This window comes from Rhinopithecus roxellana, chromosome 20 (genome assembly GCF_007565055.1).
Source record: "Rhinopithecus roxellana isolate Shanxi Qingling chromosome 20, ASM756505v1, whole genome shotgun sequence".
In the NCBI taxonomy this organism is placed as follows: domain Eukaryota; kingdom Metazoa; phylum Chordata; class Mammalia; order Primates; family Cercopithecidae; genus Rhinopithecus; species Rhinopithecus roxellana.
Genome location: NC_044568.1, coordinates 78,158,420 through 78,730,377, shown reverse-complemented (window position 1 = coordinate 78,730,377; position 571,958 = coordinate 78,158,420). Strand labels below are relative to the sequence as shown.

The window sequence follows — 571,958 nt, the reverse complement described above, 5'->3', positions numbered from 1 at the left end:
GATCTCCACTCACTGTAAGCTCTGCCTCCCGGGTTCACGCCATTCTCCTGCCTCAGCCTCCCAAGTAGCTGGGACCACATCTGGCTAATTTTTTGTATTTTTAATAGAGACGGGATTTCACCATGTTAGTCAGGATGGTTTCGATCTCCTGACCTTGTGATCCGCCCACCTCGGCCTGCCAAAGTGCTGGGATTACAGGCATGAGACAGCACGCCCAGCCACGTCTCGGAAGCTTTTAAAACATACTGATGCTGGTGCCCCAACCGAGACACACTGATCCAAGTAGCCTGAGGTGGGGCACCACAATCTGCAGAAACCTCCAGGTGGTTCCATCTGCTTCCCAGGCTGAGACTCATGCTGCTTTCTCTGTTTGGGGATTCTAGGGTAGATATTACAGGCAACATTTCAGGCCAGGGTCCCACAGTTGAAGTGGAATCTGACTTCCTTCCTCCATTTGGCAGCACGAATGAGATGCTGACTGTATGCATGGCAGTGTGAGACCCAAATGACCAAGACGGAGACTTTCCCTCATATGGTCTGGTGTCCTTAACGACCGATATGGGAGGCCTGGTGTATGTTTAACAACAAATAGAATGAAACGAGAATGGAAGGAGAGGGCGACTGCAGGGGTAGGCAGTCTTACTTAGGTAAACCGATGGTTCTGTCTTCGGGAAATGCTGACCCCTAAAATGGACACAGTGAGAAAAACACTTCCACAGGGCCCATATTTTGCCACAATTTTAGGAGATTCTCTACCATTGAAACCAACCCATGGCTCACAAGGCGAAGTCCTTGTTTCAGAGAGAGAGAATAATGTAATTCCTACACTGATCACTATTATTATTGTTATTGTTATTTTGAGACAAAGTCTGTCTCTGCCACCCAGGCTGGAGTGCAGTGGTGCAATCTTGGCTCACTGCAATGTCCCCCTCCCGGGTTCAAGTGATTCTTGTGCCTCAGCTTCCCAAGTAGCTGGGATTACAGGCACATGTCACCATGCCCAGCTAATTTTTGTGTTTTTAGTAGAGACGGGTTTTACCATATTGCCCAGGCTGGTTTTGAACTCCTGATCTTTTTTTTTTTTGAGACAGAGTCTCACTGTCTCCCAGGCTGAAGTGCCGTGGCGTGATCTCGGCTCACTGCAAGCTCCGCCTCCCGGGGTCACGCCATTCTCCTGCCTCAGCCTCCTGAGTAGCTGGGACTACAGGCGCCTGCCACCACGCCCAGCTAATTTTTCGTATTTTTTAGTAGAGGTGGGGTTTCACCGTGTTAGCCAGGATGGTCTCGATCTCCTGACCTTGTGATCCACCCACCTCGGCCTCCCAAAGTGTTGGGATTACAGGCATGAGACACCGCGCCCGGCCAGAACTCCTGATCTCAAGTGATCCACCTGCCTTGACCTCCCAACCCAAAGTGCTACAAAGGACTACAGGCATGAGCCACTGCCCAGCCTGAACACATTATTTTCTAAGCACCTATGACTTGCTAGGTGCTGGGACTGCAGCCGTGAGCAAAACAATGTCCGTGTTCTTAAGGATATTGTGATCTGGTGGAGAGAAGCAGCTAGCACACAGAGAGGTAAGACAGATCACCCGGTTATCCAGAGGTATGGGCAGATAATGTAAGCAGGCACCCAAAATGTGTCCCTTCCAGGCACAGCAGCCCCAGGACACTTTGCTGAGATCTGGAAGCTAGGAAGGCATCAGCCATGCCCTGATGCAGAAGAGCATTCCAGGCAGAAGGAACGGCAACGTCATTTCAATTCCGGGAACTAAAACATACCGGATGAGGAGGGGTGGGGGAGATGGAGTCAGAAAGGTGGGTTGGGGCAGGGTGAGAAGTCTCAAGACTATTGGAAATGGTTTTGGGGAGTGGGGGGCGGGTAAGGACTCCTTTTCCAGCACAAGGACCCAGCAATGTGAACAGGACAGACTTGACCCAGTTCTTTAGGAGCTGGGAGTGTGAGCACTGGGGAACGTATCTGAGTCACAGGACACCAGAGTGTGTTAGCGGCAGTAAGTCCATACGAGTCTGCAGCAACCTCAATTCTTGCCTCCTCTAAAGAAAGAATTTGACCAAGGGGGCCTAAGGCAAAGGGAGGCAAGTTCTAGAGCAGGAGTGAACATTTGTTAAAAAGTTTTAGGGCAGGAATGAAAGGAAGTAAAGTTCGCTGGGAAGAGGGCCAGGCAGGCAACTTGAAAGAGTCAAGTGCCCAGTTTGCCATTTGACTTGGGGTCTTATATGCTGGCACGCTTCCAGGGTTGCATTACTTCTCCCAATTCTTCCCTTGGGGTGGGCTGTCCCCTTTGCCATGGCCTGCCCGCACTTGCGAGGGGAGCATGCACAGTGTGTTTACTGAAGTTGTGTGCATGCTCACTTGAGGTGTTTTTCCCTTACCACCTTACCAGTCCAGCATTCCTAGAAGCAGGTCACAGACCAGTTAAACTCTGCCATTTTGCCACTCAGTATGCATGCTTGAGCCCACTCGCCCAGCTCCTGAGATCTTATCGCAAAGCTGCTGATCACATTTCTGGTGTTTTTTATCTATGGGGAGCCTGCCTTTCCCTGGTGCTGGCTACAACCAGTTATTATTTTGGAGAGACAGTTTATCACCTGACCATCACCTGATGGTGGCCTGACATTTCTGGTTGGGGGGGACCCTCTCCTGCCCTGCTTATGTCTGACTGCCTACTGTAACAAGGGCAGACAGAGGGCAAACTCATTTTACAAAATGTATCTCAACAGGTGAAAGGGGGAGGGTGGAGGCATCCTGGGCCAACGGAGGCAGGAGAAAAGGCCTGAGGCTGGAAAAATCACGGGCCCCTGTGCAGATACAGTGTCACAAGTGGGGCTTGCACAGACCTGAAGCAGCTGCAGGAACAATGGCCATCTGCCAAACAGAAACGAGACTAAAGGTGTTTCAACAAAGTCATGAGAGATGGAGGAAACCTGCTAGTGTTTGGGAAAACATTGAAACTGAGCAAAACCAGTGCATTCAAACATTTTCTCTGAGATTGAAAACTGTATAGATATAAGAAAAGTATGTATGTGTGTATGTATACATGTATGTGTATATATATACACATACATATATACATATATATGTACTTGTCATATGCCAGGTGCTAGGCCATATGCCAATATATTATTATTTAATTTTTATGTTTTATTTTCTGTAGAGATGGGGTCTTGCTATGTTGCCCAGGCAGTTCTCGAACTCCTGGTCTCAAATGATCCTCCTGCCTCACCCTCCCAAGTAGCTGGGATTACAGGCTTGTGCCACCACCTCTGGCTAATTTTTAAACATTTTTGTAGAGATGGGGTCTCACTATGTTGCCCAGGCTGGTCTCAGATTCTTGGGCCCAAGTGATCCTCCTGCCTCAGCCTCCTAAAGCGCTGAGATTACAGGTTTGAGCCACCATATCCAGCTTAAGCTATTACTTTCACTCACATCCTTACTGTTGCTTTTGATAGCTTCCTGGGATTCCTTTTGGCACCTACCTGTGTCCTGTGTGTAGTGGCCCCAAAAAGATAAGTACACATCTTAACCCCTTTCAAAGTCTTATGAAGGTGACTTTGTTTGGAAATAGGATCTTTGCAAACATGATTAAGTGAAGGATCTAGACATGAGATCACTGTGGATTAGGGTGGGCCCTAAATCCAATGACAACTGTACTTAGAAAGGCAGAAGACAACGGAAAGGAGGCCTCGTGAAGAGGGAGGCAGAGACTGGAGTGACTAATGTATCTCCACACCCAGGAACACTGGGGTCGCCAGCAGCTCCCAGAAGCTAGGCAGAGGCATGGAATAGATTCCCCCCTAGAGCCTCTGAGAGGAACCAGCCCTGCCTGCCAACACCTTGACTTTGAACTTCTGGCCTCCAGAACCATGAGATAATATATTTCTATTGTTTTAAGCCACCCAGTCTGTGGGAATTTGTTACCACAATGTTGGGAAATGAATACAATCTATATAATTAATAAGTTCGCATCCACCACCAAGGGTCTTACTGATATTTTATAAGATATTGTGGGGAAGAAGATCAGACACTTCAGGGGACCTCTGGCTGATCTTGATTCTACCACTTACTGTATAACTTTGGACATGTTCTGTGGCTTCCCTGGGCTTCTGTCTACTGGGGAAACCAGTGGTTTACATGAAATATGTGAAATACTCCACCACTGCTAACAGCTGTGATTTCCATGGTCATGGCTACCATCTCACAGTCAGTCAAATGGCTTTGGCAGGCAGGGTCCTCTGCGCCCTACTTTAAATGGGAAACTAGGAAAGGAAAGGGACAAGAGGAGTAAGTTTCAGGACAGTGAGGTCTAGATGGGGAACGTCATTCCTTGGAAAGTTCCAAGTTTCTAATACAACAAGGTTGCTTTTTTTTTTTTTGTAATTTTATTTATTTATTATTTATTTATTTATTTATTATTTTTTGAGATGGAGTCTCACTCTGTCACCCAGGCTGGAGTGCAGTGGTATGATCTCGGCTCACTGCAACTTCTGCCTCCCAGGTTCAAGCAATTCTCCTTCCTCAGCCTCCTGAGTAGCTGGGACTACAGGTGCGCACCACCACGCCTGGCTAATTCTTTGTACTTTTTTAGTAGAGACAGGGTTTCACCATATTGACCAGGTTGGTCTCGAACTCCTGACCTCGTGATCCGCCTGCCTCGGCCTCCCGAAGTACTGGGATTACAGATGTGAGCCACTGTGCCTGGCCAATTTTTTGTTATTTTTTTCTGTTTTCTTTTTTTCTTTTTTTTTTTTTTTTTGAGACGGAGTCTCGCTCTGTCACCCAGTCTGGAGTGCGGTGGTGTGATCTCAGCTCACTGCAAGTTCCGCCTCCCGGGTTCAGCCATTCTCCTGCCTCAGCCTCCTGAGTAGCTGGGACTATAGGCACTCCGCTACCACGCCCAGCTAATTTTTTGTATTTTTAGTAGAGACGGGGTTTCACCATGTTAGCCAGGATGGTCTTGATCTCCTGACCTCATGATCCACCCGCCTCGGCCTCCCAAAGTGCTGGGATTATAGGAGTGAGCCGTGGCGCCTGGCCCAATTTTTTGTTATTTTTTAAACACACCTGCACATCACCTTAACTTGTTTTTTGTTTGTTTTTAAAATGACAGATGGGGTCTCACTACATTGCCCAGGCTGGTCTTGAACTACTGGGCTCAAGTGATCCTCCCGTCTCGGCCTCTCAAAGTGCTGGGATTACAAGCATGAGCCACCACACCAGGCCAAGGATGACCTGCTAAGAAGAGGTAATGGGGGGATTTACGATCTGACAAAGCCCAACCAGGGTGGACCCCTTCCGGGCTCAGCAGGCACAGCTCCTGGAGCTATGACACTTCAGGGGCCTACAGAAATGTTTTCATTCAAAGTTCTTTTAAAAGAAAAGAGGAGAACAAATGGGATCATGATGACAATGTAATAGCAAATCCATCCTGCATTACATTTTTCGTTATACCAACGTGGTCCTAAGTATAATTTCATTTTCTCTTTTTTATGGAAGGAGGTGTCCACGGAAAGCACCATGCATCCCTGGACAGGCCACCAGGAGAGAGACGGATGCTGAGGACCAAGAACGCTTGGCCAGCCTGAGCAAGGCATTTCAAAATCCAGGCCAGCAAGGGAACAGAGAGGCCCGATTTGGAAAGCAGTCCTGGCCCAGCCTGCTCTCTCTGCCCTACTTGTCATCAAGTCACCATCATCATTCCGTGAGGGGCACTGCCCCCAAAACAGCAAACTCAGTTGCTTGCTGTGACAGGCACTGCTAAGGGATTTAATCCTCCCAACAACCCTATTAGGCAAGGGCCGTGAGAGTTGCCAATGGACAGATGGGGAAAGTGAGGCTAACAGCACCCCTGCACAGTGCCTGGTATACCACAGGTGCTCAGTAGATATCCTCTGAGTGTGACCTGGGTGAAGAGAGGGAAGTTAAGTCCTGTGTTGGGACTTAAACCAAGCACTGGGCTCCAGACCCCCTGCTAGAACCACCACCCTCCGGGTGAGCTCAGCACAGGGGCCAGGCCCTACCCTGGTGATGTTTCTAATCCTTACACAGAATCTACAAGGCTGATCTTACCAGCTCCGTGTCCAAATGAGGAAACGGAGGCTCAGAGACATAAACACACCTGACCAGCTTCCACCTGACTCCACAGGCAGCTTCCTTTCCCTCCCTCCGCAGACTCGTTTGATGCAAAACCGGGGTTTGTGTTTGGAGGTTTCAGGGAGGGGTCCAGGATTTGTGGTTGGGGGACCGGAGGAGGGTCAAGCCAGCAGTGCATGTCCAGGCAGCCTTAGTGTTTATCTGGGGCCTCCTCGTCAGAGCAGAACACCCAGCAGTGGCAGAAAGCAATAAATGGCTGCCTGCTGGCCTGGGGTGGGCGGCGGGGGTGGGCAGGGGGAACAGCTGTCCAAGCTGAACTTGGCCCCGCCTTCCTAGGCTGTGGGTCTTAGGGAAATCAGGTTTCGGGGCACAAGAGAAATGTCTGGGGGTGAATCCATGCCTTCCTTTCACCAGGTTCCCCTGGGGGAAATGAAGGGAACCTCAGACCTGAGTGCCCCTCATTGGCCCTCACCTTGGATAAGTCTGGTCATCTCCCTCAGCCTCAGTTGGTCCACATGTAAAGTGGAGCCTTTGGAGATAGGAGTTACAAATTCCATACTTCCTGACTGTGGACCCTCACGCCAGAATCAAAAAGCCATGCTGGCCTCAGTCTCCTCATCTTTATTATTTTTTGTTATTTTTTATTATTATTTTTTTCTTTTGAGAGGCAGTTATGCTGTGGCCCAGGCTGGAGTGCAGTGGCACGATCTCAGCTCACTGCAACCTCTGGCTTCTGAGTTCAAGCGATTCTCCCGCCTCAGCTTCCTGAGTAGCTGGAATTAGAGGCGCGTGACACCACGCCTGGCTAATCTTTGTATTTGTACTAGAGACAAGGTTTCACCATGTTGGCCAGGCTGATCTTGAACTCCTGACCTCAGGTGATCAACCTGCCTTGGCCTCCCAAAGTGCTGGGATTACAGGAGTGAGCCACCGTACCCTGCCAGTTTCCTCATGTTTAACCTGGGGATAATGAAGCTTGTCTCAAGGGCTTGTCCTGGAGAACAGACATGTGGGCAGTGTCCGGCATCAATAGACAAGTACATCAATTTCTTAAACATGCACCCTGAGGCTGGGCCTGGGAACGTGCATGTTCACGGGTGTCCCTGGAGGTTCTCACCACAGGGTCTGGGGACGTGACAGCTACAAAGAGTTCTCAAAGTACTTTTTGTTCTCATTTCTTATTTTTTTTTTAACCACAAAGCTACCATCCACACACGCTGAAGCACAACACCCAGGACAAAGGGAGGTGTGTTCAAGCGCTAATCCCCTCCCTTTCTTTAATCCAACCTTCAGGGAAAAACAATGGTGAAACAATTGGTGTGTATTTTACATTTTGCCCTCTTCTCACATGAACACATTCAGAAATAGTTTGGGTTTCCTCTTCTAGTTTTATTTTTAAATTTAATTATTTGTTTATCTTTCACTCTTTTTGCTTGTTTGTTTCTTTGCTTTTTAAAGGGAGGGTCTTTCTCTGTCACCCAGGCTGGAGTGCAGTGGTACAATCACAGCTCACTGCCGCCTTGAACTCCTGGGCTCCAGTGATCCTTCCACCTCAAGCTCCTGAGAATCTGGGACTGCAGACACACGCTACCATGCCTGGCTATTTTTTATTTTTTTATTTTTTGTAGAGATGGGGTCTTGCTGTGTTGCCCAGACTGGTCTCAAACTCCTGAGCTTAAGAGATCCTCCCACCTCAGCCTCACAAAGGGCTGGGATTATAGCTGTGAGCTGCTGTGCCTGGCCTATTTTATTTTTTGTAACCCAGACTAGAGTGCAGTTGTGTGATCATAGCTTACTGCAGCCTCAAACTCCTGGGCTCAAGCGATCCCTCCACCTCAGCTTCCCCAGTAGCTGGGGAGTACACTCAGCAATGTTTTATATTTTGTGTAGAGATTCGGTTTCATCGTGCTGCCCAAGCTGGGCTTGAACTGGGCTCTAGTGATCCTCCCACCTCAGCCTCATCAGTAGCTGGGATTATAGGCGCCCAACACCTCACCTGGCTTTTATTTTTTATTCTAATTTTATTAAAACAAGGCTCCATGTTTTCTGCATCCTTTTTGAGAGGCTTGTATGTCGATACACTGAGCACAAACACGTGCTGCAAATACCTCAACTGCTACACTGGAAAGATGGGGCTTTTCACCACTTTTCCAGATGGGGAAACCAAGGCCCCAGCCTGAAGTGAGTCCGCTCAGTGGCGCTGCAGCTGAGAAGCAGAGCATACTGACTGGGTTTAAGTGGCCGTTTGTTGCCGGGGCTTTGCCCATGGTGTGGCAGTCTTGGGCTCTGCAGCCATTCCCCGGGGAGGGCACATGCAAGAAGCTGGCTGTGCCTCTGCCATGACCTCACGTGCACCTCTCCCCTGCCCAGGCGGCAGGCAGTGGCTTTGGGCCCCCCTCCCCGTCGGAGCGGCTAGCTGCAGAGCCAGACCGCAGACCGGGCGGGGAAAGTGCAAATGAACCCCAGCTGGCAGCTGAGTTTCTCTTCCCGTCAAGCAAGTGCCTTATCATACTGGTGCAAGGCAAAGAAGGGGGTGGTGGTGTCGGGGGAGTCTGCAGGAAGGAGGGGAGCCACTGGGGCTGTTTTTATTTTCTTGAGGGATAATGTTTACACGTGAAAATGCATAAACTATGTTGAATTTAAGTGTCCAGCTTGATCACTTTTTATACCTATATAGTTACTACTCAAATCAGAATCAAGGGCACCCTCAGCCTCCAGAAGATTCCCTGGGGCCCCTTCCCAGTCCACAAGCAAACCCCTGCCCCGATAGCAGAGGTAACCACTGCTGTGCTGTCTATAAATAGCAGTGAGATTTGCCTGTTCTTAAACTTCACATAAACCAATCAGTCACTTGAGATGTGTCCTTTCTCGTCTGGTTTGTTTCACACAACACAAGACGTGGGAGAGCTGTGCATGACGTGGCGTGTGCAATGATTTGCAATGTTTTCTTGGGGAGCAGTGTCCCGTTGTATGGAGGCACCTCAATTTGTTTATTCTCATTGGTTTTTTTTTTTTGTTTTGTTTTTTGAGATGGAGTCTCGCTCTGTTGCCCAGGCTGGAGTGCAGTGGCGCGATCTCGGCTCACTGCAAGCTCCACCTCCTGGGTTCACGCTGTTCTCCTGCCTCAGCCTCCTGAGTAGCTGGGACTACAGGCGCCCACCACCACGCCCGGCTAATTTTTATGTCTTTTTTAGTAGAGACGGGGTTTCACTGTGTTAGCCAGAATGGTCTCGATCTCCTGACCTCAAGATCCGCCCACCTCAGCCTCCCAAAGTGCTGGGATTACAGGTGTGAGCCACCGCGCTCGGCTTATTCTCATTGTTGATGGATATTTGGGACGTTTCCCAGTTTGGGATTACTAGGAGCAGAGCTCCTATGAATATCTGTGCACAGATCTTGATGGGCACATGCTTTCTTTGCTTTGGGTAAATACCTGAGAGTGGGACTGCGGGGTCTCAGCGTAGATGAATGTTTAACTTTATAAGAAGCTGCCCGTGGTTTTCCTGCCTGGCTGCCAGAGCTGTTTTATGAGCTCAGAGGTGTGACTGGTACAACTGCTTGGGGGGCCCCACTCCACATCAGAGCAAATCTACAAAACACATCCATGGGCCACATTAAACATAGATTTTAGGTGTAAAACTACTTTTCAGAGAGGCTTTTCTCATTTTGCTTTTTGAAGTTATTTGGCCCTGAGTGACCGCTTTGCTGTGTGGGCCTGCTGGAATTTCCTGGCAATGTTATTTGGGCAGTCTGACAAGAGACAGTGGAACCCCCAAAGTGTTTTTCATTTCCAGTGAGATTTTTATGAATAATGTAGTCCTTCCCCTTCCTCTGAGGGTTTGTGAACTCCTATTCACCCCTCAAAACCCCACTCCAAGGCCCACACCTCCTCAAGTGACAGTTCATTTCCCATATTTATTTGTGCAATTCTTTGTTTACCGTAGGCGTCCCTTTGATGAGGAGCCCCCTGGGAGTGTCAGGCTCTCTGCTGTCCCCCCAGCACCAGCACAAGTCCTGGTGAATTCTTGGGACATTTAAGACTTGCCAAATAAGTGAAAAACCCAGGTTCTGAGTGCAGCCCCTCAGAGCCTCTCACCCCCACCCCAGACTCCTCCACAGAGGGGAAGCCTGAGACTCTTTATAGGGACTCTCCTAGGTCATACAGATGCTGAACTCCAGTTGATCTCTCTAATTACAGGGCCCACAGGGCCAGCAGTATAGACAGGTCACCCACTCCACCCAGCTGGGTGTGGGGAGGAGCTGCCCTGTCTGGAGGTGAGAGGGGCCCAGAGGTCCCACAGGTCCTTGCAGGGCCCAAGCAAGGCTAGGTCAAGATGCTGACTCTGTCTCATAGCGCTTCCCCTGACTCCTCACCTGAACACCTCTGGCCATGTGGGGTCTTTTCCAGGTTTGCTCGTTGTTATTATTAATTGAAAAAGGAATAGGGCTGGTCATGGTGGCCCACGCCTATAATCCCAGCACTTGGGGAGGCTGAGGTGGAAGGATCGCTTGAGCCCAGGAGTTTGAGACCAGCCTGGGCAACATGGTGAGAACCTGTTTCTGTTTTTTGTTTTTTAATTTTTAAGAGGAAAAAAAAAACACAGAAAAAAAGTAATAGCATAAATGCAATGTGGGATTCTAGATTAAACCTTCTGTCTTTACCAGCCCTCTAGGTGATTCTGGTGCATGCTAAAATTTGAGAACTGCTAGACCACTAAATATATTCCAGAGAAATTCTAGCCACAGCAACACTGTTTATAATGGCAGAAAATTGGAAACAGCCCAAGTGTCCACCAAGAGGGTATGAAGGCCAGGCGCGGTGGCTCAAATCTGTAATCCCAGCACTTTGAGAAGCTGATGTGGGTGGATCGCTTGAGGTCAGGAGTTTGAGACCAGCCTGGCCAACATGGCAAAACCCTGTCTCTACTAAAAATCCAAAAATTAGCCAGGCGTGGTGGTGCATGTCTGTAGTCCCAGCAACTCGGGAGGCTGAGGCATGAGAATCGCTTGAGCCTGGGAGTTGGAGGTTTCAGTGAGTCGAGACTGTGCCACTGCACTCCAGCCTGGGCGACAGAGTGAGAGGCTGTCTCAATAAAACCCACAAAAAACGAGGCAATTAAGACAGTTACAAGGTAGGCGCATAAGGAGCACTATGTAACATAACATGCAACTCACTACTATGTAACAAGGCACATAGAAGCTCAAGGTCCCTCTCTTCATCCACATGTCTACAATGTACCCCTCAGCAACAAAGCAAGTTATTATGCGAGACGTAGAGTGTGATGCCTGACCAAGATTTCAACACCCCAAAACTGTTCTCCCTGTTTGGGGACACAAAGCTTTCAACACCTCAAAACGGTATTCTGATCATTTGGGGACACATACTTACACATGCAAAGATGGACTTGGAATGGATCAACACCAGTGTCCAGGGAGAGGAGGGATAGGAATGACAGACGGAAGGGGTAAATGAAGGCTTCAAATCAATCTGCCGCAAATGTTTTCTAATTTAAGCCAGGGATTGGAGATGAGATACTTTGAATACCTGAGAACCTTCATTAAAATAAATTTTTGTTTTTGTTTTTGTTTTTTTCGAGACTTTCGCCAGGCTGGAGTGCAGTGGCGCAATCTTGGCTCACTGCAAGCTCCGCCTCCCGGGTTCATGGCATTCTGACTCAGCCTCTCGAGTAGCTTGAACTACAGGCGCCTGCCAACATGCCCAGCTAATTATTTGTATTTTTAGTAGAGACAGGGTTTCACCGTGTTAGCCAGGATGGTCTCGATGTCCTGACCTCATGATCCACCTGTCTTGGCCTCCCAAAGTGCTGGGATTACAGGCGTGAGCCACCGCGCCCGACCATTAAAAGAATTTTTAATGGACACATGCTCTTTAAAAAATGATTCAGGCTGGGTGCAGTGGCTCACACTTGTCATCCTAGCACTTTGGGAGGTTGAGGGGGGTGGATCGTTGGAGCCCAGGAGTTTGAGACCAGTCTAGGCAACATGATGAAACCCTATCTCTACAAAAAATAAACAAAATTAGCTGGGTGTGGTGTGGCACGCCTGTAGTCCCAGTGGGAGGAAAGCTTGAACCCAGAGGCAGAGGTTGCAGTGAGCTGAGATTGCACCACTGCACTCCAGCCTGAGCGGCAGAGTAAGACCCTGTCTCAAAAAACAAAAACAAAAAAAAATCATCTAAATAAACGAATTAAACCAAAACGAATGTTTCCTTTGAATGCTTTTAAAAGCAAAAAGCCCCAATGAATAGGTCCACCCCATGCCAGGGTACAGCGTGGCTGGCTCTAGCTTTGTGGTCACAGCAGTGCTGCGATCATCTGTCTCATATGTAGCCTCTGCTTATCCATGTGAGTTCCTTTTCCTTTCCTTTTTTATTTTTTTTTTTGAGACGGACTCTCGCTCTGTCACCCAGGCTGGAGTGCAGTGGTGCAATCTCAGCTCACTGTAACCTCCACCTCCCTGGTTTGAGTGATTCTCCTGCCTCAGCCTCTGAGTAGCTGGGACTACAGGCGGCCACCACCACAACTGGCTCATTTTTGTATTATTAGTACAGACGGGGTTTTACCATATTGGCCAGGATGGTCTTGAACTCCTGACCTTATGATCTGCCCGCCTTGCCCTCCCAAAGCTATGTGATTTTTTTGGGGCTGTGCTGACCACAATAGCGCCTCGAGTCACATGTGGCCACTGACTTAAAACGTGGCTTGTTTGAATTGAGATGCACTATAAGGATGAAATGCACCCTGGATTTGGAAGACTAGGTGTGAACGAAAGTATGTAAAGTATCTCAATCACTCTACATTGACAACTTGAAGTGATGATATTTCAGATATACTGAGTTAAATAAAATATTAAAACACCACACTTTTTTAAAAAATCTTTTTTTTTTTTTTTTTTTAGACAGAGTTTTGCTCTTGTTGCCCAGACTGGAGTGCAGTGGCACGATCTCGGCTCACTGCAACCTCCGCCTCCTGCGTTCAAGCAATTCTCCTGCCTCAGCCTCCTGAGTAGCTGGGATTACAGGTGCCCACTATCACACCCAACTAAGTTTTTATATTTTGCATAGAGACAGGGGTTTCACCATGTTGGCCAGGCTGGTCTCAAACTCCCGACCTTAGGTGATCCACCCACCTCGGCTTCCCACAGTGCTGGGATTACAGGCATGAGCCACTGTACCCCGCCTAAAAAATCTTTTTTAAAAGGTGGTTACTGGGAAAATTAAAATGACATAGAGCCCACATTTGTGCCTTGCATTATATTTCTTTCTTTCTCTACTCTTTCTCCTTCTTTCTTAAGATAGAGTCTCTCTGTTGCCCAGGATGGAGTGCAGTGGTGCAACTATAACTCATTGCAGCCTCGACCTCCTGGGCTGAAGTGATCCTTCCACCTCAGCCTCCCAAGTTGCTGGGACTGCAGGAGCGTAACACCACACCTGGCTTTTTTTGGTGGGGGGAGGAGGGTAGAAATGGGGTCTCCCTATTTTGCCCAGGCTGGTCTCAAATTTCTAGCCTCAAGCAATCCTCCTGCCCTGGCCTTCCACAGCCCTGGGATTACAGGCATGAGCCACCTCACCCGGCTGGCTTGCATTATCTTTCTATTTGCTGACCCTGATCGACAGGATAGATTTATGCAAGCAGAACTGCTTGGAGCAATACTGCCCATGGAGATGTTGCTGAGATATGTGGTCAAGTGAGCAAAAGTAAGCTGCAGAAGTGTGGTGTGATCCATTTATTTACCAAACTACTCCCTCCTCAGTCTTATCTATTTTTCTTTTTTCTTTTTTTCTTCACATCAGGTGGGTAACATGCCAACCTTGTAACAAGGTTTGAGGGAGGTACATCTCACGACACCCTCGTGAACACCCAACCATCGTGCTTGGGAGCCACAGAAGCACCTCATCTGTCATTCTCTGTTGTTGCACATTCCCACCAGCAAACAATCCTGCTCTGCTGTCCCACTGGAAACCAAACTCCAACTAAACCAAACCTTCTCCCAGCCCACTTATGCTGCCAGCCCCATTCCCATTTTTCTGTTCTCTTTGGCAGTGAAAGTCCTTGAAAGAGCTGCCAGTCCTGGCTCTCTCCAACTCGTGTTCTTGTGTTCCTTCTAAATCCCACCCCCAGGTCGGGTGTGGTGGCTCACGCCTGTAATCCCAGCACTTTGGGAGGCCAAAGCAGGTGGATCACTGAGGTTAGGAGTTGGAAACCAGCCTGGCCAACATGGTGAAACCCCATCTCTACTAAAAATTAAAAAATTAGCCAGGCGTGGTGGCGGGCACCAGTAGTTCCAGCTACTCTGGAGGCTGGGACAGGAGAATCACTTGAACCTGGGAGGTGGAGGTTGCAGTGAGCCAAGATTGCGCCACTGCACTCCAGCCTAGGTGAAAGAGCGAGACTTCATCTCAAAAAATAATAATAGGCCAGGCACGGTAGCTCACGCCTGTAATCCCAGCACTTTGGGAGGCCGAGGTGGGCAGATCACAAGGTCAGGAGATCGAGACCATCCTGGCTAACACAGTTAAACCCTGTCTCTACTAAAAATACAAAAAATTAGATGGGTGTGGTGGCGGGTGCCTGTAGTCCCAGCTACTAGTGAGGCTGAGGCAGGAGAATGGCGTGAACCCGGGAGGTGGAGCTTGTAGTGAGCTGAGATTGTGCCATGGCACTCCAGCCTGGGCGACAGAGCGAGACTCTGTCTCAAAAAATAATAATAATAATAATAATAATTATTATTATTATTATTATTATTAAATAAATAAATCCCACTCCCACCAGGCTTGCCTGGCCCCCACTGCTACACACAAACTATTCTTCTGAAGGTTGCCAGTGACTGCCACATTGCCATGTCCATCGGTGACCTCTGAGTCAACCTCTGATGTGATTGACACAGCTGCTGCTTACCCCCTCCCCAGTGCCCTTTATCCACCAGGCTTCCTGGACCCATGTCTCTTGGTTCCTCCTACCTCCCTAGCTGCTCCTCCTTAGCTCCTGACTTTTTTTTTTTGATACAGAGTCTTGCTCTGTCAACCCAGGATGGAGTGCAGTGGCATGACCTCAGCTCACTGCAGCCTCAACCTCCTGGGCTCAAGTGATTCTCCTGACTCAGATTCCTGAGTAGCTGGGACTACAGCTGTGCACCACCACACCTGGTTAATTTTTGTATTTTCTGTAGAGATGGGGTCTTGCCATGTTGGCCAGGCTGGTCTCAAACTCTTGAGTTCTTGATTTTTTTTTTGAGATGGAGTTTCATTCTGTCATCCAGGCTGGAGTTCAGTGCATGATTTCAGCTCACTGCAACTTCCGCCTCCTGGGTTCAAGCGATTCTCATGCCTCAGCCTCCTGAGTGGCTGGGACTACAGGTGTGCACCACCGTGCCTGGCTAATTTCTGGTTTTTAGTAGAGACGGGGTTTTGCCATGTTCATCAGGCTGGTCTTGAACTCCTGACCTCAGGTGATCCGCCCACATCAGCTTCCCAAGGTGCTGAGATTACAGGCAAGAGCCACTCCACCCAGCCAGCTCCTGACTTATTCATGCTTGGTCCTGGGCACTCTTTTCCTCTCCATCACCCCCTTGGTGCTTGAGGTAGGCAAAATAATGGCCCCAAAGATGCTCATGTGTGAATCCTTGGAACCTGTCAATACGCTGCCTTACATAGCAAAAGGGACTATCCAGATATGATTAAATGAAGGACCTTGAGATGGGGAGATTGTCCTGAATTACCTGGGTAGGTCCAGTGCAATCACAAGAGACCTCATAAGGGAAAGACAGAGCAGGAGAGCCAGACTCAGAGAGAGACTGGAAGAGGCTATGCTGCTGGCTTTGAAGACAAGGGAAGGGGCCATGAGCCAAGGAATGCAGGAGGCCTCTAGAAAGATGAGGAAAAACAAAAGGTGGAGAGCGGATTTTCCCTCAGAGGCTCTGGAAAGGAATGCCATCCTGCTGGTACTTTGATTTTAGCCCCTTAAGACCGTTTTGAAATTCTGACCAGCAGAACTACAAGATAATATGATGGGCATAGCAGCTCATGCCAGTAATCCCAGCAGTTTTGGAGGCTGAGGTGGGAGGATCGCTTGAGCCTAGGAATTCGAGACCAACCTGGGCAACACAGGTTTTTTTAAGAAAAAAAGTAGCTGGGCACGGAGCCAGGCTTCCATTCCAGCTACTCAAGGAGGCTGAAGAGGGAGGATCGCTTGAGCTTAGGAAGTAAAGGCTGCAATTAACCATGACATGCCACTGTACTCCAGCCTGGGTGACAGATGGGGGGGAAAAGCCCATAATGGGCAGGGCACGGTGGCTCAAGCCTGTAATCCCAGCACTTTGGGAGGCCGAGACGGGCAGATCACGAGGTCAGGAGATCGAGACCATCCTGGCTAACATGGCGAAACCCCGTCTCTACTAAAAAAAATACAAAAAACATAGCTGGGCGAGGTGGCAGGCGTCTGTAGTCCCAGCTACTCAGGAGGCTGAGGCAGGAGAATAGCGTGAACTCGGGAGGCAGAGCTTGCAGTGAGACGAGATCTGGCCACTGCACTCCAGCCTGGGCGACAGAGAGAGACTCCGTCTCAAAAAAACAAACAAACAAAAAACCAAACAAAAAAAAACCCATAATGAACTCATGTTGTTTTAAGTTACGAAGTTTATGGTACTTTGTTATAGCAGCAACAAAAAACTGAATCAGTGATCCTGGCCAGTCTCCTGATTGTAAACCCTGACAATGCCCATATATATCACTTCCAGGCTAACTGTCACACTCAGATATTCAGCTGCCTACTTACTGGACACCTCTACTGAGATGTCTGAATTCTGGACCCTCCTCCCAAGGCTTCTTCACCCACTGGAGTTGGTGGCAACGCTATCCTCCTAGGTACTTGAGCCCAAGTCTCGGAACCAGCCTTAACTCTTCTGTCCCTATCACTCCCCTCATCCAGGCTGCTGCTGAGTCCTGCTGGCCCCATCTTTAACACACAGCCAGATTCCGACCACTCCTCACCATCCTCCTCTACCACCCGGCCTCGTGCCTGTGCGACAGCCACAGCCTCCCTGCCTCCACCTCTGCCCCTCTATTCTTCTCAGCACAGGAGCAGAGGGGTCCTTAAGACAAAGAGTGTCGCTCTTGTGTTCCCCATTTCATTTGGTGTAAAAGTTGAATCCTTAGGGAGGCTGACAAGGCCACCTATAATGTGGTGCCCCCCTCCCACCTCTGTGACTTCATCTCCTACCAGCCCCCACCTCTCTCTGCTCCAGCCATGCTGGCCTTGCTGTTCCCTGGGCACAGCAGAAGGGCTGTGCCTCCCCACCCCAGGGCCTTTGCATGTGAAGTTCCCCTTGTCTGGTGCACTCTTCCCTGATTTCCTCATGACTAACTCCCTCACTGCCTTCAGGATCTGCTTAAATGTCACCTTCTCAACAAGGCCTGCCCTGAGTACCCTGAATTGCCACTTGTCCCAGTTACCTCCATAAGGCCCAACGGTTCTCACTGTGCCCTGCTTTTTCTGTTTTCCTTTCAATGTACAGTATCATTTATCCATTTATCATTCTTATTGTTTTGCTCATCTCATGCGCTAGAACATAACTCCACGAGGGCAGGGATCTTTGTATTGTTCATGGTGTTTAAAACAGTGCCCAGCACAGAGGGCACTAAATAAATAAATAAATAAATAAATAAATAAATAAATAAATGACTGGAAAGGTATCGGGGTAAGGCGGGGGTTTTCTTTGTTGTTGTTGTTTTTTGTTTTGGATGGGGGGACAGGGTCTAGCTCTGTCACCCAGGCTGGAGTGCAGTGGCATGATCATGGCTCACTGCAGCCTCGACCTCCCATATTCAAGCAATCCTCTTGCCTCAGTCTCTAGTAACTGGGACTACAAGCCTGCACCACCAAGCCCACCTAATTTTTGTGCTTTTTGTAGACATAGGGTTTCACCATGTTGCCCAGGCTGCCCTTGAACTCCTGGGCTCAAGTGATCTTCCTGCTTGAGCGTCTCAAAGTGCTGGGACTACAGGTGTGAGCCACTGTACCCAGCCTTTAGAAGGGTTAACAATTCTAAAGCCACCACACATGCAGAGTGAAAGGGAACAATTAAGTAAATGGATGGAGGATGATAGCAGCCAGGCTTCCCACTGTTACAGATGAGCAACGAGACGTATCTAGAATGATCCATGTGATGACCATGGATTAGAGTTGGAGATGTTAGGTTAAACAGGTTTAGCTAAAACAGTATCATAGATGGTTACATCTAGAAATATAGATTTGTGTGCATACAGGTTAGTACACACACAGATTTCCTTGTTCTGTCCACTAAGAGGGCCAAGAAGCAACAGCACCCCATAGCCATGAGCACATCTTGCACCCAGATCTTGGTTTCTAATACCATTCACTAATGAAAGGAACCAGGGTTCCTTGGAGAAACAGCTGATTCTAGGTCTAAGATAGGAAATAGAAAAGATGAGCCTGGAGCATCTTGTGGTGCCAGAAAGTTAAGGAAGTGCTCAAAATCTCACAGTGAAGGAGTGTGTCACAGGGACACAGGAGACAACGGAAAGGCACCCAGTGGCTAATGCTGGAACAATTTGAACAACAAAATAAAGTAGAATTGGATTACACCCAAAGTATACAGGATCCATGGATCCATACTGATATAAATTAATGAATCAATAAATGGAGAAGAGACAAATCTCCAGTGCAGAAAAATTCCAATAAGTGATGAAGATGCCCTGCCCTCAAGGAGGTGGAGCTTAACTCCCATCCCTTAGGTGTGGGCTGCACAGAGTGACCTCCTTCTGAAGAGCACAGTATCAAACGCAGGGGAAAAAAGTAGCTCTGCTGTAAAGAAACCTGACAAGCACTGCCTCAGCCAGGTATCAAGTTAGTCCTCCTGAGAGCACATCCCCTTTGTAGGAAGTGAGGAGAAGGGCACTCACCTCCCAGCTCTTCCTCCCAGAACACATAACTCCAGTCTAGTCATGAGAAAAATATCAATCAAATCCCAATGGAAGCCGAGGACAGTGGCTCATACCTGTAATCTCAACACTTTGGGAGGCTGAGGTGGGCAGATGACGAGGTTAGGAGTTTGAGACACCCTGACCAACATGGTGAAATCCCATCTCTACCAAAAATACAAAAAATTAGCCGGGCGAGGTGGCATGTGCCTGTAATCTAAGCTACTCAGGAGGCTGAGGCAGAAGAATCACCTGAACCTGGGAGGCGGAGGTTACAGTGGGCTGAGATCGTGCCATTACGCTCTAACCTGGGCAACAGAGCGGGACTCCATCTCAAAACAACAAAAACAAAAACAAAAACAAAAAAAAACTCAATTGAGTGACACTCTACAAAATACCTGACCAAATAAACACCTAACGATGCATCCTAAAGAACTAGAAAAGGGCAATCCAAATCCAAAATCAGTAGAAAAAAAGAAATAAAGATCAAAGGAGAAATTAATAAAATTGAAACAAAATAATACAAAGGATCAACAAAACGAAAAGTTGGTGTTTTGAAAAGATAAAATTGACAAACCGTTAGCCAGACTAAGAAAAAAAGAGAGAAGACCCAAAGAAACAAAATCAGAGATGAAAAAGGAGGCATTACAACAGATAGTGTAGAAATTCAAAGGACCATTGGTGGCTAGTATGAGCAGCCATATGCCAATAAACTGGAAAATCTAGGAGAAACGGATCAACTGATGGACACAGACAACCTACTAAAATTGAGTCATGAAGAAATCCAAAACGTGAACAGACCAGTAACAAGGAATGAGATCGAAGCCTTAATAAAATGTCTCCCAGGAAAGAAAAGCCCAGGACCTGGTGGCTTCACTGTGAAATTCTACTGAACCCTTAAAGAAAAACTACCAATCCTACTCAAACTATTCCAAAAAATAGAGGAAGAGGGAATATTCACAAAATATCTGACCAGCACTCCTTAAAATTGTCAGCATGATCGGTTGGGGGCGGTGGCTCATGCCTGTAATCCCAGCACTTTGGGAGGCCAAGGCGGGTGGTTCACCTGAGGTCAGGAGTTTGAAACCAGCCTGGCCAACATGGAGAAACCCCATCTCTACTAAAAATATAAAATTAGCCAGGCATCATGGCGCACGCCTGTAATCCCAGCTACTCGGGAGGCTGAGATAGGAGAATTGCTTGAACCTAGGAGGCAGAGGTTGCAGTGAGCCGAGATTGCGCCACTGCACGCCAGCCTGGGGGACAAGAACAAATCTCCGTCTCAAACAAAACAAAACAAAACAAAACAAAAACTGTCACCGTGATGAAAGACAAAGGAATGTCACAGCCCAGAGGAGCCTAAAGGGAGATGGGATCCTGGAACAGAAAAACACTGAGGAAAACCTAAGGTAATCTGAAGAAACTACAGCCTTTAGTGAATAATAACGCACCGCCACTGATTTAAGAATTGTGAAATGCACTATCCTCTCGTAAGATGTTAACAGCAGGAGAAATTGGGGATGGTACCCTGAACTGGATCTTGGAACAGAAAACGAGTGTTAGTAGAAAAGCTGGTGAAATTCAAATAAAATCTAGAGCCTGCTTGGTAAGTATTAATGTGCCAAAGTTGGTGTTTTAATTGTGACAAATGTGCCCCAGTGATGTAAAATGTTAACAATGGGGGAAAGTGGGTGAGAGGCATATGGGAATCCCCTTACTAACTCTGCAACTTTCCCCAAAAGAAAAAGTTTATTTATTTATTTTTGAGATGGAGTTTTGCTCTTGTTGCCCAGGCTAGAGTGCAATGATACAATCTTGGCTCACTGCAGCCTCTGTCTCCCGGGTTCAAGTGACTTTCCTGCCTCAGCCTCCCAAGTAGCTGGGATTACAGGCATACACCACCATGCCCGGGTAATTTCATGGTTTAGTAGAGACAGGGTTTCACCATATTGGTCAGGCTGGTCTTGACCTCCTGACCTCAAGTGATCCACCCACCTTGGCCTCCCAAAGTGCTGGGATTACAGGTGTGAGCCACTGTGCCCAGCCAGAAAAAGCTTATTAAAAAAAAAACAAAAATAGCCTCACAATTAAATAGAATCTGGCATACAGTAAGTGCTTAGAAATGGTAATGGGTATTACTATTCTTTTCTTTCTTTTTTGAGACAGGGCCTTACTCTGTTACCCAGACTGGCATGCAGTGACAGGATGATGGCTCACTGCAGCTTCAGCATCCTTGAGCTCAGGTGGTCCTCCCACTGGCGTAGCTGGAACTACAGGTGGATATCACCACACCCAGTTAATTTTTGTGTATTCTGTAGAGACGGAATTTCACCATGTTGCCTGAGCTGGTCTTGAATTCCTGGGCTCAAGCGATCCACCCACCTCGGCCTCCTAAAGTGCTAGGATTACAGACATTCTTTTCTTTTTGTTCATGGAAATAACTCATTCAACATTTAGTCACATGTCTTTACCCTTACAGTAAAAATTCCCCCCAAAATACAGAAATGAATAAAGTAGAAAGTGAAGCCTTCCATTATTCCATCTCCCACTGTCAGGTCAATGTATCACAGTCTAGACTTTTTCCTCTGTGTATGTGAGTGTTTATTTCTAAACTTTTTTTTTTTTTTTTTTGACACTGAGTCTTGCTGTGTCGCCCAGGCCAGAGTGCAGTGGCATGATCTCAGCTCAATGCAAGCTCCACCTCCCGGGTTCAGCCATTCTCCTGCCTCAGCCTCCCGAGTAGCTGGGACTACAGCCTCCCGCCACCACGCCCGGCTAATTTTTTGTATTTTTAGTAGAGATGGAGTTTCACTGTGTTACCTAGGATGGTCTCGATCTCCTGACCTCGTGATCCACCTGCCTCAGCCTCCCACAGTGCTGGGATTACAGGCGTGAGCCACCGCGCCCAGCAATTTCTAAACTTTTTACAGACATGAGATGACACCCTACATTTTAGCAACTCACTCAGTTTCGATATAGCATAGACTGCTATGTCCACATCACATCACTCTCCAGGGTTCTGAATGCCTGTGAGCTATGCTACAACATGGCAACAATTGATTTACCATTTCCTTAAGATGAACATTAAGCTATTTCTAATTTTCCCCCACAAACAATGCTTTAATGAACACCCTCCATCTCACACCTCTATGAACACGCAGGATAATTTCTTTGGGAGAAATCCCTGACTATGGAATTGTGGGTATGATGGCACGTTTAAAACACTGTCATCCTACTGCCAAATTATCCTCTCATTATTCTGGGAATGAACTGCCTGCATTCACCCCTCCCAGAGGCAGAGAGGGGCACCATCCCCTACCCCTGCCTTCCTCCTTTGGTGACATCTCTCCTTGAACAGGGTGGGGTGAGAGGCCACTGTGACAACACAGATGTGGGGGTCGGCGGAGGGACAAGCCCTGTGGCTGCCCAATTAGGACCTCAGGGAACAGTACTGGATGTCCCCTTCTGAGACTCAGCGTGTATTTAACTGGCAGGAGTCTTGGTGATTCCTAATCACCAGTGCCAAGGACCATACCAAACGGAAGTAGGGTGGCTGGCAGGGAGAGGCTAAACGTCATTTTAAAAATCACAATAACACGATTTTAGATTTGGAAAAAGTCAAGAAAAGAACCTTATTGTACAAAGCATCATTTGCCATTCACGTATTCATTCAACAAATATTTCCGTTCCTTTTAGTTCAGGTTATTCTTAGGATCGCCACACTGAACAAAAGAAAGTCTCACTGAACTTCCATCCCACTTGGGGAGACAAATTAAAAACACAGTATCAGTGAGTGGCAAGTACTGTATTAGAGTAACAGCCAGATGCTGTGACAAACCCAAAATTTCAGATGACCACTGAAGGCTTCAGGACCCCAGATGAGGCCAAATGTCCCCACCGCCTAGCTCCAGGGCATCCTTTTTCCAGAACTTAGAACTAATCTCTGCGGCAGGGCAAAGTGGCTCATGCCTGTAATCCCAGCAAGTGATTCTCCAGCCTCAGCCTCCTGAGTAGCTGGGATTACACGCAAGTGCCACCATCCCAGCTAATTTTTGTCTTTTTAGTAGAGACAGGGTAACCCACATGGTCTCAGAGGAACCTGATGGGATGTCAAAGATTGACAGTCACCCTGGACTGCGTGTGGTGGCTCATGCTGAGGCGGGTGGATCACTTGAGATCAGGAGTTCAAGACCAGCCTGGCCAAAATGGTGAAACCCCATCTCTACTACAAACACAAAATTAGCCAGGCGTGGTGACACATTCCTCTAATCCCAGCTACTCAGGAGGCTGAGGAAGGAAAATTGCTTGAACCTGGGAAGCAGAGGTTGCAGGGAGCCAAGATGGTGCCATTGCACTCCAGCCTGGGCGACAATAGCAAAACTCCATCTTAAAAAAAAAAAAAAAAAAAAAAAAAAAAAAAAAAAGTAGTAAGTGTTAGAGGATTGGGGGTAACAATTTTATATCAATCTAGACCTGAATCAATGAATGAAAAGTTACTGCTAACCTACTATGTGCTACTGTATCCCTCTTAGTAACAGTAGACTTTAGCTTCAAATTCATGGTTTCCCCGTCTTGCTGGGGTCTGGGGTGGGCTCCATCCCCTCTGGGGAAGAGAGTACTAACTGTCTACCTGGTATCCACCAGCCCCTTCTCCTTTCTAGGAGCCCTGCTTTACCCCAGGGGGCAGCGTGCTTTTGCAGGGAGGCCAGTGATCAGAAGGGGAAGTTGCTGGACAGGGCATCTGGGAAAGCTCTTTATACCACGAGGATTCCACTGAGGCTGCTGTGAGCTATGACTGTGCCGCTGCACTCCAGCCTGGGCAAAAGAGCTAGACCTTGTCTCTTTGTGACCCCTCCTCTTTCTCCTTCCTGCTTGCATGGTGGATATGGGTGGGACTCCAGCAGGGCCAAGTTTAGCCCTTAGTGTGCCTTTGTTCAAACTCGGACAAGACTTCTGCTGTGAGAAGTCAAATTAGGAAAAAGACAGCTCCCATGGGCTGAAGCATCCCCTGTGAGTGCAGGGCCTGGGGTGGCAAGCAGACCACGGACTGCATTTCAGTCCTCACTCAATCCCTTTGGCAGGGAGCTTGGAGCAGCACACAAACTGCACAACCATCCCCAACAGCCCTGATCTTGGACTATGTGGCAACTTTGAGGATAGAAAGCACTTGCTGAAGGCAGAGCTGAAAGACAAAAGCCTGGACCCTTGATAAGGATGGAGCCTCACACCAGCCCTGGCTGACCTCCCTGGGTTTTCTTTTGCTCTTTAAAAAAAAAAAAATGTAATAATCTATTTTGAAATAATTTCAAAATTTCAGAAAATTTGCAAGAACCCCTGACAAAGAGCTCCCCTTTACACAGATTGGCCAATTGTGTTTTTTTAAAAAACCTTTTTTATAAGTTTTTTATTTTTGTAGAGATGGGCTCTATGTTGCTGAGGCTGGTCTCAAACTCCTGGGCTCAGCCGATCTTTCCAAAGAGCTGGATTACAGGTGTGAGCCACCACGCCTGGCATGGCCAGTTGTGAATGTTCTATCACATCTGTTCGGCTCCCCCGCATCTCTCTCTCCCTTCTTCTCCCACTTTCTCTATGGGTAAATCCTTGAGAGTAGTTGGCAAACATATGTCATCACCCCTAAATCCTCCAGCATGTGTATCCCCCTAACAGGGACAATCTAATGACCCCCCAGATCACCTCTGGCTCCTTAAGAAAAACAAAACTTCCACCCAACTCACTCATTTCGGTTTTCTGTTTAAGTAGACAAACCAATTCTAACTGCTCCCCTCTTCACCCCTAAAATCCATGGGGCTGGGGAGAAAACCCACACCATGCCCAGTGCCCCACACCACACTCTGCTCCAATCCCTCACACCTGTTAGCACCTTTTGGCCTCAGAGCTTTTCGTGTTTGCAACTGAACTGAAAGCCACGTAACATAAAATTCATCATTTTAAAATGTGTATTTCAAGGCCCAGCACTTTGGGAACCTGAGGAGGGCAGATCACTTGAACTCAGGAGTTCGAGACCAGCCTGACCAACATGGTGAAACCCCATCTCTACTAAAAATACAAAAATTGGCTGGGTGTGGTGGCAGGCATCTGTAATCCCAGCTACTTGGGAGGCTGAGGCAGGAGAATCGCTTGAAGCAGGAGGCGGAGTTTGCAGTGAGCCGAGATTGCGCCACTGCACTCCAGCCTGAGTGACAGAGTGAGACCCTGTCATTCATTCATTCATAAATAAATAAATAACGTGTGTAATTCAGTGGCATTTAGTACAGTTACAATGTTGTGTAACCACCGCCTCTACCAAGTTCCAAAGCCATCAGCCCAGAAGGAAGCCCGGCACAACTGCTCCCTGTTTCACCTGCCCTGGCCGTCCGATCACTTTCTGTCTCCACGGATCCCCTGCTGCCTGACCCTGCATAGAAACAGAACTGCACATCCAGAGCCACCTCAGAACATTTGCAGGAGCAGTTCTTTCTTCCCAGGTGCTCCTCCCTCCTCTTACTCTGGCACCCTTTAGGGTTCACTTCACCAGCACCCCTTTGGGGCTCTCCCTAGAGCCTCACCTGAGGTCAAGTTCTCCCAGCACATATCCTCAGAAACCCGAGGTTTCTATTATCAGCATTTGTCACTATTACAATTATTCTTCAGGACTACTTCATTCATGCCTTCTGTAGTTAGATTATAAAGTCTATTAGGGGTAGGGTGTGGAGGCTCACACCTGTAATCCCAGTGCTTTGGGAGGCAGAGGCAGGAGGTTTGCTTGAGGTCAGGAGTTTGAGACCAGCCTGGGCAACATAGGGAGAGCCCGTCTCTACAAATAATAATAATAATAATAATAATAATGGCCAGGCAGGGTGGCTCATGCCTGTAATCCCAGCACTTTGGGAGGCTTAAGCGGGCAGATCACCTGAGGTCAGGAGTTTGAGACCAGCCTGGCCAACATAGTGAAACCCTGTCTCTACTAAAAACACAAAAATTAGCTGAGTGTGGTGTTGCATGTCTGTATTCCCAACTACTCAGGAGGCCATGGCCGGAGGTTTGCTTGAACCCAGGAGGCAGAGGTTGCAGTGAGCCAAGATTATGCTGCTGCACTCCAGCCTGGGTGACAGAATGAGACCCTGTCTCAAAAACAAATACATAAATAAAATAAATAATATTTTTTTTTTTTTTTTTTTTTTTTTTTTTTTGTGAGACGGAGTCTCGCTCTGTCGCCCAGGCTGGAGTGTAGTGGCCGGATCTCAGCTCACTGCAAGCTCCGCCTCCCGGGTTCACGCCATTCTCCTGCCTCAGCCTCCCGAGTAGCTGGGACTACAGGCGCCCGCCACCTTGCCCGGCTAGTTTTTTGTATTTTTTAGTAGAGACGGGGTTTCACCATGTTAGCCAGGATGGTCTCGATCTCCTGACCTCGTGATCCGCCCGTCTTGGCCTCCCAAAGTGCTGGGATTACAGGCTTGAGCCACCGCACCCAGCCAAAAAAAATTTTAAAAAAACAAAAAATAATAATACTCCTTAACAAGGGCATGTCTGTCTTGTTTATCACTATATACCAGGGCTTAGGCCAAAATCTGGCATGGAGCAGGCCAAAATATTAACAGTAATATTTTGTTAATTGAATAACTAGATGATTGTTCCCACGGAGGAGTCATCTTGTATTGCCCTGACTGTGACATAGGCAGCTCCTACACTCGGGGGCCTGCCCGCCCCTCACATGCCCATATATGGACATGATGCAGGCCACCTAGCCATGGTTTGTGAGGTCCTAGCCCCTTTGCCCTCACAATGACCAACGGCCTCCTGGCATGTATAAGAGGCTGCAGAGCTGGCCCCTGACTTACAGCCCACAGAGTTCCACCTGCTCACAGGTTGGCTGGCTCAGCCAAGGTGGTGCCCTGCTCTGAGCATTCAGGCCAAGCCCATCCCGCACCATGGCCAGGTACAGATGCTGTCGCAGCCAGAGCCGGAGCAGATGCTGCCGCCCGAGACGAAGATGTCGCAGACGAAGGAGGCGGAGCTGCCGGGCACGGAGGAGAGCCATGAGTAAGTGGGCCCAGCTGAGGGTGGGCTGGGGCTGGGGCTGGGGGCTCTCGGGGCCCTGTCTTCCTCTCACTACCTTTTTTGGTCTCATCAGGGTGCTGCCGCCGCAGGTACAGGCTGAGGTGTAGAAGATACTAATTGCACAAAATAGCATGTCCACCAAACTCCTGCCTGAGAATTTTACCAGACTTCACGACCCTCTTGCCACATCTTGAAAATGCCACCATCCAATGAAAATCAGGAGCCTGCTAAGGAACAATGCCGCCTGTCAATAAATGTTGAAGTCATCCTACTCTTGTCTCCTTGTCCTTGAGAGGGTAGGCTCAGTGGGGAGGAGGGCTCAGGGATGAGCAGAGGTGGAAAGGGCCTGGGCATGCGACGGGGGAAAGATGTCTGTGGGGGAGACATGAGAGACCGTTGTCACGCTGGGTTTTGTTACAAGCCCTTTTTTTTTTTTTTTTGATATGGACTCTCAACCTGCTGCCCAGGCTGGAGTGCAGTGGCGTGATCTCGGCTCACTGCAAGCTCCATCTCCTGGGTTCACGCCATTCTACTGCCTCAGCCTCGCGAGTAGCTGAGACTACAGGCGCCCGCCACCACGCCTGGCTAATTTTTTTGTATTTTTAGTACAGACGGGATTTAATCGTGTTAGCCAGGATGGTCTCGATCTCCTGACCTCATAATCTGCTCGCCTCAGCCTCCCAAAGTGCTGGGATTACAGGCGTGAGCCACTGCACCCCGCCGTTGTTCCAAACTCTTAGTAGTACCAACAAGTCACAACCAATACGTGCCTCCCCAAGTCACAAACAGAACCAGTCTCCCCAATTCACAACGAGAACCTGCCTCCCAAACTCTCTTAACAGATCCCTACCCAGTGGGGTGCTGTAGCCAGGTCTCTCGAGTTTGAGGACCCGCTGTGTACATTTCCGCACTCTGCTTGGTGACCTCATCTTGGCAGCTTGAAATGGACCATGGAGTATTTACAGAAATTAGCAAATGCTACAAATCTGGGTTCCCTCCATCCCTGGAACCCCAAACCAGTTAAACATTTACCAGCTGGAGCTTAAGATTGAACCAGCTCTTCCTATCTGACCTGTCCCCTAGCTGCCCACCTGGGTTTATTTCAGCCCAAAGCTGAAATTTCCATTCTTCAACAAAGGAACTCTCAGATTATAACTTAAATAGATTAAGTCAGTCACCATCAGGAAAATTAAATTCACAACTGTTTATTCCTCATTCCGTGCTAGAAGTTTTCAGCCCCATTTGCGTACAGAGATAACTTGTCCAGGTAGCAGCAGACCTGAACTTTTCCCATTTAATCAAGCGCCATTAAGGAAGTTTCTTATCTGCCATCCTGTAAACTCAAACATTTTTGTTAACCACTGGTTTCTTTACTCTTTGGGGCACAGCTTCACAGTGTTACGTCCACTCAAGGAAACAAAGGTTAACTTGTCCGTCTGATCGGACCTAAGTCCACACTCAAGCCGTATGATATACTACCTATATTAAAATTTCTAAGGCAAGAGTTTAAGACCCCAGTGAGATTTGGGGAAGGATCAGGAGTTAAGCAGCCACCCAGACACACTGCCTACTGGGCACTGGTCTACTTGGCTCACTCATAGCCTAAGAAAGCCTACCTCTCCGATTCCTTGACACAGGCCCTGGGTCACAGTCATTTCATGATGGTACAGCAAACCCAGAGCATTTCAGCCGAGACCAGAGGCTCTGAGACCCAGTTCCCTGAAGTGACAGGGCCAACCAAGCACCTCAGAAATGTCACGGTACGACTTCTGCTTATGGGGCACCAACTGTGTGCCTGGTATTCTGCATAAATCACTACCTTTTTTTTTTTTTTTTTTTTTGAGACGGAGTCTCGCTCTGTCACCCAGGCTGGAGTGTAGTGGCCTGATCTCAGCTCACTGCAAGCTCCGCCTCCCGGGTTCACGCCATTCTCCTGCCTCAGCCTCCCGAGTAGCTGGGACTACAGGCGCCCGCCACCTTGCCCGGCTAGTTTTTTGTATTTTTTAGTAGAGACGGGGTTTCACCGTGTTAGCCAGGATGGTCTCGATCTCCTGATCTCGTGATCCGCCCGTCTCGGCCTCCCAAAGTGCTGGGATTACAGGCTTGAGCCACCGCGCCCGGCCCCCTTTTTTTTTTGAGACAAGGTCTCTCTCTGTCAACCAGGCTAGAATAGAATGCAGTGGCGCAAACACAGTTCACTGCAGCCTCAGCCTCCTGGGCTCAAGTGATTTCCCCTACCTCAGCCTCCTGGCCTCCTGAGTAGCTGGGACCACAGATACACACGACCATGCCTGGCTAATTTTTCTAATTTTTTTGTAGAGATGAGGTCTCACTTTGTCGCCCAGGCTGGTCTCAAACTCCTGGGCTCAAGCAATTCTCCTGCCTTGGCCTCCCAGAGTGCTGTGATTACAGGCATGAGCCACTGCATTCGTCTACGGTGGTATCAACAACCTCGTTCTTGGCCGGGCGCAGTGGCTCACACCTGTAATCCCAGCACTTTGGGAGGCCAAGGCAGGTAGATCACGAGGTCAGGAGATTGAGACCATCCTGGCTAACACGGTGAAACCCCGTCTCTACTACAAACACAAAAAAATTAGCCAGGTCTGGTGGCGGGTGCCTGTAGTCCCAGCTACTTGGGAGGCTGAGGCAGGAGAATGGTGTGAACCTGGGAGGCAGAGCTTGCAGCGAGCCGTCATTGTGCCACTGCACTCCAGCCTGGGCGACTGAGTGAGACTCTGTCTCAAAAACAAACAAACAAACAAACAAACAAACAAACAAAAACCCTTGTTCTTTCAAGTGAGCACATGACAGTTTAGCGCTAGCCCCAGCACTACCGTGATCCTGATCTGATCACTTTAGCAATGACTCCCCATAACACAGTTGGATCATGACAGCGGCTTGGCTGGACAGGCAGACCCCCAGGTGTGCCTTTTTTTTTTTTTTTTTTTTTTTTTTTTTAGTTAGGGTCTTGTTCTGTCACCCAGGCTGGAGTGCAATAGTGGGAACATGGCTCACTGCAGCCTCGACCTCCTATGCTCAAGCAATCCTCCCATCCCAGCCTCCTGAGTAGCAGGGACTACAGGCACATGCCACCACGGACCCAGGCTATTTTTTTAAATTTTTTGTAGACAGAACCCTCACTATGTTGCCCAGGCTGATCTCAAACTCCTGGGCTCAAGTGATCCTCCCATCCTGACCTCTCAAAGTGCTAGGATTACAGGTGTGAGCCATCACACCCAGCCCCTTTTAATTTAATTTAATTTTATTTTATTTTATTTTATTTTATTTTATTTTTTTAGATGAAGTTTCGCTCTTGTTGCCCAGGAGTGCAACGGTGTCATCTCAGATCACTGCAACCTCTGCCTCCTGGGTACAAGCAATTCTCCTGCCTCAGCCTCCCGAGTAGCTGGGATCACAGGCGCCTGCCACCAAGCCTGGCTAATTTTTGTGTATTTAGTAGAGATGGGGTTTCACCATGTTGACCAGGCTGGTCTTGAACTTCTGGCCTCAGGTGATCCACCTGCCTCAGCCTCCCAAAGTGCTAGGATTATAGGTGTGAGCCACCATGCCCTGCTCCGCCCCTTCCTATTTTCATCAGCAAGCTCTGGCCATGAAGATTTGACTTAGCAGGACGTAGCGTAAGGCCTCAGCATTTATATTTTTAACACATGCCCTCAGAGAGCTTGAGGGCCCTTATAAAGGACCTTCTTATCCCCAAAGAGAGGCAGCACAGAAACCAAGGGTCTGGCAATATCACCCATCACCTCCTGCAAGGATCTGAAGATTAAGCCTTCTGAATTTGTTTCCTATTGCTGCTGTGACAGATCACCACAAATTTTGTAGGTTTAACAACATAAATGTATTATCTTACAGGTCTGAAGTTCAGAATTCTGAAAGAAGTCTCATGGGGCTAAAATCAAGGGGTCAGCAGGGCTGTGTTCCTCCTGGATGCACCAGGGGAGGATAACCCATTTCCTTAACCATCCCAGCTTCTACAGGCTGCCTGCATTCCTTGGCTTGTAGTCTCTCCCTCCATCTTCAAAGCCAGCAGTGTGGCATCTCCCAATTTCTCTTCCTATGAGCTTCCTGCCTCCCTATTTTCTCTTCTAAGGGCCCTTGTGACTGCACTGGGCCAGCCCAGATCATCAAGGATAATCTCTACATCTTCGAGTCCTTAAATTTGTGTATCTGCCATATTCCCACATTCTCCCTGCCCTCCATGAAAGGGAAACTGGTTTTGCAGTTTCTGTGATTCTAATCCTGGTCTTTAATGGGATCATCAAAGTTCAATGAGAAGCCCTGGCAAGGCCGAGCAGGAGGGGAGAAGATGCATATTTTAGAGGCAGAGAGGGGAGCATCCCCTGCGCTAGGGAGTAAGTGGAGAGCCAAGGGTATGACTAAAACCAGGCTGTCTCCGTCTGAATGCTGGCCCGGCCTGGCCTTCTCAGCAGAGTGGCCTTGAGCAACTCAACTTCTTCATGCCTATTTACCCCACAGAAAATGGGGATTTTAAGAGTTAGGAATGCCAGGGTGGTGGCTCACACCTGTAATCCCAGCACTCTGGGAGGCTGACATGGGAAGCTCACTTGAGGCCAGGAATGTGAGACCAGCCAGGGCAATATGGTGAAACCCTACCTATCTCTACAAAAAGTACAAAAAATTAGCTAGGAGTGGCAGCACACGCCTATAGTCCCAGCTACTCGGGAGGCTGAGGTGGGAGGATCATCTGAGCCAGAGGGGTAGAGGTTGCAGTGATCTATGACTGCACAACTGCACTCCAGCCTGGGCAACAGATACTGTCTCAAAAAAAAAAAAAAAAAAAAAAAAAAAAAAAAAAAAGAGAGAGAGAGAAAGAAAATGAGTGAATGTATGGGAAATAAATGAATCAATGCTTGGCACATAGGAATTATTAGGGAACTATCTGCTGCTGTTACCATCTTAACAGTAAACTGTGTGCACAGAGATTCCAAGTGACAGTGTGCGTGCCCAATGACTTGGGGATGTGAGGGCTTGCATTAGACAATAAAACACCTGTCATCTGTATGGTTGCAACTGTTGCAAGAGACAGAGGACACGCTTTACAGGCAAGGCAAGGGGGTCTCTCACCCTTCCAGCCCTGCAGCTTGGGTGCCAGGGCCCTGCTAGCTGTGACCCCTGGCCCTCTGCTGCCCTCACAGAGAAGGCTGGGCAGGGTGGGGATGGGGCGGGGCCGCTGAGTCATAGTGGGCACCCCCTTTATATACAAGCTTCCGGGGAGCCTCGCAGACCAGACCAACAGTAACACCAAGGGCAGGTGGGCAGGCCTCAGTCCTCCTCCCCCACCCTAGGGCCCACTGCAGCCTCAGCCCAGGAGCCACCAGCTCTCCTAACACCATGGTCCGATACCGCATGAGGAGCCTGAGCGAACGCCCGCACGAGGTGCATGGGCAGCAGGTGCATGGGCAAGAGCAAGGACACAACGGCCAAGAGGAGCAGGGGCTGAGCCCGGAGCACGCCGAGGTCTACGAAAGGACCCACCAAGGCTACTCTCACCATAGGCGCAGGCGCTGCTCTCGAAGGAGGCTGCACCGGATCCACAGACGGCGGCATCGCTCCTGCAGAAGGCGCAGAAGACGCTCCTGCAGGCACCGGAGGAGGCATCGCAGAGGTCTGCCCATGCCCCTGCCTTGCCCTGCATGTCCCTGACCATCCCAGGCACAGGAGGGAGGCTGGGACCCACCCCATCTGACAAAGGCTCCAGCCCCCAACCCCTATCCCCACCCAGAGTCCCTAGGTGCCTCCCTCAACCAGAACTTTCTTTCCCAAAAGGCTGCAGAACCAGGAGGAGAAGATGCAGAAGGTACTAAGCTTCTTGGGCCCCTCACCCCCGGCTGGAAATTAAGAAAAAGTCACCTGCCCAAGAAACACCAAGAGAGGCCATAGCAATTCCCCTCCATCAAATGCTCAAGCCCCCAGCTGGAAGTTAAGAGAAAGTCACCTGCCCAAGAAACACCAAGTGAGGCCATAGCAACTCCCCTCCATCAAATGCTCAAGCCCTGAGTTGCCGCTGAGAAGTCCACAAGATCTGAGTGAAATGAGCAAAAGTCACCTGCCCAATAAAGCTTGACAAGACACTTGCTGGCCTGTTGGGTTTCCTTTGCACGAATCACACAAACCTGGCTTCCCTCACGCCCAGGGTGGGAAGAAGCTTCTCTGCAGTCCTTCCTCAGGGGCAGGTGGGGCAGGAGCTCTGCCGCTCTGAGGGTGCCTAGGAGAGGGTTTCTGTGCCTGGGAGGCCACCCTGTGATGCTGTCCTGTCTATCGCACATCCTTCCATGGAGTCAAAGGCCACATTAGTCTGTCTGGATCCCCCTCCAGTGAAAAACCTGATCCTACCCCATGAAAGGAGAAAATGGTTAGAACAGATTGAGCCCTAATTAAGTCACAAAGATGTCAAGGCACCTTGTGGCCATATTTAAAAGGCTTTCTGTGTGCCACAGTTTAAAAACACAACCCATCTTGAGTGTTCGGTGGTTGGAAGTGTAAACGGTGTGGGCAGAGGAGCAGTACAGGCAACGGCTTCAAGGTGGGGAGCAGGTCTGGCATGCTCCAGCAACAACTTGGTCAGCACAGAGGGGGCAAAAGGCAAGGAGTAGATGAATGCAGAGTAATGGGCTGGGCTGTGTGAAGCCTGTGCTGTCTGAGGCCTCTGGAGACCCAGGGAGAATCTGATCCTTGCTGCCTGCATGTGGCTGCATCACTCCTGTCTGAAATCAAGGACCCTTGTGATTGCACTGAGGGACTTTCTGGACAACCCAGGATAACCTCCCCATCTCACAATCCTTACATCATAGATTCCAGGATCAGGATGGGCATTTAGCCAACCACAGCCACTGAGGACTGGGAGGATAAAACTGGCAAGATCCAATCCATATGTTGGAAAATGGATTCCTGGTGCTCAGAAATGACCAATCTTTAAGAAGTAATGAGTTTCTGAAAAAAAATGAAAAAAAAAAACATATATATATATATCTTTTTTTTTTTTTTTTTTTTTTTTGAGATGGAGTTTTGCTCTTGTCACCCAGGCTGGAGTGCAGTGGTGAGATCTTGGCTTACTGCAACCTGCACCTCCTGGGTTCAAGTGATTCTCCTGCCTAACCTCCTGAGTAACGGGAGGAGCTTAAAAAATTTGTGGGGGGGTATTTTTAGTAAAGACAGGATTTCACGATGTTGGCTGGGCTGGTCTCGAACTTCTGACCTCAGACGACCCACCTGCCTCGCCTTCCAAAGTGCTTGGATTACAGGTGTGAGCCACCATGCCTGGCCTGAAAAAAATTAAATTTAAAAAATACCACTGCAGTGTACAAAAGACTCATTTCAATGTATAAAAGACAAAGTCCTAAAACCCCTCCCCGCATGCTGAAATTGTGCCACATAGATGGGGAACCTTGCCAAGGGGCAGCTCCATGATGTCTTCAAAGAGACCTGTGGCCCTAAAACACTTAAGAGGTTGTCACTCCACCCTGACCTGGAAAGAGTGGCATCTGGTTGGTGGCATCCATCTTGCATCAGTCAGGGACAAAGCAACCCCTTGTTCATCCCAGCTTGGTTTCTGGCCTGTGCCCATGCCTTGGACAAACAGAAAAAGCTTAGGAGCTGTTGCTTTTCAAGAAGATTTCACACTTTCAGGCCCCTGAAGGAAGCGTTCTAAGGGTTCCTGAGTTTTATGAAGGTAGAGCTTACAGAGTGCATACACTTTAAGTACACAGCTTGATGATTTATTTCCAAGGGTCAGCAGTCAAGAAACTCGACAGAGACAGCTCTCTCTGGCTGGCGATTTCTGGGATGTGGGGAGGAATCTGTGTGTGCCCCTCCTGCTTCTAGAAATTCAATCTCTAACTCCCATCCCAGCTACAGGGGAAACTTTCTCCAGGGCCAATGAGGTCCATGGTGTCAGTATCTGCACTGGCCCCAACGCTCAGCCTTGCAGACCTTCCCTGTGAGGGCTGGGAGCTGCCAGTGGCTGAGGTCTGAGTTAGCTGTTGGCTCAGACCCAGGTTTCCGAGTGGGGGCGGGCTCCCTTTGTGATGTCAGCATCCTGCCCCCACTCACAGCCCCTTCACCAGCCACCTCACCTCCTTGTCCAGAGAGACAGGCAACGTGGACCATGGGTTCCCACTGTGCCAAGCTCAACACAGGTCACAGCCCAGGCCACAGCACGGGCCACAGTATGGGCCACAGCATGGGCCATGGCCGGGGCCACGAATCCTCCATGAAGAAGCTTGTGGCCTGCTTGAGTCAGGATAACTTCTCCTTGTCATCAGAGGGTGAGGAAGAGGAGGAAGAGGAGGAGGAAGGGGAAGAGGAGGAGGAAGAGGAGCTGCCAGTACAGGGCAAGCTGCTGCTGATGGAGCCTGAGCGGCAGGAGGAGGCCCAGGAGGACAACGCTGAGGCCCAGCAGAGCCCCGAGTCCAAGGAGACACACTCCTGACCGGTGACGAAGGCCCAGGAAGGGACACCCACTGCTGCTCCGGCGACCGCGTTCAGAGAAGAGTCAATAAAAAGTCTCTGAGGAATTCTCCCTGTGTCTGGTTTCCCCTCGCCCTATCCCTTCTGGTCCCATGTGTGCACGTGTGTGAATGCATGTGTGTAGGTGCACGTGTGTGAATGCATGTGTGTAGGTGCACGTGTGTGAATGCATGTGTGTAGGTGCACGTGTGTGAATGCATGTGTGTAGGTGCACGTGTGTGAATGCATGTGTGTAGGTGCACGTGTGTGAATGCATGTGTGTAGGTGCACGTGGAGGGAAGCCAGCTGCCAAGGAAGGCTGAAGAGCAGGGCTCGGTGACCTTGTTCCCAAGCCCCAGTCAGAGGTTCAGGGACTTTGGGAGGGGGAAATCATCTCAGCCAAATCTTCCTGTCTCTGGGACAGGGGAAATTCCTCTCCTAGTCCCAGCACACCCCAACTGAGGGCACCCAGCAGGACAGGGTAACTGCCTTCATCGCAGTCCCCACGGTGCCACCCCAACCACGGGCAGTCTTTTAAGAACACTGGCTTGGGAGTTCAGCAGACCTGGGATCAAATTTCTTTTCTGCTAGCTACGTGCCCTTGAGCAAGTCACTGGTGTCTTTGAGCCTCAGCCTGCCCCTCCTGGCATTTGGGGGAAGCTAATAGCTACTCATGGGTCACCTGATCAGGAGAATTAGCTCAAGGGCTGGGTGGGACCAGGCCTGGCACCAGTCAGTGCTGAACTATGACAGGGATTGTTGCTGGGGTCATGGTGGTTTCCTCTGGGTCCTTTTTGGCTGCGGACTCTTCCACTGCGAGTCTATGCTGCTGACGACCATCTGCACCCCTACCTGGAGGCTCACTCCTGCCTTCTTCAAGGGGTCTAGCCCTGGGGGCAGAGACAGTGCCCCATGATAGCAGTAGGCAAAAGAGGCCCAGGGAGGCGACTGGGTACAGATGCAGAACCTAGGCCGCATCCTCTCGCTCTGGGCTTGGTGCGCTTTCTGCAAGGAGCTTTGGAATGCGTCTGCCGCCCACCCTACCGCCGGCTCCTCCCTCACTCCTTCCACCCCAAAGAAGGGACAAATGTGATCTCCACCACATTCCCTCACAGTCCTCCAAGCACCAGCCACCTTGAGCTAATTCTCCTCATCAGCTGATGCCCTGTCCCTGAGGGCATCCTAGTTGGTACCGTGGCAGTGGGGCTGGGGGCTGGGGGATTTTCAGGGAAGCCTCGGTTCCTCTGGGGCCCATGTTTGAGGGTAGGAAGGGGCCTTGGGCTACCCTGAGGAGAGGCCACTGCTCTGCCCTGCAATGGCCTAGGGCAGAGGAGGCCCTGTTACCCCAATACTCCCAGCCCCACAAATGACGCGGTTGGTCACCTTTGTCCTTTGGTCCAAGGCCCGAAGGTCCACCCACCCATTCATTTGCCCAGGAAACATGAGCCGAGCCCCTGTTGTATGCCCCACATGGTACTAGTCACTAGGGGGCCTGGTATTAATAAAACACAGTCCCTGCCATCCCGGGAGAGAGTTCACGGTCATAGGTGAGAGGGCAGGTATGTGACGTGCCGCACACCTGCTGCTGGGAGAGGTCAGCCCTTCCTGGGAGGACTGGAAAGGTGTGTGGAGGAGAGGTTGGTTGATGGCAGGCCACGATCTCCATTCCAGGCTATGTGCTTGAGGGTGGGGAAGTGGGGCGTTGGCAGTGGAGGAGCAGCAGGCCATGGGAAGAGGGATCCAGAGACCCAGAAAGTCTTCACAGCTTGGTCTAGCACACACCCCACAACCAGACCTGCTGAGCCCACCCAAGGCAGGGCCCTGAGAACCCTGCCGCAGGTGTCCCTCTAATCACTGAGAATCCCTTACTGACCTTGAGAGGCAGCCAGACCTGAATATGACTGGCTCTGTCCCTGATCAGCCGAGGGACTCTGGGCTGGTTACTCCACCTCTCTGAGCCTGTTCCCTCTTTGCTAAACGTAATCATTGTACCTGCCTCACGGGGTGCATTAGTTTCCTGGGGCTGCCATACCAAATGGCCACAAACTTGGTGGCTAAAACAACAGAAATGTATTCTCTGCAGTTCTGGAGGCCGGAAGTCTGAAGTCGAGGTGCCAGCTGGGCCGATCTCCCTCCCGAGGCCTTAGCAGCGAATCCTTCCTTGCCTCCTCTAGCTCACAGAACTCCAAGCTTGTCTCCATCTTTACATGGTTTCCTCTTCTCCCTGAGTGACGCCTCTTCTGTCTCTCATAAGGACGTTTGTCATTGGATTTAGGGTGGGCCCTAAATCCAATGCTAAGGCAACATACTTATCTCAAGATTCTTAGCTTAATTACATCGGCAAAGATTCCTTTTCCAAATATCACACTGACAGGTTCTAGGAGTTACAACGTGGACATAGATTTTTGGGGGCTGCCATTCAGTCCACTACAAAGGGTCACTGTGAGGTCTGAGGGCAAAGCTGCCTGGAGAGGGTGAGGCCCACAGCACAGCCATGTAGAAAGCATTCAGTAAATGAAAGCAGTTCTCACTGTGAGAAATTAGACATGTTTATTCAAAAATAAACTGCAAAAGCTGGGCATACTGGCTCAGGCCTGTAGTCCAAGCACCTTGGGAGGCCAAAGCAGGAGGATATCTTGAGCTCATGAGTTCAAGAACCACCTAAGCAACAAAGTGAGACCCCCCACCTCTACAAAAAAATAAAAAAATTAGACCGGTGTAGTGGCATGCACCTGTAGTCACAGCTACTCGGGAGGCTGAAGTGGGAGGATTGCTTGAGTCCAGGAGGCGGAGGCTGCAGTGACCTGTAATAGTGCCACTGCACTCTAGCCTGGGCAACAGAGCAAGACCCTTTCTCAAAAAAGAAAAAGAAAAAATTTCCATAAAAGCGGATGATTGCAAATTCTCAGAGCAAGAGGCAAAGTTGCACATGGGCAGAGTGAGAGGTTGGCTTCGGCTGGGGACCTGCTCGGGGAGGGGAGACAGAGACAGAGGGAGTTCCATGCAGAGACAAGTGGGAAAGTACAGGCCAAGGGCTAAGCTCAAAGACATCGGCCAAGACGGGGACGGGTGGAGGGCTCTGAATGGAAACCCAAAGACTAGAAGATCAAATGGCCTGGTGTTCAAACATAAGTCTGGGTTTTCTTCTCGAGGTGCTGGAATGTTTGAGCAGGGACAGCATGATTCAAATGGTATGGTGAGGCTTCGTTAGCAGGGACGGGAAGAGAATCAAGAGGCAGAACTTGAAGGAGAGAGACGGGTTTCCAAGGACCTCCTGTAGCTTGACAAGTATCTTAGGCTCACAAGAATAGGAAAGAAGCAAAGACACCCCTTTGTCACATAAGGCAACTAAGCCTCAGAAACCACAATGGCCTACCCAAGATTGAACATCAGTGCAAACTGGGATTTGAACCTGGCTCTGAATCTCCCGACTTTAGATCTGACTGGGGAGGTAGGCTTGCCGGGCAAGCCCCAGGACCACCCCTTGGACCATGTGGTTACTCATCTTTCATCCATCCACCAAGCCAACTGGTCAATTCATCACCTCCCCATCATCTGGGCCCTAATCATCTGTCTTAACAACTGCCCACCATTCAGCTGCCATCACTAGGGTCAGGGCTGCACTCCTGGCACCCAAGCTGCCCAGGAAGTTAAGAAAAAGACCTGACGATGCTGGTCAGTGCTATTTACTGAGCTCTTATTGTGGGCTGGGCCTGAACTAACTCCTTGATATAAATTCTCTCCTTTATTAATAATTCTTCTAATGTCTGAATGAGGTCAGTACAATTATTGTCTCTATTCTGCAGAGATGGGGAAACTGGGACTTGTTTAGGCGAATCCCCAGGGCTGACCATGTACAAAAAGCAGATCTGGGATGCAGACTCAGTTTAATCTGACCCAAGGGCTCCTACCCTGAACCAGCAGCTGGGACTACCCCCAGGGTACCCCTGAGGGCTGCCCCAGCCTGGGGGTGAGGGTAAGGGGTAGGGAGCTTTGTCTTGGCTGGGCCACATCTGCCACACCTCTGTGGCCTGTGCCATCATAATCAGCCCCAACTATATAACCAGGGGCTGCCAGGGCCTCTGTAAAGCTAGGCCTGCTGGGAGAGGACAAGGAGGAGGCCCTGCCCCTCCAAACGTGGCCTCCTATGGACACCAAGACTCACAGCCTTCCTATCACCCACACCCAGCTCCACAGCAACTCTCGGCCCCAAAGCCGCAGCCCGTGCACCTGCACCTGCACCCACCACTGCCAGACCTTCAGCCAGAGTTGCAGACAGAGCCAGCGTGGCAGCCGGAGCCGGAGCTCCAGCCAGAGCCCGACCAGTCACCAGAACCCAACCAGAGCCCACAGCTCATCCGGCTGCCAGAGCCAGAGTCCCAACGCCAGCCCACCACCAAAGCGCCACAAAAAGACCATGAACTCCCACCACTCTCCCACGCGGCCCACCATCCTGCACAGCAGTTGCCCCAAGAACAGAAAGAACTTGGAAGGCAAGCTGAACAAGAAAAAAATGGCCAAGAGGATCCAGCAGGTGTACAAAACCAAGAAGCAGAGCTCAGGTATCCTTTAAGGAGGTGGGGAAGGGCCACAGAGCCCACAGATGATGGAGAGTAGACCTTGGGGGCAGTGAGAGGAAGGCTGCAGCCAGGTCACAGAGGAACCACAGGCAAGGATGAAGAGGGAGAAGAGAAACAATGGGTTGATTAGGAGGATAGAAAGATTAGCTAGATGGAAGCATGAATTGGGTTGAGAGGTTGGGTGGATGACTGGGTGGGTAAATAATAAATAGGTAATAGGATAGTTGGAAGAATGCATTGGTTGAATGATAGGAAGTTTGGATGTGATTAGCTGGATGGATGAATAAATGGATGAATGCACTGGTTCACTCGTTATTGGTTGGTTAGGTAGATGATTAGTTGGAAGAATATGGTTGGTGGACATGAATTGGTTGGATATAGAGTTAAATAGATGTAAAAGTTTTGATGGGTTGATCTGATTGGTTAAATAATGATTGGCTAGGAAGGCTAGTTCAGATGAAGGCATGATGTTGATAAATTTATCTTAATAGAGTAATACAGAGTAATTGAATAAACTGATAGATGGAAGAATAGATATCTAGACTAATGCGATAGAATGGGAAAGAAATGTTGAATAAATGAATGGAATGGTGAACTAATGAATGGATGGATGACAAATGGACACTGACGGTACTCTAAACTCTATCTACGCAGCACATTCAATCACAAATGAGTAGCTGTAAGACCTACAGGAGGTCAGTGACTTCATGAAGTGCTCAGCTATTAAAAGTTCCTTTCCCACTCTTATCCCTTAGGACGGAAATCCAACTAACGAGACTGCACTCCTTGGCTTGTTCCTGCGTGTTTCACCCAAGTGAGAAACGCTGTCATGCATAGAATGCTAGGATGAAGTCAATCTTCTTGCAGGAACATGTTACTATGGTGATTTCTACGCAACACTAATTAAAGCTTGTACCCTGGAAGACTATCACTGAGTAGTCGTTTTAGAGTCATTTTGATTTCACTAATAAAGGTGTTACGTGTTTTGGGGGCCTGCACAGGGGCAGAAATGAATGGGGGTGAGATGCCAAGAAACCTGCAGAGTCCACTCTGCTTGGATAACAATCTTTTGCCCTGTACATCCCCACATGGGTGTGTACATATGTAGACACAAGATTCGCACAGGTCCATACTCTATTCATGTGATCCACATGTATGTAGCCCAAGGAGACAGGAAGAGGGATTCAGAATGTGCCTTTTGCAATTCAGAGCATCTTGACTTTGAATCCTGGCTCATCTTTCATACACACTGTGTGACCTTGAACTGTGACCAACCTCTGAGCCTCACTTGCTGATTCTGTAATATAGTACCAACCTCAATGTTCCTGAAAGCGGCCATTTCAACCAACTTTTACTAAGGGACCAAAGTCTGTTCAGAGGCTGTGCTGGGCTCTGGGAACAGAACTAGAGAACACACAAGGCTCTGCCCTCATGCAACTTACAATCCAAACACAAGACTTGTCAGAATGAGCTGTATCAAGGGAGCAGGGTGATGTCATGTCCCCGTGAGGGAATGAGCCTGGGTTAGAACTTGTGTTGCAGAGGAGCTGGCATCAGTCTGAAGGTGCTGGGACATGAGCTAGGGGCACCAGGCAGGGGCCAGACCATGCCGGGGTTGGACCAAGCTCTGCAGGAAGGAGCTTAGACATTATTCTTAGTGTGAGAAGTCAGGGGAGGGTCTCAGCTGGGTGAGTTGATAGAGTCTGGTGTGTGCATTTTTTTTTTTTTTTTTTTTTTGAGACCATCTCACTCTGTCACCCAGGTTGGGGTTTAGTGATGTAATCATGGCTCACTGTAGCCTTGCTCTCCCAGGCTCAAGCCATCCTCCCGCTTCAGGTTCCTGAGTAGCATGACATGTACCACCATGCTTAGCTATTTTTGACTTCTCGCTCTGTCACCCAGGCTGGAGGGCAGTGGCGCCATCTCAGCTCATTGTAACCTCCGCCTAATGGGTTCAAGCGATTCTCCTGCCTCAGCCTCCCGAGTAGCTGGGATTACAGGCCACACCTGGCTAAGTTTTATGTTTTTTCCCCCACTGTGCAGGCGCTCTGTCACTGCTTTTTTTATTTCATTTTACTTTAAGTTCTGGGATACATGTGCTGAACATGCAGGTTTGTTACATAGGTATACATGTGCCTTGGTGGTTTGCTGCACCCATCAACCCGTCATCTAGGTTTTAAGCCCTGCATGCATTAGGTATTTGTCCTACTGCTCTCCCTCCCCTTTCCCCTCGCACCCCAATTTTTCTATTTTTTTAGTGGAGACGAGGTTTCACCATGTTGGTCAGGCTGGTCTCAAACTCCTGACTTCATGATTCACCTGCCTTGGCCTCCCAAAGTGCTGGGATTACAGGTGTGAGCCACCATGCCCGGCCGCCTGGTGTTTGTTTTCAAAGTGGTGCGGCTGCTGTGTGGAGACCGGATTGCAGGGGATGGGACAGGGTACAGCAATTGGCAGAATGGCAGCCTGGTCTAGCGGAGAGATTTTCCGCAACAGGTGGGCCGGAGGTTCCTCCCAAGATAATGCCAGAGTCCTGCCTTCCTCATTCCTCTTGTGCAAACATTTACTGAGCACCCACTTGTGTGGGCTTTGGGCTAAGGCCAAGGAGGGAAGATAAGGGTGAACCAGACAGAACCCTGCTTCCAATTAGATGTGGAGACAGCTATGGACATCACTCTTAGGAAAACCTGCTCTCATCTGCAAAATGGGCACCCTTGCTGGGGGACTGGGAGAGGTTAGTGTGTCATGCGTGTGACATGGTGTCTGGGCTCAGTGCTTGGCACTCAGTAAACTTCTGCTATTAATATGGCATAAAAAGTACCAGGCATCCCAGCACTTTGGGAGGCCCAGACGGGCGGATCACGAGGTCAGGAGATCAAGATCATCCTGGCTAATACCGTGAAACCCCGTCTCTACTAAAAAATACAAAAAACTAGCCGGGCGAGGTGGCGGGCGCCTGTAGTCCCAGCTACTCAGGAGGCTGAGGCAGGAGAATGGCGTAAACCCGGGAGGCGGAGCTTGCAGTGAGCTGAGATCCGGCCACCACACTCCAGCCTGGGCCACAGAGCGAGACTCCGCCTCAAAAAAAAAAAAAAAAAAAAAAGTACCAGGCAGATTTTCGTGAAGGAACACCGGCTGCCAGACGAAAGGACTGGGGAATGGCAGGGTCTTGTGTAACTTGGCTTCTGACCTTTATACCCACCAGCCTTGGTTTTAGGGTCAGACTCAAGTTTGCTCTGGTTCTCACTATCCTAGCTGAGGGGGCTGGGACTAGACCACTCTGAGCCTCACTCACCTCCTCTGTCTAATGGGCTCACCATTCTGACATGCTGGGGGCGGGGTACCCAGCAGCCTGGTGTGTGACAAGGTGCCCAGCACAGCACCAGACACAGGGTCACTTTGTTTTCTTTTGTACTGCATTTGGCATTTGGGCTGAAGGAACGGGGTGAGCAGGTGAAGGCGGGGTGGGGTAGAAGTAGAAATGAGTGGTGATGGGGTGTCTGCAGGGGAGGGAAATGGACCCAAGTGTCTTGGAGAAGACCTTGCAGGATTCCAAGCTTTGCTGAGCCCGTCCCAGGCAGTGGCATGACATGGAAGTTCCTCTTTCAGATCTCAGCTGTGTGGCCTTGAGCAAGTCATGTCACCCGTCTGTATCCTGGTCTTTTCTGTAAAATGGGAGGCTAACAGTGCCTCCCTGGAGAGGTCCTGGTGGGGATTCATTGAGATAATGCACCTGCAAGTATCCAACAGAGGGCCTGGTCTATCTGACCAATGTCACTCAATGTCACTGTCAGTCTCCTTTCCTTGGGTCCCTTTATCCTCCCCTCACAGCAGGGAAATGTTCCAGGTTGTTTTTATTAGGAGAGGGTGTGGGGAAGCACTTAAGCAGGCTCAGGAACTACATTTATTGAGCACCTACTCGATGCCAGATGTTTTGACATAAATGTTTCCACGGAATCCACACTCCTCAACAAGAGACAGTATTGGTCCCACTGTACAGATGAAGAAGCTGAGACTCAGAGGTGAAATAACTTGGTCAAGGACTCCTGGCAGGCAGGTCTGAGATAAGACATTCATGTTTTGTCCAAAACTTCCTGGTTCCCAACTGAAAATATAAGGCCACATTAAGCCATGATAGTCACTGACACATCAGTGCAAGAGTTTGGGAGGCCCTTCCGGGGAACACATTTTGAAGGAGGAAGTGGAGACAGGGTTAGACATAAAGTCAGGGACTTTGAGCCCCACTCACCAAAGGACCTCCCTGCTTCCTGGGCAGTGTCCTTTTATGATATGATTACTGAAGGCAGATCTTTTATTATAAGCCGAGGGACTGGCTCACACGTGTGGCTTATGGACCTATCTTTAACTCCACATTTCCCTGAAACCAACACCAACAAGAGCAACACAAAAGTGGCGCAAACACAGATAGTCACATACACAATCATAACTCACCAGAATCTCCAACTCCTGGCCACATATACAAAGAAGCGGCCGTTCAAACCCACTCAGACACAGAGACCCACATTCACATGTGGACCCCAAATACACACACACACACACACACACCCCTATACATGCATGCAGGCTCTCAGTCACCTCCCCTGACCCTTCCCACAGGAAACACAAATATAAGCAAGCACTCACAATACATACCACCCTTGTACAGTCAGACACATGGTGATGACAGGAAAAAAAAATCCAACCACAGATTCACGCTTTCACTTACTTGGCTTGGGGTGGGTGGCAGTAGGTTGGGGGCAGGCCTGCTGGAGACCCAAATTCAGGAAATGGAGACAGACAATAAATCCAGCCAGCAAGACAGTATGCGGGTTCTGAAGATGATCTATCTTGATACTCAGAGATTTAATTTCAGTGTGCAACTGGGGAATGAGGTGAGGTCTGAGGAACAGTGAGGTGCAGCCTGTCCCGTGGTGGGGTGACCCGCAGGGCTGTCACTCCTGAGGGTCTGAGGGATCACCAAGGGGAAACGCAGTGGTCCTGGGTTGAGGAAGGAGTGGGAAACGGAGCAGTCAGACAAGAGGGCAAACCCTGGCAGAGATGCCCATGTGAGGTATGATTCAAGAGGAAAAATATCTCAAACCCTGCAGTCACACAGACCCAGCTTCAAATCCCAGCTCCCCCATTCCCTCGCTGGGTGACCCCAGGACTATTCCTCAACCTCTCTGAGTCTCAGGTGCATCTCACACTTTGTAAAGAGAACCGAGGAGGCCCTGCTGTTCACTGCTGCATCTCCAGGACTCAGCACAGTGCCTGGTAGATACTAGGAGTGCAGTAAATATTTGTTTAGTAGATGAAAGAAGGAGCAGGCATTAAAGCAACAATGAGAAGTCACCACTTACCAAATCATCAAATAGGCAAAAATGGAAAAAGTGTGATAATGGCGAAGGCATGGGGAAACACTGTTGAACGCTTTTGCCCAGAAGGTAAATGTGCACAGCACGCTGGCAGGCGACTGGGTGGCGCCTATGAACATTCAAACGTTAAGAACGGTTTATCACATGTGTGCCAAGAGGCTGTACAGGGAACTGCAGGCCAAGTTGTTTGCAAGAGCAAAAAAACAACCTATCTGTCCGCTCACCAGGGATGGCTAAATGAACATATGCTGAAGAGTACCATGTAGTTCTTAAGGAACTTGGGGTCGATCTATACGTGATCTAGCCAGATCTAGCCAGATTGTTGGGGAGAAAGGGCAAGATGGAGAAAGACATGACATTGATAGAGGGAAAAGTCCTACACAAAGGAATACTTTTTTTTTTTTTTTTAAATAATTGGGGTCTTGCTCTGTCACCCAGGCTGGAGTGCAGTGGCACAATCACAGCTCACAGCAGCCTCCTGACCGCAAGTGATCCTCCCAGCTTGACTTCCCAAAGTGCTAGGATTACAGGCATGAGCCACCATACCCGGCCAAGGGACATCATTTTTATGGGTCAAAATACAAGCATGTAGATGCACAGAAAAAGATCTCAGGGTGGGAGCAGTGGCTTATGCCTATAAGCTCAGCGCTTTGGGAGGCCCAGGCGGGAGGATCACTTGAGGCCACGAGTTTGAGACCAGCCTAGGAAACAAAATGAGACTCTGTCTCCCTAAAAATGAAAAAATTAGCCAGGCATGGCAGTGTGCACCATCTACATGGGAGGCTGAATCAGGAGGATTGGTTGAGCACAGTGGGGGTGGGGGGAGGGGTGTCAAGGCTGCAGTGAGCTGTGTTCACGCCACTGCACCCCAGCCTGAGTGACAGAGGGAGACTCAGTCTCAAAACATAAAAATAAAAATAAAAAAGATCCTAAAGAACAGACCGAGCCAGTGCCTGGGTTACCTTTGCGGAGGAAAACTGAAGGAAAAAGAGGATAAAAAAGCAATGAGCATTAGTGAATGTCTAATGGGTGCTCAATGAAGCTCTGTTGAATCTGGAGAGGCAGTAAAGGCATGTGGATATAACATGAGCCCCTGCTCTGGGCTTGCTGGTCTGGGCAAGGTGACCCAGAATGCTCTCCCACAAAGGGACTCATCACCCCAGGGCAGGGAAAGGTCCAGCCCAGCCCTCTCCCTTCCTCTAGACCAGTCTCCTCCTAGAAGCCAATAGGGTTGCCTTGGGGTGTCTGGCTTACCTTTGGCCTCATGTGCTGCCCAGGGCCTCACATTCTTGTCATACTCTGCCCGGAATATGTTCTCCCTCCCTTCCCTTGGCGAGATGTCATTCTTGTTTTTTTTTTTTTTTTTTTTTTTTTTTTTTTGAGACAGGGTCTCCCTATGTTACCCAGGCTGGAGTGCAGTGGTATGATCTTAGCTCACTGCCATCTCTGTCTTCCGAGCTCAAGTAATCCACCTCAGGTTCCCATGTAGCAGCGACCACAGGTGTGTACCACCACATCCAGCTAATTTTTTTGTAATTTTGTAGAGATGGGGTTTTGTCATGCTGCCCAGGCTGGTTTTGAACTCCTGAACTCAAGTGATGCTCACTCTTTACAACTCAGTTGAGGGTCACCCCTCCCTGAGCCTGCTTAGGGCACTGCCAACTGGGCCAGTAGATGCTGGGCTTCTTAAGTTGTGGCATGTGAGGAGACTGCTGCTGCTCTGTGTGCCCTGAGACCAGATGCCTCCTCAGAGAGAACTGGGCCCAACTCCACCTGTCATCATGACACCCGATATTCTCAACAGCATCACCACAGCGAGGTCCCACAGACATAAGGAATCTTCCTGCCCCACATTCTAAAGTCCCCAGCTTGCTGTGTGCTAGCTCTTGTGCATATTTTCAGTTTCTGCAAGTTCTTTGCTCCCTATGTCACTGCTACTGGTCCTTGCTGTCAGCCGCTGACACCTAATTTGTCACTTATGGGATGGGGTGGGGTGGGTAGAAACTGGTTAGGCTTGTCGGAATACTGTGCAAAAATGCAGTGAATAGGCCACGACAAAGATCCTAAGGGATTTACTGAGGAACGGGCACCGTGCTTCCCAGGCTTGGGCTTTGTGACAGTTCTCTGGGCCACTGGATTTGCCTGAAGGCACACAGCTGATGGGGAGGGGAGCTGGAACTGGAAGCAGGTGTGTCTGGACCCCTCCACCAGCATTCCTAGAATTCTACTTTCCTGCCCCTCCTATTTTACAGCTGTTAACATAACAATCTTGACTGCTTTCCGAAAGCCAGTGACTACTGACTACTTCAAGTAACGGCTGACTTCATCTCTCCTTTCTTTACCTGTGCCTGCTGGAAGAATCTCACCAAGTCTCCAGGACTGGCGCCACTTTGGAGTCCGGCCACTGGCTCATGCCATCGCTCCCTGGCCTCTCACACCTTCTCCTTGGACTTGGGTCCTCTGAGCTCACACCCCTCTACCCGCCATTGAGACACACAATCATTCCTGCGGTGGGAGCAGAAGGGATCTACTTCATCCATCAAAGCACAGGACTCCAGACACAGGACTTCAGGCCAGGTTCTGCCAAGCCCCAGGGCTCCCCACAACACCTTCACCAAGTTCCACCAGTTCCCCAAGTTGTGCTCTCCTCATCTGATCAAGGGAAACATAATTTCCAATTCACACGACCATGGGAAAGGGTCCCAAGGCCACTACCACAGCTCCTCGTGGCTAAAGCCCAGAAATTGGGAAGGTCAGCAGCTAGAAGGCTCGCTCCACACTCAGTCCTATGCTGTCTCCTGGGCCTGGATGGCTGGCCCGTGCACTCAGGGCAAAATCCAAAGCCCTGCCGCAGCCCAGCAAGGCCCTGCTTGATGGATCAGACCCTGCCAACCTCTATGCCTCACCCCCAAACCACCCCCTGGCTCGCTATACCAACTCTCCTTTCCTATCTTCAAGCACCCCCACCACAGGGCCTTTGCACTGGCTGTTCTCTCCACCTGGGGTATTCATCCCACTTTTAGAAGGACCTCAGTGCTAATGTCACCACCTCCAAGAGGCTTTCCCTAACTTCCTTATCTCACCCTCCAAACACACAGTCACCCCTTTCTCTCTGTTTCTTTCCCACATAGCACCCAGTATGATCTGCAATGATGGTGTGAATTCACTGACTCCCCTAGGCCTGCCTGAACACCTCTGAGTCCCCTGCGCCTGGCACGCAGTAAGAACTCAATAAATATCTGCTGAATAAATACTGAAGAAGTGAAATAGATGTTATCACCTCATCTGGCAAATATGGAAACTGAGGCACAGAAAAGCTAAGAAGCTGGCCCCAGACCACATGCTTATGAAATGACCCATTTTAATTCAGACCAGCGGTCAGCAGAATCCACAATGTGAGCCTTACTGCTCGGGGCTCCCAGGGGCACAGACTCCCATGGGAACCTCGCTGACACATGGGTTAGAGGAAAAGGAGGGCTGAGGAATTTCAGGGTAGAGACCAGTTTCACGATTACACACTCTGGCCAGGAGGTGCTTTTCCCAGCAAGGTGCCACCAAAGCCGGAAAGAGAAACTGAAAAGCTGAGTGCCATAAGCCACCAGGATCTTGACTTCCCCCAGATGCTGGCTGGGCCCCTCGCATATGGGGTTCGAGGACCTGCCAAAGTAGGGAGGAGAATGTTCCCACACATCTGGCTCTGGCTGTGGTTTAGCAAGCTGTGGACATAGGGTTGGTCTATCCGCCCTGTGACAAGAGGTCATTGTGCCAAGCATCGACTCCATGCCTGGCATTTTGCCCTTGGTTCTGTATGTCTGGCTGCTCTGTGAGGTACGAGATGTTCAGAGCTCAGTCTGCAGTTGGGGCAAATGAGGTACCAAGAGGGCAGAACGCTTGCCCAAGGTCATGCAGCAGGTCTGGGGTCAGAGCCTGGTCCCATCCTGCCCAGCACTTTGAGTCCCCTCAGGGTTTCGCACTGCCTGGCTTCCTGTGAGTCTGGTGCCCAGCCCTCCAGGGAGAACAGCCCACAAGGCGGATGCTTGTCAATCAGCAGATTTCTTTTTCTCTTTCAGCATCTGGATTTGGTTTCATTTTGAACACAGGATTTCAGAAAATGAAACCAAAGCTGTCTGTCACTGGTGGCAGTGAGGAGAACCCACGTGTGCTGAGTGTACCCTTAGAAGCTTCCCTGCTCCCTTGCTGTGCCTTCCCTAGCCTATGGTCCCTGGACTACGGCTTATAAGGCAGTGATTTGGGAGGCCAGGGCAGGAGGGTCACTTAAGGATAGGAGTTCAAGACCAGCCTGGGCAATATAGTGAGACTCCATCTCTACAAAAAATTTAAAAAATTAGCCAGGTGTGGTGGCATGTGCCTATAGTCTCAGCTACTCAGGAGGCTGAGATGTGAGAATCTCTTGAGCCCAGGACGTCGAGGCTAGAGTGCCTCCACGATCCTATCACTACACTCCAGCCTGAGCAACAGAGCAACACTCCATCTCTTTAAAAAAATGGACACAGGGGTTGAAGCCATGTGTCTGTGGGCTCCAACACACAGTCACACCCACAGGCACACTCGGATGAACAACAGCAAACATCTACCGAGTGCTTATTATACACTACGGGTTGTTTTAAGCACCTGACCCCGTATTCACTCATTTAATTCCCACACAATCCCGGGAGGGAGGTACTGTTGTATTTTTCTTTTTGAGACAGGGTCTTTCTCTGTAGCCCAGGCTGGAGTGTAGTGATGCAAGGCCCACTGCAGCCTTGACCTCTTGGGCTCCAGCAATCCTCCTGCCTCAGCCTCCCAAGCAGCTGGGACTACAGGTACAAGCCACTATGCCTGGTTGATTTTTGTACTTTTTCTTTTTTTTTTTTGGTAGAGAAGGGGGGTCTCACTTTGTTGCCCATGCTTGTTCTCAAACTCCTGGGCTCAAGCAATCCTCCTGTTTTGGCCTCCCAAGTGCTGGGATTACAGGCATGAGCTACTGCGCCCTGCTGGAGGTACTATTATTATCTCCATTTCACAGATAAAGAAACCATGGCAGAGGGGTTAATTACACGCTCAAGGTCACAAGAACAGAATGGTGCAGAGTTGGAACTAGGTCTCCTTGTAATTCCATTACCCACCGCAGAGTGTGGTCCCCAGCAGATGTTCAGTGGACATCTCTCGAATGACCACACACCTGACCTCTGGTGCAGGCAAAGCTCTGCATCTTCTCTTACCCCCTTGCCCGCGCGCACACACACACACAACCTAGGAGGCTACACCAACGACCACCACTAGCCCTGGCCAAACGCAGATTCAGGGCATTGATGGGGTGCTAAGCCAGGCTGATTCTGGGTCACCCCTGTGTTTAGCAGGTGAATAAAGACCTAGGCTCTACCTGGGGAAGAAGGCATCCTGGGGCCAGGGAGGCAGGAAGAAGGACCAGGCACCAGGACTTCCAGGGGAGAAACTGTCTGGGCTGTCACCTGAGAGCTGTCTGTAGAGGGCAGTGTGCCCCAGTGTGAGACCAGTCACCAAGTCCCCAGCCTAGCCAGGCTTTTGTGTGGCCCCTTGTGATGCTGGCGCTCCCCACATGCCTTCATTCAAAAATACACGGAGCAGCCAGGCACCTACTCCATGGCCTCGCACGACAATGGGAATCACTAAATCACCAACACGCGTGCAAAAGACAGCCCTGACCACCGACCGCTCACCATCCCAAGCCCCGGGTGTGTGTGTGGTGGGAAGGCAGTCTTTGAAGGGCAGATGCTTGACGGAGCAGTAGGAAGGGGAAATCTATGAGGAAGGGGTCGGGGGAGAGGAGGGCTAGGAAAGCAGGTTTTGGGATTCATCACGTCTGAGACTGCACCATTTCTTCACTGGGTTCCAATCTGATGTCGTCCAGCTGCTCCTCTCCCCAAAATGAAGACGGAGAAGTGGGGATCCAGGTCCAGAGCTCCCAATCTGCAAGCCATTGCAAATCCCAGCCCCTCCCCGGCCTCAGTTTCTTCCGCTGCCGGGTAGTGGGAGCGCAGGGAGGGCAGTCAAGGCCACCAGGAACCTTGCCCGGCCCCGCCCAGTTTCCGAGGAACTGGGCCGGGGTGGAGGCGCCCGCGCCGCCAGGGGTTCCTCTGAAGCTTGTGGTCAGGCTGCCGCTTCCCGGGAAGCCTGAGCCAAGACCAGAGGCAGCGGCCGGCAGGGCTTCGGGACAGGAGGGAGGGCGACTGAGGGAGTCGACGGCGGGTGAAGCAGGGGCTAGGAGAGGGTCTAGGAGTGGGGTCAGGCTCAGGATTGGGGACAGGTTCTGTGGCCTCCTGGGGGGATCTGGTTGCAGGGGAGGAGAGGATAGGGCTCTGTCCCCGGCGGGTGTGGAGACACCTGGGGCGGAGGAGGGTGTGTCAGGGCGCGTCCCAATAGGGTCTGGCGGCAGAAAGTGGAACCCGAGGTAGCGGGGCAAAAGCGGGGTCGCCAAGTCCTAAAGAGGCGTCCGAGAAGTGGCCAGAAGGCGCAGGGTCGGGGCCAGAGCCCCTCGAGGGACGGGTGCTGGGGCAGGTGTGAAAAGGCGGGCAGAGGGCCCCGCGGGAGAGTCCAGAGGAGGGGTGAAGAGGGCCGGAGCGGTCCCCGCCGGACGCCACCGCGAAAAGAGAAACCGAAAGTGGAGCTGGGGGCGGGGCCGGCAGGGGGCGGGGCCGACAGGGGGCGGGGCCTCCCGTCTCCGAGCTGGTTTTAAAAGACTGGCGCAGGGGCGGGCGCCGAGCAGAGCGAGCTGCGGCCGTGGCAGCTGCACGGCTCCTGGCCCCGGAGCATGCGCGAGAGCCGCCCCGGAGCGTCCCGGAGCCCCCCGCTGCCCCGCCCGCGGCGCCCCGCGCCCCGCCGCCAGGTGAGCCGGGCCCTGGGCGAGGAGGTGGGAGGGAGGAGGAAGGGGAGTCCAGGGCAGCCGGGAGTCGGGCGGGCCTGTGGGACTGCAGGATGGGGTCGCGACTGCCACGCCCCTGGCCCCCGCCGGCCCCACCCAGGCAGCCCCCCGAGCGCGGGTCTCCCGCAGCACAGCCTTTCTCCGGTCCTAGCCCAAATCTCCCGGACCAGGCGCGGGTCCCAGCCTCGCCAGCAGGCGGCGGGCGCGGGGCGGCGAGCCGGGGCCGGACGGCTGAAGCCGGAGCCGGCTGCTCTCCACGCCCCCCTCTCGGTGCTGCCTGGAGGCCGGACTCCGCCTCCACCGAGCCCCCACCCGCCGGGAAGAGTTCCGCGGAATACAGAGCCCATTTTCTAGCTGTGCCCACTGAGGCTGAACGGTGCTGCGCGGACTTGGTGCTCCGCGCTCGCCCCCTAGGGCCGGATCCGCCGGGAGCGCCGCCCTCCCTAGTTGCCCCGCGGGCGCTCACCTGCCCGGTCCCGCAGCGCCCCAGCTCACCGCCTTGTCTCCCCCACAGCGCACCCCCGGACGCTATGGCCCACCCCTCCGGCTGGCCCCTCCTGTAGGATGGTAGCACACAACCAGGTGGCAGCCGACAATGCAGTCTCTACAGCAGCAGAGCCCCGACGGCGGCCAGAGCCTTCCTCCTCTTCCTCCTCCTCGCCCGCTGCCCCCGCGCGCCCGCGACCGTGCCCGGCGGTCCCGGTCCCGGCCCCGGCCCCCGCCCCCGGCGACACGCACTTCCGCACGTTCCGTTCGCACGCCGATTACCGGCGCATCACGCGCGCTAGCGCGCTCCTCGACGCCTGCGGCTTCTACTGGGGACCCCTGAGCGTGCACGGAGCACACGAGCGGCTGCGCGCCGAGCCCGTGGGCACCTTCCTGGTGCGCGACAGCCGCCAGCGGAACTGCTTCTTCGCCCTCAGCGTGAAGATGGCCTCGGGCCCCACGAGCATCCGCGTGCACTTCCAGGCCGGCCGCTTCCACCTGGACGGCAGCCGCGAGAGCTTCGACTGCCTCTTCGAATTGCTGGAGCACTACGTGGCGGCGCCGCGTCGCATGCTGGGGACCCCGCTGCGCCAGCGCCGCGTGCGGCCGCTGCAGGAGCTGTGCCGCCAGCGCATCGTGGCCACCGTGGGCCGCGAGAACCTGGCGCGCATCCCCCTCAACCCCGTCCTCCGCGACTACTTGAGCTCCTTCCCCTTCCAGATCTGACCGGCCGCGCCGCGCCCGCCGTGCACGCAGCATTAACTGGGGTGCCGTGTTATTTTCGATTTGCCTGGAGCTACGGGGTGGGTACCTTCCCCTGCCTGGGTTGGAGGGAGCGGGTGGGTGTAGGGGCAAGGCGCCTCCCGCCCTCGGCTGGAGACGAGGCCTGGAGACAAGGCTGCAGACCCCTTCTCACCTCTTGAGGGGGTTCTCCCCCTCCTGGTGCTCCCTCGGGGTCCCCCTGGTTGTTGTAGCAGCTTAACTTAACCATATCTGGTGCCAGGACCTGAACTCGCACCTCCTACCTCTTCATGTTTACATATACCCAGTATCTTTGCACAAACCAGGGGTTGGGGGAGGGTCTCTGGCTTTATTTTTCTGCTGTGCAGAATCCTATTTTATATTTTTTAAAGCTAGTTTAGGTAATAAACTTTATTATGAAAGTTTTTTTTTTAAAAAAAAAAAAAAAGAGGTTTCTAGAACGTGTGCTTTGGCCAAAAGTTTAACTTGGTTCTGAACAGGTCCAGGGGAGAGGGTCCTAAGGCTGACCTGCATGGGCTGCAGGTGGTGTACCGGGCCTGCTCTGTGGCTGGGCATCCCTCACAGTTCCACCCACAACTCTCCAGGGAGAGAAACGGTTGGTCTAGTTTTGGCATGTGTCCAGTAAGACAGCAGCTCACGTTTGAGCACTCTGTCTGTGCCAGCCCTAATTCTGTGCTTTGCATGCTTAAATTTACTTAATCCTATAGAGAGTGGTACAACCCTGTGAGGCACGGGCTCTTATCCCCATTCTACAGAAGGGAAAACTGAGTAAATCTGCCAATGGCCATTCCTGTCAAAGACAACACTTGGGCCGTTTTTTTGGCTGTCCACTAATCATCTGCTTGAAATGGATAACAGAGAGGAAACTTCTTTGGTTCTATGACCACAAAAGCTTCCAGGAAGAGGGTGGGGGTGGGGACTTAGTGAGTTTTTGGAAGGAGGAGTGGCACATTCTGAACCAGCATCAAGGGATACTCATTTGAGATGAGATGGAGGATACAGGGCTGGGTCTAGCTTCCTTGTCACGCTGTTCTGTCTTGTGTACTTTTTGGTGAACACACGACTTGGAGCCAGAAAGAGGCTCTGTGGTCTGTGGTGGCGGGAGGGTGCTGCTGGCGGCTAGGGCAATTCCCCTTGCCTCCCTGGGCCTCCACCTTTCTAAGGGCAACTTTCTGCACATCATAGAGGAGACTCATGTTTTCAGGAGCCAGGGAAGGGAAGGGTGGCTCCAGGACGTTTGTGGGGCTGGCCCACAGCACCAAAAAGTGCCCAGGACCTGGGTTTCTGGCAACTTCTGTGTCTTTGGCCAGCCTGACACATGGGCCATGCTGGTAACTCAACACATGGTAAACTGAGTCATTTTCAGGTTAAGGGTTAAGCAACCTGAGGGTCATGTCACACTTCATCTTCAGAAGCTAAAGTTGCCCTCTTCAGCCTTGGACACACATATAATAGTGTCCTAATGCTTAATAATACCTTTCAGACTTGAAAGTACAGCATAAAATGAACTTGATGGTCAGAGAGCCAGAGCAGCCCAGGCCTGTCTTGGGGATTAAATAGGCTCCAGGCCTTTAAGGATGGCCAGAAGAGATTTAGGATCTCAGAGAGCTTTGGCAATTTCATCCCTTAGTAAGGTGAAGTGGGAGGGAAGGAGGTGATGTTTTACCTCGACCTCCAAAGAATCTCTGCTTTTTCTTTTTCTTTTTTTTTCTGCCCTTCCTTCTCTGCAGTGGATTAAGTCCTGTCCTTGTTCTTTTCTGTCTGTTACCTCCTGTGGGCAGTGTCTGAAGAAACAGAAATCCAACATGGCAATGCTTGGGGATCGTTGTAATACTAGTGATACTCACAGACCCTTAGTGACCACTTGCTGGCTGTGCTGGCCCCATTTGACAGATGGGAAAACAGGCTCAGAGAGGCAAAGCAGGACCACAAGGGGTGGAGCCAGATTTTGCAAACCCACTCAGGACTTTTTCAGAGACTGGGTACCACTAGGCAACCCGAGGACCTAACCGTTGCAGTAATAATAACAGCAGCAGCTGCTTGTATTTCTATGTAGTATTGACTGTGCAGGAGCGGCTCCTAGGTCCCGCATCACCTATGTGAAGCATTCAGCTCACACCCAGCCTTCTGATTTAGGTACTGTGAACACCCCCATTTTACAGATGGGAAAAAAAGTCCTCCTCAAAGGAGGGGTCAACTAGCAGGTAGCTTGTAATATGTTTTTTTTCCCCCTTCTTTGAAAAAAGTATAAGACACATATTTTCCTTACACAAGTGTTGGGTATCCAAACCCATTCCCCCTGCAGAACTTGAAGCAGAACAGCTAAGAGTAAAGGCCCCTCTGATCACACTTCCCAGAGCTGGCCCCTTCCTCCTTTTATGAGTCATTTAAAATAAATCTATACTAATATAGGTACAGTGACCTAAAGCCCTGGGATCTGCACCCCACGTCCCGTGTAACTAAAAGTGTGTGCAGGCACCACTGAAGGGGGAAAAGGTTGTGTGTGTGTCTGTGTGTGTGTGTGTGTGTGTGTGTGCGCGCGCGCGTGCGCTCGCACCAGCGCCATGTGGCTTCCCGGGTGGTGTAGATTCTCTCTCAAACCTCAGCTTCATGATTCAGCAGCGCTGACGTCAATTTACAAGAATGAAAAGTGAGAGGAGGGTTTGTGTGTGCAAGGGAGTGAGTTGGGGCCCCAGGTGCAGTGGAGGTGTCCTCCCCACTAAGCGGGTAAGCCAGGGCAGTGTGGCGGGCACCATGAGAAAGGAGGCACTCTTTGGAATGATGAGCACTATGTGTGGGTGTGGGGACAGCCTGTGACCAGCCTCCAAGTCACCCCTGAGCTGAAACCTCTGGCCCCCATTTTCCAGATGAGGAAATGGAGGCTTAGACAAGTGCAGATACCTACTCAACGTGACACAGCTCAAAAGCGATGGCCAGGACTTGGACCAAGTCCATTCCACTCTAAACAATACGATGGGTTTCTTCCTTTTTTTTTTTTTTTTTTTTTTTTTTTAAGACAGTGTCTCGCTATGTCACCTAGGCTGGAATGCAGTGGCGAGATCACAGGTCACTGCAGAATCGAACTCCTGGGTTCAAGCAATCCTCCCACCTCAGCCCAGGGACTGAGTAGCTGGGACTACAGGTGTGAGCCACCGCACCCATCTAGTTTTCTTGTTTTTGGTAGAGATGGGGCCTCACTATGTTGCCCTGGCTGGTCTCAAACTCCTGGGCTCAAGCGATCCACCCACCTCAGCCTCCCACAGTGTTGGGATTATAGGCATGAATCATTGTGCCCAGCCCAGGATGGGTTTCTTAGATAGTGGGAGCGGGGATGGGATAAGGGAGGACTCTGGTGAAAATACATATTCCTAGGCCTCACCTCCTCCTGCTTGATAGTCCCAACCTTATGAGTAGGTACTGTCATTATCCCAGGAAGTGGCGAACTGAGCCTCTTCTATGACATAATAGGTAGAATGCTTAGCACACAACTTAGCATGTAGTAGGTGCTAAATGCATCTCTGAATGATGAGGTGCCAATAATGATAGTTGAGGTTCATATAGCAAACACTGAGCGCCTCCTATGTTACAGGCATTATCCTTTTCCTCCTCTTTTTTTTTTTTTTTTTTTAGAGATGGGGTCTCACTCTGTTACCCAGGCTGGAGTGGAGTGGTATGATCACAGCTCCTGTAGCCTTGACCTCCTGGGCTCAAGCGATTCTCCCACCTCAGCCTCCTGAGTAGCTGGGACCACAGGCACGCACCACCATGCCTGGCTAATTTATTTTTGCCAAGATGGGGTCTCTCTGTGTTGCCTAGGCCAGTCTTGAACTCCTGGGCTCAAATGATCCTCTCACCTCAGCCTCCCAAGATGCTGGGATTATAGGTGTGAGCCACTGCGCCCAGCCAGACATTATTCTAAGCCAAAAAGATATAGGAATGAACAAAATAGAGGGGTCTACCCTTGCTTACGGAGTTTACATTCAGGGCCTTGCACAGTAAATAACTAAACAGGAAGTAAAGGAAAAGGAGCATTCCAAGTACATAGTGACAGTGGTCAGATAAAACTCGACAGGGTGGTTGGACAGTGAATAGGGCCCTTTTAGAGAGAAAGGTCAGGAGGTGACACTGAAATTATTGTGCCTGGAATGACAGGAAGGCGCCAGCCAGGCAAAGCCAGGAGATGAGATGAGCAGTCCACGCAGAGGGAAGAGCTAGCGCAAAGGCGCTCAGTCAGGAAGGAGTTCGGCCCATTCAAGAAAGCTGGCGGAGTGGGAGGGGTGAAGTGGGAGGGATGGGCAGGGGCCCGGGCACGTGGGGCCCTGCAGACCTTGGTGGAAAGGGTGGATTTCAAGATTGATGGGGGATGTGGAGGTGACCCGATCTGACCTGGCTGCTGGGTGGAGATGATCTGAGCAGAGGGCCTGGGAGATGGGCTTTGGCTTCCTGCCTCGGGTGTATATTTACAAGGGAGCGGTTTATTCTTGGCCAGGCCCCTTGGCTCCAGCCAATCAGACCAACGGCAAGGGAAGCCCACAGGACCTGCTTAGTGGATGCTGGGACAAGGTGGGTGTGGCCAGTTCCACCCGGATGCCAGCTTTGTATCTCTCACCTGGCCTCCCACTGCCATCACTCAGAGCCCCCCCAGGGCTGGGAGCTTACCAGGAATAACACGGTGGGCTTCGCCTGATTTGGGGGTAGGGGATATCTAGTTTCCCCCAGAGAAGGAAGCACATTCACACAGGGACAACGGTGCCCAGGTGGGCGCTCAAATTATCCCAACCGTGGTCCTGGCCCTGGGACCCGACACACGACCCTCAGGGGAAAGAGGTTCCAGGCTCTACAATGACTGTACGGCCCCAGTACAACCTTCCCTATCCCCTCCTTCCCCCGACACCCAGGGCGAGTCGGGCATCCCACGCCGCAGCCCTGCGTGGCTCCCCGCCCACACAGAAGGCCCACGTCCCACGACGGCCCAGGGGTCTGGGCAAGGCACTCACCGCGCTCCCTCCTGTTTCAGGGCCTTTGCTCGTGCTGCTCCCTGGTCCAGTGCATCAGGAGTGCCGTCTACCAGCTGGGGTCGGGGTCGAGGCAGATAAATGAAAACTGGTCAGTCTTTATCCAGCTGAGACTCCACGGCGCCTGCACTCTCGGTCCCCACGTGCTGCGCCAGTGACGTCATTGCGCCGCTCTCCCCACCAACCGCTGCCCCGGCGCACTCGGCGCGGCTCGGCCACGCTCGGCCACGCTCGGCTTCCCTGGGCTTCCTCTCGGCCTCTCGGAAGCACTGCTGGCCCCGCAGCCCTTCTGGCCTTCACGTGATTCCTAGTCCTCGTGGTACGTCCTGCCTGCTGGGATCTCAGGGCTCTTGGAACACCCCAGACCCGGGAAGGGCATGTCCGAAGGGCATGCCACGTCAAGGCCAGAATAGCGAGCCCTCTCCCACACCTGTAGTCCTCAGAGACCAACGTGTGCTCCCACCGCATTCCGGTCCACAGCAACCCCTGCCTGCCCAGCCTCACATAGACCTTAGGTCTTGAACCTCTTTTCCTACCTGGAAATGAGGTTAAGAACTACCCACCTCGTGAGTGAAGTTCAATCAAAGGATGCCTGAAAAGTGCTTAACACATGATGTGTGCCCAGTCGTTGGAACCAGCCCCTCTCTGCTTGATTCTTTCATTGCTGCTGGTTTTTCATTTGTTTTTTTTTTTCGTTTGTTTTTTGTTGTTGTTGTTTGAAACACTGTCTTATTGACTGGGCGCGGTGGCTCACGCCTGTAATCCCAGCACTTTGGGAGGCCGAGGTGGGCGGATCACTTGAGACCAGGAGTTCGACACCAGCCTGGCCAACATGGTGAAACCCCGTCTCTACTAAAAATACAAAAATTAGCCGGGCGTGGTGGTGTGCACCTGTAGTCCCAGCGACTAGGGATGCTGAGGCAGGAGACTCGCTTAAACCTGGAAGGCAGAGGTTGCAGTGAGCCGAGATTGCACCACTGCACTCCAGCCTGGCTGACAGAGCAAGACTCCGCCTCAAAACAGAAAAAACAAACAAACGAAAAACAGTCTCACTGTCGCCCAGGTTGAGTGCAATGACACAATCACAGCTCACTGCAGCCTCAAAATCCTGGGCTCAAGCAGTCCTCCTGCCTCAGCCTCCCAAGTAGCTGGGACTGCAGGCGTGCAACACCACACCTGGCTATTTTTAATTTTTTACTTGAGACTGTGGTCCTGCTATCTTGACCAGGCTGGTCTCAAAATCCCGGCCTCAGCGATTCTCCCGCCTTGTCTTTCCGAAGTGCTAAGATTACAGGCATGAGCCACCACACCCAGCCAGAACTATAATAATTATTATTATTTTGCATCACACCAGCTGTGCAGAGGATTTGAATCAGCATTGCCATGAAGTCAGACCCACCTGGTCCCATTCTCAGCTTGCTTCTTGCTAATAACAGCAGTGGCTGCCAGCTCACCCATGTCGCTAGACGCCAGGCATGATTCTAGGTAAATCATGCGTAGTATCCCAATTAATCCTCACAAGAACTGTATGAATCAGGTGTAACTATTATTACCCTCATTTTGCAATGAGGAAAGTGGGGCATAGGGTTAAATAACGGGCTTGGTCACACTGCAGGTAGACAGCAGAGCCCTGGTGGGGGTGGGTTCTAACCCCCGGCAGCCTAATTTTATAGCCATGCCTTCATTTTCATCTCTAAGCTGAGGCTGTCACACCAGTCACTGGTGCTTCACTTGTATGTTTTTTTGTTTGTTTGTTTGTTTGTTTTGTTTTTTTCTTCTGCCAGATCTGTCCAAGTCCCCAGCTGTTCTGTTATTTAATTAATATTTTCTGCAAATTAAGTTACATGATTTCCTTAAGTAAATTTTATTTCAAGGGAAATGTTTTATTACATATATGGAAGGTAGAATCACCTGCAACAAAGAGGTAACCCTTAAGCAATGCAACAAAATCCAAACAATGTAAGTTCTAGGTAGATACTGCTGTGTTCTAGGTATTTACTGTGTGCTGAGCAAAAGGTCTGCTCCATGTTTGGTTGAGAGACAGGAAAAGAAAGAAGGAGGCCAGGCACAGTGGCTCATGCCTGTAATCCCAGTGCTTTGGGAGGCCAAGGTGGGCGGATCACCTGAGGTCAGGAGTTTGAGACAAGCCTGGCCAACGTGGTGAAACCCTGTCTCTACTAAAAATACAAAAATTGGCTGGGCATGGTGGTGCACACCTGTAATCCCAGCTACTCAGGAGGCTGAGGCAGGAGAATCACTTGAACCTTGGAGGCAGAGGTTTCAGTGAGCCAAGATCACTGCCACCACAATCCAGCATGGGTAACAGAGTGAGACTGTCTAAAAAAAAAAAAAAGAAAGAAAAGAAAAGAAAAAAAGAAGAAGAAGAAGGAGAGGCTGGGTGTGGTGGCTCACACCTATAATCCCAGCACTTTGGAAGGTTGAAGTGGGTGGATCACGTGAGGTCAGGAGTTCAAGACCAGCCTGGTCAACATGGTGAAACCCCATTTCTACAAAAATACAAAAATTAGCTGGGCATGATGGCAGGTACCTGTAATCCCCAGCTATTTGGGAGATTGAGGTGGGAGAATTGCTTGAACCCGGGAGGCGAAGGTTGCAGTGAGCCGAGATTGCGCCATTGCACTCCAGCCTGGGTGACAGAGTGAGACTCTGTTTCAAAAAAAAAGGGAGAAGGAGAAGGGGGAGTATTAGCAAGCATTAGAGAGGTGTTTATGACACAATAGCACCAACATGAGACTTTCATTTTGACTTAAGCAGAAAGACTACAAGAGGATGAAAATATGAAATCATGCTTTCACAGAGGAGGAAGAGGCCTCAATGTTTTATAAAAATGTCCATGTTTCACCTGAAACTCCCACCCAGAGACCCTCCAGGGCACTGGTCCCATGCCTGGAGAAACACTGCCAGCTGTGTGTTATTGACAAGTAGCCCTTTCAGTGATGCTGAGCCTCAGTTTTCTCACCTGTGAAATGGCACAGGCACCTAGAGCTCAGTATGTGAAGGATTAAAAGAAAGTGGTAATAGGCCTGGCGAGGTGGCTTATGCCTGTAATCCCAGCACTTTGGGAGGCCAAGGCAAAGGCAGGCGGATTGCTTGAGCTCAGGAGTTTGAGACCAACTTGGGCAACATGGTTGAAACCCCATCTCCACCCGGAAAAAAAAAAAAAGCCAGGTGTGGTGGCATTCACCTGTAGTCCCAGCTATTCCAGAGGCTGAGGCACGAGAATCGCTTGCACATGGAAGGTGGAGGTTGTGATGAGCCAAGATCATGCCACTGCACTCCAGCCTGAGTGACAGAGTGAGACCCTGTCTCCAAAATAATAATAATAATAATAATAATAATAATAAAATAAATAGTGATAATAAACTGTGCAGGCCAGCATATGTGCTCAACTAAAGGGATGATATTCCCAGGTCAGGCTGGATCCTAAATCAGGGGACCCTGGCTCTGTCCCCAGCTTGTACTGTTGAAAATGAAACCCCTGGCCGGGCGCGGTGACTCAAGCCTGTAATCCCAGCACTTTGGGAGGCTGAGGCGGGTGGATCACGAGGTCAGGAGATCGAGACCATCCTGGCTAACATGGTGAAACCCCGTCTCCACTAAAAAAAATACAAAAGACTAGCCGGGCGACGTGGCGGGCGCCTGTAGTCCCAGCTACTCAGGAGGCTGAGGCAGGAGAATGGCGTAAACCTGGGAGGCGGAGCTTGCAGTGAGCTGAGATCCGGCCACTGCACTCCAGCCTGGGCGACAGAGCGAGACTCCGTCTCAAAAAAAAAAAAAAAAAAAAAAAAAAAAAGAAAATGAAACCCCCAGCTTGCCCAGCCCTGGGCATCTTTCTGCCATTTGTCTCACCTTTGCCGAGTCCTCTTATAGCCAGCCTGTTGACAGGAAAGGCCACAGTTGCCAGAAGTTGGGTCAAAGTGAAACTGCCTCAGGTCCAGCCTGGGCAGGGGAGGAAGGCACACTCAAGCCTTCAAGCAGGCCCCCCTTCACTGGATTCACAATGGGGAAACTGAGGACCAAAGATGTGGGCCCCAGCTCCCTTTGCAGGCATTAGGAGGGAATTGGGTATGATTATCCAAATTGCAAATTTGATCACCTTATACCCCCAGTTATACACTTAGCTCCCACTGCAAATAAAAATTACTGTCAGCTCACCCTTATCTAGCACATTCCAGTTAGGTATTATTATTGTCTAATTTTACAGATGGGGAAACTGAGGCCAGGAGAGGTTATATTTCTTGTCCATGATTTCAGAGGTAGTTGAAGTAATAGAAGCAGTATTTGAACCAAGCAAGGTGACTCCACAGTGTCCCAGCAGCTCTCAACCGCTAGATATTCAAATACGACCCCTTTTCCATTAAACTTGAGGCCCCCCCACCATCTGGCCTCAATGTACATTTCCAACCACACCTTCTTCCTGTCACACTCCTCATCTGCTCCCATTTACCCCAATTTCTCATGGTTCCCTAGGCCTTCCTAGCCCCCCAGGGAAAGCTGTTTCCCTTGCTTTCTTTTCACTTGGCAAACTCCTACTCAACCTTCAAAACCCAACTCAACAAATACCTCCCCTAGGAGGCTCTCCTTGACTTTTTCGCTGGGTCCCACTGCCTTTGTTAAAGTCCACATGAGGGACTGCCAAGAGGTTTGCTCTGTCTTACAGATTGAATGCCAAGAGGGCAGGGACCTCTCTTTGAGAGAGTTTAACCTCTGTAACATAAGCAAGTTTACTTAATCACTGATTAAACCACTTTGTGCCTCAGTTTCCCCATTTGTTAATCATGAATTATCATTGTCACTATCTCCCAGGACTGTTAAGGGGATGTAAATGCATGAATATCATAAAGTGCTTAGAAGCATGCCTGGTACAAAGAAAGTTCTCTAGAAAAAAAAAAAAAAATTTCTCCAGAGATGAGATACCAGTCCCACATCAAGTGCAGATAATGGGCTAAGTAACCAAGGAGCAATGGAGACAAGGATGCAAATGGGGTGGGGCATGGTGACTCACACCTGTAATCCCAGCACTTGGGGAGGCTGAGGCGGGCAGATCACTTTAGGTCTGGAGTTGGAGACCAGCGTGGGCAACATGGCGAAACCCTGTCTCTACTAAAAATACAAAAATTAGCCGAGTGTGGTGGTGTGTGTCAGTAATCCCAGCTACTCAGGAGGCTGAGGCAGGAGAATCACTTGAACTCAGGAGGTGGAGGTTACAGTGAGTTGAGATTGCACCACTATTCTCCAGCCTGGGTGTCAGAGCAAGACTCCATCTCAAAAAAAAAAAAAAAAAAAAAAAAAAAAAAGAATGCAACGGAGGGAAGGAGGAACCAGGGCACAGGGGTGAAGGAGACACTAACTCAGCCCCTCCCCAGGTGCAGATATGGTGTCCCGCCCCATCATGTGTCAGGCATAAAACTGGTGAATATTTTCTTTCTTTTTTCTTTTCTCCAAATTCCTGGTTTAATAAAGACTTGTTTGTTTTGAGGAAAAAAGGTCCCAAACATCAGGCTGTTCACAAAAATAACCCACAGTATCAACGTTAGAAAGCAAATCCTTTTTATTTATTTATTTATTTATTTATTTATTTATTTATTTATTATTTTAATTTTGAGACAGAGTCTTGCTCTGTCGCCTAGGCTGGAGTGCAGTGACATGATCTCGGCTCACTGCAAGCTCCGCCTCCTGGGTTCACGCCATTCTACTGCCTCAGCCTCCCAAGTAACTGGGACTACAGGCGCCCACCACCACGCCCGGCTAATTTTTTTTTTTTTTTTTTTTTTTTTTTTTTGTATTTTTTAGTAGAGACAGGGTTTCACTGTGTTAGCAAGGATGGTCTCGATCTCCTGACCTCGTGATCTGCCCGCCTTGGGCTCCCAAAGTGCTGGGATTACAGATGTGAGCCACCGTGCCTGGCCTAGAAAACAAATCTTAAGACTATAACACTAATTATTTTTCTTTTTCTTTTTCTTTTTTTTTTGAGACGGAGTCTTGCTCTGTCGCCCGGGCTGGAGTGCAGTGGCCGGATCTCAGCTCACTGCAAGCTCCGCCTTCCGGGTTTACGCCATTCTCCTGCCTCAGCCTCCTGAGTAGCTGGGACTACAGGCGCCCGCCACCTCGCCCAGCTAGTTTTTTGTATTTTTTTTAGTAGAGACGGGGTTTCACTGTGTTAGCCAGGATGGTCTTGATCTCCTGACCTTGTGATCCGCCCGTCTCGGCCTCCCAAAGTGCTGGGATTACAGGCTTGAGCCACCGCGCTTGGCCAGCTATAACACTAATTATTTTTCTAGAGGCTGCATTTGAGGTGCCAACTCTCATTCACAAAGATACATTGTTACATTTGTACATTTGTTACATTATACATTGTTACACAGCACACTGATGTAGGAGTGTAACACACATACTTCTAAGTCAAAGCTGCTTTTAGGAGCTCATCAACTTAATGAGATTGCCTTTGCAGTTACGGAAGCAACTACAGAACTTATGTATGAATGAAAAGAACTGTACTCCCTGCATGACAAGAGATTATTTTGGAGACAGTTGATAAAACCATACATCCTTTTTATTGTTAAGTCATAAAGAGGTATCAAAATTAAAAGCAAAAATTATAGGGTAAGAGTTAAAACTACGAGGAGTGTCAAAGGAAGTAAAAATGGGACTAGGCTCAGGGCAATATGAATTAATGAACATGGAAAGGATAGGGATGAGGAGGACGGTGAGCACATGCTGAAGATACTAGAGGAGAGGATCTGGTGAAACATTCGACCTTAGACAAGCACCTAGGCAAAGAAATAATGGGCTAAGATTTCTAAGCCCCACTATGTGCTTACAAGTCATCTTCGCCATTGGTGCTGTCTGTCATCCTCTCCTTCCTCAGCCTCTTTTTCATCATCCTTGATCAACTCCAGCTGGTCATCCTCCCGTCTTCATTATTCTCATCATCCACGAGGTCCCTCTCCTCAGCAGAGTCATCTGCACCCCCCTCAGACTCTATCTTCACATGAGTCTCATGTGAGCTGCTGCTCTGCTCCTCTTCTGACGTATCATTCTTCATCTCTACTCCTTGTTTGCTCTGTTTCTTTTCCATTTTTTCCAGGTTTTCCAGGAGAGAATCCACTTTTCATTTTATCTGGGTCAACTCCTTCTTAATGACCTGAAGGTCATCTCCTTTCAACTTTCCGGATTTGGAAGATCCCTGCTGTCCACTCTTACAAATGAAGCCACTTTTGCCCCTTCGTGAGGTGTTTCCCGGTACACGCTGATGTTTCAAGGGCACTACAGCCCCAGCAATAGAAGGAGGAGGAGGTACACATGCTGGGTAACTGCACATTCTATAATAGTCCCATTGAAAGTCATAGTCCAAGTCAAAAGAGGAGCTGAGTAGAGGGATGGAGAAGGGTGTTCTGTTTCTGACCCATACATCTCCACTGTTGATCACTTCAGGCCTGCTTTTCCTCGGTTCACTTTTGGCTCTGCAGCCAGGTTGATATCTAAAACCTGGCCAGCGATTATTCTGCCATCCGCTCCTGCTACAGCAGCCCAGGCATTTCTCTCATTAACATACTGAACGAAAGCAAAGCCCTTATGAACAGCGCTGCCCACACTTTTGCCATACTTTGAAAAGATTGCCTCCACATCAGATTTCTTTACCACAAGAGCGTTTAGATTCCCAATGAACACATGTTCATGGAGCGAGAATCTGTCTTGTTGGTAACATTGCTGGCCATTGTGTTTTGATGATAAGGTTTCTCACAAAGCCGAAAATGTAGCTGAAGATAAAGAAAATCTCACAGGAGCAGGGCAGGAGAAGAGATTCAATTCTGAGTCTCCTACTCCCGGGTTCTACGTGGCGAAGCCAACTGCTGCTCTAGGTCGGCAACACGGCCACAACCGCTCAGGCTTCCTCTCTTCACCCCCACCCCCTTTCTTTAAAAAAAAAAAAATAGAGGCCGGGCGCGGTGGCTCAAGCCTGTAATCCCAGCACTTTGGGAGGCCGAGACGGGTGGATCACGAGGTCAGGAGATTGAGACCATCCTGGCTAACATGGTGAAACCCCGTCTCTACTAAAAATACAAAAAAATTAGCCGGGAGTGGTGGTGGGCGCCTGTAGTCCCAGCTACTCGGGAGGCTGAGGCAGGAGAATGGCGTGAACCCGGGAGGCAGAGCTTGCAGTGAGCTGAGATCACGCCACTGCACTCCAGCCTGGGCGACTGAGCAAGACTCTGTCTCAAAAAAAAAAAAAAAAAAAAAAAAAAATAGAATCTTCCTATGCTGCCCAGGCTGGTCTTGAGCTTCTGGGCTCAAGCAATCCACCTGCCTCAGCCTTCCAAAGTGCCAGGATTACAGGGGTGAGCCACCACACCTGGCTGCAAACATTCTCTTAATGGTTGTATTTATTTCAGTGTGTATTAGGGGAAAATGTATCTCATAAAACCTCAGATGTTATGGTTATTATTCCCCGAGACAACACTAAAGTAGACATTTAGATTTCTTTAATGTTCAGGGGAACAGTTGTTTAGAACAATATGGTGAAAAATTGTTTTTGGGCGTGGTGGCTGACACCTGTAATCCCAGCACTTTGGGAGGCCAAGACAGGTGGATTGCTTGAGCCCAGAAGCTCAAGACCAGCCTGGGCAATATGGCGAAACCCCATCTCTACAAAAAATACAAAAATTAGCTGGGCCTGGCGGTGCACATCTGTAGTCCCAACACCCAGGAGGCTGAGGTGGGAGGATCACTCAAGCCTGGGAGGTCAAGGTTTCAGCAAGCTGTGATCACACCACTGCACTCCAGCCTGGGGTGACAGAGGGAGGCAACAATAACAAAATAACAGATAACAAACATGCAATAATAACAAAAACATTGTCTTAAGTGAATGAGGCAGTTTGAGGAATGCTGAAAAAAGAAAAGTGAGAGAGGCATATTGGGAGAAAAGCGACAGAGAGATAAACAGAAGGGGAGAGAAACAGAGAGAGAGTTGGGGAGATAAGGGAGAAAGGGATGGAGCCACCCAGAGAGGATGGAGAGAGAAGGAGCAACACACACAGATGGACGGGCAGAGAGGGAGAGGAGAGAAGGGGGGGACAAGGGGAAAATGAGAAGGAAAAGAAGGAAGAAAATAGAAAACAGGGAGAGAACCTAAGGACAACAGAAAGGAGACATGGATGAATGAATGAGTGAGTGAAGGAATGAATAATCTAAGGCATGTATAAAATAAACGGTGAGGCCGGTTGCAGTGGCTCACACCTGTCATCCTAGCACTTTGGGAGGCCAAGGCAGGAGGATGGTTGGAGCCCAGGAGTTTGAGACCAGCCTGAGCAACACAGCAAGTCCCCCGTTTCTACAAAAAATACAAAAATTAACCAGGTGTGGTGGTGCATGTCTGTGGTCCCAGCTACTCGGGAGGCTGAGGCAGGAGAATTGATTGACCTGGGAAGTCGAGGCTGCAGTGAGCTGACTGTGCCACTGCACTCCAGCCTGGGTGACAGAGCAAGATCATGTCTCAGTAAATAAACAAATAAATAAATAAAGGAGAAAGGGATGAGCCAGGGGCCAGGAGCCAGGACTCAGACTTACAGATGCTGTGTCCTGCCTGGGAGCCCCCAGTGACGGCTGCCCACTGCACCCACCCTCATGCCTGTGTCGTTGGGGCCAAGCAGAGCCACTCTGGGCTCCAGGCCTGGTCTACGTCTCGAAGAGGTGGCTATTACTTGACTCTAAGAGGCTGTGACTGCACCACCGTCCCCTCCCCACCGAGAACCCCTGGGCACCTGCTTTGCTCCAGCCCAAGAAAACTGAAAGTAAAAGCCGTCCTGATCACCCTTTGCCCCAGCCTTCCTGTCCCTCAACTGGTTTCTTAGAAATCAGCCGCCTGGGCTTGCAAGTGCAGCCTGGACTTCCTCTCCTGCCCAAAGGCCCCCTCCTCCGGGAAGGTGTCATGCTGCCAGCAAAGCCACAGTAGGAGAACTGTGCTGGAGTCGGGTGCCCGCGAGAAAGCTTGGAGGGTATCTGCCGATCCTGCAAACGTTGATTCAGTGCTTTTGCATGCCAGGCACAGAGCAGTCAGAGGAATCTGAGCTGTTCATAGTTAGGATAAAAAGGATATATGTGGTGGCTCACACTCGTAATCCCAGCACTTTGGGAGGCTGAGGTGGGCAGATCATTTGAGGTCAGGACTTTGAGACCGGACTGGCCAACATAGTGAAACCCCATCTCTATTAAAAATACAAAAATCAGCCAGGTGTGGTGGCAGGAGCCTGTAATCCCATCTACTCGGGAGGCTAAGGCAGGGGAATCACTTGAACCCAGGAGGCAGAGGTTGCAGTGAGCCGAGATTGTGCCACTGCACTCCAGCCTGGGGGACAGAGCGAGACACTGTCTCAAAACAAACAGACAGACAAACAAAAAAACCAACCAAACAACCCACCAAACAAACAAACAAACAAAAAAAACAGACTTAGACATGGCTTGAATCCTACCCAATCCAGGCCTCAGCAGGAGCATGGCTAATCAGGCCTAGGAACTATGGGGAGGATGATAGGAGATGTGAAGTCAGGGAAGGCTCCCTGGAGGAGGTGCTGTCTGAGTCTTCAAACATGGGTGGGAAGGAGTTTACCCCAGAAGCCTCAGTGGGAAATGCATCTCAGGCAGAGGGGACAGCATCAGCAAAGGCCTGGAGGTGTGATCTCTAGCAATGGGCCTGTGTTATCTACCATCATTGGAATAACTGGCCCTGTAGTAGCCACGTGCTATGGTTTGAATGTTTGTCGCCTCCAAAACTCATGTTGAAACCGAATTCCCAGTGTGGCAGTATTGAGAGATGGGGCCTCGAAGAGGTGACTGGGTCAGGAGAGAGCCATGGCTTAGTGGATGAATGAGTAATAATAGATGAACGGGTTATCATCAGTGTGGCCCTGGTGGCTTTGTGAGAAGAGGGAGAGAGATTTGAACAAACACACTCAGCCCCCTCACCATGGGATGCCCTGTGCTGCCTCGGGACTCTGCACTGAGTCCCCACCAGCAAGAAGGCCCTCACCAAATGCAGGTCTCGATGTTGGACTTCTCAGCCTCCAGAACCTTTCTTTATAAATTATCCAGTTTCAGGTGTTCTGTGATAAGCAACGGAAAATGAACTAAGGGCCAGGCACAGTGGCTCATGCCTGTAATCCCAGCACTTTGGGAGGCTGAGGCATGCAGACCACCTGAGGTCAGGAGTTCAAGACCAGTGTGGCCAACATGGTGAAACCCTGTCTCTACAAAAATACAAAAATTAGCAGGGCACAGTGGCAGGCAGCTGTAATCCCAGCTACTCAGGAGGCTGAGGTGAGAAAGTCGCTTGAACCCAGGAGGCAGAGGTTGCTGTGAGCCAAGATTGTGCCTCTGCACTCCATCCTGGGTGACAGAGCGAGATTCCGTCTCAAAAACAACAAAAAAAAGAAAATGGACTAAGACAGCATGTTTCTCTGTTTTTTGCAAGGGAAGAAACTGAGGTTTAGAGAAGTGTTATCTGCCCAAGACTGCACAGCCTGAGTGGAAACCCAAACTTTTCTCACATGAGATACAGGCAGTGCCCCGATCCCCATCATGGCTGTCACATCCAGACCAGGGCCCAGGTTCCTACTCTACCCTTAGGGACTAACTTAAATCCTTGGCACCATCCCATGTTTGGGAGGGGAAATAAGGCTTAGAGAGTTAAGTGACTTACAGAGCTTGGATTCATACTCAGGTCTGTTGGAGCCCATAGTCCCTCCTCCTTCTGCTATATGAGGAGTCCCAGCCCTAAGAACACAGACCTGAGCCGACGGTCTCTGTCCCACATTCTAGGGAGCTGGAAGGCTGGAAAGCAGAAACCATGTGTGGAGTACTGTGAGCCAGAGTTTTGCTCTCAGAGAACTGTCTGGCCCCCATGCTGTATGGTCCTGAAGGAGCTGTCAATCACAGCGCCCTGGCCAGAGATGGGTGTGAACCAGGCTGGCCAATCAGAGTTCCCCATGCCCCAGTTCAGGGTAGGGACATGAACTAAGCTGGACCAATCGGACACCTCCCTTTTCAGTTGAAACTAACAGAAAGTCTTCTAAATTAGGGCCCAGTTTAGCCAATGTGTCCAATGTATCAAGAGAGTTGATGAGAAAGACACGAGACAGAGCCCTGGTGCATGTGTGAGTGCCTGCATCCAGCCATGCCTGAAGTCCACCTTGATGTCCTTGTTCCATGTACCACATTTCCTTTTTCGCTTATGCTGCCTGAGTCATGTTTCTGTCACTTACAACCCAGAGTCCTGGGTAATTGGAGTCTGGAGAAAAGCAGGGGTCAGAGGTCAGATGTGGCTGGAATGAAGTGAAATGGAGCCATGTGTCATAAGAAGAGACACAATGATCTTCCAGTGTGAAAGAGCCAAGACCAGTTTTGCCAGGAGCTGGGGCCAACAGTGGCCCCTGTCACTTGCTGATGTCTGTGGTCAAGGAAAGCTTGAGAGAGAGCAAGTGGAACGCAGGGCTTCTACGTTTTCATACCCCCTGATTAATGGTTGCTTTATTTATTTAGTTAGTTAGTTTTGAGTTGCAGTCTCACTGTCGCCCAGGCTGGAGTGCTATGGCGTGATCTCAGCTCACTGCAACCTGCACCTCCCAGGTTCAAGCGATTCTCCTGCCTCAGCCTCCCGAGGAGTTGGGATTACAGGCATGTACCACCACATCCAGCTAATTTTTCTATTTTTTGTAGAGACAGGGTTTCACCATGTTGGCCAGGCTGTTCTCGAACTCCTGATCTCAAGTGATGCGCCTGCCTTGGCCTCCCAAAGTGCTGGGATTATAGGCATCAGCCACCGCACCTGGCCTCATGGTTGCTTTTAATAACTCAGTATTTATTAGAGCAGTTTTAGGTTTACATCAAAATGGAATGGAAAGTACATAGTGTTCCCATGTTCTCCCTGCCCCCACGTGCACAGCCTCCCCCTCATTAACATTCCCCAGCAGCCCACATTATTTTTTTAATTTCCACATTTGTTTCAAAAAATGTTTAAAGAACCTACCAATAACATATTAAATTATACACACACACACACACACACATATGTATGTGTGTGTATGTGTAATGTGGGTATTTCTAACCTGATTTCTGCAGATACATACATACATATAATTTTTTCTTTCTCTTTTTTTGAGACAGGGTCTTGCTCTGTCACCCAGGTTGAAGTGCAGTGGTGTGATCACGGTTCACTGCAGCCTCAAATCCCTTGGGCTCAAGTGATCTCCACACCTCAGTCTCAGAGCGGCTATGACTACAGGCACGTGCCACCACATCTGGCTAAGTTTTAAAATTTTGTTTATGGATACAGAGGGCTCACTATGTTGCCCAAGTTGGTCTCGAACTCCTGGCCTCAAGTGATCTTCCTGCCTTCGTCCCCCAAACTGTACGGATTATAGGAGTGAGCCACTGCACCCAGCCTATTCTCTCTTTAGAAAAGGAAAGACATCGTTCCTTATGACCCATATTGCAACACATCTTTTTCCACTTTAGCATTTCATGAGCATCCGTCGAGGTCATTGACTAGCTAGGGAGGAACTCTCATCCCCATCTGGGCAGTAAGGAAGCCCAGGCCCAGCCAGAATGGGGAAGGGACTCAGTGTTGACCTCGGGATGTGCTTTACTTCACCAAGCGCTTCTAACTGTCCACTGCAGTTTTGTTCCCTTTTCATGGATGGGAAAACTGAGGCTTAGACTGGGGAAGTCACTCCGACTGGGAGCCCCAAAGCCCTGGGCCAAGTGGGATGGGGCTGCTGGTCAGTCCCTGTGAAACTAGACACAACAAAGGCTTTGAAGCTGTGTTATGAGAGGAGGGAGACTGGCCTCCTAGGGAACCTGCATGGAGGCATGGCACTCCAGTCCCTGAGGGACAGCCTTGCCTCCCTCCTGCCTCTGCCAAATTGCTGGCCCTGGGGACGTGCTGCTGTTCAACTTTTCAGGATCCATCTGGTGCAGAGATACTCCATGGCTCTGGCCCAAACAGCGATGGCATGCCAGACACTGCTAGGAGCACCATGTACACCATCTCAGTCATTCTTTCTACCACCCCATAGGGGTAAAACTGTTACAATCTCCATTTCTCAGATGAGAAAACTGAGGCCCGGAGAGGTGAAACAACTTGCTGAAGGCCACACAGCTAACATGGGGCAAGGCCAAAATTATCCTTCAGTGAGTTTTTCTTTTTTTTTTCTTGAGATGGAGTTTCACTCTTGTCCCCAAGCTGGAGTGCAGTGGCATGATCTCAGCTCACTGCTGCAATCTCCACCTCCTGGGTTCAAGTGATTCTCCTGCCTCAGCCTCCTGAGTAGCTGGGATTACAGGCGCGTGCCACCACGCCCAGCTAATTTTTGTGTTTTTAGTAGAGATGAGTTTTCACCATGTTAGTCAAGCTGGTCTCGAACTCCTGACCCTGTGATCCGCCCACCTCGGCCTCCCAAAGTCCTGGGCTTACAGGTGTGAGACACTGCGCCCAGCCCTTCAGTGATGTTTGAAGCCAGACAGAAGCATTAATATCCAGGTTGAAAACTTTATAAATGAGTTTTACTTTTTTTTTAAGCCAGGGTCTTGCTCTGTTGCCCAGACTGTAGTGCAGTGGCATGATCCTAGCTCACTGCAGCCTTGAACTCCTGGACTCAAGCAATCCTCCAGCCTCAGCCTCCCAAGTAGCTGGGATTATATAGACTGTGCTACCACACCTGGTTAATTTTGTTTTGTTTTGTTTTGTTTTGTTTTGTTTTTGTAGAGACAGAGTCTATGTTGCCTAGGCTGGTCTCAAACTCCTGACCTCAAGTGATCTTGCATCAGCCTCCCAAAGTGTTGGGATTATACGCATGAGCCACTGCCCCGGCAGCCAACTCTGTAAATTATTAACTACACACACACACACACACACCACATGCTTGCACACACGTGTGACAGCTGGCTGAGTTGTCTTATGTGGTATGCCACAGGGCTCTGGCCTCAGCTAAAGCTCTTCCTTCCTTCTTCCTGGATTCCTTCATTAGAAGCCAGACAAGCGGCCGGGCATGGTGGCTCAAGCCTGTAATCCCAGCACTTTGGGAGGCCGAGACGGGTGGATCACGAGGTCAGGAGATCGAGACCATCCTGGCTAACATGGTGAAACCCCATCTCTACTAAAAAAATACAAAAAAACTAGCTGGGTGAGGTGGCGGGCGCCTGTAGTCCCAGCTACTCAGGAGGCTGAGGCAGGAGAATGGCATAAACCCGGGAGGCAGAGCTTGCAGTGAGCTGAGATCCGGCCACTGCACTCCAGCCTGGGCGACAGAGCGAGACTCCGTCTCAAAAAAATAAAAATAAAAATAAAAATAAAAAAAATAGAAGCCAGACAACCTACTTATTGCAAGGACAGTGAACTCACTGGGCAACAGAGCCAGAATCCCAAAGAAACCCTGGACTGGGACACTGAGCGGGTACAAAGATTTGAAGACATAAATGTCCTACATTTGGCTTAAAAAAATCAATTGCTCCAATAGAGGGTGACTTTTTTTTATTTTATTTTTTTTTGAGACAGAGTCTCGCTCTGTTGCCCAGGCTGGAGTGCAGTGGCGCCATCTCGGCTCACCGCAACCTCTGCCTCCCAGGTTCAAGTGATTCTCGTGCCTCAATCTATAGCTGGGATTACACCATGCCCAGCGAATTTTTTGTGTTTTTAGTAGAGATAGGGTTTCACCATGTTGGTCAGGCTGGTCTCGAACTCCCGACCACAAGTGACCTGCCCGCCTTGGCCTTCCAAAATGCTGGGATTTTACAGGGTTGAGCCACCATACCTGGCCTAGGGTGACTTCTGATCTTAACACTATAGTGGGATATAAACTCAAGATTAACCATGAGCACAGTGTGGCTTGCACAAGTTAATGTAGCAATAGGGTCATCCCCAGAAAGCATGCACCAAATGAGGAGAGACTGGGTCTCACTCTGGAGTGAGACAGCCAGAATGAGAAGGGACATAGAATGAGACCGTGCTGGCTTATGTGCTGTATACACATGAATGCTGAGCTCTGACACCATGCCTGCACAGGCTCACGCTTGTGGGTGACAGTAAGTGGTGAAAACTGAATGGAGAACGTTTATATCTGTCCTGGGTGCACAGTGTGCTCAGTAAGTGGAAGCGTCTGTGGGTCTGACAAGGAGAAGATGGGTGAAAGAATTAGGAGCGCTGTTATTATTATTATTGGCGACATATCATTAGATAGGAGATATAAGAGATATAAGATATATATTATGGCCAGTACAGTGGCTCACACCTATAATCCCAGCACTTTGGGAGGCCAAGGCAGGAAGATCGCTTGAGCCCGGGAGTTCAAGACCAGCCTAGGCAACACAGTGAGACCCCCGTCTCTACAAAAAAATAATATTCTTATTTGAAAAAGTATTATAATATAAGGCCTATTGTTTATTGAGCACCTATTATATATAAGCACTCTGCTAAGCACTTTGCAGGATCTCATTTCAGTCTTCAGTTTTCCAGATAGGTCATTTAAAACTTCCAGAGCAGCATTTAAAACTGCTGGTTTCGGAGGTCGAAACCACAAGAGTGTTGGCAATTTCATATGACTCAAGCTAATATCATTTTCATTTTATAGAGGAGGAAACTGAGGCCCAGAGGGACCACAAGCCTGACAGTCTTTCCTTCCCAAAAGCAGGTTAAGAAAACCCCCCTGGCCTGGAGGCTTCTGCCTTTTCAGAGGAATCAGATTTTGTCCTTGGTTCTTCCTCCTCACTCCCCATCTCACTCTGCCCCCGCGCCCACCACCCCGCCCCATTGTGGCCAGGTCTATATTTACAACTGGGGTTTCTGTGAACTGGGGAACTGAGGAAGTGACTTATCCCAAAGTCATCACCGAGGTGGTAGTACCCTAGAATCTGAGTTCTGAGCCACCCCACCTCCACCAAAGTGAGGTTGTAGCCCCTTCTCTGGATTTCTAGGGCCCAGCCAGCCAGAAACAGAAACTATCTGCCTGCCTCCCGCGGGGTCCCTGTCTGGTGGGCAGGATGAATGGGGTGGGAGATGTATCTCCATTTCTTTTCTTCTTCCTTCCCTGCCCTGCCCTGCCCTGCCCTGCCCTGCCCTGCCCTGCCCTGCCCTGCCCTGCCCTTCCCTTCCCTTCCCTTCCCTTTCCTTTTTCCTTTCCTTTCCTTTCCTTTCCTTTCCTTTCCTTTCCTTTCCTTTCCTTTCCTTTCCTTTCCTTTCCTTTCCTTTCCTTTCCTTTCCTTTCCTTTCCTTTCCTTTCCTTTCCTTTCCTCTCCTTTCCTTTCTTTCGAGATGGAGTCTCGCTCTGTTGCCCGGGCTGGAGTGCAGTGGCGCACTCTCAGCTCACTGCAACCTCTGCCTCCCGGGTTCAAGTGATTCTCGTGCCTCAACCTCCTGAGTAGCTGGGATTACAGGCGCCCACCACCACGCCTGACTAATTTTTGTATTTTTACTGGAGACGGAATTACACTACGTTGACCAGGCTGGTCTCGAACTCCTGACCTCAAGTGATCTGCCCACCTCAGCCTCCCAAAAGTGCTAGGATTACAGGCGTGAGCTACTGCACCCAGCCTTGTATCCATTTCTCTGACAGCCACATTGAGGCACATCTGTGCTAAGTCTGATTGTCAGCTGCCCTGAGAAGCTTGTTCAGGGGCAGAAAGAAGAGGAAGTGGGTTTCTGGGCACATAGGGGTCCCGGGCTGGTCCAGCCTGGCCTGAACATCACAGGGGCTGGCGGAGCAGCCCCTGCCCCACCGCTCCCGGGGATGCCGGTGACCTGGCAGCCAAGCTGAGGGCCGCTGGGCTGGAGGGTGGAGTGCCGCTTCCAGGTAGTCAGACTGAGATAGACGCGGCCGCGGAGGCAGCGGAGGAGGAAGGGGGCAGCCTTGTCCCCGCTGTGCGCAGCCCGCCCGCCAGGCACAGCCGGTCTTCGGGGAAGTCGCCGAGTTGGAGTTCCAGGAAACGATAACGCTTGTTGAAACCTCTTTCTTGTGGCCTGGTCTCGTCACATGGCTTGATGGGGACCAACGTCAGGCAGGGCCACAGGTCTGGGCCCGCTCGCACCCAGCAGCGGCTGCCACCCCCGGCTCCCACCTCCCCCCCTCCGTGAAGAGGGAGGAGGGGGTTGGGCAGGAAGGTGGGCATTTGCTGCTTCCCCATCCCAGGCACCTGGCGGGCCACAAGCAGACTGGTCCCCGCCGGCTGTTTTCACCCCAGTAACACTCCTTGTAAACTGGCTGAGCTGGCCAGGCCTCAAATGCCCCCTCCAGCAAAGCCCACTGAGAATGCCTAGGGCACAAGCTTGCTGTCAAAGCGAAGAAAGAGCTTCCTCCTGCCCCTGGAACATAGGAGATACCGAGGATCTAGAAATCATTTTTTTCTTTTCTTTTCTTTTCTTTTTTGGTAGAGACAGGGTCTTCCTATGTTGCCCAGGCTGGTCTCAAACTCCTGGGTTCAAGGCATCCTCCCACCTCATCCTCCCAAAGTGCTGGGATTACAGATGTGAGCCACTGTGCCTGGCCAGAACTAGAAATGATTTGCTCCTTTCCTGTTACGCCAGGGAATGTGTCTTTCCTCTTTCTAGAGCAGCGTCTGTTTTTTTCTTTTCTTTTCTTCTTTCTTCCTTTCTTTTTCTTGCTTGCTTTCTTTTTCCTCTCTCCCTCCTCTCCCTTCCCCTCCCCTCCCCTCTCCTCTCCTCTCTTCTTCTCCTTCTTCTGCTTCTTCTTTTTCCTCCTCCCCCTCCTCCCCCTCCTCCTCCTCCTCCTCCTCCTCCTCCTCCTCCTCCTTCTCTAGCTCTGTCTTTCTCATGGCAGTCGCTCTGTCACCCAGGCTGGAGTTCAGTGGCTTGATCTCAGCTCACTGCCACCTCCATCTCCCAGGTTCAAGTGATTCTCCTGCCTCAGCCTCCCAAGTAGTTGGGATTACAGGCGTGTGCCACCACACCCAGCTAAAATTTTTGGTTTTGAGGGGACATTTTTAGTAGAGATGGGGTTTCATCATGTTGACCAGGCTGGTCTTGAACTCCTGACCTCAAATGATACACCCACCTTGGCCTCCCAAAGTGCTGGGATTATAGGCGTGAGCCACTGTGCCCAGCCAGAACCAGAAATTCTTTACTCCTGTCCTGTGAAGTCAGGGAACACGTCTGATCTTTCTAGAGCAGGGTTTCTTGACCTTGGCTCTATTGACATTCAGAGCCGGGTATGGGAGGCTGTGCTGTGCACTGTAGGACGTTTAGCAGTGACCCTGTCCTCTACCCACTAGATGCCATTAGTTCCCACCCCTACCACGATTTGTAACACTGAAAATGTCTCCAGACATGGCCAGATGTTCCTTGTGTGGAAAAACCCGGATTTAGATTCAGCACCCAGCACATAGTAGTTGCTCAATAATTAGTAGGTCTTCAACCAGCATCTCTGGTTCATTTTTATACCCCATCACCTGGCATCCTAGGGGTGCCAAGGGGTAACTTGGGAGGCCATTTACCCTCCAGTCTCTATCAGCACCCATCATAAATATACTATCTAAATAAAACGTGTCCTGGAGGCTTAGAGTTTAAGGACAGCAAGGTGAATTGAGGTGGGTGAGTATGAAACAAGGAGTGAAGGGAAAGGCCACATACCTGTCAGGGAGATGCCCCTGGCCCCATCCCGCTGCTTGGTCCCTGGAAGCTGATAGCCTGCTTTCTCTGCAGTCAGGAGGCCAGAGGGGTCCTCTCAGAAGACACTTCCAATGCTGGCTTTGGGATCTTACAAGGACAGCCAGATCCCAACAAGCCTCACCTGTCCACATGTCCTGCCACAGGCATGGAGCTTCCAAGTGTCTTCACTTCCAAGTATCTTTTTCAGTTCCCTGCTCTTCAATATGAACGTGCAATGGAGGGGGGGGTCACTGAACCCTTGAGAGTAGCTTGTAAAATGAAAGTCAAAGACTGAAACCAAGAGAGGAAAAGAACTCCAAAACAACAGAGCCAGGCAGGGAGCAGCAAAAGTCTCCAAGAAAATAAGGAAGCTTCAGATAAATAAAACATATTGCATTCATATGAGAAGAATAAGATGCTGAGAAAAGGAACACTCAGAATAAGAGAATAAGAAATAACTAGAGGCTGGGCGCAATGGCTTACACCTGTAATCCCAGCACTTTGGGAGGCCGAGGCGGGAGAATCATTTGAGGTCAGGAGTTCAAGACCAATCTGGCCAACATGGCAAAACTCCATCTCTACTGAAAAGACCAAAAAAAAAAAAAAAAAAAAAAAAAAAATCAACTGGATGTGGTGGCCACGTGCCTGTAATCCCAGCTACTCAGGAGGCTGAGGCAGGAGAATTGCTTGAACCCGGGAGGTGGAGGTTGCAATGAGCAGAGGCTGAGCCACTGCACTCCAGCCTGGGTGACAGAGCAAGACTCCATCTCAGAAATAAGACAAAATAACACTAGAAAGGTGATAGCAGAAATAAAAACTTCAATACCAGTATTGCAAGAGAAAGCTGAGAAAATCTCCCAGAAAGACAACAGGCTGGAATATATGAGAGAAAGGATAAGAAAATGAGGGATTATCCCATAAGATACAACTTCTAACTCAAAGAAGGTAGAAAGAAAAGAGACAACGGAAGGAATAAATGATCAAGAATAGTCTACAAAAAAAATTCCTTCAGCTGGGCGCAGTGGCTCACACCTGTAATCCCATAATCCCAACTATTTGGGAGGCTGATGCTGGACGATCACTTGAGCCTCAGCCTCCTAAGTGGCTGCAACTACAGTTGTGTGGTAGCGAGCCCAAATCCACAGTTGTGTGGTAGCGAGCCCAAATCCACAGTTGTGTGGTAGTGAGCCCAAATCCACAGTTGACTTAATAAAAGGGTGATTGTCCAGTGGGCCTAATTTAATCACAGGAAGGCCTTAAAGGTGGAATTGGCTGGGCGCGGTGGTTCATGCCTGTAATCCCTGCACTTTGGGAGGCCGAGGCGGGTGGATCACGAGGTCAGGAGATCGAGACCATCCTGGCTAACACGGTGAAACCCTGTCTCTACTAGAAATACAAAAACATCAGCCGGGCGTGGTCGTGGGCGCCGGTAGTCCCAGCTACTTGGGAGGCTGAGGCAGGTGAATGGCATCAACCCGGGAGGCGGAGCTTGCAGTGAGCCGAGATCGCCCCACTGCACTCCAGCCTGGACAACAGAGCGAGACTCCATCTCAAAAAAAAAAAAAAGGGTGGAATTTTCTCTAGTTGGTGCCAGGAGAGGAAGTCAGAGATTTGAAGCACAGGAAAGTTTCACTGCACCATTGCTGGATTGAAAGTGTAATCCCAGCACTTTGGGAGGCCAAGAAGGGTGGATTGCCTGAGCTCAGGAGTTTGAGGCCATCCTGGGCAACATGATGAAACCCCATCTCTACTAAAACACAACAAATTAGCTAAGTGTGGTAGTGTGCACCTGTGGTCCCAGCTACTTGGGAGGCTGAGGTATGAGAATTGCTTGAATCTGGGAGGTGGAGGTTGCAACGAACAGAGATCATGCCACTGTACTCCAGCCTGAGTGACAGAGTCTGTCTCTGTTTCCAAAAAAAAAAAAGGTTGAAGGAGCCATGTGTCAAGACATGTAGCTGGCATCTAGAACAGAGAGAGGCCCTCAGCTGACATTGGCAAGGAACCATGGACCTTAGCCCTACAACAATACAATAGGGGAACTCAATTATGCCAACATTAAGAATGAACTTGGAAGTAGATTTTCTCCCAGAGCCTCCAGTTGGGAGCTTCAACCCCATCTGACCCCTTGATGGTAGCCCAGTGAGACCCTGAACAGAGAACACAATGTTGTACCAAATTTCTGACCTGCAAAAACTCTGAGATAATAATGCATGTGTGTTGTTTTAAGCCACTAAAGCATGGCTATTTGTCATGCAGCAATAGAAAACCAATATAGCAGCTTAAAACAGTGAACCTTTATTGTCTCTCACAGTTTCTGTGGGTTAGGAATTTGAGAGTGACTCAGTTAGGTGGTACTGGCTTGGAGTCTTTTTTTTTTTTTTTTTTTTTGAGATGGAGTCTCACTCTGTCGCCCAGGCTGGAGTGCAGTGGCACGATCTCGGCTCACTGCAAGCTCCGCCTCCCGGGTTCATGCCATTCTCCTCCCTCAGCCTCCTGAGTAGCTGGAACTACAGACGCCCACCACCACGCCCAGCTAATTTTTTGTATTTTTAGTAGAGATGGGGTTTCACCATGTTAGCCAGGATGGTCTCGATCTCCTGACCTCGTGATCCACACACCTTGGCCTCCCAAAGTGCTGGGATTACAGGCGTGAGCCACCGCGTCTGGCCTGGCTTGGAGTCTTTAATGAGGTTGCAGTCAAGATGTTGGCCAGGGCTGCTATTATCTATCTGACGGGTTGACTGGGGTTGAGGGACCTGCTTCCACACTGACTCACATGGCTGTTGGCTGGAGGCCTCATTTCCTCACTTTGAGGGACTCTCCACGGGACTGCTTGAGTGCCCTCACAGCATGGCAGCTGGCTTCCCTCAGAGCAAGTGATCTAAAACGGGCAGGGCAGAAGCCACATGTCTTTTATGACCTAGCCTTGGGAGTCACGTTAATATTATCATTGTTATCCACCTCGATATACTTCTTTCTAGCCAACTAACCTTGGGACAATTCCTTCACCTCTTTGAGTTTGTATTTCCCCATATGTGAAATGGGGAGACATTATCCCCAGGAAGGATCTGAATAGGGCTGAAATGAAATAAAAATAGCGGCTGGGTGCGATGGTTCACACCTGTAATCCCAGCACTTTGGGAGGCCGAGGCAGATGGATCACTTGAGGTCAGGAGTTCAAGACCAGCCTGGCTAACATGGTGAAACCTCTTCTCTACAAAAAATACAAAAATTAGCTGGGCATCGTGGCAGGTGCCTGTAATCCCAGCTACTCGGGAAGCTGAGGCAGGAGAATCACTTGAACCTGGGAGGCGGAGGTTGCAGTGAGCTGAGGTTGTACCACTGCACTCTAGCCTGGGCAACAGAGCGAGACTCTGTCTCAAATAAGTAAGTAAGTAAGTAAGTAAATAAATAAAAGTTAAAATAGCATCCCTTGAAGGACCCACCTGCATCTATCCCCCACTTTAATACCTAGGTTTGAATCACCGCTGGCTCTTAGGCCCATGCATGAGAGGCCCAGAGCAGAGGCTCAGGGAGGGTTTGTGGGCCTGATTCAACTCTGACCTCTGAGCTGTGAAGGACACTGTCCTCCCCAGGGCTGGTCCTGCCACTCATGGCTCCCTCCTGTCACCTGCTTCCTCCTCAGAAAGGCCTTTGTCCACTTGACTGTTCCTTGGTCCTGCTCCAGGCCTCCAGGGCTCTCCCAGCACCACGTAGCCATCAGAAAACACGTGAGGCTTTGCAGAGATGCCAGTGGGAAGGGCCCTCTGGCATCTGGCCCAGAATCAGGCCTTACTTGGCAGATCCAGGAGCAGAGACCTTAAAGGGTTGGCCCCTTTAAGGTGCTGTGCAGAGTCCTGGTCCTGCAGCTCAAGGCCCTGCAGCCCAAGGCCAGCTCCATGTCAGAGTCCCACCATGGCTCCTTCTGCCGTGCAAATGGGAGCCAGTTCCCTTCTTGAGCTCTTGCATCGCAGCTGAAAAATGGGAATAACACTGGCGTTTACTCTATAGGGGTATACATTTGTTCATTCATTCAACAAACATTTACTGAACACTTACTATATGACAGGCATTCTTCCCAGCTCTGGGCTCTTGGCAGTGAACAAAACAGACCAGATCCTCTGCCCCTGAGGAACGTATGGTCTAGCAGGGAGAGAGACACACTCTAGCCAACAAACCTGTTAAACAGTATGTGGGCTGGACGCGGAAGCTCACCCCCATCATCCCAGCACTTTGGGAGGTGGAGGTGGGAGGATTGCTTGAGTCCAGGAGTTTGAGACCAGCCTGCGTAACACAGCAAGGCTCTGTCTATACAAAAAATTATGTATAAAAAAAGTTAGCTGGGTGTGGTGGTGCATGCCTCTGGTCCCAGCTACTCTGGAGGCTGAGGTGGAAGGATTGCTTGAGCTGGAGAGGCTGAGGCTGCAGTGAGCTGAGATCATGTCACTGCACTCCAGCCTGGGTGACAGAGCAAAACCCTGTCTCAAAAACAAAAACTAACAAACAAAAAACCAGTATGTCAGAGGGAAGTAAAGTAAAGCAGGCAGTGGTGGGTGGCAGGGGGCAGGGTTAGGAGGTGCCAGGTGTGGGTTGGTATTTTATTAGGATGGCTAAGGAAGGCCTCTCCAAGAAGCTGGGGGTTGGCTGGGCACGGTGGCTCACGCCTGTAATCCCAGCACTTTGGGAGGTCGAGGCGGGTGGATCATGATGTCAGAAGATCGAGACCATCCTGGCTAACATGGTGAAACCCCATCTCTACTAAAAATACAAAAAAATTAGCCAGGCGTGGTGGCGGGTGCCTGTAGTCCCAGCTACTTGGAAGGCTGAGGCAGGAGAATGGCGTGAACCCAGGAGGCAGAGTTTACAGTGAGTTGAGATCGTGCCACTGCACCCCAGCCTGGGCGACAGAGTGAGACTCCGTCTCAAAAAAAAGGAAGCTGGGAGCCTGAGTGGGTGAACAAGCTACTCATTTGGACATCGAGCCTTTCAGGCAAGTGGAAGAGCAGGTGCCAAGGGCCTGAGGTAGGACTGTTCCCACTGTGTTCAAAGAAAGGTCAGTGTGGCTGCTGCAGCATGCGTGAGGGGTGAGGAGTCAGAAGTGAGGATTAGAGGTGAGTAGAATCAGATCACACAGAGACCATGGAGCTTGGAAAGGAGCAAGGCTTTGATGCAGAGTGAGATGGGAGTGTCCTGAGCACAGAAGATTAAATGAGATGGTGCATGCAAGACCATCTGCAGTATGCCTGGTGCAGAGCAGGTGCTCCCTAACTGCTGGCTATTACTATTACTGTTGTTGCTGATGTTATTATTAAGAGACTAAGAAGCACATTGGAAACCATGAAAACCCATGGAGATGGAAATTTTAATTGCCGGACAGAGATTTTTCAACATTTTCAATGTGCTGTCATGAAGTATTAACCACGCAAATGTAGGTTTGAATTCTTCGTTTTGTGGAAGAGCCACCTATGGCTAAGAGAGGTTAGGAGACTTATCTGGTGTTGCACAGTGATAAAGGGTGGAGTCCAACTCACCAGAACCCAGGTCTGTCTCCTGAATCCAGGATGGTGGCTGCTGGTTTGGCCATGGGGGCTGAGAGGCCTTGGAGCAGTGGGCAGAGGGGTGGTCCCTGTATATGAAGGGCAGAAGCTTGGGGGCTGCACTTAGGACCCTCCAACATCATTGTGAGAAAAGCCTGGAGCTCTCAAGCTCTGACCTGGCACAGTCAGGCAGACAAGGCTCACAAAGACCAAAATAACCAGAGGCATCATTAAGGATGTCTTTGAGGTCAAGTAAAAGGAACCCTGATGTAAACCGGCTTGAAGAATCTGGAAACGGGCCAGGCATGTGTGGTTCACACCTACAATCCCAGCACTTGGGGAGGTTTAGGCAGGATGATTATTGAGGCCGGGAGTTCAAGACCAGCCTAAGCAACATAGTGAGACAATGTCTCTATTTTTAAAAATATTTTTTTAAAAAAAGGATGTGGAAATGGGCCAGGTGTGGTGGCTCACATCTGTAATACTAGTGCTTTGCGAGGCCAAAGTGGGAGGATTACTTGAGGACAGGAGAATGAGGCTACAGTGAGCTATGATCATACCACTGCACTCCAGCCTGGGTGATAGAACAAGACCCCATCTCTTAAAAAAAAAAAAAAAAATCTGGACATGTAATATCTTGTTCAATTGGAAATCCAAGTTCATTTGCCTTCCATCTTTCAGCTGATGCCTCACTGTTGTTTTTATCTGAGGCCAGTCCTAAGATGGCCAGTGAAATTTCAGACATCACCTCAGGAAGAACAGGAACCATGTCTCCCTGGGGCTTCCCTTAGGAGCAAGGAAAGCTTTCTTCATGTCTCATTGGCCAGAATTGAGTTACCTGCCCATTGTTGGAAGTCACTGACCAGGAACTGGAAGTTAATTTTTTTTTTTTTTTTTGAGACAGGGTCTCACACTGTCTCCCAGGCTGGAGTGCAGTGGAGTGATCACGGTTCACTGCAGCCTCGACCTCTCAGACTCAAGCAATCCCCCCACCTCAGCCTCCCAGATAGCTGGGATACAGGCAAGCACCACCACACCCGGTTAATTTTTTATTTTTTGTAGAGACAGGGTCTCGCCATGATGCCCAGGCTGGTCTCAAACTCCTGGACTCAAGCAGTCCTCCCGTCTCAGCCTCCCAAAGTGTTGGGATTACAGGTGTGAGTCACCTCGACTGGCCTGGAACTTAATTGACAAGGGATGAGTGTTGGGGAGTTGATCAGAGTGATTGAAAAACCAGCTCTGCTGGGTGCAGTGGCTCACACCTGTAATCTCAGCACTTTGGGAGGCTGTGGTGAGCAGATCATTTGAGGTCAGGAATTCGAGACTAGCCTGGCTAACATGGTGAAACTCTGCCTCTACTAAAAATACAAAAACTAGCCAGGCATGGTGGCAGGCACCTGTAGTCCCAGCTACTTGGGAGGCTGAGGCAGGAGAATAGTTTGAACCCGGGAGGTGGAGGTTGCAGTGAGCTTACGACACTGCACTCCAGCCTGGGTGACAGAGCAAGACTCTCAAAAAAAAACAAGGGAGAGAGAGGAAAGGAAAACTCTCTCTACCTCTTCATCCGCCCCTTGTCCCTGCCCTTGTCAGTATGACTTTGCTACTTCTCCCATCAAGAAGCTGAGCCTAGTTCCCCATCCCTAGAATCGGGCTGCTTTAGCCAATAGGATGAAACGAAGGGATGAAGTGACGAAGTGATGTGCTAGATCTCAGCCTAGGCCTCAAGACACCTGTGGCTTCCACTTGCTCCCTCTGGACTCTGCTAACACCAAGAGAACAAGCCCGACTTCTCAGACTCAAGCAATCCTCCCACCTCAGCCTCCCAGATAGCTGGGATATAGGCAGACGCCACCACAGCCTGCTGGATGATGAAAGTCACATGGAGCAAGAGGAACCCTTCTCAAGCCCTGTACTCTGTGCCCCAGGGCCTTAACATGTGTGGACCATGCCCTCCAGACTGCTCTGGCTCACCTCCCGTGACTTAGGGACACTGTTCTCTTTGGAGACTCAGCTCAGGCAACCCTCTCCCAAGAGCCTTCGCAGAACCTGGAGGTCCAGGGTTTCCTGTAGCCCAGTTTGTGTCACTCTGCTTTCTGACTGTCTCTTCTTCAGTCCAGCTGCCTCATTCACAGATATGGAAACTGAGGCCCAGAGAGGAGAAGTGACTTGCCCAAGGTCACCCAGCTGAGGGCCATGTTGGCCGCTCCCCCACCAGGTTTCCTTCTTCCCTTTCCTCAGCATCTCAACCCACAAGAGCCTGGATGTGGCGATCCCATGGCGGCAGAGGGGACCTGTGCCCCCACCATGTGCCAAGTCTCGAGTCAGGATGAGACTCCTGGAGGGTCCCCTGGGAGCCTCCACTGGCACCACCTCCTCCCCACATCCCTGCAAGGTGGGCACGAGCAGCATTCCCTCTTCAGATGAGGACGTGAGGCTCAGAGGGAAGAGGCGGGTCCGGTCACGTGGCCGTGGAGGGATGGGGGATCTGATCCCAGACCTTTCTACAGCCTGCATTCGGCCTTCTCCGTGGCTTTGGGGCAGAGCCAGGGCCAGCCACCACGGAGAGGAGCAGACAGAAACCCAGGGTGGGCAACGGGGAGGTCTCAGTCTGGGGGAGCAGTGGATGGCGGGAAACCACCAAGGCAGGAAGACGCAGAGCAGAAAGTGAAAGGAACCAGAGGCCTAGAATAGCTGCGGGTGACAGAGCCAGGGGACTACAGACGCTGCCAGAAAGAGAAACCAGGCGGTTCACAGAGGGGCGGGGCACCCACTCCTCAGGGAGGTGGCCCCAGGGGCTGAGGAGGCCCATGGCCAGGTCCCTGCTAACCCGGGCAGCCCCCGCTTGGCTTGGCAGCCTGCGTGGATGCCCACACTGTGGGAATGGAATTGGGGTGAAGGGCTGTCTTAGGGCAGAGAGGGGTCCACTTCTAACTTTAGGCTGACCTCTGCATTACTTGGATCAATTACCACGAGCTTATAAGATCTGGGACCCGCAAAACTCGTCAAACAGTGTAGCCGGTAAAGTGGGGGCCATGCTGTGAAGACGAGCCTGTTGGTTAACATCTCCTAGTGGCTGTTTATGTCTGTCTCTGGTGGTGGTTCCCTGCTGTGGTGACGCTGCAGGCTCCAGAGCCAGGCGGCTGGGGTTCAATCCGGGCTTGGCCTCTTGCTGGCTGTGTAACCTTGGGCGAGTCACTTCACTTCTCTGGGCCTCTGTGACTATTATCACTTACTTCACGGGGATGTCCTGAGAATTCGCTGAAAGAGTATAAGTGAAGCACATGGAACAGCTCAGAGAAAGTGCCTGATAAACAGCTTTTATTATCCACTGTCTGGATACGCTGTATAGACACACACACACATCCACCCACACACACACATACACATGGGGAAGGTCCCTCCAGGATGTGACAGGGACTCTTTTTTTGTTCACTTCTGTGTCTTCAGGGCCTAGAACAGTGGCTGGCACACCGCAGGTGCTCAATAAATGTTTGTGGCATGGAGGGATTGGTGGAAGGAGGAGGGGAGGGAAGAAAAGGGTGGGAGAGGGAACAGAAAGTCGGCAATTTCCCGGTGTGGGGCATTGATTCTGTTGCTCTGTATTTAATTCTCTTATCATATTGCCATGCATTGTTTTGGTTCATTGAAAAAAATGTGTCTTCAAGGAGAGCCAGCAACAGAGCGGGGAGGTGGCTTGCAAGCTGTGATGGTCTTACAGCTATGGCTGGCCCCAAGACACCCCCACCACGGCCTGCTAAGAGCTCCAGAGACCCGCCTCTCCGGGGCCAGGGCTGGCGGTGGCAGCTGTGCAGCCTGTGGGCAGCTAGAGAGGCGACAGGAAGCTCAGCAGGACAGGCTGTTCCCAGCCTACCAAGAACCTCAAGGCGAGAGGACAGGCTGTTCAGGGCTGAGATCTGAGTGCTCTCAGCCCCTCCCGCCCAGGGGAAGTGTCACCAGCATCCAGGGCGGGGACCTCTGCCCTGGCCTGGAGATCTTGTTGCTCTTCTGATCTCTACGAGGAACTTAGCCCGCTTGCTTTCCAGGAACGCCTCCTACAACCGGCGGGCAGAGGGTTCGCAGGGGAGGCCGGGGAGCCCAGCCCTGCCTGCCTCGCACCCTGTGCTGAGCTGCTTTGGTCATGCCACTCACCTCTCTGGGCCTCAGCTTCCCCACCTTCAAAACAGAGAAAATAGGGCAGCTCATGCAGGCATACTGTGAAGCCTCAGAGCAAAGTTCAACGATTTTTTTGTTTTACCATTAATTACTTTATTTATTTGTTTGTTTGCTTGGTTTTTATTTTTATTTTTTTGAGATGGAGTCTCACCTGTCGCCCAGGCTGGAGTTCAGTGGTGCCATCTTGGCTCACTGCAACCTCCACCTCCAGGGTTCAAACAATTCTCCTGCCTCAGCCTCCTGAGTAGCTGAAATTACAGGTGCATGTCACCACGCCTGGTTAATTTTTGTATTTTTAGTAGAGATGGGGTTCACCATGTTGGCCAGGCTGTTCTCAAACTCCTGACCTCAGGTGATCCGCCCACTTTGGCCTCCCAAAGTGCTGGGATTACAGGCGTGAGCTGCCGCACCCATCCCCATTAATTACTTTAAAACAAATGGTGGCAGCTAGGCGCAGCTACTCATGCCTGTAATACTAGCATTTTGCAAGGCTGAGGTGGGAGAATTGCTTCAGGTCAGAAGTTTGAGACCAGCCTAGTCAACATGGTGAAACCCCATCTCTACTAAAAACACAAAAATTAACTGGGTGTGGTGGCACACACCTGTAATTCCAACTACTCGGGAGGCTGAGGCGTGAGAATAGCTTGAACCTGGGAGGCAGAGGTTGCAGTGAGCCAAGATCGCGCCACTGCACTTCAGTCTGGGTGACAGAGCGAGACTCTGTCTCCAAAAGAGAAGGAAAGAAAAAAAAAAAGATGGTAAAATAGACATCACATAAAAATCACCAATTTAAAGTACAGTTAGTTAGGTAGCATTTAGTATATTCACAGTGTTATATAACCATCAGTCTAGTTCTAGAATGTTTTCACCACCCTAAAATACAACCCCATATTCATAGCAGTCACCCCCCATCCCCCTTGTCCCAGACCCTGGTAAACCCTAATCCACTTTCTTCCCCTATGGATTTGCCTCTTCCGGACATTTCATAAAAATGGAATCATACCGTATCATACACTAGGTGGTCTTTTGTGTCTGGTTTCTTTCACTCAACATAATATTTTCAAGTTCATCCACTTTATGTAGCATGAATCAGTCTTTTATTACCATGATTCCTACAATCCATTGATTACTTTTTTTTTTTTTAAAAAAAGGGGATTTCAAAAAGTGTTTATTGGCTGGGTGCAGTGGCTCATGCCTGTAATCCCAGCACTTTGGGAGGCCAAGACAGGAGGATCGCTTGAGTCTAGGAGTTTGAGACCAGCCTGGGTAATATAGCAAGACCCGTCTCTACTAAAAATACAAAAATTAACCGGGTATGGTGGTACCTGCCTGTAGTCCCAGCTACCAGGGAGGATGAGGTTGAAGGATCGTTTGAGCACAGGAGTTTGAGGCTGCAGTGGGCTATGATGGTGCCACTGCATTCCAGTCTGGGTGACAGAGGGAGACTCTGTGTCATAAAAAAGTGTTTATCAAGGGAAAACACAATCCCTTACATGCACACATCTGAGTGTCCAACTTGGTGAGTTTTGACATAGTTGTATGTCCACAGAGCCACCACCCAGGCTGAGGTCCAGCCTGGGCAACATAGTGAAACTCCATCTCTGCTAAAAATAATTTTAAAAATTAGCTGGTGTGCATCCTTAGTCCCAGCTACTCAGGAGGCCAAGCCAAAAGGATGGCTTGAGCCCAGGAGGTCAAGGCTGCAGTGAGCTATGACTGTGCCACTGTACTCCAGCCTGGGCAACAGAGTGAGATCCTGTCTCAAAACAAAATAAAACAAAAAACCAAACAGAAACTGAAGTACAGAAGAAGAGGTCACATGGGCTGCTAAGGTCACATGCCCAATAGAAAAAGCTTAGTCAGCCGAGCGTGGTGGCTCATGCCTGTAATCCCAGCACTTTGGGAGGCCAAGGCCGGCGGATCACGAGGTCAGGAGGTCAAGACCATTCTGGCTAACATGGTGAAATCCTGTCTCTACTAAAAATACAAAAAAAAACTAGCTGGGCGAGGTGGCGGGCGCCTGTAGTCCCAGCTACTCAGGAGGCTGAGGCAGGAGAATGGCGTGAATCCGGGAGGCGGAGCTTGCACTGAGTCGAGATTGCGCCACTGCACTCCAGCCTGGGTGACAGAGCGAGACTCCATCTCAAAAAAAAAAAAGAAAGACAAAGAGCTTAGTCTTGAGTTGAAGAACCTCAGCCCACCTGGGCCCCTGGTCCCGACTCTGCCCTGACACAGGGCCCAGCAGGCTGTGGTTTGGAGATTTCTCAAAAGGACCTTCTGGAGTGCTACATGAGAAGCACAGATGGAGAACCCGACTCTTACCCTGCAGCCCCTCTCACACTCACCACACCCATACACACTCAAGCACACGCACACTCACAAATGCATTCACACACACGCTACGCCCAAACACTTCACACCCTTGCAAACACACAGTATACATCTCATACACCACACACTCTTATACAATGTACATATGCCATGCATTCTCACACACACGCTTCCACACTCACACACATATCCTGCACGCATACATTCATGTGTTATCACACACCTACCATGAACATACACTCCACATTCCCTTACACTCAGCCTTTAGAAAACGCAAACTAGTCTGGAACACCTCTATACAAAAGGCAGTGGCAAGCTGGGTGCGGTGGCTCACTCCTGTAATCCCAGCACTTTGGGAGGTTGAGTTAGGAGGATCACTTGAGGTCAGGAGTTTGAGACCAGCCTGGCCAACATGGTGAAACCCCATCTCTACTAAAAACACAAAAAATAGCCAGGCGTGGTGGCACAGCCCTGTTATCCCAGCTATTCAGGAGGCTGAGGCAGGAGAATCGCTTGAACCTTGGAGGCGGAGGTTGCAGTGAGCTGAGATTGCGCCACTGCACTCCAGCCAGGGCGACAGAGCAAGACTCAGGCAAGAGGACATTACCTCAAAGCTAATTCCCCCATTCCTGCTCCCTCCTGTACTAAAATCTAAGAAAGTACCTATGGAAAATATCCCCCAGTGCGCAGCACTGGTGACTTCTGGAGGGCTGGAGATGTTCCACCAACAGCCCCACCAAGTCTGCAGTGCTTGTTACCCTGTGTCAGCCTGGGTACCGGCAGCCTTCTCTGGATTATCTCTCGACTGTCATCATAATGGGTCCATGAGATAGGATGTTATCCCCACTTTGCAGAGGAGGAAGTTGAGGCCCACAGCAGGAAGTCACTTGGCCTAAGACTTGCTCAATGTTGCATTTAGAGAGATAGGCTGCATTTGCCTCTGTGCTTTCATATCTGTTCTCTTGCTCAACTCCGTATGGTGAGAACCAACATATCCCAGGCCTCCTTGCCAACTGGCTCCCTACTGAGTTAAACAAAGAGGAAGCCTGGAGGGAGGCTGGAGGGTGAGAGGAAGGGTTAAAGCGTGGCATTTCTCCCTGTCCCTGCTTCAAGTGGCATCTTTGCAGCAGCAGGGACTTCTTTGTGGCTCCAGCGTCCCTGGCAAAGTCTAGCCTTTGGAACGGTTCAGTTGCCATTCCTGCATTTCAGATGGCCCCAGCTCCTGGGCTCTAGTAATACGGGGTCCTCTGGTTTTCCCTCTTGCATTCCGGGAGGTACTGGCTTCCTGCTGATGCTCATCTCTGATAGTCTCATCATTCATGTATCCATTTCCCTCTGTTTGAAATACCTGATGTGGTTTCTGTTTTCCTGAGTGGACCCTAATGGATATGCAACAAGGCAGGGATTTGAACTCAGATCTTGTGACTCCTGAGACTCAAGTGTAATCATTCTGTGACACTGTCTCTTAGTTAAGCCTTCCCTTGAAATTGTTTCCAGCACCAGAGATTGCCCCACGTACATGTGTCTCTCACCTCCCTTTTGTCTAATAGAGCTGAGTTGCAATACCACTCATCACCAGTAGGGAGAAACCCATTTGGCAGCAAGTGCTCTGGCAGAATTTCACGTTTAGAAACTTTCCTCCTAACTTGTTCCTCAGTTGGATCAGAAAGCAACAATTAATTTAAATGTAAAAGAAAGGTCTCCTCTTACTAAAGGGAATAATAGCTTCATTTGTTTGTTAATCAGCAGGATAGTTAACTGTAAGACCATCTGACCAGTTGAGATTCTCAATGAACAGAATTCTCGCCAACAGTGGAGAGTTTACATATTCCTCCCTGCCTACACAACATTGGCAGGAAGAATGGATGCACAATTTTCCAGCGGTTTTTGCCAAAAATAGCTCCCAGAGGACCCAGGCATGGAAATTCTGATCTAATTCAGTGTATTCTTTGGGTCTATAAATTTCTTATGGCTGAGCTTGAACGTTTGACACAATGAGTTGTTTCCCTCTTTCAGCAAGCAACCCATGTACAAGGGTGGGTCTGGAGCCAGAAAGACCCAAGTTAGCATCCAGGTCTTTCAGTCACCTGCTGTGACACCTTGGGTGAGCTGCTGAACCTGAGCCCTGCTCTTCTTCTCTGTAAAATGGGGTTGATAATACTTGCCCTGAGAGATTCTTGGAAGAATTAAATGAGCTAAAGTATATAAATGCTTGCTATACATTAAAACAAATGCTCATGTCCTTTATTCTAGCTTTTTATGGTTTATTTCTGTTCCATGAAGACTAACACCTCAGCTGGGGAGGGGGTCACTCAAAATGTCTGGAGACTACTTCACTTACATGCCTGGTATCTTTGTTGGCATGACTTGAAGGTTGGGTGTCACCGTCACTGGGAACAGAGACTGATGTGCTGACATGTGGCCTCTTCAAGTGTCTTGGGCTTCCTTCCAGCATGGCAGCTTCAGGAGTTAGACATCTTAAGTTGCAGGTAAGGGCTCCAAGAACAAGTCTTCCAGAAACAAGATAGAACTGTATGACCTTTTATGACCAAGTCTCAGACATTGCACGGCATCACTTCTGTAATACTCTCTTGGTTGAATTTATCAAAAGCCTAGTTTCAAGGGGAGGAGATATAGACTCCACTTCTTTTTTTCTTTTTCTTCCTTTCTTTCTTTTTTTTCCTTTTTTGAGACAGAGTCTGGCTCTGTCACCCAGGTTGGAGTGCAGTGACATGATCTTAGCTCACTGCAATTTCTGCCTCCTGGGTTTAAGTGATCCTCCCACCTCAGCCTCCCGAGTAGCTAGGACTACAGGTATGTGCCACCACAACCAGCTAATTTTTGTATTTTTGGTAGACATGGGGTTTCACCATGTGGTCCAGGCTAGTCTCAAACTCCTAAGCTCAAGCAACCCACCTGCCTCGACCTCCCAAAGTATTGGGATTATAGGCGTAATCCATGGCGTGTGGCCTAGACCCCACTTCTTAATCCAAGAAGTGGCAAAGACTTCACAGCTGTGTTTTCAAAGTACCACCCCTTTTGACTAAGCCAGTCCACCCCTGAGTATCACCCGATCAGATATGGGAAATAATGCCCCTGCAAATCAGATGGTCACTGCAGCCCTGATGGTAACAGCAAATGATCAGGAATAACCCAAAGGTCCATCAGTAGCGGGCTGGGTAAATACATCATGATGTTTCCACACAGTGGAATACTATGGAGTTAAAAAAAAAAAAAAGGCTGGGTGCAGTGGCTTACACCTGGAATCCTAATATTTTTTGGGAGGCTGAGACAGGAGGAGCACTTGGGTTCAGGAGTTCAAGACCAGCCTGGGCAATGTAGTGGGGCCCCATCTCCACAAAACATTTTTAAAAAATAATTAGCCAGGCATGGTGGTATGCACCTGTAGTCCCAGCTACTTGGGAGGCTGAGGCGGGAGGATCACTTGAGCCTGGAAGGTTGAGGCTGCAGTGAGTTGTGATCGTACCACTGTACTCCAGCCTAGGTGACAGAGTCAGACCCTGTCTCATATAAAAATAAATAAATAAACAAACAAACAAGGTTGTTCCATGTATATTGTTACAGAATCATTCTGAATACTACTGTGCAGTGAAAAAAGCAAGGTGCAGGACACTGTGTGTGCTAGGCAGCCTCCAGATGACACACAATAATTTTCACCTCCTGGAACCTAATGTGGTCCTCTCTCACATTAACTAAGGCTGACCTGTGTACTTAGGAGGATACAGTGGAAACATGTCTTCCAAGGCTAGGTCTAAATGATATTGCAGCTTCCACTCTGTTCCATCTTGGACCACTTGCCCTGACAGAAACCAGCTGCCATGTTGTGAGGACACTCAAGTAGCCCTATCGAGATATCTATGTGGTGAGGAGCTGAGACCTCCTGCCAAAAGCCACATAATGAGCCATCCAGAAAGTAGAGCCTCCAGCCCCAGTTGAGCCTTCAGATGACAGCAGCCCTGGCCAACTGCTTGATCACAGCCTCATGTGACACTGAGCCAGAATCACCTAGCTGAGTTGCTCCCAAATTCCTGCCCCTCAGAAACTGTGAGATAAAAAAGGTTTATTCATATTTCAAGCTGCCAAATTTTGGGCTAACTTGCTATGCAGCGATAGCAATAGATAATGAATACAGTATGTACATAGATTCATCCATTCTCACATTGCTCTAAAGAAATACCAGAGACTGAGTAATTTATAAAGAAAAGAGGTTTAGTTGGCTCACAGTTCTGCAGGCTGTACAGACAGCATGGTGCTGGCCTCTGCTCAGCTTCTGGAGAGGCCTCAGGAAACTTCCAATTATGGCAGAAGGCAAAGAGGGGGCAGGCATGTCACATAGTGGGAGAAGGAGCAAGAGAGAGATGGGGGAGGTGCTATACACTTGTAAATGACCAGATCTGATGAGAACTCACTCACTATCATAGGGATAGTACTAACAGGGATGGTGCTAAACCATTCATGAGAAATCCACTCCCATGATACAATCACCTACCACCAGGCCCCACCTCCAACATCAGGGGTTACAATTCAACATGAGATTTGGGTGGGGACACAGATCCAAATCATATCAGTATGGTAGTCTAACATTTGAGTAAATGTATTAAGTATTTCTGGAAGGAGGCCGGGTCTGGTGGCTCATACCTGTAATCCCAGGACTCTGTGAGGCCAAAGTGGGCAGATCACCTGAGGTCAGGAGATTGGGACCAGCCTGTCCAACATGGGGAAACTCCATCTCCACTGAAAATACAAAACTAGCTGGGCATGGTGGTAGCCACCTGTAATCCCAGCTACTCAGGGGGCTGAGGCAGGAGAATCACTTGAGCTCGAGAGGTGGAGGTTGCAGTGAGCCAAGAGTGCACCACTACATTCCAGCCTGGGCGACAAGAGCAAAACTCTGTCTCAAAAAAAAAAAAAAAAAAAAAAAAAAAAAAGGCTGGGCATGGGGGCTCATGCCTGTAATCCCAGGACTTTGGGAGGCCGAGGAGGGCAGATCATAAGGTCAGGAGTTTGAGACCATCCTGGCCTACATGGTGAATCTCCATCTCTACTAAAAATACAAAAATTAGCTGGGTGTGGTGGCGGGCGCCTGTAGTCCCAGCTACTTGGGAGGCTGAGGCAGGAGAATCACTCGAACCCGGGAGGTGGAGGTTGCAGTGAGCCGAGATCATGCCACTGCACTCCAGCCTGGCAAAAGAGCAAGACTCCACTTCAAAAATAAAAGGTATTTCTGGAAAGAAATAGAAGATACTGGCATCAGAAAGGGAACTGGGGTGGCTGGGGGGGCGAGGGCAGCCAGCGGGGAAAGACACCCTCTTATCTCTTTTGCATTTTGAACCATCTTTTAAAAAAATGAACTGCCTGTCAAATCAATAAATAGAAACAAAGTGCTGTTATTTGTTTGTTTGTTTGTTTGTTTTGTTTTTTTGAGAAGGAGTTTCACTCTGTCGCCCAGGCCAGAGTGCAGTGGTGCAATCTTGGCTCGCTGCAAGCTCCGCCTCCCGGGTTCAAGTGATCCTCCTGCTTCAGTCTCCTGCGTAACTGGGACTACAGGGGCCCGCCACCACGTCCGGCTAATTTTTTTTTTTTTTGTATTTTTTAGTAGAGACGGGGTTTCACCGTGTTAGCCAGAATGGTGTTGATCTCCTGACCTTGTGATCTGCCCACCTCGGCCTCCCAAAGTGCTGGGATTACAGCCGTGAACCACTGCACCTGGCCCAAAGTGCTGTTTTTAGGCAGCCCCTGGTAAGTAACAGCTGTGATTATTCATGTCACAAATATTTCTCAAGCTGCCAGAAGCTTCCCGTGTGTATATGTTGGATAGACCTGCAACCTTCATGGGTTTATGAAGAATGAGGTAGGCCCGGGGCTAAGAGGTACATAGAAGCCCCACCACGTACTAGCTGTGTGCTGGGGGTGGGCCACTTAACCTCTCTGAGCTTCCATTTCCTACCTAAAAAACAGGGATTGTGGGCATAGTCATATGGGCCACGTGTTCAGCTATAGGCCAAGCATGAGGTAAACACTTAATAGATTTGACTTTTGTTATTGTACTTTTTTATTTTTATTCTTTTTGTGAGATAGGGTCTCCCTCATCTGGAGTGCAGTGGCATAATCGTAGCTCACTGCTGCCTCAAACTCTTGGGCACAAGCAAGCAATCCTCTCCTGCCTCACCCTCCCAAGTAGCTGGAAGCACGCCACCATGATTGGCTAATTTTTAATTTTTTTGTAGAGACAGAGTCTCGCCATGTTGCCCAGGCTGCTCTCAAACTCCAGGCCTCAAGTGATCCTCCTGCCTTGACCTCCCAAAGTGCTGGGATTACAGGTGTGAGCCACTGCACCAGCCAGATTTGGCTGGTTTTATTAATAAGGGCCAAAGATCCTGCCTTGGGCAAGGAGAAGGGAGGAACACACTGAGCCCATTGTCGCCACCTGAGGAGGAGGGCTGGAGTAGGTGGCCCACGAAGGAGCAAAGCTTCCCAGGATAGAAGATGGGCAAGGGGTTATGAAGGCACCAAAGAGAGAAAGGGAGACTCCACCTGTGTACCCAGCACCCCTACCCCTCATCCTTCCCCGTGCAAGATGGTGGGAGGGCAGCCCTGACTGCAGGGAAATCCACACCTGCATCCCTTCCCCCACCACCTGGCCTGATAGGCAAGTGCAGAGCAGGAGGCAGCTCATACTCCAGAAGGAAGAGGCACACCCTCTCCCAGGGCCCCGGGTGTGTGCTGGGTGCCATACAGCCCTGTGTTCCAGCTCCCCACGAAGGACCCATGCTAGGACAGGGCAGGATAGGGACCCACCAACCATGAGGCAGCACCTGGAGGAGTGGGAGGGTGAAGGGGTGCAGGAGGAGCTGGGGGTCATTGAGGTCGGGGGCTGCCTTCGGTGCTTGGCTCTCTCCTCCTGCCGTGCCAGAAAGGGTGCTTGGGTGACAGGCACCCACATGCCTCCAGATTATAGGGTGCCAGGGCATGGTGGCAGGGTGGGCCTGGGGAATTCCCACATAGCAAACCTGGGCATCAGCCTGATAGGGCAGAAGGGGTGTCAGGAAGCCAGGCTGTGGCTCCATGTCACTGCATGACCTCGGCAGGTTGCTTCTCCCCCTGTGCCTGGCTTTCCCGAGCTGTCGAGTGAGGCGTGGCCTTTGGGCCCCGAGGGGTTTACGGGTTGTCTGGGAGCAAGACAGAGATGAGAGGACAAGTTAGCAAGCCTGCCTGACTCTAAGGATGACCGGAGATGGTACCCCTCTGGGGCAGTCCCTGGGGAGGCACCTCCTGGCCTGGCCAGGGATGTGGGGGGTCCTCTGCTCATGACTCATACTTTCTGGGACTGACATTGTCCCCTGGGAGGCGCTTGCCAGGAAGGGCCTGATCTGGCCCTTTCGGCCCTGTGCAGATGTCTCAGCCTTCGCTGCCCAGGCCAGGAAAACGCTGTCCAGCTCCGCCCCACAGCAGGGAGGGGGCGGGACTGAGATACTGGGGGCCTTTCTTCTGGACAGTGAACAGCATCTGTGCTCAGCTTGGTCACTGCCCTGGTGATTTTTGGCAACACGAAACCCTTGTCCTCAAGGACACTGCACCCTGAAGCCCCCCTCGATCTGAGTCAGGGATCCCTGTCCCATGTGTCCCGTCTCAGGACTGGCCGCCCTTGCACAAGCCAAAACCTTGTGCTCTTTTCTTCTTCTCTGAAGTCATTGTCCTTAGTGCGGGTTCCCTACAAGCTGACCCTACACAGGGGTTTGGTGACCTTGATATAGTGCTGGGTCACCCCTTAGGGGTCCTGATCAGGGGAAAGGGAACTGGAATTTTATGCCCACCACATGTGACTGGTTAAGGGAGCCCCCCACTTCCGCCCTCTGGGCAGTGCATGAATTCCTGGGAGCTTCTGCTTCTCCAGGGGTTGCAGGCAAAGCTAATTCCAGCAGCGCCAGATGGCGCCTGACTAGGAAATGTAGGTACCTACTGTGGGCAGAGAAAGTTCCCTGGGGGGAGGGGTAAAGAGAAGGGAGCTGGGGAGGAATCTGGGAGGGGCATGGGCAGCGCCTGCGACAGCAGCCGAATGCTCTCCATTTGACCTCTATTTCTGGAAAACATGTGCTTCTCTCCCTTCCCACAGCCTCCCTTATCTGTCACCAGGACACCCAGGAGCCTCCTAACTAAACTCCCTGCAGCTCCACTAACTACTGCCCACCCAGCAGCAGACGGACTTTCTAAATGCCTATCTGAGCCAATTCTCTACATCGAGCTGATTTTCTAAATGCCAGTCTAGCCACTCTAACCCCCTGCCCTCCGGTGGGCTCCCCCAGCCCGTGGAGGTCACAGACTCAGCTACCCCCAGGCACAGGGAGGTGCCATGAATGAATGAACCCAGGGTGGCCACTGCAAACCCACAGGCCTCCCCAGATACCTGTTTGATGGAGACAGCAGTTGAGAAATGCGCCTCACCTCTGAGAAGATGACATTGTAAGTGTGATGATGGATTGGTGTGGCACAGCGATAGAGGAGTAAAGGGTACAGGTCCCATCCGAAGGAGGCAGCCTCCACTCAGCTCCAGCAGATGGTTCTTGCAGGGCTGAGGGACAGCATGTGCGAAGGTCCTAGGGCAGGAGCGGGGCACAAACACGGGAGATGCAAAGGAAGGCTAGTGGGGCTGGAACACTGGGGAGGGGTTGGGAGGTAGGGGTAAAGGAGGGGTGAGGGGCCTGGACCCTGCACTGACAGCAAGCCAGGTGGGTTGGGGGGCACAGCAGTGTGATTCATGCCAGAGGAGATCAGGAGATCACCTCTGGTGTGGGCAGAGTTGGGATCATTGAGGAGGGGCCAGGAGACCAGGTGGGAGGTTTCTGCCATGGACGGTCCAGGCAGGAGATGAGGTGGTGTGGACCTGGGCGGTGGCCTTAGGGAGGAGGGGATGAACAGGCCCAGGATGTGGTGAGGAGGCCTTGCTGAAGGGCCAAGTGTGGAGCTGGGAATGGCTGTGGCTGCATCTCAGTGGACTGGAAGCCTGGAGGTTCAGAGAGGGAGCCATCTACTCCAGAGTGCATCTCACTGCTGCTTCTAGGAGCCCTCAGGGCACCTGGGCAAAGACTGTCCTGGAGGGTCCTAGAGCCCCCTGGGGAGGGTAGGAAGGGCACCTGGGCTCCCGCCCTGTCCATGAGGTCAGATCAGCCCCATATAAGTTCTGGGGAAGGGAGACGAAAGAGGAAAAGGACCCAGGAAGCACTGCACAATCCAAGAAGGGGCTGGGCACATTGGCTCCTGCCTGTAACCCTAACACCTTGGGAGGCTGTGGTGGGAGGATCACTTGCAGCCAGGAGTTCAAGAACAGCCTGGGGGACATGGTGAGACCCCCCATGTCTATAAAAAGTTTAAAGGTTTTTTTTTTTTTTTTTTTTTTTTTTTTTTTAATAGAAAAGCTCCAAGAAGGGGCAGAATCCCTAAAACATCTCCCACGCTGCACACCAGGTGCTGGTGCCGGGTCTGCTCACTCACCTGCAAGGTGGTGTGAAGGGGGCTAGAGTCTGCCATTGCAGGCTGAGGACTCAGAAGCTTGGAGAGGGAAAGGCCCTGCCCAAGGCCACCCAGCTAGAGGGGGAGAGTGTCATTCCCAGGGCAGCCATGATGCCCCATCTCTTCTTGCTCTTAAAGCCATTCAGAGGCCGCCTGCCCCCATCACCAGCCCCCTGTCCTCCTGTCTTCAGCAAGCCCTGGCCAGAGTCGTGACTTGCCTGGGACTTTCCCTGTCCTGGCCTTGCAGGGTTTGGTTCTGATTCTCAAAGCAAAATGGCCTCCTCTGTTGCTAAACTGTCTTCCTGGAGGATGGCGGGTTCCCAGACAGGCTGTTGTCGGCAGTAGGGGAGGAAGGAATATGCAGGGGGTGTCCCGAGGAGCTGCTTATCATCTTCCAGGCTCTCTGCTGAAGGCCGTGCGTGTTCTCCATTTTTTTTTTTTTGAAATGGAATCTCCCTCTGTCGCCCAGGCTGGAGTGCAGTGGCGTGATCTCAGCTCACTGCAACCTCTGCCTCCTGGGTTCAAACGATACTCCTGCTTCAGCCTCCTGAGTAGCTGGGATTATAGGTGCCTGCCACCACACCCGGCTAAGTTTTGTATTTTTAGTAGAGATGGGGTTTCACCATATTGGCCAGGCTGGTCTTGAACTCCTGACCTCAAGTGATCCACCCATCTCGGCCTCCCAAAGTTTTTTTTTGAGATGAGTCTCGCTCTGTTGCCCAGGCTGGAATGCAGCAGTGACCTTGGCTCACTGCAACCTATGTCTCCCAGGCTCGAGCAATATTCTTGCCTCACCCTGAGTAGCTGGGATTACAGGCACCCACCACCACGACCAACTAATTTTTAGTAGAGATGGGGTTTCACCATGTTGACCAGGCTAGTCTCGAACTCCTGACCTCCGGTGATCTCCCTGCCTTGACCTCCCAAATTGTTGGGATTGCAGGCGTGAGCCACTGAGCCCAGCCCTGTTTTCCATTTCTGAATCACATCTGCAAGTCTGTGTCAGCTTAGCTGGGAGGCGCCAGAAAGTCAGCCCTGGCGTGAAAACCCTGAGAACGAATCAGGGCTGTCCGAGTGTGAGGCAAGTGACATGTCCAAGCAGTCACGAAATTCCAACCCCACTTCCTCTTTTTTTTTTTTTTTTTTTTTTTTTTTGAGAGAGGATCTCACTCTGTTGACCACACTAGAGCACAGCAACACAGCCTTGGCTCACTGTAGCCTCAAACTCCTGGGCTCACGGGATTCACCTGCCTCAGCCTCCTGAGTAGCTGGGACTACCAGTGTGTACACCACCACACCCAGCTAATATGTTAGCTTTTGTAGAAACAGGGTCTCATTATGTTGCCCAGGCTGGTCTCAAACTCCTGGGCTCAAGCGATCCCTCCACCTCAGCCTCCCAAAGTACCACCAGGATTACAGGCATGAACCACCATGCTTGGCTCAACCCCACTTTCTTATGACCATGGCAGGTCACCCAAGTCTTCAATGGCTCCCCAGGGCCAGTCACACTAAATCCCAGCTCTGCCCTTGCTCATTGCCACTGCCTTGATCTTCTTTCTGGCCTCCAGGACTGTCTGCTGGGACCATTACAGTAGTCTCTTGCTTGGTCTCCTGCTCTCCCAGTCTTGCCCCATCTGGTCTAGCTTTTCCCCCTAGCAGCAGACTGAGCTTTCTAGAACCCAAATCTGACCACATCCCGCCTCCACTTAGAGTATGTCACTGGGTCCCACTGCCCCCAAGCTGGTATCCAAGCTTGCTCTCAGCGTGGCATTCAGGATCAGCTGCCTTGGATCTGCCCCCTGCCAACACCTCCCCACCAAACCCCACACTCTGACCCAGATGAGCTATCATCCCCATCACTCCCTCTCGTGTCCCTCAAGCCTGACCTTGACCCTGGTCAGCTGTTTCCCACACCCCGAATGCACTTGCTGTCCTTCTCATCAACACCAGCTCTTCCTTCAAGGTTGGTCCCAGTGGTTGTCCCCAAGAGGGGTCTCCAGGATTCTTAGTGACAAGTGACAGAATCCAACTGTGGCTCACTTAAGCAGAAGAAAACGTATTAAACAGATATTGGGGTATAAAAACTCCCAGGAAGGCAGGAGGATCCCATGGAAAAGGGAAGGCAAGACATCACCCCTCTTCCTACCACAGAGCCAACCTGGTGAAGTCCTCCTTCTTCACAGCCACCAGGAACTCTACGTGGCCCAGGCTCCCTCCAGAAAGAGTCCTGGACAGGACAAGCCTGCAACTCAAACTCCAGAGCAGGTGTCTCTGATTGGCAGAGTCCAGTCACATGCCATGCCCTAGCTGCAAGGGAGGCAGGAAAAGTGGGTGTGGACTATTTGGGCTCCTCCCATGGAAGTGGGCTCTGCTTGCCCATTGTCCTATGTGGGAGGAGTTTCCTAACTGGGGGTGGGAGTTCAGAGAGTGGGGGCTCATAGACTAAGGCTCTGTACCTCCCCAAACCTCAGCATTCCCCATCTCAAGAGAGGCACAGTCAAATATCTGATCACTCAGTCCTTGACACAGCCCTCTGCTGTATCCCAAGTCCACAGGTTCAACTTCCTGTGCTTGTCTTGTACCCATGGGCATTTCCACATCTCTTCCTCCTTCTCTGTGCAAGCTTCCCTGATAAGCCTCCCATCCAGTAGAGGAGACAGGCACTGAAATGATGAGGACAGTCCAGTGTGATACATGCTGTGAAGGGGATATGCAGGGAGCCTAGAGGAGGCACCTGGTCCAGCTGGGGGCATCTGGGAAGGCTTCCTGGAGGTGGCACCGCTGAGTGTTGGAGAATAAATAGGAGTTATAGAAACAAAGGTGTTAGGCCAGGTGCAGTGGCTCACACCTGTAATCCTAGCACTCTGGGAGGCCAAGGCGGGCAGATCACGAGGTCAGGTGTTCAAGACCAACCTGGCCAACATGGCGAGACCCCATCTCTACTAAAAATACAAAAATTAGCTGGGCGTGGTGTCACATGCCTGTAATCCCAGCTACTCAGGAAGCTGAAACACAAGAATTGCTTGAACCTGGGAGGCAGAGGCTGTAGTGAACTGAGATCATGCCACTGCACTCCAGCCTGGGTGACAGAGTGAGACTTGGTCTCAGAAAAAAAAAAAAAAGAAGAGAGAGAAAAAAAGGTGTTGGAGGCCGGGTGCGGTGGCTCACGCCTGTAATCCCAGCACTTTGGGAGGCCAAGGCAGGCAGATCACGAGGTCAGGAGATCAAGACCATCCATCCTGGCTAACATGGGGAAACCCTGTCTCTATTAAAAATATAAAAAATTAGCTGGGCGTGGTGGTGGGTGCCTGTAGTCCCAGCTACTCAGGAGGCAGAGGCAGGAGAATGGCGTGAACCCAGGAGGCAGAACTTGCAGTGAGTCGAGATTGTGCCACTGCACTCCAGCCTGGGAGACAGATCGAGACTTTGTCTCAAAAAAAGAAAAGAAAGAAACAAGGAGAGAAAGAAAGGTGTTGGAGACATTATTCCAGGCGGAGGCAACAGCTTTGCACAGCCACAGAGGTGCAAGGGGGAATTCCAAGGAGTTCTGGCATCACCAGGAGTAGTGTGTGAGGCAGAGCTGTCAAGAGATGAGACCACTCAGGGTGGAAGGTACCCAATCTCTGCTGGCTTATGGGGCCTGGCTTTCAGTGAGAGCTGGGTGCCAGGGCAGGGGAGTGGCATGGTCAGATGTGAGCTGAGAATGACCCCTTGGAGAGCCTGACCTGGGGACCAGCCAGGGGTGTGGCAGGACTGTGGGGCCCAGGAGAGCGACTCGACTCGAAAGACTCAGCTGGCTTCTGGTGGCAAGCAGAAGTTCGCCACTGCTGCTGGGGCATGTCTGGGCAAGGCAGAGAGACATGGGCAAGTCCCTGGCCCAGTCGGGTGTCCTCAGTTTCCTTATGTGTAAAGAGAAGGGTGTAGTGATCTCCAGGCCAGGGGCTGAGAGCCAGTGAGGCCACCTACTTCCTGTTCCTGTCCGCCCCACTCCCACAATGTACCAGGCGCTGGGGATGCAGTGACGAGAAGTGGAGGCCACAGCCCAGCTCTCACGGGCAGTGGGTCCAGGAGTGGACACACAGTGATGACCTAGGTCTGGGCTGAAGAGGCTTTTCCCAGCAGTGTGTGGACCAGCATGCAGGAGAGATGCGCCAGGAAAGGGATCTTAGCCGTTGACAACTGCCCTCCTGTGACAGCCCCACTGGGGCCAGATTTCTTGGGACAATTGACGCCATCATTCTGGGAAGCCTACCCCAGGAGAGGCCCTGATTTCCCCCCATTTGCATAGCCACAGTAACAGGAAACAGGACTTACATTGCCTCATCAGCGCGGGCTGGGCCAGGCCAGGCCAGCCCAGGGCTCAGCTTGGATGTCCCAGCCTGGGTGCCTCCTGGACAGCTGGCAGAAGCCCCATCTGGGTACTCCATCCTGTGGTGGCCAGACAGTTGGTCTGAGAGCTCCAAGGCTGTTTCCAGGCCCACCTGGATGTCCAACATGAAGGCTCCAAGCAGCTCAGTTGCATCCCCCGGGGAGGAAAGGGGGCTGTCAGTGTGAGAGCTGGGTGCTCCACCGGGGTCAAAGTGCGCCGTGTTACTGCCAAGCTATCCTGGTTCCCAGAAGGGATGTGTAGAACTTCCTCCTGCAAGGAGTGTGCCTATCTGCTACCTGGCCCCGCTCCATCCTCTCCCAGTTTCCCCCAGCTCCCTTCCAGAAAGCTGGGCTTTTAGCAGGAAGTGTTTCTCAGATGCTGTTCACTGGGTGCTGGGTGTGACCCAAGGCCCCACGTGCTGAGCTGGGTCCAGAAACCAGGAGTTTGGGGTGCAGAGAAGGGGCAAGCCTGGGTTTACCTCATCAGAGCCAGGTGCCCCTGAAGCCCTGGACCTCCTGGGCCTCAATCCTCCCACATCTGCCATGGGGATACTTGTGACTACCTCTCAGCGTTGACAGGAGGCACTAAAAGGGAAGGCGCTGTAGCAGTGCTGGTGGCTGTGATCCTAGCGCTCATGTCTGCCTTAGTCGCAATGCTCCAGCCGCGTTGGGGCAGCTATTGAAAGAGAAGCCAGATTTTAACATTACATGAAGAGGCAACGTGGTAGAAGGTCAGCCCTGTCCAAGATACCCTGTGGACACTGCCTGACCTGGGTTCGGATCTTGGCTGTGCCACTTGCTGGCCGTATGACCCAGGGTGAGCGCCTCAGCTTTCCTGAAGCTCAGTTTCTGCATCTGCAGAATGGGAATGAATAGCGATGCCCATCCTTTAGGGCTATGGTGAAGAGTCAGTGAGACACCGCATGAAAGGGACCCACTAAAAGGGAAGGTGCCGTGACGAGGGGGCTGTGAGCCCACTAAGAGGATGTAAAGCTCAACCCTATAGCAGCTCCTGTGGCAGAGGCTGGGGTTATGGAAATGAGCCCCCGTGGCTGTGTTAAATAACCCCCCCAGAGAAGTCAGAGGCAGTGAGGAGGCAGGAAGCACTCAGTCCTAGACTAGGGATCCAGAGAAGGACTGAGGAAGGCACATGCCTGGCCAGGGACATCTGAGGAGGCTACCTGGAGGAGGGGATGTCTAAGCTAGTGTCAAGGACGGACAGGTTTGGCCCCCAAGGTGAAATGTTGCATCCCAGGAGATTAGCCAGCCTGGGCAAAGGCAGTGTGACTAATGTTTCTCTGCAGGTGTGGAAAGGACAAGCCACGTGCTTGAGGGATCACCCACTGCTCCCCTACAGCCCCTGACTCCACCTCTCAGAGCCTTGAGCCTCCAGTCATTGGCACATTCTCTCTCTCACTCCAGGTCTTCAGACCCCTAGCATTGGGGATGCCCCCTTTCCCGGCATCACAGGAAAAGCAGGACAGTGGTGGCACATACCTGGTAGTATGGACCCTGTCCTCCTCCATGGGCCCCTGCTCTTCCTCCTCAGCATCATCTTTGCCAACACTGTAATTTGTAACTGTTTTCTGGTCATTTTTCTATGCAAATAAATTCTGAATGAACAAAAATGGGGTTATGGCTTCCAAACTCTTACAACTTGCTTTTTTTTTTTTTTTTTTTGAGACAGAGTCTCACTCTGTCGCCTGGGCTGGAGTGCAGTGGCCAGAGCTCAGCTCACTGCAAGCTCCGCCTCCCGGGTTCACGCCATTCTCCTGCCTCAGCCTCCCGAGTAGCTGGGACTACAGGCGCCCGCCACCTCGCCCGGCTAGTTTTTTGTAGTTTTTAGTAGAGACGGGGTTTCACAATGTTAGCCAGGATGGTCTCGATCTCCTGACCTCGTGATCCGCCCGTCTTGGCCTCCCAACTCGCTTTTTCCACTAAGGATACACATGCCATGAGCATTTTCCCAGTGAAGCAATACTCCAAATCACCATTTCATTTTATTTATTTTGAGATGAAGTCTCGTTCTGTCGCCCAGGCTGGAGTGCAGTGGTGGCAAGATCTCAGCTCACTGCAACCTCTGCCTCTCAGGTTCAAGTGATCCTCCAGCCTCAGCCTCCCGAGTAGCTGGGATTACAGGGGTGTGCCACCACACCCAGCTAATTTTTGTGTGTTTAGTAGACATGGGGTTTTCCCACGTTGGCCATGCTGGTCTCCAACTCCTGACCTCAGATGATCTGCCCGCCTTGGCCTCCCAAAGTTCTGGGATTACAGGTGTGAGCCATCACGCCTGGCCTCCACATCACCATTTTAATGGCTGGGGGCAGGGGGTGGGGGATGGGATGCCCCGTGGCATAGATGGACCGTCATGAATTTAACCAAGTCTGTAATCTCAGCAAACGTTTCTTCAGGAGGGTAAGATGTGTGCAGCCAAGAGTACAAGTGTCCAGAGTCCTTTGGTTTTGTTTCTGACTCCACTTTTTTGTGTTTAAAGAGATGGGGTCTCTCTATGTTGCCCAGGCTGACCTTGAACTCCTGGGCTCAACTGATCCTCCTATCTTGGCCTCTGGAGTAGGTGACTGTACTTCTTAGAGCCGTGTGACTCTGGGCAAGTTACTCAACCTCTCTGTTTTTTCTTGGTTTCCTGAAAGATGAGAAACAGAGGAGCCCCTGCAGATGCCTAGTCATGAGACTCCCTTGAGATCTTGTGTGTGTGGTGCTTAATTAAGCACAGCGTCCTATAGGCGACAGGAGGTGCCACGTGGATGGGGCAAGGGGTATTGTTGCTGTTTGTTGTTGCTATTTGGGCCAGGTGTTGATTTCATAGTCCGGAGAGTGAAGGGCTCATGCCAAGTGGCATGAATGTTCAGAGTGACTATGAGGGTTCAGTGAGACCTTGGTGCCTCTTCCCCTCCCTGCCTTCCGCAGAAAGCATCTGAGTCCCTTGCAGGGGGCAGGTCTCCAAATTCCCAGAACCGTCTGGGGCTGGTTGGCCTCACAGGCCAATTACACCGGTGTCCCAGGAGTCTAGAAAGACGTTCTAGAAAGATATTGTCTGGGGAGAAAACCATACTGAAGTCTGCCCTAAATGCCACCATCACCCACCCCCTTCCTCTGGGTTCAGCACGGCTCTCTCCCCGGGTTCCCCATTGCATGTTAAATTAATGCCCCAGAGAAGCTCTGCAGACGACCCCAGTGACAGCCACCACTGGAGAGAGAGACTCCCTGGATGGATGGACAGATGGATGCATCCCCAACCCCCCTACTCCCCTGGGGCCCCAGCCAGAGGGCAAGAAAGCCCCTACTCAGCCTCCAACTGCTCAAAATCCCCAGCACCAAATTCCCCTGGCCTGGGGATCGCCAGGAGGGAGCCCTGCGTCCCCATTGTTGGCCCCACCTCCCTTCCCCAGGGGGTCAGATGCAGCCTAGCTTTGTTCTAGCGTCCCCTGGGCACCTCTGTTCCCAGACCAGGAGCCTCCCTCGGCCCCAAGCCTGGACACCCCAAGGCTCTCCCAGGCTTGGGTGGCAGCATCCCTGGCTCTCCTGTCCAGGCTGCTCAGCCTCTCTGAGCCGTGGTTTTCTGCAAAATAGGAATAATGGGACTATTAGATCGAATGACACATGAGATTGCCATTTTTGCGGGTCAAGATCAGACAGGCAATCAGCAATTTCCTATGGTTTCAGCAGATGGCTGCCTCTGGTAGGGAGCTGAGGACTAAATGAAGAAATGAATGAGCAGCCCTGGGCACGGAATTTGGCCCAACAAACTTTTCATTGTCATTCCTATTATTTATTGTGGTGGATGGGGCTATCCCTCTCCTACTTCAACGATCACCAAGCCCTGCCACTTGGACAAGGCTCCCTCTGAGGCCAGGAGGGTGCCAGGGGGCCCTCCCCGAGTCCTGCCCATAGCCTCTGACTCTCCAGGCTGGACACTCCTTGCTGAGTCTTTTAACTGTCATTTCCCCCGAAAAGCCCTTAATCACCCTCTGCACAGCCAGGGGGAGGAACTGGGAGCTGCAGGAGCTGCAGGCTGGCCTGCAGGAAGATGACTCAGGGGAATCCTTCGAGCCCCTTGGCATGATGTGGGGGAGTGATTAAGGGGGGCGTCACAGGTGTGCGCCATGTGTCGTCACCTGACCTCTGACCTTTTTCTGAGCTGGAGTTACTGGAAGCTGACTCAGGGGGTGGGCCTCTCCTGCCCTCCCTCCCCTCCCCAGGGCCAGGCCCCCTCTCTGTGGTGCTGGGAGGCAGGCCCTGAGCATTTCATTCATTGATTCATTTCTCTCATTTGTCCATTCATCGTATCAGATCGATCATTCGTGGCTCACTTGTGTGACTCATCTGTGGGTCCGGCCCTTCATTCATTAGTAATAAACTCCACGACCATTCGCCCAGCCTGTCCTCCGGGCCAGCTGCCCCGTCAAGCTCGTTTTCTCATTCAGTCCTCTCAGTGCTCAGGTGGAAGAGCTATTATTACCCCCATTACATGGAGAGGAAAACTAAGGCACAGGAAAACTCAGCAATGCCCTTTGCTGGAGTCCGGATTCAAATCCAGGCCCGCCGCTGTCTCTAGAAAAGAAGTCACTGTCCCCCAAGGCTGTGCCTCCTCTTCTGTGTTCCTGTAGCCACGTGGCCGGGTAAAAGTTATTCAGGGCAGCCTCACCCCAGACTGTGACCCATGATGGCAGGGACCTCAGCTCACTACCTGGGTCCAGCACATGCCCTGGGAGAGTCAAGTGTCTCTTTAGGCTATGTAAGAGCCCCCAAATCTGAGTTCCATCCCCTGTGGAAAGCCAAGCTTCCCCCTACAGATCTCAGAGAATTTCCAGGGACTTACATCCTCACAGCCTCTTCAGCCCCAGGCTCCCAATGCACAGAAATGGACCGGTTTTCCGATAGTCCCACCTCTACACATGGGCTGTCTCTGCTCCTCAGTCCGGTGGACCCCAGCAGAAATGTCAGCTCTTTCCTGCATCCCTCAAAACAAAATCCATGCTCCCATGAGGCATGTGTGAGAAGCAGTGGTGACTGAGGATTTGGGGGTATAAACGGGGAGGGGGTTTTGCAGCTGCAGAGCTGTGATTTCATATTGACATCAGATCTATAAGCCACTCCCGCACAGACCACCCAGATGGACCTGCTGTGCCTGACGTTCTGTCTGTGGATTCTCCTGCGTGGTGGATTTTTCTGGTGGTTTCTAAGCTTTTTTTGTGAGCTCATCTTCAGCAGGGAGATTTGCTGTGTGTGCCTGTGCACGTTCAGGCTCCCACACACCTCAGGATGCACGTTTCCCAAAAGGGATGCGTTGACTTTGAGTAACACTCCAGGGATTTCACCAGCTGGGGACCTGCATTCACACTGAATTCCCGGCATGAGATTCCAGTAACCCAGAGCAGAATCAACCCAGACCTCAGTCTCCCCTGCCCTGCCCCACCCCCACACTCCCTGAAATGCTCAGGGCCTGCCTCCCAGCACCACAGATAGGGGGCCTGGCCCTGGGGAGGGGAGGGAGGGCAGTAGAGGCCCACCCCGAGTCAGCTTCCAGTAGCTCCAGCTCAGAAAAAGGTCAGAGGTCAGGCTTAGATTTTCAATTTCTTAGACTTCCAGCTATCCAGTCTTGGCCTGTTCCTAGGCTGGGCACAGGGTGATGTACCCTCCCATGGGATGGGGGAAACCCCTCATTGTCCTGCCTTCATACTGGGGTTTCTGTTCCTGCTCCCACAAAAGTCATCACCAGGGATCAAGTCCAATGTGAGTCCCTTTCCCCTTCCCCACCCCACCCTTGCACCTTGAGTTCCATTTTTTATTTATTTTTATTTATTTATTTATTTATTTATTTATTTATTTTTTGAGATGGAGTCTCGCTCTGTTACCCAAGCTGGAGTGCAGTGGCGCAATCTTGGCTCACTGCAACCTCCGCCTCCGGGGTTCATGCCATTCTCCTGCCTCAGCCTCCTGAGTAGCTGGGACTACAGGCACCCGCCACAGCGCCCAGCTAATTTTTTGTATTTTTAATAGAGATGGGTTTTCACCGTGGTCTCGATCTCCTGACCTTGTGATCCATCCACCTCGGCCTCCCAAAGTGCTGGGATTATAGGCGTGAGCCACCATGCCCGGCCAAGTTCCATTTTTATTATTGACCCCTGAATTTGCTTTTCTTTGAGTTATTTTTTACTTATTTTATTTCTGAGGCAGAGTCTCACTCTGTCACCCAGGCTGGAGTGAAGTGGCGCGATCTCGGCTCACTGCAATCTCCGCCTCCTAGGCTCAAGGGATTCTCATGCTTCAGCCTCCTGAGTAGCTGGGATTACAGATGTGCACCACTGTGCCTGGCTAATTTTTTGTATTTTTAGTAGAGATGGGTTTTTACCACGTTGGCCACGTTGGGTTTGAACTCCTGACCTCAGGTGATCCGCCGGCCTTAGCCTCCCAAAATGCTGGGATTACAGGTGTGAGCAACTGTACCTCACCTCTTTTGAGCTTTTTAAAAACATTTGTGGCCGGGCGTGGTGGCTCACACCTGTAATCCCAGCACTTTGGGAGGCCGAGGCAGGTGGATCATGAGGTCAGGAGTTCAAGACCAGCCTGGCCAAGATGGTGAAACCCTGCCTCTATCAAAAATACAAAAATTAGCTGGGTGTGGTGGCACGCGTCTGTAATCCCAGCTACTTGGGAGGCTCAGGCAGAGAACTGCTTAAACCTGGGAGGCGGAGGTTGCAGTGAGCCAAGGTTGGCAACAAAGTGAGACTCCATCTCAAAATAAATAAATAAATAAATTGCAATTATTTATTTAATTTTTAGAGACAGGGCCTTGCTCTGTTGTCCAGGCTGGAGTACAGTGGCACAATCACAGTTCACTGCAGCCTCAACCTCCGAGGCTCAAGTGATCTGTCTGCTTCAGCCTCCTGAGTAGCTGGGACCACAGGTGTGTGCCACCATACCTGTGGTTTTTTTGGATAGAGATGGGGTCTCGCTATGTTGCCCAGGCTGGTCTTAAACTCCTGAAATCAAGCCATCCTCCCAACTTGGTCTCCCAAAGTGCTGGGATTACAGGCATGAGGCACCAGACCCAGTGGGGGCTTATCAATAGATATTTTAAAATCAGTTTCATTGATCCTGCATTAGCTAGCTCCCTGGAAATCTCACCAGGGCTTCCCACTGCCCTCAGGATCAAACCCCGGCTCCTTGGAGCCCTAGAGGCCCCACACATGACTTCATCGTTTAATTTGCATAATGCCAGGAAGGAAGTATTACTGTATCCGAGGTGTGGATGAGGAAACTGAGGCATGGAGAAGGTGGTGATGTCGAGGAGGGGCAGAGGAGCCCTGTCTGATGCAGGATGGGGAAAGGAGACCTCAGAATCCAGGCCTCCTGCTCAGTCCACCCCCCTGGGTGCCAGTCCCCAAGCTGCCTGCTACAGCCAAGAGGGTTGGGACACACAGGAGCCACTGCCTGAGTCTGCCTAACCACTCCCTCCCTTCCCCAGAAGGAGACACATGGTGGGACACACCCAGCCACTGGCACCTGTGCCTGGCGAGTCAATACTGGGTGTGACTCTTCCTTCTAGGAATGAGCTCCCTGGAGGTTTCCTTCACGGAAGTGGGCAAGGTCCTGCTAGTCACAGTCTGTCCCCGGGCCAGACAAAGGGCTCCATGCTTGGTGTCAGCACTCCCTAAGCCCACATGGGACCCTGTCGTGGAGCTCCTCTGTATGCCCAGGCTGTGCAGGCATCCAGGTTTGGGCAGTGAGGATGGAGGGTCAGCGATTGAGAGCCTGAGCTCTGAGGTCAGACGGACTGAGTACTAAGCATCTCTGGGATCTTGGGCACTTTGCTTTCTCTCTCTGGCCCTCGGTTTCACCACCTGTACAACTGAGCCAATGATAGCACCCACTTCATGGGGCACAGTGGGAGAGACAGAAACTGTAGGAAAAGCACTTGGTCCCTCTCTTCTCTTTTTTCCCCTCCCCTTCCCTTCCCTCCCCTCCCTTTTCCTTTTTCCTTCCTTCCCTCCCTCTCTCTCTCCCTCCCTCCCTCCCTCCCTTCCTTCCTCCCTCCCTCCCTCCCTTCCTCCCTCCCTCCCTCCCTTCCTTCCTCCCTTCCCTCCCTTCCTCTCTCCCTCCCTCCCTTCCTTCCTTCCTCCCTCCCTCCCTCCCTTCCTTCCTCCCTTCCCTCCCTTCCTGTCTCCCTCCCTCCCTCCCTTCCTTCCTTCCTCCCTCCCTCCCTCCCTTCCTTCCTCCCTCCCTCTCTCCCTCCTTCCCTCCCTTCCTTCCTCCCTCCCTCCCTCTCTCCCTCCCTCCCTTCCTTCCTCCCTCCCTCCCTCCCTTCCTTCCTCCCTCCCTCCCTCTCTCCCTCCTTCCCTCCCTTCCTCCCTCCCTCCCTCTCTCCCTCCCTCCCTCCCTTCCTTCCTCCCTCCCTCCCTTCCTTCCTCCCTCCCTTCCTTCCCTCCCTCCCCTCCCTTTTCCTTTTTCCTTCCTTCCCTCCCTCCCTCTCTCCCTCCCTCCCTCCCTCCCTTCCTTCCTCCCTCCCTTCCCTCCCTTCCTTCTCTTCCTTTCCTTCCTTCCTCTCTTCTGCCCTTTTTTTAAAAAAGACAGGGTCTTGCTCTGTTGCCCAGGCTGGAGTGCAGCAGTGCGATCACAGCTCACTGCAGTCTCTAACTCCTGGGCTTAAGTAATCCTCCTACCTCAGCCTGCTCAGTAGCTGAGAATACAGGCACATGCCACCCTGCCTGGTGAATTTTTGTACTTTTTGTAGAGATGGTTTTTTTTTTTTTTTTGGCGGGGCGGGGTTTGCCCAGGTTGGTCTCAAACTCCTGCGCTCAAGCGATCTGCCCATCTGGGCGTATTCTTATGCTAACCTGCCTGGGTCTTGGCTTCTTCCTTTGTGAAGTGGGGGAACAACAAAGCCTGCTCCTAGGGTCAGAGGGCAGAAAGAGCTGATGGGTGGGGAATGCATGGAGCAGGGCCCACTGGCGTGGGGCTGTGCAGGGCAGCGTCATCGTTTCTCTTCTCTCCCGACGCCCATTCGTGCTAATGGCTGGAACCCTGCCCTTGTCACTTGAAGGTCTCTTATCCTTTCACGTAGTCTCTTTCTGGGTTCACTCTTTCGATTCAGGGCTCCTGTTTTTGGTTTCTTCCCACCCCATCCCTTTCCCTAGGGGTAGCGTCCTAATGGGAGAGGGGACTTCTGAGCCTCTGGTTGGCTCTGGGGCTGTGCCTGACCTTGGGTGTCCTGGAGTGGAACCTGTCTGGCTGTGGCTGGTCACACTGTGGCATTTATTCTGGGCAGCATGGTCCTCGGGTCTGGGGCCTTCTGGAGTGTGAAAGACATTGCTAGATCCCCCAAAGTGTTCAGTTCTCTCCTCCTGGGCGTGTAACCCCTTGCAGATCAGTGGGGTCCTGGGCCTTGCTTTGCGGAGCAAAATGTGAGCAGAAGCAACCTGTGTCTTCCTGGGGTGTCATTTCAGAGCTGGTGGCTCCCTCCAGGCTCCTTCCACTGTGGGAAGCCCTGAAGCCTCATGTTGACGCGGCAGCATTGTAAGTGTATGAGGCCTCCATCGGCCTGGGAACCTGAGTGACTATAACGATCCCTGCCACCCCATGCGGGACACGTGGTGGGTCCAGAACCACACTCCAGCTATGCTGAGCCACTTGAGTTGAGGTTTGACACTGCAGCACAACCTAGGCTGCCCTAACCAAGACACACAGATGCCCAGGCCTCTCGCTGGTTCTGGGATTCCCAGGACCTGGGTGCAGGCGGACTTCTGGTCTTTTCTACATGCCTCTCACAGGCCGTGGGTGCTGGGTGGGCACAGTCTCAGGTCCACTCTCAGCCTGTGTGTCCATGGGTCGCCCCCAGTCCCACCAAGAAGCAGCTCACAGGCTCCTCTGATTTCCACTGCCCCTGCCCACTCCCATCCTCTGTGGGTTTTCACAGCCCACACACCCAGGGTCCAGCCAGGGCTGCTGTCTTCCTTTCTTTACCTCCCCAGAATGTGCACTTCCCAATACTCCCTACCTGGTATGACAATGATCTTTGGCCAAGCGCGGTAGCTCAAGCCTGTAATTTGGGAAGCTGAGACGGGTAGATCACCTGCGGTCAGGAGTTTGAGACCAGCCTGGCCAACATGGTGAAACCCCGTCCCTACTAAAAATACAAAAATTAGCAGGGCGTGGTGGCAGGCACTCTATTCCCAGCTACTCGGGAGGCTAAGATAGGAGAATCTCTTGAACCCAGGAGGCAGAGGCTGCAGTGAGCCAAGATTATGCCACTGCACTCCAGCCTGGGTGACAGACAGAGACCCCATCTCAAAAAAAAAAAAAAAAAAAAAAGATCTGCAAGTCTGTTCTCCTTTCTGGACTCAATGTTCCTCCAGGATTGTCCCACTTACCAGCTGTGTGACCTTGGGCAAGTTAACAAACCTCTCTGTACCTCACTGTCTTCATCTGGAAAGACATAAAACATTGTTGGGAGAATTCAATACATTAATACACATAAGGCATTTAGTAAAGCAGTGCCACTTACTTGCGTTGCTTATCTACTGCCACATAACAAATTACCCCCAAAATTTAATAGCGTAAAATAATAAACATTCACAATTTTACACTGCTTCTGAGGGTCAGAAGTCAGGGAGTGGTTTCTCCAGCCAGTTCTGGCTCAGCCTCTCCCATGAGGCTGCAGTTAGGATATGGGCAGGGGCTGCATCATCTGAAGGTTTGGCTGGGGCTGGAGGCTCTGCTTCTGAGATGGTTCACTCACCTGGCTGTTGGCTGGAGGCCTCAGCTCCTTGTCACATGGGACTTCCCCCAGGGCTGTTTGAATGTCCTCATGACATGACCTGACTTCCCCCAGGGAAAGTGACCTGAGAGAGAGCAAAGAGGAGGCTGCAATGCCTTTTATATCCTAATCTTGGATGTTACACATCATTGCTTCTACATCTGTTCATTAGAAGTGGGTGCAGCCTACACAAAGAGGGAGGACAGTTAAGCTCTATCTTTTGAAGGCAGGAGTGTCAAAGAATTTGCGGACGTATTTTAAAACCACCAAGTTGGCCACGTGTGGTGGCCCACACCTATAGGTCCAGCACTTTGGGAGATGGGAGGTGGGAGGATTGCTTGAGCTCAGGAGTTTGAGACCAGCCTGGGCAACATAGCGAGACCTCTTCTCTACTTAAAATAAAAAATATTAGGCAGGTGTGGTAGTGCATGCCTGTAGTCCTAGCTATCCGGGAGGCTACGGTGGGAGGACCATTTGAGCCCAGGAGGTCAAGGCTGCAGAGAGCCATGATCGTGCCCCAGCACTCTAGTCTGGGTGACAGAGTGGGATCCTGTCTCAAAATAAAAATAAAAATAAAACCGCCAAGCTGCTGAATCCACATGGGTTGTTGTCATCCCTGCTAATCCTCTTGCTCCTTCCAAGGGGCTTGAACACAGTAAGTACATAATGAATGCTTATTGAAAGTATAAGTGGGCTGGGCATGGTGGCTCACATCTGTAATCTGAACAGTTTGGGAGGCTGAGGCGAGTGGATCACTGGAGGTCAGGAGTTTGAGACCAGCCTGGGAAACATGGTGAAACCCTATCTCTACTAAAAAATACAAAAATTTGCCGGGCATGGTGGTGCGCACTTGTAATCCCAGCTACTCAGGGGGCTGAGTCAGGAGAATTGCTTACACTCAGGAAGTGGAAGCTACAGTGAGCCGAGATCATGCCACTGCACTCCAGCCTGGGTGAAAGAGCAACACTCTGTCTGGGAGGGCGGGGGGAAGGAAAGAATAAAAAGAAAAAGAAAGTATGAGTGCATGAATGGATGTGCGAGTGAAAAACATGAGCTAGAAGAGGAAGGAGAGGAGGCAGAAGGGAGGAGATGGTGTGAGGGGGAGGAGGGGCCGTGGGTTGTGCCCTCTGTGTTTGAGGCTTCAGGTCCTGTCCCTCCCTTGGCCTGGGGTCTGCCTACCCATCACCCTCTCCCAGCCTGACTCCCAGGCTCCTGACCCTCTAAGCCTCTGCCCTCCACCTGCCCCTTTGAGCTTGCTTTGGCACAAGACAGCCCATGTTCTTGCTGTGGCTTCTGTGCCTCATGGTTCTAACATGGCTGCCTCAGCCCCATACATCACCTCCTTAGGAGAATAGATCCTGAAGGGGGGAAAAGATCTTTCTCTTCCAGGATCTTTACTTTGTCAGGGAGGAAAATCTTTTCAGGAAGCTCTCCCCTCTCCATCCAAAATTCCCCTACTCCTTATATCTCACTGGGTAAAAGAAGGTCACATGCTAACCCCCTGGACCCATCACTGGAAGGAAAAGAGGATGGTGACGATTTCTCCCCTGGTGCTGGGCTCAGTGCCTGGTGTATAGAACGGGGCTCTGTGGGCAGAGACATGCATGTGGCTGCTGGACAGGCACTGAGGGTGACTGCCCCCAAAAATCACAAACAAAGGGCTACAGGGGGCAGAGCTGAGGAGCTCTCAACAACCCACAGAAGCCTGGACCTGCTTCCCTGGGGAGCTGAGACTTGAGCAGGGCTTTGAAGGATGCATGATTTCACCAGGCCCAAGAAATCACCTGAAAAGGCTCTGAAGCACAAAATAGCAAACGTCAAGGTAATGAAGAGCCTCTTGGAGGCTAAGATAGTTGAAAAGTAAATCAACAGTCCAGTGATTAGACTGCTAGACTAACGGGCTCAGGTCTAACTTGTAGGCCATCCTTTTTCTAATTCAAGTCTTTAAAGTGTCACTTCTGTGGTTTAACCATGGCGGAGCATCATTATTTAACAATTTATTTAAAACTCAACACTTTTAAAAGGTAATTTCAACTTAAAAGTACATCCTAGAATACTCTACAAGCAGAACACCAGTCCAGCTTGCCACAAATAGCAGGTAACTAAATACATGCAATGAAAATAAAACAAGGCCAGTGTGGTGACTCATACCTCTAATCCCAGCACTTTGGGAGGCCAAGGTGGGAGGACTGCTTGAGGCCAGGAGTTTGAGACCTGCCTGGGCAACGTGGTGAGACCCTGTCTGTACAAAAAAAATGCAAAAGTTAGCCAGATGTGATGGTGTGCACTTCTGGTCCCAGTTACTTGGGAGGCTGAGGTGGGAGAATCCCTTGAGCCTGGAAGGCAGTGGTTACAGTGAGCTGAGATTGCACCACTGCACTCCAGTCTTGGTGACAGAGTGAGATCCCATCTCCAAAAAGAAGAGGAGGAAGAAGAAGGAAGAAGGAAGGAGGAGGAGGAGGAGAAAAGGAAGAGGAGGAAGAAGAGGAGGAGGGGAGGAAGAAGAAGAAAGAGAAGGAGGAGGAGGAGGAAGAGGGAGGCAAAGAAGGAAAAGATGAGGAGGAGGAAGAGGAGGAGGATGAAGAGGAGAAAAAGATGATCATGATGATAATGATTGATGATGAAGATGATGAAGAGAAAGAAGAAGAGGAAGAGGATGAAGAGGAAGGGGAAGAGAGGAAGAGGAGAAAGAAAAGTTATGATGCAGATGGGCCAGGCACCATGGTTCACACCTGTAATCCCAGCACTTTGAGAGACTGAGGCAGGTGGATCACCTGAGGTCAAGAGTTTGAGACCAGCCTGACCAACATGATGAACCCCTATCTCTACTAAAAATACAAAAAATTAGCCAGTCATGGTGGCACTTGCCTGTAATCCCAGCTACTCAGGAGGCTGAGGCAGGAGAATCACGTGAACCTGGGAGGTGGAGGTTGCAGTGAGCCGAAATCACGCCACTACACTCCAGCCTAGTCAACAGAGTCAGACTCCATCTCAAAAAAAAAAAAAAAAAAAAAAAAAAAAAAAAAAAAAAAAAAAAAAAAAAAAAGATGAAAAAGATGATGCCAGGGAAGACAAAATGATGATGGTGATTTATGCTTGCAGAATAACAAAGGGTAGGCTTGGCTTTCAGAAAGTGTTTCTCACAATCACCTTCTCACAGCTGAAAAGCACGAGAGGAGGCTCTGTGAGTAGTCACTGAGCCTGGAGCATCCTAGGTGGGTGGCTGGACCCTGCAATGGGGCTGCCTATGGGGCTGCTTATGGGGCTGCCTGTCCAGATACTGCCGCTCCCTACAGGCAGTGGTAGCTTCTGCAGCCCCCTGCCCAGCCTGGGACAATCCTGCCCAGAGGCTCATGGGTCTGGAAGGCACCTCCCAGGAGCCACTCCCTGAAGCCAGAGACAAGGGCAACTGGTTTATTCACCAATCCTGTGGCATGTCAAGGAGAAAAGGGTCACTGTAAGAGTGCCTGCTGGGGGCCAGCCACTCATGACCCCTCTTGGTGAAGCTTGTGTGCAGACTTTGCACACAGGCACTCTGGGAAGAACGTGTCTGAACTTCCATCTTGCAGGAGGGGAAACTGAAGTTCAGAGATGTCAAGTCACTTGCTCTTGGTCACACAGAAAGTTGGCTGTAGAGTCAGGAGTTAAAACCATGCTCATCTAGCCTCAGGGTCTCTCCGTACATGTGTGTTTATATGGGTACACATGTGCATTACGCACATGTGTATGTGTGCATGTGTGTGTGTACATGTGTCTTGGAGAACTCCCCTGTGAGACTGGTAAGCTGGACTTTTGGCAGCCACCTCTTCGCTGACCTCCTGGCCTCCACCCTCGCCCTACCCCAGGGAATTCTCCAAGCAGAGGTCTGAGTGGTTCTGTTAAAACCTAGGTCATGCCATGACCTAGACAGGACTCTCCTCCCAGTCCTCCAGGGCTCCCCATCCTTCTCAAAGGAGAGGCCAACATATCCTCAGTGGCCTCCCAGGTCTTCCCTATCATTGCTCTGACACCTCTACCCTTACTCTCCTTAGCTCCTCTCCAGCCACGCCAGCACTTGCAGCTCCTCCAGGGTGCTCCAGGGTCTTTGCACGGGCCTTTCCCTCTGCCTGGGGTGCTGTCACCCCTGACATCCATGAGGTTCCCTCACTCACCTGCTTCAATCTCTGCTCAAAGTCCTTTCTCAGAACAACCTTCCCTGACCTCCTGGTTTAAAATGGTAGCTCCTTTCTTCCACTTACTGGCCTGCTGATCCCCCTTCCTTGGCTGTATTTTTATAGAATTTACTTATTTTTAATTTTCTTTGTTTCCTGTGTCCCTGCTGGGAGGTCCTTCCCTCCCTTGTCTGAGTCATTCGTTGCTGCTTCCCTAGTGACCTCCACTGTGTCACAGTGTCTGGTACACAGTAGGTGCTCAGTCAAGGTTTTTTTTTTTTTCAGACAAAGGGTCACTCTATCACTCAAACTGGAGTGCAGTGGCATGATCTCAGCTCACTGCAACCTCTGCCTCCTGCGTTCAGGTGATTCTCATGCCTCAGCCACCTGAGTAGCTGGGACTACAGGTGCCTGCCACCACACCCAGCTAATTTTCGTATTTTTAGTAGAGATGGGTTTTCGCCATGTTGGTCAGGCTGATCTCAAACTCCTGGGCTCAAGTGATTCTCCCACCTCAGTCTCCCAAAAGTGCTGGGATTATAGACGTGAGCCACTGCGCCCAGATAAGTTTTGCTGGATAAATATTCAAGTCCTGGGGCAAGCCAAGCCTTCCCTCTCCACCCGCTGAAGCCTCCTGGGGAGGGTCGCGAGGATGGGGCTTTCCAGTTCCCACCTCCTGTGACAGATGCCATTAAGGCCCAGGCAGATGGTGCACTGTGCCCGTGGATTTTGGCAGCAGTTACCCTGAAAGGGCTGTTCCCACTCGGGCAGATTGGCAGGAAAAGCCCCAAGTCAATAAAGTGTGGGAGATAAGCGGGTTCGAGAGAAGACACTGAGATTGGGTGTGCTCCAAGCAGTTCCTGCGAATCTGCAGGGCAACCGAAGGTGGGGGTGGGGGGCGGGCGGGTGCTCTGCTGTGGCACCTGGAGCTGGCACAGGCCTGCTCTGGCGCTGGTCACGGTGTGGCGTGGGGCTTCTTCTGTCTTTGGCTGCCTGTCTCTGCTCTCTGAGAGGCAAACGATGCCACGCCCAGGGCATTGGACCAGGCTCGGGGACTCCTGCTTGAGGCACTGCCAACTTGGGATTTTAGACCCAAGTCCCAGGCTCTGTCGCTTCTGAGCCAGGTGGCCCTGGTTCAATGATTTATCATCTGTAAAATGGGGATAATAATAGTACCAGCACGGCAAGGTTACTGGGAGGATGAACTGAGATGAGGCGTAGAAACCTCTTAGCTAAGCCTGGCCTGGAGGAAGTGCCCATTAAGTGGGAGTTTTTGTTGCTATTTTAGTTGCAGCAACAGTACCTCATAGCTGTGTGACCCAGGATCACTCAGCCTCCCTCGTCTGGGTCTCAGTTGCTGTTCTGTAAAAGAACATGATACTAGAAGGCTTCCCAGTATCTACAAGAGACTCAAAATATGCAGGCTGATTGGAGCTGGGAAGCCGGTGGGGGCCTCACCTGGGTCAGAGGAGACTCCAGCCCTGGAACATCAGACTTCCAGCTGGGATGGACTAGGGACAAGTGGAGGGAGGGGGGCCGCTGGCTGTGGGAATGTCGAGGATGGAGAGGGGAAATCTGAGGAGGCTTCTCAGAGGAGGTGAACTCTGAGCTGGGCTGTAAATCGGGAAAGATTTAACATGCACAACATTTGTCGGTGGGGAGACTGTGGTGAGATGGGCACTTGTGTATATCGCTGGTGAGAGTGTCAGTGGTCCAATATTTTTGGAAAGCAATCTGTCAATTTGTAGCCAGTGTCTTAAGATGGTTTACCTTTCTATGATCTGGTAATTCCCATGCTCAGGACTTCTTCTAGGGAGGTAAAAAAAGGGGACAGACAAAGAGGGTGCATAGCTAGCCACAGGGATACATTCCCTGCAGCAGAACTTGTTACATACTTCAGAAATGGAGTTTCCATGGCCAGGCTCAGTGGCTTGTACCTGTAATCCCAGCACTTTGGGAGGCTGGGGTGGGCAAACTGCTTGAGCCCAGGAGTTTGAGACCAGTCTGGGCAACATGTGGAAACCCCATCTCTACTAAAAATACAAAAATTAGCCGGGCATGCAGGCGTGCACCTATAATCCCAGCTACTCTGGACGCTGAGGCAGGAAAATCACTTGAACCCAGGAGGCGGAGGTTGCAGTGAGCCTAGATGGCACCACTGCACTCCAGCCTAGGCAACAGAGTGAGACTCCACCTCAAAAAAAAAAAAAAAAAAAAAAAAAAAAGAGTTTTCAGTATCATGGAGAAATGATGAGCCATATCATGTCATGCTGGGTCAAAAGCACGACATGAAATGACACCCACTGCGTTATTTCAATTCTAAAATGCACAGAAAAAAGACCAGAAAGAAATCTGCCAGGGTGTCCACAAGGGTTGTCCTTTAATGGTGAGATTATGGGAAATACTGTTTTTCTAGACTTTGCCAAATTGCCGGCAGAGCTGTGCAGTCCTTTTGGCAATCAGTGGCAGCAACACAGCAAAAGAGAAAAATGAAATCCGGGAAAGGAAGAGGTGATGGCAGCTCAGGTACACACCGGGCACATGGATGGTTTGTTTGGACACTTACTGAGCTGCCAGCCTGGCCACAGACCAAGAGCTGTCCTTTACCTGCCCTCTCCTTTGTGGCCAATCCAACCAAACCTGTCAATTTTACCTGCTGAACATGTTGCAGGTCACCCACTTCAGCTGTGACCCATCCCCACTGCCATGGGCTCCTCTTGACCGCTCCTCACCTGCAGCTCTGGTCATCTTCTTGCCAACCACGTCCAGCCATGCCATTTCTTTGCCTAAAACACTTCAGAGTGTGCCACTGCCCTCGGCCCCTTGGCCAAGCTCTCCAGTGCAGCTTTGAAGGCCTCTGGGGGCTGCCCAGGCAGGCCCTCTGGGTATGGCACTGTCACACTGCATTCCCATCTTTCTATCTGGCTTCTTTACCATCTTCCATCTATGCCACGCCCAGCCTGACCCAGGAGCTAGTGCTGCAGAGTGAAGCCACAGAACAAACATGGGGATTGAATGAACAAGCGGGGTGGTTCCTACTCTCCCCTGGGGCGTGCAAATGGGGAGAGGGAACCCAGGGAGTGACCCATTTTCCAGATAAGGAAATGGAGGCCTAAGAAGTTAGTTTCTGTGCCCTGTGTGCAGGTGCCATGGCTGGGAAGTCATGGTCTGCCTGTTGTTAGATCCTGTCCTTTGTGAGGGCAATGGCTGTGTTCAGGTCACATCTGTGTCCCCAGGATGCAGCCCAGGCAGGCACACGGGCGGAGGTGGAAAGAGAGAGAGAGGAGGCCCTGGGTCTCAGCCCATAGGGCAGCAACTTGAATATTTTAGCTGCCTTCTTGGGGAGGGGACATGCGGGTAGCAGTGGGGAGCACTCAGGAGGGTGGCCTCAGTTGACCCAGAGGGGCTGGGCTAATCAAATATTGAGCTACCTGCACCTGACCCAGGGGTTGGGAAGGGCTACTGGAGGTGAAGGGGCCAGGGTAAGGAGAAAATACTGTACCAGCCACCGATCACCAGTCTGCCCCTAGGCCCAGGTGCTGCAGGAGCCGACAGGGTGGGGAGCCCACACCTGCCCCAAAACTGGTCAGTACTTCTATCCAGGGGGATATGGGCCCAAGATCTTCAGATCTGATTTTTAAAGAGAAACCAGGAATCCAGATATTTGTACCAGATTCCCAACATTTAAAATCTCGGCTCAATGTTTCTTTAAAAAGCCTTTGATGGCCAAACAGAACACACTGGGAGGCTGCACTGGGCCCAGGGCTGCCCATTTGTAACCTCTGGTTTGGGGGTGTGGCTACTGTGTTGGGGTCTGGTAGCGCCTCCCTGCAGCCACTCCAGGTCCCCAGGCCCCCATCAGTCTTCCAGTTTATGCGCCTGTTGAGTCTCTAAGTTTCTGTCCAAAGGAGGAGCTCACTCAGGAGCTGTCTTGGCTCCAGGAGAGACAGCTGGGAGGAAGCAGGACGTTCATGGCATGGGACAGTCCTCAGCCAACAGGGTATGAGAGCTGGGGGATAAATGCCTGACCTCCTGCCCCTCCCAGGACCAGTCCCAAGGCTCATCTACACAGCTGTGCAGAGGGGCTCCAGAGAGGCTGAGTACCAAGCTCCCCCAGCAGTGTCTGGTGGTGACCAGGCCAGCTGTGCCCTGTCTACTGGCCTCCTGCCCTTCTTTCCCAGCTCCCACTCCAGCTTCCTGGGGCTACTGCCCAAATAAACAAGCTGCACCATGTCCTCCTTTCAGGCCTCTGCTCTCAGTGGTTCCTCAAACGAAAACCATGAGATTTTGCTCATGGCAAAGCAATAAAAATCCTGTGACGTGTGACAAACGCCAGGAAAGAAATGGGTGGCAGCTGCTGATAGAGGAAAGCAGGGGTCTGACATCAGAATAGGCCCTGGAAGTAACACTGATTCTGTGGACAGAGGATGGGTGCAGGTGCAGGGGTGGGGGAGGGGGCTAGAGGGAGGAAAGGCAGGTGCCAAGGTCCTGGCAGGGGAATCAGTTGAGGGTCTTCCAGGACAGGGCAGAGGGCTCATGTGCTGCAAGTGGTGGGGTGTGGCCACGGTGGGCTGCAGAGGTGGCCCAGGCTGGCTTATTTTGGGTGCTGTATCAGTCAGGATTCTTCAGAGAAACAGAACCAACAGGAGATACACATAGGTAGATAGGTAGGTAGCTATAGATATATAGATTTATAGGCTGGGCACGGTGGTTCACGCCTGTAATCCCAGCACTTTGGGGGCCTGAGGCAGGACGATCACTTGAGGCCAGGAGTTCAAGATCAGCCTGGGCAACATAGTGAGACAAAATAATAATAATAAATTCAGGGGTGCTAGCCCACGCCTGTAGTCCCAGCTGTTCGGGAGGCTGAAGCTGTAGGATCACTTGAGCCTGGTAGTTCGAGGCTGCAGTGAGCTTTGATGGCAACACTGCACTCCAGCCTGGGTGACAGAGTGAGACCCTGTCTAAAATAAAATGAAATTAAAAATGAGATTTACAGATGCCCCTCAATTGACAATGAGACTACATCTCAGTAAACCCATCCTAAGTTGAAAACAACTTTAGTACCTCGATAAACCTGTCATAAAGTTGAAAAATCGTCAGGTGAACCCTTAAAAGTTGGGGACCATCTGTATTATGGGAATTGGCTCATGCAATTCTGGAAGCCAAGGAGTCCTAGAGTCTGCTGTCTGCAAGCTGGGAAGCCCAGGAAAGCCAGTGTTGTTCCAGTCCAAGCTGGAAGGCCTTAGAGCCAGGGCCACTGATGTCCAAGGGCAGGAAGAGATGGATGTCCTGGATCAAGCAGAAAGCAAATTTGCCCTTTTTCCTCCTTGTTTTATTCGGGCCCTCAATGGATTGAATGGTGGCCGCCCACAGTGGTGAGGGCGATCTGTTTCACTCAGTCTACTCATTCAAATGCTACTCTCTCCCTTTTTTTTTTTTTTGAGACTGAGTCTGGCTCTGTTGCCCAGGCTGGAGTGCCAGTGGCACGATCGTGGCTCACTGCAAGCTCCACCTCCTGGGTTCACACCATTCTCCTGCCTCAACTTCCCGAGTAGCTGGGACTACAGGTGCCCGCCACCATGACTGGCTAATTTTTTGTATTTTTAGTAGAGACGGGGTTTCACCATGTTAGTCAGGATGGTCTTGATCTCCTGACCTCGTGATCTGCCTGCCTCGGCCTCCCAAAGTGCTGGGATTACAGGCGTGAGTCACCACGCCTGGCCTTCTTTTCTTTTCTTTTCTTTTTTTTTTTTTTTTTTGTGATAGGGTCTCACTCTGTCACCCAGGCTGGAGTGCAGTGGCCAATCTCAGCTCACTGCAGACCTCTGCCTCCTGGGTTCAAATGATTCTCGTGCCTCAGCCTCCTGAGTAGCTGGGACTTCAGGTGCCCGCCATCAGGCCCAGCTAATTTTTGTATTTTCGGTAGAGACAGGGTTTCACCATGTTGTTGGCCAGGCTGGTCTTGAACTCCTGACCTCAAGTGATCCACCCACCTCAGCCTCCCAAAGTGCTGGAATTACAGGCGTGAGCCACCACACCCTGCCTCAAATTCTACTCTTACAGAAACACTCTCCCAGTCACACTTGGAAATCATGTCATGCCCACTATCTGGGCACTCCTTAGCCCAGTCAGGCCGACACATAAACTGAACCATCACAGTTGCCCCTGAGGATCAGCTGGGGACTTAAAAAATTTCCAGGACTCAGCTGTACCCAACAGGTGCTGGCTCCATGTACCTGAGGGGTCCTGGGTTGCAGGTATTTCTTGAAGCCCCTCTGTTTTTCTGGCTGGGCTGTTGGTGAGACCCCCGGGCTGAAATTGCACGCGCCAGGCTGGGTCCTGGTGCTTGATTTACCTGCCTCCACTTCATCTACACAAGCAAGGACCCTGCCAGAAAGGTTCCCATTTTACAGATGAGGAAATTGAGTCTTGTGCAGTTTCACCACATACTCAAGGCCACAGGGATGAGGAGTGTTGGTGCAGGGACTTGAACCTCGTCAGCTGCTGCAAAGCCTGCACTGCCACCTACTCCACCCTGCCTGAGGTCTCGCTGGTCACTTGAGACACCAGCAGCAGCTCGGTCTCAGCTCAGATACCTGTGGAGGGTTGGGGGACACAGAATTTCTGATGATGGCAGAGGAGAGCGCTCAAACACTTGTGCCCTTGGTAACCTGGCCCTGGCAAATTCTCCTGATCTTTGGCTGGTCCTGGTAAGGCCTGGAAGACACCAGAGTAAGCACACATAGGGAGAGGCTGAAGGTTAGAGCACGCGCATGAAGGACTGAATGGAATTCAGGCTTTAAGAATCTGGAACTGTATCCAAGAATGACTCCATCCATCCATCCAACATACATGCACAGAGAGCCCGTGGGCCAGAGCCTGCACCCAGCTCCCAGAGAACAGGTGAAAATAAGACACAGTCTTTGCCTGTGGGTGAGTCTATTGGAGAGGGAGAACTGAAATAAGAATGGCAAGGCTGGGCGCTGTGGCTCACGTCTCTCGTCTTAGTGCTTTGGGAGGCTGAGGCGAGAGGACTGCTTGAGCCCAGGACTTTGAGATCAGCCTGCGCAAGGGAGACGTTCTCTCTATGAAAAAATTAATAAATTAGCCGGGTGTGGCGTGTACCTGTGGTCCCAGCTATGTGGGAGGCTGGAGAAGGAGGATCGTCTGAGTCCAGAAGGTTGAGGCTGCAGCAAACTATGATTGCACCACTGCTCTCCACCCTGAGTGACAGAACGTGATCCTGTCTCAAAAAAAGAAGAGTTCCACACTCCACAACACACTGTGACCTGTGATGTGTGTGTGTCATAGTGGCATCTCTGATCTGGGATGACATTTAGGGGTACAAGGACTCAGACATAAATACCCTAGTCCCACAGTGAGCTGGTTCTTTTCTTCTGTTTTTTTTTTTTTTTTTTTGAGACAGGGTCTCACTCTGTTGCCTAGGCTGGTGGTGTGCAACAGTGCGATCTCAGCTCACCACAACCTCCACCTCCTGGGTTCAAGCAATTCTCCTGCCTCAGCCTCCTGAATAGCTGGGACCACAGGCCTGGTTAATGTTTGTATTTTTAGTAGAGATGGGGTTTCACCATGTTGGCCAGGCTGGTCTCGAACTCCTGACCTCAAGTGATCTGCCCACCTCGGCCTCCCAAAGTGCTGGGGTTACAGGCGTGAGCCACCATGCCCGGCCTGTTAGCTCTTCTGATCCTATCACTGAGAAAATCTTGGTTAGGTGCCAATAGGCCTCCCCTATTAACAGGGAGCAGGCAAGGCTGGGCCTAGAGCCTGTGGCAGGTGCTAGGACCTGGCTAAAAATTTAGTGATACGGATTTGCTAGTACTGCATTTGTTTTTATATCTTTAATTTCTGGCAAGGGTAATGGGTCGAACAGTGAGCCCCTCTAAAAAGATGTCCATGTCCTGAACCTGGTCCCTGTGAATGTGACGTTATTTGGAAATAGGGTTTTTGCAGAGGAAATGAAGGATCTTGAGTTAAGATCACCGTTGATCAGGGCAGGCCCTAAATCCAGTGACTGCTGTCCTTACAAGAGAAAGGTGAGGGGGATTTGACACAGACACGGGGAAGAAGGTGGTGTGGGGAGAGGCAGGGACTGGAGTGATTCACTCATGGGGTGAGGAACGCCAGGTACTGGAGCCACCAGGGCCGGGAGAGAGGCAGGAGGCAGCGTCTCCCTCTAAGCCTCCAGGAGGAGCAGCCCAACTGGCAGCTTGATTTTAGACTGTGGCCTGCAGAACTGTGGGAGAATAAATATCTATTGTTTTAAGCTGCCCTGTTGCTGATCATCTGTCATGGCGGCCCTAGGAAATGAATGCAGCATTGGTGCTGGTTTTCTGTTTCCAGTGAAAAGTCTTCGTCTTAAATAAATTGAAGTTAAAAGGCAAACGTTTTAGAGTCAAGGAAGCAAGGCCAGGTGTGGTGGCACTTGCTTGTAGGCCTAGCTACTCAGGAGACTGAGTTAGGAGGATTGCTTGAGTCTGGGAGATCCAGGCTGCAGTGAGCTGGGACCACACCAGTGCACTCCGGCCTGAGCAACATAGCAAGACCCCATCTCAAAAAAGAAGAAAAAAAAAAAAATGGCAAGGAAGCGACAGTGCGACCGTGGAGGTGACAGGCCGGCGTGTGTTCAGGGACACATGCTGCCCTCTGGGAGGAAGTCAGACTGAGCCAGGCAGTGTCAGGACTGCAGGGACCAGGCAGAGCAGGGTGGGCCCCAGGGCAGGTGCACAGCCTGGAAGCCCAGGTGGCTGGTCTCTAAGTGGGGTGGGTAGACCCAGGGCTGGAGCAGGGCCAGGAGCCCTGGGGCCTGTGGAGGATAGGGAAGCTTCACATTGTCCATCGGGCAGCCTTGAGTGAATCCCCAGGAAGCCCCTTCACCCCATGGGTGATTCAGAACCAACTTTCTTTTGGAGAACAGCTCTTTAGAGGTTAAGGGTTTTTTCCCAACGCCATGAAGTGCCACAGAGCAGCAGGAGGTGGGGGAAGGGGGTTTCCAGCAGCTGGCTGGCCAGCAATTGGTCTTCCCCTAGAGGTCACCGGCAGGTAGGGCACTACCACCTGCCCTTGCCGGCTCCTCCCTCCGGCTACCGTCAGGATGCTCCAGGCCTGTTAGGCATATCCACTGGACCCTGTGAGGCTTCGCGTCATGGCTGCCGAGTGGCACCCTCCCGAGGCCCTGGGGAAAATACTGACAGCAGCCGGTCTACGCAAGTCACTTCCAACCGCTGAGCAGGGGATATACAGACATGCTCTGGGGGCACCAGAGACGCGGCCTCAGCCTCTTAACCAGCCCCAGGCGACCCCTGGGTTTGAACCTGGGCTGGGAATGCAAGGAGGGAGGAGCTGTCACCCAGCAGGTCTCAGACATGTAAATGCCCACAAGGCCTGAGACCCAGGTGAGGCAGGGGCATGGGAGGACAGCTCTGCCCTGGGCACTGGCTTTCTCCTGTTGGCATAGCCCCAACCCTTGGCATGCGGTGAGGGAAGGGGGTTCCTTGTTCATTCTTTCTTGACTCAACTTGGTTTTCCTCTCAAGACCCAGAAGTTCCTGGCCATTTCTGGGTAGGGTTTAAGCCAGATGGTCAGATTTTGAGAACCTGTGATCCCGTTTCCAGGGATTTCTGGGTTTCACGCTGGTGGACGTTGGTGTTTCCGAGTCATGCTCAACCCAACACTTCACCTGACTCTGTCCTCGGTGGGGAGTCTTCCTGCTTCCCTTGGCCTAGCCTGGCAACAATGCGGCTGCTCGCTACGCTTGTCCTGCGAGGTAGGGCTTGGCTGTCCCACTCCACGGATGCAGAGCCTGAGGCCTGGATGGGCAGCCACCTGCCCAACAGGGAAAAGATGCAGAATGTGGACCACGCTCCCTGCACCCAGCAGAGGTAGGGCGGGGACACTTCCTGATGGGGCCGACTGCCCCTGAGCAGTTATTCCCAGTCTCCGGTTAGTATAAGCCCCGACAACCTTTTAGGAACCCAGGGATGGGAGGGAACTTGGCGCAGGGAGGAGGGAGAGGGAGGGGCTCCAGCCACCACACCCCCGCCAAGCGGCTGCACCGGGATGAGGGGTCATTGGCTGGGAACCTTCCCCTGTACCAGGCCACGGCCTCCTGCCACAGCCCCCAGGAGCAGCACGCTACATTCTTGGTAACTTTTTTTCTTTTATTGCCAAGTTTAAATTTACAAGGAAGTTCCAGTTTTCATTTCCACCCTCGTGTTCAGTACCCATGAAGCATGAGTCACACTGGCGAAAGGAGGTACTTCCCTAGAGCGGTCCCGAGGCTCAGAGGCATTGAGGTTTTCCAACCCTCGGTCCTCACTGAGACAAAAATTATTTACATATTTTCAGCTCAAGGAAACATAAGGAACTCGTACAGTGTATGCCCAATGTCAAGATGACTACATGAAATGCTTCAGATTTATTTATTGCATCTAGACAAGAAGATCAAAATCAGTTCACCCCACGCCTTTTTAAAAAACGGTGTATCTCAGAGACCTTAGAGGAATCCAGCGCATGTCTGGCAGCGCTGTTCTTCACCTGCCCCTTGGGTTGCTTGTGAACACCAGTGCTTGGGTCATGGGAGGCTGCCAAGGCTGGGGGAGAGGGACCAGGGTGGGAGGGTGGCAGAGGAGGGGCTGCTCACGGAGGCCTCTCCTCCCAACCCTAGGCCATGGAGGAGGCTGGCCCTTCTGCCTGGGGGAGCACCTCAGCTGGCCTCATCTGACCTGCTGGGACAGGTACCTCCCACGTCCAGAAAGGGATGAGCACACCTCCACAGCAACATTCAAAGCCAAGGTTTGGGAGTTCCTGCGGCCTGCCCTGCTCCCTGACTTGGCAAACCAAGCCAGATGGTGCACAGGGGAAGGGTGGACCAGGGCCCGGGCCATAACTCTAAGTGCTCTCTGCATGGACTTGGGGGGCGGGCCAGATGGATCTGTGGGGGCTGACCTCAGACCTCTGAGGCTATGACCTGAGTGTCAGAAGCCACAGCCCCCACTGTGGGCCTTCTCACCCTCCTGGTTCTTCCTCCGGATGCCAGGGACCCAGCATGTCTCATCTGGACTGGCCTGTCTGGGAGCGCCCCAGCTATGAGGTTTGCAGGGAGCTCCTGAAGACATAGCTGTGCCCACTGCCGCTGAGACCCGGGTGAGGTGGGGTCCTTTGGAGCCAAAATGGCTGGTGGCCTCCAATGGGCTCCCAGACCTCCTTACATAAGAAAAGCTTCTGGGAGCCCTGGGAATCCTCACCCCACATACCTGGAGGTGTCCCCCAGAGGCAAGTCGCCAGCCCCAGCTGAAAGAGGCCCCTGAGAGTGACCCTGCAAGCCTGCACAGGGGACTGCCCTGTCCTTGGCCAGGGACGCAGGGTAGAAGCCCTGCCCTGAGCAGTGTCTTTTATCCTCTGCTGCTCCTCCCGGGCATGCTGTCCAGCCCTGGCCAAGACCTCTCTCCTTCAGTGCTCAGTGTTCACAAGGCCAGCTGGAGCCCAGAGACTTCTGATGGCAGGCTGGTGGCCCACCCGTGTGGCACGGAGTGAGCTGCAGGCTGTTCCTCCCGGTCACGCCTTGGGGCGGGGCAATTACTTGCCTTCTCTAGTTTCTGCTGCTCCATAGACAGAATCATTTCAAAACCAGAAGTGCATGTCTCAGGGGCTAGCCAGCTTCAGCCAGGGCCAGCTTGATCCTCTCCACCCCTCTTGCTCTTACAAAATTAAGCAACACACAGGTTGCCTGCTGGGCATGGGGTATCCCGTCTCCTGATGCTGTGGTCCTTCTCCCCATGATGGTCTTCCCCCGCCCTACTCTGCCTTCCTTCTCTTCCAGGGACTCTGCACATGGCCACGGTGGTCACAGTTTGTCCTTCCTTGGGGTTTCTGCCCACGTGGCCCCCTTTCTGAGCTGTGTCTTTTCTCTATTGAAGCAAAGGTCCTTGTACCTGCAGCCATGAAGGCTGGGTGGGCACAGCTACCCAGAGGGCTTCTGATGACCCATGAAGACTGGGTGGGCACAGCCTCCCAGAAGGCTTCTGATGATCCATGAAGGCTGGGTGGGCATGGCTACCCGGAGGGCTTCTGATGACCCATGAAGGCTGAAGGCTGGTTGGGCACAGCTACTCGGATGGCTTCTGAAGACTGAGGCCTGCCCCCATGGGCACCACTCCCCCTCCTTGGCAGGACTGTGTTTCCTTCAGGAGGCTGAAAACTGCCCTCGGCAGGCCTTGCCGGGACAGCTGGCTTGGCGGAGGAGATAGAGACTGTGTTCCTCTAAAACGCAGGTGGCAAAAGATCTCAGCGCGGCTCCCCAGGCTACCCTATGGCCAGGCTCCGGCGGACACCTAACGCCCCTGGTGGGCACATATGCGGGCAGGTCTGGAGGAAAGTTGTGGAAGGTCTCACCAGTGACTAGAGAGGTGAGGGGCCGCTGGCCCTGGTGGACCTGGGGAGGGTGGATCACAACCCGGGCCATGAGTGCTGTGTCCGGCTCCCAAGCTGGCCGAGTAGAAAGGAACATTTTGGGAGCTGTGTCTGATGCATCTGGGTCCTTGCCTGTACACACCCAGCCCGAATGGGGAAGGGAACCATGGGGTTTTAATTTTCAGACCAGCAGCAGTAGCAGAGAGGGACAGTGGCAGACTCAGAGCTCTGGGGACACCACGCCCTTGCAGCTGGAGGGGAACTGGCTCTGGGCCATCTCTCGGCACACGTGGGCACACACAGTCGAGTGGCAGGTGACGCTGAGGGTGGCTTCCTTTGATTTCCATCATGGCCACAGGGTCTGGAGTCTTCACGGTCCCAAGTGGTTCCTTCTTAGAGATGGCAACACTGAAGAAGATGCTGGAAGCTGTCTGTGTTTGGTTTTGGTGAAGAGAAATGAGGAAGCGTCCTGAGTGGGGAGCTGGCTACATTCTTTCTTTTCCTGGAGAACTCTTTCCATGATGGGAGGCCTCTCGGCTGCTACGGCAGAAAACCGTCCAGCCCTCTCAGCTCTGTGTATACCTGAGAATACATGTATCTCCCTTGTTTTTGTTTAAAAAATAACCTAAACTTTCCAGGAAGGTACTTCATTATTCCACAGGTTTGCAGAGTTAGTGAGTAACAAAGAATCACTTAAGTAAATGGAAAAAGCCACACTAAGAACTCTAAGACATCAGGAAAGGTCCAGTGAAAATGATAATGAAATCTTAACTGTATTATTACACTTTTCAAATGACATCAAACCGTAGTGCTGATGTTTTTGGACTCTTTTTTTAACTAGAAGTTTTAAAAATAAATGTTCACCTGCTGCCAAAAGCGGAAATAAATATCCAAAGGAGATGTTTATCTAAGTCTGCTTTTCTATAAATTTCTACGTACAGTGACCTGGTCCAATTCTTCTGTGCACACTGGGGCTGGTGACAGAGGAGCCATATGACAGAGGAAGCAAGAGGTGCCAGTGGGTCCTGCCACCGGGGCTCAGAGACACGGAGCCCAGGCAGCTCCCTGAGGTGGCCCATGCAGTCATCTACATTCGCCGGGGTGTCTCCGCTGGTCCCAGCCTGCATGTGAAGAGATGCAAAGTGAAAAAGGAATTCAGGGGCAACATGGCCTTCTTCCCATTCAGGGGAGCACAGGGATAGGTGGCTGAGATGGCTGCTGGGGGCCGCAGAGAACGATGGGTGCTCCCAGCATGTCTTGCCAGTCAGCGGCACTGGGGTCCCTACCAGCAGGGCCACACACACAAAGGGAGGCCCCGGCACTGATTCAGTCCTCAGCGGGGCCCACAGGCTCAGCACATGCAGCCTCTTCGCCCAGGGACTCCGTGCAGGCGGCGGATGGTGTGGATAGTGGGGGGATGCCGGTGAGGCTGCGAAGGCTGTGGGGGTCAACTGGGGGGACGAGGGTCAGCGACTCGACGCTCAGCGTGTCAGCCGTGTCCTCGCAGAGCAGGGAAATGGTGGGCTGCTGGGCAGGGACGAGGCTGGGGGATAGGCTGGCTGTCTCCACGGCTGTGCTCCTGGCCATGTTCTTGCTGGGCTTGGAGTCTGCTTCCGTTTCGTTGACGATTACCAACTGGTCAGGAAGGTGAGGCTTAGGCAGCTCTGGAGTCATGGGGGCATCTGGATTGGGGGAGAAAAACCAGAAACACACTGAGCCCTTGAGACATCCCGTTGCGCTGTGCCCTCTGCTCCCATCCTGAACTGCGTCCCTGGTGAGCTAGGTGGGAGGTGGCTGGCTGGTGTGAGGGCTCAGCATGGCTCCACTCACTCCTTTTGGGGACACAGAACCTGCAAAATCCAGTCTGACCTAGGCCTGGGGAAAATGCAGCAGGGCCTAGGGTTACCCTGACTTGTGATATGAGGGGAAAATTCAGGGCCTGTGCAAAATCAGCATGTGGGTTATGAAAGCACAGTTCCTGGGTGCAGACATCTGGCTGACAGGATTTATGTGTGGGCAAATCTCAGGCCTGCCTGATAATAAATACTTGTTTAGAAAGTAAATGGGCTTGGGTGTGCTCGTAATGTCAGGCCATTTCCAGAGCATACATTTGATGACATTTACCCAAGAGGAAACCCACTGCAATATTTAAAAGAAAAAAAGAATGGAAAAAAGGAAATTCTGTAGAACTTTTCAGCTTGCAAAACCAAAACAAAACCTTGGCCTGCCTCCTCCTCCTCCTCAAAGTGCTGAGCCAGCACCCACCAAGGGGCTGCTGTGGTTACTCAGGCCATTACTGTCCCGAGCTTCCCGGCGGCGGCCACTGAGAAACCACGCCAGGACGAAGGCAGGCGAGGTTCCACCCAATGCAGTTATTCTTAGGGCAGCAATTTCTTTTCTTGGTGCTTTTTTTTTTGGCGGAGTCTCACTCTGTTGCCCAGGCTGGAGTGCAGTGGCGTGATCTTGGCTCAATGCAACCTCCACCTCCCGGGGTCAAGTGATTCTCGTGCGTCAGCCTCCCGAGTAGTTGTGACAACAGCCGTCTGCTGCCACATCCGGCTAATTTTTGTATTTTTGTAGAGATGAGGTTTCACCATGTTGGCCAGGATGGTTTCAAACTCCTGACCTCAAGTGATCCGCCCACCTCGGCCTCCCAAAGTGCTGGGATTACAGGCATAAGCCACCATGCCCAGCCCTTGGTGCTTCTCAAAATCCTGCAGACACACGCTGGCCCATTTACCTTCCAATGATGAACCTGCCTGAACAGAAACACCAGATGCAGCTGGAATTCATTGTGGAAAACATCTTCCAGCACTTCAGATGCCGGGTGTTTAAAAACATTGAGAAGACAAGAGTGGGCATCCTGCTTGGAGAGCAAATTCTCATTTGCACAGAGCTGGGGGTCCCCAAGCCACGGCAGGAGGTGCTCACGATGCCATATCAAGCTAAGAGTCTGACAGCAGCCTGGGGCCCGGGAAGCATGGTATAATTTTTTGTTGTTGTTGTTCAACGTGATTCCAGTTTAGTTTTTTATTTTCTAAGTCAGGCCAAAATAAAACAGAACAGCAAACGGAACATAAAGCAAAATAATGGAAAAACAAAGAACGAAATAAAAGCAGGCAGCATATAGAAAGGGAAGAGGGAGAGGAAGAGAGCTCTCATCACGGAGCGAAAGCACGACAGACAGACTGGATCTCAAAGCACACACCAGCATTTCTCCCCACAAGACTCCGGGCAAGATGAACTCTAAAAGGTTCCAATTCATTTCTTTTGTCTGAGACGGGGTCTCACTCTGTCACCCAGGCTGGAGTGCAGTGGCATGATCATAGCTCACTGCAGCCTCAACCTTCTGGGCTCATGCAGTCCTTCAGTACTTACTGCCTCAGCCTCTTGAGTAGCTGGGACTACAAGCCCGTGACACCACACCTGGCTAATTTTTAAAATTTTCTGTAGAGACGGGATCTTGTTACGTTGCCCAGGTTGGTCTGGAATTTCTGGGCTCAGGCAGTCCTTCTGCCTTGGCTTCTCAAAGTGCAGGGATGTGCACAGGTGTGAGCCACCGTGCCCAGCCCAGTTAGATTCTTCCTAAGGCTGTTTAAAAAGAGAGAGAGAGAAGATCTAGAGGAAACCATTGCATGAGGCTTTGGTCCTCGCTCTGGGAGGGTGGCAATGGGTATCAGTGAACACTAGTGGAAAAAGTGATTTGAGGTGTGATCTGAGCCCAGAAATGCTGAGTAAACACTACATGCGAATTCTGGTTTCTTTGAATTTCAACTAATTTGCTCCATTCAGTAAGGAGGCTTGCGGTGCTGGGCTGGTTTCAGCTCAGGCGTGCGCCCTGACCTAGCACAATCTGCCTGCTATTCCTTAGAACCTGTGGTTCTCTGAGCAGGGCTCACCTGCTCTGGTGGCCTCTGCCCTTGCTTCAAATGGGCATGAGCAGATCTATGATGAACTCACACACATGTGGATCCACACATAAGTTCCGCTGTTGAGGAGGCAGTTTAGAAATGACTAATTCCCCAAATGGTACCGTCCTACCATCTGGAGACTGAGTAGCCAAACGTTTCCTTCATGTTTTCTTAAAATTTCTATGTAAGTGTTTTCCCTCTTTGCTGAAGTCTGCATTTGCATGCAGATATTCAAAATGCTGGCCAACTTCGTTCTCTGCTCCTTAATGGGGTATTTGGTGATGAGAATAATCAGGGATGTGGAAACCTTGTAGGCAAATACATCAAAAAGAGGAAACCAATTAACAAACAACAGCACACGCACAGAACTGTTTCTTCTTCAGGAAAAGGACCAACAATTTTTATTAAAAGGGTTGGTTTTCCCCCTAAAGGTAGCCTACCTCTTTTTTAATAGGAAGAAAATAACCCCTTCTTACCCACTGCCTACGACACGGCCTTGTTGTTGTTGAAGAACTGCTTCCTGAACTTGATCTACACATGTATCCAACTAAGGGAGGTGAAAAAGGAGAACTCTGCCAGGTTTTCACTGGGGGGAAAACTACTCAGTGAGGACACTTTTTGTTTCCAGTCAAGCGCTGAGCTGCAAAAGTTACTGGTGAAGCCCTGGTTTCGTGCTTGCTGGTGTTTTTGAACTCGAGGGCCACAAGTTGAGGCCAGGCCCAGGAAATGAGGGATTTGGAGAAAAGTCTGACTTTCTGGCCATGGGCTGGGGAGACAGAGCCGAGGGGGTAATGGGACGTCCAGGAAGGCCATGTTTCCATGAGCAGTGGACAGACCTCCTGTGGCTGTGGCCTGTGAGGACACCAAGGCAGCAGGTCCCCCACATGCCTGGCCAGCACCTCTGAAACTGATCTGCAGGTCTAGGGTGGGGCCTTAACATATCCTTGTCAAGCAAGTGGTGACTTCCAGCAAAAACTTGGATTTGTTGTGCTGGGCTGGGAAAAGGTGGGGCTGAGTGTTGTGGGGAAGAAAAGGATGGTACCTATAGAACAAGTGCAGGGCAAAGCTCAGAGAAAATAGGATTTCAACACAAAAGAAGGCAAATGCTCCCAGCAGACAAGCGCAACGGCCAATGGAGAAAAGCGCATCAGAAACCAGAGAAGCAGCGTCACCGGGGAGGCAGCAGGGATGGCCCCAACAGCGACCCAGGCTGCTGGGTGGTGGCCCACGGAATAGCCTCATCGCTGTGTGGATGCTACTCAGAAAGGGATATGGGGGGACCACATCCATCCATGTGTCTATGAGGGAAATGGCTCTTGGCCTTTGGTCAAAACAGGACTGAATTTGCCACTTATCTTAGAGCAAGGCCAGGGGAAGAAAGGAAAAAAGAAACGAGACTTCTTGGTTGCTTTCTACAAATTCTCACTTCGCCAGCCAACTGCCGCCCAACCCCCATGGCCTAAACTGCGGGGACCCCTGGAGAACTTGGTGGGAGCATCTGCTTCTGGCCCGGGCTGAGCCTGACGCTGCTGCACACTTCACAGAGGACAGCGTTTCCAGGCTGTACAGGTATGGCTCAGAAGGACCGCCGTGAAGGTCAAGGGCTGGGGATCTGGTTTTCACATGAGGTGAGGCCAGAAAGGGAGCAGGGAGAGCCAACTTTGGGGGAAACTGGGGAAGTGCCGCCTTGGCAAATGGCTCTGTGCTCAGGCCCAGCTTGGCCCACCTTGCCAGCGTGGACCCTGCCGACTGTGGAAATGCAGCATGGCGAGTGGACGTCGCGGCCCGAGCGGCTCCCAGGGGAGACCTGCCTGAATTGACTGTGCGTGAGGTGTCGTGGCAGCCGCCGTTCGGAGCACTAAACCCAGTGGCCGCCATGACTGTCGGCCTCCGACAGGCTGAACACTCGCCGGCGTCCTTTCCTGCCACTCCTGACTAGAGGGAAAACACAGCGACAGATCATAGAAAGCCTTTAACAATGGGATGGCAGAGGCGACATGGAGGGGACACAGAGCAGCAGTGGACGCTGAGCACTGACGGGGTGGGGGTCGTGGGGCAGTGCCCAGCATGGGCTTGTTGCCACTGGAGCATGGGGCACTGGCTCCCCATGCAGAGAAGACACCCCCCACGCAACCCCCAGGACGAGGCAGGGTCAGGATCACTCAGAACCAAGTTGTTCACTCGTGCATCTTAATCGGGTTGGGGCAGAGAAGGTGGGGTCCTGTTGGAAAGGAAAGACGGGTTCATCCGCAACATCTAGTCTCGGTCGGAAGCCTCAGGGGACGGAAGAACAGAATCACCTGTCAGTTTGAGACGTGGCCCAGGAGTTAGGACACGAAAACCCTGCATCCTCAGGACAGTGTGAGGAGGGCAGGGTGTGTGGCTGGAGGACTGGTGTCAGACCAGCTAAGTGAATCAAGCAGATTTCTGACCCCAAGTGAGGAGGTTCTTGGTGTTACACGCTGACGCCAACAGCACAGCTCCGAGTCCTGGGAAAGCTCAGATGCTCGAGGCGCTCCACGAGCCTCTCCCTCAGACACCTATCTGGGCAGCGACTTAGTGACCCGTGCCTTTGAAAATCAAGACTGAACCACAGCAGGAGAGCTGAGACCAGGTGCCAGGTGGCCGAGTGGGGCTTCTAATTGGCTGAAATAAAAACGTCAGGAGCATCTCACTGCGAAGGGAGAAACCACACTCTCAGAGACAAAGGCAGGTGAACACACAGCTTGAAAGTGACATCATTGAGCACTACAGTGTGAAGGTCCTTAGATACCACTGGACTATACACTGAAAAATGGCGAAAATGGTAAAGTTTATGTTATCCGTATGTTACCACAATAAAAAAAGATGATGCCACAGAGAAAACTGAGGAGAAAAGGGAACATATCTTACTTGGGGTTTCTGTCCTTAAAACTCCAGCAGGACAGTGGTGACTGAGTTCAGTGGTATGCGGGTGGGTTTCAGGCCATATGACTCTCAGTTGGCCCAAATGGGAGGTGTCGTGGGGTAAAGGGGGCTCATGTGGACACAGGCACAGGGGTGGGTCCAGATGGGAGGGAAGCCAGGAAAGCTCCCTGCACTGGGCTGTCAACAGCAGCCAGACCCGTCTTTCTTTCTATAAAACCTCAGGGGACAATCGAGGTGGCCATGACTCATAACCCAATGTGGTTTTGTTTGTTTGTTTGTTTGTTTGGAGACAGAGTCTTGCTCGCTGGAGTGCAGTGGCATGATCTCGGCTCACTGCAACCTCTGCCTCCCAGGTTCAAGCAATTCTGCCTCAATCTTCTGAGTAGCTGGGATTACAGAACGCCTGCCACCATGCCTGGCTAATTTTTGTATTTTTAGTAGAGATGGGGGTTCACCAAGTTGGCCAGGCTGATCTCGAACTCCTGACCTCACATGATCCACCCGCCTTGGCCTCCCAAAGTGCTGCAATTACATGAACCACCACACTCGGCCCTTTGTGTTTTTAAAAAATGAATGTTTAATTACACCTACTACGTGCTCCCCCAAATTAAAAATAAATAAGCAGACTGACATTCACGCTGTTGTCAGTTTTGAACAAACGATTTTCTGTCTTCCCAATGTAGCTCACATGGAATGTATGTGAACTCCAACTAATCTGGAGCTCAGAGGTGAGAGTGGGTTGTTAAAGAAACTCACTGTAGGCCAGAGTTCTTATCTGAGGAGATGGTTTTCCTATCAGCATCTCACCCAGAGAGTGAGTGTGTGTATGTGACTAGGTGCATGTGTGTGGTACATACATTTGTATGTGTGTGACTCTATGCATGTACGTGAATGTGGCTGTGTATTTATGTGTGACTATGTAAGTCTATTTGTATATCTGTGACTGCGTAAGCATGTGCAGTTGCACATGTGTGAATGTGTACGTGTGTGTGACTATGCATGCACATTTGTATATGTGAGTATGTGCAGTGGCATGTGTATGACTATGTGTGTGTGACTATGCGCATGTATGTGTGGGAGTGTGACTATGCATGCACATTTGTAGGTGTGAGTATGTGTACTGGCATGTGTGTGTGTATGTGTGTGTGACTATGCATGCACATTTGTATATGTGTGTATGTGCAGTGGCATGTGTGTGACTGTGTATGTGTGTGACTATGCACATGTATATATGTGTGAAAGTGTGACTATGCATGCACATTTGTAAGTGTGAGTGTGTATGTGCCCTGGTATGTGTGTGACAATGTGTGGGAGTGTGACTATGCATGCACATTTGTATGTGTGAATGTGTATGTGTACTGGCATGTGTGTGACTGTGCGTGACTATGCATGCACATTTGTATGTGTGAATGTGTATGTGTACTGGCATGTGTGTGACTGTGCGTGACTATACATGCACATTTGTATGTGTGAGTGTGTATATGTACTGGCATGTGTGTGTGTGGGAGTGTGACTACGCATGCACATTTGTAAGTGTGGCTGTATGAACATGCGCATTGGCATGTGTGACTGTGTGTGTGCAGAAGTGTTACTGTGTGGGTGCACAGTGGTATCCCAGAAGATATTTCTAATGTTTTCCTGTGGCCCTACATGTGGTTCTAAAATTGGGTAGTTTTTCACTTTCCCGCTGTATATTCTTTGCAAGTTCAGCTTCTCAAAACCATAAAATGTTTAAGGGGAAAAAATGCTGATTCCAACCCTGCAATTTTCTCACTAGGGGCTGGCTGAGGCCTGCCAGGCTAGCTCTGCTGGATGTGTGGGTGACAAGACGCCTGGCTCCTGGACATGTCGTGGGGAGGGTGTGGGGCTCTCCCCACAGAGCACTGGAGGATCTCACCGCACTTCTCGAAAGGACTGGCCATTAAAGTGCCCTGGGGCACAGTTACTTGGGTCATCAGGGAGTTCAGTGTCGACTCTCCCTTTGGTCTGGGGCCAGCACTGAAAGAGCCACTCCAGGGCACCCATAGCTCTGCCTCTGGTGTGCGAAGGAGGCTCAGAGGCAGGTGCTGCACACAGAGGGAGCCTCCGGGTGACCAGGGAGCCAGTGACCCCTTGGGGCTGTCCCCTTCCGGCTGAGAGTCCCTCGCCTGTGCTGGGCTTGAAGCTACCACTGGGCCATAGGCTATGGCCCTGATGGGCATGGGGACTATTCCTCAAAGGTGTCCTTCCCCTGCCCATAGCCCGTCTGCATTTGGGAAGACAGAAAGTACAGGCAGACCCCAGGGAGATGGGCAAAAGGAATCCACTGGTCTCCAGGAGATTGTGGTTTCGGGCCCTGGTGGACTCATATGAGACCCAAAGGCCACTTTCCTCATGGACCAGGGCCTTGCCAATCCCTCGTCCCCCGGCTGTCATCTCCAGCGATGCCACCTCTGGGAGCCTCCTGCAGCTGTTCTGTGTCAGCTGTCGGAACCTACTGCACCTTTCCTTTGTCACAGTTTGTAACTGCACGTGCTTCTGGGTGGCCACCTGATAGGCCTCAGCCACCCCGCCTGCCTGCAAGATCATGCTTTTTGCCACATTGTATCCCGAATGCTGTGCACAGTAGGGACTTATCCTAATCCTGTTTGCTTAGAAAAAAATAGTTCAGTGAGACAGGGAGTGGAATGCCCAAACCCAGGGAAGATAAGATCCAGGGAGATGAGCCACTAAGAGGATGGAAGGCCACGTGTGGGCCGGTGGGTGGAGAGACCTCTTGGATCAGGTCTCAAGTCCACAAAACCAAGAGGACAGCCTGAGCCTAAATCCTGGGAGCGAGGCTGAGGTCCCCACAGGAAGGTGAGAACATGTTTGGGATAAATGTGGGGAGTTTTCAACCCCAGGCAGGAAACCTAAAGTCCCCTGAGCTAGACACAGGGTGGAGGCAGAAAACCCAATTGAGCATCAGCTTGTTTCACTGCCTCATGTGGGATGAACCCATGTGGGCTCCCTGGGTTCCACTTTGCTACTGATTTTAAGAAAGCCCCAAGCCTTCCTCCCACAGGGGTTCACACCACCCAGCCTTCTACGGCTGGGACTGCACATGTTAGCAGGCCTTCACGAGTGGGGCTGTGACTTTTCACTTGGGCCCTAGAGCGGCCATCCATGTTGGAAGGAGAAACACATTTCATGGGCTGCCTCCAACCAGGATCCAGACTGGAGCCTGGGTCTCTGGGACACCCTGGAGGTGCCTGAGACAGTCTTGGAAACCGCATCAGATATTCTGCTAGCTGTTTCAGAAGGTGGGCATGGGCTTTAGGGTTGCCAAGGCTAGGCTTCAGATCCTGGCTCCTCTGCTGGCTAGCTGCATCCTCTGGGCCAAGTTGCACAGCCTTTCCGGGCCCCTGTGTTTTCTACTGTACAGTGTGAGGTGGAGCGTGGCAGGATTTAACAAGGGGACATCTGTGAAGTGCCTACAAGCACGGTGTCTGGCATAAGGGGGCTCAATTTCAGGAGTGTCCACCTGGGATGCCACATAGCAGGTGCACACTGAGAAGGCCCTGCTGTGGCTACAGCAGGAGCCCATGCTGACTGGTGGGTGCCTGGGCCACACCAACTGTCAAAACAGCATGAAGGTCACTCCCAGCTTTCAACAACTTGCTTGAACAATTCAAGTGTTCAAAACCGTGGGTTGGAACTATGGAAAACTGGGCCTGTCTCATCACTCGGGGGATGGCATATCTTGTGTACTTTCCGAACCAAACACCTGGCCATGCAAAGTGTGCTTTCAATGGCAAAGGAGGGCCAAGTGTGATGGCTCATGCCTGTAATCCCAGCACTTTGGGAGGCCGAGGTGGGTGGATCACTCGAGGTCAGTAGTTCAAGACCAGCCTGGCCAACATGGTGAAACCCCATCTGTACTAAAAACGCAAAAATTAGTTGGGCATGGTGGTGCGCATCTGTAATCCCAGCGACTCAGGAGGCTGAGGTGAGAGAATTGCTTGAATCTGGGAGGTGGAGGTTGCAGTGAGCCAAGATTGCGACACTGCATTTCAGCCTGGGCAACTGAGCAAGACTCTGTCTCAAAAAAACAAAAAAAAAAAAATGAAAAAACAAATCAATGGCAAAGAAGCCACTGGGGTTTGCTAGTTCTGACTTCAGAGGGTCTGGCAGCCGCTCTCTACAAGAGGGAGCTTCCCGGACTCTGGGAGGCTCCATAATCACAGAGATGGGAACGCTTCTGACTTAGCACTGTGCCCTCAAAAACCACTTTGAGGACAAGCTGCCCCTTGTGGGGGCTGCAGCTGTCTTCTGCTGTCTAGGCTGATGGCAGTGGGCGGTTAGGATGAATGAGCTTGGAGGAGAGGTCCTGGCCCACCCCGCTGCCTGGCTGGCCCTTCAAGGATGTCATCCCTGGTGGATCAGGGCCAGGTCTCTGGTGGGTGGAAAATAGGGTGAGTGAGCCATGCAGGGCGACCTTCTCTCATCAGAAGCCTGAATGCTGGGCCGCACTCTGAGCCGATGTCAAATCAGGCAACTGGCAGAAGGGCTCCCATCCCAACAAAGCTGTCTCCCTTCTCCTGCCCTTGGCTTTCTCTCCTCTGTGTCTTGGTGGAACAGCAGGCAGATGTTGGAACCATCTGGTTAGACCCATTCCTACAAGGAACATGGAAAGTCCATATGCTTTGTTCTGGGTGGACTGGGAGGGAGATTGCAGGCTGGCCTGGAAGTCTGGCCTCAAGACAGGGAGGAGCTTGTGGGCTCTGATGTGCTCTCCTGCCAGGGATCAATAGCTGCGTCCTGAGGCATCCATAAGAGTAAAGCCCAGGCTGCCCGCCGGGCCTGGCCCTTCATCAGGTGAGTTATCTCAGTGTCTGCAGAGCCGGACAGGCAGGCTGGGCCTTAGGCTTTTACTGTCATGCTGCATAAAGAATGGGGACCTACACACGCGTCTCCGCAGGCCTGCTGGGGACGCACCAAATGGGAGCAGACACCTCGGAGGTCCTGACTCTCACTTACCGACTGGGACTGACTGGCCACCTGACAGCCAGGGTAAGAGCCACTGGATTTCTGAGATGAGAAGACACGGCGCTGGTACCACGCAGGGGATGGTGGGGGTAGGGACAGAGGGGATGACGGAGGCCAAGAAAAAAGAAACTAGCACATGCTGCAGACACCAGGCCCTGGGAAAGTGCAGAGTTGAAGCCTCAGGGGTCACATTCAGGTGGGCATCCATATACAGAAGGTCCATTTTTGATCATTTTTGATACTGTGGGTCTTTGCTTGTTTTAACTTTAGGCAAAGAAGTGTATGGCTCTTTGCTCACTTAGCTGTTGGCTGTACGTTCTTAAAAATGACAGAAAGGTGACTACAGCTACAAGGTGAAGGAAGCTTTCATTCCCAGTGCAATGGTAAATACGTGCGTTGGGGTGCCCATGCAGACACAGAAGTGCGCACACGCAGGCAGGGGGTGGATGCGCACACAGGCACATGAACACACAACCCTGCACGCCCACCCCTGAGCAAGCATGAAACCGGGATCAAGAGGGCTACTGAGGACGCGCCTTAGTTTCTGAAAGAAGCTCTGCCGGAATCTCCCAGCTACAAGCCTGGCAACAGTGGTGGCATCTGCTTGGATGTGCAGCCAACCTTAAATTGGGCTCAGAAATAGCCACAAGGGGTGGTCATATCCTAGAGCAGGTGCCGAGTGGAAGAGGATCTCTCAGTAAGGTGGCTGTGGGGTGACCTTCCTGCCTGGGCCTTGTAAAGTCAATAGGAAATGGAGGTAACGTTGTGTGTGGATGGGAGAGACACAGGTGGGTTGGGGTACTCTGAGCCACAGCATGAACTGGAAAGGCAAAAGCTGGAAGTGCCAGAGAGAGACAGGTGTAGGTGCCCAGGGAGATCTTGGCTCCTGGTGCTGAGAGGATGGTGACCAAGGGCCCTCGACCTCCCTGGCTCTGCAGTGGCCCGTGTCCTCCTGCCATGATCCATCAATCCAGAACTTAATGAGAGTTGTGCCAGGTGCCCCTGAAATATGATGAGTGAGGGCTCTGGAGGGGAACTTGCAGCAACAATGAAGGATACTGAGGGTCCCCAGTCAGAGGTGCAGGCAGTTGGTGTGACCCCCTAGACCCATGGTGGCGGGATGCTCCTGGGGCACAGAACATCCCGCTGGCTCAAGGCCATGGATGCTCATCTCTGCTCCTCTGGCTACAATTTGGGGCCATGTTGTTCCAGAGGCCTGGTGTCTGTACTCCCCCACATTTCATGCAGTGAATAGCTCACGGCAGCCGAGAACGAGGAGCCGGGGCATGTCCCATTCCAGGCTGACTCCAGGGGCTCCCATTCACTCCCGGTTTCCCTCTGTGCCATGTCTGAAGTGGAGTAAGTTGAAGGATGGCAGGATACGACTCCATCACATCCTACCAAAGAGTGGCAAAGTGCATGCCTACTCGGACAACCGGACCGCGCTACATTTAAGGACAAAACTGGTATGTTACACAGGAAAAAAAAAAAAAAATTAGCAGAAACACGATTCTTTTCCCAGACTGCAAACAATCCCCTCGGGAGACCCCTCCTTGTGACACCTAAGACTGTGAAGGTGGTGATGGGGTGGGTTTAGGTGCAGCAGGCCTGCTGCCCATCAGCTCTGCAGTCAGTGACAGCTTCGGTGGGGACCGGCCTGAAAAAGGAGCAATTCTTCCCCATCTGGGAGCTGACCCAGCCCGGGAGGGAACATCAAGTTAGAGGAGTCTCTAGAGGCTTCAGGTACAGATCACCTCAGTGGCAGCATCCTTCAAGTGCTGTGACAAGGAGGACCTGGAGGTCAGGGGTTTTGGTCATGGCGAGGGATCGCGGGGTTCTCCCAGTGTCCCCATATCACTGAGTCACATGGCCAGTACCTGCTGGGCTCTGGGCTGTGGAGGGGGTGGAGGACGAGCTGGTGCCTCCCGAGTCGCAGTGGCTGGTGCTCCCGCTGCCGCTGGGGCTCCCGCTGGCAGACGGTGGCGACTGCGAGGACAGGGACGGGGAGCTGTGCTGGTTTATGCACTGGGCCACGGCGAAGCCTGCAAGACAAAGTACCAGGTGACCAAGTGGAAGCAAAGAGCAGGCCTGGGGGCCTCCATGTCACGGTTCCACTGAACAGCTCAACCTCAGTTCCTTGAAAGTCCTGCTCTGTTCCCTGGAACAGGATGACCTCACTGGTCATGGCCCTGACCCAGCCACATTTTGAATCTATTTCAAAGAAAAGTTTATTTCAAGGAAAAGAGTATAACCAGCCACAGAGCTGAGTGTGGGGCTGTGAGTCGTAAATCCGAGTGCCTGATACAGGCTCAGCAGCGTGCCAGCTGTGCCTCTGAAGAGGGACATGCAGCCTCGTGGCAAGTTCACCCAGGGATGCTACAAGCCCTCCCGGTAGAGTCTCAGGTCTCTGCTGATGGTGCTCAAGGAAGGGCACTGGACCTATGCTCTGAAGTCATATCCGGGCAGGAGGAGAGTGCCCTGGACTCTCCTTCCAGAGAATTTGCACTGCCCTTCAGGTTCTGGGGAAGTCAGGATCAGGAACAATGAAAGCTCTGACAAACAGCTAGTGATGACGGTCTCAAATGGCCCTCAGCATCTCCGGGACCTGGAGGTGGAGTGTGCCCGCATGTTTCTGCGGTAAACTGACCCAGCGGGGATGGACAAGCCTCATTTGGAGACACTCAGACCTGGGTGCACCCCTGTTTCCCACACAGAAGCACCAGACACATGAACAGCTACAGTGTTTCTTTTGAGTCTTCCCCAGCCACAACCTGGAGGTAACATTACCTACTCCCACTATTGTGGGAATAAAATGAGAGAACTATTATCACACTCCAGCACAGGGTGTGGCACATGGTGACAGCTCAGTATACATGTTTGTTCTTTATGTTTTTTTGAGATAGGGTTTCACCCTGTTGCCCAGCCTGTAGTGCAGTGGTGTGATCTCAGCTTGCTGCAGCCTTGAGCTCCCAGGCTCAAGTGATCTTCCCGCCTCAGCCTCCCGAGCGGCTGGGACTACAGGGATGTGCCACCACGCCCAACTAATTTTTTTTTCTGTAGAGATGGGGGTCCCACTATATTGCCCAGACTGGTCTTGAACTTCTGGACTCAAGTGATCTTCCTGCTTCGGCCTCCTGAATCTCTGGGATTATAGGTGTGAGCCACCACACTTGGCTCATGTGTTCTTTACGATCAATCAAAGCCCCTTTTACCCGGCCCAGGAGCCCCTCTTCTGGTGGACATTTGCTTTTCTGCAGGCCACGACTTCAGCCCTTAGGAGCTGAGCAGGACCCATGGTGATGGTGCTTCGTAGTACAGAAGCAACCCCAGACTGCGGTGGAGATATGCGGGGTGGGGTGGGGTCGGGGGCGAGTCCTTCTTCCAGCTGAGAGAGAGGATCTCAACCCTCCTGGTCATTCCCGCAAGACTAGCCACTCCTCAAGCGAATGCATTCACCACAGCCAGCCCTGGACCCCATTCATACCACCCGCCCTGCCTTAACCTTGCACAGTCCAGCTCTCCACTGACACCACTTCCAGAAGGCCCTCCTGGCCCTGACCTCACCTTTCTCGAAACTCAGGAAGGCTGCAGGGTGTTAGCAGGAGTTGGCATCCTACAACCTGCTGCCTGCTTAATAAGAAAAGTTTTACTGGAACAAGCCACGGTCCTTTGTTTACACAGACTATGGCTGTCTTCTCCATCAGAGGCAGAGTTGACCAGCTGCCATAGCGACCACATGGCCTGCAAAGCCTAAAAGGCTTTTTTGCCAGGTTACCTGGCTCTGGACAGAAGCAGTGTGCCCATCTGGTGCGCGGGATGACATCCAGGTTATGGCACCAGGGAAGTCTGGTATTTAACCCTCCTCTGCTCACTTTCCACCTGTGGGACCTTGGGCAAGTCCCTGACGTCCCTCAGCCTCCTTCCTTTCAGCTACAGATGGGACCTGTGGCTCTGTCTCCCCAGCTTAGGGCTTAGCAGGACTCTTCTCCTGGCCATCAGGGAGGGGCTATTTGCACTCAGGTTCATGTGAAGCTGTTTTCATCTAAAGATCAGCTCCTTAAAAGGCAGGGGCCCTATTTATACCCCTAGTTGGGTTTTGGGGGTGACGTAACAAGCACTGACTATAATGGCAAGTGGATGGGGCCCAGTGGGAGCAGGGTATGTCTCCAACCGAGGCGGCCATCCTGAGCACCAGCTCCTCTTGCATGGAGGGTATTTCCTGCCCGCACCTACCGCAGAGGTCTGCTTGTGGAGAGAAAGGCAGGATGAATGTAGCTTGAGTTCTCAGGAAGAGGCACAATGTGATATATTGTGTGTGTGTGTCGGGGGCCCGCTCAGATGAACTACGGCAAACATCCAGCAAATCCAAACACTGGGCAGGAAGATTCCTTGGGGACACTCAGCCGCAGCCTCGTGGAACCAGTTTTATAGCTGCTCACTTCTTAATCACTTAGAGCGGTAAACCCCCCCAGTTTACAAGCTGTTTACTTGCCTCGAAAATGAATTACCCCTTAACAAATCAAAATGTCAAGATGGCTTTTCCCGAGCCACCTATTTATCACAGCCATGAACAGAGGACCAGCCAGGGTCGTAACAGAGTTGGGATTACACCTTGGATGCTCCCGACAACGGCCCCGGCCGGAATGGATCAACGACACGGCTGTTGCCAAAGTGGTCAAAGGCCCATTCGAAGAAGACACGTCTTTTCTCCTGCCCTCTTTAAAGCCATGGTTTATCACAGCATCATACACCTGGTTTATTATCAAAAGACATCTGCAGTGGGACATGTAGGGTAGCAGATGAGAAGCTGGCACTGCAGTCAGGATGCTTAAATTCTTTTATTTTGGGAATGGGTTGGGATCAAGTTATAGCTTGGCAGTAAAATCTGCATGCACTGAGTTAAACAGAAAAAAAAAAAAAAAAATCACCAACCTCTGATCCCACCCATTTGCAAGGTCTAGCTGAGCAGAGGTAACTGAACACATCTCTCCCTCACCTGCTGCTACTACAAATTCCACTTCCCTCCTTTCCACTCTCTCTCCCTTTGCCAGCGGCACTGAGACCAGAAAGCCACAGTGAGTTTTGTCTTTTTTTTTCTTTATTTTGCTGGATGCCCAAGGCCCCCTCACCTGCAATTTCAAGGGGCTTTTCCCCAAATCAAGGTGGCAACACATCAGAGAATCAGGAGGGCACTGGGCAGAATTTAGGATGGACGCCCATGGCCAGAGCGCCCTGTCCTCTGGTTCCCGCTTCACCCCAGCCAAGCAGTTCTTGATGAACTAGTTTTGGCGGAGGTGCCAGAGGCTTTTGGTACATGAATCAAACACACATGGGCTGCCAAGTAAGTGCAAACACACAGACAAGCCAGAGATCGTGCAACAAGGGTGCAGGCAAACAGGTCTCCCTGAGATCCTCTCCAGTGATAACAGTCTTGGTTCTCTCTGGGTATGCTTCAACGACAGCCTGCAAAACGTGTATCAGAGGCTGTATGGACTTTCACAGCATCTGACCAATTCCACACCTGCAGCATGGTTTTCCATGCTGCAGACGACACTGGGTGGAACCACATGCATTTCTACAAGGATATTCTACAAGGATATTCAGCATATTGGTGTGTACAACAGAGGACAGAAGACAGCTGGTATGTCCAACAATTGGGGAAAGGCTAAGTGAATTCTAATCCATCCAGATGATGAAATTTCCTGCTGCCAACCAAGATGCTGGTAAGAGAAGATTAGGCGTCGGGGGAAATGCTCAAGATGGAGTCAATGAAAAAAGGTTAGAAAAAGCATGCCCCATATGTTCCCGCTCTTGTAAAAAAATTCATGCTCTCTTTCTCCCTTGTCCAGAGCAGAGAAAGCAGACTGGAAGGATTGAAGCTGACGCAGTGAGAGAACCAGGTAGTCATATTGCAGCGAATTGTTATTTTTTGTGCTTGCCTGAATTTTTCAAGACTCCTATTATAAACCTTATTTTAAACCAAAAAGAAAAAAAAAAAAAAAAGGGAGGATGATGGAACAAACACAAGCTGCCTGGGAACTGGACAGACTCAAGTTCCCGATCCTATCATCCTCCTGAGATGTGTTCTGCTCTCTGAAGCTCTCTCCCCTGGACTCAACAAGAGTAGGGCCAGGCAGGCCACTCCGACAGCAGGGGGACCTATGCCTACGGTGAGACACATCCCCCACTTCCCAGGAGCCCCCAAGTTTCATGGGGGGCAGCCCAGAGTCTTCCTGTTGCCCTCTGGCTGTGTTCTACCAGTTATTCTGGGAAGATGAACTAATGAATAACGCTCTGGCATTTGTGAAGCACTAAAATACCACAAAAAGGTCAGTCTTCTATTTTTAGGCCCACTGATAGAAGGAAAGCTGGGCTTGCAGTCAGAACCCCAGGTTTGAGTCCAAGCTCTGTCCAAACTGACATTGAGACCTTGGACACGCCCCTCTCCTCCTCTTCTATGGGTCTTTAAGCTTTCCCCACCAATAATCACTTTACCATGTGATTCAAGATTCAGAGCCGGCCAGCGGCAGCCCAGGGTCTTGCACACGAGTTTTGCTTTGCTTATTTACGTTATATGTGTGTTTGTTGGAGGTACCACCATGGACACGTTGGGAGCTTTTACGCACAGACCTGGATTTCTGGTTTCTTAAAAAATGAAAAGATCTGGCTTTATGGGGCCCCATTCCTGCAGGACTGCACCGGTAGGGAGACCAGCAGAGCTGGTTCCCTGCTCTTGCAACTTGCCTGGCCGTGTGGGCATTTGAGTTGATAATCTCTGCTTTTTATGCCTAGATTGTTGGTCAAATCCACAGGACTCAGAGAAGTTGGAACCCCCAGAGACCTTTTGAGTCAAGGCCCTCCTACATCCCCAGAATCACTGGGTGCGTGTAGGGGGAGTGGGGATGTAGAAATATGGTTATCTGCCTCCAGCAGCCTAGCTTGGTCCTCAGATCTCCTAACACGAACCACTTGCTTTCAACCTTTATTAGGTTGTTTCCTCAGTCTGGAGTTCTCTTTTGCTTCTTTTCTGTCTTTACAAACCTCTGCCCCATTCTTCACAGCTCACACAGCTCAGCATTAGCCTGGGAGGAGTCTTTGCATAGGGTGGAGTTAACTGTTCTCTCCCCCGTGCTTCTGCAGCAGCTCTCTCCAGCCTTGGGGCCTTGATGGGTGTGTAGGAGTTGGCCTACCTAAGCAGGGCATAAGAAATGTGACTGCAAAGATGTTTAGGTATTTAGCGTGATGATGATCATTACATTAATAGCTAGCACCTGGAATCCTCTGGGTTAAGAGGGTTTTGTTCACTTTGTTGGGAAGGCTTAAAAAAAATGAAAAAGAAGAAGGTTTTGGACAGGGTTCTTTTTTTTTTTTTTTTTTTTGAGACGGAGTCTCGCTCTGTCGCCCAGGCTGGAGTGCAGTGGCGTGATCTCGGCTCACTGCAAGCTCCGCCTCCCGGGTTTACGCCATTCTCCTGCCTCAGCCTCCCGAGTAGCTGGGACTACAGGCGGCCGCCATCTCGCCCGGCTAGTTTTTTGTATTTTTTAATAGAGACGGGGTTTCACCGTGTAGACCAGGATGGTCTCGATCTCCTGACCTCGTGATCCACCCGTCTCGGCCTCCCAAAGTGCTGGGATTACAGGCTTGAGCCACCGCGCCCGGCCGACAGGGTTCTTGATATTGTTAGCTGTCTCTCAATAACCATTCTCCCTTTCGGCTGCAATTACAGAAGCCAGAAGCTAGGCGTGGTCAAGTGACTAAGTTGTGACCAGTGAGATAGAAATGAATGTGGCATGTGGGATTTCCTGGAAAGCTCTTCAAAAGGAAAGGGGGTATACCCTCCTCCATTCTGCTTCCTGGAAAATGGATGTGATGGCTGGAACTCCAGCAGCTACCCTGAGCTATGAGGATGAATCACACATAAGGGACAGCAGAACATTGAAAAGGAAGGGGCTTGGGTCCCTGACGCCTTTGTGTAGCTCTTGACTACAAGGCTTCTTTTACCTAAGAGGGAAATTAACTTCCCTTTGAATTTATCTTTACTATGTCGTTGAACTTCATCTTAACTGATACAGCTAGGGAAAAAACTTTGTTAATGCAGGGATGTGAGTTAAGTCCCCTAGGGACAAGGGGACGGGCTAGCTCCTAGGGTTTCTGGTACAGAGAAAGCTGCCCTATACCTGCTGGGTGAAATCTAGGTGTGGTGGGTTGAAGGGAAAAAGGGAAAGGGGCAAGTGAGGTGGGGAGGTGACCCGTTCCATGACCCCTCAAATCTTTAGGAAACACTTGGTCAACTCTTTCCCATGTGGTGCAAGTGGACTTTTTGGGTAGAAACCAGAGATGGGACTGAGTTTTTGTCTGGGTTCATACCTGGCCACAGAGATTACACACAACGGTTAAGATTCAGAAAGAGCCAGGCCCAAGAAAGACTAAAGGGTGGGAAGGGCTTGGATGTGTGCAGGCACAAAAACTAGTGGGCTTGCTCCAAAGGTTTTCTGAATCCCCAAGGGAGCATGGAGGCCCCCCCCCCCCCCCCGACCTCTGTGGCCTGCCTGGAGTTGGTGCTGCTTCATGTATGGTAATTACTCTGAGGATATTGGCCATGTGACTAAAGTGCAACTATTTCAGGCTTAAAAAAAAAATCTACCCTTGGAAGATGTGAAAACTACCTGAGCTTACAGGGGATTCCACAGGGACCTTTCAGGGAACTGAAAGGGAAGGAACCCAGTCGGCTCTGAATTCAATTTGGGGATTCTCCACTCTACTCAAAAGCACTAACCTCACCCTGCAGTCTCATCCCCTACAGATGTACTTACATACTATCTGTTTCCAGGAAGGGTTTGAGATGGCTTATATTTTAAAACCCAAGCCTAAATGCCATAGATACTAAATACTGAAAGCTACTAAAACAAAAAGTAAATAAGAGCTGAACAATAAAGGATGAAAAGTTATATCAGAAAGACTTCAAGCTACGGGAAGCTAATGTCACCATTTAACTCTGAGCTTCCTAGGAGCTAAGACCACAGGCAAAAAAACAGGTGACCTACATGACACACCAATTCACCCGCAGGTTTCTGTCCCATGAAACCCTCCTGGGGCATGTCTTTAAAAGCAGCTTCCTGGGAGATACACCTGCCTGACTGCAGATGGAACCTCATTCTGCAAAGATAATGCCCTATGACAGCCCTTTTCAAACATTTTTTCTAAATAGTGAAACTCCAATTTATACATGAGATGAAAATGGAACTGCCCAGGCCGGCATGGTGCCTTACCAAGGAGGAGCTTCCCCTCCCCTTTCTAGACACTTCCGTGGATCCCACTTTTGAAAATCACAGACAGGGCAAGGCTGGCCAGCCGGGTAATGTAATGAGGGGCTGGAAGTAAAACGCTGGTGGTCCTATCTGTCATCTGTTTCCCCTTATTTAATAGACACATGCACACTGAGAAACCATTCTCTTCTATTAAAATAACAGTGCAGGCATGCTAATACATGCAGTCCATGGGACATTCAGCTTTTGTGTCAGGGAGATGGCAGGGACTGGTACAGACTGGGGCAAACCAGAAAGCGCAGATCCCAGCTTCTAACTGCTGTTGCATGAGAACATGGACCTCAGTATGGTCATAGTCTCCAGTTCTTCAAGAGAAGCTGGGTATCTGGATTTTGACATAACGCCTCCTGATTTTGAAAATGTTGACAGCTTCATTCATACTCCTTTTGAAAATTAAGAAGTGGGTAACCCCAAGCCAGCCAAGCCAATCCGTTTGTATGCAACCAGAGGGGTCTCCAGCCTTTTTTTTTTTTTTTTTTTTTCTGAGCTCTGTCATCTCATGTATAAATTGGAGTTTCACTATTTAGTCTCGCCCTGTCACCCAGGCTGGAGTGCAGTGGCACAATCTTGGATCCCTGTAACCTCCGCCTCCCAGGTTCAAGCGATTCTCCTGTCTCAGCCTCCCGGGTAGCTGGGACTACAGGCGTGCACCATCATGACCAGCTAATTTTTGTATTTTTAGTAGAGACGGGCCACCATGTTGGCCAGGCTGGCCTCGAACTCTTGACAAGTGATCCTCTTCCCTCAGCCTCCCAAAGTTCTGGGATTATAGGCGTGAGCCACTGCACCCGGTCTCCAGCCTCTGTTTTTAAACCCACGGTGTCTGTCATACCTTGGGGCCTCCTTGACCAAACTCTGGAGATGGGTGGCTTTTGAGTCTGAGGTGTGAGACTAAGACATTTAAGTCTCAGTTAGAGGTGTGTCAAAGAAGTCCAGTTTTCAATAGACCTCTTTTAGGAAAAAGCTCTAAGATTTGGACAGGAGAGCTGCCTGCCCTAAGGAAAACCTACACTTATTTATGGTTGTTGCAGATTGCAAAGCATAACATAAAACCCGCTGAGGGCTGATTCAGGAGAAGCAACCCATGCATTTTCCACAGTCTCTGCCGTGAATGAGGACCATGAGGCATGGGTGCCCTGAGCTTGCCTTTCATTAGCAAATTCATTCCGAGGCTGTGGCTCAGGTTTCTGACGATGCAGTGTTCATATTTTCTCACCACCCATCATGATGCTGGGAAACAGTAAAAAAAATCAATCGGCCCCGTGACCTCGCACACAAACTGAAGACAGCAAAAGTGTGCATGGCCTTATTTCTCCCCTCGCCAGCTCCTTCCTTGGATCTGCCCTTTCACCTCTCAGTGCAGCCTGCCAGGTCCCTGGGGCGAGAGATGGGGGGCTGGGAGGTGACTAAGTCTGGGACTTCAGCTGCTGGTGGCTCTGGACAGACTGCGGCTTACTAGAAAGATCTGCAGGTGACATAGAACCTTCTTGTTCGTGCTTTTGACTTAAGAAGTGGCTCTGGATCCTACCCCCAGCAAGATGACAGCAATGCCCGAGCGCAGGCGGGGGCTAAGAGCTACTCACTAGAGGGCTACCCTAGGAAGGCCACCTTAGGAAGACAGGGCACAGGGCCCAAACTACCCACGGCTGCTCAAAGAGCACGTGTTGGGGGCTGAGGAAGCAGGGTTCAGATTCAGGTCTAGCAACAGCACACCCACATGGGCCAGGTGAGGCCTGGGTCCTTGCCCGGGTTTCCTCTTAAGAATCTACACAAAAACAAAAGCATCTACTGACATGTGGGCAGGGTTCAGATGGCGGTGACTCCAAGGGCCTGCAGGAGACTTGGGGGCTCCCAGAGGTTTCCTCCCTCACTGCTAGGACCCTGAAGTTTGGGAAAGCTTCAGGTATTTCAGAGACCCCCTTTTCAGTATCCCTTTAATAAGTCTCAAATGATTTACTGTTTTAGTGCACAAAACTCTGTGCTTTCGGGGCAATGAAGGACTTGCCCCCAAATGGTGATATCTGATTTTCTTCCTGTGCAATGGTGCTGAAGAAGCCACTTCCTGTCCAGCCCAGGGGGCATGTCTACACATCAGGCACCTGGGGAAGGGACGTTCCTACAGCCTCTCTGGGCCAAGCCCGTGCCGCCACCACGGGCGACCCCCACATCACTGACTGGGCTGCACCTCACAATGCTTAAAGACTTTTTATTTCTGGTTGCTTTTCAAGAGATAACATGTCCAACATACAAAAATAGCTGGGAAATTGCAGAATCTTTTAGCCTATAGCTCTTTATCCATGGATAAATCCTCTCAGATTTTAAGCACTATCCTTGAAAACCTGCAGAAAAGAAAAAATGGTCTTTCAGTATCTTGCTTTCTCTCTGTGTCATTTGTGTCCTAATTGTGCCCTTAGAAATGTTTTAGCTATGGGTGAAGGTCTGTCTGTGCAGGCTGCCACCCACAGGGAGCGCCAAGTCTTAATGCCTCTTTTGCTACCCAGGAGGGGGGCATCTGAGCTGTGTGAATGTGAGGAATGCGTGCATCTTACATGAGTACCTATCCAGGCCACTGAGGGTCGGCTGGCACATGAGGGACACAGGTGGACCAGATCTTGGAATCTCTCGCAGTGGTGCAACCTTGGTTTGGATTTCTAGAACTGAAGGTCGCCAGGGCTGGGCTTGATTCCCAAGGACCCAGTCCCTGCCTCGCCCGGCCCCTGCCCTCTTCCACTGGTATTACCGTCTGTAAATTAGCAAGCAAAGAGCTCCACAACAGTCTCTCAGCCAAGGCACTAGCAAGCTTGGGAGCGGCCATCTGGGCTGCCTCTCTACAGAGGCAGTCAGCAGGGCTGAAACGGCAGCAGGAGGAAGGTGGGTTAGACAACGCCCAGGAGACTCCCAGGCACAGACGCTCACTGGAGTGGAATCAGGAATGCACCAGGAGCGGTGTGGGTCACTATGGCCCTGCTTGCAAAGGATGGCCCCCCAAGGTTCTGGCTGGCCAAGGAGCGCCAGATTAGGTTTTTTTTATATTTATTGTTTTTTGAGATAGAGTCTCGCTCTGTCACCCAGGCTGGAGTGCAGTGGCGCAATCCGGCTCACTGCAACCTCTACCTCCCGGGTTCAAGTGATTCTCCTGCCTCAGCCTCCCAAGTAGCTGGGACTGCAGGCATGTGTCACCATGCTCGACTAATTTTTTTGTATTTTTAGTAGAGACGGGGTTTCACCATGTTGACTAGGTTGGTCTTGAACTCCTGACCTCAGGTGATCCACCCGCCTTGGCCTCCCAAAGTGCTGGGATTACAGGCGTGAGCCATCGTGCCCGGCCAGGAGTGCTAGATTCTTCCCTAGCAAGTCTCTTATCCCATTAGCCCTGTTTTGACCTTTTCGGCCAGAAGCAGGGAGGCCGTGCGGTGTGTATCCTACACTGACATGTTCGGCCTGCTCCACGTGTTCTAGGAGGTGGCGCTGTACAAAGAGGCCAGGGAATTAGACTTGATTCTCTGCAAAAGGCACGTGTAGTTGACACATACTTAGTATGCGCCCAAGGCAGACAGCAGCATTCCTGAGGTCCTATGCCATTTGCTTGTGTTCGCCAGGACTCTGATTTTGCAGGGTGGGGTGGTTAACTTCTGCAGCTGGGCCACCTCACCAAAGTCTCTCCTACCATGTGTTTTAACAGATTGGGGCTAGGCCAGACCGACAGATGATGACGTTCTATGACACATTATCTACAACGAGAACTGAAGATACTATCTGGAACTATGTGAGTCAGATAGAATCAGGGAGTATGTGCAGAGCCACAGAAAGGCCGCAATGGATATCAGTACAGAGCAAGCTTCAAAAGCCCACAGCTGCAGTTAAGTGGACAGGGCTCTGTCGACGTCTGCCCTGGCAGAGCTGTGGGACATGGCCGACCAGATGGCTGGACACGATACTTCTGCTATTTGCAGGGGAGAAACCTTAAGAACAGCTCCTTGGCTTTAGGCCTGTCACTTTTACTCTGGCTACAAGATACAGTGGTGAGGAGAGTACCACGGGTCTGGGCATGTGACAGCAGGGGACCTGCTGACCCCACGAGCCTGTGTCCTCTAAAGCACTGTTGTCACTCTAAAGCAGACAGACAATGCCACACTTTACAGGGTTTGTGAGGATGAAAGCATTAATGCAATCTACATGTTCAGGCAGCATCACTCTAAAGCAGACAGACAATGCCACACTTTACAGGGTTTGTGGGGATGAAAGCATTAATGCAATCTACATGTTCAGGCAGCATCACTCTAAAGCAGACAGACAATGCCACACTTTACAGGGTTTGTGGGGATGAAAGCATTAATGCAATCTACATGTTCAGGCAGCATCACTCTAAAGCAGACAGACAATGCCACACTTTACAGGGTTTGTGGGGATGAAAGCATTAATGCAATCTACATGTTCAGGCAGCATCACTCTAAAGCAGACAAACAATGTCACACTTTACAGGGTTTGTGAGGATGAAAGCATTAATGCAATCTACATGTTCAGGCAGCATCACTCTAAAGCAGACAGACAACGCCACACTTTACAGGGTTTGTGGGGATGAAAGCATTAATGCAATCTACATGTTCAGGCAGCATCACTCTAAAGCAGACAGACAATGCCACACTTTACAGGGTTTGTGGGGATGAAAGCATTAATGCAATCTACATGTTCAGGCAGCATCACTCTAAAGCAGACAGACAATGCCACACTTTACAGGGTTTGTGAGGATGAAAGCATTAATGCAATCTACATGTTCAGGCAGCATCACTCTAAAGCAGACAGACAATGCCACACTTTACAGGGTTTGTGGGGATGAAAGCATTAATGCAATCTACATGTTCAGGCAGCATCACTCTAAAGCAGACAGACAATGCCACACTTTACAGGGTTTGTGGGGATGAAAGCATTAATGCAATCTACATGTTCAGGTAGCATCACTCTAAAGCAGACAGACAATGCCACACTTTACAGGGTTTGTGGGGATGAAAGCATTAATGCAATCTACATGTTCAGGCAGCATCACTCTAAAGCAGACAGACAATGCCACACTTTACAGGGTTTGTGGGGATGAAAGCATTAATGCAATCTACATGTTCAGGCAGCATCACTCTAAAGCAGACAGACAATGCCACACTTTACAGGGTTTGTGGGGATGAAAGCATTAATGCAATCTACATGTTCAGGCAGCACTTGCTGTTTTGATTCCTTGGCTGGAATGTATGGTGCCTGGAACTTGGGCCCAGTGAGGCAATCACTGGGATTTTCTTCTTTTTTTTCGGAGACAGGGTTTTACTCTGTCGCCAAGGCTGGAGTGCGGTGGCATGATCCCGGCTCACTGCAGCCTCTTGACCTCTCCAGGCTCCGGTGATCCTCCCACCTCAGCCTCCCAAGTAGCTGAGACTACAGGTACACACCACCATGCCTGGCTGATTTTTCTATTATCTGTAGCAGTGGGTTTTTTTTTTTTTTTTTCCTTTTTTTTGAGATGGAGTCCCGCTCTGTCACCCTGACTGGAGTGCAATGGCACGAGCTCAGCTCACTATAACCTCCAACTCCCGGGTTCAAGCGATTCTCTTACCTCAGCCTCCCAAGCAGCTGGGATTATAGGCAACTGTCACCACACCTGGCTAATTTTTTTTGTATTTTTAGTAGAAACGGGATTTCACCATGTTGGCCAGGCTGGTATTGAACTCCTGACGTCAAGTGATCCGCCTGCCTCGGCCTCCCAAAGTGCTGGGATTACAGGTGTGAGCCCCCAAGCCTGTCCTGAGATTTTCATTTTTATAAGTGTCTTTAGAGAAAGGGGTATGTAGCAAAAGAAATGGCCCGGTTCTTTGGAGAAAAGAATGCGACACAAAACAAAAGTCTTCTCACATTAGCTGTTATGACTGAAGGTTTTAGGAGTTAACAAAGTGAGACACGAGAGAGCGTTTCTAAAGGAACTTTAAATATCTAGGTTTAAGGGATTTATATGAAAATTGTTTATGAGAAAAACAAAGTTATTTTCATCTAGATTCTTAAAACACCTCATATTACATTGCATTCAAGACACATGACTGTTCTGTTTGCATTTCTTTGATAGAGAGTTGAATGGATGAGCTTGAACCATATGCAACTGCCAATATGCAACTAACCTGAGCTACAGAAACAGCCATTTCATACGGTTAAATCTACTCTAAGTCCAACCCTCTCAAAGATCTCTACTAGAACAATTCATGGAGGATGGGGACAGAGGTAACAGTCAGTAGTGTATTCAAACAAATAAATGGCTTTCCCCAGTTCTCCATTTCTCTTTGCCCTGTCTGCGCTTGTGTGTGCGGGAGTGTGCGTGTGTACACACCTGTGTGTGTTCCTTCCTCCAGCTACATTCATCCTTTCATTTCCAAAATCAGTAGTTTCAACAAAATGCTTGGACATAAGGTTGGCACTTATGGGGAGGTGTGTGTCTTCTTGACAGAAAACCCACAAAAAGGGACTTACTAGGAACTGAAAGCACTTCTCAAATGGGTTAGGTTTGCTTTCTTTTCCCTTTGTTCCTCCTTACAGATGCTAAGCTAATGTGTCCAACATTAAAAATCACCCTGGCTGTTCTGCATTTGTAGTTTTGCCTTATTTTTTTAGTATTATTAATATTTTATCATAAAAGTATTGATTTCCTTTAACTAAGAGACTTCAAAGTTTGCTGCATTCTTAAGCATGATTTTATTATGTCTCGGGGCCAAATGTTTTTCCCTCCCCCCAAAGGAATGCTTTTCCTTTTCTATAATGTGTGTCAAGAAGAAAAGAGGAATTGATTCACAGAATTCTGCATTATAGGCAACTTTTAAGGAACGTATCTAGTATGTATACTTAGAGCGATGTTTCTTAAACACAACTGTATGTTTCATTGTTTAGCCTTTTTCATCTGTTAGAGGTAAGAACCCAAGCACAACGTTTAACCCAAGCACAACGTTTATGTTAAAATACAAGACAGTTTCAAAGAAGCAAACCTGGGAAAATGAAGGCAACTCTGGACATGACCCTAAAGCTGTCAACTCCTCACAAGTGCTCCAGGGGTCATAAAAACCTTAGTTTCTACATTGTCATCCTCTTCCTTCAAGAAAGGCAACAGAGGCCGGGCGCGGTGGCTCAAGCCTGTAATCCCAGCACTTTGGGAGGCCGAGACGGGCGGATCATGAGGTCAGGAGATCGAGACCATCCTGGCTAATATGGTGAAACCCCGTCTCTACTAAAAAATACAAAAAACTAGCCGGGCGACGAGGCGGGCGCCTGTAGTCCCAGCTACTCGGGAGGCTAAGACAGGAGAATGGCTTGAACCCGGGAGGCAGAGCTTGCAGTGAGCTGAGATCTGGCCACTGCACTCCAGCCTGGGCGGCAGAGCAAGACTCCGTCTCAAAAAAAAAAAAAAAAAAAAAAAAAGAAAGGCAACAGAAAACGAGAAGGAGTCCTGCTGGCGAGGTGGGGGCTACCTAGAAAAGGCATCATTTCCCTTTCTATGTAAATCGCCGGTGTCAGATGCCAATTGCAGAGTTGGGGAAGGAAGGCTCCATTTTACAGAACCCATCCAGGAAGCAGGCGGGGGGCAGTAACTGGCAAACCAACACAGCGCTCTGCAATGTTTAAATATTGAACATCCTTTCTCCTTCCTCTACATTTATTATTAACTTGGACCCACATCACTATGTGCATTGACTTCATTTCTTCCCAAGAATCCAAGACACAGTGGACAACGCTCAGAGGCTGCGGGGTGGGGGTGGAGTGGAGATTTGGGTTTCTTGCTTCATACCCTCGCTGGAGATCCTTTCCGGTCAGCCTCACAGTTTTAGAGCCATGAATTCCTGGAAGCGTCTCAGCCTTTCAATGACCCCAGGCGCCCGAATGCAGATGATTAGTGCCCCAAATATTGACAGGCTGGACTTTCTTCCCCTTTCACACAGGGGAGCAGCGTCAGAGGGAGGCTGCAGGAAAGATGCTGTCACCACCTGATGGGCAAGATTGTGGGAACGTCATGACAGGTGTTCTATATTGTTTGGGAACACAGTGGTGCCCTTAGCTTTGACCAGGTAGAAACAATGCTCAGGATGCTGTGTGAATGCTACAGGAGACCTGGTTAAAAACAAACAAACAACCCTATCTACAGACACCAGTAATTGATGTCTTTTGCTCAGTTTCTAGACAACAGAGAAGGGGCTGGCACTGGCCTTGCTCTGACAGATACAACCCATCAGATGTCAGTGTCCTGGATCAGCAGCCAAGCAAATGCAGAGTTTGGGCCCCCCCGTCATTCCTCATAAAGATGAACATTTGAGATCAGAAATAGAAACCTCAAATCTCTCCAGAAAATAAGGCAGCACTTTTCTTGGGAACAGGTAAGGGTGGCAGGGTGGACCATCCATCAGGCCCATGCAGACACCAGCTGCCCTCCTGCAGAAGGAAGATCCTGCGGGTAGGCTAGCAGGATGAGCTGGTTATGAGCATTCGTTTTTCCTGGGCTTTTAGCTGTTCAAGTAAAATTGTCCCAAATGACTGGCCTAAGGCTTCCACTTTCTTTTAAAAGACAGCACTACATTTGAGATCGATGTTTTCCCCTGAAACGTAGGCTAAATTTATCCTTCCGTGCATCCTGCTCTCTAGTCTCTGTGCTAAGCCGGTCCTTGCCATGCTGAGTTAGGCATCTGCTGTTCAATGCTGGTTCCTAGCCGGCAGTACTCAAGCACCGAGTTGTATCCTTTTGCTCATCACACACACAAAACCCTCTGGTTCTCGGAGAGATTCCTCTGCTGCCTCTTTCTCTGTAGTTCCGTTAATTAAGCTCTTCCTTCTCAGGTTCCTTACCTGTCTCCAGCTCTCAGAACTACCCTAAAAAGCTATCAAGTTGGCTCCATTTGAACGGTTCCAGAGAGCCCCTTCCCCAGTCAGCCCCCGCCCCCCGAAAGTGGCTGAGTACTCATTATTTGACTGCCTTTCGCAGTAGTGGGCTGGTGCAGGCTGCCATGGGCTTAACGGACTGAACTAAATCCGAGAACTCACTACTTTCTCTTGGGCTTGCTTGGCAAGCTGCCCTGTGAGTGAAATTGCACTGATTGATTTAATGCCTGAGGCCCAGAGGGCCCAGTATTTCTGAAATCTCTATTCATCTATACAGATGCAAGAGAACACGCCCTAAACAGACATTTTGAGCTATGGTTTCTACTTTGCTGTTAACCCGCAGACTTGCTCTCCTTTTGGCAGGAATGAGAAATAAAAAAGTGACTTGATAGAAAGAACGCCCGGGCACATGCAGGAAGAGGCGCACACATGTGTGCAGAGGACTTCAGCATGGAGCACGGGGCAGGAGTCATTTGACAGCCCCGGTGAATGAAGACAAGGGGCCCAGGTGTGGCCAGGTGGGCATCCCTCTACTCTGCTTTCTGGAAGGCAACTTGGCAAGGTGCCACTCAGAGCCTGACAAATGGACAGTCCCTTTGACTCTAAGGAATGGTTTCTGGACGAACAATTGAAAATGCAGACCAAGATTTCTTAATAAGGATGTTCGTCATAGGGTGATTCATAATGTACTAGAAACAACCTAAGTGGCCAGTATAAGCGGATTAAATAAAATCTGGCAAATTCAAACTGTTTCGGCTTCACTGGGTCCCCTTCAAATTCTTAGGTTGAAGTCCTAACCTCTAGTACCTCAGACTCAGAACGTGATCTGGTTTGGAAATGGGGTCATTTTCCAGATGCAGTTAGTTAAGATGAGGTCATTAGGTTTGGTCCAAATTCAGTATGACTGTCTCCTAAAAAGTGAAAATTTGGACACAGATTTTTCACACAGATAGAACATCGTGTGAAGATGAAGGGAAGACTGGAATGATGCCTCTACAAGCCAAAAAGTAGTAACGATTGCCAGCAAAACACCAGAAGCCGAGGAGGGAGGCCTGGACCAGAGTCTTCCTCACACCCCTCAGAGGAAACCAGCCCTGCCAATACCTTGATTTTGCACTTCTACCCTCCAGAACTGAGACGATCAATTTCTGCTGTTTATGCCACCCAGTTTGTGGGACTTTGTTAGGGCCACCTCAGGAAACTAACACTCAGACAATGCACTATTATGCAGCCATCAAGAATGAAGTTTAGAAGAGGCATTTTACAGTACAGGGAAGTGCTTCTGACATTTGGGCAATGTTGTTAAAACAAAACCTTGCAACTCAGCAGTTCTGCTTCTTGTACTGCTCGTGCACACAGAGAGAGGTGTGGCCAAGGATGCCCACTGCAACACTGCCTGCGATAGAAAAAGACTAAGATGACTGAATCACTCAGCCAAAGAAACGCAAGTAGCCAAGCTTTGGAATACTATGCAGCCATGAAAAGGAATGTGTGAAATCTGTAAGTGCTAACACAGATTCCTGATTTACAGTGGTGTCTGAAAAGAGCAAGGTGCAGCAAGGTATACAGAATTATGATTTTATTTAAGGGAAGCCCAAACCTTAAGACAATTACAGATCCACACATAACTCCTTAACCTAAACCTCTGTGGCCAGATATGTCTTGGAATTTAGAATCTTTAGGAGGTAAAAGGCCATGTAGGGCACATATAGGTATTATGTTACACTGTTAGCTGGGTCTTGAGCAGCTAAAACCAAACACTGAATTTTTGCAGAAACAAAAACATAAACTCACAATAACTGGCATCAATGACTCTTATAAACCCGCCCATAAATAGCTGAAGGCAGGTTTTGGTTTTGCCATCATACGAGTTAGGAGAGATCTTTTGATTTTCAGAGCTGTTTGGGTTTTAGTATTGCAGAGAAGGGGTTGTGGCTCTGTCCTGTCCATCAGCTCTGGGCGCATGTACGAAATGCAACTGCACAGAGAAGGGTCTAGAAAAATAAAAATAAGGCAAATGATGACTGAGGAATATCTGAGGAAGGGTGGTAACTGATGGGGTCTTAAGTCTCACCTGCAATGTTTTGTTTTGTTTTGTTTTTGAGACATAGTCTCACTTTGTTGCCCAGGCTAGAGTGAACTGGTACGACCTTGGCCCACTGCAACCTCTGCCTCCCAGGTTCAAGCCATTCTCATGCCTCAGTCTCTCAAGTAGCTGGGTTACAGGTGGGCACCATCACGCCTGGCTATTTACATTTTTAGTAGAGATGGGGTTTTGCCATGTTGCCCAGCCTGGTCTTGAACTCTTGAGCTCAGGCAATCTGCCCGCCTCAGCCTCCCAAAGCGTTGGGATTACAGGTGTGAGCCACTGTGCCTGGCCTGATGTTTTCAAAAATCAACAATTAACTCATGTATGTATATGTGTATATATATATATATATATATATATATATATATATATATATATTTTTTTTTTTTAATGAGAGAGAGACAAAACAGGGAAGATAGAAGTGGAAAGTAAACAGAAATATTAACAATATTTTCTTCTGGGTTGACAGGATTGTGATTTCTTCCTGTAGCTTCTCAGTTTTCATTTATAATATTCTACGTTCATGTATTAATGCACAAAAATTAATACAATGGGTCTGCAGTAATAGCAAAACAGCTGACTGGTTCTATCCATTCCTGTCATCATCAGCTCATCCCCAGGGCCTCAGTGACTCCGTGGGGTCAAGTCCTGCTGCCTGCCTGCCTCACTGCCACTGGTGACTTGTGCTCTGGTGGCCCCATACCTCCCTGCCTGTGAAGCCCGGCCCCTCCCCTGGACTCTGCTAACATACTGGCTGCTTTGATTCACCATCTCTTTCTCCCTGTCCTTTATTTTTCTGCCCTCTTTGGCCTTTGATTGCTTTTTGGGAGTTTATCATATTGAACTTTTATCCCTTTCCAGGAAACTCTATTATTTTTTTCTTCCCTTTCACAATTAATAAATAATCATGAGAGCCCTTCTTTGGACAGAAGTACATCCTGCCTCCTACACAGAACTGCTGGAGCTTCTCTTTTGTGGCTCTTCTGGGCCTAAACTGAAGGGCACATCACCTGTCACAGGAGGGAGAGCATTCTGGTACATCGCTGTGCTTGGAGGAAGGGTGCCAGCTGTTGGCTCATTATTTGAGCTGCTCCTGGTCCTACGAGATGGCTGTGCTTTCCTGGCCATACAGGGGATGGAGCACTGGCCTGGGAGTCTAAAGGCTGGGGTATGGACAGGGAAACAAAGGCACATAATATAAGCTAAGAGGGTAGGCTTTGGGGGCAGACAGACATGGGAGGAGGAGGTAGAGGAGGACAGAGAGTCAGGCTTTTAGGGCCATATGGTCTCTGTCGCAACAAGCCTCTCCCATTGCAGCCAAAGCAGCCATAGAGGATACGCCACCGAGTGGGTGGGGTTGTGCCCCCATCAGTCTTCACTGGCAGGACAGCAGGTGGCTGGATTTGGCCTGCTCCATCAGGGCCAGCCACAGCCCTGATGCTGACTGGCTGTGTAATAGAAATTGTAGCCTTGAGCCTCCATTTCCCTGGCATAATATGGGGGGAATAATCCCTATGTCATACATCATTGTGAGGATTAAGTGAGAAGAGTACACACAACCTTGCTTCGCACAGTGTCTGATACACAGTAATTGCTCAATAAATAGTACCTGGATTGTCAAGTTCTAGTGCCTCCAGACCTCTTCCACCAGGAGGTGGAGGTTTCCACCATACAAAAAGGCCACAACTAGCCCTAATTACGTCCAAGACATAGCGTGTGGCATTTGGGATGACATTTTTAAAAGTCATTGGTATGAGCTGGACGTAGTTGCTGGCATACCATCTAGCAGCACCAGGAAGTAAGTTCTGGAGCAACAAGCAGGTACTGGTCACCTGTTTTCCATCTCAAATCCACAACACGAACTGCTCACCGCACTTCTAATGTTCACAGCAGTGATTCTAATACTTTCTTTCTTTCCCAGAAATCATGATTCTGAGGTCAGACCACAATCAACAGAGATTTCTGGAAAGGTATGAAATGCAAACTTATCTCATAATTTACAGGAAAGAAAAGGGAACAGGAGGCTATTTTACCAGTAAGAACAGAGTTTTTTTCTCCAAAGTCAAAAAGAAATGGAAAAAAGGCACGTTTTAGGGAAGAGAAAGGGTGCCAGGTGAGTCTGGATTGCATCAAGGTTTCCAAATTATTCCGGAATGTGTTGCAGTTTCCAATTTCTTTTTTTACATTTGGACTACTTTAAGGAAAATGTTACATAAATTGAACTATTTTATGATCAAAATGGGACACAAATGAGATAATCTGGTCTTTATGTGCTGTCTGATGACAGCTTTGTGACAGTCTGACAAGTTGAGAGCTGTATTTTTTAATACAACAGTTTCATTGAGATAGAATTCACATACTGTACAATGGCCCCATTTAAAGTGTACAATTCATGGACTTTAAGTGTATTCACAGAGTTGTGCAACCATCTCCACAGTCAATTTAGAACATTTTCATCCCCTACCTAAGAAGTTCTGAGTAGAGCTTGTAGCAGGGGATACAGATACTTTACTCCTAACCCTGCAGAACAAGCCGGAACCTCGCCCTCAGAGAACCTTGCCCCCTCCAGGTTCTGTCGGCCATTCTCTTGCACATGGCTCAAAACATTTAATCTTCAAATCAGGCCCAAGTCCAAGAACTTTCCCTTTCCAAAGAATTCATCACAGGAAAATATCCCAGGCCAAACTCCTCCTTTTGTGCTAATGATGCGGGTAGTCAGGGCCACTGCAGGGAGTACTGGGCTGCATATCTACCTAGGATATAGGACTGGGGTCTTAGCTCCCCTTATCTGGCCAGGGCGGAAATTGATGACAAAGCGGAATTCCATGCCTGGCCAAACTGGTGCAAGGTTCACACGGGCAGCAACATATTCATTCCTTGGGGATTAGGCAGCCTGTGGGCTGAGACATCAATGCTCTCCTGTCTATGGCAGCCCCTGTCTGGGACACAAGGTTCTCGGCACTCCTCTTGTACCTCCTCCTCCCAGGTCAACATCCCTTCCTCCGAGAAGCCTTCCCAGACACCTGGTCCGGGTCAGATCCCCTTACTGGACATTAACCCAGCATCTGACAGTTCCCTGAGGGCGCCAAACACAGTGCTCATGAGCTCCAAAGGGCCTGATTTGTTCTGTTTGTCTGACCTCTGAGTCCCCAGTGAACAACATTTAGCACACAGAAGAGGGGATTAAAGATTTGTAGTCTCCATCATCCATCCATCCATCCATCCATCTATCCATCCCTCTCTCCCTCCCATCCATCCATCCATCCATCCATCCATCCATCCATCCATCCATCCATCCATCCCTGTACATCTATCTATCTATCCACCCAGCAGCCACCTACCCATTTACCCATCTGCCAATCCATCTATCTATCCAGGCTTCTATCTATCCCTCTACACCAATCAATCCACCTACCCATTAATCCCTCTCTACCCATCCATCAATCTCTCTACATCTATCTGTCCCCTCTCCTTCCCTCTACATCCATCCTTCTATACCCATCCCTCCCTCCCTCTACATCCATTCATCCATCTATCCCTTTACCCATTTATCCATCCTCAATATTCATCCATTTATTCATTCATCCATCTATACCAAATATCCATCCATCCATTTATCCAGTACTTGCCAAGCACTACCTATATGTCTAGTATAGCCTAGGACTTGGAAATTCAGCTGTAAACAAAACACAGTGCCTATTTTCCTGGAGCTTACAGTTTGATAATGGGAGAGGACAGGGCAGGGCCAGTCAAGGAATAGAAAATGTCAGGAGAGGCTCAGTGGTCTGAAGGAAAGAGCAGGTAGAGACTCTTGGAGTGCTGGGAGTGGGGACAGGGTTGCCATTACATAGGATGTCTGGGAAGACCTTCTGAGATGGTGAGGTCTGAAGAATGACCTGAAGGAAATGAGGACAGAGCCACAGAGGTACCCAGGGTGACTTCTCCAAACAGAGGCCACCCAGGTCAGGGCCCCCCAAATAGGAGCATACCTAGCAAGGTCAAGGCTCAGGGGAGGCCCCTTAAGTTGCCTTGGAGTGGGCCAAGGGGACCATGGTGGGCGGGGAGTGAGGTTAGTGTCAGGAAGTGCAGAGGGACCAAACCGTGTGAAACCTGGGGCTACTGTGAGGACTTTGGCTTTCATCTGAGTGATGGGAGCCAGTGAAGAATCTAAGTAGAGGAGACACGTGACTCAACTCACACCCTGAAAGGATCTTTGGTGCTAAGAATAGACCATAGAGGGCAAGCAGAGAAAGAGTGGGGCTGACTTTAAAGCCACTGGCCCAGGCTAGGCCAAGATGAGGAGTCAGCAAACAATGCCCTGCAGGCCGAATCCAGCCACCTGCTGTCCTGCCAGTGAAGACTGATGGGGGCACAGCCCCACCCACTCGGTGATGTATCCTCTACGGCTGCTTTGGCTGAAATGGGAAAGGCTTGTTGCGACAGAGACCATATGGCCCTAAAAGCTTAACTCTCTGCTGCTTAAACAAGAAGTTACCCAGCCCTTCACCCAGGAGACAGGTGTGGTGGTGAGAGGTCCTTGTCATGACTGTATCTCCCAAGTAGAGCTAACAGACTTGGGGAGGGACTGGATGCAGGAGTGGGAGAGGCCACAGATGACACTGGACTAATGGGTGGATTTGGGCTCCAGCTGTGTGACTCAAGGAAGTGCTGCTGGCTGTCTCTTTTCTCCAGCTAAGTGTGGGTCATTGGGCCCCATGGGTAGCCTGCCCTAAGGACGGCCCCGTGAGTGACTATTTTCCTGCTCCAAGGGCTGTGTGTCATCGGGTAGAGTGGGAACTTAGCCCTCTGCTTGAAGCCCATCAGCTATTCCCTGGGCCTTCTGACCAAGTCCAGGACAGGTAATTGGGAGCAGGGGCCATTCCCACGTGGCTTCATCTCCTGCTGACCCCCATCCTCAGGCTGCCTGCAGAACCCACATGCACGTGCTGGTTTTCACAGCCCAATCATTCCCCTTGCCAGGATGCACCATGTGAAACCTAGTTCATCCTTCAAGACCTCCTTTCAGAGCCTTCCCAGCCCTAGGTCTGGTACAAAGGTGTTAGCCCCAGGACACCATGAACTCCAGGAGGGCAGGATCATCCAGAACCCATTTCCCAGTTCTTAGCACAGCCGTCCCCAAAGTGGGTTTGCAGAAGGCATGACAAGCTTTGTGGAATTGGCCTCTCCTGAAACTGGGCCCACGGCATGAAACATCCCACTCCTATACCCAGAATCCCTCCTACCCCAGGCACGCTAGAGCCATTGCTCCTACAGAAGAGAACGTCACCAACGGCCCTTTCTTCACTCTGACTTAACTGGGTTAGGTCTGGACATTGGGCTTTTCTAAAAGCTTTCAAGGTGATTTTAAAAATGCACAGCTAGGGCTGAGGACCACAGGGCTGGACTGGCTCAGGCCTAGGCCTCAAGCTGGCAAGGATCCTACAGGCGCCAGGACTCCGTACTTCCAAAAGAATGATGCCTCTGGATACCTGGGCACTGTTAGCGCAGCCTGTGGGTCCCTCTCGGCTGAGGGGAGGGTGGCTTTTCTTTGCTGCTGTGGGGTTCCAGTTGAGTGGCTTCCTGATCGCCTAGTTGGCTGTCCCACAGAAGTTGTGGAGGTGCAGGATGGAGAATGAACACAGCTGTCTGCTTGGAGGAGTGAGGAGCTGACCCGAAGGCTATGCTGAGCTGAGCAGGCCTTGTCACCCGTGGCAACAGAAGACTGAGGCCGCTCTCCTGCCGGAGGCTGCAGGGAAGCCCTAGGAGGATGGATATTCACTCAGCTCCTTGCTCTCCTGGGACAGCACGATTTGCTCATCTGGGTGCGGTTCCCTACCAAGTTTCAGAGATGTATTCACTCTAAGGTGGATGAGGTAGCTCGGCAGATGACCAGCCTAGTAGTTTTCTGAGAAAGTGCCTAGCGACAGGGCTAGGAAGCACTCTCAAGGTGAGGTTCTGGGTTTGCAGATTTAAGGTCAACGACTAGAATTATCCTCCAATGGGCTTGATTGTTACAGGGTTCTGATCCTTCTGGCAGGCCTCTGAGCCTTATCAGTTACAACACAGGATAGGGTAGGGAATAAGAATAAAAAATGAGAACACAGAGCAGGAGGCCAGGGTCAGGCCAAGCCAGGACAGGACACTGGCTTTGCTGTGCAGTAGCTGTAAAACTCCAGGTGTTATTTAACCACCCTGAGCCTCAGGAAACCTCATCTGCGGAATGAACATAAGCCTACCTTCCCCAGGGAGGTTCTGATGATGAGTGAATGAATGCATGGAAGATGCCTGTAGCAGCTTCAAGCGCAGAAGGTGTCACATCGATGGGGAGCCGGGAAGCCTCCCTTGCCCTCACCCTGGGCCCTGGTCCTTCCTCACACGGTGCCCCCACACATGCTGTTCCCTATCCCGTCTGCTCCGAGGAACACTCTCACGATCTGCTGGATGGCAGGTGCAGCTGACAGCAGTAGCTTCACTGAAGCCCTTGGCTTTAGGTTAAATGAAGGTTGCCAGGTAGAGGTTGCTAGCGGTAGGGTGCTAAGGGAAACTGCTATCTAAGTGGCATGCTTTTTACAAGCGGCTGTGGTTTTCCCATCCAGCCTGCTGCCACTGGACCGACCCTGTACATTAAGTGCTTGATGAACCTTATGTCTCATTCGCTGGCACCAGGTCTCTTCTTCAGCCTCTGGAACCTGGTGCCATCCCTACTGAGGTCAACTGAGGACTGGCATGATATCTGCCCACTCATCTGCTCAGAGATGTCTTCCCCATCCCTACTAGACCAGCCAGGCTCTCTATTATAAATGCATTAGTCATGGGTGTGATTACTTGAATGCTGTCTGTTACTTTCACAAGATTGCAAGCTTACCAGGTCACCAACCCCAAGCACAGGGCCTGGCACACAGTAGGTGCTCAATAAATGTTTACTGGATAGGCTGGGCACAGTGGGTCATGCCTGAAATCCCTGCACTTTGGGAGCCAAGGCCAGGCGGATCACCTGAAATCAGGAGTTCGAGACCAGCTTGGCCAACATGGTGAAACCCCACCTCTACTAAAAATACAAAAAGCCGGGCGTGGTGAGAGGTGCCTGTAATCTTAGCTACTCGGAAGGCTGAGGCAGGAGAATCACTTGAACCCAGGGGGCGAAGGTTGCAGTGAGCTGAGATTGCACCACTGCACTCCAGCCTGGGCGACAGAGCAAGACTCTGTCTCAAAAAAAAAAAAGTTTACTGGAAAAAGGAATGAATGAAAAGATACGCCACTGCTTTCCTCAGAAGCCTAACTCTGTAGATCCATGAAGACAAGCTAAAGAAGTCCCAAACTCACATCCCTGAAGGGTTTAACTACACTCTTGGCCAGACCCAGAACCTTCCAGAAAGATTCTAAATTTGCTCCTGACCAGCAGACCTTCAATCTCCACTGCAGAGGCTCCTTTGCCTGGGCTGCACCAGTGTGTACCACTACAGGTCAGTGCCTTTTTATGATTTTAAAAAAGAGTTCTAGCTGAGAGCCAGCAGGGGCTGTGAAAAGCAGAAGAAAAAGCTGTTGACACATCACACCTATCGGGCAAATGCCACTTGGCTCATGAAGCCTAGACAGCTGCTTAGTGCCACTGGCCAAGCACAGGCATCTCCAGGCTTGCTTGATCACCGCGCTCTGACAGGCGTGCCCAAGAACCACGCACGTGAGGCTGCAGGTACGATCACAGTGCCCCCAGCTTCCAACTACAACTCCCCCAAGGCAAGGCCAAAAATTTTGTCAGGTTCCTGGGCCCTGAAGAGGATCCCTGGACACTGGACTGAGCAGACTGTGGGGGTCAGATGGCCTACCAGTGGGTTTCAGCAACACCACCTACCACTGAGTGACTTTGGGCAAGTTACTTCACCTCTCTGGGTCTCAGCCTCCTCCCCCGGTAAGCAGGGAGAGTAACCACACCTTCCTCCCTGTTTGCTGTGAACCTGGGCTATGGAGATACTTAGCCCAGTGCTGGCAGCTCAATGAGTCTCACAGAATGCTCTGTCAAATGTCCCCAGTGCCCGAGTCATTTAAGCCTTTCAACCTCAGGACAGTGCGGGGGCCAAGTGCAAAGCACACTACTGCTTCCTGCAGTGTGACCTGCGCTGGTCACCTTACCTCTCAAGCCTCTCCCATCTCACTATGCTTTGCGGTTACTGAGATCACATATGGGAAATGCTTTGCCTGTCCCAAGCTGCTACACGATGTGCAGAGGCAGCGCCATTCTAGGAGCAGATCTGTCATAACCAGGCACGCTGTCCCCACTCCCATCACTGACCATGCTAGCCAAGGGCACCTCCCACATCCCACACCCTCTCTCACCCAGCTGCCCCGGTTTCTGCGGGGACCCCAGTGGCCCTGCACTGTTGTCTTCAATCCACTTCCCACCTGGTACGTGCAAGGAGCTTAGACAGACATGCGTCAGGTCCAGACACTTCCCTGTTTCAGGGCCCCGAGGCCACCCAGAGCAAGCAGAATGAAACTCACATGCCTTCTTGCACCCCTCCAGATCCCCATGGTCCCTGACAACCCAGTACCCGCTACACCCCATGCTCTGGCTGCATGAACCCTCTGGGTGACTTGCCCTGTTGATGCCCCCACCACTTCAGTTATCTCCTTGGCCCCACGGTCATCCTTTTCCATGTCTGCCTCCCCTGAGTGAGCTGTCCTCTGCACAGGGGCCTAGGACGGGTTGCAGGAGGCACTTGGTGTGCACTGGCTGGAAGAAGGAAGCATGCCAGAGATGGTGCCTTCCATGGCTCTAATAGGGCACGTGCTCAGAAGTCCACCTGCCCGGTGCTGCCCATACGGCTGGCAGAACCCAAGGGCACTGGCTAAAATACTTGGGAGGCCCCTATGGAAAGGCCTGGAGGAGACAGGCCAACTGCCCTGCAAGGGACCCCAGCCAAGGCCATGAAGCTGGGAGTGCTGGCCTGCCACCCCTGAGCTTGCAACCTTGGGCAGGCAGCTCTATCCCTCCGAGCCCTGGCTCCCTCCTCCTCAACAGCAGTGGCCATTATGACACTATGATAACGTGAAGCACTCACATGTAAAATGCTGGCCCCGCTAAGCTCCGGCCATGTGAGGCAGGCCCAGAACTTCCTGACATCACATAGCTATCTAGGGGTAGGTGTGGATTTGAACCTGGGGGGTCTGGCTCCAGGGTGTGTGGCCCTAGCCTCTTGATTGCAATGGCTTCCTTGGCAGGGCTGTGGCACAGTTTGGACAGCACAATGGCAGGTGCTCTGATGATGGTGGCTTTCAAGCCGCTCAAGTCCAGCAGCTTGAGCAAGTCTTTCAGGTGCTCCGTGTTGGGTCAGCACAAAGGGCCACTCTTTGGGACACAGTGGGGACAGGAGGACAGGCCAGATTCTGCATTTGTTCTTTGTAGGATGTGGAGAGAGGGCAGGAGGGGCAAGCCATGGCCTCCACCCAGCCAAGCACTGCTTCGAGATGCTAGACCACTGTGCCGAGCCCGTGGACATTTCCCTTGGGCTTCATGCTGGAAATCTGGCAAAAAAGAGAATGTTTTTCTCCCCAAATGCCCAAGACTTTGTAAATGTCAACTATTTCAGAGCTTTTTCCGGGTTACTAAGAGCGGTGGTGGGGGTTTTTGAGGAAGGCTCATTCCGTCCACAGTGACTCTTCCTGCCACCCGGCTGTCCCTAGGTTCAACGGGACATCTGTGAGCCAGGAGGCTGGAGTGTGCCTGGAACCCAGCACCGGAGACCCAGCCGCGGGCCAGTAAGGTCAGCGCTCAGAAAGCCACAACAAAGGGGCATGTAGGTTACCCCAGAAACTCTGCAGAGCCTTCAAATCAACTTAGCAGGAAAAGAAAGAACAAAAGACAGGAGATAACTTTGGTTCTCAGGAAGCCGGTAGAAGAGTTAGAAGAAGCAGGCACCGTCTCTAGGGACGAACTTTGAGACTCTGGGCAGGGGACCTTGTTTTCTGACTCTTGCTTGCCCCAGCAATAAAAGCAGGGCTAATAACTCTACACAGTATTTACAAAATCTCCTTGTTTTGTGTAAAGCACCTAGCCCAGTGCCTAGCACATAGTTGGCATTCGATAAATAGGATTTTTATCCTGGAGCCTTAAATAAGTCTGTAAGGCTAGAAGTAGACCACATATGCCATGAGACCGAATTTTACCAGCTAGCAAATATTTTCAGAGGAGTCAATGCACGTCGCAGTCCAAACTTTGTAGTTCATACAGTTGAAGCATCTGCTCCCAAAATCACGCTGTGAATTTCTCACCCTCAACATGGAAACTGAGGAGGCGACTTTCGAGGACTGAGCTCACAGCAGAGAGTGACGGAGACGGTAAAACAATCCAGCAGCCAGGCTGATGGGTTTTGGAATGTGTTTTTGTGATTACTCTGAGGCTTCAGGAAGCAGGCTGTTTAAGTGTGAAGAGATGTTGCAAAACAGCCATTCCCATCACACTGGGATAATATTGACTTCTGCCCCTTTGGGAATTTGAGATGTTAAAAAAAATAATACTGTGTGTGTTTTTGTAGAAAAGCACATTTATACTAAATGCCATGGCTGGACGGCTGCAAATAAAGAAAACTGTATTTTAGTCATGGGATTCTGGTTACAGAGAGAAGTGTAGAAAGCTGTAACCTCAGCAGAGGTGCCAGCAGGAGGGAACAGAACCCACTGGTGTCTCCATCACGCCAAGTTTGGAGGAGCTTGTCTCTCAGGAAGCCGGTAGAAGAGCTTGTCCCCTGCTCTGTCTGAGATGACAAGCCAAGCTATGAGTGGGCCAGCCTCTGGAGACCCCCACCAGTTCCTGGGGACCTTTCCAGTCACCCCAACTCCCGAAGGCCTCCTGGACAGAACGAGACCCGCAAGTCACAAGGACCGTTGGGTGACAAGTTGGGATCATCGAGATGTCCTTGTTAGCTAAATGCACGAAGAACATTTGGGGAGGGAAACCAAGGCTTCTTAAGATTATGCCTTAAGCTAGCCCTGTGGCTTCCCACTCGCTCAGTCAAACTGGTCACCAAATCCTGTTAGTTTCTCAGCCTGGCTATTTCTGTTTTCACTTCATGGTTATTCACCCTGGGGAAACCCTTGCGCAAGGGCACTTGGAGATGCCTATTATTTGTTAAAGGATGAAAAATCAGCCACCACCTAAACATCCATCTGTAGGGGAGTGGCTCAGTGAACAGTGGTTTGACCAGATGATCGCAGCAGGCAAAAATGAATGAGGGTGGGCCTGAGAACTAAAATGAAAAACACTCCAGGATATGCTGTTGAGTGAAAACAGTGGTCATTTAGGTTTTTTGAAAACAGCAATACAATCCTATAGTACAAGTACAGTGGCAAATGGCTAGAGAAAGGTAAGGAAGGCCGCACCCCAGCCTGTGGGACGTTCTCATCTGCCCATGGGCATCGCCTGACGCACAGCTGTGAGTGTGCAGTGAAGGGACTAGAGTGTGTCTTGTGGCCCTCCCACTCCACCCTTCTCCTTTGCCCTTCCCAACTCCAGTCAGTTAAAACCCAAGTCCATTTTGCTGCCCATGTGCCCTACTGTCTTAGAACCTTCAGTGGCTTCCTGCTGCTTCCAGGATGAAATTCGAACCATGCGGCAAGCTCACAAAGCGCTTTGCCATGGGGCCCTGCTGAGCTTCCCAGCTCTCTGTTCATCCCTACCCTGCAGCCACACCTTTGCATGTGCCCTGCCAGAATCACCACAGAGCCTCACTAGCTGGCAAGACTTGCTCACAGTCCCTCCCCACAACCCCAGGCTTCTCTGTAAGCCCTGTGCAGTGTTTATTTGATTCATCAAGAGCCTTAGAAAACACTTGCTCAACCAACCTTCCTTTTCCTGATCCTTGTCAACACGTTTGTCATGTCACTTCCTTGGAATTGTAAAAGTTCCTTTTAAAAATGCCAATTCTTCCCCCACCCCAATTCTTCTCCACCAGGCGGTCCCGTCCCCTGGCCCCCAGGAGCTGCTGTGCTTTGAAGAGGCCATCAGAGGCATGAAGGAAAGGGACACTTGGAAAATGGAATGGCTTCTGCCTGTCTCTGAAGCACCATTATTGCCGCATCTCTGCCTTTTGATTCCGTTGGTTTTTCCCACTCTTAGTGGGCCCTCATGAACTAACTCTCCTTCCCACTAACTGTGTACTCGGCAATACTGCTTCTTATTTGACATTTCCCTCTTTTTTGAGACGGAGTCTCGCTCCGTTACCCAGGCTGGAGTGCAGTGGTGCGATCTTGGCTCACTGCGACCTCTGCCTGCCAGGTTCAAGCAATTCTCCTGCCTCAGCCTCCTGAGTAGCTGGGACTACAGGCACACCCCAACATGACTGGCTACTTTTTGTATTTTTAGTAGAGATGGGATTTCACCAAGCTGGCATTTCACTTTTTTTTTTTTTTTTTAAGACGGAGTCTAACTCTGTCACCCAGGCTAGTCTCGAATTCCTGACCTCAGGTGATCCACCTGCCTTGGTCTCCCAAAGTGCTGGGATTAAAGGTGTGAGCCACCGCGTCCGGCTGGCATTTCATTTTCTTGGATCCCAAAGGCACTCTAATTCTCGGGAAGTGGGAAAGTGGTTCCTAAACCTTGTTCCAGGGGGTTGTCTTTGAGCTAGTCAGAGAGATTTTAAGGCAAAAATCAAATCAAGGTGGACTTTTATCAACTTACATACGGAATTAAGGGCTAGGAATTTTTTGTTTCTCGGTTTTCTGCCATAAAGAGGCCTTCACACCTTGGCATCTGCTATCACTTGTCTGTTAATGAGAACTTGTGGTTGCTAAAACAAATGATTCAGAAGCAAAAAATAAATACCATCAGAAAAGGCTTAGGATGTTTCCTTGGGTGATTTTACGGACTTTTCCTTTAGAGACAGACTTGAGACACAGATGCAAGTCATGCTCTCTGATGATTTCTGTGCTCCTGGGTCACATGATGGAGTAGAACACGGCAAGAGTATGTGGGGTTCCCAAAACACACCTGATTTCCAGGTGTTCCGCCTCTGAATACGCTTCAGAACGGAGGGCATGAAGGTTCATGAAGCCCTGGTTGCCCACTTGTGAGCTGGGTGACAGTGGGCACTGAGGAATGACACTAGCTTCCCAGAGCTGTTGGGAGGCTCCATGGGGACTGCCTGGCTCAGGTGGGCACGGTGCCAACGATGGCAGTCAGCACCCGAGGGGACAGGATGTGTGCTGGGCTGGAGGCCTCGGGGGATGAATTTGTGCTCTTCTCTGGCCTTGGCTCAGCCTCTGAGAGCTGTGGGGCCTCAGGCAGATGACAGGACCTCTTGTGTGTGAGGAGGAAAATTCTGCCTGCTCTATTACATCCCAGTGTTTCATCAACACTGAGGGAAAGTCTCTGTGAAAGAGAAACTCTGTGCCACTGCAGCGTGCCTTTGTTATTGACAGCAGAAGGGCTACTGCATTGGTAATTTTGTTTGTGCTGATTAATGTGTAGAAAAGGAACCTATTTTCTGGGGTCCCAAGGCTCAGCCCTTAACTAACAACAACAACAACAACAACAACAACAATGCTAAGAGCGGCCAACCTTTGCTGCACGTTTTATATGTGTTAGGCATTGTTCCGGGCACTTAGGTGAATGAACTCATTTTATGTCACAAGAGCCTAATGAAGAGACATCTTTATCCCATTTTTTGTTTTTCAGTTGTGGTACACGTAACAAATCCTACCACCTGAGCCATTAGTAAGAGTACAGTTCAGTTGTTAAGTCCACTCACATTGTTGAGCATCACCCCTGTTTCTTATATGAGTAAACCGAGATCCAACGAGGTGAACTAAATGGGTCAAGGCCACCTAACAAGTTTCACGTGGAGGTGGAAGGCTGGGACTTGGGCCCACACACTCTGGCTTGTGCTGGGTGCCTTCATTCTGCTGCTTCTCACCTGGGCAACTACTCTACTGTTGGGAAAAGAAACACCACTGTGAATGAACAGGAAAAACAATGAAAAAAAGGATGCTGGAATTGATCATGGACACCCTGGGGTGGCAAGATTTGGTAACTTCGATCTTTTCTTGGTGTTTTCTAGTCTTTTCTGACTGTTATGCACTAAATGTGCTTGACTAGGAGGCTGGAAGATGAGGCTGGAGAGCTCTATCCTACGTGGAGGGCCAGGCCCGTGCTGGTGAGCACACAGGGTGTGTGGCCAAGCCACTTGCTCTGGCGCTGACACTGGCCTGTGCTGTGCTGCTGGCAAGGCTGCCCTGCTGTGGCCCACCCGAGCCTATAGAACACTCTAAGGCATAGCCCAGGTCAAATGGCAGATTGCAAATGGGGTTTGTTCTCTCCCCACACCTCCTGCATGGGATTCTCTATTAGCAACCAGGGAATGTTCCCTGCCATCTGACACACTCTTACGACCAGAAGGCTCCTGGGCATACAGTTGCTTTGGCAGCCTAAGCTAGGTAATGACCCCGAAGAGTGAGGCAATACTCAGTTCTTTGGAACTCTCTTCTTCCCCTCCCTCCACCTCCCAGAAAAGCATCTGGGCAAGATGGCTGACCCTGCTTGCCGCATCCATATTTAGCAACAGAGGGCTCCCACAGCAAGTGCTACTGTGTCTATTGGGAAAGTGTCTTTCGGGGGCATGTTGTGAGTGGGGAAACCTTGCCGGCCCGGATCCGAGAATGTGGTTCCTTCTCTGGCTGTGTGAGCCCAGCTCCACATTCCCTGAGGCTCTCTCTCTTCACAGCTGCTGTGGAGCCCTGAAAAGAGGCTTGGCAAACAGGCGGCCCCTTGGACTCAGCTCAGGGCTGATTTTTGAGTAGGATCTGTTCCCCACACCCCTGCCTCACCACTTGAAGGCTGATCTCTTAGACGCAATTGCCAGAAAGCTTTGAAAGGGGCTCAAATCCTGCTGCTTTTGTTCAGGCAGGATTTTGAGGTCATCTGTCTGCTTTTTGTTTATGCACACCAGCGACAAACCTGTGCAGGAATGAGCTCTGCACCACTAGCCTGGTTTGGAAGTGGTGGTCTCAGGACAGGGTATTTTTCTGGATTGTTGCTTTGCAGGTTTGTCCTTGATACACTGGAAGTGGGTCTTGGGGCGCAAGGATGTGGGCCAATGCCAGGGTGGATGATGAAGAGGGGAGTGGGGAACATTCTGTTTAGACCAGGGGCATCCTTTGAGGCCCCTCTCTAAGGCGGGCCTATCCTACTGATATCCGACATTGTGAGACAGGCAGAGCTGCCACGTGAAGTAGCTCAGTCATTGCAGGTTGAGCAATCCAAATCTGAAAATCCAAAATCCAAAACTTTTTGAGCATCGACTTGACACTCAAAGGAAATGCCCATCGGAGCATTTCAGATTTCTAGATTAGTGAAGCTGAACCAGTAAGTATAATGCAAATATTCCAAAATCCCCCAAAATCCAAAATTCAAAACACTCATGGTCCCAAGCTTCTTGGATAAGGAATATTCAACCTGCAGCAATGCCAGCCTTGAAGCAAATGGGATTTAGAGGCAGGAAGGGGAGGTACAGATCTCAGCCTGTCTCATGTGAGCTCTGCAGTCTTGCTCTGAGCCTCAGTTTCCTATCTGTGAGGCAGAGCAAGTGATACCAGCTTCCAGGGTGGTCGGGAGGATAGAATTCATGCATATAAAGTGCCTGACATGGTTAATTCTTCCAAATTATAGCTCACACTTCCAGAAATAATAGATACAAATTTTTCGTCCAAAACATGCTTAGAGTTGGAGGCGACAATGTAGTTTTGCCTGGTATCAGTGAGGCCTTAGGTGGCTGCTGTTAAGCATTTAAAAAACAATCAGCAAAGGGAAATTCACATCAGCTGTGAATGAAAAGTTGGTTCAGCACGGTGGTGGGACTCAGGGTCTGACACTAGAGGGAGGGTATCTGCTGTGACTTTGGGTAGGCCACTTTCTGACCCGTAGAAAAGGAAAATGGTAACACCTTCCTTCTGAGGGCTTGTTGGGAAGCTCGAATAAGAATAATGCATAAAGTGCTTAGCAGCTCAATAAATTTTTCTTTAAAAAAGGCCTCAGGGTAGGAATCAAGTTTCTGTAACTCATGGACCCGCCTCACGAACGTGCTGGCCCGAGTCTCTAAGCTGTGAGCTGAAGGGTGGGAAAGGGTTAAGACTGGGCTGGAGAAGCTGGAGGAAGCCCCAGGTCCTTCTTCCTGTGTGACTCCAGAAAGGGTATTTTTTGCCTTAGGGAGCTGCAGGGAGAGGACTGACTCCAGTTTTATAATCAGAAACTAGAAAAATAACAGGCCTAAAAAATCAGTTCCTGGGAAATGCCACCATGAGATGACATTAGCACCTGGGACGTTATCCTCAGAGGAGAAGTCTGAACTGATGTCTATGAATGAAACATCGATTTTCTTTTTTCCTTTTCAGACGGCGGTCGGAGGCTTTGCGGTCAGCTCAGTTGGCTCGTAGCACAGTGTCATCTCTGCATTCTTCCTAAGTTACTCAGCTGCCAAGGGCTGGGTCTGCAACCAGCAAGGCTTTTCCACGGAACTATTAAGTGCTCTGGGTCACGTGACTGACCATGCCGGTTTAGGCGCCTTTGATAAAGATAACATTGTGAAAAGCAAGGCACGGCCCAGATACTCAGGAGAGTTAAATTCTGTTTTGTTTTGTTTTTTTTTCTTGAGACAGAGTCTCACTCTGTCATCCAGGCTAGACTGCAATGGCAAGATCTCAGCTCACTGCAACCTTCACCTCCTGAGTTCAAGTGGTTCTCCTGCCTCAGCCTCCTGAGTAGCTGGGACTACAGGTGCCTGCCACCACACCGGGCTAATTTTTGTACTTTTAGTAGAGACAAGGGTTTGCCGTGTTGGCCAGGCTGGTCTCGAACTCCTGACCTCAGGTGATACAGGGGAGTTAAATGTCTACCACAAGACAGCTAGAGCCCCAAACTCAGTAGGAAGCTGGCACAGGAAGAATAAAGTCCAGCTTAGCCCTTAAGGGATGAAGTCCAACTTGCCAGCTCACACTCAAACCACCACCAACTGGCACCGGGTACCAGACCTGAGTAAGACAGAAATGCCCTGGCCTTAGGGGTTTATAGTCTGCTGGGAAAAGACTGAACAATTCCTCCGCCCCATCCTCTGTCCCCCAGCCTCCCATCCACCAATCCATCCATCCACCCACACATCAGTATTCACTGATCAACTACTTCATAGGCATCAATCAGTACTGTCAAGGACAAGACAAACAAGGTCCCCCACAACCTGCACCCACCCCCTGGCCAAGTGCCTTCCATTCTAGTGCAGGATAGTGTCAGAGAACAAGGAATACAAGAGGCAATTTCAGCTAAAGCTAAGGGCTATGAAGACCATGGTCGGGCAATTCCTCAGAAAGTTAAGATTGTCACATGACCTACTTTCTACTCCTAGGTATATACCGGAAATAATGGAAAACAGGTGTTCAAGCAAAAGCTTGTGCACGAATGTTCACAGTAGCCCATTCACAATAGCCAAAAGGCAGACACAGCCCAAAATGTGCATTGATGGATGAATGGGGAAGCAAAACAACGTCTATCCATATAATGCATATTATTCAGCTAAAAGAAGGACAGATGCACCTTGAAAACATGATGCAAACAGAAAGAAGCCAGGCATGAAAGGCCACAGATTGTATGATTTATAGGAAACATCCAGACTAGGTAAATCTATAGAGACAGAAAGCAGATTAGTGGATGCCAGGGGCTGGCGAGAAGGGGGCATGGGGGATGACTGATTAATGGCTATGGGGTTTTCTTTTGGGGGGATGGAAATGTTTTGGAACTAGAGGAGGGGATGATGGCACAATACTTTGAAGGTACTAAATGCCACTGAATTATTCACTTTCAAATGGTTGGTCATGTTGTGTTAAGCAAATTTCACCTCAACTGAAAACAAGCTGCCATGCAGAGAACTAGGGTGACCTGGGCACTCAGGGAAGGCCCCTTTTTGAGGTATCGGAGCAGACCCCTGAGTGCTGAGAAGGAACCAGCCATGCAGAGGGCTCCACGCGGAAGGAAGCGTGAAAACAGAGGCCCCGAAACGGGATGTGCTTGGCCCTGGTGAGGCACAACCAGCCAGTCAGTGTGGCTAAAGGGCTGGATTGTGCCACCTGCAGAGAGCCGAGGGGAGAGAGGGCTGGGAGCTGATCCTAGAAGGGGGCAGGGGCCAGAATGCATGGGACCATGGGCCACAGAGAGGGGCTGGTGGGTTTGAAGAAGGAGAGAGAGCAGCGGAAGAGGCAGAGCAGTCCCTGTCCCGGAGTTAACAGGCTGGTGGGGAACAGCTGATAGTAAACCAGGTGGGAACAGGTCACTTTTTTGTCATTTCACTAAGCCCTCATCTGCAAGGGCCAGGAGATGTCAACCTGCCTGGCTGCTCCTCTGAGCTATGTGCTCTGCCAGCCCTTCCCACACCTGCCAACCCATCAGGGGAACACCTGTAAGCAGCTCCGGTCTCCTGCGGCCTCCTGAAGCAGCCACTGGGCCAGTAGGAGCCCAGAGTGAGGAGCAAGGCTGTTCTGGGAGACTGTAGCCCCCCGCACCCCTGGGTCATTTCTGGGGAACAGCTTCTGCTCTGGGTTCTGCTGGTCCACTTAGAGTTTATGGAAAGGGTACTCTTGTAGGCGAGTTTTGGACACCCTGCCCATCATGGCAGATTCTATCTATCTCTAGAAGCAGCTGTTGCCATGGGCAGGGTCCATGAGGAACTAACCACAGCAACGTGGCACCTCAAAGCCACAGAGAGCTCAGGCTAGAGTCTAGACCTGGCCATGCCTGCCCACCCCCACATACTGGCCGCCACTGACCCCCCTCCTTGGCCAGGCTCACGCACAGTCCCTTGTGAAGCTGAACATTCTGTGAGGGTGAGAGCCATCAACATAAAACTAGCCAATAAATAGAACTTGTGATTTTTTTTTTTCTAAGCCAAATGGAAGAAGAGAAATACACCAAAGTGGCTAGTCACCTATTAGCCCTGATTTATACACTACTTTAATATCTCCTCCAAGGAAATGAAAGGCATATTTTCATCAAATATAATCGTTTATAGCTTCTAAAGGAGAGACAAACTGCTCTATGACAATTACCTGGGTCCGCAGATAAAATCGGAAGATGTGTCCTAATAAAACACCTTTGTCTGGCAGCTACCCCAAGGCATGCAGCCAGAGTTGTTTTCCTCCTTGTGACTTATTCCCCAGGCAGAAGCAAGGACTCCATGCACTGTGCGGCCTATGGGGAGGGATGCCCCAGCACCCACGGGCCCTTGATGGCAGTGGTGAGATGTCACAGCATCAGAGGCCAACCCGGGCCAGGCTTCTGATGACCGAATCTCCCTCCATTGCCCAGCTCCCGCTCTGGCACTACTCTTTGGCTTCTGTAAAACTCTGAGTAGGAGGAGGGTGGTGAAATTCAGTTGATATGCAACCAACCTAAATCTGTCACCTGGATACATGGTCCTTGGACACATATCTTGCTCACTTGGTGACAGACATTTAGCTGAGGGATGCTGCTTAAGGTCTTCTGGGTTCTCAGTTCCTTTGTGTTCCCTTGTCAAAGTGCCATGGACTAAACCACCAAGTATCTAAGGCCCTAGAGGGACTTTCCTTGTCTTCCCGTGTTCAGAGAAGGGAGAAGGCCTTTGATGGGCTCTGTTCCAAGGCTGAGCAGAGAACAAATGCAGGCTCATTCTTCACTCAACAATACTGAGTAGGGGCACAGAGCTAGGCACTGAGATACAGGGTGAACAGCATAGAAGGTTCCCACACAGGCAACCCACTCTGCAGGGGAGAAAGACTATGACCAGGCACACAAAGGCATCAGCCAGGTAAGGAACCTCAGTGCTGTGGATAAACTGAACGAGGCCAGGCCGGGCGCGGTGGCTCATGCCTGTAATCCCAGCACTGTGGGAGGCCGAGGCGAGTGGATCATGAGGTCAGGAGATCAAGACCATCCTCGCTAACACGGTGTAAACCCTGTCTCTACTAAAAACAGAAAAAACTAGCCAGGCGTGGTGGCGGGCGCCTGTAGTCCCAGCTACTCAGGAGGCTGAGGCAGGAGAATGGCGTGAACCCAGGAGACGGAGCTTGCAGTGAGCTGAGACTACGCCACTGCACTCCAGCCTGGGAGACAGAACGAGACTCCATCTCAAAAAAAAAGAAAAAGAAGGAACCAGGCCACAAAAAGGCCTCTGAAGAGGTGGCACACGGACTAAACTTGAGCCGTTAGCGGGAGGCAGCTACCAACATCCCGGGACAGACATCCAGTGCAAGGCCCTGAGGCAGGGAAGGCCGCAGTGATTTACCGGAGTGAGTCTCAAAGTGTGGTCTGGAAATCCTTGTTTTCATAAAAATAGTAAGACATTTTTCTTTTATGTTCATTTTCCCAGGAGTGTACTGAGGAGTTTTCCAGAGGCCACAGAATGCATGCTATCACAACAGACTGAAAACAGAAGCAAAGAGGAGAATCCAGATGTCTTCTATTAAGCCAGGCATTAAAGAGACTTGCAGAAATGTGCACGATAAATCATTTTGTATGTTTATTGTTCATAGAAAACTATGTTAGTTATGCATATATGCAATGGATTTATTCAATAAATATATATTAAAAGCATTTCTTAGTTTTAATTTATAATGCCATAAATATCTATAAATATAATCTATCTAAATGAAATCTCTTTAAGTTCTGTAATACTTTTTAAGCACATAAACACGGGAGTGCTGAGGCTAAAACTCTGAGAAATGCTGGCTTAGAGGAGCAGCAGGGACTGGCAAGGCTGGGGTTGGGGCTAGAGTGAGCTTGGGGTCGGGGGAACTTCATCTGAGAGGCCAGTTGGGGCTGGATCTCACAGCCATCACCCAAGATCAGAAGGAGAGATGTGGATTTTGTTCTAAGTGCAACAGGAAACTACCAAAAAGCTGGAGGCGGGGGTATGATGTAATCTGATTGAAGTACTAGAAGGATCCCACTGGCTGAATGGAAGCTGGGGATCCTGAGAAGGCTTCTGTTGTAATCTTGGGAGATCTGGGAGAGGAGATCTCAGATTTCATTATTTTCTGGAGGCCAAGCAGGCTGGTGGGTGTAGAAGTGGGGTGAAAAGATTTAAGAATGATTCCAAGATGCTGAGTGGCTGCTGCTGTGGGGGACCCTGACTACTGAGAAGGGGATGGCGGCAGCCTATGCTCCCACCATGCCAAGCTTCAGGGATTTCAACTTGCTCTTTGGGACACAGCTCTGGTGCCAAGCCAAGGTGGAAGGGCAGTGAGGCCTCCCTCTTTGCAGGGGTGGGGGGATAAATAAGAATGTCTCCATCTCACTCCTCATAGCTGAGTGGCACTACCAGGGGCAGTCAGGGGAGACAGCCAAGGGGTGGAGGCTGCCTTCAGCAGCCACCTCTGACTTGCTGTTGTCCCAGTTGGCACAGCCTCACACTTGCTGACCCTGGGACCAGCAACAGGACATGGGGCATCCCAGCTGTGCCAACTTCCCTGACAGGCAGGCCCAGGTTCTGGAGCCGGGCCACACTCCCAGCATTTGATGTTCTCACCCCTCCACTGGAAGGCCAGGCAGGGTAGAAGAGGTAAGCAATAAGTTATCCTAAAGAATTCCGCAAACAGAGAAATGATCACGTAGATGCCGAAGAATGTGCCACTTGGCTCTATTTATTTACTTACATTCTACCTCATTCCAAAAGGGATCAGAGCAGAAATAAGGCCTGGGTTTTTCTCCTTAACCAGTAAGTTCCGAAACTGAAAGATGCCTCAGTGAGCCTAAAGACGTCATTTCTTACCAGGTCAATTTGTTCTCAGTTAACTTAGACTCAGTCACACTTCATATTTACTTAGCAATCATGGCTACAGAACACGAAGCAACCCGCAGAATTTTTAAGCAAAGAATCCTCCAGGCGCTGAAATAGGCAGAATCATCTCACATTTCATCACTGAAAATAGAGGCGGTGCCACAATCAGTCTCTCAGCCTAAGATTGTTTTTTTTCTTTTGTTTTTGAGACAGGGTCTCACTCTGTTGCTCAGGCTGGAGTGCATGGTACAATCACAGCTCACTGCAGCGTCAACCTCCTGGGCGCAAGTGACCCTCCCACCTCAGCCTCCTGAGTGTAGCTGAGACCACAGGTGCGCACCACCATGCCCAGCTAATTTTTTATTTATACTAGAGATGAGGTCTTACTATGTTGCCCAGGCTGGTCTCAAACTCCTGGGCTCAAGCAATTCGCCTGTCTTAGCCTCCCAAGGTGCTGGGATTACTGGCATGAGCCACCACGCCCAGCCCTAAGACTGGTTTTAAGAAAGAAACCAATCACAAGCTGTGGGTGGCAGAGTGAATTGGTGTACTGTCTTCTAGACTTCATGTTGGGACTACGTATAAGAAGATTAAAAACCCGCCCCTTTGGCAAATTCACTGCTAGGAATTTATCACACAAACATGCGAGATTTGCACAATTACACAAAGATACCCTAAGGATGTGCACTGTGATACTGTAAGACCAAAACACTGGAAATGACCCAAATATGAAACAGCAGAAAAGATTTTTTTGCCCATCCATATGACAAAATACCATATAACAGTTAAGGAGAACTAGGCTGATTTATATGTGTTAATGTGTGACACTTTCTATTAAGGAAGAAGCAGCAAGGTGCAGCATCAGACATATGGTATACCCCATGTGTAAAACACAAACATACGCATGACATACAAAGAAATATTTCTGGAAAGACAGGCAAGAAACTGTTAACAATAGTTACTTCTGAAGCAAAGTAGACTTGTTTTTCATTTGATCATCTCCTGTCTGGATTTTAAAAAATCATATGCCTACAGTATATACATATAAATAATGAATTCATCAAATCAAATAATGCAACTAAAATAAATCACGTGGAGGAACCAGGACTCGGGTTTTGAGCAGGTTCATATGGCTACGTTTTGTTCTTAAATCAATAACTGCTTTTGAAAACATTTCACAACACTTGCAACTTAAGTTTGAAGCCCTCCATGGGGAGGGGTTAAGTTGTGAATGAGAGCTTGGCCAGCGTTCTAAAGCTTTGCAATCAAAAGAAAGGCTCTCTTTCGAGGGATCGGGGTGCATACGGATTTATTTAAAGCAGACATGTCAGAACAGGAAGGGGAGAACTCGGTCTCCTGGAGAAGTGGTCCTTTCCACTCTGACAAATCAGCAATGAACTTTCCATTCAATTTTCTGTTTTGGGAGGAGGGGAGGAGGAGGGTTCGAGATGACCTTTGGCAAAAGTGAGAGGGGATGCCCTCATATGGAAGGAGTGGACAAAGAAGGCCCTGCTGTCCACAGGCCAGCTGTCCACTCCTTCTGAAGTCTCACTTCTTCAGGAGGTTGTAATCGGAACCAAACACACTCTCTTTCTAGTCATCTCACATGGAGAAGGAAACTACTGTCCCACAACTTCATCATTAATCATTTAAATGTTTCCAAGAAATTTCCAAGAAACTTCTTAGTCAGTTCTGAGAAGTTCTTCCACATACCCAACAAATCTCTGGAAAACCAAACCAAACACTAAAGGGAAAGTCAAGATTTATTTTGGGGGCTGGGTTTAATCTCGTGCCGCGCTTTGATAAATTCTAAGAAGCCGGTGCTGCCAGCCGACTAGGCTTCTGAGAGAGGAAGGGCAGCTCACACAGGCTCCACAGAGAGAAAGCCCTTGAACGCCCACCATGACGAACGAGCTGCGGAGCAGGGCAGGGGGCTGGCTCACCTGGCACCTTGTCCACTGACGCAAACACGGAGCGCTGCACTGTGGGGTCGCTGCTGCCCCGGCGCCCTTGGTCGTAGAAGCGGAAAGGCAGGTGCTGAGTGGAGGTGGAGGAGCCGAGTCCAAACCCCAGGACTTCAGTGGTGGGCTGGATTGGGAGGTCCAGGAGGGCTACGGTCAAACAATAGCATGGTTCACTCTGAGCATGTGGGATAGAGGAGGGTGGTGAGAATTTGTGGGGGGACACTGCAGTGGCTGTGGCCCTGCCAGGCATGTCACTTAGGAGATGCCAAGTGGGCGGCATGCAGCCTTGAGTTAGAGAGAACAGTGGAACATCCAAGATCCCACTGAGGCTCAAGGCACAAGCAGATGCCAAGAGAGGGCTTCAGGCCAAGGTTGAGACCAAGGAGAAAGGGGTAGGAGCCCGGGCTCCTCGAGTAGAATGGATGCTAGGTCAATTTCGACTTTGGATTCTCAGCTTCCATGTGGAAAGGACCCTGACAAAGGCTGTTTCAGACTGCAAGTGAGTGGGGCCGAGTCTGCCCAGAGAGTTCACACATATATGTGTGTACGTATATCTGCACATGTGAAGGAGCATGTGAAAATATGTGCATGTATATGTGTAACTATGAGTAGGTGTTTATCTGTCTTAGCCACTGTCCTCCCTTCCATAAATAAATCTCCCAATATATCCATTTGGAGGGGCTTTTTAAAATCAATTTAAGAAATACCCAAGGCGTTAGTTCTAACAGCCACTTTACAGCATAATTCTCAATTTTCAAATGAAGTATTTGGCCTTCATGCCAGCTGTGAGAAATTGCTTTACATGGTGGGGGGGAGGCGGGGGTAACAACTCCCTGAAAATAAATCTTAAAAGAAAGGGCTGAATGATTTAAGTCACTTTGCACATTACAAAATGCTTCAGTAATGATTTTGTAGGCCAAGTTTCAGCTAAGTGAGAAATGAGATGGGGACGACGTGGCACGTGGGACTGTGCAAATCAGCACAGTAAATCATCGCATAGGTAATGCCCAGAAACTGGCCCTCTGAGGGTTTATTTTTGAGACAGGGTCTCACTCTGTCTCCTAGGCTGGAGTGCAGTGGTGTAATCATGGCTCACTGTAACCTCTACCTCCCAGGCTCAAGTGATCCTCCCGCCACAGCCTCCCGAATAGCTGGGACTACAGGCGTGTGACACCACACCTGGCTCATTTTTGTATTTTTTTGTAGAGACAGGGTCTTGCCATGTTTCCCAGGCTGGTCTCGAACTCCTGGGCGCAAGTGAGTCACCCGCCTTGGCCTACCAAAGTGCTGAGATTACAGACATGAACCACTGTGCCTGGCCAAGGGCTTATTTTAAAGTTATCCCTTGAGAAAGCATGCCCACATCCCCAGGTGGGCTTAAAATCCTCTCAGCAGCCACCAGGATGACCACTGGTGCCTGAACTGAATGGCACTGGGTATCTTGAGAAAGACTGTTTGAAATTTTAGGAGTTGACAATGCCTTCCCCCCACGCCAAGGAGAAAGCCCTGCCTTCCTGCCCAATGAATGCATCTCTCTCATTTCTGTGCCTTTGCTTCTAAGAAATCTTGGCCTTCCTAACACTAGGCAGTGTTGGGCTTCCTCAGAAATTCACCACAAACCCCGTGAAATGTAAAATGACTTCCTTCCAAGGGTTCCAGCCTTTCACCAAGTAGGGCTGCCTCTTATAAGAACTGGGAAGGGGAAGGAAGAGGGGGTAAGCTTTAGAGTAGGAAGTTCTGCCTGTGGGTTCTGCCTGCATGACTTTGGGCAAGTCCCTGAGCCTCAGTTTCCTTCTCGGTAAAACGGGCAGAGCAGGCCCTACAGAACTTCAGAGTTATTTTCAGGATCGGAGGTGGTAGAGGAATGTCAAAGCACTTTGTTAACATATGCTTGAGAATTTCAGTGTGAAGGGCTGAGAAGAGTGGTGCCACACTGATATCTACTTACTACTGGCCTCCTGCCTGCTAGGGAGGGCTCCTCTTCTCTTCCATGCAGCCCTAGAAACTCACCAGAAATCAAACACCCAGGAAATGGGACTTCTTTGTACTCATATAAAACAATTCCTGAATCATAGGTATCTTCTTCTTTGCTATGGGGGTTCTCAAGGTCAATGTGAGAACTACAGAAAGCCCTGCCCCGCCAAGTGTCAGAGGACGCCCTGCCAGGGTCCGGCCACTCACCAGCTATTCTCTGCATCTTCATGCGCCTTGCCTGGATGCGGCCTTTGGCCAGGCGCTGCTTGGCGATGATGCAGCGGATGTGGTCTGAGAAGATGAAGGTGGCCTGGAGGATGGGGAAGGGCTTAGAATGGGGGCTGGACGCAGGCTTGTGGATGGTGATGTTCAGGGCACGGCTGTCATCCTCCACGCCAGTCACCTGCATGTCCTGCACAGTGAGAAGCAAAGGAAAGGGCATTTGTTGGGTTTGGGAGGAGGGTGGCTAGGAGCTGTGGCATCATGAGGCATCTAGAAAGAGGTCTCCAAATTCAACTCTGCTTTTGATCTAAGATCAACAGCTTCCCAAGTCCAACAGAGTCATGGATGGGCACAAGGCAGACCAGACCCAGTGGGAGAAGACAGTGTAGGAGGAGGCACAGAGTACCCCAAAGGAGCGAATGCTGGTGGTGGTGGCTGGTGCCTGTTTTCCATGAGGACTTGGGTCAGCTCATGAATAACAGGGTACCCCATACAAGCCTCTTCAAGGGGCCACAGGAAATGCAACAGGCAAACTCTTACTTCTGAGAAGCCAGAGATAATGAACCAAAATTACTACTACCATCTGGCCTGATCTTAGATATAGTTGCTCATCTACTCCTCAATTTCTTCCTTATTTCTTCTAAGAAGGGGACATCGTTGGCAACCATTTGTATACCTTTGAGAAACTTCTGGTCCCCAAAGGGAAAAGTTAATCCTGAGAAAAGGACAGGGACTGGGCATGGTGGCTCATGCCTGTAATTCCAGCACTTTGGGAGGCCGAGGTGGGTGGATCACAAGGTCGGAGTTCGAGACCGGCTTGGCCAACAAGGTGAAACCCAGTCTGTACTAAAAACATAAAAATTAGCCAGGCATGGTGGTGTGTGCCTGTAGTCCCAGATACTCAGGAGGCTATAAAGCAGGAGAATCGCTTGAACCAGGGAGGCAGAGGTTGTAATGAGCAGAGATCAAACCACTGCACTCCAGCCTGGGTGACAGAGCGAGACTCTGTCTCAAATTAAAAAAAAAAAGAAAAAAAGAAAGGAATAGGGAAAGTCACTGAGCAGAGATTTGAAGGAAGCTGTGTTTTGAAGGTGGAGAAGAAACGAACATGTAGCAAATTTTAAAAGACAAACCCAGTGTAAAACCTCAGAACGGATTCTGCATAGAGAATCTGCTCCCATGAAGGTTTGAGGTGATCTGATATAAAAGCCTGAGAGGGGATGAACACAAAAGTCAGAAATGTTAAAGGAGGTGGGGACAACGTTGGAAAAGGCTCACAGCGCAAGCTGGTTGTGGTTCTCAGGCATTACATTTGGCGTGGGCTCTTTGGAGACAACACCCCCATCAAAACGTGACAGTAAGGATTAGATGAGGTATTCCACATTTAAAGCAGGGAGTGTGGTATAGTAAAGACCTGACAAATAGTATCCATTGGAAGACGGCCAAAAAAAAAAAAGGTTTATGTGGCTTTCATTGTCTGATGGAAGACACATATTAATTCTTTGGGGGAGGAAAACACTTGCCTGACACTAAATTCTAATGGAAATTAATCATAAGCCTAGGTAAAGCCTAGATAGATAAGCATAAGTCACTTAATGGACAATGTCTTGCATGGAGTGTTTTTTTTTTTTTTTTTGAGACGGAGTCTCGCTCTGTCGCCCAGGCTGGAGTGCAATGGCGCAACCTCGGCTCACCGCAAGCTCTGCCTCCCGGGTTCACGCCATTCTCCTGCCTCAGCCTCCCGAGTAGCTGGGACTACAGGTGCCCGCCACCACACCCGGCTAATTTTTTGTATTTGTAGTAGAGTCGTGGTTTCACTGTGTTAGCCAGGATGGTCTCGATCTCCTGACCTTGTGATCCGTCTACCTCGGCCTCCCAAAGTGCTGGGATTACAGGCTTGAGCCACCGCGCCCGGCCCATGGAGTATTTTCTTAAATGAAAGATTCTTCTAAAGTTGTTTCTTACATTATACTTTGTAAAAGACACTTTTACAATAGGAAGATGCTGAAGAAGAGAAGGTTAGGGAAGAGGCTGTAACAGCAGCTTCAAGTATGTGGGTGGTTCTCGCAGAGAGCAGGACACAGACAGCAGGTCAGGCTGTGGCGAGGCAGAGATGGGGCAGCCTGAGCAAGGCCCTTCCAGAAACCAGGGCTGGCTGGCAAAGAAATGGACTGCCTTGAAGTAGGGCAAAGCTCAGACATGAAGTGTTGGCTGGACATCCAGGGACAAACGGTATGGCAGAGGGGTGAGCTGGGAGGCTGCTTTCAACCCTTCTGATTCTTTGCTTTATTCACTCAAAGAGCTGGTACTAGTCATCTATCACGTGGACAAACTTTTTTTTTTTTTTTTTAGACAGGGTCTCACTGTGCCACCCAGGCTGGAGTGTAGTGGCGCGATCTCAGCTCACTGCAACCTCTGCCTCCTGGGTTCAAGCGATTCTCGTGCCTCAGCCTCCTGGGTAGCTGGGATTACAGGTGCCTGCCACCATGCCTAGTTAATTTTTGTATTTTTAGTAGAGACAGGGTTTTACCATGTTGGCCAGGCTGGTCTCGAACTCCTGACCTCAAGTGATCCACCTGCCTTGGCCTCCCAAAGTGCTGGGATTACAGACACGAGCCACCACGCCCGGCCCACACTGGCAAACATTAAAAACAAAAAACAAACAAACAAAAAAACCCCAAAACCCAAGCCCCAGCTTGGTACTTGGCAAGTTAGAGCCTAGCTCTGCTGGACTGACGTTGAGCGGAAGGGAATTCTCAAAAATGCCAGTGGCAACAATCATTTTAGAGTGGTATTTGGCAGTGTCTACTAACACTTAAAATTAGTACACCCCAGCTTCTTGGTATCTGCCTAGGGAAATCTTGCCCAAATGCATAAAGGAGTGAGAGTGATTCCGTTCATGGCAGTACCGTCTGGAAAGGCAGAAAACTGGAAATAGTCGACAGGGTATGGGTTAAACATGCCTTGCTGTAGTCACACAGCAGTGAAAAAGAATACCAGGAGGTCTGCGTGTACTAATGTAGCTGGCTCTCCAAGACATACTATTGAATGAAAAAAGCAAAGTTTAGAACATATTCAATGTGATATCATAAAAAACACGCACATACACTCTCAAGTATATGTATATAATTTTAAAAAATAGTACATGTAGTTACATTTATATATGCCTTTGGCAGAAAAACAGATCTGGAAAGGTCACACTGATAATAAAGGTTATCTCCTGTGGAGGGGAGGTGTAAGAATTGAGGGTTTTGGTCAGAAAGGACTTTGCTCTATATATGAGCATTTATGTGATATTTTAGCTTTTTTTTGGGTGACAATTTGTTCACATATACCTTGTATAATATCATTAGAAATTAATGATAAAGATGATAATTGTGTGTGTGTGTGTGTGTGTGTATGTGTGTGTGTGTGTGTGTGTGTGTGTGTGTGTGTGTTTGTAGCCAACTGAGAAGAGATTCCAGAGCTCCTGGCCATCTTACCTGCAATAGGCCTGCAAACTTGACCACTCCCCAGCCAAGCCTGGACACATCAGGCTCCACCAAACTCATCTGGTAAATATCCACAGCCAGGAATCGCTGGACCATGCCGCCGTCCTTGGTGATCACTGTACATGCAATCAAGTCGCTGTTATCTGGGAGGAGGAAGGTGAGAAGAGAATGAGGCACAGTCTGGCTGCCCGGGGTGATAGAGACACCAAAGCTGACTCTCATTCTACCAGGAGCAGAGCTCAGTGGTTAGAGCCCAGGCCTAGAGTGACACAGACCTAGGTCTGAGTCCCTTCTCTGCCAGTTATGCTGGGAAAGTTTCTTTGTCTCTCTGGACCTCAGATTCCTCATCTGGATAATAAAGATAATGCTCACTCCCTCAAACTGCTACTAGTAAGGACTGACATAAAGCATATAAAGTACATAAAGCATCTGTCCATTGCTTACTGCATGTTAGGTGCTCAAACCGTAGCTTAAAAACAACCAGCATGGCTGGGTGCAGTGGCTCATGCCTGCAATCCCAGCACTTTGGGAGGCCAAGGCAGGTGGATCACCGGAGGTGAGGAGTTCGAGACCAGACTGGCCAACATGGTGAAATCCCATCTCTACTAAAACTACATAAGATTAGCTGGCTGTGGTGGAAGGCACCTGTAATCCCAGCTACTTGGGAGGCTGAGGCAGAAGAATTGCTTAAACCTGGGAGGTGGAGGTTGCAGTGAGCCGACATTGCACTCCTGCACTCCAGCCTGGGCAATAAGAGCAAAACTCCGTCTCAAAAAACCAAACCAAACCAAAACATCAACAAAACAATCAGCAGCCCAAGAAAGAAACTGAAGATGACACAAATGGAGACACATCCAACGCTCACGAATCAGAAGAAATGATATCGTTAAAGTGACCACGCTACCCAAGGCGATCTACACATTCAATGCAAATTCCTATCAGAATACCAACTTTTTCACAGTATTAGAAAAAAATCCTAAAATTCATATGGCACCAAAATGAGCCTAAATAGCCAAAGCAAACCTGAGCAAAAAGAGCAAAGCTAGGCCAGGTGTGGTGGCTCACACCTGTAATTCCAGTACTTTGGGAGTCCAAGGAGGGAGGATTGCTTGAGCTCAGGAGCTGGAGACTAGCCTGGGCAACATGGCAAAACCCCACCTCTACAAAAAATGCAAAAAATTTGTTGAGTGTGGTGGCCCACACCTGTAGTCTCAGCCACTCAGGAGGCTCAGGTGAGAGGATGGCTTCAGCCCAGTGGGGTTCAAGGCTGCAATGAGCCATGATCACGCCACTGCACTCCAGCCTGTGTGACAGAGACTTGGTTTCAAAACAAACAAAAAAAGAGCAAAGCTGGAAGCGTCACACTACCTGACTTCAAATTACAAGGCTCTAATAACCAACACAGCATGGTACTGGTATAAAAGCAGATATACAGGCTGGGTGCTATGGCTGTAATTCCAGCACTCTAGGAGGCCGAGGTGGGCAGATCACTTGAGGTCAGGACTTTAAAGGCCAACTTGGCCAACATGGTGAAACACTGTCTCTACCAAAAACTAAAAAAAATCAGCTGAGCGTGGTGGTGTGTGCCTGTAGTCCCAGCTACCCCGGAGGCTGAGGTGGAGAATCGCTTGAACCTGAGAGGCAAAGTTGCAGTGAGCCAAGATCGCACCACAGCACTTCAGCCTGGGTGACAGAATGAGACCCTGTCTCAAAAAATAACAAAAAGAAAAACACATGGACCAACAGAACAGAATGGAGAGCCCAGAAATAAAGTCACATATTTACAGTCAAGTGATCTTCAACAAAACTGGTAAGAACATACACCGGGGAAAGAACGCCATCTTCAGTAAATGGTGCTGGGAAAATTGGATGATCATATGCCGAAGAATGAAACTGGACCCCTCTTTCTTGCTGTATACAAAACCAACTCAAGATGGATTAAAGACTTAAATGTAAGGCCCAGAACTACAAAAATTCTAGAAGAAAATCTAGGTGAAAACTCTCTGGACATTGGTCTATGCAAAAAATGTATGACTAAGACCTCAAAAGCACAGGCAACAAAGCCAAAAATAGACAAATGGAACTTACTTAAACCAAGAACCTCAATAACATTTCTGTGCTTCTTTAAAGACTGATGGCAGTTTATACTTGTGATGGTTAAACTGAGTTCACCTAATTAAGTAAATGGTTAAACTGAGTTCACCTAGTTAATAAAGACAGTAAAGCAAGAGTCCCCTGAGCCACGAAAGAATCACCAAGCCCTCAACTCAGCATATGACAATTTAGAGCCAAGCCCTGCACTGTTGTATGTGGCTGTGCATTGGATGTGTATGGCACTTGGCCCTTCAGAACCAGTTTTCCCATTTGTAAAATGAGAATTATGTCCCTTATCTTGAATTGGTTGGTGCGTCAAATGAGAAAAGGCGGGAAAAGCATGGGGTCTAGTGCATAGGAGTCCTGTGCATATGCCAGGTTCCTTCTCTTACTTGAAAGTTATCCCTAGCTGGGTGTGGTGGCTCGTGCCTGTAATCCCAGCACTTTGGGAGGCTGAGGTGGGAGGAATGCTTGAGCCCAGGAGTTCAAGACCAGCCTGGGCAACATAGTGAGACCCTGTCTCTACAAAAAGCAGAAAAAAAATTAGCCTCTCAGCTACTTAGGAGGCTGATGTGAGAGGATTGCTTGAGCCAAGGAGATAGAGGCTGCAGTGAGCCATGAATGTACCACTGTACTCCAGCCTAGGTGACAAGAGCGAGACCCTGTCTAAAAAAAAAAAAAAAAGAAAAAGAAAGTTATCCCCAAATTTAATGTCTGATTTAATGCCTACCCTTGACTTGGAAATCACCAGAGTAACATAGGACCATTAGATCTACAGTCTACTGGTGTATGTAATCCTCTGCCACTTACGTTTTAAATGAGAGAGCTCAGTCCGGAAACAACCTAAATGTCCCCAAACAGGAGAACTATTTGAGTACATTTTTTTTCCCCACCAGATGCAAAATTATACACCCATTTAAAAATTGTTTAACCAAACTGTGGACAGTGGTTCCCCATGAGGAGCGAGGTAAGAACTGGGGGTAGGAGTGTGTATGTGGGAGAAGTATTAAGGGCAGAACTTTCATTTTTGTTCTACGTTCTACTCTACTGTTTAAAATTATTTTAAAATGAGAAAAGTATTCAAGACATACTTTTGAAACACATATAATAAGCCCAAGTTAAAAATCATGTTTTACAAATAATTGCAATGACTGTGGAAAATATAATTTTAAATGAAAGAGGATAAAAATGTTATTACCATGAGTTTGTTTAAAAAAAAAAAAGTATCCCTACAAAGAAACACTAGTACAGAGAAAATGTGCCAAAGCATTAACAAGTCTCTGATGAGAAGAGGGTAGGTGAGATGTTTTGTTGTTTCTTAACAGTTTTATTAAACTATAATTTACATACCATAAAGTTCCCCTATTTTAAGTATACAGTTTGAGGTTTAGTAATTTTTTCTTTTTCTGAGCATAGTACCCAATAGTTTTTCAACCCTTGTCACCCCCCCGCCTTTGGCAGTACACAGTGTCTCCTACTGCCATCTTCATGTCCATGAGTATCCAATGTTTCGCTCCCACTTATAAGTGAGAACATGTGGTATTTGGTCTTCTGTTCCCACATTAATTCGCTTAGGCTGCCAGCTGCATCCATGTTGCTGCAAAGGACATGATTTTGTTCTTTTTTACGGCTGTGTAGTATTCCATAGTGTATATGTACTACATTTTCTTCATCGAGTGCACCAGTGATGGGCACCTGGGTTGACTCCATGAGTTCACTATTTTGGATAGTGCTGAGTTTTAGTACATTTAGAGCTATGCATTACTACATCCCAGTTGTGGAACACTTCCATCACCCCAAAAGGTTCTGTTGGGAGCACTTTAACCAGATATTTGGCTCAACTTTATTGGTGGAGGAGAAGGGTAACATGGATGGTATCAATTCTGGCCAAAACACGCAATAACAAACTTGGGCTCATGCATTCTCCAAGGACTTCCCCCCTCTCCTTTTTTAGTTTTCATCCTGATCTAAAAGCACAGATTTTTAATTTAGATAAACTTCTCTTTCCTTTTTCGGGTACCCCCAGCAACATACGCCTCTGTTCAACCCTCCAACAGTGTAAACTGTCTGAGATTCTGGTTTCGTCTGGATGTCACCCAGTTGCCTCTTGGTCTTTACAGGCCTCGTGTTTCCCTCTATTCTCTCTAGCACATGACCCCTGAAGTCAGCCAGGTGCCCCCATAGCAAATCCCAGCACCGGATAGGCTTTATTGAATTTGTACCTTTTTTTTTTTTTTTTTTAAGACAGTCTCGCTCTGTTGCATAGGCTGGAGTGCAGTGGCACGATCTCAGCTCACTGCAACCTCTGCCTCCCAGGTTCAAGTGATTCTCCTGCCTCAGCCTCCCTAGAAGCTAGGATTATAGGCACACACCACCACCCCTGGCTATTTTTTTATGTTTTTTATTTTTAGTAGAGACAGGGTTTCACCATGTTGGCCAGGCTAGTCTCGAACTCCTGGCCTCAAGTGATCTGCCTGCCTTGGCCTCCCAAAATGCTGGGATTACAGGCATGCGCTACCACATCTGGCCCAGTTGTACTTTCTTATTATCTATAGCAAGAATCTTCTTTCCTTTCCCAACAGTCCAGTCAGGTATTTGAAAATATTTTTAAAAAAATATATTTTAGGGCTGGGCACAGTGGCTCATGCCTGTAATCTCAGCACTGTGGGAGGCCAAGGTGGAAGGACTGCTTGAGCCCAAGAGTTCATCCTGAGCAACACAGTGAGACCCTGTCTCTAAAAAAAATTAAAATAAAATGTGTGTTTTAATATATTATGAAATGTATTATATTAACATAAAATGTATAATAATATGTATATCTTAGGATAAATTTTTAGTTCCATATTGGATGACCCTCTAGATGACTAGTCTTCTACATTATTAAAAAAGGAAGTCATCATATTCATTCTTACAAACATTTTCTTTGTGGTAGTGTAGGGTTCGTTTTCTTTACTCAATACTTAAAACAGGCCAGGGCCGGTGGCTCATGCCTATACTCCTAGCAATTCTGAAGGCTGAGATGGGTGGATCACTTGAGCCCAGGAGTTCCACACCAGCCTGTGCAACATGGCAAAACCTCATCTCTACTAAAAGTAGAAAAATTAGCTGGCTGTAGTGGCATGTGCCTATAGTCCCAGCTACTCAGGAGGCTGAGGCAGGAGGATCACTTGAGCCCAGGGAGGTTGAAGCTATAGACAGCCGTGATCACACCACTGCACTCCAGTCTGCGCGACAGTGATGAGCCCTGACTCAAAACAAACAAACAAAACTTAAAGCATTTTCTCAACGGAAATATTTTAAAAATTGCTCTTTAAAAATAGAACAAAAACAATAAACATGTTCTTTCCTTTCTCCTTCTGTCCTCCTTCCCCCTCCTCTCCTTTCCCTTTCCTCACTCTACACAGGACAACTTGACTACTTTCTGTTTCCACATTCACAAGAGAAGTGCATCTGAGAGTCTGATCTGTGAAAACGGACACAGTCATAGGTGTCAGTGTCAGTGGGGCTTGTCCCAGGCAGTGCGACTCCCTCATAGATAGAGCCTGGCTGCCTGAGGGGCTTCAGCGGAAGAAAGACTTGCCACCTCCACCACAAACAACAAAAAAGGAAGGATAAAACCCCAGAACAGAACAGCTTTCAGAAATGTAACTGAGACATCAAAGCCCTGTGACAACACAGTGAGAGATTTCATAAGAAAACTAAAATGCGGCCATAGCAGTGAGACAGGAAGGATCCCAGGGAGGGAGCCTCTCGCTTTTCAGAGGCTGTGGGGCAGTTAAAGAGAAATGAAGTGGCTTCTACGGATTACAAGTGAACGCCATTCCCAAGGGAGATCAAGGAAATGCTGGTGATCACCATTTTTGGGTGACTCCTTTGTGGTCCCCTCAGGTATCATTTTAGGGAACTCTTGTATCCTGCCCCAGTCTTCGACTGCTCCACACCCTGGCTGTGGAGCCCCGGGGGACACGGGCTAGTCACCGTGGGACTGCCATGGGGTCTTAGGTCGAGGATAAATCCAGGAGAGAATTGCTGAATGGAATCCAACTCGGCCCACCCTCTAAAGCCTCTGCCTGCAGCCTTCATGTGTACGTTTTGGCAGCCGGCAGGAGTATGTTGAGTGCTAAGGTACCATGGGAAGGACTTGGTGGCAGGCGGCTCTGTCGTGGTATGTGGCAGCCTCCCTGCCTGACACTCAGGAGTGGCCATGGCAAGGAGAGGTCAGTGCAGGTGATAGGTGACATGAGGCTTCCTGATCATCCATCCACCATCCCCAGATCTCACTGCCCATCGAATCTCCAATTCTACGGGTGTGGGGCTTAGGATTCTATTAAGAAAATTATCAGAAGACAATGATCAGATCAATCATCCATGTGATTTAAGAGGCAAAAGATACACTAGTAAATGTGAAGGATTTGCATAGGCCATTCACAGACGAGGGGAAGGGGGCAGCCAGGAATGGGGACTGCCAATAAACACACACACACACACACACACACACACACACACACACACACACACACACACACAGAGCCATCCTTGTGGGAAACCTTGAAACAAATCAAAACAAAATACCATCTTCTGTCCATAGGATTGACAAGAATAAACATGTCTGATAACGTCAGGTATAATGAGGTTGCAGAGAAACTGGCATTTCTCAAAAGCTGCTAGTGGGAGAATAAATTAGCATAGCTGTTTTGAAGGACAAATTAGCATTATTTATTAAAACCGAAAGTTTCACATTCTATGACCTAGCAATTGGTATGTTCCCAAGAAAAACACTCACACGTGTGGGCCAAGAGACTGTGAAGACTCAATTTTCCAGCAAGGGAAAGCCTAACTAAAATGTGTTTATTCCTTCTGTGTAACACCAAGGAGCAACGACATGGAATGAATTCGCTCTCCAGAGAGTTCAAAAGAGCCAAGTCTCAAGAACATACTGATGAGTAGAAAAAGAAGCTCCAAGGTGATTTTAGTTTTTTTTTTTCTTTCTGTTTTTTCTTTGAGACAGGGTCTCACTCTGTCACCCAGGCTGGAGTACAGGGGCACGATCACGGCTTACTGCAGCCTCGGCCTCCCAGGCTTGAGTGATCCTCTCACCTCAGCCTCCCAAGCTACTGGGACTAAAGGCACGTGCCATCCATGCCCAGCTAATTTTTTATTTTTTGTAGAGATGGGGTTGTGCCATGTTGCCCAGGCTGGTCTCGAACTCATGGCTCAAGGGATCCTCCCACTTCAGCCTCCCAAAGTGCTGGAATTACAGGCCGATTTTAGTTTCTACACACTGCTCTGATTTTCCAAAGGGAAAATAGGTATGTTATTTGCACACTTAAAATTGAATAAAGAAATAAGTGAGTCTCTTTCCACAGTTTTACACAAAGGGACTCAGGTCTTTATGAGGCCTAGCCAAGGGTGGGGAGCAGCACTAGGCCAAGCTGCTGGCCAGCTGGGCTCTGCCTGATCATGCAGAGGATAGACAATCACTGAGAACCAGGTGATGGCGGGAAGCCAAGAGCTCTCTGACAGCACTCTTGGGACATAGCTGTGGATGTTTCCAAAGTGTGAGTTCTTCTCACAGTCAGACTTGTGAGTTCCAGAGCTCTGGTGTCCAGCTCAGCTCACATGTGCAGGTGCATAGTCTAGTGCCCACTGGGGCCAGGCTCTGTACTAGGCACTAAGTACCCATACTAAGAATGAGGCTTGGCCCCCCACCTCGAGGAGTTCAGGGCCCAGGTGGGAGGCTAAAGACCATGAAAGGCCATGCAGATCAAGCCTCCATTCTGGGAAGGAACCAGACCCCACAGGCAAAAGGTAGGATGGCAGATGTCTCCACCGTCCCTAGGACCCTGAAGGTATAACATGCCTCCTAGCAGAACCTTGTTCTAAGGAAAGGTGACATGGCCCTCCTACTTCCAGGTATTACCTTTCATTTTTCTTTGGGGAGGGGAGAAAATTTCCTGCATGCCATATGTATGTATGTATGTATGTACGTATGGATGTATGTATGTACTGATTGAGATAGGTCTGTCACCCAGGCTGGACTGCAATGGTGCAATCATAGCTTATTGCAGCCTCAAACTCCTGCACCCAAGCAATCCTTCTGACTCAATCCTTCCAAGTAGCTAGGACTACAGGTGTGCCATCATGCCCGGGTAATCTTTTTTTTGTAGAGATAAGGTATTGCTATGTTCTCCGGCCTGGTCTCCAACTCCCGGTCTCAAGCGGTCCTCCTGCCTTGGCCTCCCAAAGTGCTGGGATTACAGATGTGAGCCATCACACCTGACCCATTCTATTTTATTTGAAAATATTAAACTTATCAACCACTTTCACTAGATAATACATTCCTAGGTTCCCATTTTAAAAGGTATAAAACCTTTTTACAGAGGATAATAAGGGTCTCCTGTCCCCCTCTGCAGAGGCAACCACTGCACGGACTCTTATTATCTGTCCACTATGCATTTTCAAGTACTCAGGTGGCTATGTTCTCCTCTCCATTTCCTTTCTTAAATGGTGGCATGCCACCCACACTGCCTGCATTGTGCTTTTGACACTTTCTGATGGCACATCGGCACTGAGACACTCCTTGTGATTTTTCATAGCTGCATTCTCTCCCACGGTAGGGAGAACTCTACATCATTTAACAGCTCTCCAACTGGCGGACATTCAGAGAGTTTAGAAGTTTTTGCTACAACATTCAAAGGAACATTCTTATTCGTACGCACATGCGAGAGTAAATTCATGGCAGCAAATGAGAGCTTATGCTTAATTTTTCTAAAACATTTGTATTCTATTAAAACAAATTTCAGAAGGAAACTTCCTATCATTACCATGAATGGAAACATAGAATTACTTACCATCATTAAGGTAAACATGAAAACTGATTAGAGGAGAAAAGACCATTTATTAAATTACAGCCTAATGCCTGCTCTTTTGATAAAAAAGGGAAATCTGAGTTATAGAGATTCTAAGACAAACTAGTCTGAATCTGACACCTTCTCCTTGGTGTAACAGCACAGACTAGAGGGGCACTGAAATGGATTTTCTTACGGACTATACTTTCCAAAGATGGCCACAGCAATATTTCTCACCTACATGTTCTTCTTATAGTGTGACTTTGACTCTCCTCCCATCAAGTGGTGGGGTCTACCCTTCTCCTTGAACCTGAGTGGGCCTCAGTGACTGTCTAGACCAAAAGAGTTCCAATGGAAGTGATGCTTTGTGATTTCTGAGGCAAGGTCATAAAAATGCTCTTGGAACCTATCTACCATGTTGTGAGGAAGCCCAAGTAGCCATGGATATACCCACAGAGAGAAACCAAGGTCCAGGCCCACAGCCAGCTCCCAGTCCATACACTCCAGCTGATGCCATGTGGAGCAGAGTTATTCCCATTGAGCCCTGGGCAAATTATACATTTGCTAGCAAAATGAATTCCCATAGTTGTTTTAAGCCATGAAGTTAATTTAAGTGGTTGGTTACTCAGCAATAGATAATTGTGATGGTAATTTTAGTGCTATATCCAGGCACATTTAAAATTCTAAAATTCTTTCAGTACCACCAAGAAGCTACATGCTGCATCTCAGAAGACTAGCCTAGAGAAATAACTCAGGATTGGCTGTTTTGGGGACCTCGGAAGATCTGAGTATTAAGCAGAATGAAGGGAAATTAGTATAACCATTTTCCAAAACAATTTTAAGATGCTGGGAAGGAAGAAGAGAAAAGGAAAAAGCATGAAAGAAAAAGCATGCTGTTACCATGAAGAGCAGAATGAGGGCAACTTGGCCTGATAAAAAGAGCTTGGGCTTTAGTGCTGTGGAGACTGGGTTTAAAGCCCAGCTCTGCCAAATATTAAACTGTGTGACCCTGGGCAGATCACCTCCCTTCTCTGAGTCTCAGGTTTCTGCCTTATATGAAGAACACTTAACCACCTGCAGGTGGTCCAGGGTATCTGGGAGGGGCATGGGGCTGCGTCCAGCATGCCTCACAGATCCAAGCTATGGTGGTGGTGGTCATTGTCAGAAGGGGTCGTAGCGTTCTCCCAGCACAAGTCAAATTGCTCGGAAGTGCCATGACATTGCTAGAGCCGTGACTCTCTCGTTGGAACCCTTCTGCCTAAGGTAGTCATGCTGTCTGAATGCAAACTCTTGACTAAATGAGTCTCTTCAGAGGGAGAAAATAAATCTTGGTTTTCAGTTTTCAGAATTCCTGTAAGGTCATGGAATATGGAAGATACACAGGCCGCCCTGGCTCTGCGGTGAGACCTCCCCTGACCCCTCATTCCCGGCTGCTCTCCCAGTCCTTCTCTACCTTTCCCCAATCCCCAGCCCCACTCCAGTGCCTGCCATTCTTGACTGTGTTGAAGCATCCCAGTCCAGACTGTAAGCTCCCAAAACAAGGGGCCCCGACCGGTATCACTAGCTGCTATACTCCCTGGAGGGGGTGTGGGCAATGGCTGGTGCTGAAGAAGTATTTGTGCATGGGATGGAAGGAAGCTAATGTCTTTTGCTGCTCCCATTTGGAGGCCAGGGACTTCTCAACCAACTGTTCTTTTAGCTCCTGGGCTGAAGCCTTCCCCCACACCCCCCTCTGACAGACTGTAGCTCATTACTGAGCGATAAATAGGGCTGACTGACTTTTGCTGTATTGAAATAATCCCTTCACAATGAAATATGGATGCCAATCCATAATTTAATTCTTGGCATTGGTGGCTCCAACTGCATTTAGAATGGAAGTCTTTTTCCTTACAGGGGGATCTCCAGGCCAGCAGAATTCCAAGGCTTTGAAATCCAATAGCCTGTTTTAGGCCACAGCTGGAATTTAAATGAGCAATTCAGTAAACATTAGCAAATCTTTCAAGCACGTGTGGTTAATCAGAGGTCAGGAGGGGCTGAGGAACAGGGAACACTGATCCCCTGAGGGAAAGGCCAGCTCACCCTGGAATTCCAAGAGCAGGGCCCACAGCTGATAGGAGATCGGGAGGGCCCGTGGCTGCACCTGTGAGGGACGGGTTGTGGTCTTGGCCCCTCCACACCTCCACTCCAGCCTGACTTGTTTCTATTCCAGAGTCTGCACTGGTACCAGGGATTAGTGAGGGGGAACTTCAGGGGCCTGTGGGTGGTGCAGGGATGGCAAAAAACACTGAGCATCACTGGCTTTCACCGGAGTTGGGGATGCAGCACCATTCCATGGCTTCTCTAAAGCCATGTACTGAAAGATTATCAGGGCTGAGTGAGGTGGTTCATACCGGTAATCCCATTACTTTGGGAGGCCAAGGTGGGAGGATTACTTGAGCCCAGGAGCTCAAGACCAGCCTGGGCAACATAGCAAGACCCTGTCTTTACAAATAATAATAAAAATTAGCTGGCAGTGGTAGTGCACACCTGTGGTCCCAGGCTGAGCCTGGGAGTTACAGGTTGCACTGGGTCATGATCGCACTACTGCACTTCAGCCTGGGTGACAGAGAGACTCCATCTAAAAAAAAAAATAAAAAACTCAGGGCTGTTTTGAATTAAGGCCCCCGCTCCCAGTAGTTATTATTTATTTATTTATTTATTTTTTGAGAGAGAGTCTTGCTCTGTCGCCCAGGCTGGAGTGCAGTGGCGCAATCTTGGCTCACTGCGAGCTCCGCCTCCTGGGTTCACGCCCTTCTCCTGCCTCAGCCTCCCGAGTAGCTGGGACTACAGGTGCCTGCCACCACGCCCAGCTAATTTTTTTGTATTTTTAGTAGAGATGGGGTTTCACCGTGTTAGCTAGGATGGTCTCGATCTCCTGACCTCATGATCTGCCCGTCTCAGCCTCCCAAAGTGCTGGGATTACAGGCCTGAGCCACCGTGGCCGGCCTGCACCCAGTAGTTTTATCAATGACAACTGTTGCTGGCACCAAGACCAACCTTTATAAAGTGCTTTTATATGCCAAGCCCCAACTTTCCACTTGATAGGGTCCCAGATCCTATGAGGTGGACACAAACTGCGGCAGGTCAAGTGACTTCCCCAATGACACAAACTGATGAGTGACATATGTGGCCGAGGGATGCAGCCAGATGGCCATGTGAACTTCATACTCTCCTGAACAAGCTGATCGAAACGTGCCATTCCAGTCCCCTGGGTGAGGCCAGAGAGAAGATCACTTGTCTGCCTCACAGCCTGGTGCCCCCTCCACCTGGACTAGCTGCGGAGGGTGGGAGATGCCTAGTTCTGGCAAGGGGACAGTCAAATGATGTGAGCTCTCAAGAGGCAAGCCCTAAGGGTTTAACTCCCTGGAGGCTGAGGACCTGAAGCCACCTCCATGCTCCTGGACTGCCTTGGCAAGGTCCCCCTTTCACAAGGCACTTGGTGGCCTCTTTGAGCAGCAGACCTAGTTCCTTCTTTGGCTTAGGAAATGCTGTCTCTCTTCTACCCTTGAGAGTTTCTCTTCCTGGCATACAGGGGAGACTGAAGCTGGGTGTCTGCCCCTTGGGCTCTTTTCATATGCCAGAATCCATCAGTTAGCAAGACCGGTGAGCGGCCTGCCTTCATGGTGCTTCACCAGCAGAAGGATGGCTGCCCTTCCAAGCTGCTGGACACTTGGGGCACCAGCCTCTGTGGGATGGAGATGGTTCTTTGTGGCACAGAATTACATTGGTGACTTGAGGGAAAAATTAGCCTTGCATGGCTCCCTGATGACAGAACGCAGCTGCAGGAGGGGCCTTGGCCACCAGTACTGCACCGCTGGGGAGTACCTGGTGAGTCACGGCTCACTGCGGGGTGGAGGGGAGAGGAAGCCTAGGTGGTCCGAGGGGTCAATCAACAGCTCGGGAGGACAGTGCAATGCATCTCTCCCAGGTCACCACCCTGTCAGAATCCAGTGAAAACTGAAAACAGCAGTCATTCTGGGGCATAAAAAAATCATGTTTCCTTGGGAGCTAACTTGAGTGCTTTGAAAAGGAAGCCACTGCTGATTCCAGTGCAAGCCCAGCAGAGCTGCAGTGACAAGGAACTGGGCCCTGGTAAATTCTACAGATCACCCGGAGGAGGCAGAACAGCGTGATATGACATCTGGACCTTCCCGAGCCTCAACTAACTCCAGTGGGGGACTTCATACTCCAGAACACTTTGAAGATGAAAGAAGAGCTGAGACTGTTCCCACCGAGGGTGTAAACTAGCACACTCAATTAGGTTGGCTGCTTCTCCTGACAGTCAAATCAATCCTTTGAAGAAAATTAAGTAACCATTTCTCCATCAACCCAGCAACAGCTTATGGGTTACTCACTGCAAGCAGCAATCAATTACTTTGTCTCCTTTGTGGCTCCCTAAAGCATTCCTTCCCAGCACAAAAAGGGGGCAGTTGTGAAGTGTGATATTTCCTGGATGGAGAGTGGGTCTTGGCACCTTTCTACTGCCAAGCCTATGAGCTGCACCCTCTAATACGAAGAGGAAAAAATATATATATACTGGTGGCATTTCTGGGATTTGCAAAGGAAACTAGCAATGAGGTATGGAGATAATGGGGTATTTGTTGAAATTCAGTCACCTGGGGAAACTGGGACCTAGTGCTTGGTTTTAAGGTTTGAGCTGTGATCACTGGGCCTCCCGTTACAGGTGCCACACTGATGTCCTGGCCTCAGCCGCCTCTCCACACCCCTCTGCCCACACTACCAAGAGTAACTGGCAGAGCACTGTTAAGAAAACTGTGTTCTCCTAACACATTCCAGCTCCGCTTCCCCGCCCAGAAGCATAGGTCTGAATGCAGGGGAAGCCATGCAGGGGAAGTCCAAGCCGGGCCTGGGGCCAAGTGCCTGAAGTTGACTGGTAACTCTGCCACCTTGTAGCTGTGGTGACCCTGGGCATGTGACTTTGCTTCAGTTGTCTCATCTATAGGCGGGGGGTAATAAAATAATTTTATAGCTCTATTTCATGATATGCAAGCTGGAGTATTTGGGGAGAAGTCTACTGAGGCCCGCAATTTACTTTGAAATAAATTTTTAAAAAGATTCACTTCCAGCCGGGCGCGGTGGCTCAAGCCTGTAATCCCAGCACTTTGGGAGGCCGAGACGGGCGGATCACGAGGTCAGGAGATCAAGACCATCCTGGCTAACACGGTGAAACCCTGTCTCTACTAAAAAATACAAAAAACTAGCGGGGCGAGGTGGCGGGCGCCTGTAGTCCTAGCTACTCAGGAGGCTGAGGCAGGAGAATGGTGTAAAACCGGGAGGCTTGCAGTGAGCTGAGATCCGGCCACTACACTCCAGCCTGGGCGACAGAGCGAGACTCCGTCTCAAAAAAAAAAAAAAGAAAAAAAAAAAAGATTCACTTCCTCACCTATAAAGTATCTTTAAAAAAAAAAAAAAAAAGGAAGAGAAGCCAGGTGTGGTGGCATGCAACTACAGTCCCACAACTCAGGAGGCTGAGGCAGGAGGATTGCTTGAGGCCAGGAGTTTGAGGCTACAGCACCAAGACTAAGCCTGTAAACTCCAGCTTGGTTAACACAGCCAGAGCTATCCCAGCCTGGGAAACATAGCAAGACCCCATCTTGGAGAAAAAAAAAAAAAAAAAAAAGAAGATTGGGCTGGGTGTGGTGGCTTACATCTGTAGTCCTAGCTGCCTGGGAGGCCGAAGTGGGAAGATCACTTGGGCCCAGGAGTTCGAGGCTGCAGCGAGCTATGATCAAAACACTGCACCCCAGCCTGGGTGACAGAGACCCTAACTCCCTGCTGCAAAAAGTTTGGTGGATAAAGTAGATACGTGATAAGACAAGCAGACAAGTATGAGGGTGTTGACTATACAATTCTTTCAACTTGGTTTGTATGCTTGAAAGGTTTCAAAATAAAATGTTGGGGGGAAAATGGACTTCCTAGGGTTGTCGTGAAGTTCAGGCAAATTACAACAGGTTTGACAGAAGGTGACTGGTCAGTATGCAGAACCTGCACTCAAATTATTAGTTTTCTGGCCTCCTTTATATCACTTTTGTGTGATGACTACAGGATCCCATCACTGTGAAAATCCACTTGGTTCCCAAGTTGAATAGCAGGGATTTGAATGGAAAGAGTTTGGATGGAGCCCTCCGTAGGACTCTTTCTAGAATCTCTTAACCCTGCAGAATCTTCATGTCTCCCAGGGTACTCAGGGCCACTGAGGACACTGTATCAATGCTCACTTTACAGACAGAGGTAGATACATCTGTCACTGGCTCACTCAGCAACTATCTGAGCAGTGACTGTGTGACAGGTTGGCTGTCTTTGTGACTGGTACACGGCCCAGGAGCAATAACTAATTGAAAGTGCCATTCTCAGGCAGGGAGCTGAAGACTTGGGGAGGCTGGGTGCCTCATCCCCAGGTGCCCACAGGCTGGGGGAAGTGCTAGCTTTGGGCTCAGCTCTGTCTGCTTCCAAAGGTGGGGTTTTCCACAGCTACTTCCTTTCGCTCAGTGTGAAAGGCATATGCTGTGTCTAGTAAAATGAGGTGACTGGTTTTCATAAAGTGGCCAACAAAACCAGTTGCATGTCTTCATCTTTCACCCGTGTCAAATTTTAAGACTCTTCTTGGGAGAATGGAGGATGAGAATATTACCCTTCTTGTTCCCATGTGTCCAGGACATGTATGGGGGCAGCCTCTCTGACTGCTGAAGTCTACTTAAGGATGAGCAACTTGCAAAAGCTTCACTCCTTGTTCCACTTCTTCAATACATGCAGTTCACAGCTTGCCAACTTGGTGAAAACATAATTACCAGAAACCGAGTCCAAGGGAGCAGCAGTTCCAAGTACAGTCTGGCATATCCCCTTATCAAGTGACACCCTGCTGCCAGAGACACGATCTCATCTTATAATGCACCGGTGACCACACTTATCTCTGCTCTCGGAATGCCACATTTGCATAGTACATTGCATAATTTCCTCTCTGAAAATGGCACTGTTTAGCATGAGTAAATAAAGTTACCTAACTCTGTGAGGCAGCCGAATGGAATACTTGAGATTTCCAAGAAAAGATTTGAATACCTAAGCTCTTTATTATGCAGCCAGATAAAGTCACATGGAATCGAGGTTCACACAGCTCCTCTTCCCTGCTGTTCAGCAGCCCAGCAGCCCAGGAACAAGGGTATCCTGGTCTTCGGAAGCCCTCTGTGATGGCTCTGCTCTGGACCCTTCCACAGGATGTGGTCAGGGTCTCTCTACCCTGAATGTGCCTGGGGCTACTGTGTGTCGGGTACTGGGCTACAGAGATGAAGGAGGCAGACGCATCCTTACTCTGGGTGACCCTTCAGAGGCTGTTTCCTTATCTGAAAAATGAGGACACCCTACCTTGTAGTAATGCTGTTGGGAACAAATAAGCTGGCGTGCAGAGAGGGCTTGTGAGTTTTCTCCACCTTTGTGGTGTAGGCCCGCCTCTCCTTCCTCTCTCTGGATAGAAGTTCTTGAAGATGGAGCTACACCTTCTCTCTCCCTTGGATTTCCTCTATAAGGCACCTCATCAGAAAAGTACACAAGGGTATTCCAGAGAGCAGATACTGGCTCAGGGTATTCTTCCTTAGGGGGTGAGGTCCCCAGGCAGAGAACATAGTCTAGAGAGTACGTTAAAACCTCTGGGATAGGCTGAGTGTGGTGGCACACACCTGTAATCCCACCTCTTTGGGAGGCCGAGGTGGGAGGATCGCTTGAGCTCAGAGTTCGAAAACAGCCTGGGCAATATAGTGAGACCCCATCTCTGTCTCCTAGGGAGACATTTTTATTTAAAAAAAAAAAAAAAAAATTAGCCGGGCATGGTGGCACGTGGCTGTGGTCCCAGGTACTTGGAAGGCTGAGGCTGGAGGACTGCTTGAGCCCAGGTGGCAGAGGTTGCAGTAAGCTGAGATTGCACCACTGTACTCCAGTCTGGGCGACAGAGTGAGACCTTGTCTCAAAAAAAAAAAACTCCCCAAAACAAAACTTGACTCTCGGATCTATATTACTAACACTGCTAGAGAAGGCATCTGTGGGTGCCACAGGATCTGTGGGGTGTCCTGGTACCCACAGATGCTGGCCAGACCTCAGGAAGCTCTTCTGGTCAAATGGATCTGAGCCTGGCATTCAAGGCTCTTCTAAGCAAGGAGGCATTCTCTCCTGCTAACACCTAACCCAGACTCTCCTCCGACATAGGCCAGTTGTGGGGAAGAAAAGGCTTCAGAGATGGGACCGGTACACCCATTCATCACTGCCTCAGACTTTTCATTCAAACATTTCTGGGGGTGCTGGACTCTGTGCTTGGCAAAGAGGACCACACAGATGGGCAAGACTTGTCCCTCAGGGGTTCCTGTCTAGCACGGGAGCCCAAACAAGTGACAATTATATGCCATGTGAAGAGAGCCACAGCAGGGGAAGATCAGGAGGATGCAGACTGCTGGAAGGGAGGCCATGACACAGCCCAAGGGTCACAGAAGGCTTCTTGCAGGAGGTATATTTTTTTGAGACGGAGTCTTGCTGTGTTGCCCAGGCTGGAGGGCAATGGCACAATCTTGGCTCATTGCAACCTCCACCTGCCAGGTTCAAGCGATTCCCCTGTCTTGGCCTCCTGAGTAGCTGGGACAACAGGCACGCGCCACCACACCTGGCTAATTTTTGTCTTTTCAGTAGACACAGGGTTTCACCATGTTGGCCAGGCTGGTCTCAAATCCCTGACCTCAGGTGATCCGCCCACCTAAGCCTCCCAAAGTGCTGGGATTACAGGCGTGAGCCACTGTGCCCAGTCAGGAGGTAATGTTTTAAACTGAATCCTGAAAGAAGCCCAGCAACGGGCCAAGCAGAAGTGGAGAGTGGCGCCATCGGGCCTCACTGGGGGAACTGCCAGCTCCTCCCCAGCATATTCTTGCATCTGACCCTTCTGGGCCCAGCACTAGCCTCCCATTTTCCACCAAACCTCTGTGGTTTGAGGCTCCTCACCTCACTTCTGCCAGAAGGTCTGGGGAGCATTCGCTTGCCCATCTCTCTGGCCCTCCCTCTGTGTCTGTCCCTGAGCTTCAGCCTCCAGGGATGGCTCAGCCTTGTGATGAAGGCATAGTGAGGACCAGGCTGCCTGCTGCTTTACACCGAGCTCTGCCCCTTACCACTGTGGGACCTCGGCTTGCTGCCGTCTCCCCTCTGGCCCTCAGGTACCTCATCAGCAAATGGAGGTGATATTAACAGTACTGTCCCTATAGTGTTACTATGAAAACTCAATGATGTTTGTAAGGTGCTAGGATAGTGCCTGGCACTTAGGAGTAACAGCAGCTCTCTGAGTTCCACTCAGCAAGAACCAGCAGGGTTTGGTGGGGAAGACCCTGAGCTGAGATGCAGAAGGGGCCTGGGTCTGATGCCCAGTGGGGCCACTTACTAGGCTGTGTGGCCTCAGTCAGGGCAACCGACCCTTCCGGGTGGGCCTCAGCTTCCTTGTCACTCAAATGAAGAGGTTGGGACTAAACCACATGCCTCTTTTCTGATGGGAAAGAACGCCTAAATTTCATACCAGGGGACACATTTATAGCCGTTTGGCAGAAATTAGTTCACAGAGTGAATGCTTACCGGCATAGCAGGCTGATTTTTAATTAGCTTGTGGGAATTCAGTATACTTCAAACATTAACAGTAAAATATAGACCTCTGGTGGAGACAAGCTGTACCTTTGGACTTAAACAAAAGCTGTATACCTCACCAACCAAATTCCCTGCTTTACGTTTTTCATCTTTTGTGTTGTAACTGATTACCAATAAACTTTTGGCAGCAGAGCAACATTCTCAAAGCATGTGATTTAAGTGAAATACAATCCTACCAGCACAACTGTGTGGAATACAATACCACACATGCAATCAGATGGCCTTATTTAAACTGTTTCAGCCATGGTAAAAATGGAGAATCTCAACTATTCTTCCCTCTGAGTTTTTAATTCTTTTAAAAAAGAACTAAGTGAGGTGGCTCACACCTATAATCCCAGCACTTTGGGAGGCCGGGGCAGGCAGATTGCTCAAGTCCAAGAGTTTGAGACCAGCCTGGGCAACATGACAAGACCCTGTCCCTACAGAAAAAAAAAAAAAAAAAGCAAAAATTAGCTGGGTGTGGTGGTGTGCACCTGTGGTCCCAGCTACTCGGGAGGCTGAGGTGGGAGGATCACCTCAGCCCAGGGAGGTCAGGGCTACAGTGACCATAATTGAGTCACTGCACTCCAGCCTGGGTGACAGGAGACCCTGTTTCAAAAAAAAAAAAAAAGAAAAGAAAAGGAAAAAGTGAACTTGCACATGAACTACCTATGAAATTCATGAAGGGCAAAATAAGAAAGGGAGCTCCATTCATTCAAGAAACTTTTATGGAGTACCTTCTAGAATGTTAATTCTATGAGGGCAGGGATTTTTGTCATTTTTGTTGACTGCTCATGGCCAGGTACCCAGTATGTGCACACCAGATGTCTGTGGAGACGAGGGATGCCTACCTTGGACATCCAAGGTGTTGGAGAGACAAGATAAAAGGCTCAGTCCCTGCTCTCCAGGACCTCACAGCCCAGTGGGGAGAAAACAGAATGAACAAGACATACAGAGTGTGACACGCAGAGTGCTACCGTCAAGGACATGCAGAGAAGGGGAATGTGCCATGGGCCAGAGGCAGGAGGGAACATGGTGAGTTTGGGAAACTCCTGTCCTTTGTTGGGGCTTGGATATGAGGAAGAGGGCAGTGAGGGCTGGTGGGCGTGAGGCTGCAGAGGGTGGGGACCCCTCAGCAAGGGTGGCTTATTAAAGCCACACCTAGGAGTATAAACAGATGCCCAGGAACTGGGGACACTGGGAAGATCACTGCGAGAACTAAAGGTTTTTGCCTATGATTATTCAGTGAAATGTAACTCAGGCCCTTAATTGGAAGTTTATAATTAAGACCTGGACTGGAACTTAAAATACAACATGAAGAGAGTTTACTAAGCATAATAAAAAAAATAACAAGACATTTGTTCCTTTATTTATTAATTCATCAGTTACTGTGTATCTACTATGGGCCAAGCACAGTCCCAGGTACTAGGGCTGGAGGGGTGAAAATGAAGGTCTGGTCCTCGTGCAGCCACAGTCTGAACAGACAGACCATAAAGCAGTAACTGAAACAAATCTATTAGTATAAACTGTGCCAGCACAATGGGAAGCTATATTCAACCTGTTATAGACTTTGTTTACCAAGTTCATCTGCAAACCCTGCAAATAAACTCTTCAAAACTTCCAGCCATTTGCAAACATAAAACTATGCTAATTTCAGATAATAACAGTTACAGTGTAATATTTAGTAAGTGCCTGGCACTGAACTAAGCACTCAAAACCATCCAGCCCAGGCGGTACCATTATCTGAACATTACACATGAGGAAGCTGAGACCCTGAGAGGGTCAGTAACTGACTTGAGGTTGTGCTGCTAATGTTATCTTCTGAGAGGTCAATTCCCAGGACCCCAAGCAGGAAATGCCCAAGTGAGTCAGGTCCAAGTCCCTCTATGTGCTTGAAACCAAACCCCAATCTTGTAAAAAGATTCTCTGGGCCACATTAAGTTAGTGAAATCTGGACCAGAAGTGTAAACCACATTTGGCTGCCTGTGCTAAGAAAGAGATCAGCGGCTTTCAGAGCAGGAGCAGGGGTGACTTCATTTCGGCCGGGCCGTGTGCGAATCACCGCTTTCAGCTGCTCTTGGTAAATTCTGGGCAGAGGAAATCCACCAGCAGGCGGAGAAAGGGAAAGGCGAAAGAGAAACAGGAGATTTTGGCAGGACTAGAAGAGGGCATGATAGGTGGTGAGAAAGCCCGGGCTCCAAGTTGCTGAGTACCCCGCAGTCTTACGTCCCTGCTAAGGTATGACTGGCTCTGAAACTCCTGCACTTTCTTGAGCTTGATGCACAAAGGCAAGTTCAGAGCGAGGAAGTCATGGATTGAATTTTTTTAGGCAAAAGGTAAGGAAAGAGCTAGTCAGGTTGTCCAATAGTAAATAAGTGTGTCATAGGAAGAACCACTGTGGTCAGACACTTGGCAGGGGTGTAGAGCCTGGTACCCAGTCAGCTGTGCCTCTAAACCCCAGGTGCAACTCTGGCTAGATAGATAAGAATCACAATCCCCACTGTCTCGCTTCCTGCCACATGCTGGGCACTTAAACACAGCGCAGGCTCTGGGCCTCTACTTCCCCATCTGTAAACAGGGGTGAAAACAGCACGTGGGTCCCAGGTAGGGAAGAATGAAAGCAGAGAGTGAGTGCCCAGTCCACATCTCTGTTACCGTTACCATCCTCAATTTGCCCCATCCTCGCATCTGGGTGAGGAAGTAGCCACACAAATCTGGGCTTTCAGTCCCAGACGAGGACGCCTGGGCCCCAGCAGGGTTGACAGCATGCAGCCACACACTAGAAAGTGACGAAGCTGGGATCCCGAACGACCCCAAACCCATGCCTTTCTTGTTTCCCGATTTTACCCCACCTGCCAGACAGCGCCGCTGCCCAAAAGGACTTTCTGCGTTGATGGAAATGTCCTACAGCCGTGCTGTCTAGTACAGAGCCACCACATGTGGCTATTTGCATTTCAATTAAAATTAAATACCATTAAATATTCTTTTTCTGTTGTCTTGCTATCTACGACTGAACACTTGAAATGTGGTTTGACAGTGGAACAGAAATGTTTAATTTTATTTAACCTTAATTTAATTTTCATTAATGTAGATTTAGACAGCCACTAGTGGCTACTGTGTTGGACAGCGAAGGGTTAGAGGGAAGAAAAAGAGACCCTGCCCACTGTGTGGGACCGTGGGAAACAGCTCTGCTTCACGTCTGCCGATGAGCCGTGCATGAGAATGACCTGTCCCGGCAAACCCAGGTGGCATGAAGCAGCCTGGCCCAGGGCCTTGGAGCTCCCTGACCTGGAAGGAATGGGGTGCTCTCGCCATATGCACTCTTGGCTCTCGGCTCGCTCAGCCTGGGGGCTATAGCTCCCAAGCCTCACCTTAGCCACCACGCTCCCTGCCAGGCACACAGAAAGCACGTTCCCACACAGCGCTCTCTCAATGTCACAGAGGAAGTAGGTATGGTCAATGGGCATGGGGTGCCACAGGTCTCACTGCTGGAAGGGATTCCTTATGGGCCACCTGCCTCCCTCCACCCTGGCCTCAGAGGATGAGCAGGGTCTGACTTGCTCACTGCCTGGGCATCTCTTTGTCCTGGCTGCCACATAGGACTGGTCCCAGTGGAGGGGAGGGAAAGGCTCTTGAAAGAAGGAGTTGAAAAGTTACTCCCACACACAGCACTTGGGCGAGAACGTGCAGGCAACTGGAAAGGCTGAAGCTCACACACAGCGTCTTGGGAGGGATCCAGGGTTCCTCGAAGGGAGGCCCATTAGCAGCCTGGGGCACCCGGCACTAGGACAAAGTGCAGATTTCAGGACTCCAGCCCCACCAGGCTGGTTCTCAGGGTGCAGGGCCTTGGAGGGTCTATGGACAAGTGGTTTGGAGACCTGTCAGATCCCAAATACCATTACGGATGGCCACACTAAGGCCCTCACGCTCAGCTCAGCTCATAGGAAGCCACATCTGGAACCCCGCGTCCCCTTACTGAGGAGCCCGACAATTCTTCAAGGCAGAGGGGACTCAGCAGCAACACTAAACAGGCTGGGATGCAAACACCTGGTAGTAGTTTAGAAGAAAAGGCTACCTGCCAATTGGTCCCCTGTTCCTTCCTGCATCCTTGGTGCACACAGACACGCATTCACAGTACACAGGCTCACACGGCCATTCCTCGCAGATGGGGCCAAGCAGGATCTGACTTCTGTGTCTCCACCTCTGGCTTTTCTGTTGAGGGGTGGGCACTGAGAACTCACTGTTGGCCACCATGCTAGTGTGTGCTGCAGAGGCCTCGGTTAATCCTTAGAGCTGTGGCTCCCAAATGCTACTGCATGTGGGATCACCTGGGATCACTGAAAACATAGATGCTGGCTCCTGCCCCCAGACAGTCTGATTTAATGGGTGTGGGGTGTGACCTGGGCACTGGGAGCCTTAAAGCTCTCCAAGTGATTCTATCACACAGCCAAGTCTGCATACCACTTGGCCTTCTGGCATCATCTGGGGGAGAGAGACCTCCCTACACCCTTGCCCTGTGGGCCAGCTGAGGAGACAAACCTGCCCGAGGTCATACCCTGAGCCAACACTGAACTTAGTGGAGTCTAATCATAGGCTTGTGCTCCTGCTATTATAATGCAAGGAACTCACAGCCCATGGATAATTAAAAAACAAAGCAAAGCATAAAATCCTTTTCCTCATCTCACTCTGAGACACTGGGGCAAGATGTTTCAGGCCATTCATAAAACAGATGTAAACCAATGGGGCCAAAAAGCCGCTGGATGTTTCACGGGCAGGGAAAGCTCACTGAAAAACACACTGGTAAATATGGAGGCTGTAATGCAAGCCCAGGACTGATGGATTGCTCATAACATCCCTGGGAGTTAATTAGAGCAGCCCTGAACTCAGTTCTGTGTCAGCGCTCTTTGCCATTAATGATTCAGGTAAAGAAGGAAGTAAAATAATAGGGCAGGGAAGGAAATTAATTGAACTAAGCCTTTTAAAAATATTTCTGATGCATCAAATTCTAATGAAAGATTAACATACACCATGGAAATATTAAAAGGCACTTACAGAGACCCCCAAAACACAGAGAAAGAAACCTGTCAAGGGCGAGGGAGCTGATTAAATCTTTCAGATAAGAAAATTGGTAAGGGATGTGAGGCATTTACTCACAGCTGTGAATTTCCACCAGGAAAACAGCCGCTGGTTACTCACCCAGCTGCTCACACTGGGACAGCCTTCCTGGAGGGCAACTTGGCAATTGGCAAAGAAGTCTTTCAGCTGGGCATGTCCTTTAACCTGTTCTAGAATTTTAGGTTACAGCCGTGCTCATGGTTGGGTGTAGAGATTCAGCTACAGGGAACTTCAAACTCGGGGCAGGGAGGACTTAAAAAGGGAAAAATTCACAGATACGGGGAAACTAAATCTTGGCAGGCCCTCATGGTGGCATGTTATACAGTCAGTTTTTTTTAAATGCTGTTAAAATGGTGGTTCCTAAACTTCAGTCATTTCCTTACCATCCTAAGGATTTCTTCCTTGTTGTCCACCTGTACCATTGATGTGATGTTTTCCTTAGATTATGTCCCTCCCTTTGTATTGAAATTTATAAGGAAAATTTCATTTACCCCAAGGCAAAATCAACATCATCTTTCATAGAAGACATAATTATGTACATGGACAAAACATTCCTACGTTTGCCAACCAAAAATTGCCTCAGGCACCACCTCTGGAAAAGTCTTGATGAGACACACAGCTTGGTGATGACAGGCGCAAGACACCCCTCAAGGCCTGGAGGGAAACATGAAGGTTATTGAACAGTGTGCACAGGGTGACCTCATTTTTATAAAATGAACTCATGTGGTTATTTTTGGGTTATGGTATGGTTACAAGTGTTTTTTAAATGCTTGTTTCTCTTTTCTTAATTTTCTACAGTGAATAGATAATACTTTTATAATCAGAAAATAAATTTAGAAAACTTTCAATGGTCTGTATTTCTCCTGTGGGTCTCTGTGTGCTTCTTGGGAGACAGGTCTGGAAGAAAACATACCCACTGTGACTGTAGTTACCCAGCGAACTGGGATGAGGGGGGTGGAAATTGCTTAGTTTTTATTTTATTCTACTTTTTGAGACCAAGTCTCACTCTGCCACCCAGGCTGGAGTGCAGTGATGCCATCACAGCTCAGTATAGGCTTGACTTCCTGGACTCAAACAATCCTCCCACCTCAGCCTCCTGAGCAGCTGGGACTATAGATGAACACCACCACACCCAGCTACATATTTTTTTTTTTTTTTTTTACAGATGGGGTCTAGCTATGTTGCCCAGTCTGGTCTCCAACTCCTGGGCTCAAGTGATCCCCTATAACCCTCGCCTCAGCCTCCCAAAGTACTGGGATTCCAGGCTTGAGCCATGGTATCTGGCGTTAGTTTTGTTTTCTTACAAGGACAAGGTATTTGCACAGTATTTATGTAACTAAAAGGTAATGGCTGGGTGTGATGGTGTGCACCTGTAGTCCCAGCTACTTGGGAGGCTGAAGTGGAAAGACTGCTTGAACGCAGGAGTTTGAGTTAACTTCCCAAGTGAAGGTCTGATCTGGTGCCAATCTTATGCTACAGCCATGCTTCTAGCTCTTTTTTTTTTTTTTTTGAGACAGAGTTTCACTATGTCACCCAGGGTGGAGTGCAGTGGTACGATCTCGGCTCATAGCAACCTCTGCCTCCTGGGTTCAAGTGATTCTCCTGCCTCAGGCTCCCAGGTAGCTGGGATTACAGGTGGCTGCCACCACGCCCAGCTAATTTTTGTATTTTTAGTAGAGATGGGGTTTTACCATGTTGGCCAGGCTGGTCTCGAACTCCTGACCTCAGGTGATCTGCCTCCCTCAGCCTCCCAAAGTGCTGGGATTACAGGCATGAGTCATTGTGCCCAGCTGTAGCTCCTGTCTTACTCAACTGTCCAGAACACTGTGGCAAACCCTCAGCTATGCTGACTGTCTGGCCTCTCTGTCCCTGGAATGGTCATTCCCAACACACAGACCAGAGCTGGCCCATGGACAGAATGTCAGGACTGATCAAGGTGAAAATGGGGAGGTGGGGGGAGCCCTGCAGCCAGAGTCAGAACATGATGTGCCAGGCTGCTATGAGGGCCTTTCCAGCCGTGACCCCTGAACGGGCTTTTTTCTTGTTCATCTTCTCTCTCCTTTCTTTCCTTTCTTCTCTCTGGTTCTTGCTCTAAAAGCACGACCTAGAAAAGGCAGGCTTTCCACGTTCCATAACATTACCGCCCACTTTTTCCTGCTATTTACATCAAAGATCCCAAGCTCACACATTTGAAACAGAATGTCATTTAAAAGACTACCCACTTAAAAAAAAAAAAAAAAAGAAAAAGATTAGCAACTGTTCAAATAAGAAACAAGTCATGGAAAATGTGACTTTCATTCTAGTTCTGCTTGATCACACCTGCTAAGAAGAAAGTAGAAACTTCAAAGGCATCTCGGGTACTGAGGGAGCCCAGAGCTGCAAAAGGTTAAGTGCTTTATCGGGGATCATCCAGTAGTAGGAAACTTTTTCCATTATGTGCTTAAAGGCCCACGGCCCCTTTAAATAGCCCCCTACTTCTTCATAATAATGATAACTTGATTCATTCTACAGGCTTTATTGATTTAAATGTGATTCATGTAAAATTCATGGCAACCATGCAAACCTAATTTTTCACATTTGAGCTATGTTAGAAACTACACGGCAGAGGCAGGAGGGAAATGAGAGAAGGCACATTCGGGCAGTGGGGCCAAGGCAGGCATGCAGGGCCCCACAGGAAAAAAGGGAGAGATTTTTCTAAAGAACTCAGATGTAAAAAGAGACACACAAGGTCATTTCTTAAGAAGGGAGCTGCCTGATGTGGCCTGGAAAAAGTTGTAGGGGGGAGGTGGTGCCTGTAAATGCTTCAAACTTCAGAGGCAAGGCCTCCTGTGGCTCTCAGCTGCCCCTCCTCTGAGCAGCTGGAGCCAAGAGGGCCCGTTAAGCCACAAGAGCACTCTGCCTCCTCCCACAAACCTCGCATCTGTAGATGAAGCCGACTCTGGCCTCCAGAAGGTTTACTGCAATCACACCTTAGGGCTGGAAACTTACCAGGCTTGGCCTGCCCAGGACAGGCGCGGAGATTCTGGGTCAAGCCTCTGGAACCCCTGACTCACGTTACCCTTCGGTTTCCCCTCTGAGCCCCTGGAGCCTTCATCTTTGGTCACCTGAAGGTGACACAGCAAGGCGGTTCATTACGACAGCCACGGGCTGGGAAGGGGCCCTGTACAACTGGGAAGTACCCTGGAGGAAAGGTTGAGACCAGGACATCATTTAGAGGAATGGGGTCAGTCCTGCTTCCTAATGCCACAGTTACCAAAGAAGGCAGAAATTAACCACCATGGCTTCTACAAGTGCACGATAGGACCTGCCTGTCGTCCAAAGGCCCTCGTCACCCCTCCACCCCAACAGGCTAGGAAGCCTGTGGGTCCTCCCTCCTAACCAAGCCTGCCCTGTCCCTGCACGCACTGTGGTTTGGGTCACTGTCCTCTCACTTGGGATGAGAGAGGTGTGTTCCACCAGCTGCCGCCTCCACTCTTGCTACTTCATCCCTGCTAACTGTGCCATGGAAGTGGGCTTCCTGGAGCTGCTCCTAGCCCACTTTCCTGTCCTTCAAAGGGGCCCCTTCTCTGCACTGCCACACCCTCATGTCCTGGCTCGCCTTCTACCTCCTCTTGCTCAGTCTTGCACAAGCCCTGCCCTCTTCCACCTGTGCTGTGCCCAGGGTGCATGTGCCCACCCTCGGCACTTGGCTGACATTTATTTCTTCAAAAATACGCCCTCTTTGCTTTAAGACAGATTTATTTGGTGGTTCCTCAGTGCCAGGCAGTATAGATATGAAGAGAAATGTGACCAGTCACTGCCTGCCTTCCAACCCTTGAGTCTGGACAGAATCACTGAAGTGTCCAGCAGGGCATGTTCCCGGCCTCTACACTGGAAGCCTGTTTGTTCCTTTGCCTGAGTGTCACAGGAAGTGTCAGCCAGGGTTTAGGAGGCCTTGAAGCACTTTTTGAGTCCTAGACTCATACTCACTGGGACGAGTATGGCCATGGTTATCGCACTGACTGAGGAAAAGTGCTTGGTTCTCCCAATGTCCCCACTCCAGGGCCCAGGCTCACTGTGAGGGACGGCAGGGGCAGGCCACTCCAGTGAAGCCGAGTGCCCTTCTCTCTCTCTTTCTGCTGTGCTGAGCAGGTCTAGCTGAACTCATAGGAGATGAGGGTGCATCCCACGTGATGCCCCGAAAGCACCATGTGAAGGGGGTGCAAAGGCTGTAGGAGCCAGCAGGGAAGTGGAGGTGGGGGGGTACAGGAGGAGGAGACCCCTGAGATGGGTCTGGACAGATGGCCCAGGTAAGCACACTCCTCATCCCAGCTCCTCCCTGCTCCATGGGGGCCTCGACACTGGGGTAGGGGGAGCTGCCTGCCTCCTGGCCTGTCTCCCACTAAACTGGGGACAGTTGTGACGATGAGGATAATGACAGTCAGTATGCGTTGGGGATTCTATTATGGATCAAACGCTTGTTAGTATATTTAATTGTCACGACCACCCTGTTTTATAGAAGAGGAAACCGAGGCCCACAGAATTTCAGAAGCTCGGCCAAAGTCATACAGCTCATAGACAACAGACCCAGTCCTCAAACCCTGATAGATTCTGACTCTGGAGCACCTACTCTCACCATTGTGCCACGAACAAAAGGAAGGAAGGAACCAAAAGTTTTGGGGACAGGAAGTGAAATCAGTTATATTCAAATCTGTATTTGCAAAACCTTTCAAGGAAATGCTGGAAATGCCTGCAAGCCAGGGATTGGTTTAAGCATGGGCTTTTTTGTGTGTATTTTTGTTTTTGAGACAGAGCCAGGCCGGAGTGCAGTGGTATGATCTTGGCTCATTGGAACCTCCCAGGAGGCTGCGATCCTCCCACCTCAGCCTCCCAAGTAGTCCCAAGTAGCTGGGACTACAGGCTCCCACCACCAAACCCGGCATGTTTTTTCTGTGTGTGTGTTTTTGTTTTTGTTTTTTGAGACAGGTCTTACTCTATTGCTGGAGTAAGCAATACTCCAGCAATAGTACAGCAATAGTACAAATACTCCAGGCTGGAGTACAGTGGTATGATCTTGGTTCACTTCAGCCTTGACCTGCTGGGCTCAAGCGATCCTCCCACCTCAGCCTCCCGAGTAGATGGGACTACAGGTGCATACCACCACACTTGGCTAGTGTTTTATTTTTGTAGAGATGGGGTTTTGCCATGTTGCCCAGGCTGGTCTCGAACTCCTGACTTCAACTGATCTGTCCACCTGCCTCCTAAAGGTAAATTACAGGCGTGAGCCACGGTGCTTGGCCTAAGTGTGTTTTTAAGGAGCTTGTTTTCTGTGGATAATGGAGGGCTCCTGCACATTGAGTCCAAGCAGACCCTACAGTGAGAGAGGGCAGCTGATGGAGAAGCCTTCTGAGGAAGAAACCCATGGCGGTCCCAGGGTGTGAGAACACTCCTGCTGAGTACCTGTTATTTAAGCACAACTTTCCTGCAAAGAAAAGTGGGGTAACTTATGAGGGGGAGCTCAGGTGTCAAGTTCAGCTACCAGTGGGTTACCAGAAAGCTTAGCAGATCATCTGCAGCCTGAGTCATGGAACTTGAGCTTGCACCTATCAGAGGCCTGCTGTGTTTCAGGCATCCTGTTCAAAGCTTTCCTGACAATTTTCCTCATTTTTCAGATGAAGGAAACCTGAGGCTCAGGTTAAGCAATGTGCTGAGGTCACCTGGTTGGCAAGCAGCAGAGGTAGCTTGAGTGCTGGCAGTCAGACTCTGGGGAGGACCCATTTACCTGCTAACTCTACCCATCTCCTAGCCAGCGCCCTTCCCTGTGCAGTGCCAGCCCCTCAGGACAGCCCTGTAGAGGCAGGGGAGGCCTGAGGCTCAGTGGGTGCAGAAGGCTGCCAGGGCACACAGCCCCACCCGCCCCGAGAGGTGAATCACAGCCTTCAGAGCATGCTCTTGCCTCTACCTGCTGCCTCTCAGGCGCCACTGGGGCCAGACCCGGGGGCACGCACCGCAAAGTAAGGCTTCTTCATCAAGTAGCCAACACTGAATAGGTCTGTGAGCTTTTACTGAAAGCCACACACAACTTCCCTTTCACCCTTTGATATAAGTGATATAATTTTCAACACCAGTTATCCATCTCCTGTGTCTTTTAATAGAAGCAGTTCATGGTGTGAGTTGGGGCAGATATAAACACAGGGGGGAAAACTGCTTACCTCATGTCTTTACTGAGAAAGGAGGTTAGGAGCTTTAAAGGCAAAATCCTGGCTAGGCTTAGTGGCTCACGCCTGTAATCCCAACACCCTGGGAGGCCAAGGTGGGTGGGGTGCTTGAGCCCAGAAGTTCAAGACTAGCCTGGGCAACATAGTGAGACCTCATCTCAAAAAATTAAAATAGGCTGGGTGCAGTGGCTCATGCCTGTAATCCCAGCACTTTGGGAGGCTGAGGCGGGTGGATCACTTGAGGTCAGGAGTTCAAGACGAGCCTGGCCAACTAGGTGAGAAACCCTGTCTCTACTAAAAATACAAAAAAAAAAAAAAAAAAAAAATTAGCTGGGTATGGTAGCACATGACTGTAATCCCAGCTACTTGGGAGGCTGAGGCAGGAGAATCACTTGAATCAGGGAGGCAGAGGTTGCAGTGAGCCAAGATCACACCACTGCACTCCAGCTTGAATAAGAGAGCGAGACTCTCTCAAAAACAACTAACTAAAATAAAACAAAATAGAAACAAAAATCCAGAGAGCCTCCTAAGACACCAGACTGTAGATTCTCTGGACCTCCAGGCAGGATGGGTAAGTGGGGAGTTGTGCAGAAATGTAATAGGAAAGTGGCCCACGATGGAGGCTTCACACAGAGGCTCCCTGGCAATGCTGCAGATAGCCATCAGCACCACTCCGCTGCCTGAGGACAGCTGGTATGGAAGAACTCCAGCTGGGCTGTCCATGGTCCCTTTCTTGACAATGGCCCCTAAGAATCATTCCATGAATCCACAAACACAGGAAAGGAACAGCCCATTCTTAAGCTCTTCTTCAACCCAAAAATTTCAAAGTGAAATTCTGACCACACTTGAGGTCCAGAGTTCGAGACCAGATTGGGCAACACAGCAAGTCCCTGTTTCCATTTTGTAAAAAAGTGAACGTCTGACAGCTCACCCCCATGACTGATGCAGCCTGGTCATATGAGGCAGGTCCCCCTTCTGTGGTTCTTCCAAGGAACTAGAATGCAGGGGACGCATGATTCTATACAATGGAGTGTTTGGTGGAGAACTAAATAAGCAAGCATATTTCTGGGACTATTTTAAAATAAACAACAACCAGAGTTAGGAATGTCTAAGCAGATATTCTGAGTGTAAAGGATGGTGGAGGTTTGAGAGAACACAGCTGTGTGGCCTCCAAACACACACGAAGCAGGCAGGAATTCCAACCGCTGGAAGCCTTTTCTGGCACCTCTTTGATGAGCAAAGACAGGGATGGAAAAAACGGAGCAGAGCACAGGGCTGATTGGTTTGGAGCAGTGCCTGGCGGCGGCTGGGTGGGCCAGCCCATGCTGCGAGTCATGCCTAGCACCCCTCAGCAGGCTGCCCTGTGATTCTTACCGATGCCATTTCCTGAGTTGGGCGCTTCCCTGGCCACCTGGGATATATGGAAGGAGGAATTCCCACAGCCACTTCTGACCAGGTGACCAGGCGGCCAGGTGGACATGCTCAGCAGATGGGTAAGCTTCTGCTCATCACGCTGGCACAGATGACAAAGACCAAAAGGGGCCAGTGTGGGAGAGAGGGGAGGAATAGGCATTTCCCTGTGCTGTTGGCAGGAGGTTTGATGGGCAGCTTCTTTCATGGAGGGCAATTTGAGCAATTTCACAGCTAGGACTCCCTCCTGCCAAAGTGCTGTGTTTGTGAACTGAGTTGCTAAAAGGCTGACCCTCAGGGTTCTGTGACATGGATAAATGGACACATCTGATGCATGTCAACAAGGGTGATGCACAAGGGACGGTCCCTCGGGTGCTTCCATTTAATGCAATGATGGCAGATAAGCCCACCCTCATACCCTGATGCCCTGACGCAGGAAAACCCCACTTAAAGTGCCAAAAGCAAGCTGCAGAACAAGACATCCATGGTCCCATTCATGTAAAAACTACCGCTACTGTCATTCATTTAGTAAAAATTTACTGGGTGCCTACCACGTGCCAGGCCTGTGCCCGGGCTGCAGTGACCATGGTGAACAAGAGAGGCTGAGGCTATCCACCTGGAGGAATACATATGTGTGCAGGTGCGAAGAGCTTGGTCTGGGAGGACACCCTCTCCCTCCCCCCAACGGAGGCTGGGAGTTCCTGCTGGAGAGGCAGGTGGCCTGGGTTGGGGGGGGTACCGTGGGTGGCTGGGGAAATGGCAGGGCACTTTCACTTTTTACTCTACACACTGCATTGTTTGAGCCTTTTACAATGTGAATACGTCTCTATATTACTTGGTAGCCTAACAAGTATGCCTTTAAACAACAAAGAGAAAACCTGAAATTACTAACTCAATGGCAGGACCCCCACCTGACTCAGCCCAGGACAGCGCCCACTCCATGGGTAAGTGATAGGCACAGATGGCAATAAGTGAGCCAATTTTCCAGCCAATGCTACGGTTTCGATCTGGCACCACTTCTGGGTCCTGTGAAAAGAGCAGGGCTGCCGAGCTCGGCCTCTAGCCACACATCACAGCCCTCTCTGGAGAAACTCTCCACCCATGGCTGGGGCCCTGGTGCACTTCCTGCCCGAGGCTGGCACAAATTCCACTCCCTGAGAGCACCAAGGTTCCTCCCTAGGGGTCGCCATGGGCCTTCCTCGGCAGCCCTCTTTGAGTGTGAGAAATACACCAAGGTCTTCCTGGGCCCATCTCCTTCGAGGCTCTTACCCACACCCAGCTGAAGATGGTACAAGGATAATGGCCCAGAAGCATCAGCCCCAGCACCTGAAGCAGACACATTTCAGATCCCCTGGCAGAGGGCAGACTGCCTCCCACCTGGCAAGGATGAGCTGGTTCTGCTGAGTCCTAGCTGTGGATGCTTGGGCTGGTCATGTGACCTCTCGGAGCCTCTGGCCTCAAAAGCATGAAACAAAGTTGTTACCTACTGCAGAAGTGCAGGAGGATTCTGGAGGATTTCTTTCATCTGATTCAGCAAGGGTCCAGTCAAGCACTTGGCACAGGGCAAGGCCACATGTGTGATCCGCACTGAGGGACTGGGGCTCTCAGCACAGAGGCCCCTTTCCAGACAGAGCCCCAGCTGACAGAAAGCTCAAACAAGCTGTTCTGTATGGAAACAGGATCTGAAGGCAGCAAGAGCTCTGACACTCTCAGGCCGCAGAGGCTTCAAAGGCTCTCAGACTTGTCCCAAGAACTCCCAGGTGGAGGAGCCCAGGGTGGCTGCACAGTGGGGAGCTCTGACCAGCTTCTCAGACACTTCCTGCCCCAAACTGGCTAGGCCTCCCCTCCCAGCCACCTTGTATGGAAGCAGCACCATGACCTGGCCAGCGACCTGGGCAAGCCCCGTCCTCCTCGCTAGGCCTCGGTGTACCCATGTAAAAGGTGACGGATGAGCTTGGGAACAGATGCAGAATCTGACCAGCACAGCTGCAGCCATTCCTGGTGATTGTGAGAAATAATTCATATCTGATTCTCTGCCCTCCTGGAAGAAGTGTTGGTGAGGCAGGTATAGAACTTCCTTGCCTGGGGCCAAAAAAAACCCAGGGTTGAATCCTACTCCTACTTGAATACTACTTTTACTCAAACACAGGGCTTACCCAGCCTTCCAAACCAATGGTCTGCCAAGCAATATCTGTCTACATTTAATATCTATAGGTAGCATAAAAAACAAGTAGTAGTTTAGGTTCGTTCCACAAATTTAAAATTACAATACTGAATATTAAATGTGGTTTCTAAACTGCCTCACTCTCCCTGTGCTGTATGATGAAAAGCCTAGCCTAACCCCTGGGGAGGCAGGGCTTCCTCCTGGAGGTGAGAGTGGGCCTGGCTCTCGGGACCGGGACCAGGTGAGGCTCAGTGGGCAGGCAGGGGTCCCAGGGGAGCCTTAACAAGTCCACCTTGTGTGCAGACTATGGGGGACAGTGGGGGTTGGGCAGGGGACGGGGACCTAAGATGGTTTTAGATGGCACCTATGTGAATGGTTTTTAATTTTATCTCATTCTCTATTTAGCTTCAGATGTTGTGAGAAAATACATATTTAGTTTCCGGACCTCCTGATTTCATGGGTGTAGGTTTGGACTAGCTTAACCTACTTCATCTTGCCCTGACAGGGGTAAACTGTAAGTAGATTCAAAGAAAAATACAAAGTGATCACATGGTTGGTTCTCTGACACGGCAAACATCTCAGGTGGTGCTGGAGGGCCTCCCCCTGGGGATTCCTGGTGCCCAGACACAGAACTGCCTCCATCGAGCTGAGGTGACATGAACTGAAGGAGATGGGGTAGCACTGACTTAAAACATGACACCAGGCTCTGGAAAGGCAGAAACTGGACAGTGGCATAAAATGTCTCGGCTCTCGATCACCTGAGGTCAGGTGTTTGAGATCAGCCTGGACAACATGGTGAAACCCCGTCTCTACTAAAAACATAAAAATCAGCTAGGCATGGTGGCAGGTGCCTGTAATCCCAGCTACTCGGGAGGCTGAGGCACGAGAATTGCTTGAACCGGGAGGCGGAGGTTGCAGTGAGCTGTGATAGTGACACTGCACTCCAGCCTGGGCAACAAGAGTGAAATTCTGTCTCAAAACAAAAAAAAAAAAAACACAAAAACAAACAAACTAAAGAACGTCTCGGCTCTCACCATCCCCATCTGAATTCCACTTTGGCTGTCCTTAACAGGAAATTATCTACCAGTGAGATAGTATCCAAAGCCTTACTGTAGCAAAGCACTGTTAAAACAACATGGATTGCATCACTGAATCCTCATAATAATCCCACAGTAAGGGGGAAATAGTTCCTAGCCCCATTTTACAGATGACGTGAAGGAATTTGTCCAGGTCACAGAGGTAGCGAGTGGGGATCTTGAGCCAGGTGGGATGGCCTCAGGCCTGTGCTCCTCGCCACCACCCCCATGGCCTCCACTGTCAGCCCAGGGCATGAGCCCAGGGCCCTACTTGAGCTTCATCCTTGGTCCAGTGCTTGTGTGCACACCCCAGAAGCCAAGGAAGCTAAAGTTCCCTGGAAAGAATAATCAAAACAAGCCTAACTACCACAACAAAGGCAGTAACAGTAACAACGCACTTTCAACAAACAATGGCTCTGTGCTCCACACACTTCATCCTCACCGCCTCCTTGTGAAGTGGCTATTACTTAGGATTCTCCCTACTCCCCAGAGGACAAGCTGAAGCCCTGAGAGGCCTTTAAGTCACTTCCCATAAGTACTGATATAGTTTGGATGTCTGTCCTCACTCAATCTCAGGTTGAAATGGGTTTCCCGGCTAGGCACAGTGGCTCACGCCTGTAATCCCATCACTTTGGAAGGCAGAGGTGGGAGGGTCACTTAAGCTCAGGGGTTCAAGACTAGCCTGGGCAACAAGGTGAAGCCCTTTCTCTACAAAAAATACAAAAATTAGCTGGGTGTGGTGGTGCACACCTGTGGTCCCAGCTACTCACATACAACACTTGGGACTAGAGTCCCACACAGTGGGATGAAGCCACTCAGATCCAGACAGGAGGCTGTTCTTGGCTCTGGAGACCCAAGGCTACCATAGGACAATAACAACTGCCAAGCACTTATAACACACGGCACTATCTTCAGCCATTTCAAATGCATTTCTCACCAAATCCTCCTTATGTTATGTTGTTGGGCCTTATCATCTCCATGTGACCGCTGAAGAAACACACAGAAAGATGAAGAGGGTAGCCAAGGCCTCATGTGTGTGACAAAGCTGGGTTTTGGCTGAGTCTGCCTGCTTGCCAGCGTGCTGCCCCAGCACCTCCATGGGCACTCGACCTGAAACAAGCGTGCTTTCTCCTTCACTAACCCATCCCGCCGTCTGTTTCTTATAAGCCACAGATGTGCCCTCTGACCATCCAATTAAGGCCTGTGGAGTGAAAATGGGCCTGTCACATTCTTCTCTGACAGCCAGGCTAAAAGCCCATTGCCGTGATCCTCCTGAAACCCAGGCTGGGGGCTTCGTGGCCTCACCTGTAAATGAGTCCAGTGCTTGGTGCTGGCTGAGAAGGGTGGCACAGAGGTGCCTTTCAACCCTTCAGACAATGACAGGCTCCTGGGGAAGAGGCGCTTCTGGTGCTGGCTCCCTTCCCCCAGGCCTGACAAAGACTCTGACTCTCTCTCTGCAAAAGGGCTGCTGATTTATACCCAGGGCCAAGGAGAGGCCTCCCCAAACTCAGGGACCTCACGGGCCGTGAGTCATTCCAGCCCGCGTGCAGCCATCTGGCCACGGGCCCTTTCTGCCTTCAGAATTGATGGCCCCGTATGAATTTTCCTAGAGGTAAATCATCACCCAGCCCCAGCTGCCTCTTTCTCTGCAGTGTCTTCGAGGGGCGCTGAACAAGGGCAGGCTTTTCAGGTGGAACGTGAATGATTTACTAGATATTCTGACATATCGATTGACCTTTCCAGTTTAAAACTGCCTCCCTCCACGGTGGAGATGACTCATATAGCCAGCGAGTTCAGAAGACTAACGCTGGGCCCTCGAATTAAGTCTTGATCTTATTCCCACTTCTCAGTGGATAGGGACCCACGCAGAGTGTGTCAGATGTCTGTCAGACCAGGAGGTTTACAGGCTTCCTCTAGGGCCCTGGAGTCACGGTCTATTTTTGGAAAACAAAGCCAATGTCCTCATTTATGGGCTCGGACCCTAACCCACTCGCATTTCCATTCATTCATATCTGGCCCGTCTTCACTGAGTATCTCCTACACTGTGGGCCCTGGGATCCAACTGTGAACAAGAGTTGGGGTTTCTGCCCCCAAGCAGCTTGGTACCTACATGAATCAAAGAACCACACAAAAACAGAAAATCACACACAGTGGGAAATACCATGAACAGAGAGAGTTCTGGCGGTCAGGGAAGATTTTGCTGGGAAGTGAGCTGCCTGCAGAGTTGAAGGTGTCAGGGAGTTGGCCAAACACAGGGGACCATGGTGGCAGGAATAAGTGTCCCAAGCAGAGGGAAGGGCCTGTATGAAGGCCCAGAGCTGAAGGGGACACACTCAGCAGGCAGGGGACTAGAAGGGGTGGTATGGGTGCATCCCAGAGCCGGGCCGCAGGGCTGGAGAGAGGGCTCAGCGTGGCCCTGCTGGGACCCACAGGGCTTGGGCCTGGCCTCTACTGGTGGAGAGAAAGCCAGCAATGGGGACTGGGGACAGAGGCAGGGCTGGGTCCCCCCAGGTCCCCAACCTCTTAGACAAGGTGAAAAGCTGGTTTCCATTCCAGGTAGAACAAACACAGGAAAGGGGAGACTACAGCCGTCCCCTCGCACCCTGTAAGGACAAACTCTCCATGTCAGGTCTCCCTGGGCCAGCCTCCCTGCCTCCCAGCAGACACGGGAGCACCACAGGCAGCAGGAGACTGGAAGTGGAGGGCTTGCCCAGTTCAGGAGAGGACTGGGGCTTAGGGCCAGGGCCACTTGTTTATTCTGGGTTCCTTTAGCCCAAATCAGTGTTGGAGGAAACCGGCAGGTATTATTACATGGGCTGAGGAAGGAAAGAAAAATGGTTGGGTGATGCTAGGATGGAGTGAGAGTAGGTAAGGCTTAGGAGGAGATCGAGGGCTCTGGAGCTGAGTGGCCCTGGGGTCAGGTGCTACCTGGGCCCCTCCCACATGGGGCCTCCACACATAAATCCTCAGTGCCTGGCACATGATGAGCCATCTTGGCCAGGCACAGTGGCTCCCTCCTATAATCCTAGCACTTTGGGAGGCCAGGTGGGAGGACTGCTTGAGCCCAGGAGTTTAAGACTAGCTGGGCAAAACGACAAAATGCTGTCTCTACGAAAAATCAAAAAAATTATCCAGGCATGGTGGTGTGCGTCTATAGGCCCAGCTACCTGGGAAGCTGAGGTGGGAGGATTGCTTGAGCCCAGGAGTTTGATGCTGTAGTGAGACATATGTGTGCCACTGCACTCCAGCCTAGGCAACAGAGCAAGACCCTGTCTCAAACAACAACAACAACAATAAAACAAAAAAAAACCTTAATCCCCCCACCTGGTGAGCTGCAGATGAGGGGCAGCTCTTACTAACCAAACCCCCTTGGCCAGCTTATTAACCAAACCCTCAAGTCCCCCTTGGTCTGCAGGACTTCTCAGAACCTTTGTCTGGGCTCTCCAGGGGTCAGTGTTGTTGCAGGGGCTGGGGCTGAGGGTAAACCACAGATCTATGGGAGGAAGAGCTGCAACTTTAAACCTAGATGGGGAGCCCCCACTCTCCCTAACTGGGTGGAGAAGCTGTTCATGCACAGCTGGGCTCCCACAATTTCCAGTGCTGAATATAACCCCATGCCCACACACAACTAAACAAAACTAGAGTATAGATTTGCCAAATATGGAAGTTTTAACATTTTACATTCAGGGCAGGCAGGACTTCCTCAACCCAGCTGTGAGTCTTAGGCCTTAAAGGAAGAATGCATTCCTTTCCTTCCAGGAGAAGAGAGAGGTGGAGGAGAGGGAGTGCCAGCTTAGCTTGATCCCCAAGGCTCGGCTGGCCCAGGATGCAGCAGGGCCACCATAAACTGCTGCTGAAGGAATACACAGCTGCTCTGGCTGCCTTTACACACCACCCATTCCCAATTCACCAGTAAACCCACTGGGATGTAAGCCTCATCAAGTCTTACTTGTAGCCCTAAGTTTTAACCCAAAAGAGTTCCTGTCTTTGGTGTCACCCAATATCAGGAGCTGGGGTGGGCTGGCTCCTGTTTTCAAGAGAAACACTTTCCTCACAGCAGGAAGAGAAGTGAAAGACTGGACCCTGGGTCTTCTGGCAAGGAACAGCCTCAATGGGGAAGTGGCAGCCACCCGGGAGCCCTAGGGCCCTGGCCCTACAGGGGTGAGGAACTGTCCATGAGCAGATCTACACTTCTACAGAGCACACTGTCGCGATTTCCCATGTGTACACGTGTATATACACACACGCACACACTCACGTGTGCGCACACAGTTTCTAAGGTTATTTGGGGTTTGTTTTTTAACAACAGCCATCAAAATCAAGGGAGACATGCACAAACCTTCACAGAACTTCAATTCTCATACATATACTTGAGGCCAGAATCAGAATGTTTTCCCATTACAGTTGACAACATTCTTTTTTTTTGAGATGGATTCTCACTCTGTTGCCCAGGCTGGAGTGCAGTAGTGCCATCTCGGCTCACTGCAACCTCTGCCTCCCAGGCTCAAGTGATTCTCCCACCTCAACCTCCCAAGTAGCTGGGACTACAGGTGACTGCCACCACACCTGGCTACTTTTGTTCTCATTTCTTGAAGAAACAAAAAGGCACATTTATTTCACTGCATTTAAAAACCCAACCACTTTGGTCAAGGACTAGCATTCTGCAGCGGAACATTTAATGACTGGAACACTCTAGTCCTTTCCTGGAGAAAGGCCTCTTTCAAAAGCCAACTTGGGCTTTTGGTTAAAATTCCTCCTGGCTCAAACTGGCTGGAGAGAACCCCTGTGCTCTCCTGGCTTGGAATTGCTGTCCTGTAAGAAATGATAGGGCCCTATGGCTTGAGGAATCCACGGAGTTGGTACCTCATGACTAGGTGGGGAGGGCAGGGGAGGGGCCAGATGGCCATGGAGGAGGATATTTGAGCCTTTTAGGGCAAAAAGGAAAGGAGAGCTTGGGGAGATGCGAGCCAGGGCTACCTGGGGGAGCCCTACCTGGAGGCGTCACAGTAGCAAGGACATGGGTGGATGGAGAAGACTCGCAAGAAGGGCAGGATGTGGCTGGGCGGCCCAGGATGGATGAGGCAACCTGGGAATGTCAGGGGGCTCAGACCAGGGGCATCCTAGAGATGGGAGTAGGGTGGAGAGGGGACTGAGGGCAGAATTTTAACTTGTACCACCAAATGGGGGCTTTTTTGTCCAGACAAAAGGACAAAAGATTGCTGTTTCTGAGACCCAGGGGCCCACAGGGCATGCCTCCACCCTGCACTAGGGCTGCAAGGTCAGAGGGATCGGCCAAGGACAGGGCAGGAGGTGGGGCCCAGGTCATACAACTGAAGAGCATCTGAGGGGTAACTGTCCCCTGCCTGTTCATCTGCTTAGTTCTCCAGGATTCCTTAACTGCAGCGTGTCCTGCAGAGCCTCTGCCTACCCTTCCAGCCCCATCTGCTGCCAGTTTCTGCATCCCACCTGGGGTGGGCCGTAATAGCCCCCAAAGATGCCCATGCCCTAATCCCTGGAACCCGTGAACATGTTACCTTACTAAAGGGATTTCACAGCTGTGATTGAATCAAAGAGCCTGAGCTGGGGGAGGTCATCTTGGATTACCTTGACAGGCCCCATCTAATCAGAAGGGGTTCTAAAAGTGAAAGAGTGAGGCAGATGAGGAGGTGAGCGTGATGCAGTGTGAGAAAGGCTCATCCTGCCATTGCTGGCTTTGAGGATGGAGGGAGAGCCCATAAGTCAAAGCATAGGTGACCTTTATAATCCAGATAAAGCAAGACAACAGATTCTCCCCAGAGCTTCCAGGAAGGACTAATACCTAGACTTTAGCCCAGTGAGACCCGTGGCAGACTTCTGACCTCCAAAGCTGTAAGAGAATAACTGGGTGTTGTAGAAATGTATAGCCGCAGCCATAGGGAACTAATGGACTGCCCAATGTTCCAGACACAGGCTACTGACCTGGTAGCCAAACATACCTGTGTGTCTTCACTGCAGATGCCCCCTCTGCCTGGAAGGCCCTTCTCCAGGTTGTCTGCTTGTGCACACTGGCTCAGAACAACCCTTGGTTCAAAGGCTCGGACGCTCAGAAATAATTCTAGTCACTGTTTACCAACCACCCCCAGCAAGGGCCCAACTACTCTGTATTCTTCTTGTTGATCCTGCAGTTTCCAGCAGAGCACCTACACCCACCTGCTAAAGTGCCTCACTGTGCTAGACGCCTGAAGGGAGGAGGGCTCTGTCTTGTCCTTGTGTTTCCGGTGGCTAGCACAGTGCCTACCACTCAGCAAATGATGGATGGACGGGTGTGGAAGTGGGTGAGGAGTCCCTGCCTACAGTCAAGTGTGCAATCTGCAGTCTGGATCTTGCCCTTATGTCCTGGCTCCCCCACCCTCTGGGAGAGAGCCTGACACTGAGCAGGTGTGCTTCAGCTTCCTCATCTGTAATATGGGGGTAATTACTGCTCCCACCTATAATCCCAGTACTTTGGGAGGCCGAGGCAGGAGGATCGCTTGAGCCCTGGAGCTCAAGATCAGCCTGGGCAACAGAGGGAGACCCTTTCTCTACAAAAAATTAGCTGTGTATGGTGGTGTGTGTCTGTGGTCCCAGCTACTAGGGAGGGTGAGGTGGGAGGATCACTTGAGTCTAGGAGGTAGAGGCTGCAGTGAGCTGTGATTGTACCACTGCACTCCAGCCTGGATGACAGTGAGACCCTGGCTCAAAAATAACATAACATATAACATAACGTAACATAACATAACATAACATAAGATTAAAATAACAGGACCTACATTGCCACGTTGCAAGAGTCAAATGTGTCAAGCTGTGTGAAATGCTCACAACAGTGCCGGCCCAGGAAAGAGACCTGCACCCATCTGCTGAATAGATGCGTGAAGGGAGGAGGACTCTGTCTTGTTCTTCCTTGTGTTTCTGGTGGCTAGCACAGTGCCCACCATTCAGCAAATGATGGATGGACAGGTGCGGGAGTGGGTGAGCAAACACTGAGAGTCCCTGCCTACAGTCAAGTGTGCAATGTGCAGTCTGGATCTTGTGTTTCTGGTGGGAAATAGATGGGATATATTATGGTTACTGTGCTATGATAGGAACAGGATGCCATGATAGGAAGGGAAACCGCTGAAGCCAGGGGCCCTGGGAGACCTCGGGAGGCGGCAACAGGGGCTGCATCAATCTAGTCTGGAACCTTCTGCTAGACACTGCTTGGGACTCACATTTCCCAGAGTCTGTAGCATGGCTCATCAGACTGGAGGCAGCAAAGGGAAGGGGGCCCAGCAGGGAATAGTGAAAGCTGTAGATGTTCATCAGTTTTGCTTCTCTGGAGAATGCAAACCATAGCTGTGAGAGAAGTGAGTTTTATGAGAAACCAGTTGAAGGCTAAAGGTTAACCGGAGTCATTTAAATGACATGCATATTTCCTGGCTTTGTACAGCTCTGGAAAACCCCAATTGCATTTAGAAAAATGCAAAATGTATTATAAAATTCAAAGGCCAGAGTATAGGTAGTAAAAAAAAGATAAATGCAAAAAGATAATGTGGATGTGCCAAGTTGAAAAACCAGGAAGTTGCATGTGGCTTTTCTACAAGAGAATTTGGCAGGAAAAGGAAAGAAAGTCTATCTCACCTTGAACCATGTATGAAAAATGGTGGCATCCCAGTCAGTCCAAAGGCTAAGGGAAGATGGGATGAGAACTTTGAACTTTTAATTATTAGCAAATGACTGAAAAGTTGTGAGGACTGGGAGAGGCCAGCTCAGCCCCATCAACTTCTGAGCCTCCCTGGTCTGGCTGCCTGGCGCTGGCCTGGACAGTCTCTGCTCCTAAGGCATTTTTATGGCTCTGCCTGAAACAAAACAGGCCATTTCCAAGACTGGCAGTGGTTCAGGACAACCACAAGAGATAGGGATGGCTAGGGTTTCAATGCTGCAGGGAGTTTCAAGTTCTGCAAGGGAATCTCCTCCCTAGCCCATGCAAGTGATTATAAACAAGGCCAAGCACAGAGTGGGTCCAGCTACCTTCTGAGCACACACACATGTAGCTGTGTGTGGGGCGGCAGGGCGGCAGGGCGGCAGGGCTGGGGACCGTCCAGGAGGCCCAACCTATTACGCAGGCCCTTCCTCTCAGGCCGGTGCCCAAGGCTCGAGAGGGCAAGTGATTTCTCTTTAAATCAGGTAGAGGCACACTGTATGCAAGGTTAACTTCCACAAACTCAATTACACGCATTCAGGAAAGTGGAGAGGAGAGGGAGAGAAGCGTAACAGCTTAAATACCGCAAGGCCTCTCTGGCTGCCAGACCCATGAGTGAACCTTAGGGGCAGATGGGAATCTGCCTCCCTCATGGGCTTGGTTCTTCCTGCCTATCCCTTGAGCGCCCCTCAAAGTGCCCTGGTAAAGAAACCAGGATTTCATCTGATGTGGCCAACCTCTTCCTCTAAAACCTGCTCAACGACCGGGTCTACTGCAGCCCTGCAGATCAGACTGGCTGTGCCGGACCCGCTCCTCATTGAGAAATGTCACTCTCCCATGAGGGATCTGTGAGGGTGACTGGGACAGCAGGTGGTTTCCACCTGAGAAACCGACTTTGGAATTCAGAGAGATGTGAATGCTGTACCATGCCACCAAAGCCAGCCTCTCTGATGGCCTCTGGCTGACTAGCAGGTGGGCAAGGAGAGTTCCTAGAGGGAACTAGAATTCATGGAGAGCAGCAAAGTAGACACTGACTGCTGAGTTCCAGAACATTCCTCACTCTAACCCCATGGTTCTCAACACTGGCTATGCAATGGAATCCTCTAGGGAGCATTTGAAACTACAGATGCCAGGGCCCCACCCCAGAGCCAGTGACTCAGAACCTTCTGGAGTGGGGTCTGGGTACAGATTGTTTTCAAAGTCCTGCTGGGCCAGAAACCACAGGCCTTCCCACCACCCACCCTCACCCTTGGCCACAGTCCTGGCCTGGCCTGGCCTGGCCTGGCCTAGGAACAAATCAGATGCCCCTAGAGCGGCTCCCCTGTGGCAAACACATTTTCACTTCTATTTTCAGGCAGGTCAAAGTAAAAATGAAAATTTATGCTTTTACATGTCCCAAGCTCAGTATGCTGTACATTTCTCTACACACACACACACACACATTTTTTTTTTTTTGGTAGAGATGGGGTTTCACCATGTTTGCCAGGCTAGTCTTAACTCCTAGCCTCAAGTGATCCATCTGCCTCAGCCTCCCAAAGTTCTGGGATTACAGGCGTGAGCCACTGCGCCTAGCCATATTCTGTACATTTCTTTTTTTTTTTCTGAGACGGAGTCTCGCTCTGTCGCCCAGGCTGGAGTGCAGTGGCTGGATCTCAGCTCACTGTAAGCTCCGCCTCCCGGGTTTACGCCATTCTCCTGCCTCAGCCTCCCGAGTAGCTGGGACTACAGGCGCCCGCCACCTCGTCCGGCTAGTTTTTTTTTATTTTTTAGTAGAGACAGGGTTTCACCATGTTAACCGGGATGGTCTCGATCTCCTGACCTCGTGATCCGCCGGTCAGGCCTCCCAAAGTGCTGGGATTACAGGCTTGAGCCACCGTGCCTGGCCCTGTACGTTTCTTAGAAGTTTAGAAGTATGAACAACATTTGACATTCATTTGAAAAATCTGTCCAGGTCGCCTGCAGCATCACGCATTGTGCTGGTCACCAGCAACAGAGAGACCCTCACACCCTCCACCAGAGTTCTTAAGTCTTAAATCAGGACTTTGCTCTTTTTGTTTTAGACAAGGTCTCACGTTATCCCCTAGGCTGAAGTGCAGTGGCTTGATCACAGCTCATTACAGCCTCAATCTCCCTAGGTTTCAAGTGATCCTCCTGCCTCAGCCTCCCGAGCAGCTGAAACTACAGGCACATGCCACTATGCCTGGCTAATGATTTTTCTTTTCTTTCTTTTTTTTGAGACAGAGTCTTGCTCTGTCACCCAGGCTGGAGTGCAGTGGCACGATCTTGGCTCACTGTAACCTCCACCTCCCTGGTTCAAACAATTCCCCTGCCTCAGTCTCCCGAGTAACTGGGATTACAGGTGCATGACACCACATCTGGCTAATTTTTTTTGTATTTTTAGTAGAGACAGGTTCACCATGTTGGCCAGATTGGTCTCAAACTCCTGACCTCAGGCAATCCGCTCGCCTCAGCCTCCCAAAGTCCTGGGATTACAGGCATGAGCCACTGTGCCCAGCCTTTTCATTTTTAGTAGAGAAAAGGTCTCTCCATGTTGCCCTGGCTGGTCTTGAACTCCTAGGCTCAAGTGATCCTTCTACCTCCCAAAGTCCTGGGATTACAGGCGTGAGCCACTGTGCCCAGCCCTGCTCTTTGTTTTTAAAAAAAGAGATTCTAATGATTAGTCCTTGTGATTTCAGGTGCTTCCTAAGCCTCGACTTTAATGGGTATTTAGGATTTAAGGTGACAACACTTTTCAACGTTTCTGCCTAATCTGAATAGAACTCATCTCCCTCCTACAAGAGGGTAGGAGGAAGTGCTGCTCCATTCTTCCTGATTCCTGTTCTCCCCATCAGGCCCTGGGGTGGGCTGGAGGGTGTGGATTGGCTGAGGGCAGGGTGGACCCGCTCAGCAGCTGAGCCAGGCTCTGGGGCAAGTGGCAGGCCAGCTTCCTGGGCTGGGAGAGGTGATGTATAGGAGAGATGGCCTTCTCCTGACTTACACCTTCCTTAAAGGTCGCACTGTCTGTCACTGGTTCAGAGATTTGTTTTAGGTATTCTGTGGTTGATCAGATATCAGGGCCAGAAGGCAACCCTCCCCTCCTGAGGCCTGAGCAGTCACCAGATCCTGTGTCAAATCTGGTGGCTGGGTTCACTGGGGGAAGGTGGGCGTGTGATGCAGGGGAACCCAGCAGCTTCAGGGTGAGGAGCTGTGTGTAGGCGGAGCCCCAGACAGCTCACAGAGTAGGCTGGAGCGAGGGATGTCTTGAAACTCTACGTTAATCCTCAACCCCACTCCCCCCACGAATTCCTGTTTTCTGTGGCGGCTCTCACTGCCCTCCCCTCCCCGTCAGCCAGATGTTGTCAAGGAGGCTGGCTTTGGCAACCCTGTGGGGCAGAGTGGGGGTTTTGGGGCACCATGAAGCCGGTGGCCCAAGGTGGAAATCTCTTGAGCTCCGAATGACTGGGCTAGCACAGTGAGGGGCAGATGGGGGGCACACATGGTGCAGTGAGCTGACACCACGATGGGAAGTCAGGGCCACTGAAGGGTCTCACATCTATTTAAAAGGATTCTACTGGCTGTTGGTGTGGAAAGGGCAGAGGAAGAAGCTGGCCCCCTAGTCCCAGTTTCTAAAGTCCCCACCAGCTGCAGGGGGAGCTAAAGGCAGGGAGATGGAGCTGGGTTCTCTAGCTATGTGATGCTTAAGGTGGCAGAATTTGCTAAGAGCTTGGTCATAGGGATGAGAAGAAACAAGGATATTCCAAGGTTTGGCTGAATAACCAGAGTGATCATTTCTTGACAGACGAGTAGTGGGATTTGGATGAGAAACCCAAAGCCAGCTTCTTTGCCAGCCCTTGTCAACTGGGCTCTATCAAGATGCCAGGCACCGTGTGGAGCACTGATAGGCAGCATCTCATCCTCCTGACATCTCATCCTCCCAAGCACCTCATCCTCCCCTTGGTCAAAAAACATGCCAAGGCGAGGCGCACGAGCTCACACCTGTAATCCCAGCACTTTGGGAGGATGAGGCAAGAGGATTGCTTGAGCCCAGGAGTTTGAGACCAGCCAGGGCAACATAGCAAGACTCTGTCTCTATAAAACATTTACAAATTGGCTGGACATGGTAGCACATGCCTGTGGTCCCAGCTACTCTAGAGGCTAAGGTGGGAGGAGCCTCTTGAGCCCCAGGCTTCAAGGTTGCAGAGAGTTATGATTGTGCCACGCACTCCAGCCAAAGCAACGGAGTGACACCATGTCTCAAAACACACACACACCCAAGGTCACAGTGCTGGGGCAGGACTCAACTGCCAGCAGGACCCCTGCCCTTCCCTGGAAGACCTCTGGTGCAGCTGCACCCAGAAGGTGTCCAGATCCCACGGGCTGATGTGCCTCAGTAGTTGCTGCTTTTTAAGCAAATCTAACTCACTAAGTCCCTTCCTATATGAGAAATCAAAACCATGGTCTCATTTCCAAACGTGCGGGAAGGACTGGTATTTTGAAAAAGTATTTCAATTGTAGAGTGCCTTCAGTAGAAACAATATAGATATTTTTTCTTGAGATAGGGTCTTGCTCGATTGCCCAGGCTGGAGTCGAGTGGTGCAATCACAACTCACTGCTAATTTTTAAAAAAATTTTTTGTAGAGACAGGGTCTCACTATGCTGCCCAGGCTGGTTTCCAACGCCTGGGCTCAAGCAACCCTCCCACCTCAGCCTCCCAAAGTGCTGGGATTATAGGCATGAGCCACTGTGCCTGGCTTAAAAACAATAATTTTAATAGGCAAAAAAAGCTCAAACAGTCTCTACTACTCAAATGCCTCATTTCTCTAATGCACAGAATCGAATCTAGAAATCCTGCTTTGTAGAGGAAAAAAGAATAATGTGTGTGTGTGTTTTTCAGAAGAACTGTCCCAGAGCCACTTCAATACATCACCAACAAAAGAGGGCACAGTCATTAGGTGACCTTGTGATCTCAGCAGAACATGTCTCTCTAATGTGGCTCAATTATGATTGTAAGTTTATAAAACAGGGAAAGATTACAGGAATATACATTAAACCACATCAATGAATGCTACTGAGAAAAAAAAAATAGGTCCAGCAGACAGGTACCAATCAAATAATCAATACACAGGAAACAGCTACATCACCCTCTCCTTTAAAAGAACCAAATAATGCTGCAATTGGATTTACTTAAAAAATTTCCACTTGAACAAAACTGACAGCTCTATTATAATCACATTTCCAGTCAGTTTATAAGATACAAATTTCATTTCTCCGTATTTCTACTTCATTTCTGAAAAGTAGCCAGCAACATTATTCATCAAGTACACAGGGAAGAAGTTTAATTCATAGAAAGAGGGGAAACATTGTGATTTCCATGTTTTCCATTTCCTTAGAGAATTGGTGGTTTAACTGAAACTAGATTTTTTTCCCAGTCTGTCCCAAGTTCAGGGTGCCTGTTTCAAAGTGGGGTAAGGAAAAAGAAAAGAAAAAGAAAAAGAAAAAGAAAGAAAAGAGGAACATTTTAGCCCTTAGACAGAGGTTAAATAATTTGGGGTAGCTCAACTGTTGAAATCAAAACAATCTACATTTTTAGAAAATGCCAAGATGGGTTTAAGATACTTGGTATATTTCATTAGAGGGGGAAAAAAGTCTGCAGTGGGAACCTGACTATTCAAATGTATGGTAATGATGAACAAACATTATTTTTCTAACTCGCCATCCAACTGCCTGAAATTACTCAAGATGAGATTTGGAAATGCTACTTCTATGTTAATGAAAGTCCTTCAGTGTTTATGAATAATTACACTGACTGCTAAAGCTTTAATCAGTTCAATCCAAGAAGCCTTTTTTGAGTGTCTACTATGTGCCAGGCCCTGTGCCAGGCCCTAGGGGATATACAGTTGGTAAGTGCATGTCTGAAATGTGCACCAGGCACATGGAGCAGGAGGGAGGCTGGGAGGGCCATCCAGGCAGGGACGACAAGAGCAGGCAGGCTGTGTTCAGGAGCCTGTGAGCAGCGCTGGGCACTGCGTTGGCAGATGCAGCAAGACACACGGCAGAAAAGGAGTGTTGAGGGTAGCTTGGGCCGCTGCACTGAGGGGATCTGAGAGTTTACAAGCAGGGACATGATGGCGGGTTAGGTGCCTTTTACACACTGGGCATCAGGGTGGATGAAGCAGTGTGGGGAAAGGCCAAGGGCTGGGGCAGAATGGGGGAGATACTGGGCAGGGGAGAGGTGTGGAGAGGCCAGATCAGGGATGGGGCAGAGCTGTGGAACCCAAGGAGTTGATGACCCCTCTGATTGTGAGGTTGGAGGAGGGTTGGGAGTGATTCCAAGTCAGGTTGGGTGATGGGCAGCTGCTCCATTAAATGTCTACCTGTGGAGCGACCCCATGAGGACTGCGGACTGTGCTTCCTTTAAAGACAAAACATGGGGCCCTGGGGGTGGGGGCAGAGAACAGGCCAAAGTGCCACAAAACCACACTCGCCTTGCAATACAACCCTTCAAACGCCATATACATACTTGCCTCTCGGGTTTCACGTTAACATTAGTTCACTTCAGAGTCAGCACTAAGCAAACCGCTCCTCCAGGGCCCCATGCCTGGATGCTTGAACTAAATTGCCCCCAAGGAGCCATCTGGGTCTGATTCAAGTCTCCACCCTACCCTGTGGTTTCAGCTCTTCAACCAGACGGCACCCACTTTCCTGAAAGTCATCTTTCCAAGAACCTTATCATCTAGTTAACGAGGCTGTGTAACCTCCTCCACTTTTCAATGTGTCCCCTGGACAGAAGCAGTCATGAGGCTGTGCTTTGTTAGGATTAGTACAAAGAACCCTCCAAAGAGAACAGACATATTTCAGTGCCCAATACGCAGTCAAAAGGATGAATTGTAATGACTGTTTCTATTACAAATACCTGTGTACACTTAGTGTAATGCTGAGTATTTCTGATGGATTTTTTTCTTTTACTCTACAGAATAGTCCTGAGGTAGGCACTATTAGACCCACTTTACACATAAGGAAGAAAGGCTCAGAGAGGTTAACTAATTTGTCCAAGGTCACATAGAAGGAATTAAAACCCAGGCTTTTCTAAATCTGGGGCTCTAGTTCCTAAACATTATACTCCCCGTCTATTAAATGTTGGATTTTCAAGGACCAGACTCTCTCTCTCTTGTCCCTTCCTTTTTATTTTGAAGATTTTCAAACTCTCATAAAAGTTTAAAGAATAGTATAATAGGCCAGGTGTGGTGGCTCATACTTGTAATCCCAGCACATAGGGAAGCCAAGGCAGGAGGATCACTTGAGGCCGGGAGTTCGAGACCAGCCTGGGCAACATAGCGAGACTCTGTCTCACAAAAAAAAAAAAAATAGGCAGGCATGGTGGCACATGCCTATAGTCCCAGATTCTCAGGAGGCTGAGGTGGGAGGATCGCTTGAGGCCAGGAGTTCGAAGCTGCAGTGAGCCAAGACTGTGCCACTGCACTCTAGCCTGGGTGACACAATGAGATCCTATCTCAAAAAGAAACAACAGTGTAATAGACAAACATGTACCCTTCACCTTGATTCATCACTTGTTGACAGTGGGCTGTATTTATCTGCTCTCATTATACCCGCACACACACAAAGTTTTATCTTCTGAATCAGTCCAACATTACAGGCATCAGACACTTTACCCCTACACACTTCAGCCCATACTTCCTAAGAACAAGAACATACTCCCACAGAACCACAATGGCATTATCACACTCAAGAAATGTAAAATTAGCCAGGCCAAGGGTTTTGCCTGTAGTCCCAGCTACTCAGGAGGCTGAGGTAGGACTGCTTGAGCTCAGGAGTTCAAGACCAGCCTGGGCGAAACCTCATCTTAAAAAAAAAAAAAAAAAAAAAAAAAAAATCAGCCAGGTGTGGTGCTGCACATCTGTAGTCCCAGTTACTTGAGAGGCTGAGGTGGGAGGATCACTTGAGCCCAGGAGTTTCAGGTTGCAACACTGCACTCCAGCCTGTGTAACAGAGCAAGACCCTGTCTCTTAAAAAAAAAAAAAAAAAAAGAAAAAAGAAATGTAATATTGACCTCAATTATATCACTCAATCACAATCCATATGCAAATTTTTTCAGTTTGCAGAAAAATGTCCTTTAAGGCTACTTTTCCCTCTCAATCCAAGATCAATCCAGGCTGACAACTGTCATGTTTCTTTGTTTCAATTATCTAGAAACAGTACCCCTACCTTCCTCCCCCTTTTTTGGTCTTCCACAACATTTACATTCTTAAAAAACTAAGGTCAGCTGTCTTCTAGAATGTTCCGCATTCTGGATTTGTTTTTCATTGTCTTTCTCATTTATGCCACTTTCTCATTTTCACTAGGATGAGAGGCACATGACAACGCCGGGGCCATCAGCAAAATAAGCCAACATAGAGAATTTTCCAGAACTGACAGACACGACCACAAAACTAGTACTGGTTTTGCAAGAGAAACAAATCAATGAGCTCACATTTTCACGGACTGACAGTCAAACCACATACTTGCTTGGGGAGCTTCATAATACTTTTGCTGGAAACTAATCTCCAGGCAATCCGATGAAAATAGCTAGGGACTTCCACTCTGCCTAAAAGCTCTTGTCTGCAAAGAAGTTGGGGTGAAGCACGCAGAATGCTAGGAGGTGGGATCCTGAAGAATCTTTATGATATTCATATTCATACACAAATAAAGAATAAACAAAGAGGGCGATGTGGTCAGGATTTCAAACATAGAGCAAGAATTTGGGGTATGGTTTTCGCATGTGAGCTTTGATGGGCCTCGTGGTGCCCTCCAGTGTATTTGTTCCGGGGAACAAGTGGTTTGCAGGTTGGGGTTGGTGAGAAGGCACCGTCAGAGCAAAGACTCTGAGATGGGCACATGCCAGGTATGTTTGAAGAAGAGCAAGGAAGCAGAGACAGGGAGGTGATCAGGCTCAGGGGTAAAGGTCTCTGTTTTTTATTCAGACTGGGATGGGAGCCCACTTTGAACAAATGAGTAACACGATCAGGTTTTTACTTTAAAAGGAAGACAGTTCATGCTGCTGAGAATAAACTCTAGGATACAAAGCCGAAGCTAGTGACTGGGCAAGAGACTACTGCAATAATTCAGGTAAAAGATAATGGCACAGCTGGGTGCAATGGCTCATGAATGTAATCCCTGTACCTTGGGAGGCTGTATTTTTTTTTGTTGTTGTTTTTTAAAAATATTTTCAGTCTAGGTATGGTGGCTCATGCCTGTAATCCTGGTACTTTGGGAGGCTGAGGCAGGAGGATCACTTAAGCTCAGGAATTTAAGACCAGCCTGGTCTCAAACATTGTGAGACTCTGTCTCTATAAAATATTTTTTAAAAAATTAGCTGGGCATGGTGGCACGCACCTGTGATCTCAGTTACTCAGGAGGCTGAGGCAGTAGGACTGCTTGAGCCTGGGAGTTGGAGGCTGCAGTGAGCTATGATTGCACCACTGTACTCTAACCTGGATGACAGAGTGAGAACTTGTATCAAAAAAAAAAAAAAAAAAAAGAAAGAAAAGTAGTAATAACAAAAAGCCAGCCACAGTGGCTCATGCCTATAATCCCAGTATTTGGGGAGGCCAAGGTGGGTGGATTGCTTGAGACCAGGAGTTTGAGACCAGCCTGGGCAACATAGAGAAACACTGTCTCTACAAAAAATACAAAAACATAGCCGGGTATGGTGGTGCGTGCCTGTAGTCCGAGTTACTTGGGAAGCTGAGGTGGGAGAATCACCAGAGCCTGGGAAGTTGGGACTGTAGTGAGCCATGATTGCACCACTGTACTCCATCCTGGGCAACACAGTGAAACCCTGTCTCAAAATAAATAAATGGCCAGGCACAATGGCTCATGCCTGTAATCCCAGCACTTTGGGATACCAAGGCAGGCGGATTGCTTGAGGCCAGGAGTTTGAGACCAGCATGGCCAACATGGTGAAACCCTGTCTCTGCTAAAAATACAAAAAAAAAAAAAAAAAAAATAGCCGGATGTGGTGGCATGCACCTGTACTCCCAGCTACTTGGGAGGCTTAGGCATGAGAATTGCTTGAACCTGGGGGATGGAGGTTGCAGCAAGCCGAGACTGTGTCTCTGCACTCCGGCCCAGACGAAAGAGCGAAACTCCGTCTCAAAAAATAAATAAATTTTAAAAATTAAATAAAAATAGAAATGTTTTCAATCTGTGGTTGGTTGAATCTTTGGATGCAGAACTTGAGAACACATAGGGCTGACTGTATTTTGCAGGAGGAGCTGAATAGGTCTGCTGACCAACTGGAAGTTGACCTTGAGAGAGAGGGGGGAGTCAGGGATGAGCCTGTGGTTGTTGCCACCAGCATGGAACTGCCACCAACTGAGTCTGGAAGCCTGCAGGGAGGCAGATTTTTTGGGAAAGCTCATGTCTTGTGTTTGTGGTAACCAAGAAACGCTGAGCAGGTAGCTGAGTACACAGGTCTGGAGTTCGGCAGAGACTCTGGCAGCTGGGACAAGGGTTCACCCCCATGAAGAGGAGCAACTGACTGCTGCTGCCTGTGGGGATGCAGACTCTGCGTGGACAGACTGTCACCGTCTCATATTCAAGGCGACAGTTAGGTTTTTACGATAAAATATCCTGATTTTAAAATGTTAGCAACTAACATAAAATTTGCTTGCAAATGCTTTACTGGCCACGAAGCTACATCTGTGGGTCCACCTCCCTGAGGACTAGCCGTTCGCAACCTCTATATCCACCTTATTGTTCTGCCTTACAATAATCCCACAAAGATGGGCATCACTGCTCTCATTTAATTAATGAAGGAACTAAAGCACAGAGAGGGGAATACATTTGTCCAAAGCCACATGGCTAGGAAGAAACATGGCTGAGATTCAGTCTGCATTTGTCTGGGACCCAAGGCTTCCTCCATACCCTCAGCCTGACTTTTAAACAGGCAAGTCCTGGCCTGGAAACAGCCAAAAGGAGAGCAAAGGGAAGGTCCACAGTGGCCTGCCTTGCCAGGAGGTGAATACAACCCAAATAGTTGGGTTGTTGTTAATAATTAGCTTCAAAGGTACCACGGTTTGGAGAACAAGCCGGATCCAACAGGATGGACCTCTGTGCAATAAAAGCCCCTGTACCTAGGCCACAGAGTGGACAGAGCAGCACTCAAGACAAGTCTCTGAAGCAAACCAGAGTATGCAAGCCCGGTGTGGATGCCAGCTTATGGACACCACTTCTGTAGTTCATGCCTCGCAGGTCTGGCCTCCCAATGGGGCTCCCTGCTGTAATGCTGCCCTGACCCATAAATCTCTTCCACTGAGGCCAGAGAGGGCCTTGTGAGTTACCAATCTGATCATATCAGCCAGGTAAGAACTTTTCTCACTGTTTTTAAAACAGAACCCTGAACGCTTGACACGCCCACAGGGCCTGCATGGCTTCCTACCCAGCCTTACCTTGCCGACCACCTCCACCCTCCCACTCCCCGACCCTGTGTCCACACTGCCATCTCTCATCTTCCCCAAATCCCCATCGGCCCCAGGGCCTTTGCTTCTTCTGTGCCACTTCTCGGCACCCATACCCCCTTGCAGCCCTCAAATGGGCCCTTCCCTTAGAAGCCTCTCTGACCTCCAACCAGGTTAACCCCGTCACCTGCTCTTAGAACAGGAAACACGGTGGCCATCTGACTTTGATCTGTGCTGCCATGATTGGGGTTTGCCTTCCCCACAAGACTGTGAGCTAGGAAAGACAAAAACACTGGCTTTTACTAGAGTAATTGGTGTGCACTTGCTTTTTTTTTTTTTTAAAAACAAACAAACAAACAAAAAAAACCACCCACCACCACCACAACAACAAAAAACCCACTCCTCATTAAAGCACAGTATGTGGGTACACAGTTGCCACTACTGTCTCCTGGAAAGACTGGCCCTCGTTCCGAAATGACGTGCTACCTACTCAATATTAACAATATTAAAGGTAATAATAATGTCTTTTATGAAATGATTGTTCATAAATGCTTTTCTAAAAAATAACTACTTGGTAAACAAACAAAACAAAAGTTGGCGATCTGTCCCCAAAAGCTTTATTTTTGTTTTGATGATTTTCTGGGCTATGAAATCCTAAGGGCTGGGGCCTACTGTTCTGTACTTGATGAGTATTTTCCAGGCCCCCAGACTTTGGGAAGTGTGTCCAAGCCTGGGAGAGTGCTCAGATCCAGTGTCAGAGGTCTGCTTATTCACAGATGTTTCTCTGCAGGTTTTGGGACTTCCCTTACACACCACGTGATCTAACACCCTTTCGTGAGGATCTTTCAAGGAAGAGCCAGCTAGGTTATGCCAGGCAAGAGTAAAAATGACCCAAAACTGCACAATGATTATGTCAGAAGTCTCAGACAACAGAGTATCACGCAGGCTACTAAACACAAGAGTTCTGAATCTATGAAGTAGCGAGGAGGCTTCCGGCCTGCCCCCACATCCCCTGGACATCCCCACCAAGCTCCTTCACAGCACTTCTCACCTGGCCGCCCCATCAACCTCAGCACCTTCTGCTTGGAACCAGCTCCTCCTCCAGGATCAGCCCTGCTGATGACAGAATCACCATCCTCCCAGCCCCTGCCACCTGGACTGCCCCAAGCTCAGAACCTCAGAGTTAACCGAGCTCTGCAGCAACACCACTGTGAACTGTCACAAAATGCTGTACCGAGACTGTCCCGTCCCTCTTTGCCCATTAGCACTGACCCCGGCCCCTGCCACAGCCTCCTAAATGGCCTCTCTGCAATTCTGTCACGCACTGTTCTAGGCACAGCACAGATAATACTCATCTACTCCTCCCAGCAAGTCCTGTTTCACAGCTGTGGAAACTGAAGCGCCGGGAGCTTGTTCCCTTAAGGTAATACAGCTGGCAAACAGAAAGCAGCAAAGCTGGGACTTCCATCCGGCACAGTCTGGCCCCTGAGTCCATGCTCCTCACCACCCTGCTGCATGGCCTTTCTAGCCCCCAGTGCAACTGGGAGGCCCCTGCTGGGACCATCTGATCAGGCAGTGCCAGCTGTAGAAGTGTCCGTTTAAGACAGATGTCTCTGTGAGAAAGCCCTGGAGTTCAGATCTGGCTCTTCCCAGCCACTGACCCGCTCTTGTTACTTGTGTGCCGGCCACCCCAGTTTCGGTGAGGACCCTGGAACATGGCATGCTCTCTCTCACCTCAGCCTCACCTCTGCCATACTTAAAACGCAGTCTTCATTTCCGTGCTTTCTCGTAGAAGCTTCTGATCCCTCCTGGCACAGCACCTCTTCAGAGAGGTCTTCCCTAACCAGCCCGTGAGGATTTTCTTCCCGGTTATTCTCTAGCATGGACCCTGCTCGTCACCTCTACAGAGCCATCCCAATCAGTCTGTGATCATGCATTTACTTAACTTACCTGTTCGTGGTCGCTCCCTCCATCCTCCCCCTCCCCCCACAACTGGAAACACCTCAAGAACAGAAGCGAAGTCTGGCTTTTGCTCACTCTCACATCACAGCTCCTAGCACTGTGCCTGGCATACAGCAGGTGCTCAATAAATAGCTGAACGCATGAGTGGGTCTTCATTGAATGGGCTTCACAAATGGATTTTAGAAATCAGAATACAAGTTAGATACAAGTAGCACATGCTATAGCTGCAACTATGTGAATGTCAGGTACCCATATGAATAGGCTGAAAGGAAACTGGACGCTGGACACGCCTGGTTGCCAGGTGTCTCTTTGGGGTGTATGGATAATGGACAGATTTCTCCCCTACTATGGTTGCTCATGATATTTGGAAACAGGCAAGAATCCTTTAAGGAGGCTCTGAGGTCAATCCCAAGGAATCTGTGGTTTCTCCTGAAACCCTGCTTGTCCTTGGTCAGGAGGCACACTGGAGTGAGTGAGTGAGTCTCACAGCCTAGAAGGGATACAGCTCCCTTCCTCTGGCCAAAGCAGCTAGAGCCATCTTTCTTCATCCTCAAAACAGCGCCATCATCCGAGTGATGACCTGAATGTCTCAGGATACTGTTCTCACAGTGTTGCTTAAGCAGAAAATGCCAGCCCCATGGAGCCCAGCAGGATGAGTTTCAGCTTGTGTGTTCAGCAGCTGCAGCAGGGAAGTAGCCAGCTCCCACTCACTGAGTACCTACTAAGTGCCAAGCATGGCGCTGTGAGCTTTACATGTTATCTCATTTGAGCTCCGTGGAAAGTCTTTTAGAACCATGTTTTGGTTCTGGTTTTATTTTTTTGAAAGAGGGTTCTCACTCTGTCGCCCAGGCTGGCGTGCAGTGACATAATCAGGGTTCACTGCAGCCTCGACCTCCCAGGTTCAAGAGATCCTCCCACCTCAGCCCCTCAAGTATCTGGAACTACAGGTATCTGCCACCATGACTGGCTAATTTATTTTGGATTTTAGTAGAGACAAGGTCTCGCTATGTCGCTCTGGCTGGTCTTGAACTCCTGAGCTCAAGTGATCTTCCCACCTCGGCCTCCCAAAGTGTTGAGATTACAGGTGCGAGTCACCACATTCAGCCCTAGAACCATTTCAAAGGTAAGGCTACTAAGCCTCACAGGCATGAAGACTCAGGAAGATTACAAAGCTGATTACTCCAACAATGCCAGCGGCTGCAAAATCAAATGTCAATAAGACCAGGGCGGCAGCACACGGGTGAGCACAGGCCCTGTCTATAGGCCCCTGCACCCTGGCCTCCAGCCCAAAGCAGCAGCTGCGGCTGGGGAAGCACTCGGTTTGCAAATGGTGGCAACCAATTCCATTGAAAGGAATAATACAAAGTACTTCTCTGTTAGAGAGAGGTACTTCTAGTCTTCCGTTTGCTTTAACACACTGTGTGGGTGGATGGTATATTTTAAATAGACAGATGGAAGGGCAGATAAAACAAAACTTAGCTAAATGGTAAAAACTGTTGAAGCTGAGGGCTGGGTGTATGGAGATTCATGATGCTATTTTCTCTAGAAATCGACTCTTTTATCTAGTTCCTCCCCTCTTCCCTTCCCTCCCTTCCCCTTTCTTCCTCCAATCTCTCCCTCCCTTCAACTTCCTTCCACTTCCCTCCCTCCCTTCCTCCCTCTCTCTCTTCCTTCCCACCCCAGCCCCCCATCACTCCAGCAGATGTGGCACATGTTGCTGCCAGTTCCTGACCTCTGCCCTCTGCCACTTTCCTCTCTAGTGAAAAACAAAACAGACTTCACTTGAAGCATGACCAGTTTGCCTCTTTCCTGAGTGGTGGCCACTTCTTTGATGGTCCCCATGAGCAGCCACCTTTTATGCCAGAGCTTGGCTGTCACACCCAGCCGAGAGACCTGATGCTGGTCAGCAAGCACTTGTGGTGGCTTCTGGGGAATATCCTTCATTTCTCATTGAAGTGTGACAAGGGCAGTGAACACGCTTTATGCCACCTCTTCCTGCTGTGTGGAGACAGCACTCCTTTAAGCCTACCAGACCACATCGAGTCAGGTAAACAGTGAGCAGTCCCTAACATTTCTCCCTGAGTCAGCTTTCTCAAGTTCATCAGGGAGACAAAAACATGCCCAGCTTCCAGCCATGCAGCAAGCAAGAATGGCTTCACCTGTATTTTGTATACATAGAAGGCATTTGGTCAGATTGCAGAGTAGGGTGATTTTCCCCCTCAAAGGAAGGTGAGGAGAAGCTCTAGCATTTACAATCCCTCCCTCAAAACAAAACAAAACAAAAAAACAAAAACAACAAACCAACAACACAGGTATATCTTATTCTAGCACCATGTGCTTCCATAATCCCTAGTATTTTCTGAATGTCACCCCCCTTAGCAAAAGACATAATTTGCAATCAGGCTGGGCAAAGACAAACAGCCATTACTTTCTTAATGGCCAACTACCCAAAAAGGCTCAGTTAAGTGATCTCAACTAGCAATCTAATCAATTAAAATTGATAAGTGAAAAAACTTTTAATCTTTACTCCAGCAGGCCATTCCTAGGGAGAGGAGGGAAGGAATGTGAATTCCCAGCATAAAATTTAATTCCATTTCACGGGTGCAAACATTTTTGCTGCCCTGATGAAGTGTCCCCTTCCCACCCCCACACCTCACCCAAAGCAAGCTCTTTCTCTCCTTGAATCAAATCAGAGAAAGACTGGTTATGATTCTTTGCAGTCAAGTTGATCAATTTAAACCCTTAGAGAAATCCCTGTGGTCATTTCTCAAGGGTGAAAGGGCCAAAGGAGATGGGCAGCAGGCAGAAAGACATCACAGCTGCTTTATTCTTCCAAGAAAGGGAAAGATAAAACGTAAACAAGAAGGTCAGAAAAAGAAACTAGACAACCAGGTAACACACAATACTCATTCACTGAGAACCTCTATGTGTCAGGCAGCATGCTATGCTCTTCACATGCATGACCTCCTGCAATACTGACTACAGTTTGCTGAGTACAGTTACATGGTAGGCACTATGCTTGGTCATGTGATATTTTGTATTCTATTTCATTCAATCCTGAACATAATTCTGTACTTTAAGAAAGACCGTCTCATTTTACAAGAGAGGAAATGGAGGCTGTGGGGGTCTAGTCATTTGTTCAAGGGAATACAAAGCAGGGTCTAGATCACAACTCTATAGTTTTGTCAAAACTCATTGAATTATACACTAACACTTGGGTAATTTTTTTGTATGTAAATTATACCTTAATAAAGCTGATTTAAAACAGCAACAACAATGCTACACAGAGTGGCCCTATGCTGTTTCTGCCCACCCAGCCACTATCCCTTCTTCGGTGATTTTCCTTTGAGGGCCGCCTCTTCCCTCTCTCAGGTGATGGGGTTCAAAAATAACTGGCCCTCCCTCCCAGCTCCAGGGCTGGGCATGCAACCCCAGCTTAGACAATCAGTGAGTCACATTCCTCCGACCACTGGCTGGTTCAGGGATGGTCACGTGGCCCAAGCTAGGCCAATAACAGCTCTACCCAGACTTTTAGAGAATTAAAGGGAAAAAGAAGCTGTCTTTCCATCAGATTTGGCTGAACAAATCTTGGGGCTGTTGATGGCCATCTTGCCACTACCTGGTGAGAGCCCTCCTGAGGATGAACAGAGGAAAGCAGAGTTGAGAGATGGAGGAGGGCAGCTTCCTGAGGACACTGTCTGAGCACCTGGATCCAGCCATGCCTGAAGGTAGCTTACTCCTGGACTTCCCAGTGACATCAGCCAATTTCCTTCTCTTTTCCTTAAGTTGGCCTAAGTTGGGTTTTCTGTCTCTTACAACCAAAGACTCCTAATATACCACAATGCCCTTAAGAAACAGAAAACCATGCTGCTCCATTAGAGTGCCTGTGCCCTGTAATATGGAGGAAAGAGAAAGCTATACAAATATCAGAGGGGTTCCAGGAACATGGTTAGGCTTTATGTCCATTGTCTCCTTTAAAGCTCAGCCTCATGCTGCAGAAGAGAACAATGAGGCACTACACAGCAGAACAAGTAGCTCAAGGTTACAGGCTGAGCACATGGTTCTCCAGCCTCCAAAACCTTCATCCTTACCTAAACACAGGTGATTTGCTTTTTATAAGTTTCTTTCTTCAGCAGCAGAACACTTTTATCATTGGAATCATATAGAAAATGCTTAATATACAAAACCAACCAAACTGATGCCACTATGTTTACAGGGAGGGCAGGAACCCTGGAGTTTGTTCACCCTTGCTTGAGCCCCCAGTTGCTCTGCAGATACTTTTTAGAGAACCAGCTGGTTGTGACAGCAGAACCTTCAAACTGACCTCAGAGAACCCAGGGGCCTTTTCTTCAAAACCTGCATGGGACATGCACATTGCTGGCTCAAGGTCACAGCTCAACGACAGTACAAAATGCAGGTGGCACACTGACCCTCCCAGTGGCATGTGAATCAGCAGAGTGGTGTCCCGTGTCCCATGTACCCCAGCCCCCTGCTGTGACTCAGAGCAGCCAACTCACTCAGATCCAGGACATCATCGGTCTTGATCAGGTCCTCCTCCCGAGTCAGCGGCAACTGTGTCTCCGGCTCCCCTCGCAATTGCAGTGACAGGGAACGCAGCATGAAGAATACCCGGATGGCCTGGACCAACAGTTCAGAGAGCAGAGAAGAGTGAGATTGCAGACTCATTTTAGTGAGATGCCCCACATCAAGAAATGACACGATGACTCTCTATTAAAAAAAAAAAAAGAAGCACGATAAAGCCCACCTCTTTGGGTGTTGTGATTCTGGTTCCTGCTTTTATAACAAGACAAAAAAAAAAAAAAAAAAAAATTCAAAGGCAGAGTAACCTGTTTTCAGTTATCCAGAGGTTCAGGTTTGGGTTACTCTACTTAACTGAGCACCTGTCATCTGCCAGGACCTTGTCCCCAAGTATCAGGTGACCTTCATAATAGCCCTGCCCAGCAGTCAGCCCCATTTCACACACTGGGCAACTGAGACCTAAGAAGGTGAAGTGACCTGCCCCAGGCCATGCTTCCAGCAAGGGCTAGACACTAAGTCTGTCCCAACCAAACCAGCATGGGCTCTGGAAAACCCAAACACTCCAAAAGCGTTTCAAGGTTCTATCTACTGAATATGGGGGTGGGGCAGACAGAAGAGGGTGAAATGAAATGCCTGTGGGCTGCAGGGCCTGAGACCGGAGGAAAATCCTACCCCCGGTGAGTCTCTTCAACTCCCGGTCCCTTAGTCTTACAACAGTGAGTGTGCTGCAGTGATCCTGGTTCCGAGAATGCCCCTCAGGCTCTCCCAGCCGGCAGAACAGGGGCAGAGACGATCCACCAGCACAGGGATTCCTGACCATGGAAGCGGTGTCTGGTCAGAATTGTGTGGCCACCAGGTACTTTCAGAGAGCAAAAACAAAGCAGAGTCCCAGCAGCCGGAGGAGTGTGTGCAGAAAGCAGCCTCCAGCCCCAAAACAGGCTTGCCCACCAACCAGAGCCAGGAAGCAGAGGGGCAGTCCACAGAAGAGGCCACCTGCAGGCCTCTCTCCCTGATGCACAGCTGCTGGGCCTGACTGAGAGTGCAGTGCCCGATGGGGACAGCTCCAGAGTCAGACACACGAGGTCTACATCGGATTCCCAGCTGCACTAAGTTGGGCAAGTCCCCTGACTTCTGTGAGCTTCCTTTTCCTCATCTGTAAAATGGGCATGATAGCTCGCAGGCCTGCTAGGAGGTTCTGAGATAACGCAGGAGGGAAAGCAGCCAGCACAGTAGGGTGGCGGGGACAAACTGCTGTCACCACTACGGAGCTGCAAAGGTGAATCCCAGTGCGCCTTTGGGTCTTCTTGTTCATGGCTCTGAGGGCTGCAGTGTGGACCTAGGTGAGGGGAGGTGGCCTCTATACAGCGGTGTGCCTCCCAAAACTAGAAAGGGGCCAAATTACTGTCTGAAAAGAGGTGCACTCACACTGCCTCCTCATACCCCAGGCAACGAGGAGCTGGTCAGCCTGCCTGCTTACAGCCAGTGCTGCCTTGGGCCCTAACCAGTGGGAGACCTTGGAACAATTTCCTAATGTTGAAACTGGAAGAGCAATCCTATCTCCTGGCCCTATGCTAAGACAGTGCAGTCCTCTGTAAACCAGAAACCACTGGAGAAAGATCAGCTCTTATGTTACAATGATGATGGTGGTGGTGGTACCATTCGTATCTGACTGTTAACAGTTTTTAAAAGTACAGTCTTCGTCAAGACATCTGTAACAATCAGAAGAAAAAGAAGTGTAGTTCCATTAAAAAATTCAAAAGAACTTCTATTAAGCAACTATAGGGTGGCAGGAACTGTGGGCACCTTCTTGTAACTTGAAGAGTTTATGGAGGAAGAAACAGAGCTGAAAGGGGCAGAGTTATTTCATCTCACACATCTGCTAAGTGGCTGAGCTGGGTGTGAACTCAGGAACGTATGACACGTGTCACTTAACCAAGTGCACCAAGAAACTTAAACATCCATGGCAGCCCAAGTACAGAAAGCCCAAGACATGGGTGGTCACTTGAAATATCTGGCAGCTTGAGCTCTCAGATAAGGAGTCATGACCACGGAGTCTTGACCACCAGGATGAGGAAGAAAGGAAAAGGCCCATGACAGCCAGGTCCAAGTCAAAGAGACGCTCATTTCTGTGCCCAAACCCCCACTTCTCTCAGGGTTCTGAAGGCAAATAACTCACGCAGGACCAGAGCGGGTTGACTGAGAAAACAGAAACATGTGGCTTTCTGCAGGCCATCACTCTGAAAAACTGTAACCTTCCAATAAATACTTTAAAAGTTCAGAATTTGGCTCCCAATATAGGCCAATATCTGCTTTTGCCCTGCAAACAACACATGGATAAAAATCGTCATCATAAATATAAAATAGAATATAAAACACACACAGTCAGCTCTCTGTATCCCTGGGTTCCATATCTGTGGATTCAACCAACTATAGACCAAAAAAAAAAAAAAAAAAAAAGTTGCATCTGTACTCAACTTGTACAGATTTTTTTCCTTATTATTCCCTAATCAAGACAGTATAACAAAATAATTACATAGCATTTACATTGTACTCTGTATTATAAGTAATCTAGAGACGATTTAAAGTCTACAGGAGGATGTGTATAGGTCATATGCAAACACTATGCTGTTTATATAAGGGACTTGAGCATCTGTGGATTTTGGTATCCTTGGGAGAGTTTTGAAACAATTCCCCATGGATACCGAGGGATGACTGTACAATAAAATCCCTCAATGTTTTTCCTGGTTCCTGCCCCAACTCCTGAGAGAAGGAAGGACACATGAGAAGCCATGCCCATGAACGTGAGGAGGGGCGATTCCCACAGGGCAGGGAGCTCCACTCGACGCAAAACCTGGGCTCCCTTGGGGGCAGGGTGGTTATAAGGGCCTGACAGGCACACTGGGCAGCCCCACAACTCTGTGAATTCACAAAAGAAAGCTAAACTATGAGCATAAGAGCCATAAAATTCACCCCACCACCCCCAAAACAATAACCACTCTCTGATTCCCCATGGCCTGCCGGGTACTACGCCAGCTGTACAGTATCGTCTCATTTAAGCCTTTTAATGACCCTGTGTGGTTCCTATTTTACAGATGGGGAAACCAAAGCCGAGCAATGACAGGCAGCCTGCCCAAGGTCACTCAGTGAATAACTGGATTCTAAGTTCTCTGTTCTTGCAACTACACTCCTTGACCTCCAAAAGATTTACGGCTTGGGACCCAGGGTTTTATTGAGTGCTTTTCTTTGTTAAATAAAGATGCAAATTTAAAAGTATTATTAAAAAGGAAAAAGAAATTATTATTCTTTCAGATTCTTCCATAGAATATCAGGAAGGACGGACCCAGGAAGAAGAGGTTAGATTGTGAAAAGGCTGACAGCTGACCAAGCTAAAATATAAAGAGATTTCTCCAGTTTCTTTGCTTCACTGAGTCTGGAAGCAAACTCTGACAAACTCACAGTCTCCGAGGAATCAGTCCAATGAGCAGGGCAAGGTGGGTGGCTCTGTAGTTGGACACACTGTGGCTCAAGCTGGGGCTTGGTAATCACATGAATTGCCCAAGCCCAGGCTTATGCTGTGGAAATGGGGCACCCACCATGCAGGTACAACGGGATGGCACTGGTGATGTGCTGAGCCCAGGAGCTGGCCTGGAACAAAGGCTTGGTTTTCACCCTCCTGCTTCCTTGCTACATGTGCAAGCTGCCTAGTTTAGGCGACAGTCACTCAGGTGAGAAGCCCACTGAGGCCATGTAGCTGTGAAAGTCAGTCATTCTTAAAAGAGTGCCAAAGCAGTTTACTGTGGGCACAACCCATCGGGAAAGCAATTTGGCAATATGCAGAGAGTCATGAAAACAACATGTTCATACCCTTTGGACCAGAAATTCCACTTCTGGGAACTTATCCTAAAGAAATAATTCAAAAGAAAGAAAAACACTGTATTCATGAAGCTGCTCATTATAGTTTAGTTAAAAATAATGTAATACCGGAAGCAACCAAAATGTCTACTTGCAAGAAAATGCCAGATAAACCTTTATGAGGCCATAAGAAATCAGACTTAAACTATGACAACATGAAAACTTCTTGTGCTACGACGAAAAGAAAAAAAGAAGGGATGAAAGCAAGACCATGGTACACTCTCTTTAGGAGGAGCACAAAAGATGTCTAAGTAATGTTTGTTTAGGGTGATGAAATCATGGGAAATTCTTTTCCCTTTACTTTTGAAATTGTAGGAGATGCTATTGTATTTTCTTTAATGTGTAATACACATCAAAAAAGTAGAGCAAAATATTCTATTTCCTCAAGGCCAATAGTGATAAACACAAAAACTGCTTGTGGTTTTACAAAGGAACAGGGAAACAATGTGGGGACAAATAAAACCTCGTGCAAATACGGGTGTTGCATAACCACTTCCAAGATGACTGTATACAGATGGCTAGTCGCTTACACTTGGATTTTGATATTCACCAAAAAATCCTGTTCTTAACTCTCTTTTCTCTGGTATTAAGCTTTGGTAGATTTAGATCATGAAAGACCCCATTTCTCTCCCACCTTAAATACCAGACTGCTCCATTTCTGTTCAGACAATGCTTCCTGAGAGCTTAATGTCTGCCAGGCCCTGGGCTTGTCACTCCACAGCCACGCTCTTCTCTAGGCAACAGCTGAGAGGCAAGACCCATGACGGACCTGAGGCTCCGGGAGGGTGAGTGACTCACTCAAGGTCATGCAGCTGGAGTTGGGATTTGACCCACGGTTGGTCTGACACCACAGTTTTCCTTCTTCACCGCTTCTATCAGGTCCCCCTACATGTGGGGTGGGTTCAGCCTACGCCTGAAGTTCTACTTGAATGTTCTCACTGGACCCCAACAGCTCCAGTGACCTTCATTTCAACATGAATTTCCCTTCTCAGCTGGCATGGCTCAGTGGCACCCTTGCTGTTTTGGTCTTATATTATTTGTTCACCATCTAGTCTTGCATCTCGCTCAGAGCCTGACACCTAGAATATGTTCAACAATTACGTTGAAAGAAAGAAAAAGTGATGTGGTTTTTAAAATACAAGAGGGGGCTGGGCACGGTGGATCATGCCTGTAATCCCAGCACTATGGGAGGCCAAGTCGGGTAGATCACCTGAGTTCAGGAGTTTGGGACCAGCCTGGCCAAAAGACTGGGGAAACTCAGTCTCTATTAAAAATACAAAAAAATTTTAAAAATCAGCTGGGCATGGTGGCTCATGCTACTCTAGAGGCAGAGGCAGGAGAATCACTTGAACCTGGGAGGTGCAGGTTGCAGTGAGCCGAGATCATGCCACTGCACTCTAGCATGGGTGACAGAGTGAGATTCGTCTCAAAAAAAAAATAAATAAATAAAAGCAAGACGGGAAACAGCGTTATGGTGAGATGCCTCCTCACAGCCTGCAAAGCGCTGCCACCGTCCTCTCCTGTCGCTGCCCCTGCCCCACCTCACTTACTATGCTCCTTGAACATGCCACACTTGGTGGCATCTCAGGGACTGGACGTGTGCTGTTCCCTGTTTGGAAAGTGCCTCCTTCATCGCTTTAGCCTTCCTGGCTCCTCCTCAGCCCCCAGGTTTCAGCTCAGATCACCTCTGCAGAGCAGCTCTTCGGATCACTCTATCTGCAGGAGGACCGCTCCTCAGCCCCTGGCCACGGCATGCTCTTTCTTTCCTCCAGAGCTCTGACTGTGGGTTGATACCAAACCTGCTATTTTCCTACTTGCTAATACATTTTACCTCCCTAGGTAAAAAGAGCCGTCCAGAGGCAGGGGCGTGTGCTCGCTCATTTCTTCACTCCCCAGGCTAACACAGTATTTGGCACATAGCAAGAACTTAGCAGCTCTTTGATGAATCTATGAATATTTAGGAGTGATTTGCCAGTAAGAATTGTTTGAACTTCCTTGACAAATCCTTAAGGAAAATAAAGGGTGGAGTTTCTGAAAAGGATCAGCCTCCTTTAAAAAGTCTACTTGGTGGAGAAAAAAAAAAAAGAAAGAAAACCTTTGAATCCAAAGGGGTAGCTTGGAATGTTCTTTGGATACAAGCAAAAAACTTGAAACGAACCACATAAGCCCTCAATTGCTTGCTAAACCATGTAACTTCCTTTAGCTCAAATTCAAAGCACATTGGTGTGTTCTGATTTCTGAAGTGGGCTTGAGGAGCTAAACTTCTGGATGATTCCAGATGGCTCCCTTGCAACAGGAACCGTAGTGAGATGAGTGGCCACAGCTACCCTTCAGAAAGAAATTCTTAAAGTCACAAAGGAAGCTTTTCTAAAGTGGATGCCTTGGCTTTGAGGTAGCCTGGCCTCTTTTATATCATTCTGCTACCCAGGGACCCTGGAAGGACTTGAGAGTTGCTTTTAGAAACTGGTCAGACAGGCAAAGAGCCTCTAGGGAAGCTGAGATATTCCAGGTCTCTGTGCTTCAGCTAGCCACTTGGGCTGTGCATCCTATCCAGGACAAGAGAGGTGGCCAGCACAGCCCTGGGAACCTGCAACTATGTGACACGTGAAGGGCAAAAAGACTATCATCAAGACCTGCCATTGGCTTGCTGCTGAGTCCTCACAATAACTCTGGAAAGGCAGGCACATTTTACCTGACAGATGAAGAGACAGTAGCTCAGAGTAGACAGGAAGCAACCCTCCTTCTACCACATGCCTGACAAACTCGCCCCTGCATTTCTCCCATCTCTCGCCTGTGGATCAGGACCATCTGCCCCAGCCCAGCAGGGCATAAGCTCATGAAACAGTGTTAAGAGGTGACAGCCAAAGCTCTCAAGGGGCTCCAAGGCCCCTGTGATCTGGCTCCTGCCAGCACCTCCAGCCTCATCACATCCCACTGTGGGCTCCAGCTGCAATCACCGCCGTGGAAGTGCCAGAATGTGTCACCTGTCTCTGGGCCTGTGCCTATCTGGTGCCTGTCCCACTTCCTACTCCAGGTGAGATTAGTGACCCGATCTAATGCTGCTTGAATAACGGCCTGAGCCACATGGTCTGCCACTGTCTCTTCCCACTTTGCCTTCCTGGCTCTGATTCCTTCAGGACTGGGGCTGTTTTTGATGTCCCAATGTCCTGAGCAGAGCTAGCAGATCTGAAGAAGGCAGTGTGGGAAGCAGCGGGTCAGAATGCCTAAGAGTCTCGGTTCTGGGGGCCACATTGCCTGGGCTGACTTGTGGCTCAGCTACTCACTAGCTGGGTGACCTTGAGCAAATCACTGGACCTCTCCATGCATCAATTTCTTCCTCCGTGGGAAGGACGTGGTGGTTCATGCCTGTAATCCCAGCACTCTGAGAAGCCGAGATGGGTGGATCGCTTGAGTCCAGGAGTTCAACACCAGCCTTGGCAACAAGGCAAAACCCCACCTCTACAAAAAATACAAAAATTAGGCGAGTGTGGTGGCACACACCTGTAATCCCAACTACCCAGGAAGCTGAGGTAGGAGGATCTCTTGAACCCGGGGGGCAGAGTGTGTTGCAGTGAGCCAAGATGGCACCACTGCACTTCAACCTGGGTGACAGAGCAGGACCCTGTCTCAAAAAAAAATAAAAAAAAAAATTCTTCCTCTGTAAAATGGGGATAATAATAGTGCCAATCTCCTAGGATGGTTATAGAATTGAATGAGGAAATTCACCTAAAGAACTGATTTGAATTGATCTACTTCATAACATAGGCTATATGTTCATAGAAGTGGTAAGAAAAATCCTGATGAACTGTGAACCAAAAGAAGGTAGAGTGTGGGTCGGGTGTGGTGGTACATGTCTGTAATTCCAGCACTTTGGGAGGCCAAGGAAGGAGGATGGCTTGAGGCAAGGAGTTCAAGACTAGCTTGGGTAACTTAGCAAGACTTCATCTCTATAAAACATTTGAATATTAGCTAGGTGTGGTAGCTTATGCATGTAGTTCCAGCTACTGATGCTGAGGTGGGAGGATGGCTGGAGACCAGGAGTTCGAGGCTGCAGTGAGTTATGATAGCATCACTGCACTCCAGGCTGGATCACAGCTCACTGCAGCCTCCAAAAAAAAAAAAAAAAGAAAAAAAGAAAGGCAAAGTGGAATCTAGAGCAGCAGTGCTCAGCGTTCACTCCTCTGGACAGGAGGGATCTCCCAGGCGGGGCCTTCTTGGCACAGGATGCTGTAGCCCTGGCTGGGGGTGAGCATGTCAGCATTATGAGGCAACACATACACATCTGTCAGAACCAGTCCTCCAGTGAAAGCTGATGCCAGGACGTCCAGTGCAAACGCTGCCACCCACAAACAGAATCATGTGTCTGGCTGGGAGCACATGGAAGGAAGGCGTCAGTGGCCCGGACAGGGTGGGTCCTGTGGTGAGGTTTGTGGGTTTGGTCAGACAGTTGGAAATGTGGATTGACTCAAGACACACGGGTCCCACTTCCTCTGCACCCCCAGGCCTCCGAGGTAGAATCACCAGCTGCGGGGAGGAAGGTTCAGACTCCTAGTGTCTGAGGTGCAAATGACAGGTCATTCCTGCTTTGCAAAATCCAAAAGTGAAACACCTCTGTCACACACGAATTAACTCAGGCGATACAGGCTGACGGGGGAGCTGCGTGCAATGAATTCCTCTAAACTATCCACAAATATTCATGTCCCCAGGGAATGATTTTCCAGGAAAAGGTGATGGTGCTTTCTAAGAAAGAAACTCTGATCTTACCCGGGAGATAAAATACCATGAACACCCTTGTGGAGACTGCTTCCTAGAGTGCCTGCTTCGGAAAAAAAGGGCTGATAACGGAAGCACACACTGCAGCTGGTTCTGAGAACTAATCTTTTCACACATATCTCTCCTGCAGGCTGGCGAGATTCACATTCCATTTGACTGTGGCCCAAGAGCAGGTAGATGCCTTAACATCGCACTGTCTCTGAGAGTCCTGAGACCGCTGGGCTAAGATTTCACACCAACCTCACTCTCCACAGTTCACAGAAACCTGGCCCCACTGGCTTCCACTCCTGAGCTCAGGGCTTGAGTCTGTCTGCACTGGTGAAAGCTACCTCTCTGCAGCCAACATTGGGTGCCAAATGCAATGGAATGCCAAACCCCACTTTCCAAAGGGCAACATGCTTTGAAAAGTCATGCCTGGGGGCAAGTGTGAACTCTCTATCCGCGTCTAAGCTGTGTTGAGGGCAAGCTCTTGACAAAGAAGCCCTTTCCTCCCTGGTCTGGGAGTGGTTCTGGAGAACAGTGGCCCAGGAGATGACAGGTCCTGCGCTCACTCACCCGCCGGGTCTTCTCCACATCGCCACACGGCAGCCGCTTCACAAAATCAATGCCCGTCAGTGGCGTGCCTGTTGGGGGCAGCAGGATGGAGGCGTCCATCATAAGATATTCCACGTTCATGGGCTTCATCTAGAAGAGACATTACAGGAAACCTCAAAGCAGGCCCCTTACTTGGGAGGAAGAAGAGGCCGGGGAAGGTTACACAGGCCCCTCACCTTCACCTGCATTTAGTAAATGTAAATGAGTGATCTAAACCCTGGATTTAGATTGAAGTAAAGCACAGAGGCAGCCAGATAAGGGAGCAATACGCCTTTTGGTTTTCTAAACTGCCGATTTTTCCTTTAATTGAAACGGCAGCTCAGACTCTTGAGAAGCTGCATCCTTGCTGCGAAAAGCTCGTTCCTCCTCACATTCCCTCTCCACCTCAGCAGCGACAGGGATTCTCAGCAGGAGGCCAGGTATGCTTTACCCCTGTGGGTGCAAGCCCGTCTGCCACCCGTCTTCTCCTCTCTGTCCTTCCAGTGATGACAACAGCTGTGCAACGGCAGCTTCTGTTTAACAAGAGCTGATTCCGCGGCACGCTGTGACCTAAAGGCTTTTGAGGAGCTGCTTCCCACTTTGCTGATGAGGGAACAGAGTCTCAGAGAAGCAGAAAAATGGATCCAAGGTCACTCAGCTGGTGGGTGGCAGAACCAAGACATGAGCCCAGGCCTGTCTTGCTCCAGGGCGTGATTCCCACCCTAGGGCCAACGTTTCCCCTTCCTTCCTTGTCCCCTTCACATCTTACCTGGGATAATATAACATAATCATTTTTGGAGCATCTACTAACTGCCAGGCACGTGCTGGGATCACCTCCTGCTGGACAGCAGGTGCTGGTGGCCCACCATGAAAGGGACACTGAGCTCAGAGGACGAAAGGCACATGCCCACAGCCACTAGGCCAGAGCTGACTGCCTCCTTCCACACCACCTCTGCGAAGCCTTCTTTGATGACTAAGACACAGGGTGACATCCCCTACCTGCCACCTCTCCCAGATCTCTGCTGCATCAGTAGTAGTAATCAATGCACATGTGTTGCTGAACACTAACACTTCATTTCCCTGGCTTCACAGAGGAAGGATAAGCTTTCTGCAGAATTCATTTTTACTCTTTCAAACATCACAAACTTTCCTTGTGTCTTCTCTTTTCACAAAGTGGGCTTCAAACATGCCACTTTCTCCCTCCTGCTAGGTAAAGCTGACTACACAGGGCAGGGATGTAGTGAGGGCCGAGCGGCCCAGATACCCGGTGCTGTGGTTTGAACACGTCCCAAAAAGTTCATGTATTGGAAACTTAATCCCCAGTGTGGCAGTGCTGAGAGCTAGGGCCTAACAAGATGGGATTAGGTCTCATGAATGGAGTAAGGTCATTATTGCAGGTGTGGCTCAATGATGGTGACAGTGAATTTGTTTTAAGAGCGAGTTCTGTTCTTTCTCTGTGTCTTGCCCTTCCACCTTCCACCATGGGTAATGTGGCAAGAAGGCCCTCGCCAAATACTGGCACCTTGATATTGCACTTCCTGGCCTCCAAAACTATAAGAAATTTCTTTTCTTTATAAATTAGTCTGAGGTATTCTGTTATAGCTGCAGAAAACAGACTGAGACACGTGGTGAACAGGCCAGGGGGCCAAGGAGCCACTTGGTGCATGCTGCTTGCCTTTTTCTTTTGGACACTTTGAGTACTTACCTCCAGAAGCCCGAGGTCCCCCACTCCAAATCCTCTATCCCAGCAGGGGTGGCAGCTCCCTTCCCCTCTACTCCTGCTGCCCCCTACAACCTTCCCAATGAACCCCTCAAGGCTGCTGGGGGCAGAGCTAGGCCATCACTTCACTGAACCTTTTGCATTAAACCAGAGGCAGTAAGGGAAATGAAAGGTCACAAGTCATAGCCTGACTTTGGTACAGCAGCCGGCCTCCGAGGGCCTGTCCCTACCCTCTTCCACTCAGAAGCTGCATTCCTGAAGGCTGAGGACTGATTTTCAGATACAAAGAGAGGGTGTAGCACCTTTGCATTTCTCTGGAATGCCAGGCATTGTATAGGACACACAATACATGCTTGATTAAAACAAACAACAATCAAACAAATAAATCCTCGGAAGCTCCCCATGGTGGGAGGGGGAGGAAGCATTTGTTGTGTATGGACCCATGAGGCTTCTTGTTGGCTATTTCACATACAGCCTGGGCAGCTCCGAGGTAGGGATCCCCCACCTTATGGATTAAAAAAAAAAAAAAATCGCCAGGCGAGGTGGCTCACGCCTGTAATCCCAGCACTTTGGGAGGCCGAGGTGGACGGATCACAAGGTCAGGGGTTTGAGGCCAGCCTGGCCAACATGGTGAAACCCCGTCTACTAAAAATACAAAAATTAGTTGGGCGTGGTAGTGGGCGCCTGTAATCCCAGCTACTTGGGAGGCTGAGGCAGGAGAATTGCTTGAACCCAAGAGGCGGAGGTTGCAGGGAGCCAAGATCGCGCTACTGCACTCCAGCCTGGGTGGCAGAGCAGGACTCTGTCTCAAAAAAAAAAAAAAAGAAAAAGAAAAAAAATCAGAATTTAAGCAATGCACTCAAGGCTGCATTGTCAAAAACAGACACTGAGCAGGGGTTTAAGAGCCCAAGCTCTCCCACATGGTTAAGTGCCATAGGAGCCTGACGTTTCCAAACAGGAAACCAAACTGTAAGGAATGACATTGCAGGGGGATGTCTCAGCAGTAAGAGGAAATGGCAAACGACAAATGAATCCCTTCCACTCTAAGGAATGGTCTGAAGGGTGGAAGACTGAGTCACTCTTGAAGGGGCTGGAGGAATGACGAGGGGCTGTAGATGCACAGCCCACAGACACCTTTCCCTTGAAAAGGCTCCATGGCAGCCTCAGACATACAGTGACAAAGGACGTGGTGAGGGCCTGGCTGTCCAGATTCCCAGGGAACAGGCTGTGAAGCCAAGGAGCCAATTAGTGCAAGCTGCCTTTTTCTTTTTGACACTTAAAACACTTAGGTTCATTATAAACTTCCCAAATCACACACGCTTTGGTGGGTAATATTCACAAGAAGGATCATTTATCATGTACTTAATGGAGTACCTAGCCAAGGGCAGGTGCTGGGATACAAAGACAAACGCACAAAGCAGAGAAAGCTGGGATCTTCTGAACCTATGGCTTCCCGTGATTCTGCCTGCCGGAGGAGGAAGGAATCCCGTGTGCTGGCACTGCAGACTGGAGGAAGAGCTGCATGCTGGAACATTCCAGGAAAGCAGCAAACAGAGAGGCAGGGATATAATACATGGAGAAGGACAGGGGATGCGGGGGTGAGCTGTCCTCCTCCGGAAGCCTGGCTCCGCCACTCACCGGCCAGGGAGACTTGGGTACATCACTAGACCTGTCTGACTCAGTTTCCTCATTGGCAAGTGATATGGTTTGGCTCTGTGTACCCACCCAAATCTCCTGCTGAATGGTGAGACACATGGGAATCCCCACGTGTCAAGGGCAGAACCATATGGCGGTAACTGAATCATGGGGGCAGTTTTCCTTATACAGTTCTCATGAGAGTGAGTGAGTTCTTATGAGATCCGATGGTTTTCTAAGTGTCTGGCATTTTTTCTCCTTGCAATCATTCTCTCTCCTGTCACTCTGTGAAGGGGTGCCTTCCACCATGATCGTAAGTTTCCTGAGGCCTCCCCAGCAATGTGGAACTGTAAGTCAATTAAACCTCTTTTCTTTATAAATTACCTAGTCTTGGGTATTCCTGCATAACAGTATAAGAAAAGACTAATTCAGCAAGAAAGGGACAATGGCAGTAGCTATTAGCATTGGTTGGTGTGAGGATGAAGAGTTATAATCTGTACAGCATGCTATATACATCCAGCACAGAGTAAGTCCTCAAAAAAATGATACTGTCCCCCAAATTACTATTCATAGCAGATAATCGTCCTCTAAGATGGATACCTCCCATCTTAGAGGGAGTGAATATAGTCTGAAATTAACAGTGCTGGGGATCACAAGACACCACTCTAAATCTGCTTCCCCATCAATCTGCTATTTGGTCAGAAAGTCCTAAGTCAAAAAATCCCCTCTAGGATGGGCAGGGTGAGCTTGGCAGGGACACAGGCGCACGCCAGCCCAAGTGTGTCCCAGTCCCTCACTTACTGTCATGCTTCTGTACTCATCTTCAAACATGTCCAAAAAAATGTCTTCTCCCTAAAAAGAAAGGGAGGGAGGGAAGAGGAGATTATTCATATTTTTTTCCATAAACAACAGTATTATAAACTCTAGTTTGTGGCTTTAGAGGCCATCTGTTTCTCATTAGTGAGTTCTCGTAAATCACCAGGAAGTAAAATGCACACGTGAACACAAACACACATGCTCAAATGACAGACCAAATATCAAATTGCACTACTCAAAATTTTCTCCTTCCTTTTTAAGTATATGGAGTTAGGATTCTTCTGTCAAAGCAGTTAATTAAAAAACAACAACAAAAATACTACTATGTAGGATTAAAATATAGAAAAGACTAATATTTCAAGTGTTTAACATCATCTATTTATCAAGAATGGTTGGAGAAATGGACAATCCTGTTTAAGTTACCATATTAAAGATACGAGGCTCCACACCTTTGGAAGGAGGAGTATAATTAAATAAGTTTAACATTACAATTACATGGCTTGTTCCATTTGTTTTTGAGGAGTGCTTTCGGGGTTATGTCGTTCCTCAGGGTCATGACTGCCTGGGAGGGCCCCTTCAGAACAGCATGGTGGGCATAAACTTGGCTCTGAGACACATAACCAAATCCAGCTTTACACCTCTCGCCTCCTTGTTCCACTGCAAGAATGGCATGTCTGTCTAGGGTATTGTGAAGACGAAATGAGTTAACGCACATGAAATGCAAGGAAGCACAGAGTCTCTCAGTCAGGGCTGGGTCAGTGTGAGCACTCACTGTCATGATAATCTACTGGACAATGACCCTTAGAACTGCTGCATCTCTCTTACAAGTTCTGAATGAGACACACACACATCCCCCACACACTTGGGGTGGGAAAGGGAATAGATCCTTTTTAGTTTTTTTCAGTTGTCAGAACTACAACTAAATTTGCATATTCTTGTGTGATATAACTATCACCAACAGAAAAGACAATTCCTGAAAACATCTAAAAGCTGCTGAGAAATTATACTTAGGGCATAATAAATATTATGGGATAAAAGAAAGAAAAATCTGGGTTGGGAGAAGGGATCCAGAAATTAAACAAAGCTCTCCTTTTGTTAACAATAAAGAATAATGCTCTGGGAAAATGCCTACCTATATGTCTTTCTGTTTTTGCAATCCAAAAGCTTTCCAGGGGACATAAACTTAGGGCAGTTATATTGGAAAGAGGTTCAAAGATGACTAATGCAACCCTGAGGTTTCTGCTTTCTTGTGGGCTTTGCTAGTGGGGGTGTATCCTCACTTGGACGCCAAGCGTGGTTTCGGATGTTCTAAGGGGAAAGTGGGATTTCCTCCTCAGTGTGTAGGGGCCCACCACGGTGCCACCCTTGTCTAGGTATGTCCACTGCTGCAGCTGGATGGGGTCATCTGAGCCTGGCAAGGTTGATCTCCAAATCATGTAACCTCATTTTATCTCAACAAACACTGGCAATAATGTAGTGGCTTAAAACGATTCCTGCAAACAAACAGCAGCTTGAAGAGGGCTCAAATAACGAAACTACAGGGGACAGCAAGGAAATGGCAGTGTTGCCACCTTCCCCCTGTAGGAGGATCTTCAGCAGCCATGTGCAGGGACCTGATCTGGAGGCCAGCAAACTAGAAAATGACTATTTGACCTATGGATTAATCCACCATGGCTGATGAGTGATGAGCCTTGCCTGAAAGACACATGAGGCTGGCAAGGCCTGAGTGTTTCTGCTCCCCGCCACGCCCCCCAAATTCATATGTTTAAATTCTAATTCCCAAGGTAATGGGATTAGTAGGTAGGGCCTTTGGGAGGTGATGAGGTCATCCAGTAAGATGGTACCATTTATGAGAAAGTGAGCCTTCACTAGATATTGAATCTGCCTTGATCTTGGACTTCCCAGCCTCCAAAACTGACAGAAGTAAACATCTTTTTTTTGAGTTGGACTCTTGCTCTGTCGCCCAGGCTGGGGTGCAGTGGCGTGATCTCAGCTCACTGCAAGCTCCGTCTCCCGGGTTCATGCCATTCTCCCACCTCGGCCTCCAGAGGAGCTGGGACTACAGGCATCCGCCACCATGCCAGGCTAATTTTTTGTGTGTTTTTTAGTAGAGACAGAGTTTCACCATATTAGCCAGAATGGTCTCAATCTCCTGACCTCATGATCTGCCTGCCTTGGCCTCCCAAAGTGCTGGGATTGATTACAGGCGTGAGCCACCGTGCCCAGCCCAGAAGTAAATTTCTATTGTTTATAAGCTACCCAGTTTATGGTGTTTTAGCATCCCGAATGAACTAAAACATATGCTTAAAAGCTAAAACAAAACCATAGCAATTAGATTTTTTTTTTTTTTTTTTTTTTTGAGATGGAGTTTTCAATCTTGTTGCCCAGGATGGAGGGCAATGGTGCTATCTTGGCTCACAGCAATCTCTGCCTCCCGGGTTCAAGCAATTCTCCTGCCTCAGCCTCCCAAGTACCTGGGATTACAGGCATGTGCAACCATGCCTAATTTTGTATTTTTAGTAGAGACGAGGTTTCTCCATGTTGGCTAAGCTGGTCTCAAACTCCCGACCTCAGGTGATCCACCCGCCTTGGCCTCCAAAAGTGCTGGGATTACAGGCATAAGCCACCATGCCTGGCTGCAATTAGGTATTATAAAACCATCTGCAACCTGAAGACAAAGCTCTGCAAATTTTTCAGATACTGAAAGTCACTGTGGTACTTTACAAAATCTCAATAAACTTAATAAAGGTTTAGAAGCCTCTATAAGGTTTCTTAGCACATATGTATATAAATAATATACATGTATATAGTTCATAAATTCATAGGTAATTCATAATTTTATATGTGTAAGCATATATAACTCATGAACATAAGCACATCATATATATATAATTTACTTATATGTGTTTATATGTATGTAGTTTGTAATTTACATGTAATTATTCCCAAACAACCAAATCCATGTATTACTGAGAAACAAACTGTCATATACTGGGGCTGAGTCCTCAAAAATTTTACTGATAAGACAGCATGGGCAGAAAAGTTTAGGTATTGCTGCTCTAGAGACTATGAAATTGAGCATTTTTATTCAGTAATTATAGGCATAAAAAATAACTGAAGACATATAACGTTTATCTGCCTAGAACCAGACACCACTTCTGCTGCTTCTACAAGACACTCCTGCTTCTACAAGACACACCATGCTGCTGTCCATCTGTGCTCTGCCAATTACCTTATAAAAATGTCGTACAAGGTGAACACTTTCTTCTCTCGCACCCTGTTAAAAGACAAGGAAGGTGTGAAGGAGGCAGGTCTCATCTAGGCGAGCAAATCGGGCAAACTACAAATTCTAAAACATGAGTATGTATAAAACGGATCTGGACTAATATCCTTAATACATAAAATGTTTTGTTTTTTTTTCCTTTTGTTGAGATGAAGTCTCACTCTGTCGCCCAGGCTGGAGTGCAGTGGCATCATTCTGGCTCAGTGCAATCTCCGCATCCCAGGTTCAAGCGATTCTCCTGCCTCAACCTCCTGAGTAGCTGGGATTAGCCTGCCACCACGCCTGGCTAATTTTTGTATTTTTAGTAGAGGTGGGGTTTCACCACGTTGGCCAGGCTGGTCTCTAACTCCTGACCTCAGGTGATCTGCCCGCCTCGGCTTCCCAAAGTGCCGGGACTACAGGCATGAGCCACCATGCCTGGCCTATAAAATAGTTCTTAATGAGAGAGGAAAGGAGACAGAGCTCAAAATGAAAATGTGAAAGGATAGGTAATTCGATTGTAATGACATGAGAAGCTGTTAATATGCAGTTAATCAGGGGAAAACGGGTTACAAATATAGCCATTATGACTCCTTTTTTATTTTACTTTTTCAAGACAGTCTCAAACTGTGGCCCAGGCTGGAGTGCGGTGGTACAATCATAGCTCACTGCAGTGTCAAAATCCTGGGTTCAAGCAATCTCCCAGCCTCAGCCTCCTGAGTAGCTGGGGCTACAGGCATGTCCTGGCTAATTGTTTTTGTTTTTGTAGAGACAGGGTCTCACTTACGTCCAGGCTAGTCTCAAACTCTTGGCCTCAAGTGATCCTCTCATCTCAGATTTCCAAAATGTTAGAATTACAAGCATGAGCCACTGTACCCAGCCCAACTACATTTGTATAAGACAAAAAGTTCATTTATAAGTAAGTGTGTGTATGTATATATACAAACATATACATAGTTATAAATGAATTTTCATTTATATATATGTAAAGATGTTTCATTTACATATATTCACATGTTTACATATTTATATATTATATATGTGGTATATGTAAATATACTCCTTTATGTATATAATTATTTGCTTATATAATACTTAAATATATTTACATATATGTGTGTGTCTACATAGACACAGCCAAAATGTCAACTATAGTTACTTTTACCTCTTTGTACTTCCTAAATTTTCTAAAATAAACATAGAAAATAAGAGGTACCATAAAAGCTACTGAAAATTTAATGTATATTTTAAGCACAAAAACCATAATCAATGTGTGTATATGTGTGAGTGTGTTTGTATGTGCTTAAAACTTTTGTAACACCAAAGAAAAAATTCAGAAATCCTGAGGACAAATACAGAAGCAAATAAATGCAGCAGAAACCACTAAAACTCAATTAAGTGGACTCTTCAGCGAGTCTCAGCCGAAAGGAAGTCCCTGCTGAATAAGTAGGTCGGAGTGGGGTCTCAAGAAAGCAGCCCCTGCTGCTTCTAGCTGGTGACCGATGACACCGCGGGCCAGGGCTCCAATCTGGATGCCAGCACCTTCCCTTCCATCCTCCTGTCCCTCTCCCTTGGCCCACAGGAAGGAGGAGGGGAGAGGGCGTCACCTCCAGGCAGGCCAGGTGCACGTCCTTCATGATGCAGCCGGCACTTGTCAGGACTTGCTGCTTCAGAAGCAGGCAGCTCAGCTCCAGCGTCGCCAGCCGGATCTTCCCATCTGCAGAGCAAACCAGGGTGAGCCTTGCACACCCAGGGTGGGGCGCCCTTAAGCCCAAGGCTCCTGCCTACCCACATTGAGGTTAGCAGGTCAGATGACAGACCAACTGCTCATGGCTCCCAACATCCAGTGGGGACACAGAGGGAACCCCCCATGCCAAAGCCATTCCCAATCAGTTAGAATTCAATGTTCTCCACCAAAACTACCTACACCAAATACTTCCCTGAAGTCCCTTTACTGGCAGGGTGCAGGAAAAAGAGGGTGACTAAACACTGTTGAGGCCTAGAGAGTGGCCCTGCACTCCCACTTTCCTTTAGAGAGCCACCAGTCCCACTCTGGGTCACGTGCTTTGGGTGGAGCTGGTTCTCCTTTCCCCTTCCAGGGTTGGGCACATCACCCGGCCAGTTGGGGTGCTCTATATTGCCTTGGTCCCAGTGACGAGGTAAGAACCAGGCAAGGGAGCCAGTCAGAGCCAGTAAGGCTCAACCTCACAATTTGCTGGATCTGCTGGGTAAGAGAAATTCTCCTTGTGCTGGGTTGAGCAGAGGACCGTGGTGAGGCCCTGAGGGGCACAAGCATTATAATCTACATCGGCCACCTCTTCACCCTTGTCAGCATTTTTAATATTTGTCAAGTATTCTGCAAATATCACTTTGAGATCTCTCTTCCAACTAGACTGCTCAAATCTAAGTGTCTCCCATAGAATAAGTCTGGTGTCTCAGTGGAGAAAGGGCTAGCTGGAGGGGATGACGTTTAACTCGTCAACCCAGAAGGTGGCAGAGGCCAAAGGTAGAAAAATACTGTTTGAGCCCCTGGATCCAGCTTTGCCTGAAGCCAGGCCTTAGCAGACTTTATAAGCCAACACAGCTTTGTCTGTTTGTGTTGTTTAAAGCCAGAGTGAGTCGGGTTTCTGTCAAGTGCAACAGAGTTCTAACACAGCTTACTTATTATGCTATTACTTACTACCGTGAGCCAGGCACAGTGCCGAGCACTTTATATAGCTGCTCAAGGAATCTGTATGAAAACCGATTGCAATGAGTCCTCCAAAGACTGAGGCTTAGGAAAGTGAAGGGACTTGTCCAGGGTCTCATCGCTGGGCAGTGGTAGACTGCAGGTGCTCAGAATGCCAAAACCCACATCTGGCATCTCTCCTAGAAGCATCTGTAACTGACTGAAGGACAACTGCTCTTATGCAAACTCCTCTGTGGGTCTTTCAAGTTTATTTCTGGGGAAAGGTCCCACTGTGGAGAGGAGGAGGTCTTCAGGCTATGCCTCTAAGGCCTTGGAAACATCAGAGACCACGATAGGTCACTGGGAAAAAACTAAAGGCAGATACATCCCTCTGCCCACCTCCCTGCCTGTCCCTTTGTTAATGCCTTGTAAGTCAGGTGAAAATAGGTGAGAAAAGAGGCTCTGCCTAAAAAGTGAAAAAGTAAGCCTGGCGCGGCAGCTCATGCCTGTAATCCCTAGCACCTTGGGAGGCCAAGGTGGATGGATCACCAGGTCAAGAGTTCGAGACCAGTCTGGCCAACATGGTGAAACCCCGTCTCAAATAAAAATACAAAAAATTAGCTGGGTGTGGTGGTGTGCACCCGTAATCCCAGCTACTCAGGAGGCTGAGACAGGAGAATCCCGTAAACCTGGGAGGCGGACGTTGCAGTGAGCCGAGATCATGCCATTACACTCCAGGCCAGGCGACAGTGCAAGACTCCATCTCGGGAAAAAAAAAAAAAAGAAAAAAAAAGAAAAAGCGCTATCACGAAAAATAGGTCTTCCCAAACGTGATACATGCCCCAGGGACAACCAAGGAGAAGGCTGGGTGGTCTCAGCTCCATCGGCTCTCCTGGCCTGGCACCACCCAGCCCCAGCACTAGTGTAACCTCTCTTCAGCTGCCTCCTCCAAGTGAGTTTTTCTCCAAGCGTATTCTCACTCCTACCTGTTCCCATACCTACCCACAACTGCTGCTGGTAACAAAACTCTGTCTCCTATTCTACTGGCCCCTTAAACCTTCGAACCTTCTCCCCTCACTCCACTCTCAGCCTAGTTCTTTCTCATAATATCGCCTTGGGCCACCCAGAGATTCGGGGGGCGACAAACATTGACAATCTCAGCAAAGGAAGGCGGGGTGTGGAAGGAGAAGAAAGATGGTTAGCAAGTGGCAGGGAGTGGGATGGCAAAAGGAAACCCAGAGCTAAAGACACAGTTCCAGCAGGCAGGAGGGCTGGCCCAGGATGCAGGGGTTGAGAGGCAGAGGGAGAGGCTGGGATGGGCCCAGATTCTCAGAAGGCTCAGGCCTAGCACCCAGGGCTCAGGCTTCCAGTGGGGCCTGCTCCCCATGACTGCGTGGCCCTGTGGATAGACAACACCCCAAGTGGGCACCTGGTTGGGCAGCGTTGTTCATGATCCTGATGAGTCTTTCAGCCAGCGGATGGTTGTAGGTGGTCTTCTCGACTGCGTTTGGCACCGGGAGCTGGATTCGCTCTAATTTTTCAGGATCTATGCCTGGAACAGAGGAGAAGGATGTAAGCGGAGGCTTCCTGACTACGTGACCTCCTCATCCTGAAAGGCCCTGCAGAGTGGGGTTTCCTCAACTTCAGCTACTCTTGGTGATTTCTTTTCCTTTTTTTTTTTTTTTTTTTTTTTTTTTAGTTTTTTTTAGTTTTTTTTAGTTTTTAGTAGAGACAGGGTTTTGTCATGTTTCCCAGGCTGGACTTGAACTCTTGGGCTTTCCCAAGTGCTGGGCCTCCCCAAGTGCTGGGATTACCGGTGTGAGCCACCGTGCCTGTCTCCTCTTGGCAACTGCTGTCATGACTGGTTGCTGTCGGTGCCATAACTTTTTGCAGAGCTCTCCATAAACTGAACTTACATAAATGTATTAAAACATACATTTTCTGTCACTACTTACAAATAGGAAATCAGGATTGATGTAATAATTGCCAGTAATAATTTTTAAAAAATCAAAAAATGTTTTTACATTCTAGCCAATGACTGGTGACTGCCTACTCATGGTGGCCCAAGGCCTGATCTTTGTTAAAAAGGGAAGTTGGCAGGTACTTAATAGTGCTGGAGAGAAGCTAGCCCCAAATGGGGACATTCTCCCAGACATAGCAGAGGAAAGGGAAGGGAGTAGAAAAAGCGGTAATCGTCCCATAGTACAATCCACTGCCACTGTGTGCCACGTCTGAGGGCCACCTGAGGTCACTCCTGTATTAGGCACCTTCTACACTTGGGGAAACCCAGGCCTAGAGAAAGAGAGACTACACCCGAAGGAAACTACAGTCATCCCCAACAACTGTGCCCTCAAGCTTTTAACGACAAGCTCAAAAGCTGGGCCCCACCCTCAGCATGGGTAGGAGGAATCAAGTTCTGAGTCAGGTGAGGCAGAGGCCACCCCTGCCCCTGAGGGTGACATTAGCAGAAAGACACTAAGCTAAGCCTTTTCTTACAGAAAGGTGCACATATTAGGTTAGCACAAAAGTAATTGTGGTTTTTGCCATTAAAAGCAATTCAAAAACTGCAATTACTTTTGTGCCAACCTAATACAATGACACCAATAAAGCAGAGATTTATCATTAACAGGCAAGGGAATCACCTTTCCTCCAGTGAAAATTCAACAGTTCTTCCTGCCAAAACTAACAGCATTTAAAAGATAAAAGATGAGATGGGGGTGGGGAAGGTAAGTGGGAAAGGAAATAGGGAACAGGCAAGAGTGTGACTTTGAGCCCTGTTGTCATTTCTCCTAAAGAAGCACGCAGGACCCGCAGTGACAGAAGACTTGTTAGGGCTCCTAGAACAGTTCCCGCCTGGGGTAAGAGGTCTTCAAACTCCTTACCTGCTCATCTGACACGGCTCTTGAAAAATACACTTCGAGAAACAAATATTTCGCTTGATCCAAGCTCGGAGAACTGAATGGATTATTTGTGCTTGGAACACGTCTTTTCCTGTTATTTTACAAAAGGGGGAAAGGTGGCACTTCTCGGAACTCTTGAAATACGGTCCCTTGAGTACCAGATGACGTTTCATTTAGAACCTTGACAAAATAGTGGAAGATAGCATTGAAGAGCTGATTGTCTGGATTCTAAGTAACTCCTGCACACACAGGTTGATGAAATAAGCCATAACAATATATCTTGCTTTTCTGAATTCCTTCCAGCTCCCAGAAAGAGGCTAAGTCATACCAAGGAGATGACCTGGGTGAGGGATGGCATAAAGGCTTGAGTTGGGTAGTAGTCTCTCTCATGCCCCAAAACGCCCCACAAATTTGGGTTTCCTCAAAAAATTTGATTGCAGTGAAAATTTAATTTGTGGATTCTGTATCCCATGTTAATGCTAAATGTGTAACCCTGAACGATTCTGGCTTATTGAATGGCAAGAGGAATGTCAACTGAATCTTTTTGGCATTTGTTTTTTCCAGAGATGTTAACACTGTCATAACATCTCTCTACTCATTAATTTCTGGTCCTTTGAGAACTGCCAGTCAGTGGTTCTGGGGGTGGGGGTGGGGAATAAAAGCTCCTCTGCGTCCCAGGTGCATCGCCCAACTTTATAACCCACCGGCAATCACTCCACTTCAGCGAGGACAGCGGAAAGGGCCTGGTTTCTGGCTCCTTCCAGAATGGGGCTGTGGCCACAGAACCATGGAAAGAGGCAAACTAGGACCAGGCCTTGAATTTCCACAGAGAGGTCCATTTTTGTTTCTTTCCTATCATTGCCCCTCTGCCTTCTTAGAATTTGTGAACAATGAGGAAATCTGTGGCAAGCTCTTTTCTTGACAGGAAGAAAAGCCTGTCAAGATGATCTTGACCTTTCTCAACACTCCATGAAGGGAAGATTCCAGAGGATAGAAACACTTCTCTCTGCACCAGATTCCAAGTCCAGCCCTTTCCTTTCATGAGGAAGTTAAGGCCCAGAGTTGTTAAGCTGTTTCCCCAAGGCCACAGAGCAAGTCAGAAACGCGGCTCAAACCACCTTCAGATGATCCCGAAGATGGGCAGGGGCCAGATAGGAAAGGGTGGCAGCACCCACTCACCGAGCCCACGAGCAGCACGCAGGGTGCCCGTCCTCTCAGGCTGACAACAGCCACCCCTCTGTGTCCCTGGGCTCACTCTCTCCTAGGGGGTCAGCTGGGTACAGCAGGAATGAGAAGCCTAGCGGTGGAGTACGGGAGAAATTTTGTTTTGACACTTTACCTCTTTGAACCTCAGTTTCCTCACCTGTGAGGTGGGAATAATTATGGTAACTACCTGCCCCACAACTGCTATCAGGATCGAAAGAGAAAAAGCACTGTCACAGACCAACAACTTTACCTCTCATTATCATGCACAAATGGGAATTTTTAGTTTGATCACTGCTTAATGCAAGCACGAGAATTTTTAGTTTGAGCACGACTTGATGTGTTTCCTTATCATTCGTGTTATAAAAGGAAAGTTAGGCCAGGCACAGTGGCTCACGTTTGTAATCCCAGCACTCTGGGAGGCCGAGATGGGCAGATCACTTGAGGTCAGGAGTTTGAGACCAGCCTGGCCAATGTGGTGAAACCCCGTCTCTACTAAAAATACAAAAATTAGCTGAGTGTGGTGGCACATGCCTGTAGTACCAGCTACTCGGGAAGTTGAGAAACGAGAATTGCTTGAACCCAGGAGGCGGAGGTTGCAGTGGGCCGAGACTGCATCACTGCAGTCCAGCCTAAAATTTAAAAAAAAGGAAATTAGAACAAAAGAACAAAAGGAAAAAACCTAACAAGAGCTAAATCAAGCTACAGACAGCCCAAAAGAGGCATGCTGAGCTGCTGGGGGCCCCTCTCAGGGGACAAGTTGCTCAGGTTGGATCCTAAAGGATGAACAGGAGTTTGCCTTGAGCTAGACAGGGAGGGCCAGGACTTGCCAAACAAAGGTGGGACTGCAGGGAGTGGAGCACAGCCAGGGAGGTCAGGGCGGGGAACAGCCGGGGAGGGGGGTGATGAGGTGGAGGATGGGAGAAGGGACAGGCAAGGCTTCGTGCCAGGATCCTGCAGGGTGATGCAGTGGAGGGGTCCAGGAGAGGCAGCTAGTGGGCCATGACATGATCTGGTTGTGTCCTGGCTGACTGGGGTGGTCCCATTCCACTGGCTGCTCCAAGTGGTCTTCATGCTTCCGGCCCTTTCCCCCAAACTGACCTGCTACTGCCATGCAGTCCATGTGAGGTAGATTTTATCACCAGCCCTGGGAGGCAGAGAGCAGAGGTGATTCCACACAGCACATGGCAAAACTATACAACAGAAAACCCTCTGAACATCTCCCTTCTTTCCCCAAAGCTCCTTCTGGGCCAGGTGCCCCATTCTCTCTCCCAGCTCTTTTTCCCACCATGGCCTTTAAAATCCTCTCTGTGACTCTGAACTATCAAGTGTTTCCAAGGAGGCCTTATCATTTACCAAAATACTCAGTCAAAACAAATAACAACAAAATCCCCAGTCTCTCTGGGGAAGGACAAAGTGTCTTTGGAAGGAAGGAGGAGAGGATTCTGCTAGGATGACAAGATTGCCTTCACAAGGTAAGCCCTGAAGAAATGGTGACCATCCGCCAGGCATATGAAGTGGAATGCTTCATTTCATCCTCATGACGTTCCATGAAGTGGCTAATATTATTTCCATTTTATAGACGAGGAAGCTGAGGCTCAAAAAAGACATGAAGCTTGCCTGAGGTCATGCGGAGAGTAGAAAGCCCAGCCCTGAATGCGGCCACATGGCTCTTACCTCCATCCTCTCTGTCGTGTCCCATGATCCCTGCTGGTTAATGCACTTTCTCGCCACCTGCCCAAGCTATGTGTGTCACGTGATCTAGTGGTGTTCTTGGCACAAACACAACAGCCCATACATTTTTGCTGAATTAATTTTTTTAAAAGTTAAGTAGTTTTGATCAAATTTAGGACAGAAGATCAGACAAATCTCAAAATTAAGGGGAAATATACATAAAATAGAAGCCACCATAAGACAGCTGTGCAGAAAAGCCCAACCATCACCCACACACAAAACAGGCTAGAAAGAAATATGATACTGTCAGCAGCTGGTTATCTTAAGGTGGTATAATCAAAGGCAAGTGAAAAAGCAACTTATTCTCATTTTTGTTTTCTACAACAATCACTGCATGACCATCACTGTTCTTAGGATGGCATTTAATTTGTGGCAAACAAATTTGGTTTGGGTTTAAGCCTCCTCCCTGAAACAATCTGGTGGTTGATGGTTCTGAGTGGCTAAGGTCAATGTCACTGTATAACAGGGGCATGCATGTGAAAGGTAAGACGGCTCCTGTGTACGGGGACATACATACACACACACACACACACACACGCTCTCACACACACACACTCACACACACACACACACACATACCCCATGGTTCTCAGTCACAGAAAGGCAGCTTTTGCTGCAAATCCAATAGCTTCTTTGCCGGTCATTTCCCTCTGACAGAAATAAACATTGTGGATAATATATGATCCTATTTGCTTCAACTCGTAAGTGCCTTGTGACAGACAAATTCCAAAGAAATCCTGCTGCACTTCACGAGAGCACTAGCTCATTCTGACTTCCAGCAGACCACATGTTCCTTGCCCCACGCACAGCCCTGCCTTAGGGGTCAGAGCCTGAGCTGCCCACCGAGTCAGAATGGGTGTCTCCTGTCCACAGGGTTGGAGGGTGGAACTCTCAACCAACTCATTCAAAGAATCCAAAACAGAAGGGAAGGGTGTGGCCCCACAGTGTAAGTAACTCTTACTAAGCTTCCCTCTCAGTTCTGATATCTGGATTCTTCCCCCTTAGTAGTAGCTCCCATTCAGGGTAGGGATGGAAAAGACCCAGACCAAAGATGCATAAGAATAATTAGAAAGATCTGGATAAAGAGACCATGAGAACACCAGGTAAACAACGTTCAAACTTTTATTTTATTTTATTTTATTTTATTTTATTTTATTTTTTTTGAGACGAAGTCTCGCTCTGTCGCCCAGGCTGGAGTGCAGTGGCGCGATCTCGGTTCACTGCAAGCTCCACCTCCCGGGTTCACGCCATTCTCCTGCCTCAGCCTCCTGAGTAGCTGGGACTACAGGCGCCCGCCACCGGGCCCGGCTAATTTTTTCTATTTTTAGTAGAGACGGGATTTCACCATGGTCTCGATCTCCTGACCTTGTGATCCGCCCGTCTTGGCCTCTCAAAGTGCTGGCATTACAGGCGTGAGCCACCGCGCCCGGCCTCAAACTTTTAAAAAATGTATTTTGACTACGCAACGTCTCCCTGGCTGCAGTCACATAAGTATTAGCAGCTTTGGAAGACTATAGACCAAAGATTTCGAAAGCTAACCAGATGTTGGGCCAATTTCCAATGTACTTCCAATTCTGGTTATGTGTCAGCCAAGATCCAAAATGACGTTGTGCAAGTTCTCTGCATGGCAAAAGCTTCCCTTTATCCTATTACCTTTCAACCTTTTCCGTATCTCTCATCCACGTTCCATTAACTTCTCAGCAAAACAAAACACAAAACACAAAGAGCCCAAGACTCCTTCTTCCTGGGTAAACAATGACAAATGGAGTGGCAGGAGTAGAAGGCTGGTTGCTGAACTGGGGAAACTTCAAGATACAAAAGCTGTAAAACTCACCCCCCATCCCCCGACCTCTGGCCCAGGACTCAGCGGACTTGACAGAAGAGCAAAGGCTGCATTTTCTATTACAGAAATAAACCAGAATTCATTCTATGGCCCAGTTGAGTCACAACACTGTGGCCCAATTGAGTCACACCAAGCGCCTTCCACCAACCGGACAACCCTTTCCACTGTGGGATATTCATTTCGGTGCAGCATCTAATCTATTATGATTTACTGGAAGGCCTGAGCTCACATTTGGTTTTTATTAACATGGCTTTTATGTTAAAATTGTCTATGAGGAAAAATCTATGAGAAAGAGACCAGGTCACCCGGGGGCCTGATTTGGGGATTAAGGATCTGGAAAAGTGAGGCTGAAGGTCAAGTGCAGCCTGACCAACTGCTGCATAACCAAAAACCAATCACCCAACCAACCACCACCACCAAAGCCCCACCAAATACAGACTCTGCTCACAGGCCAGGACTGAGCATAAGCCAGGTGGCAGCTCCCCCATGAGGCAGCTTCCCCAGGCACCTGGGCCTCGGAGCACTGGACTTGAACTTTACAGTTTCTTCTCCAAACCTGCTCCAAGGCCCATGCTCGTTAGTTCTAGAAATGGCACTGCTACTTGTCACACAGTCAAAGGAGTCAGGAACCTGAGCCTTACCCAGGCTCCTCCCTTCATGCCCCCTTCTTTCAAATCAACCAGAACCCCTCATCCCCTAGCCCAGTGCCTCTCCTTGTCTCCTCATCCTAGTAAATGCACCCCACCGTTGCTCAAGCCAAATCGCAGGAGTCATCAGATTCGTCCCTTCCACTTGACCCCTACATCCAATCCATCAGCACATCCTGGCTCTAGCGCTGAAATAACCACAAGTCCTTCCAGTTTCCTCCACTCCCCAGCCAGCAGCCTAATCCGATCCACATTATCTCGCCTGGACGACTGCAACAGCTTCTTAGCAAGTCTCCCGGTGTTCCCTCCTGCAACTCATCCCCACCCCAGTCATCTACTTTCCATCTGGTAGCCAAAGTTTCTTTTAAAAACTTCCATCTGACCACATCACTGTCCAACTTAAAGATTCTGTAGGGGTTTCCCACTGTACTTGGGAAAAAAATGGTAATTCCTCTTCATGGCCTTCAAGGCCCTTCATGACCTGGCCCCTGCCCACCTGGCCAGCCTCACCTTGGCCCACTTTCTGCTCCTTCCCACCCCGGGGCCTCTGTACATGCTGCTCCCTTCGCCTGGAGCACTCTTGCCCCAGATCTTTGCAGAGCTGGCTCCTTCGCACTCCCTGGGCTTTGGCTCTGCTGGTCCTTCCTCAGAGGAGCCCTCCCCGACCACCCTGACTAGCACCTAGTAACCCCTGCAGCACACTGGGCCTCCTCATCACTCCACCCTGTTCATTTCCTTCTTTCTACCATTTGTCACAGTCACAATCTTCTTGTTCACTTCAACGAGACTCATCTGGACTTGTTTGAGTGCCTATGACAGGGCCTTGCCCTAGCAAGTGCTCAGCAAGCATCTGCTGAATGATAAGAAAGCCTCTGGGTTTCACCTCCCACCCCTCCCACCTTGTGGCTGAATTACCGGAAACCCACAATGAGGGGTGCAGAGTGGGTCAGCTCACTTACTGACCAACTGCCCCCCAGCAGCCCCACATGGCTCGTAGGAACAGAGCTCACAGTTGCTGCCTGTGCTACCCCTGCAGACTGGCTCCAGATGCCTGCCTCTTGGGGCAGCCCGCTGCCTCGGACATGCTGCCACTCACCCTGGGGAACGGGCAGTGATCCGACGGATATGCCACAGGCTCTCATGCCCCTTCCTGCTCTGCCCTCTACCATAGCCCGGGTGTCCTCAGGAAATGGGTCTTCACTCTTGCGGGCAGAGTCCATGCTCACCACCAGGCAAGCGACCCTCCATTGTGCTGACAGTCTCCTCGTAGGACTTTTCTGTCCAAGAATGACTGATGCTTCCTTGGGCAAGGGCCTGGGTTGGTCTGCCTGGAATTTGTAGTTCCGTGTTGAGTCCACTGCCTGGCACACGGCTGGTGCTCCATGTGCATTTGCTGAATAACGAGTTATGTGCGGAAATTCATCAGAGACTGCAAGGCTATTCCTCCTGATCACTTAAGCCTCCAAGAGGCCTCTCCGGATTGCTCAGGCAGATGTAGTACCCTCTACCATCAGCCTGCCCCCCCACATTACCTAGTTTTATTTTCACTGTTGCACTCTCACTACATGGGATTATTTCACTTGGTTACTAGTTTATTGTCTGTCTCCTCTAAGAGAATCCAGATTCCATGAAAGCATTTGTTTGGTTCACCACTGCATCCCCAATACTGATCTCAGTGCCTGGCATCTAGGAGCTTCCTGTTAGAAGAATGAATGAATCAATCAATCAATACATGAATAGCATTAGCAGAAAATGGAAGAAGGAATTTAATTTCCTTGAATATACAGTTCTACTCTTCTAGGAAGAAATTCCCAAGAAAAAGAGGTAGGATGCCCAGGTGGGAACACGGGTGAGTGGTCTCTCCAGCACATAAGACTGGATGAAGGTGCACAGCAGCACACCTGGTAAGCCATGATGTCTCTCCTCCCCACACAGCTCAGGGCTGCAGGGAGGAAGCCCACGGAGAACGCCAGTCACACAGAAGATGAGGAGCTTGCCCACTGTCCCTTGGAGCCTGGCAGCTACACCACACAGAGAGCATCTTCTTTGCTGAAGCCCTGAGCTACAGGCTGCCAGGAAGAGATGGCCTTGGGGATGTGCCACATAGCTTAGCGGCAACCAATCAGCAAACTCTGACTGAGCACTGATTGAGTGCCAGGCAGTAGGCTGGGTACTGCATGGAGCACATGCTTTCTGCCTTCCAAGGCCTAGCTATCTAGAATGGGAGAGAAAAAATACAGAGAAAAGGAGGTATTAAAAAGTGCTAGGCCGGGCGCAGTGGCTCAAGCCTATAATCCCAGCACTTTGGGAGGCCGAGACTGGTGGATCACGAGGTCAGGAGATCGAGACCATCCTGGCTAACACGGTGAAACCCCGTCTCTACTAAAAAAAAAAAAAAAAAAAAAAAAAAAAAAAAAAAAAGTGCCACAGGAACCTCATGGAGATTGAAAAACATCCGGTCTTCCCAAGATACTGTTACGAAAATGAAAAGACATGCCACAGACTTGGGGGAAATAATTGCTAAATGCCTCTGATAAAGGACTTGCATTCAAAATACATAAAGAACTCTCAAGGTTGAGGTAGGTGTATCACTTGAGGTCAGGAGTTCGAGACCAGCCTGGCCAACATGGCGAAACCCCGTCTCTACTAAAAATACAACAATCAGCCAGGCGTGGTGGCGTGCACCGGTAGTCCCAGCTACTCAGGAGGCAGAAGCAGGAGAATTGCTTGAACCTGGGAGGCGGAGGTTGTAGTGAGCCAAGATTGCGCCACTGCATTCTGGCCTGGGTGATAGAATGAGACTCCGTCTTAAAAGAAACAAAACAAAAAAATCCCAAAACTCTCCAAACACAACAATTTTTTTACACAATTCAATTTAAAAAATGGGCTAAGGATTTGAAAAGACTCTTCACCAACGAAGACATGTATGGCAAAAGAAACACATGAAAAGATGTTCAATGTCATTAGGGAAATGCAGATTAAGGTAATAAGATACCACTGCAAACCTATTAGAATGGTGAAAACCAAAAAGGTGACCACACCAAATGTTGGAAAGGAAGTAATAGGAACCAGAACTCTTGTACACTGGTGATGGGATGTAAAATTATACAGGCATCTTGGAAAACAGTTTGGCAGGATCTTAAAATAAAAGCAAACATACACATATCTCCCATAATTATATGGGAAATATGATTCAGCCATCCATTCCTAGGTATTTATCCAAGAGAAAAGAACGTATATGCTCATACAACTCTCTGTATGGGCATACATTGTATGGGGCCACACAAATGCTCACAGCAGCTTTGTTTTTAATAGTCCAAAACTGGAAACAACCCAAATTTCCATTAACAGATGAATGAATAAACTGTGGTACGTTCATACAGTGGAATGTTACTCAGCAAGAAGAAATGAACTAGAGATACACACAACATCATGATGGATCTCAAAATAATTATGTGGATTGAAAGAAGCCACATGAAGAGGAGTACATGTTGCACGACTCTGTTTATACAAAATTTTAGAAAGTGCAAACTAATCTAGAATGACAGGAAGCAGATTGGTGTTACTTGGGGAGAGGGGTGTGGGAAGCAACGGGGGGCATGTGGAAATGTTTGGGATGCTGGATTATACACCGTCTTGATCATGGTGATGATTTCATGGGTATTTACATATGTCAACACATCAAATTGTGCACCTTAAATATGTGCAGTTTATTGAACATCAATTAGACTTCAATCAAACTTCTTCTTTAAAGGTGCTATGCTTCTGGCCAAGATGGATTGAATTTATTCTTCTGACTCAGGCAACTTAGAAAGCAAGACAATATATACAAAACAATGGTTATCAGACTCTGGATGAACAGGCAGCATAGGAGAGAGATCCCTGAGAGAAAGAAGCACAATGGCGGTGGCCCAGTCGATTGCTCCAGCTTGCTGTCCAGTGAGAGTATCCAGGCCTCAGCACAGGGACAGAAAACCCAGACAAAGACTGTGATTCTCTCAGAGAAGGCAGAGTCTGGAGTTCAGAGAGATCAAGGGGTTAAAATTCATGGACAAGAGAAACGAAGAGAGAGCTGCAGAGAGAGAGCTCACACACCTGCAGAGGTTTCCTTTAGAGCCTCACTGTGTTCTGGTCTGTGTGTGCATATGAAGAAAGGGAAAGATCTGCCAGAATGAACCCTGTGGAACAACTGCTGGAGCTCACACAGGACCGGCCAGTGTGGAGAGACTACCTCCCCATGGGACACGGTAGAGTCTCAGAAGGGTAATGTCTTCAGTAGTAGGGACAAGTTAGTCCTAAACTAAAGGCTGTCTGGACTAGCTCTCACAGAGCTTAAAAGAAAGCCTCAAAAAAGGATCAGACCAACTCCAATGAACTGAACCATCAGCCCAAAAATATTTACAGGAAGAATCCAGCATCCAACTGTGTAAAAATCACACTAACTGTTAACCAATCAAAACCAGGCATGCAGAAAATGGGGGAAGGAATCCAAAAGCAGGAGAAAAACCAGTAAAAGAAGCACAGCTAGAAATTACACACATGACAAAACACAAGAAATCAAAAGGGAAACTGTAGAATATTTTAAGCTGAATGTACCTCATATGTTAAGATTTACTGAATGCAGGCAAAGCAGTGCTTACAGGGAAATTTACAGCATTAAAGTCATAGAGAAGAAAGGTTTAAAAATCAGTGACTGGAAAGGGAATAGCCTGAGGGATTTTTTCTGATAATGAAACTGTACTATCTCCTGATTATGTGGTGTTCACACATATTCATACATATCCCAAAAGTCACAGAATTAAATACAAAAATGAGTTAATTTTATGGTACGTTAGTTTAAAAAAATAAGCTGATTTGCTTAAAAAAAATCAATGATCAAAGCTTCCATCAATGATTAAAATCAATGATTAAAGCTTCTTTATAAGAAGTTATAAAATAAAAAGTAAAGCAGAAGGTAAAAAAAACCCATAAGAACATAAATCAATAAAATCGAAAACAGCAGAACAATAGAGGGTGGCAATAACATTAATAATCCTCTAGCCAAAATGATTAGGAAAAAAAATGAAGACCTAAATTATCAATACCATGAATCAGAGAGGGAACATCACCACAGATCCTATAGATATTAAAAAGATAATAAAAGAATATCATAAAGTTTATGCCAATATATTTGACAGTTCAGATGAACTGACAAATTCCTTCAAAGACACAGGTCACCGAAGCTCACTCAAGATGAAATACATAACCTTGGAAAGCCCTATGCCTACTGAAGAAATTGAGTGGTTAAAACCTTCCATCAAAGACAACTCCATATTCAGATGGCTTCACTGGTTTAAGGAACATTTAGGGAAGAAACAATACTACAAAAATTCCTCCAGAAAATCAAGGAGAGAATATTTCCCAATTCATTCTATAAGGTGAACATAACCCTGATGGTAAAACCAGACAAGAGAATTACAAGAAGACTACAGACCAGTATCAGTCATGAACACAGATGCAAACATCCTTAATATCTATGATTTGCTATGATTTGCTCACACATTGATAAAAAAGAATGGCAGTTCTCTATGGACGTGAACCCATGTACTGAAACATGATGATGTGAGCTGAGCAAGGTAGAAAGCACAATATTGGTATCTCCATTTATAGCTAAGTGGGCAGTCATATAAATAAAACCATATATACTCCTACTTGGGTTTGTTTGGCTATCTTTAAAAAGACACAAGAGAAACCAGTAGCGGGAACTGCCTTTGAAGAGGACAGCTGGGGTCAAAGGTGGGAGACTTTTCACTATATACTCTTCTGCCACCAATCGACTTATTTATCGTGATTAATGATTTAAGAACACACAAACTTGGTTATATCATATATGTTTTAATGCCTCTAGCCATAGGCTATCTTAGTAAAACCCAACTCTATCTACTCCCCAATAAGCTTATAAAAAACCTACTAAAACATCACTTGATTTTTTAGTATTCCAAGCCCAGCTCTTGGCAGGGGTTAGAAGAAATATTCCTGAATTCTTCTTTGAAGAGATTCTGATGTGGAAGTTTCAGAACATGCCCATGTCAAGCCAGGTGGGCAAACAACAGTGACTATTCCCAGGAGTCGGCAGCAAGTCAATGAATGAATGAATCCTAACAAAACCTGTCAACCCCATGGGAGTTGGATCCTGGCCAAGCAGCCTCAATAGGGGAAGCCAGAGAACCACACCTTTCTTCAGAAAGGAAACCTACACTTCCACAAAGTCCATCCAGGGTCTATTTCAGCTCTGCACCCAGAATAAGAACACCAAGCGTTATATATAGCAAAACCAAGATTACAATTTGACTGATTTCAGTTTTGATGTTAGGAAAGAGGTCAGATGCTAAGTCAGTTGTAAATCAAGGGGTCAAAAGAAAACCACAGGGTGAATATAGTCATCCTGGGTTAGGCAGTCAAGTCACCTTCCCCTATATTGCCTGAGTAACCAATTCCTGTGGCTTCAGTTGGCAGAAAAACACCTGAGAAATTCTAATGAAGTTAAAGAAGAGTGGGAGTCAAAACCAAAAAGGACCACCAAAACCAGAAAGGAAATTCTATACAGAAAGCACCTTTCTTCATCCTCCATGCAGCAGAGGGGAAGGATGCTATGCATATGCAGGGCCCAGTGAGGAAGTCAGGCAAGGCAAGGATCTTACCTTTATTATGAGACATGGCATAGAGGAGGCAGAGCACGAACAGAGCAAGGTAATCGTCATCCGGGCTGTCGAGGGCATGGTACACCATATCCAGGAAGGGTCTGGAAAAGGGGAGGGGCATATATGAGCACATGGGTGAACACCTCCGCTCTCTAACCTGCACACGGGGTGCTAGCTGCCTTTGACACAGCTCTTTGACTAGCTGCCTTTGACCAGGCCACAACTGTGTGCCTGGTCCAGCACCAGGCACTGAGAACACAGACAAATGAGAGACAGGCTCTGCCCAGGAAAGCTGCTATCCAGAGGGGAACCTGACCAAGGAACAGACTGCTTGCTTAGTCACACAACAATCACTCACCAGGTATTCCAGACACAAGAAATCAATTATACAAACTCCCCACACCACAGCTCCCGTGTCAGCTGGTAGAGACAGAACAGACAGACATCACTGCAAAGTGATGTGTCACAAGACAATGAAGAAAACAGGACAGTGTGATGGTATCAAACAAGGCACAAACAACAATCCAAACAAGTTCAAGAACACGAGCCCTGGTGCCAGACTGCCTGGGTTCAAATTCGGATTCTGCCTCTTTTTAGCTTTTTATTCAGCAAACCCTGGGGCAAGTTACATAAAACCTCTCTATTTCCCCATCTGTATGGTGTGGATTCCAACCTCACAGGATTACTGTGAGGATTCAAGCGCAATGAAGACTGAAAAGCATTTAGCACGGGGCCAGGCACTATGGACGGTGCCAATGCACGGGAGCTGCTATTTGATTTCTATTTTTAATATACCAAGGGCACTACTTCATGATTTCACTTTGGCAGTGTCCTGACCCAGCAATTTCTTAAGCCGACTTTCTCTGACTGTGAAGAATCGATAGTGAGGTCTCTCACCTCTGATGCTTTCTGGGTGAGATCTGTAGAGAGGCTGCAAATACCGGAAACGGCACATCCCAAATGCTGCCTTTCCAGGTGAAGGGCCTCACAGAAAAAAGACTCTTCAACACCAGGAGAATAGAATATGCACAGGTCTGGCCCACAGGCCAGAGGCTCTGATCCTCTGACTATCTGTGGCTACCCCCTCTTAATGCCAGCTTGAGGTCAAGGGAACAGAGCACCTTCATGAATGACCAAGGGCACATTTAATTTTTGGAAAGACACCCAAGCTCCAATGAACACTGGATGCCTATGGGGAGTGAAAGGAGGCTGTGGAGAAACAGGGAGCGTTCACTACATAACCTTTGACACAGTTTTGAATGTTTGACTCTATACATGTATCTGTGATACAAAATATTCCATTGAAAAATGCAAAAAAAAAAAAAAGAAAACATGTACTTGTCATAACATTTCAAACACACACGTGACACACAAAAACAAAAACAAAAAAAATCTTAAAGGGGACATTTATGTTCCGTTCCCATTTTTCCACAGCCCCAGATGGGGCACCACCTTTCAGATGTGTTAATAGCTTTTCCACGTGTAGATTTGGGTTTTGAAAGCCTCCAGCAATAACACTTCCAAACTTAGGAGTAGGATAACACTTTCTTGTAAATCAGCTGGGTGAAATTTGGATCATATTTTCATTTGGGAATAATATGAACAACCAAATGCCAATAGCTGGGTGGGTACCATCTTTTATGAGATGAAGTATCTTAAAGCCATTAAGTGTTTTGTTTACACAGGGTAGACTAAGGTGAAAAAGTTGCTTGAGAATTGAGATTAGATGGAAAAAAAGGAGGAACACAAAATTATAGACATGACACGGTCCAAGCTTCTGGGAGAAGGGAGGGTGAAATTCCCAGAAAGTTCACATTGGGGAAAAAAAAAAAAAAAACTGGTGAGAAATAACCAAAATGGTAGTCCCACTGACTCTGAATGCTTCCATCATGAAGACCTTTTTTCCCCTTCTTTACACTTTTTAAGATTTTGCATATTTCATAAATTTAAAGTTTTTTTTTTTTTTTTTAAGAAAAGAAACAATGTTTTGAAAGCCTTAAGTTTGTTAGGCCTATATTTAACCCCAAACGCAGATAGAGCCGATAATATATGGGGAATATAAGAACAGCCTGTTTTTCACCATGCTGTTTCTTGAGGCAAGTAGACCAATGCCAAGATCCAATTCATAGCCTAGAGAACAAACGGCCACCTTCCCTCCCACCCCTGCCTCCCTGCCTTTCTGCCTCCCTGCCAGGAAGTGGGGGGACTGAGGGCAGTGGCAGTTTCTTATAAGCTGCATCTCGATACCTTGACAAAGGAGAAAGCAGCTCTCCACCTGGGCCAGTCTCTACCCTGGCATTCAGTCTCAGAGTCTAGCAGAGATCTGGCCCGGAGGTTCTCAGGCCTGCATGCAGCCTAACTCAAGGCAACTGAATCAGCTTCCATTAGAAGCCATGTGCTTCAAGATGCCCAAAGTTAGGAAACAATCTCAATCAACTCTAAGAAAACCCTTCTCTCCCCCAAAATTCAGAAAAAAAGAAGTCATCAACCCCAATATTCAAACATAACATTTTGGTCTGTTTTTTTTGCCCTTTTTTTGGTGGCGGGAGGAATACATGGGTGTTTTTCTTCTATTAACAAAGCTACAGTATTACCATGCTATGAAAAGTATGTCCTCTGTTTCCATTTATCAGATCCTAAGGAATTGAACACATCATGACAGTATTCACCTAAAAGCAGCAGCTTACATTCTTTGAGACAAAGTCTCATTCTATTGCCCAGGCTGGAGTGCAGTGGTGCAATCACAGTGCATTGCAGCCTTGACCTCTCTGGCTCAAGCAATCTCCCATCTCACCTCTCAAGCAGCCAGGACTACAGGCACCTGCCACCGTGCCCGGCTAATTTTTTAATTGTTTTGTAAAGATGGGGTCTCACTACGTTGCCGAAGCTAGTCACAAACTCCTGGGCTCAAGTGATCCTCCCGCCTTGGCCTCCCAAAGTGCTGGGATTGCAGGTGTGAGCCACCACGCCTGGCCTGATCCTCTATTAAGCAGATACCTATTCCTTTGCTTAAGCACCACCCCACTACTGGTTATTTGGGGCTCTTCTAATTATTTACAGTCTAAAGAATGCTGTGCCAAGGTCGTCCCCAACTTTCTGTATTTAGAATGACTTCTTTAATTTTCAGAGCTTTGGGAGTTACATTTTTTGCTCTGAAGCAAAATCTAAAAGGTCTTTGTACTCCACTGTTTTTTTATTTAGCAAAAACTAAAAATGGCTCCCTTGCACATCTGATAAAAATTAATCCCATTTGTTAAGTCACTGAAACATTTGCCAAGCAAAGAGACAAATAAGATATGGAGGGAAAAAATTAGTGGACTTCACATCTTCACTTGAAATTGGATTACTAAAGAGGATGCCGGGGGTGGGAGGTGTATTTCCACCAGCCCTCTCTAGAGGCTGAGGAAGTGAATGCCTCACAGGCTGACAGAGAAATCCTGGTGTGGTGCATTTATGAACAGGAAGGTAGTGCTAATCAGGAGGCTGTTGCAGGGGTCGGTGCAGTGGGGCTGTAAGATAAGGAAATAACTCTGAAATGAAGAAGCCCTGCTACCAGCTCCCACATACACTGGGAGTAGCCTTCTCTCCAATCCCATTTTGGAGGGGCTCGTGCTATGGCAAGGTTCCAGGAAATGTGGGGTCACCCAGGTTTAAGAAGATGTAGCTACAGATGGCCATCACTGAAATGAATAATCAGGCAAAAAGTCAAAGGTGGATCGCAGCACTAACTCACTCGGGCCGAGTCAAGAGGGCTGGCCCTATAGATGGGGTACGTGTATGTGTGTGCCAGGGAGGGAATGAACCAGGCAAGGAGATCCAAGCCCAGCTACTGAGGAGATCCTTCCTCGGAGCAGCAGAGCATTTCCAGGGGCAGCCAGCGTGAAGCAACCCACGTCCTTTAGACGGAGCCCAGCTCCAAAGTGCCAGGAGCGAGGCAGGGAGAGTTGCGCTATCCTGGCGAATCTCTTCGTAAGGGAGTGAGCATTACAGTATTGAGTGATGGCTCTGTCCCCGTGCCTCTGGGTGGCAAGAGCTGGAGAAGCAGGGAAATAAAGGGAGGCAGCATGGTCGGACTAAGGGACAGAAGAGGCTCTGGCCCCAGGGCTCAACCTCCCCACTGAGCCCTCTCCTCTTCCTTGAGAGAGCACTCAGCACCGGCCTCTTGGGCAGCTACCTGCTCCACTGCGCGCTCTCAGAGCAGGTGGCGGCGGCGCTCTTCTCCTCGTCCGTGGTGTTCTGCTCCTGCACAGAGGTGCTGGCGGCCAGCTCTGAGAGCTTGCTACGCTCCATGATCACCATCTCGATCTCTGGAAGCCAAAATGGAGACTGGGATGAGCCCAGACAGCTTTGCAGCCCTAGATTTATACACATGCTCATGTTGGAGAATAAATACGCATAAGTGACTCCTAACACATCAAGCACATGTCCGACAGCAGTGACCTGAACATCAGTGACACACTGGGGTGGAAATAAGAGACACAGGCCGGAGCCTGTCTTTCCATTCGTCACAGGAACATCAAGAAACGTGTTCCTGTTTTGGTAACAAAACACAAATTGCAATCATTTATTCTATTTCCAGAATTTAAAATGGCCTTTTTTACTTTATTGATACCACATTTCCTTCCCAAAGGATTTGAGGCAGCAGAGAAGAGATATGTGGTTGGTAAACATAATCAACCTCACTGACAATATTCTAAAGCACCTTACATTTTCTTTTTTTTTTTTTTTTGAGACAGAGTCTCGCTCTTGTCACCCAGGCTGGAGTGCAGTGGTGCGATCTTGTCTCACTGCTACCTCCGCCTCCCGGGTTCAGGTGATTCTCCTGCCTCAGCCTTCTGAGTAGCTGGGATTATAGGCGCCCGCCACCACACCCGGCAAATTTTTGTATTTTTAGTGGAGACAGGGTTTTGTCATGTTGGCTAGGCTGCTCTCGAACTCCTGACCTCAGGTGATCTGCCCACCTCGGACTCCCAAAGTGTTGGGATTACAGGCATGAGCCACCATGCCTGGTCTAAAGTTGCTTACATTTTTGATAGAAAGCTCTGATGTGACTAAAGCCTTTTGTTTTCCTTTTCCACTTACAACTTCCGGAAGGCAGAGAGAGATTAGGAACCTCATTTTATTTTTCTCTCCATTAAACAAGGGTAACCTGTAGCAATCAACTTAAGCATGGTGTGCATTTTTACTTTTCAGAAAAAGTTATGAACCACCCAAGACAACATCTTGAATTAAAGATGGACGAGGGTTGGACTGTACGGTGTCCCCATCACAGAGTTCTTGGCTGTGCGGGCGTAGACTTTCAAACAGTCAGCCCTCGGAACTCAGAGTTCACATCTTTTTTCCCACCTTCGGGAGACATACCGGGGGAAAAGAGGTGACAAAATGTGAACCTACACTTCTCTTTGCAGAGGGATGTGAACACATACCTTGGGCTCAGACACAGCCTCTGCCACGGTCTCCCTCCCCCTGGCTCATGCAGGGACCTCGGCCACCTCTTCTGCCACCCTAATTTATTCTCCACACAAATCCAAGTGATTTTAAGGAATTAGCTCGTGTCACTCCTCTGTTCAAAACTCCCAATGCCTACCCATCACTCTCAAGATGAAATCCAAACACACGGCCTGGCCCCGGTCCACCTCTGACCTTACCTCCCAGCCATCCCTGCCTGGCTGGCTCACGCTGCTCCAGCTGTGCTGGGCTTCTCACTATCTCTTGAACATCACAAGCTTGTTTCTTTTTTTTGTTGTCGAGATGGAGTCTCACTCTGTCACCCAGGCTGGAGTGCAGTGGTGCCATCTCTGCTCACTGCAAGCTCCACCTCCTGGGTTCACAGCATTCTCCTGCCTCAGCCTCCTGAGTAGCAGACTACATGCGCCTGCCACCACGCCCGGCTAATCTTTTGTATTTTTAGTACAAACAGGGTTTTACCATGTTAGCCAGGACGGTCTCCATCTCCTGACCTCGTGATCCACCTGCCTCAGCCTCCCAGAGCGCTGGGATTACAGGAGTGAGCTACCGCGCCTGGCCTAAGCTTGTTTCTATCCAAGGATCTTTACACAGTAGTTTCCTCTGCCAGGAAGGCTCTCACTCCAGGTCTCTCCTAGCCAGGTGTGACTAGGGTACATCATTCAAGGCTCAGCTCACATGTCACCTCCTTGGAGACATCTTCCTGGATGCCCTCTTCACCAGTTTTTTTTTTTTTTTTTTTTTTTTAGACAGGGTCTTGCTCTGTGACCCAGGCTAGAGTGCAGTGGTGTGATCATGGCTCACTGTAGCCTTGACCACCTGGGCTCCCAAGTAGCTAGGAACACAGGTAAGTTCCACCACACCCAGCTAATTTTTTAATTTTTGTAGAGATGGGGACTCACTGTGTTGCCCAGGCTGGTCTCAAACTTCTGAGCTCCAATGATCCTCCCACCTTGGCCTCCCAAAGTGCTGGGATTACAGGCATGAGCCACCAGACCAGCCTTCACCTGCTTTTTTTTTTTTTTTAATACCTCTTAAAAAATTATTATTAACTAAACTCAACTCCACACTTTGGGCAGATTTCATTAGTTTTTCCCAATGTCTTTTTTTCTGTTCCAGGATCCCTTTTACATTGAGTTCTCATTCTTAGGTTCCTCTGGATGTGACGTTTCTCAGACTGTCCCTGCTTGTGACGACCTGGACATTTTGAGGAGTCGGTCAGGCATTCTCAAGAGTCCCTCAATCGGGGTTTGTCCGACGTCCTTCTGCTATTGGGGCTACAGGTTTTGACGAGGAGGACCACAGAGGGGAAGTACCCTTCTCATCACATCCTATCAGGGCACATACTAGCAATATGACTTATGACTATTCATGTTAATCTCCAGTACTTGGCCAAGCTAATGTTCATCAGCTTTCGCCACTGTGAAGCCACTTTTCCTCCTCCTTCCATACCATACTCTGTGGAAGAAAGTCAGTAAACACAGGCCACACTCAGAGAATGGGGCATTAGGCTCCGAAACATCTTTACATATCTCCATAAATTATTTGACATTCTTCTGTAAAGGAGATTTGTCCTTCCTCCCTCTTATCTTGATTTTACTTTATATTAATAGCATTTATTGCGACTTGGCTCTTACATTCTCCATTGTTTTGCCTCCTTACTGTCTGCCTTCCTCCACTAGAACAGGAGCTTTGTAGCTGTCTTATGTGTCTTGTTCTCCACTGTCTAATCCAGTGGCTGGCACAGAGTAGGCACACAATATATATCTCTTGAAGTGATAAATGAATGACTGGTCTAGCCCAACACGAGAAGTTTTGGCAGCAGGCCCAGGTGGCAAAGATTCATGGTGGCTGCGATCAGAGGCGGGGTGGGCCACTCCCCAAAAAAGTCTGCGATCAATGTGGGCACAAAGTATTCTTGTGGGGAGATATCTCATGCCCCACGAGACTCTCCCCAGACTGTTAGGCATGACTGCACCTGCAGGCACCCCTTGGCATGGAGAAGCAACTCCCCCACCATATCCACATGGGCCCTGGCCCTATGTGAGGTTCACTCTCACCATCCCCCTTCCCTCCCACCTGATCTGAAGTCAGATGTCAAAGATCAGAGTCTCCTACAGGGCGGGCCCCATCACACAGGTGGGAGCCAACAGTGCTTTCTAAGTGGTGTGTGGACAAATGCTTTGTTTGCATAGTTTTATACTTATTTCATTGTGCATTAGAAGAAAATTCTAGCTGCACAGAAAGCCTTCTGTAGATATTAGTGCTTAGAATAAGGCTAAATTTTGGGAAAAAACCAAGTGAGTCAATTCAAAGAAAGCTATCCAGTAAACAGCAGAGCAAATAGTACACAGAGATGGCTAAGAGCTGGAATGTGGGCGGGCGTGGAGGCTCATGCCTGTAATCCTAGCATTTTGGGAGGCCGAGGCAGGAGGATCCCTTGAGGTCAGGAGTTCGAGATCAGTCTGGTCAACATGGTAAAAACCTGTCACAAAAATTAGCCAGGTGTGGTGGCGAGTGCCTGTAATACCAACTACACGGGAGGCTGAGGCATGAGAATCGCTTGAACCCAGGTGGGAGCTGCAGTGAACCAAGATTGGGCCACTGCACTCCAGCCTGGATGACAGAGTGAGACTGTTTCAAAAAAAAAAAAAGAAAAGAAAAGAAAAAAAGAAAGAGCTGGAATATGGTGCAGACTGCTGTCTGGGAAACATTACTCTTTCCTTTCTCCCATTTTACCTCCACCAGCCTCCTTCAGGTGCTCAGTGCCCTCCAACTACCCTGGTCGTCTCCAAAGTGGGTATGGACCTCAGTGCGCATGCAAGATGATTCGCTAGGCAATAGGTCTTTTAATGCTTCTCATCTTTTAAAATCTATTTTGTTTCATACTGTCCATAATACTAGCACAATCATATATAATTTATAATACATACATGTTTACACATATTTGGGAGATGTAAGCTTAAATGTCATAGGTATATATTTGCTTGTGTTTACTAACAAGACTTGCCATTAGACATCTGAAGACTCCCAAGCAAGCCTGTAAGGCCAGCCTCCTCCTTGTCTCCCAGCCTCTGGCCTCTGCCCTTTGAGGCAGAGGACGTGGCATAGGCCCACCTCCCCTACAGCTGCAAGTTCTCCTTCCCTAGGCTCAGCTCTGCCGTGCTTGGCTGACACAGTGGGAACTCAGCTCCAAGTACTTCCTAAGGTTACAGGGTCAAGCCCCAGTGCTCTGGCCTGGAGGCCAAGCTTCATGACATAGTTGTACCCTTTCTGGCTTAATCTCATTGGACACCAGAAGAATTCTGGAGCAGAGAAGAGGGTGAAGATAATTCAGCACCAAGCTCACCCAACTTTTTTTTTTAAGCAGCTGAATACTAATTTGAAGGGCAATTTTCCAGGGCATCCCACCACAGTCAGGAGATGAGCGCAGAGCTGCTCCAGGAAAGGGTGGTGGGCACCAAATGCCTCTGACTGCCGTGGGCTCCCTGGTGCACTCCACAGAGGCCCCTTTCTGGAATTCTATAGCTTCACACAAAACTGCCTGAAAACCACTGGTTGGTCCAACCCCGGATATTGAATACGAGTGCACAGAAACCCAGGAGTACAGTGACTCTTAACACAGCTGGAAATGCAGCAGCGAAGCCAGGACTGCTCCCCATTCCTCACCCTCAACCTCCATGTCACGTCTGGGTGCAGAACCAGGCCCACATGGGCCTCTCCACACAAAATGGGATTTCCAAACCCTGGCTGTGACACCTGTGCCCACAGCGGCACCTCACAGTCCTCATCCAGCTAGCACAGCTGTAGAGTGAGTGACTCTACTTAATTTTCTAGATGAAGGCAGATCAGATCTTCAAATGTCAAGGAAAGGTTTCTTGCCCTTCTTTTTGATAGTTTTATCCAAACAGCCCTTATAGGTACTGAAACAACGCTTATAGGTCTGCCAACTCCCTGAAGCTCTATGCAAAGTGCTATGTGGGCATGGGAATAGTCGGTAGCAGGTTTCTGCGCGAAAGGGCTCCCCAGATTCTCACTGCTGTAAAGTGAGTATCATCTTTAGAAGAGGATATCAAAGAGGACCTGACCTCTCCTGATGATCAGGGCCACAGGGAACCCCCTCACAGTGCTACATCTGAATGTCGGCATGGTTCTGTGCCACTATGGGCCCCAACTCCAGTTGTCCCTGCTGTCACTGGCCAGCCTCCCTCCCAAGGTGCAGGTGCCACACTGCTGCCACCAAGGAAAGCAGCTCAGTGGGCTATGTGGATACAAATTTCCACCAATGGTCCCCAAGGCCGAGACTCAGGCACTGAGGCTGGACTCCCAGGGGTCTCTGACTGAACCTCAGTTATGATCCTATTTGGAGTTTGAAGGGACTGAAGCAATAGTTTAGCCCGTTTTGCTCAAACTGCAGTTACTTGCTTGCTTTTATGATTTCTGTCACGTCTCTGTGTTACCTGTACTATTTTTCATTTTATTTGAACTCTTACATTTTTCACTTAAATACAGCTTAAAAGGAAAGTTTAACTCACTATTATACTCTACAACCTAGCAGCCCACTTGTAGGTATTTATCTGCAAGACACACCTCTGGCAGTATGAAAATGCACACGTACAAGGATATTCACTGCAGTATTATTTGTAATTGCAAAATAATGGAAACTACCTAAATGCCCAGGCATAACAAACCGATGGAATCAACTATGGTACATACACACAACGCAGCTGTGAAAAGGAATGAAGAAGATCTGAGAACTGATATGGAGTAATTTCCGGAGATACTGCTAAGTGGAAGGAACACATATGTTATCCTGTGTGTAAGAAAGGAAAAGAGGAAAACATACACAAATCTGCTTATTTTTACAGAAAGAAACACAGGAAGGATACTTCAGTTACCCAGTCAAGTTGGTTATCTATAACAGATGGCAGGAATGAAATGAAAGGGATGTGGAAGGGAGGAAAGATAATTCTTTGAATATAACTTTTTGCATAGTTTTGAGTTTGCTAATATTCCATGCATTTTAAAAAGGAAAATTAATTAAATGAATGAGAAAGAGAAGGAAGAAGCCTAAACTGGAAATTTTAAAAAAGAATCCAAATCTTTTTATTATTATTATTTTGAGACAGAGTCTCACTCTGTTGCCCCGGCTGAAATGCAGTGGTATGATCTCAGCTCACTACAACTTCTGCCTCCCAAGTTCAAGCAATTCTCCTGCCTCAGCCTCCCGAGTAGCTAGGATTACAGGTGCGCGCCACCATGCCCGCTTCATTTTTAAATTTTTATTTAAAATATTTATTTTTGAGACACAGTCTCACTCCATTGCCTAGGCTGGAATGCAGTGGCATGATCTTGGCTCAATGCAACCTCTGCGTCCTGGGCTAAAGGGTTCTCCAGCCTCAGCCTCCCGAATACTGGGACTACAGGTGCACATCACCATGCCTGGCTAATTTTTTTGTATTTTTAGTAGAGACAGGGTTCTACCATGTTGGTCAGGTTGGTCTCAAACTCCTGACCTCAAATGATCTGCCTGCCTTGGCCTCCCAAAGTGCTGGGATTACAGGTGTGAGCCAGCACGCCTGGCTTCACTTTTGTATTTTTAGCAGAGATGGGGTTTCACCATGTTGGCCAGGCTGGTCTCAAACTCCTGACTTCAAATGATCCGCCCAAGTCAGCCTCCCAAAGTGCTGGGATTACAGGTGTGAGCCACCATGCCTGGCCTGAATCGAAATTTATTTTAAGTGAATGCCAAATCCACTCTCAATGGGGAAAGGAAGGATGTTCAGACTAATCCAAGTAGCTTATGAACACAATACAGCAGATCTTTGAATAACATCATTTCATTCAACATTGTTGTATTATAATATGGATGAGAATAGAAAGAAAAAAACCGATTCCCAGCCCCGGCCACTGTCTATGTGGAGTCTGCATGTTCTTGCCATGTGTGCATGGGTTTTTGCCACGTATTCTGGTTTTCTCCCTCATCCCAGACATGTACACGTTAGGTTCCCCTGGCGTGTCTACACGGACGCAGTCTGAGTGAGTGTGGGGCACGTGAGTGTGCCCTGTGACAGGATGGTGCCCTGTCCAGAGTTGGCTCCCACCTGGCATCCTGAGGTACCCAGGCTCTGGCCATACAAGACCCTGAACTGGAAATACACGAGTTGGAAAACAAATGAATACAAATGCTTGTCAAATAACAATTCATAAAGCAGACAATAATACAAACGCACAACAATACATGATGTGGTATGAAAGCATTCAGCAAGCCTAACAGATTTGTGATTGTTTCTGAACTTCGTGCAGGCAGGAGGTGCTCCTTACAATTTTCACTTTGCAAACATTTATTCCTTGATTTAAATCAACCCACCACCACCATGACACCAAAAATTGGGTAAGTAATTATCTTACATGTTTTCATAAATCTTTTTTTTTTTTTTTTGAGACGGAGTCTCGCTCTGTCGCCCAGGCTGGAGTGCAGTGGCATGATCTCGGCTCACTGCAAGCTCCTCCTCCCAGGTTCACGCCATTCTCCTGCCTCAGCCTCCCGAGCAGCTGGGACTACAGGCATGTGCCATCATGCCCAGCTAATTTTTTGTATTTTAGTAGAGACGGGGTTTCACCATGTTAGCCAGGATGGTCTTGATCTCCTGACCTCGTGATCCACCTGTCTTGGCCTCCCAAAGTGCTGGGATTACAAGTGTGAGCCACCACGCCCGGCCCATAAATCTTTCTTAAGTGTATGTACAGCTCACATTTATTTCAATGTTTAATGCTAGAAGTCTTTTGGGCCTTTATTTACAAGTGAGATGATGTTTTTGTGACCAGAAATACGCCACAGGAACTTAACTCCTGTTGGTATCAACTCACCTATGGTAAAACTGGTTTCTTTCTACATCATTTCCCTTAAGGTCACAGTTTCCAAGAACCTATCCATGATGTTAAATGAGGACTTAGTGTGCTCAGCTATATATCCTCAATTTGGGGATAAGTAGAGCATTGGGATGGGCATGGGGGAGGGAAAATTGCAAAAACATCCTGAACTGTTCATTTTTTTAAGCAATAAACAACTGTAAGTAAAGCAATTCTGAAGCTTTTCGATGCATTATAGGATTGGGCAAATCAGTAAGCAGATGTTGTTAGGAGTCAGGGCTTTCAGCGTACAAGAAGAAACATACAAATCTAAGATGGGAGAGGACAAGAAAAAAAAACCTGTAAGTTCACTGGAATTGGGGGTACTGGTATGAACATATGATTCTAAAATATGTGTGTGCCATGGAATACTATGCAGCTATAAAAAAGGATGAGTTTGTGTCCTTTGTAGGGACATGGATGCAAATGGAAACCATCATTCTCAGCAAACTATCACAAGAACAGAAAACCAAACACCTCATGCTCTAATTATAGGTGGGAATTGAACAATGAGATCACTTGGACACGGGAAGGGGAACAGAACACACCAGGTCCTATTGTGGGGAGGGGGAGGGGGAAGGAATGGCATTGGGAATTATACTTGATGTAAATGACATGTTGATGGGTGCTGACGAGTTGATGGGTGCAGCACACCAACATGGCACATGTATATATTTGTAACAAACCTGCACGTTGTGCACATGTACCCTAGAACTTAAAGTATATTAAAAAATTAAGTAAATAAATAAATTAAAAATTAAAATAAAATGTGTGTGTACGCATGTTTGTATGTATGTATATGTAGGCATGTATAAATGTACACTTTGTATATGTAGATACATGGATTTCCTAGCTTTGTCCACTGAAAGGGCCAAACTGCAAAGACACCTCAGTAGCAATGAGCACATCCAGCGCCCAAATCTTGGCCTCTAATACCCCTGTCCATGGACAGGAGCCAGAGAAATGGTTAATTCCAGGGACAGGCAGAGGAGGTACTAGATGAACACACAACACCATGTTATGCCAGAAAGTGTGAGGAACTGCTCAAAAAAGCACGGGGCAAGCACATGACAGCCAGCTTGAAAGGGTTCCTGCAGGCTAACTCTGGGACAATTTGAGCACCAAAATCATTAAATACAGTAATGCACTATAAACCATTAGAAAACTGGAATCCATGATTCCACACCAATAAGAGATAAATAAATAAGTGAGAAGAAGGGAAACGTCTTGCTTACAACAGAATGCCAAGGGCTGACTTTTAAACACAGAGAGAATGCTGAAGGTGGAAATTCATCTTTTCCTACCCATCATGTTAATGACTGAACCAGGCAAGAATCATAAACAAACGCCAAATCTAAGGGGGAATTTTAACAAGGGGCAGGGTATCTATATGATCTCAAAGTGTCTCCCTGTGGACTGCTTATTAGTTGGGAAGAAAAGGAAGGTCATTACACAATACAGAAAATGGACAACACCTTAGTCATGTGACCAAAATGAACATCACCCAAGAGGGACAGAAGGACATCATGTGCCTCCAGATGTGACATGCTGAGAAGTGCATGACATCATCTATGCCGTGTTCCAGCCAAGAATGCATAACCTCAGTCTAATCACAAGTACACATCAGACAAAGACAAAATGAAAGACGTTTTATTAGAACAAAAAAAGGGGGAGGTTCTGCATTCCTCAAAGAAAAATGAATGTTGCAAAAGAGAAAGAGACGGTGGAAATGTTCCAGAATAAAGGAGGCTGGAGGCGTCACAACGGAAGGCACCACCCGCCTCTGGATTGGACCTGGCACTGGAGGAGAGAATATGCTAGAAAGACATTATTAGGCCAATACAACAGGAACACAGCAGGAAAATACTATGAAGCTGACAGCTGTGTTGTGCTCATAGCAAATGCTCATGAAGCTTCAGGAGGAAAGGGGCGCGATGGATGTGTGTGGGGCGGGTGTGCAGACAGAGAAAATACAATAGGAAAGTTAATGGTATGAAATGTTACGGGGAAACTGGGTAAAGGGTAAATAGATGTTCTTTATACTATTTTTGGTTTTGCAACTTTTGTAAATTTGAAATTATTTTCAAATAAAAAGTTTGGGAAAATTACCATGAGCATAAAACCAATATAAATAGAAAGCAACCACAAAAAAATACATGATGAATAAACAAAAAGGTGCTAGGGCCTGTTGTGTGCAATTGAGAAAGGGAGATTCATAAACATGAATGAGGTATTCAAGTATTAAATACCTGCCACAGCAAATATGCAGGCTCCCCCCACCCACCCTATCCCCTGCCCTGGAGATAATCATTTAGAATTAGAGCTTTTGCACCATCTTCTTCTTTTTTTTTTTAAGAAACAAGGTCTCACTCTGTCACCCCGGCTGGAGTGTGTGGCATGATCATAGTTCACTGTAGCTTCAACCTCCCAGGCTCAAGGGATTCTTCCACATCAGCCTCCAGAGTAGCTGGGACCACAGGTGCGCACCATTATGACTGGCTAATCTTTTATTTTTTGTACAGACAGGGGTCTCACTATGTTGCCTGGCTGGTCTTGAGCTTCTGGGCTCAGGTGATCCTCTTGGGTTGGCCTCCCGAAGTGCTGGGATTACAGGTGTGAGCCACTGCGCCTAGCCACCATATTCTTTAAGGCTCTCTCTGTACCACCTAAAACCATCTCCATATTCTGCAGTGGGAGAAATACTTACGTACCCTCAACTCTTCATGTTAAGGCAGGGAAACTGAAGTACCAAGGCAGTAGGCGATGGGTCTCTGCCCCAGGCCGCTGCGGGCTCCTCTCTTTGCACTGCCCACCTGAGTTGTGGAAATGAGCGCCTGCACAGTACCAGTTCCCATGCCGGGTACCATGGCCTGTCATCTCCAACACTCCAGCACCTAGCCTGGTAAGTTTCCAGCCTCTGGGAGCTGAGTAATGTGATTACCATCCCACAGCTCATGAGGCTGCAAAGCTGGGAGTGGGAACTCAAATCTCCAACTTATTTTGCTTTGGCCAGTACCACCCAGACCCTCCGCAGCCTCTATCAATTCTACAAAAGCCTCAAAGGCAGGAATGGATTTGTATAGCCATGTTTATACCGGCATTATTCCCAATAGCCAAAAGTGGAAGCAATTCAAGCGTCCATCAACAGAGCAGTGGATAAAGAAATGTAGTCTAGCCATACAATGGAATTATTATTCAGCCTAAAAAAAAGAAAGAGAAGGAAATCCCAGCACATGCTACAACATGAATGAACCTTGAGGACATTATGCTAAGTGATGCAAGCCAGGCACAAAAGACAATACTGTATGATTCCAGTTGAATAAAGACCTAGAGCAATCAAACCCACAAAGACAGAACATCAAAGGGTGGGGTGGGGAGTTATTAAATGGGCACAGTTTTGGTTTTACAAAGATGAAAAATGAAAAGCGTTCTGGAGACAGATGGTGGTGATGGTTATACAATGTAAATGTACTTTTTTTTTTTTTTTTTTTGAGACAGAGTCTTGCTCTGTCACCCAGGCTGGACTGCAGTGCATGATCTCGGCTCACTGCAAGCTCCGCCTCTCGGGTTCACGCCATTCTCCTGCCTCAGCCTCCCGAGTAGCTGGGACTACAGGCCCCCGCCACCACACCCGGCTAATTTTTTGTATTTTTTTTAATAGAGACAGGGTTTCACCATGTTGGCTAGGATGGTCTCGATCTCCTGACCTGTTGATCTACCCGCCTCAGCCTCCCAAAGTGCTGGGATTACAGGTGTGAGCCACTGCGCCCGGCCGAATGTACTTAACACTACTGAAATGTGCACTTAGAAATGATTCAGATGGTAAATTTTATGTTATATGTATTTTACCATAAGTTTAAAAAAAGAAAAAAACAAGAGAGCAGGGAAGGCCACATCTTTCCACTTGTTGTCCAAGTAGTGCCTGTGTGGGGAGGCACTGGTGCGGGCCAGGAGAGTCCTGAGGGCCCTTGGCACCCAAGGACGTCCACTTCTGCCTCTCCATATGACAGCTCTGGCCAGATCCCCGATACTCTGACACATTCAGTTTTTAAATTACAGCAATAATTTATCAACTCGCCGAGGGTGATGTCCTTTCGAATCTGATTAATATTTGGTAAATGAAGCGCTTTTCAGGGAAATGGCAGGCATGGCCTCCCAATAATCTTTGACTTCACAATTTCAAGGATTTTCTCAATCGCACTCTGTGTTCCACATTCCAGCAATGACAGCAAGGACAGACTAAAAAAAGACGGCAAGAGGGAAACAAGAAGACCTTCAACGGAAGGCTTAGGGGAAAGATGCCTGGCTGGTTACCTAGGATATAAGGGACAGCCTGCATGTAATTGGCTGGCTTTTTAGCAATGACCGAGAGTATGTGTGCTAAGTGCTGTAAGTACTGGCAGCACCCCTTCCTTTGTTTTTTTTATTATCTTCTTCTGCCCAGCAGGAGATTGACTTGAGAAAGGTTTTCGGGAAGTTGCTCTTCAAAGGCTTTGTCCTAATTCACCTCCAATCCTCCTCCTTATCCCAGTTAAGCCCATCTGAAAAGCTGACAGCCCCACAACATCTCTCTACTGCAGCGCCTGGGCTTGCTGATGCTTCTTCTCCCTCTCTTCCCACCATTACACACACACGTATACACAAACACACTCACTCTCACACACATACTCACACCTGCACATTCACTAAGCTCACTTACTAGCTGTAGATATTAAGAGAGAAACGGGTCCCAAAGAAACGTGCTTGGTGCCCAAGTGGAGTCCACGCAGCCACACTCAAATTGCTGTTCGAGCGCCTCACTCTGCCCTCCATCTTGGCCGGGGTTCGTAGAAAGCTCCTGTGTCACATGCTGAATGCTACAGTGTTATGTTCTCACTTATGCCAATCTGAGGCCCAGGCATTAGGAAGCCCCGTCTACCGGTGGAGAAGTGCAGAGAGGGCAATTCCTTGCCCAGAGCCACACAGCTGTTCAGGTGCAGAGCTGGGATTCAGATCTCAACTCCCCGATAGTCAGTCCATGGCTTGCCCCAACCAAGACACTGCCAGGCCTGGTGTTGGCTCTAATTTTGAAAGAGGAGCTGGAAATGAGGCCAGGTTTCATCTCATTTCGGTAGAGACTTTCAAAAGAAAAACAAAAAAGGCAAAGATGGGTCTCTGAACTCCCAGGTACTCCCTCAAACCCAGCTAACCTGGCAGGTTCAAAGGCCTATCGTCTTTACTCCATGCCCTTGCTGGAATTTCAACAAATGAGGAAGCTTTGAAGGTCAGGCCAGGCAATTATTTTTTCCATAGGCAAAAAAACAGTAGTCCAGCCCTATTTTTAGATGAGGAGTTTGAAGGATTCAGTCCCTCGGATATGCTTACTAAGTTACTGCTCTAAGTAAATTCCAAAAGAGATAACTGTCCTTTCGGACTCAAGGGCAAGCTAAAAACAAGCACATGCCCAGGATGTCTGTCTTCCTGGGCAGAGTGAATACTTCTTTGCCTACAGGGACGATGACATCCCTCTTCTTTTAGTATTTAATTTATGCAAATTTAAGGGCCCTGTGATTTCTTGGTTGCAGAATGAGTCACCCATTACTTGGGACCTGAGGCAGAGCAAATTTCTCTGTAGACTGGGGAAGGGAGCGGATGGGTCAGGGGTGCACATTCATTTCACACAACTTCCTTGTCTGAGCTTAAATCTGGAGGAGGTGTGAATTCTGCGTGCTGCATTTATAAAAAATAAAAAAAAAAAAAACCATGCACACACACTAATGCCATATCCAAATCAGGTCATGGCAAAACTGTGCCTCGTGACCACATGCCTTTTTTACTCCTGTATTTTCCCCGTCTTTTAAAGTCAACATTTCACTACTAAAATGGAATTGGCAGGGTATGCAGAGGCAAAGTGTCAGCATCTCTTTCCTTAAGAGTCACCATGTCCATCTGTCGATAAGTGCATAGGTCTAGGGACAATGAAAGGAGCTTCTAGAGAAAAAATAATGTGGAAAAGAACCACATGTCTATCTCAAAATAGGACGGCAAAAGATGGCCTTGAGAGAGAAGGTGAGTACCCAGAAATACAGCGTGACTTTCTAGGGGGAAATCTGCTGTTTCTGCTGGCCCAGCATCCATGCCCCTTACTTCTGATAAATGCATCTCATTTTTTACTGAGGGAGCCACTGTAGCGTAGATTTGTCATGCGGGCCTGGCCAATCGGTCCAGAATATCTCTGGGGGTGGCGGGTGGACCCAAGCCAGGCCCACAGTACCCACAAGCATTGGCCTCAGGACTTCAATGGCAGCCACTGGGAAGGAGAAGTCCCCCCTCCACTTGCTGGCCAAGCTGGCAGGATGTGAGCGCACCTGGGCCCAGTCCTGTCCAAGTTTCCCGGGAACATGAACAATAAATACCCTCTTTGCTTAAGCCAGTCTTAGTTGGATTTCTAAATCTTGCAATCGCAAGTCTCAATGTATCTTCACTTAAAAAAAAAAAAAAAAGTCATCACGTGAATTATATTTCCTATATTCAGAAATTTCCAGACAGGGACAACGAGGTCCAGAGCTTCAAGAGGCCATCCGAGACACACAATAAACCTAGATGCTGAGACATGACCAGAGTCAGATCTCGCATCTTCTAGGCACCGCCCAGCATCTACAGTGTTCTCTGGTATGCAATGTGAATGAGAAAATGTGCCTGACACCCTTCCAACTCCCAGGAATTAACAGCTGTGCAGTTTCATCCAAACACAGATACAGTCTAAGGAGAGAACACCCACTAATTGCACCTTCACATTTACAAATAATCAAGAGAGCAAATATGTAATTCAGAAAGCTCAGAATACAAGTGCTATTGCCTGGTAGGACTGGTCTATGAAAGTTGTATTTATTTATGGTGAGCTGAGTGACAAAATGACAGATCCATCGTATTTTGAAATGACTAATGTGCTGAAGAAATCAGGAAGGCACCAAAATTGCAGAGGGGGTCATTGAGAGTCATGTGTGACTGAGCCCTGAAGCACCAACTGTCCAAGCAAAGCCTCTGGGGAGATTCCTGGGTCCTGTGTAGCATGATCTGGCTGAGTAACCACCTGGAAAACAGACTTTTGGAGGTGGCGGAAATTCATTCCCTTGTACCCTGCCCAGGGCAGCCAGGCACAGCTTCCAGGAGCCTCTACCCTAATTCAAGCAGTTCAAGCTGAAACAGCAGCCTGCAGAACTGGCCTGAAGTCCCTGTGTGCCAGTACTGGGCTGGCTGGCTGACTAATTTGATTGTGATTTTGGGGCCAAGCCTGCCTGATTCGCACCACTGTTAGTCACAACTGAGGCCTGGTTAGAAAGCATCCTTAAAAGGACTGGAATGAAAGAGGTAGCATCTTTCCAAAGCAAAACTGATGAGAACGCAATGCACAAAATGACGTGAAGACGACGATTTAACCCCCAGTGTGGCAACAGAACAACTAACCTAGGGATTAGGCAGACATTTTTCTTCTGCATTAACAACAAAATAATCAGAATGACCCCAATAAACAAATTAGCATGGCTTACCTTGTGTTTGGCCCTCCCCTTCCCACCATAGTGATATTTACTGGTAAAGGCTTCCCAGGCCAAAAATGAATTCCTAAACCAAAATGCCTACTGCACACTTTAAACAGAAATAAGAGGAGGTTGGAGAGCTCAACCTTAAAAAGAGGTCTGGGTGGCATCCGAGAGCATTTTGGTTACACTTGTCGAAATGTGATCATGGTATTCACTGACAACTGCCAAGAAAGTCATGATGGGGCAAGCAAGGTGGTGGCGGGGGCATGCTTTGGCTGCAGAATCTCAGGCAACTCCCAAAAGCAAATGAGCTCCCAGTCACTGAACGAGTGGCTCTGTGCTATAGCTGCAGATGCCCTGGACTGGGAAGCTCATGCAGTCCTTGCTGACAGGGCTGTGGACAGATGGCTTCAGAGCAGCCACTCTGAGCCCAAGGCCCAGAAGGAGGGCTCACAGGAAGTGTTCCCCACACCCACAGAGACTGCAGCGAGGCTGCTGAGGAGATGCCAAGTTAATTCCAGAAGGCGTGGCCAGACCTTCCTGAGAAGAGCCCCAGCTCCACTTCTACCAAGTATCAAGCTCCCCGTCACTTCCCGTTGCCCCCACACCCAGTGCCCAGGACCACAGGCAGAGACCCCAGCTGTGTGGCTGTGAGTCCGACCCATGACACAAGCAATAGGGCAGTTCCAGTTTGCTTAGTCCCAGAGTAAATGACCTCCAGTTCAAGAAGGTTTTAGCATCTCAACAAGAGGGAGGTGAAAACCAGAATTCCCAATGAGGGCAAAAGGAGGAATGAATGATTTTGCTTACATACATACTACACACGAGTGCACCTTACTCTAAACAGATAGGACTTAAAAAATCTTAACATAAGAATTGAAGGAGTTATATTTGATTTTTTAGTATTTTAAAAATACTACTTTTTTTTTGTTGTTGGTAAAGACAGGGTCTCGTCACATTGGCGAGGCTGGTCTCAAGTTCCTGGGCTCAAGTGATCCTCCCACCTCGGCTTCCCAAAGTGTTGGGATTAAGGTGTGAGCCACTGCACTTGGCCTACAAGCATATCATTTCATTAAACACAAATCCTCTTTCTTCCTACAGTGTACAGGATGCAAATCATAACCCCTGGTTATTGGGAATAATTCAGCAACAAGGATAAAGATAATAATAATTCCATGCTGCTTCTACTGTCATAATAATGACGAATACTTCTGCAGCGTCGAATCCTTCGCAGCATTTAACATGGACCAGGCACTGTTTGGAGCACATTGCACATATTCACTCATTTAATTCTTGTATGAGCACTACAAAGTAGGTACTATTTGTTACCCTCCTTTAAGGTGGGGAAACCTGGCTCCAGATCATCCATCCCATGAGGGTGGGACTTGCCCTAGATCTGCATGTGACACACACCTACAGCAGCCTCCGAGTGGCAGGGCTGTATACAATGAGGTACGCCAGTGTGAGGAAGGAACCGAATCACTGGCTGGATACTGGGGGTAGCAGAAGTCAAGGCGGAGAGGGCACAGGTGGCAGCCTCGCTGGCGGGCTGGCTGGCGGCGCAGGCGCAGGCGCAGGGCGGCGTTCACAGGGACACTCACCTTCACTCTCCCCACTCGTCTTGATGCCTTTTGAACCACCCTCTGTACCTTTAGCCTTCTCGGCGTCTTCTTGGGCATCCTCGGCGGGCCCTTTCTCCTCATCTTCTTCTTCCCCAACGTTTTTGTAGTTGGGTCTCTTTTGCACCCGCCTCTTGCCCTTGTGCTTGTTCATCTCAAGGGACCGTTCAAGTGTCTCGGTGGGTTTAATGAAGCACCGAATGCTGGGCTTGGCCTAGGAAAGTCCAACGAAGGCAATAGGTGAATTCGAACACTGAAATCCTGCCAGATGCTATCAAGTTGCCCAAAAGTTTCTGTCCTAAGAAACTCATCTCCAAAAGAAACCATTATATCATAAGATAGCTGCACTCGCATGTTTACTGCGGGACTATCCACAATAGCAAAGACATGGAATCAGCCTAAGTGTCCACCAACAGAGGACTGGATAAAGAAAATGATGTGTATATACACACTGGCATAGTATTCAGCCCTAAAAAAGAAGGAAATCATGTCTTTTGCAGCAACACGGGGACGATTATCTTAAGTGAAATAACTCAGACACTTATTGCATATTCTCATAAGCAGGAGCTAAATAACATGTTCACATGGCAGCAGGGTGTGGGATGATGGACAACGAGACTGAGAAAGGTGGAGGAGTTGGAGGGGGTGGATGGTGGGAGGGTGTCTGGTGGGTCCAGTGCGCATTACTCCAGTGATGGATGCACTGAAGGTCCTGACTTCACCACAATGCAATACATCAATGTGGCAACACTGCCCTTTTACTCCATGAATACAGATAATAAAAACATCTTTTAACACAGAGAAATTAATCTCCAAAACAAATGCCACCTCCAGATCTATTATTTTGCCCATTATTAACATCATCATCAAACAATCAAAACAACAGTGCCAGCTACCATTTACTGTCTACTGCCCTAAGTCAGAAATGGTGCACTTTACCAGCAGCAGCTCTACACTCCCCAAATGTCAGCTGTTTGTGTAAGGGAAACTTCTGATGAACACTTCTGTGGTACTTTCTTATGTGCCAGACGCTGTTCTCAGGCTCTGACTCTATGATCTCACTTGAACTTTACAGCAACTCCATGAGATATTACTGTGTCATCCTCATTTTACAGGTGAAGAAACTGAAGCACAGAGACAGAAAAGGATCTGACCAAGGTCACAAAGCCGGGAGGCAGCAGAGCCGGGATTCAAAACCATGTACCAGCCAGCCACACAAGCTGTGTCTCAGCTACAGCCCACTGATATTATTATTAATTTTAACCCAAATAAGTTCATTTTAAACAAAACTATCACTACAGGAAATGAAACACGAGTGTGCCTTGCTATTACATTAAACATAAATAACCAGAAAGAAAAAGCCAGGTGTAGTGGGTGTTATCAAATTCTGGCTCTCATTAGAAAAGGAGCCTAGTAAGTATCAGCAATAAGTCAAAGATCAGCTCGCCCCAAAGGACGAAGTTCTTCCTTAAAAAAGTCAGAGATGGCTGGGCGTGGTGGCTCACATCTCTAATCCCAGCACTTTGCGGGGCTGAGGCGGGAGGACTGCTTGAGGCCGGGAGGTCTAGGCTTCAGTGAGCAAGATCGTGCCACTACAATCCAGCTTGGGTAACAGAATGAGGCCAGTGTCAACTGTGGTTGACATGGTTCATGTCAACATGTCAAGCATGTGGTTCATGCTTCACATTGCTCTATCTCAGTCTTTTTAACAACCATCATATACAGGAATTATCAGTCCCATTTTTATCGTTGAGAAAATGGAGGCGCAGAAAGGTTAAATAACTTGCCCAATGTCACACAGCTACTGAGTTGGAGTCAGAATTTGAAGTGGGGCTTCTTGGGGCTTACCAATTCGAAAGTTCACACTCTTCCTAAAAGAACAGTGTTTCACCAGGAGCTCAAACTTAATTTCACATTTACTGCTCTTTAAAGAGGAAGGCCAGGCATGGTGGCTCACACCTGTAATTCCAGCAATTTGGGAGACCAAGCTGGGAGGATTTCAAGACCAGCCTGGGCAACATGGCAAAACCCCATCTCTACAAAAAATAGAAAAATTAGCTGGGCATGGTGGCATGCCCATGTAGTCCCAGCTACTTGAGAGGCTGAGGTAGGAGGATTGCTCGAGCCCAGGAGGCACAGGTTGCAGTGAGTAAGATGGCGCCACTGCACTCCAGCCCAGGCGACAGAGTGAGACATTGTCTCAAAAAAGAAAAAAAAAAAAAAAAGAATATAGACGTGCAAACAGACGAGAAAGGGGCAAAAGACAGAAGAAAATTGATTTATTTAGGGCAGGATTTTGATTGAAGTGTTTTTCTCTTACCACAGTCTGAATAATGTTCAGATATTATTTTGTCATTTAAAGAAAGTTTTAAAATAAACTTTTCCATTATCTTGATATAGATTATCCATCTGAATTTACCCCAAACGACCACCAATTATATAGGGGCCAGCGTACCTTGCCAATAAATGGAAATGGGCTCAAGGAACACAGATTAATTTCAATAATGCTCAAAACAAAACCTAATTGAAAGCTGAATTAGCATCCAAATACAAACATTAATTTTTATTTGCCCACTGTGGATTATTCAACCACAAAAAAAATGACAGATAAATTGCTACATGATTCTACTGTCCAGGAAACCCAGATAGCATATTACAGACGCCAATAACCAAGGGCCCCCAGAAGGGAGCGTTCTGAGAATGCACTGCTTGACAGACAGCATCCATCAGAGCCCACTTAGGAGGCTGGGTGATCGAATGCAGCCTAGTCGCCCTCTCATCTTCTCCTGAAGCATCTAACCCAGGAAGTTAGCTTCCTCCCATCACTGCCGACTCCTAGTGAATTTCAGAATTTCAGAGCCGGCCACACAGCAATCAAAGCTTTGAGAAACAGAAAATAGAGACCAAGCGCAGGGCAAAACGTCCCCTAGTTTGAAATTATGAGCAGAAATTCACACGGACAGATGTAGAAACCCCTCCCTAAGCTCTGTGTGGACTCAGATACACAGAACAAGTTGGCAGAACTGACGAAGTGAAACACAGTGCTCAGCGCCTGGGGCTGGCCAGAGTGGTCTGAACCCCAACCCAGCTGGCCCGTCCCAGGCCTCAGGTTCCTGTTCTAAAACATGGGGAGAGTAATTCCGACCCCCTAGAACCAAAGGAACCCATGCATATAAAGTTCCTTCAGAGGCCGGGCATGGTAGCTCACGCCTGTAATCCCAGCACTTTGGCAGGCCCAGGCAGGCGGATCACCTCAGGTCAGGAGTTCAAGACCAGCCCGGCCAATATAGTGAAACCCCGTCTCTACTAAAAATACAAAAAATTAGCCAGGTGTGGTGATGGGCACTTGTAGTCCCAGCTACTCAGGAGGCTGGGGCAGGAGAATTGATTGAACCTGGGAGGCGGAGGTTGAAGTAAACCAAGATCAAACCACTGCACTCCAGCCTGGGCACAACAGAGTAAGACCCCGTCTCAAAATAAATAAATAAATAAATAATAAAGTTCCTTCAGAGAGTGCCGAAACGGTGAACATTCAACACAAAACGTTACCTTATTTTCCCTGCCTACATCTAAAAAAAAGAAAGAAAGAAAAAAAAATCAGCTGCAAGAATGAATTTTAAAACTTTCCAAAGGGATCTGCTTTTCTCAGTGATCAGGTGTCTGGTGTGGGAGGGCATGCTTACTGGGGAAATTTCAAACCTTTATAACACGACCTTCCAGTCAACAACTGGAAATAACCTAAATGTCCATCGATAGGGGAGTTGTTAGGTAATTACGATCTGTTTGTCCAAAGGGTGGGAATCTAGGAAGACTGGGGCCTTTTTATTCCTAGGTAAACTGATGGAGACTCAGCACCAGGACGAAAAGGCAGGAACAGAGTACGCGGTAGGGTCCCTTTCAGGTAAAGCTTTTCAAAGGCTACACATGATGGTATAAACACAACTTTTCCTGGAAAGATGCCTAAGAATGCATTGGCATCTTGGGGGAATAAAAAAATGAGTGGCACTGTGTATACACCCACACAAGCACACTTTTTTTTTTTTTTTTTTTTTTTTTTTTTTTTTTTTTTTTTTTTTTTTGAGACGGAGTCTCGCTCTGTCGCCCAGGCTGCAGTGCAGTGGCCGGATCTCAGCTCACTGCAAGCTCCGCCTCCCGGGTTTACGCCATTCTCTCGCCTCAGCCTCCCGAGTAGCTGGGACTACAGGTGCCCGCCATCTCGCCCGGCTAATTTTTTGTATTTTTTTAGTAGAGACGGGGTTTCACCATGTTAGCCAGGATGGTCTCGATCTCCTGACCTCGTGATCCGCCCGTCTCGGCCTCCCAAAGTGCTGGGATTACAGGCTTGAGCCACCGCGCCCGGCCATCACTTTTTTTTTTTTTAATACCTTTTGGTTTGAGATTTCTAATCATGTACATATATTAACTTTACTTTAAACACTCAGCTGGGTGTAGAGCTCATGTCTATAATCCCAGCAGTGGGAGGCTGAGATGGGAGCATCGCTTGAGCCCAGTAGTTCAAGACCAGCCAGGTCTACACAGTGAGACCCTGCCTCTAAACATATAAATATAAATATATATATATAATAAAAATTCAGCAGGGGTCATTTGGACATAGACTATTTTTGCTTCCTTTTATTCTATATTTTAAAAACCTGTTTTGTTTTTTTTTTTTTTTTTTTTTTTGAGACGGAGTCTCGCTGTGTTACACAGGTTGGAGTGCAGTGGCGCGATCTAGGCTCACTGCAAGCTCCGCCTTCCAGGTTCACGCCATTCTCCTACCTCAGCCTCCAAGTAGCTGGGACTACAGGGGCGCACCACCACGCCTGGCTAATTTTTTGTGTTTTTAGTAGATACGGGGTTTCACCGTGTTAGCCAGGATGGTCTCGATCTCCTGACCTCGTGATCCGCCCGCCTCGGCCTCCCAAAGTGCTGGGATTACAGGCTTGAGCCACCGCGCCCGGCCTGTTTTTCTTTTTCTTAAAGCTAACACCAAAACATCACAGGTAGCATGCAGAGGCTGGTAGAATTTGGCTGGGAAGTGTGGGCAGAGATTTGTGACAATTTCTGCTGCTCCTGTCACCCTCCTTCTGGTTGCCAGCCTCCAAGGATGCTCCAATCTGAAGCCCCCAGGAGAAGGGTCCCTGTCACGTCTCTCACCACTGTGCTCTCAGCTCTACCCCACAGTACCTGGACCAGAGGCGGACAGGCTGCTGCTGAGTAAGCTCATGGCTGTAGGAATGAATGTTTGTACCAGGCTGTACCCAAAGGGCAAGACAGAATGACGAAAAAAGGAGAAGGAGGAGAAGGGAGGGAAAGAAGGGGAAAAAAAGCCAAACATTCTCAGGAGCTAAACATAGCACAATGAAAGAGCAAGCTCACCCAAACTAACCAGAAGTGGAAAAGCCCACTTCAGAGTAAGAAATCAGAAGGCGTTTGGGTTGATTTTCTCAAAAAGAAAGTACACAACACATGCCCCAGGGAAAAGGATTCTGCAAAGAAGGTCTACGTTTCCCAAATGGCACAGGTTTAGGTTTCACCACGTGCTGAAGCTGGGCTGCAGGAGGAGCATGAAGGGAAGGAGTCTCCTTGCCGACTGCAGTGAAATACAAGGGAGCCTTGAGCTCTGCAGCTGGATATCTGGGCTGGCTTCAGGGGGTCAGGGCCAGCTGACAGTCAGCAATGACATTTTAGAGGTGCCCTGGGGCCTAACTACTCCCTAAGTGCCTGCACCTGCCTACTGGTTAATGATGTCTTCCATCAGCCTTGAACCCCTTCACGTAAGGCTTTGGTCCTTGCTTTTTCAAACGTCAAATACTTTGGGAAAGGTGAGTCCCCAGGGGTCAGTCTTTCAGGGAATGGAAGAATCTGAGTGCAGAAACTCTGCAAAGGGCAGCAACAGGTATGGGAGGGAGGATGGAAACAACCAAAGACTGGGTGCCTGAGGGAAAGAGAGGAGACCCATGGCTGAGAAGACAGATGTCAAATAGAACATGTTCCACCAGGTGTGGGTACAGCAGCTTACAAAGACTTGGACACAGGCTGCACACGAAAAAGCAACTTGCAATCAACAATTAATGATTCAGTTTATGGTTAAAATAAAACTATAGAGCTGAAACATACATGTATATCATGTATTCCTGGGTTGATAATTACATGAAAATACACAGAGAAAGGTCTGGAAGGATATACAAACTAAGAACAGTGGTTCCCTCTGAGGAAGATACTGAGGTTGGAGGAACTTTCACTTTCTGCTCTACCTACTTCTACATCATTCAGTTGTTTTATTACCAGCACTAGAAAATTTTATTACCAGCACAAGAAAATACTACCAACACTATTTAAGTGTAAAGAATATCTTTACAGAATGCATTAATGCCACTGAACACTTAAGAATAGTTAAGAGAGTGAATTTTATGCTTATTTTACACAATTTTAAAAAAACTTTGAAAAGGCAAGTTTAGAAGTTAAGATGATGATTCTCTTGGGTGGGGTGGAGGTATAGGTTACAAACTGAGGAGGGGCTTTATGGGAAAACCAGAAATGCTTTCCATCTTGACTCGAATTATACATGAATATAATCATGTGTACAAAATCATCAAGCAGTACATCTAAGATTACTAAACTTCTATGTATTTTATTGTATTTATGTGATTCCTCAATTTAAAAAGTTTCCCAGGCTGAGTGCAGTGGCTCACGCCTGTAACCCCAAGATTTAGAGAGGCTAAGGCAGGAGGATCACTTGAGCCCAGAAGTTCAAGATGAGCCCAGGAAGCATGGTGAGACCTTGTCTCTACAAAAAATACAAAAATTAGCTGGGTATGGTGGTGCATGCCTGTAGTCCCAGCTACTCGGGAGGCTCAGGCAGGAAGATCACTTGAGCCCAAGAGGTTGAGGCTGCAGTGAGCTGTGGTCATGCTATTGCACTCCAGCCTGGGTGACACAGCAAGACCCTGTCTCAAAAACAAACAAACAAAAAACACCAACAAGTTTACCAAGAGGATTTTCAATGAAGTCGAATTGCTGTAATGCCCTAAATACAAGGTAGGAGAAAGTGAACAGGCAGGACAGCTGGATTCACTGACCACTAATGATACGAGGGGAGCTCAGGTAAGATCATGAAGCCATAGGCTACACCTCTCAGAGCCCACAGTTCACCCCAGACAGGTGAATCCTGGTGAATTCCAGTGAATCCTGCATTTATTGCCACACGGCCTGTACAGATGCTAGAAGAGAAGAGGTTCACACAAGAGTGATGGGGGCCGCAGAGGAAGGGAGGGAAAATGTGCCAGGGCTGGGAGGCATAGGGGAGCTTAGGAGGGCTTGCTAGAGAAGGAAATGAGTGATATGAGTCTTGGATGTCAACAGGAGTTCAGCAGCATGTTCAGGAAGAAGACAATAGTAGGAAAGCCAGCTCAGAGCCCAGGAGGAGCCAGCTCGCTAGGTGTGCCCAGAAGTCACTCGCCTTTTATTTCTGCTAAGGCCTAGGTCACCTGGGCCTGGTGCTTGGTGACAGTAGTGGCACCTTCGGACCCAAGGTGCTCGGTCAGCTCCCCAGGCAGGAGCAGACACACAGCCACTGGACTTTGCAGGAAGTCAGGGCAGTGGTCCCGGGCCAGCCAGTAGCCTCTCAGCCAGGCGCTGGCCCATGCTGCTCATAAAGGGGTTCTTCACGCTCACTGCCTCAGAAGAGATATCGGATGCCTTGACTCAGTGCCCTACAGATGCAATGTGTTGAGTGGGTTTCTCAGCATCTATTCAGTGGTGCAGCAGGAAGGGGAGAAAGCAGTGGTTGGCGAGTGACCAGGAAAGGGGATGTAAGGGCACCAAGTAGCCTGCCCAGGGAAGAATCTTGGTTGAGCACGAAGGAAAGAAAGAGAGACCGGTGGCCAGAGGCATCAGGTAAGGGAAGGAGAGATCCCGGTGCCTGGGATTCTGTTTGGATCTGTTGGAGCTGTCATGGTAATCAGGCTAAGAAGACCCTTCCAGGCTCTCCCAGGCCGAGCCCACTCACCCTCTGAGGATGCTTCCTCAAACAGCTCTGCTAAACAATTTGAGAAGGAGGAGAAAGGTTTTCCCCTTAAGAAAGGAGGCAGGCCATGTTGACTAACAAAAAACATGCCCAGGCAGACCTGGCTCCAAGTCTCAGACCCACTTTCTACTAGCCAAGCGACCCTGACCACAGGAGCCTCAGTTCCTCATCTGTAAAACAGAGACAAGAGTAGTTCCATATCACGCGCCACCATGGGGGTAGTGTGGGATCCAACAGGCAAAATGCCTGGTGCAAGGGGGCACCAGAGAAATTTTCATTGCCCTCCAACCCCCCGGCAAATAGATCATGACGATGGAAGACAGGGCAGGGGAGGGGCTTTTAAGGAACAATCATAAACTGGACTCCCAAGCTCCTAGCAACTTACTGCTCGCTGGCCTTCTGGTTTGTTAGTGGGCTAGACTCAGCCTCCCCGACATGCTCCTGGGCCCCTGGCTAACCTTCCTCATCTCCAGCCTCAGCGGCCAGGACTGGCAAGGTACGGAGCAAGGTACAAAATCAGGACGGGATTCAGAGCCCCAGGGTCCCACCCACCGCAGTTTGAGTCCTGGCTCCACTGCTTCCTACCTTCTCTTCTATGGGTCTCAGTTTCCACAGCCATCAATGGGCATCATATTAGCATCTCCCCAACAGTGCTTCTGAGAGGTGCCAAGAGATGGCACACTCTTGTTACTCTTTCTAGGTAATAACAGCCATCCCGAATACTCAGTGAGCACTTAAAATGTGTCCAGCATGGCTCTGAGCACTTTATACACATTGTCTTGCTTTATCCTACAAATAACCAAATGAGGCAAGGAACTACACAGGTGAGGACCTTGCCCAAGATCACCCACTAGTGAGAGGCAGAGGCAGGATTTGAACCCAGGAAGAATCTAGCTCCAGTGCCTAGGTGCACAACCTTCCTGCCACATGGCTGAAACATCATTCCCTTCCATATACATTTGCTGCACCTCCCAATGCTGGGCCAGCCTCCCGGGAGCACTGACGTTAAGACTATGCCATGCTGATGTCACACTAATCAGAGAAACAGGTGGTTCTTCGCAACAAAACAGCAGTGGCAGTTTATATATCACTTGACAGGTGGCCCTCTGACCTGACAATTACATGGTTGTCTATAATGTGACTCTTTTCACATTTTTTTTTTTTTTTTGAGACAGGGTCTTACTTAGTCACCCAGGCTGGAGTGCAGTGATGCGATCTCAGCTCACTGCAACCTCCGCCTCCTGGGTTTAAGTGATTCTCCAGCCTCAGCCTCCCACGTAGCTGGAACCACAGACACGTGCATCTTTCCACATTTTTATCTCAAATACACAGACAAAAAGTCACAGGGGATCACACCCACTGTCACCAACAGCACTGTAGCACATGGCTTGGCCATTGGCTGAAAAAGGAAGCCGTGTGACAGTGCAGCAGAGTGAACCTGTTCTCATTCAGAAGGAGGTGATTGGCAAGCAAGCACCAGTTGGGTGATGTACCCCGGGGTGATGTATAGACACATGCCTTACTCGCCAATCCAGGAGCCGCGTGGAGCTGCAGAACCAAAGCCCAAACGCGCATGAAGAATACACAGCTGCAACATCAGTGAGGCAATTTGACAGCACTACCGAATGGAAAGGGGAAGATGAAAGCTATGGAGTGGGGAACATGCGGAGGTAGCAGGCCACTTCCATTAACAAGGAGAACATGGCATTCTTCTCCATGAATTACCAGTTATCAGGGGTGTTGCAGCTGCAGAAGCATAAAGCAAGGCATCTCTCAGGAATTGGAACACACTCACAGCACTCACAGGCCTCTCGCAGCCGCGTGCTCAGCACTTGATGCTGAGATGAGGAGCAGGTAACATCAAGACGGTGCTGCAATTTCTTCTTGGAAAGTGACCTCTGGCATGTCACTAAGTCTGTAGGAGGCCAGCCTCCTCTCCCTTGCCTTCTCCATCCCAGGTCATCTTCTCTGTCGCTTTCAATGCCAAGCAGTATGTCTGGCACTGTCTCTGGCATTCAATCAAGAGGGAATGCTAGTGGGATGAATTAATTGCAAGATCCTCACGAGCATTGAACAGGCCTCTTCAATCACACAAAATTAGGCATCTCACACTCCCTTACTAAACAATGACATACCAAGCACTTATTTGGTATTTCTTTGGAAAGAGTATTTTACTATATTTTGAAAAAGATGAACTGTAAAATATTGCTTATTCTGTTACTCGAAACAGCCCAAAATGCCACACTACCCCGACATCTCATGCTAAACTGGAAAACATAATTGCAAGTGGTGATAAAAAGACATGGAATACAAACAGTGAGATTTGGGGCTGGTCACCTGCAATCCTAATCACTTAACCTCTGGGAACCTTGGCTTCCTCATGGGGAGCATGTGACAATAACATCACCTCGCTCTCTTTCATTATGAGCATGAAATGAGATGTTCAATGAGACAAACAAGTAGGCTTGCCTTCTTTTCTTTTTTAGACAGAGTCTCACTCTGTTGCCCAGGCTGGAGTGCAGTGGTGTGATCATGGCTCACTGCAACCTCTGCCTCCCAGGCTCAAGAGATCCTCCCACCTCAGCCTCCTGAGTAGTTGGGACCACAGGTACGCACCACCACACCTGGTTAATTTTTGTATTTTTTGTAGAGACAGGGTCTTACCATGTTGTCTAGGTTGGCCTCAAGCGATCTGCCCACTCCAGCCTCCCAAAGTGCTGGGATTACAGGCATGAACCACCAAGCCTAGCCAGGTTCATCTCCTATAAAACGAAAACTGTCCCTCTCTTCTGCCAACCCAGGATGTTTCTTGAATACTGGCCTCTCTCCTGATCCCATATACATCTAACTCATTCCCACAGAGGTCTCTGACTCACCGTTTTTCATGTTTTGGCCATGTCCCCCCGTCCCACCCCTCAACTCTCAGCAGGCCTAGCTCCCTGACCTCAGTTCTCAATATTAGGCTCCCTCCTTAGGGGGGCTTCCCTCACCACACCTCCCAAAGCTGCTTCTATTTCCTTCCCACACCCAAATCTTAAATCTGTGAGGATGAGCTGGCTTACTGTCTATCCCCCACAAACAGACCATCAGGAAAGGGACAGATGTCTTGTTCATTTATGGCACCCGCCTGCAACTTGTAGGCGCTCAACAATTACTCACGGCAGGCATTGCACAAGGGAAGTATGGCAGCCAGCCTCTGCTTCACAGATAGAGCACATTCTGCTCATGTCAGAAAATGACCCACCCAGAACTCAAGTGTCACCCAGCACAATATTATTTGAGTGAATAAAGCTGTTTAATCTTATCTTTTTCTCTTTTTTAATTTTTTAATGGATGCATTATAATTGTACATGGTTATGGGGTACAATCTGATGTTTTAATACATGTGTATATCATGTAATGATCATATCAGGGTACTTAGCATATCCATCAACTCATGTATTTATCATTTCTTTGTGGTGAGAACATTCAAAAACCTCTCCTTTAGCATGATCTCATTCATTTGTGGAATCTAAACAAAGTTGATCTCATAGAAGTAGAGAGGAGAATAGTGGTTACAGGAGACTGGGCAGGGAGGGGATGCAGGGATGCGGATGGGGAAGATGGGGAGAGGTTGGTCAACAGGTACAAAGTTCCAATTAGACAGGAGGAGTGAGATCTCGTGTCCTATTGCACAGAAGGGTGACTGTGGTTAACAGTAAAGTATTGTATTTTTTCTTATTTGCCCATGAAGCTCACAAATCTGTTCCCGTGCTTATCTGGAGGCTACCAGGAAGCTGTCCTGGGGCCAGGTTATAAGCAACCCAGCAAGTGGTCAGCAGGCAATCAATTTCAGGCCAGCCAGGATCTGCTACTCAACTGGCCTCAGAACTCTCTAGGGAAACCCCCACTCACTAATCACCTCCAGGGATGAGAGCTGCACTGCCCTCAGGCATGAAACGAATGACTCACACCACCACCCCACTGTTGTGAACTGTGCTGGAATGCCCAGAAAGGGCAGGGAACTCTGAGAAGTGAGCCAAATGCCCCCTTCTTGCTCACGTGCAGCCCCCAACCTCCCATCAGGCAAAGCATTCCATAGCAAAACCAGTTTCAAGGACTCTGACACTGCCTAAGACTGGATGTCCACTGCTCATTAGAGATACGTGTTTGATTCCCATACCGAGACTTCTCATATCAAGACAATCAACGTTGACTGCAGGAACCATGCTAAACATGGGGACACAATGACGAAGAGGTTCCAGTCCTCTTCCACAGCAACTCCTGAGTCCTGCAATGGCACACAGGCGCCATGTGCCTCGGATGCTTGTTCTCTCCAAACCTCATCTCCTACTTCCCATCCCCTTGCCACATTGCCCTCTGCTCGTCCTCCAACACACTAGGCACCATCTCACCGCAGGGCCTTTGAACTGGCTGTTCTTTTTTTTTTTTTTTTGAGACGGAGTCTCGCTCTGTCGCCTAGGCTGGAGTGCAGTGGTGCGATCTCGGCTCACTGCAAGCTCCGCCTCCCAGTTTCATGCTGTTCTTTATGACCAAAATGCTCTTCCTCCAGATATCAACATGACTCACTCTGTTGCTTCCTTTGAGTCTGTGCTCCCACCTCACCTTCCCAACGAGGCCAACCCCAGTCACCCTACTGAGAACAGTAACACCCCAGTCTCTGAGCACTGCCCATGTCCATCCTCTGCTTCACTACTGTTTTCCCAGGGCTTCTCACATCTAATGTGCCCCGAGGCCTACTATTTGCTTTATTGCTCCTCTGTCTCTCTGCATGAGACCCAAGTTCCTGGAAGTCAAGGTTTTTGCTTTGTTCACTGGGTATATATCTCCAGGGCCTAGAACAGTGCCTGGCACACAGCAGATACCCAATATTTATCTGCTGAATATCTGAATAAACAATACTGACCTGGCTTCAGGTAACTCAAAGTCAGGTTAAAAATCTCAAATGTCCAAAGACGCTAGCTCAGTCATGAAAACTAACAATGCCACAGGGGACAGAGGCATACCTCATTTGTCTGTCCTCACCCTCAATTTTCTGATTTTAATTGAAACCCAGAAAAAGCCACCAATGGCCTGATACAACCAGAAAAGGTCCCCATTCTACATGGAGCTGCCTCCAGCCCATTCTGTGTCACACTGCAGGACAGATACAGAAAAGCCAGCTAGGGTCTGAGTCACAAGGCTGCTTCCCCATCTGCCTCCTGCCCCCATCCCTGCCCACTATGCCCACTCCATTGTTACCAGTTGGCTTCTACAGGATGTAGCAATGAAGGCCCCTGCCCCTTCTCTGGCTAGCTGGCCCAAGGTCAAAACTCCTGGTCTTTGGTCACAGTCACTTGCAGCCCTGACTGAAGTCTGCTCCCTTTGCAAGTACTAAGGGACACTCTGAGACCCTCCCCAGTTGTCCAGCCCACCTTCTGCCCCAGGAAACACGGAGAGGCAACTGTTTCTCAGACAACAATACGCTCCTTAGTACTGGACTTCATGTTGCACTCTGGATTTTGATTCTATCAAATCCTTTTAAATGTGAACCAGAGCTGCCACATTCAATACTTTGGTGGGCAAGAATGGCACCTGGGAGCTGTAACTGCATTGAGGGATTAGGGGATAGACCTCAATGGCAAAGCCAAAAGGGAGAATATACACCAAGCTCTAATTCCCTTGTGGGAATGTTTGCGATGGGTCAATTAAGGCCCTTAATTTATAGAAGTCTATTTTTACCCTTTGATATTCACAATCAACCTTCTCCCAGAAGCCTATCAGCATTTTCAGGAAGAAGAATGTATATGCCTTGGAACCAGCACTGATTATCTGGGGGATCATGAGTACAGTCAGGGTCACTAAAAGACTCAGGAATTCTAATCCTGGCCGGAAGAGGTGCTATCCAGCCCAATGCATTCAGCACGTAGGAGGCTAACATCAGATACAAGTTTGAGTTATAAAGAAAGCCCTGCAGGGTGGGTGCAGTGGCTCACCCAGCACTTTGGGAGGCCAAGGCGGGCGGATCACGAGGTCAGGTGATCAAGACCATCCCGGCTAACACGGTGAAACCCCGTCTCTACTAAAAAATACAAAAAATTAGACGGGCATGGTGGCAGGCGCCTGTAGTCCCAGCTACTAGGGAGCCTGAAGCAGGAGAAGTGAGAGGTATCCAGAGAATCATCTGGAAACCATCCTAACTGCTAAACTGCTAACTACAGACAGACTGTCAATGTCCTTATTTGGGAGTAAGCAAGCCTATTCTGCCCCAGAATCCTTAGACCCTGACTTCACAACCAGCCAACCATATGAACCTACATTAGCAGTTAAGTATTTATACTTTCCAGCTGGCTGTGATGGCTCACGCCTGTAATCCCAGCACTTTGTGAGGCCGAGGTGGGCGAACTGCTTGAGCCCAGGAGTTCGAGACCAGCCTGGGTAACATGGCGAAACTCTGTCTCCACAGAAAAAAAAAAGAAAAAAAAAGCAAAAGTTATCTGGGCATGGTAGCATGTGCCTGTAATCCCAGCTACTCAGGAAGCTGAGGTGGGAGGATCATTTGACCTGGGGAGGCTGAGGCTGCAGTGAGCTGGGACCATACCACTGCTCTCCAGCCTGGGCGACAGAGCCAGACTCTGTCTCAAAAAAAAAAAAAAAAAAAACAATATTTGCACTTTCCAGAAATTAAATCTGGGTCTGGCTGAATGGAGAGCACAGTATACACACAGAGGGCTTCACCTACCATCACTCAATGGCAACGGCTATAACACTGGTGCTGTTTCATCATCACTGTTATTACTAATACTTCTCCCTCTGTGCCTTGGTATCTGCTCAAAAGCCACCTCCCTGAGGGGCGCATGGTGTGTGTTTCCACATTCATCAGTCCAGAGACAGCTCGTAAGCCCAGGGAAGGAGGTCCCAGGTAGGAGGTGGAAGGTCACTGTGCAGCCTCAGGAACTAAGGTCACTATAATGACAACATCTAATATTTATGCACTTGCTGTGTACATAAAAAGGCTTTGGAGTAAGCACTTTACACAGCATTTAATTCTCATCATAAACCCACGTTTGCTATTCTCACTGGCGAGGTAAGAAATTGAGGCCCGGGAACACCTAGTAAAATCAGGGGCCAGGACTTGAGGAGCCCAGTGAAACTGGTTATAGCACCCACTCCACAAGGCTGCCTCTGGAGGTGGAACATGGAACAGCACCAAAAGCAGCCCACTCCAGGCCGGGCGCGGTGGCTCAAGCCTGTAATCCCAGCACTTTGGGAGGCCGAGACGGGCGGATCACGAGGTCAGGAGATCGAGACCATCCTGGCTAACACGGTGAAACCCCGTCTCTACTAAAAAAATACAAAAAAATTAGCCGGGCGAGATGGCGGGCGCCTGTAGTCCCAGCTACTCGGGAGGCTGAGGCGAGAGAATGGCGTAAACCCGGGAGGCGGAGCTTGCAGTGAGCTGAGATCCGGCCACTGCACTCCAGCCTGGGCGACAGAGCGAGACTCCGTCTCAAAAAAAAAAAAAAAAAAAAAAAAAAAAAAAAAAAGCAGCCCACTCCAAACCCAGCCACTGAGGCAAAGAGAAGGCAGCATTCAAGGGGCAGGCTAGGAAGTGATTTCTGCTCTGAAAGTCATTATGAGAATGTCACGAGAGCCCTTGTGACTCTGCTACCACTGCACCCACTGAGTCATTCATTCCTACACCGAACACCTCCTGGGCATCTCTGGCAAGCCCCAGGATGGCACAGGCATCTCCAAGACATGGTCCCTGTCCTCGTGGGACGAGGGAAGCCCAGGGAGGGCAGGGGTCAGGTCGTTCCAGTGCAATGCCACATCCCTCATCTCTCAGCAAAAGTACACAACAGATGGCTGCTGAAGGAATGGATGAACAGATGAATAAATGAACGAATGCAAAAATGCAGGAAACTATTCCACAGAAACCCAAGAGGAAAAAAAAGTCATCTAAAAAAAGTACCTACAAGTAATGATGCATATCCCAAATTCTAATCTATATGTTCATTCTGTAAAAACAACGAGATGCTAGCAGTTTCAGAATTAGTGTTCTCCTACTCAGTTTCCCCACACAAGAAACACTATCTGCTCTGCATTCGAATTATAGCAAGAATTAGCCCTTAGCAGGAACCATATGATTTTAATGCACAGACGAATTTCAATTAGACATTCATCTAACCATGCTGATTGTTTTCCATTTAACCCTAAATTACAGTCCTTTCAAATAACTGTGATCTCCCCTCTGCTTCTCTCTCTTCAATTTTGGTTTGGTTTTGTGAAAGGTCTGCTGGTAAAAATGAGGCAATACCAGTAACTTATCTACAAATTACGGGAAGGAGAAAGTAGGTTAAAAAAGACCAAGAAACTTAAAACAAGTATGATCAAACCACATCCGAGTTGGGCAGGAAACAATAGGAGACTGTTCTCGCTCATAGGGAAGGAAGGTAAATCGTACCAGGACTATTGTCAAACAACTCACAGAAGGAATTCAGCCTGTGCTCTTCCCAAACCTGAACGATAGTCATCAGATTACAACCAACTTCAACTTCACACTGACAAAAAGGTGAAAGGTAGTAACTGGAAGCAGAAAGCTGACACATGTGGGCTGGCAATTCCCTCCACACTACAGAGTCTCATTTTCAGTTCAGGTGTCCACCACAACCAGCACTTATGTCCCAAAGGCAGTACGTGTGTCTCTCACAAGGCAGATGAGACCTTCATCCCAAGAAGAGGCCATATCGGGAGAGAGGACAGATCTCTTAAAAACTTCCCCTGACAATGGTTCAACTACAGCCAGTGTCCTAAACTGAGAGGTTGCCAGTAACCTGCAATTTGCTTTTGCTCAAACGTAAATCCTATGTATCACTGTCAACATCCTGCTTGTGAAGGTGTACTAGAGTTTTGCAAGATGTTACCACTGGGGGAAACTGAGGAAGATCTCTCTGTATTATTTGTTACAACTGCATGCAAATCTATAATTATCTCAAGAAAAAATTTCAATTAAAAAAAAACTGCATAAAAGCGGGGCGCACTGGCTCACACCCGTAATCCCAGCACATTGGGAGGCTAAGGCGGGCAGATCACTTGAGGCCAGGAGTTCCAGACCAGCCTGGCCAACATGGTAAAACCTCGTCTCTACTAAAAATACAAAAAAAATTAGCCGGGTGTGGTGGTGCATGCCTGTAGTCCCAGCTACTCGGGAGGCTGAGGCACGAGAATCACTTGAACCTAGGAGGCAGAGGTTGCAGTAAGCCACGATCATGCCACTATACTCCAGCCTGGGCGACAGAGCCAGACTCTGTCTCAAAAAAATAAATAAATAAACAAATAAATAAAAATAAACAATGCTGCAAACCCGAGAGCCCAGCAATCTCTCATTTCGTCTTAGAACACCAAGTCTAGCTTCAGCACTGCAGAGGGTATCTTACAGTAAGACAATCTGAGATGAAGCCACAGCAGCCATCTTCAGGTCTGGAAATCACGCAACAGAAAAAAAAAAGGCCCAATACTTTAACATCAGTGTAGTCCCAGTTAGCAGTGGGCAGATTTCACAGTAAACACACTTCATCTGATGGGAGCAGGCTCTGTGAAGCTTCCTGTAGAAACGTGCATTGATGGGGACCAGATCTTCTGACTGTTGGAGAATATTCCAAAAATCTAGACTTTTCTTCCTAATTTTAAAGTTGGCAATTCATAAAATTTTCTTTTAAACACTGCACAGACCAAACCAAATGGGTCTAGTAGCCAGTTTGCAACCCATCAGGCACTTGATGGGCACTCTCTCTCTATATATATATACATATTTTTTTTTTTTTTGAGATGGAGTCTTGCTGTGTCGCCCAGGCTGGAGTGTAGTGGCGCAATCTCAGCTCACTGCAAGCTCCGCCTCCCAGGTTCATGCCATCTTCTGCCTCAGCCTCCCGAGTAGCTGGGACTACAGGTGCTCGCCACCACACCCGGCCAATTTTTTTTGTATTTTTAGTAGAGATGGGGTTTCACCATGCCTGGTCTTGATCTCCTGACCTCGAAATCCACCTGCCTCGGCCTCCAAAAGTGCTGGGATTACTGGCGTGAGCCACCGCGCCCAGCAGGCACTTAACATTTTGCCCCCATATCCATCAGCTCTCTAGAGCAGGGCTTGAGCTGCCTGTTTTCTAAATGGAGTGAAAGAACCTGCCCAAGGCCAGGTGGCTGGCGGGGCACTGGGCACCTCTAACCGGAGGCCCTGCTGGTTCTGCTGACTCAGCTTTCCGTGACTTACATTCATTTAGCAAATGCTACTTTAAGAAAGTTGCAGAGAAATATCTAGGGCCCCATAAACTCTGAGTCAGCTATACATTTGCCAGATCGTGTGTTGTCATGAGATGGACCGCTAGGAAAGTCTTTAACACATCACCCCTGTCACCTCTAGGCCAAATCCTCTCACCAAACAATTCTTCCCTTTAGAGCACTTGTAAGAGTTGAGAGAATGAGTTATGTGCATATCTGATCCATATTCATCTCTCTACTGTACTGTAAAGCTCGAATGTGGCACAGACTATTTATGACATTGTGTATCCCCAGAACTAGCATGATACTTGGCCCAAAGAAAGAGCTTCATCAACACTGCTGAATGAATTATGAAAGGGATAGGCCAGACAGGGGCCATGAAAAGGCCCCATTCAATTCAGCTGAACTAATGCCACCACCACTAACAAGCACAGAGTTTCTGGGAAGCTTTTCAGAGGCACTAATGCTCCCCTGAATAACAAAATGACCTGGCCAGACCATCATACACCAAAAACAGCGGAAGGGCAGGGGCCTCTTGTAATTGTACTCCATGTAGTGCTGGCCTTTCATCCACAGGGTCACATTTCACCCATTCATGCAGGTGGGGCAGCAAATCTATTACCCCAGGGTGAGCTGGTCCTTTTACCAGCCTGGCCACTGCCTGAGCACCAGGCTGCAGAGAGGAAACCTGTATGAAACAGCCCTTGTATAAAACACACCGTGCTCATCTCACTTACCCACTCTAAGCTCCTTATGGCAGGGATCTCACCTGTCACTGAATCAGCTGCAGCCTGGGCTCAGCATAAGTGAGATGAGTATTTGTGCAGCCCAGGCTGCAGCTGATTCAGTGACAGGTGAGATCCCTGCCATAAGGAGCTTAGAGTGGATAAGATCTTTGAAAAGAGGGAACCAGGTGCATCAGGAACCAGGCTATGGGTATGGTAAAGGCACAGGTTCAAAGGCACAAATGTTGGACATGCTAGGGGAAAAGCAAGTCAGACCAGGAATAAGGCAGCTGGAGCTAAGGACATGTGAGCAGGATGTGAGGGATGACAGCAGAGATATACAAAGGACAAGATGGGAAAGCTTCAAAAGAAGTCACAACACTGGCCATCAGGTGTTTTCCCTCAGTAGTGTACCAAATGGAACTCCAAGACTCCTGCAGACCACAAACATGCTACTTAGTCCAAAGCTGGATGATCATTTAAAACTAGAGATTACACATAACAATGCAGATTTCCTGCTTCTCTAGAAACATGAAAAAAACTTAGTAATCCTATATCCATATTTCTGCAGAACAGCAGCAGCCTAGGGTGGAACAGGAGCTGCTCGCCAAGGTGGCATATACGCTCCAATTTGCCACACCCCTCACCACTCTCTACTGCCTTCACCTGGGGCCTGAGTCATTCATGGATGTTCATCACCCAGCTTCTGTAGACATTAGCTCCTCTGATAAGGCATTTTCTGTGTACCGATAACAGTGTCTCACAGATACGCAACCTAAGGCCCAGAGTGGTACAATTCCATGTTTAAGAACACACAATCAATCAAATCCACGTGGTACCTGACCCCAGCTTCTCTTGGGTATGCAATCAAGACTCTGATTAGGTTCACTGAATCCTGGACTAGCTTATGCATCATCACTGCTATATACTCAGAACGTTAGTTTCTGATTTTAGAGAAACACGGATTAGCAAAATGAGCAATGGTTTCTTACTAAGGTCAAACAATCCCAAAGCTAATGACTTACAGAACTTCTCTGAACATCCTGTTCAGTTTTAGCGTACATCTCAGACAGATCACCATTCAGAATGACTTCAGCTAACGAGTTCACCAGCGGTGCATGATGTATAATTAAGAAGACCTGATGGAAAAAAAGAAACGGGATTTGCATGAAAGTGTGCCGTATTTTCAACCTCTTGCTTCCTGGATCAGAAGCGACCAGGCTGGGCTACCTAAGTCCTGTATTAAGCAGTAATTCCTATGATGTAAAATCCGAAGAATGAAGCACAGGAAGCAGGACTCAGTTCTACTCTCGTAAGGTCAGCCTCTCCTTCAGACTGTTGCCTATTTGGCTGGCTGCTCTTCCTCGGAAGGAAATGCATTAATGCGAGACTGTCCCTCATGGCTGGGTAAAGCCAAATCCGGCTGAAGTGGAGCAATGCGGGAAAGAACAGCCAAACCAGCACACTCCTTCCCTTCCACGGGCATTTTAGTGTCAAATTTGATTATGAGAAGACTAGAAGGCACTGTCCCAATACTTTAGTGATACAAGAAGAAGGGGCCGGAGAGTTTTGTTCCAATCAAGGACTTGGCAGAGGATTGGCTACACAGAGATTCCATCACGGGAAGAAGCTCTGACCCTGTGGTGGGTTTTGGCACACGGAGATTCCACAGCATCGTCAGTAGGTATGCGAACTCTGGGGCTGAAAACCACACGAGACAGAGGCAGACCCAACCGGGCCAGGATGTAAAATCAGAGGGCTGGCTCTGGGCTAAGCTGGCCCTGCTCCCACACCTGTTGCCCAATGTTCAGAGGACCAGCTTTAAGAATCAGGGTATTCAAAACTGTCTTGCAAAGCTGGCCTAGACACGCCTGCTATTTTGTTTAAAAATGTAAAGGCAAGAGGGTGTAGCACAGGGTGTGGCTTATCTACCATTTGTATACAAAAGCGTGTGCATGTTTGCATTTGCTTATTTACATATGCATAGGCCAAGGTTTCTCAATCTTGGCACTGACACTTTGGGCTGTAACTGAGTGTTGAGGGAGGCTGTCCCAGACACTGCAGGCTGCTTAGCAGCATCCCTGACCTCTACCCACTAGATGCCAGTGACACCCCAGCCTCAGTCATGACAACTGAATGTGTCTCCCCAGACATTGCCAGGTACCCCCTGAGGGGCAAAATTACCCCTAGTTGAGAAGCCCTGAGATGTCTCTGTTAGGACACACGAGAACCCGATAACCCTAATTGTCTCTGGAGATAGAAGTCAGGAGCCTGAACAAAACTAGAAAAGAAACCCGGTTTTTACCTGTTTGAACTTTTTAACTTTAAAAAACGTTAAAAAAATTATTTTTTAAAAAGTGAAGATAAAAATCAACACAGGCTGCCTCTGGGGAGTGAGGTTGGGTGCCCAGGGTATAGACTGAGAGAGGGACTTTTCCCATGCTATGTTTTGTACTGTTTGAACAAGGGGAATATATTATTCCAACAAATACATAGAATTCAAATTAGATAAAAGGTACAGGCAGAATGGCCATGTGGCACCTCCCTATAAAAAATGGCCGATAAAAATCTTTTTTTAAAATACTGGGAACCTTTTCTAATACAGAGACCGCACAGTATGATTCAATGAGTTAACCCATGTCCAAGGTTTGGCAGGCCCTCAAATGTTAGCAATGATGATTCTTCTCACCTTCCTTATGGCCAAATTCCTGCCACACATCACGCTACCAGCAAAACAAAACACTGATCACTGTGGCCATTCATTCTCAGATGTTACGTACCTTGTACGAATGCAGCCTTAACTGATCATTTATTCCTTGTTCTTTTCAGTCCACAAGCATTCAGTGAGCACCTACAAAGGATCCCCTGAACAAAGCAAACAATTCCTGCCTGTGGACAGGCACAGTGCTCATCTTCCTGGCTCTGAACCCGAAAAAGAGGGAGGGCGAGGAACTGCAGGGTACATGGAAGCACGTGCAGGCCAGACTCAAAAAGCCTGGCCCAGCTGCCCACACCACACTCTGTTAGCAGTTTAGTTCTAGGAGGACAGCATCACCTGTCACACCAAATTAATGTCATCCACGAAAATTTTCATGGTTTTCTAGTTATGCTTGTAAAATAATTTGCAAGTATGCAATGATTTAATATTGAGGTAGGGGCTTTAAGGACACAGGATTTATACCTGATTTAGGTTTTCCACACATTTAGGTCATATTTTCATTAAGCTAAATGAAAATGCAGCGGGAAACAGGGCTCTACGTTGTTTATTTTTAAAAGGGATCTATTACTCAAGTTTAAGGAATACCGAATTACAAGCTATGTTTTCTGTGAGATATTGAGACAAGTAATTGGGTGCATGGGCTCCTGGTTCTTTACAAAGCAAACCGGCGAGGGAGGAGTCTCAGAGAAAAGGCGTAACTCTCTCCACTGACGTTCCCACCGTGGGTGGCTGGCGGCCATGCTCTCTGGAGGAGACCCTGCCCGGGCAATGCTCCAGCAGCTGAAGGGTCCTGGGGATGCTTTCCATGTGATTCCTGGGGCTGAGAACTGGTTTGCTTGGGTCCTGCTGGACTCCCAGAATCCCAAGCAGGAGATGCCGGCAGACTTGGAAAGAGGCAGCAGAACAAAGCTGCCAGGAGAGGCTGGGGTTTGCGCTCAGCGCCGTACAGAGCAGCATTCAGACAAAGTTGGCCCCGTGCAGAGCTCTAAGCAAACAGAGCCCCAGAATAGGACTTCCGGCTGTGAGTGATAGTCAGGACATGTCCGGATCGGCCTACCTGCTGGGGAGGAGGTGGCCTCTGAACCTCTCCTCCTGGGCCAAAAAGAAAAAACCCCGCCCCAAATTCAAAACAGCTGGGGATCAAGTTAGAAGGACAGTTCCTCATCAAAGCAAATACCTGTGCCATTGCAAAAGCGGAAACAGAGTTCTGGGTAAATGCTGGACTACTTGATAGTCTAATGAGATGCCCTGAGAGTCTGGACTGCTTGTAATAAAAATATTTTTAAAGTTATGTAACTGGGTCGCCATGGAGTTTTTCCCTTCTTGTAAATATTACATAATTACACGAAGGAAACACACTTGTTTAAGGAGGGGAGGGAGACAAATTGGCTCAAGACACAAATCTGAGAGCTAAGGCTGCTACAAGATCCCTTCCACGAGGTAATCTGGGAACTAGAACCGCGATAAAGCCCTTTAAAAATAGCCTCATTTCAGGAAGTTTGTTACACCAAGGTTGCTATATGTATGCACGCTGTGGGTTCTGCAATGTGGGGCTTCATTCAAAGCTGCATGAGTTAAAAGCGCTGCAGCCCACATTTCCAGGATATTTCAAGCACTCAGTTGTTTTGGAAACCTCAGTCTTCATGGTAAAAAATCAACTACACAAGTCAGGTTTGGTTTATTTTTCATTTCTCTTTGGATTTCCATCTCCTACCATGAAAAAGATACACACTACCTCTATTTAGTGCCTGGAAAACAGAAAGCCCCTTTGTTTTGCTGTTATTTTACTTTAGGATGGGGGACACAGAGAAGATGGGGTGATAAGGCCTGGGGATTTCCTGCAAGGCAGTGGCACACCAAGGGACCCCAAATGTAGTGGGGACATTGGTGAATGATCAAGCATACCTGTGACAGAAGATAAAGAGACACCGGCAGGCTAATTTTCGGCCGTTCTCCTCCCTAGTGGGGGGTGGCAGGAAAGAGAGAGATCAGGTCACACAACCGAGCAGCACAAAATACACAAAGCCAAAAGCCTTCTGTGTGAACAAGGGCATCCTGTCCCACTGACTTCCTCCATGGCCCTAGGGCTGTCCTTTCCGGGTGCTACTCAAAGTCCACTCTGCAAAATCCCACTCAATACTGTTTGTAAGGCCACTATTTTTCCACCTGAGAAACCTTTCACCATTAGTCACAGATGAGAGGCTGACCCCCGAGAACTTGCTCCTTAAGTTACCAAGCACGTTCATTTCCAACAGCTGGGGCACTGGATGACCCGGCAGGAGAGGCCTCCTGGAGGCTTGTTCTCGGGAAGTTATTTTCAAAGCATGGGGGAGGAGGTTTAGGGCACTGTGGCCTTGGAAAAGCCCCTCGTTTATACTGAATTTCAAGATGCTCCATTTCACACCCACCCTGTGAGAGAAGAATCGTTAGGCCCTCATTTTGCAGCTGAAGAAACGGGCTCAGGTTATTTGCTTTAGGTCACAGAGTTAGGAAAGGGAAGAGGCAGAATTTGAACCCAGGTCTGAAAACTCCAATTCTCATACTTTGTCTGTGCCTCCCAGAGCCGCCTCTGGTAAAGCTAAGGAGCTTATTCACTTTTACAGTCTTCTCACACACACGCTCTGTCTGTCTCAGGAAATAAGAGGAAAGGAAAGGAAAACCAGCGTGCTTTGAAAGGAAAGGAATCTCCCTCAGGCTCAAACCTCAGTCCTGGCCAGGCACGGTGGCTCATGCCTGTAATCCCAGCACTTTGGGAGGCCGAGGCAGGCGTATCACCTGAGATCAGGAGTTCGAGACCAGCCTGGCCAACATGGTGAAACCCTGTTTCTACTAAAAATACATTTTCTTTTATTCACTCATCTGTGGTGAGAATCCTCAAAACTCCATCCCCTTGGGACACCTCTGCATGGTGACCAGCTGGCTCTGTCCTGCCTCCTGCTGAGGCCCCTTTACCTCCAGAGGAACTACACAGAGGCCTCCCCTCCAGAAGCAGCATTCCTCACGGAGGGGGCCCTGAGAACCAGCAGCACAGAATCAGAATCACCTGAGGGATAGGTGAGACACGCAGATTCCTGGCCCCACCCTAGAGCAACAGAACCAGAATCCCTGAGACTGGGAGAGAAACTGAGGCCCTGCATGTTACCAGCCGTCATCCCCACAGGCCTCTGAGGCCTGCTAACAGTGGACGGTCACCACCCTGGGACCCTTCCCTGAGTGTGCTCCATGGCTTCCCTCCGTGCTGCGCAAGTTCTGTCGCTGTCTGCATCTTCTGCAAATCAGTGGGTTCTGGCAACTACCAGGAAAAGTTACCGGGGAGGAGAACACTTCAGGGAAGGATACACAAAAACCAAAACCCTACATTTTTACATGTTTCCTGTTTCCTCCTGAAGTCGGTAATCTTTCCTTATTCACTTTTATAGTCTTCTCACACACATACTCTGTCTCTGTCTCAGGATATAAGAGGAAAGGAGAGGAAAGCCAGCATGCTTTGAAAGGAATCTCCCTTGGGCTCAAAACCTCAGTCCTGGCCGTAATTCCAGGCCCAAGCAGGTGTATCACCTGAGGTCAGGAGTTCGAGACCAGCTTGACCCACATGGTGAAATGCCATCTCTTCTAAAAAGTACAAAATTAGTCAGCTGTGGTGGTATGCTCCTATAATCCCAGCTACTCGGGAGGCTGAGGCAGGAGAACTACTTGAATTCAGGAGGCGGAGGTTGCAGTGAGCCAAGATCGCACCACTGCACTCCAGCCTGTGTAAAAGAGCAAAACTCTGTCAAAAACAACAACAACAACAACCTCAGTCCTGGTTTGCAATGCTCAGGCCCATTCCAGGGGACTAGGGACTGTTCTTCCCCACTTCTGAAGATGGCCTTCAGCCAGCGGGAGCCATGGGGCCGGACCCACCTTGTCCTGGTTCTCCAGTGAGTACACGTAGAGGGGCAGGAAGAGCCTGTTGAGTAGGTGGTCCGTGAGCACATCATTGAGGAACTCACAGTTGATGATCAGGATGTCATTGAGATAGTGCAGGTGGTCTAGGTGCTCTGCCACCAGATCACTCAGTTTCCCCCGATTCCGGTGCCTGCCACGAGAAATGACCACCTCAGCCTGGAGGCCAACACTAGGAGCCTTTGAGCCTAACATCGACGGCCTGAGACTTAGGTCACTGGGGGTTCATCCATATAACCAATATCTGAGTTAGTCTCAAGAGACACTTATCCTGGCCACTGCTGGGGAGATACACAAGGGAAAATGGGCAGGTTTACTGCAATCAATTTTAGGGGACGGCTGGGGTCCCCCAGAAAGTGGTAAACAAAGCAAAACGCTGCTAAGTTCTTCCAGCAAGCCACTGCATAAGCACAGCTACTAGCCACTGTGGCAAGATCCCCTGGCTCCCCAGATAAGCAGCATTAATGGAGCAATAAATCCACTGTAATTAAAAAGCTCCAGAGGAGTTCTTAAGAGAAAAGCAGGCCTCCACAGCTGTGGCCACCCCAGTGGCCCTGAAGACATGCAGACATACAGCAAAGACATGACACCCCTCCCCCAGGCCCCTGCCCTGGAGGTCTCCGTCTCCCTGCAGTTAGCAACAGCGTGCTGGGGGTGGGGGGCCAGGGGGTAATGTCTCTTGGGTGGAGTCAATCTCACACTCCAGAAACAGCTGGTGGGGATGCTTTCACCACCTCCAAACCAGTATGCAGCAAATACTAGCTAGGCATTTTGTTTGTATTATTATTACCCAACTGATAGATGGTCATTTTTGACAACGGCAAATTAAAATACAAAAGCAAATAGAATTCAAAGTCTCAACCCCACCACTAACAGATATTCACTATTAACATTTTGGAACTTATAACCCTAATGTCTGTTTTTTCTACATTTTTACCTCTCCTAGTAGTAGTCACATCTAAATACAGATGTCACATTTCTATCCATCTAACTGTATATACTTGGAAAAAAAAAAAGGTAAAAAAAGATGAATTCTGCTTCTTTTACGTAATTCTGGATAATTATTCCTTTTATTTATTTATTATTATTTTTTGAGACAGGGTCCTGTTCTGTCACCCAGGCTGGAGTGCTGTGGCATGAGCACAGCTCATTACAGCCTCAACCCTAAAGTTCAAGGGATCCTCCCACCTCAGCCTCTAAAGTAGCTCAGATTACAGGCACCTGCCACCATGCCCAACTATTTTTAAAATTTTTTTGTAGAGGGTGGAGGGGTCTCACCATATTGCCCAAGCTGGTCTCAAACTCCTGGACTCAAGTGATCCTTCAGCCTCGGCCTCCCAAAGTGGTAGGATTACAGGAGTGAGCCACTATGCTCGGCCAATTATTTCTTATACTTCAACAAGATATTTCACCTGCGTACAGACTGGGATCACATCTGTAATCCCAGCACTTTGGGAGGCCAAGGCAGGCAGATTGCTTTAAGTCAGGAGTTCGAGACCAACCTCGCCAACATGGTGAAACCCTCTCTCTACTAAAAATACAAGAAAAAAAAATTAGCCAGGTGTGGTGGCATGTACCTGTAGTCCCAGCTATTCAGGAGGCTGAGGCAAGAGAATCACTTGAACCTGGGAGGTGGGTTACAGTGAGCCAAGACTGCACTATTGCACTCCAGCCTGGGCGACAGAGCAAGACTCCATCTCAAAAAAGAAAAGAAAAAAAGATATTTGCTAAATATGTTGTAAAGCCTAACAGTATAATGAATGTCTACGAACCCACCGTGTGCCTGAGGCCTAGAACATTTATGCACAATGTTTTGCACTTACTTTGGAACATTTTCTCTAATGGTATATTTAAAATACCTCACTTTTTAATACTTTGGTTTAAAAAAAATCAAAGTAATATACGCGGCTAGGTTTAAAACTCAAATACCATTGATAAGTTGATAACGAAAAAGAGCAGCTCCTGGCCCAGGCTCACATCCTCCATTAATTTTTGCTTTTCTTTGAGACAGTGTATTGCTCTGTCGCCCAGGCTGGAGTACAGTGGTACAATTTCAGCTCACTGCAACCTCCACCTCCTAGGTTCGAGCAATTCTCATGCCTTGGCCTCCCTAGTAGCTGGGATTACAGGGGTGCACTACTATGTCTGGCTAATTTTTTTATTTTTAGTAGAGATGAGGCCAGGCTGGTCTCCAACTCCTGGCCTCAAGTGATCTGCCCACCTCAGCCTCCCAAAGTGCTGGGATTACAGGTATGAGCCACCACACCCAGCCCTCCTCTACTTCTCCCCACTGTCCAGAGGCAGTTACTTGTTTCTACAGATAGTTCCTCCCATATTTCTAGAAAGTCTGCATGGACTTCTGTTTTGCAATTGAGCCATTTTAGGTATTTTCTATTGACCTCCTGTTATGACAGAACTCTTCCGTTCTCTCTGCCCCTTCCCCCGAAGTAGTCATCAGTAATTGGGGTTGATGTCATAATATTCGCCGTGAAGCCAAATAGAGGACTATGATTTCATTTCCTTGCTTGTATAACTTTGCTCTTTCTGTAGTTAAGTGTCTCATTATGTCTCGCATCCACGACTGTTTAAATCCACAAGGCTTCTGGCTTTCCCAATTGCTCCGCTGGGTCTGCCATCTACCCATCCTTGCTTCTTCCCCCATATCAGATCTCATATTCTATCTGCCTAGCTCCCCTCCCCCAGGACACTTCTCATCGGGTCCCTTTAGCATCCTGACCCCATTTAGGTGCACCTCTCACCAGGCCTGGGTAAAGCTGTCACCCTGGAGCAGTGGTTCTCAAGTGAGGGTGATTTTGCCTTAAAGGGGACATTTGGCAATGTCTGGGGACATATTTGGTTGGTACGACTGGGGAGGGGTGCTACTGGCATCTAGCAGGTAGAGAGGCCAGTGATGTTGCTAAAAAGCCTACAATGCACAGGACAGCCCCCACAACAATGGTACCCAGTTCAAGAGGTAAATAGAGCCAAGGGAAAGAAATCCTGCTCTGGAACTTCTAATCATCCCTCTGAGGACAAAAGCACCAACCTAATCTCTTTTTTAAAAGAGATTTATCGAAGTATAATTCACATACCATAACATTCAATTATTTAAAGTAGACAATGTCACAGTTTTTGGTAGATTCAAGAGTTGCCCACCCATGATCACAGTCGATTTTAGAACACTGTTATCTCCCTGCAAAAAAGCTCCTTACGGCCAGGCGCTGTGGCTCACACCTGTAATTCCAGCACTTCTGGGAGGCCAAGGTGGGAGGATCATGAGGTCAGGAGTTCAGGACCAGCCTGGCCAATATGGTGAAACCCCATCTGTACTAAAAATACAAAAATTAGCTGGGTGTGGTGGCACACACCTGTAATTCCAGCTACTTCAGAGGGTAAGGCAGGAGAATCACCTGAAACCAGGAGGCGGAGGTTGCAGTGAGCCGAGATTGCACCACTGCACTCCAGCCTGGGTGACAGAGCAAAACTCTGACTCAAAAAAAAAAAAAAAAAAAGCAAGCAGCCCCTTACTTGGCTGGATGTGTGTCTCACACCTGTAATTCTAGCACTTTGGGAGGCCAAGACAGGAGGATTGCTTGGGCCTGGGAATGCAAGATCGGCCTGGGCAACATGGCGAAACCCCATCTCTACTAAAAATCAAAAAAAATAGCTGAGCTTGGTGGCTTAGGCCTGGTGGTCTTAGCTACCTGGGATGCTGAGGCGGGAGGATTGCTTAAACCTAGGAGGTCAAGGCTGCAGTGAGCCATGATCACCCCACTGCTCTCTAGCCTGGGTGACAGAGCAATACTCTATCTCAAAAAAGAAAAAAAAACCCTATACTCATTAGCAGTTGCTTCCTAAGTCCCCACACAACATCCTAGCCACCAATCTACTTTCTGCCCCTATAGATTCACCTATTTTGGGCATTTCACTAGGAATAATGCTTTTGAGGTTCATCTATGCCATACCAAGTGTCAGCGCTTCATTCCTTTTTTTTTTTTGAGACTGAATCTTGCTCTTTTGCCAGCCTAGAGTGCAGTGGCACGATCTCTACTTACTGCAAATTCCGCCTCCTGGGTTCAAGCAATTCTCCTGCCTCAGCCTCCCAAGTAGCTGGGACTACAGGCGTGTGCCACTACACCCAGCTAATTTTTGTATTTTCAATAGAGATGGGGTTTCACCATGTTGGCCAGGATGGTCTCGATCTCTTGACTTCGTGATCCACCTGTCTCGGCCTCCCAAAGTGCTGAGATTACAGGTATCAGCCACTGCACCTGGCCCGCTCTATTCCTTTTTATTGCCAAACACTACTCCATTGTACAGATAGACTACATTATGTTAATGCATTCATCAGCTGATAGAGGCCCTTGACCTTCTCACCAGCTGTCTAGCGGCCCCATCTATGGCTGTAGTGAATTGATTTACCCCACCTGCTCTGGGAGGCGTCTGAGTTGTTTCCAGCGTTTCATTATTACAAATAGGTGAGCAGGACCTTTTAGAGTACGGAAGTCCAGGCTACACAGAGGTAGGGGAGTGCCGTTAATGTGTTTGTTTTTCCTTGACAAAAACAGAATTCTCCCGTAACCACCCTGTCTATCTACTGAGTGGCCCTGGGGGTGTCACCTACTCCTCATCTGTCTGCACGCAGTCATCAAGTTCGATCACGTGGCTCCCGATGAACCAGACCAAATTGGAGAAGTAAGGAACAGCAGTTTTATCTCGGATGTAGTGCAGCATGGCCTGGTTATCCACTGAGAAAATTCACAGAAGAAAAAAAAGTCAAGCTACCAAAAATAACTTGGGGAAGATTAAAAAAAAAACAAAAACAAAGCAAAACCCAAAAACCACAAAGAAAAAGCCCTCTGCTATAATCTGAAATTGTCTGTCTTTCCTGGAAATACTTAAAAATGTTTATCTTATTCATAAAACTATAGTCATCAAGGCAGTTCTTATGATATTTTACTTAAATTAGTTGAGCTAAACATTATTAGTGCATGGGAGAGCCTACTTATCAGTAGCAGATTGAGCTAGACTACACTGAGAATTACACCATTCTCAAGCAAGGTTCCTGTATTTATACATAAGGATAAATTAAGAAAGCAGAAAACCAGAGGTTAATAACTTACATGACACTGGAATAACGAACACAGGAATCGTCATTGAAGGAAAGGCAAAAAACAGACAACAGTTAACAGGATTAGGACCTGGGAAGGTGAGAGAGCTGCTCAGAGGGAGAGAGGCTAGGGCGGGAGGCATCTGCACAGAGAGAGAAGGTTAGAAGGGGACAGCAGAAAACAGAGCAGGAGGCAGCAGAACCAACTGTGGCTTGGACCAGGGTCACACACTTAGAAGCCTGCCCGATTGGCTGGTGGCCAGAGGTCCAGCATGTGACCTGGGAGCATGGGCCTTGACCCCAAAGGGGCAGCTGCTTCTGTGCCAGCTGACCCCCTACCCCTGCAGGACTATGGGCTTCAACTAGCCCAATCTGCATCTTCAAGGTGCAAATCCAGATTTTCATGGAAGACCTCTCAATTTTTAAATACTGGCAACTACATATTTTTTGAAAAACTAAGCCAATTAAAACATGTCTGATGGCTGGATATGGCCCACAGGTCCTCAGTTTGCGACCCTGGATGGGTCCAGCTGGGCTCTTAGAAAGGTTCTTAAATTTAATGTAAGACCAGTGCTAGGCTGAAGTGAGTCCCTGAGGTGCCCCCACCCTCATTAGGGAGTAATAACATTTTGATTCATGAAAGTCAAAGCCCTTTCATCCCTGAGAAAATAGTCCCATCTCTACTGTGGTGACTCCAGGGAAAATAACCCAGGCATTAGGCAGAGAACTTCCAAGCATCGCCTTGGAAGGGCAATTCCAGTTCAGGAAACCTGTGGCCAGGAAGACTTTGTGTCAGTGCAGCAGAGAGTGGGGGAATGGCTTTTTCCCTGGCGCAATATTTTGGGCATTAAGAATATCTTGAGGGAAAGGAGGAATTTGTTAGTGCTGCGCTTTGCAGCCTGTTGGGAATACAACATTGCCCCCTGCTGTTCACAGTGTGACATGCTTTTAAATATTACTTAAAAGTCAAATTACTTAGCTGTATTAAAGTATACTTCACAAGCCAAGACACAAAAATTTAAATGACACATTAAAAAGACAATTTTGCTTTCTCAAATTCTAAAACATAGTCACTCTGAATCCCACACGTGCCTCTCAGGACATCCTACTTTCATGTAGCAGCATGAGCAAGACTTCCACATGCCTGGAGAAGGCAAGGATTTCCATGAGCGGCCAGCTAAATGCTAGGGGATTCCAAGTTTTTCATGACAGAAGCTGCCATGGCTCATCATCGTTGCGCTCCCTCGTGACAATCAGAGAGCCATACGCACACACACGGGAGCGCTTGCTGCCAAGTCGGAAATCAGCCGAGACACAAGCCCATGAGGACACTCACCTTTATAGACGTTCAAAGTTATGGTTCTTACAGCAATTCTAACCATGCTTTCAGGGTGGTTGAAAAACTTGATGGCTTCTGTGTACAGGGCAAAGTCATTGGTGTGCTAAAACAAAAGAAATAACGAAAACAAATTACAAGCCCATAAGCCAGGCCTGGCCTCACCCCAACTCTCTGAATTCCGTCAGAAACTTCAGAAAAAGCCAAAAAAAAAAAACGTTGCCAATGTGAACTGTTAAGTCAGTGGTTCATTCCCAATGGGGAATGTGGAAATGGATGGGAAGGCAAAGCCACGGAAGAAGCAGAAAAGAGTCGAAGTCCGTGTGGTGGTGCATACCAATAGCACCAGCTACTTGGGAGGCTGAAGTGGGAGGTTGGCTTGAGCCCAGGAGTTGGAGGCTGCAGTGAGCTGTGATCGTGCCACTGCACTCCATGTTGGATAACAGAACAAGACCCTGTCTCAGGAAAAAAAAAAAAGAAAAGAAAAAAAAGAAAAAAGAGCAGTAGTAGTGGAGTAGTAGTAATCACTGATTCATTGGCTGGGAGTGGTGGCTCATGCCCAGAATCCCAGCACTTTGGGAGACCACGGTGGGAGGATCACTTGAGGTCAGGAGGTTCAGACCAGCCTGGGCAATGTGACAAGACCTCATCCCTATTTTAAAATTATAATTAAAAAAAAAAAAAAAAGTCCAAATAATGTCAGATCTGGGTTCATTACCTGTTCTACCACTTATTTTTTTTTTTTTTTTTGACATGGAGTCTCGCTCTGTCGCCCAGGCTAGAGTGCAGTGGCATGATCTCAGCTCACTGCAAGCTCCGCCTCCTGGGTTCATGCCATTCTCCTGCCTCAGCATCCTGAGTAGCTGGGACTACAGGCGCCCACCACCACGCCCGGCTAATATTTTGTATTTTTAGTAGAGACGGGGTTTCACCGTGTTAGCCAGGATGGTCTCCATCTCCTGACCTCATGATCCACCCGCCTCGATTACAGGTGTGAACCACCGCCCCCGGTCTTGTTCTACCACTTCTAACCTGTGCAATGCAGTATTTCTAAACCTCTGTTTCTACATCTATAAAATGGGGATAATAACATCTACTTTATGGTTTCCAGGATTAAATGAGATCATTTCTGGTCCCGTGCTTACCCCAGCACCTGACACCTAAGAAGTACTCAGTGGGATGCAGGGAAACATGAGGGGAAGACTGGTGGGAGCCTTCTGAGAAAATTTTCTTTGGAAGTTAAAAAGGGACACAAGAAGGGAAGTGATCTCATCAGGCATTTTGGCAGCTGCAGCCACCCTGTGACCATGACGGGTTGAACCTGAGGATGGCTGCCAACCGTATAGTCAGCAGAGCAGCAAGATGGGAAAGCCTGGGTCCTCGCTGATATGGTTGAAGCACACGATGAACCAGCCCCAGCATGGCCAGTGCCTGGACCTTTCAGTATGGGAGATACATTGACCCTATTGTTCAAACTCCTTTTAGGTGTGAGGACAGGAGCAACTTTTTTATTTAAGTTGTTCATTTTAATAATTCTCCCAAAGAATGTCAGGGACATTATCTTATCAAGAATAGCAACGTCTATGATTGTAGGGAGCTACGTACATACTAGGCACTTTGAAGACATCATCTCATTTAACCCAACCCCTAATAACCCTACAAGATATATATTCTTATCCTCATTTCTCAGATGAGGAAACTGAGGTTCAGAAAGGGACTGGGGCTTCCTGAAGGTGACACAGCAGGGAAGTGACAAAGCCAGCCCCGACTGGAGCTCCAGTCATGTTTTCCCACAGGGCAACACTTCCCCAAGACAACATCTGGGCATGTCTCCTCTCTGCCAAGTATAAAGCTCTCAGAACAAACTGAATTTTACATTAAAAATGGAAAGGCCGGCCAGGCGCTGTGGCTCACGCCTGTAATCCTAACACTTTGGGAGGCCAAGGTAGGAGGATCGCTTGCGCCCCAGAGTTCAAGACCAACCTGGGAAACATAATAAGACCCTGTCTCTACAAAGAATTAAATTTTTTTAATAGAAAGGTAACTTATTTAATTAAAAAAAATTTTTTTAAGCATGCCAAAGTCAAAAGTATTGCCGTGAAAATCCTAACAAGCATATAAGAGCTTTGTAAACAGACACAAGACCATCCAGATCTAAGGCGCTGCCATAACTAGTTTAGCTTTACACCCACATGTGCCCCTCTGGCAATTACTTACCTCATTATAAAAGAAATGGACAGTGTGGTTGTTGAGTTTTAACGAAAGCGTTTTCAGGAACGATATATAATAGGCCATAATCTCCTCATCAGAAAAGTCAAACTTATGAACGATGATAGAATTTACATAGTTATTTGAGAGCAAATAATCTAGAGGGAAAAAAAAACAAACAAACAAAACAGATTAACTCTCGCTGGAGAAAAGATAAGCCAGGTAACAAGCAGATGACCACATTAATGTACTTGAATTAGGTAAGCCTCTGGGTTGCTGGGATTAAACACACTAACTGGGAAGAGCTTAACTTTTAACCAGCAAAGAGATCATCTTCGATGCACAGTCACCAGGAAGTTCAAAGGCATCACCGGAGACCAGCCCTTCCCCGCCCTCCCACCCCAAATAAAAAAAAAACACACTCCAACATTTTCTTTTCATTGATGGCAAAGTTCAACAAAGAGCTGGGAGTAGGGGGAGATTAGCTGGTGTGTGGGCATTTTCACAAACCACCCATGGATGAGGGTAAAAAGCTGCCCACTTCTGCCATCACAAATCACATCATCAACTCTGAATGCCACAACAGGCCACACTAGGGTTTTTTTCCTCCTTATATAGCAACATGATTTCATAAAGGTCACTTTCTGCTGAATCCCTACTATATGCCGGCCACTGGGCTGAGTGCTTTACATGACCATCAACCATCACATGATCCTGCTCATTCTTTCCATTTTGCAGATGAGCAAAAACATCTCAGAAACGTTCACTTACCCGTGCACAGAGACAGTCAGAGAAGGGATTCAAACTTAGGTCTGATGTCAGAGTTTGTCATGCATTATGGGGGCCCAATAACGAAAACTGGGTGATGAGGGCCCAAGGGCACTGGGGTCAACTGAAGAGCAACCCCTACTCCCCAGCTCCCAGCCCCTGGCCCTGCAGAAATGCAGGCCAGTATGGTGAGTGCTTTCAACTGTGAAGAGAGGCAAAACCAGATTCCAACACTGCATCTCCTGATCCTGACATGTTTGCCACTGAATAAACTAGCTTTTTTTTTTTTTTTTTTTTTTTTTGAGACAGAGTCTTGCTCTGTCGCCCGGTCTGGAGTGCAGTGGCCGGAACTCAGCTCACTGCAAGCTCCGCCTCCCGGGTTTACGCCATTCTCCTGCCTCAGCCTCCCGAGTAGCTGGGACTACAGGCACCAGCCACCTCGCCCGGCTAGTTTTTTGTATTTTTTAGTAGAGACGAGGTTTCACCGTGTTAGCCAGGATGGTCTCGATCTCCTGACCTCGTGATCCGCCCGTCTCGGCCTCCCAAAGTGCTGGGATTACAGGCTTGAGCCACCGCACCCGGCCTAAACTAGCTTTTAAAGCTGTGCTGGCCAGCAAAAAACACGTCTATCAGTCAGCTGCAGCCTATGGCCTACAGTTCGATATCTTGGTGTTGGGCCCTTGCCAGACATATTTCCCTCTGTGTTCTTACCAGCCACCTGCAAGGCAGGCACTGCTGTCCCATCGCCTATCCTTCAGGCTGCTGTTGTGTGAGCGCTGCACCAGCTCACCTGCCAGGCCCCCAGGACAGCTAAAGGCAGAACACGATTGACACCTGCTGGGGGCATGGTTTGGAGCCTTGCTACTCAGAGTCTTGTCTTCAGATGGGCAGCACAGCAACCCCGGAGCTTGTCAGACCTGCAGGATATTGGGCCCTGGCCCTGCACCACGGAGTCAGAATCTCCAGGGGTGGGCCCAGCACTCTGCATGTAAGAAGTGTGCATGGCTCCCCACACGTGCTCATGTTTGGGAGGCTCTGGGTTCAATCGTGGACTTGGACTGGCCTGCTTGTGTCCACATCTCACACCTGCCACTTCCTAGCTGTGTTGTGACCTTGGGCAAACTGCTCACCCTCCCCACGCCCCAGTTCCATGAAGCCAAAACTTCCTCATGAAGTTGTGGTAAGGATGAATGGAGAAAACGTACAGAAAGCACTCAGGACAGTAGTAGTAGTAGTCATCACTGATCCTTTGGCTGTATGAATGGACAGTATGGGCCACAATGCAAGCACTCGATAATGTTAACAGCTATTATTCTTCTTATTACTGTTATTTGGAGATTCAAAATCTCAGCTTTAGCCAGGTGTGATGGTGTGTGCCTGTAGTCCCAGCTTGAGCCCAGAAGTTCAAGGCTGCAGTGAACCATGATCGTATCACTGGAGTCTAGCCTAGGCGACAGGGTGAGACCTGTCTCTAAAAACAAAACAAACAAAGAAAATCTCTATCACATTCCGAGACTGAACACAGTTGCTCTTGGGTGAAGAGGAAATAAACCATTAAGTTATCTGGAGCCGTTGAGGTATCTAACTGAGGTCAATCAAAGTATTACTCAACGGTCTGTTGGGAATCATCAAAAACACCACAAAGAAGAATCTGGGAGCCTGGGATCATGACGGAAGCCACAGTGTGGGCCCGTGGCGTGGTCCTCCTTGGCAGCCAGTTCTCCGGGAAAGCCAATGCATTCAGAAAAGCCACCGTGCACTCTGAGCAGGCATGGCAGACAGGCTGTGCGGTCTGTAGTCTTAGAAGGGCGGTTTTCAAAATCTCCTGAGCATAACAACTCCTGACGCAGTGCTTGGGGATCCCTCCAAGCAAGGAGTCAATGGGTCTAGGGCAGAATCTTAGGAATCTTAATGTTTTTTAAGATGGGGATATATACATCACAAATCCTAAGTGGACAGTTTGACATATGTGGAAATATACATACATGTACATGTATGATATGGTATGGCTGTGTCCCCAACTAAGTCTCATCTTGAATTGTAGTTCCCATAATCCCCACATGTTGTGAGAGGGACCAGGTGGAGATAATTGAATCATGGGGGTGGTGTCCCCCATCCTGTTCTCGTGAGAGTGAGTTTTCATGAGATGTGATGGTTTTATAAGGGGCTTTCCCCTTTGCTGAGCACTCATTCTTCTCCTTGCTGCTGCCATGTGAAGAAGGACGTGTCTGCTTCCCCTTCTGCCATGATTGCAAGTTTCCTGAAGCCTCCCTAGCAATGCTGAATTGTAAGTCAATTAAACCTCTTTCCCTTATAAATTACCCAGCCTTGAGTATATCTATGTATGTAAAACACATATGTATGTTGTATCAGTCCATTGAGAATTAGTCCATTCTCAATGGACTGATACAACATACATATGTGTTTTAATTCTCAATGGACTGATACAACATACATATGTGTTTTACATACATAGATATACCTCACAAACCCTAAGTATCCAGCATGATGAAGTTTTACATATACACACAGTGTAAGCACCATCCAGATCCCACAGCTGACATTTCTAGCTCTCCAGAAGGCTTCCTCACGCCCCTGCCCAGTCAGTACCTGCTACCCCAATGCAACCCTTATTCTGCTTCTAGCACATTAGACTCATTTTGCCTGTCCATGAACCTCATCTACTGGAAGCAGAGAGTACACACACTTTCTATGTCTGGCTCCTTTCACTTATTACCACATTTGAGGGCTTTCCAGGTTGCTGTGTATGCGATGGTACTAGTCCACTCCTTTTTTTCTTTTCCTTTTTCTTTTCCTTTTTGCTATAGAGTATTACATTCTCTGAATAGTACACAGTTTATTTATCCACCTGGAGTCTAACATGGGTAACATGTCGCCCAGGTGATTCTGATACCCAGAGCACTTATTTTTCTTTCTGTATCATTCTGGCTCTTGCTGGGGGAAAAGTAGGCAGGGGTAATGGGCTGGCAGGATAAGGAGCTGTTGGGGTGTCTTACTGAGCCCCGCTGTGACTGGTTAGTGGCTTCCAGACCACCAGCAGCACAGACGCCATACTGGGAGCTTCAGATGTACAACTGAGTCTCTTAGCTGCACCCTGGAGCTGGGACAGCCACAGGCTCCCTCCACTCCCCAGCAGGGACTTTTCCAGGGCCTCCAAGAGATGACTCTGTGGGTGGTGGGGGGCCACCATAGGACAGTTGGAGGCGCCTCTATTATCAGGCTGGGATTTTTCTACTACCCCCTCACTGTGTGGCTGACTTTCTGTGGTATCCTTTTCTAATAAACCCGGGAGCCTGTACGTAATCTCAGTCTCTCGGGACTCTGTCACTTAGGTCACTAACCCCAGCAAGCAACAGGTGCATTTGTGACATGGCTGCTTGTAATAGTGAAAAGCTGGAAACCACCTAAACGCCCATGGTCAGGTTAAATAGATTACAGCACAACAAGCTGCCACTCCTAAGCCAAACCAGGCAGGGTTACAGAATGGGACAATGAGATCTCAGATACACTGGGTGGCTAGGAAAAAGAAAAGCAAACAGCAGAATGGCTGGTGCACAATGAATTGTTAGGGTGAAATTCTGCAGAAACTTGACTTTATATTTTTCTAACATTTGGCTTTTCGTTGTTTAACAATGAGGACATTTTTTCTTCTGTAGTTAGAAAATAAAAATAAAAGCAAAGGTCGTCTATCCTCTTCACCCCTTACAAATCCAAGTTCTGTCAACGTGCAATGATTTCTACCCTTTTTGAAGGGCTTATAAAAGCACTGTGGTGAAGGGGCTATAAAGCCAGGGGCATCTACCTGGGTTTCCCACAGCAAGGCACCCTTTTTGGTGCCAGGACAAGAAGAGCCACGCATACCGCATGATCTCACTTACAGGGAGAATCTAAGACAGTCAAATTCATAGAAGCAGAGAGTCAAAGGGTGGTTACCAGGGACTGGGGAGGAGGGAAATGTGGAGACACTGATCAAAGGGTACCTTGCATGATGAGTAAGTTCCGGAGCTCTCGCGTACAGCACAGTGACTACAGTTCATCCTATTGCGTTACAGACTTGAAATCTGCTAACAGGATCTCACATATTTTCACCACACAATGTGTATGCACATACCCCCCCACACACAAATGTGAGGGGATGGGTATGTTAATTCACTTGATTGCAGTGATTATTTCACAATGTACACATATTTTTTGTGTGTATATATTAAATCAAGTTGTACACATTAAATATATATAATTTTTAAAAGCCATATAATTCAGAGAAAGCCTCGAAAAGCCGTAAGTTTTGATTGCCTCACCCCCATCTCAATCCAGTCACCCTGTGCCTAGCTGGGCTTTGAGAGGCTTCCCAGGGCAGGGACACTGAGGGTGATGTTGCCTTAAAGGATAAAATCGATCCATGGCCATGTCCTATCTGCCAGACCCTGTGCCTTGTTCTCAACACCTGCTCTCACGCTCACACCCAGCCACTCTATGCCGCAGCCACTGTGCTCTCCTCTTGACAGATGCACAAACAGCAGCTCAGAGCCTTCACTGTCCAGGCACATGCAGGGAGCAAGTATGGGGCAGAACTGGGCCTGGGACCTGGTTTAGTCTGAGTCCAGGAGCTGTGCCACTGAGCTGGATCCTCCCCTCAGAGCTTTCAGAAACCGCAGTCATTTCACATCCAGTGAAACAGGCACTGGTAACAAGGGAAACCATTTAGGGAGACAGGAGTCGGCCCACATTTGTCAACCTGCTGTCACTGGGAAGCGTAAGGCATCGCTGAAGCAGCAGCACCACCTAGCGGCAGCTGCAAGAGCCATCACTCAGCAGCCCTTTCTCCTCTCCCTCTTGACCAGAGGAATGCCACCATCTCTATCTACCTCTTTCTGCCCACTGCAGACTTTTTTCAGACCTGTCCTGGGGACTGAGAGCCTGCCTCTGATATAGACATTTGGCCACTTGTCCCCTACTTCTGGTGGGCAGGGCCAGGACTTGGTGAAGTCACCTTGGAATAACAAAGCTAGCGGTCTAGCATGGAGGATTAGGAACCAAATCAGGGTTTATCAGCCTCGGCACTGGGGACAATTTGGGCTGGGTAATTCCCTGTTGTGGGGGGCCTGTGCTTAATGTATAGCAGCATCCCCACCTTCTATCCACTAGATGTCAGCAGCACCCCCAAGAATGTTTTTAGATGATGCCAGACGTCCCCTCACTGAAGACCACTGAGCTAATCACCTGGGATGAAATCTTCTCTCTTCTGGCTTTGCTACAGCTGGCACCTGGGTGTTAAAATGAAAGCACTGACAGCACCTGCCTCTCGGGGTGGTTGTCAGGGATGAAGAAACTGAGGCTCAGTGCGGGCAGGTAGGAAGTTCAGAGTCACACACTCACTAGCTGGGTGGAGGGACTGAAGCAGGAGGGTTGGTACCAATGCCCACACCCCTGCCTGCCCTCTGGCCGAGGTTCCTTGTCCTGCTTCTTCCAGTGCTTATTCCGTTGGCTGATGATTCAGTGACCCCAACTCTTTAACAGCAAGTTATAAAGAAGTGCAAACACCCCCAGCACCATCAGCAGAGGGGAACCCACTCATAGTACCCACCACACAGAAACAAATACAGGGTTAGGGACTGAACTGTGTCCCCCTCAGGTTCCTACGTTGAAGCTCTAACCCCCATTGTGACTGTATTTGAAGGAAGGGCCTTTGGGGAGGTAATTAAGGTTAATGAGGTCATAAGGGTGGGGGCTCTCATCCAATAGGACCAGTGTCCCCATAGAAGGAGAAAGAGACACGAGCAAGCACCCTCTCAATCTCTCTGCACTCACACATAGATGAAAGGCCACGTACAGCAAGAGGGTGGCTGTCTGCAAGCCAGGAAGAGAGCCCTCACCAGAAACCGACCCTGATGGCAACCTGATCTTGAACTGTTTTCGGTTGGAGACAAGGTCCTGCTCTGTCACCCAGGCTGGAGTGCAATGGCACAATCACGGCTCACTGCAGCCTCAATTTCCTTGACTTAAGCAATCTCCCTGCCTCAGCCTCCTGGGTAGCTGGGACCACAGGCGCACACCACCACGCCCAGCTAATTTTTATGGTTTTTTGTAGAGATGGGGTTTCACCTTGTTGTCCAGGCTGTTCTCAAACTCCTGAGCTCAAGTGATCTGCCCACCTTGGCCTCCTAAGGTGCTGGGGTTACAGGGATGAGACACCATGCCTGGGCAATCTTGGACTTCTATCCTCCAGAAGAGTGAGAAAACAAATCTCTATTGTTTAACCCATTCAGTCTACGGTACTTTGTTAGGATAGCCCGAGCAGACTAATACACTCAGTAAGCACACAGAAAACCATGCTAAACTTCACCCTGCTAGATGCCCAGCAGTACGGAGGCAAATACCAAGGAATGTCCTTACAAAGTGAGGTCTCGTGACTGATATTCTCAAAGAGGATGTTCAAGGTCTGCAGCAGCTGAACGCACACATAACGGCCTGACTTTTGCCGCAAGATGTTCAAGAAGAAAACAAACATATTCTTCTCCAGGAAGAAGCTGAGGAGAGAATGGAAAAGCGTCAATAGTTTGCTTCCACGTGTGGAAATGGAAATTATTATCTGGTTTCATTCACAACACAAGTATTAGATTCACCCCGCTACCCCAAGATACCTGCACAGATCATGCCACTCATTGTCACCTGCCACAACTGGAATTCACAGCAAAGGAATAAGATAATTCTGAGTATTAAATGAATTTTAGCCCTGGGCACAGGGGCTCATGCCTGTAATCCCAGTACTTTGGAAGGCTGAGGCAGGAGAATTGCTTGAGGCCAGTTCAAGACCCAGCCTGGGCAAAATAACCAGACCCCTGCCTCTACAGAAAAGAAAAAAAAAAAAAATTAGGTGGTGGTGCATGCCTGAAGCCCCAGCTACTCAGGAGGCTGAGGTGGGAGGATCGCTTGAGCCCAGGAGTTCAAGCCTGCAGTGAGCTATGATCAGGCCACTGCACACCAGCCTGGGTGACAGAGCCAAAAAAAAAAGTTCCCAAAAAGCTTTACCCCTACAGGTTTCTTCCCCTTAACCACCAGTTTAATCATGAGAAACCCAGGAGACAAACTCAGATTGGGGGACAGTCCACAGGAGACCTGGCCAGCATTTCTCAAAACTTTCAGGATCGTAAAAACAACAGAAGACTACAAAAGAGTCACGGAACAGAGGAGGCCGGGGAGATATGACAACCAAATGTACTGTGGTTCCCAAATTGTCAAGTTCTAGGGGAAAATAACTAGAAAGAAATACACAGGTACTGATGTGGTGGAGAAACCCTACTAACCCATCTGCAAGTCTGTTTCTGCCTTTCTCCTTGTGGAAAGGATACTTGTCTGTCCACAGCCCAGTGGCACTGGCTTCTAGGGGTACACGTTGGCTCTTTTAGTCTTGAAAAGGAAACAGACCATCCAGTGCCTTTCTTTCAAGGAAGAGAATGACGTTTCCAGTTATGTGTTCTCTGTACTCAAGCTAACACCACATAATCTTGCATCTGGGACACCTGGAAGAAATGAGGTGTGCCTGCGGGTTGACTCAGTTGTGGGTGCCTCTCTGTCCTTGTCTGGCATCTCCACAGTGGTGAGGTCATGGGCCTGGAACTTACTCAGTGCTGCCTGATTCTGTCTGAATCCATGAACAGGTAAATGAATAAATTTAAATGGCCTAAAAAAGACCCTTACAATCTTCTCCAACTCGGAGGCCCATCTGCCTGTAAATGCCATCCATGTTGACCTCCAGAGTATTTCTGTTATGTGGCCTATTTTGTCCACCTTCGGTTCAAGTTGCATACATCAGTGACTCCTAAGGGTCACCAGCAAACTCACTGCCGCACTGTCACCAACTTGGGAGCTTGTTAAAGTGCCTGTACCTAGATCTTGCCCCAGGGATGGACTCAGTAGGTCTAGCATAAAATCCATGAACCCAGATTTTTAAAAACTTCATAGGGGAGTGGGCAACTCGTTGGAAAAACAGGGTGATTGTAGGATTGGAGCATCTTATAGTACCAGGAAGTAGTAAGTGCTCAAAAATCAAAAGGAACAGAGCATATCAAGGGGACACAATAACCAGCCTTAAAGAGCTCCTAATAGCCAAAGCTGAAACAACTTGAGCAACGAAATAACAACATATTGAATGACACTGAATTATAGCCCAAAGTGTAAATAAATATCCATGAGTCCATATTAATATAAGCAAATGACAGCATAAATAAATGAGAGAGAAGAGATGAACCTTCCATGCAGAAGAATTTCAAATAATATATGTAGATACTGCCCCCTTCTAGAAGGTAGACCTTAACCCCCACTCCCTCATCATGAAAAGGTGGGGTAGACTTGGTGACTCTCTTCTAAAGAACAGGGTGGGGAAAGGAGGAAAGAGTAGTTTCATAGTAGAGAAACCTAGCAGACAGCACCCTAACCAGGTGATAAAGGTAACATCACCAGGATGTCATGTGGACATTGTGAGTGCCCTGCGATAATGGCATGAGAGGGGCACTTTACTACTACAGCTTACTTCCCCTTAACCGCCAGTTTAATCATGAGAAAAACATGATTTCCCCCAAACCCAGACTGAGGGACATTCCACAGGAGATCTGGCCAGCATTTCTCAAAACTTTCAGGGTCGTAAAAACAACAGAAGACTAAAAAAGAGTCACGGAACAGAGCAGAATGGGGAGATATGACAACCAAATGTACTGTAGGAACATGGATGGGACCCTAGGACAGAAAGAGGGTATTAATGAAAAGCTGGCAAAATCCAAATGGGGGCTGAAGTTGACTCAAACACTGTACCAAGCTCAGTTTCTTAGTTTTGCCCAGTGCACCTTACAATGGGAACTTTCTGTACTATCTTTGCAACTTTTTTATAAATCTAAAATTACTTCAAAATTTTAAAATGCAATAAAAACAAAATTTTCTTAGGGACTTTTTGGATAGCTGTTTAAAAATCATGGGGATTCCAAGAGCTCAGCAGCTGTTCTAAGATGACAGATGGACTAAGAAAGTCCATTCTAGGCAGGGAGCAGTAGCTCACGCCTGCAATCCCAGCACACTGAGAGGCTGAGGAGGGAGAATTGTTCAAGCCCAGGAGTTTGAGACCAGCCCGGGCAACAGAGCAAGACCCTGTCTCTACAAAAAATATAAGTCCATTCCAGTCAAGCAGGGGCACAGTTCCTAATCTTTAACCCAAGGGTCTCTTCTCATTTCCAACAAGATATTAAAAAAAAAAAAAAAATCCGTTAAAAATAGAACACCTTTACTTTTTAAAAATGAGATTTAAAAGTGGCCTCAATGTTTATAACACACACACACACACACACACACACACACACACACACACACCCGTGTTTGGTGGTTGTCATAACCCAGTCCCAAATCCTTCTGCACTAAGACATCAAGGCAGATCTGTTAGGGAGGTAGTTCACAGTTAACAGCCCTTGCTTTTTTTTTTTTGAGACGTGGTCTCACTCTGTCACCCAGGCTGTGGCAAGATCATGGCTCACTGCAGCCTGCACCTCCTGAGCTCAGGCAATCCTCCCACCTCAACCTTATGAGTAGCTGGGACCAGAGGCACACAAAACCATGCATGACTAATTTTTAAATTATACATAGAGACAGGGTCTCCCTATGTTGTCCAGGCTGGTCTCGAACTCCTGGGCTCAAGCGATCCTCCTGCCTCAGGCTCCCAAAGCACTGGGATTACAGGTGTGAGCCACTGCGCCTGGCGGCCCTTGCTTTTTAACTGTCCAGTGAGGCACATCTGGCTTTATCATCTGCTATCATTTATTCCTGGTACCAGGCACTGGACAAAAAGAACTTTTTCTCTCTCCTTTAAAGGTAAAGAAACTGAGGCTTAGGGAGATGAAGAGCCTGACTGAGGACTGCTCACCTAGGAAGTAGGAGAGTTGGGGGAACCCCTCACAGATTCTGGGTGTGTGTCACCTTTCCACCGCTTATCAGCTATGTGACCTTGAGCAAAAAAGGGGACACCAACTGGGCCTCTACCACGGGGTGGGTGGGAAACTTAGCTGGATTGTCTCATCAGGAGCTCAGCCCTGTGCCTGGTCATCAGTAAACATGGTAACTGGGAGCCCCCAGTGACTCCCGCAGGGCACAGGCCTTCTGTTCATGTCAAATCTAACCACCAGACATGTTCTCCTTCCTTTGGGAAAAGAATCAGACACAACCTGGAGGAAAATTAACCCACGACATTTTCAGGTTTTCTAGAGATACTCATTTCCATAACTTCCCCATTTTTGGCTTGGATTTCTATAGTGTTTCAAGGGCACTTCTTTTTTACAGCTAGACAGAGATAGATATCTGGGCAAGATCAAATTAGCGTCAAATCCTGACATCACCCGGAATGACTCATGGTATACATTTAGAAAAACATTCAAAGAAGAATAATCAAAAAACAGCAATCATTAGAAACCCTTACTCAAATACAGAGCTGTCATTTTGATCTCCCCAGATCAGGATCTCGGTGATGGAGCGGATGGTCTCCACTAGCAGGTTCCGGTTCTGTTCTGTGACTGTGGTGTTTTTGGTCAAAACGTGGTAGAGATACCTGAGAGAAATGAGAGAAAAGGAAATAAAAGGTTACCAACCGAAATGCAAGCCAAGTTCAATGACCATTTGCAATATTTTGGAGACAATACAGCAATGCTGTCTCAGGTTTGGGTAATGCAATTTCCCATTCAGACTAGATGTAACTCACAACCCAAGAAAAATAGCAGACAAAGCTTTGAAGGGTTAAACCGAGGACACACCAACCCAGACTGAGACAAGAAAATCGTCAAACCCTTGAAGTCAGCTACTCTCAAACTGCAGTGTGCAAGAGAATCACCTGGAGAACTGAATCAAGTGGGGGCTCCTGGGGCTCCCTGGGAGATTCAGATTCAGCAGGACTGAGAGAAGAGCAAGTAGCCACCTGTTTCACATGCTCCCCGTGATGTTGATGCCTTCAGAGCAAGTGGGGACATACAGCTCAGGCTGGATGCCTAACACGGGACCTGCTGCCAGGCTAATGAGGTTTAGAGAGATGGAGCCACAGGTTAGGAAGGCTGGGTCCCAGAGCAGTTGCTGGGACAAAATTCACATGCAATTCCCGTTGGAATGCTCACAGTCGCTCTCAAGTGCAGTGTGCCCATCAGAACTTATGGCTCAAATGATCTGGGTGGTTTGCAGGCCAAGGGCAATGGTGTTATTTGCTGAGAACAGACTGTTAAATTCACTGAGTTAAATGGACTGGCTGGGAGCAGTGGCTCATGCCTATAATCCCAGCACTTTGGGAGGCCGAGGCGGGTGGATCACCTGAGGTCAGGAGTTCGAGCCCAGCCTGGCCAACATGGTGAAACCCCGTCTCTACTAAAAATACAAAAATTAGCTGGACATGGTGGCGGAAGTCTGTAATCCCAGCTACTCCAGAAGCTGAGGCAGGAGAATTGCTCGAACCTGGGAGGTGGAGGTTGCAGTGAGCCGAGATCACGCCATTGCACTCCAGCCTGGGTGACACAGCGAGACTCTAAATAAATAAATAAATAAACAAACAAACAAATGGGCTGGAGAGGCTATGGTGCTACACTTCATCTATCCAAACAGGCCTGAAGGCCAGGTGCTGGAGCAGAGACAGGTAGACACCATCCAGTCCTCACGGCCTCTTTACTGGTGGGAGAGACCAAAAGAATCACCAAGGCCAGTCCTGAGCAGTGCAAGGACTAGAAGTCTGGCTGGACACCCCGGGAGTGCCACCAGGCACAGCTTTTAAGACGGCTTCTCCAGGGCCCACAGCCCCAGGTAACTTCACCTGTCAAGGCAGCTAAGGCTTGAGAAGGAAAAGCAGACACCAAGAAGCAGCAACTCAGGAAAAGTCCCCTCCCCTCCTGATTTCTTTGATGGCCAACTTCAGTTTACAGGGCTGGGGGTCTGGTGAGAGCAAGGAAGGAAAGGGGTAGATAGGACTGTCCCATTTACAATCTCTAAAAACAGGTAAGAGATAAAGAGGAAGCAGCTTGAAGATGAAACAATAAAGAACAATCTGCTATTTAAAGATGCTAGGGTTTATTTATTAACACTGTTACTATTACGCTTTAAAGACCTAGTATAATCAAGCATTTAATTTTATTAATTAGAAATTGCATGTAATTTTTAATATGCAGTAATTAGAAGAGCCTTCAAAAAACACAAATCCTCAACCATTTGTACCCAAATCTACCAACAAGGATGCAGGTGGCAGCATGGGCCCAGTTTCCCTCTGTAATTAGGTAAATCAAACAGCACTTGAACCACCCTGGGATGAATCGTTGGAGGACCCGCTCCCAAATCTACATCTTCATCTTGCCTCAAGTGCATCTTCCCCAAGAATTTCAAAGAGCAGAGTTTTCCAAATTGCAGTTCCCAGGCATCTTGCATCAGAATCACCTTTGTAAGCTGTTCCAGAGCCACTGAATTGGACTTTTGGTGGAGGGCCCCAATCTCACTGAAGTTTGACAGTCACCGTAACACTCCAGCTGTGGCCATCAGTGACAGTCCCCACGCAGGCCCCCATGTGCCCAACACCCTGCCAGTGACAAGCACTGTTGGCAATGTGGGGGAAAGGCAGATCCTCCCTCCTCTCTTCTGTGCACATCTATTAGCATCACACATCATACTTCTGGTCCATGGGAGGTGGTGGCTTAGGTGAGTGGGTCTGCTCTGAAGATCCCCAACAAGGAGAGGACATTTTAAATTCTTTAGGACCACATGACTTCAACTGATGGGGCTTTCTGCTTAGAATGCCCTTGCTGTCCTTGTCAACCAGCAAACTCTTACTTATATTTCAAAACCCAGCTCGGGCCTCTCTTGGTAAAGCTTTCCCTACGCCCCCCTCCCAGGTGGATTTATTTGTTCCCTCCTCACTGGCACCTCTGTACCCACACATATTTGCTACTGCACAGCCCACCCTCATTTGCAAAGATCTGCCTCCCTTACTAGACCTGAGTTCCTCAAGGTCAGCACCATCACCTTATTCATCTTGGTGACCCCAGTATACTCCAAACATCTGATACACAGCAGGTGTTCAATAAATGCTGAATGGGATGGTCTTAGATCAAAGCATACACGACTGAACCTAGCCAGGGATCCAAATGCCAGACACGGCAAAAGACAGTGCAGAGCTATGGTAAAGAGGTCAGGAAGTAGAGAAAGTCTGGCATTTCCTGAGAGGCACTAGATTATATGGTTAATTACAAACACTGGTATAATTAGAACATATGGTTAATCACAGACACTGGAATGCCTGGGTCTGAGCACACCTCCATCACTTATTAGCTGGGTGATCCTGAGCAAGTTACTTTTTCTCTGTGCACCTCAGTTATCTCACCTGTAAAATGTAAACAGCAGTGGTACCTAAATACTTTAGTACCTAGCTATTTTGGTGGTGGTGGGAGATAACAGATAACAAACCTGGCAGTTACTATGTATGATACAAGTGCTAGTTATTGTTATTATTGCCCTCATTAAATAATTTCTTCAGGAAAAAGTCCTAGTAACTACCAGAAGGCCCTTACAGGCAGAGAGGGCAGGGCAGTAAGTCCTGAAAAGAAGATTCTAGGAACCCCCACGTGCCTGGTTCTCTGCGAGGGCTTCATGTGACCTACAGACTCACAGTAACCTGAAGATGTGCACACTGCTGCCACTGCACAGGCCAAGACAGCAAGTGAGGTTTGGGGACGTTCAGTAGCTCGCCCACAGCCCTGTGGCCCGGAAGCAGGGTCTGAGAATTCCGTTTGTTTCTTGGCCGCTCAGTATTTGGCGTTCTTTGCCCTGGTCGATGGCGCCATCTGCTGGGTATGTGGTGATGTTGCATGGGGGCTTTCCTGCACTAACGAAGCTGGGTGCCCGTTCATACATGTTTATGGACTGTTTGAATATCTTCTTTTGTGAGATGCCTGTGCAAGTCTTTTGCCTATTTTTAAAATGAGGCTGTGTGGCTTTTTCTTGCTTGTTTGGTGGGGTTCTTTATATACTCTGACCACAAATCCTTTACTGGAGATACATATTGCTAACACTTTTTCTGATGGTGGCTTACCTTTTCGCTCTCTTTATACTGGTCTTTGGATGAGCAGAAGTTCTTAATGTTAATGTAGTTCAATTTATTAATCTTGTCCTTGGATGATGTTTCTTGTATCAAGCTTAAGAGGTTCTTACCTACCCCAAGGTTATAGGGAAATGCTGTTTTCTTCTAACAAAGTTATTGTTTTACTCTTCACATTTTGACTTTGAGTACATCTGGAACTGATTTCTGTGTATGATATGAGGTATCGGCCAAAATTAATTTTTTCTATATGGAAATCTACTTGACTCAGCACCATTTACAGAAAAGGCCCTCACTTCTTTAGTGCACTCCAGCGCCACCACTGTCATTAATCAGGTGACCACCTGTGTGGGTCTCGTTCTGAATACTCCAGTATCATTGATCTATCTGTCTATCCTCGTATCAAGACCATACTGTATGATTACTGCAGTTTTACAGCAGACCTTGCCATGTGGTAATTAAGTCCTCCAACTTCTTTCCTTCTGTTTTCAATATTATATTGGCTATTCTTGGACCTTTTAATTTCCATATACATTTAAAAATCACCTTCATTTCCACAAAAATACCTGCTAAAATTTCCTTAGACTTGCCCTACATCTATGGCTAAATTTGGAGAGAACTGACATATTTACAAGAGTGTAACATTCTGATATTTACAGCATTTCTTTCCACGCTTACTTGACAGGAGTCTTGCAGATCTTTTGTTAGATTTGTTCCCAGGTAGTTGATATTTTTTTAATGCTATTGTAAATGATATTGTTTGAAATATTCATTTTCTAAATGTCTTTTGCTGGTATATGGAAATACCCACTAGATTTCAAGCTCCAAAGCTCAATGGGGGTTACACCTTCACCTTGCTCATCTTTCTGTCCCACAATGCCCTAGCACACTGTTTCACACAACATTTGAGGAAGAGATTCTCAACATATATTCGCTTGAATGTCATAGGGGAAAGGGCTGAATGGATTAAGATTTAATGTTTTAATGCTCTACCTAATTCCAGGGCTTTGGAATATCAGGTAACTCAACCACCTCAGAAAGATAAACATTTTAATAACTTTTTGTTGGTGGTGTTATTTTTTGAGGAGTCTCTCTCTGTCGCCAGGCTGGAGTGCAGTGGTGTAATCTGGGCTCACTGCAGCCTCCACCTCCTAGGCTCAAATGATTCTCCTGCCTCAGCTTCCCACGTAGCTGGGATTATAGGCGCAGGCCACCACGCCCAACTACTTTTAGTAGAGATGCGGTTTAGCCATGTTGGCCAGGCTGATCTTGAACTTCAGAGCTCAAGTGATCTGCCTACCTCGGCTTCCCAAAGTGCTGGGACTACAGGCGTGAGCCAGCCCACCTGGCCCATTTTAATAACCTTCTGATTCTAAACGTAACATTCACTTTAGAGAGGTCAGAAACTTTGACAACAATGAAAGAGAAATGACAACCATGGTGCCTAGAGATGACTCTGCTGCTGGAGTTGCGATCTCTTTCCTTGGGTCTTTTTCTTTCCTATGGATATTGACATAGTTGAGGTCATGTTGCATTATCCATTTCCATGCCAATCTTTTTTCACACCTCAGCTAAAACAAAGGCACTTTTTTTTGTTATTGACAACTGTCTGCAAATATCTGTAGTGGCCACACAGTATGCCACTGAAAGGACAAGCACAGCGGCAACTCTTTCCAAGGGCATTAAGACTCCTAATTGTTTGAGTGATAACAATGTTGCTATGACCATCTTTGTGTGCAAAGCTGTATCCTTATCTCAGAAAAGTTTCAAAAGACAGAAGAATTACCTTGCTACTTTGTTTGTTTGTTTGTTGTTGTTTTTTTTTGAGACGGAGTCTTGCTCTGTCGCCCAGGCTGGAGTGCAGTGGCCGGATCTCAGCTCACTGCAAGCTCCGCCTCCCGGGTTCACGCCATTCTCCTGCCTCAGCCTCCCGAGTCGCTGGGACTACAGGCGCCCGCCACCTCGCCCAGCTAGTTTTTTGTATTTTTTAGTAGAGACGGGGTTTCACGGTGTTAGCCAGGATGATCTCGATCTCCTGACCTCATGATCCGCCCGTCTCGGCCTCCCAAAGTGCTGGGATTACAGGCTTGAGCTACCGTGCCCAGCCTACCTTGCTACTTAATGGCAGCAAATTAAAATGTTTCTCTTACAAGGATAACCACTGTTACAATGATAATGTTTTTTCTCAAACTATGTATCTACCTCAGTAAAACAGTTGAAGCTTCCTATTACTGCCAGTCTCTGAGTGCTTTGTTTAATCCCGGAAACAATCGACCCTTTGGGGATGATGCTCTGGGAGCTGAGGCACTTGCCCAGGGCCCTGGTGCAGCACAGGAGGTGCCTAGGTTAGAATCAGGCAAGCTGAACTCCAGACCCCATGATTATAACCCTTCTAGGACTACAAAAATGCAAACAGTGAAGTAAGCAACAATTATATTGGCCAAGAATTTACATGAGGTTATGAATGCCTAACATACAATAATAATAATAATAATAATAAAGAAAATAAATTTTTAAAACACCAAATAGATAAACCAAAAAGCATGAAAATATTATCAGATCTTACAGAAAGTCCTTATAAAGTCCTCTTACTCCCATTTGTCTGGAAAAGAGCCAGCGTTCTCATATTCCCAACAGGAGCTCTGCAGATGCAGTCTCAGTATCCGAGCTTTGCCCGTTAGCTAACTCTCCACCGACAGATGAGCTTCAGAGTTTGAAATGCCTGGAGAAGAGAAGCTGCAACCAACACACTCGAGGTGCATCACCAAGGATGATGGACGTAAACAAATCCCACCTCAAGAGCTTCTGCTTTCTCAAGAGAGTCACTGATTTCACAAGTTAAACCACTGCAGTTAATAAAGCCTCGTCCCCTTCAAAAATGAGGAATTCAGTCCATTGCAGAGACAGAAATCCTAAGTCCAAGTTCATTTCAGTGACAGCATTTTCTGCAAGTGTTATGCCTTGTACCATAATATGGTATTATTAGGATGCTCCTCTTTCAAGATTTTGAAATGTATATTTGCAAGCTGGGGCGTGAGAAAGGATAAGCAGAATGATGCGAGGTCTGGGGGTTAGAAATTTAGCCCCCAATGTCCACACAGCTCCAAATAACAATGTCTCAGGTGTGGTACAGGGATGGAGGATGCAGAGCCTGTGTCTGTCTGGCCTTTCCAGCACTCGGGCAGAGGCACTGAAGACATTCCCCAGTGTGTCCCACTCTGTGCCCTGAAAACCACCATCTGGTCAGAGTTCAGCCTTCTGGCCAGCAGGATGGAGAAGGCAGGGTGGAATCAGGCTGGAGGATAAGTGAAGGTGTTCACAGGTGGTGCTTCCCCTGGTGAATCATCCCCCAAAGATGTCAAACAGGGCCAGCGAGTGAGGCTGGGCCGGGGATGTGTACGGTGTAGGCAGGGCTTTTAGCCCTAGAGAAAGTCACGGCTCTGGCACAGGTGCTGTGACCAAAACTGGGAAGAACAAGCAGTTGTTGGGAAAAAGACTGGCCTTTTCTGAAAACAGAGGTCTGCCTCTCGTTCATCCTATGACACATATTTGTTGATTGCTTACTATCTGCCAGGTCCTGTGCTGGCACCCCACAGTACCCAGCTGAACAAGCCATATAGGCTTTCATGATGCTTATGTTCAAATTGGGAGAAAATAACAAAAAGATATGTAACAAAGGAAGACAAGGTCTGAACCCCAGCCAGCTTCCTGAGGGCCTAACTCAAGGCTGGGATGAAAGTTTTAAAAACGTAAAGCTAACAGCCGAGCCGCTCTTTGGCAATGAGAAGTATATAATCATGTGTTAACTGTGTGGGACAGTGTGAGCAGGCACAGGAGAAGTTAGAGAAGACAGCAAAACTCTTGTTGGTTGAGGTCACCACGGCAATTTTTAGGGAAGAACTGGCATTTTCGGGATAGAGCTAGGGATTTGGATGGGCAGGAAGAAAAGAGCAGAGGAACTCAAGTGGACAAGCAAGGTGTGTGTGTGAGTGGACCACCAACGGGAGACACGCCTGGATGACAGCAGCTACTACTATAACTCACCAGCGGACGGCAGCAGCGCCCCACCCCACCCCCACCACGTGGACGCTCACCTCCAGTCTGCCCCTCCTCCAATCCATTCTGCCAGCTTCAGCCAGACCACAGCCTTTCTGTGGTTAAAAAACCTTCAGTGGTTCCCTCATGTTCTCACTCGTAGTCTGAATTCCTTAAGGTGATTTACAAGGCCCCAGGGGAACTGGCCTCTGGAGACTCTCCCAAGTATGGCTGTGAGCTTGGGTCCTCACCTCCTCTTCGTCCAATGAACACTCCCCTGCTGAACCACCTCAGTTCTGCCGATGTGCACTGCTCCCCTTGCCCCGCTAGGCTTTCTCAACTGCCTTTTCCTCTGCCTCAAACATCCTTCCTTTCACCTGACACCCCACTGCCTGATAACAATATCTGCCTACCAAGGATGTTCCTGGCTCCCTGTGCTCCCAAACTAGATGGTGGGAACAGAGTCTGGAGCACCCTGAAGGCCTGGAAGAACTTAGACATGACACAGTGGGTGCCTAGGACCCATAATGTGTGACGTGGTGAAGATGATATTTTAAGAAAATCAGGCCGGGCGCGGTGGCTCAAGCCTGTAATCCCAGCACTTTGGGAGGCCGAGACGGGCGGATCACAAGGTCAGGAGATCGAGACCATCCTGGCTAACACAGTGAAACCCCCTCTCTACTAAAAATACAAAAAAACTAGCCGGGCGAGGTGGCGGGCGCCTGTAGTCCCAGCTACTCGGGAGGCTGAGGCAGGAGAATGGCGTAAACCCGGGAGGCGGAGCTTGCAGTGAGCGGAGATCCGGCCACTGCACTCCAGTCCGGGCGACAGAGCGAGACTCCGCCTCAAAAAAAAAAAAAAAAAAAAAAAGAAAATCAAAGGCCGGGCGCGGTGGCTCACGCCTATAATCCCAGCACTTTGGGAGGCTGAAGTGGGTGGATCCCGAGGTCAGGAAATTGAGACCATCCTGGCTAACATGGTGAAACCCCGACTCTACTAAAAATACAAAAAAATTAGCCAGGCGTGGTGGCGGGCGCCTGTAGTCCCAGCTACTCAGGAGGCTGAGGCAGGAGAATGGCGTGAACCCGGGAGGCGGAGCTTGCAGTGAGCCAAGACCGCGCCACTGCACTCAAGCCTGGGCGACAGAGCAAGATTCTGTCTCACAAAAAAAAAAAGAAAAAAAGAAAAAAAAGAAAATCAACACGGCAATATTGTACCCCAAGCTCTCTAACACTGTCAGTGCCACCTTAGCCAAAACTGGAATGCACCAAGAGTAGGTGTGCATCTGTCAACCTGCCATGGATCCATTCCCCGCCTTCTTTGGGCAGTATCCCCTGATTCTCCCATGGGAAATCACCCTTTCCTCTCATTCTCTTCCACTAGCTTAAGTGGAGCTCATCCCACTCTTGCTCCAGGGAAGGGAATATGAGTGAGGAATGGCCAATCACAGCCCCTCTATACCTTTGGCCAGAGTGACAGCTCAGGGGTGGCATGAGACCTCATTGGTCCAGAGATACTCAATTCTGGACTTCTGCTGGCAGTATTAAGAAAAGAAGCTCTCTTTTCCCCCAGGAGTGCTAAGCTGATATGATGTAAGCCTGCAGCCTGCCTGAAAACGACACCAACAGGAAAAAGGTAGAGCTGAGAGGTGGAAAGAGGCAGATTTCTGATGGTTCCAAACACCTGGATTCAGCCACGGTTTAGCCGGAACAGACCATTCAGTGACTGGAGCTATTCAATCCATTTGGGGCTTAAGGCAATTCTAGGTGGGTTTCTGTCACTTGGAACCAAAAATCTTGACCCCTACACAAAGGAGACCAGAATGAAGGCCACAACACAAAAACAACCAAGTTCTACCAGCTGTAGACTTGCAGTCCCTGGTAAAGATGATGCTTCAGTAGCAATCAAATGATTCCATCACTCAGGCTTCTGCTTGGTGGTGGACATTTGTCAGTCAATGTCACAGCCTTGCCACTAATCTGGACAACAAACCACCCATGGTGTGTAGCAAATAACCTCTTGACTACTTCAATCTACCTGAGCTAAATCACTAACTCAGTTCAGCAGACAGAGACCACAGGTATGAAGTTTTCTACCATTTAGCAAAAGTAAAACCCTAACAGGAAAATTCCTTTCCAGTTTGCAAGCTGGTAGCATTACAAAGAATAAAGAAGCTAAAAACAGTTTCCAGCTCTTTGTGTTATCTTCTCAATCTTTCTGTAAATCTCAAACTGTTCTAAAAAGTAAAGTCTAGGCCGGGTGCAGTGGCTCACGCCTGCAATCCCAGCACTTTGGGAGGTCGAGGCAGGCGGAACACAAGGCCCGGAGATCAAGACCATCCTGGCTAACACGGTGACACCCCGTCTCTACTAAAAATACAAAAAAATTAGCCGGCCGTGGTGGCAGGCACCTATAGTCCCAGCTACCCGGGAGGTTGAGGCAGGAGAATGGCATGAACCCAGGAGTTGGAGCTTGCAGTGCACCGAGATCACACCACTGTACTCCATTCCAGAGCGAGACTTCATCTCCAAAAAAAAAAAAAAAAAAAAAAAAACAAAGAGGAGGGTTTCCAGATGCCTTGTGTGTTTAAATAAATAAATAAATAAATAAATAAATAAATAATTTAAACTATCTTAAACTTTTTCTCTCCATCCATACCACCCAGGTCAAGGCAAGAGTGTATTAGGAACTGTCACTTGTCACTGATAGGGTGACCAGTTTATACTAGTTTGTCTGGGACTTTCCCCAGTTTTAGCATTGAAAGTCCCATATCCTGGGAAACCCCTCAGCCCAGGCAAACCAGGACGGTTGGTCACCCGAAGTGTCAGATAAATCCCAAGCCCCTTCCTCCTTCCAGCCTTGTTTCCCACAGCTATCAGCCCCCACCTGGACATGCCACAGAACCCCCAGGGTCCTGGTCACAGTGTTCCGCCTCCCACACCTGCTGCCCACCGTGGTGGCTTCAGCTCGTTCTTGGAGAACCCGCGCTGGTGCTGCCTCCTCCAGAAAGCTCCCGAAAAGGGTTCCCATAGAACCCTGGGCCCATGGCGATCCCACACTTGTCACACTGTACAGTCACTGGCTCTACAGCTGTCTCCCCCACCAGCCTGCAAACTTCCTCAGGGAATGAGCTGTTCTGTACCCAAGACCCAAGATGTTTACTAACAGAGCCAAATGCAGAGTGGCACAAGCCCTGGGTGGGCACTGGCTGTTCACAGCACTCTTTTCCAAGTCCCTGGGGGATCTTCTAACCCCCTCACCAATACAAAAATCTCAGGTTCTTGCAGCTGTAATATGGATTAAGCTGATCTGCCTGATTCAGGGCAGGCAACTCGGGTTTCCAAAGAAGCATCCGATAGACATGTGATCTAAACAATGAACCCAGGCAGTTCCCAGCATACTGCAAAGGAACCAGAGACCGTTTACCATTCTCTGCTGGCTGGCAAAGATGCCCCATTGGCGATGAGACTCGGCCAAGTCAAAAGTGTCCTCAAACAGACTTATCGGGAAGTTTTACTGAGAACGACAGTATAATGAGCACAACCTTGGGAGTCAAATCCTGCCTCTGCCACCCTTCGGCTGCCGACACCTTGGGGCAAGTCACTGAAGCCCCTTGAACCTTAGTTTCCACTTCTGTAAAATGGAAACAATAATGGTTCCTGTAACTCACAGACTTGCGAGGACAAATGGAAATAACACAGGAAGTCCTTAGCAAGTACCTGGTACAGAATAACGCAATCGATATAGTAATAAATCAAGGTAATTTAAAAGGGCTAGAGTTAAGCAGAGTTAGGTGAGAGCCTGCAGGTACCTGGATGCTGGCAGGAAGCCCAACCTCCTCTGGATAACTCCCCTCCCCTCCTCAGCCACCTCCGCCCACTCAATAAATTCCTGAAATCCTTCAACCACTCCCTTTCCCGGCCAGCTGCCCTCCCATCTAAGATCCCTGCCTCCCTACCCACCCCATCCTTGTCCTGGGCCTCTTTCCTCCCCTTGTCTTCTCTCACCACCTCCTGCTCTAAAAGCGCCCCTCACCACATACTGAACCCTTCTGCTTCCCACTCTTCAAGACTCACAAACGTTTTACTAAATGCTGCTCCATGCTAGAAAGGTCACAGCTGAGAACTGCGGCCCTGCCACTATCCCTACTCCACTCCGGGGGACACATGAGAAGTCCCTATCTAATTCCCTCCCACCAATCCTTTCCACAGCCCCGTCTCCCTTCCACTACTTCCCACCATATCCCTAACCCTATCCTCCTCCTTTCCCATTAGTAGTCTCAGGATCTCCCTCTGGAAACCTGCCTATTTCTTGACACGGAAGGCTTGTCTACTCCCCTCTTCAGCATCCCCGCCATTTCCCTCCCGAAAGCCTTCCCCTGCACAGAGATCTCTATTTTTCATCATCCTCCACACCTGCCCCCAAATCCCGGGTCTTGGCCTGCTCTTCACCTCTCCCCAATTCAGCCATTCATTTTTTTACTCTTTAAGTAGGCAGAGAGCAGTACCAGATGCTGGGAATACAACTGTGAGTAAACCAAGCAGTCTCTGAAGTGCCAGTTTAATAGGAGACAGAAAGTAAGTATAAATTAAAAATAAAGAATAATTGCAGAGAGTGGCGAAGCACTCAATGAAAGCAAGAGAAAGAAATATGTGATGGATAGGAACTGGGATGGGGGGAGCATGTTAGGTAGGGTGGTCTGGGAAGGCCTTGCTGAGCTGATGATAAACACAGCTACCACTACTGGCCATCTGCAGATGGGGATCTGGAGGCTCAGAGAGGTGAAGTAATTTGCCCAAGGTCACACAGCCAGTAAGTGGTGGTGTCAGGATTTGAATGCAGGTGTGGCTGCAAAGCCAGTCTCTTAACTTCTGTGCACTCCTGGTCCCAAGACCCTATTTGCCATTTGTTCTCCCCCAGAGCTGTAGAGTCATTTCCTTCTCAGAGGTCTCTATTTTTCATCATCCTCCCCACTCGCCCCAAAATGCTGGGTCTCAGCGTGCATGCCCCCAGCTTAGACTCCCCTCGGAAAATAATCTGTTCTTTTATAATAATTAATGGCGTTTATTGAGCAATTGTACTCGTTCTGAGCTTAACGTTCATTCTCTTATCCAACCAACCCTCAACACAACGGCAGGAAGCAGGTGGTGTCACTCTACCCATTTTACAAGTGGGGAACCTGAGGCCTAAATTCACATAGATAGATTAGGACCCAGATCTGCCCGACTCCAGGACCCAGACCATTGACCCCTAAGCTGTTCAGCTTAAGAAACACCCCGCCAGGAAACTTGGTGGACACCGTCAAGAACAAAGTCTGTGTCCATAAACTGAAATCGCATCCTCTCGCTTTACAGGTGGGGATACTGAGACTCAGAAACTAAGCGACTCGTCCAAGGTCACACAGCCAAGAGCGACGGGGTCAGGGTTCGAACCCAGGCGCCCTGACTCCTGAGCCCTCGCTCTTAACCACCACACGGGCTTCCCCGGGCGCCCTTCGCCGCCGCCGCTCTCACGCCTCCTAGAGCCCGGACCCGGAACTCGGAGCCCCAGTCCCCCTGTCCAACCCCGCGGCCTCCCGCTACGCCCCCCACACTCACTTGAGGTGGTCCAAGGAGTGGATGTTGCGGGAAGACTTGCCATGGCCCCCGCCCACCCAGCTCCGCGAGCGGCCAAACATGTCGGCGGCCCCGACCCGTCTCTCGTCTCACGGTCTCATGCCCGACTAGCCGAGCGGCCCAGCGCCCGGGGCGGCAGCACAAGCAAAGGATGCCGCGGCGGAGGTGGTGGAGGAACCACCAGCCGCCTTCCTCCCCGGCCCACAGCCCAGCACTGACATTCAGCCGGAACCGGCCGTTCGACCGCCGCGCTTTACGGCCGCCGCCGCGTGGGGTGCTGGGAAATACAGTTCATCCGCGAGGCCTTCGGCGACAGGACTCCGCGAACGGACTACAAGGCCCTGCGTGCATCGCTCAACCGCGGGCCTACGGCCATCCAGAAAAGGCCGGGCGGGAGGAGGAGCGACCCGGAGAATCGTCCCGGTGGGCGGGAATTGGAAGCTTTGGGCGCAGTCCCGGAGAGGGAATCGGCAAAGGTGGGTCAAGGAAAGTCACCACATAGTAACAATTATTAGGGTTATAATAAGATTAAGAATAGTATTCCTCATGCGCGTCCGTGTGAAGAGACCAGCAAACAGACCGTGTGTGAGCAATAAAGCTTTTTTAATCACCTGAGTGCAGGCGGGCTGAGTCCGAAAAGAGAGTCAGCGAAGGGAGATAAGGGTGGGGCCGTTTTATAGGATTTGGGTAGGTAAAGGAAAATTACAGTCAAAGGGGGGTTGTTCTCTGGCGGGCAGGAGTGGGGGTCACAAGGTGCTTAGTTGGGGGGCTTTTTGAGCCATGATGAGGCAGGAAAAGGAATTTCACAAGATACTATCATCGCTTAAGGCAAGGACCGGCCATTTTCACTTCTTTTGTGGTGGAATGTCATCGGTTAAGGCGAGGCAGGGCGTTTGCACTTCTTTTGTGATTCTTCAGTTACTTCAGGCCATCTGGGCGTAGACGTGCAAGTCACAGGGGATGCGATGGCTTGGCTTGGGCTCAGAGGCCTGACAGTATTGGATGGTGTATACTATGCAAAGCCACTGTCCTGAGGGCTTTACATGTTAAGGTATTTAATTTTCACAACCATCCTATGAGTTGGATACTATTATCAAACCTATTTTATCATCACGGAAAGTGAGTCACAGAGAGATTGACTTACCCAAGATCATGCAGTTAATAAGTGGCAAAACCAGGGTTCATATCCATGCCCGCACCCTTATTTTTCATTCCCTTTATAAACAAAATGACACGAAATAGGTAACAACCTTATTTGTCCTGACAACCTTTTCCTTTTTCCACTTCAATTAAGTGTGTGTGTTGGAAAAGCCTGCAAGCAACAATGCACCAAACTGAAAATTTTGTACTTCCAGAGGATTCCTCTGGTCTTCACCCAGAATCCATGCTATTTCCCAAAGTACCACATTAAAGTGAAAAAGGAAACACCCAACTTTCTGCATGAGCCAGAATATATCTAATTTCTCCCCTGGATTAGAAGTAGTAAGTTCGATGTGGGCAAGACTTCTCAAGTTTACCATCCATTCATTCATTCAGTCACTTCTATATATCATCCTTTTTAAAGGTCTGCTGTGTCCCATTAACTCTGCTCAAGAAAGAACTGAGCCAGAGGCCAATGTTCTCCCCAGTGCCTAGCACAAGGTTTGGCACATAGTAGGTGTTTAAAAAACATTGGTAGAGTGCATGAATGAGTAAAGGTTTGTTTCACCTTCAGCAGTTGGAGAAATGGATAAGAGTGGAGAGTTAACGGTTTGCCCTGTAATTCATATAAAGTGGGGCAAGACAAAGTCAATGGAGCAAAAAAAAACAGGATGCCTCCAAAGAAACACACCCAGGCTCAGAAATGTAGGCTCCCTGGGCTCGTATTTTTCATCTGTAAAAAGTACGCACATACACACTACACTGCCTTGTGTGCCTCCGATTAAGCAGTGCATGTAAAATACACAGCTCAGTGTGGCCTGAGATTTAAAGGTTTCTTGAACTGCTTTGGAAGGCTCTTCGGGCGAGATCATGTTTTCCTGAAAGACATGCAATGGTTACCCAAGAGCAGGGGGAACCAGTGGGTGGGAGAGACTCACTTTTTTGTGTACTTCAAGGTTGTTTGAATGTTTAGCCATGTGTATTATTGCTTTTAAACATGATTTACAAAGTAAAAAGAAACAAAAAGCAACCTTATGGTTGGAGATCTGAACTACTTCGGAATCTATTCAGGTATTCCTTAACTCTAGGATGCAGGTTTCCTAGTGGGCAAGGCCTTCCAGCAACCAGAGTTTGGAGAAGCGAAGGGGACACTGGTTGATCACCATGAAAACTGGCGCTTTGGGAATGTCCAAGATTTTCAGGGCAACTGTCCGTCGCCCCTCCCCGACCCCGCCTCCTTTCAAAGGAGAAACGGAGTCCCAAAGACGCATGCAGCAAGGTGCAGCGGAAGCCCGGATTTCCTTCGGCTTTTGAGGCCTTAGCATTGTGTCTAGGTTTGAATTGTGTTCAATCTCTTTCCCCTCCCGCTGTTTGATATGCAGAGCGAATCTGATTTGAGATCTGAGCGCAGACCCGAACCAGGAAAGCAACTCAGATGCGAGCGCTCCGAGGGGCGGAGCGAAGCGGTACCCGCCCCCTGGCGGCCCGGGCCAGTCAGCGCGGGCGTCGAGCCGGCCAATGAGCGTATGCAGGGGCCGGCCGGGGAACCAGCTAGAGGCCGCTCGGGAGGCGGAGCTCCGAGCGCGACCCGGAGGGAGACGCGGTGGCCGCAGCCATGGGCGCTGGGCCTGCGGGGGGGCGCGAGGACCTGCGGGGCCGGGCGGGAGAGACAGCTGCCGGGACCGGCCCTAGACGCTGAGCCGCGGTGGGATCCCCGCCGGCTCTGCGAGGCCCTGCGAGCGCCAGGGAGGCGCCTCGAGGGAGCCGGGCAGCCGCCGTCCACTTTAGGGGGCCCCGTCTCGCCGTCTGGGCGGTCGAGAGGGCCTTGGGGGCACATCTGGGGGTGCGGTGACCCGCCTGGCGTATTGCGGGGGTCAGGGCGCGTTTGCCAGGGGACATCTGGAGCCCGGCGCCGCCTCTGTCGGGCCCCAGGGCACCCCTGGATGGCTGCGCTGTGCCCTCGCCGGCCGCCCGGGCGCCGCAGAGGCTGAGTTCGCCGGGATCGCCGGGCCGCCGCCGCCCTTACCACCCGCTGCATGCTGGGCGCCCGGGTCGCGGCCCACCTGGACGCATTGGGCCCCCTGGTCCCCTACGTGCCGCCGCCACTGCTGCCCTCTATGTTCTACGTGGGCCTGTTCTTCGTCAATGTGCTGATTCTGTACTACGCCTTCCTCATGGAGTACATCGTCCTTAACGTGGGCCTTGTCTTCCTGCCCGAGGACATGGACCAGGCGCTCGTGGACCTCGGCGTACTCTCCGACCCCGGCTCGGGCCTTTACGATGCTGACTCGGAGCTCGACGTCTTTGATGGGTACTTGGAGTAGGGTCTCGACTGCCGTTCCCCTCTTCCCTGGAGCCGCAACCCACGCCCTGGACCAGCCGCCCAGATCATGCCGCCGCAGCTGGTTGGGGGCACCATCTGGACCGAGATGGTTCCCCAGGAGGAGATCCTCCCCTGCCTCCGAGGCCTGTAAGTGCCGTCTCTGAACAGGATGAGGGCGGTCTGGGGCGCTGGCAAGGGAGAAGGAGACATCCTCGGGCCGGATACACACCCCTCCCTCAGGCTTCTCCTCCGTTCACCTCCTCCAGGTATAACTGGATGCCAGGAATGGCCAGACCCCTCTCAGGTCCTTCGTTTGGGCGGGAAAGCTTCCCCCAGCAAAGGGGATAGTTGGTGAAAAGGAAGGGGACCCCGAGACTAAGTTACATTTGGGGTTACCCTGTGACTTACCCCCCAAAGCTTATGGAAAAAGCCTTCGCTCCCAAATCTATTTGAGGAAGAGCTGTCAGCTCCTCCCCCAATCCTCATCCTGGCTTGATGATGACCTTGGCTTTTGGGGGATTCTCGGTCATCCTAGAAGGATAAAGATTTAGGGGTGTCAGAAGACACAGGGAGCCAGGCACGAATCATATTTGTACTGTGGCCCTTGGGTGGCTGGGTGGGGATTAAGTGCAGGGGCTCCAGGCCAAGGCTGTGAGAGGAGAAATCTCAAGCAAAGAAGCCTGTACTTCCTTTTGGCCTTGGGTTTGCTGCTATTTTGGAGTCAGATTTCAGGGTGCCCCAGCTCATCAATTCTGCAGCTCAGAACTGCAGGGGCTGCCAGTTTTGTAGGCTCCCTTCGCAGAACAGGCAGACACGGAGCTGGTGCGAGGGCTCAGTTTGTCTGCAGTGTTTGCAAGCACTCAGGGGGCTCTTAGGTCCTCGGGAGAAGGGACCACAGGGTCATTGCACAGAGATGGTCAAGTCCTGTCTTTGGGGCTGTGACGAGGGAGCTTTGCATCCAGCATCCAACCCACTGTATATGTGAGAGGTAGGGAAATGAAGGTCCAGGGAGGAGTAAGACTTGGTCATAGTGGCCAGGAAGAGAGGCAGCTGGACTCAGTGAGAGAGAACACATGACCAGATACGCTGTCAGGCAGCCTCCGGGACTGGTGAGGGTCACAGGGCAGGCAGGAACGCCTTGGCTCAGCCCGAGGCTGGACAGTACTGGAGTGTCACTTGGCACAGGGCCTAAGTGGCAATGAAGAGGGGATGCTGAGATATGGTGAGCAAGGGCTCCTTTAGGAAAATGGACACCAATGCATTCACCCCAAGCAGACTGAGTCCACCCCTCTCCTGCATTACCTGGCTTTGCCAAGACAACCAGAGGTGTCTTAGTTCAGTCTTCTATAACAGAATACCAGAGGCTGGGGGACTTAAGCATTTATTTCTTACTGTTCTTATAAGGGCACTAATCCCATCCATGAAGGCTCTGCCTTCATGACGTAATCACCTCCCTAAGGCCTCACCCCCCAGTATCATCATTTGGGATCAGGGTTGCAACATATGAAGTTTGAGGAGACACAAACATTGAGTCTGTTGCAGATGGTGGTACAGGGTGGGGTAGGACCTACTGGCAGCATAGCTGGGTGCAGAGGGCTCTCCTAAGGGGTCCACAGTGAGATTTCTTTGAAGAAAACTTCTGTTGAGCTCAGTAAGATCTTAGCAAGAGCCAAGTGCCAGGAGGGGCGTGTGCCAGCTGCTCTGCACACCTCCCCAGCCTGCCTGCCTGCCTGCCTGCCTGCCATCCATCCGTTCTTTTACGGAACAAATGCTTTTTTGTTCAGTACAGTGCCTGGTGAGTGAACACAGTGAGGAAGACAGACCCAGCCTTGGCCCTTTGGCACTTGGTGAGGAAGACTAGTAGGAACCCAAACAAGAAAATCAGATTTTTTCGGAGCTATGAAGGCAGGCAAGAAGGATGTGAGCTTCCCTGTCGTGTTCACTGCCGTGTCCTCAGCACTTAAAACTGTGCCTGGCATCTAGTAGATGGTCTCTGCAGGTGTAGACATGGAGTAAAACAGAAGTGAAACAGTAGAATAGAGATGGTGGGCTGCTTTAGCTGAGGGGTCATAGAAAGGCTCTCTAAGGAGATGATGCTTTTGAGCTGAGCCTTAATTCGATAGAAGGATCTAGAGAAAAGCAGTCCAGGCTGAGGGTGCCTGAGGGTCCAGTAGTGCCAAGACCTTCAGGTGAGAGAGAGTTGGTTTTTCCAGCAACCAAAAGGAGGCCCATGTGGCTGGAGAACAGCCCCAGGAGAGGTCACTGAGGTGGGCGGGAGCCATACATGGAGGACCTGGAAGGCCATAGCCAAGAGCAATGGAAAGCCATTGGAAGGTTCTAGGCAGGAGATGACACAATCACATTCCCATTTTGTAAAGATGACTCTGGCAGTTGTGGACAGAATGAGCTGAGGGGTAAGAGGGGAAGCAGGGACACCACCTCAGAAGCTGTTAGTTGTCCAGGCCAGGCATGACAGAGGCTTGGATGAGGGGAGTTTAGTGAAGATAAAGAAACATGAACAGACTGAGAACAGCTCTCAGAAGTAGAACCTATGAAATCCATTCAAAATCTGTACTGAGCATTGATTCTATCGCACTCCTGGGTCTAGGCCCTTTGCATATGCACTCATTCAACAGACTTTGACCCTGCCTGCTCTTCTGCCAGGCCATGTGCTAAGACCCTGCGATCCCAAGATAAATCCCTGTCTCCAAGCCAAGCACTTGACTTTGAAGCAGTGTAACTTGGTGAAGAACGTCTTATTTTATCTCTTTATCACATCAACAGAAACACTTCCCCTTCCAAATGAAAACATTGGCATATTCTGAACTAAAAACTGAATCCCAAATGCTTCGACATATTTTGCAGCAAACGCTGTTTAAGCAGAAACACCAGGAAGTATCTCTCAGGGACACCCTTTCAAAGCTCTCGGGGTGTCAGGGCCTGACCCTGGGAAGTGGGGAGGCCTGGAGAAGTGGTGGAAGCCATGCACAGCCTTCCCCCCTCCCCACCCTCAAATCCAAGCCAAGGAGGCCTTGCCTCCAAGTGCTGAGGAAGCTCAGAACCCCGGGGTATGAGAGGGGTGGCTAGCAGCAGGGAAGCTGCCAGGAAAGACCTCAAGATGATCTGACCGAGCCTCATCTCCAGGCCCCTTTCCATAAACAGGGGAATGCTGGTAGTCAGTCCTGTTTTTTCTCAGCCATTCTCATGTGGTCACATGTGTTTCCCACATGCCAATCCAGGAAACAGTGACTAAGGGCAAGGGGCATGTCACGCAGTGGGGTCCAGGATGAGTATCAAGATGAACAGGTGCACCCACTTTTGCTCCCTCTTTTTTTTTCTCTTATGTGTGGACCCACATAATTCAGTTCTTCAAACACTTGCTGAGCACCTACTTGAGGAGGCAGTATTAGGGTCATGGGTAAGAGCCAGGGCCATGGGTTCACATCCCAGGGTGGCTGTGACCTTGGGCATGCTGCTTAACCTCCCTGTACTTTGGTTTCCTCTTCTAGAAAATGGAAATAATGAAAATCTCCCTTGTTGTGAGGACTAAGTGAGATATACATAAAGCACTTAGACCTCCTTGTATATAGTAAGAGATGTTTTAATATTAACCACTCGTATTCATAGTCAGATATAATGGAAAGCGTGTTATACCCATGCCCTTGTGGATGTAGAAACCTGCACCTATACTCGTGCACGAATATTTATATTCCATGAGCAAAAGAGAATAGGCTGCCTGAGTGCCAGGGAGGTCCAAGTCTAGCCTAGCTGGGGGGGACTTCCCACTCTGCCTTCGCAGCCCCAGGACCCTCAGGAGACCTTTCTTGCTGCCCTGTGGTCCCCAGAGCACCAGAACTCTGGAGAGCCGGCTGTGTGGTTTTCCTAGAGTGTTAATTGTTGCCCAGGAGCAGGGAATGGGGAATCAGGAGCTCCCTCCTTCCCAGGAGAAAGGGCTGCAGTGGCTGGTCTGGGAGCCAGGGAGAGTCCTCACGTCCCAGCAGTTCTGGTGCAGAGGCAGCTCAGTTGGATTATTCGTCCCAGTTCCTAATGAAAGTGAAAGGCCCTGGTACCTGCCAGCCCTCTCTTGGCACACAGCGAGCTGAAAATGCAGAGACTGGAGAACATTGCCACCAAAGTCAGCTTGTCCTGGTACAGCTCAGATTTGGAGCTGAGGGTTATCAGATTCATTGGTCTATCTTATTCCAGGATTTACTAGGCTTCAGTTACCTCTCGACTAGGAACCACAGCTGCTCCTTCCTAACCTGGTCCCTCCTTGCTAATTTGTGGCCTATGCTATCAGCAGAACCCCTGTGCTGGACATATAGCTGCCCAGCTCAGAAACCCAAACCTTCCGCAGGGACACAGTCAGATTTGAGTTATGGGAGATCCCACAGGCAGGGGTCAGGGCGGATGCAGGAAACCAGGCCAGGAAGCTATGGCTGTCATCTAAGCAAGAAACAGACAATGGTGACACAGGGAGACAAGTGTGCCCCCAGGCTGGCCACCTCTCCAATTCTGCTCCTGACATGAGGCTCACCCGGAAGATCCTTGGCCACAGGGTACATTGGTGCCAGCTGTGTCTTCAGACAGGAGAAAACCCCAGTATGTGTCTCAAAACAGTGAGATGTCAAGGGCCCCACTCTCTTAGCCCTGCATTATACAAACTGGAGATTTCAGCCAAGAAACAGGCAGGGTCTGCCCCACTTACAGCCCGTGTGTCTATTTTGCTGAACTAAGAAAGTGAGGGCTCCTCTCAATTTGGATATTCATATTTCTGGTGTATCTGCTAGCTTTCCTCCCAGAACTTCTGAAAGCATAGACTGCTTTGGGGAAACCTAAGATCACAATAAAAGTGGCAGACATCTTTTTCCCCGTCTCACAAATCAACGGAGGCACAGGATGGGGAAGTGGCGGCCGAGGGAACAAAGCCAAGGAAGACTGCCAGCCCAGTTCCCTGGCCACAGCACCGAGAGTTTGAGGGGTACCCCCAGTGAGGGTTCCCCATCCCCGACTTTGGAATATCAGCTCATAGTTTCTGCCAAGCCTGTGTCATACACACTCTTGCTCCTTTTTCCTGAATAAAAAAATTAAAAAATAGTTTCACACATGCAGAAAAGTTGCAAGAGCACAAGGAATGCCCACCCAAATTCACCAATTGCACCAATTAGCACTTTGCTCATGTACACGCGCATGCCATTCCCTGTTTGTATATGCATGCCTGTGTATATGCACACACGTGTATATGTGTAATTTTCATAAGCATTTGAAAATGGGTTCATTATGCACCTTTACTCCTAAATAATTCAGTGTTTATTTCCTTAGAACAAGGACAAATTTGCATAACCACAGCAGGGTTGTCAAAATCAGCAAATCTAGTATTAATACAATATACAATCCTATGACCAATCTCATCTACAACTTTATTCAAATTTTATGGAGGCTGAGGTGGAAGGATCACTTGAGTTTAAGACCAGCCTGGGCAACATAGTGGGATCCCGTCTCTACAAAAAGGAGAAAAAAAAAAATAGCCAGGTGTGGTGGTACACGCCCATAGTCCCAGTACCTCGGAAGGCTCAGGCAGGAGGATCGCTTGAGTCCAGGAGTTCAAGGCTGTAGCGAGTTATTGCACCATTGCACTCCAACCCGGGCAACTGAGCGAGACCCTATTTCAAAAAAAAAAAAAACCAAAAAATTGTCCGAATAGTGTCCCTGAACAATAAAAAAGAGAGAGTTGAGGTCCGGGATGCAATCCCAGATCAACGTATGCATTAATCTCAAGCCTTCTTCAGTCTGGATCAGCTCCTCAGTCTGTCTTTATCTCTTGTGACATTGACATATTGGAAGAGTACAAGGCTGGTGTTTTGTAAACTGTCTCTCAATTTGGGTTTGTCTGATGGTTATATTCGAGATTGGATTCAGATGAGGCATTCTTGGCAGGAATCTTGCAGAAGTGAGTGTGCGTCTTCAGTGCATCTTACCGAGAGGCACGTGCCATCTGTCCCCTTTCTGGCAACGTTAACTTGGATCAGTTGGTGAAGGTGGTGTCTGCCAGGTCTCTCCACTGTCAAGTTGCTATTATTCCCTTTATAATTTGCAGTTTAAGATGAAATGCACTAGTTTTAGTGCTTCATTCGTAAAACTACTTTTTTAGGTGAATTTATTTTAAAAAGAATGTCTGTGTCACTAAAGAGAAAACCATCATCACTTGGCATGGATAAAAGTCCTAACTGCCAAAGTCATTAACTTTTGGCCAAATACCAAAGCCAGCTAAAGACACAGGGCCTTAGCCTGCTGTCTTTTTGTTAAAAAGAGATTAACAACTGTCAGGTGATAAACATAAAATACACCAGCACCAAAGTGAACTTTCTCCTCTAAATAATCAAAAGGATTGACCAAAAGCTGAAAAGCAAATTGCTTGCTCACTATATGTGATTCCTTGTGACTTAGGGTCACCTCCCTGTACCCTCTAAAATTGTTGCTTACATGCTTTGCAGTTGGACACATCTTGGTTTAAATCCCAGCTCCACCAACACCTCAGACTTCATCTCCTAAGCTTCGGTTTCCTTCTCTGTAAAACAGGGATAATGGTAGCACCTGCCTAAGGGCTTGTGCAAATTAGATTGGGATAGTGAATGATGTATAGTCGGTACTTGCTTAAAATTGCTTAATGAGTGACGTGGTCAGTGTCAATGGTGTGTCAGACCCTTAAGGGGCTCTAGCCCAGGAAGCCTTCCCCCTTTCCTTGGGCGCCCCTCCTCCTGAGGATTGGTTACCAAGGAGGGTGTGTCTGTGTGGGCAGCCTTTGAGGTAGCCCAAGTGCAGTGATAATTGGTACCCAGCGAGTCCCCAGATGATGCTGGTACCCTCACAGCTGCTATCCCAGGCCTCAAGCTTGGAGTGGCGGGGAACTCCCTCCAGGGTAAGGCTTCGTTTCTGGGAGTCCCTCCTGGCAAGGGGCTTGGCTGGGTGGTTAAAAATAACTGCCTCTCCCACATCTCCATCACTTGCCCCAAGCGTCACCCTGTGAAGCCACCAAGGAGGGTTCCATTAGACAAGGGAGGAAACTGAGGCTTGTAGAGGTTCGATGACTCACCTCAGATACCCATCTATGAGGTGGCAGCATTGGGCTCCTGGCCACACCGTCCTGATGCTTCCCCCAGTGAGGTGCTCTGCTGGAGGCGTCCCAGGGCGGCAGTGAATACGCAGCAGCGGATCAGATCAGCTTTCAGGGGCCCAACACCCCCTGAGCACCTACTGCTTTGCCCTTTTAACTGGCACCAGGCTCAGTTGTACAGGCCAAGGGTATCAAGCTAGAATTCATGGTTCCATTTTCATTGTATTTTTAGCCTTGCCTTCTGTGTATGATAAATTCTACTGCTTTGGGTGTTATATAGTGACATAAATGATCTTTTTTTAAAAATTGGAGTTTAAAAAGTGCATTGATTTAAAATACTAAGTAAATAATAGTCCAGGTGGTTCTTGGATGTGGCAGGACCTGGAGGGAGGCACTGGGCAAATGCTGTCCTTCCAGAGGCCTCAGGGAGTCTTGGATGTGGCCAGCTGGAGGCATGTGGTAGACCAGGCATCTTCACAGAGCCCACTCCTGATCAGCTTTGGCAGCCAACATGCAAATCAGAAGCCAGGTTTGAGAAAGTGGTCATCATTTCTCTGTGACACTGGCTTTCCTCAGGAACATGGACCTGTGTAGAGACGGGCAGCTTCTTCCGGCCACTAGGAGACAGCCAGACCCCAGCCATGCCTTCATCCTGAGATAAGGTAGAGACCCTCCTGCCACATAGCCTGTCACCAGGGTGGAGGATCAGAGTGGCTGCGTGAGCAGGGGAGGGTGCCATCTGTCTTTAGCCACTTTAATTGATTGTTTTGGTACTTGAAGAAAGGAATGAGCAATGGGTTTCTAGAAGGCAAAGTCTTTGAAGGAGGAAAAGCATTACTGCTCTCAGGAGGCCCCCAGCCTTGAGAAGGTTCCCTGCCGGTATTGGTTTTTACCTGGGAACAGGTAGGGCTAAGGAGGGAAGGAACCACCACGTACTGACGCCTCATGTGTGCTGGGTATTGCCAGGTACTCCACGGACACAAACAACCCCATGCGGTGGGCATTGTCCCCTTTTCCAGAAGAGGAAACTGGCGCAGAGAGAGTGGGTGACTTATCTGAGGTCACACAGCCAGGAAGGGGCAGAGCTACAATCAGCACAGACAGGCTGAATCCAGATCTCACACCATTTGCCCCGAGGAGCAGGACAGTGGGCAGCTGAACTCCAGGAAAGAATCCCCTTCTACCACTTTCAGAGCCTTGCCCACCAGTGCTCGTAAAATGCCAGGGCCATCTTCTTACTTAAGCCACATCCTGAACCAGGCAGCTTCTCTGCAGAGTTATTGAGCTGAGACATTGCTTCACAAAGTGGATCTAGTACCCAACTGTCATTCTGACTACAGAAACCAGCCAGCCAGCCAGCCACGTCCTCTGTCCAGCTTTGGGGAATGGCCTAGAATGAAGGGTTACAGTTTCGGAAAGGGGGAAAAAAATCTAGTGGCTGATAACTTGTGTGCTGTGCTCTAATGATGTCAGAAGGTTGGAGAACCTGCTGCCCTGGGTTCTACAAGCTGCAGCTCTGGGGTGCTTTTCAGCCTGGGGCTCTTGGTGCCTTAGAGCAAACTTGTCTAACCCGTGGTGCGACCTGCAGGCTGTGTACAGCTCAGGACGGCTTGGACTGTGGCCCAACACAGATTCATAAACTTTCTTAAAACCTTGTGAGATTTTAGCCTGGCCAACATGGTGAAACCCCATCTTTACTAAAAATACATAAATTAGCCAGGCATGGTGGCATGCGCCTGTAGTCCCAGCCACTCAGGAGGCTGAGGCACGAAAATTGCTTGAACCTGGAACTGCAATGAGCCAAGATCATGCCATTGCACTCCAGCCTGGGTGACAAAGCAAGACCCTGTCTCAAAAAAAAAAAAAAAGAATTTTTTTTGGTTTGTTTGTGAGTTGTTTTTTTGGTTTGTTTTGTTTTGTTTTTTGATTTTTTTTTTGATTTTGTTTTATTTTGTAGCTCATCAGTTATCATTAGTGTATTTTATATGTGGCCCAAGACGGTTCTTCCATTGTGGCCCAGGGAAGCCAAAAGATTGGATACTCCTGCCTTAGAGAAAAGGGATGAACCTGCAGTGCCGAGTGGTTTCGGCTTTGGGATCAGGCCACAGGGGTTCAAATCCTGGCTCTGCCATTTATGAGCTGTGTGGCCTTGCACAGCTTGCTTAACCTCTCCGAGCTCCATGTGAAATGCAGGGATGATGGTCCTACTTGGCCCCACCTCCTAGAATTGTTTTTGAGGAATAAGTGAGTTAAGACATGAGTTAGAGTAGTACAAGGTGAACATGAAGTAAATGCTTCATAAATGTCAACTGTTGTCACGATTTTCTTTTAGGGTTTGCCAAGGCTGCCATTGCAAGACCCAGGAGCAAAGGGGTTGATCTCTAATAGCCAAAGTGGGTGACAGATGAGAATTGAACTGTGTCCCAGGACATCCTCCAGCCCTAGATATAGAAGTCTGGGATCACATCCCTGTCCTCGAATCACTGTGTGACTTCAGGCAGAGGTCACCACCCTCTCTGGACCCTTCTATTTTCTGTTGTGGAGTGAGTGGGACCAGCTGGGATCAAAGCCCTCAAACCTCATACAACACTCAGCAGCTTTTCCTCTGTCTGCCTGTTACCTGAACTATTAACAGTTTTCTTTAAATTGGCTCCTTTTAAAGTGAAATGTTTTGAAAAGAGAAACTTTTGTGTTTTTGAGACAGAGTCTCACTCTGTCACCCAGGCTGGAGTGCATTGGCATGATCTTTGCTCACTGCAACCTCTGCTCCCCCAGCTCAAGAGATTCTCTTGCCTTAGCCTCCTGAGTAGCTGGGACTACAGGCGCCTGCCACCATGCCCAGCTAATTTTTTTTCTTTTTTTTTTTTTTAGTAGAGATGGGGTTTTGCCATGTTGGCCAGGCTGGTCTTGAAATCCTGACCTCAATTCTCCATGTTGGCCAGGCTGGCCTCAAACTCCTGATTTCAAGTGATGCACCCGCCTTAGCCTCCCAAAGTGCTGGGATTATAGGTGTGAGCCACTTTGAAAAGAGAAATTATATTACTACCAGAAATGGAAACTTGGCATCACTTGCTGTAAATAGAAGGTAACCCTATAGATAAACACAGTGAAAACAGGAGTGTTAGTAAATTCCACGTGTAACCCATTCAGACTGGAGATTTGCACACAAGAGAGCAGCTACAGCCAGACTAGCGCCTGGCTAGGACTGTTGGGGATGCTGTTTGTGGTCACAGGATTGGGAGAGGAGTGAGGTCCTCACTGAATGATTCCATCTTCTCCCTTTTTTTTTTTTTTTTTGAGACAGGGTCTTTGTCACCCAGGCTGGGTGCAGGGGCACAGTCATAGTTCATTGCAGCCTTGAACTGCTGGGTTCACGCAATCCTCCTGCCTCAGCCTTCCAAGTAGCTAACACTACACCATGCCTGGCTAATTTTTAAATTTTTTATGGAGACAGAGTCTCACTGTGTTGCCCAGGCTGGTCTCAAATTCCTGGCCTCAAGTGATCCTCCCACCCTGGCCTCCCGAAGTGCTGGGATTACAAGCATGAACCACTCTATCCAGCTGATTCCATGTTCTCTTAACACCCCGTCCACACAAATCTGAGATGGGCTCAAGGATGACAGCAGGCTTTGGAGATCTCTGCAGTGAGCATCTGTGCGGCTGAATCTGAGTAAAGGATTCTGCTCCGGGCTCCTGGCCAGCAGGTGTCTCAGGAGCAGCCTGGTGGAGGGCAGTTATGGGGAGACATTAGCTATGCCTGCACTTACAGCCTGGGAGCCAAGCAGGCTCTGGAGGCAGAGAAAGGCCTCAGCAAAGAAGGGCAGGTCGACCTGCAAGGAAGAGTGAGTGGAGGGAATGGGGCGAGGCACCCACAGTCTCTGCTAAGGTCTCATGGCACTTAGCAGGGTCCTCAGCCTCTGCTAAGAGCTCAGGAAGTGGTAGCTGCTCTCATTCAGACTGTTTCCATCGTTATTATGAAGCCAGTGCCAGCTTTGCCTCTCATAGCTGTGCATCTTTAGGCAGGTTACTTGGCTTCTCTGAACCTCAGTTTTGTATCCTATACAATGATAAGAACCTGAGTTTCTTATCCTATACGATGCATGGGTCTCAATGGAAACAGTTCCGCCCCCTTAGATCAACCTTGGAAATAGGGTAGGAGGGCATTTTTAGTTGTTACAGTGACCAGGGATGCTACTGGCACTTAGTGGCCTGGAGCCAGGGATGCTGCTAAATACTCAACGCCCGGAACAGTCACTCCACATCCAAGAATTGTCCTACCCCAAATGTCAATAGCACCCTGTCAAACACCAATACATGCCACATGTTTAACATACAAGTTCTGCGAGATGTTCAGTGAAGTTTGCGGAAGGGATAGTCTGAGCTGGCAGATGAGGCTTGGAATCAGCAGGGCTTGAGGGGGCTGCAGAGGGGTTGGGCATGGGAACACGAGGTGCTGCAGAGACACTGGCACCCAGCTGGGCACATAGAGAAGGCAGTGGGAAACGGGGACTTGCCAGGGGGTCAGGCCATGGAGATGATGCTGCGTCCTGAGAGAAGGAGCCAAGTGGGGCTGCTGAGTGACTTGGCTGTGGCCAATGCCTTCCTGTAGGTTGCAAAGCATTTTTCCGGGCAAGGTGGGAGGTGTTGCCAAGCCCTGCCCACTACCCAGCGCTGGCTCAGCTGGCCCAGAGCTGCAAGTCAGCCCTCAGACCCTGGGTGACTCCCGAGCAGATTACACCAGCGTCCCTCCCAATAAACAGAACAGACCTTCCTCTCTCGTGCGACACTGCGCTGGTTCTCCAGCCCAGGGTCTCTGAGAAATTAGGCAAATTCATTAAAAAGAGTTTTAATAAAAATTGCAGAAAGACATTTTCAGCCTGAGTCTGGGGCTCCCAGTGGTTCCCCAAATTCAAAGGATGGAGGAAGACTTCCCTGCCCCACCCCAAACCTCCTGAGCCTCATGGATTGGTCCCCATCCCCAGCCAACATGGTGGCAGGGTGGGGCTTCCATGCTAGTAACCCCCCTTTTTCCTTCTTGTTAGGCCTGCTCCCCTCAAAAGCTTCGTGCCAACAGAGAGGTTCCTGTTTGGACCCAGGAGAGTAGAAAAGAGATTGGGACTGAGTGCTGAGGTTGGGAAGGCACCTGCTCCCACAGAAGTGGGAACGCAAGGGACGTCCCAAGACCTCATCTGCCCGCAGCGTCACACCGATGGCCTGGCCTTGGCTTCTGATTATTTGCAGCTGCGATGGAAGTTTACAGGAACCCAGCCAGTGTTTGCCTCCCTGCACTTCACCCCGGAGCGCACCTACTTCCCCCACTTCACCTTCAGAGAGGACGCTTCAAACTGCGGACACACGCAAAAGCAACTCCCAGCTCCGTTTGATGTGAGTTGAGCCTTCAGGCCAGCTGGGTTTAGCCCGAGGCTGGTCTCAGATGCAGCGGCTGTTGCAGGGAGTGACTCAGAAGAAAAAGCTGAGGAAGCTGTCGGCGGCTGAGGGTGGGATTCTCGCTTCTTCGTTTCAGGTTACTCGTTCTTCAGCAAGTTGACAAAACAGACATCATGCTGGGGAGTGCCGCATTACTGCCCTGGCTGGAAAGGCTTTTCTGAAAGTATGAGTGTTGTGCCTACTTAATTCTGATAAACCTGTTTAAGCAATACTTAGGAGGCTGACTTCTTTGGATTAAAAAAATGTATGCAACTCCAACCCCTGGGGCCCTGCCTTTTTTTTTTTTTTTTTTAACTTTGAGATTTGGGAAAGGAGTTCTAGGCAGAACCTTGCGGTTGACAAATAGCAGAAGATAAAGATCTCCCAAGTTGGAGATCCAAAGGGTTTCAGAGAGTCTGCCCCAGTTGGGCTGGTGTGAGAGTCCCAGGCTGGCCCTCTGCCCCACTCCACAAGCCAGGGACAGCATTTGGAGTGTGGTGGGAAAAGCCTGAAGGCCAAACTAGAAACCAGGCCTGAATCCTGTAGAGGTGGCAGTGGGTATCCTGTGCCAGGCATGTGGTAGACCTTCATTAAAGATATGGGGGGAAGGCCTTGGCACAGTGGCTCATACCTGTAATCCCAGTACTTTGGGAGGCCAATGCGGGCAGATCACTTGAGGTCAGGAGTTCAAGACCAGCCTGGCCAACGTGGTGAAACCCCACCTCTACTAAAAATACAAAAAATTAGCCAGGGGTAGTGGTGCACACCTATAGTTCCCAGCTACTCGGGAGGCTGAGGCAGGAGAATTGCTTGAACCCAGGGAGGCAGAGGTTGCAGTGAGCTGAGATCGTGCCACTCCAGCCTGGGCAACAGAGCAAGACTCTATCTCAAAAAAAGGAAAAAAAAAAAATTGGAAAGATTAAATGAATGAGTGGAATTGGGTCAGCTTGCAGTTTCATGGAATACTAGCAGTAATTCTCTCCAGTTTGCAGAGCACTTGACTTCAAAGCACCTTCCCATACACACCGAGTGAAGCAGGGTACAAATGATTAACCCCCTTCTACAGGTGAGGAGACTGAGGTGTGGGAGAGTGGAGGCGGCAGAACTCCGGGGAGAGACAGTTGTAGCGCCACTTGCCCTCATGCGATGCTCAAGAAAGAAAAGCTACGAAATCTGAAAAGAAGACATTTGAGAGGCCCAAGGAAAAAGGTGAGTGTGAGGAGGGAGACATTTGCATGCAGAGAGAGGCCTGAGAGGAAAAATGACCATTTGGAAGGTGCACGGACTTACAATCCACTGGACGTGGAATTACACCATCATGCCCTGATTCCTCTCAGCACTGCTCTACCACCTGACAAATGGGGTTCAGGGCACTTCCAGTACACTGTGCCTGTGCCTGCAGAGAGGTCCTCCAGAGAAGTCAGGAGTCCATTCCTTTATAGGAGTGTGACTATAAGTATCACTTAGATCTGTGACATGGAGACAGTAATTTATCCACACTTAATGATGACTGTGTGTTAACGACAAAAACATGCCCCTCTGGGTTAAAAGGCTCCACACCAGCACTGCCAGCTTGGCAAGCAGAACCCAGACTGGTTTGCAGCCCCCGTGTTCCCCCTTGACCAGGTGCCTTTGTCAACTGTACAGACTGGCCAACTTCACCTGGCAGCCCTGCCAAAGAGTTTTTTTAATTTGCTAAAATATAAGACTCACCAGGGCAGGAACATCTTATTCATGACTGTGCACTCAGTATGTATTTGTAGAATGAATAAAGCGAAGTTAAGATCCACGCAGCCGGGCCTGGATCCCTCAGACTCTCTTGACACCCACCTCTCAATTGCTGGGGAGAGGAGCAGAGCTTGGGAACCAGGCTGATCCTGTGAGCACTGGGGCTGGTGAGCTGGAGCTGAACAGGCAGCTCCCACTGCCACCAGGAGTAAGCTAAGCTGTCTTGAATTGGGGCTTCTGGGCAGATTATGCCCGAATGGAAAGCAATAGTTGTGCTGGCAGCTCGCTGGGTAGAAAGCGGAGCTGCCAAGTCCCTTTTGGGCTCACTGCAGCCAAGGTGGGACTCCATCTGTGCTAAAAACCAGCTCACTCCCAGGACAGAGCTGTGTGGCAGAGGCAGAGGCAAACATTCCCCTTGGTACAGCTTTTGGTGCTTCAACCTTTCTCATCCCCAAGCAATGAATTTTCCACTGAATTTTAGGAAGCCACAAAGAAAAATCCTCTCAGAAAAGAGGACTTGAGTCAACGTGGGCTCTGGTGTGAGTGTGTGTGTGTGTATGTATGTGCACACATGTGCATGAGACATGTGGTGAAAGGAGGGTGGGTAGGAGAGTAGCAACCCTTGTCACACTGGCCAACACAATATGGCAGAAGTGGGCTGGGTGTGGTGATTCACATCTATAATCCCAGCACTTTGGGAGGCTGAGGCAGGAGAATCACTTGAGGCCAGGAGTTCAAGACCTGCATGGGCAACACAGTGAAACCCTGGCTCTACAAAAATAAAAATAAAAATTAGCCGGGCTTGGTGACTCACACCTGTAGTCCCAGCTATTCGGGAGGCTGAGGTGGGAGGATCACTTAAGCCCAGGAGGTTGAAGCTGCAGTGAGCCGTGATCATACCACTGCATTCCAGACTGGGCGACAGAGCAAGACCCTACCTCTTAAAAATACATATATGTGGCAGAAGTAATACTGTGTGACTTCTAAGGCTAGATTATGAAAAGTGGTCTCTCTCTCTCCCCTCCTCTCTCTCTCTCTCTCTCTCTCTCTCTCTCTCTCTCTGTTTGGGATACCCTCCAACCTAGCCACCATGCTATGAGGAAGCCCAACTAGCCCACATGGAGGGGTCCCAGCCAACTGTTCCTTAGTGGAACCGAGGCCCCCAGCCAACAGCCAGCATTGCCTGCTAGACATACAGGAGAACGAGTCTTCAGGTGACCCCAACCCAGCCCTCAAGCTGCCCCACCTGACACAGAGTAGAACAGAAGGAGCTGTCCCCACTGAGCCCTGCTCAAATGACAGATGTGTGAGCAAAATAAATGTGTGTGTTGTTTTAAGCCACTATGTTTTGGAGTGGCTTGTTATGTATTAGATAACCAGAGCAGTGGGTACCCCAAAATGGTAACAGGGTATGAACTCAAACCCTGGACCTGCCTGTGACATTAAGAGACATTTATAATGTAGTGAAAAAAGACACAGGAAATGAAGCTGTGCTTCCAGTCTGTACCCCTCTCACCACCCCATTAGTGTCCCATTAGCTGTTTCCCTGCTAGGGGCCGGTGCATCTGGCCAGGCCTAGCTTTGGCCTTGGCCAACAAAGTCAGTGCATTGAGTCCCACAGACAAAAGCAGCTGCCACAGAAGCCCAGCCTGTTGCAATGTGGGGAATTAGTAGGCTGGAGGTTGCCCATCGTGTCTTCTGAGTGACTGGTGTGCCCTGTCAAGGTTTCTGGTCGGAGAGCAGGGTGGAGAAGTACTTTCTCCATGGCTGGGTGCGGTGGTTCATGCCTGTAATCCCACCACTTTGGGAGGCTGAAGTGGGCGGATCACCTGAGGTCAAGAGTTTGAGACCAGTCTGACCAACATGGCAAAATCCTGTCTCTACTAAAAATAAAAAAATTAACCGGACGTGATGGTAGGTGCCTGTAGTCCCAGCTACTCCGGAGGCTGAAGCAGAATTGCTCGAACCCAAGAGGCGGAGGTTTCAGTGAGCCTGGATCGTACCACTGCACTCCAGCCTGGGCAACAGTGAGACTCTGTCTAAAAATAAAAAAAAGAAGTACTTTCTTCCCAGGGTGGCAGGGGCCTGGGCAAGCAGAATGGGGCTGCCTCCGTCACTCTCTCTGGCCTGGCCGTGGCCATCCGCAATGTCCTGCAGGGAAGGCCTCAGGGCTCCTGGGTGGACCGCAGCTGCCACCAGGCATCCATCCAACTGGACGCTAAAGAAGCCTGGAGCCGGGTCTGTGTCTGTCAGCAGAGCAAGACATGGTTCATTCCGCAGTCGGGCAGGGGCCAAGCCTGAACCAGCAGGGGCCGGGTGCCAGGATGCTGAGGCTCATGGGATACAGCCTGGAGAAGAGCTGTGTCCACAACTACCCAGTTCAAGGTCCAGCGTGATCGGTGTTCTCAGAGAACGTGCTGTAGGAGGAGGAGACAGGAGAGGGGTTTGGACACTCTAGGAGGGGCAGCTTGACACCTGGGAAGGGTGCTATCAAGTTGGGGAATGGGAGGGGCAGTGGGAATGGAGGCGGATGTGCGGCACAGTGCGGGGAGCACAGCGGTGGGGCACAGCAATCTTCATAGTGAGGGGCAGGAAACTTGTCAAGCAAGTTCAAACCCGGAGCATCAGGGCAGCCACCAAGCCAAAACAGCAGCTGGGAAGGCTTGGAGTCCCCAAAGGAAGCTCTTCTAAGCACTGAGGCTGGGGGATGTGGATGGCCCACTTTCCTGTCCCCTGGTCTCTAAGCCTGACTACAGGGATCAAGCTCGCAAAGCCTGGATGACAGCTCCACCGAGCCCAGGGTGGAGATGGGGGGATGTCTCTGATGATGCAATCATCCAAGGGTGGTGGCCCAGCCCCACCTGTGTCCCACCCCCGTTTTATGAATGCCACGTTCACAAGGACACTGCCCCCAACCCGCTTTGGCTCTCCCCTTCCAAGCCCACCCTGGTTACCCTGTCCAGAGCACAGCTGGATCATCTCAGGCTGATCCGTGAATCCTGTTGTTGCAGGTGTTCCTGGACACTGAATGGGATGGTGGGCGTCCACATCCTGCAAGGGGGAAAGGGACACAGAGCCAGGTTAGAGGAGAGAGGGTGGTCTGGGGCTCTAATGACAGCTGCCTCCAAATCCCTCTTTCCACCCAGCCTAGAACCTTGGGTACTTTTCCCCAGCAAGATACAGACCGGTGTGGGTCATGGGGAAAAGTAGAAGCCTAGGAGGCCCGAGATTCCTTTATGGTTCTGCAACTGACTTGCTGTGTGACCCCAGAAGGTTAGTTAACTGCTCTGTGCTTTATTTGCCTCATCTGTAAAATGGGTCTCATAAGACCCACCCTATGTGTCTTAGAAGATATGAGTGATTGTGGAGATAAAAGTGCTTTGAAGGAATATCACGTAACCACTATTGGACGTCATGGTGACTTAAGAGATGAACCATATGAAATTGCCAATTTTACAGGTCAAAAATGGGTGGATGTCAGCAATTTCATATGGTTCGGCCTAATATAGCATTTATTGAGTATTTTTGTGTGCCAGCTACTATTGTTATAAGAGCTTTGTAGGGCTTGATTAGTTTAAGCCTCACAAAACCTCTTGGCTGGATATTATTACCATCCCCACTTTACAGATGAAGAAGCTGAGGCCAGAGGGAGCAGTGTCTGCTCACTCAGGGTTGCAGACTGGTGAAGGGAAGAGTGTGATTTGAGCTCTGGGGTCACACTGGGCCACACGCCTGGGGAGTGAGTTGTTCTCCACCCAGCAGGTTTGCCTGGACTTACGCCAGCGTCTCCACGTGAGGACACTTCCGAAGGCTGGCAGCGAGCTGCTGGGCCCCGGCAGCCGTGAACTTGTTGTACTGAACGCTGGCAAGAGAAACTCACTTGGGGCCTGGCTCTTGGGACTCCCCAGCTCCAGACCAAGGCCACCCCCACACCCAACCCTTCCAGGACACCCAGGGAGAGACCCTCAGTGTCCCCCACCCCGGATTGAGCCACCCACTGTCCAGACTCCCACACTCACTCCATCACCCGGAGGGACACCATGTCCGGAAGCACACGAGCCAGGCTCTCGGCTCCCATGTCGCAGATGCAATTATTGTACAAGCTGTCAGAAACAGAAGGGAAGGGATTGGAGGCCCGTACATGGTCAGCCTTCCAGAAGCCACCACCCCTAGGTTCCAGAAAAAGCCTGGTGCCACCATCCCTGGGGGAAGGGACCAACATTTATTGCATAACAGAGCCTGGCATTGTGCCAAGTACTTACATAGACCATATTAGGATGGTTCCCATTTTCCAGATATGAAAATAGAGGCTAGGAATGAATAAGTGACTTGCCCAGAGTTTCTTTCCCCAGGTCCCACTAGTCCTCTTGTCCAGGGCTGTGGTGATTGCTTCTAGGGTCTCAGTGTCCCCTGCAGCCTGGAGGTCAGCCCCATGGGAGTCACCACCTACTAGGATTACTGCCCCATTTTAAAGACAGGCAAACAAAGGCCCAGAGAGTTGAGGCCATTTCTCTGTGGTCAAACAGTGAGCCCAGGAAAACAGCAGGACTAAAAGGAGGTCATTTCTTGCCTTACTGTGTGAAAACTCCCGGGAGAACGACTTCCCAAGTTCAAATCCCAGCTATGCCTCTTACTGCCTCTGTGACCTTGGGCAAGCTACTCAACTCTTTTGAGACTCAGTTTGCCCATCTGTGAAACGGGCATGATTGAGTCATTGTGGGGAGGAGTAAATGAATCAATGCTGGCATAACATTTAGAATATGCCTTGGTGCCTAGAATGAACTAAATGTTAGCTATGGTTCTGACTACCTCACAGGAACATTGGTGAGGGTCACATGAGTCAACGTAGAGGGCATGACCAGCACTGGGGGCAGGAAGAGAAAAAGCCAGTTACGGGGCCAGCTCGAGTTTCTGTGGCGTATTCACAACCAGTATTAGTAGCAGTGAAAATAGCATGATGAGTGTCATTGATGCCAACTTCAGCTGTTTACCCAACACCAAGCAGCCTTTTAACAGGCCAGGTGCTGCTGTGGGTATGATTTCAGGGCCATGACTTTGCCATGATTCAGCCTCAGAGCTGCCTTGCAGGGCTGCATATAAAAGCAGCAGGTGCGGTGGCTCACGCCTATAATCCCAGCACTTTGGGAGGCCCAGGTGGGTGGATCACCTAAGGTCAGGAGTTCAAGACCAGCCTGACCAACATGGCAAAACCCCGTCTTTAATAAAAATACAAAATTAGCTGAGCGTGGTGGCGCATGCCTGTAATCCCAGCTACTTGGGAGGCTGAGGCAGGAGAATTGCTTGAACCCAGGAGGAGGAGGTTGCAGTGAGCTGAGATCACGCCATTGCACTCCAGCCTGGGCAACAAGAGGGAAACTCTGTCTTGAAAAAAAAGAAAAAAAAAAAAGCAGCGGGTTTACACTGCTGCCAAGTGGATTCAGACTAAATCAACTCATATCACAGGTCGGCCGCTACCAGTGCAGAAACTAGATGGGGGTTTTGCAATCACTGAACTCTGGAGACCCTTCCTCCACCCCACAGGGAGAGTAATCTGACCTTATTTCATCGATGCCAAGACATATATGTCACCATTTGAATGTCATTGAGATCAGGATGTGTCTTATAACGAATAGCGTGTCACAGCTTGCATTTTGGCCTAATGCTGGGGTCTTACAATGGATGGCCTCTTAGATTCCATGAAATACGATGTTTCTTAAAGTATAAATCAGTGCAGGCATGGTGGGTCACACCCGTAATCCCAGCACTTTGGGAGGCTGAGGTGGGTGGATCGCTTGGGCCCAGGATTTCAAGACCAGTCTGGGCCACATGGCGAAACCCTGTCTCTACTGAAAACACAAACATAGCCTGGTGTGGTGGCGGGCGTCTGTAATCCTAGCTACTCGGGAGGCTGAGGCATGAGAATCACTTGAACCCAGGAGGCAGAGCTTGCAGTGAGCCGATATCATGCCATTGCACCTTAGCCTGGGCGATAGAGCGAGACTTGGTCTCAAAAAAAAAGAAAAAGAAAAGAAAAGAAGAAACGAAAGTGTAAATCAGATCAAGTGTCACCTTCACAGGCCCACCTGCTTTTCCATTCACACTGAAAAAACTGCAAATGCCTCTCAAAAGCAAGACCCACATCTCTCTGGTTCATGCTTGTATCTTTAGTTTTTAGCACAACTGTGAACCAGACAGATTCTATTTTTGCTTTTGAGTTTCTTTGCATAGCAAGAAGTAAGCACCTACATAAATAAAATATTGTAAAACAGTGATTCATGCTGGGAAGAAACTAACAAGGCTCAGGAGGGTACAGGACCCAGCTACTTGGGAGGCTGAGGTGGGAGGTTCGCTTGAGTCTAGGCAGTTGAGGCTGTAGTGAGCCATCATTGCACCACTGCACTCCAACCTGGGTGAGACCCCATCTTCAAATTAAGTAAGTAAGTAACCAAGTAAGTAAGTAAATAAATAAATAAAGTGGCCGGGCATAGTGGCTCACGCCTGTAATCCTAGCACTCACTTTGGGAGGCCAAGGCAGGTGGATCACCTGAGGTCAGGAGTTTGAGACCAGCCTGGCCAACATGGTGAAACCCTGTCTCTACTAAAAATATAAAAACTAGCTGGGCATGGTGGTGGGCACCTATAATCCCAGCTACTAGGAACACTGAGGCAGGAGAATTGCTTTAACCTGGGGGGCAGAGGTTGCAGTGAGCTGAGATCATGCCACTTCACTCCGGCCTGGGTGACAGAGCAAGACTCCATCTCAAAAAAAAAAAAATTAAAAAATTAAAAATTAAATAATAAGGGACCAAATGCCATCTTTCCTGGGAATCTGACTCTGTCCTCAGTAAATGCAGAGCTCTGGCGAAGAAGAGAGAAGTTTCTCCCAGTCTGGCGAGTGAGAAGAGCTGGTAATGCTGAGTTGGATGACTGGGGCTCTGGTCCAAGCTCAGTCCTCTCCTTATCTCTGGGACCACACCAGGGCCTGGCTGGAAGTCACTCAAAAGCAAGAGGTGCTATGCCAAGGCCTACCAGAAGGTGGCAGTAAAAGCACTGACCGGCATGTGAGTGACAAGGCCAGGGCAAAAGCTGCCCGTGCTGGTTAGCCTTCCAGAAGCCACCATCCCTAGGTTCCAGAAAAAGCCTGATCTGGCCATCCCTGGGGGGCGGGGGGGGAAGGACCAATATTTATTGCATGATAGAACCTGGCATTGTGCCAAGTACTTACATAGACCATTAGGATGGTTCCCATTTTCCAGGTAAGAAAATGGGGGCTAGGAATGAATAAGTGGCTTGCCCAGCGCTTCTTTCCCCAAGTCCGGCTAATCCTTTTGTTCAGGGCTGTGGTAATTGCTTCTAGGGTCTCAGTGTCCCCTGTCGCCAGCATGACGTGGGTTCCCTGTGCTCCTCAGCCCCCCAGCTCAGCACCTGACCAGTAGCCGGGACCCCACTTACCTTAGCCTGAGTAGGGATGCAGCGAGTGAAGGCAGGCCCTCAGCAAGTTTGTAGGCACCCAGGTCAGTGATGCTGTTTTGGGACAGGCTGCGGGGACACAGTGAGGGGGAGGGCTCAGGACCAAACTTGTACGCCTCCCTTTGACCTCAAGGAGAGTTGTGGATCATAGGCTGTGAATGGCGCTGTCGACAGACTTAAGCTACCTCTCGGTAAATAAGAGGATACTGTTAGGTCCTGTGGCCAAGTGGAGGGCAGGGGTGAGGAGGTGGATGGGAGGGAGAGCGCACCCTCCTGCCCCCACCTGTCCTATGATTCTACAAGATCCCCTCTTTTCCCTCTGTGCCACTTTTCAGCGTTATAATGAAATAAGGGTTGGCATTATTTGTTTAATGGCTATGTAATCCTTTCTGCCGGGTTGTGGGCTTCATATGGAGCAGGGCTGTGTCTGTTTTGCTCATTACTGTATCCCTGTGCCTAGAGCACTGCCAGGCACATAGTAGGTGCTCAATAAATACTTAAGTGGGGTGGCAGGTAAGAAAGGGAGGGAGGGAAGGACTAAGGAGCAGAAATCTAGCTTACAGTGTTACCTAGGATAGTAGAAATTACTGGAGAAGTCCCAGGGTCCTACAATTAAGGAAATTCCCGTAAATTCTTTGGCCATCCCAAGACCTTGGTAGTGAGGGGGAGTGTGGGAAGATTTTGATATCCTCTAGGTTCAGTAAAAAATCATGTTGAAGGCCGGGTGCGGTGGCTCAAGCCTGTAATCCCAGCAATTTGGGAGGCCGAGACGGGCGGATCACGAGGTCAGGAGATCGAGACCATCCTGGCTAACACGGTGAAACCCCGTCTCTACTAAAAAATACAAAAAACTAGCCGGGCGCGGTGACGGGCGCCTGTAGTCCCAGCAACTCGGGAGGCTGAGGCAGGAGAATGGCTTAAACCCAGGAGGTGGAGCTTGCAGTGAGCTGAGATCCGGCCACAGCACTCCAGCCTGGGCGGCAGAGCTAGACTCCGTCTCAAAAAAAAAAAAAAAAAAAATCATGTTGAACTGGGCATGGTGGCTCATGCCTGTAATCCCAGCACTTTGGGAGGCTGAAGCAGGCGGATCACTTGAGGTCAGGAGTTCAAGACCAGCCTGGCCAACCTGGTGAAACCTCATCTCTACTAAAAACACAAAAATTAGTTGGGTGTGGTGGTGCATGCCTGTAATTCCAGCTACTTGGGAGGCTAAGGTGGGAGAATTGCTTGAACTCAGGAAGTGAAGTTTGCAATAAACTGAGATCGTACCACTACACTCCAGCCTGGGCTACACAGCAAGACTCCGTCACAAAAAAAAAAAAAATCACATTGAACCAGGCGCGGTGACTCAAGCCTGCAATCCCAGTACTTTGGGAGGCAGAGGCAGGATGGCTTGAGCTCAGAAGTTCAAGACCAGCCTGGGCAACATGGTGAAACCACATCTCTACAAAAAAATACAAAAATTAGCCGGACGTGATGGTATGCACCTGTCCCAGCTACTCAGAAGGCTGAGGTGGGAGGATTGCTTGAGCCTAGAAGATTGAGGCTGCAGTAAGCCATGATTACACCACTGCATTCCACCTTGGGTGACAGAGTGAGACCTTGTCCAAAAAAAAAAAAAAAAATCACATTGATCCTCCTGTATCTTATCCATCTCCAACTTCCCAGAGCCCAGAACAGTTTTTAAAAAGTTTTACTGTTTTGATAATAATGCTTTATTCATAAATCCTAATCTGTCTCTCCTATTTCACCCCCCAGTATAATTTTCTGTCACCCAACATTATTTTCACTGCTGTGCACTTCATAATTACCGACTTGTTTACTTGTTCATTGTGTCTCCTCACTAGAATTTAAGATTCCTGAGGTCAGGGGATTTGTTTGTTCTGTTTCAAGCTGGGTCTCCAGGGCAGGGCCTAGAAAAGTGTCTGGACATAGTAGGTCCTCCTTAAGTATTTGTAAATTAATAAATGGTTGGGTAATTAAATCAAGAAATGATTGAGTGAGGGGTTGGATGAGTGAGTAAAGAAATGACTGAATGAGTGAATGGATGAGTCATTGAATGGAAGGATGAATGGCTGATTGAATAGGTGAGTGAGTGAATGAATGAATCATTGAATGGAAGGATGAATGGCTGATTGAATAGGTGAGTGACGGAATGAATGAATTAATGGATGAATCCACTGGGGCTGCGCATGGTAGCTCACACCTATAATCCCAGCACTTTGGGAACCTGAGGTGAGAGGATTCCTTGAGGCCAGGAGTTCAAGGCTGTAGAGCTATGATCATACCACTATATTCCAGCCTGGGTGACAGAGTGAGCCCTTGTCTAAAAAAACAAATTTAAATTAATTTTTAAAAAGTCAGCTGGACTTTGGGGGCCAGATTCAGCAGGAAGGGCAGGCCCAGCTCACTCACTTGAGGGTTTCCAGGGACTTCAGCTGGGGGAAGGTGGCTGAGAGCTGCGAGACACCCTCGTCCCCGATCTTGTTCTCACTCAGTGCATCCAGGCTGCAGGTGGAATCAGATGGGGGCCATCAGCTAGCATCCAGGGGGCCATCTGACCCTTCCCATCCCAGTGTGGACCTCCTCAGCCCTGGCACCTGCCCTTCCCGCCTCCCAGCTCTAATACACCATAGGCAGCCAGCGTACTCCTGAGCTTTTCAGACCAGGACTTCATCACCTGGAGGCTGTAACCAGCCAGCCAGGGGGCAAAGTAACTTGTGATGGACTTGAATCCCTGTTTAGCTTCTTAGGAGCCTCCTGAGGCTTTGCAACTTCCTTAACCTCGGTTGTAAAGTAGGACTATGCTCCCCAACCCCTCCCCAGCTGAATTGCTGAGAGCAGCAAATGAGGTTGTGAGGAAAAGAGTTTCAAAGGTCACAAAAGGATCTACAACTTTTTTTATTTTGGGGATTCCCATCTGCCGTGGAGTCATCTCATCACTCATGTGCCAGCCACATTGAGGATGCAGTAGGCGGAAGAGAGAAAAAAACGGGACAAAGTGAGGGCTTTTCTCTCTGCATGTGCCTTGGGGGCAGGATTTGGGGTTGTCAAAACCCAGAGGTTGCTGGACACTGTAGCATGCACCTGTGGTCCCAGCTACTCAGGAGGCTGAGATAGGAGGACCTCATGAGCCCAGGAATTCGAGGCTGCAGTGAGCTATGATCACAGCACTGCACCCAGATGTTGAGAGGAAGGGGTCCCAGAGTCTATACTCACTCCAGATGCTGCAGGGAGGAAAAGGCCGTGAGGATCTGCACCAGTTTGGGGAAAGCCTGGGGGCCTGAGATGGGGCCCAGCCTAGGAGGCAAAGAGCAAGGGTAAGACCTCCAGTCACAGTCACAGCCCCTCATTCAGTCCCAGGGTGGGGCAGAGACAAGGCGAAGTCAGGTCCCGTCTGAGGCCCTTCCTCTTCCCTTCCACCACAGCCTCTTAGGTCCCTGCAACCCTTCCACATAGGACCCCAATCTTTTCTGCTTGGGGTAGATTTCACAGCCCCCCATAAGAGGCCAGCTGAGACTGGGAACCGTGGTTCATGTCTGTAATCCCAGCATTTTGGGAAGCCAAGGTAAAAGGACCGCTTGAGCCCAGGAGTTAGAGACCAGCTTGGGCAACATAGCGAGACTCTGTCTCTACAAAAAATACAATAATTAGCTGAGTGTGGTGGTGTGTCCTGTGGTCCCAGCTTCTTAGAAGGATCACTTGAGCCCAGGAGGTAAAGGATGCAGTGAGCCATGATCACACCACTGCATTCCAGCCTGGGTAAGAGTGACACCCTGTCTCAAAAAAAAAAAAAAGAAGAAGAAAAAGAGGTAAGTTGGACTCTTAGCTTGGGGCTCCCCAGCTTTTGTCTCTAAGTAGGGAGCCAGTTCTTACTCTTCCCAACATCCACGGATACCCTTCTCGCTCCCCAGCCTGGGGAAGGAGTCCTCAAATGCCAGCTGAGGACCACCGCCAATGGTAAACCAGGTGGTTGACTAATATACGTTTGCATTTTAATAACAAAAGGAACCATTTGTTGAGCATTTATTATAAGCCAGGGACATGCTAGGCCCTTCCCTCAGCCTAGATCTCATTTACTCCTCAAGACTCTGAGCTACGGGCTCTTCTTACCTCCATTTCACATATAGGGAAACTGAGGCACTGGGAGATCAAATAGCTTGCACAGGGTCCCACAGCCCGGATCAACATTTAGACCAGACTTCAAGGAGATGAGAAAAATAAGGACAATGAAGGGCCGTTTAGTTTAAAAATATGGTTAAATGCATTCCATATAAAGAGCTGTCTTTTATTCTGCAATTATGTCCTTTGAACTTTTTCAATATTAAAATGATCATTCTTTGGTAAAATTATGGTGCCAGCAGTGGGTATTTTGTTATTCGTTTGTTTGAATGAGCATCCTTCATAAAAATTTAAAAACAGTAACCGCACACGGTCACTCAAATTCGTTCTGAAACGTTCTCGGCCTCTGAAATCCTGAAGTCTGAGAACCACTGGCCTCAGCAAAAGGCCACAGGATCAGAGTTTGACTTCAGGATCTGGCATTTGGCTCCCTGCTAAGGGTCTTGGCAAATCCCTTCACCCCTGAGTCTCGTTCTCCTCAAATATTTCACCCCAATCTTATGGGGTTCTTGGATTAAGGAATTCATTGTTAAACATTGACTGCTTGCCTATTATGTGCCAGGACCAGGGGGGAATGTTGTGGGCCAAACAGACGAAAATCCCTGCCTTCTGGGTGCTGACATTCCAGTGGGGAAGACAGATAGATAATCAAAGACATTGGAAAGCAAGCTGATGTCTGAGACAATGAATCACATGGAAATGTACAGTGGTGAGGGGGATGGAGTTTTATTTATTTATTTATTTATTTTTGAGATAGGGACTCACTGTGTCGTCCAGTCTGGAGTGCAGTGGCGCGATCTCAGCTCACTGTAGCTGTGACTACAGGGGCCTGCCACCACGCCCAGCTAATTTTTTTTTTTCTTTTTTTTTTTTTTTTTTTTTTTTTTCAGTAGAGACGATGTTTCACTATGTTGGCCAGGCTGGTCTCGAACTTCTGGCCTTGTGATCCACCCGTCTTGGCCTCCCAAAGTGCTGGGATTACAGGCATAAGCCACTGCACCTGGCTGGAGTTTTATTTTTAACTGTGAGGGTCAGAAAAGTCCTCACTGAGGCCGGGCGTGGTGACTCATGCCTGTAATCCCAGCACTTTGGGAGGCCGAGGCAGGGGGGATCACAAGGTCAGGAGATTGAGACCATCCTGGCCAACATAGTGAAATACAGTTTCTACCAAAAATACAAAAAATTAGCCGGGCGTGGTGACAGGCGCCTATAGTCCCAGCTACTCGGGAGGCTGAGGCAGGAGAATCACTTGAACTTGGGAGGCGGAGGTTGCAGTGAGTCGAGATTGTGCCACTGTACTCCAGCCTGGGTGACAGAGTGAGACTCCATCAAAAAAAAAAAAAAAAAAGGAAGGAAGGAAGGGAAGGAAGGAAAGAAGGGAGAGAGAGAGAAGGAAGGAAGGAAGGAAGGAAGGAAAGAAGGAAGGAAGGAAAGAAGGGAGGGAGGGAGGGAGGAAAGAAAAGAAAAGAAAGGAAAGGAAAAGAGGAAAAGAAAAAGCAAGAAAAGGCCTCACTGACTAAAAACCAGAGGAGGTGAAGGTGTGAGCCATGCAGATATCTGGGGAGAACCATTCCAGGCAGAAGGCACAGCTGGTGCAAAGACCTGGAGGCAGAAGCATGCCTAGGAGGTTGAAAGCCGGCAAGGAGGCCCTGTGGCCGGAATGGAGAGGGCACCAAGCGAGTGTAGGAGGTAAGGGTGAACAGGTGAGTGGGGACTGAATTGGGGAAGGACTTCGTGTACAAGCGGAGTCCCTGTAGGGTTTTGAGTGGTTGAGCACCCTGATTTGACAGACAGATGAGGTCTACAGGGTGCCAGGCACGGTAGAAGTGAGAGAAAATGCCAGAAATAGTCTTCCTTCCTTCCTTCCTCAGAACCTCCTCAGGGGATTCCGGTCTCCAGGTGGCTGGTCACCCCGCCCTAGGCTGTTCCACCCCATGGCCGCTGTTCCCCAGAGTGCAGTTCTGATCTTGAACTAGGGGCTTTTTCAGTTGAAAATAATTTAAGCCAGAAAGAGTCCTCAGTTATTGTTTTCAGACATTTCCCCTTTTCAGCATCATTTTTACCTCTGGACAATTTTAGCACCTTGTCTCTGTTTAAAACAAGAGACGCTGGCTTTTTTCTGGGGCACAGGGGAGCAGTGATCAGGGAGAGCTGACAGCTTGCGGGTGACCAGCTGGGGGACCATGGGCAAGTCACTTGACCTCACCAGGCCTCAGTCTCCTCATCTGCAAAATGGGGAAGATGATGACTATCTGTCTCCCACAGTAGCTCGTGAGATTAATGAGACTATATATAAAATGCACTGAATTATAGGCCAGGCGTGGTGGTTCACGCCTGTAATCCCAGCACTTTGGAAGGCTGGCCAACATGGTGAAAGCCCGTCTCTACTAAAAATACAAAAATTAGCCAGGCATGGTGGTGTGCACCTGTAATCCCAGCTACTCAGGAGGCTGAGGCAGGAGAATCGCTTGAACCAGGAGGTGGAGATTGCAGTGAGCCGAGATCACACCACTGCTTTCTAGCCTGGGCGACAGAGCAAGACCCCATCTCCAAAAAAAAAAATGCTCTGAATATACCGCAGGCATTTAACGATTCCTTCATAATCATTAGATCATTAGATGATCTAGACCCCTACCAAGGAACAAACATTCATTTAGCTTTTTCTGTGGAAGGAACTTAGGGCCAGGCTGACCTGACTTTTATGACTTTGAATAAACTATGTAAAGTCTCTTGTTCTCCGTGTTGCCATTTGTACAATGGGGGATGATGATAATGCCTCTAGAGGAGGGGTTGCCTGAGATAATTGAGATGCAGGGTGAGTTGCAAATGTAAAAGCCTGTTCTGGCCAGGTGTGGGGGCTCACACCTGTAATCCTAGTACTTTGGGAGGCTGAGGTGGGAGGATTGCTTGAGCCTAGGAGTTCGAGACCAGTCTGGGCAACATGGTGAAACCCTCTCTCTACAAAAAATACAAAAATTAGCCAGGCTTGGGGTGGCATGCCTATAGTCCCAGTTACTAGGGAGGCTGAGGTGGGAGGATCACTTGAGCCCAGAGAGGTTGAGGCTGTGGTGAGCTGTGATTGCACCACTGCCCTCCAGCCTGAGGGACAGAGTAAGACTCTGCCTCAAGAAAGAAAAGAAAAGGAAAGGAAAGGAAAGAAAAGAAAAGAAGGGAAGGGAGAAAGGAAGAGAAAGACAGAAAGAAGAAAGAAAGAAAGAAAGAAAGAAAGAAAGAAAGAAAGAAAGAAAGAAAGAAAGGAAGGAAGGAAGGAAGGAAAAGGAAGGAAGGAAGGAAGGAAGAAAAAGAGGGGGGAGGTAGGGAGGGAGGGAAGGAAGGAAGGAAAGATGGAAGGAAGGAAGGGAAGGAAGGGAATGAAGGGAAAGAAAAGAAAGAAAGAAAGAAAGAGAAAGAAAGAAAGAAAGAAAGAAGAAAAGAAAGAAGAAAGAAAGAAAGAAAGAAAGAAAGAAAGAAAAAAGAAAGAAAGAAAGAAAAAGAAAAGAAGAAGAAAGAAAAAGAAAGAAAAGGAAGGAAGGAAGGAAGGAAGGAAGGAAGGAAGGAAGGAAGGAGAAAGAAAGAAAGAAAAAAGAAAGAAAGAAAGAAAGAGAAGGAAGGAAGGAAGGAAGAAAGAAAAAAAAAGAAAGAAAGAAAGAAAGAAAGAAAGAAAGAAAGAAAGAAAGAAAGAAAGAAAGAAAGAAAGAAAGAAAGAGAAGCTATGTTCTGACAGATCTAAATATAATAATTATTGTGCTTTCTTGGGGCCCTTGTGTGGTGGGCTGCCCCTCCTCAGTGACCCAGATACAACTGGACTCCCTAGAGCCCTGCCTAGGTCTCCATTTCTGTCACCCCAGCAGCACTGTCTAGGATGTTGGCCCCCAGCCCTGGCCGCACATAGAATGACCAACTGTCCCAGTTTGCCTGGGACTGAGGGACTTCTTGGGATGCAAGACTTTCAGTTCCCCAAACAGGATAGTCCCAGGCAGGCAGGATTGCTTTTTCATCCTAGCTGCACTTCAAAAGCTCCTGGGAATCCTTCAAACTGGGGGAAGGATTCTCCCCAGGGAGGCCATCCCTTGGCTGTGGAAGTAAACAAGCTCAGGCACAAGAGACGTTGTGCAGTTCCTGGCCACAGGAGGGAAAAGAACTCCATAGTCAGTGGCATCCTCCTGCGGAAGGTTGGGGACACATTGGGCCTTTTCTGATCCCTGGCCAAATTACAATTCCAGGAAAGCCTTTCTCACTCCCCTCTCCCCACTCGGCTCATTCCTTATCCTCACTGAAGCTTCAATGCAGATACCACCTCCTCCAGGAAGTCCCCCTGACCTCCTCCAGAGGGGAGTTGATTAGACTGTCAGCTCATTGAGGACAGCAGCCTCAGTCATTCAAGTGCTCAATACGTCTGTTGAATGAGTGATGGGAATGACCATGTTAACCAGCAAATGGGTCCATTAGCTTCAAATCCAAGAACCTCCAGCATTTGCCCAGACTGGCCACTTTCCAGATGCTGGAAGCTGTTTCCAAAGTGGTGGGCAAGAGGGTACGAATGATCCTGGAGATCCATCTCGATTCATATGGTACAAGCCCAGCTAATGCTTCAGGGGAAATCTTGCGCAGACCCATGAGACAATCCACCCCTTTGCTTACGCAAACTCCAGTTTCTTTAGGTCCCGAACAGCAGGGAGTTCCCCAGCTGTGTCTTCCGAGGAACTTCTTGTCCTGGAGAGAACAGGCAATGTTAGGGAGAGCAGGCATTGCTGTTGCTGAGCCCTTACCCATGGGTCCATGATGGCTGTCCCAGTGCCCCAAATTCCCCAGGGGGATTGCTTTCCTTGGGGCAATTGCTGTCCCCCTCTTAAAAAAAAAGAACTGTCTGGATGCAGTGCCTTATGACTGTAGTCCCAGCACTTTGGGAGGCTGAGGCAGGAGGATCACTTGAGGCCAGGAGTTCAAGACCAGCCTGGGCAACATAGCAAGATCCCTGTGTCTACAAAAACTTAAAAACTCATCTGGTGTGATGACATGCACCTATAATCCCAGCTACTCGGGAGGCTGAGGCAGGAGGATCACTTGAGCTCAGGAGTTCCGAAGGTGCACTAAGCTATGATTGCACTGCTGTACTCTAGTCTGGTAGACAGAGTGAGACCCTGTCTCTAAGAAATAATAAAAATAAAAATAAAAGATCTCAGGACTGTATCTTTCATGGAAATGAGCCTCAGATTAGGCACTTACCAGTACCTATCCCAGACAACACTTAAGAGGTGCTCAGACAACATGAAGTAATGAATGAAAGACAGTTTACTTGTTCTGTAATCCAGTTTTGTCTGCCTTCTGGACCTTAGCTCTGCCATCTATAAATTCAGGACAACAGTTGTCCTAAATACCTCAAAGGGTGGCAGTGGGTGTCATCTAGTCACTTCTGTTACTAGATGCACAAGGCATCCTTGTTAACTCCTAGAAGGGGAGGGGTTCTCCATGGCTTTACCTAAGACTTGGGCACATGATAACAGGTTTTGAATGCAGCAAAGTTTTCAATTCTGGAGGCTCCGCCTGGACAGTGAGTACAGTGAGAGACTCTGGTTGGCCAATGCCCAGAAAGAAGGCATGGGGTATCCCAGAGGACAGGGGGCACTGGAAATGCCCATGACAAGCTTGAGAATAGGTCCTACACGTCCTCAACCTGCATGGCGTGAACCACCTCCCATCCGCCTCTCCCCTCACCTCTGAGTCTGCACAAGCTTTCCCAGGTCTTCCACATCCTTCAGGGACTTGGCTTTGAAAGGTTCAATGGTGAACTTCTCCTCTGCTGCCTGAAGTAGCTCAGTCTGCCCATGCTGCCGCAGGGACTCCCACAGCGCCACTGTATCACTCAAGGCAGCCCTGTGGAGGGAGGGCCTCAGACCCAGGCACTGTGACCAGGCTAGACCTTAGTGGAAGGGCAGCTCCATGAAGGGTCCTCCTACCTATTAAAATACTTTCTTTCTTTAGCTCAACCTCTACCTTTCCCAGAAAGCCTTCTATGACCACTCCAGCCTTTGTTGATTCCTACTTTCTCACAACTCGCATGGTGGTTTTCTTTCACTTTTTGCTTCGGCTACCAGGAAGCTCACTGCCAAATTATTGGCACAATTATGTAGGACCTTGCAGCTTGGGTAAAGTATGTTTAGGGGGGAATATGGAAGGAATCCTCTGGAGATTAAGCTGAAATGCTCAAGCAGATTGCAGACCAACTTAATGAAACCAAATTAAGGAATTTAAACTTCATCGTGACAGTGGTGGAGTGTCCCTGAAGGATTGTAAGCAGGGATGGGATGCAATCAGATTCAAGTTCTGAGAAGATTCGTCTGGTTGCTGAATATAAAATAGAGTGGAAGAGGAGAGAATGGAGGCAGAGAGTCCAAGGGGAGGCCATGGCTTTACTCTTAGCATAAGAAAATGGTGGCTTGCTCAGGGGGTGGAAAGAATAAAACAAATTTGAGCCCAGGTCAGTCTCAGATTCTAGACATATCCCAGTGACTGGCACATGGTGGGCCTTCAAATATTGATTGGGAGAATGCCACTGCCTCTCACTTGCTGTGTGGCAAGTGGCTGCCCCTCTCTGAGTGTCAACATCCTCATCTTAAAAATGGAGAGAATCCTTTCTGCCCCACCCGGCTGCCCTGAGTACTAAAAGAGACCCCACAGGGCACTGGGCTTGGCACCAAGACCACAGTTAATGCCCAACACAAGGATGCCTCTTCCCCTGGCCCCTCGCCCCACCTGAAATGGGTGACACAGCTGAGTCCCACGAGGCTCCCCAATCCAGAGGGGTCAATGCCAGTGCTGCGGAGGTCCAGGGAGAAGTCTTGGCCTGCCGCCTCCAAGGCCTTGCCCAATACATGAGCATCGGGAGGCATGAGACGGGTGCCCAGAAAAGAGAGGCGGGCGGGGAGCTCCTGCACCACGTGCTGCCAAATTCCAGCCTCCTCAGCCTCGTGGGTGCAGTGCAGCAGCTCCAGCAGCTGCCGCGCCCGCAGTGTCCCCGGCTGCAGCCGCTTCAAGTACCTTGCTAGCACCTTCTGCTTCCTGTCCGCCAAGGCAGTCACCGATGGCCCAACTAGGGCTCCCAGGCAGCGGGCGCGAGGCTGGAAGATCAGCCCAGTCAGAAAGCGTGGCACGCCCTCCAGCCAGTTGTCATAGGGCCTCTTCTTCCTTGGGGTCAATGCTAGATACTGCGGGAGCTCCTTGTCCTTGATTTCACCACTCAGAGTCAGCCACAGGGCCCCCAGGAAGCACTGCAGGAGGAAGCTGGGGAAGGCCAGCTCGGACTCTGTGGCCCCTGGGGGGTGTTGCACTAAGCCTTTGGCCATCGCCCAGGTCCTCACGTCTGCAGATGGGAACTGGTCCTCCTGTAGGGTACTTTGGTGTCTGCGGCCCAGCTCCCAGGCCAACTTGGCCAGCTCTGCCAGGGCCCCCGGGGGGCCGCTGAGGGCTGCACGGCCCAGCAGGCCGACATAGAGTCCCGTGAGCGTGGAGGGCAGCTCGGCGTCCTCCCCAAGCTCCAGTAGGGCCTCTAAGAGCTGGCACACTGCCCGGCACAAAGTGGGGCTATGGCTGTGACTGAGAAGAAATGGCCGGTCCCGGAGGAGTGCCAGGGCTCTGTCTTGGTGCTCGGTCATCCCTGAGCACTCAAAGTAGCGCATCACATAGGCTTGGGCCTGCTCCATGGAGAACCCGGACAGCTCAAACAGGGCGTCGGCCTTGCTCAGGTTCTGGACCAGGCGACCCCGGGGCCGGGCTGTGAGGAGGAGGGTGCAACCTCGGAGCAGCTTCTTCTGGAAAAGGCCAGCTAGCAGTCCCCGGAGGGAGCAGGGCTCAGCCGGTGCGGGTCCACATGTGCTGTGCAGGAAGCCGTCTTGCGCTTCCAGCTCCTCAAAGGCATCTAGGATGAGCAGAACGCGGTCAGGTCTCTTCATGATGTGGCTGAAAACCTCATCGGCTGCCAGGAGTGGCCGTGGGCCCAGGGAGAAGAGCAGGTCCTGTAGGCGGTAGACATCCCCCGGACGGTTCAAGCAGTGGCAGGGCACAGAGAAGACAAAGTCGTATTGGGGAAGCCGGCCACAAGCCCAGGCCCGGCTCACTGCCCCAGCCCAATAGCTCTTGCCCTGACCAGCTTTGCCCAGCATAGCAATCACTTGTGTCTCACGCGGCCTCCGGCGCTCCTTGGCAGCCAGCAGCCCCTCAGCCAGGCCTCCTTGGGCCAGCTGCCGTTCTGCCCAGTCCGGGGTGGCCAGTTCCCGCTCCAGGCTCTTGCTGCTGCTCCTCTCCAGCCTGGCCTGCACCAGGTCCACCTCCATCAGGATGCCATCGGGGCCTGCAGGCTCGGCCTGATACGTGTCCTGCAGTGAGCGGTAGAACTGCTCCACCGGCTCTGCAAAGGCCAGGGGCATGTCAGGGTAGGGGTATGCGAGAGGCAGGGCAAGGGCCAGCCACCACAAGGCCAGCACTGCCACCATGATTTGCATCTGTTCCCCACACAGTCTTTTTTGTTTGTTTTGTTTTGCTTTGAGACAGGGTCTGGCTTTGTTGCCCAGGCTAGAATGCAGTGGTGTGATCATAGCTCACAGCAGCCTCAACCTCCTGGGCTCAAGCGATCCTCCCTACTGTACCTCCCAAGTAGCTGGGACCACAGACATGTGACATCATGTCCAGATAATTTTTTTATTTTTTTGTAGAGATGGGGTCTCACTATGTTGCCCAGGCTGGACTGCGGTGGCACAATCATGGCCCACCGCAGCCGCAACCTTGCAGGCTCAAGCAATCTTCCCACCTCAGCCTCCCGAGTAGCTGGGACTAAAGGCGCCCACTGCCATGCCTGGCTAATTTTTCTTTTTTGTTTTTTGTAGAGCTAAGTTCTCACTATTTTGCCCAGGCTGGTCTTGAACTCCTGGGTTCAAGCAATCCTTCTGCCTTGGCCTCTCAAGGTGCTGGGATTACAGGTGTGAGCCACCACATCTGGCCCCCATACTGTCTTCATCAACTGCTTCATTCAGTCACCCACTCATTCATTAGTTCACTCATTTCCACATCCATTCATTCACTCATCCTTTCTCTTGTTTTTCTGTCCACTCCTTTTAGACCTTTACTCTCTCTCTCTTTTTTTTTCTGAGATGGATCTTACCCTATTGCCCAGGCTGGAGTGCAGTGGCGCAATCTCAGCTCACGGCAACCTCTACCTCCTGAGTTTAAGCAATTCTCCCGCCTCGGCCTCCCAAGTAGCTGGGATTACAGGCACCCACCACCACGTCCAGCTAATTTTTGTATTTTTAATAGAGACGGGGGTTTCACTATGTTGGCCGGGCTGGTCTTGAACTCCTGACCTCAGGTGATCCACCCGCCTTGGCCTCCCAAAGTGCTGGGATTACAGGTGTAAGCCACGATGCCCGGCCACCTTTTCTCATTCCTTCATTTACTCACTAAACTTTTTCTTCTCTTGATCACTACCGACTCACCGTGGGGAGGTCATGGGAGGGAGTGTTAAGAGTTAAGACGGTGGAGCCCACGTGCCTGGGTTCAAATCCAGGCTCTACCATTTGGAGCAATTCTGAGCATGTTATACATCCCACCATGCCTCAGTAGCCTCATCTGGAAAATGGGGATAATATTGGGATTGTGCGAGACTTTAATGATTTAATATACCTAACATGCTTAGACCAGTATGTGAGAGTAAGTATTTTGTAATTTAGCAATTCTCCTATTCACTGGTTTATTCTCACTTTCCATTACTCCCATCCTCATCAACTTCTCACTTCATCCACTCACTCACTCCATCATTCACTTGCCCCTCATTCATTCTCTCAGCCTGAAAATGAGATGTTAACACCCAGTGCAGGCTTATTGAAGGGCAATAAATATTATTTGAGGGAGTGGTGGAGTGAATGGTGAAATGATGGCATCATCAAATAAGTGAATGAATGAATGAACGAATGAATAAACAAATGAGTGTGTGAGCCAGCAAAGAAGGGATTGAATAAGCGTCAAGTGAATGAGTCATGTGAAGCCAGATTTGGGCTTCCATCTCCAGCACCCAGGGCAGAGATCCTGCACCACTCACCAGGCCATTTTGGAAGCTTGTTGGAGACCTCTCCAGCTGCCTGGCATTGGGTGGGGGACGTCTTGTGCTCTGGAGATGGAGAAGCAGGTACCAGATTTAGGGTGAGGGTTACCCCTGGGAACTCCCCTCCCTCTGGGCCACTTAGTCCTTACAGCCTTCGTGTGCTGAGTTTCCCAAGTTGGAGGTTATAAGATTATCGGCCTGAGGCTGTATCTAACTCAAAGATGTCTTTCTTTGGCCAACTGCACTTTCAAAAATTTCACCTATGTTTAAAAAAAAAAATCACAATATCAGGCGGGGTGCAGTGGCTCACGCCTGTAATCCCAGCACTTTGGGAGGCCAAGGCGGGTGGATCACTTGAGATCAGGAGTTCAAGACCTGCCTGGCCAACATGGTAAAACTTGTCTCTGCTGAAATTACAAAAATTAGCCAGGTGTGGTGGTGCACACCTGTAATCCCAGCTGCTCCAGTGGCTGAGGCAGGAGAATCGCTTGAACCTGTAGGGTGGAGGTTGCAGTGAGCTGAGATCACACCACTGCACTCTAGCCTGGGCAACAGAGCGAGACTCCATCTCAACAATAAACAAATAAATAATAAAATTAAAATTAAAAAATCACAATATCTATGTAAAAATCAGGGTTTTCAGCTTCAAAAGGCCTGGCCACATTGTCTGGCTTTTCTGCTGGGTAACAAGCAGCTGAAGGCTGACGGCTGTATTTGGATGGGGTGTGGATTCTCTGGCTGTCCCCTCCCCCACAACCATGCCTCCAGTCCCCGGAGACCCTGCCTGTCCTGACTGACCCCTAAACATGACCTGCTGTCCCTACAGGCAGCTTTGCTTGTGGACCTTGTCCAAGACAATTCCTTCCCCAGGGCCTTGATCCTGCTTCTAGTACATCTCACAGGCCCTGAGGGTTCTTACCTGTCACGTTTGCTCGGGAGGTCAGGGCAGGTTCAGGCATGCTGGGCAGGTCAGTTGCTGATGGAGCGAAGGGGCTGGTGGAGCCTGGTCGGTCTGGAGATGTCGGGAGGCCATGGACAGTGAGTCCACTGGGAGGGGGTACTTGGCTGGCCTGGGGCACCTCACCTACATTGAGGGTGGAGAGGAGTGTGAGAACAACCAGGTATTGATTCCAGAAACGCACTTGGGTCACCCCTACTCCAAACCGGTCTGTGGAGCTCAAGAAGTCTGGAGAGAAGAGAGGGGAACTTCCAAAGGAAGATATTTTAGGACAGAGCTGAGGAAAGAGATCTGGAGTTACATCTAGCTCCTGGAACCTTGCTTTTCCAATCTGTGAAATGGGCACAATTAGCTCATAAGGAGCTTAGGGCAGGTACTACTATTTCACTCTTCCTGCTGTGTGGTAAGTGCTCATTTTCCTAGATATCAGGAACTGCTTCTCTGCTTCTGAGATACCAGTGCATTATACTGAAGCTGTCATGCAACCATGAACAGATGCTCTGGACTTGAGTGGAAGCATCCTCCTGGCCTCATCCCTAAAAGCCCAAACACACCTTCCCTGGAACAATTCACAAGCCATCAGTAGGGACCATTTTACTGATTAGGAAACAAGACAAATCACAGAAAGCTATGCAAGGATGCACACCAAACTATTCACATCAGCATACTAAAAGAGTGAGACAGTGAATTCTTGTAAACATCGCTTATCATTAGTTTATTAATGCGCATGTATTGATGTCGCAATTTAAAAACAAAAACATTTTAAAAAATAAGGAAAAACTAAGGGTCAGAAGGTGAAAGCAACATATGGAAGGCCATACAACCACTCTTGGTCATGCACCCAGACTGCCTCAGAAATCTCTGCCCCTCTGCTTTGATTTTTGGGAAATGGGGCAGAGAAAGTTGTGTTGGGCGGGGAAGGATCATGAGAAGGTGCTAGGGCACCACTGCCAAGTGGAGTATGGGGAGGATGAAGTCAGGGAGTAGTCAGGTAGGAAGGAGAGGTGGTTGGGGAGCCAGGCCCTGCACTCACCATGGTAGATGAATATACTGGAGACCCCTGTTCCAGTCCCAGAGATTTGCCAGAGCCCCTGGGGCAGAGTGGAGACGGTGGGGACAAACTGGACGGGTCCCTCAGGGAGATTCAGGCAGCTCAACGAGGAACTAGAGGAAGGCACTGCAAGAGACAAAGGCAGTGAGGTGGGATCTTGCAGAGCACCTGTGTTTGTGATTCTGCTTTTGCTTATTTGATTAATGTCTGACTTCCCTAAAGGGCCCTAATTTCCCTAAGAGCAGTAGCTGTTTCTGTCCTGCCTTGATGGCATTCTTAGCACCTAGCAGAGCAGCTGGCACAGAGAAGGGGCTCCATGAAGAACTGATGAATGAATGAGGCTGGCAGGTGAATGCCCTAATTGGTGGAGATTCCCTCCTAATCCTTGCACGGATGTGTTTCCTTCCGAGGCATGTTCTCTGCCAGGGATTGAACTGATGGGGGTCCCAAGGATGAAACTGGCTGGGGCAGAGGTGAGTGACACTGATAGGGTGGGGGAGAGGGGAGGTCCAGTTCCTGGCAGTCCCTACCTTAGTATCAACTCCTTATCCACCTCCCAAGAGGGAGAAAGCCCACCCTTTCCAAGCCCCCTAACATACTGGGCATCTGATGGGTTTCCTCCAGGCACATCCGGCTGGAGGCTGGCTCCTGGTTGAACAGAGCAGGCAGTGGCAGGCAGGGCAGGGTGGAGGAGCTGCTCACTGGTCCCACTAGGAAACTGCCAGTCACCACAGCTGGGGGCTCAGCTGTGAGGAAGGGGGCTGTGTTAGAGGCTGGGTGCTTGGAGGGGCCTTCCTGGAATGGGGAGGGCCCCAGAGTGGCATGGATCTCTCTCCTGACAGAGGAAATGCTTGTCATCCTCTCAGCCCTGGCTGCAGCTGTGTTGATCAGCAACTGCTCTGTGCCAGTCAGCCCCCCAGTCCCCTCCCTGTGACTTGGCTCTGAGAGCTTTGCTGAGCAGGACCCTAGGGCTTCCACACGGAGAGCTGGGGCGGAATAGAACCTATGAACAGGCTGTTAGCTCCAAGGCCCTACCACCTTCCACAAACAGTCATGTGCCCTTCAGGGGACCCTAAGAGGCCCCAAGCTCTCAGGCTCTGCCAAAGAAGGGCAGGGGCTGTACCATGCACCATCCCCAACTGACTTGGGCCAGGAGTTCAATCTCTTCCATCCCCTCCCCAAGGTATCCATCCCTCCCAACCCCAGCCCACCTGCCCTGCTCACCTGGCTTCCAGTGCTTCAGGTCTGCCGGAAGCTCCTCTGGGAAGGCTGCAGAGAGAACGTGTGGTCAGCTGCCCCAGGGAGAGGATGTCCCAAGCCAGGAGGGGCTCAGGACTCCAGCAGGCCATATGGCCTTAACTTCAAGGTTGGGAAGTGGTCTTGCATGTCCCTTTACCTCCCCTAACCATTCCAACCCCAGCTCCTTGGCTTGAATCCAAATCCCATCTCAAACCACCCCAGGCAGTGCAGCAGCAGAAGAGACCTAGCCACAAACGGTGACACAACAGGGGTTTGAACTAAAAAACAAAACAGAACAAAACAAAGCAACCTGCCATTGAATCCCTTCCTAGCTGTGTGCCTTTGCAATGTAGCTTCTCTGAACCTTTGATCTCACATCTATGAAATGGGGGTGGTGGTTCCTACATTGGAGGAATATGCCAGAAATCCATGAGTGAGTATGAAGCACTCACATCAACAGATTAAAAATCCATGTATCCCTTAGGAAGGGTCTGCTTAAACAAATTATGGTTCATCTACCCAAGGAAACACCACATGGCCTTAAAATAAAGGATGCTGAAGTACACAAGGGGAAGTGTAAATCTGCAATTTACACTTGAAATGTACATTGAAATGTACCAAAAATATAATGAATGGGTGGGTGGATGGATAGAGGGATGGACAGATGGATAGAGATGTGATAAGATGAATAAAACCCAACATTAATTGTAGAATCAAAGTGGTACATGGTGGGTATACCGACCTTCATAGTACCATTCTTTCACCTTTTCTGTATCTTGAAAACATTTTTTTCTTTTTTGAAACAGAGTCTAGCTCTCTTGCCCAGGCTGGAGTGCAGTGGCGCAATCTTGGCTCACTGCAACCTCTGCCTCTTGGGTTCAAGCGATTATCTTGCCCTCACTTCCCCAGTAGCTGGGATTACAGGCGTTCGCCACCATGCCTGGCTAATTTTTGTATTTTTAGTAGAGATGGGGTTTTGCTATGCTGGCCAGGCTGGTCTCAAACTCCTGACCTCAGGTGATCTGCCTGCCTTGGCCTCCCAAAGTGCTGGGATTACAGATGTGAGCCACTGCGGCCGGCTGAAAACTTTCATAATAAAATCTTGGGGGGAAATATTTCTCAAATGAAAACATAAAGAAGAAAAACAAAGAAAATAAATAAGCTGCTGAAGATAGGACCATGTCCTCTCCCTCAATAATATGGAATGTGACCTCCCAGACATAGTAAATGAAGAAAGCAAAGTGCAGAATAGTGTAAATAAAATGTGGCCGTTTGCATGGAAAATGAAAGCAAATACAAGAGCTTGTTTTATTTTTGACAAGGCAAAAAGGAAGCTGGTCACACAGGTTGACTAAGATAGCAAAACTGAGGGAACTATAGAACAGAAGTGGGAGGGAGATTTTTTTTTTTTTTTCACTGAATATTCTTTTTGTTGTTGTTGTTTGAGACAGAGTCTCACTCTGTCATCCAGGCTGGAGTGCAGTGGCGTGACCTTGGCTCACTGCAACCTCCGCTTCCCGGGTTCGAGCGATTCTCCTGTCTCAGCCTCCTGAGTAGCTGGGATTACAGGCGTGCACCACCATACCCGGCTAATTTTTGTACTTTTTGGTAGAGATGCGGTTTCACTATGTTGGCCAGGCAGGTGTCAAACTCCTGACCTCAAGTGATCCACCCCCCTTGGTCTCCCAAACTGCTGGGATTACAGGCGTGAGCCACCGCGCCCAGCCTTCACTGAATATTCTTTGCACTTTTAAAATTCTTATACCCTGTGTGCGATTCACCCGTTTAAAAAATAAATAGATACAGGGCTTACCCATAGTCAGACCCATAGTAAGTACTCAGTTAACTGTTACACCCATTTTGCAGGTGTTTTCATTCAACAGCTGTCTATTGTTTGCTACTGCATACCAGGCACTGCACTAGATGCTGAGGAAGCAGTCATGAGCAAGAAAGACGAGGTCCCTGTGCTCACAGTGGCAGAGCAAGGCATAAAATACGTCCAGATGGTAATGAGCGCTAAACTGCAAGGAAAAAGACACACAAGGTGAGAATAACTGAGCTAATCTACAGGGAAGGGTGGTCAGAGAAGGGTTCCAGGAGGAGGTGACACTTTAGCCAAGACCAGAAAGATTCAAAGGAATCAGCCATGGGAAGAACTGGGGGAAGAGCATTTCCGGTAGAGACTATAGCGAATGCAAAGGCCCTGAGGCTTGAAAGGGCACATGGGTTACAGGAGTGGAGAAGCTGGTGGTGGCTGAAGTGTGGTGGCTCATAGTGGGTTTGGAGAGGGAGGAAGGGCCATGCAGGCCTTGTGGCATGTATTTTGTAGCCATTGGAGGGTTATCAGGGCCATGAAATAATCAGATGTACAATTTAAAGCTCCTGTTGGCTTTTAAAGTGCCTCCCAGCCAGACAGGACTTAGTGAGGGAAGCAAGTTGGAACCACAGCAGGCTTTGGAGTCAAGGAAAGGCCAGGTCTCAAGCAAGGCTAGGTTGGATCAGGGAGGGGCTCACTCACGTCTTTTCTGACTTTTCTGCCCAACTTCTGCTGGCATCTCCATACTGTCACCGATCACTTCATCTGGTCCTATGTGCTCTACTTTGAGAAAAACCAGAGACCAACTCACACAATCAGTGGAAGCCCAAGGTGAGTCTCTATTGTCCCCACCTTGGGGAGAGGGGTCTGACTGCCCATAAATGAATGGTCATCAAGTATTAGGGCGCCCCCCAAGGAAGAAGGCAGGAAATGCAGGCTGAGCCAAGACCTGCCCCCCCACCGCCCCCACAAACTTACTGAAAATGTCTTTGCTCAGGCCCTCCAGCTGGGAGTCCTGGAACACATACTGGTCCAGTTCCGCTGCCCAGACAAGGAAAAGTGCAGTCAATCAACAAGGTCTCACTGAAGGCCTACTGTGTGCCAGGCCTTGGGCTGGAGACCCTCTGGACCTGGCACACAGTGGGGGCTCAAGAAATGTTTGTTGAATGAATGAATGATCAAACAAATGAATGAACACTGACGCTCCAGGGGCTCTTAATCTAATTGAAGAGGTGAGGGATGTATCCATGAAAACTTATCTACTGCTACAAAGAAGAGCAAGGCAGAATGGTAGAGTTACTGCAGGATTTGAGTTCAAATTCCACCTCTACTCTCCACTAGCCCTACTAGCTGTGCAATCTCGTGTTAGCTACTTAACCACTCTGGGCTTCCATTTCCTCATCTGTGTAAGATGAATAAATAATGCCTATTACCCAGGGATCGATGGTGATAATTAGAGGTTCTACATCTAGAGCATCCAACACAGTAGCTGGTATACAGTAGGCACTCAATAAATAGTGGTAACTATATAAAGGGGTACATGGCTCGGAGCCTTTGGAATACACGCACCATGACACAAGGTCCGAGAAAAGAAGTGGATAGTGGAATGGGGCAATCTGGGAAGGCTTCCTGGAGGAAAGGATCCTGGAACCAGGCCTTGAAAGATGGGGCAGAGTCTGGGAGAAGGAGAAAAGATAGCTTTCTGGGTCATAGTGACAGAGTGAGGAAAGATGTTCAGAGTATATTTAGGAAACCCTGAGAGATAGGTGATGGTGGTAGAAGTTTCATACTGGGGAAAGTTAGGACTTGATTTTATAAGCAACGGAGAGCCATAGAAGGCTTCTGAGCTGAGGAATGGAATGATGGCCATAATGAAGGTGATGAAAATGAAGATGATAATAATGATGGTGACAATAATGATGATGGTGGTTGTGCGGTAGTACCTAACATCTATTGAATGCTTACTCTGTGCAAATTCCTTTTCTAAATGCTTTACACATTGTAACTTATTCAGTCTTACAACCATCCCATGATGGTGAGTGTGAATATTATCTCCATTTTACACATTTGGAAGCTAAGGTCATATTTCAGGATGCTGCAAAAGAATACTTGCCCAGGCCTGGGCTTCACCTTCCAGAAGCAGAGAGAAAACCCACAGGCTTGAGAAGCAGACTTGGGTGAAGCTGCCTGTTATGACTTGAATATTTGTCTTCTCCAAAACTCATGTATAAATGTAATCCCCTATGTGACAGTATTGAGAGGTGGGGGCCCGAAAGAGGTGATTGGGGCTCTTCCCTCATGAAGGGGTTAATTTGTTCATGGATTAGTAGATAAACAGGTTAATAAATTGATGGGTTGTCATGGGAGTAAGACTAGTGGTTTTATGAGAAGAGGAAGAGAGACTATCACACCAAAACCTCTTGCCTCGTGATGCCTCACACTGCCTCGGGACTCTGCTGAGAGTCCTCACCAGCAGGAAGGCCCTCACCAGATGCAGCCCCTAACCTTGGACTTCTCAGCCTCCATAACTGTTAAGAAATAATTTTTTTCTTTATAAATTACTCAATGTCAGGTATGTTGTTTTAAGCAACAGAAAATGGACTAACACACTGCCTCACCTACTTGCTGAGACAGCTTCCACTGCCTGTGGAGATGCCCCTAACGGGGCAGGGGAGGGCGGAAACAAATACTACGACATGCCCAAATCCTTAATGACTGCCTCCAGTTGTGAGGAAATGTGAATGTCCTCAGCCCCAATCACTTCTGCTTCCCCCATGTAAATCCCCAGGAAGGGAAGGAAACCATCAAGCTCTCAGTTCTGTAATTTCTGAAACATGAACAATTACTAGTCCCCTTCATTTTCTTCCTTGTATGATTTTCAGTAAATTGTGCTCTGGAGAAATACTGGTCACATTTGGATCAAGCACAGAAGTGCTGAATGCTGCGGATTCTGGGTTGCCAGGAAAAGGACCACTAAGAAGAGTTTTGCAGGTTGTTCACTGCACAAGGGTGCCCCAAACCAACAGGGAAAATGGGGGCAGGAATCAGCTTGCACTTTGCTAGCCAAGCAGTTACTTCCTGGTCGGGGCTGCATCCTCCAAAATAGGACCACTTTTTTTCTATTTCAACAGAGGCTCTGTATGAGGTGGTGGTGATGCTGGTGAGAGGGGATCCTCTATCCCACTTATCTCCCCCAAAAAACAAACCACTAGCAGCAACAACACCACCACCTCTTCCCAAGAGTCCTGTCCTTGTCTGAAAGCTGTAGCTCTTCTTAAAGCTGCAAATTAACTTCTCTGCTTAGGCCTTAGCAAATCTTCCAACCCCAGACACTTTCTTTTTTGTGGTTAAAAATGGGGACTTTGAAATGAGAAAGACTTAGGTTAGAATTTCAGATCTGCACATTACTATTTCTAAAGAAAACTTGGGTAGGTCGTTTCACCTCGCTAAACCTCAATTTCCTCATTTGTAAAAGACAGAAACTAATAATACGTATTTCCTTTGTTGTTGTAAGGATTCCAGATGATAATATATGGACAGCAATGAGCATACTATGAATATCCAGTAAATGCTAGTTTTTACAAATACTAGAGTAGCTTGGCTAAGGAGCTGGGAGGAAAAGGGAAAGAGGTGTATGGTATGGGCTTTGTAGGAAGGATGGACAGAAGAGCAAGAAGCAGAAATGGGTATAGACATGGAGGTGGAGGATGTGAACATGAGATTTTTGTTTTCTTGGTGGTCATTATTGAAGGGACCTATTTCTCCCACTGGCCTCCATCTCCCCGCTCTTCCCCGGAGTCTCCGTTCTTCCAGCCGTTGCTCCGCATCACCCTTGCAATGATTTCTGTGGGAGGGGCCTGACGTGGCTCATGATGAATGGGTGATATTGACAAGTGACAGGAAAGAACCCTTGCCCTTGATTGTTCTCTTCTGGGCTCAGGTGCTTCCTCACCGATATTGGCATAAGCCTCCTTGGTCTCTTCATCGCCTTCCATGTCACACAACAGCCTGCTGAACTGGTCGCAGTTGATGGTGTCCGTGTCGGGTTCTGGGAGGAAAAGTCCCTTGATGAAGCAGGGAATTTCTGGGAAGAGGGCTGGTGGGGAAGGAGGGAGAGTCGGGGCGGGGTGCTAGATCATCCCTATCTGCAGAGAGCGTCCCACAGGCGTGGGAGCTGTCCGTGGTGCTGACGGGAGCACAGGGACCAGAACTTCCCTTGATTGCCGTCTCTACAGCAAGCTGAGGGGTGGGAGATACCGGAAGAGGCCAGAGGAAGGAGGGCCCACCTGAGTAGAGCTCAATCTCTTCTTCTCCAGCCAGGTCCATCTGGTCATAGATGTGGTAGAGGCACAGGGGGTCAGCATCGCTGTTGAGAAGCTCCAGGTAGCTGCCTTCTAGGGGCCCCAACTCCATGGTGGCACACTGTGAGCTGCCTGGGAGGGAAGACATGCTCAGTCACCTCACAGGGTGTTGGAAAGAGGCAGAGGATTGACACCTGCAACAACTCCCAGCTGGTGACAGCTGGGGATGCGAGGAGTGAATAAAAGGGCTCATTCAGCACCTCTTATATGCTCAGGGTGGTGGAGAGAGGAAGCCACATTCCCTTCCTCCAAGGAACTTACAAACATATGAGAAGATACCCAGGAGGTAGAAGAGGGAACTAGGAAGTGGAGATTCCATCAATCTCACACAAGAGAGTCAGGAGACCTGTCCCACATTTGGCAATGCCATGAGTGGTAACAGCTAAGATTTATAAAGCACCTCCTATATGCCGAGCACATGAGCTGTCACATTTAATAGTCATATTAGCAAACATGTAAGGAACGTACTATTATTACCCTCACTTTTCACATGAGAAAACCGAGGCTCAGAGAGGTGAAGTGATTTATGTAAGGAAACCCATGTCCAAGTGGAACCAGGATTTGAACCCAGACAGTCTGACTGAAGGCCCTGCATTTAACTGCAATACTCTACTGCTTTGGGTGGACTTGAGCAAGTCTCTGCGCCTTTCTGTGCCTCAGTTTCCTAATGTGTAAACTGCAGGAGTCTGAGCAGATTCCAAAATTTCCTCATCGTTTGTTGAAGGGCATATTAAATACTTTTAACACTATTTCATTTAATCATTAAACAATCCCAGATGTGGATACCTCAAATATCCTGACATGATCATTATACATTCTATGCATGTAATAAATATTCACATGTACTCCATAAATATGTATAATATTATGTATTAATAAAACAAAAGAAAACAAGAAAAACCAGATATATCCACACAAAAACACGTACGCGAATGTTCGTAGGATAATTCATAATAGCCAAAATATTAAAACAGCCCAAATATCAATCAAAAAATAAATGGATAAACAAACTGTTGCTTATCTATACAATAAAGTACTCTGCCATTAAAGGGAGAAAGCATTGATGCATGCTGGAACATGGATGAACCTTAAAAAAATATGCCAAGTGAAGAAGCTGGACACAAAGGGTCACATATTGTATGATTCTATTTATCTGAAATGTCCAGAACAGGCAAATCCATAGAGACAGAAAGTAGAAGGGGCAGGGCATGGTGGCTCCTGCCTGAAATCCCAGCACTTTGGGAGGCTGAGACGGGAGAATTGCTTGTGCCCAGGTGTTCAAGACCAGCCTGGGCAACATAGCAAAAGCCTATCTCTATTAATTTTGTTTTTAAAGAAAAAAAGCATATTAGTGGCTGCCTAGGGCTTGGTGGAGAGGGATTTTGGAAGAAAATGGGGAACAACTGCTGATGGGTATGGAGTTTCTTTAGGGGGTGATGAAATGTTCTAAAATTGACTGTGGGGATGGGAGATGGTCGCACAACTCTCTGAGTATTCCCAAAAGACCATTGAACTGTACTTTTTTTTTTTTTTTTTTTGAGACGGAGTCTCTGTCACCCAGGCTGGAGTGCAGGGGTGCATTCTTGGCTCACTGCAACCTCTGCCTCCCAGGTTCAAGCGATTCTCCTGCCTCAGCCTCCCAAGCAGCTGGGATTACAGGCACCCCACCACCACCACACCTAGCTAATTTTTGCATATTTAGTAGAGACAGGGTTTCACTATGTTGGCCAGGCTGCTCTCAAACTCCTGACCTCAAGTGATCCACCTGTCTCCTCAGCCTCCCAAAGTGCTGGGATTACAGACATGAACTGTACTTTTTAAGTGGGCAAATTGTGTGATATGTGAATTACATCTCAATAAAGCTGTTAAAACCTAGGAAGTAAGCATTATTGTCTCCATTGGCAGATGAAGAACTTGAGACTCAGAGAGGACAAGCAGCTTCCTCAACATCATGCAGCTCTTGCTGGGGAAAACCTAGCTGAAGGCTCATCTGTGTGACTCCAAGGCCCCTGCCCTGATCCCTGGTTCAGGTCCATGTTTCCATGGTATATTCATTTCCCAGGGCTGCTGAAACAAGGTACCAGCATCCAGGTAACTCAGAACAATAACACTTATTCTCTCATGGTTCTGGAGGCCAGAAGTTGAAATCAAGGTGTCAGCAGGGCCATGCTCCCTGCGGAGGCTCTAGGGGAGAACCCTCTCTTGCCTCCTCTAGCTGCTGGGAACTACTGGTGATCCTTGACTTGTGGTCTTGTGGCTACATCACTCTAAACTCAGCTTTAGTGGCCACATCACCTATTCCTCATGTCTCAAGTCTCTTCTTTTATAAAGATACTTGTCATTGGATTTAGGACCCACCTAGATAATCCAGGATGATTTCATTTCAAGATCCTTAATTCTTTTTTTTTTTTTTTTCCTTCTTTTGAGACAGAGGCTTGTTCTGTTTCCCAGGCTAGAGTGCAGTGGTGCTATCTCGGCTCACTGCAACCTCCACATCCCGATTCAAGCGATTTTCCTGCCTCAGTCTCCTGAGTAGCTGGGATTACAGGTGCTCACCACCATGATCAGCTGATTTTTGTATTTTTAGTAGAAATGGGGTTTTGCCATGTTGGCCAGGCTGGTCTTGAACTCCTGACCTCAGGTGATCCTCCAATCTCAGCCTCCCAAAGTGCTGGGATTATAGGAGTGTGCCACTGCACCCAGCCCCTTAACTTAATTCTATCTGCGAAGACCCTTTTCCCAAATAAAGTCACACTGACAGGTTCCAGGGATTTGATACGGACATATTTTGGGGGGGCCACCTTTCAACCCACCACACATGACATGCAGATGAAGGCTGGAAGGAAACAGAGGGAGCTTCCTGGAGGAGGTAAGAGGAGAGCTGGCCCTGAAGCTGGGGGACCAAAGGGAGCCTCCTACTGCCCTATTCTGGGCCCAGAAGAGAATAAATTGAAGGGTAAACTCATGAGAAAACACACACGCAAGTCGCCACCGCATTCCAGAGACTAATTTTCCTTCTTTTTTTTTCTTTGTTTTTTCTTTCTTTCTTTTTTTTTTTTTTTTTTTTTTTTTGAGACGGAGTCTCGCTGTCACCCAGGCTGAGTGAAGTGGCGTAATCTCGGCTCACTGCAACCTCCGCCTCCCGGGTTCATGCCATTCTCCTGCCTCAGCCTCCTGAGTAGCTGGGACTACAGGCGTCCACCATCACGCCTGGCTAATTTTTTTTTTTTTGTATTTTTAGTAGAGACAGGGTTTCACCATGTTAGCCAGGATGGCCTCAATCTCCTGACCTCGTGATCCACCCACCTCGGCCTCCCAAAGTGCTGGGATTACAGGCGTGAGCCACTACGCCCGGCCTTTTTTTTTTTTTTTTTTTTTTTGAGATGAGTCTCACTCTGTTGCCCAGGCTGGAGTGCAGTGACGCAATCTTGGCTCACTGCATCCTCTGCCTCCTGGGTTCAAGCGATTCTCCTGACTCAACCTCCCAAGTAGCTGGCATTACAGGCGCCTGGCACCATGCCCGGCTAATTTTTTTATTTTTAGTGGACATGGGGTTTTGCCATGTTGGTCAGGCTGGTCTCGAATTCCCGACCTCAGGTGAGCTGCCCGCCTTGGCCTCCCAAAGTGCTGGGATTACAGGTGTGAGACACCATGCCCAGCCCAGAGATCCATTTTCTTTCCCTCGTCCACAGCTCTCACTGCCTGTGGAGAGGCTCAGCATAGACCCTGGATGTTACAGAGAATGATCTTTCCAGTCCAAGCTGGGGCACTGGCTGGGGCCGCTTGTTCGTGACGGGGTTGAGTGGGGGCTGCAGGAATCCAAACATAACCGGCTTGCAGCGAGGTCCCAACCAGCCGTGACTAGAGGAAGCAGAACTGAAAGATGGGGCCACAACCCTTTTCCTGGAGCGAGGCCAAAGCTGGGAAGTGGTTGGGGGGTGGGATGCTCCACCTCTCCCATTCCCTTGGTCAGGGACACAGGCACGAAATCTATTCTCTCAGAGCAGTAAGAGAAGACTCCTTTGCCCCAACTCCTGCCTGCTGCCCGTCTCCCATTCCACCCATGCTCTTTATTGAGAACCTACATTGCAGCACTCTGCCTCCTCTTTGAGGCAGTGTGACCTTGTGACAAGAGCTCCAGATGGACCCTAGCAACTCCATGAATGAGTTGTGTGACTTTGGACTTTGGGCAAGTTACCCAACCTCAGTTTTCTCACAGCGTCGGGTCTGCCAGGGACCTTCAAGCTTGACCTCTTTCCTTCACTCTGCAGATGACAAGACTGAGACCCTGGGAAGGACATGACTTGCACAAGATCCCGTAGACTGTCGGTGGCTGCCCCTGCACCTGCTCCCCCACTCCCCCCACCACCAAGACCCCCAGGCTGGTGCTCTTTCCTCCCAATCAAAATGTTCCCAATCAAATGATCACCCTTGTCCACACTCAAAGGAAGCCCATTACATTAGGGGATGTCAAAGCTGAAACTCAGGCCTAAGACTCTAGGTTTCACCACAACGCCACAGCTGCCTCCCAGTCACACCAACATCTACTTGAATCTTGGCATGGGACTTTCCTCTATCCCCAGACCCAAGTTTCCTATGGCTATAGATGCTGAGAAAGTGCTTCAAAGGCCCCTTCGTTGGATTGTTTCTCCAACCCACAATGCCAGAGCAGGGTGGAGGGAAAAGATGACCCTGATCATCCCATGGCAGGAGAGAGACAGCCCTTCAACAGTCCCTGAGGGCAGAGACAGTATCCCTCAAGCTCACCTCCTCCCAGCTCTCAGCATGTTTCTGCACATGGCAGCCTCTCTTCATCCGTGGCAAAGATGCAGAACTAGAATTCACAGTGCCCAGCAAGTGCCAGGCACCAAATGACATGACTTGTAGGTGTTATCCCTTTTGGTCTAACTTACACATCAGCTATTTGTATTCCTGTTTCTCAGATGAAGAGACAGGCTCAGAGAGATTAGTGAGCTGAGATTTGAACCCAACTACCCATCTCCAAAGCCTCAGCCCACTCTACAGCATTTTTGAATCGCTCTTGGACCCCCACCACCCCGGCGAGGAAAGGTGTGGGTGGCAAGACAGTTTCTCCTTTTGAGGAGCCATTTGGGGGCAGGGCAGAGGTGTGGTCTGTGTCTTTCTGGTACATGGGCAGTATTTTTAGAAGGTCCTCTTTGAAACTGTGCTTCCCCCTGGGCCACCACCTTCCACATCCAACTTGAGAAAATATTCCTGATCTTTTTGCCATCAAAAGGCCTTTTTAGGGTTCATTTTCATCCCCACTTCACACAGCTGAAGGATTTGAAAGACTAAGTATAGACACTAAATGGATGTCTGAAATAACAATTCATTTCTCTCTTCCCCGAGGGAAATCAAGTGTTGCCGGAATGTTCTAACTCAGACCTAAACGAGCTGGAGATCAGTGCATGCAGCTCTTCTGTGCACAGCATAATGTTCCATCTCAGCTGGTGGGAAATGAATGGGAACTCAGATGGTGAGCTTTGGGGTGAAATTTCCCAACTTTGAGATTATCCCTACCCACCAACACACTACAATCTGGGCAAGTTCATTTTTTAAACCACTTGGAGCCTCAATTTCCTTATCTGTAAAGTGGGGAATAATAGTAATTGGCAACTTATAGGATTAGGGGAGTTTAGTTGCACGGAGCCCGTAGAAAGCGGACTGGCGACCACTAAGTGCTGAATGAACAGCTTAAGGCGGCACAACTTCTGCATGGTGAGTACAATATGTGTGATGGCCGTTTTTATTATTTACTTCTTACCTCTGTGAGAGTGACCAGGGAAGATTTCTTTGTGTCTGGGGCTGTGCTAGATGCCTTGCATTTACTATTCTGTTTCAACTGTTAATGGCAACTCTGGGAGATTTGTGTTATTATACCCATTTTACAGATGCAGGCGCTGAGATCACGTCCAGTTCATTCGATTATTTTCTTCCTGGAGGAGGGGAGTCTATCTTTGAGGGTCTAAGGAGGCACTGCAAGGGAGAAGAAGACTCTTTTGCTATCCCTAAAAGCCTCCAGCACTGCTCTGAACTGTGATTAAAGAGCATGAGAAGGAGGCCAGGGGTGGTGCCTCATGCCTGTAATCCCAGCACTTTGGGAGGCCGAGGCTGGCGGATTACTTGAGGTCAGGAGTTCAAGACTGGCCTGACCAACATGGTGAAACCCCATCTCTACAAAAATACAAAAATTAGCTGGGCTTGGTGATGGGTGCCTGTAATCCCAGCTACTCCGGAGGCTGAGGCAGGAAAATTGCTTGAACCCGGGAGGCGGAGGTTGCAGTGAGCCAAGATTGCACCACTGCACTCCAGCCTGGGCGACAGAGCGAGACTCTGTCTCAGAGAAAGAAAAAAAAAAGAGCATGAGAAGGAATACTTCCCTACACTTACCCATGAACTTCTCCTCCTGAGGAATAATGGGAAGACCTCTGAACTGTGTGCCTAGAGACCTGGTTTGAGTTTCTGCTCTGCCTTTGATCCTGAGTACATTACCTTAGCCCTCCGAGCCTCAGTTTCAATGAGTGTGGGAACCCCTTCCATGGAGTCTTTCTGAGATTCTGATTACTCATTGCCTGGCAGTCTTCTCCTTTTCCTTTCACCCAAGGCCCCCCACCTCAACACCAACCTGGTCCCCAACCTCATGACAAGCTGCTTCCGGGGGCCAGATGATGTTGAGAAGCCAGGGGCCTAGGAATGCCTATCTACCACGACCAGACCCCAAACAGCTTCTTTGTGGGCGTAATAGCTCAAATGAGTTCTCCTTTTGCTCAAGCACCCTGTAGTGCTCCCAGATAAACTCTAAGACTTAAACATCTCTCACTTTTCCCCTCTAAAGCTGTAAAACAATGATTTACTGAGCACCCCATAAGAAAGTCACCGAGCTTGCTCAAGCCTGTAATCCCAGCACTTTGGGAGGCCGAGGCGGGCGGATCACGAGGACAGGAGATCGAGACCATCCTGGCTAACACGGTGAAACCCCGTCTCTACTAAAAAAATACAAAAAACTAGCCGGGCAAGGTGGCGGGCGCCTGTAGTCCCAGCTACTCGGGAGGCTCAGGCAGGAGAATGGCGTGAACCCGGGAGGCGGAGTTTGCAGTGAGCTGAGATCTGGCCACTGCACTCCAGCCTGGGTGACAGAGCGAGACTCCTTCTCAAAAAAAAAAAAAAGAAAGTCACCAAGCTCAGTTCCTTACGGGCCCCAAAGAGGTTTGCCACACAGTCCCTGCCAAAGAGGCTTGCAATGTAGATCCAGATGATATTTTAGGAGAGAGACAAAACATAATAATAGCATAGTGGTTAAGGGTGCAGGCTCTGGGTTCAAATCTCAGTTCCACACTAGCTGTGTGACCTTGCAAACGTTACTCAGCCTCTCTGAGTCACAGAATTGACTGCGTTTTATCAGCACAGTGCTTACTTCACTGGGTTGTTGTGACTTGCCTAAAGTGACTTAGCCAGTAAGTGGTACTAAGATGTAAACTCCAAAAATAAAACAGCAAGGTGTCCTTTGATACTGTACAACTGGCAAAAGTTAGAAATCTGGGAAATGCCAAGTGTTGGTCACACAGGGTTTGTGGGAATGTAGATAGATGGAGCCGCTCTGGAGAACAACCTGGCATCATGTAGAATATCTAAGGATATGTAGATCCTACAACCTGGCAATTCCGCTCTTGGGTCCATACATTCTGAAGAAATTCTCCCACAACTCCCCAGGAGAACCTATCTGAGGATGGTTACTGCTGTGTTATATGTGTTGACAGAGGGTTGGAGGTTACCTAGGTGTCCATCACTGGGGGTGTGGACAGGTGAAAAGTAAACACTGAACTCCATAGAGAACAATGTCCATGATTAGAAGCAAAGACCAAATGCATCAGAAGCAAGGCAAGTAGATCTTAATAACATAGTAAGGAATGCAAAAGTAATAAACTGTGGCCGGGCGTGGTGGCTCACACCTGTAATTCCAGCACTTTGGGAGGCTGAGGTGGGTAGATCACTTGAGGTCAGGAGTTTGAGACCAGCCTGGCCAACACGGTGAAACCCCATCTCTACTAAAAATAGAAAAATCAGCCTGGGTGACAGAGTGAGACTTCATCTAAGAAAAAAAAAAAAAAAAAAAAGGCAAAATACGTTTTATAAGAGCACATATAAACAGAAGGATACACCTGAAATGCATTAGAATGGGCACCCAGTATGGGAAATAGGGACATTAATGAAGAGAAATCCCTCATGTGAACCAAGGATCTTAGTGTACTATGACCTGGGCTGGGCTGGGCACTTAATTGAAGGTTTAAAGGTCCAAGGGTTGAAAAGAAGGAGGCTTCTGGTTGGGCGCGGTGGCTCACACCTGTAATCCCAGCACTTTGGGAAGCTGAGGTTGGTGGATCACCTGAGGTCAGGAGTTCGAGACCAGCCTGTCCAACACGGTGAAACCCCGTCTCTACTAAAAATACACAAATTAGCCAGGTGTGGTGGCGGGTGCCTGTAGTCCCAGCTATTAGAGAGGCTGAGGCAGGAGAATCACTTGAACCTGGGAGGTGAAGGTTGCAGTGAACCGAGATCGAGCCACTGCACTCCAGCCTGGGCAACAAAGCGAAACTCTGTCTCAAAAAAAAAAAAAAAAGAAAAGAAAAGAAAAGAAGGAGGCTTCATGGGGTGGAGTCGATACCTCTGTGGCTCACCAACAGTAGGGCCTGCACAGAGCCTGGTACCTATAGATGCTCACAAAGAAACAAACCTCTGCTCTTGCCACCCCATAGGCTGTCTGGGGATGGCTTGATTTTTACCTAATAGCCCAGGGTCCTGCGGAAGAGAGAAGAACATACTGGACTTGGAGCAGGATGGGGGAGGAGCTGGAGGTAGAGGAAGAAGCCCCTCGCTCTCCAGCCTGCTGTTTGCAAACCAAGTGTAGGTATCCCAGGAGAATGAGACGGAGAGAGGACTTAAGAGAAATGACTGGTCTCCCTCAAGACTTTCACTTCCTGGAGTGGCACGAGGAGGTCACAACAGATGGAGAGGAAACTAAGGCATGTAGCAACACTGCAGCGCTCAGGGGCTTATGGGCCTGGAAACGGTTGCAGGTTCCGATCATTTGTCCTCAAGGCAGGGAGAGTGGAAGACGTGTGTGCAAGTGCGTACGTGTATATGTGTGTAACGGGGGCAGGAAGTCAGATGAGCTTCATCTCAGGAGAGGTCTGGAAATATTGCTATTGGTTGGCTCTAAATCCCCTCTCTGACCTGCAGGCTCCTCAGCTGTGCAACAGGGGCTTGGTTGCAAAATCAAAAGTTGAATCCGGTCGATAGGCCTACTTGTTTCGTTTCCCAAGCCAAAATAACTGTGTGTGTGTGTGTGTGTGTGTGTGTGTGTGTGTGTGTGTGTGTATTACCATCACAATGTCTCTATATAGAGTACACACAATTGTTACCAGAGGCCCCACTACTCACTATTGCCTTCTGCCTGTACACATTTCACATCATTATGGCCCCTTTGGCATTTGGATTTGCCACCCTTCGCAGGTCCTTTCTAGCTCTGACCTGCTGGAAAGATAATGGCTTGGGAGGGATGGGTGACTGGGGCAGGGAGAAGCAGGATTCAATTCTGTCCTGTCCTGCAATGGAATTGAGGTGCACAGTAGGGTCTTTTTCTACAGAGGGTCTTGGAGGCGACTGGCCCTGGGTACCCAAACAGGCAGTTCCACACAGAGAAGCAGGAAGCACTAAAGTTGCAGCATCTGGGGTGTTGGGTGCACTTTCCCAGCTCTGCTGGCAGCTCAGATGGAAAGGTGATTAAGAGGTAAGCTGTCTGAGATCACACCTATAATTCCAGCACTTTGGGAGGCAGAGGAGGGAGGAAGACTTGAGGCCAGGAGTTTGAGACCAGCCTGGGCAACATAGTGAAACCCCATCTCTTCAGAAATAAAAGATACAAAAATTAACTGGATATGGTGCAGTGCCCTTGTAGTCTCGGCTACTTGGGAGGCTGAGGCAGGACGATGGCTTGAGCTCAAGAGCTTGAGGCTGCAGTGAGCAATGATTGTACCACTGCACTCCAACCTGGGCAAGAGAGTGAGACCTTGTCTCATAAACGAACGGATGAATGAATGAATGAATGGTAAGCTCTCTGGGAACTGCGGGATGCAAAGAGCTGCTCCCCGCTGACACCTGCCTGCTGCTCCTTTTTGCCATCCCGATTCCAGTGCCCTTGGATGGATTTCCATTACAGCTCCCTGCCCTTTTGGGTTTGAACCAACCAGCATCTGGCAAACAAAGTAACTTCAGAGCAGGAAAGCTGAAAACAAAGCAAAACTGGCTCCAATCCCTAGCCAAAGGGCTTCTCAGCAGTTGGAGGCAGTTTAAAGAAAGAAGGACCCAATCGGTCATGGAAACGGCAGTGTTTGCAATAGCCTGGTGGCATGGAATTGACCCAGGGAGTCATGAGACCTGAGATACGGGCACTGCTCTGCTTCTGAGAGGCTGTGTGACTTTGGGCAAGCCCATTCCCCTCTCTGGTCCCCAGGGCCCTCATCTGTTAAATAAGAGGGTCACACAAGAGCAGTGGTTTTCAGATGAAATTTTACATGGATCCTAAATTCCTGAACAGGTAAAGAGAGCGCTGTGGTTAAATAGGATCGCCAGAGGCTCCACTACTCCCTATTGCCTTCTGCCGGGACACATTTCACATCATTATGGCCTTTTTGGTTCTTGGGTTTGACACTGTGGCTTAGAGGCCCTTTTCAGGTCCCTTCTAGCTCTGACTTCTGGAAAGATGATGACTTGGAAGGGATGGGTGATTGGGGCAAGGAGAGGCAGGATTCAATTCTGTCCTTGAAACCTCTCTTGCCTAAAATAAGCTATACAGAGTACAGTTTAAAAACACAACTCAGCCTGGGCGTGGTGGCTCAAGCCTGTAATCCTAGGACTTTGGGAGGCTGAGGTGGATGCATCAGATCACTTGAGCCCAGGAGTCCGAGAGCAGCATGGTCATCATGGCAAAACCCCATCTCAATACAAAAAAACTAGCCGGGCGACGTGGCGGCGCCTGTAGTCCCAGCTACTCGGGAGGCTGAGACAGGAGAATGGCGTGAACCCGGGAGGTGGAGCTTGCAGTGAGCTGAGATCCGGCCATAGCACTCCAGCCTGGGTGACAGAGCGAGACTCCGTCTCAAAAAAAAAAAAAAAAACAAAACAAAACAAACAAACAAAAAAAAACCCATCTCTACAAAAAATACAAAAATTATCTGGGCGTGGTGGTGTGCATCTGCAGTCCCAGCTACTCAGAAGGCTGAGATGGGAGGATCACTTGAGCCTGAGCGTCGAGGCTGCAGTGAGCCGTGATTGTGCCACTGCACTCCAGCCTCGGAGACAGAGTAAGACCCTGTCTCAAAAATAAATAAACACATGAAACTCATTTTAAAAAATAAAAACACAACTCCACCAAGTGAAAGAAGCCAATCTGAAGAGGCTACATACTGTATGACTCCAGCCATTTATCTGAAAAAGGCAAAATAATGAAGATAAAAAGGTTGGGGGTTGCCCAGGGGTATGGGGGAGAGAGGGAGGGATAAATAGACAAAGCACGGGATTTGTAGGGCAGTGAAACAAGTCCGTGTGATACTGTAGTGTCATATACATGACATCATATATCTGTCCAAACCCACAGAATCTACAACAAGAGTAAACCCTCATATAAACAAACCATGGACCTTGGGTAATAATGATGCATCAATGTGGGTTCATTGATTATAACAAATGTATCAGTCTAGTGCTGAATGTTCACCATGGGGGAGGCTATGCCTGTGTGGGGGCACAGGACGTAGATGAGGGGTGTGAAGGTCTAGCTTCTTTGCTGTCTCAGCTTGAGTGCTCCCTATGGGATTGGCTAAGACCTCTGTTGTGACTGCATTGCACCTCAACTCCTACTGCTTCCCAACCCTGCTTTCTTCCCTTTTCCTTTGGGTGTTCCCTCCTGTGACTGTCCGCAGTAAACCTCCTGTATGCAAATCTCCATCTCCTACTTGGCTTTCCAGGCAATCTGACCTGAGACAACTTACTTCTATTTTTCCTCCAAGGGGGCCTGCAAATCCTACAGAACCCCACAAAAGACACCACAGATGGCCCCTCTGAAAGTCCAGGAAAGCCACCTATCTTCTCTGGGTCCCCATTGAGGACCTTGACCTCATAGCAACTTGGAAAATCTTAAAACTCAAATAAGCCATCATCTCCAGCTTGTGCGTTTGCCAGTGAAGGGTAAAGTTATTGCGGGTGAGGGACTTGGTGGTTCCAGGATAAGAATGAAGATGAGCTGTATGAGCTGCAGCCAAGAGACCTTCAGTCCCTGTCCAGAATGCAGGGTTGGGATAAGAGTTCCCTTTCCCACTTGCCTGGTCTGTCCCAGCTCCAGATGGCCTCTCCTCTGCATGCCACTCCTAGCTGCAGTCAATGACCTGGAAAGGAGTCCAACAAGTTTTTCCTGGAAAGGAACCTGACCCTGGTGCTGGGGTAGGGGGTGGAGTGATGAGGATCTTGTGACTGCAGTTAGAAAAGCCAGGCCCCACACTCCAGTCCTGACCTATCCAGCTCACTTAACACAGTCCCCTCAGCACTCTGCTGGGTGCTGCAGACCCCAAGATGAACCATGAGCCAGTCTTGCTTGCTGGGATCTGAGTACGGAGTCCAGCCATTGGCAGGCTTGGCTGTGAATGAGAATTACCTGGGAAAGGTGTTAAAAACACAGCGTCCTGGGCCTCACCCCCAGTGGCTCTATTCAGGGAGTCTGCAGCTGGGCCCAGGAATCTGTATTTTCTTTCATTTTTTTTGAGACAGAGTTTCACTCTCATTGCCCAGGCTGGAGTACAATGGTATGATCTCGGCTCACCACAATCTCCACCTCCCAAGTTCAGGTGATTCTCCTGCCCCAGCCTCCTGAGTAGCTGGGATTACAGGCATGTGCCACCACGCCCGGCTAATTTTGTATTTTTAGGAGAGACAGGGTTTTGCCATGTTGCCCAGGCTGGTCTCGAACTCCTGACCTCAGGTGATCCGCTGGCCTCGGCCTCCCAAAGTGCTGGGATTATAGGTGTGAGCCACCGTGCCTGGCCTGGAATCTGTATTTTCAAAGATTTTTTTTATTAATTTATGTATTTTTTTTCTAAGAAAAGATCTTGCTCTGTTGCCCAGGATGGTCTCGAACTCCTGGTCTCAAGTCATCATCCTGCCTTGACCTCCCAAGGTGCTAGAATTACAAGCATGAGCCACTACACTGGGCCCCTTTCTTAATTCTTACATCTTTCCTTCCTGAAGTCTCTCAGCTGCCCTCTGCTGCCATGCCCTTGGTCTAGTAGTCACCAGACCCTCAGCCTAGATTTTACAGTAGCTTCCAGGTCTTTCCGCTCATGTGGTTTCCCAAACTGCAGGCATTCGTCTTCCATCTTTACAATTTTTTGGGTCATATTGACATATCACCTATTGTACAATTTACCTCAGTATTTTCCTTAAATTAACTTTTTAAAAAAACTTAAATAGACCAATTTTAAAAGACAGCTTTCTAGAGTTGAAAGCAGGGAGTCAGACAGATATTTGTCCACCCGTGTACCTAGCAACATTATTCACAATAGTTAAGAGGTAGGAACAACCCACCTGTCTATCAATCAACAAATGAATGGATGAACAAAATATGGGATGTCCACATATTAGAATACTATTCCGCCATAGAAAGGAATTACACGTGTCATGACAAGGATGAACCTGGAAGACATTATGCTAAGTGAAAGAAGCCAGGCACAAAAAGACAAATATTGTGTAATTCTATTTATAGGAGGTGGCCCAAAACATACAGACAGGAAGTTGGAGTTACCACGAACTGGGTGGAAGGAGCAGTGGGGAGTTATTGCTTATTGGGTAGAGTTTCAGTTTGGGAGGATGAAAAAGTTCTGGAGAAGGATGATAGTGGGGGTTGCACAACAGTTGGAAATATTTAATGCCACTGAATTGTACATTTGAAAGCGGTTAAAATGGTAAATTTTATGTTATATGTATTTTGCCATGATTTTACAAAAAGAAAACTTTTTTTTCCCACGTATAAATGGAGAAGCAAAACCAAACCAACAGTATCACTTGTGGTTGAAAAAGAAACAATGTTACTAAAATAATATCAACTTTTCTACCACTTTGTTAAAAAGAAATCTTAGCAAGCATTAGGGCACTTTCAAAGATCAGGGAAAATCAAGAGACTTTGTCCTTGATGCAAGAAGGATTGAAGGAATCTGAAAAATATCTATGTCCTTCCTATGAGAATCGGTGGTAACTAATGCCTCTTTCTGAACTGTCTTTTGATTGTGTGTGTCTTGGTCTTTGGAAACCTCCCATCTGCCTATGCTTTCCTCTCTGATTTTTTTTTTTTTTTTCTGAGACAGTCTTGCTCTGTTGCCCAGGCTGAAGTGCAGTAGTACAGTCTCTGCTCTCAGGTAACCTCCACCTCTCAGGTAACCTCCGCCTCTCGGGTTCAAGCGATTCTCATGCCTCAGCCTCCCAAGTAGTAGAGATTACAGGCGTGCACCACCCTGCCTGGCTAAAACACAAAAAGGCGTTTTAGTAGAGATGGGGTTTCTCTATGTTGCCCATGCTGGTCTTGAACTCCTGGCCTCAAGCAATCCACCCGCCTCGGCCTCCCAAAGTTCTGGGATTACAGGTGTGAGCCACTGCACCCGGCCCCTCTCTGATCTTTCTAAACAATTCCTTTAGAATCTATAATAATTATTCCCAATGCATGAATATTCTTTGGTGGTTTTCCAAAGTGCTTTATCTGTGCACATCAGACATCATCAAGCAAGCTCTCATGTTTTATCCATTTTACAGATGAACCTCAGAGAGGGGAAGTCACTTGTCAGGGTGACTCAAGGCGAATCAAGGCTAAGTCCAGAAGCTTCCTACCTCCCTCCAGCCACTTCCCTGATTGCCCTTGAGTGTCCTTGATTAATTTTCTGATTCTGCTCTTCTCAGGGTATCTGAGGCTGGGTCTTAGGACATGAAACCAAGCCATCAGACAGACTGGGTGTCAACAGGTTTCTCTCTGACTGCCTGGGACCCGCCCTGCATTTGTGGAGGTTCACATCTGCTTGCTGCACTGGACTGGGCTCTCAGTAGACCAAGGTTCAAATCCTGCCTCTGCAAACTGCTTGCTATGTGGTGTTAAGCAAAACAAAACAAAACAAAACACCTCCTGGGACTTCTTTTCTGATAGAGGGTTTGTAACAGGGAGAGAGTAAAGAGATGAGACCACATTAGCGCCTCCCAGTGTCTCCGCCCTGGGGACTTTTGCACCACAAGCGAACATTGGAGTCACCTGGGATAGATGGTTTAACCTGCACGGTCTCAGCCTCACCCCAGGCCTAGCCAACGGGGCCTGGGGGTGAGCCCAGGAACTTGCATCCTAAACAGGTTGACCATCCCAGGTGATGTTCATGTGTGGGAAGGCTGGGATTCCCAGCTCAGTCATCTCTGAAGACCCTGCCTCCAAACGTTCTGAGGTTGTTGGAGACCAGGTCATTACCTAAGGCAGCCCGGGGTTTGCAAGGTGATCATTTGTTAGAGTCAAGTTCCTCTGGCTCCTCTTTCTCCAAGAGGAAGAAGTACCAGTTTCCTTAACCTCACTCCGGAGAAGTATTTATTTATTTTTTCTTTGGAGTGGGGAGCAGAGACTGAAGACTTCCTGCCAAAGTTAGAAACTTCAGGCTGCGACTGGGGAGGGAGCCACGCCTTGAACTTCTAGGCTTTTGCTGTTTTTCCTGTGCCACCAGGGTGGAGAGGGGCTGTGGGACTCAGGAGGACCACGGCTTTTAAGAGTTCCAGACAAAGCTAAGCATGGTGGCTCCGATTCCTGCTTTCCTGGACCCTAAGAAGACCTAATTTCTCACTCCCACCCCGGCATTCGTATGCTGGCTTTCCGAGGCCCTTTAGCCTCTCTCCTTAGAGGGTGTGACTCAGGACCCCAAAGCGAGATACAGAAATGAGAGATCAAGAGATCGGTTCAGTCCGGGAGACCCCTCCTCCACCCCTCCCAACAACACACACCTTCGCCAAGATGTTCAACGAGAGTTGAGGACTTCTCTCATCCTCAGGTTAAAGGTTTGGCTCCCTGCTGCCTCCCTGCACAGGGGCCCCCGCCTGGAAAGCCCAATACCCAAAATTCCAGAGTTAGAGCAGGAATATGACCCAACAGAGAAAGCGAAGCTCAGAGAAGGGCTGCCCTGGTCCAAGGTCTGGCGTACAAGAAGGGCGCGTGTTTCCCTCTGCGCGCAGGTGCGCACCTCTGCAGGATCCCGGGCGCACGGAGTCGGCCAAGGGTGGCCTGGGACGTGTGTCTGCTGCGCGCTCCCCGTCTGCGCTCCAGCTTCTCTGCAGAAGCTGCCGCCAGGCTTTCCTGCCACCCGCCCACGGCCCTGGAGCTCTGGGCACAGCAAGCCAAGCCCCGGGTTCCCAGCTCCCGGTCCCGCGCAGAGTCGTTCCAGGGATGCGGGAAACGAGGTGTTTCCCAGGTCTACATTCTGCACATTCCATCCCCATTCCTCCCAGACTTACTGTGTAACCTTGAGCTAGTAGCTATCAGTCTCGGAGCCTCGATTCTCAGCCCGACCTTAGCGGCTGCAGAGGAGACTTTGGTCAGCTATTGCTGTTCCCCAGGCTCCCGCACCCGCTGCTGGTGGCCTCTCCCTCCCGCCAGCTCTGGGGCCGCCGCGAGTCTGTGGCAGCTCGCTGCTGGTGGCCTCTCCCTCCCGCCAGCTCTGGGGCCGCGGCGAGTCTGTGGCAGCTCGTCTCCTTATCATCTTACCTCCCCGCCTCCCCGCAGTTCTTTTCCCTTTCACTTTCTTTCTCCATCACTAGACGCTGGCCAGGCTGTGGAGCAACCAGGCACCTACTGTGGCCACCACGTGCTTTATCAGAAGTGGCATCCCAACTGCCTGGGCCCTTCAAGAGGTCCCTACCTCCAGTCGGCTCCTCACAGTGGCCAGCTCCACTTCGGGGAAAGTCCCAGGCCCAGAGCCGGGAGCCAGGAGCTAGGGAGCCACTTGGGCAAGTGATCTGCAACCATGACTTGCAGAGAGCTCGTCCCCACCCCTGGGTGGCTCTCTGTTTCTCTCCAAGTCAGTCCAACCGTGAAAGTGGCAAACCACCTCCCAGGGCACATGGAGGAGTGAACTGAGCTATTCACTCCTCTGATGCTGGCCCTAGGGAGGAAGACAAAATCTCTCAGGGCCTTCCATGGATGGAAAACCTGTGTCCCCATGACCACACCCCCAGCGGTGGCAAGAGTCCTGCCCTTCATTTTCAGAGGTCTTGGATTCCTGCTGGGTCCTCCAGGGCATGAGACCGTGAGGTGGTCACTTTCCCTTTTCAGGCCTGTATTTCCTCATCTGGAATTGAGGGAGGGGGCAAAGTCACCTCTGACTTCTCCCCTTCAAACACTTTCCCCTAGCGACTTACAGCTGCACCCAGCAACACCGGCAGACGTGTCATCAGTCTCTGGGTTCAGAGCAAACCATACATTTCAGGGGAGTCTGAGAAAAGGGGTACCTTTTCTCTGTTTCTCTGGAATGGCAGGACCAGCTGAGACCGCACTCTAAATTAAGATGCTTTCCCGGCCCTTTTACCTTGGGGCTCTAACAGGTAGGACCCAGCAGGGTGTGGAGCCAGGCAACGCATGGTGTAGGAATCTCAGCCAGGCAGTAGCTCCTGGAGTCTGGCAGCCCCTCCTCGTGCCCTCAGCTTCCCCAAAGATGCCTTCGGATGCCCAGCTCAGAAGCACACAGCCTCATCACTAGCCAGTCAGTAGTCGGGAGCCCACCAAGCTAAGCCAACATGCAAAGAAACAAGTGAGGGACCGTCAAAAAACTCTCCCTGCAAGGTGGCTCCAAGCCGTCAGATTTCTGTTTCTGAACACCCTCTAATTTTCCCACACTCCCTTAAACAAACTCCTTTAACCATCCAACGACAGCAATGCCAATAAAATTGAGCTCCTATGATGATATTCAGTTCCTACAAACTACTGGGCAGTGTGCTAGGTCCCTCGTCATTACCCTATCATACGGGCTTTCCCACAGGTCCATTTTACACTTCAGGAAAAGTGACTCAGAGAATATAAACAACTTCTTCAGGGGCACACCCTTCCCAGCCAATGGTGGAGCTGCCATGCTGCCTTCAGAGCCAGTGCTAGGCGTCTGCGCTGTGTTCTTCCCACCATCTGTCCCCTTGTCCCCTGCCCGTTTTCTAACAACACCGTTTTAAAACTGGGGGAATGGGCCGGGCGCGGTGGCTCAAGCCTGTAGTCCCAGCACTTTGGGAGGCCGAGACGGGCGGATCACAAGGTCAGGAGATTGAGACCATCCTGGCTAACACGGTGAAACCCCGTCTCTACTAAAAATACAAAAAACTAGCCGGGTGAGGTGGCGGGCACCTGTAGTCCCAGCTACTTGGGAGGCTGAGGCAGGAGAATGGCATGAACCTGGGAGGCAGAGATTGCAGTGAGCTGAGATCTGGCCACCGCACTCTAGCCTGGGCGACAGAGCAAGACTCCGTCTCAGAAAAAAAAAAAACAAAAAAACAAAAAAACAAAAAAAAAAACTGGGGGAATGGCAGCATCCACCAGCTCTCACCAGCTGCCAAGGGCTCAACAGCTACACCTCAAGGCTGACTCCAATTTTGGTTTCCCTGCTTCTCTGGGGATGGAGTAGAGTCTGGCAGAGGTCCCGTCTTGCAGAAGCACTGCTCAGTATTTACCCAAAAGAATGAGAAAGGATCTTGCTGTGGGCAGAGCCAGGGCAGCATGCTGAGAGTTAATGACACACTGCCTGAAAGTCTGACTTCTAGAACCTTTCGGTGCTGATACAGGATTCACAGTCCAGACACCTGGCTGACCTGAAGTTTCCCTCCAGTGGAAGAAAACAGACAAGTCTTTCACATCTTCCAATGGCGTGCCCCAGCAGGACACAGACTCATGTTCTCATCCTCATCCCCGCCCCCAATTCGGAATGGTTTCTCTGTTTATCTGGAATGGCAGGACCAGCTGAGTCCGTACTCTAAATTAAGATGTTTTCCCAGCCCTTTTACCTTGGGGCTCTGACAGGTAGGACCCAGCCGGGTGTGGAGCCAGGCAACGCATGGTGTAGGAATTCCAGCCAGGCAGCAGCTCCTGGAGTCTGGCAGCCCCTCCTCGTGCCCTCAGCTTCCCCAAAGATGCCTTCGGATGCCCAGCTCAGAGGCACACAGCCTCATCACTAGCCTCATCACTAGCCAGTCACCAGTTGGGAGCCCGCCAAGCTAAGCCAACATGCAAAGAAACAAGTGAGGGACCGTCAAAAAACTCTCCCTGCAAGGTGGCCCCAAGCAGTCAGATTTCTGTTTCTGAACACCCTCTAATTTTCCCACGCTCCCTTAAGCCCTCCCCACGCCTCTGAAATTAATTTCAATTCCTTATTGTGGATTGCATTTGGTGAAGACAGAAAGTCGCACAGAAAGTCTGTTGGGGGAATCTTCAACACTCTGACATTCAGAAGTGATCACAATGGAACCACGCTGGTGCCAGCTGCCAATATCTGCCATCCTCTGCAGGATGGGGCCAGTATCATAGCTGCCCCAAATGCCTCAAGACAAACTGAGAGCCTCTGTTAGGGACTTCTTAGATGCCGTTTCCTCTCTACCATGCCCACCCCCACACGAAATTGCCCTGAATTTCCCTGGAGATCATAAGTGGCCCACCTGTCATTTTCATCCCTAGATATTGGACTAAAACATAAATTATACCTAAAAGAGTGTTGACCCAAATATAGTACCCTTGTAACCAGATGGTTTGGGATGACCCACCGATGTGATGCTAAATAATACTGACTCCCACAGGGAGAAAGTTAGTGTCTTTTCCATTCTCTGCCCATCCTCCTGATGGCATCAAGGAGGATGTCTCAGTTTGGTACTAACACGTCTTTAACACCCTCTTCTAATGTATGATCACTTCATTTTATAGAAAGCAGCTCTCTAGCCTCAGAGCCTTCTACAGTCAACAGTATCTTGCTAGAATCTAACATCACTCTGCTTTCTTGTTTAATGGTTACCTCCTGTTTTTGCCATTTTTTTCCTTTATAATGGAATGTAAAGTTTTATTTGAAAATAAAGTAGATGCCTGGGCCAGGTGGCTCATACCTGTAATTCCAACATTTTGGGAGGCCAAAGCAGGAGGATTGCTTGAAGCCAGGAGTTGGAGGCCAGCCTGGGCAACAGAGTGAGACCCTGTGTCTACAAATTATCATTATTATTATTATTATTATTATTTTTTAGACAGAGTTTCACTCTTGTTGCCAGGCTGGAGTCCAATGGCATGATCTTGGCTCACTGCAACCTCTGCCTCCCGGGTTCAGGTGATTCTCCTGCCTCAACCTCCTGATTAGCTGGGATTACAGGCACTCGCCACTATATCCAGCTAACTTTTCCACAAATATTTTTTTAAAAAATTAGCCAGGTATGATGGTGCACACCTGTAGTCCCAGCTACTCTGGAGGCTGAGGTGGGAGGATCGAGTGTGCCCAGGAGTTCGAGGCTGCAGTGAGCTATGATCATGCCACACACTCCAGCCTGGGCAACAGAATGAGATCCTGTCTCTCTTAAAGAAAAGAAAAGAAAGGTGAATAAAAAAGGTGAGTGGTTAAAAAAATACCCTGTCATAAATAATAGTAAGGTGTTATGCAGAAAACACAAAAATGAGGAAGGTGGTACTGAAATGAAGGTTTGGAAGCAAAGACTAGCGTGCCTCATGCATTTTTGCTGAAAGAGCACTGCACGGGGAACTTACTAGCAGGTGTGTGACCTTGGCCTCTTTACTTCCTCTCTGTGGTCCTCAGTTTCCCCACGTGTGAAATGAGGATGATGCCCTTCTTTGTAAGGTGATTACTTTGAAGGCTTCACTGTTTTCAGAAGCCCTGGGGTGAGGAAGGGGGTGGAAATTGCTGGATAAATAAGAAGTGCTAAGAGTCAATTTGAAACAGCCTTGCTTGGTGGGGCTAACAAACGGACATGGTGAATGTCAGAAATTCTAAGAAGGGCCAGGCGCAGTGGCTCATGCCTGTAATCCACTTTGGGAGGCTGAGGCGGGCAGATCATTTGAGGTCAGGAGTTCAAGACCAGCCTGGCCAACATGGCAAAACCCTGTCTCTAGTAAAAGTACAAAAATTAGCCTGGGCGTGATGGTGCGTGTGCTACTCGGGAGACTGAAGGACGAGAATCACATGAACCCAGGAGGCGGAGGTTGCAGTGAGCTTAGATTGTGCCACTGCACTCAAGCCTGGGTGACAGAGAAAGACTCAGTTTCAAAAAAGAAAGGAAGGAAGGAAGGAAGGAAGGAAGGAAGGAAGGAAGGAAGGAAGGAAGGAAGGAAGGAAGGAAGGAAGGAAGGAAGGAAGGAGAGAGAGAGAAAGAAAGAGAGAAAGAAAGAAATTCTAAGAAGTCCCATTATCGTATGACCTGGTGCCACGGGAGAGGCACCTCTGACTGCTCAGCCATCTTGAGGTCCCATATGGGGGTCCCTTTCTGTTCTCAGAGACAGCTGGCTCTGATGTCCCCCCATCCCGCCCTCAGACCGATGACCAGGGCAGCTTTGAAACTTAGAATGGGCCAGCCACGACTACCAACGCTCACCTGGATGACTGCAGCTGCCTGGTATATCTTCCCTGTACCAGAGGTTCATTTAGTACCACCTTCCTCATCGACATCTTCCTTGACTCCTCCAGACCCAGGTCTTTTCCACCTGAACCTGACGATGCCTGTGTCAGTGTAGGTCTCTGAGCAGAGCAAGTGACACCCGTCAACCCATGTGTTTGGCTGATGGCAGAGGATGCACTTTGGCACCCGGAGGCACCACGGTAGAGAGGCTAGAGATGAGTAGCAGTGGTACCCAGCCAGGAGCTGAGCTGAATTTCAGCAGAGGCAGATGAGGGTTCGGGGATAGAGAGGGAGCGGGCAGGATGGCTCAGAGGTAGAATGACAACCTCTGGCACTGAGTGAATGGGGGTAAAGAGCAGGAGGAGGAGTGAAGCCCACCGCAGGCTTCTTCTCTGTTGAAACACCTGCCTCCTTGCTGCTGCCTCTTAAAGACTCCTGCAGGCTGGACGCGGCGATTCACACCTGTAATCTCAGCACTTTAGGAGACTGAGGTGGATGGATCACTTGAGGTCAGGAATTCGAAACCAGCCTGGCCAACATGGTGAAACCCTGTCTCTACTAAAAATAGAAAAATTATCCAGGACTGGTGGTTCATGCCTGTAATCCCAGCTACTCAGGAGACCGTGGCAGGAGAATTGCTTGAACCCAGGAGGTGGAGGTTGCAGTGGGCCGAGATCACACCATTGCACTCCAGCCTGGGCAACAGAGTGAGACTCCATCTCAAACAACATCATCAACAACAAAAACAACAACAACAACAAACTCTTGCAGAGGTGATGAGGATTCCCCGAGCCCAGGTCTGCTTGGGACAAAGTCAGTTCTGTCCTGAGAGGAGACCCCTGTCAGGAGAGGTGCTGCTGAAGCCAGTCTTGCCCTAAGGATCTGAATTTATTTGTCTTGAGTCAGAATCTAGCATGGCAGCAACCACTAGAACCCATACTGGGGTCCCCTGCCAAGTCCCAGGGAGAGATGGGGAGAAACTTGGTCTTCCAAGTAAAGAACAGTGTTCTGGAAAAATTGCCGGTGCCTGCTGCAGTCTCCCAAAACAGATTCTGCTCAATCCTACCTTTGCACCTTTGTTCCCTGCAAGCCAAGGGAGAATGCTGGGAGCTTGCTCCCTTCCAGCGCTGCTCTCCTGCCTTCTCCCTTTTGGCCTATATTTTAGCCATCCTGCAAAGCTGGAGTTCCCAACTTCATTGCGCCTCCAGCTAACTATAATTTTTTCCTTTGCTGGGTTTTACAAAACTTGCTGCAACATTGTTTGGCAATAAAACTTCGACTTTCAAGTTCATAAGCATCATCCCTGCTACCTCTGATTAGATCATAAATCTGTTAATGCCTAGGGCCAGGTCTTTAATTTTCTATGCTCACCCCAATGCCTACACAGAACTGAGCATTTGAAAGACACATCATCGGGCTGGGTGCACACTGCACTTTGGGAGGCTAAGGCAGGCATGTCGCTTGAGCCCAGAAGTTTGAGACCAGCCATGCGCAACACAGCGAGACCTCATCTCTACAACAAATAAAATAATTAGCCTGGCAGAGTGGTGCATGCCTGTAGTCCCAGCTACTTGGGAGGCTGACATGGGAGGATGACTTGAGCCCAGAAGGTTGAGGCTGTAGCGAGCTTTGATTGCACCACTGTGCTCCAGCCTTGGCGACAGAGCAAGACCCTGTCTCAAAAAATAAAATAAAATAGGCTGGGCGCGGTGGCTAACGCCTGTAATCCCAGCACTTTGGGAGGCCGAGGTGGGCGGATCACGAGGTCAGGAGATCGAGACCATCCTGGCTAACACGGTGAAACCCCATCTCCACTAAAAATACAAAAAATTAGCCAGGCGTGGTGGTGGTTGCCTGTAGTCCCGGCTACTTTGGGAGGCTGAGGCAGGAGAATGGCATAAACCCGGGAGGCAGAGCTTGCAGTGAGCTGAGATCATGCCACTGCACTCCAGCCTGGGCAACAGAGCCAGACTCCCTCTCGAAAAAAATAAAAAATAAAAATAAAAATAATAAAATAAAAGACACACTATTCCAAGACCATCTGAAGGAATGAATGGAGTTTTAGATTTGAATGATCAAGGTAGCCTCCAGTTCCAAATGGATGAAGATTGCTCCCCTACTAGATTGAAAGTGCTTCTTCATCTCATGCTTTTTGGTGAAAGAGCACTGGATGGGGAGTCCACCAGAATTTCTAGCAGGTGCTAAATAAATGATTCAGGAGAAGGAAAGAAAGGAGGCAAGAAAGGGAGGAAAAGAGATCGGTGAACAGGGAGATAGGTGAGTAGAATACAACTGCTATGTATCCAAATTAGGGAGGAACATGGGAGAGCACATGAGAACCTGGACCTACTGATGGATTGTTGTATAGGGGGCTTAGTTGGTAGGAAGGCAGGGAAATACTTTGGCATGTAAATATATGGGAAATACATGGGTGATTAGGTAGCTAGAGAAATTGATTAACTGATAAGTAGACATGAGTAAATAAGTATGTAAGTATGTAGATAGTAGATATAAATAGATAAATTGAGAAGTAGATTACCATCGTAAGACAGGGCAAGAGGCTGGGCACAGTGGCTCATGCCTGTAATCCCAGCATTTTGGGAAACTGAGATGGGTGGATTGCTTGAGGTCAGGAGTTTCAGACCGGCCTGGCCAACATGATGAAACCCTGTCTCTACTAAAAATACAAAAATCAGCTGGACATGGTGGCAGGTGCCTGTGATCCTAGCTATTCGGGAGGCTGAGGCAGGAGAATTGCTTGAATCTGGGAGGCAGAGGTTACAATGAGCTAAGATCATGCCACTGCACTCCATCCTGGGCTACAAAGCAAGACTCTGTCCCCCAGCCAAAAATAAAATAAAAATAAAAATAAAAAAAAGACAAGGTGAGAATAATGATAATAACAATAATAAAAAGAAATAGATATGAGAAGGTAAGTAGACAGATCAGGAAAGTTGGAGGGCAGGCAGGTAGGTGCATGGGAAAGTAGACAGTAAGGAACACAGGTGAACTGTTCAAGGTCATAGCAACACAGAACAGAAACCGTCCCTGGTTGGAGAAGTGCCAGGCTTGGGGGCAAGCTGTGTTTGGAACAGTCTGGCCTGGGAAAACCCATGGGGAAATGCCAGCTTCCGGATGCAGGTGTGTCTCCTTCTGTGGTTCCTGAGGTAGAGGGCCAGAGAAGCAGTCCAAGGCGAAAGGCTTGAGTTAGTTCCTCACCAACACATCCCCCTCCCTGAGGCAAAGGAGGTTCCCAGGATCAGAACAGGAGCTGGTTCTCAGGAAAGGAAGCCCAGAAGGAGGGAGGGCACAGCCTCTATCCTCTCTGGTGTGTCACAGCTCTGGTTTCTCACATCCAAAGGATCAGATGGGGAAGGAAGCTAGAGGAAGGGAGCTTAGCGATTTGTGGAGTGTTCCTGCCTTTCCAATAAATCAATCAACTTCCTAGAGGGAGGCTTTGTTCTATTATACCTAGAACTGAGACCTCATGGGCGAAAATACCACACAATGAAAACAGAACAACAAAAACAACCAACAAAGTAGAGTCAAAGGAATCAATAAAATATAAGACCCTGGCAGGGGTGCCCTACAGCCTCTGAGAAAGTGTGCAAAATGGGGCCCTTCATGCTGCGCCTTCCATGGTCAAACCTAAGGCCAGCTGAGGCTGCCCCCACTTAGAGTCATCTTTCCACCATTCACGTTGGGCTTGTGGTTGCCTCAGACGCCAGCCTCGGGGCTGAGTCAGAACCAGCTTCCTCTTGCAGGAAATGCATGGGTCTTACACTGAATGATGTCCCTGAGCCCTTAGATCAGTGACTCCGAATGCTATTATCATCTCCACTTTATAGATGGGGAAACTGAGGTGGGGTGCCCAGGAAGTGCTCAGAGTCATACCTCTTGGAATTGGGAAGGCAGGACAGGCACTCAGGCTGTCTGAGGACATGGCCCATGTGCTAATTCAGTGCCTCAACCCAAGGACAGGGGCCACATTGATTCAGTTCTCAAATATGCACGGTACCCAAGCACTCAGCACTGCGTTTTGCACAGAGTAGGTGTCTAGATATTGTTTGGGGCCCCCAGTGAGACTGCAGTAATTATTTTTCTCCGTGCTTCAAACCCCTGCTTTATCTTCTTCATGTTCAATTCTCCTTGCTGTTATCCTCCTTATAGTGGTCTGATGTTTATACAGTGCGACCTAATGTCAAGCACTGCCTTGGAAGGTTTCTACCTACCATCTCATTTAACCCTCACTAGAGCCCTGGGAGATTCGTATCATTGCTCCCATCTCAGAGATGAAGAAACTGAGATTCCGAGTGGTCTAGTCATGTGGCCAAGGTCACATGGTGCGTAAAGAGCAGAGGATGGCCTCAGACCCAGAGCTGTCCAGCTGTCCAGCCTCCAGCCTGGTTCTTTTTCCATCATCACCCACCCTAGCTCCTCCTTCTTTGGCTTCTGACAGGTGTTGTCCCAATGTTGTCACCCACTGTTGACCAGGGACTGCCTGAATGTTTGCTTTAACTTCCTATTGAGGCACCTGAGTTCCTCCAGGGCAAGCACCTTGACTCTTGGGACTCACTGGAGCTTTCCTGGGGCTGGACGCACAGAGGTTGCTCTGTGTAGCATAGAGCGAAACCCCTAAGCTCCCATCTCCAGAACTGGGCTTTCTGCACAATTGCAACTAAGGCACTGCAATATCTGAAGGTGCCTTCTGAATCATCAATTTCACTTTGAAGATTGCCGACCTATTTGGGGTAGATTTACCGTAGCCCCTTGGGTTGTTTAGGAGAGGAAGCCAAAACAGTACTTTTTTTGCAGAAAGTACAGCAATTGGCCAGGACTCGTGAGACCCCATAGTCTCCCTCTTCAGAACATGACCAGAGGCAAATCACTTAACTTCTCTGTGCCTCAGTTTACTCGTTAGTAAAGGAGGAATAATAGTATTACATGAACTATCCATTCATCCATCCACCCACCCATCCACCCACTCATCCACTCAATAGTCAACAAATATATATTGCATACCTACCGTGTGCTCAGGCCCTGTGCTAGGTATTTGGGACATATTGTGATCAAAACATAGATCCATGTCCACGTGGAGTTTATTTTCCAGTGAGAGGGTCAAACAATAAACAACACACACACAATACAAAAGTAAGATATGGCCGGGCGCGGTGGCTCAAGCCTGTAATCCCAGCACTTTGGGAGGCCGAGACGGGCGGATCACGAAGTCAGGAGATCGAGACCATCCTGGCTAACACGGTGAAACCCCGTCTCTACTAAAAAATACAAAAACTAGCCGGGCGAGGTGGCGGGCGCCTGTAGTCCCAGCTACTCGGGAGGCTGAGGCAGGAGAATGGCGTAAACCTGGGAGGCGGAGCTTGCAGTGAGCTGAGATCCGGCCACTGCACTCCAGTCCGGGCGACAGAGCGAGACTCTGCCTCAAAAAAAAAATAAAATAAAATAAAAAAAAAATAAAAAAATAAAAATAAAAGTAAGATATACAGAAGGTGGGGGGGGGTGGGTGCCAGGCGCAGTGGCTCATGCCTGTAATCCCAGTACTTTGTGGGGTGGACAAATCACTTGAGGTCAGGAGTTCAAGACCAGCCTGGCCAACGTGGTGAAACACTGTCTCTAAAAATACAAAAATTAGCCTGGCGTAGTGGCTTACACCTGTAATCCCAGCTATTTGGGAAGCTAAGGCATGAGAACTGCTTGAACCCAGGAGGTGGAGGTTGCAGTGAGCTGAGATCTCACCTCTGCACTCCAGCCTGGGTGATAGAGTGAGACTCTATAAAAAAAAAAAAAAAAAAAAGTGGGGAAAAAAAATCAATCTGGGGAGGGGGCTCAGAGTGTGGAGGGAGGAGTTGCAATTCTAAATGGTTTGGTCAGGGCAGGCCTCGTTGATAAGGTGCAAAGAGTAGAAGGAATTTAGGAGGTTGACCAAGAGAATGCTCGGAGAAGAGTGCTCCAGGCAGAGGGAATGGCATGTGCAAAGGTTCTGAGGCAGACAGTGTGCTGAGCATGTCCGAGGAACAGCAAGGGTGCCATTGTGGCTGGAGTACATGAACGAGGTAGACAGGAGTAGGGGATGACAGCAGGGAGGTGATGAGGTGGGAAATTGTCCAGATTGTGGGCCGTTGTCCAGATTTAGCTTTTTCTCTGAGTGATGTGGTAGCCAGTGGAGCGTTTAGCACAGCAGAGGGCCAAGGTCGTTATAGAGTGGTTCAGAGGGAGGGTCACAAAATCCCCACATGGATGATTTCCTTTTCTGAACCCCCATAAAAATGAGTCAGTGCCCTTTGTTTACAAACCGTGCAATTCTCTTGCCCTGTCCTCTTTCTTCCCCTCTGAGAGCTGTCCAGCAGCCAGCACACCTCCCCATTGTAGAGGGTCAGGCCTGGCGGCCCTGCAGGGAAGCTGGCTGGAGGGCAGAAAGAGAAAGCAGGAAAAAAGCAATTTGCCCTATACCCCTCCCAGCTCCCCCAAGACCACACTGGGCCCTGAGTGCAGTTCCACTTTCTGGAGTCACGTGAGATCAGAAATAAAAATATTACCTCCCGAGGGAGGAAACAGTTAAATAACAGGAACCAGCGCTCTCGGAAGGAGGGGGTGGGAGGGGCTGGAGTGTCCGGCAGTAGCCTGTGAAGGCACATGTGGCTGGGGCGGGAGGGGCCGCAGCCAGGGAGAGAGGAAGGTTCTGGCTTCTCCCCCATTTGGCATCTGTGCCGCCATCGAGACCACACTGGCTGTCTGAACCCCTGTTGAGAAGCCAAGGGAGAATGTTTGGGTGGTAAAGATGCCCCTTGCCTAGCTGTCTGTTAGGAGGAAGAGAATGAAAGATGAGACCAAGAGACGATGGAAACCACTTGGGTGAGAATTTGACCACAAAAAGAGCCAACCCCGTAGAAATGTAGGCCTTGGCAGGAAAGTTGGTAAAGAGCATTGATCTGGTGCCCAAGATAAGGCCGCCAAAACATATTTGATGCCCTGAAGGTTAAGTTGAAAATCAAAGCTTGTCTGTCTTCAAATCTAGTCTTCACCACTTCCCACCTGGGGGACCTGGGCAAGTTGTGTCACCACTGGGCAGAGTCTGTCTGCTTCTTTAAGTGCTAAATACGGATGAGGATCAAAGGGTTCAAGGTCAAGGGAGAAGTAAGTAAGAGGGTTCTAGATTGGGGTTAGGAAGTTTCTGGCACACTAAATACTCAATAAATGTCAATCACTGTTATTCTCTCAAGACTTGCGTTTCAGAAGGAGATAGAACAAACATCATCTTTAGAAAGTTATGACCAGGTCGGATGCGGTGGCTCACGCCTGTAAGCCCAGCACTTTGGGAGGCCAAGGCGGGAGGATCACTTGAGCTCAGGGGTTTGCGAGCAGCCTGGTCAACACAGTGAGACCTCATGTCTCCAAAAAATAATTTTTAAAAAGTATCCAGGCATAGTGGTGCCTGCCTGTGGTCCCAGCTAGTTGGGAGGCTGAGGTGGGAGGATCACTTCAGCACCGCAAGTTGAGGCTGCAGTGAGCTGTGATCGTGCCACTACACTGCAGCCTGGGCAACCAAACAGACTCTGTCTCAAAAAAAAGAAAGTTGTGACATTGCAATGAAGGGAGGACTTCTTTGTAACTGGGTAGGAGACGCAAAAAGTTGGAGGAGCCAAGAATATGAGTGGACAGAGTACGGTGCAGGCTTGTCTTTCCGGTTTAAGATGATTGTGTCACCAATGCTCTTAAAAATAAGGCATTCATTCTGTCTCCCTCTAAGCCAGTTCTTATTCTCTGTTTCTCATCTTTCTTTCCCCCACCTTCTCCCTTTTTCTTTTCCTCCGTCAGCCTCCCCTTTCCTTCCTCTCCCTCCCTTTTCTCCCTGTCTCTGCCTGTCTATCTGTCTCTTTCTGTCTGTCTTTCTCTCCCTTCCTTTCTTGCTCTCCCTTTGTCTCTCGGTTTCTGTCTCTGTGTGTCACACAGACACACACATGCACACATAAGCAAATGCATGCAAACTCACACATGCTCACGCACACACATACACACAAGGTGAGCTCTGCTTTCAGCTCTTTCTCTGGCTCCTCCTTTCTCTGCACCCCATTTCTCTATTTTTTTTTAGATGGACTCTCCCTCTGTTGCCGAGACTGGAGTGCAGTAGCACAATCTTGCCTCATTGCAACCTCTGCCTTCCGAGTTCAAGCAATTCTCCTGCCTCAGCCTCCTGAGTAGCTGGGACTACAGGCACCCACCAGGATGTCTGACTGATTTTTGTATTTTTTAGTAGAGACAGGGTTTTGCCATGTTGGCCAGGCTAATGTTGAAATGATCTCAGGTGATCCACTTGCCTTGGCCTCCCAAAGTGCTGGGATTATAGGCATGAGCCACTGCGCCCTGCCCCATTTCTCTCTTTTTGACTCACACTGATTGTGCCTGCATCCATCTTCCCCACTAGACTGCGGGCCCCTTGAAGGCAGGAGCTGATCTGTCCATCCATGCCCCATTAATGTTGACGTATCATCAGGGCTCAGTGAGTGAACCCAAGCAGGCATCTGGCTGCAGGCCCCTGGGACGGTTCCTTCCAGCACAGTGGGAAGCACACCGTGCGCTCCAGCACACCCAGCAACAGAGACAGTGCTCCACGCTTTCACTGCTCCTGCCAGCTCACCATACACCAGTCTGCCTTCCCGTTGACTTCCCTTTCAGAGAGGAGGGAAAACCCTTGAGCTGCCTACAGTCTGTCATTGCTCTTTGATTAAAAGTGATGCCAACTTACCATCATGGTCACTGTGGCTGGGGCCCCTCTCGGCTGCTGGGGGCTGCAGCCCACTCCGAGCCCACCCCAGGAGGGCCAAGTCCAGGTCTCCTTTCTCTAGGAGGGTCAAAGAGATCTTCCTGGCCAGAGCCTCACTATCAGGCTCATGGAGCAGGGTGCAGTGGTATTCCCTGGAGAGGAGCTCCTCCTTCAGCAGGTTGTCCAAGAGTGCCTGCACCTGGCCGGGCTGATGGCTGGAGAGCAGTATTCGCACCTGAGTCAGGATGGCCTGGAAGTTGTTCATGGCAGCCCTTGGAGTCAGGGCAGCTGCCCTGGCCAGTGCCTGGGATCTCCGCTCACCCGGCGTGCAGCATCCAAAACATGAAGTGAAAACCAGGACGAGGGAACCTCTGCGATTTATTACAGTTTATTTCTACTTAGGAAGATTTCCTCTTTTGCGTTGTAGGCTGGGGTTCCTGATGAACGGATGGATATTGGCTTTTGGGTTGATTCAGACTCCACAGATATTCTCTGGGTCCTACCCAGGTGCATGTGCCACAGAAGCCCACAGTCTTCTGTTGGAGCCAATCTCTTATTTCTAAGAGGAAGGCAACATGCCTCCGTAGAGGACCTATAGGGTAATAGGTCTTTACAGATGTTTTATCATAGCAAGAAGGCATTGTGGTATAGAGGTTAAGCAAATAGGCTTGGAGTTAATCTGCCTATGTTCAAGTCCCAGATCTGCTCCTTGACAATTATGTGACTTTGGGCATGTTACGTAGCACTTTTTTTTTTTTTTTTTTTTTTTTTTTTGGCAGGGTCTTCCTCTGTTGCCCAGGCTGGTGTGCAGTGGGCGTGATCATAGCTCACCGCAGCCTCAAGTTCCCAGGCTCAAACGAACCTCCCATCTCTGTCTCCCGAGTAGCTGGGACTACAGACTCACACCATCATGCCCCGCTAATTTTTTATTTTTTATTTTTAGCAGAGACAGGGTCTCACTGTTTCCTAAGCTGGTCTTGAATCCCTGGGCTCAAGTGATCCTCTTGCCTCAGCCTCCCAAAGTGCTGGGATTACAGGTGTGAGCCACCAGCCTGCCTTACTTAGCATTTTTAGTCTCTGTTTGTTAACACTACTTACATTATAGGGTGGTTAGGAAGATTAAATGAGATAACATAAATAGAGTCCCTAGTGCATTATCTACAACATGATAATAATACAATAAATACAAGCCATCATTATCATTATTAGTGATTAATCATGCAAACTACTATCACCTTGAGTTTAACCTCACAAAACCTCAGTCTCCTCATCTGCAAAATTTCCCACTAAAAGCAATCCAAGCTCATATGCATTTAAGGGGCTTAACACTGGACCTAGTAAGCACTTAACGAACACTGACTGTTTGTTAAGACTATCCCCAACTTACTAATGCACAAAACTGAGGGTTTGCATAGAAGCCAGTCTGGTTTATGATTCTAAAAATCCCCAACCCAGTTTTAAAGAACCCATAGGCGAGTGTTCTCCTGCCCATTCTGTAACATGCCGTGACTTTGTTTCCTTCCAGACTCAGGACTACCATCTCTCAGATGGGGCCATTTGCATTATTCACTTAAATGAGACAAAGGATTTCCATTTCCAATATGGCTGACCAGCTCCCATATGATCACTACCACAGGTAACAACTATAAACTCTGGGAAGAATATAAAAAACAACTATCTGAAGGCACTGGAGAGTGACAGGCCAGGCAGATACCGGAAGGGAGTCAGCACATGGAAAATGAGAATATCACCAGTGAATTTCCTAGTTCATGAGTTTAGTCTGAAGGCAAATTTCAATCAGTGTTGTGTAGGGCAGTTAAGACTCTTATTTAAAAAAGAAAAAAAAAAAAAGGCTGGGCATGGTGGTTCACACCTATAATCCCAGGACTTTGGGAGGCCGAGGAGGGAGGATTGTTTGGGACTAGGGGTTTGAGACCAGCCTGGGTAACATGGAGAAACCCCATCTCTGCTAAAATTACAAGAGTTAACTGGGTGTGGTGGCTCATGCCTGTGGTCCCAGCTACTTGGAAGGCTGAGGTGGGAGGATCACTTGAGCCTGGAGAGGTTGAGGTTGCAGTGGGCTATGATAGTGCCACTGTGCTTTAGCCTGGGCCACAGGGTGAGACTCTATCTCAAAAAAAAAAGGAAAGGTTTACTGCCCTTTACAATCAGAGGATAAAATTTGGGGCAAAAATAGCTACTGGAAAGTAGAAATCCCAGACAGAGAGGGAGAAAAGAGTAGCCCCAAATTCTGTGTATAACTGCCCAAATATCTGGCTGGCCTCTGGACTATGTATGTATTCATAGGTTAGACTCCAAGCAGCTCAGCTAAGGCTGAGCTAAATTTTGAGCTGCAATGGGTGTAGGGGTAGGAGATTTTGCATTTGATTCCAGCCAAGTTATATCCCTACTGAAATAAAATCCAAAAATATTAACGCTGTTCAGATTATAACAGAATCCAGGGTGTTTATGACATATCCCTAATGTCTGTGTTCAATACAGTATTACTTGATATAGGCCAGGTGCAGTGGCTCATGCCTGTAATCCCAGCACTTTGGGAGGCCAAGGCAGGTGGATCACAAGGTCAGGAGTTCAGGACCAGCCTGGCCAACATGGTGAAACCCTGTCTCTACTAAAAATACAGAAATTAACTGGGGATGGTTGCGGGCACTTATAATCTCAGTTACTCAGGAGGCGGAGATAGAGAATTGCTTGAACCCAGGAGGCAGAGGTTGCAGTGAGCCGATATCGAGAGCCACTGTACTCTAGCCTAGGTGACAGAGCAAGACTGTCTCAAAAAAATAAATAAATAAAAACAAAATTACTTGACATATAAAGAAACAGGAAACAAGTAACATTTTCAAGAGAAAAAGATAATCAATGAAAACTGGCCTCAAGATGATGCTGATGTTGAAATTAGCAGATAATGATTTTTAAAGCTATGATTATAACCATGGAGGAAAAAGACATCAAAGATGTAAAGGAAAATATGCTCATCAAAATGAAAAGATAGGAAATTTTAGCATAAAAATAGAAACCATAAGAAATAGAATCTATTAAAAAAACCAAATGGAAATTTTCAAAGTGAAGAATACAATGCATGAAGTTTTAAAAGTCACTGGGTGGAATTAACAGCAAAATAGATATGAAATAAGAAAAAGAATTTTAAAATGGTACAATAGAAGTTATTCAATTTGAAGAACAGAGAGAAAATAATTTTTAAAATGAGCTTCAAGTATTTGTGGCATAATCTCAGAAGGTTCAACTTATACATATATAAAGTCACAGAAAGGGGAGAGAGGATGAGACAGAAAAGGTATTTAAAGAAATAATAGCTAATGTGTTCTCAATAAAGATGCTTCTAATGAAGTAACTCAGGAATGGAAAAGGAAACATCATATGTTCTCACTTACACATGGGAGCTAAACTATGAGGATGCAAAGGCATAAGAATGATATAATGGACTTTGGGGTCTAGGGGGAAGGGTTGGGTGGGTGAGGGATAAAAGATTACACACTGGGTACAGTGTACACTGCTTAGGTGGTGGGTGCACCAAAATCTCAGAAGTCACCACTAAGGAAGTTTCCATATAATTAAAAACCACGTGTTCCCCCCAAAACTATTGAAATTTTAAAAAGTAGAAAATGGGGACAAAAGATGTGACTATGGAAGACTAGTCAAAGAGATACAATGTTACTGGCTTTGGAGATGAAAGAAGGAAGTCACAAGCCAAGGTATGTGGGTAGCTTCTAGAAGCTTGAAAAACCATGGAAATAGCTTCTCTCCTGCAATCTTCAGAAGAGAATCAAATCACCTTGATTTTAGCCCATTGAGGCCCACATAAGACTTATACAGGCCAGGCGCGGTGGCTCAAGCCTGTAATCCCAGCACTTTGGGAGGCTGAGACGGGCGGATCACGAGGTCAGGAGATCGAGACCATCCTGACTAACACAGTGAAACCCCGTCTCTACTAAAAAATACAAAAAAACTAGCCGGGCGAGGTGGCGGGCGCCTGTAGTCCCAGCTACTGGGGAGGCTGAGGCAGGAGAATGGCGTGAACCCAGGAGACGGAGCTTGCAGTGAGCCAAGATCCGGCCACTGCACTCCAGCCTGGGCAACACAGCGAGACTCCGTCTCAAAAAAAAAAAAAAAAAAAAAGACTTATACAGTAATGTTAACAAAATAAATTAGTGCTGTTTTAAGCAAAAAAAAAAAAAAAAAAAAAAGCCAGAGCCCTTTTTTTTTTTTGTTTTTTAAAGGAATACAGATTTGAGAAGCTTAGCAAATCTAAGTAGGATAAATGCAAGAAAACCACACCTAGGTACATAATAGCCAAACTGTTGAAAACCAAAGCTAAAAAGAAACTCGTGAAAGCAGCCAGTTCAAAATAACACAGTACATATAGGAGAACACCTGAATGATCATCGACTTCTCGTTTGAAACCGTGGTAGCTGGAAGACTGCGGAAGAATATCTTAGAAGAGAAAAGATTTTAAAATATGTTCATCCTGAGTTCTACATTCAGTGCAAATATCCCTCAAGAATGCAGACAGAAATAGACATTTTCAGATAAAAGAAAACGAAAAAGATAGGTTGCAGGAGATCTGCATTACAAGATGACGAAACAGCAAACAATGGGTGCACAGAGCCAGGGATAAGGATCTGTTGTTCTAATCACTTAAGAAGTCTGCTTTGATTGTTCCTGTCAATCCAGTGACCACTTGTCATGTGCTTGGTCGAGAAAACCTGGGTGCCAGCCTCCACTTGGCCACTGACTCACTGTGCCATTACTGGCAAGACACTTCCTCTCTCTGGACCACAGTGTCGTCACCCATGAAACACATAGGTTGGATTACATGGTCCCCAGGATTTTTCACTTCTGAAATACTACAGTTTCCAGGGAGGTGTTCCCTAGTTGCAGAACCCACTGGTCTTGAGCTCTACAGTATTCCCCTGCAATTAATCACTGGTGTATTACTTCTCCCATCTTTACTTATTCAGAGCTCCCTGCATGATCTTTTTTTCTCCTCCAAATCACATGCAATCTGTACTATTATGTATCTAATATTTTGTTTTACTCTGTCTTACTGAGTTAATTTCTTTTAAAAGGAAATTTCCTGTGTTTATCACAATTGGAAAGACAGCGTCCCTTGTGCAAGAATAGTAGGCAACTATAACAACAACAACAACAACAACAACAAAACCCAGGCAGAATATAAAATGATAATATGAAACTTTAGATTTCAGTTTGCTCGAGTTTCTGATCCTGGGTACCTATCTCCCTTTGCGACAAAAGGTAGTTAGCAAGTGTTAGAAAGGTATTAAAGATAGAGTGGCACCAAGCTAAAGCTCTCTTGGATCAACAGATAAGTAAAAATGTTAAGGGTGTAGAAAAACGGGAATTGTGCTTTGCTGGAGAGCATGTAGAATGGTGTAATTGCTTAGGGTAGTAATTTGGTAATGCCTATAAAATCATTAGATAATACTCAGGATTTCCACTCTTCAGTATATATGCCAGAAAAATTCTTACATGTGGGCATTATGACACACGAAGCAGCTTTATCTGTGCTAGAAAAAAAAAAAAAGAAAAAGAAATAAAAATCACCATAAGAATACATACAAATGTCTTTTATAAACATTCTGGAGTACGTACGGCTTTAACCAATTAAACTTAATAAACCTAATCAAAGTGTAGGAAGTTAATGTTTGTTAAAAATAAAGTTATTTAAATAAATTACACATTGGGACACTGAGTGAGTTTTAAAGGTTTAATAGTTGAATCTTTTATCATCTTCTCTCCTTCTGTTTCATCATAGTATAGTGTTACATGTAAAAGTGAATCCATAAGCTATGACCTGGGGCTGCTACATTTCTAAGAAGAGACCCTTAACACAGGTTGCTAAAGGTACAGCATTCAGATATAGGTATTCTAGAATCTTCTCCTCATGAGCTCAGCTGCTAGTATAATCTCCACACCAGTGGTAGCATTGGTCACCTATGATTACCAACCAGTAATTCCTTCCAGAATCATAATAAGTTATTTGCCATCAGGGCTCTCTGTGACTGCTCTTCCACAAAAAAACTGGTCATTTTAAAGAATATACTGTTCCTCTTTTTTTTTTCTTTCTGGTTCAGGATCTCGCTCTGTTGTCCAGGCTGGAATGCAGTGGTGCAATCATGGTTCATTGCAGCCTCAACCTTCTGAGCTCAAGTGATCTTCCCACCTCAGCCTCTTCCCATGTAGCTGGGAGTGTGCCACCACGCTTGGCTAATTTTTAAATTTTGTGTAGAAATAGGGTCTCACAACGTTGCCCAGGCTAATCTCGAATTCCTGGCTTCAAGCAATTCTCCTGCCTCGGCCTACCAAAGCACTGGCATTATAGGTGAGAGCCACCGCACTAAGCCTAGCCATTATTCTTTACAACTTTTTTGTTGTTGTTGCCACAGAGTTTCACTCTTTTTGCCCAGGCTGGAGTGCAGTGGCATGATCTCGGCTCGCTGCAACCTCCACCTCCTGGGTTCAAGTGATTATCCTGCCTCAGCCTCTGGAGTAGCTGGGATTACAGGCACGTGCCACCATGCCCAGCTAATTTTGTATTTTTAGCAGATACAAGGTTTCACCATTTTGGCCATGCTAGTCTCAAACTCCTGATCCGCCTGCCTCGGCCTTCCAAAGTACTGGGATTACAGGCATGAGCCACTGTATCCGGCCGTTATTCTTTATAACTTTTTATATGTCTAAAGTATCCTATTAGATTGAGTCATATAAAACTGCTGATATTTGTTTGTTTTAGATTCATAAAAATTGCTGTTTCGTGTGGTGTAACCGAATATAATGATGAAGATGATGATGAATTGAGAGGGGACTTTCTTACTAAGTGATTGGTTGTTATTTAACACCCATGGGTGAACCCCTTTTCCCTCAGTTATCTGCCTGCCAGCAGGGTGGCACAGAAACCACACTTTGGGAAACACCAGTTTAGTTACCAATCAAGACCTGGGTCTTGACTCTCAAGACACTACGGGCCCTGGGGATGAGAAGCTTGGGGCCTGAGGCTGAAAGCAGAGGAAAGAGAGGGTGCTGAGGGATCTTTTGAGAAGGGCAGTGAAGCTGGTCACATGTAAAATGCTCAGGTTCTATTTCCCCAGTTCAAGGCTTGGGGCTGAGGTGGTCCTTGAGGTCACCTACCTGTTGGGTGAGGGGTAATCGGCTTCTCTACCTCCTGCTCCTCCAGCTAGAAATCAATGATGATATAATTTTAAAAATTCAGATATCATTTATTGATTGAGAATATTGGGGAGTCAGATGCTTTCTGTATATGGTCTCATCATCACCAAAAATAATTCAAGGTAAGCATCAATCATCTTACTCTATGGATGCGGCTAAGGTGTAAGTTACAGAACCTGGGCCAGAACCTGCATTCCTGGGAGGAACGCTGGGCTGCAGATTTTAAAAAGGAGAAGAGGGCTGGGAACACAGCATCTGCTGGGGTGGCTACTTCCCCCTGAGAGGCAGAGGAGATCAGCTCCCTGGATCCACGGGCGTGTCCACGCTGGCCCCTGTGGCTGCTGTGTGCCTGCCCACAGACCAGGCTGTTGCATCTCAGCCTGAGTCACCTTGGCCGCTGCTCAGGGATGTGGACGGCTACCTTTGCTTCTTGGGTTTCCCAGCAAGGCTTGTGGAGTTCACTCCTGGCTTATGACTGAAAGCAGTAGGGAGAGTGGGTGGAGACTGGCGTGTCGTCTACAGGATGACAGCACGACCCACTGTGGCTCACGTGGGCCAGAGGTAGGAGTCAGGAGACCTAGGCCCAGTTGGGTGCTGGAGTTGGCTTCACCATCTCCTCCTCCACCCCATTATTTCCAGCACCATATTCCCCTCTGCCACTCCCACATTGCCACCACTACTTCCATAGTCACCATTACTTCCATCACCTCTACCACTCCGTCATCACCACCACCATCACCACCACTGTCATCACCACCACTATCACCGCCACCTCCGTCATCACCACCATGATCATCACCACTACCATCACCACCACTGTCATCACCACCACCATCATCACCACCACTATCATCACCACCACTATCATCACTACCACTATCACCACCACCTCCGTCATCACCACCATCATCACCACCACCATCATCACCAACACTGTCATCACCACCACCATCATCGCCACCACTCTCATCACCACCACTATCACCACCACCTCCGTCATCACCACCACGATCATCACCACTACCATCACCACCACCATCATCACCACCATCATCACCACCACTATCATCACCACCACCATCACCACTACCATCACCACCACCACCATTACCACCTCTGTCACCAACACCATCATCATCACCACTACCGTCTTCACTACCTCCATCATCACCACCACCATCATCACCACCTCCATCATCACCACCTCCATCATCACCACCTCCATCATCACCACCTCTGTCATCACCACCATCATCATCACCACTACCATCATCACACCTCCATCATCACTACCACCTTCATCACCACCTCCGTCATCACCACCACCTTCATCACCACCTCCATCATCACCACCTCTGTCATCACCACCATCATCACCACCACCTCTGTCATTACCATCACCATCATCATCATCACTACCATCATCACCAAAACCATCATCACCACCTTCATCATCACCATCACCATCATCAGCACCATCATCACCACCTCCATCACCACCACCACCATCATCACCACCATCATCACCACCTTCATCATCACCACCACCATCATCACCACCTCCCTAATCACCACCACCATCATTACCACCTCCATCATCACCACCATCATCACCACCATCATCACCACCATCATCACCACCTTCATCATCACCACCACCATCATCACCACCTCCATCACCACCACCACCATCATCACCACCATCATCACCACCTTCATCATCACCACCTTCATCATCACCACCACCATCATCACCACCATCATCACCACCATCATCACCACCACCTTCATCACCACCTCCCTAATCACCACCACCATCATTACCACCTCCATCATCACCACCACCGTCATCACCACCACCATGCCTGCCACCTCTATCATTATTCTTTTTTTTTTCTGAGACAGAGTCTTGATCTGTCACCCAGGCTGGAGTGCAGTGGCATGATCTCAGCTCACTACAACCTCCGCCTCCAGGTTCAAGCGATTCTCCTGCCTCAGCCTCCTGAGTAGCTGGGATTACAGGCATGCACCATCACACTTGGCTAATTTTTGTATTTTTAGTAGAGACAGGGTTTCACCATGTCGGCCAGGCTGGTCTCAAACTCCTGGCCTCATGTGATCCACCCACCCCGACCTCCCAAAGTGCTGCGATTACAGGTGTCAGCCACCACAACTGGCCATGTGGTTAGTATAAGTGGATTTGAATCCCTGCTTTATTACATATAAGCTTGAACATGCCCTCTTAGAGCGCTATGTCTTAGTTTCCTCATCTGGGAAATGATGTTCATCATGTGTTAGACTGGGCCTGGCATGTAGTAGCCATCTAACAAACTCATTCATTTATTGAATAAATGAATCAACCCCAGGGGGACACTAACAGAAACAGGGAAAACAACCATGAACAAAAAAGAAAGAAAATTGCTGGTCTTATGCAGCTTACAGTCTTATTAGTTAAAGGTAAATCTGGGCCAGGTATGGTGTCTCACACCGGTAATCCTAACATCTCAGTGATCCTCCTTCCTTGGCCTTCCAAAGTCCTGGGATTACAGGCGTGAGCCACTGCGCCTGGCCTGCTCTGAAGTTTTAAAAGACAGACTAAATACTTAATGCAGGCAAACTGCATTTAGTAAGCTAAGATCAAAGTTTCCAGGTCAGAGTGCATTTTTTTCTTTCCTTTGAAGTCTTATCAGAAGCACATTCAAGATAAATCTTCTCTTGAATAGATATGCACATATACAAAGATATACACCTATTTTTAACTATTACCTTTCCCTCATATCAACACCCTCTTTCAGTCCGTCTGTCTCTGAGTGTATGTGATCATTTGCAAAGTGAAACTGCCATCCTTGCCAAGTTACAGAATTTCCTGAAGTCAATGTAAATGACGCTGGAGAGCTATTCAAAGCACCCACAAAGATATCAACAAATGAGCATGTGGTAGAGCTAGGCTAAGAAACAACTGAGAAAGAGGAAATTGACAAGAAGACTGGACAGGTGCTCAAAACAGATAATTTCATTATGAAAAGACAAAGAAAGACCCGTTGATAAACTAGTAGTACTTTCAAACGTTTTTGTAAAAATGACTTCCTTTCTGTGTGATCTTGGCGTGAAACTTGCAGAAAACGATGTCATATCATGTGTTCCAACAAATTTTTTATCAGAAAATTATGCCTAAAAGAAAAAATATACATCAGTCCTGGCTTCATACTCTGTTCATTCTAAAAATTAGTACAGTATTGTAATTATAATTTCATTAGCTAAAGACAGAATAGTGTCTACAAATTTTAGTTTCATTTAGTTTCATTTTTAAGGTAGAGTCTCAATCAAATAATTAAATCCGTTTTCCCCTCAATATTTACTATGAAATTTTAGTCCCGTTCTGACTAGATTTGCTTTTACCTGACTTTCTCTGGCACTAATGATCCTTGAAGATAAAAAATCTCCTGCCAAGGTATTATAGGGCAAAGGACACAATAACCAGTTCTGCAGGAAGGTGAGTGAAACGTTCCACTAAGTAATATTTGGGCTGGGTATTGAAGGATGCTGAGATTACAGGTGTGAGCCACCACACCCAGCCTCCTCCTCTTTTCTAGCCACATTCGCTCCTTAGACAATCCATCCAGCCCCATATCTTTAAATCCCATCTGTATGCCCTTGACTTACACATGTCAGTCACCGTTCCAGACCTCCTCCAGGAACTCAATAATCCTAATCCACTTCACAACCTGACTTTACATCCGCTTCTTCCAGGAAGGCTTCTCAGATTAATCCACCCACTGCTCACCAGTTCTGTATTCTCCTTGTCCCCAGCATTTGCAGTTGCTGACAACGTTGAAGCTTCACTGGAAACTTGACATCTTGCAAAGAGTTTTCGCAGATCAAATAGCACATATTGGGGAGCCCCTCAAAAACTGCGTGACCTTGGGCAAGTTAGTTGACTTCTGTGAGCCTGTATCTGTGAAATGGAAGTAGAAATAAACTCCCATTTCTTACGGTTTCTGTGGCACCTAAAGGAGACATGGTCTATGAAACACCAGTGCTTAGCACACAGTAAGTGTCCACTACACATTAGTATTTATTACTTTTTTTTTGAGGCAGAGTCTCACTCTGTCGCCCAGGCTGGAATACAGTAGTGTGATCTCCCCTTACTGCAGCCTCCACCTCCTGGGCTTAAGTGATCCTCCCACCTCAGCCTCCCAAGTAGCTGGGACTACAGGCACATGCCACCATGCCTGAATAATTTTTGCATTTTTGGTACAGATGAGGTCTTACTATGTTGTCTGGTCTGGTCTCAAGCCCCTGGGCTCAAGTTCAATCCCAAAATGCTGGGATTATAGGCGCAAGCCACTACACCTGGCCAATTTATTACTATTATTATCTGGAAATGACCTGGCAAGTTAGATGTTTTGATCTCCATTTTATTATGAGGAACCCAAAGCACACAGACTAGAGCAATTTGTGCAACTCACAGCAGCCAGCAGGAAATCAAGCCACATTTCCTGCCTTTCTGTTCTACTTCCCCACATCCTTCAGAGATTCCATTTCTAACATTCCACTTTATATCCAACGGCATTCATCTCACATGTGAATTTTGAATCATTCTCCAATTTCTGGTTACACCCAATAACAATGACAATACTCTGCTTCTCAGGCCTTTGTGACTTTTGCAAGCATATTCATGTAGGATTTCACACTTGAATTGCCCAGCAATTCTGCAGTATGGGTAAGGTACATCCCACAATGTGGGCAGGCACATCCTCATTTTGCAGACAGGAAAACTGAGACTCAGAGTGGCAAAGTCACTTGTTCATGATTTCACAGTACAAAATGGCAAAAACCATTGTTAGAATTCAAGGGCTGGCCGGGCGTGGTGGCTCACGCCTGTAATCCCAGCACGTTGGGAGGCCGAGGCGGGCGGATCACGAGGTCAAGAGATCGAGACCATCCTGGCTAACACAATGAAACCCCGTCTCTACTAAAAATTACAAAAAAATTAGCCGGGCATGGTGGCGGCGGGTGCCTGTAGTCCCAGCTACTCGGGAGGCTGAGGCAGGAGAATGCCGTGAACCCGGGAGGTGGAACTTGCAGTGAGCCGAGATCGTGCCACTGCGCTCCAGCCTGGGCAACAGAGCGAGACTCCATCTCAAAAAAAAAAAAAAAAAAAAAAAAAAAGAATTCAAGGTCTAAGCCAGGGTTCACCTTCCAGCCTACCACAAACTCACATGCCTTCTCTTTCCCCCTCTCTCCTACCACCAAAAGATTCTGCATTCAGCAGACCCTCAATGAATTATAGGGAGCTGCCCCTTCCAGAGAGGGTAACAATGTGCACCATGATCATCTTCAGACCCCAAGGAAGACCCAAGAAAGGCAAGTGGGGTGAGCGGCTGCCTTAAGCCGACCCAGCTCTGGAAATTCTGTCCCCAACTCAGGCATCATGTAGGGGGTCATTCTAAGTATTCAAAGTATTTGGGTAGAAGGTCTTTCAAAAGCAAGTTGGTTGTTTATTCATGGAACTTCCTCCCAAGATGGAGAAACCACAGGGGTAAGTTCTCTTTTCCAAGTAAATACATTAATCTGCTTCTCCAAATTTGAACTGTGCGGGGGACAGAGATTCCCCAAACTCTTGCAAAGCCAGATTCCACCCATCCGGGAACCAGCCTCATCCATTGCCCACCATTCTTCAGTCAAGGAACGTGTTGCTAGGAGCCTACAAACTGCCATTCTGTGTGTGTGTGTGTGTGTGTGTCAGTGGTGGGGTGGGGGAGTAGACAAGTGTGGTTGGCATGCAAAAAGAAGTATTTTTATTTATTTATTTATTAGGGACAGGGTCTCACTCCATAATCTAGGCTGGAGTGCAGCGGCATGATTATAGCTCACTGCAGTCTCGAACTCCTGGGCTCAAACGGTCCTGCTGCTTCCTGAGTAGCTGGGACTACAGGTGTGTACCACCACACCCAGCTAATTTTTAAAATATTTTTTGTAGAGATGGGGTCTTGCTATGTTGCCCAGGCTCAACATGAATTATTCTTAATGTGAAGGGAAATGTCTTCACAGAGGGTGTTAGGGGCTGAATTGAGTCCCCCATCCCTATTCATACGAAGTCCTAAAACCTAGCACCTCAGAATGTGACTGTATTTGGAGACCAACTCTTCAATGAGGACATCGGGTTAAAATGAGGTCATTGGGGCCAGGCACGGTGGCTCATGCCTGTAATCCCAGCATTTTGGGAGGCCAAGGTGGGCAGATCATGAGGTCAAGAGACAGAGTCCATCCTGGCCACATGGTGAAACCCTGTCTCTACTAAAAATACAAAAAATAGCCGGGCTTGGTGGCAGGTGCCTGTAGTGTCAGCTACTTGGGAGGCTGAGGCAGGAGAATCTCTTGAACCCAGAAGGTGGGAGTTGCAGTGAGGTGAGATCGCACTACTGCACTCCAGCCTGGGCAATAGAGTAAGACTCTGTCTCAAAAAAAATAAAATAGAAATGGAGGTTGTGCTATGTTGCCCAGGCTAGTCTTGAACTCCTGGCCTCAAGTTATCCTCCTGCTTCAGCCTTCCAAAGTGCTGGATTACAGGCACAAGTCACTGCGCCCAGCCAGAAAATAACATTTTTATTGCCGAAGCCACCCAGTCCATGGTATTTTAATACGGTAGGCTGAGCAGACTCGTGCAAAGGGAATATCCTTTTGCATCACGGATTGTTTCCATTGTTGGACACAATTTCCACTCCTCCTTATTGCCTTGCACATGCCTGCTTTACTCGTCGACATTGCCTCACTTCTCCTGATGGTTTATGAATTTATACTTACTAAGAGGCTACTTGTGGAAAGGCTAAGAACCACTTTCAATCTTCCATCCCACGTGACTGCCAAACGCGTTATCATCAGGGTGGCTTCCCATCCACTCATTGGAACAAGATATTGAAAGAACCACCATTCATCTACTGCTCTTTATTCTTCCGTTCCAGGAAAATTTCTGGCTTTATTTCTTTGATGCCTTCTTCCCTTCTGTCTTCTCGCTTCTCTTTTTAGAGAATCCCTAAACTTTTTAGTCAGTTGTCTGGAGACTCATTCGTAGAGGCCCGACCAGTCTTGCGTACCTACTCAGGCTTCTGTTGCCCTATATAGAAAGCAGAATGATGGGAAAAAAGGGAGGCAGCTAGAATGCAGTGAGTTAAATTGTGTCCCTAAAAAAGATATGTCCGTGGCCAGGTACAGTGGCTCACGCCTGTAATTCCAGAACTTTGAAAGGCGGAGGTGGGAGGGTGGCTTGAGCCCAGGAGTTCAAGACCCACCTGGGCAACATAAAGAGCCCTCATTTCTACCAAAAAAAAAAAAAAAAGATATGTTCAAGTCCTAACTCTCCATATATGAGCAAACTTAATTCGAAATAGGATCTTTGCAGATTTCATTAAGGATCCCAAGATGAGGTCATCCTTGATTTAGGTTTGACACGGGTCAGAATCCAATGACTCGTGTCCCTATAAGGAAAGTAGAGGGAGATTTGAGACACAGGAGAGAGAGGAGAAGGCCACGTGAAGATGCAGGCAGGGACGCCCAGGGGTGGTGGCTCACACCTGTAGCCCCAGCACTTTGGGAGGCCAAGGTGAGAGGATGGCTTGAGTCCAGGAGTTCAAGACCAGCCTGGGCAACACAGAGAGATCTCATCTCTACAAAAAAAATTCTAAAAATTAGTAGACATGGAGGTGTGCGTCTGTAGTCCCAGCTATTCTGGTAGCTGAGGATCACTTGAGACTGAGAGGTCGAGGCTGCAGTGAGCTATGATCGTGCCACTACACTTCAACATGGACGACAGAGAGACCCTGTTTCAAAAAAATAACCAGTCTTCGCATTTTATTTTGGGGAAATTGGGTTTGGTTCATGCTGGTCCCACTTCCCTGTTGCAATGGTTTTACAGAATGAAATCTTCTTCAGTGCATTAACTAGTGGTGGGCTCTGTTTATCTTTGATGGACAGAGCCAGAGGTATAAAAACAGCGTGCTCATTCTCCTCCCTTCCAATCTCCTGTCTGGGCCCTCATTGGCCAATGGGAGCCTGTGGGTGGTGGGCGCTGCAGCTGCCTGTTGATTGGGGCTCTTATGGTCAGCACCTGTGCAAGCGGCAGGTGTGGAAGGGAAGAGAAGGGAGAGGAACCACTCTGGAGGCAACAGAAGCTAGCCAGCACACCCTGCTTCCTGCGGGCTTCTCGTGGCATCAGCAAGAGTCTTGTCATGACTGTACTTGGGAGGCCGAGACGGGCGGATCACGAGGTCAGGAGATCAAGACCATCCTGGCTAACATGGTGAAACCCCGTCTCTACTAAAAAATACAAAAAAAAAAAAAAAAAAAAATAGCCGGGCGACGAGGCGGGCACCTGTAGTCCCAGCTACTCGGGAGGCTAAGGCAGGAGAATGGCGTAAACCCGGGAGGCGGAGCTTGCAGCGAGCTGAGATCCGGCTACTGCACTCCAGCCTGGGCGGCAGAGCAAGACTCCATCTCAAAAAAAAAAAAAAAAAAAAAAAAAAAAAAAAAATTCCAAGGCCGGGTGCGATGGCTCATGCCTATAATCCCAGCAATTTAGGAGGCTGAGGTGGGCAGATCACTTGAGCCCAGGAGTTTGAGACCACCCTGGGAAACTCAGCAAAACCCCATCTCTACAAAAAATACAAAAATTAGCCGCATGTGGTGGTGCACACCCGTAGTCCCAGCTACTCGTGGGACTGAGAAGTGGAAGGATTGCTTGAGCCCAGGAGGTCAAGCCTGCAGTGAGCCAAGATTGCGCCACTACACTCTAGCCTGGGTGACAGAGCAAGACCCTGTTTCCAAATAAAAAACATTCTGAAAAGATCTCACTTCTTCTGGGCAATGTGCTCTGAATTTCCAGCTTAGGTCTCAGGACACACCTAAGACACAGGGGCTCTCCAGGTGAGTTCTGATGTCAGACAAAGACATGCATGACCCTGCCTGTTGGGTCACATGGCCGGCAGGATGACTCTGAAAGCCTCTTGTGTGTCTGGCCTGTGCCTGAATCCCAGCCAAGGGAAGTGGCCGCCCAGTCCCAAGGCCTGGCTTTCGGTTTCAGGCTGCCTGTGGTCACACCAAAGTTAAGGACTCTAGAAAATGTTTTCCTGGTTCTGCAACCTCCGGAAACCCCCTAAAACTCCCAGCAGGTGGGAAGGCACAAGGGGCTGTGAGGAGGAAGCCCCACAGGCTGAAGCCCCAGAGGCCCCAGCCCCTACGCTTTGCTGGGGTGCCTCCCTCCTTCTAGGATCTGAGAGTAAGCTTTCTCTTCTGACATTCGTCAGCCTGGCCCTCCTGCCAGGCTCCACTCCTCACCAGGAATGGAGAATACTCATTTACTCATTTATTATATTTTTATTTATTATATTTATATATTTATTATGTTATTTATTTTTAGAGACAGCATCTCACTTAGTCACCTAGGCTGTTAGTGTAGTGGCATAATCATAGCTCACTTAGCCTCGAACTCCTGGGCTCAAGTGAGCCTCCCTTCTCAGCCTCCCAAGTAGCTGGGACTATAGACATGCACCACCAAAGCCAGCTAATTTTTCAATTTTTTAATAGAGACGAGGTCTCACTCTATTGCCCAGGCTGGTTTCAAACTCATGGGCTGGAGCAATCTTCCCACTTTGGCCTCCCAACGTGCTGGGATTACAGGTGTGAGGCACTGTGCCTGACCTGGAGAATATTTAAAATCCAGGAAGGAAATGGAAACTGTGCTATCAGGAGGCAGGACAATGGCTCCTCTGGCGGGGGAGTGGCTGGAAGGGACTGACCCCCACAGGGGCTTCTGAGGGTTGCAAACATCCTATTTCTTGGTCTGGATGCTGGATCTCCGGGAGTGTTCAGTTTGTGAAAAGGCATTAAGTTGTACATGTATGATTTTGCACTTTATGTATGTTATGCTATTGTTTAAAAATGTTTTTTTTTTTTTTTTTTTTTTTGACAGAGTGAAACTTTGGAAAATAGACTGCCAGTTTCTCAAAAGGTACAAATGGAGCTGGGCATGGTGACTCACACCTCTAATCCCAGTGCTTTGGGAGGCCGAGGCAGGAGGATCACTTGAGACCAGGAGTTGGAGATCAGCCTGGGCAACATAGTGAGACCCCCATCTCTACAAATGTAAAAGTAGCTGGGCATGGTGGTGCACTCCTGCAGTCCCAGCTACTCAGGAGGCTGAGGCAGGAGCCCAGGAGTTGGAGGCTGCAGTGAGCTGTGATCACACCACTGCACTGTAGCCTGGGCAACAAAGTGAGACCCTCTCTCTCTAAAAAGAAAAAGAAAAAAGAAAGATGCTCTAAAATTGACTGTGGTGAAGCATGGACAACTTCGTTTATATACTAAAAGCCAATGGCTGGCCACAGTGGCTCACATCTGTAATCCCAGCACTTTGGGAGGCTGAGGTGAAATGATCACTTGAGTCCAAGAGTTCAAGACCAGTCTGGACAACAAAGGGAGACCTCATCACTACAAACAAATTCCAAAAGTTAGCAGACATGGTGGTCCAGTTACTCAGAGGCAAGGTGGGAGAATTGCTCGAACTCAGGAGGCAGAGGTTGTAGTGAGCCGAGATTGCACCACTGCACTCCAGCCTGGGTGATAGAGTGAGACTCTGTCTCCAAAGAAAGAAAGAAAGAAAGAAAGAAAGAAAGAAAGAAAGAAAAAAGCCATTGAATTGTACACTCTTTTTTTTTTTTTTTTTTTGAGACGGAGTCTCGCTAATGGATGAGTTGTATGGTATGGGAATTACACCTCAATAAAACTGTTATAAGAAATTCAGGTTGGGCGCGGTGGCTCACGCCTGTAATCGCAACACTTTGGGAGGCCGAGGCGGGTGGATCACGAGGTCAGGTGATCGAGAACATGGTGAAACCCCGTCTCTACTAAAAATACAAAATATTAGCCAGGCATGGTGGCTGGCGCCTGTAATCCCAGCTGCTCAGGAGGCTGAGGCAGGAGAATGGTGTGAACCTGGGAGGCAGAGCTTGCAGTGAGCCGAGATCACGCCACTGCCCTCCAGCCTGGGCGACTAAGCGAGACTCCGTCTCAAAAAAAAAGAAAAAAAAGAAAAAAAGATATTCAGCAGGGCATAGAAACAAAACATAGTGAGTTTTTGGCCAACGTCAGCACCATTACCTCAGATTTTTCGACCACATCGTCTGCTACATACTTGACTAGCCTGGACTCCAGTCGACGGAGCCCTGAGATGCAGTCTGTGGCAGAGAGCAACAGGGACCAGGCAGACGCTGAGAGAAGCAAATTCATCAGCGAAGGGTGGCCTGTGGAAACCGACAGTGAGAGCGAGTTTCCCGTTTTCCCCACAGCTTTGACTTCAGAGAGGCTTTTCTGAGGAAAACTGCAGAAAGTGACTAAGAGCAGCCGGAGAAATTCTGAAGGAAGTGAAGTAAGTTGCACAGAGGGAAGTTTAACACCAAGTTTAGATAGCTGGAGACAGCTCTTCAGTTCCTATAAACTCATCGAATGTGATACTCTGTCCAGGAAAAATCAGCTAGGTTCAGGTCAGACAGTGGAAGTCTAGGAGATGCCAAGAACGAGAAAGAAACACTTTCATTAACTAAAGTGTTTGATGGTATGAAAAAAAGGAAAGCCAAGAGAGAGTTTACTGACCCCCACCAGAGGCGAATCCGAAAACAGGAACCCACATGGAAAACGAAAATAGCAGATCGGTTCAAACTGGGACCCAGAGCCCCTGGCCATGACATGTTTGGAGTAGGGAAATCACAAAGCGAATGCCGAGACTGCTAAAAGGAAAAGCATCTGGCGCAGACGTACTCTAGGAGGGCACAGAGATGCTACTGAAATCAGCGTTTTGAATTTTTGGAAAGTGCATGAGCAGAGCGGGAGAGAGAATCTGAGCTTTCAGCTGTGAACCGGTTCAAACCAAAATGCTCAGCCCAGGACCTTTCCATCTCAGACTGGCTGGCCGGGAAACGCCTACGCACTAGTACTTCTGATCTTAGCAGAGGAGAAAGTGGAGCTCCGCAGAGGGAGAACCCAAGCACCTAAGAAACAGCCACCACTGACACACCTTTGACCTTTCAGTGCGACACAGGCGATTCTTCCAGTACCTTAGCACCTTAGCTTCAACAAACAGGCCCCTTCTTTCCATACCACCACAGTCACCTGACCAAGTGAACGGAGAAAGCTTCCAGAACGTGAGCAAAAATGCTAATTCTGCAGCGAATGCCCAACCTCATAAACTGTCTGAAACCCCAGGCAATAAATCACAATTTCATCCCTGTCTTTAAACTGGGGGTAAGTCCACTCTAGCAAGTAAAAAGCTACTGCTGCCCATTCCAGGTACTGTCAATATTTTCTTGTATCAGAATTGTTATTATGCAGCCTTCATTGGGGCTGGTTTCATCATTTTGCACTGTGAAATAGCTTTACAGTGGATTACTACACCCAGAAGAACATATATATATGTATTTTAAAATATATCGGATAGTTGTATACAAATGAGCAAAGCATTTATTGCAACTTACTACATAGCATATACCCCAAGTCACTGAAGAAAATCACTGGCATTAGTGTGCAGCAAATTTGTTCTTTTGGTTTCATCACAAACAAAAGTGCTTCATCATAAAAATACATCTGGTTTTTAGGGTGCCATATTGTTAAAATTAGATAACTTACATTGAATAAATGAATGCGTTTTATCGGTTAACAAATTTCATTACATTTACCAGTTTTAACACGGGTGGATACAGAACTTCCACTGTTTAGTCATTCCAGGTGGATCTGAGTTTTATATTCAAGCTTTTAATACAGATTTTGAGTTTTGTGTGACTTGAATTTTTAATCTTTCTGTAAAATACGTAACTTAAATGAACGTATTAAATGTGTATCTTTTCTTCAGATACCAGATTTGATATAAATGTTGTAACATAGGTGTGTAGATAGTGGATCCTGGATGGAACTGGCTTCTTTATCAAGAAGAATATAATTCTGCTTGGGGACTTAATGAATCCAAACCTGTGTCATGCCTGTGTGCATATCCAGTTAAACACTGGAAATAAAAATCATTTTGGTGAAAAGAAAAGAAAAAAGAAAGAAGGAAAGAAATTCAGCAGGACATTAGCATTAGAAAGAACACCAGACCAATCTGAATGAATGCTGGACAGATGGCCCCACCCACAGGGCTGCACCGGTGCCTACCAGTGGCCTCCAGCCACCAGACAAACATAGACAGTCTGTTGGTTTCCCAGGCTCAGAAAGACTCCAGATCATAATCTAGTGCAGAGAATCTTGAAGGCAGGAAGTACAGGCAAGATCCAATGCAATCCTTGTGCTCCCTAGAAACAGATCCTGAGATAAGGATGTGGGTGGGAATAGTTTATTTGGGGAGGGGTCCAGGAAGGGAAGGAAGTTAGAACAGGTGATAAACAACTGAGGCTCAATCCCACTTCGGGGCGAGGGAGAGGGGGCATTTATCCTCCACCCTGACCATCACCGTGGGGGGCTGCTCCTGGGGCATTCACTGCCTCCTTCTCACCCTGGCTTGGGTGGATGGAGCCCACAGGTGCAGAGTCACATGTGCTGGATTTTTGAGTGCCAAAGAGTATGGGCAGGGCAGCCCCAACTCCACCTTGCCTGGGCAGCTCTCAGGTGCTTTGAAACCCTGGGTAAGCCCTGGCCCCTGCAGGCCTCAGTTTTCCCTATCTGGAAAGTACAAAGAGAAGGTGATGAGAGCAGTGTTCTCAATGGGGCATTTGGCCATATCTGGAGACATTCTGGGCTGTCACAACAGGGAGGGAAGGTGTGTCTGGCATCTAGTGGGTAGAGACCAGTGATGCTGAATCCTACAGTGCACAGGACAGAATTTCACAACATAGAGTTATGGAACCCAAAATGTCAGCAGTGCCTCAGCTGAGAAACCGGGGCTAGGATCCACCCACCTCAGCCTCCCAAAGTGCTGGGATTACAGGTGTGAGTTACCGCGCCCGGCTGAGAAATTCTAAGAATGATTTTCAACTTCAACATGCCAAGCTCTGAGTATATCCCAGAGAAGGCTTATGCCAACCTCATGCCAGTCAGGGACCACTGCTCCTGAACCACTGAGCGCTCTAGGCGGCCTCTCAGAAGCAGACGAGCCCAGGCTCCCTGACTCCAAATCTGCTGTAAGCCTCTCCTGGTTCTCCTGTACAACAGTGGGATATCCCTCATGAGCTGTGGGAGCAGAAGGCAGGACCATCCTAAAGGCCTGGAGACAGCCCTATACGTCCTCACTCCTCAACCCAAGCCCTCAGATTTTTAAAAAATAGATTTTACTTTTTAGAGTAGTTTTAGGTTCACAGCAAAATTGAACAGAAGATAGAGGCTTCCCTTGTACGCCCTCCCCCAAAACATACACAGCTTGTCCCATTCTCAACATCCCTCTCCAGAGTGGAACATTTGTTACAGATGATGAATCCATATTGACACATCATCACCCCAAGCCCACGGTTTACATTAGGGTGGATGAATGTACTCGAGGTACATTCTGTGAGGCTGGGCCAAAGGGTAATGACATGAATCTACCATTGCTGTGCCATACAGAGGTTGCACTGCTCTAAAAATCCCCTGTGCTCCACCTGTTTATTCCTGTCTCCCCTCAACCCCTGGCAACTACTGATCTTTTTGCTGTCTCCATAGTTTTTCCAGAATGTTATAGAGTTGGAATCACAGAGAGTATAGCCTTTTCAGGTTGGCTTCTTTCACTTACTAACAGGCACGTAAGTTTCCTCCATGTGTTTTCACGGCTTGATAGCTCATTTCTTTTTAGCACTGAATAATATTCCATTGTCTGGATGTACTCAGTTTTTATCTATTCCCCTGCTGAAGGACATCTTGGCTGCTTCCAAGTTCTGGCAATCATGCATAAAGCTGCTATAAACACCCATGTGTAGGCTTTTGTGTGGACATGAGTTTTTAGCTCATTTGGGTAAATGCCAACGGGCCTGATTTCTGGGTTGTATGGTAGGAGTGTGTTTATTTTGTTAGAAACTGCCAAGCTGTCTTCCAGAGTGACTTCACCATTATTGCATCCCCACCAACAATGAATGAGAGTTCCTGTTGCTCCGAAGTGGGGAGGTGCCACACACTTTTAAACAGCCAGATCTCACAATAACTCACTCACTCACTCACTCACTCACTATCAGAAGAACAGCACCCAGGGGATGCTGTTCATGAGCACCCATTCATTAGAAACTGCCCCCCGATCCAATCACCTCCCACCAAGCCCCACGTCCAACATTGGGGATTACAATTCAACATGAGATTTGGATGGGACACAGATCCAAATCATATCACAGCCGGACTTAAGTCCTAGCTCTGCCACTTACCAGTGGGACCTTGGTCAAGTTGCTTAACGTCTCTGGGCACTGGGAGAAGCAGCACAGTGCAAAGTAGCACTTGTGTTTTGGGATGTCTGCCCATGTAACTCTTAGATTGGGGCACCTATGGAAACTGCCATTTTTTATGCTTAGTATCTTAATACTGAAGTCCCTTTGTCTCGGTCCACTTCATGGTGCTGTAAAGGAATAGCTGAGGCTGGGTAATTTACAAAAAAAAAGAGGTTTATTTGGCTTGTGATTCTGCTGGCTGGAAGTTCAAGACTGGGCATCCAGTGAGGGCCTCAGGCTGCTTTCACTTGTGGTGGGAGGTGCAGAGGAGCCCCGTGTGTGCAGAAATCACATGGACAGAAAAGAAGCAAGAGTGGGGGCAGGTGCCAGGCTCTTTTTAACAACCAGCTCTCTTGGGAACTAATAGAACAAGAACTCACCCCATGGGAGGGAGAGATCCATCCCCATGCCCCATGCCCTAAACACCTCCCCTTTGTCCCCACCTCCAACATGGGGGATCAAATTTCAACATGAGGTTTGTAGGGAACAAAGATCCAAGCCATAGCACCCTTTTCCCACCTGGCAGTCCTGAGAGCCTCTCTTCATGCCTAGTTTCTGCTCCTCTGTACCCTGGATGAGTGCTTTATCTGTTTAAGGGGCTTCCCCATGCATGAGTTGTGGAGCCAATGTCTTAAGCCAAATGGTCTCAAACACAGCATCACAGTGGACAAATATCCATCTTTCCATTTTTTCCGTGATTGAAAATAAGGTAAGACGTAGGTATGGCTGCTGTGACAAAGGCAAATGAGAGACAAGTGTATTTCCTTCTTGGGTAACAGTCCAAGTATCCGCCATTCAGAACGGATAAGGAGGCTCTGTAGTGTAGGGTTTCAACCTCCCTCTCTTTCATGGTTTCCGCATCTTTATTCATGGCTCCCACCTCATGATTCAACATGGCTGCTCCAACTCCTACCATCACAACTGCATTCTATCGGAGGGAAAAGTATAACCCCAAAGTGGCACAACTTACTTTATTAGCTTTACTTTACATGACTCACTGCAGGGGAGGCCAAGAAAGGTGATCTTTAGCTGATAGGACCATAAGCCAGCCAAAAATCCTCATCTGATGTAAGAAGATATTACAGTCAGCTGGTAGTTTTGCCCTACATAACAGAACAGATAAAAGTTTAATTTTATTCATGTGGTTGGATGAATACTGAGACCAAGGGGTGTGAGGAAAAGATCCTCAAATCCCCAACAGAGTAATGGGCAAGAGGCTGGAGTGAGACAGAAGCCTGTTTGGAAAAGCTGTCAATGTTTTCTTTTGTTCAGTCAACAAACAGGCATTGGGCATCTCCATTGTGTCTGACACTACAGCGGGCACTGAGTGTGTGCAGCGAGGAAAGTGGGTGAAAAAGCTTGGTTGTTCCCAGCTGACATGGTGATCAATTTTTTGCATGCCTTTAGTATTGTGCCTCTGTTTACTGAGCACCTAATATGTGCCAGGCCTGGGTAGGGGATAATGAAGCAGAAACAAATCCAGCCTGATCCCAAAAGACTCTCACAATGAATAGGCACTGCCCACAAGCCACATGGAATGCCCGGCTCCCTCTGTTAGAATCACACCTGCCTGGAATGGAGTGGGGGTGAGGAAAGGAGGAGTGATGGCCTGATCTTCAGCAGCATCAATTGCCTGAGCCCTGGTTCCAATCTCACCCCCACGCTGTCCATCTGTGGCCCTTTCCCCTCCTCTGATGTTCCAGGTCTAGAGCAAGATTCATGGTCCTCTCCTCAAGGCAGCGGGGATCTCAAGGGACTTGAACCTCTAGAAGTCACCAGGGCAGGGGTGTGGCTGGTTGGATCTGCTATCCAGGTGGCATGGGGAACAGGTAGAGTGACCCACTCATCCTGGTTTGCTTGAACTATGCCAGTTTTAGCACTGCAGAGCCTGCCTCCTGAGAACCCCCTTGTTCTGGGGAAACTAGCAGAGTTGGCCACCCTAGAACCTTGGATTGTATCTGGGTCCTCCCTTACCTCCCAACTTCTAAACCAGTGCTTCTCCACCCTGGCTGCACATTAGCATCTCCTGGGCAGGTTTTTAAGAATGCTGCTGCCTGGGTCCCCCTGCCAGACGAATTCATTCAGAGTTCAGGGTTGAGGCTGGGTGTGGATCTTGTAAAAACAAAAACAAAAATTAAAAAAAAAAAACTCTCAGGGGATTCAAGGTGGAGCCAGGATATGAGCCTCTCCTTGGGGATGGGGCTGAGCCAGGAGATGGTAGAAGGTAGATTTTTGTTTTCTAGCTCCAGTGGGAGCTTAGGAGGAGTGGAGAAGAAACGCTGGATTGGGGTTCATTGACTCATTCCTTCACCCACTCATTCATTCATTCACCCACTCATTCACTCATTCATCAATTATGTACAGAGGACCTGCTATGGGGACCTGCTATGGGTCAGCAGCTGTCCTGGGGCTGGGGACATGGACTGGGGGAAGAGGGTGATCATGAACCTGTTTTCAAGAAGCTCACGTTCGAGTTGGGGAAACACACAGTCAACAAGCAAGTCATCTGCATACTTCCAGATGAAGATGGGAAGGAACTGGATGGAGTGATGTGTTGGATGTTTTGTTTTTCTAAGACCACCAGAGCGGGTACAAAAGAACCAGCGACTAGGCAAGGGTAGGAGCAAAACTGCAAGTTTATTTTGGTCACCTAGCTTCAAGGGAAGAAGGTGGGTAGGGAGAGGTCTGTTGGCCCCCCGACAAAAGGGGCCCCCAGAGTCACCCGTACAGCTCTCGGACGGAGTTCCCACAGTCCTGACATCCCGACAGGAGTGGAGGACTGAGGAAGGCCGCGTGTGGCGTGCCTCCGGAGCGGCTTTTCTAGGAGTGGGAGGGCAATAGGCGGGGCACGGGCGTGTCAGGGGGCGTTCCACAGGTGCGACCAGGTAAATCTTGGTCTCTTCAGATTGACGTCACCTGGCGCATGCCTAGTTGGTCTGCACCTTCCCGGGTCGCCGGCTGGATTTTCGCGCGCGCGGGAAAAGTTGGGGGGGGGGGGGGGGGTTGAAGAACCCGGAAGTGCGCCATCTTGCCTCCGTTCATCCAAACATTGGATGAATGGGGCTACGTCAGCTCCTGAAAGCCATTGGTTGGGTGCAGCATCTGGGGGCTTCACCACTCCAGACCTTTGGCCTCGACTGCTGAGTCTTGAGGCCTGTGGAAGACAGAGACAGCCCCCAGGCAGAGTCCCAGGTGTTTGCCAGAGAGTGAGTGTGATAAGATCCTAGTGTGGCACCGACCACAGCTCCTCCAGAAAGTGACCTCTGAGCTGCCACCTGAAGGACATGGAAGAGCTGGCCAGGTGACGAGCACGCCAGGGCACTTAGAGGGCATGCCAAGCAAGGGGGATGGTGAGGGCATAGTCCCCAAGGTGTGTGGAGGGCATACCAGGCAAGGGGGATGGCGAGGGCATAGTCCCCAAGCCAAGTTGGGTGCATTCCAAGAACAGCCCCAAAGGACGGTGGGCAGTGTGGCCTGGGCGAGGAAGAGAGAGTGGCAGGGGCTGAGAGTGGGGAAGAAGTCGCCAGGGCCAGGCCATGTGGAACTGAGATTCGACTGTGTGGGCAGGGAAGCCTCTAGAAGGTTTTGAGCAGGCATCTACGGGATCCAGTTACTGCTAGACAACAAGCTCACTTCGCATGTGGTCTGGAGAAGGGATTGTAGGAAAGGGCACAAGAGGAAAGAGGAGAGGTGGTCTCACCCTCCTGGGTGGCCTTGGCCAGTCCCTTTTCTTCTCTGAGATTCAGTCACTTATCTGGAAAATAAGGACAAGAAGCCAGGCCCCATGTGCTTCAGAGGGGCATTACAGCTGTGCACAGTAGCTCATGCCTAGAGTCTCAGCATTTTGGCGTGGGGAAAAGAGAGATCAGCCTGTTGCTGTGTCTATATAGAAGGAAGCAGACATAAGAGACTCCATTTTGTTCTGTATTTGAGATGCTGTTAATCTGTGACCCTACCCCCAACCTTGTCCTTGCAAGAGACATGTGCTGTGGTGACTCAAGGTTTAAAGGATTTTGGGCTGTGCAGGGTGTACTTTGTTAAACAAGTGCCTGAAGGCAGCTTGCTGGTTAAAAGTCATCACCATTCTCTTAATCTCAAGTGAGAGAAAAGCGTTTGTCTCATGCCCGTCCCTGGGAAATGGGACATCTCGGTGTAAAACCCGATTGTGTGCTCTGTTTACTGAGATAGGAGAAAACTGCCTTAGGGCAAAAGGTGGGACTTGCTGGCGCAATGCTGCTAAAAGGTTTATGGAGATGTTTGCATATGCTTATCGAGGCACAGCATTTTTCTTTAAACTTATTCATGTCACAGGGATCTTTGTTCATATGTCTTAGTGCTGATTTTCTCCCTACAATGATCCTATTATCCTGCCACTCCCTTGTCTTTAAGATGGTAAGGATAATTATCAATAAATACTAAGGGAACTCAGAGACTGGTGCCTGAGTGGGTCCTCTGTATGCTGAGTGCCGGTCCCCTGGGCCCACTTTTTCTTTCCCTATACTTTGTCTCTGTGTCTCATTTCTTTTCTCAATCTCTCGTTCCACCTAACGAGAAACGCCCACAGGTGTGGAGGGGCAGGCCACCCCTTCATTTTGGGAGGCCAAGGTGGGAGGATCACTTGAGCCCAGGAGTTTGAGACTAGCCTGGGCAGCATAGCAAGACCCTGTTTCTAAAAAAAAAAAAAATTTTTTTTAATTAGCTGGTCTTGGTGGCATGCACCTGTATAGTCCCAGCTACTCAGGAGGCTGAGGCAGGAGGATCGCTCGAGCCCAGGAGGTCGAGGCTGCAGTAAGCTGTGATTGTGCCACTGCACTCCAGCCTGGATAACAGAGTGAGATTCTGTCTCTACAAAAATAAAAAATAAAAGAAGGGTGTTTGGTGACTCCCATGAGTGGAAGTCCCCTGGCTACAGTTGGATGAAAGTCTCCTGGCTATGGCAGAACACACGGAGGGGGCTTGACACCACCCTTTGGGTAGAAGTGGCTAAGCCTGGACCCACCAAATGCAGAGTGGGGCCTTTCTCAAGTTCTCTGCTTTGTGTTTGGGTTTTTCCAAGTGAACTGAGCTAAAATTATGAATAGTGAACGCAGTGTCTCGGAGTTATAAAGGCCAAGTGAGGCTGAGAAATGAAAATTCAGTCCTCAAGGTATCTTGGCCAAGCAGCCCTGGGGCTGGCTGGTCATCTCACTCTGGACTCTGGGACGCAGGAAGTGTGGCTGACAATTCCTGGCAGCATAGCACCAACTCCACATTCACGTTGAACACGAAGAAAGCTGGACTGAATTCTGAGAGAAGGGCAGAATTGCAGATGCTTGGGTTTCCCCAGACAGAATCCAAGAGTGATTACATCTCAGTGATGGTCCCAAATCTTAGTGTATTCAGATCTTTTCTATTTGGCTGCCAGGAAACTCAGACCCATTCATATTTCTCCTCCGCAAATATATTCTAGAACCTCAACGGTGGCTACGGAGATTTACTAACACTGAATATCCATTTATCATAGGTTCCCTGCCTACCAGGTACTGTGCTAAGCACTTAATATGAGCAAGGACTGGTACCATTCCCATTTTAGAGTCGAGGCGATGGGAATCCAGCAACATGAATTCACCTCGTGGGAGCCACTAGTAGGTAGCCATTGAAATCGATTTTCTCCATGCTCTGTAAAAATAGAATTCAGGGCATGGTGGTGCTTGTCTGTAATCCCAGCTACTTAGGAGACTAAGGTGGGAGGATTGCTTGAGTCCAGGAGTTTGAGGCTGCAGTGAGCTATGATTGTGCCACTGCACTCCAGCCAGGGTGACAGAGTGAGATCCTGTCTCTAAAAAATAAAAATAAAAATAAGGGCCGGGCATAGTGGTTCATGCCTGTAATCCCAGCACTTTCGGAGGCCAAGGTGGGAGGATTGCTTGAGGCCAGGAGTTAGAGACCAGTCTGAGCAACAAAGTGAGACCGTGTTTCTACAAAAAAAATTTTTTTAATTATCTGGGTGTGGTGGTGTGCACCTGTAGTCCCAGCTACTTGGGAGGCTGAGGTGGGAGGATCGCTTGAGCCCAGCAGATCAAGGCTTCAGTAAGCTATGACGGTGTCACTGTATTCCAACTTGCGTGACAGAGAGAGACCCTGTCTCTAGAAAAAAAAAAAAAAAGGATTGTAGTCAAGCATATAACTGGACTACATTTCCCAGCACCCCGTGCATTGGGTGTGGGCAGGTGACTGCTTTCTCTCCAGTGGCATCTGTGCCTCTCCTGGGTCTTTTAAGTGAGCGACCTACTTCCTCCATAGTCTTTTCTCTTCTACCTTCTGGATATGGAGGTCAACAGGTCCTGGGGTAGAGTGGATCCCCAAGCTAGAAAAAGCCGGGCTCTTCCAAGTGGAGAACAACTGCCCTGCTACCTAGAACACCAACCCAGAACTGTTGCAATAAACAAGTTTCCATTATGTTTGAAAAGGCAAGGTGTGTTTGCAGCAGGGTGTAGCCTAGGCTAATTCATGATGCCCAGAGTTGGGGCAGAGTCAGTATGTAAACCCAGTTTGTTGGGTTCCGGGTGTCTCAACTCTGGGGTGCTGTGTGCATGGCCTGGGGGTTCTCTCTTGCAGCAGGCCTGGAAGCATGAGTGTCACCGGAGACCTCTGTTCCACAAGCACCAATGCCCACAGCACCTCCGCTTCCCCCACTTTTTCTGTTTTTGAGACAGAGTCTTGCTCTATCGCCCAGGCTGGAGCGTACTGGCATGATCTTGGCTCACTGCAACCTCCCCTCCCAGATTCAAGTGATTCTTCTGCCTCAGCCTCCCGAGTAGCTGGACTACAGGTATGTGCCACCATGACCAGTTAATTTTGTATTTTTATTACAGGGAGGGTTTCACCATGTTGGCCAGGCTGGTCTCGAACTCCTGACCTCAGGTGATCTGCCCACCTTGGCCTCCCGAAGTGCTGGGATTACAGGTATAAGCCACCGTGTCCAGCCCACTCCCCAACTTCTGCTGGCTGCAGCCTCCCTAAACTGCTGGTGGGTCTATTGTGAAGGGTTCAGAGCCACCGTTGCTGCTGCAGAGTGCAGCCCAGGCCGTCCCACTGATGCCACCAGCTATGCTTCTAGACAGGGCACAGACGGCCCTCCTGTTGTTGCTGGCCAAGCTGGGACTTCTAGCTCAGGCCTGATGCTCTTGTAGGATGAGACTGTCATCATCTCCAGGTCACTGGTTCCCTCTCCTAGGGAAGAAGTCTGCGTGCTCTCCTGGACAGCCTTGCCACCTCCCTGTTTGTGTGATGCTACTAGCAGGGCCCCCCAGCAGGGCTGCCTGGGTTCCCAGGCTCACTGCACACAGCACTGAAGTGCCAGGCAGCTGGAGCGGGGACTGGTGTTAGCACCGCTGAATGCCGAGCCTGGAGCTCTCACTCTTTCCTGCTCCCAGGCTTTGGAGCTGAGTATAACCTACCAGACTAGGACCCTCTTCCCTTCCTAGATGGCCTCATTTCTGGCACCCATTGCTGCACACAGATGCCATATTTCTTCCTTCCTTCCTTCCTTCCTTCCTTCCTTCCTTCCTTCCTTCCTTCCTTCCTTCCTTCCTTCCTTCCTTCCTTCCTTCCTTCCTTCCTTCCTTCCTTCTTTCTTTCTTTCTTTCTTTCTTTCTTTCTTTCTTTCTTTCTTTCTTTCTTTCTTTCTTTCTTTCTTTCTTTCTTTCTTCTTTCTTTTTTGGTGTGTGAGACAAAAATCTCGTTCTGTTGCCCAGGCTGGAGTACAGTGGCACGATCTCGGGTCACTGCAATCTCCACCTCCCAGGTTCAAGCGATTCTCCTGCCTCAGCCTCCCGAGTAGCTGAGAGTAGAGGCATGTGCCACCATGTCCAGCTAAGTTTTGTAATTTTAGTAGAGATGGGGTTTCACCATGTTGGCCAGGCTGATCTTGAACTCCTGACCTCAAGAGATCCACTCACCTTGGCCTCCCAAAGTGCTGGGATTACAGAAATAAGCCACCGCACCCGGCCCAGACGCCACATTTCAAGAGCTGTGTTTGAATATTCTGAGCTCATTCATGGGGAGGGCTATCTGATTTGGGGGTCCTGTTTCTCCCAGGGGCTTCTTGGTCCCTCTGTAAGTGAGTTGATGGTGACAGGTATGAGGGCTCTACCACCTTCATCTGCTGACACTTCCCAGGCGCCAGCCAGGGTGGGGTGCACATGGATGGGGGTGAGTGGGCACCATCCACTCCTTTTCCTAGCAGCTCCAGTCCCAGCTGGTGTGACCTATATGTGGAGAAAGTAAGGCAGAGAGGCCAGTGACTCATTTAGGGCCACCCTGCTGTTCAATTCCCACCAAGGTAGTGGATGGCAGAGGTGGAGTAAAGACTCTGTCCTCTGTGTCTCCATGATGGTGGTTGGCAGGAGCCCACAGTCCCTCGGATCCTGTCACCATCTTCATTCCCACCAGGTCTTGGTGAGTTTTTGCTTCCAACAGCAGCCCCTGCACGTCTTAGCTAGAGACACACCTCATGATGTTGGAACCCGCTTTCACTGTGTGTGTTCCTAGAGCCAATGGGGCAAGGGCGAGATGGGCAGGGGAGTATATATACCCCAGCTCCCTCCTCCCACTGGAGACTCTGAGAACCCCCTGTAGGGTGAGCCACAGTTACCTTCTGTTAAGGGTTGACTGTGTCCTTCATCTCCAAATTCCCACACTGAAGTCCTAACCTCCTGTACCTTAAAATGTGACCCTACTTGGGGATAGAGTCATTGCAGACGTCATTAGAAAGATGAGGTCACACTGGAGTAGGGTGGATCCCTAATCCAATATGACTGGTGTCCTTATAAAAAGGGGAAATTTGGACACAGACATGCATACAGAGAGAACATCATGTGAAAATTGGATTACGCAGCCACAGTCTAGAAAATACCAGAAACTAGGAGAGATGCTGGGGACAGATCCTTCCCTAGTGCTTGCAGAGGGAGCAGGGCTCTGTAGACACATCAATCTCGGACTTTTACCCTCCAGAACTGTGAGACAATGAATTTCCGATTTTTAAGCCACTCAGTTTTTGGTACTTTTTGATACACCTTTGAGTGCCTTTGTCTGCTATCACACCCCTGTGTGGCCTCCCTGCCTCTCAACCCATCTCCCCCTCCCTTCCCAGGGCGCTGCCTAATCTCTAAGGCGCTCATGCACCCTTATGCAGGGTATGGTCTGCTTCTGGGGAATCCCATCTGACGGCGGGTTTTTGTTGTTGTTGTTGTTTGTTTTTGAAACAGAGTCTCGCTTTGTCGCCCAGGCTGGAGTGCAATGGCACCATCTCAGCCTACTGCAACCTCTGCCTCCCAAGTTCAAGTGATTCTTCTGCCTCAGCCTCTCCAGTAGCTGGGATTACAGGCGTGTGCCACCACAACCAGCTAATTTTTATATTTTTAGTAGAGACAGGGTTTCACTATGTTGGCCAGGCTGGTCTCAAACTTCTGACCTCAGGTGATCTGTCTGTCTTGGCCTCCCAAAGTGCTGGGACTACAGGCATGAGCCACCATGCCCAGGCTACAACAGTAGGTTTTAAGGAGCAATGGCAAACTCGTCAGCAGCAGACAGAGAATGAAGTGAGCACACCGGTCTCTGGGGGTGGTGAGCTTGACTCTGCAAACCCATCTAAGGGGGAATAGCACCGCTCAGCTCCCACTACAGGGAATTCAGGCTCCATGTCACCTGAGCTTCCTTAAGAAAAAACAGAAATACAGATTTCAAAAAAAAAAGTGACATTTGATTTTTCTTTTCTTTTCTTTCCTTTTTTTAAAGAGACAGGGTCTCACTCTATCACCCAGGCTGGAGAGCAGTGATGTGATCACACCTCACTGCAGGCTTGAACTCCAGGGCTCAAGCGATTCCACCGCAGCCTCCCAAGTAGCAGGGACTGCAGACACAGGTCACCATGCCCCGCCTGGTTAGTATTTTTTTTTTATTTTATTTTATAGATATGAGGTCTCGCTTTGTTGCCCAGGCTGATCTGAACTGGCTTCAAGAGATCCTCCCGTCTTGGCCTCCCAAAGTGCTCGAATTACTGGCGTGAGCTACCACACCTGGTCCCAGTTTTCCAATACTGGCCATTAACTCTATGAACTCTGCTTTTTTTTTTTTTTTTTTAAACTATGCAGGTCCAACCCAAATACGTCTGGAACCCAGAGTTGACCCTTGGGCAGGCACTTTGCAACCTTGGGTTAACGGTTTGGCAGGGACCGTGCACCCCAGTGTTGTGTGATGGGAAAAGCTATGAGCAGGGAGCAGGTGGAGACCTGATATCTACTCATGGGTCTACCACTGGTTTTCTGTACACACCTGCTTCAAAACCTCTCTGAGCCTCAATCACCTGATCTGTAAAATGGGTATCATGTCATGCACTTCACCTGCCTCCTGGAGTGAAAATAAAGGTGGATTGACATAATTTGTTTAGCAAACAGTTACTACGTGCAAGCAGTGTGCTGAGTATGTGATAAAACATTAACTCCTAGCCAGGCACAGTGGCTCCTAGCACTTTGGGAGGCTGAGGCAGGAGGATCACTTGAGTCTGTTCCAGACCACCCTGCGCAACATAGCAAGACCTTGTCTCTACGAGAAATAAAAAATTACCTGGGAGTGGGGTGTACACCTGTAGTTCCAGCTACTAGGGGGGCTAAGGCAGGAGGATTGCCTGAGCCCAGGAATTACAGGCTGTAGTGAGCTATGACTGCAGTACTGCACTCCAGCCTGGGTGACAGTGAGACCCCCATCTCAAAAAACAACAACAAAAAATAGCTCCTGCATTCCATCCAACAGCCCTTAAAAGCAGGTCATGATTCTCATTTCACACTGGAGAAAACTGAGGTTCAGGGAGGTTTAGTAACTTGTCCAAGCTATTTATCTCCCGACTGATAAGAGGCAGAGCTGAGCTTCAAAGCACGCTGACTGCAAAGCGTGAGTCCACAAACTGCTATTTTGGTTTTTGTTGTTGTTGCTTTGGATACATAGGAAGGAGAGAGAGATGGGCAGTGACTCCCCGGCTTGCCTTGTGGATCTCTGGACAAGCCGTATGGGGAGGAACTGAGCCTGCGTGGGTGATGCTGGCACAGAGCAAAGCTTCCTGACCCAGTCTGGACAGGGGCCAGGACTGGGCTAAACAACCTACCACCCCTTCTCCTCAGCAGAGCATTTCCCGTAAACGGTGGCAGCCTGCCTGCTGACTCGCAGACCTGCTAGGGCGGGCAGCCAGCCATCGCTTGGCCTCCTCCTGCAAAAGGCCCCCAGGGCTCCCAAGTCAGGGCCTGGGTAATCTGAGTCCCGCTGGCCGCTCCAGACCAACCTCCATGATACAGCGGCTACTCTGGGCTCCCGGCCTCATGTCTTAAATGCGTCCTCCATGTTGACACACATGGCAGGGTGTTTCGCGAGGGGATGGGGCAGGTGGGCCTGTGCTGAAAAGTGGCGTGTGTGTGTGTGTGTGTGTGTGTGTGTGTGTGAGAGAGAGAGAGAGAGAGAGAACTAAATTGAGACCAGATCCTCCTGGGAGGTCGTAATCCAGGCCTCTGTGTCCCCTGAATTGTAAAGTCCTCATGAGGTGACTCTGTGGAGATTCGCTGCCAGGCGTGTGTCCTGAGTCGCTCATCCCTTTGTTCACCCACTCACAGAAGAAGCACCTGCCCTTATGGAGAGAGTACCCTAGTGAAGGCATGGGGAGGGTAATCTTACCAAACTAATAAGAAAGCGAGAGTATTAGAGATTGTAGAAAGTGCTAGAAAGGGAACAAACATGTCGGGCCACAGTCTAGATCCCAGACTCTCAAGAGGGACTGAGAAACTGGATGGGACATGAGCTGGGCTTCAGCGAAGGCCCCTTGAGGGGAGACCTCGTATTTTCAGCCCTGAGAAAACCAGGAGGAGAAGGGCACTGCTGGCCGGGGAATCAGCAGGAGCAAAGGCCCTGAGCCAGGAAGGGGCTTGGAAGTTTCTGAAAACCTTGGAGTCTGGCCAGTGTGGTCAGAGCATGATGAGTGGCACGGGGAGGAGTGGGAACTACCAGCAGGTCCTGACGAAGCAGGGCCTCTAGTGGGGACACTTCAGACCCCCCCGGCTGCTGGGGGAGCCACCAGCATCATGATCTCCCCAGCTCTGCCCCCATGGGAGAGGCCTGCCAACCTCTGGCTGCTCCAACAGGAGGCAGAGGTCCCGGGCCCATCCTGCCCATTGGGTAACAGCCACTGCTCCCCATCCCGACCGACCGCAGAGAAGGCCCTGTTGACCTGACATTTCTGTCTCTTGTCCAGGCCCTTGAGTGACAAGGGGCCTTCTCTGGCCTGTTTGCTGACTTTTTCACCGCCCTGGCAAGAGGGTGTGTTGCTCGGGAGGCCAGGCAGGTCACATCAAAACTTGGCTGTCCCTTTTGTTCCCTGGTCCGGAATTTCCCCTGTCTGTGTTTCTGGAGACCTGTCTCTACAGAAAATAAAATTAGCAGGCCGGTGGCGGTGGCTTATGCCTGTAATCCAAACATTTTGGGACCCTGAAACAGGAGGATCACTTGAGGTCAGAAGTTCCAGACCAGCCTGGCTAATGTGGCGAAACCCCCCCTCTATTAAAAATAGAAAAATTAGCTGGGCGTGGTGGTGGGTGCCTGTAATCCCAGTTGAGGCTGAGGCAGGAAATCACTTGAACTCGGGAGGTGGAGGTTGCAGTGAGACAGTGCCGCTGCACTCCAGCCTGGGTGACAGAGCAAGAGTCTGTCTCAAAATAAATAAATAAATAAAATGAAATAAGCTAGGTATAGTGGCATGTGCCTATGGTCCTAACTATACAGGAGGCTGAGGTGAGAGGATCACCTGAGCCCAGGATTTAGAGACCAGCCTGGGCAACATAGTGAGACCCCAACTCTAAAAAAAAAAAAAAAAACAGTAAAATTTATTAGCTTTGTCCCCCAGGCTGGAGTGCAGTGGCGTGCTTTTGGCTCACTGAAGCTTCCACCTCCTGGGTTCAATCAATTCTCCCGCCTCAGACTCCAGAGTAGCTGGAATTACAGGTGTGCACAACCACACCTGGCTAATTTTTGTATTTTTTAGTAGAGACGGGGGTTTCACCATGTTGGCCACGCTGGTCTTGAACTCCTGATCTCAAGTGATCCGCCCACCTCGGCCTCCCAAAGTGCTAGGATTACAGGCGTGAGCCACTGTGCCTGGCTGTTTATTTTAATTTTGACAGGCTTTCGCTCTGTCACCCAGACTGAAGTGCAGTGGTGCAGTCACGGCTCATTGTACATTGACCTCCTAGGCTCAAATGATCCTCCCTCCTCAGCTCTTCAGTAGCTGAGACTATAGGCAAATGCCACCATGCCAGGCTAATTTTTGTATTTCTTATAGAGACAGTGTTTTGCTATGTTGCCCAGGCTTGTCTCTAACTCCCCAGCTTAAGTGATCCTCCTGCCTCAGCCTCCTGAGCAGCTGGGACCACAGGCATGTACCACGATGCCAGGCTAATTTTTTAAAAAATTATTTTTTGTAGAGGCAGAATCTGACTATGCTGCCCAGGCTGTTAATTATAATAATACATTCTCTTCAATCCACTACATCCAAAAGATTATCATTATACCATGTAAACAATTAAAACATGATTTCAATATTAGTATTTTACATTCTTTTATTCCTACCAGGTTTTTTTGTTTTTTTTTTTTTTTGAGACAAAGTCTCACTCTATTGCCCATGCTGGAGTGCAATGGCACAATCTTGGGTCACTGGAACCTCTGCCTCCCAGGTTCAAGAAATTCTCCTGTCTCAGCTTCCCGAGTAGCTGGAACTACAAGTGCCTGCCTGATCACACCTGGCTGATTTTTGTATTTTTAGTAGAGATGGGGTTTCATCATATTGGTCAGGCTGGTATTGAACTCCTGACCTCAGGTGATCTACCTGCCTCAGCCTCCCAAAGTGCTGGGATTACAGGCGTGAGGCACCATGCCCGGCCTTTTATTCCGACCAAGTCTTCAACCTCTGGTGTGTACTTTGCCCTGATAGCTCATCTCCATCCAGCCTCACCCCATTTCCAGAGCTCAGTAATGACTTGTGGCTCCTGGATTAGACAGCACAGCTTTGCATGGGGCATTTAGTGCACTTCTGACAAGCTCTGGTTTGTTGTTTTTCACTTGGCTGTATGTATCTGTCTGCAACTAGAATGTTAGCCTAAAGACGGTCAGCACCTTACATGTCTTGCTAAGGGCTGTGTCCATGTCCACACCAGCGTGCTGGGCACAGCTGGTGTCAGGATTTGCACCCAGGTCTGTCTGGACAGAAATCCAGGGCTCTTTCCATGTACTACTCCCTGCCCCTGACAAGGTGGATGGGGCCTTGAAGGCAGCCCACAGGAGGAGACCCTCCTTCTTCCCTTGGCCCTCTGCTCTGCCCTCCTGGGTAACCTGCACTGGCTGCCAGCCTGAAGAAGGACTGGACCAGGTCACCTGAAAGGAGCCCCTGTGAAATGGGCAGCAGTGTGATAGTCACAGGGGCAGCCCTACAAACAGGAGGGTGGGAGCCCCCCCACCTCATGGGCCTGGATGTCCCCTGGCCTGGAATCACGGTGTAACTGAGTTGAGTAGCTTGGCTTCAAAATGCATTTCTTTCTTTCTTTTTTTCCTTTTTCTTTTTGCTCTATTCCCCAGGCTGGAGTGCAGTGGTACAATCTTGGCTCACTGCAACCTCTGCCTCCCGGGTTCAAGCGATTCTCCTGCCTCAGCCTCCCAAGTAGCTGGGATTACAGGCACCCATGCCCAAGCCCAGCTAACTTTTGTATTTTTAGTAGAGCCAGGGTTTCATGATGTTGGCCACACTGGTCTCAAACTCCTGACCTCAGGTGATCCACCTGCCTCAGCCTCCCCAAGTGCTGGGATTACAGGCGTGAGCCACTGCGCTGGGTCTCAAAACGCATTTTACCCTTTCTCCCGTTTTTCTCTTTTCTCCCTAGTCTCAAGATGTAACATCAAAATAGCCGGGCGCGGTGGCTCAAGCCTGTAATCCCAGCACTTTGGGAGGCCGAGGCGGGCGGATCACGAGGTCAGGAGATCAAGACCATCCTGGCTAACACGGTGAAACCCCGTCTCTACTAAAAATACAAAAAAAAAAAACCTAGCCGGGTGAGGTGGCGGGCGCCTGTAGTCCCAGCTATGCGGGAGGCGGAGGCAGGAGAATGGCGTAAATCCGGGAGGCGGAGCTTGCAGTGAGCTGAGATTCGGCCACTGCACTCCAGTCCGGTCGACAGAGCGAGACTCTGCCTCAAAAAAATAAAATAAAATAAAATAAAACAAAATAAACTGCAGAACCCTTTTTCTTCCCTCCTTAGACTTTTTTTTTTTCTTTTTTTTTGAGACAGAGTCTCGCTTTATTACCCAGTCTGGAGTGCAGTGGCATGATCTCGGCTCACTGCAACCTCCACCTCCTGGGTTCAAGTGATTCTCCTGACTGGGTCTCCCAAGTAGCTGGGATTACAGGTGTGCACCACCAGGCCCATCTAATTGTTTGTATTTTTAGTAGAGACGGGGTTTCACCATGCTGGCCAGGCTGGTCTCAAACTCCTGACCTTGTCATCTGCCCCCTCGGCCTCCCTCCTTAGTCTTAAAATATAGCCTTGAACTGTACTTTCAAACTCTGTGTCCCTCCTTTATCCCATGCACATTTATCTAGCTGTATGCTTGTATTAATTATGTGTTCACTTAGAAGTTCCAGGAGCTAACCTTGAAACAGACCAGGCTTAGAGACCCAGCCGCAAAATTCCAGAGATTATTTCTAGGTGGTTAGTCAACAACCTGGCCATGGTTGGGATGACGCCAGGCTATGCTTCAAGTGGAGCAAGGCTCGAGATAGCCGGTGGAACAAGACACACTGGCTTTGTACCCGGCACCACTCCTGTATGCCTCCCGTTCTAAGTTCCCTTTTTAAAATGTTTTATTTTTTGAGACAGGGTCTAGCTCTGTCACCCAGGCTGGAGTGCAGTACCACAAACACACCTTACCGCAGCCTTAACCTCCTGGGCTTAAGTGATCCTCCTGCCTCAGCCTCCAGAGTAGTTGGGAGTATAGGTGTGTGCCACTGTGGCTAATTTTTTTATTTTTGTAGAGACAGGGCCTCGCCATGTTGCCTAGGCTAGACTCAAAGTCCTGGGCTCAAATGATCTTCCCGCCTTGGCCGCCCAAAGTGCTGGGATGACATGTGTGACCCACCACTGTGCCCAGCGTTCCAAGTGCCCTTTTTTAAGTCCCTCTCCCCAGCCTAAAGTTTGAAATGGTTTCTATAAAGCACAAGCCTGGGCCATTTCTCCACCACTAGCCCTGGAATAAAGTCACTTTCCTTTCGCTGCATCTCGTCCTTGTTATCGGCTTTGTAAGTGATCAGCGGCCGAGCCTGTGTATGGTTACAATAGGACTGCCAGAAAATAGAGGCCACCCAGATACATTTGAACTCGAAATAAACAAGTGATTTTTTTTTTTTTTGAGATGGAGTCTTGTTCTGTCGCCCAGGCTGGAGTGCAGTGGCAAAATCTTGGCTCACTGCAACCTCTGCCTGCCAGGTTCAAGTGCTTCTCCTGCCTCAGCAACCTGAGTAGCTGGGACTACAGGCGCGTGCCACCACGCCTGGCTAATTTTTTGTATTTTTAGTAGAGATGGGGTTTCACCTTGTTAGCCAGGGTAGTCTCGATCTGCTGACCTTGTGGTCCGCCTGTCTCAGCCTCCCAAAGTATTGGGATTACAGGCGTGAGCCACAGCGCCCAGCCAGAAGTGATCATTTTTAAGTGTAATTAATTATGTCTCAAATATTGCATGGAACATACTTGCACTAAAAAAAAGTCATTTATTTTAAATTCTAATTTAGCTCAGTTTCCTTTTTTTTTTTTTTTTTTTTTTTTTTAAAACAGAGTCTCACTCTGTCGCTCAGGCTGGAGGGCAGTGGAGCAATCTTGGCTCACTGCAACCTCTGTCTCCCGGGTTCAAGCAATTCTCTTGCCTCAGCCTTCCGAGTAGCTGGGATTATAGGCGCATACCACCACGTCCAACTAATTTTTGTATTTTTAATCAGGATGGGGTTTCACCGTGTTGGCCAGGTTGGTCTTGAACTCCTGACCTCAAATGAAGGGCCTGCCTTGGCCTCCCCCAAAGTGTTGGAATTACTGGCATGAGCGACCATGCCCTGCCTGAGTTCCTTTATTTTTATTTGCTGTATCTGGCAACCCTACCTGGGGAGAAATGACAGGGTCGTCGTCAGATGCCAGGGAGTCGGGTGTAGATCTTAGGGGCCAGTGGGATCGTAAGGAGTGCCATCCATAGGAATGCTGGGCTGAGGGTGATGAGCAGCTGCTGGCTTTGGTATGACAGGTCTGAGGGCTGCCACTTCCATCCTGCCTGGTGGGGACATGGAGTGCAGCTTGGGCCTTTTCAAGCTCTAGATGTAGTCAAACTCCTTCCACTCCCCACTGACCCTCTATGCCAGCTGCCCTTTGCTCACAGCAAAAGAGTCAAACACTCTGTGTGACTTACAGCCTGCCATGGTCCTGCCAGACTGATGTCTTCTTCTTCCCCTGGCCGAACATTCTCCAGCCTCTGGGCTCCAGCACCCTGACCTGTGTTTGCCAGAATTCAAACCCAAGCCTCCGCCTCCTGGTCCAGGACTCCTGGGGTCACTGGAGAGAAAGACTGTGTGTGTACCTCTGTCCAGGTGCCCTTTGTCCCGGGGGCATGCAGTATGATGTCAACAGGAGCCACTCAGGAAAGGCCAGCTCTGTTCTGCCGGGAAGACAGATATCCCCAGCAGAGGCCCTTGACACGAGGCTCCTGTCCTGTGTGTTGCTGGCTCATGGGGGCTCCTGACCCGAGATCCCTCTGCTGATGGCCCTAAGTCACCATCAACAAGGCCGCTGTTTCCTGAGCCCCTGTTCTGAGAAGGGCATTTGGGGCATTTGACATGTTTTCTCTAGTCCTTCATCATCCTTGCCAGGTAGGGGGGAAGTATGGCCCCACTTTATGGATGTGGAGGCCGAGGCCAGAAAGGTGAAGTCCCCTGCCTAAGACGACCTGCCCCCTCCCCAGCAAAGCCTGCAGACTCCAGATGTTGACCTCCAAGGTCATCCAGAGGCCAGTGGCTACCTGAGCCTGTATCTCCTTCCCTGGGGTTGTTCTGGCTCCCGGGTCCCAAGCCCAGCTGCAGGGATCAGAACTGGGGTTGCTTCTCGCAGGTCTGCTCCCCAAATCCTTCAGGGGCGAAGATCCATGGGGATTGGGGGAGGGGAGAGGGTCAGTGTTTCCCAAAGACTGGGCTTCCAAGCCCTCTCTGTGGCTCTTATTAAGGCAGACCTCCAAGCCCCAACCCTGGAGGTTCAGAAAACCTAGAGTGAGATTCTAAAATCTACCCCCCTCCCCGCTTTTTTTTTTTTCAAGACTGAGTCTCACTCTGTGGCCCAGGCTGGAGTGCAGTAGTGCAATCACAGCTCACCACAACCTCCACCTCCCGGGTTCAAGCGATTCTCCTGCCTCAGCCTCCTGAGTAGCTGGGATTACAGGCGTGCCCCACCATGCCCGGCTACTTTTTGTATTTTTAGTAGAGACGGGGTTTTGCCATATTACCTGGGCTGATCTCGAACTCCTGACTTCAAGTGATCTACCCACCTCGGCCTCCCAAAGTGCTGGGATTACAGGTGTGAGCCACTGTGCCCAGCCTAAAATCTACCTTTCAACAAGGTGTCTCTGCTGCAGCCAGTTTTAAAACCAATGAAGAGTTCTCTGTGCAATCCTCAGGCCCTCTGCCCACCCCCCAGATTCAGGAAGCTGACCCTGCAGAGGGCCGTCTGGGCCACGTGTAAAGGGAGGGTGCTTTCTTCCGATGAGGGAATAACAGGGTTTCACATGTGGCCCCAACACCTGTATCCTCAGCCCTCTGCCCCATGTGGACAGGTTAGGAGGGAGAGAAGTGACTCTGAATTTATAGAGCCACCTCCAGATGGCAGGAGCTGTGGATATTTCTTTTTTTTTTTTTTTTTTTTTTTGAGACAGAGTCTCGCTCTGTCGCCCAGGCTGGAGTGCAGTGGCCGGATCTCAGCTCACTGCAAGCTCTGCCTCCCGGGTTCACGCTATTCTCCTGCCTCAGCCTCCCGAGTAGCTGGGACTACAGGCGCCCGCCACCTCACCCAGCTAGTTTTTTTGTGTGTGTATTTTTCAGTAGAGACGGGGTTTCACTGTGTTAGCCAGGATGGTCTTGATCTCCTGACCTCGTGATCTGCCCGTCTCGGCCTCCCAAAGTGCTGGGATTACAGGCTTGAGCCACCGCGCCCGGCCAAGCTGTGGATATTTCTGGAGGAATCTCCAACCCAGTGGCTGAGAATGACAGTTGGTCTTGAGTGGGGATTCCAAGGGGGTTTTCCCATGACTCCAGGAGCCCCAACTCAACAGACACCAACAGCTGGTGATTCTTAGGGTCAGAGAAAAAGCCCCTAAATGTTCTGCAACGGCTTCTTTCCTCCAGCTGCCCTCCTGCCTCCTTCCTCCCAATATCCCCTCCCAGGCTGCTGAGGCCCGGCTGGGAGTGGGCCTCTCCGTTTACCCTTCTGGGCAGGAGGAGCCCACAGGCCTTTCTAGAAAACCGGGCCTTGGTGGTTTAAGATCTTTTCAATTCAGGCCAGGTGCGGTGGCTCAAGCCTGTAATCCCAGCACTTTGGGAGGCCGAGAAGGGCGGATCACGAGGTCAGGAGATCAAGACCATCTTGGCTGACACTGTGAAACCCCGTCTCTACTAAAAAAGACAAAAAACTAGCCGGGCGAGGTGGCGGGTGCCTGTAGTCCCAGCTACTTGGGAGGCTGAGGCAGGAGAATGGCGTAAACCCGGGAGGCGGAGCTTGCAGTGAGCTGAGAGCTGGCCACTGCACTCCAGACCGGGCGACAGAGCGAGACTCCGTCTCAAAAAAAAAAAAAAAAAAAAAAAAATCTTTTCAATTCAAAGGGTGGTCCAGGGAGCGGCAGCATCAGCTTCTCCCAGGGGCTCTTAGAAATGCAGGATCTCAGCGGGACGTGGTGGCTCACACCTGTAATTCCAGCCCTTCGGGAGGCTGAGGCAGGTGGATCACTTGAGGTCGAGACCAGCCTGGTCAACATGGTGAAACCCTGTCTTCACTAAAAACACAAAAATTAGCCAGGTGTGGTGGTATGTGCCTGTAGTCCCAGCTACTTGAGAGGCTGAGTCAGGAGAACCACTTGAACCCGGGAGGTGGAGGTTCCAGTGAGCCAAGATCTAGCCACTGACTCCATCTCAAAAAAGAAAGAAAAGAAAGGAAGAAAGGAAAAAAAGAGAGGAAAGAAAAAAAAGAAAAGAAAAGAAAGAGAAAGAAAGAGAGAGAAAGAAAGGCAGGATCTCAGGCCCTGCCCAGACCCCCAGACCCCTGAGTCAGCATCCACCTTCTAAGCCAAGCCCAGGTGATTCATTTGCAGATTGAGGGGTCAGACGCACTCATTTAAATCACTGGTTCTTTACCTTGCAGCCCAACACCTGGGAGCTTTAAAAACACTGGTATAGGGTTCCATCCCCAGACAGCCTGATTTAATTGGTCTATAACACAATCCGGGCAGTGGGTCTTTTAGAAGCTACCCAAACTGCAGCAGAGTTTGGCAAATATATATATATATATATATGTGTGTGTGTGTATGTGTATATATATATATGAATATATATATATATATATTTTTTTTTTTTGAGACGGAGTCTCGCTCTGTCTCCCAGGCTGGAGTACAGTGGCCGGATCTCAGCTCACTGCAAGCTCCGCCTCCCAGGTTTACGCTATTCTCCTGCCTCCGCCTCCCGAGTAGCTGGGACTACAGGCGCCCGCCACCTCGCCTGGCTAGATTTTTGTGTTTTTTAGGAGAGACGGGGTTTCACCAGGTTAGCCAGGATGGTCTCAATCTCCTGACCTTGTGATCCGCCCGTCTCGGCCTCCCAAAGTGCTGGGATTACAGGCTTGAGCCACTGCGCCAGGCCATAAATATATATTTTTTTATGAAAAAAATATTTTTTCATAAAAAAAAATATATATATTTTATATTATATATGAAAAAATATATATTTATAAAAATATATTTAAATGTATTTATGAAAAAATATATATTTATAAAAATATATTTAAATATATTTATGAAAAAATATATATATTTATAAAAATATATCTAAATATATTTATGAAAAAATATATAAATATTTATATATTTAAATTTAAAAATAAATATATTAAATTTATATATATTTAAATATTGGTTCCTGAAGATGGCATAGTAGAGGCCAGGTGCAGTGGCTCATGCCTATAATCCCAGCTCTGTGGGAGGCCAAGGTGGGCTGATCACCTGAGGTCAAGAGTTGGAGACCAACCTGGCCAACATGGTAAAATCCCCTTTCTACTAAAAATACAAAATACAAGCATTACCCGGGTTGGTGGCAGGCACCTGTAATCTCACTACTTGGGAAGCTGAAGCAAGAGAATTGCGGGAACCCGGGAGGCGGAGGTTGCAGTGAGCCGAGATCGCACCATTGCACTCCAACCTGGGGAACAAGTGGGAAACTCCATCTCAAAAAAAAAAAAAAAAAAAAAATGAGAGATGGCATAGGAGAAAGCACTCTCCCTCCACACACACCTGGCAGGCCTCTTGTGGGGTCAGCTTAGGGAATTGGGGTGGGGGCGGAGGGCAGAAATCCTGGAACCCAGGCCGAGGATCAGAGATGAGCCTCCGCCTCCGCCCATGGAGACCAGCAGTGGGGAAAATGTGTCAGGGGCTTGTGGCCCAGGGGCCCTCTTTGGAGTCACCAGGGGCGGGGTACATGTACCTATGGCCCATGGCGCAAGGCAAAGGGCAGGACCAGTGGCTTTGGCATCTTGACGCTCAGACCTCTGCCCGTGGGTGGGGGATCAGGACAGGGAGAGGGCACACAGGAGAGGAGAGTCACTGTGTCCTGAGCCAGGAAAGACCCTCAGGTAACAAGTTTTCTTTCCTGGGAGTTACCCAGGAAGACTTCCACAGCAAGAAACACTATTACTGTCGATAATAATATTAATACTACTAATAATTTTGTGCTTAATAAGTGCCTGGCATGGCGATGCACGCAGATCTCATTGTGGTTCTGAAGCTGTGACTGCAGCAGCATCACCCCTTAAAAGGCAGATGAGGCTGGGTGTGGTGACCCACTCCTGTAATGGAACACTTTGGGAGGCTGAGGTAGGAGGATGGCTTGAACCTAGGTGTTCAAGACTAGCCTGGGCAACATAGTGAGACCCTCCTCTCTACAAAAAATAAAAAATTAGCCAGGTGTAGTGGTGCAGCCTGTGGTCCCAGCTATTCGGGAGGCTGATGCAGGAGGATTGCTTGAGCCCAGGAGTTTGAGGGCACAGTGAGCTATGATGGCATCATTGCTCTCCAGTCTGGGCGACAGCGAGGCCCTTTTCTTTCTTTCTTTCTTTCTTTTTTTCTTTGGTGGCGGGGCGGGGAAGGCAGATTCTAGGGCCCCACTCCAGGCCTCCCACATCCCCCGGGCCGGGCCTGAGAATCTGCTTTTCACAAGGTTCCTGGGAATTTCTTGCGCGCAGAGACTGTTGGGAAACACAGGATTTCTCCCAACCCTGAATGCGGCTGCCCACCACTGACATTCATTCCTTGCCTTATCATTCACTCCATCCACGTTTATGCACTGTCCACACCATTCGCTGACGCAGCCTACCCCCACCGCCCCCCGCCCCACTCCCATTCCTCCCAGTATCTCTGTCCGCAGTTCCCCAGGCTGTTGCCTCCCTGCCGCCGCTTTCTCTCCCGTGCGCGTCCCGGGCGAGCCGAGCCCCCTCCCCAGCCCGCGACTGCGCCCTGGGCCCCGAGCGCCCCGCCCCACCCGAGAACCTGCGCTGAGGCGGCCCCACAGGGCTCAGGCCCAGACCCTCAGCGTCCACCGCCCGCTGCCCGCATCCGCCCGCCCGGCGTCCGAGCCTTTCACAGGCGACGGGTAGAGCTGGAGCCCCGGGCCTGGGCGCCAGGTGGGCTCCTGGGAGGGTCATGAAGCAGGTAGGGCTGCGGGGATGCTGGGGCTGGAGGTGGGGCGGGGACGAGAGGAACCTGCGGGAGGGCTGGAGAAGCCGGGAGGAGGAGGAGGGATGCGCCGGGGCCCGGGGCTGGGCTGCACCCGGTGGTCGGGAGGGTGGAGAGGGCTGTGCCACCGCGGCCGCAGCGGAGGGGCCCCGCCAGCTCGGAGGGTCCACTTGGGAACCCAGTGGGGTGCGAGTGGAGTCCAAGCCCAGGAGGACAGGGCGGGTGGGGTCGGGGTGTGCACCGCACTTGGGCCTGCCACCTGCCCTTGCTGTCTCCCCAGGCCCTGGTGGATGATACCGAGGATGTGTCCCTGGACTTTGGAAACGAGGAGGAGCTGGCCTTTAGGAAAGCGAAGATCAGGTGTGTTGGCAAGGAGCTTGGGTCAGGCGTTCCCCAAAGCAGCAAATTCATTCATTTACTCATTCATTCAAAATATATTGAGCACCTGCTGTGTGCCAGGCCTGGGTCTGGGGACGTATCTGTGAACACATCAGACAAGGTCCCTGCCCTCCTGGAGCCTGCATTGGGAGAAGGAGGAAGAAGGGGTGGAGCTGATGTTGAACAGGCAAAGAGATTAATGAGATAATTGAATGTGAGAAGAAATTCAGCCCTGTGATGAAAGAGAAGGTAACTAGAGAAGGCCACTTGCCTTAGTGCAGCCATGGAGGGCCTCTCTGGGGAGGTGGCATTTGAGCTGAGACCTGGATGATGAGAATCTGCCAGCCATGGGAGACTCCAGAGGAAGAGTGTTCCAAGCTGAAGGAACAGCAAGCATAAAGGCCCTGGGCCTATGTTGTAAGATCAGAAAAAGCCACTGAGGCTAGAGGGGAGCAAGGTTGGCAGTGGGCTGGACACGTGGAAGAGGGCTTGGAGTTTTATTCCAATCCCTGCTGAGTCTAGTTAGACAGGCTAGTCCTGGGTCAAGTCACTTAACTGCCTGAGACCTCTAGCATCCCAGAAGGTGGCAGGACCAAAGCATGAAGAGTGACCCGTGAACGTGGTTGCCGATGGCCCAGGCGGCAGCCCCTTCTAGAAACACCCACAGCTCAGCCTCACTCACCCACCCAGTTCTGCCGTATCTCTCCTTCCAGCTATCAGAGCCAGTAGGCATGGGATGGGCCTTGGCACCTAAATGCCATTCCTTGTTAAGTCTCTGTTTTTAAAATCAAACTCTCTGATTCAAACCTAATAAACCCCGGAAAGGAATAGACTGTATCACTTTCCTATGACCGCTAGAACAAATTACCGTTATCATCTTGGCTTAAGACAAAAGAAGTTTATTCTCCTGCAGTTCTGGAGGCCAAAAGTCCATGGTCAGTGTTCCTGGGCTGAAACCAAGGTGGCAGCAAGGCCATACTCCCTTTGGAAGAACTAGGGGAAAATCCGTTCTTTGCCTTTTCCAGCTTTTGGTGACTGCTTGCATTCTGTGGCTTGTGGCCTGTTCCTCCATCTTGAAGGCCAACATTATAGCACGTTCAGATCTCTCTCTGTTCCATGGTCAGGTGACGTGTGTGTGTGTGTGTGTGTGTGTGTGTGTGTGTGTGAGAGAGAGAGAGAGAGAGAGAGAGAGAGAGAGAGAGAGAGAGAGAGAGAGAGAGAGAGAGAGAAGTTTCCCTGTGCCTCTTATAAGGACTGTTGTGAGGACATTTAGGGTCCACCCAGATCATCTAGGATAACCTTTGCATCTCAAGATCCTTAATTATACGCTGAGTGCAGTGACTCACACCAGTGAGTAATGAGTAATCCTAGCACTTTGGGAATCCAAGGCAGGCAGATCACTTGAGGTTAGAATTTCGTGAGCAACCTGGCCAACATGGTGAAACCCTGTCTCTACCAAAAGCTATAAAAATTAGCCAGGTAGGCCGGGCGCGGTGGCTCAAGGCTGTAATCCCAGCACTTTGGGAGGCCGAGACGGGTGGACCACGAGGTCAGGAGATCGAGACCATCCTGGCTAACACGGTGAAACCCCGTCTCTACTAAGAAATACAAAAAACTAGCCAGGCGAGGTGGCGGGTGCCTGTAGTCCCAGCTACTCGGGAGGCTGAGACAGGAGAATGGCGTGAACCCGGGAGGCAGAGCTTGCAGTGAGCCGAGATCTGGCCACTGCACTCCATCCTGGGAGATAGAATGAGACTCTGTCTCAAAAAAAAAAAAAAAAAAAAATTAGCCAGGTATAGTGGCACACACCTGTAATCTCAGCCACTCAGGAGGCTCGGGAAGGAGAATCTTGAACCTGGGAGGCAGACGCTACAGTGGGCTGAGATCACGCCACTAAACTCCAGCGTGGCTGACAGAGTGAGACCCTGTCTCAAAAAAAATCCTTAATTAAATTACATCTGCAAAGTCCCTTGTGTCATATAAGGTAGCCGTCACAATTTCTGGGGATTAGAACCTGGATTTCTTTTTTTTGAGACAGGGTTTTACTCAGTTGCCGAGGCTATAGTGCAGTGGTATAATTACGGCTTACTGGAACCTCAAACTTTTGGGTTCAAGAGATCCTCCTGCCTCAGCCTCCCAAGCAGCTAGGACTGTAAGTGTTGCCACCACCCCTGGCTAATTTTTTAAAAATTTAATTTTGTAGAAATGGGGTCTTGCTATGCTGTCCAGGCTGATCTGGAACTTCCAGCCTCAAGTACTCTTCCTGCGTCAGCCTCTCAAAGCCCTGTGATTGTAGGTATGAGCCACTGCACCCATCCAGGACCTGGATATTTTTGGAGGCTATTATGCATCCCACCATAATGGCCAGTGATTGTCTTTAAGGGAAGACACTGCAGGAGAACTGGAATCCTGGGTAAAGAATCTTCTAGAACATCTGAACTCATATGTGTTCAATCTCTATTGAGCATCTCCTGTATGCCCAACTCTGGGCTAGTGGCTGGGGATATGCAGAGTTCAGGACTCCACTCCTGCCTTTACGGGTTGCCCAATCTAGGGCAGGGTTGCTTAATCTCAGCACTCCTAACATTTTAAGCCAGATACTTCTTTGCTGTAGGGAGTGTCCTGTGCACCATAGGATGTTGAGCAGCATCCCTGGCCTCTCTTCACCAGATGCCAGTAGCAGCCCATCCATAAAGTCTCAGGCATTGCCAAATATCCTCTATGGGGCAAACTTGCCCCCGGTTGAAAACCACCGATTTGCAGGGTGGGAGTAGGCATACCAGTGGCTGTTACAACTCAGTATTTTTGTTTTTTTTGTTTTGTTTTGTTTTTGTTTTTGTTTTTGAGATGGAGTCTCGCTCTGTCACCCACACTGGAGCACAGTGGTGCAAACTAGGCTCCTTGCAACCTCTGCCTCCTGAGTTCAAGCAATTCTCCTGCTTCAGTCTCCCAAGTAGCTGGGACTACAGGTGCACGCCACCACGCTTGGCTAATTGGTGTGTTTTTTTTCTTTGTTTTGTTTCGTTTTAGTAGAGATAGGGTTTTACCATGTTGGCCAGGCTCGTCTCAAACTCCTGATCTCAGGTTATCTGCCCGCTTCAGCCTCCCACAGTGCTGAGATTACAGGTGTGAGCCACTGCATCTGGCCATAACTCAGTATTTTAAATGCTGGAATAGGCAGAAGCTGGGGCTCTTATCCTGGCCAGAGGAAGAGAAAACAGCTAAGCTGAGACCCACAGGTGGGGTAGGAGTTGGTTAGGCTGGGAGGGGTAGATATACCATGGGGAAGCCTGGAGGTAAGGTCATGAGTTTAGGGTGGTTCCGTGTGGCTCAAGACCCAGGTGCTGGTGAGTGGCCTGAGTGGAGACTGGGGCCAGACCCTGCAGCGCTCAGCAACCAAACTCCAAGCTCTGGAGGTGCATTGTCCACTGAACCTTCTAGAGGATGGGGCTGTGCCTTTATCTGTGCTGCGCAGCACGGTGGCCCCAGCCACCTGTGGTGACTGAACATCTGAAATGTGGCCACGGCGACTGAGGGACAGATGTTTCGATATTACTTACTTTAATCAAATTGAATGTAAATAGCCACATATGACTGTGGCATTGGGCAGGGCAGTTCCAGAGTTCAGTCACTGTGGAAGGATTTTGCTCAGGGCAGTGATATGAGTATTGTAGGATGGAGGCTGGGTTGTTGGGGTAGAAGGAGGGTAGGAGATCAGACCAAGACACTGGCAGGGATGATGGAGGAAAGGGGCCCAGAGGCACAGGGGAGGTAGAACCAGCCCGCCTTGCTGATGGTCAAGATGTAGAGTGGGGACAGGAATCATCAGGGTGACGCTCAGGCTGGTGGTCTGGTGACTCAGGTGAAGAAGCACTTTTGGAGGAAAGATGTTGAGTTCAGAGTGGTCCTTGTTAGGCTGTGTTGGAACATTCTAGTAGCCAGTGGACAGCTGGGAGGAGAGGCCAGGAGCTGGAGAAGCCACCAGGGCTGTAATCAGAGATCTGGGAGGCAGCAGCTCATGCATCCAGGTGGGTATGTTTGAGAGCCACCCATCCCAGAATCCTCAGTGTGCCTAATGCAGATTCCTAGGTCTGGCCCTGGACTTATTTAACCAGATTCACAGGGGATGGGCCTAGGAACATGAATTTAAATAGCACCCCCAGATGATTCTGATGCATAGGAATGTAGAGATGGCTCTAAAATCCTGAGAACAAATTAACTTACCCGGATAGCCGTGTAGAAAGGGAACATTTTTTTTTTTTTTTTTTTTGGAGATGGAGTTTCTCTCTTTTTGCCCAGGCTGGAGTGCCGTGGTACAATCTTGGCTCACTGCAACCTCCGCCTCCCGAGTTCAAGTGATTCTCCTGCCTCAGCCTCCTGAGTAGCTGGGATTACAGGTACGTGCCACCATGCTGGCTAATTTTGTATTTGTAGTAGAGATAGGGTTTCCTCATGTTGGTCAAGCTGGTCTTGAACTCCTGATCTCGCGTGATCCTCGTGCCTTAGCCTCCCAAAGTGCTGGGATTACAGGCGTGAGCCACTGCGCCCAGCCTAGAAAGGGGATTCTTAACTGAGGTCTCCAGATGGGCTTCAGGGGTTCAGGAAACCTCTGAAAACTATTATCTAAGTTTCATATGTGTGTTGTTTTAGGAAAAGGATCCAAACTTTATTTATTTGTTTGTTTGTTTGTTTATGAGACAGAGTCTTGCTGTATTGCCCATGCTGATCTTGAACTCCTAGACTCAAGCAATCTCTCTGCCTTGACCTCCCAAAGTGCTCCCAAAGGCTCCAAACATTAACTGGATTATCAAATGGGCCCATGATCCACAAAAGTTATGAATCACTAGTGCAGAGTGAAAATGGTTATTTGTAAATCCCTTGTTGAAATGGATTCCAGGCTGACATCAAAAGGAGGTGATGCTGTGGAAGGGGGCCTGTCACAGGAGTCTGAGACATTGGGTTCATCTCTTCCTTAACCACTTTCTGGCTTTGTGATTTTTGGACAGGTCACCTTGCTTTGCTGGGCCTCCATTGGCCAGTCTGTAAAATGGGGATGATTGTATTAGCCTGACTTCACCATGCGGTTACTATACCGTTTATTTAGTAAATATTTATCCAGCATCTGCCGGGGCAGGTGCTGGGCTAAGCCCTGGGGATGGAGCTCTGGTCTCTGCTGTTTTTGTCCCTGGTTCCAGGTCAGTGAGGTGCCGTGTTGTGGTGGGGGACCCTGGGGAGTACATCGCATCTTGCAGGATAAGTGGAGGGTGTAATTCCACAGCAGAGCTGGGCACATAGAGGAAACGTTAGCCATGCTGTGTGTGTTTTTCCCCGGTGGGCAAACTTTTTATTTCTTTTACTTTTCTTCAACTTTAAAAACTGTGATTAAAAAAAAACAAAAACCCACAGCATAAAATTCCATCTTAGTCATTTTAAATTACACAGTTTAGTAGTTTAAGTATAGTCACATTGTTGTCAAACAGAGCGTTTTCATCTTGCAAAACTGAAACTCTGTACCGTTTAACAACTATCCTTCCCACAGCCCCTGGTAAATACCAGTCTCCTTTCTGTCTGTGTGCATTTGACTACTCTAGGGACCCCATAAAAGTAGAATCATACAGTGTTGGTCCTTTTTTGACTGGCTTACTTCACTTAGCATAATGTCCTCAAGGGTCATCTGTGTTGTAAAATGTGCCAGAATTTCCTTCCTTTTTATGGCTGGATAATAATTCCATGATATGAATAAACTATGTTTTGTTTACCCATTCATCCACTTGGGTACACTTGGACCTCTTGCTATTGTGAATAGTACTGCAATGAACGTGGTTATGCAAATCTCTCTTTGAGACTCTGCTTTCAATTCTTTTGGCCATATACCCAAACGTGGGATTGCTGGATCCTATGGTAGTTCTATTTTTAATTTTTTGAGGAACTACCATGCCATTTTCCACATAAGTTGCACCATTTTACAATCTCGCCAACACTGTACAAGGGTTCCAGTTTCTCCATATCCTTGCCAACATTGTTATTGTCTGTGTTTTTGATAGTAACTACCCTCATGGGTGTGACAACCATGTTATTTCATTGTGGTTTAGATTGGCATATCCCTAATGGTTAATGATGCTGAGCATTTTTTCATGTGCTACGTGTCCATTTGTATATCACCTTTGGAGAAATGTCTATTCAAGTCTCTTGCCCATTTTTTAAATCGGGTTATTGGATTTTTGTTGTTGAGTTCTTTATTCTGGATATTAATATTTTCTCTTATTCTATAGGCTGCCTTTTTATTCTGTTGATTGGGTCTTCCGATGCACAAAAGTCTTTAGGTTTAATGTAATTCCATTTGCCTATTTGTACTTTTTTTTTTTTTTTTTGAGATGGAGTCTTGCTCTACCCCCGAGGCTGGAGTGCAGTGGCGTGATCTCGGCTCACTGCAAGTTCTGCCTCCCGGGTTCACACGATTCTCCTGCCTCAGCCTCCTGAGTAGCTGGGACTACAGGTACCTGCCACCACGCCCGGCTAATTTTTTGTGTTTTTAGTAGAGAAGGGGTTTCACAGTGTTAGCCAGGATAGTCTCGATCTCCTGACCTCGTGATTTGCCCGCCTCGGCCTCCCAAAGTGGCCTATTTGTACTTTTGTTTCCTTTGCTTTTAGAATGTCAGTGTGTGTGTGTGTGTGTTTAATTTAATATAATATAATTCATGGCCAGACACTGTGGCTCACGCCTGTAATTCCAGCACTTTGGGAGGCTGAGGCAGGTGGATTGCTTGAGGCTAGGAGTTTGAGACCAGCCTGGGCAACATGGCAAAACCCTGTATTTATAAAAAATGCAAAAAGTAGCCAGACATGGTGGCACACACCTATAGTCCCGGCTACTTGGGAGGCTGAGGCAGGAAGATTGCTTGAGCCTGGGAGGTGGAGGCTGCAGTGAGCCATTATCACACCACAGAGTAAGACCTTGTCTCAAAAGACAAAGAGAAACAAATAAAAAGAAATCGAATTCACATTCCACCAATGTATTCTTTAAAAGTGTACGATTCAGTCTTGGTTTTGATACATTCACAAGGTTGTACATCCATTACTACTCTGTAGTTCCAAAAGTTTTTTACCGTGCCAAATGGGAACCCTGTACCCATTGAACAGTTCCTACCCATTTTCCCCTTCCCCAAGCCCCTGAGAACCACTAATCTACTTTCTGTTCCTATGAATTTGCCTATTCCAGACATTTCATGTAAATGAAATCGGGGTTAGTCAGGGATCCCCAAAGAAACAAAACCAATGGGATATCTACAAATATGTAGAAAGAGGTTTGTGTTGAAGGATTAATTCATGCAACTGTGGAGGCTGAGAAGTCCCACGGTCTGCCGTCCACAAGCAGCAGGCCCAGGAACGCTGGTGGCGTACAACCCATCCTAGCCTGAAGGCCTGGGAACCAGGGGAGCCTACAGTGTCTCAGTCTGAATCTGAAAGCCCCAGAGCAGAGGGTCCAACATGTAAGTCCTAGTCTGACTCCAGAGGCCCCAAAACCAGGAGGTATGATGTCTGAGAGGAGATGAGGACGGCTATCGCAGCTTAAGCAGGGAGAGGAAATTCCCTCTTCCTTTCTTTGTTGTCGTATTCAGGCCCTCAAAGGATTGGATAATGCCCATCCGGATTGGGAAGGGTGGGCCTTCTTTTTCCTTTTCTATTTTTTTTTTTTTTTTTTTTGAGACAGGGTCTTGCTCTGTCACTCAGGCTGGAGTACCAAGGTGTGATCTCAACTCACTGCAACCTCCACCTCCCAGGCTCAATTGATCCTCCTGCCTCAGCCCCCTGAGTAGCTGGGACTACAGGCATGCACCACCATGCCTGGCTAATTTTTCTATTTTTTGTAGAAATGGGATCTCACTATGTTGCCCAGGCTGGTCTTGAGCTCCAGAGCTCAAGTGATCCTCCCACCTTGGCCTCTCAAAGTGCTGAGATTACAGCCCTGAGCTGCTGCATGAGGGTGGAGCTGCTTTTCTCAGTCTGCCAATTCAAATGCTAATTTTTTTTCCCAGAAACACCTTCACAGACCCCGATGCGATATGGGTATCCCTTAGCCCGGTCTAGGTGACACCTGTTTTGTACCATATGTGGCTTTTTGTCCAGCTTCTTTCACTTAGCACATTTTCCAGGTCCATCCTGGTTTTGGTGTTTATCATTATTTCATTCCTTTTGATGGTCAAATAATCACTCATTGTGTGGACATACCACGTTTTGTTTATCCATTCATAGGTTGATGGGCATTTGAGTTGTTTCTCCTTTTGTGTTGTTATGAATAATGTTGCTATGAATGTTTTTTGGGGGCATACATTTTGGGTTCTCTTGGGCACATACCTAGGAGTGGAATTGCTGGGCCTTACGGTAACTCTGTTTTAGCCATGCCGTGTTTCAGACCAGCTGTGAGTGAGTGTTGTGGGTTTCCAGCTGCCTTGGGATGCAGGAGGAGCCTGGGCTTTAGGTCAGACGGACCTGGGTCTTGATTCTATCACTGCCTAGCCAAGTGCCTGCACCCGCACAGTGCAGTTCTGGGCCCAAGCTGGCAGATGCAAATAGGCTTTGATATAAAACTGTGTTTCCTCAGCTCTATAGGAAGGCAGAGGTAGAGCCTCTTGAGCTCATTGGGAGATCTAGGCCCTGCACCCACATAGCTCCTTTTGCTCTACCACTACAAGAATTGTGTCTGGCTGCCACAGGCAAGAGCCAAAGCACTGTGGGTTACCTTCAGTCATAGAAGCTGTAGCCTCCGTTTCCCACCAACCTTTTATATGACTTGTTTACCCAGACCCAAGGCCTGCTGGCCCACTCAATCCCTCCAGTGCAGTGGCAGTGGGTGGCAGATACAACAGTCCTCGTGGAGCCTCTGTGCTACGGGAGGCCAGGGTCATTCCCAGGCAGGCCCTCATCAGCCCAGGCCCGATGTTAACCCTTGACTCGCAGTGACCTTGAACTTGAACAGTGACCACCGTACCTTCTGGGTCCCCAGTTGTCTCTTCTGTAAAATGGGGATGATGTTGGCTATATGATAAGGTTGTAAAAAGATGATTAAATGAGGTGAACAATGTGTTCAGGGGACCTGGCAGGGCTCCTGATGCCCCTTGTGGGCTTCATAAGTGGCAGCTGTTACTCTGATTTTGAGTGTGACTTCCACATCCTGGGCTATGCAGAGGCGTGTTCTCAGCTCACCCCATCACTCTGGGGTTCTCCCTGGAGTTGGAAACTGTCTTCCTATGGAAAGTTATTTTATGCTTTCAAGGCACTGTTTTCACAGAATTCCTCTGAACCCAAAGGTCATGGGCTCCCATGAATTCCCTCCCAAAGTAGGAGCTTCCTGCCACAGACAGATTTCTTAGATCTAATTTTGGTCCCAGTTGTCAGAGCTGGTTTTGTGTGTGGGGTCTGGCCAGTGTTTCTTTTTCTTTTGCGGAGTTGTGGGGGTATAAGGTCTTGCTCTGTTGCCCAGGCTGGAGTGCAGTGGTGTAATTATGGCTCACTGCAACCTCAACCTCCTGAGCTCAAGCAGTCCTCCCTTCTCAGCCTCCTCAGTAGCTGGGAATACAAGCATGCACTACTACACCCTACTAATTTTATTTTATTGTAGAGACAGGGTCCCAAAATCTAGCCTCAAGTGATCCTTCCACCTTGGCTTCCCAAAGTGCTGGGATTAAAGGTGTGAGCCACTGCACCCAGTCTGGGTAGTATTTCTTGGTTGGTCCTTGTTGAGCCTACTGAATGTCATATTGAGAAGATCATTGTCCTGTGGTCTCAGACGCTACAGGAAGTCACGTGCTAGTGGGCCCAGGTCTTCAGGCAAACATGTAAAGTAAGAATCACCCCTGAAAATCCCTAACTAGCCCATCAAAGTAAGTTTTGTCTTTTAAGAAGCCTTCAGCAATCACTTTATCTGCCATTGGATACAAAAGCAGTCCTGAACATAAGCCCCAGTTGAAATTGTTGGCTGCTGTTTGGGGGGAACTTACGTTGAATGAAAAATAACAAGAGCAAACACTTCCCCAGCACTTACTATATGCAAGCACTATTCCAGGTTTTTTATTCAGCATAATTCATTTCGTCTTCATTACAAACCTAGGCATTCTTATTTTCTCAAAGTCAAGGTTAAAAAGACTGAGGCTAAGAGAGAGAGTTGAGTGACTTGCTCAATGTCACATACCTTTTCGCTTCAAGGAGGGCATTTGAGCCTGACACAGTGGTGTGCACCTGTAATCCCAGTTACTAAGGAGGCTGGGGTGGAAGGATGGCTTCAGTTCAGGAGTTCGAGTCCAGCTTTGACAACATAGCAAGACCCCACCTCTAAAAAGAAAAAAGGAGGAGATTTGAACCCTTAGAATCGGGCTCTAGACTCCATATCTTACATTATATTGTGTGCAGATACTCACAGGGCAGGACACTCAGCATGAGCTTTGCCGTGAGAACGGCAGATTCAGGGCTTCCATCTTCGGCTGGGGAGTACTTTATATTTTCCTCCTGTAAATGCTAATGCAGAATTGGCCCCACTCTTTAGAGCAGCTTCGCAGCCTTGGCACTGTGGATATTTGAGGCAGATCATTCTATGTTGTAGGGATGTCCTGTGCATCATAGGATGCTGGGCAGCACCTCTGGCCCCCACCTACTACATGCCAGTAGCTTCCAACCCCTCAGCTGTGACAACCAAAAATGTCTTCTGACGTGGCCAAGTGTGCCCTCGCAGCCAGATTGCCCCTGGTTGAGATCTCTGATTTAGATTATCCCCTCTCTGTCTGGGGTTTGGATTTGGATAAGTGAAATTTGTATTTGAGGGAACTGAAAGCACCTTCTTTTTTTTTTTTTTTTTTTTTTTTTGAGACGGAGTCTGGCTCTGTCTCCCAGGCTGGAGTGCAGTGGCCGGATCTCAGCTCACTGCAAGCTCCGCCTCCCGGGTTTACACCATTCTCCTGCCTCAGCCTCCGGAGTAGCTGGGACTACAGGCGTCTGCCACCTTGCCCGGCTAGTTTTTTGTATTTTTAGTAGAGACGGGGTTTCACCGTGTTAGCCAGGATGGTCTCGATCTCCTGACCTCGTGATCCGCCCGTCTCGGCCTCCCAAAGTGCTGGGATTACAGGGTTGAGCCACCGCACCCGGCCGAAAGCACCTTCTAACACTTCTGTTTGTGACATTGACCAAGAGAAGCCAGAGGTGTAAGGGCAAGGAAGGAGAGGATACAGGTGACAGTATTGATGACACCTTGGTGGGCACTCATCCTCTAAAATCAACATTAGCACATCTCTAACTGGCACCCATGCACAGACATGAACACACCACATCACGCTCCCACACACTAAGGAGAAGACGTTTAGCTTTTCTTTGTTGATTTTCCAGGAGTTCTGCTCACCTCAATGAGTGAGGACCCCTTATCCAAACCCCTGTCCACTGAGCTTTTGGGGAACAAAGTTGTATTGTCACCAGCTCTCTAAAATCTATTTTGAAATTATAGAAACGTGACACATAAGCAGGTCCCATCAAGAGCTGATTTTTTTTTTTTTTTTTTTTTTTTTTTGGAGACGGAGTCTCGCTCTGTCGCCCAGGATGGAGCACAGTGGCCGGATCTCAGCTCACTGAAAGCTCCGCCTCCCAGGCTTACGCCATTCTCCTGCCTCAACCTCCCGAGTAGCTGGGACTACAGGCACCCGCCACCTCGCCCGGCTAGTTTTTTGTATTTTTTTTTTAGTAGAGACGGGGTTTCACTGTGTTAGCCAGGATGGTCTTGATCTCCTGACCTCGTGATCCGCCCATCTCGGCCTCCCAAAGTGATGGGATTACAGGCTTGAGCCACCGCGCCCGGCCGAGCTGATTGTTTAATTTTAAGGAAGGTCCATGATTACCAAGGAAAATAACCCACAGAATCAGGGAACTAGACAGATTTCAGTTCTCTTTGATTAGGGCACAGAATTACATGTTTTGAAACTAACTCCTTACATCTAAGGCAGTTTAACTTCCTCTTATTTATATTTCTTGTTCGCATGAAATTATTGCACAAGCTGCACCCACAATAAAATCACTGAAGGGCTGGGTGCGGTGGCTCATGTCTGTAATCCGTGCACTTTGGGAGGCCGAGACAGGTGGGTTGCCTGAGCTCAGGAGTTCAAGACCAGCCTGGGCAACATGGTGAAACCCTGCCTCTACTAAAATACAAAAAATCACCTGGACGTGGTGGCAGGCGCATGTAATCCCAGCTATTCAGGAGGTTGAGGCACGAGAATTGCTTGAACCCAGGAGGTGGAGATTGCAGTGAGCGGAGATTGTGCCACTGTACTCCAGCCTGGGCAACAAAATGAAACTCTGTCTCAAAAATAAAATAAAATAAAATAAAATCACTGAGGGGTGATTTCTGCTGACCTGTGACCCACATAATCTGGAAAGGCATTTGGGAGAGGACATTGGTCAGGTTCTTTGATGTTTTATCTTAGACAGCAGCTTGACTGCATGGACCTGGAATATTTAGTTCTTTTATTTTTTTATCTTTGAGACAGTCTTGCTCTGTCACCCAGGCTGGAGTACAGTGGCACAACCTCGGCTCACTGCAACCTTTGCCTCCGAGGTTCAAGTGATTCTCCTGCTTCAGCTTCCTGAGTAGCTGGGATTACAGGCATGTATCACCATTCCTGGCTACGTTTTGTATTTTTAGTAGAGATGGGGATTCACTGTGTTGCCCAGGCTGGTCTCCAACTCCTGACCTCAAGCGATCCACCCGCCTCAGCCTCCCAAAGTGCTGGGGATTCAGAGCGTGAGCCACCGCATCCGGCCAAATATTTAATCATTCATTTCAAGGTTGGCACTTTTGCCATTTGGGGCCAGGTCATTCTCTATTATGGGGCTGTCCTGTGCATCATAGGATGCTTTGCAGCATCCCTAGCCTTATCCTGTAGATGCTGGTAGCAGCCCCCATTGTGACAACCAAAATGTCTCCAGACATTGCTGGGGGAGACTCCAGGTCACCCACCTCTTTGAGAACCACTGGTTTATTCTTTTGCTCATTCATTTATTCGTTAAACCAACAAACATTTTCAAGGACCTTTGTGTGCCAAGCACATTTCTAGGGGCCACAGAGAAAACCAGATAGGCTTGGTCCCTGCCTTCCTGCAGCTGACATTTTACTTAGGGAGAAGACAATCAGCATATAAGCAATGATTGAAGCAAGGTAACTTGAGAAGGTAAAGCGGAATGTGATTTTAAAAAGGGTCCAGGGGGCTTTCTTCAGCCCTGAGGAGTCCTCTTCATGTGGAGCCCAGCCTTGGGGGTTCCATGGCCCCCTGCTCACCCTTCACTCATGACAGGAGCAAGCCGGCTTCTGAGATGACTCAGAGACAGCCACAAATCATGTTCATGGATTCCCTGCATTAAAATACAGATGTATTTCTCCCCTGGACTTTAAGATACTTTAGAATAAAAATTGCAAAGTGACAGTCAGCCAAGTGACTCCAAGCCTCAGGTGTGCTCTTGTCGGCCAGGGAGATATTTTACATTAGTTTGAATTTAAAATTTACAATTAGAAAAGATCACATTAGGCCGGGTGTGGTGGCTCACACCTGTAATCCGAGCACTTTGGAAGGCTGAGGTGGGCAGATCACTTGAGGTTAGGAGTTAAACACCAGCCTGGCCAACATGGTGAAACCCTGTCTCTACTGAAAATACAAAAATTAGTCAGGTATGGTGGCGTGCACCTGTAATCCCCACTACTCGGGAGGCTGAGGCACGAGAATCGCTTGAACCCAGGAGGTTGCAGTGAGTCAAGACCATCACTGCAGTCCAGCCTGGGTGACAGAGCGAGACTCTGTCTGAAAAAAAGAAAGAAAAACAAAAGATTACATTAAAAATCTGGATTGCTTAGAATAGATGAACACACTGAGACAGAGGCAGATTGGTGGCTGCCAGGATCTGGGAGGAGGGGGGAGAATGGGGAGAAACTGCCCAAGAGGTACAGGGTTTTGCTTTGGAGTGATGGAAATGTTGGGGACAACAGTGTGAATTGTTCCCTTCATGCCACTGAATTGTTTACTTTAAAATGGTTAATTTTGTGGGATGTGAATTTTACTTCACTAAAGTAGTTTTTAAAAATATGATTGCTGGCTTTTTTGTTTGTTTGTTTTAAAGACAACGTCTAAGTCTGTGGTCCAGGCGGGAGTGCAGTGGCATGATCATAGTTCACAGCAGCCTCGAGCTCCTGGGCTCAAGTGATCCTCCCACCTCAGCCTTCTGAGTAGCTGGGATTACAGGCATGTACCACCACACCGGCTATTTTTTTTATGTTGTTCTTTGTAGAGATGGGGTCTCTCTAGTTGCCCAGGCTGGTCTCAGGTTCCTGGCCTCAAGCGATCCTCTTGCCTTGGCCTCCCAAGGTGCTGGGATTCCAGGCATGAGCTACTGTGCCCGGCCTGCTGGCTTCTTTTGGAAATCTGTTAGAGCCGGAAGAATGGGCTGGAGTTGCAGGGAGTTGCCTGTGGGTGAGCTTCGGCTCTCACCCACTCAGTTGACTTATGTCTCAGCTTTGCCTGGCCCTATGAGCACCTGAGGTTGCAGCCCCCGACCCCAGCCCTGAAAACAGTGGTGAGAAAATATTATCCCAATGAAAGCATTTTCCAGGGGCCCAAGAGGCCTGGAGTTGGAATTCCTCCCTGATGCGTGGTTTTCTCCATAAACCTCTTGAAGCCACCTCCAGGGGCCTGAGGGACCTGTATGGATAGGCCAGCCCCAGGGTCAGGCTGTGCATATGGACATCTGAGGCCACCCAAGGCCACTCACCCTGAACCCTGTGTTCCTGCTTGGCCCCTGGCCTTTATATACGCTGCTCTCTCTGCTTCCTAAATTTGTCCTTAGATCTTTAAAACAAAATTTAAAATAAATTTTAAAATTGAGATAGATTTCATATACTATGAATTCAAAACTCACCCCTTTAAAGTATTTAATTCTTTGGTTTTTAGTATATTTACAAGGTTGTGCACCCATCACCACAGTCTAATTTCCAAACATTTTCATCACCCCAAAAAACCCCATGTCCCGTAGACCCTAATCTACATCACTGTTAAGCAGTGTTCTCTAAACAAGGCATCTCTCCTTAGCCCCCACAACCCCAGTGTCTACCCAGGTCTGATGGTCAGCTGTTGTGTCCACCTCTTGGGTCCCTGTGTTAGTTAAAATGTCAGTAAAGGCCGGGCGTGGTGGCTTAAGCCTGTAATCCCAGCACTTTGGGAGGCCGAGACGGGCGGATCACGAGGTCAGGAGATCGAGACCATCCTGGCTAACACGGTGAAACCCGTCTCTACTAAAAAAAAAATACAAAAAAAAAAAAAAAAAAAACTAGCGGGGCGTGGTGGTGGACGCCTGTAGTCCCAGCTGCTCGGGAGGCTGAGGCAGGAGAATGGCGTAAACCCGGGAGGCGGAGCTTGCAGTGAGCTGAGATCTGGCCACTGCACTCCAGCCTGGGCGACAGAGCGAGACTCCATCTCAAAAAAAAAAAAAAAAAGTGTCAGTAAAGAGCCGAGAGCCTCATGGATACCCTGCCGGGACAAGCTCCCACAACTAAAGGGTCAGAACCCCAAACACCAGGACCAGCCAATGGAACTCTGCTCCACTGGCCATTCTCATTGGACAGTGGTCGTCCCATATCCGTTGTTGACTATTTTGATTGTGGTTCTGTTTACCTATTAATGACACTTTGCACCCTGGGTAGAAATCACTCCTAAGCTCCTTCCCCTCCCTGCTAGAGATAAGTAACGTCTGGGAGGCAGGACTTTGTCCAGCCTGTTCACTGCCCTCTGACCTGGCCCTCCACCTGGTAGACTGGAGGTTCTCCATACATGTGTTGTTGTTGCTCTAAGCTCAGTTTATGTGTTGTTGTTGTTGTTGTTGTTTTGAGACAGAGTCTCGCTCTGTTGGCCAGGCTGGAGTGCAGTGGCACGATCTTGTCTCACTGCAATCTCTACCTCCTGGGTTCAAGTGATTCTCTTCCCTCAGCCTCCTGAGTAGCTGGGATTACAGGCGCCTGCCACCACACCCGGCTAATTTTTGTATTTTTAGTAGGGACAGGGTTTCACCATGTTGACCAGTCTGGTCTCGAACTCCTGACCTCAGGTGATCCATCCACCTCAGCCTTCCAAAGTGCTGGGATTATAGGGGTGAGCCACTGCGTCCGGTCTCTAAGCTCAATTTATTAAACTCAATGTTTCTTAAGCAGTGTTGAAAATCAATTAAAAACATTTATGTGTTGATCATAAACTTAATTCTATATCCTTGGGCAATTTAAATGACATTTCAAATTTAGCATTAGTGATTATGTGGAGCACTAAATAAACATGCAACCTAAAATACACACAGCAATGACAAAACTTACTGTTTACAGCGTGGTGGGGATTTTTTAGTGGTTAATGAAACCCCAAATGAAAGAAATATGTAAAATACAGCCGTAAGATATGTTGAATTGGAAAATAATATTTTGAATTAATGTCCTTAAAATAACTTAAAAAAAACTTTTTACTTTGAAATAGTATCAGACTTACAAGAAGGTAGCAAGAATAGAACAAAGAACTGATGTGTACATTTTACCGAGATTCACTAATTGAATGAGTGCAGTGGCTCACACCAGTAACTCCAGCAATTTGGGAGGCCGAGGCAAGAGGATTGCTTGAGCTCAGGAGATGGAGACCAGCCTGGTCAACATGGCGAAACCCTGTCTCTACTAAATATACAAAAATTAGCCTGGTATGATGGCACATGCTTGTAATCCCAGCTACCCTAGAGGCTGAGGCAGGAGGATCACTTGAACCTAGGAGGCAGAGGTTGCAGTGAGCCGAGATCACACCACTGCATTCCAGCCCGGCTGACAGAAGGAGACTGTGACACACACACACACGCACACGCGTATCATATAAACTCATGGATGCAGACATTTTCTTATTGCTACTCAAATTGTCCCATTGTTAATCAGTAGAAGGCTCTTCCAGTTGGCTTCTGAGTCTTCCTCATTGCCAACATTTTGTGTGTGTGTGTGTGTATTCTCTAAGTGTTTGAGAGTAACTAACACATCATGTCCCCTTTCCCCTAAATACTTTGACGTGTACTTTTAAAATTTATTTTTCACTTTCTGTAGAAATGAGGTCTCACTATGTTGCCCCAGGTGGTCTCAAACTCCTGGGCTCAAGCGATCTTCCTGCCTTAGCCTCCCAAAGTGCTGGGATTACAGGCCTGCGCCACTATGTCCAGCCATCAATGTGTACTGTAAGAAAAGGACGTTCTCTTTTTTTTTTTTTTTTGAGACGGAGTCTTGCTCTGTCCCCCAGGCTGGAGTGCAGTGGCACGATCTCGGCTCACTGCAAGCTCTGCCTCCTGGGTTCATGCCATTCTCCTGCCTCAGCCTCCCAAGTAGCTGGGACTACAGGCGCCCGCCACCACACCCGGCTAATTTTTTTGTATTTTTAGTAGAGACGGGGTTTCACCATGTTAGCCAGGATGGTCTCGATCTCCTGATCTTGTGATTCGCCCGTCTCGGCCTCCCAAAGTGCTGGGATTACAGACGTGAGCCACCGCGCCCGGCAAGGACATTCTCTTATGTAAGCAGAGTGCGATGATAGAAACTAAGAGACTATCTAATCTACGGTTCATATTCCATTGTCCTTTAGAGTAATGTTTTCTCTCAGTTCAAGAGTCAATCCAGAAGTTAGGCAGTGGCTCATGCCTGTAATCTTTTGGGAGGCCAAGACGGGAGGATTGCCTGAGCTCAGGAGTTTGAGACTGGTCTGGGAAACATGGTGAAACCCCATCTCTGCTAAAATACAAAAATTAGCTAGGCATGGTAGCATGTGCCTCTAATCCCTGCTACTCAGGAGACTGAGGAATGAGAATAGCTTGAACCCAGGAGGTAAAGGTTGCAGTGAGCTGAGATCACACCACTGCACTCCAGCCTGGGTGACAGAGCGAGACTCAGAAAAAAAAAAAAAAGAAGACTCAATCCAGGATCTCCATTGCATTTAGTTATTCTGGAACTATTCCGAGCCTTTCTTTATTTCTCATGACATGCACATATTTGGAGAGTAAAAGGGCAGCATTTTTGAGGAATACACCTTAATTTGGGTCTGTCTGACATTTCTCCTGATTACATCCAGGTTATGCTTCTTGGGAGAGACACTGAAGAAATGATGTTGCATCCTAAAAGGGCATTTTCTTTTTTGAGCTCTGTCACTACTAAAGGTGGCCCAGAAATAACATGGTTTGGTTGTTGTTGTTTGTTTTTTTTTTTTTTTTTTTTTTTTTTAGAGTCATCCACCACTTCTTACCTGCAATCCCAGGCTCCAGATTTTAGTCTTTCATTCTCTTTGCCACTCAAAGAACCCAGGACTCCTTAGAAAGGAGCTGATTCTAAGTCTTGAGGCAGAAATCAGTCAGACTGGATCTGGCACATCCTTTTGTTGATAAAAAGCAGGAATACTGTTTTTTTAACAAAGTATATTTTTTGAGACAGAATCTTGCTCTGTTGCCCAGGCTGGAGTACAGTGGCGCAATCTTGGCTCACTGCAGCCTCCGCCTTCCAGGCTCAAGTGATCCTCCCACCGCAGCCTCTCAAATAGCTGAGACCACAGGTGTGCACCACCATGCCTGGCTAATTTTTTTAAAAATTATTTTTAGTAGCGATGGGGTTTCGCCATGTTGCCCAGACTGGTCCTGAACTCCTGAGCTCAAGCGATCCACCCACCTCAGCCTCCCAAAGTGCTGGGATTACAGGTGTGAGCCACCTGTGATTTTTTGCCTGGCCAAAAATGCTTTTTAAAAAGTTATAGGCTGTTCAAAAAGAATAAATAAACTAGTTTTACGAGCCTCCCATAGGCCAGGTTGCGGTAGTGATTCAGTATTTGCTGAAGGAGTTAATATGACCACTCAGTTCTCCCATTAAATAACCTCTGAGTTAGGGTTTACCACTGATGGCCATAGTTTCTAGAATGCCATACATTTTAGGGTACATTGATTTGGTTATAGCTTTTAAGAAGTAGAGCTGGGGCTGGGCGCGGTGGCTCAAGCCTGTAATCCCAGCACTTTGGGAGGCCAAGATGGGCGGATCACGAGGTCAGGAGATCGAGACCATCCTGGCTAACACAGTGAAACCCCATCTCTACTAAAAAATACAAAAAACTAGCTGGGCGAGATGGCGGGCACCTGTAGTCCCAGCTACTCGGGAGGCTGAGGCAGGAGAATGGCGTAAACGCGGGAGGCAGAGCTTGCAGTGAGCTGAGATCCGGCCACTGCACTCCAGCCTGGGTGACAGAGCGAGACTCCGTGTCAAAAAAAAAAAAACCAAACCAAAAAAAAAAACAAAAACAAAAAGAAGTAGAGGTGGGAAATAAACACCATATTAAATATTTGCAACCATTAGTAGACACACCCTGGTTCCAGAAATATTAAAATGGTCAAAAATAAAAATGCAAGGGAAGAGAAGATTCTCTCTCCATTTTGCAGATGAGGAAACTGAAGCTCCCAAGAGCCAGGTAACAGACACAAGTGAGTATTTGCTGCTTTCAGATCTTGTCCAGTTTCTAGCAGAATCTAGAAGCTCTTCAGAAGAAAAAGCACAAGGCCAGGGACAGTGGCTCACACCTAAAATCCCAACACTTTGGGAGGCCAAGGCAGGCTTGTCCCAGGAGTTTGAGACTAGCCTGGACAATATAGCAAGACCCTGTTTCTAAAAAAAAAATTATTTTTAATTAAAGGAAAGAAAAAGAAAAGCATATAACTGGGGGAATACTACTTTTTACTGCCAGTGCAAAAAAAAAAAAAAAAAAAAGAACTCCACTCAGGGTGAAAACAAAACAAGAATAAAGGCTCCATAACTTCTGCAATCTCTGTGGGCCACTCCCTCTTTTCATGCCATCTGGCTGTTGGTTTCTGCTCCAGGCGTCTAGAAAGTCAGTCCCGGGCCTCTCTGCTCTTTTCTGTCCATCAGTTAATAACTCCAAGTCCCCTATTTTTAAAAGGTGAGTGTCAAATGATATTTCCAGTTCTAGATCCTTGAGGAATCACCACACTGTCTTCCACAATGGCACATGTATACATATGTAACAAACCTGCATGTTGTGCACATGTACCCTAGAACATAAAGTGTAATAGAAAAAAAAAAGTGTGAGTACAGCTGTCCTCGTAGTCTCATCCATTCACCCCCAACTCTGCTCAAGTAAGCCTGGGGCCCCTCATTTCACCATCTGCTTCTAAGAGGAACCTCTCTTTGTCTTTCCTGCCCCTTGAAACCACCTAACACAACAACATGCCTTATACAGAGTTAAAACTCTTCAACAGGCTGGGCGCGGTGGCTCACGCCTGTAATTCCAGTGCTTTGAGAGGCAGAGGCAGGAAGATCACCTGAGGTCAGGAGTTTGAAACCAGCCTGACAAACATGGCCAAACCCTGTCTCTACTAAAAATACAACAATTAGGCACGTGTGGTAGTAAGCACGTGTAATTCCAGCTACTTCGGAGGCTGAGGCAGGAGAATTGTTTGAACCTGGGAGATGGAGGTTACAGTGAGCCGAGATCCTGACACTACACTCCAGCCTGGGCGACAGAGTGAGACTCTGTTTCAAACAAACAAAAACAAAAAGAACTTCTTCAACATTAGAGCCTGTAGCAGGGAGCTATTGATGCATGACAGATTTCCCTCAACTTAGCAGCTACAGATAACAAACATTTATTATCTCACATCTGAAGTTCAGGAATTAGAGCAGCTCGGCTGGGTGGTTCTGGCTCAGGGTCTCCAGAGGTTGTAGTCAAGAGGTTGCCCAGAGCTGCAGTCATCTGAAGGCTTGACTGGGGCAGGAGGAGCTGTGTCCAAGATGGCATCCTCCCCATGGCTGTTGGCTGGAGGCCTGAGTTCCTTGCCATGTGGGCCTCTCAGCATAGGGCTGCTCCCACGGCAACTGGCTTGCCCTAGGGAGAATGAGGGAGAGAGTGATCAAGACAGAAACAGAAGTGCCCAGGTGCGGTGGCTCACACCTGTAATCCCACAACTTTGGAAGGCTGAGGTGGTCAGATCACGAGGTCAGGAAATCAAGACCATCCTGGCCAACATGGTGAAACCCCATCTCTACTAAAAATACAAAAATTAGCCGGGCGTGATGGTGCATGCCTGTAATCTCAGCTACTTGGTAGGCTGAGGCAGGAGAATCGCTTGAACCCGGGAGGTGGAGGTTGCACTGAGCTGAGATCACGTGACTGCACTCTAGCCTGGTGACAGAGCAAGACTCTGTCTCAAAAAAAAAAAGAAAAAAGAAAAAACAGAAGTTGCCATGTTGTTGATAACCTAATCTCAAAAGTGACATACAATCACTTCTGATATATTCTGTTGGCCACTCTGATGACCAGGACCCCTGCTCCATTGTGAGACGTGACTACACAAGGGTATGACCACCAGGTAGTCAGGATCACCGGTGGCCATCTCAGAGGTTGGCTACCACAGGTCCCATCCCAAAGAAGGAACCACTGCATGGGTATCTACCGTGTCCACTGTGCTCCAGGCCTTGATGTTAGGTAGATGTGATTATCTCCATTTTGCAGGTGAGGAAATAGGCCTAGAAAGGTTGACTCACTTGCTCAAGGTCACACAAGTAAATGGCAGAACTGTCATTTGAAAGGAAGTAGTCTGCTTCCCTGATTACTTAAAGAAAAAGAAGAAAAAAAAATAGATTTACTATAGAGAATTTCAAACATATACAAAATAGAATAATACAGTGAATCCCATGTCCCTATCACCCTGCTTCAATATGCCCAATTCATGATCAGTCATTTTGCATTTCTGTCCCAGCTTTTCCCCTTCCCTGGATCATTTTGAAGCAAACCCTGGAGATCACATCACATCAATTCAAATATACTTATTTTCATATTCCTAAGAGACAAGAAGGATTTTTTTTTTTTTTTTTGAGACAATGTCCCCCTCTGTTGTCAAGGTTGGAGTTCAGTGGCATGATCTTAGCTCACTGCAACCTCCACCACCCAGGTTCAAGTGATTCTTGTGCCTCAGTCTCCCAAGTAGTTGGGATTACAGGTGCGCACCACCACGCCTGGCTAATTTTTGATAAGAATCATTTTTTTTTTTTTTTTTTTTTTAAGATAGACTTGCTCTCTTATTGCCCAGGCTGGAGTGCAATGGTGGGATCTCAGCTCACCACAATCTCCGCCTCCCAGGTTCAAGCAATTCTGTCTCAGCCTCCTGAGTAGCTAGGCTTACAGGCATGTGCCACCATGCCTGGCTATTTTATTTATTTATTTTTTATGTTTTCATTTTTATTAGAGACGGGGTTTTTTCATGTTAGTAAGGCTGGTCTCAAACTCCCGACCTCAGGTGATCTGCCCACCTTGGCCTCCCAAAGTGCTGGGATTACAGGCCATGAGCCACTGTGCCCGACCAAGAATCATTTTCCGACCAAGAATCATTTTTAAAAATAAAGCCACAGGCTGGGCGCAGTGGCTCACGCCTGTGATCCCAGCACTTTGGGAGGCCAAGGCGGGCAGATAACGAGGTCAGGAGATCGAGACCATCCTGGCTAACATGGTGAAACCCTGTCTCTACTAAAAATACCAAAAAAAATTAGCTGGGCATTGTGGCAGGTGCCTGTAGTCCTAGGTAATCCAGAGGCTGAGGCAGGAGAATGGTGTGAACCCGGGAGGCGGAGTTTGCAGTGAGCCAAGATTGTGCCACTGCACTCCAGCCTGAGTGACAGAGTGAGACTCCGTCTCAAAATAAATAAATAAATAAATCCACAGTAGAATTTTCTGAAGTTTCAATCTTTTTTTTTTTTTTTCCCAGACAGGGTCTTGTTCTGTCACCCAGACTAGAGTACAGTGGCATGATCAGGGCTCATTACAACTTCGACCTCCCCTGCTCAAGTGAGCCTCCCACTTCAGCCTCCTGAGTAGCTGAGACCATAGGTGCATGCCACCATGCCTGGCTAATTGTTTGATTTTTTTGTAGAGATGAGCTCTCACTATGTTACCCAGGCTGGTCTCAAATTCTTGGGCTCAAGTCACCCTCCTGCCTCAGCCTCCCAAGGTTCATGAGCCACCATGCCCAGCCTCCAGTTTTCTAAACTTTAAAATAATTGACAATACCCAAATGGCATGAAATATCTAGCCAGTGTCCCTATCCTTGATTGTCTCATAACTTTATTTTGTTACAGCTTATTCATTTGACTTGTAATTGAAATAACATCCACACATTGCAATATTGCAGTTGGTTGCTATATAAAGTCCCTTTTATGGGCCGGGCGCGGTGGCTCACGCCTGTAATGCCAGCACTTTGGGAGGCAGAGGCAGGTGGATCATGAGGTCAGGAGATCGAGACCATCTTGGCCAACACAGTGAAACCCTGTCTCTACTAAAAATACAAAAAATATATATATATTAGCTGGTTATGGTGGTGGGTGCCTGTAGTCCCAGCTACTCAGGAGGCTGAGGCAGGAGAATGTCGTGAACCCGGGAGGTGGAGCTTGCAGTGAGCTGAGATCTGGCCACTGCACACCAGCCTGGGCAACAGTGCGAGACTCCGTCTCAAAAAATAAGATAAAATAAAATCTCTTTTACTACATAGGTTTCTCACCCTCTCCTGTCTCTTTCTCTCTTATATTTTAAATTGTTCTTTTTTTGAGACAGGGTCTTGTTCTGTTGCCCAGGCTGGAGTGCAAGTGGCAGGATCACATATCACTGCAGCCTTGAACTCCTGGGCTCTAGCGATCCTCCCACCTCAGCCTCCCAAATAGCTGGGACTTCAGGCCCACACCACATGCCTGGCCACTTTTTGTATTATTATTATTATTATTATTATTATTATTATTATTATTATTATTTTTGTAGAGATGAGGTTTCACCATGTTGTCCAGGTTGATCTCAAACTCCTGGGCTCAAGCGATCCTCCTGCCTCAGCCTCCCAAAGTGCTGAGATTACAGGCATGAGCCACTGTGCCCAGCCCATCTTTTAAATTTTTTTAATTTTTTCCCTTGCAGGCGAAGCGTTGTTCTGTGAGGCTTGCTGATTGCATCATGTTGCATCCTTTGATGTTGTCCTTGGTTCTGTATATTTCTTGTAAATGAGTAGTGAGAGCTACAGTCCTGATGTGATTCAGATCTGAGTGTTTTCGGCATGCGGTCTGCAAAGGAGCGGGTGTGTTCTTCCATCAGGAGGCTCCCAGCGCCTGGCTGTCTCTCAGGAACCCTTGGTGCTCAGTCCTGCATCCTTGAATTCTTCAGGGATTGTGACAGGGTGGCAGTGTTGTGACTCTATCATTTCACTTGTGAGCTGAAATGGTCCAGAAGGAAAAACTCCCCTCATCAAATATGCAGTCCTTGCACGGTACACTTTGTAGAGAAAAGGCATAATGTGTGCTTGAGACTTGTCCTTTGCTACTCAGTTTTCAAAGTAATGAGTTAGGTCCCCTGCTTCCTCCATGAGGTGACCAATGAGGGTTTATTTAAGTATCAAGTAGGCCAGGTGCAGTGGCTCACACTTGTAATCCCAGCACTTGAGGAGGCCAAGACGGGCAGATCACCTGAGGTCAGGAGTTTGAGACCAGCCTGGGCGACATGGTGAAACCCTGTCTCTTCCAAAAATGCAAAAATTAGCTGGGCGTGGTGGTGCATGCCTGTAATCCCAGCTACTCGGGAGGCTGAGGCAGGAGAATCACTTGAACCTGGAAGGTAGAGATTGCAGTTAGCCAAGATCATTCCACTGCACTCCAGTCTGGGCAACAGAGCAAGACTCTGTCTTTAAAAAAAAAAAAGTATCATATCAACTCATGGATGCAGACATATTGTTATTGCTACTCAAATTGTCCCACTGTTGGCCAGTGGGAGCCTCTTCCATTTAGCTTTCACCATATTGCCCAGGTTGGTCTCAAACTCCTGGGCTCAAACGACTTCCTTAACCTGACTCTCATGGTGTCTGGCAGCTTCCTTGCCATCTGGGATGTTCCAATATCCCTGCCCCATTGTGTGCATTTCTCCATCTGTACCTGGAATCTGCCATTTCTCCAGGAAGCCCCGGCTCCTCTGAGTGGAGACTGGCCTCGGTCACCTGTCTTATTAGCTCTCTGTGGTTAAGCCTGCTAATCTGAGGGTTCCGGGGGCAGCCTGGAAATCCTGGGCTGAGAGTGAGTGGGAACCTAGGACCTGCTGTTGATTCTGCCACTCAGAGCAGCTACTAGTCCACAGGATGCTGTCCTGAAAACTAGGACAGGCCCCCTCTTAGACAGACACAGACCCCTACCAGGTACCTAGCTGGGGAGTGGAGCAAGGGCAGATTTCAGCACTTGCCCCCCATCCCCATCTAAGCTGAGCGCCCTCACCCTGTGCACCACCTGCATACATAACTGCTTCTTTACTCCCACTCCGGGCAGCTCATGTCACCTGTCTGAGCACCAGTGTCCTCATCTGTAACATAGCACAATGTCCTCTTCCTACCTCAGTTATTTTCTTTGGCCTCATTTGTCCTAAGGCAGATATTATGGGTTGAGCTGGGTCTTCCCATAAAGATATGTTGACATCCTAACCTCCTCAAAAATTGAACCTTACTTGGAACTAGGGTATTTGCAGGTGTAATTAGTTAACATGAGGTCATACTGGAGTAAGGTGGGCCCCTAATCCAGTATGACTGGGGTCTTTATAAGGACATGTGAGGATAGAGACACAGGGAGAGGCAGAGATTGGAATGATATGGCTACGAGCCAAGCAATGCCAAGAATTGCCACTCTTATGGTTTGAATATTTGTCCCATGTAAAATGCATGTTGAGATTTGATTGCTATTGTAACACTACTAAGAGCTGGGACCTGTAAGTGATGATTCGGCCGTGAGGGCTGTGCCTTATGAGTGGGTTTCATACCTTTAGAAAGGGGCTGGTGGGAGTGAGTCTTGGTCTCAGGGCTCTGCTGCCCTTCTGCCATGTGAGGACAGTGTTCCTCTCCTCCGGGGGGTGCAGCATTTAGTGCATCATCTTGGGAGCAGAGACTGGACCCTCACCAGACACCAAGTATGCTGGCACTTTGATCTTGGACTTCTCAGCCTCCAGAACTGTGAAAAATACTTTTTTTTTTTTTTTTTTTTGGTGAGACAGGGTCTTACTCTGTCACCCAGGCTGGAATGCAGTGGTGTGATCACAGCTCACTAAAGCCACAATCTCCTGGGCCCAATTAGTCCTCCCACCTCACCCTCCCATGTAGCTTGGACCATAGGTGTGTGCCATCATGCCCAGGTAGGTTTATTTTTTTTATTTTGTAGAGACAGCGTCTCCCTATGTTCGCCAAGCCGGTCTCAAACTCCTGAGCTCAAGTGATCCTCCCACCTTGGCCTCCCAAAGTGCTGGGATTACAGACATGAGCCACCATACCTAGCAAAAAGATAAATTTCTATTGTTTGTAAATTACTTAGTCTATGATATTCTGTTACAGCAACGCAAAATGGGCCAAGTCAGACATTGGTACCAGAGGAATGGAGTGTTGCTGTAACACGTACCTGAAAATGTGGCAGAGATTAGAATGACGCTGCTACAAGCCAAGCAGTGCCCAGGAGGTGGAGGGTGAAGGGTGAGAATCCGCACACAGGGCCCAGCCTGGGCCCAGCATCCAGAGACACCCCCTGGCAACTTGTCCCTGGAGCTCACGCTTTCATTTTGATGCTGAACATACCCAGACTTGAAAGTCGGTATGTCTCTTTATTTTTTTATTTTTATTTTTTTGAGACACAGTCTTGCTGTGTTGCCCAGGCTGGAGTGCAGTGGTGCCATCTTGGCTCACTGTAACCCCCAAGCAATTCTCCTGCCTCAGCCTCCCGAGTAGCTAGGATTACAGGTGCATGCCATGATGCCTGGCTAATTTTTGTATTTTGAGTAGCCACAGGGTTTTGCTATGTTGCCCAGGTTGGTCTTTAACTCCCAGTCTCAAGTGATCCACCCACCTCGGCCTCCCAGAGTACTGGGATTACAGACAGGAGCCACCGTGCCCTGCTGGGTATGTCTCTTTAAAAAGAAATAAAGAACAGAAACAAGAGGAAAAAACTGTGGCAACTAGAGGGAAGTTTGTTCTTTTACTCACTTCTACACATAAACCTCTATTTCCTTTGAATGGAAACTGAGCACTTAGCAATCAGCCTCTGCTCAGACATCCCAACAGTTCCAAACCCTGAGGTCCCGGCTCAGATGTCAGAGGGAGTAAGAGGATGTGCTGTCTTTTGAATTAAGAAGCCAGTTTCAGAAGGATGATGGAGCTAACATTACATCTAGGTCACTCTAGAAAAGAAAAATCAGGTCATCCCAGGCGGTTCATCCCCTGGGTTAGTGCAGGCCCCACAGCATTCCTCAAGGGTTTATAGAGACCTTTGCTTTTTTAGGCTTGGGTTTCTTTCTTTTTTTTTTTTTTTAAGAAGGAGTCTCGCTCTTCGCCCAGGTTGGAGTGCAGTCGCCGGATCTCAGCTCACTGCAAGCTCCGCCTCCCAGGTTTATGCCATTTTCCTGCCTCAGCCTCCAGAGTAGCTGGGACTACAGGCGCCCGCCACCTCGCCCGGCTAGTTTTTTGTATTTTTTTGTAGAGACGGGGTTTCACCGTGTTAGCCAGGATGGTCTTGATCTCCTGACCTCGTGATCCGCCCGCCTCGGCCTCCCAAAGTGCTGGGATTACAGGCTTGAGCCACCGCGCCCGGCCAGGCTTGGGTTTCTTAAGTCCTTTCTGCTTTGTTGCTGAAACTGAGTTCATCTTGAAAATGGAAGAGAGGAGAGCACTTCAATTGTCACACACAGAAGAATCACTTGGGAGTTTTGTTGAAGTGCAGATTCCAGTTCAGGAGGTCTGGGGGTGGGGCTGTGGGTCCTGCATTTTGTAACTCCCAGGAGGTATGGTGGAACTAGTGGATGGAGAAGTGGCTGGGAATGTACTTCTTCTGGGGCAACCATCATCTTAGCTGCCTCCCCTGGTACCTGGGGGTCCCTTGAACCCAGCAACTTCATGGTGGTATGCCGTTGTTAGTGAAGCAGTGGTGTCTGGGTAAATACCTGGGGTTTGTTGCCTCATGCCAAGAAGGTTAAGGACACGGACACACATGAGGAATGAGTTTAGAAGCGGAGGTTTAATAGGCAAAAGAAAGAGAAAGGAGAACAGTTTTCTCCCTAGTGAGAGAGAAGGGCTTCTGAAGGGAAAATCTGGCCGGTGGTGAACCACAGCAGATTTTATAGACAGGCTTGAGGAGGTGGTGTCTCATTTACATAGGGCACACAGATTGGTTGGATCAGGTGTGACGTTTACATAGTGCTCAGGGAAGGCTGGCCATCCACCCTAATCTTATTCCATAAACGGGCTTTCCACTTGGCCCATGCCATGTTGTCTGCTTCTTACTGTGCACATGGCTGGCAAAGAGAAGGGAAGATGCTCACACTTGTAATCCCCGCACTTTGGGAGGCCAAGGCGGGTGGATCATGAGTTCAGGAGATTGAGACCATCCTGGCTAACATGGTGAAACCCTGTTTCTACTGAAAATAAAAAAATTTAAAAAAAGTTAGCTGGGCATGGTGGCACGCGCCTGTAGTTGCAGCCACTTGGGAGGCTGAGGCAGGAGAATTGCTTGAACCCAGGAGGCGGAGCTTGCAGTGAACCGAGATTGCACCACTGCACTCCAGCCTGGGCAACAGAGCAAGACTTGAGCGCAATTAAAAAAAAAAGAGAGGGGAAGATGGAGCCTCCATGTTGGACATGCCTGGTCCGAGGTAGCCTTTTCCTACTGGCACACTCCTGGCATTCACCCTGCAAGCTTCCAGCTTGCTTGTCTATGTCTGCAGCTGGATTTTACAGGCTGCTCTTTGTTAGAAAAGAAAATAATTTGGGGGCTGATTTTCATTGAAAGGAAAACCTTACTTGGTACTCCCATACCCTCACTATATGCTTAAATAATTTCCTCTGAACTCCTACGTCAGTAGCGGAGAAGCCACCTGAGTGTAAGTGGGTGTCAGGGCCAAAGAAAGAAATAGCAACACCCTACTTATTTTTAACAATGGGGAAAAACATTCGCCTGACAAAGGATGTCCAAAAAGAGCATTACTGGTCACGGTTTTTTTCTCTTTCTTCTGTTCTCAAAAATGTTGACTATTAGTGAGTCAAGCAATAAGTAGAGTGATACGAACCACAGCCGCTGGAGGACTGTCTCTGATATAGCATGGTAGGTATTTTATCTCCCGGAAGCCTGTAAACCAAAAATAAAAGTCTAAGCCCCCCAACCAACTGAAAGGACCCCTCCTTTCGGCCAAGGGGATTCTAAAGTTAACCTGAAGAACTAGTTCAGGCCATGATGGAAAGAGGTGGGGGTCGGATGTGCCTCGTTTTACCCTCCTCCCCTTGGAATCCAGGCACAGCTGACCAGCATTAACATGAACACAGAGACCTTAAGGTTGACAAAACAGATTGTTTGTAGCAATAAATACCAACAGCACAGATAGCCGGCCCTGAAAGAAATTGAAGTATTTTACCCCAAAATACATTTGAGGACTAAACTCTAATTTTTATCCTATCTTTTCCAAATTCGTATCTAAGGGGTCTGGGGATTCATGCCCTACAAACCATAAATTCTCATCAGATGGGTTTTATTTAACCCTATATATCGCGACTTACTCTCCAACCTGATGCTGGTATAACATTACATGACAAAGAAGAAAATCAAAATATTTTACCCCAAGACATATTTTTTTGCCATATTTTGAAATAGTCCTGCAAAGCTGTTCTTTGTGGGGGAAAATTTATATCTGTAAAGAATCTCTATTAACATAGTTAGATTTTTTCTTCCAGACCCTCCCAATCCTGAAGAGATTAACTGAGAACCTAACACCTTTTACAGGTCTGAATAGGAAACATTTGTCTTCTACTATCTCTAAGGGCTGCCACTGTAAGACTTCAAAAGAAGCTTGTCTCCACAATCTTTTAACTTCACCTGAACATTCCCTTTCTATTGATCCCAGGTCTTGAAAGTCAACCCATTTTCAACCAGAAAAATTTTTATCTATAGCCTAGAAGGTCCCTACCAACCAGCCCCCTCCTCCTGCCCCTGTCTGAGTTGTCCTGCCTTTCTGAACAAACGAATGTACCATTGTACCTTTTTTTGTTTTTTGAGACATAGTCTCACTCTGTCACCCAGGCTGGAGTACAGTGGCACATTCTTATTTCACTGCAACCTCTACCTCCTGGGTTCAAGTCTTCTGCCTCAGTCTCCAAGGCAGCTGGGATTACAGGCATCTGCCACCACACCTGTTTTTTTTTTTTTTTTTTTTTTAGTAGAGATGGGGTTTCACCATGTTGACCAGGCTGGTCTTGAACTCTTAACCTCAGGTGATCCAGCAGCCTCAGCCTCCCAAAGTGCTGGGATTACAGGTGTGAATCACCACACTCAGCCCCAATGTATATCTTGAACGTATTTGATTGCTGTCTCATATCTCCCCAAAATATATAAAACCAGGTTGTATCCCAACCACCTTGGACACATGTTCTCAGGGTCTCCTGAGGGCTCTGTCATGGGCTATGGTCACTCATATTTGGCTCAGAATAAATCTCATCAAATGTTTTACAGAGTTTGACTCTTTTCGTCAATACATTTTTTGACGTATTTTGAAAGAGCCCTACGGAGCTGTCTCTTGTGGGGAAAATCTGCACTCTGGTGAGAACCCCCTTCCCTTTCCAGGTGCCTCCCCTGATCCAGGAGAGAATTCACGAAGAGCAGCGCCTTTTTAAGGCTGGTAAAAATCGTTTGCCATCTGTTCTCTCTGAAGCTGGCTACCAGGAGCGCCATCTGTGACATAAAAACCTTGCTCTTGTCTGGGCATGGTGGCTCACGCCTGTAATCCCAGCACTTTGGGAGGCCGAGGCAGGTGGATCACGAGGTCAGGAGTTCGAGACCTGTTGGGAAAATGCTTGTGGGGTACCTGCATAAACTGGCCATAAAAATATGGGACAATAAGTTGTGGAAAGTCACAAGAGGCCTCTGAGGAGGAAAGCCTCCTAATGGCCATCATGGTCCCATGTTCAGAGCGAGACCCTCTCTCATCTGCAAACACTGTGTTGAAGGAGGAAGACACTCCTTTGAAGCACTGGAATGTGGACGGATCTGCAGGCTCCTAGTTAAGCCCGCTCCCACTAGCTGCTCTCCGATAAGTTCAAAATATGCTGTTTGAGCACAAAGGAGGTTCATTTAAACCACTACTGCTACAGTATGACGTACTGTCTCCCTTTCCCGGTTTCACTCCTGAACATCTGCTTCTCAGACCTAAGTGACTGTAGTCAATACATAGTGTGGAAACCAGAACTCTGAACCCTTGGCAGCCTCTGATTTGCTCTGGACCTCTGGCTCCCACCTTTATGAACTCTTAACCCACCAGACTTTGGGTACCCTACTAGTGGTGTTGAGGTTGGTCCCCAACAGAGACCAGCCTGACCAACATGATGAAACCCCGTCTCTACTAAAAATGCAAACAACTAGCCGGGTGTGGTGGCAGGCACCTGTAGTCCCAGCTACTTAGGAGGCTGAGGCAGGAGAATCGCTTGAACCCAAGAGGTGGAGGTTGTAGTGAGCCAAGATGGCACCACTGCACTCCAGCCTGGGCAACAGAGTGAGACTCCACCTCAAAAACAAAACAAAACAACAACCACAACAAAAAACCTTGCTCACAACCCCTTATCTTAACCCAGACACTCCTTTCTCTTGATTCCAGGTCTTTAGATAATAACTCTTTCAACCAATTGCCAATCAGAAAATCTTTGAATTTACCTATGACGCAGAAGTGCCCTTCCTGTTTGAGTTGTCCCACCTTTCCACACCAAACCAATGTACATCTTACATGTATTGACTGATGTCTTTGTCTCCCTAAAACGTATAAAGCCAGGTTGTAGCCTGACAACCTTGGGCATATGTTCTCAGGACCCCATGGAGCTGTGTCATGGGTCACAGTTCTCATGTTTGGCTCAGGATTAACCTCTTTAAATATTTTACAGAGTTTGACTCTATTAGTTGAAGGCCTCCAGCATCTGACGTAAATGTTACTGTCTCATTTTATGGATGGATCATGTGAGGCTCAAAGTGAAGTGGCATCGTTGTCTGGGGTAAATACCCGGGGTCTGTCATCTCGCACCAAGAAGATTAAGGACACGGACACATATGAGGAGTGAATTTAGGAGCAAAGGTTTAATAGGCAAAATAAAGAGAAAGGAGAACAGCTCTCTCCCTTGTGAGAGAGAGGGGCTTCTGAAAGCGAAAAACCAGCCCACTACAGACTGCACCAGATTTTATAGACAGACTTGAGGAGGTGGTGTCTGATTTAGGTAGAGCCCACAAATTGCTTGGACTAGGGGTGACATTCACATAGTGCTCTTGGCCGGTGCCATGTTTCCTGCCCCTTTCTTTTTTTTTTTTTTTTTTTTTGAGACGGAGTCTGGCTCTGTCGCCCAGGCTGGAGTGCGGTGGCCGGATCTCAGCTCACTGCAAGCTCCGCCTCCAGGTTTACGCCATTCTCCTGCCTCAGCCTCCCAAGTAGCTGGGACTACAGGCGCCCGCCTCGTCGCCCGGCTAGTTTTTTGTATTCTTTAGTAGAGACGGGGTTTCACCGTATTAGCCAGGGTGGTCGCAATCTGCTGACCTTGTGATCCGCCCGTCTCGGCCTCCCAAAGTGCTGGGATTACAGGCTTGAGCCACCACGCCCGGCCTCCTGCCCCTTTCTGTCCATGTGACTGGAAAGGAGAAGAGAACATGGAGCCGCCATTTTGAACGTGCCTAGTCCCAGGTAGCCTTTTCCTATTGGCACAGCTGTTGGTATTCACCTGTGCAAGCTTCCAGCTTGCTTGTCTGCAGCTGGATTTTACAGGCTGCTCTTTGTTAGGAAAGAAAATAATTTGGGGACTGCTTTTCATTAAAAGGAAAACCTTACAGAGGACTCTCGTACCCTCACTATCTGCCTAAATAATTTCTTCTTAACTCCTCTATCAAAAAGCGTTCAGTACTTTGTCCAGGTCTGCATACCTAGCAAGCATGGAGCAGGAGCGTGGGACTGGACTCTCTGACTTTCCGCGCACCACGCTGGCCAGGTGCAGGGAGGGTTGGGCATTTGTACTTCGTAGAGGGGTGGCCTCTTTTCTGTAGAGGAACTGGTAAGCCCAGAAGAAAGGACCTGCTTTCTGGAATTTTCTTCATGCATCCAGCTCTAGTGGTCCATTCATTACTCAACGGGGGATTTTTAGGTCTAAATTTTCTTTTTTTTTTTTTTTTTTGGACCACAGCTGGGCCATCTAGGAACCCAGAATATCAGCCCGTGAGCTTGGTTTATCCCAAAAGGCATCTGGCCTCAATGCAAAGTCTGCTTTGCAGAAGCAAAGGGCTGCTTCTGCCAATTTCTTTCTTATTCTACTTTTAAATTCAAATTTACGTAAAAGTACAGAGAACAATGAACCTGATGTTCCCATTGCCCATCCCCAGTCATCACCAGGATGTGGCGAGTTTCATCTTCACCCCTCCCACCTCTGCACACTCAGGTTATTTTTAAACAAATTCTAGACATCGTCACAGAGCAAAGCAAACCAAGAAGGGAAGAGAATGTCTTTCTTCAGGCCTGCCATACTGAGAGGCAGGAAGGTTTCCAGAGTGTCTGAAAGAGGACACAGAATTTAAAATGTGATGTTTGATGAGGAATTCTAGTTGGAGATGGGCTTAAAAAAAAGAGTACAGTTTTCAAAGTAAAGGGATTTTTTTTTTCTTTAGACAAGGTCTCCCTCTGTCCCCAGGCTGAAGTGCAGTGGTGTGATCATAGCTCATTGCAGCCTCAAACTCCCGGCCTCAAGTGATCCTCCTGCCTCAGCCTCCCAAAGTGCTGTGATTACAGGCATGAGCCACTGCACCTGGCCACGGGACAACTTTTAAAGACATTGTTAGATCACCGCCAAATTTAGGATAAACTCACCTTCCCCTGTGGATGGAAAATAAATCTTGGGGCCCCCAAATCATTAAACTAAAGGGAAAAATCAAACTGGGAAACGCTTCAGGCCAACCTGCTTCCCATTCTATTCAAAGTCACCCCCCTGCACACTGAGATAAATGCATATTTGATTGCCTCCTTTGGAGAGGCTCATCAGAAACTCAACAGAATGTGACCATTTGTCTCTGCTCTACCTATGACCTGGAAGCCCCCTCCCTGCTTCAAGGTGTTCCACCTTTCCAGACCCAACCAATGTTCATCTTTTTTTTTGAGACAGAGTTTCACTCTTGTTGCCCAAGCTGGAGTGCAATGGCGCAATCTCAGCTCACTGCAACCTCCACCTCCCGGGTTCAAGCAATTCTCCCTGTCTCAGCCTCCCGAGTAGCTGGGATTACAGGCATGCACCACCACACCCGGCTAATGTTGTATTTTTAGTAGAGATGGGGTTTCTCCATGTTGGTCAGGATGGTCTCGAACTTCTGACCTCAGGTGATCCGCCTGCCTCAGCCTCCCAAAGTGCTAGGATTACAGGCATGAGCCACCAAACCCGGCCCCAGTGTTCATCTTACATATGTTGATTGCTGTCTCCTGTCTCCCTGAAATGTGCAAAACCAAGCTGTGCCCTGACCACCTTGGACACATGTCGTCAGGACCTCCTGAGGGTGTTCTCAACCTTGGCAAAATAAGCTTTCTGAAATAACTGAGACCTGTCTCAGATATTCAGGGTTTACACCCCCAAATCAGACCTGCTTTGGAAGTTGTGGGAAGGTGATGTTTGTGCCTCCTCCATTTCTCTGTGTATTCTATCTAGACAGAGCCTCATACCTATGTCCATCCACCTTTACAAATTCTGGCTCTTTTTTTTTTTTTTTTTTTTGAGATGGAGTCTTGCTCTGTCACCCAGGCTGGAGTGCAGTGGTGCGATCTCGGCTCACTGCAATCTCCACCTCCCCAGTTCAGGCGATTCTTGTGCCTCAGCCTCCCCAATAGCTGGGATTATAGGCTCCCGCCACCAAACCTGGCTGATTTTTGTACTTTTTTTTTTTTTTTTTTTTTGAGACGGAGTCTCGCTCTGTCACCCAGGCTGGAGTGCTGTGGCCGGATCTCAGCTCACTGCAAGCTCCGTCTCCTGGGTTCACGCCATTCTCCTGCCTCAGCCTCCCGGGTAGCTGGGACTACAGGCGCCGCCACGTCGCCCGGCTAGTTTTTTTGTAGTTTTTAGTAGAGACGGGGTTTCACCGTGTTAGCCAGGATGGTCTCGATCTCCTGACCTCGTGATCCGTCCGTCTCGGCCTCCCAAAGTGCTGGGATTACAGGCTTGAGCCACCGCGCCCGGCCGATTTTTGTATTTTTAATAGAGGCAGGGTTTCGCCATGTTGGCCCGGCTGGTCTTGAGCTCCTGACCTCAGATGATCCACCCACCTTGGCCTCCCAAAGTGCTGGGATTACAGGTGTGAGCCACCACACCCAGCCCTGGCTCTTTTTTTTTTTTTTTTTTTTTTTGAGACGGAGTCTCGCTCTGTCACCCAGGCTGGAGTGTAATGGCACAATCTCAGCTCACTGCAACCTCCACCTCCTGGATTCAAGGGATTCTCCTGCCTCAGTTTCCCAGGTAGCTGGGATTACAGGCGCCTGCCACCACATTCAGCTAATTTTTGTATTTTAGAGATGGTTCACCATTTTGGTCAGGCTTGTCTCGAACTCCTGACCTCAGGTGATCCACCTGTCTCAGCCTCCCAAAGTCCTGGGATTACAGGCGTGAGCCACCATGCCTGGCCCTGGCTCTGTTTTTTAGAACAGTTTCAGTTTTGTAGCAAAGTGCGAGGAGAAAGTTCATATAATTTTTATATACTCCCCTTCTCCCCCAATTTCTCCATTTTAAACATCTTGCATTAGTGTGGTATATGTGTTACACTTGATGAACTAATACATTATTATTAACTAAAATCCATAGTTTATATCAGGGTTTACTCTTGGTGTTGCACATTTTATGAGGATTTTTCTTTTTTCTTTTCTTTTTTCTTTTTTTTGAGAAAAGGTCTTGCTCTGTTGCCCAGGCTAGAATGCAGTGGTGTGATCTCGGATCACTGCAACCTCCACCTTCCAGGCTCAAGCCATCCTCCCACCTCAGCACTCCAAGTAGCTGAGACTATAGGCATGTGTCACCATGCCTGGCTAACTTTATTATTTTTTTCTTTTTTTGGTAGAGATGGGGTTTTACCATGTTGCCCAGGTTGGTATTTTTTCTTTTTTTTGAGACCAAGTCTTGCTCTGTCACCTAGGTGGGAGTGCAGTGGTGAGATCTCGGCTCACTGCAACCTCCCCCTCCCGGGTTCAGGCAATTCTCCTTCCTCATCCTCCCGAGTAGCTGGGATTACAGGTGTGCACCACCACACCTGGCTAATGTTTGTATTTTTAGTAGAGACAGTGTTTCACCATGTTGGCCAGGCTGGTCTTGAACTCCTGGGCTCAAACTGTCGGCCCCCTAGGCCTCCCAAAGTGCTGGGATTGTAGGCAGGCGTGAGCCACCACGCCTGGCCCATTCTATGAGTTTTGGTAAATGTGTAATGTCATATATCCTCCATCAGAACATCATACAGAGTAGTTTCCCAGCTCGAAAAGTCCCCTCTGCTCCACCTATTCATCCCTTCTCACCCTCTGGAACTCCTGGCAACTACTGATCTTTTTACTGTCTTTAGAGTTTTGCCTTTTCCAGTACATTGTATAGTGGAAGTTGTCCATACACGGCCTTTTCAGATTAACCTCTTTCACTAAGCAATATACATTGAAGGTTCCTCCATGCCTTTCTGAGGTCCGATAACTCATTTCTTTTTAGCATTGAATAACATTCTGTTGTCTGGATGTACCACGGTTTATCCATTCTGCTATTGAAGGACACCTTATTTGTTTGTTTGTTGTTTTGAGACAGAGTCTCACTCCGTCACCCAGGCTGGAGTGCAGTGGTGCGATCTTGGCTCACTGCAACCTCCGCTTCATGGGTTCAAGTGATTCTCATGCCTCAGCCTCTCCAGCAGCTGGGACTACAGGCACGTGCCACCACGCCTGGCTAATTCTTTTGTATTTTTAGTAGAGATGGGTTTTCACCATGTTGGCCAGGCTGGTCTGGAACTCTTGGTCTCAAGTGATCTGCCCACCTCAGCCTCCCAAAGAGCTGCGATTACAGGCATGAGCCACCACACCCAGTCAATTGAAGGACATCTTAGTTGCTTCTGAGTTTTGGCAATTCTGAATGAAGCTGCTATAAACGTGTGTGTTGCTTTTTGTGCAGACGTAGGTTTTCAGCTCACTTCAGTAAACACTGGGGATTGTGGTTGCTGGATTGTATCACATGTAAAATGTTCAGAGTGACTTGCAAAGATTTGGCTTTGGTCACCGGCTTCCACTAGGAAATTCGTATGGTTCAGTGAATTTTTACACGTGTAGTCATTAAAGCTATGGAACATCCCAGCATCCAGAAGTCTCCCTCATACCCCTTCCCAATCACTACCCCCTCACCCACTCCAAGAGAGAACACAACCCCTTGGGATTCTGCCAGTCAGGCAGCAACCACCCCACCGCTTTTGAAAGCAGATTTTTTGGGGTGTGGGTTTGGGGAGCAGGTAGGGGCAGTTTACTTCATTATGGGTTGTTTTGAAGGGAGCCTAATGTCATCACCAAGTTGTTCTTGCTGGTCTAGAGCAGGGATTGGCACACTCTCTGGGTATTTGGGGCTTGGTAGTCCAGCGAATGAGTGAGTGTGACTGTGTTCCAGTAAAACTTTATTTATAGGCTGGGTGCAGTGGCTGACACCTGTAACTGTAGCACTTTGAGAGGCTAAGATGGGAGGATAGCTTGAGCTCAGGAATTTGAGACCAGCCTGGGCAAAATAGTGAGATCCCATTTCTACAAAAAAATTAAAAAATTAGTCAGGTGTGGTGGTGGCTGCTTGTATTCCCAGCTACTTGGAAGGCTGACGTGGGAGCGGTGCTTGAGACTGGGAGGTCGAGGCTGCAGTGAGCCTTGATCACGCCACTGCACTCCAGCCTGGGTGACAGAGTGAGACCCTGTCTTAAAAACAAACAAAACAAACAAAAACAAAAACAAAACCAACAAAAAGTTTATGTCACAAGTGAGCAGCAACTACCTGGGGCTGGTGGCACAGGGTTAAGAATTTACTAAGACAGTTATAGGTAGACAGGCAGATTTATTAGAGAAAGTATGGAAGTACATATCAAAGGAGCAACGGGCAGGCCAGCAAGAGAGGAGTTGACTGCCAGGAAACAAAGGCTTGCTGGGGATTTTCTAGGATGGTGCTTGTGCTGTGTGCTGAAGAGGGCTTTGTGAAGTACTGATAATGCCAACGTTGCAGTGAGTTCACTTGTCATTTTTGTATCAGCTTAAGGTCTGATGACAGCTGGGTGCAAAACGGTTGTGTTATTTGGCCAGGTGCGGTAGCTCACACCTGTAATCTTAGCACTTTGGGAGACTGAGTCAGGTGGATCACCTGAGGTCAGGAGTTCGAGACCAGCCAGCCAACATGGCAAAACTCTGTCTCTAGTAAAAATACAAAAATTAGTCAGGTGTGGTGGCATGCGCCTGTAATCCCAGCTACTCGGGAGGTTGAGGCAGGAGAATCGCTTGAACCTGGGAGGCAGAGACTGCAGTGAGCCGAGATCACACCGCTGCACTCCAGCTTGAGCAACAGAGTGAGACTCTGTCTCAAAAAAAAAAAAAGATTGTTATTTGTGAAGGAGGGCTGTGTGTTCTGGACAACGAACAGAGGTAGATTTATAGCTTATCTGCCCTTTCTTTTTGCTTTCCCTCATTTCTGCCAACCTGACTCTCCCTAATTAAGACTCCACACTTTATTTACAAAAGCAGGCCATGGCCACATTTGGCCCTTAGGTTGTAGTTTGCTGCACCTGGGCAGAGCTGGGCTTTTTCTTTGTGAAATTCATGTCCAGATCCCACCTGAAATCTGAATCCGTGTGTCCTGTGCACGACGTGAGACCTCCTCAGGTGGCTTTCTTGCACATTCCAGGTTGAGAATCTACTGTGCTTCCCTCCACAGAGGAAGACAATGGGTGACAAGGGCCCAGAGCTGCATAAATGGATCTAGAAAGAGAGGAAAGTTGAACAGAAGCCCCCATCAGGACGCTCCCCGCCTTGACAACACTTTACTTGTGTAATCTCATTTCCCCCTTTCATCACTGTGTCATTTTCTCGCCTCTCCTTTTTTCTTTCGAGATGGAGTCTCACTCTGTCACTCAGGCTGGAGTGCAGTGACGTGATCTCGGCTCACTGCAATCTCCGCCTCCCAGGTTCAAGTGATCCTCCTATCTCAGCCCCCTGGGTAGCTGGGACTACAGGCGTGCGTCACCATACCCGGCTAATTTTTGTATTTTTAGTAGAGATGGGGTTTCATCATGTTGGCCAGGCTGGTCTTGAACTCCTGACCTCGAGTGATCTGCCCACCTCTGCCTCCCAAAGTGCTGGGATTACAGGCGTGAGCCACCACACCCAGTCTCCTCTTCTTGAAACAATGGGTTTCTACCTGTCTGGGGGTTGGGGATGCTGGATACTGTGTGGAAATAGCACCTGTTCAAGTTGAACACGATGAAGGTTCATCTGGGGGAATGTGAGGGACCCAGGAGTCTTGGGAGATCCCTGCAAAGACAAAAAGTAGTCCCCTCAGGAGTGAGAGAAAGTTGTGGTCAGAGGGGGAATTTCACAGTTTGGCTCTTGGTGGTGGAACTGTTGTTCTGAATGACACGGAGGACTGAGATGGTAATGGCTGTCACCTATTTTTGAGCATGGTGTGTGTTTCAGGCACTTTATATGTACCACCCGCAGCCGATGTTTTCAGTATCTGATGAAGTGGGTCCTGTTGGCATTCCCATTTTGCAGAAGAGGAGATGGAGGGATCACAGAGTTAAGTAGCTTAGAGAAGACCACAGAGCTACTCAGAGGTTAGAGCGAGGATTGGAACCCTGCTGGTGTAGCGCCCAAGCCCAAGGGTGGCAGGCCAGGTCTCACTAACACAGGCCTCCGTAACAGCTGTCTCAGCACTGACTGAGGGGTGAAGTTAAATATTAAAAGCTGAGAGAGCCAGTGCCCTTATACAAAGGCTGGAATGTGACAAAAGCCCACCCAGAGTTGTGTCCAGGCCTTTCCTGGGCCTTGAAGTATGACAAGATAATGAAGGATTTCTTAACAGGAGCCATTTAGGATTAAATAAGTTTATTGGGGGGTCTGAAGAAACTCCCCAGGCCTCCACAAACAAGTTTATTGGGGGTCTGAAGGGACTCCCCAAACCTTCATGATTTAGCAGGAGACAAGACAAGGGTAATCACCCCAGCACCTGGACCCACTTAGATTAAGTAAATTTACTGAGGCTCCAGAGGAAGGTCTTCAGGACTCAGATATTAGTTATAGATTAAAAGAATTTAACCTTTATTTTATTTTCTTCATTCATTCATTCATTCATTCATTCATTCATTCATTTTGAGATGCAGTCTCGCTCTGTCGCCCAGGCTGGAGTCCAGTGGCATGATCTTGGCTCACTGAAACCTTCGCCTCCTGGGTTCAAGCAATTCCCCTGCCTCAGCCTCCTGAGTAGCTGGAATTATAGGCATATGCCACCACGCCCGCTAATTTTTCTATTTTTAGTAGAGCCGGAGTTTTGCCATGTTGGCCAGGCTGGTCTCCAACTCCTGACCTCAAGTGATCTGCCCGCCTCAGCTTCCCAAAGTGCTGGGATTACAGGCGTGAGCCACTGCCCCCAGCCAATCACTTATTTTAGATGAATGCAAACTTACCCATGACATATAGCTCAGAAGGTATGTAAGCTCTGAAAAACTTGGTAATTTTGAGTTGACCTGGCGTTATTTTCTAGGTCTTCTCCCTGTAACTGGCTACAGAAATAAAAACTTCCTCTCCCAGTTCATCTGCATCTCGTTTTGGGGCCACAAGAACATGCCGCCTGATCCTCAGTTGGTCCGGGAACACACGCAGCTGTGCCATGCCCACTGTGCTGTTGACCTCTCAAGGGGCGACCTCCCAGGTTGGTGCCTGGGAGAGCGGAGTTAGAGAGCAACGGCACTAGGACCTGGAGGTGATTGGTGGGGCGGGGGTGTGTGCTCCATGTTGCCGGGGAGCAGGAGGATGGAGGACCCGATGGCAGAGATGAGTGGACAGGACTTACGCCATGACTTTCAAAACTCTCAAAACTGGAAAACTGGTCTGAGATCACACAGTATTAGCTAGAGGCACAGGCTGGGCAAACTCCAGATGGGGACTGAATGAGGACTTGGAGGATGCTGATGGAGCAACCTGCATGAAACAGGATTAAAGCAACATTTAAAAGGGCAACAGCCATCCTCTTCTACTTGTTCTACTTGCTTTGGGCTTTGAACTCTGTTTGAATAACACCACTTTCCACTGAGTTAATCAGTGCTCAGCTAACTGGAAGCTATCAACAACTGGAAATTTTTCTGCATTTTATTTCAGGAAAGCCACAGCCAAAAAGAAAAAAGAAAAGAAGCGGGTGGGCAGGGGATTTATTCGAATGCATTTACTTCCACATTTTACCATGGGTCAGCGCACACTTGGGTCACACTCTGACCTTTTTTTGAGATCTATATATTTTGTTTTGAAATGGAGTCTTGCTCCGGAGTGCAGTGATGCAATCTTGGCTCACTGCAACCTCTGCCTCCTAGGTTCCAGCCATTCTCCTGCTTCAGCCTCCCGAGTGGCTGGGATTACAGGCGCCTGCTATCAGGCCTGGCTAATTTTTGTATTTTTAGTAGAGATAGGGTTTCACCATGTTGGCCAGGCTGGTCTCGAACTCCTGACCTCAAGTGATGCACCACCTCAGCCTCCCAGTGCTGGGATTATAGGCGTGAGCCACCGAGCCCGGCCCTCTATACGTTTTTACGTCTCTATTGTTCTACAAAGAGGACAGATGCTTCCAGCGATTCTAACTGACTTGATTACAAGGTTCAACATAACAAATATGTTTGCCGAGAATCTTAAATACTGGCTGCTTTTGGGGATATAAAAATATGCCCAAACATGGTCTGTGCCCTCAAAGAACTTTCAGTTACTGAAAGAGCATTTATTTATCTCCAGGGGCAAGGGACAAAATTTTATTCAGTTAGTTAGGAAATTCTCAATAAGGTTTAAAGCAAGAAGAGACACCCAAGGTTCTTACCTTCTGGAACACTCCAGGAAGTTTTAAGTTCTATGAGATCCTGTCTAATTCTTTGAGAAAGAGACTTGCTCTGTCGCCCAGGCTGGAGTGCAGTGGTGCCATGTCGACTTACTGCAAACTCCACCTCCCGGGTTCAAGCGATGCTCCTGCCTCAGCCTCCTGAGTAGCTGGGATGACAGGTACCTGCCACCACAACTGGCTAATTTTGGTATTTTTAGTAGAGATGGAGTTTCACCATGTTGGCTAGGCTGGTCTTGAAATCCTGACTTCAAGTGATCTACCTGCCTCAGCCTCCCAAAGTGCTAGGATTACAGGTGTCAGCCACAACACCTGGTGATCCTGTCTAATTTTTAAATGCCGGGTGCACTTCCAGGGTTGGTTTTCGTTCAGGTCACCGGTAGAGCTGAGAGCCTGAAAGGCTCAGACGAGACCCATCCTGTTGAATGGTTGGTGCTTTGCCATGCAAAAAGTCACTGTGAAGTCCACTTCTGACTCTTAACGTTCCCCTGGGAGTCGGAAACCCCACAGTTTTATAGGCGTCTATGGTGTGCTGACTCTGACTCCATTTCTTCTTGGGGAGAATGAGCAGGCTCTTTGCCCTGCAGTTCTGTGTGGACCTCTGTGGCCACCCCATTGTGCCTCTCATTTGCCAAAGCCCACAGCATTTTATAACTCTAATCCAGAGGCTGCAAGCTCACTGCTTGCAGGACAGTGAGAAACATAGACTGGGATATTTCAGTAAAAGAATTAGTGGCCATCATTTAAAATCAGATTTCTCATTGCAAGTCTGGATTTCTGACTTCTCCTGAAAATCTTGGATCTGGCAGTACTGGGTCTGGTTTGCACAGCTGCCTGGTGCTGGGAAGAGTCCCTTTCATCCCTCCCTTTTCCTCCTCTGCCCTGAGGTGTGGGTTTCATTGCCATCCATCATTGTGTCAGAGGCGTGTGAACCAGAGCAACTCCATGTTGAATAGGGGCTGGGTAAAATGAGGCTGAGATCTACTGGGCTGCATTCCCAGACTGTTAAGGCACTGTAAGTCACAGGATGAGATAGGAGATCGCACAGGATACAGGTCATAAGGACCTTGCTGATAAAACAGGTTGCAGTAAAAAAGCCGGCTAAAACCCGCCAAAACCAAGATGGCCAAGAGGGTGAGCTCTGGTCATCCTCACTGCTACACTCCCACCAGTGCCATGACACTTTACAGATGCCACGGCAATGTCAGGAAGTTACCCTATATGGTCTAGAAAGGGGAGGTATGAATAATTCACCCCTTGTTTAGCATATCATCAAGAAATAGCCATAAAAATGGGCGAACAGCAGCCCTTAGGACGGCTCTATCTACGGACTAGCCATTCTTTATTCCTTTACTTTCCTAATCATCTTGCTTTCACTTTACTCAGTGGACTTGCCCTGAATTCTTTCCTGGGTGAGATCCAAGAACCCTCTCTTGGGGTCTGGATCTGGACCCCTTTCTGGTAACAACTGGGCTCGTGCTGTTGGTTTCTTGATCATAGCTGAGTATTGCTCTCTACCTGTGTGCTCTATCTAAACTGGGAAACTACAAAAAGAAACAGAAACCCACAAGTGTCTTCAGTCTGGCCCACATCACCCACTGCCATCACCTGCTCTTGACAACTTGGTGATCTTTCTTTTGTTTTGTTTTTTTTTTTTTTTGAGACAGAGTCTAACTTTCTCACCCAGCCTGGAGTGCAGTGGTGCAATCTCGGCTCACTGCAACCTCCACCTCCCAGGTTCTAGTGATTCTCCTGCCTCAGCCTCCCGAGTAGCTGGGGTTACAGGCGGCCGCCACCATGCCCAGCTAATTTTTGTGTTTTGAGTAGAAATGGGGTTTCACCATGTTGGCTAGGCTGGTCTTAAACTCCTGACCTCAGGTGATCCACCCGCCTCGGCCTCCCAAAGTGCTGGCATTACAGGTGTGAGCCACCACACCTGGCCTATATCAGACTATCAGACTCACATTAAAAAAAAAAAAAAAAAAAAAAAGGCCAGGCGTGCTTGCTTATGCCTGTAATCCCAGCACTTTGGGAAGCTGAAGTGGACAGATCATCTGAGGTCAGGAGTTCGAGACCAGCCTGGCCAACATGTTGAAATCCCATTTCTACTCAAAATATAAAAGTTAGTTGGGCATGGTGGTGGGTGCCTGTGATCTCAGCTACTCGGGAGGCTGAGGCAGGAGAACTGCTTGAACCCAGGAGGTGGAGGCTGCGGTGAGCCGAGATCATGCCACTGCACTCCACAGAGCAAGACTCCGTCTCCAAAATAAATAAATAAATAAATAAATAAAAAATAATAGAAAAAAAAAAAAAAAAAACAGAAAAAAAAGCAATTTACATAAGATGAGCATGTTCTCCTTGGCTCCCTCTCTCCTTTCTGGCCAGGTTTGTGTCTAAAGGGACAGTGAACAAGAACCGCCTTCCCCTAGGTTAAATGCCAGGATTCACGTGCCGCTCACCACGGAGCAACCATGATGAGTGAGACCTGCCACTCACAGGTCACATGTTTTGCTCTGTCCAGGAACACACGTTCCCCGATGACATGAGACACCTGCCCCATGGGCTGCATGTGAGCTTGGAGCTCAGTGACTGGCGGAAAAACCCAACCTTTACCTTTAGGGAACTGACCATCATCTCTGCTAGGCGGGGAGGCAGTGATTGCTGTCACGTTTCACTTTAAAGATGACCGTGTTTCAAAGAGGGCAAGTGATATTTGGAGTCAAGTGTCGGGAAAGTACTGGATTCTTCGAAGGGGAGGAAAAAAAAACAGTGTCAGCATGACTGTTTGGGGACTGCTGACTTAATAATGCATCCCCAGGGCTACAGCCTGAGTTTCTGCTTCATATGCACCAGGGAGAACATTCCATTGAGCCATGCGAATGCCCCCAGCAAAGTCTGAAGTGGTGAAGGGAGTTCGGTAACCATCCGCTTGGCTCTTGGAGTGAGGGCGCCTTCTGGGTCCTTTCCTAGACACCCCTTGGCCACCTTTTTCCACCTGTTTTTCCGAGTGAGTGCCATCGTCACCTACGTGTGCTGCGACTGGTTCGGCAAGAGCTTTGTGGGCTGTTTTGTCACGGTGCTGCTCCTCCTGTCCCTGGACTTCTGGTCTGTAAAGGTGAGGCCTTTTCCTGTGATGTCACCACTCCCGAAACACGAGGCTTGTCCCCTATATGCGTGGGATCAAGAGATACTTTGATTTAGACTCCTGAGACATGCTTAAGAGTGATTAGTAGTGTCACTTAAAAGTAGGGGGAATGGAGAAACCCTGTCTCTACTAAAAATATAAAATTAGCTGGGTGCGGTGGCACATGCCTGTAATCCCAGCTACTCGGGAGGCTGAGGCAGGAGAATCACTTGAACCCAGGAGGCGGAGGTTGCACTGAGTCGAGATCACACCATTACACTCCAGCCTGGGCAATAAGAGTGAAACTCTTGTCTCAAAAAAAAAAAAAAGTTAAGGGGAAAAATGCATTGTTTAGCGCTTAATAAATGGCTTTTGTCAAATGTCAATTGTCATTCTTGCACCTGTGACAACCTCATATGACTTCGCATTTTTTTGTAAAACTTATTGTATTAGTCTGTTTTCACGCTGCTGATAAAGACATACCCAAGACTAGGTAATTTATGAAGATAAAAAGGTTTAATGGACTTACAGTTCCACATGGTCATGGCGGAAGGCGAAAGGCAAATCTTACCTGATGGCAGACGAGAGAATGGAAGCCAGCCGGGCGTGGTGGCTCACTCCTGTAATCCCAGCACTTTGGGAGGCTGAGGTGGGAGGATCATCTGAAATCAGGAGTTTGAGACCAGCCTGCCTGGCCAACATGGAGAAACCCCGTCTCTATTAAAATGCAAAAATTAGCCCGGCGTGGTGGTGTGCGCCTGTAATCCCAGCTACTTGGGAGGTTGAGGCAGGAGAATCATTTGAACCCGGGAGGTAGAGGTTACACTGAGCCAAGATTGTGCCACTGCACTCCAGCCTGGGTGACAAGAGCCAAACTCTGTCTCAGGAAAAAAAAAAAAAGAGAGCGAGCGAGCAAGAGAATGAAAGCCAAGCAAAAGGGGTTTCCCCTTATAAAAACCATCAGATCTTGTGGCACTTATTCACTACCATGAGAACAGTTTGTGGGGGAAACTGCCCCTATGATTCAATTGTCTCCCACCTGGTCTCCCCCACAACACGTGGGAATTATGGGAGTGACAATTCAAGATGAGGTTTGGGTGGGGAGACAGCCAAACCATGTCACTTGTATATGAATTAATACATATATTTAAAACATATATAATATGAACATATAAATTATATGTTTGTGGGGGGAGTGTATAACTTTTTATTTTTATTTTTTGAGACGGAGTCTCGCTCTGTCGCCCAGGTTGGAGTGCAGTGGCGCGATCTTGGCTCACTGTAAGCTCTGCCTCCCAGGTTCAAGCCATTCTCCTGCCTCAGCCTCCTGAGTAGCTGGGACTACAGGCGCCCGCCACCACGCCCGGCTAATTTTTTTTGCATTTTTAGTAGAGACAGGGTTTCACCATGTTAGCCAGGATGGTCTCGATCTCCTGACCTCATGATCCTCCTGCCTCAGCCTCCCAAAGTGCTGGGATTACAAGCGTGAGCCACTGCGCCCGGCCGTGTGTAACTTTTTAAAGTGAGCTTAGTTGAAAACTAGAAGCCTTGACATCTGAGAATTCACTACAATTCAACACCTTTTTTCTTCCTGCTTCCAGTACAAGTCTGACATGAATCAGGGAAGTTTTATTTATCAACACAGTGAATACGCCTCTTTGCTTGTGACCTGCTCAGAGTCATGTGTCTGTTGTCCTCAGAATGTAACCGGAAGACTCCTGGTTGGCCTTCGATGGTGGAACCAGATAGATGAAGATGGGAAGAGCCACTGGATCTTTGAAGCCAGGAAGGTATTCTCTATGACGAGCTGAACTAACCAGAGCGGCGATAATGGGCGTAGAAAGTTTCTGTGGGTTCCTTTGGAGTTTTATGCATGTCTGATTCCAGCTACACAAAAGCCACTGCTGTGGGTGCCCTGGTGAAACATGGGTGTGGCAAAAGTATCTGCAAAATAGACTGGGCATGGTGGCCCACGCCTGTAATCCCAGCACTTTGGGAGGCGGAGGTGGGTGGATCACTTGAGGTCAGGAGTTTGAGACTAGCCTGGGCAACATGGTGAAACCCTGTCTCTACTAAAAATACAAAAATTAGCTGGGCGTGGTGGCAGGCACCTGTAATCTCAGCTACTCAGGAGGCTGAGGCAGGAGAATCACTCGAACCCAGGAGGCGGAGGGTTCCAGTGAACCAAGATCAAGCCACTGCACTCCAGCCTGGGTGACACAATGAGACTTTGTCTCAAAAAATAAAACAAAACAACATCAACAACAAAAAACCCCACAACAACAAAAGCATCTGCAAACTAAAATAAATGAAAATGCGAGCACGCTCATTCGTTTGCAACCATTTCCGCTTGCTTTGACATTTGAATTACTTTCCTTAAACAGGTCTCCCGGAATAACACTGCTGCCACAGAAGCTGAATCGCGGATCTTCTGGCTGGGCCTCATCATCTGCCCCATGATATGGATTGTGTTTTTTTTTGGCACCTTATTTTCCTTGAAGCTAAAGTGGCTGGTAAGGCCATACCTTGACTTTCACATTGCTTTGATGTCTTTGCAAAACCAGTGTTTGCACTGCTAGGCTTCTATTGTTATTTGTTATTGATTGAACGATTGTAACAAGTTTATTGAGATATAATACACATTCCATATAATTTACCCATTTAAAGTATACAATTAGGGGCTTGGCGTGGTGGCTCATGCCTATAATCCCAGGCCTTTGGGAGGCCAAGACAGAAGGATTGGTTGAGCTCAGGAGTTTAAGATCAGCCTGGGCAACACAAGAAAACCCCATCTCTGCAAAAAATGCAAAAATTAGCCAGCCATGGTGGTGTGTATGCTTGAGCCCGGGAGGCAGAGGTTGCAGTGAGCCAAGATTGTGCCACTGCACTCCAGCCTGGGTGCTAGAGTAAGACCCTGTCTCCAAAAAATAAAATAAATAAATACTAAGTGTGAAATTCAGTGGCTTCTAGTGCAGTCATAGAGTTGTGCAGCCAACACCGCCATCAGTGTTAGGAAATTTTCATCACCTGAAAAAGAAGCCTTGTACCCTTTCAACATTGCTTCCTTATGCTTCTGTTCCTCCAAACCCTGGCACCTATTAATTTTTCTGTTTCTATGGATTTGCCTATTCTGGGCATTTCATATAAATGGACTCACACAGGTTGGTGTGGTACCTCACATCTGTAATCCCAGCAGTTTGGGAGGCTGAGGCAGGTGAATCACCTGAGGTCAGGAGTTTGAGACCAGCCTGGCCAACATGGCAAAACTCTGTCTCTACTATAAATACCAAAATTAGCCGGGCATAGTGGCACACGCCTTGTAATCTCAGCCACTTGGGAGGCTGAGGCAGGAGAAGTGCTTGAATCCAGGAGGCAGAGGTTGCAGTGAGCCAAGATCGCACTCCAGCCTGGGTGACAAGAGTGAGGCTCCATCTTAAAAAAAAATAAAAAAAGAGAGAAAACAAAATACTTGTAGCTAGTAAAACAACAGTGTCATTTAATGAAAGTGCAGGCTCTGGAATTTGGATCCCAGCTCGACCACGCTCCAGCTCTGTGACCTTGGGCAGGTTTCATCTTCTTGAGCCTCAGTTTCCTCCTTGTAAAATGGGATGATGATGGTGGCAACCTCTCCAGTTGTAATGATTCTGAGGTGTCCATGGGTATTTGCAAATGCTCAGTGTTGGCTGTCACTATTCTTAGGTGCTAGCTAGAGCATTTCTACTTGGCTTGAGAGGTGCATTTCTGTAAATGCTCTTAGAAAGTGACCTCTGCGTCAGGAGATCGAGACCATCCTGGCTAACACGGTGAAACCCCTTCTCTACTAAAAAAAAAAAAATACAAAAAATTAGCCTGGTGTGGTGGTGGGCGCCTGTAGTCCCAGCTACTCGGGAGGCTGAGGCAGGAAAATGGCATGAACCCAGGAAGCGGAGCTTGTAGTGAGCCGAGATCATGCTACTGCACTCCAGCCTGGGCAACAGAGCGAGACTCCATCTCAAAAAAAAAAGAAAGTGACCTTTGCTTTCTTTGTCTGAGTGCAGGCTCTCGTGGTTGCTGGGATCTCTCTCCAAGTTGCAAACCTGTATGGCTACATCCTTTGTAAGATGGGAGGCAACAGTGACATTAGCAAGGTCACAGCCAGTTTCCTGTCCCAGACAGTGTTCCAGACGGTGAGTAACTGAGGTCTGACTCCTGGACCACTCCTCTCCAGGTAGTCAAAGTCAAGGTGGCCTGCTGGCAACTGCGGTTTATAATGTAACATATCAACCAGGCTGCCATTGTTTTATTGTTTATTTATTTTTTGGGAGGAAGGATCTTGCTCTGTCACCCAGGCTAGAGTGCAGTGGCGTGATCACGGCCCACTGCAACCTCCATCTCCCGGGCTCAAGCAATCTTCCCACCTCAGCCTCTCGAGTAACTGGGACTACAGGTGTGTACCACCATGCCCGGCTAAGTTTTAAATTTTTAAAAAATTATTAATTATTTTTGTAGAGGCAAAGTTTTGCCGTGTTGCCCAGGCTGGTCTTAAACTCCTGAGCTCAAGCAACCCGCCTGCCTTGGCCTCCCAAAGTGCTGGGATTACAGCCATGAGCCACTGTGCCTAGCAGTTTTGTTTTTTAATTGTAAGATTTACATAAAATGTAGCCTTTTAACCATTTTAAAGTGTATCGTTCTGTGGCATTAAGTATAACCACCTTGTTGTGCAACCTTCACCCCACCCAGCTCCAGAACTGCTTTCATCTTGCAAAATTTAAGCTCAGTACCTGTAAAACATTAACTCCCCCTTCTCCTTGCCTCCTGGCCCTAGCAACCAGCATTCTGCTTTCTGAGTCTGTTGGTTTCATAGCCCTAGGACCTCCTGTTAAGTGCAATTATAGTTTTTGTCCTTTTGTGACTGCCATTATTTTCAGTGATTTTTAAAACTACAGAATGAAGAGTCACAAACGGTTTTTCCATTTTTATTATTATTATTGTTATTTTTTGAGATGGGAGTTTCCCTCTGCTCCCAGGCCGGAGTGCAGTGGCATGATCTTGGCTCACTGCAATCTCCGCCTCCCGGGTTCAAGTGATTCTCCTGCCTCAGCCTCCCGAGTAGCTGGGATTACAGGTGCACACCACCATGCCTGGCTAATTTTTGTATTTATAGAAGAGACGGGGTCTTGCCATGTTGACCAGGCTGGTCTCAAACTCCTGGCCTCAAGTGATCCGCCTGCCTTGGCCTCCCAAAGTGCTGGGATTACAGGTGTGAGCCACCATGCCAGGCTTGTTTTTTTGTTTTTGTTTTTGTTTTAAACTTAACAGATATTTCTAAAAGTGAGAGATAGGAGGTCTTTGAAATTTGACCAGGTTCATCCTGAAATGTTTTGAACCATCTTAAATTTGAACAGTGCTGCTTTATGCCAAGACATCAAGCAACGAATTCCGCAGGTTTTCTGTACTTTGTGGGTTTTCTCTGGCCTTGCATCAGCAGGATTGCCCCACTCGGGTGTGAGGACAGAAAACCATGGTTGACTTTTCCCCTTGTAGGCCTGCCCAGGTGACTTTCAGAAGCCGGGCCTTGAGGGGCTGGAGATTCACCAGCATTAGGTGAGAAATGGATCGTGGCACCCGTGTGGAGGGGCTGAGGAATTCTGAAAAATGCAGCTCTTGAGGCACAGGGGCCCGGGGTTTGGGTGGGCTTCCGCTGTTCCCTGGGGTGGCCTGGTACGTGACCAGGCAAGAAGCAGACTGGGCAATGGGCCTGCCCTGGGCTTTGCAGCCTCATAGCCCTTGGGGTGAGGAGCTGGGGGGTGGGGTGTGAGGTCACACCTTCCTCACACTGAACATGTGCAAATCTGACCATATGTGTGGTCCTAGGGAAGGGTGGGGAGGGAAAAGAGACAAGGGAGGGAAAGAACAAGGGGATTTGTTCTTGTTTCCCACCCACCCACTTTTATGTCCCAGAGTGGAGAGAAAACAGGAATTTACTCTTCTTCCAGCTGGTCTCAGATCCTGTGTGTCTCAAAGACAGCAAGCACCTCATGGCAGCGAGGATGACTGTAGAGTTTATATCTGTCTCTCTTTTTTCTATAATTTAAAAGCCTGAATATTGGTTTGCATGACACGGGACATTACTGGATATACTGTGCACATATTACTACACAGGGTGTATACACAGACCCCAAATTCTGTCTTACTGGGTGATTCAAGGACTCTTCAAGGGCTTTTTGATTTGACCCAGCTGCGCCACATGCAGTGATTTTTAGAACGAACCCCAGCGTGAGCTCTGTCGCTTTTAGATTTTTCCTCAATCTGAAGAAGAGCGTTTGGACTGTGCTGTTTGAAAACATGCCTGTGTGTTCTGCAGTGAAGCCGCACACTTACCCCTTTGGTTCTTTTCTAGGCTTTCTTATCTTCAGAGGCAGAAATGGCTTAAATGGGAGTTTCTACAATCGACTAAGCTTCTGACACAGCAGAATCCCATGGTCTCACAACCCGTTTGTTTTTTACGTGAAATAGGCCTCGGGGGAGAGGTTTGAGGAGGGGGTTTTATTCTTAAAACGGCACATTTGTAGAGAATGCCCTTTATATATGTTCTAAGGAAAAGTGTACAAATACTCGATGATTAAAGTGTCTCTGCGAAAGTGGCTTCGGACCACGCCAGCATCTGGTTTCTTTTTGCTGTGACCCACCCTGTCCTGGAGCTGGTCGGGTCTGGCTGGACGTGCTGCCCAGGGAGTACCTCACTTGGTAACTGCTTGGTTCTGAACATTCTCTCATTTCAGGAATTGATGAGGTTCTCTTCTTTTGACTGACGGAGATCACAAAACTCTTGGATTCCTGGAAAACAAGACGACAGGCATAGAGTGCTAAGAATTGTCCACCCCTTGACAGCCCCGTCCTGTGCTGGAGAGGGCCGTGTCTTGACGGGGCTGGAATCCTCTGGCTAGTTCCATAAAAAGCCCTGTGTCTGTGATGCCCCGAGTCTTTGAAAGTGACCGGAATACCTCACACTGCCCATCAGAGTCATAACCAATGGCTGAGGCCTTCCTCGGCCCATCTATAGATGGAGGATTCTGGGAATGCTGTTTCCTTACCCTCAACATCATTTTTCTAGGCAAGTAAAACCCAGCCACAAACTTGGAGACTGCAGCTTTAACAAACACTGACACCTCTGCCTTCACTCTGGGGCCTCTAATAGCTGCCACTGGCTGCACGTGGGTTTGGTCTGGCTAACCAAAGTTTTTATTTCTATTTTTTTATTTTTTTGAGACACGGTCTCACTCTGTTGCCCAGGCTGGAGTGCAGTGGCGCGATCTCGGCCCACTGCAACCTCTGCCTCCCAGGTTCAAGCTATTCTCCTGCCTCAGCCTCCTGAGTAGCTGGGACTACAGGCGAGCGCCACTACACCTGGCTAATTTTCATATTTTTAGTAGAGACAGTGTTTCTCCGTGTTAGCCAGGCTGGTCTCGAACTCCTGACCAGCCTCAAGTGATCTGCCTGCCTCCTCCACCCAAAGTGCTGGGATTCCCGGTGGGAACCACTGCACCTGGCCTGTTTTTTTGTTTTTATCAGTTACTTTTTTAAATGAATTACTTTATCGCTTTATTGGGATGTATTTCCTAAGCCATAAATTTCACCCTCACCATGCTTGTTCAACTATGAATTAATTCACAATACTCACACATGGAGAGATTTCTCATGGACTCCTGGCTTCCTGGGCTATGGAGGCCACTGTGTGGTCACTGCAGACCCACCCACCCACCCATCCTTCCACACCCCCCATACCCTTGGCTCCTTTACGTTGCTTCCTGCCCCACAGGCATCTGCATTTAGTACGCATGGAAATACTTACTCTGAATTATACTTCTGTAGGCTAACGTGGCTGGGGAATCTGGGGCGTCAGTGAAGAAAGACTGGCCTTTGTCACAATTCTTACCTTAAAAGAAACAAACGGAAGACAATTCAGTCCGAGAGGAAAACAGAGGGCCACAAGATTTCGGGGCTCTTTCTGTGCTGGTGACAGTGGGAAGATCTTGAGCCCGCTTCACTCGTAATGAAGAACAATGTAGAAAAGGCCACGGGGGTCTCTGGGACCTTCCTTCCAGCAGGGTCCCCAGCCAGCATTTCAGCGTGGCTAAAGAATCAGGTGGCGTACAGAAAATGCAGGTTCCAGGGCCCTACGGAGAACTGATTCAGCAGCTTCCAGGTGGGCCCAGGAGTCTGCATTTTAAGAGATTAGCTTTTGAGCAAAAGGATCATGAATATACATGGTTGAAAAAAGTACAGACTACAAAAGGATATGGCGTGAAAGGCCAAGTCCAAAAGGGCTACTAGTGTTCGAGGTGTCTTTCCAGAAAGATTATGCGCATATAAATGGGCACATTCGCAGGTGTGTACACACACATACACACACTCATATACCTCAAATACGAGTGGGAGCACATGACACACACATTCTGCTCACTGCTTTGTCTGTGTATAATTTTATCTTCCAGGTCATCTGTGCTGGTGTCCATCCGTCTGCTAGTCTTTCCCTGCCATGTGGCCATTGTTCCAGTCCCCTCCTATGCACACCCAGGTTTCTCTAGGACCATGTTATCCCAGAGCCAGGACACAGGGGCCTTGGAGTCACTGGGGGTGTTCTCGCCCCCAGTCTGCCCTACGAGCCCCCGGTTGTGGGTGGACCTGCCATCAGCTTGCTCTCCCCACTCTCTAGGCCCTGAGCTGCTGGAGAAACAGGGCCAAGTGACTGCACTGCCCATGTCCCGTCACCAGCCTCAGGTGAACCCCAGGAGGAGTTCCTACCTTGCACCTACCATTTCCTCAACTTCACTACTGTGCTGCCGTGTGGGACAGGGAAGTCCAAGTCGGGGAAGAAGCCTGTGGGGAGAGGGTGGTGGGAGATGGGGAGCCCAGATGGCCCAGTGAGGCAGGAAAATAGGGTCTGGAGACAGGGAACATAAGGCCAATTCGCACTTGAGCCATAACAGGAAATGTCCTCTCCATAGGACGTACGCCATAAATGACTCTGTAACTTTACTTCTTCCTCTTCATTTATATAGGACGTACCCCAAGTAGAGGATATTTAAACACAAAAACTCTGTAATGGGGCCTTTGAGCCCCTATTCTCCGGCCCATTCCCTTCCCACACTGTGGAGTTTACTTTCATTCTCAATAATTCCTTTCATTCCTTCCTCGCTTTGTGCGTTTTGTCCAATTTTTTGTTCCAGGTGCCAAGAACCTGGACACCCTCCGCCGTTAACACCGGGCCCATGAGACCATGTGGAACTTACTAAGGAGGCCCCTAGAGTGTACGTTCTCTGGGCCAGACCTGGGAGGCTGGGGATCCCAGAATACTCATGCTGGGGGTACTTTCTGTCCCTGATTTTCACCCAGGTCTCCCTTCTCCAGAGGGCTCCCCAGCCCCCAACACACAAATATGCTCTAGTGTTTTCCCATCCTAACTGCATTTCCCCCTGGGCTCCCACCTCTCCAAGAACGGGCATCATCATCAGACCAGCTGGTGTGGGCACAGGCCTGTTCCAAGACATCCCAGGCATCCTCTCTCCACCCTGGCAGATCCCTCACTAGGCACCACTGTCACCTGCGTTTTACACACGGGGCCATCAAGGCTGAGAGGGGAAATGACTAGCCCAAGTCCCACAGCTAGTGGTGGCGAAGCAGGGAGCTGAGGCCAGCCCTTCCTGTGATCCTCAGCACACGGGGGCCAGGACCCACAGCACCAGAGCGCTGGCATCTGCAACTTTGCCACCATGTCCCCAGAGGGGACTGAAGTGCTGTCCTCATGTCCTCCTGTCTGTTCCTAGGAAGGTGGCTTTACCCCACTCTGTCCCCGGGGACCTTGCCAGATGCGTGTCTGTCGCTTGGCCCTCACGCTCCACCCTCTTGGGTGTGTGACAGTGTTAACCACCCCTTCCTTTCTGGCACTCCCTGGCCTTGCTATCTGTGGTTTCCCCTCAAGGTGAGGTTCCGCAATGTGCCATCTGACACACAGGACCAGGCCCACTGGAAGGCACTTAATGCTCTCCAACGAGCCCCACAGCTGTCACTGGTGGCTCCTCTGCTTTGAAATTAGCTCTTGTGAACCACCTGGAACTTTGCTTCTTTGTGAAAAGTGGCCCTGAAAGGAAAGACCAGGGCCGATGCCAGGGCTTGGTGTGAGGGAGGTGGGAAGATGGAGGTTGGTGGCTCTTTGGAAGAAAAGCCACATCAGGATCTAATAGAGGGCCCCAAGGTCACTTCCTGATCTGTCAGACAATGGCAATGGCAGGCCTGTGGCTGGGCCCGTGGACATATTTGGGTGGGTCAGCAAGCAAGCATGCATGCCATTGTTTTTGGTTTTTTTTTTTTTTTTTTGGAGACAGGGTCTTGCTCTGTTACCCAGGCTGGAGTGCAGTGGTGTGATCAGGGCTCACTGCAATCTCAACCTCCCCAGGCTCAAGTGACCCTGCTAACTCAGCCTCTTGGGTAGCTGGGACCACAGGTACATGCCACCATAATGGGTGAACTGTCTTTTCGTTTTTTTTTTTTTTTTAGAGACGGGGTGTCTTCCTGTGCTGCCCAGGCTAGAGCATAGTGTGTGTGTGTGTGTGTGTATTTAATGGAGTTAGTTGCCATCATTTAGTAATCAGGAGACTTTGGGTAAGGATATAGATTTCTAGCTCTTCATTAAATATTGGAAAATGTGGCAATTTTGATGGCCATAAGGACACACCTCTTGGATCTCTGGCAGCAGCTGCCAGGCTCCAAAATCCATCACGTTTGTGTGGAGGCAATGCTGCCCCCAGGCTGCTCCTAGCTAGTGACTGAGCTGAGCACAGCACTCGGGCAGGCACATTTCTGGGAGATGCACCCCTCTGATGGGTAAGTGGGCTCAGAAATGCCCTGGTGGCTGTGCCCAGCTTTCCTCGACAGCAGCCAAGACACTCCAGCAGACTGAGATGCTCCAACAGACTGCCACACTCTAGCAGACTGAGATGCTAAAAAGTAAAGTACACTGAGGTGCTCCAGCAGGCTGAGATGCTCCCATGGGCTGAGATGCTTTTGCGGGCTGATACGTTCCTTCCCCCACTCCTTCATCATGGGTTAACACTCTCCTCTGTCATTTTCTCCCATAGATGTTTCCCCTGACAAATGTCCTGCCCACCAATCCCATCTTGGCAGAGCTGAACTGTGGCAGAGGTGCAGGCTGGCAGGAATGGATGTGCCCTGGGCTGCTGCAAGCTCCTGTCCCCAATCACATCCATTCATGCAGCCCGACTACCTCCAGGGGCCTTAGAGGGCAGCTCTCAGCACCACTTCCGGCCACTGCACAAGCTGCCTGGTGAGTGTTTTATAATGCTGGGGAAGGTTGAGAAAGCAGCTGTACTTTTCTGTATTTTGTTGGGGAAATCACATGCCAGAGAAGTATTGTGGGATGTGGGAATAAGGGAAAAAGGATTTGGGGACACAGTCTCCTGGGCACACTGGGTCTCTGGCGTTCTCCCGGGCTGTTCCTATCTTCAGAGTGACCCTCGCACCTCACTCCCCCACCACTTCCTCAAGGCAGCTGTCCCCCAACACAGTCCTCCCGGCTCCCGCTTGGCAATCCTGTCCACGTCTTGTGGCTTCAACACTCAACTGCATGGACACGAACCACCTTCTCCTGACGGACCCCAGAGCCTGCTGACAACCTGAGCCCGCAAGCCCCTCATCCACAGCACCCCAGAAGGCCCGGCCTCCCTCAACCACCCCTGCTTCACTGTCTTTGAGGGACGGACCCTCCTCCAGGTGGCTTGTACTGGCAGCAGGGACAACTCAACCCTCAGATGCCGTCACTTACTCTACTGTGTGGGTCCCTTCCTTTCTACACCAACGCCAGAACCCAGGGCCTCATCCTGAACCTCTATCCCAGAGCAGCCGCCCCCGAGCCACCTGCCCCCAGGCACGTGACACTGACACTCACTGACACTGACACTTAGCTGTTTCTCACAGGCTCCTATTCTCCCCCTGCAGCCAGGCCCTTCCCCAAGGCTCCCCATGTGGCTTCTGCGCTCCCAGTCTCCAGGCTCTCCTTGCCCTCTCCCCAAGCACTAGGCCTCCACCCTCCTGGCCAGAGCATTCTTCACCCGCCCCGCCCCTTGCCCAGCCCCTCTCTCCCCTCCCCCTCGCTCCCGTCCCCCCACAGACACCTCTCACTGGCCTTGGTTTCCTGACAAGTGCAGTGGAAGTTCCGAGGTGTGGGTGCAGCCAGCACTCCTGGACGCTGGCCTCCCCTCCAGCCTTCTCTATCTGTTCTCCCCTCAGACCTAAAGGCGAGTGCTGGACCCCCGGCAGGAGCCACAGTGTGGGCTGCAGTAACAGTGACGGAGGCCCGCCTGGCTCTGCGGTCCTGGGGGACAGCAGCCTGCTGGGGGAGCAGCTTCGAGTGTAGGCCCTGCCCAGTGACCCGCTGCGAGTGGGTGCCCTGAAGGCATGTGGGTGGAGATGTGAACCCCGTCCCTCCTTCAGCCCCAGGGCCACTCAGGGAGTGGGCATCTCTTGGGATCCTGGGGGACCCAGGCACTTAAGAAGAGCATTTGTTGGGAACTTGGCCCCTGCTCAGGCACTTAAGAAGAGCATTTGTTGGGAACTTGGCCCCTGCTCGCAGGCGAGTGATCTGCGTTCCCGTCTGTCCCAGTGCTGGAGACAAAGGGGCCTCATCTGTGCAGTGCTGGCTTCTCGGGGCGCAGGAGGCTGGGCCCCTTCCTGAGGGATTTTCACCTCAGGCTGCCCTTCTCTGTAACCCGGACGCCATGCCCATTCCCTGGAGCCACCCCTCTATCGGGCACCCTCCTCAGTCCCCTGCCACCAGCACCTTCACCAACTTCTACCCCGTTCTTCCAGGTCTCACCCCTCTGCCTGAGGCCTGCTTGCTCCCGCGACCTGCTCGCAGAGGTCTCGGCCTCTCTCCCGGTGGTCTCTCGGGGTGCCAGCTGGAGGGTGGGTCTGGCACCCCGAGAGGCCACTGACCTTCCTCCTTCCATTGCCCCTCTCCGTAGCTGCCCCTGTTGTGCCCGAACCATGCCTGTGGGGTTGACCGAGGAGTGAGGTCCCGCCCCACATGGGAGTCACCCACCTATGAGTGGATCCAGGGGCACTCTGCCGAGGAGAGGGACCTCCAGGTCCTGGCACATGAGCTCCGCACCCCCGGTCGTGGGAGGGAATATCTGAGATTCTTTCTGCAAAGCAAATTCAAAGGGGAGGAAACATCATTTTTTTGTAGAATCACAAGGATGGACCACATTTTAAAGAAACTTACAAAAAAAAAAAAAAGGCTTAGTTTGAATGTGAAACACTTAACAACAAAAGAACTTTCCTTCAGTCAGCAGAAAGGGATTTTAATTGTGATTCCACTTCCCAAAATTATGGGGAAAGCAGAAACAGTTTGCAGAGCAGCCTTTTGATTGTTTCCTCAACCATGAGAGCAGGATCTTGTTGGGCTCGCCTGGCGGCCCCACGCACCCTCACCTTGCATTTAGGACAGATGAAGCCACTCATGTTCTCCACCACCCCGATGATGGGCAGCTTCACCTTGCGGCAGAAGTTGATTTCTTTCCGGACATCCTGGAGTGACACCTCCTATGAAGGTGAAAAGACCAGTGATTCCAGCATCAAAGTGCGAGAAAGGAAATGTCTGTGCAGCCGAGGGGGTGGCTGCAGTGCAGTGGATCTGCGATCGTAAAGCCTTAGAGGTTTCTGCCCTGACAGGGTTTGGCTCTGTGTCCTGTCCCCATCCAAATCTCAGCTCCAACTGCAATCCCCATCATTCCCACGTGCTGAGGGCAGTTCCTGGTGGGAGGTGATTGGATCACGGGGGCGGTTTCCCCCATTCTGTTCTCGTGATAGTGAGTTTTCACAAGATCTGATGGTTTTGTAAGTGTTTGACAGTTCCTCCTACACACTGCCTCTCTCACTGCTGCCACTGTGTAACATGTGCCTACTCTGCCTTCCACCATGACTGTAAGTTTCCTGGGGCCTTCCCAGCCATGCGGAACTGTGAATCAATTAAACCTCTTTCCCTTATAAACTATCCAGTCTCGGGCAGTTCTTTACAGCACTGTGAAAATGAACTAACACATGCCCTTTGCCAAATCCATATTTATTTAGTGCCTACTAGTGCTAAGCCCTGTTCATTTGAGGTGCTATTTACTTCCCACACAGCCAAATAGCAAGAAATCAATCTAAAAAAAAAATGACTCTTTTTTTTTTTTTTTTCAGAGACAGGATCTCACTCTGTTGCCCAGGCTGGAGTGCAGTGGCACGATCATTACTCACTGCAGCCTCGACCTCCTGGGCTCATGCAATCCTCCTGCCTCAGCCTCTTGAGTAGCTGGGACCACAGCCATGTGCTACTCGGCCTGGTTAACTTTTTAATTTTTTGTAGAGATGGTTGTTGCCCACACTGGTCTTAAGCTCCTGGTGTGAAGTGATCCTCCTGCCTTGGCCTCCCAAAGTGTTAGGGTTAGAGGCATGAGCCACCGTGCCTATCTGAAAATGACCTTTTAACGCATCTACACACTCCATGTCTCTATACTATACTATATTCAGCCAGAGTGTACACTGTTTTCTAGACCAGAGCTTCGCAAACCCCAGCCTGGGGGCTGAATCTGACTGGTTTTATAAATAAAGTTCCTCTGGAACCAGCCATGCCTGTCCGTCTAGGCACCATCTGTGGCTGCTTCACGCCACGGTGGCATAGCTGAGGGGCTGGGACAGGGACTGTGGGGTCCACAAAACCTACTTATTATCTAGCCCTGTACAGAAAAGTTTGCCGATCCCTGCTGTAGATAATTATAAACACAAACAACTTTATGGACTAAAAGAAAACAAAGAATATTACCCAATGTGGACAACTTTGCATTTCCTTCTAAACTCTGAGTTTTTACAGTGTGATTACTGTGTATACACACTGCTCAGTAGCTCCCTATTTTCCCCAGTTAACGTTACCACAGATCCCTGTGCCCAAGTCCTGCTGTGGCTGGTCACTGTCAGGTGTAGTGACTCCTTAGCACCTGGGGCTTCACCACTCATGTGAGCCCGAAAGGCTCACGGCTTTGGGTCTGTTCTTTTCCTGAGATGCCTGTTTGGCTCTGGGCACTGAGGCGGGATGCAGAGGAAGAGACGTTCAGCTAGAAAGTCAATGGGCTGCGACTCAGTCTCTCATTTCTTTGTTTCTTTTTTTTTGAGACAGTCTTGCTCTGTGACCCAGGCTGGAGTGCAGTGGCGAGATCTCGGCTCACTGCAAACTCTGTCTCCCGGGTTCAAGCAATTCTCCTGCCTCAGCCTTCCAAGTAGCTGGGATTATAGGTGCCCACCACCACGCCTGGCTAATTTTTGTATTTTTTGGTAGAGAGAGGGTTTTGCCATGTTGGCCAGGCTGGTCTTAAACTCCTGACCTCAAGTGATCTGCCTGCCTTGGCCTTCCAAAGTGCTGAGATTACAGACATGAGCCACTGTACCCAGAACCAACCACTTTTTACAAATGCGACAGAAAACATTCCTAAGGACAAATCCACTTTCCCTCCCTGCCATCACCCGGGCCAGGCCATCCTCCCTCCTGTCCAGGGACCCAGCTGGTATCCTCCTCCTTCGCGGGCCGCCATGTTCCCTCTCTGCAGGATGCCAGAGCGGACACGAATCCTGTCACCATTTTCTGACCCAGACACCCTTCCCATGGCCGCTGGACCATGGCTGTACCCTCATGTGTGTGTCCAGCACCTGTTTTCCTCAGGGAGCCACAGGGGCCCCCAGGGAGGGCCAGGCCTTTTTACTGCCCTGGTGCCTGGCACGTAGAGTTCAGCAAGTGCTGGATGAGGGTGAGACTATGGGTCGTCCTGATTGATTCTGGCCAGTGAGATCAAATCAAACCTCATTTGCTGGGCTTCCTTAGATGTGGAGGAGAACGTCATGAAGAGAAGTCAAGCGTAACCGTGGAGAAGAGCCCTTGGTTTCTCAGGTCCCTGAGATGGACAGCATCATGGTCCTGCCTGCAGTTGCTCTCTGCAGGGCTTACAGACAGGAAACTTCCCATTGCTCTCCTCAGCTCAGGCTCACCATGGGCCTTGGGGAACAGCCACTAGGTGACTGCTACAGAGGGGTGCTGGGTGTCACCAAGGAAGGAGCAAAGGCACCCAGTGGCTTATCTCAAAATCCCTTGTCTGCACCTGGCTGGTTCTGTTGAAAACTGGAGAGATTTCCTAAATCATTCTGGAATGTAAATGGAAAATCCACTGTAGACTGGGGGACCTGAGACATGGACATGGCAAGGCTGACGGGGACTGGCAGCACAATATGAATTATAACTGCACTGGTCGTTTCCCCAGTTTCCTCAACGAAAGTTCAAAAAACATTCTTGACCCACTATTGTTTAATCCATGGACTAAAAAAAACAAATCGTTGAATGGCTGTCAGCTGCAAATGTTTAGACTAAAGATGAAGTTTTTCTTATTTTTATCTTTTGAGACAAGGCCTCACTCGGTTGTGCTGGCTAGCCTACAGTGGCGGGATCGTGGCTCACTGCAACCTCCTTTCCCCAGCCTCAGATGATCCTCCTACCTCAGCCTCCCAAGCAGCTGGAACTACAGGTGCAAGCCACCATGCCTGGCTAATTTTAAACTATTTTTTGTAGAGATGGGGTTTCGTTATGTTGTTCAGGTTGGTCTCGAACTCGTGGACTCAAGTGATCCTCTCATCTCAGCCTCCCAAAGTCCTGGGATTACAGGTGTGAACCACTGTGCCCGGCTGAAGTTTTTAACAAGAGGTTTCTGCAGATGCACATTGGATGCAGCTGTGGAACACACACTGGGAAGAGCCTTGGTGAGACCAGGGTATCAGAGCCAGGCAGGAAAGAAACCTCGCAGTGTGGAGCATGGTTTGGACCCAGCTCCCGCTGGAAGCTCGCTCACCTGGGGAGTGGTGATGAGCACCGCTCCGTCGATGCGTGCTGTGGCCAGGTACTGGACGACCGAGAGGTGTTCATCCGATGTCCCAGGTGGGGTGTCCACGATGAGGTAGTCGACCTCTCCCCAGTCCACATCTCGGAGGAACTGCTTGATCATGCCTAGAAAGAGGAATCCGCAGGGGGTGCTTATTTCCTTTCTTTTCTGTACTTACAACTCCCTTCTTTCTTAAAGGATGGGGTCTTGCTTTGTTGCCCAGGTTGGATCTGAACTCCCAGGCTCAGGCAATCTTCCCACCTCAGCCTCCCAAATAGCTAGGACTATAGGTGCGTGCCACCATGCCCAGCTCAAGGAGAAGCATGATCTGATCTTTTTGTGCCTTTGGTCTATGCTGTAAATCAGTGGCTCTCAACTGAGAGTGAATTGCAATGTCTGGAGACATTTTGGGTTGTCACAAATAGAGTAGGGGGTGGTACTAGCATCTTGTGGGTAGAGGCCAGGGCCACTGTTTAACACCCTATGATGTAGAACATGGTCTACTCCTCCCCCAGTAAAGACTTATCTGGCTCAAAGTATCAATAGTGCTGAGGCTGAAGCTTGCCCTGATAACACTTTCACATTATTACCTTAAGTCTCAGTACCAGATCAGTCTGCTGCTGATCTCACCTCTCTGACCCAAATAAGCCACTATAAAACCATGATAAAAATAATTTCAGGGTTCTATAGCGTTTTTTTTTTTGAGACAGAGTCTCGCTCTGTCACCCAGGCTGGAGTGCAGTGGCATGATCTCGGCTCATTGCAACCTCTGCCTCCTGGGTTCTCCTGCCTCAGCCTCTCAAGTAGCTGGGATTACAGGTATGTGCCACCATGCTCGGCTAATTTTTTATGTTTTTGGTAGAGACAGGGGTTCGCCATGTTGGCCAGGCTGGTCTTGAACTCCTGACCTCAGGGGATCCGCCTGCCTTGGCCTCCCAAAGTGCTGGGATTACAGGCGCGAGTCACCACACCCGGCCAGGGTTCTACGGCTTTTAAGGAGAGAAAAACGCACAGCAGATATTTACAATTATGTAATGGAAACTGGTATTTCTATTAGCTCTTTTCAACCAGTGAAGAAAGAGGCACTGGAGGCTTAAAAATAATATAGTGTGAAGTCCAGCAGGCTGAGACTGGCAGGACAGGGAGCAGATGAGGCCAGGAGCCACAGCGCGTGTGGAAGAATGTGAGAAACAAAGGCAGAGTGGCAAACCGTTTTTCTTGGGTCCCCTCCAGATAACAGCGTCATCAGGACTGCTGAGCAGGAAGCCCACTGACATCACCCCCAGGTTGTCTTCCACGTACTGCAGAGGGAACAGGGTGAGGGCAAGACACGCTTTATTCAAAGCCACACAGTGAGGCTCTCCCCCAGGTCTTCTGTCTGAGCTTTGAAAAAAACATTTTCAGGACAAAACTACGATATGACCTATGAGCAGATTTACTCTTTGCATCCTAAATCATTTTTGGGAAAAAAAAAAAAGGGGGTACCATGTTGGGGGATTTGAAAGAGGCACTGTATGTCCATGGGCTGCAATGACAGGGAACTCAGCTAAAATAAGTAAATGTCATCTCCTTAACTCTTTTTTTTTTTTTTTTTGAGATGGAGTCTTGCTCTGTTGCCCAGGCTGGAGTGCACGGTGCGATCTCAGCTCACTGCAGCCTCTGCCTCCCAGGTTCAAGCAATTCTCCTGCCTCAGCCTCCCAAGTAGCCAGGATTACAGGCGTGTGCCACCATGCTCGGCTAATTTTTGTATCTTTAGTAGAGACGGGATTTCACCATGTTGGCCAGGCTGGTCTCGAACTCCTGGCCTCAAGTGATCTGCCTGGCTTGGCCCCCTAAAGTGCTGGGATTACAGATGTGAGCCACTGCACCCTGCCTCCTTAACTCTCTTAACCAGAGATTTACAAACTGGCCTCCAGGGCCAAATCTGGCCCACCATCTGTGTTTTAAATAAAGTTTTATTGGAATACAGTCCTGATTGTTAAGTTACATGTTACTACTTTTGTGCTATGACAGCAGGGAATGTAGGCCCACATGCTGAAAATCTTTACCGTCCTACACTTTACAGAAAAAGCCTGCCAATCACTGGATTTAATCATATCCTCTGTGCCTCGGAAAGCACCCTAATAAATACCCATGGACCAACAAACCACAAACCCATTATGTACACACAACCACACACTACTGTGAAAATAGGACAAAGAGGTGAAAACTCACCACTGGAGACCAGCCTGAGCCACTCTGGTGAACCTGTGTGAACATGAGCACCAATGTTTGTTAGTAGAAATCATGTACCCTGGTCACATTTCATGCACAAATTGTACAAAGAAAGAAGATGGTTTTATGAAATACAATTCATTGTCTTTTTTTTTTTTTTTTTTTTGAGACGGAGTCTCGCTCTGTCACCCAGGCTGGAGTGCTGTGGCCAGATCTCAGCTCACTGCAAGCTCCGCCTCCTGGGTTCACGCCATTCTCCTGTCTCAGCCTCCCGGGTAGCTGGGACTACAGGCGCCGCCACGTCGCCCGGCTAGTTTTTTGTAGTTTTTAGTAGAGACGGGGTTTCACCGTGTTAGCCAGGATGGTCTCGATCTCCTGACCTCGTGATCCGCCCGTCTCGGCCTCCCAAAGTGCTGGGATTACAGGCTTGAGCCACCGCGCCCGGCCTACAATTCATTGTCTTATGTGGTACCACGAAATCCCTAAAAGGAGGTGAACAACTAGGGTGTGGGTAATAAAGATGCAACTCAACTCCCTTTGTGCCCTAAGCTGGGTTATTTGGAAACTCTACTTGGGTGTCTAGATAGGGAACCAAAGTTACTCAAGTTCAAATATGATGTTGTGTCTAAGGTGTTTTAAAAGAGTGATAAAAATCCGCTGGGGACTGACGAGAAAATGCAGGTACCTGTGGAGCAAGGAGGTGGCTTCTGTAAAAGCACAGGAGTGAAGGGAATGAGCTCTCGTGAAACAGCTACTTCAGAACCTGTCCCGAATCAGCTCCAGCCGCTGCCCCCAAGGGCAAGGGCTGGGGGTCAAAGGGGAGCTCCCTGGGGCAACAAGATTCCGACCTCTTCCCTCCAGCAGGTGTCCAACAGCACACAAAGCGCAAACTGAAAGTTTAATTTTCATGATGAAGCCTTACTTTTCTCAACGGATTTACTGAGACATGATTCAGAGACAACACGACTCACCCATTGAATGAGTGGCTTTCTGTACAGTCACAAGGTGCAGCCATCACCACAGTTTTTTTACTTTTATTTTTGAGATGGAGTCTTGCCCTGTTGACCAGGCTGTAGTGCACGGGCGTGATCTTGACTCACTGCAACCTCCACCTCCCGGGTTCAAGCAATTCTCCTGCCTCAGCTTCCCAGGTAGCTGAGAACACAGGTGCCCAGCACCATGCCCAGCTAATTTTTGTATTTTTTGTAGAGACGGGGTTTCACCATGTTGGCCAGACTGGTCTCAATCTCCTGACCTCAAGTGATCTGCCGGCCTTGGCCTCCCAAAGTGTTGAGATTGCAGGTGTGAGCCACTGTACCCAGCCACCACAATTTTAGAACATTTTCATGACGCTAAGAAGAATCCCTATACCCCTCAGCTGTCACCACCCGTCCTCCAGTCTCTCTCATATCCTCCCAGCCTTAGAGGGCCCTTCATCTACTTTCTCCCACTGTGGACTGACCTACTCCATACACTGCATGTCAGTGGAATCACACAACATGTGGTCCTCTGTGACTGACTCTGAAGTTCTATTAAAAGAAACCCAGCTGGGTGCAGTGGCTCACGCCTGTAATCTGAACACTTTGGGAGCCTGAGGCGGGAGGATCACTTGAGGTCAGGAGTTCGAGACCAGCTTGGTCAACATGGTGAAACCCCGTCTCTACTAAAAATACAAAAAATAGCTGGGCGTGGTGGTGTATACCTGTAATCTCAGCTGCTCAGGAGGCTAAGGCAGGAGAACTGCTTGAGCCCGGGAGGCGGCGGTTGCAGTGAGCCGAGATTGTGCCATTGCACTCCAGCCTGGGCAACAAGAGCAAAACTCCATCTCAAAAAAATAAATAAATAAAAATAATAAAATAAAATAAACCCCACAAAACCATTCATTCCTATTTATACTCGTTTGCTAAGTCCACTTGCCTTAAAAGAGGGGTAAACAGGATGATCCAATAGTGCAGGAGAAGAAAACGGCAAAACTTCTGTTTTATTTTCTTTTAAATTTTCTGTTTCTATGAAATCCTTAGGTGTGATGACACTAGCTTATACCCTCACTGGGGCGTGTGCTACTAAATCTATTGGGGTATGTGACCAGGCCTCAAGGGGTGACACTGCTCTCTTTCCCTACTCCCTTGGAAGCAAACCCCAAGGCCTTAGAAGTGCCTGCAAGGCCTGGCCCCATCTGCCTCGGGCCGCCCTCCAGCCTCACTGGTCACTCCACTGAGGACACAAGGACGCCTTGCGTCAAGAGGCCCATGCACTTGCTCCCTTAGCCCAGAATGCTCTTCCCCCAGCTCTCCCCTCCCGTCATCCTCGGCTCAAATGCCATTTCTCAGTGAGGGCACCTTTGACCACCCCTCAGCCCCTCTGACCCTGCCCTACTGTCTCTCCCCTCACTCTGGGTTGGTTTCACATTATCTAGCATCTGCCTTCTCCCACCCAGACAGGGGTCTTCACAGACCTTGTTCACCACTGCATCCCCAGAACAGGATCAGTGTATCCCTGGCACTAATTAAAGAACCAATCTTGAGACTCTTGGGACATCCCAGCACCCCCAGCCCCAGCTTCCATGCACTGCCCTTGGGGGAATCCTCTCTTGGAGAGCTTCTTGCTAGCAAGAGGCCAGCAACTACACAGACTGCTACGGCCCTGCCCCCAGCCCACATCACTCACCCGCCCTGCAGTCTCAGTTCCCCAGGGGAGACCACAAGGGCAGAAATATTCCCGTGCTTCTAGGGTACAGACCCCTACCAAGCCCTGGACGAATGTTCCCAGTCAGAGCTAAATTTCCATGTCTTACTTCTGCATTTCGGTGGCTGTTTCCCTTCCCCTCTGAGGAAGCATCGAAACCAATGCTTCTCCAATGGTGTAGACAGACTTCATATGTAACCCTGCCCTCCCCAAGACTCACAGTTGTTGTTAAAAGTAGACAGATGGACTACTGAGCATGTATCTGAGCTCCTCATGTCCACAGAAACATTTACGGGCCAGATGCGGTGGCTCACGCCTGTAATCCCAGCACTTTGGGAGGCTGAAGCAGGCGGTCATCAGAGGTCAGGAGGTGGAGCCCAGCCTGGCCAACATAGCAAAACCCTGTCTCTACCAAAAATACAAAAATTGGCTGGGCATGGTGGCACACCCCTGTAGTCCCAGCTACTTGGGAGGCTGAGCACAAGAATCGCTTGAATCCATGAGGCGGAGGTTGCAGCGAGCTGACGTCGTGCTACTGTACACTCCAGCCTGGGTGACAGAGTGAGACCCTGTCTCAAAAAGAACAAAACAAAACAATAACAACAAAGAAAACATTTATGGGCTCCGCATGCCTCTTTGTTGAGGTTTGACAGTTCAGTGCTACAGAGTTTGCCTCGAGAGAATAATTTCCTGAGTTCTGTAACCGGCTATTACCTGTTCTCCTTCCAATCCCATTATCTTGGGAATCGATGGCCCACATATATCAATGTCTAGAAGAGCAATCTGGGGAACAAGAAGAGACCAAAGCGGTTACATAACTGAATGTACATACTCCAGATACGCACAACTGGGAGGGGAGTGGGGTTAGAGGAGGACAGGGGAGAAGACAGAAACTGGGTCAAACTTGGAGCCATCAGATTCTCCTGAGAGAGAGTCCTAACGCTGATCTCAAGGTTCATAAACACTGATGCCCCCATTCCCCTGCCCCTCAGCCTGGCTGAGCTCCTCAAGGGTGATCTTACAGACCTGTCCGTCTGGTCACTTGGAGGCTTGAGCTCAGGTCACTTGGAGGCTTGAGCTCAGACCCTGTTTGCTGAGCCCTGGCTGGAAGAGACAGGGAAAGGGGCCTAGCGCCTTTTTGGCTTCTGTGACAGAATACATGGAATAGCCAAGAGACAGCAATGTTGGAGCCACCCTCAACAGCTCTCCTTTGCTCACTCCCTCACCAAGTCTTGGTTTCTGCATCTTAAATTTTTCTCAAACTCATCTTTTCTTGTTCAGGAGTCTCAGATGCAAGCCAAATCTAGCCTATTTAAGCAGAATATGAATGTATTAAAAAAATATTGCAGGCCGGGCGCGGTGGCTCAAGCCTGTAATCCCAGCACTTTGGGAGGCCGAGACGGGCGGATCACGAGGTCAGGAGATCGAGACCATCCTGGCTAATACGGTGAAACCCCGTCTCTACTAAAAAAATACAAAAAACTAGCCGGGCGACGAGGCGGGCGCCTGTAGTCCCAGCTACTCGGGAGGCTGAGGCAGGAGAATGGCGTGAACCCGGGAGGCAGAGCTTGCAGTGAGCTGAGAGCTGGCCACTGCACTCCAGCCTGGGCAGCAGAGCAAGACTCCGTCTCAAAAAAAAAAAAAAAAAAAAATATTGCAGACTGGGTGCAGTGGCTCACGCCTGTAATCCCAGCACTTTGGGTGGCTGAGGCGGCCATGTGCCTAGAGGGTAAGTATCATTATCTCTGGTTTACAGAGGAGGAAACTGACGTTCAGAGGGGACCAGTTCAATAAGCAGGGAACAGACCTGGGACATAAACTGAGGTCTTTTGGCCCCAACTGGGGCTCTTTCCAGTACACCATGGGGCCTGCTGTGGAGGACCAGAGTGGAGCCTCTAGCTGAACCTGACCAAGCCCTGTTTTCCTTTGATCCTAAAGGTGAATGACGGTTTAGGCTAAGCTTTCAAAACAGGACTTAAAGTAAGATGGACACCTGGAAAAGTTCTTTGCTTGTGACTCGGGTGCAGCTTCAGGCGACCCCTTCCACCCCAAGCCTTCCCCTCTGACACAGGAGGTCTGAGACGGCCTTCAGAAACCTTCTGAGAACAAGGCCAGTATTCATCTTGAAAAATGCGATCACTCAAACCCAAAGTGCTGCACCTCCGGGTCACTTTTTAACTTGCTCCGAATTAGTTTCTTGCCTCCCTCTTGAATCCTCTCAACAAACCCAGCCTCCTACTTCCTCAGCACCCAGCGCTGTTTCAAACCCGTGGTGCACGGGAAAATGCCATCCACAGACCAGCGCTGGCCTCAGGCGCCCTCTACGGGGCCATCCGAGGAGCACAGCAGAGTGACAGCATCGGAAAACCTGACTTGCTCTCTCAGGACCTTGATACTTGGGACTGATGTGTCAATGACCCGTGGGGAGATGACACTATCACCATGACTGTGATAGAGACTTTCCTCAATTCTCTCAGGTTTCTAGCGACTCTGTTTCCATGTCTTTCCTTCAGGGAACAATTTAATCAATTTCCTTCAGAGGAATTTCACTCCCTTGGGGAGTGAATCTTGAGCGAAATGATGTAAGGATGCAAGAAGCTTCCAGTGCACTTACTCCCGTGGCAGGCCCGGGGGGCTATTAACAAGCTCCTGCTACCTAGATGGCCAGGGCGGTCCTGGGTCCTGTCTGTTCAGACTTTCTGCTGATCCTATTACTACCCCAAAATCTGTCCAATTAATTCTGCTTAGGTTAGGCCAGAGAAGTAAAGCTGAGAGCAATGTGCCTGCGTTCCCCACAGCAGGACCTCTGGACCCGTGTTTGCAGCTGATGGGAAGAGGCGGCGTTTGCTGCAGAAGGTGGAGACGCTGCAGGGCTGTTGGGATCCAAAGCATCTCCTTTACCCAGCTGTCCCTGATGAGGAGGGTAAGGGAAGAGGGATTTAGTCCCAACTTTTAGTCCTTGCACAAGTTGCTTCTGCTCTCTAAGCCTTGGCTGTCTGGGCTTCCGATCTGTGAGACGAGTGCTCCGGGGTCAAGGCCCCTCCCAGCTCTGCAGTCCCAGGACCCAGAGGAGGGCCTCGCACACTGAGTCCTGAAACACCTAGTGCTGACCTTGTGATGACAGTTTGCCTTTCAGATCACAAAGATCATAAATGTTTAATTTATGGTGGCCGGATGCAGTGCCTCATGCCTGTAATCTCAGTACTTCAGGAGGCTGAGGCGGGCGGATCACCTGAGGTCAGGAGTTCGAGACTAGCCTGGCAAACATAGTGAAACCCTGTCTCTACTAAAAATACAAAAATTAGCTGGGCGTGATAGCATGCGCCTGCACTCCCAGCTACTCGGGAGGCTGAGGCAGAACAATTGTTTGAACGTGGGAGGCAGAGGATGCAGTCAGCTGAGATCGTACCATTACACTCCAGCCTGGGCAACAGAATGACATTCCACCTCAAAAAAAAAACAGACGACAAAATGTTTAATTTATGGAAGTTGGTGACTTGCTATTTATTCATTGTTTCTGAGGTAGGGTCTCACTCTGTTGCCCAGGCTGGAGTGCAGTGACGCAACCATGGCTCACTGCAGCCTTGACTTCCCAGGCTCAAGTGATCCTCCTACCTCAGTCTCCTGAGTAGCTGGGACTACAGGTGTTCACCACCATGCCTGGCTCTTGTGTGACTCTTGGCTGTCTCATGGCTCACGCTTATGCTACAGAGGCTCCTTCTGCCTTTACCACAACTTACACACCCCATGGGCAGCCTGTGACCTGTCAGGGGTGTTTTCTAATTCTGCTGTCTCTTGATCCAAGGCCCTTTGTGCCAATGAGATGACAGACACCTGCCCGCCTCAAGCGCAACATGGAATGGTGTCTTGCATAGAGTTAGAGCCAAGCTTCCACCAGACCACCAGATTGCAGGCAGAAAAGGGTCAGGGCACGTCTTACCATCCTGCTGGATTTAGGGCAGGGAGAAATCTGTGCTGCTTGACTTTAATCAAGACATATTCAGCATTTTCCATGTGTTGACACTTTGCAGATAGCGATGTCACTGTCATGAGTAGGTCTGCCTGGGGAAAACACACTTTCCTAAATGCTAACTTCTTTTTTTTTTTTTAAACCACCACTGCATAAGGAAATACAGTTGATCTAGCCATATTTCCACACTGAATGGTGTGCTTTCCTTCTATACATTGCAAAGTCTAGATAGGCATGTAGCAAAGACTTCAGAATGTAATTACATGAAAGTGAATGATGTAAACAGTTGTCTACTCACAAGTGGTTACTTGCAAGTGGTGAGATGAAAGCCCATCTCCAGTGAGCTGTTTAGGAATATTCCTGACAGCTTCGAAAAGCAAAGATTATTCTAAACAATACAGACAATCTGAGAAAGCAGATTTCTTGGCCAACCCACTAAGCCAATACAAATGTGACCCTCAAATGGCAAGAGATTGCTGACCAACAGAATGATGAATGAACAAGTATATGCATGGGTATGGGTGTGTGTGTGTGTATGTATCTATATACTTTTTTTTTTTAAACGGAGTCTTGGTCTGTCACCCAGGCTGGAGTGCAGTGGGGCAATCTTGGCTCACCGCAACCTCTGCTTCCTGGTTTCAAATGATTCTTGTGCCTCAGCCTCCTGAGTAGCTGAGACTACTGGTGCGTATCACCACGCCCAGCTAATTTCTGTATCTTTTTAGTGGAGACAGGGTTTCACCATGTTGGCCAGGCTGGTCTCGAACTCCTGACCTCAAGTGATCCGCCCGCCTCAGCCTCCCAAAGTGCTGAGATTACAGGTGTGAGCCACCATGCCCAGCCCAACAAGTGTATTTTGAATCTGCCCAGTACCGTGCTTTGGGTTACAAACTCATCTCTAAGGCAGTATAATCATCATCCCTTCATATTGAGTTAGTGAAATAAAGTAAGGAAAATGGTGGCCATCACAGACATCTACTGAGCAGTCAGGCCCCGTGGTAAGTGCTTTATATGTGCCATCTCACTTAGTCCTCGGAGTCCCATTTTATAGATGAGAAAATGGAGGAAGAGTAAGCCTGGTAACTTGCCCAAGGTCACAGCAGTGGTGTAGATGGAGCTGGGACCTGAGTTTGGGCTGTCTGATTCCAAAGTGTGTGTTTTTAGCGACCTACAACCCCTTTTATTAAAGCTGAGATCCAGAGGGCAGCACTGCGTAATTTGAGTTTTCATGCTCGTCTGTATACCTGTGTGGAAATGAATAAACATGTGTAAGGGCCAGCAAAAATTTTCCACAAGAGCCAATAGAAAATATATTATTAGGCTTTGTGGGCAAAATCAAGGATCATATGTAGGTACTTAGGTACTAATTTAAAAATTGCAATTTTAGGCCAGGCGTCGTAGCTCACGCCTATAGTCTCAGCACTTTGGGAGGCCGAGGCAGAGGGATGCCTTCAGTTCAGAAGTTCAAGACTAGCCTGGGCAACACGGCAAAATCTCATCTCTATAAAAAACACAAAAATTAGCCGGACATGGTGGCAAGCACCCGTAGTCCCAGCTCCTTGGGAGGCTGAGGTGGGAGGATAGCTTGATGAGCCCAGGAGGTAGAGGATTCAGTGAGTCCTGATCATAGCATTGCACTTCAGCCTGGGCGACAGAGTGAGACCCTGTCTCAAACAAATAAAAAACATTTCAAAATGTGAACATTCTTAGTTCACAGGCCATAAAGACAGGAGATGGGCTGGATTTGGCCCACTGGTTATAGTTTGCAGGTACCTGGCTTAGAGAAAAGCAAAAAGGGGTTAATAAAGAGGAAAAAGAAGCGTGAACGTCATGTAATAAACTATCCACGTGCAAGGAGAGATGTACATCTGCTAGCCATTTTCTTGGCTAGGGAATCCAATGAAATGCTTCATTTGACTACTGGGTATTTCTTTGTTCTCTGCAGGATTGAGATTCCAAAGAGGCCAATTCAACTTAGTCTAAGGAAATCAGCTTTTTGTTTTTTTTTTCTTTGACAGTCTCATTCTGTCGCCCAGGCTGGAGTACACTGGTGCAATCTCAACTCACTGCAACCTCTGCCTCTTGGGCTTAAGCGATTCTCATGGCTCATCTTCCCGAATAGCTGGGATTACAAGCCTGCGCTACCATGCCCAGCTAATATTTTGTATTTTTAGTAGAGACAAGGTTTTGCCATGCTGGCCAGGCTGATCTCAAACTCCTGGCTTCAAGTGATCTGCCCGCCTTGGCCTCCCAAAGTGCTGGGATTACAGGCGTGAACCACTGCGCCTGGCCTAGGAATCCGTTATTTAGTAGCCATCATGACCCTCAGACAGAATGAGCATCTCCCAGTGGTTCCTGAGGTCTCACCTGTGTGTTTTCATCCTCTGCTAGGCCATGGGCAAGATGGGCGCTGAATGTGCTTTTCCCAACACCGCCTTTCCCAGACAATACCAAGATTTTGTGTTTTACGGTCTTCATTTTCTCTTTGATTTCCTCTATAGCTGCAAAGAAAGCCAAAGTTCAGGGGATGCGGTCCCTGACCAAACCTCAGATGTCACTCTTCCCGTCAACTACAAAGAGCTAAGTCTTAGTCCTAGTCCTGGGGCTGTTTGAAACGATCCTCCGAAATACCTCTTAGTCAATGGTAGAAACAAGTGTTGGGAAGAAAATAAGGCTATTATCACACTTGAAGGTGTCTCATTTATTGGTTTACACGTTTGTCTCCCCCAACTAGAACATATTCTCCACGAGGGTAGGAACTGTCTGAAGCTTTCAGTGCTGTATTCCCCCAGCTCTAGAAGGGAACTCTGCATACAGTAATGGTCTCCAACTTGGGGACAAAATCCCCCAGGGACATTTGGTAATGTCTGGAGACACTTTTCTTTCTTGTTTTTTTTTTTTTTTTGAGACAGAGTCTCGCTCTGTCACCCAAGATGGAGTGCAGTGGCGTGATCTCGGCTCAGTGCAACCTCCGCCTCCTGAGTTCAAGTGATTCTTCTGCCTCAGCCTCCCAAGTAGCTGGGATTACAGGTGCCTGCCACCGTGCCCGGCTAATTTTTGTATTTTTAATAAAGACAGTGTTTCTCTTTGTTGGCCAGGCTAGTCTCGAACTTCCAACCTCAAGTGATCCACCCACCTTGGCCTCCCAAAGTGTTGGAATTACAGGCGTGAGCCACTGCGCCCAGCCTGGAGACACTTTTCATTGTCACAGGAGAGGTACTGCTGGCATCTGATGGGTAGAGGCCAGGGATTGTGCTAAATGTCCTACAATGCACAGGACAGCTCCCCACAACAAACAGTGAACCTGCCCCAAATGTCAACAGTACCGAGGTTGAGAAACTCTGATACACAGCAGGCACATTATCTATCAATGAAATTATCTTATTTCAAATCTTTAAAACAACACATGAGGTATGAAGGAAAATAAAAAGTCTCATGACTGGCCAAACTCAAGTGAAAGTTAAGCCTGAAAACCTCCCACCACTGCTGTCCTCCTCCCCATCCACAGACAGCTGTTACTTCCCAACCTTGTGTTGAAGCAGTCTACATTAACCAGACCCCCGCAAAAGGCCAAAGGCCCCATGAATCTCCATCGTGGGATGACTGCCCTCACAAGTTGCTTCTAAGGAACTTCTTTGCTGGCCCCTAAACCTTTGAAGATGAATATCCTCCCATAAACAAGGACATGTCAACTGTAACTTTAGGGCTGTAACCTCAGTCTAACTCCTTCCCTGTTACTGATGTCTGTTAAATGTCACACTGACAATGTCCATTACAAGCTTATCTTCCCACAAGCCGAACAAAGACAGGATGAGATCAGTCCTTCCTCTCCTACCCTGAGACGTCTGCCTAATTAATTCTTCCTTTACTCCCTCTTTTGAATGTTTATTTTCTATATAGCGTAGATATACTGGGCACTAATTAAAACCTCATAAGAATGTAACCACCTGCCGCAAGGCCTACCGTACTTTTTCCTGCATGCTTTTCTCCCTTTTAATGAAACATGTAAACACAAGCCTCCTGGAACCTCTCCAGGGAGCACAGGCCACAGAGATTTCTGTGACTTGTGTTTTCCAGGGCATGCCCTCAAGCTATGGCCCAATAAACCTCCACTGGTAGAGACTCAGTTTGGTCTCTCCATTGGATCGACAGAGGTATCTGTTTTTCTCTTCATTTTTTTTTTTTTTTCTTTGAGACAGGGTCTCACTCTGTCACCCAGGCTGGAGCGCAGTGGCATGATCTCAGCTCACTGCAACCTCCACCTCCCGGGTTCAAGTGATCCTCCCACCTCAGCCTTGAGAGTGGGCATGTACCACCACGCTGGCTAATGTTTGTATTTTTAGTAGAGACAGGCTTCACCATGTTGGCCAGGCTGGTCTCTAACTCCTAACCTCAAGTGATCCACCTGCCTCAGCCTCCCAAAGTGCTGGGATTACAGGCATGAGCCACTGCACCCCGCCTGTCTCAATTTTTGATGAGGAACCAGAAGCTCAGAGAGGTTAGGACTATTGCTGAAGGTCACACTGCATGGACCCAAGAATCAAACCCAAGTCTCTCTTTGAACTCCTTCAAGATTCTCCCCTTTGGCCAGGTGCAGTGGCTCACGCCTGGAATCCCAGCACTTTGGGAGGCAGAGGCAGATGTATCACCTGAAGTCAGGAGTTCGAGACCAACCTGGACAACATGGTGAAACTCTGTTTCTACTAAAAATACAAAAATTAGCCGGTCCTGGTGGCAGGCGCCTATAGTCCCAGGTACTTGGGAGACTGAGGCAGGAGAATCGCTTAAATCTGAGAGAGGAAGGTTGCAAGTGAGCCGCGATAGCACCACTGCACGCCAGTCTGAGTACACAGCAAGACTCTGTCTAAAAAAAAGGAGGGGGAAAAAAGAAAAAAAAAAGAATGTCCTCCTGCCTCCTGCTTTTTAAGGTCCTTCTGAGCAGGCTCCCAGGGTCCTCTCATCCTCAAATCTGTGTTTCACAGCACTCAAAGCTGTGGTGGTTTAGTTGCTAGCTTACGTGTTTGTTTCCCCTGTTAAGCTGAACTCCACTAGGGCAGTGACCACGCCTGATCCCCAGCTGTGTCCCCAGTACAGCACCATACCTACGAGGCGATCAACACATTTGTTTAATGAATGGGAGAATCACTCCTCAAAAGGAAGAAAATTGTGTCAAGAAAGTAGCTGCCAGAGCCAGGATGTAAGTCCGAAGACTCCCGGACTTTGAAGCTTATTCCGTTTTCTCCGCGGTCGGTTATTGTCACTCAAACCTCTGGCCCCGACCCTCTTAATTAGGTCCCTTTCGACTCCGCGCCGGTCAGTATCCCCCCTCCACCCGAGCCACGTCCTTAACGCTCGCCTTCTAAAGACCTGGTTCCTGTGAGTCAGTCATTTCAAGTTCTGCCCTCACCCTGCCCACTTTCCACGCCCCTTCCTCTCTGGGCCCCACCCCTCTCCGAATACAATACCTTCTAGCCCGCCTCTGTCACTCATTCTGCAGATTCCGCCCCCTCCCTCCCACGCCCCGCCTTTTCCGGGCCTGCGCCTCTCACTTCCTGTTGAGGCCTTGCCCTTTTCTCACCCGGGTCTGGAGTGGCCCCCGCTCCAGAAGCGCACAGCCGCTGATTGGGGCATCCCTGACATGAAGCCCCTCTGCCCGCCTGGGCGCTGTCGGCCCCTGGACAGTCTGCGCAGAGACAAGACCACAGTTAGAGCAGCTCGCTACACTTTCGCCCCGTCACCCACGCCCCCTCCGCGAGCTTACCGTGAGGCACCTCCTCCATTCCGTCGCCTTTGCCGCCTTCGTGGTCACCGGAACCCGCTGTCGTGCATTTCCGCCTTGTGGGCACAATCTGATTCTCTGGCCGCGCGAAATAAGTCTGGGAAAGAGGGGGCTGTGCGCACGCGCGAACGTGGGCCGAGCGACTGAGACTCACGTCTGTCTGTTCCTTTTCGGAGATTTCCTATCATAAATACTTCGGCAGTGCATCTCCTAAGAACAAAGGCGTTCTTCATGACCTCAGTGCCGTTTTCGTACCCCAGAGATTTCATATCGATGCAGTACTAGCCAATGCAGTATTAGCCAATAGACAGTTTATATTCCAATTTCAGTTGTTAGACCCCCTCCCCTCCTGTATTCACTCACTTCCTGGAGTTACCTCTCTCCTTTAATTCAGATCAGTCCTTCCTTTTTTAGGGGGAGTCTCATCACATTGATAATTTTGACGGGTCCAGACCAGTTGTCTTATAGAATACCCCATATTCTCGGTTTGTCTAATCCTTCCCTCCCTCTTGCCCCGTAATTAGATTCAGGTTAGTTTTTATTTTTATTTTTTTTCCTGCAGAACACACTTGGATAATGTCAATTTTTCTCGTTTTGGGTAATGTGAAGCTTGATCGCTTGGTAAAGGTGGTGTCTGCCCCATTTCTCCAGTGAATATTAACCTTCTTCCATTTGTAATTAACAGGTACTCTCTAGGACCATCTTCTTCTCTATCAGCCTTTCACTCAGTGATTTTAGCAGCCTTGACATATATATATAAAACTATAGATTATATATATGATAAATATCAGTTATATACCTTTTTTTTTTTTTTTTGGAGACTCACTATGGATTCCTGGATTTTTTTAAAATTGCCTTTTGTAATAAATTATTGTTTCTGGTCAATTTTTTTTCACCCAAATGTGGCCAGGGAAGCCCCTTCAAGACAGTTCTTATATTCTTTGGGCACTAATCCAACTTCTTTGAGCATTTTCTTGCTTTATGATAAGATAAGATATTTCAGTCATGCCTTTTCCCTGCTGCAGTCATTTCTTCAGGGAGCCTTGGTTACTTTTTAGCAGACAACAGTTCAGAAACCAAGATTTGGATGCCACAAGTGCCCATTGCTACTGGAGTGTCATTGCTCACAGGTTTGCACCTGGACTATTAATAAATGGACAGAATTTACCTGGCCCCAGACACTAAGAATATTGAAACATTTGTTTGTTTATTTATTTTTGAGGCAGAGTCTCGCTCTGTCGCCCAGGCTGGAGTGCAGTGGCGCGATCTCGGCTCACTGCAACCTCTGCCTCCCGGG

General features: G+C 48.9%; 10 protein-coding genes, 2 long non-coding RNA genes, 1 other non-coding gene and 3 pseudogenes across 37 annotated transcripts; 9 read left to right on the top strand and 7 right to left on the bottom strand.

Moving 5' to 3' along the window:
- Positions 1–13,922: 13,922 nt before the first annotated feature.
- LOC115895368 lies at positions 13,923–14,027 on the bottom strand. Its single transcript, XR_004055570.1, has one exon. It is a non-coding gene; the product is annotated as a small nucleolar RNA U13 (small nucleolar RNA).
- A 12,877-nt stretch (positions 14,028–26,904) lies between these two features.
- On the top strand, positions 26,905–27,400 carry PRM1 (protamine 1). Its single transcript, XM_010370227.1, has 2 exons — positions 26,905–27,113; positions 27,205–27,400. The coding sequence occupies exons 1-2, from the start codon at positions 27,002–27,004 to the stop codon at positions 27,246–27,248; spliced, it is 156 nt and encodes a 51-aa protein (XP_010368529.1). The 5' UTR covers positions 26,905–27,001; the 3' UTR covers positions 27,249–27,400.
- A 5,000-nt stretch (positions 27,401–32,400) lies between these two features.
- Positions 32,401–33,244, top strand: PRM2 (protamine 2). Of its 6 annotated transcripts, XM_010370232.2 has the most exons (3): positions 32,401–32,780; positions 32,942–33,023; positions 33,113–33,238. In XM_010370232.2, exons 1-2 carry the CDS (start codon positions 32,505–32,507, stop codon positions 32,975–32,977), a joined length of 312 nt encoding a protein of 103 aa, XP_010368534.1. In that variant the 5' UTR covers positions 32,401–32,504; the 3' UTR covers positions 32,978–33,023; positions 33,113–33,238. The 6 variants fall into 6 exon arrangements, with proteins under 6 accessions (XP_010368534.1, XP_010368536.1, XP_010368533.1 ...); XM_010370234.2 differs by having other exon boundaries at positions 32,401–32,734; positions 32,971–33,244; XM_010370231.2 differs by having other exon boundaries at positions 32,401–32,778; positions 32,940–33,244.
- Positions 33,245–34,628: 1,384 nt separating this feature from the next.
- On the top strand, positions 34,629–34,752 carry LOC115895351 (annotated as a pseudogene).
- Positions 34,753–35,249: 497 nt separating this feature from the next.
- PRM3 (protamine 3) lies at positions 35,250–35,680 on the top strand. Its single transcript, XM_010370235.2, has one exon. The coding sequence runs from the start codon at positions 35,278–35,280 to the stop codon at positions 35,599–35,601; it is 324 nt and encodes a 107-aa protein (XP_010368537.1). The 5' UTR covers positions 35,250–35,277; the 3' UTR covers positions 35,602–35,680.
- A 4,028-nt stretch (positions 35,681–39,708) lies between these two features.
- TNP2 (transition protein 2) lies at positions 39,709–41,126 on the top strand. The gene is made up of 2 exons (XM_010370236.2): positions 39,709–40,180; positions 40,954–41,126. Exons 1-2 carry the CDS (start codon positions 39,766–39,768, stop codon positions 40,968–40,970), a joined length of 432 nt encoding a protein of 143 aa, XP_010368538.1. The 5' UTR covers positions 39,709–39,765; the 3' UTR covers positions 40,971–41,126.
- A 10,597-nt stretch (positions 41,127–51,723) lies between these two features.
- Positions 51,724–54,149, top strand: SOCS1 (suppressor of cytokine signaling 1). Its single transcript, XM_030925527.1, has 2 exons — positions 51,724–52,438; positions 52,989–54,149. Exon 2 carries the CDS (start codon positions 53,039–53,041, stop codon positions 53,684–53,686), a length of 648 nt encoding a protein of 215 aa, XP_030781387.1. The 5' UTR covers positions 51,724–52,438; positions 52,989–53,038; the 3' UTR covers positions 53,687–54,149.
- An 11,145-nt stretch (positions 54,150–65,294) lies between these two features.
- Positions 65,295–66,476, bottom strand: LOC104667726 (annotated as a pseudogene).
- Positions 66,477–92,865: 26,389 nt separating this feature from the next.
- On the bottom strand, positions 92,866–99,059 carry LOC115895306. The gene is made up of 3 exons (XR_004055512.1): positions 98,914–99,059; positions 97,482–97,640; positions 92,866–92,960 (listed from the first exon to the last, which is right to left on the bottom strand). It is a non-coding gene; the product is annotated as an uncharacterized LOC115895306 (long non-coding RNA).
- A 30,382-nt stretch (positions 99,060–129,441) lies between these two features.
- On the bottom strand, positions 129,442–368,562 carry CLEC16A (C-type lectin domain containing 16A). 6 transcript variants are annotated; one of them, XM_030925089.1, is made up of 24 exons: positions 368,253–368,551; positions 354,985–355,113; positions 350,925–351,058; positions 343,752–343,900; positions 341,535–341,640; positions 339,713–339,836; positions 335,047–335,221; positions 333,049–333,102; positions 329,450–329,563; positions 309,393–309,624; positions 292,068–292,200; positions 287,894–287,994; positions 274,316–274,438; positions 271,826–271,935; positions 270,189–270,233; positions 266,942–266,992; positions 262,768–262,896; positions 253,506–253,626; positions 193,263–193,414; positions 189,766–189,970; positions 187,564–187,731; positions 145,409–145,573; positions 137,429–137,552; positions 132,952–133,388 (listed from the first exon to the last, which is right to left on the bottom strand). In XM_030925089.1, exons 1-23 carry the CDS (start codon positions 368,330–368,332, stop codon positions 137,476–137,478), a joined length of 2,877 nt encoding a protein of 958 aa, XP_030780949.1. In that variant the 5' UTR covers positions 368,333–368,551; the 3' UTR covers positions 132,952–133,388; positions 137,429–137,475. The 6 variants fall into 6 exon arrangements, with proteins under 6 accessions (XP_010368541.2, XP_010368542.2, XP_030780951.1 ...); XM_010370239.2 differs by lacking the exon at positions 137,429–137,552 and having other exon boundaries at positions 129,442–133,388; XM_010370240.2 differs by lacking the exon at positions 137,429–137,552 and having other exon boundaries at positions 129,442–133,388; positions 309,441–309,624.
- DEXI (Dexi homolog) lies at positions 368,524–384,553 on the top strand. 3 transcript variants are annotated; one of them, XM_030925092.1, is made up of 3 exons: positions 368,524–368,746; positions 370,793–371,880; positions 383,890–384,553. In XM_030925092.1, the coding sequence occupies exon 2, from the start codon at positions 370,937–370,939 to the stop codon at positions 371,399–371,401; it is 465 nt and encodes a 154-aa protein (XP_030780952.1). In that variant the 5' UTR covers positions 368,524–368,746; positions 370,793–370,936; the 3' UTR covers positions 371,402–371,880; positions 383,890–384,553. The 3 variants fall into 3 exon arrangements, with proteins under 3 accessions (XP_030780952.1, XP_030780953.1, XP_010368546.1); XM_030925093.1 differs by having other exon boundaries at positions 370,793–371,999; XM_010370244.2 differs by lacking the exon at positions 368,524–368,746 and having other exon boundaries at positions 370,995–371,880.
- On the bottom strand, positions 375,319–380,540 carry LOC115895237. The gene is made up of 2 exons (XR_004055434.1): positions 378,217–380,540; positions 375,319–377,396 (listed from the first exon to the last, which is right to left on the bottom strand). It is a non-coding gene; the product is annotated as an uncharacterized LOC115895237 (long non-coding RNA).
- A 2,765-nt stretch (positions 384,554–387,318) lies between the features above and the next one.
- Positions 387,319–447,929, bottom strand: CIITA (class II major histocompatibility complex transactivator). 11 transcript variants are annotated; one of them, XM_030925083.1, is made up of 21 exons: positions 436,226–436,419; positions 434,770–434,967; positions 417,035–417,181; positions 416,701–416,796; positions 413,727–413,789; positions 413,451–413,531; positions 410,918–410,962; positions 410,293–410,439; positions 409,676–409,819; positions 408,604–408,768; positions 407,682–407,750; positions 404,348–405,998; positions 403,310–403,468; positions 402,236–402,307; positions 396,692–396,772; positions 395,888–395,980; positions 393,455–393,541; positions 390,022–390,105; positions 389,781–389,864; positions 388,957–389,053; positions 387,319–388,419 (listed from the first exon to the last, which is right to left on the bottom strand). In XM_030925083.1, exons 2-20 carry the CDS (start codon positions 434,819–434,821, stop codon positions 388,978–388,980), a joined length of 3,396 nt encoding a protein of 1,131 aa, XP_030780943.1. In that variant the 5' UTR covers positions 434,822–434,967; positions 436,226–436,419; the 3' UTR covers positions 387,319–388,419; positions 388,957–388,977. The 11 variants fall into 11 exon arrangements, with proteins under 11 accessions (XP_030780943.1, XP_030780944.1, XP_030780939.1 ...); XM_030925084.1 differs by having other exon boundaries at positions 413,451–413,528; XM_030925079.1 differs by lacking the exons at positions 434,770–434,967; positions 436,226–436,419 and adding an exon at positions 447,585–447,929.
- A 7,423-nt stretch (positions 447,930–455,352) lies between these two features.
- LOC104667727 lies at positions 455,353–467,532 on the top strand (annotated as a pseudogene).
- A 25,461-nt stretch (positions 467,533–492,993) lies between these two features.
- TVP23A (trans-golgi network vesicle protein 23 homolog A) lies at positions 492,994–548,232 on the top strand. The gene is made up of 8 exons (XM_010370254.2): positions 492,994–493,303; positions 493,608–493,687; positions 538,904–539,048; positions 540,758–540,847; positions 541,442–541,570; positions 543,095–543,223; positions 544,581–544,640; positions 545,819–548,232. Exons 1-7 carry the CDS (start codon positions 493,295–493,297, stop codon positions 544,638–544,640), a joined length of 642 nt encoding a protein of 213 aa, XP_010368556.1. The 5' UTR covers positions 492,994–493,294; the 3' UTR covers positions 545,819–548,232.
- NUBP1 (nucleotide binding protein 1) lies at positions 545,564–570,734 on the bottom strand. 3 transcript variants are annotated; one of them, XM_010370249.2, is made up of 11 exons: positions 570,644–570,695; positions 570,461–570,565; positions 567,250–567,383; positions 561,627–561,695; positions 558,228–558,260; positions 557,223–557,313; positions 555,983–556,137; positions 552,546–552,656; positions 552,154–552,256; positions 546,889–546,972; positions 545,564–545,873 (listed from the first exon to the last, which is right to left on the bottom strand). In XM_010370249.2, the coding sequence occupies exons 1-11, from the start codon at positions 570,660–570,662 to the stop codon at positions 545,815–545,817; spliced, it is 963 nt and encodes a 320-aa protein (XP_010368551.1). In that variant the 5' UTR covers positions 570,663–570,695; the 3' UTR covers positions 545,564–545,814. The 3 variants fall into 3 exon arrangements, with proteins under 3 accessions (XP_010368551.1, XP_010368553.1, XP_030781192.1); XM_010370251.2 differs by lacking the exon at positions 561,627–561,695 and having other exon boundaries at positions 570,644–570,734; XM_030925332.1 differs by lacking the exons at positions 545,564–545,873; positions 552,154–552,256 and having other exon boundaries at positions 546,910–546,972.
- Positions 570,735–571,958: the final 1,224 nt, after the last annotated feature.

Excerpts from the sequence above, each read along its gene's own strand:
- TNP2 (XM_010370236.2), top strand. The coding sequence starts at position 39,766 with ATGGACACCAAGACTCACAGCCTTCCTATCACCCACACCCAGCTCCAC.
- DEXI (XM_030925092.1), top strand. The coding sequence starts at position 370,937 with ATGCAGGGGCCGGCCGGGGAACCAGCTAGAGGCCGCTCGGGAGGCGGA.
- PRM1 (XM_010370227.1), top strand. The coding sequence starts at position 27,002 with ATGGCCAGGTACAGATGCTGTCGCAGCCAGAGCCGGAGCAGATGCTGC. Across the intron at positions 27,114-27,204 it reads GGCACGGAGGAGAGCCATGA|GGTGCTGCCGCCGCAGGTAC; the intron begins GTAAGTGGGCCC and ends TGGTCTCATCAG.
- NUBP1 (XM_010370249.2), bottom strand. Across the intron at positions 552,657-555,982 it reads TGCTCATCACCACTCCCCAG|GAGGTGTCACTCCAGGATGT; the intron begins GTGAGCGAGCTT and ends TCACCTTCATAG. Across the intron at positions 552,257-552,545 it reads TCATCTGTCCTAAATGCAAG|AAAGAATCTCAGATATTCCC; the intron begins GTGAGGGTGCGT and ends TTTGCTTTGCAG.
- SOCS1 (XM_030925527.1), top strand. The coding sequence starts at position 53,039 with ATGGTAGCACACAACCAGGTGGCAGCCGACAATGCAGTCTCTACAGCA.
- CLEC16A (XM_010370239.2), bottom strand. The coding sequence starts at position 368,332 with ATGTTTGGCCGCTCGCGGAGCTGGGTGGGCGGGGGCCATGGCAAGTCT. Across the intron at positions 287,995-292,067 it reads GAGAGCGCGCAGTGGAGCAG|ACCCTTCCTGGATATGGTGT; the intron begins GTAGCTGCCCAA and ends CCCCTTTTCCAG. Across the intron at positions 266,993-270,188 it reads TTGTACGACATTTTTATAAG|GGAGAAGACATTTTTTTGGA; the intron begins GTAATTGGCAGA and ends CTTTCTTTTTAG.
- TVP23A (XM_010370254.2), top strand. Across the intron at positions 539,049-540,757 it reads TGGACTTCTGGTCTGTAAAG|AATGTAACCGGAAGACTCCT; the intron begins GTGAGGCCTTTT and ends TGTTGTCCTCAG. Across the intron at positions 540,848-541,441 it reads GGATCTTTGAAGCCAGGAAG|GTCTCCCGGAATAACACTGC; the intron begins GTATTCTCTATG and ends TTCCTTAAACAG.
- PRM3 (XM_010370235.2), top strand. The coding sequence starts at position 35,278 with ATGGGTTCCCACTGTGCCAAGCTCAACACAGGTCACAGCCCAGGCCAC.
- PRM2 (XM_010370229.2), top strand. The coding sequence starts at position 32,505 with ATGGTCCGATACCGCATGAGGAGCCTGAGCGAACGCCCGCACGAGGTG. Across the intron at positions 32,779-32,895 it reads CCGGAGGAGGCATCGCAGAG|AGTCCCTAGGTGCCTCCCTC; the intron begins GTCTGCCCATGC and ends ATCCCCACCCAG.
- CIITA (XM_030925079.1), bottom strand. The coding sequence starts at position 447,867 with ATGAACAACTTCCAGGCCATCCTGACTCAGGTGCGAATACTGCTCTCC. Across the intron at positions 402,308-403,309 it reads AAGCTTGTGCAGACTCAGAG|GACAAGAAGTTCCTCGGAAG; the intron begins GTGAGGGGAGAG and ends TGTTCTCTCCAG. Across the intron at positions 389,054-389,780 it reads CCTCACGTGGAGACGCTGGC|GATGTGGACGCCCACCATCC; the intron begins GTAAGTCCAGGC and ends TCCCCCTTGCAG.